The sequence below is a fragment of the Scyliorhinus canicula genome, chromosome 3, assembly GCF_902713615.1.
Source record: "Scyliorhinus canicula chromosome 3, sScyCan1.1, whole genome shotgun sequence".
NCBI classification, from domain to species: domain Eukaryota; kingdom Metazoa; phylum Chordata; class Chondrichthyes; order Carcharhiniformes; family Scyliorhinidae; genus Scyliorhinus; species Scyliorhinus canicula.
In genome coordinates this window covers 59,060,186-59,636,901 of record NC_052148.1, presented here as the reverse complement: position 1 = coordinate 59,636,901, position 576,716 = coordinate 59,060,186, and the positions used below count along the sequence as shown (strand labels likewise).

The 576,716-nt window shown below is 46.5% G+C and overlaps 1 protein-coding gene and 1 long non-coding RNA gene across 3 annotated transcripts; both read left to right on the top strand.

Annotated features, from left to right (window-relative positions):
• Positions 1–54,032: 54,032 nt before the first annotated feature.
• LOC119962684 lies at positions 54,033–63,000 on the top strand. Its single transcript, XR_005459934.1, has 3 exons — positions 54,033–54,335; positions 55,867–55,974; positions 62,286–63,000. It is a non-coding gene; the product is annotated as an uncharacterized LOC119962684 (long non-coding RNA).
• Positions 63,001–135,090: 72,090 nt separating this feature from the next.
• On the top strand, positions 135,091–514,709 carry ccbe1 (collagen and calcium binding EGF domains 1). 2 transcript variants are annotated; one of them, XM_038790609.1, is made up of 11 exons: positions 135,091–135,564; positions 135,812–135,892; positions 465,950–466,002; positions 475,977–476,111; positions 477,923–478,060; positions 490,901–491,007; positions 491,862–491,976; positions 494,325–494,464; positions 497,753–497,788; positions 510,448–510,483; positions 513,727–514,709. In XM_038790609.1, exons 1-11 carry the CDS (start codon positions 135,452–135,454, stop codon positions 513,892–513,894), a joined length of 1,122 nt encoding a protein of 373 aa, XP_038646537.1. In that variant the 5' UTR covers positions 135,091–135,451; the 3' UTR covers positions 513,895–514,709. The 2 variants fall into 2 exon arrangements, with proteins under 2 accessions (XP_038646537.1, XP_038646536.1); XM_038790608.1 differs by having other exon boundaries at positions 135,809–135,892.
• The last annotated feature ends 62,007 nt before the right edge of the window (positions 514,710–576,716 follow it).

The window sequence follows — 576,716 nt, the reverse complement described above, 5'->3', positions numbered from 1 at the left end:
TCCGTGGCCGCGCATGCACACGACAGCAGCCTGCAGCGCCCGCACCATGCAACATGGCGGCAGCCGCTCACGGGCCTGCGAAATAGTCCTCCACTTCGGCCAGCTCGCATGCCCCGGACCCCCCCCCCCCCCCCCACAGTGCCCCCAGCCCCTGATGAAGTCCTCCCTGCCCGCAGATCGGCCCTCCCCCAACTCTGGCGGCGCTGGACTGAGTCCGCAGCCGTCACGCCGAGTTCCCTACGGATGAGACCAGGAACCCGGCCTGTAGGGGGCAGAGCATCGGGGGCGAGGGCCTCAGGCCAAGACCTGAGGCCGTCGATACGTAGCATGGCGTACTGCTACAGTACGCCGCTTTGGAGGGGGCGGAGCATCGTAAAAGCAGCACCGCCCCCAATTTGGTCTGGAACTTTGATCCTCCGTTGGCGACCGGAGAATCCAGCCCCAGATCCATGATCGAGCGGTGCTTCAGTTCCTGTAGATGCAGTTCAGGTGCCCGGACCTTTCTGGATTGGCTCTCCAATATGCTGCTGGGGTTGGTCGCCCACAACGTGATGATCTGCTGCGTCCTCTACAACATAGCGCAACAGAGGGGCAATGTGCTGGAGGAGGATGATGCACACCAGGCCTTGTCCGGTGAGGAGGATGCGATGGAGGACAAAGATGGGCAGGGCATGGAACCCAGGCAGGCACGGGAAGCTGCAGGACATGTGCGCCAGAGTCAACGGGCATGGGACGCACCGATTGCCTCCAGGTTCACTGACTGGGGGGTGGGCAATGGGAGAGAACTGGCCAGTGGCACAGACACCACATCCCAACCCCAACCCCTCCTGACTCCCCGGCCACTCCCTACCTTGAACTCCCTCCATGATACATACCTGCAGCACTATAGGGTATGGGCCCTGGGTTGGCAGTAGCACCACCTCCATGGGATGGAGGATCATGACAACCCACACTGCGATGAGCTCTGGTGCTGTGTATCGTATGCCAATGTCTGACTCCTGTCCATGGTAGCACTTTCCACTGTCTACCTGGGTAACACCTGCATGCAAGCTGGCTATTCCATCACATGGTCCCATCGGGTCCCTGGGATGGCGGTGGTAGGGACGGTCAGGAGTGGGTGGGGGGCCCAGCCCACCTACAACATCTGCCCATTTCCCCCTGCATCATCTCCCTCGCCAACCCAGACCAGCCCACCCCTCACATCTATCAGACAGAGCACTGAGGCAGGTGGTAACGGTGGTAACAGGTGTTTAATGTGAACAAATCTTTACAGGTTTCTGCCCTAGCCGCTATAACTAAACTGTGCCATGCACAGTTGTCTAACCCTTTGGCCTTGCAGGCCCTAAGACTACGTCTAGGTGGTTCCCCTGACTGTGATTCCTGCTCTGTGACCTGGGTCCCCGTTGGAGGGCATCTCCTGGGCTGACTGTGCCTGGATGGGCCCGGCTGCTGCTCGGGGTCCTGGGTGGTGTGCTGCCGCCCCTTTCTGCCCACTGACCACCAATTGCACCAGAGACAGGAGCGGGGAGTCTGAGGTACTGCGGAGTTCCGGTACCTCCCCCTGAAGGAGTCAGCGGCAGGGCCCCATCAGCTCCTCCTCCCTCAGGGTGCCTGATGGCCTTTGGGCTACTCCATAGGATGGGGGTTTGAATGGAGCTATCCCCTGAGGCTCTACTGCCATCTGGCACTGCCAGTCTTGGAGGCCCACTCTGGTATCGTCCAGGGTCTGCATGCTTGCTGCATGGAGCACAGGGAGTGGACCGTCTCTGTCTGGGACTGTGGCACACCACACTGTGACTGTGCCATCACCTTTTGGGTTTGCGTCACATCAGTCAGTGACTTTGCCATACATCTCTGGGACTGGGCCAGCTCCCTTTGTGTCTGCGCCACATCAGCCAGCGCCTGGCCAATGCCATGGACATTCCCTGCCATGCCCTGCTGTTACTGGACCAAGTTCAGGAGCGCCGTTATGATCTCCAGGTGGCTCTGGGACATGGTTGCCTCTGAGACAGCAACACTGTCCTGAGCCTCGGCCAGCATCTGCACAGAATGCCCCACGCCTTGAACATGCTGACCCATAGCCACAAACATCACCCCCAATGCCTCCACCATGGACCCCACTCATGCGGTGTTGGCCTGGGTAGCATGCATTGTCGGTACCACCACCTGCTCCTGCACGCGGTTGGATTCCTCCAGCTGCACCTGGAGGTGCTGGATGCTCACTAACAACTCTGGCTCTGTGACTGCATCTCCACTATAGATGGAACTGTTCATCCCAGGAGCCAAAAACCCATCTGGACAGCAGCTAATCCCTGGGGTCAGCCTGCCCTCCGGCCCTCCGCCGCCTCGGGTGTTCCTACTTCCACCTGCTGTACTGGATAAGCTGTGTGATGAGCACCACAGTGTTCCAGGTGAGTGTCTCTGGGATGGCAGAGGGTGTTGGAGATAGCAGTGACAGGAAATCTGTGTCATCCTCCAAATCGAACTCCGCGATCTTCTGGGTCTCGGGCAGAGGGCAAGTGTCCTCTAACACTCTAACACTAAGAAAGAGCGGGAAACTCCTTATATAGTTCCTGTTAGTGTTGCCATCTAGTGATCATCTGACTGTACTGACTGCACATTAACTAATCATGTATTGGCCAGCACATACAGACACAGTGGGTTAGCCCTGCTGCCTCACGGCGCCGAGGTCCCAGTTTCGATCCCGGCTCTGGGTCACTGTCTGTGTGGAATTTGCACATTCTCCCCATGTTTGCGTGGGTTTCGCCCCACAACACAAAGATGTGCAGGGTAGGTGGATTGGCCCTTAATTGGAAAAAATGAATTGGGTACTCTAAATTAACATACACAGAGATCACTACATCCCCCTTTTTTTGTGTTACATTGCTCTACATACACGATAAAGAAAATTGTACAAAAGGAATGAAGTATTCTGTCATGCATAGTACATCAGTTCTGAATCAATCAGTCAAATATTCATAAGTTCAAATGATTCGGGTTTCTTCCTCGTCTAGTTGATCTTCTTAGTTTGTTTGGAGAAGTCGACACTTTAATGTTCTTCTGTTCACTTTCAACATGTTGTTTGATATTCATATGCTGACTTAAAGATTGATTTAAATTAAAAGTTGGAAAGTCAGGTTGACGAATGTGCACTTTCAAAAGGTCACGCTTATTCCTTCGAATCAATCCACCTTCTGCAGTTTTGATTATGTAGGAGTGTGGTGATATTTGCAAATTAACCATAACAGTATCAGACCATCGTCCATCAGGATGTCTGATTCTAACAATGTCATCTGCTGTTCGAGGTTTCAGTGGTTTTGCGTGTATATTATAATAACAGTTGTTTTTCTCGTTGCTGTCGAATTCTTTTCAGCACACACAGTTGATCTGGATCACCAACATGAATTTTCAGCTTATTTCATGATTGTACAACATTTGAGCTGGAGATAAACCTGAATTTAACAGAGAGGCTTTGTAAGATAGGAAAACCAAGTAAAAATTTGATTGTGAATCTCTTGCTTTGCTTAATAATTGCTTTACAATGTGCACACCTTTCTCCACTTTTCCATTTAATTGAGGAAAATGGGGACTTGAGGTATTGTGATTGAAGTGAAATGTTCTTGAAAATTCCGTCCACTCCCAGCTTGCAAAGCACGGCCCATTATCTGACATAACAGTTTGCGGAATGCCATGTCTCGCAAAAATTTCTTTACACACTTTGATCACAGCTGTAGAGGTGAGATCAGATAGTTTCATCACTTCCGAAAAGTTGGAATAAAAATCAACGATAAGAGCATAGGCTGGGATTCTCCTCCAACCGGCGGGCGGGCCGTACCGGCGCCAAAGAGTGGCGTGAACCACTCCGGCATTGGGCTGCCTGGAAGTTGCAGAATCCACTGCACCTCCGGGGGCTAGGCCGGCGCTGGAGTGTTTGGCTCTGCGCCAAACGCGGGAGCGCCAGCGTGTTCTGGCGCATTCACAGAACCGCTGGCATGGTGCATGTGCAGGGGGTTTCTTCTCCGCGTCGGCCATGGCGGAGCTTTACAGAGGCCGGCGTGGAGGGAAAGAGTGCCCCCACGGCACAGGCCCGCCGACAAATCGGTGGGCCCCGATCGCCGGGCCAGGCCACTGTGCCCCCCCCCCCCCCCCCGGGGACTGGATCCCCCCATGCCCCCCCCCCCCCCCCCCCCCCCCAAGGACTCCGCAGGCCTCCCTCAGAGCCAGGTCCCGCCGGTATGGACCTTATGTTTCACGCCGAAAACAGGTGGCCGCTCGGCCCATCGGGCCCCGGAGAATCGCCGGGGGGGCCACTGCCAACGGAGCTTTTATTAATTGCTGTTTGTGGTCCAGCCATTCTGCATGGTGTTGTGGAGTCCACTCAAACTCAGTATTCTCTCTGATCAAGTTTCATAGAGCTACAGTTTTTGAAGATATGTTGGAGATGAATTTCCCGAGGAAATTTACGAATCCCAGAAATCTAAGTACAGCTTTCTTGTCTTCTGGTTGCTGCATTTAGATTGGTTCAATTTTAAACCATATTGTGTAGGTGAAATACTTTCCTTAACCTTGCAATATGCTCTTCCTCAGTAGTTGACCATATAATGAAGTAATCCACATAGACTCTAACACCATCTATGTTTTCCGTTATCTGCTCCATAATTCGGTGAAAAATCTTTGAGGCGGAGATGATCCCAAAGAGCATTCTATTAAAGCAGTACCTTCCAAAAGGTGTGTTAAATGTACAGAGTAGCTTGCTGGAGTCGTCGAGCTGCATCAACAAAAACCTTGTGATGCGTCTACCTTTGTAAAAATGCGTGCGTTTGACATTTCAGAAGTAATGTCGTCTCGTTTGGGAAAAGGGTAATGTTCCCTACATATGTTTTTATTTAGATCTTTGGGATACATACAATTTCTAAGATCTCCCAAAGGTTTTTTGACACAAACCAATGATCTGACCCAGTCAGTCGGTTGTGTGACAGAGATTGTAATCTCTGCAATTCAGTTTTCAATCTCTCTCGTAGAGGTCTTGGAACTCTTCTTGGCAGATGTATGATGGGTGTTGCATCCTTTTTTGAGCAACATTTTGTACTGGTATGTCAATGTCCCCATACCGCAAAATACTTCAGGGTATTGAATGTATTCTTCCAGTCGTGATGTCTCATTTGTGTGCATGAAGATTCTTTGAATGAACTGCAACTCCTTGCATGCTTGAGAAACTAATAAGGAAGCTTTGTGATCATCCACAATTTCAAAATGAAGTGTTTTCTGCACTTCTTTATTGCCAACTTTTAAATGGCACGATCCATGTGACATAATTTGATTACCATTATGATCTTTTAACTTGCATGCCGCAGGTACAATCTCGTAATCTCCTTGGATTGATGAGAGATCCTTGCAATTCATCAAGTTGGTGGGAGCACCAGTGTCAAGCTTGAATAATATCAAGCTGTTATTCACATATACTGTCATTGTCTATTCATTGTTGTTGTCAATGAAGTTAATTTGATGAGGAGTCTTTGATGTTGATTGAAGATCCTTTGATGTTGGTTAAAGATCCTTTGATGGTGATTGAAGATTCTTTGATGTTGGTTGATGATCCTCTGATGTATCAATGATGCCAACAAAAAACGTATTTTCCAGAGAAAAATTTTCATAATTTTCTGAGAAATTCTTTTGTGAAATTTTGCTTTCTGTTCTATCGATGGACTGAGCCTTGAAATGTTTTTTCTGTGTTGTATTAGGATAAATTGCTCTTGATTTACACTGAGAACTTTGAACACCGTTTTCTTTGAGCAGGACAATTCCCCTTTAAGTAGGCGTTTCCACATCTGTAGCACATCATTACATCGTCTCTCTGACTCATGAGTGACGTTCGCGCATGCACAGATTTCTTCTGTTGAGTCTCTGCACATGTCCTGTGTTGGAATGTGTGCGCAAGATTTGGACAGCACGGTAGCACAAGTAGATAGCACTGCAGCTTCACAGCGCCAGTGTCCCAGGTTCAATTCCCTGCTGGGTCACTGTCTGTGCGGAGGCTGCATGTTCTCCCTGTGTGTGCGTGGGTTTCCTCCCACAGTCCAAAGACGTGCAGGTTAGGTGGATTGGCCATGATGAATTGCCCTTAGTGACCAAAGAAGATTATGAGGGGTTATTGGGTTGTGGGAATAGGTCGAAAGTGAGGGCTTAAGTGGGTCAGTGCAGACGCGATGGGCCAAATGGCCTCCTTCTGCACTGTATGTTCTATGTTCAAGATAGCTACCATTTCAAACGTGCTTCTTTGCTGCCTGCGACACCATTTTAACATTCTCAACCTCATCATGGACTTTCACGTCCTTTTCTCGGTGACAAAATTACAAGTATTAATTTCAACTCTGCTCATGTGAAATGCATTTTTCTATTGCTATTTTGAGAGTTAAATCATTCTGTCTTAGTAATGCTTCTCTTAGGCTTTCATCATTTAGTCCATAAACTATCTGATCTCCTATTAAAGAGTCATGTAAATCAGCAAAATTACATGTCTGCTCTAGTAGTTTTAAGTCGATGACAAAGCTCGTGATTGGTTTGCCATTTTTCGGTAATCTCTTATGAAACCTGAAATGCTCCAGTATTTCACTTGTCTGCATTTTGCAGTAGTCATCAAACTTTGCAACAATCACTCCAAATTTGCTTTTGTCTTTGCCTTCCGTGTATATAAATAAATTAGATATTTCTATAGCTTGCTGACCTGCCATTGACAGTAGCAGTACTATTCTTCTAGCTTCAAAGACTGCATTTAAGTAATGAGCTTCCAAATAGAGTTGGACAACTGTTTAAATAATTTCCAATTTAAATTTAAGTTACTAGTAGTCTTCAGCTGTCTTGGAGCTTGGACTTGGTCCATCAAATCTATTTGTTGTCGAGGATCCGTTTGCTGCGAGAACTTCCACAGTCGAACAGTTGGTATTGGAACTTTTTCTTTTCTTTCCTAATCATACTACTAGTTGTTCTTAAAGATTTTTTTTAACCTTGTACCATGTTATATTACAGAGATGTAATATATATATTACTCATTTGTCTTGCCGAGTTGTATTTAACTTGATGATAAAACAGTCAAAGTCTTCCAGTTGATAACAAATTATTTATTGAGTAACAAAATAATTGGTGGGATTCTCCCGTACCTGGCGGGGCGGGGGGTCCTGGCAGGACAGAGTGGCGTGAACCACTCCGCCGTCGGCCCGCCCCAAAGGTGCAGAATCCTCCGCACCTTCAGGGCCTAGGCCCGCGCCGGAGTAGTTGGCGCCCCGCCAGCCGGCGGGATAGAGGCTTGGCGCCAAGCCAACTGGCGCCAAAGGGCCTCCGCCGGCCGGCGTGAGTCAGCGCATGCGCGGGAGCTCCAGTGCGGGCTGGCATCATCCCCATGCATGCGCGGGAGGGTTCATCTCAGCATCGGCCATCGCGGACGACCACAGCGGCCGATGCGGAGAAATAGTGTGCCCCCATGGCACAGGTCCGCCCGCGGATCGGTGGGCCTCTATCGTGGGCCAGGCCACTGTGGGGGCACCTCCCGGGGCCAGATCCCTACGCGACCCCCCAGGAACCCATGGTGCCAGGTCCCGCTGGTAAGGGACCTACTCTAATTTATGCCGACGGGACCAGCTACAGACAGGCGGGACTTCGGCCCATCGCAGGCCGGAGAATTCGGGCGGCCCCGGCGCCCATTGAGTCGCGCCGGACCCTGCCATTCTCTGAGGCGGGCGGCTCGACTCACGCCGGCCCAGGTTTTGGGGGGGCGGGAGAATTGGGAGGACTGCGAGGGCGAGATTCACGCCGACCCCCGGCGATTCTCCCACCCAGTGGGGGTCGGAGAATCCCGCTCAATATACTTGTGGGTTCTTTTACTTTAATACTTTGACTAGTAATAGAATTAACTAAGGTTAGATTTAGTTAACAATTAATATAATACACTACACTCTGAACTGGTCACGTCTATCCTCTAGCAGCAATACACACACACTAACACTAAGAAAGAGCGGGAAACTCCTTATGCAGTTGCTGGTAGTGTAGTCATCTAGTGATCATCTGATAGTACTGACTGCACATTAACTAATCATGTATTAATATATTCCGAGATCACTACAATGTGTCTTAGGGAACCTCAACTAAGTGGGGTCTCACTTCCTCACCTGTGGCTGAACTCCACCTCGGCGACCTCCCTTTCCTCGGGTCCAAAGACCATGTTCAGGCCCTCTGCTCTGCCAGAGTACATAGAACAGTAGAGAACAGTACAGGCCCTTTAGCCCACGATGTTGTGCCGACCATTTATCCTAACCTAAGGTCAGCCTAACCTACACTCCTTCAATTTACTGCTGTCCATGTGCCTGTCCAAGAGTCGCTTAAATGTCCCTGATGACTCAGACTCTACCACCTCTGCTGGCAGTGCATTCCACGCACCCACCACTCTCTGTATAAACAACCTACCTCTGACATCTCCCCTATACCTTCCTCCAATCACCTTAAACTATGTCCCCTCGTGACAGCCATTTCCTGGGGAAAAGTCTCTGGCTATCCACCCTATCCATGCCTCTCATTATCTTGTACACCTCTATCAAGTCACCTCTCTTCCTTCTTCCTTCTTCACTCCAGTAAGAAAAGCCCTGGCTCCCTCAATCTTTCTTCATAAGACATGCCCTCCATTCCAGGCAGCATCCTGGTAAATCTCCTCTGCACCCTCACCAAAACATCCGCTTCCTTCCGATAATGAGGCGACCAGAACTGGACACAATATTCCAAGTGTGGTCTAACTAGGGTTTTATAAAGCTGCAGTACAACCTCGCGGCTCTTAAACTCAGGGGGACTGTTAATGAAAGCCAACATGCCATACGCCTTCTTAACAACCCTATCAACCTGGATGGCAACTTTGGCAGCTTTGAGGGATCTATGTACGTGGACCCCAAGATCCCTCTGTTCCTCCACACTTCCAAGAATCCTGCCTTTAGCCCCGTATTCAGCATTCAAATATGACCTTGCAAAATGAATCACTTCACATTTATCTAGATTGAACTCCATCTGCCACTTCTCAGCCCAGCTCTGCATCCTGTCAATGTCCTGTTGTAACCTGCAACAGCCCTCAAAACTATCTACAACTTGCCCAACCTTCGTGTCATCAGCAAACTTACTAACCCACCCTTCCACTTCCTCATCCAAGTCATTTATAAAAACCACAAAGAGCAGAGGTCCCAGAACAAATCCCTGCGGGACACCACTTGTCACCAACCGCCAGGCGGAATACATTTCATCCACTACCACTCGCTGTCTTCTTTCGGCCAGCCAATTCTGTATCCAGACAGCTAAATTTCCCTATATCCCATGCCCCTAACTTTCTGAATGAGCCTACCATGGGGAACCTTATCAAATGCCTTACTGAAATCCATATACACCACATCCACTGCCCGACCTTCATCAATGTGTCTCGTCACATCCTCAAAGAATTCAATGAGGCCTGTGAGGCATGACCTGCCCTTCACAAGGCCATGCTGACTATCTTTAATCAAACTATGCTTTTCTAAATAATCATAATCCTATCTCTTAGAATCCTTTCCAATATTTTGCTCACCACAGATATAAGACTGATGGGTCTGTAATTCCCAGGGATTTCCCTATTCCCTTTCTTGAACAGTAAGTAGGTGCAGGTCCCGCTGTCCCCTCCTGTCTTCTCCCACTCCCGGCAGTTGTACGCATTCTTCTCCTGGGGGGGGCAGGGGCGGATGCAGAAAATGACAGTGTTAGACAGTCTGATGCATGCAGCCCAGGGGGTGGGTAGCTGGTGGCCTCGATGGCCAGGGCACTCGGCCCTGTCAGCTGGTATGGGTGCCGGCACGTGGTACAGGGTGGCAGGATCGGCTACCCTCTGGGTGGATGGGGGGGGGGGAGGGGTTCGGGTTAAGGGTGTGTGGGACGGGGCACAGTGCTGCCTACTCACTCTGGCTACTGGGCGACATGCAGTATTTTACAGCACTACTGTCCGGATCCGGACGGTGTTGTCCACGGTGCAGGCAGCCCCTGCCACTTGCACTCAGGCACAGTGAACGGTGATGGCTGGCGGCCTCCTTCCTGGACCATGGTATCGGGTCACCCACCTTTCCTCCATGGCGTTCAAGAGGGTCTCCAGCTCGCCATTGGTGAACCTCAGGGCTGCTCTCCTCTCTGCCATCTTGTTGAGATATTGGGTGTGTGGAGTGAAGTGTGTATATGCGGCTGCAGCTTGGCAGCCCCCTGAGTGTCAATCGGGGAACTGGGGAATCCAGCACCTTTTCTCATTAGAATCGATTGTGTTCCACATGGCGCCAGTGCTAGCCCCTTAACAGTAGCAGAATTGGCCCAGGTGCGGTGCCAGTTTTTCAGGCGTGAATGTTGACAAATTCTGCATTGATGTCAACACTTAATCTCAGAAATTGAGAATCCCGCCCAGAGTTTATCAGTTTTGTGTAGTTTGTGTCATGTGTCAGTTGTAAACCCTAGAGGAGAAGAGGGAGCAACATTTGGCATTCCTGGTGTAGTGATCTCAGTGCATGTTAATACATGATTAGTTAATGTGCAGTCAGTACAGACAGATCATCATTAGATGGCAGCACTAACAGGACCTATATAAGGAGTTTCCCGCTCTTTCTGTAGGTTAGTGTGTGTAGTGCAGCTAGAGCAAAGACATGACGTATCATAGTGTTGTGTATTATTGTAATTGTTAGTTTAATTGAATCTTAGTTAATTATATTACTATTCAAAGTATTATAGTGAAAGAACACATGAGCATATTATTTTATTACTCAATAAATAATTTGTCATCAACTGGAAGACATCGACTGTTTATCATCAAGTTAAATGCGACTCGGCAAGACAAATGAGTAATATTTATATTACATTTCAGTAATATAGCACCTGGGGTGGGCCACTTAAAAATTAAATGATTGCATTGCAACCTATGCAGGTGTCCAACCACCAACACGTCACACGAGAGTTGAGTCAACTAAAGAAGGGGGGAAATGATATTCACACCACATTGTGGAAGGTGGTTAGTGACAAAAACCTCTCGGAAGGCGCCTCTGTGTCAAAGGGGGGGGGGGGGTAAGCAGTTGATATTGGGATAGTCAGGGATTATCTCGAGGAAAAAAGAAAGACTTAAGTCTTTGCCCATGTGTGTTATGAGTTTTACAAGAAATCAGTGAGGGGAGCGGTCCTCCAGGAGTTCCTTAATGACAATAAATCAAATCAATAATGAATAAAAGCATGTGTCAGGCAAAGCGAGAGAGGCGAGAGTCTCCACTCTAAGTCCAAATGATGTGCGTTTTTAGGGACCGAGAGCTGGATAAAGGCGACAGAGATACATATTGGGGAGATATGACTTCTGAGTTTGGAAAAGCTAAATTAACAATTGAGAAAAGAGCTTGAATTGGTGCATTCTGAATGCAAATTTGAAACAATGTTTGAGTTGGGCAAATGATTGCTTTTATTGAATGTTAGGTTAAAAGGTATTTTACAGATTTCTAATCAACTAATTCAGAGCTGCTGGCAGCTGAGTTCAAAAGGCAAACTTGTGTTTGATTAAGTAATGGCTGCATGTTACAGTGTCTGTGTGATTTTCCCCTTGTCTGTGAATCTATGTCAAGTGCCTGCAGAGTTAACCCTCTGTGGTCTAGTCCTGTTCGGCGTTTTAAAGTTGCTTGATCAATGTGTGCATGTAGATGGGCTTCAAATCAGGTTGAGCGAGGAAAAGGATAAGCTGTGATAAAACGTTAGAGGAGTTGTTGAAGCAACTGCTTTGATTTGGCGGGAGAGTGGTGAATCTGGAGCAATGGAATATGATGCTTTGCATTTTGCTTTAAAACCCCCCCCCCCCCCCCCCCCCCCCACCCGCTGTGGTTGTGCAAGAGTGTTAAAGTAACTTTTTTAAATATAATTTTAACCTTTTTCTTTGAGTTCAATCACTTTATTCTATCTCCTTGCTTCCCTTTGAATATGTTATTCTAATTTCTGTTTTGAACCGTTGAGAATGAAAAAAAAAGCAAAATGAAATGAAAAATGTGTGTGTGAATGGGACGCTTCCATGAAAGAATGAGTATATGTGTTTGACAAAAGAATTAGTGTGAATTTTGCAATCTTGCAAATGGTACTGGCCACAACCATGGCTCAAGACGTATATTTAATGATCGATATTCAGGGATGTTAATTGGAACACAACTGTGATCTAAATTGAAATCTGAAGAAAGTGTTTTATACACATAAATAAACTGTAAATAATAACAGTTACTATCTTAATCAACACAGATAAATTGAGCGAAAATAAAAGAAGGTGGACTGGGAGAAATATCCATTGATCCTAAGCATAGTGACCATCCTGACCCCTGACACGACAATGAATCCAACAGACTTGTTCATTTGCAACTCCAGGTGGATCACTCAAAAATTTGCTCTATCTCTTACCCAGTATTCTGTTTTAAACCAGAAAGTCCAGGCAGAATTGGATCGGGAGATTTTACTGATATCTATTCTAGAGAACAAATCACAATGATTGTAACTGAGGAATTAAAAGAAATCCTGGGGAAATGTCAGGAGAAATACTTGGCAGAAATCCTGAAGCTAGATGAAAAGGTAGAAAGAGTTCAAAGGAAAGCTGGGAGAAGTATTTGAAACATATGTAAAGATTACACCGGAGACAAGGACTCCGTTGGGTCTAGGCTGTTGCGATATCAAGTTATCCAGCCTGCATCTGGATCAAGCTAGTCTAATGGAACCAAAGGTAACACTCCTGCAATCTTGCAGTTCCACATAAATACAGCAAAATTCCCTGTGGGCTCTTCTACTGTGAGACTTCAAGTTGTTAACAGGCATTAAGTTTTGAACCCAGTGGGTGGTGTGGGTCTGGAACGCACTCCCATGTACATTTACAAATTTGTAAGGGCTCTTCCTGCTGATTCCCTTAGTTCCCATTTGCCGTTATCATTTTTGATCCATGAATATTTAATGTGCATATGCCTTTCAGTCGAGCAGCGGAAGTGAGGAACTCAAAGGTTATATAATAGTACAATGAGCTAGTTTTAGAATTCAGACCTTTTGGCACCTGAGAGAGATCAGAGGGATTCAGTCCGATTTGTTGGTTGGTGGCCAATAAATTGGCCAGAAGGCCATATTCTGCCCAGCGACAGGTGGTGATTGGGTCCTACCTAAGTGGGATGTTTTTCAGAGAACCAAGGAAAGGATAGTCAGGTCCTGGATGCTCAGAGAAGAAGCTGTATGAGTCTCTCATTCTCTTTCTCCAGAATATCTACATAGCTGCTGTATTTCTGAATCTACAGAGAACCTGGATGAATCTACAGTGAAAATCATTGCAGACTGAAAGCAGAAACGTTGAGATGAAAGCTTAAACTGAAGGAAGGTGTGCTAGAAGACAACTATCTGAAACAAAGATTCATCCTTTTTACTTTCATCATTATTTTTACATCCCTCTTTTCCCCATCTGTGTTACTCTGTCTGTCTTGTGTGTGTAGAGGATGGGGGTGAGTTAAATAGGGGTTTAGGAATTAGATAATAGTTAACCAGTTTCATTTGCTCCATATTTCATCATTATAGTTAATGTTATTAATAAAATTGTGTTTAAATTTACAAACCTGGGGCAGAATTCTCTGACCCCCCGGGGGGTCGAAGAATCGCCCGGGGCCGGCATCAATCCCGCCCCCGCCGTGTCCTGAATTCTCCGCCCCCCGAGATTCAGCGGGGGCAGGAATCACGTCGCGCCGGTCGGCGGGCCCCCTGCAGCGATTCTCCGGCCCGTGATGGGCTGAAGTCCCACGGCTGACAGGCCTCTCCCGTCGGCGTGGTTTAAATCACCTACCTGGCCGGCGGGATTGGCGGTGTGGGCGGGCTCCGGGATCCTGGGGTGGGGCACGGGGCGATCTGACTCCGGGGGGTGCCCCCACAGTGGCCTGGCCCGCGATCGGGGCCCACCGATTGGCAGGTGGGCCTGTGCTGTGGGGGCACTCTTTTTCTTCCGCCCCCGCCATGGCCTTCATCATGGTGGAGGCGGAAGAGACCCCCTCCCCTGCACATGTGCCGGGATGACGTCAGCAGGCGCTGACGCTCCGGCGCATGCGTGGACTTAAGCCAGCCGGTGAAGTTCTATCAGCCCCTGTTGGCGTGGCACCAAAGTCCGCTCATGCCAACCGGTGGAGCAGAAACCACTCCGGCGCGGGCCTAGCCCCTCAATTTGAGGGCTTGGCCCCTAAAGGTGCGGAGAATTTCGCACCTTTGGGTAGGCCCGATGCCGGAGTAGTTGACGCCACTCCAATACATCGGGACCCCCCGCCCCGCCGGGTAGGGGAGAATCCCGCCCCTGGTAACTGGAGTTATTGGGCAGCTGAGGGCCAAAAAGACTCTGGGTGTTTTTCTAAAAATTATTCGTTACTTTCAATTGAGGTGTGACTCCGGGTCAAGTGGGATTGGAATTGACTGCGCACTAGCCCAAGGTGTTGTAACAAAATAGCACTTGAAATGCCACTATCCACCAAGGGCTGGAAACTGCAATTAGGCTGGAAGATTCTTTTATGATTGGCACAGAACTGATGCACTGAATGGCATCATACTGTGTGGTAAATTTGGGTGATTCTAAGATTTATGTACGTTAGAATATTGCTTTTTGACTTGTCCTATAATTAGGAGCAAACCTTTTGGGTGAGAAAAGATATTTACAAAACTTGATTTGTTCAGACTACTTAAATATGGAGCAGCAATCTCTTTTCGGTGAAGTAGTACTGACTGACATTTACAGCTTTAATACACGTATATCCATTCATTCACATAATCCATAAGATTGATTTTCTGACCACTTCCATTAATTAATATCACACAACAGGGATGGAGAACCTGTCAGCTACTCACTGGGCAATTTTATTTTTGTTTGTTCATGGATTGTGAATGTCTCTGGTAAGGCCAACATTTATTCCCTATCTGTAATTGCCCTTGAGAAGCTAGAGGTGACTACTTCTTGAAACACCCCAGTCTGTGTGGTGAAGGTACACTAGCAGTCTTCTTATACTTTTTGGTAGAATTTTCAAATAACTGAGTGGCTTGTTCAGCCATTTCAGAAGGTGGTTAAGAGTCAATGTATATTTACCTCCCCAGTCTTCAGCCCCCCCCCGCCCCCCCCGCAAACAGTCGCCTACTTATCTGTTGTAAATAATTTTGCCAGGTGTACAGAGTTGCTGCCTTTGAGCTGGTGCACAATACCCTACCAGTTGTTCTATTTTTTTTGTTGTATTTTTTTTATTATTCACTATTATCTTTTCTTTGGTATGTTTGGGTGTGCCCTTCTCTTCTATATCATGCGTGTATGTGTCTTTTTCTGTGTACATAACGGTACATATACTTTGTTCAAAAACCCAATAAAAAACATTTATTTTAAAAAAGAGTCAATCACCTTGCTGTGAATCTGGAGTCACATGTAAAGAACACACCAGGCAAGGATGGCAGATTTCCTTCCCTAAAGGACATTAATAAATTAGGTGGGTTTTTACAATTCAGTAGTTTTGTTATCGCCTTACTGAGACGAGATTTTTGTTCTGGACTTAACAAATAGAATTTAAATGCCCTGCCAACTGGGATTGAACACAAGTCTCTGATCATTAGTCCAGGCAACTCAATTACTAGTCTAGTCACAGAATCACTATACTACCGTTCCTGACAACTGATAAGCACTGAGGGAGTCTTCAGGGGATTAGGCCTTTGTCACGGCATTCTAGTATTTTACCTTGGCACTCGTTTATTTAATTGTCCTTACGGAGGTAATTTTCTGAAGCTAATACATTACTTGAATATTTCCCAGTTGGTTCAGAGGAAAAGACAAACAAGCCAAGACATTAAGAAGGAGGCAGATTTAATCTCTATTCTGTGCTTGATTAACTGATGTGAAGTAGATGCAATGCAACCAGCCTCTGTGCTCTTGCGTGGGAAAAGAAAATTCAGCCAAAGTTTTTATTTCCCATTGAGAAACCAAGGGATAGGGGAAAGGGAGAAGAGTGATCTTGGGGGAGGGTAAAGGGGACGTGGAATCTTGGGAGGAATGCCTCCGATGGACATAAAGGACCCGCAAATGTGGTTGCCCTAACCTCATACTTAGGAAGCTGAGGGCATAGTGGTGGTACTTGTTCGAGGTTTTGGGAAGGTTTGGCTTTGGGCCGAGATTTGTGACATGGGTACAGTTGGTGTATTTGGCATGAAGGGCGAGGGTGAGGACGAATGATATGAGCTCTCAAAGCTTTGACTGAGACAGGGATACGAGGAAGGGGTGCCCGCCGTTGCGGCTGCAGTTTTCACTGGCCGTGGAGCCGTTGGCGATGGCTCTCAGGGTGTCGGCAGATTGGTAGGGGTTAATAATAGGACAGAGGGCGCATCAGGTGTCGCTCTATGCTGATGACCTCTTGCTTTATGTTTCGGACCTGTTGGAGAGTATGAGAAGCATTATGGGCCTGCTGGGGAGATTTGGAGGTTCTCGGCATACAAGCTTTTTTCCGAAAGTGGACACGATCATTTCTGACTTTGCATGGGGGGGGAAGATGCCGAGGGTGAGGAGGACCCTGCTACAGAGGCAGAGGCAGAGGCAGCGGGGGGGGGGGGGGGGGGGGTGCTGGGTGTTTGGTGGTGCCGAACTTGCTTCATTATTATTGGGCTGTGAATGTGGACAAGGTGTGATGATGGTGGGAAATAGAAGGGCTAGAGTGGGCTGGGATGGAGGAGGAATCTTGTAAGGCAGGGGTGGGCAAACTTTTCCGTGCAAGGGCCACATTCAGAAATTCACAATTCACAAAGGGCCGCATAGTATATTAAGTAAAATAATTACTTCACCCGGTTATGATTCTGGGCGCCTCATATAGAACATAGAACAGTACAGCACAGAACAGGCCCTTCGGCCCTCGACGTTGTGCTGAGCAATGATCACCCTACTCAAGTCAACGTATCCACCCTATACCAGTAAGTAACCCAACAGCCCCCCCCCATGAACCTTAAAAATAAAAAAAATAAAAAAAAATTTTTTTTAATTTTTTTTTTTTTTTAATGACTTGGTGGGCCGCAGAAATACCTTTGGCGGGCCGCATGCGGCCCGCGGGCCGTAATTTGCCCACCCCTGTTGTAAGGGGTCTAATTTGAGGCCATGGTGACGGCAACGTTGCCAATGGCTCCGAGTGGGTATTCAGGGAGCCGGGTGGTGCAGTCCATGGTGAAGATATGGAATCAGTTGAGGAGGCATTTTAGGGTGGAAGGGATGTTGGTGCAAACTCCGCTGTGCAAGAATCTAGGGTTTGAGCCAGAGGGAATGGATAATGTATACAGGAGGTGGAGGGAAGTGGGGCTGGTCAAGGTGAGGGATTTGTATTGGAGGAAGGGTTTGCCAGTCTGCAGGAGCTAAGGGAGAGGCTAGAGCTGCCAAGGGGTAGTGAGATCAGGTATCTGCAGGTTAGGGACTTTGCACAAAAGCTCTGGAGGGGGTTCCCTAGGTTGCCGGGATACACCCTGCTGGAGTGACTGCTGCTTCTGGGTCTGGAAGGGGAGGGAAGAATTGGGGAGATATACAAGTGGCTGGGGAGCAGGGAGGCGAGCAGCTGGTGAAGATCAAGGAGAAATGGGAAGTGGAGTTGGGAGGGAAGGTCAATTGGGGAGTATGGTGTGAGGCACTGTGTAGGGTAAATGGTACCTCCTCTTGTGGGGCAGCACGGTACCATGGTGGTTAGCACAGTTGCTTCACAGCTCCAGGGTCCCAGGTTCGATTCCCGGCTTGGGTCACTGTCTTTGCCAAGTCTGCACGTTCTCCCTGTGTCTGTGTAGGTTTCCTCCGGGTGCTCCAGTTTTCTCCCACAGTCCAAAGATGTGCGGGTTTGGTGGATTGGCCATGCTAAATTGCCCTTAGTGTTCAAAAAAGGTTAATGGGGTTACTGGGTTATTGGGATAGGGTGGAGATGTGGGCTTGGGTAGGTGCTCTTTCCAAGGGCCGGTGCAGACTCGATGGGCCAAATGGCCTCCTTCTGCACTGTAAATGCTATGATGATTTCTATGATTTGTGCAAGTATGAGCCTGATATAGTTTAAGGTGGTGCACAGCACGGTAGCATAGTGGTTAGCACTATGGCTTCACAGTTCCAGGGACCCATGTTCGATTCCCGGCTTGGGTACCTGTCTGTGTGGAGTCTGAATGTTCTACCTGTGTCTGCATGGGTTTCCTCCGGGTGCTCCGGTTTCCTCCCACAAGTCCCAAAAGATGTGTTATTAGGTAATTTGGCCATTCTGAATTCTCCCACTGTGTACACAAACAGGCGCCGGAATGTGGCGACTAGGGGCTTTTCACAGTAACTTCATTGCAGTGTTAATGTAAGCCTCCTTGTGACAATAAAGGTGATTAAAAAAACAAGGTGCATTTGACTCGGGCGAGAATGAGTGGGTTCTTTCAGGGGGCAGCAGATGAGTGTGAGAGGTGTGAGCGGGGTCCAGCGAATCACGCATATGTTTTGGGGTTGTGAAAAATTGGGAAGATTCTGGGCGGGTGTTTTCACGGTCTTAGGCAGGATAGTGGTGGAGGAGGTGGACCCAGACCCTTTGGTGGCGATATTTGGGGTTTCAGAGAAGCTGGAGTTCATGGAGAGGAGGAAGGCCGACATCGGGGCCTTCGCCTCTCCAATTGCACGGTGGCGAATTTTGCTGGAGTGGTGGTCGGCATCGCCACCGGGGGTAGCGGCTTCGTTGGGTGACCAGTACAACTTCCTGCGATTAGAGAAGATAAAGTATGAGTTCAGGGGCTCTTCGGGAGGGTTGAGGAAAGGTGGAGGATGTTTGTGACCGTATTTGAGGGGCTGTTCACCGCAGGGGGGTGGGGGTAGGGGGTAGGGAGGGAGGGGGGTGGGTGGAAAAGGGGAAACATCTTTTCAGACTGTATAGTTGATTATTGGGACGTATGTTTCTCGGGGTGTTTATTCGCTGTCACCTGTTTTGATACATGTTTGTAATAAAATACATTTGAAAAGAAAAGAAGCTGAGGGCATGGTTGCTAGTAGAATGATAGAAATTGAGAAAGTGCAATAATTAGTGGAGGTCACAGAGATAGGCAGGAGAAACGTTCACACCCCTGACTATGTGAGCACAGCCCAGTCCTTCACGTAAACCCTCCTCCCATCCATTGATTCTGTCTACACCTACCGCTGCCTTGGGAAAGCGGGCAGCATAATCAAAGATCTCTCCCACTCGGGTTATTATCTCTTCCAACGTCTTCCATCAGGCAGGAGATACAAAAGTCTGAGAACACACGCTAATAGATTCAAAAACAGCTTCTTCCCCACTGTTACCAAACTCCTGAATGACCCTCTTATGGATTGAACTGATCTCTCCATGCATCTTCTCTACTGGTAGTACTACACTCTGTACACTTCACCCGATGTCTGTGCCTATGTATTTATACTGTGTATCTATTGTATGTCCTATGTTTTTTCATGTATGGAACTATCTGTCTGGATTGTATGCAGAACAATCGTTTTCACTGTATCTCGGTACACGTGACAATAAATCCAAATCCAAATTCAAACCAGAAAACAAATTGAAAACAACAATGTAAGTGTAAAACTGAGGACTGAACCTAATGTTAGTCAAACAAATCCAGTAAACTAGCAGGGAACATAAAAACTGACTGCAAAAGTTTCCACAGGTATGTAAAGAGAAAAAGATTGATAAAAACGAATATAGGCCCCTTTCAGTCAGAAGCCGGAGAATTCATCATGGGGTAAAGAAAGGGCTGAGGAACTAAATTCGTTCTTTGCTTCTGTCTTCACAAAGGATAACATGAGTAATATGCTGGAAGTTCTGAGAACCACAGGTTTTAGTGAGGAGCTGAATACAATTAGTATTAGTAAAGAAATGTTTTTTGGGAAATTATTGGGATTGAAGGTGGACAAACCTCCAGTGCCTGATAATCTTCATCCCAAAGTACTTAAGGAAGTGGTCCTAGATATAATAGATCCATTGGTGGCCATTTTTCAAATTTCTTAGGACTCTGGAATGGTTCCTATTGATTGGAGGGTAGTGAATGTAACCCCACTATCCAAAAAGGGAGGTAGAGAGAAAACAGGGAACTATCGACCTGTGAGCTTAACGTCGGCAGTGGGAAAGGTGCTGGAGTCTACTATCAAGGATTTCATAGCGCAGAATTTGGAAAGCAGTGGCGTAATCAGACAAAGTCAGCATGGATTTACGAAAGGAAAATCATACTTGACAAATCTATGAGAATTCTTTGAAGATATAACTAGTAGAGTTGACCAGGGAGAGCCGGAAGATGTGTTATATTCAGACTTTCAGAAGGCATTCGACAAGGTCTCACATCGCAGGTTAATGTGTAAAGTTAAAGAGCATGGGATTACGGATAGTGTCTTGAGATCGATAGAATGTTCGTTAGCAGACAGGAAGTAAAAAATTGGAATAAATGGCTCTTTTTTTGATTGGTAGTCAGTGACTAGTGGGGTACTGCAGGATTCTGTGCTCGGACCCCAAATGTTCACATTATATATTAATGATTTGGACGAGGCAACTAAATGTATTATCTCCAAATTTGCAGATGATTCAAAGTTGGGTGGGTAGGTGAGCTGTGAGGAGGATGCAGAGATGCTTTAGTGTGATTTGGACAGGCTGAGTGAGTGGGCACATGCATGGCAGATGCAGTATAATGTGGATCAATGTGAGGTTATCCGCTTTGGTAGCAAATATAGGAAGGCAGATTATTATTTGAATGGATGTAAATTGAAAGAGGTGGATAAGACCTTGGTGTCCTCATGCATTGGCCGCTGAAAGTAGGTGCACAGGTACAACAGGCAGTAAGAAGAATAATAATCTTTACTATTGTCACAAGTAGGCTTACATTAACATCGCAATGAAGTTATTGTGAGAAGGCAGATGGTATGTTGGCTTTCATAGCAAGAGGATTTGAGTGTAGGAATAGGGATGTTTCACGATAATTGTATAGGGCATTGGTGAGCCCACACCTGGAGTATTGTGTTCAGTTTTGGTATCCTTATCTGAGGAAGGATACTTGTGCTATGGAGGGAGTGTCGCAAAGGTTTACCAGGCTGATTTCTGGGATGGTGAGATTGTCATATGAGGAGAGACTAAGTCGGTTAGGATTATATTCATTGGCATTTAGAAGAAACTTACAAAATTCCAACAGGGTTAGACAGGATAGATTCAGAAGGAATCTGGGGCAGTCCAGAACTAGGGGTCATAGTTTGAGGATAAGGGGTAAACATTTTAGGACTGAGGTGAGGAGAAATTTCTTCACCCAGTGAGTGGTGAATTTGTGGAATTCGCTACCACAGAAAGGAGTTGAGGCCAAAACGTTGTGTAACTTGAAGAAGGAATTAGATATAGCACTTGGGGCTAAAGGGAACAAGGGATATGGTGGAAGGCGGGATAATGCTATTGAGTCGCATGATCAGCCATGCTCATAATGAATGGCGGAGCAGGTTCGACGGGGCGTATGGCCTCCTCCTGCTTCTATTTTCTATGTTTCTGTGAAACTGCTTCGGAGTTCAATTATAATTGAATATGTCACTTTTTATTCTATTAAGTATTTTTCAGAAATTATTGGAAATTATAGGTTCTGGATGGGAAAAAGGCAGAGACATTCTGAAAGAGTTTTGGAAAATAACAATAATGGAGTGTACAAGAGGGGAAAACCATTGAGTCAGCAGCGTGCTAAGATGTGAACAATACATATAGGCTCCCATATATATATATATATATGTGTATACACATATTTTATAAAATAATATATATTTAATTATAAACATATAGGGAGAGAGAGAGATTATTCAAAGTATCTGGTAAAACATTTTGAGGACATTACCAGTGTAGTAGATAACGGGGCGCCAATGGATGTGGTATATCTGGATTTCCAGAAAGCCTTTGACGAGGTGCCACACGAAAGGTTGCTGCATAAGATAAAGATGCATGGCATTAAGGGTAAAGTAGTAGCATGGATAGAGGATTGGTTAATTAATAGAAAGCAAAGAGTGGGGGTTAATGGGTGTTTCTCTGGTTGGCAATCAGTAGCTAGTGGTGCCCCTCAGGAATCCATGTTGGGCCCACAATTGTTCACAATTTACATAGATGATTTGGAGTTGGGGACCAAGGGCAATGTGTCCAAGTTTGCAGGTGACACTAAGATGAGTGGTAAAGCGAAAAGTGCAGAGGATACTGGAAGTCTGCAGAGGGATTTGGATAGGTTAAGTGAATGGGCTAGGGTCTGGCAGATGGAATACAATGTTGACAAATGTGAGGTTATCCATTTTGATAGGAATAACAGCAAACGGGATTATTATTTAAACAATAAAATATTAAAGCATGCTGCTGTGCAGAGAGACCTGGGTGTGCTAGTGCATGAGTCACAGAAAGTTGGTTTACAGGTGCAACAGGTGATTAAGAAGGCAAATGGAATTTTGTCCTTCATTGCTAGAGGGATGGAGTTTAAGACTAGGGAGATTATGTTGCAATTGTATAAGGTGTTAGTGAGGCCACACCTGGAGTATTGTGTTCCGTTTTGGTCTCCTTACTTGAGAAAGGACGTACTGGCACTGGAGGGTGCGCAGAGGAGATTCACTAGGTTAATTCCAGAGCTGAAGGGGCTGGATTACGAGGAGAGGTGAGTAGACTGGGACTGTACTCGTTGGAATTTAGAAGGATGAGGGGGGATCTTATAGAAACATTTAAAATTATGAAGGGAATAGATAGGATAGATGCGGGCACGTTGTTTCCACTGGCATGTGAAAGCAGAACTAGGGGACATAGCCTCAAAGTAAGGGGAAGTAGATTTAGGACTGAGTTTAGGAGGAACTTCTTCACCCAAAGGGTTGTGAATCTATGGAATTCCTTGCCCAGTGAAGCAGTTGAGGTTCCTTCATGAAATGTTTTTAAGGTAAAGATAGATAGTTTTTTGAAGAATAAAGGGATTAAGGGTTCTGCTGTTCGGGCCGGAAAGTGGAGCTGAGTCCACAAAGATCAGCCATGATCTCATTGAATGGCGGAGCAGGCTCGATGGGGGCCAGATGGCCTACTCCTGCTCCTAGTTCTTATGTTCTTATGTTCTTATGTAAAATTGATATTATTAGGACAGATAACAATTTCTGCATCAATCCCTTTTTTCCCCTACTTTCTCAGCTGAAAATTTAATCTTTCAGCCCTAAGAAAAACATAAACTTAATTTGCTGCTCTGGGGCTCTGATATAATCTTCTGTTCCTGGTGAGTCCAATTGGATTAGATAAGTTAATTATTTGCAGTCATTGTGGTTTTTGTGTGTTTCGCTTGTCATGTTTTAATGCGGGGACATCAAACACTTTCTATTTGGAGGATTAGCATCATCATCAAATCCTCCCTGTTCAGCTACACCTTGTCATTTGTACAGAACTTTAGGGCTAAACTTTAACTGTTCTTACAGACAGAGGGTGTGCAGGGGACGGATGGGGAGGGGGGATTGATGTTTGATGCTCCCTAAATATTTTAACAATAAAATAATGATATGAGTAGACAGACCACAGGCACCACTTCAACTAATGGGTGACAGTGGGTTTCCTGCGCCACCTCAATTTCACTGCCCCAACTTGAATTTGCTTTCCATTAGCTTCAATGGTGGAAACAGCTAAAATGGACCCACTAATGTGTACTCAAGATATGGCTCAGCCACAAGGATGCAATTCATACAGCACAGTGGCATTTCCCCAATGCCTATCGCTTGACTTCTCTAAGTGAGATTACCAATCATTGATAACTTATAAGTCTTCAAAGCAATTTGCAAGAATCCTAAGGATGGCATGATGGCACAGTGTTTAGCATTGCTGCCTCACAGCACGAGGGACCCAGGTTTGATTCTGGCCTTGGGTTAATGTATAGAGTGTGCATGTTCTCTCCATGTCTGTGTGGGTTTCCTCCGGATTCTACGATTTCCTCCCACGATCCCAAGATGTACAGGTTGGGTGGATATGCAATGATAAATTGTCCCTTAGTGTCCAAAGGTGTGTATGTTTGGTGGGGTTATGGGGACAGGGCAGAGGAATGGTCTAAGTAGGATGCACTTAGGAGGGTCAATGCAGACCTGATGGGCCACATGGCCTCATTGTGCATTGTAGGGATTCTATGGATTCTATGAAACATGAAGTCAAGATATGCAATTGCTACACAATTAGGGGCAGTGTGGTGAATGTAAGAAACTGATACACATATTATATGTTATATCTACGGCAGTACTGTTATTAAAAACCCTGGTTTAAGGTAGCATGTCTGCTAAAGCTATAATCAAGATGCCATAAAAGTGTGAGCTTATCATTCATTCCAGCCCCAACATTTGGTTACAGATAAAGGGCCAATGGAACATTAATTATATTTTGGATGGCTCCCTGGAGTGTAGATCATTTATGATGAATTTTATTTAGTCCTAGCTGAGTTGGTTATGGAACTCACTGGGATACAGATGATGTAATTAATGGGAGGATCCAGGTATGTCTGTAGTTTTCCAGTATGTTATAAGATTTAAAGTTGAAGAGCAGTTTGCCATAGGATTTGAGTCTGACAAGATAGAAATGTACTGTATCTGTTCTTGAAAAGGGTCTCTCTCTAAATGTATCTGCACAGATAAGCAAGCAATCTGTTTTGTTAACTTTATTTAAAAGTAGCATTGGAACTGTATTGGGTTGCTCAATTGGAATTTGTTGGAGGTGTAGACATTAAGTTCAAGTTTTTATTTTTATTTAAGAACTGTTTCACTAATGTTAATGTGATTAAATCTGTGTTTAAATTTAAAAGTTTGTTTTTGACATAAAATGTACCTATTGGTCAGAGTCACTCCTGGGATGAAGAATCATTTCCTCACAGGTTTGTAAATAGAAAACTTGTATGGGGTTCTCAAGTTGGGGTTCGGTCCGACAAACTAACAGGGGTTTTATAGTGTGGACTAGTATAGATTGCCCAGGATGATTTCACACTGAATCTTTAAAACTAAAATTTTATCTCATTAGTCTACCCTGGATTTGATTAACAGTCGCCGAAAGGGAAAGGCTGGAGTCGAAAATTTATTACTGTTTTGGATTAATTAAATAACTGCGATCGTGTCCCTGCCCAAGATTTTGATCAATTTGAAATGTTTGAACTTCTTTGCTCAATTCTCTGTTTGAAGGTATTTCTGGCCAGCTGCATCACCTCTCGCACAGGCAGGGGAAGGAGGCAGGACCCAAACCCACCTCAGCTGGAACAGGATTGAATCCCATGCTGTTGACACCAATCTGATCCGCACCAGGCATATAAGCCAACTGGCTCCCCAAGGAGTCAGTAGCACCATTTTCAAAGGTGACATTATCAGAATAAAGGCTGAATGGGATGGAGTCGTTATAGGAAACAAGGTGTTCTTTCCGTTTTGATGGGGAGATGTAAATAAAGTTTGTTCAGTAATGGCTGCTTACAGTAAATCCACATGATAAATTATTCTCAGTGCAATACTTAACTGGCTCCATACTTTGACCCTTCGCCCTCCTGCAGATCCAAACCTTACAGCTGTGCAGTAGATCACAACCTTTCTCCCGCTCTTCAGTTCTGACAAAGAGCTAAATGGACTCGAAATGTTAACTGTTTTCTCTCCTACAAATATTTTTCCAGCAGTCTCTGTTCTTGTTTCAGATTCCAACATCCGCAGTATTTTGGTTATTTTCCTTCCTATTTTAAAAAAAATTAACTTTCTGGCTTCTTTCTCTTCCTGTCTCAATATCGTCTTCCATTTCCATTAACTTGACTCTGGTCCTTCAACATCTCTGACTGTCCCAAACCTGAACGTTGACAACCAACTCCACCTAATGGATGGGACTATGACATTGATCAATTTGTCTTAATAAAAATTGCTGACTCATTACTCCACCAGTGGATTCTGAAATACCAGTAAACTTTCAGTTTCTTTGCGACTTTCACTTTCTTTCTGACTTTCACTTGGGTCTGTAAGAGGAAATTGGACAATAGAGTTCTCTTTGTCAGATTTCCTTTTCCATGCAAATGGTCACAGTTAATGTAATAGTGAAGAGATTAGTAGTAGATGAGTGTAGATTATATGTTTATTATCAACTGTGTATTATCTAGGAGTAAGTGTCAAATCCAAGTTAGTAGTGTTAATAAATGTATAGCTTTGTTTAAGTTAAAGCTATTTTCTGGTCTTTGTGAACACTACGCCAATCATCCTAAAATTAGCAACACAAAGAACACCACAAACACCAGCTTGTCATCGCTAACACCAGCTTTCCATCGCTAACACCAGCCTGCCATCGCTAACACCAGCTTGCCATCACTAACACCAGTTTGCCATCGCTAACACCAGCTTGTCATCGCTAGTACTGCTGAAAAGTCAAGTTCCAGACTTCCGGGAGATATCCATGATCAAAGCACTGGCACATGATTTCCAGTTTTCCTCCACTCCATTCAAATGAACACTTTGGAGATTATGGTGAAGACATTGTTGGACGTTCACTCGCATGCGTGGCTCTTGAAGCTGCTCAACGTTGATCTTTTTTCTGAGCTATTTCTTCATCTTTCACTGCTTCTGGTGGAGTTTTATGGACATAGAGGAGCGGATGAGTCAGCAGTTGGTTCAGCTGTCAAATTCACTGATTATCGCTTTGGTGACAAGGGCATTCTTTTAATCTAAGGATTGGATGATGACAAAGTCAATCATGTGCCAGTGCTTTGATCATGGATATCTCCAGGAAGTCTGGAACTTGTCTTTTCAGCAGGACAAGCGATGACAAGCTGGTGTTAGCGATGGCAAGCTGCTATTTGTGGTGTTCTTTTGTGTTGCTAATTTTAGGATGGTTGGCATCGTGTTCACAAAGACCACAAAATAGCTTTAAATTGAACAAAGCTCTAAATTTATTAACACTACTAATTTGGATTTGACACGTCCTCCTAGATAATATAGTTGATAATAAACATATAATCTCCACTCATCTGCTACTAATCTCTACACTATTACATTAACTATGATCTGCTCTCACTCACACTATCTTTTCTTCAGTCTGTTCTCTAGCTTTCTCCTCAACATCTCACCCATCTTGTATACTTATATACTATACAGGTGCTGGTTTAGCACACTGGGCTAAATCACTGGCTTTTAAAGCACACCAAGGCAGGCCAGCAGCACGGTTCCCGTACCAGCCTCCCCGCACAGGCGCCAGAATGTGGTGACTAGGAGCTTTTCACAGTAAGTTAATTGAAGCCTACACGTGACAATAAGCGATTTTCACTTTTCATTTCACTTGTGCATCTAGCTGCCTCTAGTGGTTGATTTAGACATTTAATTAACTCTTGCAGTTTTTACATTTATGATAATGTCACAATGCTCACGCATTTGGCAAGCAGGAGAACTTCATTGGAGTTGCAATTGCCAACTCCTTCCTTTCCGATGGTTCGTCTTTCAGTTTTTCAGATTTGGGAGTTCTTTCCAACCCTGGTGTTGAAGTCCCCAAGAAGGATTATCTTCTCTTCCTTAGGAATATTGGAGTGCATAGCATACAGCCTGGAGTAGAAACCTTCTTTGGATTTATCATTGGCATCAAGAGTTTGGACATAGGCACTCATGGCCATTGTCTGCTGGTTCTTGGCAAGTTGTAGATGGAGGGCCATGAGGCGTTCGTTGATGTCGACAGGGAGTTCTGAAAGTCAGTTGACGAGTACATTCGTGATGGCAAATCCAATTTCATGCGTCCTGGGCTGATCGTCAAGTTTTCCTCTCCAGAAGAAGGTGTAACCACCACCGTCTTCCCTCAGCTGTCCTTGGCCTGCTCTTCAGGTCTTTTGCAGTGAAGCGACTTCAACATTGAAGTATTTGAGTTCACGGGCAACAAGGGCCATTTTCCATTCTGGTCGATTGTTTTGCTTATTATCTTTAGGGGTCATACATTCCAGGTTCCAGAATTCAGTTTAACTTGGATTTTCCGCCTGCAGGTAGATGAGCCTCCTGTATCCGGTTTTCCAGTCAGTTTGGGGATGGAACAGACTATTTTTAGGGCACCTTTTCTAGCCCTTTCCCCATGTGAGTGAGCAGAGTGGGTCCTGAAGTGGGGCTGCTCAGTCTTGAATAAAGCTGCCACAACACTCTCCTCCTGTTCCCATTCCAAGGCTGCAATGACTGAATCAAACTCCGCTGCCCGTGTGCTTGTCTGAAGCTAGGGAGTTCGAGATCTCATGATTCAGTCCTTGTCGTTTGTGTGGGGTATGTTTTGATTTCCTCTAGGTGGTCGCCTTGTGTAGGGCATCTTTGAATGTGGGACGTCTTTGCACATAAGCAGACACACAGCCCTTGACAGAAGGTAGGTCCAGTTCCAGCAGCAAGAGAACCTCAATGGCTGGGGTTCTCCCTGATGCTGCAGCCTTCACCCACCATCACCATATGATTCATATGAGTAACGTTCAACTGATCTGCCATTGAGGACTTGTTTTGGACTGCGCTTTGTCTGGTTCCTCCCCTCCGACCTTACCGTCATGGGTGACCCTCCCAGGAGCTTGAGAGTCCCAACGGCATTGCTCTCGGGATCAAAGTAATGCTCATGCATGTCCACCACAGCCAAGTGGCAATCTATGTAAAAGATCTTGTGCTCGGTTCATGTTTTAACAATAACTCAATAAAGTGAGCAATCTGGTATAGATATATTATGTTAGAGAAAGTTGTCAAGCCTATGTTGAAGAAAAACATGGAAATCATTGCCTAGCTTATCACTGATCAAACACTTGTGCAAAGACCTCTTCGCAGTCTTTACGCTTCTCTCTGCTGCACCATTTGATGCTGATGGATGTGGTGGGATTAGAGTGCATTTTACCTCATTATTACTGAGAAACATTTCAAACACTTCAGATGGAAACTGACATTCTTACCTTCGGCAATCCATAAAATGCAAACCAACTTCTCAAAAACTCAATAGTTTGGCGCTTGCGGTTTTGGGCATAGGCTCAGCATTTATCCACTTGCTATAGTTCAGGACCTAAACAGAGGTTAAGGGGATTCCTCACATCCCCTCCAAACCTCTTGCTCCTCACCTTAGATGGTCATTGATCCCTCCACCAAGGGGAAAAGTTTTTTCCTTACTATCTATAATCTCTTAGACTTTTATACATCTCAATCATGTCCCCCCTCAATCTCCTCTGCTCCAAGGAAAACAATCCAGTCTAGCCAATCTTTCTTAATAACTAAACCTCTTCAACCCAGGCAACATCCTGCTAAATCTCCTCTGCACCCTTTCCAGTGCTATCACACCCTCCTATAATGTGGATTCCAGAACTGCACACAATACTCTAGCTGTGTCATAACCAGTGTTTTATACAGTTCCAGCATAACCTCCCTTCTCTTAAACTCTATGCCTCGGCTAATAAAGAAAAGTATATCATATGCCTTCTTGACCACTGGACTCACCTGCCCTGCTGCCTTAAGGAACCAGTGTACATGCACACCAAGGTCCCTCTGATCCTTGGTGCTTCCCAGGGTCCTGCCAAGGGCATTACCTCACACTTATCTGGATTGAATTCCATTTGGCACTGATCAGCCCATTTGACCAGTCTGTCTAAATTCTCTTGTAATCTAAGGCTACCTCATCACTATTTACCACCCCGCCAATTTTTGTTTCATCTGCAAACTTACTGATTAACCCTCTTACATTCATGTGAGTCATTTATATAAATCACAAACAGCAAAGGCCCCAACATTTATACCTTCGGGTCCGCACTAGATTCAGTCAGAAAAACACCCCTCAACCATCACCCTCTGCTTCCTGCCACTCAGCCAATTCTCAATCCAATTTGCCAAATTTCCCTGCGAGCTCCAGAGCTTGCTCCTCAAAAGAAGTTAGGATCTTCAGCCCTGCCCTTAGGTACAGGCTGTTGGGCACTGACCACTGCTGCGACCGTCTCCCAGTCAGGGTTCGTTATCTTGCTGGAGGGTCTCCAGCCAGTCCTAGACTATATTATTGCCTGTCTCTCCTCCACGGCATCCAGCATATGGCTGGGGGCCCCCACCGTGAATCATGGAGCTGGCTTCCTCGCTGCCTTCCTCCTGGCTTGAATGAGAGAAAGTGCTGTGGGCTGTTTAAATGCAGCACCCTTTGATTAATGTGCTCAGACCCCCAGGGTGGACAAATCATATGCTTCGCACCTCAAGTGTGGCGTTTTTAAAGTGAGGACATTTTTTTTTCTTAAAGTCCCTAGAAGTTGGGATCGAATTGCACCGCCTGGACTGGCAGAAATCACACTGGTTTTTATGACAAGATTGACAGTTGACAGCTTGCCATTTTTTGGGAAAGTTCTGCCCATTGACCTGTGCCTTGTGGGTGGTGGACAGACTTTAACCTTTAACCTTTAACCTGCTTTGGTAACCACAGTATTTATATGGCGAGTCCAGTTCAGTATCTAGTCAATGGTAACCGCCAGGATGTTGATGGTGGGGGATTCAGTGATGGTAATGTCATTGAGTGTCAGTAATGGTTAGATCCTCTCTTGTTAAAAATAGTTATTGCCTGGCACAAATATTACTTGTCACTTGTCAGCCCAAGCCTGGTTATTTCCGGGTCCTGCTGCATTTGAATAAGAAGTGCTTCAGTGTCTGAGAAGTCCCAAATGGTGCTGAATATTGTGCAGACATCTGCGAACATCCCAACTTCTGACCTTATGACTGAATGATCATTGATGAAGCAGCTGAAACAGAGTTTGAGATTTGGGTTTGATTGAAGAACAACATGCATTATTCGGCATACTTCAGGTCGCCAGGCAATCTTGTTCATGGAAATACCTTCTCAGATTGTTGAAGCATTTCAAAGTGCTTTCCACAATGAATCCATTCTGGATGTAATGATTTTTTTCATAAATATTGTGTGGATGCAACCTTCCCGTGAGGGCAAGAGATCAGCATTTGGAATGGGACGTTGCATCCATTGTGCCACAATAGTTTGACAGTATGGTGCTGTTGGCTTTGAAATATTGCTTTGTTCTCTTTTTCTTATTCCATCACGATTTTCAACCTCATCAGTCACTTTGCCCCATTGAACATTGAGGAAGATTGCTTGTTTTTGCTGTTTTAAATTGCATTCGTACAGGCCAGTTCTTGTGACAATATGTTTGCGATTTTAAAATTTTCTCTGGGCGTCTTGATATAAGATATATATATTCTTCCTGAATAAAACCTTTAATTATAAGCAAAATAATTGTTTGTTTTGTGTTTGTTCGGTTGTGTGTTTGTTGATTTATTCCTGAATCAAGAGATTTTCACTGCAGTAACATCCTCTCTCTCTTTGTAAATAGCTTGGGGATTAATCATTCCTTCAGAACTTTTCGTGTTACCTTGGGATTTGTAACTTTCTCCAAATCCTTCAGAGTTAATTGCTCTCCTGAGCTCGTCTTAGTGGTTTTTTATTCAAAGCTGTTGATCTTCTGAATTATTTCCACCCAAGTGAGCTTTCTGAGTTGAAGCTGTAAATAAACTGATTCTTGGTTATTACAGAATCACAGAATTGTTACGGCGCAGAACGAGGCCATCCAGACCATCGTGTCTGCACCTGCTCTCCAAATGAGCATTATGACTCAGTGCCATTCCCCTGCCTTTTCCCCATAGCCCAGCACATTTTTTCAATTCAAATTATTATCTAATGCCCTCCTGAATGACTCGATTGAACCTGGCTCCATCACACTTCCAGGAAGTGCTTTCCTGACCCAGAATGCTCATTGTGTGAAAAAGTTTATTCCCATATCACGTTAACTTCTTTTGCAAATCCCATTAAATCTATACCCGCTTGTTCTTGATCCTTTTACGAGCGGGAACAGTTTCTCCTTATCTACTCTGTCCGGATCCCTTGTGATTTTGAGCATGTTTCTGCAAAGAGAAAAGTTGTAGAGGTGCCATACTGTGGGCTCATGTAAAATATGATGAGAGGTTTATTAAATGTGTCGCACATACAATCAAGATGGTGATCACTAAACATCACGTGATGTATAACCAGCAAGAATGTATTTCCAAACACATAAATCCCTCCATCTTTCCTTCATTAGTAGAATGACAACAATTAACATTTATACAACAAATCCCCTGACATGTTATTTCTATTCATACATGCAATTCAATTCTCTGTGATGAACATCTATTCCTTTTTGGTAGAATTCGGTGTTCTTGAACTCGGCTACTTGCGATCTCAGAAGTGTCCTCATTCCTTTCTGTAGATGGTACTTCTTGAGTAACTATGTCAGTCACTGTCACTGTCAGGAATTGGAAAGTCCTCAGAAACAGAATCAGAACTCGTCACTGTCTCGGGTCTGCATTCCAAAATATAGCTCTCCCAATCTTCTAAATGTAGAACCTCTTGAGAACTTTCAGCAAACTCACTTTGTGCAGCAAGTAACTGATCAGCATGACATGTTTAGAACAGTACAGCACAGAACAGGCCCTTCGGCCCTCGATGTTGTGCCGAGCCATGATCACCCTACTCAAACCCACGTATCCACCCTATACCCGTAACCCAACAACCCCCCCCTTAACCTTACTTTTTTTAGGACACTACAGGCAATTTTTCATGGCCAATCCACCTAACCCGCACATCTTTGGACTGTGGGAGGAAACCGGAGCACCCGGAGGAAACCCACGCACACACGGGGAGGACGTGCAGACTCCGCACAGACAGTGACCCAGCTGGGAATCGAACCTGGGACCCTGGAGCTGTGAAGCATTTATGCTAACCACCATGCTACCGTGCTGCCCATCTCCAAACTCTTTTGTCATCCATCTGCATGGTGTGTGATATTGGACCTGCCTTCGATAGGATAATAGCTGGTACCCATTTGTGTTTGTTGTTGTCGTTTGACAATCTCTAAAATATCAGTTGGAGTTAACAAATCAAACTGTTCATAGTTTCCTCTCGAACAATAGCATTGCTGGTAGTGTGTACAGTGTTTTGATAAGATATTAGAAATTTGTACACGCTTCTGGATTATGTTCCCTGGTCCTTCGTCGCTTTGATAGAATTCTTTAATGATTGCACAAAATGTCCGGCAATTCATTCATGTAGTCCTCAAATGCCTTCAAAGTAAACTGTGGAACATTATCACTGTCAATCTGCTCCTGTGTTTCAAATCTTGCAAATGTTTTGTTTAGTTTCTCAATGGTCGACGCAGTCATTGTTGGTTTCATTATCATGATTTCTGGCCATTTCAAGTGCATGTCCACGATCATCAAGAACATGTGACCCTCCAGCATAATCGATGTGTATTAACTGCTAAGGCTGTGTTGACCATTCTCACGGATGTAATGGTTGTAATAGTGGAGTGTTCCTTAGTTTTTCACAAGATTGGAATTGCACAATTTTCTCTTCAATTTGAGCATATAATCCTGGCCACCAAAAATAGCTGCATGCCAATTTCTTCATCCTTACCACCTCGTGTTCCTGCCCCTCATGCAGTTGGTCAAGAACTCTACTATAAAAACAGAGGAATAATCACATGGATTCCATATAATAGAACCACAATCTACTGTCAACTCAAGTCTTCGTGTGACGCAGGACTTAAGATCTGGATTTTTCTTCTGAACACCTGACAGCGTTCCTTTTTGGACAAAGTCCATCACCTTCCCCATCACTGGATCAGTTCTTGTATATCCTTGAACTGCAGATGAAGTCACAAATATGCACGAGCGTGGATACTAAATATTGACAAAATGGTCTTCAGGGTTGCGTTTGATTTGTAATGGCAATTGTGACAAAGCATCAGTATTTGGATGCTGCTCTGATTTGCGATATTGAATATCTAAAGTGTGTGCTGACAATATCAATGACCAAATTTGCGATCTACTAGCTGCCAAGGAAAGCATACCTTTATAGGGCCCAAAGATTGTCGTCAAGGGTTGATAACCTGTCAAAAAGGTAAAATGTTGCCAATAAAGGTAATGGTGGAACCTCCTCACACAGAACATGATGCTCAAAGCTTGTTTTTCAAGCTCAGCATAATTTGTTTCCAAACTAGAAAGAATATGGGAAGCAAATTTTATCAGTTTTTCCTCTCCTTAAGGCGTAATGTGTGAGACGACTGAACCAACCCCATAGGGTGAGGCTAATTGCAACTTCATTTGCTCTGAACCAACAGCTCTGACTTCAGCAAAGCTTCTTTCACTTCATTGTCAGCAGTTTCACATTCTTCTGACCAGTGCTGTGCATGTCTGACACATAGCAAAGTATGTAATGGTTTCAATCATATTGCTCAATTTGACATACTAACTGATCAGTCCTAAAAAGGCACATTTTGAGGATGTGGTGCTTCTAAGATTGCTGACGTTTTCTTTGGTTCTTCGTCCAAATTGTCTCTGTAGATAACATGACCAAAGAATTTATGGATGACTTGTAAATGTCACACTTTCCCTTCTTGACTCTCAGGTTGTGCCTCTGTAACCACTGCAGAGTAGCTTCTAAATTCATCAAGTACTTGTGTTCACTTGAATTGGTGATGAGTATGTCATCTAAATAACATTGCAATCCATTCAACCCACTTAAAACTTGATCCATGAATCTTTGAAAAACAGCAGGCGCAAAAGAAAGTCTTCTGTAATGAAACAGACCTTTGTGCATCCGGATGGTGAGTAATGGCTGTGATTCAGCAGCCACATTCATTTGCAGATATAAGAACATAAGAACATAAGAACTAGGAGCAGGAGTAGGCCATCTGGTCCCTCGAGCCTGTTCCGCCATTCAATGAGATCATGGCTGATCTTTTGTGGACTTAGCTCCACTTTCTGGCCCGAACACCATAACCCTCAATATGCCTGCTGTGAAAGATTAATTCTACTGAATTTCTGTCCTCTAGAAAATCCTGTAATCAAGTCTTCAACCAGCAGCCGTGGCTAATGATCTGCACACAAATCTAGGTTAACAATAGTTTTTAAATCTCCATAAATTCTATTTGATCCATTCCATTTTAATACAGGAATGATTGGTGTCGCCCAATCGCTTGTAGCAACAGGTTTAAAGATTGCTATCCTTACTAATCTGTCCAGTTCTTCTTCAACTTTATACTTGATGGCATATTGTATGGTTCTAGCCTTGAGAAATCTGGATGGGCTGTCTGGTTTGGATTTTTATGTGTACTTCAACTCTAGTCACAGGGCGCGATTCATCCTCCATGTTGGGGGGTGAATTCCAGGAGAGCCCCAAATCAGGATTTGTGCCGAGAGGCAGGACAACTGCGAGTCACCTGGTGCACTCTGGATCATGCCCTCACTGGGCATGATACAGATAATGATATTTAAATGAGCTATTAGCCGGCACCCGGGAGTCAACGGGGGGGGGGGGGGGGGGGGGGGGGGGGTCGTCAACCAGGCGCCAATTGGCACTGGTTTCCACAACCGTGGACTGGGTGTGATGGCATCTCACATCATAAGAGACCCCCAGTGGCTGGAGATAGGGCAGTGTATACCCTGGCATTCCCCTGGCACCGTGGAAGTCCCATCCGGGCACCTTGGCAGTGCGGCCCAGGCACCCTGTCTGTGCCACGTTCTTCTGGCACAGCCAGGGTGCCAGGCTATTCCCTAGTTAATTATTCTTACTCTGGATTGCCCAATGTCTTTTTCTACGACCAATCTGAACCTTATGATACAATGATCACTGTCTCCTAAATGTTGCCCCACTGACACTTGATTTACTCGGCCCATTTCATTTTCTGTACCCTTCTCTATCCCTCAGCAACCACGCCGCCAGTTTCACAATTTTTAAAATCACAAGTGAACTGCGCTGTCAGGAATCCGGCCCATCGGAGGCGGAGCATCGTGGAGGCCCCGGAGAATACTGGCTCAGGCCCACTATTGATACTGGACATGCAATCCAGGCCACATTAACGCCAAGGTCGAGGTGACAAAAATAGTGATTTTACGTCAAATCGGCACCCGCTGCGATTTTAACATCGAAACCTATTCTCCGCCCAATCGTGTTTCGCGATTTCGCCATCAGCCAACGGAGAATCCCGCATCATTACTTTCTCCCTTATGCCAACTTCACTTATAAACTTACTATTCTCCAAACTAGTGCTATCTCTCTCTCCCAGTATTTTGTGCCTCCTGGTATTCCTCTCTAATATTCTCTCTTGGTTCACTCACTCGAGCCGAGTTAGTTTAAAGCCTTCCCGACAGTACTAGCAAGGATCTCAACCCCAGCTCTGTTCAGGTGCAACCTACCGGCATGTACAGGAGTAATGTTCCCCAAGCCAGTACCAGTGTCCCAGGAATCAATAACCTCTTTCCTGCACCAACTTTCCGGCCATCTTATCCTTCTCTTTCTGCATTCACTTGCATGTGACGCTGGGAACAATCTGGAGATTTCTACATTTGAGGTCCTACTTGCTAATCTTCTATCTAACTCCCTAAATTCCGATTGCAGGGCCATATCCCGCTTCCTACCAAGCCACTCGTGGTGCCACAAACCTGGCTCTGACTGCACTCCTCTGAGGAACCAGCACCATTACCAGCTTCGGAAGCAGGAAAAGGATTTGTGAGCGGGACCCCAAGGGACTCCTACAATGCCTGCCTCGTTCTTTTGGACTGCCTGAATAGACGTTGGCCGGAATTCTCCACTCATTGCGATTCACTTTTCCCGGTGGCAGCGCAGCCCCACGTGTTTCATGGCAGCGTGGGGTGGTTTCAAAGAGAAATCGTATTGACCAGCAGCGGCAAGATAGAATGCTGCCACCAGCAAAGGGAGTGCCACCGAGAAACAGGTGGCTGGAGGTCCGGAGAATCCCGCTCCTCATTGAATAGTCTTCCGATCAACAATTTTGTGACCTGTCATCCTGTACAGGGAATATCCATTTGAAGAAAGTATTTTGTTGGAACTGAAGGTTTATGCATCTTTTTGACATATTGGGTGGAATTTTCCTGAATGTTCGCAAAGGTCGATAGCGGGCAGGAAAAGTAGCATTGAATATTGTCCTGGACTCAGTAAAAACAAATCCAGATCCTATGACATCCCACCAGAAAGTTAATTTTCTGAAGATTAGAGTTCCATTTTTAAAGGTGGCCCCAGTGCACAAAGGTTAAGCAGGAAAGCCCCCAACCTACCCCATCCAACACCCCTTCCCCCCACACCCCCACCCAGGCACTACCCCTTAGCACTGCAGTTCCCTGCATAGTTCCATGGAGCAGAGCCTGGATAGTGCCAGTGGGCAGTACCCAGGTAGTTTCTGGGCATGACCCTCTCTCCCCTGAGTGATGCATTCACCTGAGTTCCTCTGGGAGATCTTCCCACCAGGTGCACGCCTTGAAAGACAGTCTTAATTCATGCCGGCCTCCCCTCATACCGACGTGTAATGAACTTTCTTACGGAGGAGATAATTTGGACATAGAGGATTGATAATGATATGTCAATGCATGGAAATTAATCCCATTATGTCACTGGTGGGGGGTGGGGATAATCACGTTCTGCTTTTAGGTCAGTGTGAAACATGATTTGGGCCTCTCGAGGCTTTCCACTCCTGACACCAAACCTGTCAGAAACAAAAGGGAGCTGAAAACCATTATTTTGACACAGGTTCTCGGTGAAACTATTTCCTGAAATAAAGCACTGGAACAGAAAGTCATGTTTGACGTATAGATTCAAGGTCTTTTGCACCTTCCTGAAATGTAGTGCTTGCAGTAAAAAGTATATTATTCTTCCTCATTATGCCAATCTGAATTCGTCATCATGAAACTTTGCAGGAGTTTGGTATTAAAATAAAACAGCAAAACACTGTGGATGATTGAAATCTGAAATAAAAACAGCAAATGTTGGAAATATTCAGCAGGTCAGGCAGACCTGTTCTGTGGAGACAGGGGCACAATTGATGCTTCAGGCCGAGCATCCTTTGTCAGACTGGAAACAATTTAGAGATGCAATAGATTTTAAGAAGAAAATGGGGGAGGAGGGGAAAGAGCAAAAGGGAAGGTCTCAGAAGCAGCGGCTGAGTAAAATCATTTAAGTGCAGTAGATGGTCACATATTGCTATACCGCCATCTAGTGGCTGTAGTATAAACAGCACATTCTTCTGAAAATAATGACAGATTCTGAATCCCCTCCACATTGGTCGCCTGGCTGCGAAGGGCATTTCTCAATTTAAACATTTAAAAAGATGGAGAAAGTGCACCTTGAAATGGAGGGACCTCTTTCTCTTACCAAGGCTGTAGTTCTTCTGTTCTAGACGGCTTCACGTAGACCCTCCAATTTGTAAGTCGCCCCACAATCCTTAATTGAATGGTGAGCCCACCTTCTGGACACTAATTGGTCAATTAGAGGATAATCACTTCTGAGAATCATAGAATTTACAGTGCAGAAGGGGGCCATTCGGCCCCTTCAATCTGCACCAACAAATCGAAAGAGCACCCTACTTAGGCCCATGCCTCCACCATATCCCTGTAACCCAGTAACCCCACCTTAGTGTGGATATTGAGGGGCAATTTAGCATGGCTAATCCACCTAACCTGCACATCTTTGGACTGTGGGAGGAAACCGGAGCACCCGGAGGGAACCCACGTAGACATGGGGAGAAAGTGCAAACCCCACACAGACAATCACCTTAGGCCAGAATTGAACCCGGGTCCCTGGAGCTATGAGGCAGCAGTGCTAACCACTGTGCCATCGATCACGACCTTAGAAACTACAAAACATTTACCATCAAATCAAGTGTTTTGAAGAACAAAGAACAAAGAAAATTACAGCACAGGAATAGGCCCTTTGGCCCTCCCAGCCTGCGCCGATCCAGATCCTTTATCTAAACTTGTCGCCTATTTTCCAAGGGTCTACTTCCCTCTGTTCCCCGCCCGTTCATATATCTGTCGAGATGCATCTTAAATGATGCGATCGTGCCCGCCTCTACCACCTCCGCTGGCAAAGCGTTCGAGGCACCCACCACCCTCTGCGTAAAAACTTTCCACGCACATCTCCCTTAAACTTTCCCCCTCTCACCTTGAAATCATGACCCCCTGTAATTGACACCCCCACTCTTGGAAAAAGCTTGTTGCTATCCACCCTGTCCATACCTCTCATAATTTTGTAGACCACAATCAGGTCCCCCCTCAACCTCCGTCTTTCCAACAAAAACAATCTTAATCTACTCAACCTTTCTTCATAGCGAGCACACTCCATACCAGGCAACATCCTGGTGAACCGCCTCTGCACCCTCTCTAAAGCATCTATATCCTTCTGGTAATGTGGCGACCAGAACTGCACGCAGTATTCCAAATGTGGCCTAACCAAAGTCATATACAACTGTAACATGACCTTCCGACTCTTGTATTCAATACCCCGTCCAATGAAGGCAAGCATGCTGTATGCCTTCTTGACCACTCTATTGACCTGCATTGCCACCTTCAGGGTACAATGGACCTGAACTCCCAGATCTCTCAATTTTCCCCAGGACTCTTCCATTGACCATATAGTCCGCTCTTGAATTGGATCTTCCAAAATGCATCACCTCGCATTTGCCTGGATGGAACTCCATCTGCCATTTCTCTGCCCAACTCTCCAATCCATCTATATTTTTCTGTATTCTCTGACAGTCCCCCTCGCTATCTGCAACTCCACCAATCTTAGTATCATCTGCAAACTTGCTTAGCAGACCACCTATATCTTCGCCAGATCATTTATGTATACCTACTCTGACTGTCTTGTGGCGCTGGTAGCAATCCTGAGATTACTACCTTTGAGATCCTACTTTTTAACTTATCTCCTAATTCCCTAAATTCTGATTACAGGACCTCAACCCATTTTTTACCTATATCGTTGGTGCCAATATGCACCACGACAACTGGCTGTTCACCCTCCCCTTCAGTATGTCCTGCAGCCAATCTGAGACATCTATGACCCGTGCACCCTGGAGGCAACATTCCATTCAGGAGTCTCATTTTCGGCCACAGAAACGCCTGTCTAGTCCCTTTACAATTGAATCCCCTATGACTATAGCCCTGCCAGTCTTTTTCCCGCCCTTCTGCGCAGCAGAGCCAGCCACGGTGCCATGAACCTGGCTACTACTGCCTTCCCCTGGTGAATCATCTCCCCCAACAGTATCCAAAACGGTATACCTGTTTTGGAGGGAGATGACTGCAGGGGACACCTGCACTGCCTTCCTGCTCTTTCTCTGCCTTTTGATCACCCATTCCCTGTCTCCCTCACCAATCCTAATTTGCGGTGTGAGAAACTCAATAAACGAGCTATGCACGACCTCCTCAGCATCGCGGATGCTCCAAAGTGAGTCCATCCGCAGCTCCAGAGCCGTCATACGGTCTAACAGGAGCTGTAGCTCGACGCACTTCCCGCACATGAAGGAGTCAGGGGCATCGGCCGCGTCCCTGAACTCACTGCTCACTGGGCTAAATCACTGGCTTAGAAAGCAGACCAAGCAGGCCAGCAGCAAGGTTCAATTCCCGTACCAGCCTCCCCAGACAGGCGCCGGAATGTGGTGACTAGGGGCTTTTCACAGTAACTTCATTGAAGCCTACTCATGACAATAAGCAATTTTCATTTTTATTTTTCCCACATTGAGCACGAGGAGCATAACACGGGTCTGGGATCTCCTGCCATTTTTACACTTTACCTTACAAATATAATATCAAATAATGAATAAGTGAAAGGAATAAAGGTTTTACTTGCCAATCACAATACTTACCAACACACGAAGAGTTAAATTTCTCCCATCTACTGCTAATTGGAGCACTTTCCTCACCAGCCAATTAGGTCACTCTTCAAATTTATCCCCAAAGATCCTGTGGCCGCTGTTTACGCAGCGAAGCTTAAATACTCACCGCTCGACTCTGTAGCTCCGCCCACTACAACAACTGAATTCCCGCCAAAAAGACTCGAATCCGCGAAGCAGGTAGTTTAAATACTCACCGCTCGACTCTGTAGCTCCGCCCACTCCACCAGCTGAATTCCTCCAAAAAGACTGGGAGCAGTGTGGGAGCTGAAGTTGCATTATTATTATTTGAGATAAATACCTTTAATTGTAAGTTATATTTTCATATGTTTTGGTTCCAATTTGATTAATAGTGAACTACGCTAGATTAAAATGCAGAAGGAGGCCAAACATTGACAAAAGATTGTAATTCCAGAAGAGAGGTGAGCTAGATGGCACATGTCATCTCAGTAGCATTTCGATGAATGGGTCATCAAGGGGCCCGAGCAAAATTGAAGTTAAAGTAAACTGGGAAAAACTGGTAGAATTCATATCTTATGCAAAGGTAAAATGGCTGTCATTGTTGGAGACTAATTGCTGTGTGTCAGCTCTGTTACATCACTGCAGGTGTTTCTCAGGGTAATGTCCTTGGCCTAACCATCTTCAGCTGCTTCACCAATAACCTTCCTTCCATCCTAAGGCAGAAGTGAGGCACTAATGATTGTACGATGTTCAGCACCATTCACAACTCCTCAGATACTGAAGCAGTTTTGCCCGCATGCAGCAAGACCTGGACAACATGAAGACTTGGGTTGATAAGTGGCAAGTGTCATTCATGCCACACCACTTCCAAACAAAGATCATTGCTCTCCACCACCAGAAATGAAGATAGGTTGGGGATGACAAATCTATCCCCTGTTCCTACAGAAAATTGCACCACTAAGAAGGGTCCAAACAACAGTAAAGCAACAGTTATCATCACTGACTTTGAAGAACGCTCCTAACAGCAAACTCCAGGGGCTGGATTCTCCAATTCTGGGTCTATGTCGTAACGCTGGTGTGGGAACGGTGGTGTTTTACAAAATGGCGACAATCGGCCACTAATCGTCTGTTTAGCTGGGAGCTAGCATTTTGGCAGTGGAGAGCATCTGGCTCTAGCTGCCGATATGGCCCGGAGAATTGCTAGGTCTGTGACCGCGCTGCAGCACCGCACCGTGCTACATGGCAGAGGCCGCTCGTGGACCCGGTCCACAAAATAGTGCCCCCCCCCCCTTTTGCCGGTTCGTACGCCCCAGACCACCCCCTAACAATGCCCCCAACCCCTGATAAAGTCCCCCCCCGCCAGTGTATCGGCCCTCCCAAACGCAGCCACCACACCGAGTTCCCAACGGATGTGACTACACCGCGACCGACGTTGTTGGGAACGCGGCCGGTCGGAGGCCCAGTATCATTGGACGGGCCTCTGGCAATGTCCTGAGGCCATCGATACGTCGCATGGTCTGCCTTTGGAGGGGACAGAGCATCGCAAAAGAGACGCCGCCCCCGATTTGGTTGGGAACTTTGATTCTCCGGTCATTTGCCGAACAGAATTTCGGAGTCGGCAACCGGAGAATTCAGCCCCTGATCCCTTTACCGAATGTCAACTTGAAACTGGTGCCAAATCAACAAAATCTGCAGGCATCTGGCAACAGTGATGTTATGAACTAGGATAAGCAATCAATCAGATTGAAGTATTCTCACAGACAGCAAATCCGATAGTAAAGGTCGAAGTTATAATATCATAAAGGAACATTTAAAAAACACTTTTTAAATATGTGTACTTTTTAATCACTGTGGAAAATTTCAAAATTCACAAAATATGAGCATCACGGTAGCACAGTGGTTAGCACTGTTGCTTCACAGCGCCAGGGAACCTGGTTCGATTCCCGGCTTGGATCACCGTCTGTGCGAAGTCTGCATGTTCTCCCCGTGTCTCTGCGGGTTTCCTCCGGGTGCTCCGGTTTCCTCCACAAGTCCCGAAAGACGTGCTTGTTAGGTGAATTGGACATTCTGAATTCTCCCTCAGATGAGTCACAAGGATGAATGTTGACAGTTCTGCCATCACCTTCTTAAGGACAATTAGGAATGTGCAGTAAATGTTGGTATTGCCACCAAGCCTCACATCCGAAGAATTAATAAAATAAATAATTCCCAACACAAAACCTGGGCCCATTGTCTCTGAAAAATATTTTAGAACCAAATAGAGTGAAAAACCTACCAAGAACTGAATCTGGAGAAATAATTCTCCATTTAGGAGACTAAGTGTTGATGCCGGGACTGAATAGGTATTTCTGGAGCAATTCATGACATGCTAATGGGCCAGCACCATGTTCACGTAAATCTAGAGCAATTATCATTCCTGACAACGTCGCATTCGGAGGGGCCGGAATTGGCACTGGAGAGCTTGACAAGCTGGAGCCCTGTCTGGTGATTGGTTGTTCTGTGTCGTGTGTGTTCATTGGTTGTGTCAATTGGTTGTGTGTTCCTGTGTGTCAATCACTGCCTGTCTGCATCTCATTATATACATGAGTGGATATTGTGACAGTCCTCAAGGCAGCTCGGATGGATCACCACCTCTGTGCCCCTGGCATCACTCCCGGCCCTCACTCCTCCCCTCACCCCCATTCCCCTAAAGGCCAATCAAAACCTATCTGCCTGAATCCCACTCACATCCCACCCTGCACCAAACCCCAGCAGCTGTATTGTCCTCTTTGGCCAGTTGCCTCTCTGGCCAGGTGCCTTGCACACACCTGCCACCAGCAACAGGCCACGAATGTAACTCAAGTCCATGAATCTCATCATGTCCTTTATGTGTCCCCGAGGAAAAGACAGTCATAACAGAAGGATGTGGGGGAAGATCAGAGTGAGTGTCCCAGACCTCTGGGCTCTCACCCCCCACTGAGCAGAGAGTGATGGCATTATCCGGGGAGGTGCAGGAGAAGGCTATTTTAATTTTTTATATGTGTCCTGTCTTTCGTCTTGCAGGATCACCATCATTCCATGCCAGCCCATCTGGAGTACCTCACCTCAAGCCACAACCCCAGGATACTTCAGAGGACCAGCTCGGGACAACACTGACTCTTTGGCACTATATTCACCTGCACCCTCTACCAACACAGAGACTATCTCCTAAGTGGGGCATTTTTGTGAAGAGGCTCATGGGTCAACGTCTGGTGTGCACATGCAGCACATCAGGTGGAGATAGGAACTCCCGAGGCAGTGGCCGGTTGGAAGGCTGCCCAATCCCAGGAACCAGCTGTTGTCTGGACAGATATTGGACTGCATTCTCCGACGGCGGGATGCTCCGTTTTGCCAGCAGGCCGGGGGTTTCCCGACGGCGTGGGTCTGCTCCACAGTGGGATTTCACCCAGCGGTAGGCTCTGCTGCTTCTGTCCTGTCTCCTCGGTATGGTCTACTGTGGGTGCCCTCATTGGGTGGGCAGTGTGTTATTTCTCGCTCAGAGTGGCACCAGGTTGTGCTGTGGAGAGGGTCACTGGGTGTCACCAATTGTCTCCATGCTTAGAGGCTTGTGTGTGGGCAGGTCCTACAGATGAGGGAATGCGAGGGAAGTGTGCGCCTGCTGGGAGCTTAACCAGTTGTGACCACCTGACGGAGGGTGGGTGGGTGGAGGGTGCAGGATAGGTGATGAACCATCAATTGAACGCGAGACGAGTTGCTGTACAAAAGTTAGGCTTTAATAAGCTAGATTTTAGCTCTGCGGTCGACTACAGTAAATGGACGACCACCGGGCGTACTGGGTATTTATACCTCGCCCTGGAGGCGGGGTTAACTCAGCCTCTCGACCAATCGGGGAGCCGTCACATGACTGGTCTCAACCAATCGGTCGAGAGGCACATGACCGACCAGGGCCAATGGTAAGCCGGTGTTCTGCACCAATGGCAGGCAGCTATGTTAATCATACCACCACAATAGGTGAGAGCAGGGGCACACCAGGCAGGCAGGGCATGGAGACAGCTGGTAGTATCACTGGTGAGGCCTCTGACCTGAGAGGGGCAGAATGCTAGGGGGTGTGCTAAAGGCCACAGTGCATGTGTCCTTTGGTTATTATTAATAATAATAATAATAATCGCTTATTGTCACAAGTAGGCTTCAATGAAGTTACTTTGAAAAGCCCCTAGTCGCAACATTCCGGCGCCTGTTCGGGGAGGCTGGTACGGGAATTGAACCCGCGCTGCTGGCATTGTTCTGCATTGCAAGCGGTTAGGGCGAGCGCTGCTATTCCCTGCTTCCCCTGCAGTGGGGCTGTGTTTTTGATGAGTGCCAGCACCTGGTGTGTCACTGATTGAGCTTGACCACGCCCATCCTGGTGATGGCTCAGTTAGGTCTGAAGGTTTCCAGAGGGGTGGCCTGGGTGGGCACCCAAATTACCAGAGGCTCTGTGAATATTTACAGGATACTGTGAGCAGTCAACAGTGAGCAGCCAGGGACCTGTAAATTGTACCAAATGGAAACGCTTTAAAAAAAACACTGCAGCCATGGCAGCCTCAGCTAGGCAACCCCGATCCCGAGGGGGACACTCCAAATCCACAGAGCTGTCAGCAGACTGCTCCCTGCTACTCCCTCCAGCTCTGGCAGCCACCCCCAGCAAGCGGTACAATTTTTAGCACGTTTTCAAACTTTGCTTACCTTCTCTCTCCCCGTCAGTAGCCATGACACACAGACCTCATTTGTAAATCGCGACGGCATGACTTCTGCCTGAGGGGCACGGAGTATCGCGGAGGCCCGGAGCATTGTGGGTCAAAAGCGCTAATGACATTCAAATGAATGCAAATGCTGGTTTTGCATGACGCCGCTGGTACGGAGAGTGAACCTCATTGTCGCCACCAGCAAGGAACCACAGTACAATTATCCACCTGATCACGATTCACGATTGTGTCATGAGGCAGAGCATTTCTCCCAAAGTATCTTTATGAAAATGGCTGGAAGAAGATCAGAGAGTCACTCCTAGCTTGTGGATATGTGATTAACTGGCTAATGTATTGAAAATTCAATCATCACTTTGTTCCTCTTTTTATGAAAAAAAAATCCCATAGTGGTGAAATATAACATTAACCAGAATGAATCATTTGCAATGAAACAAGATTACTGGGGAATTAATAACACAAACTACATCATACAGAAAGTACCAAAAATGTCTTATCTATTGTACTCGGATATCCCCTGAGCCTTTTCTGCATATTATTTCACTATGTGAAGTATGTTGTTCATAATACCTGTACACTTGAACATTTCCATCTCATGACTTGGTTGCACAGGTTAGGGTCAAGCCTGAGTATGACATTGTTGTGTTCTCAGCTACCTTTCAGCCATTCATCAGCTTTTGCTCGTTGTTTTTAAGATTAGTAACTTTGCTGATAAAATGAATATCTGCTGCAATTTAAGTTTGAAAGATCGGTATCTGTGAGGAGAGAGCCCAATGGAAAGCAATTTGTGACCTGCAGGTAAAGGTGACAGCGGGAAGTCAGTGGGAGACAGCTAAAGCAAACCTGAAAGAAAATAGCACGGAGGGACAACAGGAACAAGCAGCAGAGCTGAAGGAGTTTTGAGTGGAGCAGCGGACTGCAATAAGAGCAAGCATCAGGGAGAAAAGTAAAAATAAAATGGTGTCAGCAAAAGGGGAGGTGGAGGTCTTGTGGTGCAAAGCGTAGTGTCCGTGTCTCTGAAGAGGAAGCTCTGGGTTTGGGTCTTATCCCAGGACTTGATGGCCAAGGAAGATATGTTCATAACATGATCAAACAGGCTGAGTGTGTCAACCTGCAAATCCTTTGAAACATGCCAATAGCAGGAGAGACCCAGTCAGCCATCCTTGATATGGAGTGAAGCTCGTTATAAGCCCCTGGCGACAAACTAGTGATCCATTCTGGGAATTGTAGCTACCTGAGATGGCCACTAACGAACACAAAATGGAAGACTGCAAAGAGTGCAGGGAAAACGGACATGTTAAAGAGCAAACAGCTTGCAGAGCAATTATGTATTGGGACAACTGCAGAAACCGGTTTCTGACTGCTGCAGAGACCAGGCAGCGCTGTGAAAGAGAAGTCGTTAGCATACTAATGAGGTGATACCGGGCAAGTCCCAGATACAATGGACACAAATTAAGTATCAATCGATACATTCTATAGTAAACCAGACTCAGTGGCGCCAGAGAAGCCCAGGACAATAAGTCCTAAGAACCACCCCAGCAACCAAGGAACTGCCCTAGGATTGGGGGGTTCAAAACATATCGATTGGGGAGAGGCCCAATCGATCCCAAGCAGGTAAGGGAGTCCGCCCAAAGGGGCGCGGACCCCCTGAGACCCATAAAAGAAAGGTCCCACACATGGTTCAGTCTCCTGTCTCCGGCCTCCGACTCCAGCCTCCAGACCCCTGTCTTCTACATCAGCCGTTGAGCAGCAGCCACCAAAACGTAAATGCCTAAACGATGACCGCTACCTGAAACCGGCATTACTGACACCCTTGCCAACTGATAGCGATCCGAAGCCTGCAGACCAGAACAGAACAAAGGCCTTGTTCCCTGATCTCGCAGTTCCTTCTTAGCTAAGTATTAGTTGTTTAGTGGTAGAAGTAAGTTTAATCTTTAGCGTGTGCATGAGTGTTATTATAATTGTGTTATAATAAACTCTAATTGTTTTGGACTTACTAATTGGTGTACAGCTTTATTGCTTTGAACTTCACCTTGAAACCTGTGGCGGTGTCTTTACGGCACCTGGCGACTCCAGAGCTTAGAACGTGAAACAGAGCCAAGTGAGTGTTAAGCACACTCACCCAGAACGACCAACAGAATTAATAGCTATGGAAACAGACAAAATTTTGCCTTAATGCACCACTAGGTGCGGGAAGAAAATTGGAACAAGGGAAGGTGCAGAGAGGTGAGGATCTAATTTTATTACAGAAGTATTTAGTAAATCGTTAGTTTATTTCTATTAATCTTTGTTAGTCTAAAATACAGAGGATGGCCTGCACATCCTGTATCATGTGGGACGTTCAAGGCGGCTTCTCGTGACCTGGACCATTATATGTTTGAAGTCTTCATATTCAGGAGCTCGTACTTCAGGTTTCAGATTGTGAGCTGCAACTTATATTACTGCAGTGTATTTGCAAGGCTGAGAGCTACTTGAATCATACATTTCAGGATGTGGTGACCTCATACTTTAAGCATGTGAAGGCAGAGAGGGAATGCATAATAACAAGACAGTGAAGAAGGACCTGACATGTAGTGCAGGACTCCCCTGAGTGCATTTTACTTTCCGACCTGTATTCAGGTCTGAGGTTATGCAGCCAGACCCAAATTAAATCTAATGCAGAGAAATGTGAAGTGATAAATTTTGGTCAGAAGAACAGAAGAAGCAATCTAAAATAAAGGAAACAATTTTAAAAGTGGTGCAGGAACAGAGAGACTTCACGATATACTTGCAATAATAATGGAGATTGGTGGGCACGTTGAGAAAATGTTAAAAAAGGTAAACAGGATCCTGGGCTTCAGAAAGGTATGGAATGTAAGAATGAGGAAGTTCTGATGAAAATTTATAAAACACTGATCAGATCTTAGGTGAACTATTATGTATACTTCTGGAATGATGTGGTGATGCCAACATTGGACTGGGGTGGGCACAGTAAGAAGTCTTACAACACCAGGTTAAAGTCCAACAGATTTGTTTCGAGTCACTAGCTTTCAGAGTGCAGCCCCTTCCTCAGGTGTCTGGAATGTGATGGTCTTAGAGATGGTGCATAAAAAGTTTACAAGAATAATTTCAGAGTTGAGAGACTCCAGTTACTCGGATAAACTAAAGGTCATGGATTTCTTTTCTTGAGAGAAGAGAACGTTGAGAAGAGTAGACAGAATGGACAGGGAGAAACTGTTCCCAATTGTGTAAAAGTTGTGAGAATCAGGTGACACTAATTATATAGGGTTATGTTGAATGAGGAAAAACTTTTTTACATAGTGAGCGGTCAGGATCTGGAATGCACTTGAAAATGCGGAGGAGGCAGTTTCAGTTGTGGCTTTCAAAGGGGAATTACGTAGGATTAGAAATGGAAATATTTCCACAGTCCCAGAGGACCATAGGCTGTTCTCCCCTTTGAGAGCTGACTTCTAGAGAGTTAAGCTGAGGATCACCTCAGGCAAGGGGCAGGTTGAGATAACCTCAGCTGGAACTGGAATTGAACCCATGCTGTTGACACTGTTCCGTATCACAAATCAGCCATTCAGCCAACTGAGGTAACTAAGCCCTGAAGGATACATGCACAGAAACAGGTCATTCAGCCCAACCATTCAGTCCATTCTCCACTTGAGCGTCCTCCCATCTTTTCTCATTTAACTTTACCATTGTAACAACTATTCCCTTTCCCCTCAACTACTTAGTTTTCCCGTAACAACATCTCTATTCATTTCAGCCACACTCCATATGGTCGCAAGTTCCACAATCTTTGGGTAAAGATGTTTTCCGGAATTCTCCATTGGATTTCTTGGTAACTATCTTCTATTGATGGCCTCCAGTATTCTCTTCACCACAAAAGGAAACAATCTCTCTGTTTTCGCTCTGCCAAAACCTTTCATCATTTTAAAGACCTCTAATAGGTTAACCTTCAGTTTGTCAATATTTTCCTGATATCCATACCCACACATTTCCAGTATCATCTTTGTAGCTTCTTTGCAATTGCCTCGGTATCTCTTTTCTAATGTGGTGACCAGAACCGTAGGCAGTACTCTAGGTAATGTCGAACCAAGGCTCAATGCAGCTTTAGCATAACTTTCCTACTTTTCAATTCTATCCCTCTACAAATAAAGCTTAGAGTTTGATTTGCTTTCTTATGGCCTTACTAACCTGGAGCATAACTTCTCATGATTGAGTCTGCAGGTACAGCAAGTAATTAGAAAATGAATTGAATGTTATTGTTTATTGTGAGAGGAACTGATTATAAATGTTAAGGAGGTTATGCTTCAGTTGTACAGGGCATTGATGAGACCGCATCATATACAGTATTGGTCTCCATATTTAAGGCAGCATTAGATGCAGTTCAGAGGTTTACTAGACTAATACCAGGAATGGGTGTGTTGTCTTATGAGGAAAGGTTTGAGAGATCAGTTTGGAAAGGCAGCAGGGTGGTTGGTGTGTTTTTTTTGTTTATTGTCACGCCATCGCCTCATTGAAGAATTACAACCATGCAGAATGACACAATGGCTCACTGTTTTTAAATAGCTGATTATAACCAGAGAACATAGAACATAGAACAGTACAGCACAGAACAGGCCCTTCGGCCCTCGATGTTGTGCCAAGCAATGATCACCCTACTCAAGCCCACGTATCCACCCTATACCCTATACCCGTAACCCAACACCTTAGTTAGAAGTTTGTGGGACTTCCGCTTTATTAACCACAAGGAATGCCAAAGGGTGAGGTTGACAGATGAAAGACATACCAAGCACTTTCCCTTGGTTTGTGCTTTAAGGAAGTCGCAAACGTTGAAATCTCACAGGGGTAAGGATCACAGAATGATGTAGCACAGAGGGAGGCCATTCAGCCCACCTCACCAACAGTTTAATCATGCCATCCAAATTATTCCCTCCTTGCCCTTTACCGACATCTGGGCTGAACCTAGACTGGAGCAGAGATTTGGAACATCTTTCGTTAAGACATCTCCCAGTGACGAATAGGGATTTCATTCCCAGACTATGCCTGGGTGATGAAATGGGCGAAAGTGGGTCAACCCCCTGTTTTGCAGCAATCCTGGCTTTTGGTACCTTACCTTTATTTTGATGAGGCCCAAGGTTCCCAGATCTCTAGCATAACATGACATCGGAATTATCCCGACTTTAGAACATAATGAAACTAATGCTATTTATATGATAGTTTAAATTCAAAAGAGAATTTTGAGAAATGGAGATTATTTAATGTTGTGCTTTTGAACCTGAAAAGTTATCTTCCCAACCCCCTCAGCCACACACCCACAACTGCAACTCAGACAGTTCCGATGTTTTTTGTTTAGTTGAAATTTCAGGTCTGCAGCTCAGTCTGGACGCCGTTGAGAACACCGAGTCCAGATACCCGCGTCCCAGTGTTTGCATCGTCTGTATTCCACCTCTCCCGGGTCGGGCCTGGGAGTTTGGAAGTGAGTTCTAAGGCAGATGCTCACTCCTTTGTTGTCAGGTGTTAACACTCCCACGTGGATCAATAGCAATTGTGTCCCCCTCCCATCCCAATGGTGATGAGGCTGAAAACGTCGTACTCATCTCCATCAAGGACGGTCACCTCAGCACTTTGCTTTACCGCAAGCCCAAGGATAACCTCACGATGCTCCACTTCTCCAGCTGCCACCCTAAACACATTAAAGAAGCCATCCCCTATGGACAAGCCCTCCGTATGCACAGGATCTGCTCAGACGAGGAGGAGCGTAACAGACATCTACAGACGCTGAAAGATGAGCTCGTACTAACGGGATATGGTGCTTGACTCATCGATCGGCAGTTCCAACGCGCCACAGCAAAAAACCGCACTGACCTCCTCAGAAGACAAACACGGGACACAGCGGACAGAGTACCCTTCGTCGTCCAGTACTTCCCCGGAGCGGAGAAACTACGATATCTTCCTCGCAGTCTTCAACACGTCATCGATGAAGACGAACATCTTGCCAAGGTCATCCCCACACCCCCACTACTTGCCTTCAAACAACAGCACAACCTCAAACAAACCATTGTTTGCAGCAACCTACTCAGCCTTCAGAACAGTGACCATGACACCACACACCCATGCCATGACAATCTCTGCAAGATGGGCCAGATCATCGACATGGGTACCACCATTACACATGGGAACACCACCCATCAGGTATGTGGTACATACTCGTGCAACTCGGCCAACGTTGTCTACCTCATACGCTGCAAGAAAGGATGTCCCGAAGTGTGGTACATTGGCGAGACCATGCAGACTCTGTGATAATGGATGAACAGACATCCCCCGACAATCGCTAGTCAGGAATGTTCCCTTCCAGTCGGGGAACACTTCAGCAGTCAAGGGCATTCAGCCTATGATCTTTGGGTAAGCGTTCTCCAACAACGCAGATTCGCCGAGCAAAAAACTTATGGCCAAGTTCTGCACACATGAGCACGGCCTCAACCGGGAACTTGGGTTCATGTCGCATTACATTCACCCTCCACCATCTGGACTGGGCTTGCTAAATCCTGCCAACTGGCCTGGCTTGAGACAATTCACACCTCTTTCACCTGTGATTATCCGTCTCTCCAGTTGCTCCATCTGGACCTGTAGACTTAATGACCTGCAAAGACCTGCATTCAAAGTATCGCATTGCATCTTTGACTTTGTCTATATATGTGTTTCTGGAACCCACCTCTTCATTCACCTGAGGAAGGAGCTGTGCTCCGAAAGCTAGTGATTTGAAACAAACCTGTTGGACTTTAACCTGGTATTGTAAGACTTCTTACTGTGCTGACTCCAGTCCAACGGCAGCATCTCCACATCATTAAAAATAAGAGGTCACTCATTTAAGATGGAGATGAGGGGAATTATTTTCTCTCAGAGGGTTGTGAGTCACTGGGAGTCTCTTCATCCATCCACCCAAGCTTGAGGAACATGAATTGGTAAGCAGCTGAAAATAAATAATTTATTGGGAGAGGGTGGTATCTTGATATTGTCACAGGGCTAGAAACCAGAGGCCCAGGCTTATGCTCTGGGTATATGGTTTAAATGCCACTGCAGCTGGTGAATTTCAAATCCAGTTACTACAAGGGGAGACAGTGGCATAGTGGTATTATCACTGGACGAGGAATCCAGGGGCCCCAGGGTAATTCTCTGGGAACTAGCTTTGAATCCCACCACGGCGGATGGTGAAGTTTGAATTTGATAAAATTGAATTAAAAGTCTAATGATGATCTTTGTCGTTTGTTGTAAAAACCCATTTGGTTCACTAATGTCCTTTAGGGAAGGAAATGTTCTGTCCTTACCTGTGACTCCAGACAATGTGGTTGACTCTTAAATGTCCTCTGAGATGGCCTAGAAAGCCACTCACTAGTCCAAGGCCCCTTAGAGATGGGCAATAAATGGTGACCCAGGCGGTGACACCCAGAAATGTAAAAAATCTGGAGCTACTCTCACTGAGTGAGGCTAGCATCGATTGTTGTAAAGACCCATCTGATTCACTAATGTGACTCCACTCATTTTGCTACGGTCCATGAAAGAGTTAAACAAAACAATGGGGGGGGGGGGGGGGGGGGGAGGCAGCGGTTAGCAGGTACAGAACGGGTCCAACGACCCCCTTCTATCCAAGCTGTGATGTTCCACTGATATTAGGAATGGCAACAATCCTGAGCCAGCTGCTATTTATTGCCCACACTTGATCGTATGAGATAAATAAACTCGACTTCTGGAAATCCCCTAGCATGGCCAAACGCCCAGGCTTCATTCAATGAATTGAAAAAACCTAACCGGTCTCACAGTCTGAATGGCAACTCGCAGATTAGCTTGCAATCTTTCCTCTCCATCCTGGATTTGAAGTCCCATCCCTGACACGGGCCGATTACTATTTAAATTTCAAAAATACATTAGTTTATTAATTGTGGTCACATATCCACGTTGGAATTCCACCCGTGCCCCTTCAGCCACTGGAGCGGTTGCCTTTTCTTCAGTAAGAATTCTTACAACACCAGGTTAAAGTCCCCAGGATGGGAATAGATAACAGCATGGCAGGCGGGGGGAGTGGGAGGGGGAGGGGGGAGCGCTGATTGTGTCCCTTTAAAATCAGGTATTTGCTTGCAGCTCCTCATAGGCATTGCCATGGATTCTGTATCCCCAAATAATGGACCAAAATCCCCTTTGTTTCCCATCCATTGTAAAATGAAATGGGTGTGTGGGTGTTGTTGTCCAGTGCAATCTGGAGCGCGGTTTCCAATTGGTATTTCAGATTAGATTCCGTGGAAACCCCGAGCTCAGGGGCTTTTGCACCTGCCGTCATGTTCTCCCGCCCCTCCTCTCCCTCAAAGCTTTAAAACGGGAGGTTTGGCGCCAGGAGAGCGACGCCCAGACCGAGAACACCTTTCTGCAGCACCGCTCGAGGGCTGATCTCGCGGAATGGACGTCTCATCTCTGGCCGCAAAGACACTGGAGGACCTGCTGCGGATGTCATCCAACGGGGGCGAGCGGGGTCTGCGGCTGGAGTGCGGCCCCCTGGCCAATGCGCTGATCGAGGCCAGCGGCGGGGGCGGGCCGGTCGGAGGGGGCGAGCCGGAGGGGGCGGCTGTCCGGCCGCGGAGGGTGCTCTCCGATGAACAGCGACTCCAGCTCGCCCACTGCGTGGCTCGGCTCAACCTGACCAGTGTCAGCGAGGCGGCTGGGCTCCTCCACGCCGTCTCCGCCCAGCTCCTGCAGGATAGGCAGATGAACGTTGGGCGCGCCTTTGTATTCCTGGCCCTGACGGTTCTTGTCATCCAGTGGGTTGCTCCTGGGACCAACCAAGGTGAAATGCCTTTGCTGGCCGACTGTGTGTCACATTGCCTGGCCCAACTCAGACAGTCCTGTGCCCACTGCCACTGCAAACCCAAGTGGGTAAGTAGTACATGTGATCTCCAACGCCTGAATGAACCTCGCCGCCTCGAGGTGTTCGTCCTTCCAACGAGGTGGCCCGGAGGGCCCAGTGAAAACCAGTTTGGAAAGGCAGCAGGGTGGTTGGTGTGTTTTTTTTGTTTGTTGTCATGCCATCACCTCATTGAAGAATTACAACCATGCAGAATGACACAATGGCTCACTGTTTTTAAATAACTGATTATTACCAGAGAAGTTTGTGGGACTTCCGCTTTATTAACCACAAGGAATGCCAAAGGGTGAGGTTGACAGATGAAAGACATACCAAGCACTTTCCCTTGGCCTGTGCTTCAAGGAAGTCGCAAACGTTGAAATCTCACAGGGGTAAGGATCACAGAATGATGTAGCACAGAGGGAGGCCATTCAGCCCACAGCGCCAACAGTTTAATAATGCCATCCAAATTATTCCCTCCTTGCCCTTTACCGACATCTGGGCTGATCCTAGACTGGAGCAGAGATTTGGAACATCTTTCGTTAAGACATCTCCCAGTGACGAATAGGGATTTCATTCCCAGACTATGCCTGGGTGATGAAATGGGCGAAAGTGGGTCAACCCCCTGTTTTGCAGCAATCCTGGCTTTAAGTACCTTACCTTTATTTTGGCCCAAGGTTCCCAGATCTCTAGCATAACATGACATCGGAATTATCCCGACTTTAGAACATAATGAAACTAATGCTGTTTATATGATAGTTTAAATTCAAAAGAGAATTTTGAGAAATGTATATTATTTAATGTTGTGCTTTTGAACCTGAAAAGTTATCTTCCCAACCCCCTCAGCCACGCACCCACAACCGCAACTCAGACGGTTCCGATGTTTTTTGTTAAATTGAAATTTCAGGTCTGCAGCTCAGTCTGGACGCCGTTGAGAACACCGGGTCCAGATACCCGCGTTCCAGTGTTTGCATCGTCTGTATTCCATCTCTCCCGGCCAAGGCCTGGGAGTTTGGAAGTGAGTTCTAAGGCAGATGCTCACTCCTTTTGTGTCCCCCTCCCATCCGAATGGTGATGAGGCTGTAAACGTCGTTGTACCTTGAATTTGAAGAGATAGACCAAAACGTATATTGTAACGATCTGACATTCTGGGCAGAGGTGTCTTTGCAGTGTAAAGGAAAAGCACATAAATATGACAAAAAAGCTAGAATACAGAAATCTCAAGCCTTTGAAGTGATTACATTCAAAGCTGTAAAGATATACTGAAGGAAAAGTTCAAGGAGTTCAAATTGTTACAATTCAGCAATTGCCCTTTTATGTGCTTTTTCTTTTCAGCAACTAAGGGATAGAAATTAGTTGAGTCTCATGTGATAAATTCTAATATTAGTTTGCATGGGATAGGGGTGAGTGTTGTGGAATAAGACAAGAAGGATTAAGAAAGCAGTGAAGATTTTGAATCATCATTGAATCAGACACTTTTTTTCTACAAGCAATCTATGCACCCAGAAATAATTTTGTTTCCACATTTAGTTGTCTAACCCTGTTTTTGTTTGTTTGTAATAGGGCTTCACAACTACAATGACAACTGGCATGGTCGTGATGGCTGGAGCACTGATTGGTGCCATTCTGTTGAAAAAATGATTTGCTCGGCAGACGACCTTTGCTTCTCTGGTAACTCCTGCACCATAACATCTAAATTATTGATCAGGTTACATTTGAAATTCAGATGAAGTATCAGACAAAGGCAAAACCAAAATGTGATTGTGGGAGGCAATAAAGCACTTCAGCCCACTGGGCAGGGAAGGCAGGGCAAAAATTATCACTGAACAGTTTCTGGCATGTCCTTACAATGAGTTAAGAAGATCATTCTCAGCAGCTTGAGCTGCAGGTTATGAATCCAGAAATTCAAGTGGGGATCTTATCGCCTAATTTTTTAATGCGGGATGGGACTATCGGCAAATCCTAATCCTGGTCATGTCCAAGTCCCGTCAAATGGAGCGAGCCAATTAGCAGACTGGCTGCTGGACCACAGTCCATTTCAGAATGATGGGTGGGTGGGCTGTACAGGCAGGGTAGTGCCCTCATGGTCCAGTTTTTCCTGCTCATGGAAACATCTTCTCCACATCCACTCTATTTTGATCTCTCAGTAGCCTGTAAGTTTCAATAAGATCCACCCCCCCCCCCCCCCCCATTCTTCTAAACTCCGAGTACAGGCCCAGAGTCCTCAAACACTCCTCGTATGACAAGCTCTTCATTCTATGGATGATTCTTGTGAACCTCCTCTGAATCCTTTGCAAGGCTAGCACATGCTTCCTTAGATACGGGACCCAAAACTGCTCACAAAACTCCAAATGGGGTCTGACCAGAGCCTTATACAGCCTCAGAAGTACATTCCTGCTCTTGTATTATCGCCCTCTCGACATGAAAGCGAACATTGCATTTGCCTTCCTAACTGCCGACTGAATCTGCACGTTAACTGTCAAAGAATCTTGAACAAGGACTCCCAAAGCCCTCTGTGCTTTTGATTTCCTAAGCATTTCCCCATAGAAAATAGTGTATGCCTCCATTCCTCCTTTCAAAGTGCATAACCTCACACTTTTCCACATTTTATTCCATCTGCCACTTCTTTGCCCATTCCCAAGTCCTTCTGCAGCCCCCTGCTTCCTCAATGCTACCTGTCCCTCTACAGATCTTTGTATCATCTGCAACTCAGCAACAGTGTCTTCAGTTCCTTCTTCCAGATCATTAATGTATATTGTGAAAAGTTGTCACAGACCCCTGAGGCACACCATTAAGTCACCCGCTTCCATCCTGAAAAAGACCTATTTATCCCCAATCTCTGACTTCTGCCACTCTGCCAATCCTCTATCCATGCCAATATTCGACCTTTAACACCATGGATTCTTAACATAATTAACAGCCTCCTATACGGCATCTTGTCAAGGGCCTTCTGGAAATCTAAATAGATCACGTTCACTATTTCTTCTTTGATTAATGTCCCTGTTACCCCCTCAAAGAATTCTAACAGATTTAGCAGACATGACCTCCCCTTGACGAAGCAGTGCTGACTCAGTCCTATTTTACGATGCACTTCCAAGTACACCACAACGTCATCTTTAATAATGGACTCTAAAATCTTATCAATGAAATAAGTCAGGCTAGCTAGCATATAATTTCACATCTGCTGCCCTGCTCCTTTAGAACATAGAACAGTACAGCACAGAACAGGCCCTTCGGCCCTCGATGTTGTGCCGAGCAATGATCACCCTACTGAAACCCGTATACCCGTAACCCAACAATCCCCCCATTAACCTTATACTACGGACAATTTTAGCATGGCCAATCCACCTAACCCGCACATCTTTGGACTGTGGGAGGAAACCGGAGCACCCGGAGGAAACCCACGCATACACGGGGAGGACGTGCAGACTCCACACAGACAGTGACCCAGCCGGGAATCGAACCTGGGACCACTAGAGCTGTGAAGCATTGATGCTAACCACCATGCTACCGTGAGGCCCCTTTGTTAAACAGTGGTGTTACATTAGCCATTTTTCAGTCCTCTGGGACCTTCCCTGTCACCAGTGATTACTGAAACATCACCAACAGTGTTTCCACAATTTCCTCAACGTTGTCCTTTAGAATCCTGGGGTGTAGTCCAAATGGTCCAGGTGATTTATCCGCCAGACCTTTCAGTTTCCCCAGAACCTTCTCCTTGGTGATGGTCACTGCACTCACCTCTGTCCCCTGATTCTCCTGGAACTCTGGCATCCCACTGGTGTCTTCCACTGTGAAGATTGATGCAAAGTAGCTATTCAGTTTGTGTGCCATTTCTTTGTTTCCTATTACTACCTCTCCAGCCTCATTTTCTGGTGGTCCAATATCGATTCTTGCCTCTCTCTTGCATTCATATATTGAAAAAACTCTTGCTATCTCCTTTTATATTACAAATAAGTTTAAACTCCTATTTCATCTTCTCTCCCCTTATTGCTTTTTTAGATGTCTCCCGACCTAATGGCCCAGAAGTGCCTGACCCATGACCTCTATGACCCTTGGGCAGCATGGTGGCACAGTGGTTAGCATTGCTGCCTACGGCGCTGAGGACCCGGGTTCGAATCCCGGCCCTGGGTCACTGCCCGTGTGGAGTTTGCACATTCTCCCCGTGTCTGCGTGGGTTTCACCCCCACAACCCAAAGGTATGCAGGATAGGAAGATTGACCATTCTAAATTGCCCCTTAATTGGAAAAAATAATTGGGTACTCTAAATTTTAAAAAGAAATGACCTCTATGACCCCAAGACCCCCAATTCTCTCCCCCCCCTCCCTCTCAATAAAAAAAATTTGCACTCAACAGATTTCCTGTTCACGAACTGTGACAGTAATACTCCCTCTGGAACGACTCCCAAAATAAGCTAAACAACAGAAAATTAATAAATAAAAAATATGGAGAACAGACATTGAGGTGAAGGAACAGGAATCTGTCAGCCATAGAGTTATACAGCATAGAAAAGTCTTCGGCCCATCGAGTCTGTGCCGGTCATAACAACCACCTAACTATTCTAATCCCATTTCCCAGAACGTGGCCCATAGTCTTATATCCAGGCAGCGAGTTCTAAATTCCCATTACCCTTCTGGGTAATAAGGTTTTTCCTCACATCCCCTCTACCCCCCTGCCCCTTATCGTAAATTGATGCTCCCTGGTCATTGATTCCTCCATCAAGGGGAAAAGTTTTTTTCCGTCTACACTATCTGTGCCCTTCATAATTTTATACATTTCAATTAAATCGCCTCTGCTCCAAGGAAAACAATCCAAGACTATCCAATCTCTCCCCATAATTAAAACTCTCCAGCCCAGGCAACATCCTGGTAAATTTCCTCTGCACCCTTTCCAATGCTATCACATTCCTCTTAAAAGTGTGGATTCCAGAACTGCACACAATACTCTACCTGTGGCCAACATTTTATACGATTCCAGCATAATCTCACTGCTCTTAACTCTATGCCTCAGCTAATAATGGCAATTATACCATATGCCTTCTTAACCACTGTATCCCCCTGCTCTGCTACTTTAAGGGACCGGTGTATATGCACACCAAGATCCCTCTGATCCTCGGTGCTTCCCAGGGTCCTGCTGTTTTTATCATGTAACCCATTGCCTAGTTTGTCCTGCTCAAGTGTATTACCTCACACTTATCAGGATTGAATTCCATCTGCCACTGATCTGCCCACCTGACCAGCCCATCTATATCCTCCTGTAATCGAAGGCTATAAGCCTACTCGTGACAATAAGCGATTTTCATTTCATTTCTCCTCACTATTTACCACCCCACCAATTTCCCTATTATCCGCAAACTTACTGGTCAATCCTGCAACATTCATATCTAAATCATTTTATATAAACCACAAACAGCAAGGGCTCCAACACTGATCCCTGTGGGACCCCATGGACATAGGCTTCTAGTCAGAAACACCCTTCGACCATCACACTCTGCTTCCTGCCACTCGGCCAATTTTAGATCCAATTTTCTAAATTTCGTTGGATCCCATGTGCTCGTGCCTTCACTATCAGTCTCTCATGTGGGACCTTATCAAAAGCCTTGCTGAAGTCTAAGTGGAGTACAACACATGCATTTCCCTCACAACGGTTACCTCTTTGAAAAAGGTAACCAACTTGGTCAGACGTAACCTACCCTTAACAAAACCATGCTGACTGTTCTTGATTAATCTCTGCAGATTAATTCTGTCTCTCAGAATTGCTCCCAATAGTTTCCCCACAACTGAGGTTAAACTAACTAGCTTGTAGTTTCCTGCTTCATCCTTTCCTCCCATCTTGAATAATAGCACCAGATTGGCTATCCTCCAGTGCTATAGCACCTCTCCTGTGGCCAGAGAAGAATTGAAAATTGTCAGCGCCCCTGCTTTTTCTTCCTTCATCTCAAAGAACAAAGAACAGTACAGCACAGGAACAGGCCCTTTGGCCCTCCAAACCTGTACCGGTCATGATACCAACCTTTGCCAAAAACCCTCAGCCCTCCCTTGTGCCATATCCCTCTATACCCATCTTATCCATGTGTTTGTTAAGATGCCTTTTGAACGCCGTTAATGTATCTGCTTCCACAAGCTCCCCAGGAAACGCATTCCAGGCACTCACCACCCTCTGCGTAAAAAAGCTGCATCGCACATCTCTTCTAAACTTTGCCCCATGGAACTTAAACCTATGCTCCCTGGTGACTGACCCCTCCACCCTTGGAAAGAGTGTCTGCCCATCCATGCCCCTCATAACCTTGTAGACCTCTATCAGGTCACCCCTCAATCACCATTTTTCTAATGAAAACAGTCCGAGTCTATTCAGCCTCGTCACATAGCTAACAACCTGCAGACCAGGCAATATCCTCGTAAACCTCCTCTGCATCCTCTCCAAAGCCTCCACATCCTTCTGGTAGTGTGGCGACCAGAATTGTGCACAATATTCCTAGTGCGGCCTTACCAAGGTTATATACAACTGTAGCATGACTTGCCAAGTTTTATACTCGATGCCCCGTCCAATGAAGGAAAGCATCCCATCTGCTTTCTTGACTACCTTGTCCGCTTGTGTTGCCACCTTCAAAGATCTGTGGACATGTATGCCCAGATCTCTCTGACTTTCTATATTCCTAAGTGTTTCGCCATTTACAGCATATTTCCCCTGTATGTTAGACCTACCAAAATGCATTACCTCACATCTGTCCGGATTAAACTCCGTTTGCCATTTCTCTGCGCGAGTCTCCAACCTATCTATGTTTTGCTGTATCTTCTGACAATCCTCAACACTATCTTCCTTGGTGTCACCCGCGAACTTACTAATCAGACCGGCTTCATTTTCCTCAAAAGCGTTTATGTGCACGACAAACAGCAGACGCCCAAGCACAGATCCCTGTGGAACACTACTAGTCACAACCTTCCATGCAGAAAATCACCCTTCTACTGCTACCCTTTGCCTGCTGTGACCGAGCCAGTTCTGTATCCATCTTACCACCTCACCTCTGACCCTGTGTGACTTCACCTTTTGTACCAGTCTGCCATGAGGCACCTTGTCAAAGGCTTTACTGAAGTCCATGTAAACAACATCCATCGCCTTCTCCTCATCAATTATCTTTGTCACCTCCTCAAATAACTCGATCACGATAATGAAGCACAACCTCCTTCACAAAACCATGCTGTCTATCGCTTATGAGTTCATTTGTTTCCAAATGGGTATAAATTCTGTCCCTGAAAATTCTCTCCAATAATTTAACTACTACCGACGTGAGGCTCACTGGCATATTGTTTTCTGGATTATCCCTGGTACCTTTCTTAACCAGCTGTACCACGTTAGCTCCTCCCTTGCTTCCCTCAGTATTCTGAGGTAAATCCTACCTGGTCCAGGAGACGTATCTACCCTAATATCTTTTAAAAGACCCAATACCTCCTCATTTTCGATGTTAACATGATCCAGACTGTCCATACTCTCACTCAAGAATCATCTTCCACAAAGTCCCTTTCTTTGGTGAACACTGATGCAAAGTACTCATTTAATACCTCGCCCATTTCCTTTGGCTCAACACTTAGATTGCCCCCACTGTCCTTAAATGGCCTAATCCTTTCCCTGGCCACCCTCTTGCTTTTTACATATGAATAAAAAGTCTCACTCAACAGCCTGGAATATATTTCATTTGGCCCTGGAGATTTATTTACTTTGAAGGTTGCCAGACGTCTCCGAATCACCTCTCTTTAATGTTATTACAGCCCTTCTCCTTGATTTCTATACCCACACTGTTCCTCTCACGAGTCACATGGTAAAATATAATCCGGTAATTTCAGCAGAGAAAAGGACACAAATTCTCTGAAGCAATTTAGCACACTGACAAATTAAAGCTCACAGGCTCTATCTGATGTTTGGAAAATAATGTTTAACACATCTATTGCTCTTTGAATCAGATTATTTATTACACTTACTTTTCACAGGGCTTTTAAATGTTGGGCTACATCACAACTTGATAAAATTCTGCCGAGTGTTAGCAGCAAGACCACTGTCGCCACCTTCCAACTGCTTGAAAGATGAGTGTGACAATCAATTTCACATTCAAGTTGACACTTACATAGGTTAGAAGGAAGCAACTGCCATTCAATGACAAAAGAAAACATATCAAAGGAAAATACTGTTTTATATACTGTGATTATTTAGCATTAATGAAAGCACACACATGTAGCAGAAATCATTTTCTGGGTTCAAAAGATGTAAACTATGGAAATCAAATTTAAGTTGCTTCTGTTCAATTGTTAAACCCCAAGGCTGATCTATTCAATTTGTGAACATAAATTGCAAATACAGGACAAATCAGCCCATTTGATTGGCCCCTCCCATCCACCACAATTAACATTCTGTGGTGCCACGTATGGCTGTTGTATATATTATTGTATTTACTCATGGCTGTTGTATATATTGTATTTACTCACGGCTGTTGTATGTATTATTGTATTTACTCACTGTTACTGTTGTTGTGTTGATGTTGTTGTTGTTGTTGGCTCCGCCTGTGGCTCCGCCCCTCTGAGAAGGAATATAACCCATCGATCCGGGATATAACCCATCGATCCGGGATATAACCCATTGAACCCATCTCAGTGCGGGAGAAGCTACTGGTGGGCACATTCTAGCTGATTAAAATACAGTTCTTGTTAACTACAGTTTCGACTAGATTGATTGGTATCAATTTAATCAGCTAGAATTTTTTAAACATGGAAGCAGTTTTAAAACCAGAACGCCTCAATCTTGACCCACAGGCGCTGGAGGCTACGGCAAAATTTGAGCATTGGCTCAATTGCTTTGAGGCCTATCTCAGCTCCTTCGCCGCCGAGGTCTCCCAGGAAATTAAACAGCGTCTCCTCAACGCCCAGGGTGAGCCATAGGATTTTCCAGCTCATCAGAGACGCGGCCTCATACAAGGCAGTGGAGCTGCTCAAATGACAGTTCGTGAGACCGGTGAATGAGGTACTCGCTCGACACCTTCTGACCACGCAGCGTCAGTGCCAGGGTGAGTCACTGGCTGAATACCTACGTGAACTGAGTGTACTTGTCCGCAGTTGTAACTGCAGGACTGTCACAGCGGTCGAGCACGCGGAGCTGATGGTTCGGGACACCTATGTGGCAGGTGTCCGGTCCAGCTACATCTGGCAGCGGCTTCTAGAAAAGGGGGCCCTCGACCTCGAGGAAACTGTGAAGCTGGCTACCTCGCTGGAAGTGGCCTTCCAGAGCTTGGATGCCTTCCCATCCGACCACACGGTATCCGCGAGGACGTCGGGGCGCAGCTATCACCCGCCCCAGGCGTGCCTCATTCCTGCGCCGGCGACAGTCGTTCAGCTCCGGACGACTATGCTGTTACTTCTGCGGTCGGGGCCAGCACCCCAGGCAGCATTGCCCGGCTCACAACTCCACTTGTAATGAGTGTGGCAAGTAGGGGCACTACGCCTAGCTAAGCCTAAAAATCAAAATCGAAAACCAAAAGCCTGTAAAGGCCAGTCTGAGACTCACAGACCCCGCAGCATGGCACCATGCCTGCCCAGAGCGCCCTCTGCTGGTGCGTCACTTGCCATGTGCAATCCATGGGGGCAGCCATCTTGTCTGATGTCAGTGACGTCGAACGCGTGTGGAATCCATGGGGCATTTTGTCCAACTTCGTCGACGCCGGCATTTTGCGACCAGAACGACACTCATCGCAATCAACTCAGCTCCATTCAACTTGACCAGTCCCGGCCTTGTCATCTTCAAAGCTCGATGATGGCCATCAGCCTCAACGGGCAGGAGACATCCTGCCTCTTCGACTCCAAGAGCACAGATAGCTTCGTCCATCCGGACATGGTAAGGCGCTGTTTCCTCCGGGTTCTCCCTGTCTCACAAGTCATATCCTTAGCTTCCGGATCATACTCCATGCAGATCTGGGGGTACTGCACCGCCAACCTGGCAATACAGGGCGTCGAATACGCCAATTTCAAACTCTACGTCCTCCCCCATCTCTGCACCCCTCTCTTACTGGGTTTAGATTTTCAGTGCAACCTTCGTAGTCTAACGCTGAAGTTCGGGGGACCCCTGCCCCCTCTCACCATCTGTAGCCTCGCGACCCTGAAGGTGCCCCCTCCCTCGCTTTTCGAGAACCTCACCCCAGACTGTAAACCCGTCACCACCCGGAGTATAAGACCATAAGACATAGGAGCGGAAGTAAGGCCATTCGGCCCATCGAGTCCACTCCACCATTCAATCATGGTTGATTTCAACTCCATTTACCCGCTCTCTCCCCATAGCCCTTAATTCCTCGAGAAATCAAGAATTTATCAATTTCTGTCTTAAAGACACTCAATGTCCTGGCCTCCACCGCCCTCTGTGGCAATGAATTCCACAGACCTACCACTCTCTGGCTGAAGAAATTTCTCCTCATCTCTGTTCTAAAGTGACTCCCTTTTATTCTAAGGCTGTGCCCCCGCGTCCTAATCTCCCCTGCTAATGGAAACAACTTCCCTACGTCCATCCTATCCAAGCCATTCATTATCTTGTAAGTTTCTATTAGATCTCCCCTCAACCTTCTAAACTCCAATGAATATAATCCCACGATCCTCAGACGTTCATCGTATGTTAGGCCTACCATTCCTGGGAGTAGACGGTAAAGTACTCATGACAAGGCCTTCATCAGGTCAGAGGTCCAGCGACTCCTGAGGGAAGGGATCATTGAGGCCAGTAATAGCCCCTGGAGAGCACAAGTGGTGATCGTCAGGACCGGGGAGAAGAACCGGATAGTAGTCGACTACAGTCAGACGATCAACCGGTACACGCTGCTTGATGCGTACCCCCTCCCCCGCATATCTGACATGGTCAATCAGATTGCGCAGTATCGAGTCTTTTCTACGGTGGACTTGAAATCCTCGTACCACCAGCTCCCTATCCGGCGGGACGAACGCCAATACACTGCCTTTGAGGCAGATGGCCGTCTCTTCTATTTCCTCAGGGTCCCCTTCGGTGTCACCAATGGGATTTTGGTATTCCAACGAACGATGGTCGACCAGTACGGGCTGCGGCCAACGTTCTCGTACTTGGATAATGTTACCATCTGTGGCCATGTCCTGCAGGACCACGACGCCAACCTTCTGAAATTCCTCCGCACCGCCCGACTCCTTAATTTGACATATAATGAGGAGGAATGCGTTTTCCGCACAACCAGGCTTGCCATCCTCGGCTATGTCTTGGAAAACGGAGTGCTGGGGCCTGACCCCGAACGCATGCGCCCCATCCCGCAACTCTACCTCCCCCACTGCCCCAAGGCCCTGAAAAGGTCCTTGGGGTTCTTCTCCGACTATGCCCAGTGGGTCCCCAAATACGCGGACAAAGCCCGCCCACTCATTAAGTCCACCACTTTACCCCTGACGGCTGAGGCCCGCCTGGCCTTCAACGGCATCAGATCCAAAATTTCCAAGGCCACGATGCATGCCGCGGACAAATCCATCCCATTTCCAGGTGGAAAGCAATGCGTCTGACTGTGGCAGCCACTCTTAACCAGGCAGGGAGGCCTATCGCCTTTTTTTCCCGTAACCTCCATGCCTCCGAAATTTGACATTCCTCTGTTGAAAAGGAGGCGCATGCTATTGTGGAAGGTGTGCGGCACTGGAGGCATTACCTGGCCGGCAGGAGATTCACTCTCCTCACAGACCAAAGGTCAGTTGCCTTCATGTTCAACAACACGCAGCGGGGCAAAATTAAGAACGACAAGGTTTTGCGGTGGAGGATCGAGCTCTTCACCTATAACTACCACATCTTGTATCGGCCTGGGAATCTCAATGAGCCCCCAGATGCCCTGTCCCGTGGCACCTGCGCCAACGTGCAGGCTGACCGGTTACGGGCTATCCACAATGACCTCTGTTACCTGGGGGTCACCCAGCTTCTCCACTTTGTCAAGGCCCGCAACCTGCCCTACTCCACAGAGGAGGTCAAGGCCATGACCAGGGACTGACAAGTCTGTGCGGAGTGCAAGCCGCACTTCTATCGGCCAGACAAGGCCCACCTGGTGAAGGCCCTCCCGCCCTTTTGAATGCCTCAGTATGGGATTCAAAGGGCCAGTCCCCTCCACTGATCGTAACATGTACTTTCTCAACGTTGTTGATGAGTTTTCACGTTTTCCTTTCGCCATCCCATGCCCTGACCTCTGCCGCAGTCATCAAGGCCCTGCGCAGCATCTTCACCCTGTTCGGTTTCCCCACTTATACTCACAGCGATCGGGGATCCTCATTCATGAGCGATGAGCTGCGTCAGTACATGCTCAGTAAGGGCATTGCCTCGACCAGGACTACCAGCTACAACCCCAGGGGAAACGGGCAGGTGGAGAGGGAGAATGCTACGGTCTAGAAGGCCGTCCTTCTGGCCCTACGGTCTAGAAGTCTCCCAGTCGCCCGCTGGCAGGAGGTCCTCCCTGACACGCTCCACTCCATCTGGTCATTGTTGTGTACTGCCACTAACGAGACCCCTCGTGACCGTCTATTTGTCTTTCCCAGAACGTCGATCTCCGAGGTCTCGCTTCCTATCTGGCTCACGACTCCTGGGCCGGTACTCCTCCGGAAGCGCGTGAGGAGCCATAAGGCCGACCCCTTAGTCGAGAGGGTTCACCTCCTCCATGCGAACCCTCAGTACTCATACGTGACATACCGCAACAGGACACAGTCTCCCTCAGGGACCTGGCCCCCACGGGTACCCCTGCGCCCACCATCACCTCACCGCTTCCTTCTACCTCCCCATCTACCCCATCAACTGGTACCCCTGCACCCACCATCACCTCACCGCTTCCTTCTACCTCCCCATCTACCCCATCAACTCATCCAGGGTCCATTAGCACTGCCCCTGCGCCATCACCCTGTCTGGGACCCAGTTGTGAGGACGACGTGCTCCCGGAGTCAAAGGTCTCGCATGCCTACACTGCGACGTTCACAGCGGACAATACACCCTCCTGTGAGACTGAACCTGTGAGCCTACATCACCCCCACCGGACTTTTTTTTAACAGGGGATGAATGTGGTGAGCCACGTACGGCTGTTGTATATATTATTGTATTTACTCATGGATGTTGTATATATTATTGTATTTACTCACTGTTACTGTTGTTGTGTTGATGTTGTTGTTGTTGTTGGCTCTGCCTGTGGCTCCGCCCCTCTGAGAAGGTATATAACCCATCGATCCAGGACAGCCTCTCAGTGTGGGAGAAGCTACTGGTGGGCACATTCTAGCTGATGAAAACGACAGTTTTTGTTAACTACCGTTTCGACTGGATTGATTGATATCACATTCACTCCTTCCACCACCGACGCACAGTGGCAGCAGTGTGTACCATCTACAAAGTGTACTGCAGCAACTCACTAAGGCTCCTTCGACAGCGCCTTCCAAACCGGTGACCTCGTCCATGGCCAAGACTAGTATTAGCACAAAAAAACCATAAATGATCGGGTTTGCTGATGACAGGGGGACTGGAGAAGGGGGTAGTGTCAGCGGTTTACGGAGCTATTTTCGAAGAGGAGAAGGCACCACTCGAAGGGATCAAAGCACGGTGGGAGGAAGAGCTGGGAGAGGATATGGAGGAGGGGTTCTGGTGTGAGGTGCTCCGTAGAGTGAATGCCTCTACCTCCTGCACGATACAGCTGAAGGTGGTATACAGAGCGCACCTCATGAGGGCGAGGATGAGCTGATTCTTTGAAGGAATAGAAGATGTGTGTGAACTTTGCAGGGGGGTGGGAGGGGGGGGGGGGGGGGGAGGTGCTTGGGAACTAATCACGTTCATATGTTTTGGTTCTGTCCAAAGCTAGAGGATTACTGGATGGAGGTTTGTGGGGTAAATTCTAAAGTGGTGCACGTGAAACTGGACCCGGGCCCCATGAAGGCCATATTCGGGGTGTCAGGCCAGCCAGGGTTGGAAACGGGTGCGGAGGTAGATGTTGTAGCCTTCACATCGTTGATCACCCAAGGCGGATCCTGATGGGTTGGAGAACAACCTCTCCACCAGGGTGCCCTGGCATGACGGGGGGACCTGTTGGAATTCTTGACTCTTGAGAAGGTTAAGTTTGAACTGAGGGGAAGGATAGAGGTATTCTACAATTCATGGGCATTATTCATTATGCACTTTCAAGAACTGGATAACATCGAACATTAGTTGGGGGGGGGGGGGGTGGGTGGGAGGGTTGGGGGGAGGGGTGTGTTGATGGTGACTGTGGGTGATTCCTGATACCTTTTTGTCATTTGTTTATGTGAACATGCGGGCAAATGTTTGGGGTTTGGTGGGAGGTTGGGATCATTGTTATTGATATGGGATTGACATATTTGGTACTGATTATTGTTTATTGTTGATGGGTGTAAATTTGGGGAAAAATGTGGAAAAGGAGGAGAATAAAGAAATATTTTTTAAAAAATGATGGGGCAGAGTTGAAAATTAGTTCTCATTTTTCTTCCAAGACAGCAAAATAAATATTCATAGGCAGACTCTTAGATTTCATTGAAATGACATGCATCCTGGGTTGTCTTCTATGATGGACAATGCCATACAGCATTCTATTTGAACATTTAGAGCAATAGGAGGTGCTTAAGGAGGTGGCTCTGGAAATAGTGGATGCATTGGATGGTCACCTTCCGGAATTCTACAGACTCTGGAAGAGTCCCTGCAGATTGGAGGGTAGCTCACGTCACTCCGACATTCAAAAAGGGAGGTAGAGAGAAAGCAGGGAATTATATACCAGTAAGTCTAACATCAGTAGTGGGGGAAATGCTTGAATCCATTATCAAGGACTTTATAGCGGAACATTTAGAAAGCAGTGACAGGATTAGTCCGCGTCAGCATGGATTTATGAAGGGAAAATTATGCTTGACAAATCTGTTGGAATTCTTTGAAGAGGTAACCAGTACAGTCGACAAGGGGGAGCCAGCCGATGTGTTATATTTGGACTTTCAGAATGCGTTTGACAAACGTAAGAGATTATTGTGCAAAATTAAAGCGCACTGGATTGGGGGAAATGTATTGAGGTGGATAGAAACCTGGTTGGCAGAGAGGAAACAAAGAGTGGAGATTAATGGGTCCTTTTCAAATTGGCAGGCAGTAACTAGTGGGGTACCACAGGGATCGGTGCTGGGACCCCAGCTATTCACAATATATATTAATGATTTGGATGAGGGAACAAAATGTAACATCTTAAAGTTTGCAGACAATACCAAATTAGGTGGGAGGGTGAATTGTGACGAGGATGCAGGGATATACAGCAAGACCTGGACAGGTTGGGTGAGTGGGCAAATCAATGGCAGATGCAGTATAATTTGGATAAGTGTGAGATTATTCACTTTGGAAGCAAAAACAGGAAGGCAGATTACTACCTGAATGGTTATAAATTGGGAGAGGCGGAGTGTGCAGTGGGACCTGGGTGTCCTTGTGCACCATTCGCTGAAGGTAAGCATGAGGTGCAGCAGGCGGTAAAGAAGGCTAATGGTATGTTGGCCTTCATTGCAATAGGTTTTGAGTATAGAAGCAGGGATGTGTTGCTGCAATTGTACAGTGCCTTGGTGAGTCCACACTTCGAATATTGTGTGCAACTTTGGTCTCCTTCTCTGAGGAAGGATGTTCTTGCTCTCGAGGGAGTGCAGCAAAGGTTTACCAGACTGATTCCAGGGATGGCGGGACTGTCATATGAGGAGAGATTGACTAGGTTGGGATTGTTCTCGCTGGAGTTCAGAAGAATGAGGGAGTATCTCATAGTCTTAAAATTCTAACAGGACGAGACAGGGTAGATGCAGGGAACATGTTACCAATGATGGGTGTATCCAGAACCAGGGATCACAGTATGAGGATTCTGGGTAAACCATTTCGGACAGAGATAAGGAGACACTTCTTCACACAGAGTGGTGAGCCTGTGGAATTCATTACCACAGGAAGTAGTTGATGCTAAAGCTTTGAGTATACTCAAGAGGTGGCTGGATATAACACGGGGAGAATGGGATCAAAGGCTATGGGGAGAAAGCAGGATTAGGCTATTGAGTTGGATGATCAGCCATGGTCGTGATGAATGGCGGAGCAGGCTCGAAGGGCCAAAAGGCCTCCTCCTATCTTCTATGCATCTATGTATCTATGTAATAGCATGGAGAGTAATGGGGTGGACTATTTAAATTGCAGTGTTGGGAGTTTTGGCAAAAAGCCTGGAAACATAAGTTTCCCTAGCAGCTGTGAAGTTTTACCTCCTCTGCTTGTATCTTTTGTCCTTGACAGTTTTCTTCCTTGGAAGTCATCCTGATTAACAGGCTTTCCGGGGAAAACTCTGATGACCGCAGAGCCAGGAGGATGTGTACAATGACACAGGGTGGCAGGGGGGAGGTTTTCATCCCCGATTCTGGGGCAAAGGACAGGGCAAGAGGAATGCCTAATCCCAAAGTGATACAGTCCCCTATCCAGGATAGATATGGGCCAGGATTCTCCCCTACCCGGCGGGGCGGGGGTCCCGGTGTTGTGGAGTGGCGAGAACCACTCCCGCGTCAGGCCTCCCAAAGGTGCAGAATTCTCCGCACCTTTAGGGGCTGGGCCCGCGCCGCAGTGGTTTCCGCTCCGCCGGCCGGCGGGAATGTCCTTTGGCGCTCCGCCAGCCGGGGCCGAAAGGCCTTCACCGGCCGGCGGAGGTCCGCGCATGTGCTGAAGTGTCAGCGGCTGCTGACGTCATCCTGGCGCATGCGCAGGGGAAGGAGTCTCTTCCGCCCCCACCATGGTGGAGACCATGGCGGAGGCAGAAAAAAAAGAGTGCCCCCACGGCACAGGCTGATCGGTGGGCCCCGATCACTGGCCAGGCCACCATGGGTGCACCCCCCGGGGCCAGATCGCCCCGCGTCCCCCCCAGGACCCCGGCGCCCGCCCACGCCGCCAATCCTGCCGGCACCAGACATGCTTTGATTCCCACCGGCGGGAAAGGCTTGTCAGCGGCGGGACCTCGGCCCATTGCAGGCCGGAGAATCGCCACGGGGGGCCCGCCGACCGGCGCGGCGCGATTCCCGCCCCCTCCAATTCGCGGGTGCTGGAGAATTCGGGCCACGGCGGTGGCGGGATTGACGCCGACCCCGGGCGTTTCTTCGACCCCAATTCCGCCCATGATCTTTGTTGGCTTGGGGGGCGTTGTTGGAATCAATCTCTGCACCTTGGGGAAGAGGTCTAATTTCAGTCCCTGGCTGGTGGGGTGAGGGTCATCGAGTGGTGAGCCTATGGAATTCACCAGCACAGAAAATAGTTTAGGTCAAGTCATTGTATGTTTCAAGAAGCCGATAGATTTAGCTCTCGGGGATAAAGAGATCAAAGGTTATGGGGGAAAGTGTGAACAGGTTACTGAGCTGAACGATCAGTCATGATTATAATGAATGGCAGAGCAGGCTCGAAGGGTCTGTACCGTATGTAACATCAAAAAGATAAGATTCAACTTCTGCTCCGACTCACTGTTTATGTTTCTATGTTCCCTGGGAGAATTGTTTAAAGCCTGATCCCAGGAACTTTTGTACAAGATTGTTTTGATGTGGGAAGAATTTGGAAGCTGGGGGAGAGCACTCCTGCTCCTTCTGGTCCACAAACAGTGCTGTACAGGCACATAACTTCCCCAGAAGCTGTCATCACCACCACAATACCAGGAAAATGCATCAGACCACAATTGCAACCTGTAAAACAGATTAAATCAGAGATTGCAAGCCTGATTAAAATATTTAACTTGCCAACCTTCCTCCTTTAAACCCAGAATTTGAACGTTGAGGTCAGGATTGAGGCTTAAAAATATAATACTCTCTGACCTGACCACAATTCACTGGTTTTTGGGTAATAAAATCCAGCCCAACTGAATAACTTGCTGGAGACCAAGCTTCCCCAATCCTTCAGCAATTTTTCATAAATTTCACACATGCGCAACAAGCTGAATAGACTCCTTCTGCACAATGTTTCTGTAAGATTTAATTGAAAAATTGTCATGAATATCAGGTATGTTATAAGTCACTGAGCTGGACAAAAATCCAGATATTATTAAAATATGTGTATTTGTAAATTATTGGCACTTCCTGTTTGTTATTCCCATTCCTAACCTCACAATTTTATTTCATAGAATTTACAGTGCAGACTTCCGGTGGCGGCAATGAGGAGCTAATCCGCACATTCGGCAGCTCCCGCTGTGAACGGACTTTGGGGCTCTTTTCAGGGCTCCCAACGGAGCTGTAGCGGCAAATCCCGACGGGGGAAGGGGTCAGGAGTCAACCCCAACGGTCCTATGGTCCGGACCAGGAGTGGGGTAAGGAAAAAACCGGAGAAAGCACCCCTGAAAAAACGGGGGAAGGAAGACAAAATGGCGGCCGGCGGAGGCCTTGAGGAGCTGAGGCAGTGGGCCCAGGAACAGCGGGCGATTCTGCTGCGCTGCTTCCAGGAGCTCAAGTTGGAGCTGCTGGAGTCGCTGAAGGCAACCAACAGGGAACTGACGGAGACCCAGACAGCCCAGGGGGCTGCGATCCGGGAGCTGCAGCAGCAGGCCTCCGAAAGGGAGGATGAGGTCGTGGCCTTGGCGGGGAAGGTGGAGATGCACGAGGCGCTCCATAAAAGATGGCAGGAGCGGTTCGAGGAGCTGGATAACCGGTCGAGGAGGAAGAATTTGCGGATCCTGGGCCTCACGGAGGGGCTGGAGGGGTCGGACCTAGCGGCCTATGTGGTGACTATGTTAAACTCGCTGATGGGGGCTGGGTCCTTCCAGGGGCCCCTGGAGTTAGAGGGGACCCACAGAATTCTGGCTAGGAGGCCCAAGCCGAAGGAGCCGCCGCGGGCATTGTTGGTGAGGTTTCATCGGTTCGTGGATCGTGAGTATGTGCTCTGGTGGGCCAAGAAGGAGCGGAGCAGCAAGTGGGAGAATACGGAGGTGCGGATCTTCCAGGACTGGAGTGCGGAGGTGGCGAGGCGGAGGGCCAGGTTTAACCGGACGAAGGCGGTGCTCCACACACGGAGTGTGAAGTTTGGCATGTTGCAGCCAGCGCATCTGTGGGTCACCTATAAGGATCGGCACCATTATTTTGAGTCCCCGGAGGAGGCGTGGGCCTTTGTGCAGGCTGAGAAATTGGACTCAAACTGAGGGTCTAGGATGGGGGATGCTGTATAATACTGTATTTGTATTTGCTTGGTTTAGTGTAAGATGTGGGTTGGCCTTAGGGTGGGTGGGGTGATGTCGTATTGTCTTTTCTATATGGGTTTTTATGCAGGGGTTGGGTGGACGGGTTCGGGCAGAGGGGTAAACGGGGAGTTCGGGGAGCTGGTGGGGGGGACTGACAATGGGAGTAGCCCTGGAGGAGGCGGGGCCGGGCAGGGCGAAAGCGCGGGCTTTCTGCGGGTTTCCCGCGCTGGGACATGGTGGGGGCGGGGCCCGGGGCTGAGAAGCGCGGGTCGTTGCTGGCTGTTTTCTTTTCCCGCGCAAGAGCGGGGGGGGGGGAGGGGAGGACGCGTTGACGGGCACAACGGAGGAGGGGCACTCCCACGTGGGGAGGAGTCGAAGGTAGGGCGGGAGTCGCCGGGGTCAGCAGAAGTTAGCTGGCTCACGGGAGTGCTATGGAGGGAGGGCCGCGGCTAGGAGGGGTGGGCTAGAGCGGGGTACGCTGGCCGGGTGTGGGCAAGGGATGGGGTATGGCTAATCGGCAGGGGAGGGGGGCAGGGAGCCCTCTGATCCGGCTGATAACCTGGAATGTGAGGGGGCTGAATGGGCCGGTCAAACGGGCCCGGGTATTTGCGCACCTGAAGGGGCTGAAGGCGGATGTGGCCATGCTCCAGGAGACACACCTGAGAGTGGTGGACCAGGTTCGGCTGAGGAAGGGATGGGTGGGCCAAGTATTTCATTCAGGGTTGGATAAGAAGAGTAAGGGGGTGGCGATCATGTTGGGGAAGAAGGTGTCGTTTGAGGCGTTAAATGTGGTGGCTGACAGTGGCGGGAGATACGTGAGTGGCAAGCTGCAGGGGGAGCGGGTGGTGTTGGTGAATGTTTATGCCCCAAATTGGGACGATGCGGGGTTTATGCGGCGTATGTTGGGCCGCATTCCGGACCTGGAGGTGGGGGGCCTGATCATGGGGGGGGACTTCAACACAGTACTGGATCCCCCATTGGATCGATCCAAGTCCCGGACGGTAGGAGGCCGGCGGTGGCTAAGGTGCTGAGGGGATTCATGGACCAGATCAGGGGGGGGGGGGGGGGGTGGATCCCTGGAGGTTTGCGAGGCCAAGGGCCAGGGAATACTCGTTTTTCTCCCACGTACATAAGGCCTACTCGAGGATTGATTTTTTTTGTCCTGAGCAGGGGGTTGGTGTCGAGGGTGGAGGATGTGGAATACTCCGCCATTGCCATTTCAGATCATGCCCCGCACTGGATGGATCTCGGGCTGGGGGAAGAGAGGGACCAACGTCTGCTCTGGCGCATGGACGTGGGGCTGCTGGCAGATGAGGTGACCGAGAGGGTTCGGGGGTGTATCGAGAGGTACCTTGAGGCCAATGATAACGGGGAGGTCCGAGTGGGGACGGTCTGGGAGGCATTGAAGGCGGTGATGAGGGGGGAAGTGATCTCCATCCGAACCCATAGGGAGAGGGGGGAGCAGAGGGAGAGGGAGAGACTGATAGGGGAGATGGTGCGGGTGGATAGGAGATATGCGGAGGCCCCAGAGGTGGGATTCCTGGGGGAGAGGCGTAGCCTTCAGGCCAGATTCGACCTATTGACTACCAGAAAGGCGGAAGCTCAGTGGAGGAAAGCACAGGAGGCAGTGTATGAATACGGGGAGAAGGCGAGCAGGATGCTGGCGCACCAGCTCAGGAAGCGAGATGCGGCCAAGGAGATTGGGGGAGTGACGGATGGGTTGGGAAGGTGGTGCGGAGGGGAGTAGATGTTAATGGGGTCTTCACTGACTTCTATAGGGAACTGTACCGGTCGGAGCCCCCGGTGGAGGGGGTTGGAATGGGGCGCTTCTTGGACAAGCTGCGATTCCCGAGGGTGGAGGAGGAGCAGGTGGAGGGATTGGGGGCGCCGATCGAGCTGGAGGAGGTGGTCAAAGGGATAGGGAGCATGCAGTCGGGGAAGGCGCCGGGGCCGGACGGGTTTCCGGCGGAATTTTATAAAAGGTATTTGGACCTGTTGGGCCCCCTGTTGGTCCGGACCTTTAACGAGGCAAGGGAAGGGGGGCTTTGCCCCCCAACTATGTCACGGGCGCCGATTCCCTTGATCCTGAAGCGGGACAAGGACCCTCTGCAGTGCGGATCATATAGGCCAATTTCGCTGCTGAACGCCGATGCTAAGCTGTTGGCAAAGATCCTGGCCACTAGAATAGAGGATTGCGTGCCCGGGGTCATTCATGAGGACCAGACGGGGTTTGTGAAGGGAAGGCAGTTGAATACAAATGTACAAAGGCTCCTCAACGTTATTATGATGCCGGCTGTGGAAGGGGAGGCGGAGATAGTGGTGGCATTAGATGGGGAGAAGGCCTCCGATAGGGTTGAGTGGGAGTATTTGTGGGAGGTGTTGGAGAGGTTTGGGTTTGGGGAGGGGTTTATCCGGTGGGTGAGGCTGCTCTACGAGGCCCCGATGGCTAGTGTAGCCACAAATAGGAGGAGGTCGGAGTCCTTTCGGCTGTACCGGGGGACGAGACAGGGGTGTCCCCGTCCCCCTTGCTCTTCGCATTGGCGATTGAGCCCCTGGCCATGGCATTGAGGGAGTCAGGGAACTGGAGGGGCCTGGTGCGGGGTGGGGAGGAGCATCGAGTGTCGCTGTACGCGAACGACCTGTTGCTGTAAGTGGCAGACCCAGTAGGGGGGGATGCCGGAGGTGATGAGGATTCTTAGTGAATTCGGGGGTTTCTCGGGGTATAAGTTGAACCTGGGCAAGAGTGAGGTGTTTGTGGTGCATCCGGGGGATCAAGAGGAGGGGATTGGTAGGCTCCCACTGAAGCAGGCAGGGAAGAGCTTCAGGTACCTAGGGGTCCAGGTGGTGGGGAGCTGGGGGGCCCTGCACAAGCTCAACCTCACAAGGTTGGTGGAGCAGTTGGAGGAGGAGTTTAAGAGGTGGGATATGTTACCGCTGTCACTGGCGGGGAGGCTGCAGTCCATTAAGATGACAGTGCTCCCGAGGTTTTTGTTCCTGTTCCAGTGCCTTCCCATCCTTATCCCGAAGGTCTTTTTTAGGAGGGTCAACAGGAGTATCACGAGATTTGTGTGGGCGCATGGGACTCCGAGGACGAGAAGGGTGTTTTTGGAGCGGGGCAGGGATGGGGGGGGCTGGCGTTGCCCAACCTCTGTGGGTACTATTGGGCTGCCAATGCAGCGATGGTGCGTAAGTGGGTAATGGACGAGGAAGGGCAGCATGGAAGAGGATGGAGGCGGCATCTTGTGTGGGCATGAGCCTTGAGGCGCTGGTAACGGCGCCGTTGCCGCTCCCTCCAACGAGGTATACCACGAGCCCGGTGGTGGCGGCTACCCTCAAAATTTGGGGGCAATGGAGACGGCACAGGGGAGAAATGGGGGGCTCGATGGAGGCCCCGATAAGGGGGAACCATCGGTTTGTCCCAGGGAGCATTGATGGCGGATTTCTGGGCTGGCACAGGGCAGGGGTTAGGAGGTTGAGGGACCTGTTTGTGGAGGGGAGGTTCGCGAGCTTGGGGGAGTTAGAGGGGAAGTTTGGGCTCCCCCCGGGGAACATGTTTAGGTACATGCAGGTGAGGGCGTTTGCCAGGCAGCAGGTGGAGGGGTTCCCCTTGCTGCTTCCACGGGGGGTGCGGGATAGGGTGCTCTCGGGGGTGTGGGTCGGAGGAGGGAGGATCTCGGACATATACCAGGTAATGCAGGAGGTAGACGAGGCCTCGGTGGAGGAACTGAAGGGTAAATGGGAAGAGGAGCTGGGTGAGGAGATTGAGGAGGGGACGTGGGCGGATGCCCTGGAGAGAGTGAATTCCTCCTCTTCCTGTGCGAGGCTTAGCCTCAGACAGTTCAAGGTGCTGCATAGGGCCCACATGACTGGGACGAGGATGAGTAGATTTTTCGGGGGCGAGGACAGGTGTGCTAGGTGCTCGGGGAACCCAGCGAACCACGTCCATTTGTTTTGGGTGTGCCCAGCGTTGGAGGAGTTTTAGAAGGGGGTAGCAAGGACGGTGTCGAGGGTGGTGGGATCCAGGGTCAAGCCAGGCTAGGGACTCACAATTTTTGGGGTTGCAGTGGAGCCGGGAGTGCAAGAGGCGAAAGAGGCCGGTGTTCTGGCCTTTGCGTCCCTAGTAGCCCGGCGGAGGATCTTGCTCCAATGGAAGGATGCGAGGCCCCCAAGCGTGGAGGCCTGGATCAATGATATGGCGGGGTTCATCAAATTGGAGAAGGTGAAATTTGCCCTGAGGGGATCAGTACAAGGGTTTTTCAGGCGGTGGCAGCCTTTCCTGGACTTCCTGGCGGAACGGTAGGGAAATAGGCCGACAGCAGCAGCAACCCGGGGGGGGGGGGGGGGGGGAGGGAGGGAGGGGGGGGTTTGGATCGGGGGGAGGTAGAACTGTGTACACGGGTCTGTGGGATGTGGCGGGTGCTATGGGGCAGCACGGTAGCATGGTGGTTAGCATAAATGCTTCACAGCTCCAGGGTCCCAGGTTTGATTCCCGGCTGGGTCACTGTCTGTGCGGAGTCTGCACGTCCTCCCCGTGTGTGCGTGGGTTTCCTCCGGGTGCTCCGGTTTCCTCCCACAGTCCAAAGATGTGCGGGTTAGGTGGATTGGCCATGCTAAATTGCCCGTAGTGTCCTAATAGTAAGGTTAAGGGGGGGAGTTGTTGGGTTGCGGGTATAGGGTGGATACGTGGGTTTGAGTAGGGTGATCATTGCTCGGCACAACATCGAGGGCCGAAGGGCCTGTTCTGTGCTGTATGTTCTATGTATCTCTTTCCCTTTTGTTGTTTGGGTGCTCTTTTGTTTTTTTTTCCTTTTGTTTGTAGTTGCTTTTGAAGTTGGGGGGGTATTGTTCTTGGGGTGTTACCGCGGTTGTTTTGTAAATAGAGTTAAGATGTTTATATTTTGTAAAGATTTCAATAAAAATTATTTAAAAAAAAAAGAATTTATAGTGCAGTAGGAGTCTATTCGGCCCATCGAGTAAACACCGGCTTTTTGAAAGAGCACCCGATCCAAGGCCACACCTCCACCCTATCCCCCATAACCCAGTAACCCCACCCAACACTAAGGGCAATTTTGGCCGTGAAGGGCAATTTAGCATGGCCAATCCACTTAACCTGCACATCTTTGGACTGCTAACACGTTTGCAATGTTGTTAATGTCTAGTGGTGATGTCAAAAGTGGAACAGTATCACCCACTTCTATTACTTTTGACCGGGAATGTTAATGAGTTTTCCAGTTCTTCCACCATTGGTGACACAGTGATGTGGGTCATCTATATTCATCTGATCGTTTACCCAGTTACAATAAACAACAAACACAGATTAATACCATACCCATTTCCTCCAACTATGCACATGCAAAGACCACAGATGTCAGGGTGTAATATATCCAGCAGAGGGCAGCAGTGCAGAGCTACTGATTGGCTGTTCTGGGGAAATTTGCATATGTGCAGTGCGGTCAGCCTAATTTGAAGGTGTACCTGCAAAGGAGACCCGAGGAGTTTGAGTGAAGGAAAGCATCCAGCAGAGGGCAGGAGAACAGAGCTACTGATTGGCTGTTCTGGGGAAATTTGCATACGTGCAGTGCGGTCAGCCTAATTTGAAGGTGTACCTACGAAGGAGACCCGAGGAGTTTGAGTGAAGGCAAGCATCCAGCAGAGCAGAGCTACTGATTGGCTGCTCTGGGGACATTTGCATACGTGCAGTGCGGTCAGCCTAATTTGAAGGTGTACCTGTGAAGGAGACCCGAGGAGTTTGAGTGAAGGCAAGCATCCAGAAGAGGGCAGCAGAGCAGAGTTACTGATTGGCTGTTCCAGGGAAATTTGCATACGTGCAGTGCGATCAGCCTAATTTGAAGGTGTACCTGCGAAGGAGACCTGAGGAGTTTGAGTGAAGGCAAGCATCCAGCAGAGGGCAGCAGAGCGGAGCTACTGATTTGCTGTTCCGGGGAAATTTGCATACGTGCAGTGCGGTCAGCCTAATTTGAAGGTGGTTTGTGGAGGGGCTGTTGTCAAGTGACAGTTAAACCCAAAATACTTCGTCAGTGTTCCCCCCCACCTCCTCCGCTAACCAAAAAAAAAACCCACGGTCATTGGGAAGCGGGAGCAGGGCCCTGTCGTGAAGGTGAGTGAGTGCCTTTAAATTTGCTTACCTTTCAGCGGGAGCAGGGTTTGAGGGAATATCAGGTAAGCTCTTCCTTTCTTTTTCTTTTTTTTTAAATCTAGAGCTGATGTCAGGGAAGGCAGTACAATGCTCCTCCTGCAGAATGTTTGAGGTGAGGGACGCCGTCAGTGTCCCTGCTGATTTCATCTGTGGGAAGTGCACCCAACTCCAGCTTCTCAAAAACCATGTTAGGGAACTGGAACTGGAGCTGGATGAACTTCGGATCATTCGGGAGGCAGAGGGGGTCATAGATAGAAGCTTCAGAGAGGTAGTTACGCCAAAGAATAAAGATAGATGGGTGACGGTGAGAGGGGCTGGGGGTAAGTAGTCAGTACAGGGATCCCCTGTGGTCGTTCCCCTTAGTAACAGATATACCGCTTTGGATACTTTGGGGGGGAATGACTTACCAGGGGTCAGCCATGGGGTACAGGTTTCTAGCACAGAGTCTGTCCCTGTTGCTCAGAAGGGAAGGGGGGAAAGGAGTAGAACATTAGTCATTGGAGACTCCATAGTTAGGGGGATAGATAGGAGATTCTGTGGGAACGAGAGAGACTCGCGGTTGGTGTGTTGCCTCCCAGGTGCCAGGGTCCGCGATGTCTCAGATCGTGTTTTCGGGATCCATAACGGGGAGGGGGAGCAGCCCCAAGTCATGGTCCACATAGATACCAACAACATAGGTAGGAAAAGGGATAGGGATGTAAGGCAGGAATTCAGGGAGCTAGGGTGGAAACTTAGAGCTAGAACAGAGTTATTATCTCTGGGTTGTTACCCATGCCACGTGCTAGCGAGTTGAGGAATAGGGAGAGAGAGCAGTTGAACACGTGGCTGCAGGGATGGTGCAGGAGGGAGGGTTTCTGATTCCTGGACAATTGGGGCTCATTCTGGGGTAGGTGGGACCTCTACAAACGGGATGGTCTACACCTGGACCAGAGGGGTACTAATATCCTCGGGGAGAGGTTTGCTAATGCTCTTCGGGAGGGTTTAAACTAGTTCAGCAGGGGATTGGGAACCTGAATTGTAGCTCCAGTACACAAGAAGCTGAGAGTAGTGAGGTCATGAGTAAGGTTTCAAAGTTGCAGGAGTGTACCGGCAGGAAGTAAGGTGGTCTAAAGTGCGTCTATTTCAATGCCAGGAGCATCCGGAATAAGGTGGGTGAGCTTGTGGCATGGGTTAGTACCTGGGATTTCGATGTTGTGGCCATTTCGGAGACATGGATAGAGCAGGGCGAGGAATGGTTGTTACAGGTGCCGGGGTTTAGATATTTCAGTAAATTCAGGGAAGGTGGTAAGAGAGGGGGAGGGGTGGCATTGTTAGTCAAGGACAGTATTACGGTGGCTGAGAGGACACTTGATGAGGACTCGAATACTGAGGTAGTATGGGCTGAGTTAAGAAACAGGAAAGGAGAGGTCACCCTGTTAGGGCTTTTCTATAGGCCTCCGAAAAGTTCCAGAGATGTAGAGGAAAGGATTGCAAAGATGATTCTGGATAGGAGCGAAAATAACAGGGTAGTTGTTATGGGGGACTTTAACTTTCCAAATATTGACTGGAAACACTATAGTTCGAGTACTTTAGATGGATCCGTTTTTGTCCAATGTGTGCAGGAGGGTTTCCTGATGCAGTATGTAGATAGGCCAACAAGAGGCGAGGCCATATTGGATTTGGTACTGAGTAATGAACCAGGACAGGTGTTAGATTTGGAGGTAGGTGAGCATTTTGGTGATAGTGACCACAATTTGATTATGTTTACTTTAGCGATGGAAAGGGATAGGTATAAACCGCAGGGCAAGAGTTATTGCTGGGGGAAAGGCAATTATGATGCGATGAGGCAAGTCTTAGGATGCATCGCCTGGAGAGGAAAACCGCAGGGGATGGACACAATGGAAATGTGGAGCATGTTCAAGGAACAGCTACTGCGTGTCCTTGATAAGTATGTACCTGTTAGGCAGGGAGGAAATGGTCGAGTGAGGGAACCATGGGTTACTAAAGCAGTTGAATCACTTGTCAAGAGGAAGAAGGAGGCTTATGTGAAGATGAGACGTGATGGTTCAGTTGGGTCGCTTGAGAGTTACAAGTTAGCTAGGAAGGCACTAAAGAGAGAGCTGAGAAGAGCCAAGCGAGGACGAGAAGTCTTTGGCAGGTAGGATCAAGGATAACCCTAAAGCTTTCTATAGGTATGTCAGGAATAAAAGAATGACTAGGGTAAGAGTAGGGCCAGTCAAGGACAGTAGTGGGAAGTTGTGCGTCGAGTCCGAGGAGATAGGAGAGGTGCTAAATGAGTATTTTTTGTCAGTATTCACACAGGAAAAAGACAAAGTTGTCGAGGAGAATACTGAGATACAGGCTACTAGACTAGAAGGGCTTGAGGTTCATAAGGAGGAGGTGTTAGCGATTCTGGAAAGTGTGAAAATGGATAAGTCCCCTGGGCCGGATGGGATTTATCCTAGGATTCTCTGGGAAGCTAGGGAGGAGATTGCTGAGCCTTTGGCTTTGATCTTTAAGTCATCTTTGTCTACAGGAATAGTGCCAGAGGACTAGAGGATAGCAAATGTTGTCCCCTTGTACAAGAAGGGGAGTAGAGATAACCCCGGTAACTATAGGCCAGCGAGCCTTACTTCTGTTGTGGGGAAAGTCTTGGAAAGGTTTATAAGAGATAGGATGTATAATCATCTGGAAAGGAATAATTTGATTAGAGATAGTCAACATGGTTTTGTGAAGGGTAGGTCGTGCCTCACAAACCTCATTGAGTTCTTCGAGAAGGTGACCAAACAGGTGGATGAGGGTAAACCACTTGATGTGGTGTATATGGATTTCAGTAAAGCATTTGATAAGGTTCCCCACGGTAGGCTATTGCAGAAAATACAGAGGCATGGGATTCAGGGTGATTTAGCAGTTTGGATCAGAAATTGGCTAGCTGATAGAAGACAAAGAGTGGTGGTTGATGGGAAATTCTCTGACTGGTGTCCAGTTACTAGTGGTGTGCCACAAGGATCTGTTTTGGGGCCGTTGCTGTTTGTCATTTTTATAAATGACCTGGAGGAGGGCGTAGAAGGATGGATGAGTAAATTTGCAGATGACACTAAAGTCGGTGGGGTTGTGGACAGTGCAGAAGGATGTTACAAGTTACAGAGGGACATAGATAAGCTGCAGAGCTGGGCTGCCAGGTATAAATGGAGTTTAATGCAGAAAAGTGTGAGGTGATTCATTTTGGAAGGAATAACAGAAAGGCAGAGTACTGGACTAATGGTAAGATTCTTGGTAGTGTGGACGAGCAGAGAGATCTCGGTGTCCATGTCCATAGATCCCTGAAAGTTGCCACCCAGGTTGAGAGGGTTGTTAAGAAGGTGTACGGTGTGTTAGCTTTTATTGGTAGAGGAATTGAGTTTCGGAGCCATGAGGTCATGTTGCAGTTGTACAAAACTCTGGTGCGGCCGCATTTGGAGTATTGTGTGCAGTTCTGGTCGCCACATTATAGGAAGGGTGTGGAAGCATTGGAAAGGGTACAGAGGAGATTTACAAGAATGTTGCCTGGTATGGTGGGAAGATCATATGAGGAAAGGCTGAAGGACTTGAGGCTGTTTTCGTTAGAGAGAAGAAGGTTAAGAGGTGACTTAATTGAGGCATACAAGATGATCAGAGGATTAGATAGGGTGGACAGTGAGAGCCTTTTTCCTCGGATGGTGATGTCCAGCACAAGGGGACATAGTTTTAAATTGAGGGGAGATAGATATAGGACAGATGTCAGAGGTAGGTTCTTTACTCAGAGAGTAGTAAGGGCGTGGAATGCCCTGCCTGCAACAGTAGTGGACTCGCCAACACTAAACGCATTCAAATGGTCATTGGATAGGCATATGGACGATAAGGGAATAGTGTAGAGGGACTTTAGAGGGGTTTCACAGGACGGCGCAACATCGTGGGCCGAAGGGCCTGTACTGCGCTGTAATGTTCTATGTTCTATGTTCTATATATATGCACCAGTAAGATTTTGAATGTGCATGAACAGCAATTTAAAAAGTGTAGGTGTGTATCATAATGACACAGCAAAAACAGCAGATTGCTGGTTTCATTGTGAAGTTTTACCATTTGTTTCAGATGCAGTGCATGCTCAGGGATGGGAGGATTCACATCCAATGGGCTGGGATACAGTCTGCCTGCAGCTGAGGGATAGACCAGAAGAATTTCCCTCACCTGCAACCGAATAAATAATACCACAAAAGGGAGAGTGGAACTTCACTGAATGCTGCCTTTGGCACCATTCAATGTCTGAGGCCAGCAGCATTCAGCAACAACTGATGGAGGAGCAAAATCTTTTTTTTTGTATTTCAAAAGCCAATGAGCAAACCCTATTTTTGCAAAATCCATTTGTCACTTTATGCCCGAATCCTAAGTGGCATCTGAGGAAGCAGATTAGCTTCAGGTTTGTAAGAAGTTTGTAAACTCACCGGTTTTGACATCAGTTTGCTTGTATGGTTTATCTTATCTGCGTAGAACACAAAAATACCATAAGGCATAGGAGCAGAATTAGGCCACTCGGCCCATCGAGTCTGCTCCGTCATTCAATAATGGCTGATATTTTTCTCATCCCCATTCTCCTGCCTTCTCCCCATAATCCCCGAGTTCCACAGATTCACCACCTTCTGGCTGAAGAAATTCCTCCTCATCTCTGTTTTAAAGAATTGTCCCTTTAGTCTGAGATTGTGTCCACTGCTTCTAGTTTTTCAAACAGGTGGAAACATTCTCTTCACTTCCACTCTATCCGAGCCTCGCAATATCCTGCAAGTTTCAATAAGATACCCCCTCATCCTTCTAAACTCCAATGAGTACAGACCCAGAATACTCAACTGTTCCTCAAACGGCAAGCTTTTTATTCCAGGGATCATTATTGTGAACCTCCTCTGGACCCTTTCCAAGGCCAGCACATCCTTCCTTAGATACGGGGCCAAAAACTGCTCACAATACTCCAAATGGGGTCTGACCAGAGCCTTGTACAGCCTCAGAAGTACATCCCTGGTCTTGTATTCTAGCCCTCTCGACATGAATGCGAACATTGCATTTGCCTTCGTAACTGCCAACTGACCCTGCACATTAACCTAAAAATCATGAACAAGGATTCCCAAGCCCCTTTGTGCTTCTGATTTCCTAAGCATCTTCCCATTTAGAAAATAGTCTATGCCTAAATTCCTCCTTCCAAAGTGCATAACCTCACACTTTTTTACATTTATTCCACCTGCCACTTCTTTGTGCACTCTCCTAGCCTGTCCAAGTCCTTCTGCAGCCACCTTCTTCCTCAATACTACCTGGCCCTCTACAGATCTTTGTATCAGCTGCAAACTTAGCAACAGTGCCTTCAGTTCCTTCCTCCAGATCATTAATGTATATTGTGACAAGTTGTGGTTCCAGCACCGACCCCTGAGGTACACCACTAGTCACCGGCTGCCATCCTGAAAAGACTCCATTATCCCCACTCTCTGCCTTCTGCCAGTCAGCTAATCCTCTATCCATGGTCAGGATCTTACCCTTAACACCATGGGCTCCTATTTAACAGTCTCCTAGGCGGCACCTTGTCAAAGGCCTTCTGGAAATCTAAATATATTGTGTCCACTGGTTCTCCTTTGTCTAAATTCCTTGTTACTTCCTCAAAGAACTCTAACAGATTTGTCAGACATGACCACCCTTAACAAACCCATGCTGACTCAGCCCTATTTTATCATGCACTTCCAAGTACTCCGCGATCTCATCTTTAATAATGGACTCTAAAATCTTACCAATGACCGAAGTTAGGCTAACCGGCCTATAATTTCCCGTCTTCTGCCTCCCTCCCTTCTTAAACAGGAGTTTTAAATTAGTCACTCTCCAGTCCTCTGGGACCCTTCCTGCCTCCAGTGATTCCTGAAACATCATCACCAATGCCTCCACAATCTCCTCAGATATCTCTTTTAGAACCCTGGGGTGTAGTCCATCCGGTCCAGGTGATTTATCCACCTTCGGACCTTTCAGTTTCCCCAGAACCTTCCCCTTAGTAATGGTCACTGTACTCACCTCTGCCCCCTAGTTCTCCTGGAGCTCTGGCATCCCACTGGTGTCCTCCACCTTAAAGACTGATGGAAAGTAACTATTCAATTTGTCTGCCATTTCTTTGTTTTTTATTACTGCTTCTCCAGCCACATTTTCCAGTGGTCCAATGTTTATTTTTGCCTCTCTCTGACCTTTTATGTATTGAAAAAAACTCTTCCTATCTTCCTCTTTATTACTAGCTAGCTTGCACTCGTACTTCATCGTCTCCTCCCTTAATTCTTTTTTAGTTGTCCTTTGATGGCTTTTAAAGGCTTCCCAATGCTCTAGCTTTGCATAATCCCCACCAGTTTGTATGCTTTTTCTTTAGCTTTCATTCTGTCCTTGACATCCCTCGTCAGCTATCAATGCCTTGTCCTCCCCTGAGCATGTTTCCTTGTCCTTGAGAGGAATTTCTGTTGTGCCTCCCGAATAACCACCCGAAAACACCTGCCATTGCTGTTCCACTGTCGTCCCTGCTAGGCTCCTTTTCCAATCAACTCTGGCCAGCTCCTCCCTCATGTCTTTGTAGTTACCCTTATTTGATTGTAATACCATCTGATTGAAGCTTCTCCCTCTCAAACTGCAGTATAAATTATTTCATATTAAGGTCACTGCTCCCTAAGGGTTCCTTCACCATAAGTTCCCTAATCAAGTCTGCCTCATTACACATCACCAAATCCAGAATTGCCTGTTTCCTCGTAGGCTCTGTCACAAGCTTCTCCAAAAAAACATCTTTGACATTCCACAAATTCCTTTTCTTAGGATCCACTACCAATCTGATTTTCCCAACCATCTGCATATTGAAGTCTCCCATGATGATTGTAATGTTGCCTTTTTTACATGCCTTTTCTATCTCCTGATTTATTTTCTGCTCCACATCCTGACTACTGCTAGGGGGCCTCCTGTACAGAATTCCCATCAGGGTCTTTTTACCTTTGTGATTCCTCAACTCTACCCACAGAGATTCTATGCCTTCTGATCCTATATCACTTCTTGCTATTGATTTAACTTCATTCCTTCCAAACAATGCAACCTCGCCCCCTTTGCTCATCTGCCTGTCCTTTCGATAGGACACATATCCTTGGATATTTAGATCCTAGCTCTGATCCCCTTGTAGCCATGTCTCTGTGATTCCCACAATGAAATGAAAAAAATGAAATGAAAATCGTTTATTGTCCCAAGTAGGCTTCAAATTAAGTTACTGTGAAAAGCCCCTAGTCGCCACATTCCGGCGCCTGTTCAGGAAGGCTGTTACGGGAATCGAACCGTGCTGCTGGTCTGCTTGGTCTGCTAGTGTTTTACACAGTCTACATGACAACATTGTACCGGCCAATTTCAATTGTGCAACAAGCTCATTTACCTTGTTCCGTATACTGCACGCATTTAGTACAGCACCCTTAATCCTGCATTGACCACTTCCCTTTTCACACTGCAGGACTACCAGTGTCATCTGCAAGGTTTGCTTGCAGAGATCATTCTCTGTCGGGAAGTATGTTGTTTTTTTTGATTCAGAAGAATGCAGAGAGACATTAAAAGGCAGGAGCAGCTGGATCTGAGTGTATATGTGCATACATTTTTGAAGTGGCATAACAAGTTGATTATCATCACACGAGTGGTTTAAAAAGCATACTGAATCCTGGGGTTAATAAATAGGAGCTTAACTGTATAAAAACATAAAAGTTATGTTAAACCTGTGCAAAACACTGGTTAGGGTTTGGCCCCAATGGGAGTATTGCGTGCAGTTTGAGACATCACACTTTGGGAAGGATATGAAGGCATTAGAGAAAATGCAGAAAATATTCATGAGAATAGTTACAGGGATGAGGAACTTTAGTAACGTGGAATTGGATTGGAGAAGTTGGAATTGTTCTTCTTGAAGAAGAGAAGCTTGGGAAGCGATTTGATAGAGGTATTCAAAACCATGAGAGATGTGGACAGGCATTCCCATTGGTGGAAGAATCAAGAACCAGAGGCACAGATTAGGATGGTTGGCAAATTAAGTGATAGCAACATGAGGAAAAATCTTTTTATGCAACAAGTGGTTCGGATCTGGAATTCACTGCCTGAGAGTGTTGTGGAGGCAGGTTCGATTGAGGCTTTCGAAAGGAGATTGGATCATTTTCTGTATAGGAAAAATGTGCAGATCTGTGGAGGTGGTCTGAGGTCAATTTCGCCTGACAAGGGCCAGCACTGACAAAATGGACCAAATAGCCTTCTTTTGTGCTGTAACCAACCTATGATACCATTTGTAAAGCTACTAGCAACCCGTCAGGTAGATTATAATGTTTACAGTAGAAATTGATAACAAAATGCAACAAGCATTGGCACAAACCAAACTTCTGAGTGACATCAATGGCTATAAGCAGGAAACATCAGCTGTATTCTGCCCTACCTTATAGTTCGCTTAATGGGCCTGTTTAATTGAGTTTCCTCACATGTATCCCTGAACACAAATCAATATCCTTTTAAAGAGCCAAGTTAGTTACGATCAGGAACTTGTCACAGGAAATTGGGATTGTATTAAATTGCAGGTCTGATGCAGTGTTGGAAAGAATGCATTTTTCAAAACTCTGGTTAAATTGATCAAGAAGATGACATTGCTCATTCTTTACAGATTCTGGACCGAGATTTCAATCTGCTTTTAGAGGTCACTCAACATTTGCACAATGTTTGACAACCACTGGAATGGAAGCTACTGTTGTAATCATACTCCGATTTAGACAAACTCTAATACCATCGCTGAAATATTTTAGACAGGTCAATTTGCAAGGGAATTGTTCTGGGAACCTCCAAGAAGAAAATGCAAAATAATGATTTTGAACTTCCTAGAGTTAGATTAATGGAAAGAAATAGCCCATCACATTGAGGAGCAAAAGCCCCTTACACTCCTCAATAGAAGAAATATATTTAGCAAGAAACCAAACACTTGAGACTAGCATTAAAGTCCAGGAGACCATGTGCAGTAAGAAATTAAATCATAAATGTTCTTGTCATAAAAACACTTCATTTCATACCTCTCTGCACCCCTCAGATTGAAGTTTGAATATCTTGAACATAGTAAAAAAACAGGGGGTGCTAATTGATGCAGGAAGTCGGTATCACTAAACATAACTTTTCAATGGGGACTTGACTGAACATTCTTGTCATAACAATGAAAGCCATTTCAAGGTTGGAAAATTAATTATGAAACTTCAAGAGCCACAAGATAAAGTTGAACACAATTTGAGTTACTTATAAAGAACTTGAACCGAGCCTTAAAAAAATATTGATTCATGAAATGTGGGGGTTACTGACTGGGTTGGCATTTTTTGCACCATAATTAGTTAGTTTGAGAAAGTATTGGCTGTAGGCCTTGTTCTAAAACCACTGAGCCTGGTTTGATGTAACTGAATGGTATTCGAGACACCATGAAAGCATGAAGCCCACTATTACATAGAAGCCAGGGTGGGTTTATTAAAGAACTAATGCACACATTGAATGATTGGTCGTTTCAGATCTCAGCCACGATTGGAGGGAAAGGCACTTTCTTTCAGGGAGACAAGTCCTGCAGATCCATTCTAGCTGACGTTCAACAGCACATTATAGACAGTATTCACAGAAGGATGTAGTAATCCATTCTCCCCACTTGTTTGTAGGATGGCCTGTCATGGTTGGGCTGAAAGATGGGAGATATTAAAATTATTTCAAGATGGGGAAAAAAAAAGAACCTGAACCAACTCTTAATATTTCCAAAACACATATGACAATTTGTTGTTTATTTTATAAGAGATTTATATATAAAAGATAATAATTTGTTTCCGTGTACAGATAGACCTGGTCAGAGAAACTCTAATCTTTCATAAATAAATCAAATAAAAAAGTCACCCCCCAATTGGAAAACAAAGACAAAGACACACTCCTCAGCTCCCCTAATTTGAAAAAGTCTCCAATTGTATGGAATCTATTAGCCCATTTTCCATAATAATACTATTTTTAAAAATTTTGATATAAATTTAATTTCCTCAGGAGTTCTCCTGAGACCACCGTAATTTCACAATGGCACAAAATGCCATTTATACAGCTAAATCTGATTTCCACTGATCAGAAGAATCTCCCCGGAAATCTGGTGTATAACATTTTGGATTGTGCAGGCTGTCATTGGATTGTATGCAAAATAATCTATGAAATCAAAAAGAAAATTTTCAAGTATATTTTTGGTCTTGTTGCTTAATTCAGAATGTTTACAGTCAGAATTATGAAAAACATTAACTTACTGGGACAACTCTCAGTGTGGCTTCACCTTGCCATGAGGTTCTGAAAGACAGAGCAAGATCATGTGACATTGCATTACTTCCTGTGGCAATGTCTCATTACCCTATCACTTAGAATTAACTCCTTGCACCACATCTCCGGCCTCTCACTACTCCCCCCCCCCCCCCCCCCCCCCCCCCCCCCCCCGCCACCACAAGCCTTGACTTACATTTATTTTGCATTGGTACAAACACTGTGGTAGTTGAACTTGTCTATTCAAACAGGTCCTCAGCTTCCTTGCAGGAGATTGCCGATTGAGTCGAGCCTTTGATTTCAGGCTCTGATGCGCAGGAGCAGAATTTTTGGATGAATAAGGTCCACCAGTCTTGTAACCATCTGGTTTGGTGGATGAATGGAGCATCCCTGATCTGTTTGGTTGGGCAGATGACTGTTTTGACTGTGTAGAATGTTGCTTCTATGTGGCAACTGGTGCATGTTTCACTTTATGATTATCTGTTTGGATGAGGCAGCACCATGGATGTGGTGTCTCCAATCCAAACTGACTCTCTTGGTTGGAGATCTTGCAGGTTGCTTGTTGCTTTGTGATTTTCTCAAAAATGCAGGTGCTTTCTCCCAGTACAATATATTGTCTTGTAACAGCTGAGTGACTCATTGACAACAGCTAGGCTGGGTAAGAACTTTCCAACATGTTTTATCATACTTATTAATCTGCGGTGAACAGTCACATTGAGGCAAGCTGATTGCTTTGCCTTCTGTGCATCAGTTATGACACTGGATGCATCCGCAATATGCCCAAGTACCTGACAGTCGGCTGTAAGAATTCACATTTGTTGTTAAGTCTAAGTCCTGCCTCTAGTTTGTGTTGCAGCACAGCTTGTATTCTAGCGTTATGTCTTGTCGGAGTGGACCCATGGATCAGGAAATCAGCCATGTAACATACATCTCCATCCAATCCTTCTGGGACACTTGACATTGCCCTCTGGAAGATGCCTGGTTCTATGTGATGCTGAAGTGTGGGGGTGGAGGGACCTTCGGTTGAGGAAAAATGAAGAAACAGTGGAAATACTTCTGTGCTCTGAAGGCCTATGCTCTGTATAGATTAATGTATGCCATTATGCATTAGAACAATCTGGGAGAGCAAGCTACAAGCTAGACACATAATTATTTGATAAATATGATAAGTACACTGAAAATAACGTGGCTTATCACATTCCTGAGCTACCTAACTGATAGACAATTAACATTCTGACATAGCAGGCTACAAACTGCAAATTGCATGGTACCACAGTGGTTAACAATGTTGCTTCACAACGCCAGGGACCTTGGTTCGATTCCCGGCTTGGGTTACTGTCTGTGCGGAATCTGCACGTTCTCCTCTGTGGGTTTCCGCCGGGCACTCCGGTTTCCTCCCACAAGTTGTTTAAATAATAATAATCTTTATTGTCACAAGTAGACTTACATTAACACTGCAATGAAGTTACCATGACGGCACGTCTTTCAGGAATTTTGAGACGAAACCTGAGCACCCAGAGGTGTTAGGTGAATTGGACATTCTAAATTCTCCCTCAGTGTACCCGAACAGGCATGGGAGTGTGGTGACTAAGGAATTTACATAGTAACTTTGCAGTGTTAATGTAAGCCTACTTATGACAATAATAAAGATTATTAAATCAAGCTTACTGAGAAAGAAAAGCAAAATAAAAAATAATAGTAGGTAACTAAATTGGAATGAAATTTATCATGTGGAGGGGTGGGAGGAGGAGAGGAAGAGCCAATTAAATGATACAGCCCATTTTACACTCCACCTGATCTTTTTAAAATCATTTTTGCATTCCATTTTCTGCATGCCAGTGAAATAATGTAGTATTACTGGTTTCCTACAAGTTGTGATTTGGTAATTACCAAGTGATGCAGAGTATCATTAAATAAATTTTAATATAAACCTTCAATTCCACTTTTACATTAAAATTGAATGCACATTCCCACAAGAGTAAATAGAAACTCTTTGACAATGGCTTCCCTGGAGGTGTGAATATCTCTTTCTTATCTCACCAACGGCACTGTTTCTTGGCCTCTGCCCAAGCTGAGCTCAGAAAATACGTAATATGGAAGCATGAATCTATGTTTTGTGATAGGTCTTTTTGAATTTTTAAATCTATAAATGCTGGTTGAGAACAGCCATTTTGGAAAGAGAACCCAGGAAACCTTGGAGAGACAGTCCAGCCCTGCTCTCAGCTGTACCAACTGTGAACTGCATGTAAGAGCTGGGGTTTTGTCTGTGACTCGGAGTCACAGAGAAAGGTAGTCAGAAATCAAGTGTTCTGTCCAAACAGGAGGCAATGGCACAGTGATATTGTCGCTGGACTGTCAATCCAGAGACCCAGGAATAATGCTCTGGGGAGCATGGTTCAAATCAGACCAGAGGAGATGAAATTTGAATTCAATAAAAATGTGGAATTAAAAGTCTATGTTGATTGATGTAAAAACCGAGCTGGTTCACTAATATCCTTTATGGAAGGAAATCTACCAACCTTACTTGGTCTGGCCTAAATGTGGTTCCTGATCCACAACAATACGATGTGATTGATTCTTAAATCATAGAATTTACAGTGCAGAAGGAGCCGTTTCTGCCCATTGTGTCTGCTCTCCTTAACTGCCCTCTGAAATGGATGAGGAAGCTGCACAGTTCAAGGACAATTAGGGATGCACAAAATATGCCTGCATCCCATGAATGGATAAATCTGAAAATACTAACTAGTCAGGAACAAGAAACCTCCTCTCCAAAAAGCCTAGTGATCTGCTATATCTACCTACACGAGCAGCCTCTAACTATGTCACTGCAAAACCCATTGCAGTTGCTGAGAACAGCACTTCAACTTCAACCCTTTAACTGCAGACAACCAACAAGTAAATCTCAAGCTAAAGACCTACAATCCTACAATGATATCTTAAAGGACTGAACTGAAGTTACATACATACACACATAAACAGAACACTTTGAGAGAATGCTTTTTACATGGTTGTGACAAAGGAAATGCTGAGGAGGTTAAAAGAAAAGTTAAAGATTTAAAACATCAAAATTAAAAGTGGACAATACCAAGTAGAAATATTTTTTAAAAACACCTGAGATAATAAAACTAAAAGAGGGCAAACAGAAGAAATAAAACTAAAAGGACATCCTCTGAGAGAGATAAATTAATTTTTAGGTCCAAAAGCTGTCCGCCATAGCTAGATGTTTATAAACAAGCCTGAAGGGAAATTAGATTAAACAATCCAGGCAGATGGCTGTGTGTGGAAGCTGTCAATCAGTGGCGGACTGGGTCTAAAAATATTGGTTGCCAGGAGACAAAGGGGGCCCACCCACAACTACAATGCTATCATTTAATTTTCATAACGAATAAATAAAATTTTCAAAAATACATATGGAAAAAAGGGTACAATTAAAATTTGTGCGGAAAAAAATGTGTATTTCTTAGTAATTACAGTGTACATGTACTGTACATATTACTGGCAGTAGATACCAAATGTAAATACAGAATGTTATAATTGAAATTTTTTTTCATTTTAAGTAATTGGTTGATATTTTTAAATAGTTTACTGCACAATTTACACATTAACAGATAGTTCAAAAGCACAATAGAGCATTGCATGCAGTCCAGTATATTAAGAGCAATCGTTTGTGTTTGCTAGATGATTGTGCGAATCTGCCAATAATTGCTTCTGCATCCAATTCATCTAACAATTCCTTTTCAATGGATAGCAACATGTATGATTCCAAATTCTCCTCAGACAGCGAATTTCTTAACATAGAACATAGAACAGTACAGCACAGAACAGGCCCTTCGGCCCTCGATGTTGTGCCGAGCAATGATCACCCTACTCAAACTCACGTATCCACCCTATACCCGTAACCCAACAACCCTTAACCTTACTTTTTAGGACACTACGGGCAATTTAGCATGGCCAATTCACCTACCCCGCACATCTTTGGACTGTGGGAGGAAACCGGAGCACCCGGAGGAAACCCACGCACCCACGGGGAGGACGTGCAGACTCTGCACAGACAGTGACCCAGCCGGGAACTGAACCTGGGACCCTGGAGCTGTGAAGCGTTTATGCTAACCACCATGCTACCGTGCTGCCCATAAAACCTTGTAATTATGATCTTTAGCTTTGAAAATGTCCTCTTACATTGGACTTGAGTAACTGATAGTGTGCAGATGACTTTATAAAGTTCATAAAGATTATCATATGCCTTGTCATGAAGTCTGTTGGATGCCAGAATTTTTAGTACACACGATGGGCAAGTGCTGCAAATTTTACAATTGCTGCAACTGGAATCCATATTCTCACCATCATTAAGCAATAGCTTTAATACATCAAAGTTTGAAGCAAAAGAAAACAATTCCAATATTACTTGATCTTTGCTGATTTGTGGCAACAGCTTAATAATACCTTCCAATGCTTCATCTTCAAGGCCCTTCTAGAACATAGAACATAGAACAGTGCAGCACAGAACAGGCCCTTCGGCCCTCAATGTTGTGCCGAGCCATGATCACCCTACTCAAACCCACGTATCCACCCTATACCCGTAACCCAACAACCCGCCACTTAACCTTACTTTTATTAGGACACTACGGGCAATTTAGCATGACCAATCCACTTAACCCGCACATCTTTGGACTGTGGGAGGAAACCGGAGCACCCGGAGGAAACCCACGCACACAGGGGGAGGACGTGCAGACTCCACACAGACAGTGACCCAGCCGGGAATCGAACCTGGGACCCTGGAGCTGTGAAGCATTTATGCTAACCACCATGCTACCCTGCTGCCATAGTTTTCTCTGCAATAGTTTTAAACTTTGCTGGGTCCAAACAGGACAAATCTTGAAAGTGAAAATGAAAATCTCTTATTGTCACGAGTAGGCTTCAATGAAGTTACTGTGAAAAGCCCCTTTATATAACTGTTTGTGTTGTACAAAGCGTGATTCTAGTGACTGGACAATGCGATCCATTATTAGGTTAAACACATTTACTCGAAAATCAGCTAGAGAATCTGAGGAATTTCTTTCATCATCAATAAGCTCATCTGGCATTCTTTTCTTCTTCCTCTGCCTCTTAACTGGCAATTCTGTTTCCAACGCATCAATTTCCAATGTTTGATTTTCATCCATATTCATCTGTGAAATCATGTCATTACAATTATTTACAAATTCCAAAGCCTTGCTGTGAACGTTATCAAATGTTCTTGTCTGTTTCTTCAACTTTGTTGTAGCTGAATCTACCAAACACCATGCAGTAAACATATCTAAACCACTTGTCTGTAGATAACTTGATAACGGGGTTGTAGTTTCAAATATATACAAGTAAGTAAATGCTGTCAATATGGTTTCAAACTTTAGAAGACTTTGAAGTAAAACATTTGCTTCATGTTTTGTTTTTGCATCAAACTTTTCTGAATCTTGTATCATTGATAAGCATGTCAATAGATTTGCGAAAGTACTGGCAGCGGCATCATCAAAACGTCCAAATATAGTTGTTGCTGCATTGGATTTTCCTGACCATTTGGTCTCACCAATTAGCTTTGATCGTTTCATTTTTTCTTGTCCTAGATGTTTTCCAACAACTTCTATCCATCCAGCCATTCTCTTGTATGATGCTTTCACAAAAGTTGCTATATTCTGGAGCAAATTGAAAAAAGAAACTGCAGGCACACAACATTTTGTTGTTTCAGTTATCACCAAATTCAAGACATGGGCATAGCACCATGTATGAACATGCTGATCAGCCACATCAGCAATTTTACTTTGTAAACCATCAACTGCACTGTAGCTAAAAAATTACCATGATTCAAACCTCATTATCTAGAGTGTAGGCCAATTCATTTCTGTGACCTCGAAAAGGAAGTGCTTGCTTGCCTAACATCTTTATGATGTCTATAATCCTCATGACAATACTTCTCTGCTTCAATACTTCTTTCCTTTTAATTAGTGATGCTGCAAAAAATTTATCTAAGGTGCCATCATTAACCACACTGATATATTGCTGAGCATTTCTGACATGTGTTGTCGATTCATGTAAAGTCAAGCTCTGGCTAATACGCCTGTAGTCACTAAAGCCACGTACAAAGGGTGATGGATTACAAGTGTTTGGAAACTCAAAGGATAAGCAGTATGAACAATATAAGCATCTATTTTCTTTGTTATATGTTAGCCATTTTCTTGGGACTGAGTCATTCATAATTTTACTCTCATACAAACGAGCATCAAATGGCAGATCATCAAGTGGCTGAAGTGGATGTTCAGCAAAAAACTGTTTTAGCTTTGCTCGTGATGGATATTGGAAGCTTCCAGTAATTGATCTTTCATTTTCTTGCATAGGTTCATTTACAGGATGTGCTTCAGAAACCAAGTCAGTTATGCTTGAAGGAATATTTGATTCCCTGTCACTAGTTGAACCCATGTGTTCAGATGTTGCAACTACAGGAAGTACAGATACCGGAACAAGGAAGCCAGAAGAAATATTGGGCCTGGGTTGATTAGTGGATGCACTTGTATTTGTCTCTACATTCAAAGTAGCTCTTCTCTGTTCTTGTAACTGGCATGTCATTGCATCATCACCATGAGCATTGTTTCTTGCTTCTTGATTATTTGTTGCAGAACTGGATATTGATGTGGATTTTGCTTGTGGTATTATAAACTCTGTAATAGGCCTGCATCGCTTGGCTGATTAATTCCTTTCTGCTTCTTTTTGTTCTTTGCATTTTAGTGACCCAGATTTATGCTTTTTCTTTTCCATGCTGGTAGGGGTAATATTCCTGAAATAAAAACTTAATTAAAAATAGCCCACATTGGAAAAAATGAATATTGATGATTGCAAGAATAACTTGAAGGAACGCCAGATAAACCCCTACTTGATAAAAAATATAAAATAACTTACTTACACTTCAATAGGCTATGTTCATTAGTCAATACTACTGTGGCCTATGCAGCTTCAGAAGAGGAGACAATCCACTGTCCATTGTTCACACCAGCAAGCAACTGAGACAACTGTTGAAACTTAGAAGTTTGGTCCGACTATAGTAGACATTAAGAATGGTCCCAGGACCAAAGTTAACATGTCCAGTTTGATACCAGTGTAGTGTAAGTCACAACCCTTTGAGTTTACCGATCATGGCTTATCACTTCAATATCTTTGACCTCATGATTCACGGTCAAAGGTACCGCTTCTCCTTTTCGGTGACCTCACGACCCCATGTACTGCTTGATATCCTTTCAAGTTGCCGACCATCTCAAATCACGAACTGTAACTTTATCTTTAAATTCACACACTCTTGCTGAAAACGTGGATTTCCAACTATGTCCGACCCGGGTGAACCAGCCCCCCCCCCCCCCCCCCCACTCCTTTTCACATCCGTTTAACACTGCTTTGTTCCTTCATACACAGTGATTATTTGTTTGTTTCTATATTCCATTTTTATTTGGTATTGCTCTTTTTAAAAACAATTATATTTTATTAAGTTAGAATACAAATCTCAGGAAAGAAGTTGGAGATTTATTTATCTAATTAATTATAATTTCTAAGGGCCCTCCAAAGATTCACGGGCCCCTTCTTGGCTCTCCGGGCCCCGGACCGATGTACCGGCTGAACCAAGACTACTGCTTGATATCCTTTGACATTGCTGACCATCTCAAATCACGAATTGTGGGCGCGGTTCTCCGCAAATGCGGAGAGTCGTAAAGGCTGCCGTGAAACTGCCTGTGTTTCACGGCAGCCTCCGCGCCCCCTCCCAGGACCCGATTCTCCCCCCCGGGCGGGGCTAGCAACACAGCCCCGTGAAGCACGGCATCGCGGGCTTAGCGACCGTCGCTAAGCCCACGCGCCAAGCGTCACGGCGGCTGACGCGCATGATGACGTCAGCTGCACATGCGCGGGTTGGACGGCTCCAACCCGCACATGCGCGGATGACGTCATCACGCAGGTGCGTCAAACCCGCTCATGCGCGGGCCGTCATGCCCCTCAGCCGCCCCGTGGACTGATCCTGCGGGGCGGCGGAGGAACAAATAGTGCACGGGTGTCGGTCCCGCTGCCCGCAATCGGTGCACACCGTGGTGCGACCGTGCCAATCGGTGCCATGGTTGTCCGGGACGGCACTTTGCGGCCGTTTTCACGAACGGTGAGAGCAGGTGTGTTTGCGTTCGTGAAAACGGCCGTAAAGGCCTGGGAACTCATCTCATCGGCCTGGGGAGAATCGCTGTTTGCCGTAAAAAACGGCGAGCAGCGATTCGTGTCATGGGGCGGCCGTGGGCTGGGGGGGAGAATAGCGGGAGGGCGGGAAAAATGTTGGGAAGGCCCTCCCGCTATTCTCCGACCCGTCGTGGGCAGCGGAGAATCGCGCCCTGTAACTTTATCTTTAAATTCACACACTCTTGCTGAAAACATGGTATTTCCTTAATTATGCCCGACCCGGGCCCCCCTATTCCACATCCTTCCACTACCTCCCCTGCTTCATTCCTTTTCATGCACTGCTTATTTATGTCCTGTTCTCTTTTTTTTCTTATTCCTTTTTATTACTGAAACAGTTGTCTGTGTTTGTTTCTTTATTGCGTTTTTATTTGATATAGGAGGCCCACTTCATCAGGGGCCCACTTGCCATCGGGCAAGCTGACACCCTGGCCAGTCCGCCACTGCTGTCAATCACAGCCTGGTAAAGTTAATTCCACATTGACATCAATGAAAGCATTGTGGATCAAAGATCTGAGTGGGTTTAAACCCAGTTGATGTGGTTTCTCTTTCGAGGCAATTCCAGGTGTTCCTTTCTCTCCCCGAGCCAACAGGTGTACTGCACAGGTGAGTTTTAAAGCAGTTACATTTTTCAATATCTCTGCCTGGACTGTTCTCTAGCTTCCGGGCAGATGTTTCAGTAATGGGGGGGGCGTCTAGGCAGGGGTCCCTGCAATGAGGGAGATTGCAGACAGAGGTCCCTCTTATTGGTGGGTGGGGGGGGGGGGGGGGGGGGGAGGGGTTCTCTGGTGGCGGTCTCTTATGGCTTCCAGATAGAGGTCTCTCTTCTCAGGGGAGGGTGGGATTTCCCCTATTGGTAGTCTCTTATGGGGGGAGGGTCTCTCGTATGGGGAGGATCTCTGATGGGGGTTTCTGTCATGTTTGTTGTTGGTGGGGAACTCTCTTATAGGGCTTCTCTGGTGGGGATATCTATAATGGGGATCTCTGGTGGAGGGGTCGGGCACCCTCATACTGTGAAGGGGGGATTGACCCAAAAAATCACAAGGTGGGGTGGAATTACGTTGCGGGGGAGCGGCCCAGGCCTCCGGTCCTCGCTAACGGGCCATCCACTTAAAATGGTGGACCAATAGTGAGATTCGGTAAGAACTCCCTCACAATCCCCACCATGCATAAATTTGAATGGTTAGCAATAGTTAAATTTGCACTTCCAGAGCGAGTATAATTTAGTGGTGATTCATCTCCAGCGGGAGAACGCATGGCTGGATTCTCCGATTTTGCGGCTATGTCTGGAGGAAGCGTCTGGTCTTACGACCAAAAGGTCGGTGTCGCCCCCGCACCGAATGCACCACATAAAGCCCCCAGCTTTACCTGCAGATACTGATGGAGAATGGCCAGGTCCGTGGCCGTGCATGTGCACGGTGGCGACCTGTGGTGGCCATGCCGTGCAACATGGACCCAGCCTGCCAGATAGTGCCCCCTACAACCACCCTTGCCACCCCCGGATCACCCCACCACCAGTCCCCCCCCCCCAGCCCCCGCCGATTTCCCCCAGGCCACCATCCTCCCCCCCCCCCCCCCCCCCCATTTGTGGCAGCGTTGGATACAGTTCTCAGCCACCATGCAAGGTCTCCGAAAACTGTGAGGACACATGATCGTCGGGAAGTTGGCCCATCGGGGGCGGAGCATTGGGGGAGAGCCTCAGGTGACGTCCTGAGGCTGTCCCACCGGAGTGTGGCGTACTCACCAATTACGCCGTTTTTGAGGGGGCAGAGTATCTGAAAAATGGCGCCGCCCACAATTTCGGCATAAAACGGATTCTTCATCCAATCGCCAAAAGTGATTTCAGAGTTGGCAATCGGAGAATCTCGCCCGTAGGTTCGCAAATGGAGAATTTGGCCTCATTCTGTGGTAACTTCTTAGAAATGGAATAACGACATTTTGAATTGACATAAGGCAATGAAGGAGAAGCTGGTGATATTAATCAGTTGGAAGAAATTTGTCACCAGCGAATTTCTTAACATAGAACATAGAACAGTACAGCACAGAACAGGCCCTTCGGCCCTCGTTGTTGTGCCGAGCAATGATCACCCTACTCAAGTCAACGTATCCACCCTTTACCAGTAAACCGACACCCCCCCCATTAACCTTATTTTTTAGGACACTAAGGGCAATTTAGCATAGCCAATCCACCTAACCCGCACATCTTTGGACTGTGGGAGGAAACCGGAGCACCCGGAGGAAACCCACGCACACACGGGGAGGACGTGCAGACTCCGCACAGACAGTGGCCCAGCTGGGAATCGAACCTGGGACCCTGGAGCTGTGAAGCATTGATGCTAACCACCACGCTACCATGCTGCAGACTCATTCATGCTGTTTTTAAACAGCAGGTGCACAACTATGGGGCGGGATTCTCCCATTGGGCGGCTAAGTGTCGACTCCGGCGTAAAAATGGGAGTGTTTTACTCCGGCGTCGGCGCCCGTTCCGGGACCCATTCTCCGGCCCACAGGGGGCTAGCACGGTGCTGGAGCGGCCCATGTTGCTCCAGCTGCCGATCCCAGCATGAGCAGTTGGGCCGACGCCAACTAGCACATGCACAGTAGCCTCCTTCCCCGCGCCGGCCCCAATGCCAAATAGCGCAGGGCTACAGGAGTCGCTGCGGAGGAAAGGAAGCCCTCAGCCAGAGAATCCGGCCCGCTGATCGGTGGGCCCTGATTCCAGGCCAGGCCACTACAGAGGCCCTTCCTGGGGTCGGACCCCCCCTCCGGCCCCCACAGGCCGCCACCGGACCCTTCAACACCGAGGTCCCACCGGCTCAGAGGATGTTAGAACGGCGCCGGCCGGACTCGGATTTTTTGTGACGGCCGGTCGGCCCATATGGGCCGGAAAATCAGCGCGTCGGCCTGGGCTGGAGAGTCGGCGCATACCCCAACCGGCGCCGCGCCAACCACGGCAGTGCCGATGGTGCCGATTCGCCGCTCTGCGGAGAATTGCATCCCGGCGTCGGGGCGGCATGGCGCAATTCGCGCGGCACGGCGCCGATTCTCTGACCCGGCGGGGAGTCAGAGAATTCCGCCAATGATGTGTGGAGTGGTTTGGCTAAAGTCTTACCTGGATTGTGTAAATCCTGAAAACCAAATTAAAGTTAAGGATTATGAAATTTCTACTTCAGGTTTGGAGATGATAGCACATTTAATCCACAAAAAAGGATGGGGTAAACCATTTTATTTGCACAGATGTGGTATTAAATGAAATATCTTCTCTGTTGAGTAAGCCATCTGTAAAAAAGTCTCAAATTAAAATAGATGTGGAAAACGATAGGACGATTGTTTTTAGGAAATATGTAGATTTACTGTTCACACAATCAGGACATTATTGTCGCCTTTAGAAAGGCCTACCATTTCTAATTACAATGTTAAAGTTTTGATGATATCTGGGGGTAGAGTTAATGGGAAAAATGACAACCACATCGGCTGTTTGCTCATCTATCTCGGCAAGTGATAAAAATGCAACTAAATGAAGCAGGGGTAATGGATGATGTACATCCTAAACTTATAGAAGTGGTCAGTGAGAAATGTGAATGTGATATATGTAAAAATAAATAGGAGAATGCCATCACAACTTGTCGTGAGAATTTTCCTCCCACAGTCCAAAGATGTGCAGGTTAGGTGGATTGGCCATGCTAAATTGCCCTTCGTGTCCAAAGATGTGTAGGTTAGTTTAAGTGATTATTGGAACAGGGCGGCGGAGTGGGCCTGAGTAGAGTGCTCTTTCAGAAGGCAGGTGCAGACACGATGGGCTGAATGGCCTCCTTCTGCACTGTCAGGATTTTATGACTGTGATAAAGGCTCGGGGCTTCAAAGAGAGAGTTGGCGATCAACATGTCAGAGTATATTCCTAAGAATGTAAATCAACTGGTATAAAAGCTGCATTTTTGCTGGGTGCGAAACTTCAAAGGGAAATGTTTTTGAAACCACCTAAAGAAGCTGGCAATATAGAAGGGAAATTGTGGAAATTAAATCAATGTGTTTATGGGTTGAATGATGCGTCAAGGGTGTGGTATTTCCCAGTTAGGTCCGTCCTGATGAATATAACTCCTATTCAGCTGAAAGCAGGCCCAGCAATCTTCTATTGGTATCACAAGTAGAAACGTATGCTGTCTGTTGATGATTTTCTGTGTGGAAGTTTTTTAGAATTTGAGCAATGGATGATAGATCAAACAAAGAGTTCAAGATTGGAAGTCAGGCTTCAGGGGCCTTTAAATTTAATGGACATGAAGCAGAGTAAGCCAGGACTGACTTTGGATCAACTGCCTCATTTAGAATAAATTGGGTCAAGTCCACAGAAAGAGAGGATTCTGCATGCAATGAAGAAATAGATCAATTAAGAAGTTGGACTGGATAGTTGAATTGGTTGTGCACTCAGACCAGATGCTAGTCTGACATATTGCAACATAGCACAATGATTAAACATGTTACAATAGAGGAGATCCTGCAAGTAAATGAATCATTAAAGAAATTACATTTCAAGAAATGTTGGCGAGCCTTGATTGACCCTAAAGATATGAGGTTAGTCATTTTTAGCAATGCTTTACGTGCCAATCTTCGTGTACAGTAGGGTTTATTGTATTCTTGGTGGGAAAGAATAACATAAGAACATAAGAAATAGGAAGAGTATGCTGTTCAGCCTCCCAAACCTGCCCCACCATTCAACTTAATGATTGGATTGGATTTGTTTATTGTCACGTGTACCGAGGTATAGTGAAAAGTATTTTTCTGCGAGCTCAACAGAGCATTAAGTACATGGGAAGAAAAGGGAATAAAAGAAAATACATAATAGGGCAACACAACATATACAATGTAACTACATAAGCACTGGCATTGGATGAAGCATACAGGGTGTAGTGTTAATGAGGTCAGTCCATAAGAGGGTCATTTAGGAGTCTGGTGACAGTGGGGAAGAAGCTGTTTTTGAATCTGTTTGTGCGTGTTCTCAGACTTCTGTATCTCCTGCCCGATGGAAGAAGTTGGAAGAGTGAGTAAGCCGGGTGGGAGGGATCTTTGATTATGCTGCCCGCTTTCTCCAGGCAGCGGGAGGTGTAGATGGAGTCAATGGATGGGAGGCAGGTTCGTGTGATGGACTGGGCGGTGTTCACAACTCTCTGAAGTTTCTTGCGGTCCTGGGCCAAACAGTTGCCATACCAGGCTGTGATGCAGCCCGATATGATGCTTTCTATAGTGCATCTGTAAAAGTTGGTAAGGGTTAATGTGGACATGCCGAATTTCCTTAGTTTCCTGAGGAAGTATAGGCGCTGTTGTGCTTTCTTGGTGGACCAGGACAGATTTTTGGAGATGTGCACCACTAGGAATTTGAAACTGCTAACCATTTCCACCTCGGCCTTGTTGATGCTGACAAGGGTGTGTACAGTACTTTGCTTCCTGAAGTCAATGACTAGCTCTTTAGTTTTGCTGGCATTGAGGGAGAGATTGTTGTCACTACACCACTCCACCAGGTGATGCACAATCAATTGTACAAAGACTAAGGTTGGATACAACTGTGGCTTTATTGCAGTAAGGTGTGTGGCCTCCCACAGCAGCTGGTGAAATGGCTGCCGAATAGAGGACACGTATATTTATACTCCTCCTACTGGACGGAGCCAGCAGGCAGGGGCTACCGGTGAACCTGTAATACAAGTCCTACCTTACATCACCTAATACAGGTGTAACAGTGGATTACCACATTCACCCCCTGTTAAAAATGAGTCCGGCGGGGGTGGTGGAGAACTATATACAGTAGTGAATTTATGTACAGTGTTTTATCAGGGGAGAAAAAAATTGTCCTTTGAAAGTCCGGTCCAGTTAGAGACTCAACCGGTCTGGTGCCTTGACGTTCTGCTGGGAGCGACATAGCGGTGGCGGCGATGTCGATGCTGGCGATATCGATGCTGACCTGATGTTGGATGATTCCGGGAGTGTGCCAAAATCCTCTTCATCCTCTGGCGTGGGCAGGGGAAGGAGGGATGGTCCAGGTGGGGTTAATGGTGGGAGCGCCGGGGGAGGGGAGGGTGGCGCCGGGCCGGAGAAGTGTGTGTGGGTGGAACCTGCTGGTGCCAGGTCTCTGAGGGAGACAGTATCTTGGCGGCCGTTGGGGTACGCCACATAGGCATACTGGGGGTTGGCATGGAGCAAGTGCACCCTATCCACCAACGGGTCTGCCTTGTGGAGTCGGACGTGCCTACGGAGCAGGACCGATCCTGGAGTTGTGAGCCAAGTTGGGAGCAACACCCCGGATGTGGACTTCCTGGGGAAGGCAAAAAGACGCTGATGGGGTGTGTTATTCGTAGCGGTGCACAGTAGTGACCGGATGGAGTGTAGTGCATCAGGGAGGGCCTTCTGCCAGCGAGAGGCTGGGAGGTTCGTGGACCGTAGGGCCAGTTGGATGGCCCTCCATACCGTCCCGTTCTCCCTCTCTACCTGCCCGTTTCCCTGGGGATTATAGCAGGTTGTCCTGCTGGAGGCGATACCCCTGCTGAGCAGGAACTGACGCAGCTCATCACTCATGAATGAGGATCCCCTGCCACTGTGGATGTATGCGGGGAAACCGAACAGAGCGAAGATTGTGTTTAGGGCTTTGATGACGGTGGCAGACGTCATATCGGGGCATGGGATGGCGAAGGGAAATCTGGAGTACTCATCGACTACACTGAGAATATACGTGTTTCAGTCGGTGGAAGGGAGGGGCCCTATGATATCCACGCTGAGGCGTTCAAAGGGACGGGAGGACATCACCAGGCACGCACGGTCCGGCCGGTTGAAGTGCAGCTTGCACTCTGGCAGTCCCTGGTGACTGTCCGTACTTCCTCGACGGTGTCGGGCAGATTGCGAGCCTTGACAAGATGCTACAATCGTGTGACCCCCGGGTGACAAAGGCTATTGTGTCGGGCCCAGAGTCGGTCTACTTGTGCGCTGGCACATGTACCTCGGGAAAGGCCGTCTGGGGGCTCGTTGAGTTTGCAAGGGCGATACAAAATCTCGTAATTGTAGGTGGAGAGCTCGATTCTCCACCGCAAGATTTTATCGTTTTTTATCTTGCCGCGCTGCGTGTTGTTAAACATGAAGGCTACCGACCGTTGGTCAGTGAGGAGAGTGAATCTCCTGCTGGCCAGGTAATGCCTCCAATGCCGCACAGCTTCAATGATAGCTTGGGCCTCTTTTTCTTTTTTTTTTAAATCATTTTTATTGAGATTTTCAAAAACATATCAAAAACAGAAAATAACAACAAGAAAACAGAATTAACAACAACAAAAAGAAAACACAATAACCCCCAAAAAACCAACCCCCCCCCCCCCCCCCCCCAGTAACTACAGAAAGAAGAAATAGATAAACACCCGGCATATTTAATGAACACATATACTGTGTACACATAAATAGGGTGGTCAGTATGACTTTAAACTTCTGAGTTGGGGGGAAGGGAAAGTGAAAGCGACAGGGAGCATGGAGTTAAATGGCAAGATACGCAGGAGGATAACATGTAGGCAGGTGGATTTAAGCTTGATGCAGACCAGGAATTCAACAAAAAGGAAGGATAACTTTGGACATCTTAGGACTTCCAATATCTGTAATGATAAGAAAGTTAGCATTAAGGTACTTTACCTGAATGCTTGTAGCATTTGTAACAAAGTAGACGAACTAATGGCACAGACCATCGTGAATGATTATGATGTGGTAGGCATCACAGAGACATGGCTGCAGGGGATTCAGGACTGGCAGTTAAACATCCAAGGATATACAACCTATCGAAAAGACAGGGAGGTGGGCCGAGGGGGTGGGGTTGCCTTGTTAGTTAAGAACAAAATTAAATCTATGGCACTAAACGACATAGGGTCGGATGATGTGGAGTCTGTGTGGGTAGAATTGAGGAACCACAAAGGCAAAAAAACCATGATGGGAGTTATGTACAGACCTCCTAACAGTGGTCAGGACCAGGGGCGCAACATGTACCGGGAAATAGAAAAGGCATGTCAGAAAGGCAAGGTCACGGTGATCATGGGGGACTTCAATATGCAGGTGGATTGGGCAAATAACGTAGCCAGTGGATCCAAAGAAAAGGAATTCATGGAATGCTTACAAGATGGCTTTTTGGAACAGCTTGTCATGGAGCCCACAAGGGAGCAGGCTATTCTGGACCTAGTGCTATGTAATGAACCAGACTTTATAAAAGATCTTAAAGTAAGGGAACACTTAGGAAGCAGCGATCATAATATGGTTGAGTTCAGTCTGCAGTTTGAAAGAGAGAAGGCAAAATCGGATGTAATGGTGTTACAGTTAAATAAAGGTAATTACGAGGGCATGAGAGAGGAACTGGCGAAAATCGACTGGAAGCAGACCCTAGTGGGGAAGACAGCAGAGCAAAAATGGCAGGAGTTTGTATGCATAATTGAGGACACTGTACAGAGGTTCATACCCAAGAAAAGAAAGATTATCCGGGGAGGGATTAGACAGCCATGGCTGACAAAGGAGGTCAGGAAATGTATCAAAGAAAAAGAGAGATCCTATAAAGTGGCCAAAAGCACTGGGAAATCAGAAGATTGGGAAGGCTACAAAAACAAACAGAGGTTAACAAAGAGACAAATAAGGAAGGAGAGGATCAAATATGAAGGCAGGCTAGCCAGTAATATAAGAAATGATAGTAAAAGTTTATTTCAATACATAAGAAACAAACGACAGGCCAAAGTAGACATTGGGCCAATTCAAACTGATTCCGGAAGGCTAGTGATGGGAGACGAGGAAATGGCTGGAGAACTTAATAAGTACTTTGCGTCTGTCTTCACAGTGGAAGACATGAGTAATATCCCAAAAATTATAGAGGGTCAGGGGGCTGAGTTGAGTATGGTTGCCATTACAAAAGAGATGGTGCTAAAAAAGCTAAAAGGTTTTAAAATTGACAAATCTCCTGGCCCCGATGGGCTACACCCTAGAGTTCTGAGAGAAGTGGCTGAAGAAATAGCGGAAGCGTTGGTTGAGATCTTTCAAAAATCACTGGAGTCAGGGAAAGTCCCGGACGATTGGAAGATCGCTGTTCAAAAAAGGATCAAGACAAAAGATGGAAAATTATAGGCCAATTAGCCTAACCTCGGTTGTTGGTAAAATTCTAGAATCGATCGTTAAGGATGAGATTTCTAAATTCTTGAAAGAGCAGGGTTGGATTAGAACAAGTCAACATGGATTTAGTAAGGGGAGGTCGTGCCTGACGAACCTGTTAGAATTCTTTGAGGAGGTGACAAGTAGGTTAGACCAGGGAAACCCAGTGGATGTGGTCTATCTGGATTTCCAAAAGGCCTTTGATAAGGTGCCATACAGGAGGCTGCTGAGTAAGGTGAGGGCCCATGGTGTTCGAGGTGAGCTACTGGCATGGGTTGAGGATTGGCTGTCTGACAGAAGGCAGAGAGTTGGGATAAAAGGTTCTTTTTCGGAATGGCAGCCGGTGACCAGCGGTGTCCCACAGGGTTCAGTGTTGGGGCCACAGCTGTTCACCATATATATTAATGATCTGGATGAAGGGACTGGGGGCATTCTAGCGAAGTTTGCCGATGATACGAAGTTAGGTGGTCAGGCAGGTAGTGCTGAGGAAGTGGGGAGGCTGCAGAAGGATCTAGACAGTTTGGGAGAGTGGTGCAGGAAATGGCTGATGCAATTCAACGTGTAAAAATGTGAGGTCTTGCACTTTGGAAAAAAGAATCCAAGCATAGACCACTTTCTAAACGGTGAGAAAATTCATAATGCCAAAGTACAAAGGGATCTGGGAGTGCTAGTCGGGGATTCCCTAAAGGTAAACATGCAGGTTGAATCTGTGATTAAGAAAGCGAATGCAATGTTGTCATTTATTTCAAGAGGGTTGGAATATAAAAGCAGCGATGAGCTATTGAGCCTTTATAAGGCTCTGGTTAGGCCCCATTTGGAGTACTGTGTCCAGTTTTGGGCCCCACATCTCAGGAAGGACATACTGGCACTGGAGCGTGTCCAGCGGAGATTCACACGGATGATCCCTGGAATGGCGGATCTAACATATGATGAACGGCTGAGGATCCTGGGATTGTATTCATTGGAGTTTAGAAGGTTAAGGGGAGATCTAATAGAAACTTACAAGATAATACATGGCTTAGAAAGGGTGGACGCAAAGAAACTGTTTCCGTTAGGCGAGGAGACGAGGACCCGTGGGCACAGCCTTAGAATTAGAGGGGGTAAATTCAGAACAGAAATGCGGAGACATTTCTTCAGCCAGAGAGTGGTGGGCCTGTGGAATTCATTGCGGCGGAGTGCAGTGGAGGCCGGGACGCTAAATAGCTTCAAGGCAGAGATAGATAAATTCTTGATGTCGCGAGGAATTAAGGGCTACGGGGAGAATGCTGGTAGGTGGAGTTGAAATGCCCATCAGCCATGATTGAATGGCGGAGTGGACTCGATGGGCCGAATGGCCTTACTTCCACTCCTATGTCTTATGGTCTTATGGTCTTATACACATTTCTCCCTTCCCCCAAAACAACCCCCCCCCCACTCCCTCCCTCCCCCCCCCCCCCCCCCCCCCCCCCTCCCCACACCCCCCCACCCCCGGGTTGCTGCTGCTGCCGGCCTATTTTCCTACCATACTGCCAGGAAGTCCAGGAAAGGCTGCCACCGATTGGGCCTCTTTTTCGATGGACGAGTGCCGAATTTCTGAGGCATGAAGGGTGCGGGAAAAGAATGTCACGGTCTGCCTGCCTGATTGAGGGTGGCGGCAAGTGCGACGTCTGATGCGTCACTTTCTACTTGGAAGGGCAGTGTCTCGTCTACTGCATGCATCCCGGCCTTGGCTATATCAGCTCTGATACGGGCGAAGGTCTGTTGTTCCTCAGCCGTAAGGGGAAAGTGGGTGGACTGAATGAGTGGGCGGGCCTTGTCCGCATAGTTTGGGACCCACTGGGCATAATAGAAGAACCCCAGGCAGCGTTTGAGGGCCTTGGGACAGTGGGGGAGGGGAAGCTCCGTGAGGGGGCGCATGTGGTCGGGATCGGGCCCCAGAACTCCGTTCTGGACCACATAGCCGAGTATGGCTAAGCGGGATTTACTGAACACGCACTTCTCCTTATTGTAGGTGAGGTTGAGGAGAGTGTTGGTGTGGAGGAATTTGGCTAGGTTGGCGTTGTGGTCCTGCTGATCATGGCCGCAGATGGTGACGTTGTCTAGGTACGGGAAGGTGGCCCGCAAAGTGTACCGGTCGACCATTCGGTCCATCTCCCTTTGGAAGACCGAGACCCCGTTAGTGACGCCGAAGGGAACCCTGAGGAAGTGATAGAGACGACTGTCCGCCTCGAAAGCAGTATATGGACGGTCTATCGTTGAGAAGACCCGGTACTACGCAATCTGATTGACCTTATCAGATATGCATGGGAGGGGGTACGCGTCGAGCTGCGTGTACCGATTGATGGTCTGGCTGTAATCCACGACCATTCTGTGTTTCTCCCCAGTTTTAACGACTACCACTTGGGCTCTCCAGGGACTGTTGCTGGCCTCGATGATGCCTTCCCAAAGCAACTGCTAGACCTCGGATCTGATCAAGGTCTTGTCCTTGGTGCTGTACCGTCTGCTCCTGGTGGCAACGGGTTTGCAATCCGGAGTTAGATTGGCAAAGAGAGAGGGTGGGTTGACCTTTAGGGTCGCAAGGCCGCACACAGTGAGGGGTGGTAGGGGACCGCCGAATTTGAGGGTAAGGCTCTGGAGATTGCACTGGAAGTCCAGGCCTAGTAGTAGTGCAGCGCAGAAATTAGGAAGGACGTAGAGGCAAAAGCCACTGAATTCTACGCCCTGGACCGTGAGAGTGACCGTGCAGAACCCCCGGATCGCGACGGAATAGGATCTGGAGGCCAGGGAGATTCTTTGATTGGCAGGGTGGACCGCGAGGGAGCAGCGCCTTACCATATACGGGTAGATGAAGCTTTCGGTGCTCCTGGAGTCCAGCAGGCAAGAGGTCACGTGACCGTTGATTCTCACACTGGTCGAAGCGGTGGGCAGGTTGTGCGGACGAGACTGGTCGATCGTCACTGAGGCAAGCTGCGATCGGTCGTCACTGGCGTCGGAAGATGGAGAGCGTGGGGAGCCCAGGTCGTGGAATGCTGTCGCCGTCCATGCCCCGTGGGGAAGACAAGATGGCAGCACCTGAAGATCCTGCGTGGGACAAAATAGCGGCACCCATGGGCCGCACGTTGCGGGAGCTGGACAAGATGGCGGTGCCCATGGGCCGCACGTTGCGGGGGCTGCACAAGATGGTGGCGCCCTTGGGCCGCACGTGGTCTGGGGAGGTGAAAATGGCAGCCCCCACTGGCTGCACGTGGTCCGGGACAAAGATGGCGGCACCCATTGTGTGTAGGTCAGAGGGGAGGGGGCGATAGCGGTGACTGCTCGGGCCTGACACAATGCGGCGAAGTGCCCCTTTTTGCCGAAAGCCTTGCAAATGGCGGTGTGGGCCGGGCAGCGTTGGTGGGGATGCTTCTGCTGACTGCAGAAGTAACGTCGGGGACCCCTGGGGTGCGCGGGATGGCGTGTGGCGCAGGCGTACTGGCTGGGTAAAGCCCTGGCTCGAGCGGCCATCTGTGGGGTCCATGAGGGATAGGAGGAGTGGGCCACGCGGCCAGAGGGGTAGGCCTGAGCATTATGTGAGGCGACCATCATGGAGAGTGTTAGCTTTTTGGTCTCAGCTAGGTCGAGCGTGGCCCCTACTAGCAGTCTTTGGCGTATGAGGTCCAACCCAATCCCCGTTACAAACGCATCGCGCATAAGAAGGTTGGAATGTTCGGTGGCCGTACCGGCCTGACAGTCACAGTCCCAGACGAGTGGGATTAGGGCCCGCCTGAAGTCTTCTATGGACTCACCAGGGAGTTGAGAGCGAGGGGCGAGTACGTGCCTGGCGAAGAGTGTGTTCGTTTTCATTGCGTAGTTTTCTTTGCGCCATGGCATCTGCGTAGTTCGGGGCATCCTGGATCAGCGGAAACACGTTGGAGCTCAACCTTGAGTACAGGATCTGTATCTTCTGATCCTCCATCGGTGGGGTGGTCGCTGAGTTGATATAGGCCTCGGAGCAAGCTCGCCAGTGATTAAATTCCTTTTTGGCGTCGCTTGATTGCGGTTCCAGCTGCAGGCGATGTGGCTTGATTCGGAGGTCCATCTTTTAGAAAATCTTACTGCAATAAATTGATGCACGATCAATTGTACAAAGACTAAGGTTGGATACAACTGTGGCTTGATTGCAGTAAGATGTGTGGCCTCCCACAGCAGCTGGCAAAATGGCTGCCGAATAGAGGACACGCATATCCTCCTACTGGGCGGAGCCAGCAGACAGGGACTACCGGCGAACCTGCAGTACAGTACCTACCTTATATCACCTAATACAGGTGTAACAGTGGTTTACCACATTAGGTTCTCTATCTCCCTCCTGTATTCTGACATCGTTATTCGAGATCCAGCCCACTATGGTCGTATCCTTCGCAAACTTGTAGATGGAGTTGGAACCAAGTTTTGCCACGCAGTCGTGTGTATACAGGGAGTAGAGTAGGGGGCTAAGTACGCAGCCTTGCGGGGCCCCGGTGTTGAGGACTATTGTGGAGGAGATGTTGTTGTTCATTCTTACTGATTGTGGTCTGTTGATCAGAAAATCGAGGATCCAGTTGCAGAGTGGGGAGCTAAGTTCTAGGTTTTGGAGCTTTGATATGAGCTTGGCTGGGATTATGGTGTTGAAGGCGGAGCTGTAGCCAATAAATAGTAGTCTGATGCAGGAGTTCTTGTTTTTGAGATGCTCAAGGGATTAGTGTAGGGCCAGGGAAATGGCGTCTGATGTGGACCGGTTGTAACGGTATGCGAATTGCAGTGGATCAAGGCGTTCTAATCATGGCTGATTTTTGCTTGAATGCCATTTTCTTGCACTATCCACATATCCCTTCATGTTTTTAACATGTGAAACCTATCGATCTCAATCTCGAACATACTGAATGATTGAGCCTCCATAGTCCTCTGCTGCAGAGAATTCCAAAGATTCAGCCTCCTCTGAGTGAAGGAAATCCTTCTCCTCCCTGCTCCTTATTCTGAGACTATGTTCCCTGGTTCCAGACACCCCAGCCAGGGAAAAGGCAAGTGCTGCCCATGGGCCTGAGAAACAAAAGAAAATAAAAAGGGTAATTAAAAGCACCCTTAGCTGAAAAACACTGGCTCTCGTAGAAGTGATAGTTTTGAAATTTTACTTTTCAAACAATTTGAGGGAAATCCTAAATGGGGGCATGCTAAGAAAAATCTGTTCATTGAATGTATGTGGATAGCCATTCTCTGTGGGTTAAAAGAGCTGAACTCAAGAGGTGAGTTAAAAGTGACTGGCTTTGACATCAAAGCACCGTTTGACCAAGGGTGTCCTCAAGGGGCCAGAGGAAAATTCTCCACTGGTTTGTATCATACCGAGCCCATCTAACCATCTCCCTATGACATTCAATGGCATGATCATTGCTGATACCCCACTGCAACAATATGGATATGGTATGATAAATGAAGAGCTAACAATTTTGTGTAACTATATCTAGATCAAGAGCTGTCACTTATATCAGGTGTCACCCTTGATTCTGGAAGAAGGTTTAAGTGAGAGAAAGTAGTTGTGTATTCTGAAGTTTTGTAGATAGAGTTATAGAATAGTTTATTTTGCAACCTTTTGTACTTAGGAAGACATTTGAATCTAGTTATAAGTAGTGTTAATAAATTAGCTTTGTTAATCAACATAGCTTGATGTTCTTTGTTGAACACTACACATCAAAGCCATCCCTACCAAGAAAACAAAGAACCCACCATGAGCATCCTGGTGTTGCCGTTGACGAGAAGCTCAACTGGACCAGCCATAAACACGGCGGCTACAAAAACAGCTCAGAGGCTGGGAATTCTGTGCAGAGTACATAACCTCCTGACTCCCCAAAGCCTTTCCTTCATCTACAAAGCATAAGGCAAGAATGTGATGGAATACTCTACCCTTACCTGGATGGTTGAAGCTCCAACAGCATTCAGGAAGCTCAACACCAACCAGGACAAAGCAGCCTGCTTGATTGGCACCCCATCCACCACAATAAACATTTCCCCCACTACTGATGCACAGGGCCAACCAAATGTACCATCTACAAGATCCACTGCAGAAACTCACCATGGCTCCTCCGACAGCACCTTTCAGACCCATGACCTCCCTCACCTAGAAGGACAAGGGCAGCAGATGCATGGGAACACCACCACCTGCAAGTTTCCCTCAAGTCTCATACTATCCTGACTAGGAAATTAGTTCACTGTCGCTTGGCCTGCAATCCCTTTCCTAACAGCACTGTGGATGTTCCTACATCACATGGGCAGCAGTTATTCAAGAAGGTAGCAAACCACTCACTACCTTCAAGGAAAATTGGAGAAAGGCAATAAATGCTGGGCCTAGCCAGCATCTTCCAAATTCAACAAAGAGTGCGACTGAGAAAAGGTTAAGGATTGACCTGGCCAGAATGAATGCTAGAGAGAAAAGAGATCTCTAAGATAAAATAGTTTTGTTTTTTTTTTGTTTTTTTTTAAATTTACAGTGACCAATTCATTTTTTCCAATTAACGGGCAATTTAGTGTGGCCAGTCCACCTAGCCTGCACATCTTTAGGTTGTGGGGGCGAAACCCACGCAAACACGGGGAGAATGTGCAAACTCCACACGGACAATGACGCAGAGCCGGGATCGAACCTGGGACCTCAGCGCCGTGAGTCAACAAGATAAAATAGTTTGACGCAAGGCACCAATTATCAGACTTTTTTACAAAATGGAATGCTTGCTTGAAGAAATTGTTGGAGGTCTCAGAAGAGGGTGTATTGTATCCTGACGGGTTATTCGAAATGTGGGAAATTATTTTTGTCTCTTTGATTTATTTTGAAACTATTTGTGTTATAAGGTTATTGTTTAAAGAAAGAAAGTTGAATCTGTTAATAGAATGTTAATTTATATAGTTAAAGATACACAAGTGAAGGGCACTTTTTAATTAAATACTTTAAGCACATTTAAATAGGGGACACTGGTGAAGAAGAGGGGAAAGCTGAGACTGACCAAAGTCAATAATCACCCTTGATAAAGAAAAGCTCTGTGTTTTCGTTTCAATCTCACCAGCCAGCTTGGATTCTGTTAACATTGGACTTGACAAATAAGCTATTGTACATGAATGAAGTGACCAAGCTAAAATTAAAAATCAAGTAAAATATCAGAGTCATGCTGAAAATCAATACAACATGGGAGTGGGTTGCCATGGTGAGTGTTTAATAGATGGATTAACTTTAAAGAAGCAAAAGCGCTAAGATTGCCTGTGATTATGCCAATGGCTGGGAATTTCTGACCCTACCCACTGCCAAGGTCTTCCAGTCCCGCCGAAAGTCAAGGGACATTTGGCTGGCCTGCTGCACCCCGTGGCTGGTTCTGCCATGGTGGGGTGGGAAAATCCCAGCCAAGGAGTTTACAGAAACCAATTTCAGGTATTGTCCAATGTTACTGGAGGAAATAAAGGCCAGCAATTTCCTTGCACCTGTTTGCGCTCAGTCACGATTACTTCACAGGAAACGCAGTGGAATTACTAATTACATCTGTAAAAGGCATCTCCAATGGAATTCTGATGAAGGTGGAATGGGAGCAGCTCTGGGAAAATCTCTGACCAAAATCCCAGGATAGCCACATTACTTGGAAAGTCAGCTTGGGCTAATGCAATTTGAAGAGCACCATTTGCTCAGGAAAATATATCATTGTAATAAATTCAGGAGTTTAAGATATATATTGAATTATATGTAGCTGGTGCAGTAATGGTTAAAAGTCTGGACTAGTGTGTGTGGTTGTTACAGTAATTTTTTTAAAAATCCTGGCTGAAAAGACAGATGGACACTCTTGCTGCAGAAGGGATAATTAAAGCATTGTAAAAGGTAAGATCATAACTTGTTCCAACCATGGGCAGGATTCTCCATTGGCCGATGCCAAAATCGGGGCGTGTGATTGGGTGGAAAATAGCTTCCAACGACAAAATTGCGGCAGGTGCCCGTGTAGTTGAAACACCGTTTGCATATCATTACTGGGTCCACCCACGATGCTCCTCCTCCGATGGACAGAGTTCCTGATGGCGTGGTCCACGTCTGCTCTCACAATTCGTGAACCTGGTATGGTGGCTGCTGAGGGAGAGAGGGCCTATGGACAGTGCCCAGCACAACCATACTTCGCTGACAGTCATGCAGCTGGCCGGGGTCTTCTGCCAGGGCCGGGAGGAGTAGTGAAAGTGGCCAGGTGGTGGGCTGTGGGGTTAGGGTGGATGGGTATGCAACACCACTACCGCAGCTGGCAGGGCAGCCATGTGGCTGTAAACCTGGTGCCTTGGGTTGTATAGGTGACCTCCCTGGGGCACCCCCCCTGGGTGCCCACTGGCCCAAGCCAAATCAGCTGTATGGACATGCTTCAGCACACCGGTCCCAGCTGTTTGGCCACGATCAGTGTGTGTGTGTGGGGGCTGTATTGTTTCAGCACAGCTGCAACATGTCAGACCTGATCCATCATGGACCCGGCGATTCCCGTACCGTTTTCCATGGGCTTTGAAGATGTTCCACGCAGTGTCGGTGCTAGCCCCTCACCGGTAGCAGAGTGGGTGCAGGTGTGGCGCTGATGTTTTTGACAAGAAAGTCCACAGATTCTCCACTGGTGTCAGCACTTAGTTTCAGAAATGGAAAATCCGGCTCCATGTTTACCAAAATAGGGCTAATGGGATTTTCTTTATAGAAAGAGGGTTCCCTGGGGAGTAGATAATTAGGGGCATTGTGTTTAACCTTAGTCAGATGGTCATAACTAAGTTAGTGAGATAGAAATGGTATAGTTAATGCAGGACTGAAGCAGTCAGGTGTGGAGTTTTCAGTTATAGTTTTTGACATGAGGGTGAGCTGAGAAGCAGTTTCTGAAGAACACAGCCATAGATTCTGCATCATTCATGACAGGGTGGTGGGTCTCTCTCTTCAAGCAGTCTCAAAAGACATTTATCCAATGTTTACCTAATAATTCTGGGTGGGATTTTCTAATCCCGCGTAAGAATCTCCAAGCCGTCGTAAACACCATTGTATTTTACGACAACGTGAAAGAGCCGACCCGACGGCTAATTCTGGCCCGAAAAAGGGGCCAGCCGCTCCAGCTGCTGATCCTGGCGTGAACTGGGTGCCACGGGATCCACGCATGCGCAATAACACCGGCGCCAACCCAGTGGCTTCCTTCAACGCGCCAGCCCCGACGCAACATGGCGCAGATCTACAGGGGACAGTGTGGAAGGAATGAGGCCTCCAGCCAGAGACGCCGGCCCCACAACTGGTGGGCCCCAATCGGGGGGAAAGCTACATAGGAGGCCCCCTGGGGTTGGAAGCCCCTCTCCCACCTCCACAGGCCACCCCCCCGACCCTTCCACGCTGAGTTCACGCCGGCTGAGAGCAGGTGTGGATGGCGCTGGTGGGTCTAACCGTTTTTACGATGGCCGCTCAGCCCATCCCGGGTGCATTCTTGCACCCTTCACTCCGCCATTGTTAGCAGGGCAATCAGATTCCTTGCCCTCGACCCCTGAAATGTTCTCCTCAAATGTCCCTCCCTGTCTGCTTTTTTTTCTCTAAAGCCTTATTTTTAGCTATCATTTTATTCAAAGTTTCAGTTATCGATTGTAACTCACCTTCAGTACTCTCATATCTGTGCCTGATTTTCCCCCTGTGAAATACATTAGGATTTAAAAAACACTGTTGACATAATTTGTTCAATGGACTATTCTAAGTGTGCGGTTATTTTGATAAAAAATGGAAGTAAAAATGGTATTTATCTGTACGTTCGCCTGCGGTGGGATTTGCAGGTTCCACTGGCAGCTCAGCCCCACCCGCGTGTTTCCCAGCGACGTGGGATGGCTTCAATGGGAATTCCCATTGACAACGGTGGAAGGAGAAAATCCCACCAGCAGCGAATGCTGAGCTACCTCCCGCCGCTGAGAAACACACGGCTGGGATGTCGGAGAACCTCATCGCTAGAGCCTGGATTCTCCATTCTTGAGATTAAGGGCGGGATTACTCAGGTCCCACATGGCGAGATCTGGCAGGTAAATCAGCAGGGGTGATCCTCGGGGAGGCGCGCGAGGATCTGACCTGGGGTGGGCCGCCAATGTGACCTGGCCCACGATTGGGGCACACCGATCTGCGGGTGAGCCTGTTCCATGGGGGCACTTCTTCCTTCCCCATTGGCCCCTGTAGGGCTCTGCCATGGCAGGCGTGGAGAAGAGAACCCCCCCCCCGGTGGTTCCGCGCATGCGCGAGATCACGCCGACCCTTTGGCGCATGCGCGATCCCGCACCGTCCCTTCAGTGCCGGCTGGAGCAGTGCCACTCCTCCGGCGTCCACCTAACCCCCAAAAGTGCCGAGAATTCCGCACTTTCGTGGGCTGTTGACACCGGAGTGGTTGGCGTCGGTTCTCCCTCCGGCATGGGGACTAAGTTCCCAGAAGGGAGAATCCTGCCGTAAGTGTTTCAGCCAGTGGAGAATCGGGACTGGTCTCCGCTGGAGCTGGGAACAGGCCCAGCTGTGAGTCTCCCTAACCATACAAATTAGAATTAGAACAGTACAGCACAGAACAGGCCCTTCGGCCCTCGATGTTGTGCCGAGCATTGATCACCCTACTCAAGCCCACGTATCCACCCAATACCAGTAACCCAACAACCCCCATTAACCTTATTTTTTTAGGACACTAAGGGCAATTTAGCCTGGCCAATCCACCTAACCCGCACATCTTTGGACTGTGGGAGGAAACCGGAGCACCCGGAGGAAACCCACGCACACAAGGGGAGGACGTGCAGACTCCGCACAGACAGTGACCCAGCCGGGAATCGAACCTGGGACCCTGGAGCTGTGAAGCATTTATGCTAACCACCATGCTACCGTGCTGCCCGATATATAATGCATGGTGGACAGCCCGCTGCATTCGGTTGGAATCGCGGTAATGGGCCACCAATTTGAGTGGGTGGCCTGACCTCAAGGTCTGATGGCAGGCCCCCTCCCCCCCACATTGCTAATCCTGGCCCCCCATTCACAAGGATGGGCAACCCTCTCCCCCCGCCACACCCACACCCACCCACAGCATGTAAGCATCAGGGTGACCCGACCCCATCAGACCTCCCCATCAGGCCCACAATTAATTACCCCCTGAATCACCTACTTCAGTCTCCCCGCCCCACCCTCCCCCTGAAGCAACGACCCCCCCCCCTCCCCCCAACCCCATCAGACGCCCCAAAGAGACCCCTGTCTGAATGCTGAAGAGCAGTCCAGACAGTAGGATGAATAATCACTGTATTAAATGTTATCCATCTTACTCTACAAAGATGTCCTTTTAGGTTAGCACAACGTGGAAATCTGACTCACAACAAGCTTAGTAAATTTTACATAGGGTACTACAACTACAAGATAGAGAATTTCCACCCCACCAATTTAGCTGGACTTGAACCCAGATCCTAATGTTAATGTCAAATGCACTGTGCCAAACATTTCCCTTTATGAATGAACATGTTAGTTGTGATATCAATGTATTTAACATTAATTCATTCAGAGAGATCTAGTTGTACAGGTCCACAGGTCACTGAAAGGGGCAATACAGGTGGAGAAGGTAGTCAAAAAGCCACACGGCATGCCTGCCTTGATTGGCCAGGGCATTGAGTATAAGAATTGGCAAGTCATTTTGCAGCTGTATAGAACCTTAGTTAGGCAACACTTGGAGTATAGTGTTCAATTCTGGGCGCCCACTACCAGAAGGATGTGGAGGCTTTAGAGAGGGTGCAGAAGAGATTTACCAGGATGTTGCCTGGTATGGAGCGCATTAGATATGAGGAACGGTTGAATAAACTCGGTTTGTTCTCACTGGAACAACGGAGGTTGAGGGGCGACCTGATAGAGGTCTACAAAATTATGAGGGACATAGACAGAGTGGATCGTCAGAGGCTTTTCCCGAGGGTAGAGGGGTCAATTACTAGGGGGCATAGGTTTAAGGTGCGAGGGGCAAGGTTTAGAGTAGATGTACGAGGTAAGTTTTTTACACAGAGAGTAGTGGGTGCCTGGAACTTGCTGCCGGAGGAGGTGGTGGAAGCAGGGACGATAGTGACATTTAAGGAGCATCTTGACAAATACATGAATAGGATGGGAATAGAGGGATACGGACCCAGGAAGTGTAGAAGATTGTAGTTTAGTCGGGCAGCATGGTCGGCACAGGCTTGGAGGGCCAAAGGGCCTGTTCCTGTGCTGTACTTTTCTTTGTTCTTTGTTCTTATAATACAAGATACTGATAAAATACTTCAATTCTAATTACATATTTCTATACTGATGTCTAGTAATTATCTATGTGACATTGTCTAGCACATTCACTTTGTTGGCGTCTTGCTCTAAGGTCTTCACTAGTTTTTTTCCACAGTAGAGCATTATTTCAGTAAAGTTCCAACACAATGTACAATTCTCCCAGTTAAAGGACGGTGTGCAGAACAAAATGATGAAAGGGCGAATTAAAAAAGGCGAACGATATAATTTAATTATTGTTAAGCAAATTTCATATTCCGCTTTCTCTCGGGCAAAGACTGTATTTCACCTCATTTGAGTGCAGCTGTCCTTCTGGTATTCTGTTGTCAATTGTTATGCAGTCATCATTAAACCTGACAACCTTTAAACAAGGTTCCTCTTCATTATGATATTTAAGTGGCAGTAAGCTACATGGCTAAAAATATCAATGAATGAATCACTTTGATTTGTGCTGTACATATATTGTCTCCTGAACTCTTGTTGCTTGTTTAAACCATCCTTAGGAAGATTGTAACCAGCTTTCAATCAGAACTGGAGTGATCTGTGTAAAGGTAGCAGGATCCCACTGTATGTCTGGTGTCAGGATAGGTGAAAATGATGCTTAAAATCAGATTTGGAGACAGGACATAGAACATAGAACATAGAACATAGAACATAGAACGATACAGCGCAGTACAGGCCCTTCGGCCCTCGATGTTGCACCGACATGGGAAGTCAAAAACTAAAGGCCATCTAACCTACACTATGCCATTATCATCCATATGCTTATCCAATAAACTTTTAAATGCCCTCAATGTTGGCGAGTTCACTACTGTTGCAGGTAGGGCATTCCACGGCCTCACCACTCTTTGCATAAAAAACCTACCTCTGACCTCTGTCCTATATCTATTACCCCTCAATTTAAGGCTATGTCCCCTCCTGCTAGCCACCTCCATCCGCGGGAGAAGGCTCTCACTTTCCACCCTATCTAACCCTCTGATCATTTTGTATGCCTCTATTAAGTCACCTCTTAACCTTCTTCTCTCTAACGAAAACAACCTCAAGTCCATCAGCCTTTCCTCATAAGATTTTCCCTAAATACCAGGCAACATCCTGGTAAATCTCCTCTGCACCCGTTCCAAAGCTTCCACGTCCTTCCTATAATGATGCGACCAGAACTGTACGCAATACTCCAAATGCGGCCGTACTAGAGTTTTGTACAGCTGCAACATGACCTCATGGCTCCGGAACTCAATCCCTCTACCAATAAAGGCCAACACACCATAGGCCTTCTTCACAACCCTATCAACCTGGGTGGCAACTTTCAGGGATCTATGTACATGGACACCAAGATCCCTCTGCTCATCCACACTACCAAGAATTTTAGCATTAGCCAAATATTCCGCATTCCTATTATTCTTTGCAAAGTGAATCACCTCATACTTCTCGACATTAAACTCCATTTGCCACCTCTCAGCCCAGCTCTGCAGCTTATCTATGTCCCTCTGTAACCTGCAACATCCTTCCACACTGTCTACAACTCCACTGACTTTAGTGTCGTCTGCACATTTACTCACCCAACCTTCTGCGCCCTCCTCTAGGTCATTTATAAAAATGACAAACAGCAATGGCCCCAGAACAGATCCTTGTGGTACGCCATTCGTAACTGAACTCCATTCTCAACATTTGCCATCAACCACCACCCTCTGTCTTCTTTCAACTAGCCAATTTCTGATCCACATCTCTAAATCACCCTCAATCCCCAGCCTCCGTATTTTCTGCAATAGCCGACCGTGGGGAACCTTATCAAACGCTCTACTGAAATCCATATACACCACATCAACTGCTCTACCCTCGTCTACCTGTTCAGTCACCTTCTTAAAGAACTCGATAAGGTTTGTGAGGCATGACCTACCCTTCACATAACCATGCTGACTATCCCTAATCATATTATTCCTATCTAGATGATTATAAATCGTATCTCTTATAATCCTCTCCAAGACTTTACCCACAACAGACGTGAGGCTCACCGGCCTATAGTTGCCGGGGTTATCTCTACTCCCCTTCTTGAACAAAGGGACCACATTTGCTATCCTCCAGTCCTCTGGCACTATTCCTGTAGCCAATTATGACATAAAAATCAAAGCCAAAGGCTCAGCAATCTCTTCCCTGGCTTCCCAGAGAATCCAAGGATAAATCCCATTGGGCCCCAGGGACTTATCTATTTTCACCTTGTCCAGAATTGCCAACACTTCTTCCCTACGCACCTCAATGTCATCTATTCTAATAGCCTGGGTCTCAGCATTCTCCTCCACAACATTATCTTTTTCCTGAGTGAATACTGACGAAAAGTATTCATTTAGTATCTCGCTTATCTCCTCAGCCTCCACACACAACTTCCCACCACTGTCCTTGACTGGCCCTACTCTTACCCTAGTCATTCTTTTATTCCTGACATACCTATAGAAAGCTTTTGGGTTTTCCTTGATCCTACCTGCCAAAGACTTCCCATGTCCCCTCCTTGCTCGTCTTAGCTCTCTCTTTAGATCCAGCAGAGGGCAGCAGAGCAGAGCTACTGATCAGCTGTTCTGGGGAAATTTGCATACGTGTAGTGCGGTCAGCCTAAGTTGAAGGTGGTTTGTGGAGAGGCTGTTGGCAAGTGACAGTTAAACCCGAAACACTTCGTGAGTGTTTCCCACCCTACCTCCTCCTCTAACCAACCCCCCCACCCCACGGTGGTTGGGAAGCGGGAGCAGGGGCCTGTCGTGAAGGTGAGTGAGTGCCTTTAAATTTGCTTACCTTTGAGCGGGAGCAGGGTTTGAGGTAATATCAGGTAAGCTCTTCCTTTCTTTTTCTTTTTCTTGTTTTTTTTTAAATCTAGAGGTGATGTCAGGGAAGGCAGTACAATGCTCCTCCTGCAGAATGTTTGAGGTGAGGGACGCCGTCAGTGTCCCTGCTGATTTCATCTGTGGGAAGTGCACCCAACTCCAGCTCCTCAAAAACCGTGTTAGGGACCTGGAGCTTGAGCTGGATGAACTTCGGATCATTCGGGAGGCAGAGGGGGTCATAGATAGGAGCTTCAGGGAAATAGTTACACCAAAGACTGGAGATAGATGGGTAACTGTAAGAGGGACTGGGAAGAAGCAGTCAGTGCAGGGACCCCCTGCGGTCGTTCCCCTGAGTAACAAGTATACCGTTTTGGATACTTGTGGGGGGGACGACTTACCAGGGGTAAGCCATGGGGTACGGGCCTCTGGCACGGAGTCTGTCCCTGTTGCTCAGAAGGGAAGGGGGGAAAGGAGTAGAACATTAGTAATTGGGGACTCAATAGTCAGGGGCACAGATAGGAGATTTTGTGGGAGCGAGAGAGACTCACGTTTGGTATGTTGCCTCCCAGGTGCAAGGGTACGTGATGTCTCGGATCGTGTTTTCCGGGTCCTTAAGGGGGAGGGGGAGCAGCCCCAAGTCGTAGTCCACATTGGCACTAACGACATAGGTAGGAAAGGGGACAAGGATGTCAGGCAGGCCTTTAGGGAGCTAGGATGGAAGCTCAGAGCGAGAACAAACAGAGTTGTTATCTCTGGGTTGTTGCCCGTGCCACGTGATAGTGAGATGAGGAATAGGGAGAGAGAGCAATTAAACACGTGGCTACAGGGATGGTGCAGGCGGGAGGGATTCAGATTTCTGGATAACTGGGGCTCTTTCTGGGGAAGGTGGGACCTCTATAGACAGGATGGTCTACATCTGAACCTGAGGGGCACCAATATCCTGGGGGGGAGATTTGTTAGTGCTCTTTGGGGGGGTTTAAACTAATTCAGCAGGGGCATGGGAACCTGGATTGTAGTTTTAGGGTACGGGAGATTGAGAGTATAGAGGTCAGGAGCACAGATTTGACTTCGCAGGAGGGTGCCAGTGTTCAGGTAGGTGGTTTGAAGTGTGTCTACTTCAATGCCAGGAGTATACGAAATAAGGTAGGGGAACTGGCAGCATGGGTCGGTACCTGGGACTTCGATGTTGTGGCCATTTCAGAGACATGGATAGAGCAGGGACAGGAATGGTTGTTGCAGGTTCCGGGGTTTAGGTGTTTTAGTAAGCTCAGAGAAGGGGGCAAAAGAGGGGGAGGTGTGGCACTGCTAGTCAAGGACAGTATTACGGTGGCGGAAAGGATGCTAGATGGGGACTCTTCTTCTGAGGTAGTATGGGCTGAGGTTAGAAACAGGAAAGGAGAGGTCACCCTGTTGGGAGTTTTCTATAGGCCACCTAATAGTTCTAGGGATGTAGAGGAAAGGATGGCGAAGATGATTCTGGAAAAGAGCGAAAGTAACAGGGTAGTTGTTATGGGAGACTTTAACTTTCCAAATATTGACTGGAAAAGATATAGTTCGAGTACATTAGATGGGTCATTCTTTGTACAATGTGTGCAGGAGGGTTTCCTGACATAATATGTTGACAGGCCAACAAGAGGCGAGGCCACATTGGATTTGGTTTTGGGTAATGAACCAGGCCAGGTGTTAGATCTGGAGGTAGGTGAGCACTTTGGAAACAGTGACCACAATTCGGTGACCTTTACGTTAGTGATGGAAAGGGATAAGTATACCCCGCAGGGCAAGAGTTATAGCTGGGGGAAGGGCAATTATGATGCCATTAGACATGACTTAGGATGTGTTGGTTGGAGAAGTAGGCTGCAAGGGTTGGGCACACTGGATATGTGGAGCTTGTTCAAGGAACAGCTATTGCATGTTCTTGATAAGTACGTACCAGTCAGGCAGGGAGGAAGGGGTCGAGCGAGGGAACCGTGGTTTACCAAAGAAGTGGAATCTCTTGTTAAGAGGAAGAAGGAGGCCTATGTGAAGATGAGGCGTGAAGTTTCAGTTGGGGCGCTTGATATTTACAAGGAAGTGAGGAAGGATCTAAAGAGAGAGCTGAGACGAGCAAGGAGGGGACATGAGAAGTCTTTGGCAGGTAGGATCAAGGAAAACCCAAAAGCTTTCTATAGGTATGTCAGGAATAAAAGAATGACTAGGGTAAGAGTAGGGCCAGTCAAGGACAGTGGTGGGAAGTTGTGTGTGGAGGCTGAGGAGATAAGCGAGATACTAAATGAATACTTTTCGTCAGTATTCACTCAAGAAAAAGATAATATTGTGGAGGAGAATGCTGAGACCCAGGCTATTAGAATAGATGGCATTGAGGTGCGTAGGGAAGAAGTGTTGGCAATTCTGGACAAGGTGAAAATAGATAAGTCCCCGGGGCCGGATGGGATTTATCCTAGGATTCTCTGGGAAGCCAGGGAAGAGATTGCTGAGCCTTTGGCTTTGATTTTTAGGTCATCATTGGCTACAGGAATAGTGCCAGAGGACTGGAGGATAGCAAATGTGGTCCCTTTGTTCAAGAAGGGGAGTAGAGATAACCCCGGTAACTATAGGCCGGTGAGCCTAACGTCTGTGGTGGGTAAAGTCTTGGAGAGGATTATAAAAGATACGATTTATAATCATCTAGATGGGAATAATATGATTAGGGACAGTCAGCATGGTTTTGTGAAGGGTAGGTCATGCCTCACAAACCTTATCGAGTTCTTTGAGAAGGTGACTGAACAGGTAGACGAGGGTAGAGCAGTTGATGTGGTGTATATGGATTTCAGTAAAGCGTTTGATAAGGTTCCCCACGGTCGTCTATTGCAGAAAATACGGAGGCTGGGGATTGAGGGTGATTTAGAGATGTGGATCAGAAATTGGCTAGTTGAAAGAAGACAGAGAGTGGTAGTTGATGGGAAATGTTCAGAATGGAGTTCAGTTACGAGTGGCGTACCACAAGGATCTGTTCTGGGGCCGTTGCTGTTTGTCATTTTTATAAATGACCTAGAGGAGGGCGCAGAAGGATGGGTGAGTAAATTTGCAGACGACACTAAAGTCGGTGGAGTTGTAGACAGTGCGGAAGGATGTTGCAGGTTACAGAGGGACATAGATAAGCTGCAGAGCTGGGCTGAGAGGTGGCAAATGGAGTTTAATGTGGAGAAGTGTGAGGTGATTCACTTTGGAAAGAATAACAGAAATGCGGAATATTTGGCTAATGGTAAAATTCTTGGTAGTGTGGATGAGCAGAGGGATCTCGGTGTCCATGTACATAGATCCCTGAAAGTTGCCACCCAGGTTGATAGGGTTGTGAAGAAGGCCTATGGTGTGTTGGCCTTTATTGGTAGAGGGATTGAGTTCCGGAGCCATGAGGTCATGTTGCAGTTGTACAAAACTCTAGTACGGCCGCATTTGGAGTATTGCGTACAGTTCTGGTCGCCTCATTATAGGAAGGACGTGGAAGCTTTGGAACGGGTGCAGAGGAGATTTACCAGGATGTTGCCTGGTATGGAGGGAAAATCTTATGAGGAAAGGCTGATGGACTTGAGGTTGTTTTCGTTAGAGAGAAGAAGGTTAAGAGGTGACTTAATAGAGGCATACAAAATGATCAGAGGGTTAGATAGGGTGGACAGCGAGAGCCTTCTCCCGCGGATGGAGGTGGCTAGCACGAGGGGACATAGCCTTAAATTGAGGGGTAATAGATATAGGACAGAGGTCAGAGGTGGGTTTTTTACGCAAAGAGTGGTGAGGCCGTGGAATGCCCTACCTGCAACAGTAGTGAACACGCCAACATTGAGGGCATTTAAAAATTTATTGGATAAGCATATGGATGATAAGGGCATAGTGTAGGTTAGATGGCCTTTAGATTTTTTCCATGTCGGTGCAACATCGAGGGCCGAAGGGCCTGTACTGCGCTGTATCGTTCTATGTTCTAGATCCTTCCTCGCTTCCTTGTAACTATCAAGCGCCCCAACTGAAACTTCATGCCTCATCTTCACATAGGCCTCCTTCTTCCTCTTAACAAGAGATTCCACTTCTTTGGTAAACCACGGTTCACTCGCTCTACCCCTTCCTCCCTGCCTGACTGGTACGTACTTATCAAGAACACGCAATAGCTGTTCCTTGAACAAGCTCCACATATCCAGTGTGCCCAACTCTTGCAGCCTACTTCTCCAACCTACATATCCTAAGTCATGTCTGATGGCATCATAATTGCCCTTCCCCCAGCTATAACTCTTGCCCTGCGGGGTATACTTATCCCTTTCCATCACTAACGTAAAGGTCACCGAATTGTGGTCACTGTTTCCAAAGTGCTCACCTACCTCCAGATCTAACACCTGGCCTGGTTCATTACCCAAAACCAAATCCAATGTGGCCTCGCCTCTTGTTGGCCTGTCAACATATTGTGTCAGGAAACCCTCCTGCACACATTGTATAAAGAACGACCCATCTAATGTACTCGAACTATATATTTTCCAGTCAATATTTGGAAAGTTAAAGTCTTCCATAACAATTACCCTGTTACTTTCGCTCTTTTCCAGAATCATCTTCGCCATCCTTTCCTCTACATCCCTAGAACTATTAGGTGGCCTATAGAAAACTCCCAACAGGGTGACCTCTCCTTTCCTGTTTCTAACCTCAGCCCATACTACCTCGGAAGAAGAGTCCCCATCTAGCATCCTTTCTGTCACCGTAATAGTGTCCTTGACTAGCAGCGCCACACCGCCCCCTCTTTTGCCCCCTTCTCTGAGCTTACTATGTGAACCTGCAACAACCATTCCTGTCCCTGCTCTATCCATGTCTCTGAAATGGCCACAACGTCGAAGTCCCAGGTACCAATCCATGCTGCCAGTTCCCCTATCTTATTTCGTATACTCCTGGCATTGAAGTAGACACACTTCAAACCACCTACCTGAACACTGGCACCCTCCTGCGAAGTCAAATATGTGCTCCTGACCTCTATACTCTCAATCTCCCGTACCCCAAAACTACAATCCAGGTTCCCATGCCCCTGCTGAATTAGTTTAACCCCCCCCCGAAAGAGCAAACAAATCTCCCCCCCAGGATATTGGTGCCCCTCAGGTTCAGATGTAGACCATCCTGCCTATAGAGGTCCCACCTTCCCCAGAAAGAGCCCCAGTTATCCAGAAATCTGAATCCCTCCCACATGCACCATCCCTGTAGCCACGTGTTTAATTGCTCTCTCTCCCTATTCCTCGTCTCACTATCACGTGGCACGGGCAACAACCCAGAGATAACAACTCTGTTTGTTCTCGCTCTGAGCTTCCATCCTAGCTCCCTAAAGGCCTGTCTGACATCCTTGTCCCCTTTCCTACCTATGTCGTTAGTGCCAATGTGGACTACGACTTGGGGCTGCTCCCCCTCCCCCTTAAGGACCCGGAAAACACGATCCGAGACATCACTTACCCTTGCACCTGGGAGGCAACATACCAAACGTGAGTCTCTCTTGCTCCCACAAAATCTCCTATCTGTGCCCCTGACTATTGAGTCCCCAATTACTAATGTTCTACTCCTTTCCCCCCTTCTCTTCTGAGCAACAGGGACAGACTCCGTGCCAGAGGCCCGTACCCCATGGCTTACCCCTGGTAAGTCCCCCCCCCCCACAAGTATCCAAAACGGTTTACTTGTTACTAAGGGGAACGTCACAGGGGATCCCTGTACTGACTGCTTACCCCCAGCCCCTCTCACCGTCACCCATCTATCTTTATTCTTTGGCGTAACTACCTCCCTGAAGCTTCTATCTATGACCCCACCTCTGCCCCCCGAATGATCCGAAGTTCATCCAGCTCAAGCTCCAGGTCCCTAACACGGTTTTTGAGGAGCTGGAGTTGGGTGCACTTCCCACAGATTAAATCAGCAGGGTCACTGACGGCGTCCCTCACCTCAAACATTCTGCAGGAGGAGCATTGTACTGCCTTCCCTGACATCACTTCTAGATTTAAAAAAAACAAAAAAGAAAAGAAAGGAAGAGCTTACCTGATATTCCCTCAAACCCTGCTCCCGCTGAAAGGTAAACAAATTTAAAGGCACTCACTCACCTTCACAACAAGCCCTTGCTCCCGCTTCCCAATGACCGTGGGTTTTTTTTTGGTTAGAGGAGGAGGTAGGGTGGGAAACACTGACGAAGTGTTTCGGGTTTAACTGTCACTTGACAACAGCCCCTCCACAAACCACCTTCAAATTAGGCTGACCGCACTGCACGTATGCCAATTTCCCCAGAACAGATGATCAGTAGCTCTGCTCTGCTGCCCTCTGCTGGATGGACTGGCTATGATAGAGATAACTGAGACTTTGGAGAGATTTGCTGAATTTTAAGGTGATCGAATGTTTCTGGAACATTTGGATCTTTGACAGTTATAGACCTTTAACTTGCGTACAAGAATGGAATGAATTTAGTGAGTGAAAAAAAAATCAAATTGCGCAGAGAATGAAGAGCTGGTAGAAAATATTTAAGGAAGGCTACACTTGAATTAGAAGCAGTATAGTGAGGGTTGTCCTATGATGAGAGGCTGATTAAATTGGGTTGATATTCTTGAGCGTTTAGTTAATGAGATGTGACCTCATGAAGGGCAGCACGGTAGCATTGTGGATAGCACAATTGCTTCACAGCTCCAGGGTCCCAGGTTCGATTCCGGCTTGGGTCACTGTCTGTGTGGAGTCTGCACATCGTCCCCGTGTGTGCGTGGGTTTCCTCCGGGTGCTCCGGTTTCCTCCCACAGTCCAAAGATGTTCAGGTTAGGTAGATTTGCCATGATAAATTGCCCTTAGTGTCCAAAATTGCCCTTAGTGTTGGGTGGGGTTACTGGGTTATGGGGATAGGGTGGAGGTGTTGACCTTGGGTAGGGTACTCTTTCCAGGAGCTGGTGCAGACTCGATGGGCCGAATGGCCTCCTTCTGCACTGTAAATTCTATGAAGCATATAATATTCTGATGGGACTTCACAGGGTAGAAGCAGGAGTTGGGAACAGGGAACCTGGCAGGGAACAGTCTCAGGATGGGGAGTATGGGAGTGGGATGATCATTTAGGACTGAGGCAAGGAGGAATTTCTTCACTCAGGGTTTTGAATCTTAAGAATTCTCTACCCAGAGGCTTGTGGATACTCCATCTTAAAATATATTTCAGGCTGGACGTTTTTGATTTCTCAGAGAATCAAGGGATATGGAGAATGGGTGGAAAAATGGTGTTGAAGCAAAGAATTAGCTATGATCATATTGAATGGTGAGCACGTTTCATAGATCATAGAATTTACAGGGCAGAAGGAGGCCATTCAGCCCATCGAGTGTGCACCGCCTCTTGGAAAGAGCATCCTCCCCAAGCCCGCACCTCCACACTATCACCATTACCCAGTAACCCTACCCAACACTAAGGGCAATTTTGGACGCTAAGGGCAATTTAGCATGGCCAATCCACCTAAGCTGCACATCTTTGGGAGGAAACAAGAGCACCCGGAGGAAACCCACGCACACACGGGGAGAATGTGCAGACTCCGCACAGACAGTGACCCGAGCAGGGACTCGAACCTGGGACCCTGGAGCTGTGAAGCAATTGTGCTAACTACTATGATACCATGTTGCCCCTGCAGTTTGTCGGACCTTATGGTCCAATCTTGCATCCATTTCTTATGAATATACCATAGAGCAATTGTGCAAAGCTTAATTGGAAATGAACACCTTCTCAATCTTTACAACATGTCTAGATGCCAATATCCAAACACAATAATGTGTAAATCCTTTTTAAATAATGATTTGTATTGAACTGGACTGTATTCTCAAAGTGAAAGGCATCATGCCAATCAATGAAACTTCAGTTTTTACACAGAGCATTTCAATATTATACATAGTAAAAAGCAGATACTGAGTCAAGTTCATTGAACTCCAAGCTTACAGCCCCATCCTCAGAAAGATGATCCCATTTTCCACATCTAAAATTGTCAGTTTGCCATGTCAGCTCTTTTTACATATCTTTGATTGAGGACGGGGGGGTTTGAGACTGCCCAAAGCCTTCACATTACCGCTAACAAAGAGCAAGGACAGGTTCATTCCCATAAGTCTAGAATACAAAACTCAGGTACAAGACTTGAAAGTTAATTCAATTGAGTCTGATGAAGAACCAACTCAGCCAGGAAATGAAGGATTTATTTAATTGAGGTGTTTCTATGAGCAAGATTCAGAATTATGTGCATATAACAGAAATTGGTTCCAGGATAAGCCGAGGGTAGAAATAAATTCCGAGCCGTTTGTTTAGTATTTTATGTTTCCTACAAATTACGATCACAAGGGGGCAGATTTTCCTATCTGAAAAGAGAATGTCAGCACACAAAAAAAAGTTCAAAAAAGGAAAGTTAAATTAAGTACAGACTTCCATTAAACTACAACTCCATTCCCATGATAATTTTGAAATGAATTCAGGTCAACTTGACCTGAATTTATCTCACTTATGTTTCCTTATCAGCGACGTAATGCTTGCAGGATGTGTTCTTATGCTGATAGCTAAGAACTGAAAGGGCAGTGCTCTGTTGCAGACAGGAGTAAGGAACACACAACCAGTGGTATAAAACAGGCAGTCTCCTGGTGCAGGCAATTATGCATGCTTATAAATATTGTTTCACCTTCACTCACAGCATTCAAAAGCACCTGACTAAGCTATTCAAATCCTAAATGTATCATGTTGCAACCTGCAATCATTCAACCTATCTACTCAATGATGTATTATTACCATCAACTGTACTCTTCCAATTCATACATATACATGTCATATTCCTATTTTTAACACGAGATTGCCTAGTGCAGCAATTGCAATTTTTTCCCCGCAGTCGAAGCATAAGCTACAATTTTGATGCAATATTCTCAGCAGCACTGGCCTGGTTTCATTACCATAATTATACCTTATTCAGTTCTAAAAGCTAAGTGACCACAATGTCAATGCCGAAACGCTTTGCGAGTCAGAAGTGTCATTGACACAGTTATGTGAATGGTTTCCCACATTTTCAGGTCTATGATTAAATGTTGAGACTGACGACTAGCACCAGAACAGCTCACTCAAACCTAAGAACCTAACACTATCAACCTCTTCCACTGGTTGGCTTGAACATGTTTACAGAAGACCATACGCCATTATCCTTGCTGACCACGTCATTTGATCCAACCCAATCAAACCATCATGCTCCTGATCGTCATGCTCTGCGCTCACAATGAGACATTACTTTTCCTGACCATGATAGTCTGATCGTTTTGATTGTTGTTTTTAAATTAATTCTTGGTATGTGTCGCCATTGGCAAGGCTGCCATGTCTGATGTAGTACTTTAATATAATTGAATGGCTTGTCAGGCAACTTCAGAAGAGAGTTAAGAGGCAATCACATTGGTGTAGAACGGAAGTTGTAAGCCAGACTGTAAGAATGCCAGGTTTCCTTCCCTCAAGCACATGAGTGAACCAATTGGATCTTTAACAATAATCTAACCATTTTATTGTTACATTCACTGTCAGTTGCTGTTTGTATCCTCAGCCAGTCATCCTCAAATATTTTGTCCACGGACCAGTTGAGCAGGTCAAAGGCCTTACGGATCACCTCCTGGTCCTACCTCACCCTCTTTTCTTCCATAATACCCATCAGAATCCATGGGACAAATGGCACTACTTTTGACGAGGCACAATGAGGATGCCTGGTTCAGAGAGCTTCAGTCTCATATAATTCAGACAGATCCTCCTTAATAATAATAATCTTTATTAGTGCCACAGGTAGGCTTGCATTAACACTGCAATAAAGTTACTGGGAAAAGCCCCTAGTTGCCGCATTCCGGCACCTGTTTGGGTACATATGAGGAAGAATTCAGAATGTCCAATTCACCTAACAAACACGTCTTTTCGGGAGTTGTGGGAGGAAACCGGAGCAGCTGGAGGAAACCCACGTACACACGGGGAGAACGTGCAGACTCCGTACAGACAGTGACCCAAGCAGGAATCAAATTGGGGCCCTTGGTGCTGTGAAGCAACAGTGCTAACCACTGTGCTACCGTGCCATGTTCAACCCTGCAAGATTTGAAAATCTGACCTTACAATTGGATGTTGTAACAGGAACATAAACCCTTCCTTATAAAACTACATTTGTTGATGCTTGTGATGATTCACGCCATGCACGAGAGGACCAGCCTGATTGTTTGGCATCAGGTGAGTGGTGGGAATAAGGGTTCTGGCCTGTTCTCTTGGCCATTGGCTTTGACTATGGCATTGCACATCAATGGCCCGTATTTTGTACCACTCGATTAACTACCCTTACAAAATACTCCTGGTCAGTGGACCATACTTTGAGAGCCTTTGTCCTAAGCTGAATTTAACTTCACAGACGGTTCTGGACCTTTGACCTGGGGATGGGTTCATATTTAACTTTGGGAGAAGACTGGATATATCAATGACCATAAGCGGAAGGTATTTCTAAACTGTGGCACTTGCCACAGGCAGTAATCACTTGTGTTGCAAAGCTGTAGCTCAACTTAAAAAAAAGGGATGATATATTGCCACTTCCTTAAAATGGGACAAGTCACACATGCTTCTCGCCTGCATTCAATTGCAATGTTTAACAAAGTAATACAAGTCAGGCCAGTTTAGTTCACTTTTGGATTGATTCTCAGGTCAGCATTCAATCATGCTACATTCTATATTATAAAAGACTCGAGTTATGTAACCCATGTCGCACAGTTCATTTTACCCCAGCAGGTTGATTTAATCTATTGCCTCATTTGCTGTGGATTACAGAAATACTCTACCCATTAAATCTCTGATGTGGAGATGCCGGCATTGGACTGGGGTGGACACAGTAAGAAGTTTTACAACACCAGGTTAAGGTCCAACAGGTTTGTTTCGAATCACTAGCTTCCGGAGCACTGCTCCTTCCTTAGGTGAATGAAGAGGTGGGTTCCACAACCACATATGTAAACAAAGTCAATGATGCAAGATGATACTTTGAATGTGAGTCTTTCCAGGAATTAAGTCTTTTCTGGTCCAGATGATGTGGCTGGAGAAAGGGATAATCATAGGTTAAAGAGGTGTGAATTGTCTCAAGGCAGGACAGTTGGTAGGATTTTGCAAGCCCAGGCCAGATGGTGGAGGGATTGAATGTAGTTAAATGTAGCGAGGCATGAATCGAATGTCCCGGTTGAGGCTGTACTCATGTGTGCGGAACTTGGCTATCAGCTTCTGCTTGGCGGTTCTGCATTGTCGTGTGCCCTGAAGGCTGCCTTGGAGAATGCTTACCCGAAGATCAGAGGCTGAATGCCCTTGGCTGCTGAAATGTTCCCTGACTGGAAGGGAACATTCCGGCCTGGTGATTGTTGCATGATGCCCGTTCATCCATTGTCGCAGATTCTGCATGGTCTTGACAATGTACCATGTCTTGGAACATCTTTTCCTGCAGCTTATGAGGTAGACAACATTGGCTGAGTCGCACGAGTATGTACCGCGCACCTGGTGGATGATGTTCTCACATGTAATGGTGGTACCATGTCGATGATCTGGCATGTCTTGCAGGTTGCCATGGCAGGGTTGTGTGGTGTTGTGGTCCCTGTTCTCCTGAAAGCTGGGTAGTTTGCTGCAAACAATGGTCTGTTTGAGGTTGCGGGGTTGTTTGAAGGGAAGTAGTGGGGGTGTGGGGATGGCCTTGGCAAGATGTTCGTCTTCATCGATGATCAAATCTCTGCTGTCAACATTCAAAAGCGGGGAAGCATTTGGCTGCACTGAAAACGTCGCATATGTTGATGTGTAGCGAGGGGAAGGAGGGGTGGGGTGGGAGGGGGGGGGGTCTTATGAGGTGACATATCTATTTTTAAAAACGCCAGCCAGCATTAAAATTATATCACCTCAAGCAATCTCTTTTGAAACAAGCTTTCCTATTGTGGGGGTTCTGTAGAAGGGTCATTTGAACCCGAAAACGTTAACGCTGTTTCTCCCCCACAGAGTGTTGCCAAACCTGTGGAGTTTATCCAGCATTTTGGCTTTTTAACCCATTTCGGTTGTGAGGTTAGAATGAGTTGAAGCGTTCAGTGTTTGTAAACAAGAGGGATCAGCTTAGGAATGTCGCTTGAACCGAAAGGGCATCTGTCTAGATGGAGGCAGGTGGGGGTTGGGGGTGCTTCTGCTGGGTTTCACAAACCAATGTCATTTGACTGAGTTTGTGAATTAGATTAAAAGAATGATTCTGCCAATAAATTGAAAAAGGGAGAGTCGATATTGTTCAACTACACTGGTATATTTTGGTATTATTCATTTTGTTCCGGGTTTCACTGCAGATGGGGAGAGGTGGAGGAAGTCACAAGTAACGTTAAAAAGCCTGTAACGACAATGCTCGTTCCCATTTACAAAGGGCAGATTTGTCAAGTGAAGCTAACGAAGTACAGGCAGATCGTATTCTGAAACGGAAGTTTCTATTGTCGAGAATTAAAGGGACACATTGGAAACTTGACAGTAATTGGGGGAGGTGCAATCTGCTGATACGCACAGTGCATGTGGACAATTGGGCTTTCATATGCGCACACACAAACAACACACGTGCACGCATTAACACACGTGCAGATATTGACAAACTTCTATCCACCTACAATACTGACACACACACACGCACTGTAACAGTCACATACATCATCTGGTACACACGCTCTCGCATCCAAGTTCCTCCCCTTACCGCTCACTTGCGCCCGACCCTGTGCAATATTTTTTTTAAAAAGTTTATCCAAACTAAACAACAGCCCCATCGGCAGAGCCAGAAACCTTTCACTGCTGACAAATACCATTGCAGCACGAGTGTCCTTAACCCTGCAAGTGAAGTCAATTCAACAAAAAAAGAAGTCGAAATGAGAAGAGCCAGCTGCACCTCTCGGCCGATCACTCACAGATGAAACATCTTCCAGCAGTTGGCGAAAATTAAGTGACTGAGCCGGAAAGTTGGTCCAGAGATTCTCTCCCAGTAAGGCTGCCGGCAGTGCTGGGGACCGTGCCTGATCAGTCATTAAGCACAAGGAGCAAAATGCTTGCCGAAAGCTTTGTGCATGTATTGAGGGCTGCCTTCCTATTGTCGCTGATGTCTAGGGGATTCGCGTATTCCTATTTTGACATTTCAGAGCAAGGTGACATGTACAGGTTTGTCATTTGTCTATTCATTTTCATTCTTGTGCAGTTGTTAAAGTTTCCCTCTCTATTCTTGCTCGTGAGAAGCTCGATCAATTCTAAATTCAAGAAAGTTATACTTGCGTGCTCCTGACAAAAACGCCACTAATTGCATTCAGTTTATAACATGTCGCGTTCAGTTCAATGGGGACAAAACAAAATTTAGTTTTCGGGCTTATTTCATTGACAACTGAAAGAAATCCGTTTGATCTTCAAGCAGAGAGACTTGTCCGGAAAACAGAGTGATAACAAGCGAGTACCCATGTTTGAAATCCACTGGAGAAGTCGCGACCTGCATCAGGTAAGCAGTGTTCAAACTCTCTCACCTTTTAAAACACTGATTTAATTTGGCAATTAAACTGATCGCTTTGATTCTCGCCTATTTATTGGGTTGAATGTGATTGTTCTGGGTGATGGTCTCTGCATATTTGGCGAATATTCAACGTTACATTTTTTATACAGGTGAAGGATGCTTCCATAATTAAGTCAAGAAATCTCATTAGGAATGTGATTACATTGTGTACCTTGTCTTGATCTATTACGTATTTTCTTTTCATGTACTGAATGATCTGTTTGAGCTGCACTCAGAAACATACTTTTCACTGTACCTCGGTACATGTGACAATGAACAAATCTAATCCAATCCAATTTTACATTTTCACTGGGAGCTTGTTGATGAACTTCACCTTCAGTCGGTAATTTTGTTTCTAAACTCCAGTTGTTACAATAACTTTCCGCTCTAGATACCAGCACGCTCAATGCGATGAGGTCTAGGGCATGTTGTTATTACAGCACTATTCTGGATTCCACTCCAGTGGATTGAGTCTTTGCTCATGCAATGGAACTGCAATTGATGCGAAGATGTCCTGCAACTTCTTTTGGCTTGCTAAAATTGTAGTGTTACACTATATGTTTTGGATTTGTGTGAAGCCAAAAGCACTTTGTGTCAATGCAAAATATGTAACACACTTGGTTGACTGTATATTAAAGAACGTGCGCTGGAGTGGGTGCATTGAGCGCCACCACACATGTGAATCCAATTGGAACCTAACTTTAATTTGGGTGAAAAAAAGAGAGATCCTTACTTTGCCAACGTAGCTGATTTTGGAGCAAGGTGATAATAGGAAGCATCTGCTCAGAAATGGTCCTCCCCTTATGTTGAATGAAAGTCAATATACAGTTGCCAGTGTTCACATCTTCTGTACATTAAGTAACACAGCTGGAATGTCTATGCTTTTGCACAAAAACACACTGGATTTTAATGTCATTTTAATGTTCTGCCTCAGTACAATATGATTCAACCAAATTTAATGTTATTTGCAAAGAATTGCTTTAAAACATTAATAAAGGGAATGTTCACGAATTTCTGCAGTCTCTTGAAGAAGTTTGAAATTCATCAAAAGTTCTGTGCGCCGATTTAACAGGTACTTAGTACAATTGGTAAAGATTCTGGAGCCAATGTGTCACAAGCATATCTTGTGCCCACAGTTATGCTAAATATTTTTTTGCTGCACCGAAATCCAATATGCAGTATAATTTCGCTGATTTGGTAGAAACTGACAATTATATAATGGCTGCAAGACGTTTGTCACTCACAACACACATCAGTTCAAGCTAGCTCAGGCATGCTGCAAACCAGCCTGTCAAAGTCATCAAGTTTCTATACCTCACTGGCACTTGGAATAGTACTTGTGGAGCTCTTCTTCCACCCCCCCCCCCCCTTCCTTCCCCCCCCCCCCTCAAATTATAAGTTTAAAATATACAACTATGGCTGTTTGCTCACAATGCTTTTAAAAATGTAATCAACGAAGAATTACCTGCAGGCCCCAGAGAAAGAGAATAACCATGTATCGGTCACTTTAAAATAGATATGAATTGCTTTTTGGCTTATCAGCACTTCTATGTTACCACTTGGACATTTTACAGGGATTTGTAAGGAATAAGTTACTTGTGGTTTCCAAAACCTGGCTGATGTTTTAGAGAGAGATTGTAGTAACATCACATTCAAGCAGCACATCCCAGTGATAAACTTTTGACTTCACAGTAAGTTGCTTGGTGACATATTCATCTGTAATTTCACTCTTTCCCGTCATAATGATTCTTATCAATCAAAGCAGAATAATGACGAAAATAATATGAATAAGAGGTGGCACAGTGGCTAGCACTGCTGCCTCACAGCGCCAGGGACCCGGGTTAAATTCCGACCTTGGTGACTGTCTGTGTTAAGTTTGCACATTCTCCCTGTGTCTGCTCCGGTTTCCTACCACAGCCCAAAGATGTGCAGGTTAGGTGGATTGGCTATGCTAAATTTCCCCTCGTTGAGGTAACGGGGATAGGGTGGAGGATTGGGCCAAAGTAGGGTGCTCTTTCATAGGGTCAGTGCAAACTTGATGGGCTGAATGGCCTCATTCTGCACTATAGGCATTCTATGATTCAGTGCAGGGGTAGTCCACCCAGCTCCTTGAGCCTGCTCTGGCATTCAATAAGATTCAACGTTATATGATGATTGCTGTTTTTGCATTGAATTCCAGTGTTGATATTGCTTTCAAGACCTCAGACACAGAAAACTACCTGCAGTGTTATAGAATCCTAGAATCATAGAATTTACAGTGTAGAAGGAGGCCATTCGGCTCATCAAGTCTGCACCAGCCCTTGGAAAGAGCACCCCACCCAAGCCCACACCTCCACCCCATCCCTATAACCCAGTAACCCCACTGAACCTTTTGGACACAAGGGCAATTTAGCGAGGACCCCGAAGAAACACAACGTGGTCACAGGGAGAACATGCAGACTCCATGCAGACAATGACTCAAGCCGGGAATCGAACCCGGGACCCTGGAGCTCTGAAGTGATTGTGCTAACCACTGTGCTACAGTGCTGCCCTGCGGGGTTCAATAAAAATGGGGCGGTCTCGCTGTTGAAGATATTGGATACGTTGAAGCCAGTGGTAAGGGGCAAGATCATCACGTTTAAGGTGCAGGTGGATAGGGAGGCAAGAGGAGCAGCAGCGGTAGACAAAAGTTAGGAAGTGGATGGGAGGTATGGGGAGGATCCCACTCCAGAACCTTTGGCCAGTAGAAAGCAACTGCAAACGCAGTTTGACCGTTTGTCGATAGGAAAAGCAGTATGCCTGGTGTGGAAGGCACAAGGTGTGGTATATGAGTATGGGGAGATGGCTAGTGGCTTGCTGGCAGGACAGCTCCACCGGTAGGCATCCTCCCGGGAGACTGCTCAGATCCGGGATAGGGTGACGGTTGTTGTATTCACACCTGAGCACAAAATACTTCAAACCATCTAACTTAGACCGAATAACACCTGGGATGCTATATTTGGCCTGAATGTTCTCAGAATAGGGAAGGGATAATGTGCAGTCAGAATTCCTGCTTCTAGTTGTGATTCGGTAATTTCTCCTGGCAAGTGCTTTGACGTTAAAATTGTGTAACAATACGACTGCGGTCATCTGTGATGCTGTCCAGGGTCAAACATGACATGTCTATGCTCACACATGATCAAGTTACCAAAGTGCTGCTGGTATTGGTGAAACTATGGTAACTCCAAAGTATAGTCACAGGGGATGGAGGAAGGTGAGATTAGCCCTGGTTGTTATATCAAAAACTAATCATAATTTTGTTTATTTAGAATTATAAATGAGTCAGCTTTTGTCATAAAGTGGAATGTGTTATGCCCAAGTCTGGGGTTTTGGGGGGCCCTGAGATTATGAAGGGAATTATATAAGTGCCCTTCAAGACCTGGGCACTTTCGTTTTGTCCTTTTCTAAAGTCAAAACAAAGCCAAATGAAATTGGATAGTTTCAGCAATGATTATAAACCATTTTATCTGCATTCCATGCCCTTTCATGTTCTTTAACATCCTTAGGAACACAAAAACAAGAGTAAACCATTCAGCTCCTTAAAACTGCTGTACCATTCAATTAGATCCTGGCTGATCTGTATTTCAACTCTCTTTACCCTCCTTTGCTTCATACTCTTTGGCAAATAAAATCCCCCAAACAAAACTCTACATTGACTTCAGTCTTGGAAATTTCAAGCGATGTTGTTTCAATAGAGTTTTGGGGAAATAAGTTCCTGTTTTCCACTGGGGAAGGAAGATGTTTACGAGATACAAAGAAAAGACAGGGGATCTTCAGGTGCAGAGTCACCTCCCTACCTCTGAGCTGGATGTTCAGGGCACACTTCCCACTTTAAGATTTGATAGCTGTGGAAGGTGCGTGTATAAACTGACCAAAATGGTTAATTATTAGCATGTAAACCTTTCCAATATACCTGACAGTAAAGAGTGGGAGGGTTTCCTGGTTAGCCATTCTGCAGACAGCAGAAAACCACAGCAGTTTGACAAGCCTGATCATGGAAATCTGTGGTCGTCAATGCTCTCTTAGGACATGGTACCAGGAGATAGGAGGAGAAAAGGCAGGTAATTGAGATGATAACAATAATGTGTTACTTGCAGAGTCTCTCATAATGATCCTCTGTATAGGAATAGCTGCTCACTCGAATTCTCCTTGATGAAGCAAGTCTGTAAGTTAATATTCAAACTTCATTCTTTAGATTAATATCCTATATTACAAGAATGCATACACTTCAAGGTATATTTAATTGGCAATAATGGTCTTTGAGACTTCCGTTGTCATGAAAAGTGCGATATAAATGCAAGTATTTTTAATTTCAAATCATATTTTAATAAAATTTTGCACAATTTCTTAATTGCCTCATGAGAAATGTGCAGTGCTCTAAAAAAACCCAAAATGGACATCTGCCAGACATCTTCTGAGATTGTTGTTAATGTTTAAAGTAAAGCATTTCTGAAATATAGCTCTTTTTAAGTGTAATTTATCTTTGGATTTTCTATTGGTGAATGTTTGAACACGAGGCTATTTATTTCTTGTCACAGTTTTGGTAGTTGTATTTGCTGTTTGCACAAATTTTGATTGCACAAATTAGAATGTTTATAATGGATCCTCTCTATTTTCCTTTTTGGAGGAGGAAACAGATAAAAGGAGGATGTGGGTTACATTAAGTTGCACTGAGACAAATTGACTGGTATAAAATTCAGACTTTGGTATAAAATTCAGACTTTGATAATTGACAATGTGAAAGGATCATTCCCACTAACGTTTCGTTTTCACCCAGAGGTATTATTATTATTGTTACGCAAGTGCCTGAAGGTCAGAATTCCCGATTAGGAAGGTTGCCGATGCCTGTGAATTACAAAGGAAACCAGTCACAGGTGGGCTCACTTTATAGACAGTTATCCAAGAAGATAGCATAGGAGGTTTTCAGTTTCCCACTATGTTCAAAGAAGAAATGTAAAGCAGCTCCATTCAGTGAGGAGAAACACTTAGCATGTTGTAAATAATAACAATAATCTTTATTAATGTCATAGAATTTACAGTACAGAAGAAGGCCATTCGGTCCATGGAGTCTGCATCTGTCCTTGGAAAGAGCACTCTACTTAGGCCCCATGCCTCCACCCTATCTCCGTAACCCAGTAACCCCACCTATCCTTTTTGGACACTAAGGGACAATTTAGCGTGGCCAATCCACCTAACCTCCACATCTTTGGACTGTGGGAGGAAACCCACACAGACACGGGGAGAACGTGCAAACTCCACAGACAGTCACCCAAGGCTGGAATTGAACCCGGAACTCTGGAGCTAACCACTGTGCCACAGTGCCTCCCAAGATGTCGGGCTGGATTTAACTCCTGGATGGCAAAATGAAACTATGTGTCAGTCAATGAGGGACAGCAGCCAGGTTCATATGAAGTTAAAGGCTGGGCTTCATGATATGTCACTTGTTAACTTCCTGGCCAAAAGGGACCAGGATTTATGAGGTGAGTGGCTGCCCGGCCATTGAAATGAGGAAGCAGAAGGATGCTGCTGGGCAACTGTGGAAATAGAACATAGAACATAGAACATTACAGCGCAGTACAGGCCCTTCAGCTCACGATGTTGCGCCGACCTGTGAAACCACTCTAAAGCCCATCTACACTATTCCCTTATCATCCATATGTCTATCCAATGACCATTTGAATGCCCTTAGTGTTGGCGAGTCCACGATTACTGCAGGCAGGGCATTCCACGCCCTTACTACTCTCTGAGTAAAGAACCTACCTCTGACATCTGTCCTGTATCTATCTCCCCTCAATTTAAAGCTATGTCCCCTTGTGCTAGACATCACCATCCGAGGAAAAAGGCTCTCACTGTCCACCCTATCTAATCCTCTGTTCATCTTGTATGCCTCAATTAAGTCACCTCTTAACCTTCTTCTCTCTAACGAAAACAGCCTCAAGTCCCTCAGCCTTCCCTCATAAGATCTTCCCTCCATACCAGGCAACATTCTGGTAAATCTCCTCTGCACCCTTTCCAATGCTCCCACATCCTTCCTATAATGCGGCAACCAGAATTGCACGCAATACTCCAAATGCGGCCACACCAGAGTTTTGTACAGCTGCAACATGACCTCGTGGCTCCGAAATTCAATTCCTCTATCAATAAAAGCTAACACACCGTACGCCTACTTGACAACCCTCTCAACCTGGGTGGCAACTTTCAGGGATCTATGTACATGGACACCGAGATCTCTCTGCTCATCCACACTACCAAGAATCTTACCATTAGCCCAGTACTCTGTCTTCCTGTTATTTATTCCAAAATGAATCACCTTTTCTGAATTAAACTCCATTTGCCACCTCCCAGCCCAGCTCTGCAGCTTATCTATGTCCCTCTGTAACTTGTAACATCTTTCCACCGTGTCCCCAACTTCACCGACTTTCGTGTCATCTGCAAATTTACTCACCCATCCTTCTACGCCCTCCTCCAGGTCATTTATAAAAATGACAAACAGCAGTGGCCCCAAAACAGATCCTTGTGGTACACCACTAGTAACTGGACTCCAATCTGAACATTTCCCATCAACCACCACCCTTTGTCTTCTTCCAGCTAGCCAATTTCTGATCCAAACTGCTAAATTACCCTGAATCCCATGCCTCCGTATTTTCTGCAATAGCCTACCGTGGGGAACCTTATCAAACGCTTTACTGAAATCCATATACACCACATCAACTGCTTTACCCTCATCCACCTGTTTGGTCACTTTCTCAAAGAACTCGATAAGGTTTGTGAGGCACGACCTACCCTTCACAAAACCGTGTTGACTATCTCTAATCAAATTATTCCATTCCAGATGATTATACATCCTATCTTATAAACCTTTCCAAGACTTTGCCCACAACAGAAGTAAGGCTCACTGGTCTATAGTTACCGGATTGTCTCTACTCCCCTTCTTAAACAACGGGACAACATTTGTTATCCTCCAGTCTTCTGGCATTATTCCTGTAGACAAAGATGACTTAAAGACCAAAGCCAAAGGCTCAGCAATCTCCTCCCTAGCTTCCCAGAGAATCCTAGGATAAATCCCATCCAGCCCAGGGGACTTACCTATTTTCACTCTTTCCAGAATTGCTAACACCTCCTCCTTATGAACCTCAAGCCCTTCTAGTCTAGTAGACTGTATCTCAGTATTCTCCTCGACAATATTGTCTTTTTCCTGCGTGAATACCCCCAAAAAATACTCATTTAGCACCTCTCCTATCTCCTCGGACTCCACGCACAACTTCCCACTACTGTCCTTGACTGGCCCTACTCTTACCCTAGTCATTCTTTATTCCTGACATATCTATAGAAAGCTTTAGGGTTATCCTTGATCCTATCTGCCAAAGACTTCTCATGTCCCCTCCTGGCTCTTCTTAGCTCAAAGGCCGAGTTATAAGCTAAGTCTTTCAGGGTGACGATCTTAGGTGAGGGAGGGACAGGGACTTGTGTCGGGGAGGCCCAAGGTTGCTTTTTTCCAGACCAGAAGAACATTTCCTTATTCCTAGCAATGTGTGTAGCTAAAACTGCAGTCAGACAGACAAGGGCTGAAAGGGCGAGTATGTACCCTGCTCCATTTAACTGCCCCAGGTCTGGCACCACTGGAAGAAGCCATCTGTATGATTGAATAAGCAGGGAAGTAGAATTTTGTCACATACAGCAACTTGAAAATTTAATTGGGCAACATTTTCCACATGTTGACTATAGACTGCATCCAGCCATTATAAGGAAGAAGCAGATGATTTAAATTTAAGGGAAAATTGCAAAAAAATGAGGAAGTTGTTTGGAGGCCCTTTAGTGAAATTATTAAACCACAGCTACATTACACGGTGAGACAAACAGTTAATGGGCCCTCCAGTATTTATTGCGTTGTTGGTGTGCTCTGTGCAGAGTAAAGGAGCAGTTGCAGTAAGCCCTCCCCACTGCAACAACAAAACAATTGAGAATTACTTAGGTTTCCTTCCCACACATGCCAGAGGGGCAGAACATTCAATTCATTTTATGCACATTTTTCAATAACCTGATTTCCATCATCAAAAATAAATTTTTAGACGTTTATCAAGAAAATCTAAACCGTGCTTAGGAATAATTAACTCTCAACATAATTGGTAGCGACTATAAATTCCCCTTAGTAACCAACTGCATATGATTTCTCCTGCAGTTGGGATCATTAATCTTCCGTGAGGTTTGTAACGCACCAGTGACATGGAATGCACTGGCACTTGATTTGTGCATGGACAGCTCTTGTTGATGTAGAATGCAGGCCCTAAGTAAAATCTAAATAAATCCTTCGCATATAATTAAGTATGTATGTGTCATGACCTCAGGATGTCCCAAAGTGCTTCATAGCCAATGTATTACTTTTGAAATGTATTCAATATTATTCTGCGCATATATATGGTAGCTGTATTTCTTACAGCAGAGCCCCACAAATGGCATTTAAATAAATGATCAAATAATGTCTTGGAATCATAGAATTTACAGTGCAGAAGGAGGCCATTCAGCTCATCGAGTCTGCACTAGCTCCTGGAAAGACCATCCCACTTAAGCCCACACCTCCACCTTTTCCCTGTAAACTAGTAACCCCACCTAACCTAAGGGCAATTTAGCATGGCCAATCCACCTAACCTGCACATCTTTGGACTGCGGGAGGAAACCGGAGCTTAACATTGTGCAGTCATCTGCAAACATCCCCGCTTATTAAAAAAAAAATTTAGAGTACCCAATTCATTTTTTTCAATTAAGGTGAAATTTAGCATGGTCAATCCTCCTACCCTGCACATCTTTGGGTTGTGGGGGCAAAACCCACATAAATACAGGGAGAATGTGGAAACTCCACTCTGCCTCACGGTGCCGAGGTCCCATGTTCGATCCTGGCTCTGGGTCACCCTCCGTGTGGAGTTTCCACATTCTCCCCGTGTTTGTGTGGGTTTTGCCCCACAACCCAAAGATGTGCAGGGTAGGTGGATTGGCCATGCTAAATTGCCCCATAATTGGAAAAAATGAATTGGGTACTCTAAATTTTTTTTTTAGTCAGTGAGGATGTTTGCAGATAACTGCACAATGTTACCCTTTGTGCCACTGTGCTGCCCAAGTTTTCTGATATTATTAATATCCTAAGGTACTACGCCCTTCCCTTTCACACCTATCATCATCAACCCTTCTCCTCAAATGAACACTAGACTGCTCTGTTTTTGCAACCTACTGCACTATCTGTGACCATCCTATCATCTCCGAAGTCTTTAAATACGCTGTCACCTTCCAAATGTGCAAGACTCCATATGTGCAATGATGACTCCCAACTCGATATCACCTTCACTTCTCTCAATCTCTCTGGACTGGATAAGCAGAACTTTCTGCCAAATAAATGTTAAAATGATTGAAGCCATTGAGTTTGGTATCCACCACAATTCCCTATCCACCAGCTCCTTCACAAACCTGGTGCCCTAATCATGCCATTGTTACCTCTAGATTTGATTACTCAAAATAGTCCTGTCAGGCCTTTGATCACCCTGCATAACCAAAAGCTTATCCAAATCTCTGCCGTCCATATGGGACCTTGCACGAAGGCATCATCCCTTATCTCACCTACCTAATTTGGCTCACAATTAAGCAATAACTCAAATTTAAAATTCCCACCCTTGTTTTCAAATTCCCCATGGTCTCATCAGACCCTATCACTAATCTGCTCAGGTAGAGCCCTCCAATATATCTGCACTCCTCCAATCTTGGCATCTTGCACATCCACAATTGTAATTCCCCCACCATTTGCAATGATGCCTTCAGTTGCCTTAGGTGGGGTACTGGGTTATGGGGATAGGGTGGACGCGTGAGCTTAAGTGGGGTGCTCTCTCCAAGGTGCAGACTCTATGGACTGAATGGCCTCCTTCTGCACTATTGGGATTCTATGATAAGAGAGATCCCTGCGTAGAAGCCCCCCACCCCCCATATGAGAGACACTTGCTTGTAAGCCCCTAAGAAGCTAAAGAGTAGTCCAGGCAGAGGCAGCGGAAAAAAATCACTGCTCAAAAACTCAGCTGAGTAATACACCTGCTGGTTCAGACAGGCGAAGCAGCACCTGTCAATTCCTGGAAAGAGAAAAACAGCCAGCAGATTTAAATCCCCTCAGATCTTTGATTTGCAAGCCATTCATTCATATCTCTGTGAAATTACTTTCAATAGGCTGTGATGATAGCTTGCACACACACCCAGCTGTCTGCATTGTTTCATTTATCTCCCTCCACGCCCGAGTGGCTTTAAAGTACCGAGCTGGGAATCAAACCAGTTAAGTGTTTTGTCAAAGAGTCATCCAGGCTCCAAACATTAGCTGCCTTCTGTCTCCACAGATGCTGTCAGACTGCTGAGTTTGTCCAGCATTTTCTGTTTTTGTTTCAGATTCCAGCATCTGTAGTAATTTGCTTTTATCTTCAGTGTCTCTTTTTCTCAAAATAAAGCACTTTACTCTCTTTCATATTGAGGTCTCTCTGTGGGGTCTCGGTAATGGGAGCATCTCTGGTGGAGTGCGGTGGGGGAGTCTGGTGGGATGGAGTGGGCAGGTCTTCCATTGTGGGGGGGAGGGCCGGTGACCCTTCGATGGACTTTCGGGGCAAATCCCTTAAAGAGGTATTCCCTTGGCCCACCGCGAGTTCCACTGCATCAGGGTCAGGCTTGTCAGGACCTATGTGATTCCCAGCCTCGAGGACCGGAGAATCACCAGGGCCAAGGTAATATGGTGCCCAGCCCAATTAATAGGATGCAAAAGGGTCTTAATGCCACTTTTGTATCCTTTCACTGGCATGGGATGCGAACATCGATCCCACTGGCAGTTGGGGACCGGAGAATCGGAAGGTGCCTATCCCATTTTTTGACCAATGCTGGGTTCTCCACCTAACATTGGATTCTCCTCCTGATCATGAATCGCCCTGCTGGTGTCGCAAAATGGAGAATCTAGCCCAATATTCTCACTGCGGGATTCTCTGTCGGTGGAATCCTCCGCTTCGCCGGCAGCGCACCCATGCAAGCAGATTTCCCGACAGCATGGGGTGACCACAGTGGGAAACCTCATTGGCCAGCTGCGGGAACAGAGAATTCCGCTGCCGGGAGTGGGGGTGGGGGGGGGCATGTCGGAAAACACACCCTCTTTATTTCTCCCAAAGTCAATCAGACATACTGAGAGACTTCATATTAGGGTTCAAATGGATACAGCCTGTACACAGAGGAGAATATGACTCGTTATCTTGGGATTAATTAGTTTTAAAGTGAATTGCTGCCTTGAACTGTACCAGAATCGTAATGATTCAGAGCAATATGTAAAAGTATTTTTCACTTATTGAGCCCAGCTTGGGACCAGTTTATTGGTTTACAATTGTCCTTCATACTGCTGCAACAATAACTTGAATTTATGATCATACCTTCAAGAAAGTAAGAACTTGTATTTATATAATTCCTTGGGGCAGTTTCACAGCTCGGAATTCCGTGACCAATTTTCTTCAGGCTTAAAACCCAGGTGAACTGTTCTAATATGTGTTTTTGGCAGTAGTTTATCTGAGAGGGAATAGTTTCCCTAGACAGCCCCATGCTGAGGTGACTGCCCATCTGTATGGCAGACAAAAGATCATTTGAACGTAGGATGAATGGTTGTTTTGCACAACCAATAGTCCATTTGTTTGCAATTTCTGGTCAGCCTGGCAACACTTAACACCTTTAAAGTTGTCTAATTTGTTTGATCTTTGCCAATCTTTGAATGCAAGTTTTTAAAGAATCAACTCAAATGGGTGCAGGGTAATGTGTTAAACCTGCTCAGTAATAGTTTGTGTTTCTATATTAGTTAAATGTCCAAAGTGTTCATTATTTTAGAATGATTGTGGAATGATTAAACTAATTTGGCAGGGGGGTTGGGGTGGGAATCAGAACAGTAAGCCAGCAACTATAGAGACTGGGGATTAGCATGGTACCAGGTCAGGCTCGATAAGAGGAAGGGTAGGCTGGGGGAGGTCAAATTTAGTGGGGACTGGAGATCTGTAGTGTATCTGCTTCAATGCATGGAGTATAACAGGTAAGACAGATGAACTGAAAGCTTTGATTCACACGTGGAACTTGGATGTGGTTGCTGTAACGGAGACTGTTTAGAACAGGTCGTTATTACGAGGGAGGAAGTGTTAGGGGTGTTAAAAACATTAAAGTAGACAAATTCCCAGGACCAGGTGGCATCTATCCCAGATTACTGAGGAAGGCAAGAGATGAAATCGCTGGGCCTCTGACAGAAATCCTTGGGTCCTCATTGGACACACGTGAGATCCCAGAGGATTGGAGGATAGCCAAAGTTGTATCATTATTTCAGAAGGGTTGCAAGGATAATCCGGGTAATTATAGGCTAGTGAGCTTGACGCCAGTGATAGGCAAATTGTTGAAAAAGATTCTCAGAGATAGGATCTATACACATTTGGATGTCAATGGTCTTATTAGCAACAGACAACATGGTTTTGTATGAGGGAAGTCATGTCTCACTAATTTGATTGAATCTTTTGAGGAGGTGACAAAAATGATTGATGAGGGAAAGGCTGTGGATGTTGTCTGTATGGACTTTAGTGAAGCATTTGATAAGGTCCCTCATGGCAGGCTGATGCAAAAGATTAGATCACATGGGGTATGGTGTGAACTAGCTGGATAGATCCAGAACTGGCTTGGCCATAGAAGACAGAGGATAGCATAGAACATAGAACATAGAACAGTACAGCACAGAACAGGCCCTTCGGCCCTCAATGTTGTGCCGAACCATGATCACCCTACTCAAACCCACGTATCCACCCTATACCCGTAACCCAACAACCCCCCCCCTTAACCTTACTTTTTTTATTAGGACACTACGGGCAATTTAGCATGGCCAATCCACCTAACCCGCACATCTTTGGACTGTGGGAGGAAACCGGAGCACCCGGAGGAAACCCACGCACACAGAGGGAGGATGTGCAGACTCCACACAGACAGTGACCCAGCCGGGAATCGAACCTGGGACCCTGGAGCTGTGAAGCATTTATGCTAACCACCATGCTACCCTGCTGCCCACAAAGTGGAGGGATGTTTTTCCGAATGGAGGTCCGTAACTAGTGTTGTTCCGCAGGGATCAGTTCTGGGACCTCTGCTCTTTGTAATATATATAAATGACTTGGAAGAAAACGTAGTGGATCTGATTAGCAAGTTTGCGGATGATACTAAGATTGCAGGATTTGCGGATAGTGATGAAGTTTGTCAAAGGCAACACCAGGATATAGATAGGCTGCAAAATTGGGCAGAGAAATGGCAGATGGAATTTAACCCGGACAAATGTGAAGTGATGCATTTTGGTAGATCCAATTCAGATGGGAGCTATAAAATAAATAGCAGAATATCAGGAGCATAGAGACACCGAGATATCTGGATGTGCAGGTCCACAGATCCTTAATAGTGGCAGCACTGGTGGAAATGGTGGGAAAGAAAGAAAAGAAAGCATGCTTGCCTTCATAGGATGAGGTATCGAGTATAAAAGCTCGGAAATTATGTTACAATTATATAGAACGTTGGTTAGGCCACATTTGGAATACGGTGCCCAATTCTGGTCACCGCACTATCAGAAGGACGTGGAGGCTTTGGAGAGAGTACAGAAAAGGATTACCAGAATGTTGCCTGGTATGGAGGGTATTAGCTATGAGGAGAGATTGAATAAACAGGAATTGTTCTCCCTAGAGAGACGGAGACTGAGGGGCGACCTGATAGAAGTTTATAAAATTATTAGGGGTGTAGATATGGTGAACAGTTGGAGGCTTTTTCCCAGGGTGGAAATGACAATTACAAGGGGGCACAAGTTCAAGGTGAGGGGGAAAGGTTCAGTGGAGATGTGCGGGGGAAGTGTTTTACACAGAGGGTGGTGGTGGCGTGGAATACACTGCCAAGTTGAGATTGTTTAGGCAGATACGTTAGCGACCTTATCTGGATAGACACATGAACAGACAGGGTATAGAAGGATACAGGCAGTTGGTCTAGATAAGACACGTGATCGGTACAGGCTTGGAGGGCTGAAGGGCTTGTTTCTGTGCTGTATGATTCTTCATTCTTTGATTTGCAAACAGGAGAACTGATTGCACCAAGTGACTTCCATCATGCTCAATGGTTCATCTGCTGTGGTAATTACTGGTAAGCAGCTTCTGGTTCAAATCAAAAGACGCCTTAGCAAGTGTTAACTCCATCTGCCTTCAATGAGGTTAAAGGAATATATATATGCTTCACAAGGGAATTCATTAGATGCACAATTCTTGCTTCAGTGTGAGCAGATATAGGGCAATGGGGTCAATTTCCATAAAAGTAGACAGACAACCAGACCACTCAATGGCATGACTGGAATCTTCAAAACTGAGTCAACACTGCTGCATCACAGCGCCAGGGACCCAGATTTAATTGCAACATTGGGTGACTGTCTGTGTGGAGTTTTCATATTCGCCCCCTGTCTGCGTGGGTTCCCTCCGGGTGCTCCAGTTTCCTCCCACAGTCCATAGATCTGCAGGTTAAAGGGGGGATTGGCTATGATAAAATTAGCCCATAGTGTCCAAATGTTAGGTCGGATTATGTGGTTACAGGAATAGGCCGGGAGAGTGGACCTAGGTGGAATGCTCTTTCAGAGGATTAGTGTAAACATAGTGGGCTGAATGGCCTCCTTCTGTATTGCAGGGAGTCTATGATTTCATGACACCTGCTTCAAACTACAATTCATATAAGGCAAGAAAGATACCCTCTAGAGCGCATTGTGACCCCTAGTGGAGTCGCTGATGCGACCATCAATTCACTCGAGACAAGAGTAGAAGTAAACCGTGGCTTTAATCAACTTAGAACAGTGCCTGCCTGCGACTAATCCAATACTGAAAACCGCCTACAGGTTGACTGCTCTTTATACCTCCCTTCAAGGGGAGGAGCCATGGGTGGAGCCCATGCATGCCCCAACATGTTCCCCTATGGATAATGCCATACAATGGCCCACAGGAGAAGCCCACAAGGGCAACAGCATGGCACAGATACAAATACAAGGGCAACAGCACAGATACAAATACAATGGTGGATTATTGGCATAATAAATTCACCACAGTCGCGAGATGAGATTTTAGGGTCACAAGCTCCGAGGTAGTAATAACTGCTGCACAGCTTGGACTGAATCCGAACAGCTGCAAGGCCCATTTAAATCCTCACACTGTTTTCTGAAGGTGGGTGTGTCCTAATCTTTGAGCCTGATTGTGCTGCAAAATAAAACAAAATAGATTTTTAAAAAACACTTCCCACCACACCCAACTTCACACCTCCCGACTGCTCAGCTGAAGGCCACACACTCCCCATTTTCACTCTGGGGTCGCCTAGGCCATTAAAATGGGGTTACAGTAGGAAAATATTTGGGAAGCTGTAATAACCAGCACAGGACATATGGTATGGGGATGACTGTCTTCCCATGTTCCTCGACGAGTACAAGCTCCCCCACCTGGGGCAGGGTAGCTTATCTGGACTTGTATAAAAGATCAGCCGGTGTGGAACCAACCGAGACAGAGAGAGAGAGAGAGAGTATCCGATGAGGTTCAACCAGGGCTCATCTAAATACTTGTTAATTACATAAATTTACTTGCTGTGGATTCCCCGTGAGTTACTAAAGAAGCACTGCTCTAAACCTTGAGAGTTGCAACATACACTCAGAGTGACTAGCACTTAATTTGATAAACTTGTTTTATTTTGGCAATTGCGAGGGGTAGGATTAATGAACATTGATTGTGGTTGAGAGCTGACCTCTTTTTAATGTGCTAGCTTTGATACGATGTGAACTTGGGAATAGATATTTTTGATTATGCTTCTGTGATTTACCTGGGGAGGTTTGACTCCAAGTAGTTGTTGAATTCAGGTGTGGAAGTGTCAATGGAACCAATTCTCATATCTTCCACTGGACAGAAACGAGGCAGTGGTGTGAATAAAATAGGTGCTTGGCATGTATCACCTTGTTGCTACTGACGTGAATTCACTAAAATTTTACTTGGGATCTTGAAGTGGGCATTGGCCCGTATGATATCAATAATGTTAATAAATATAAGTGTATATAATGATAACTCAGATTTGCTTGTAATTTTGTAGTGAATTTTAAAGTATGAATTTTGTAATGAATATTAAAGTATGCAAAGATGGGTGACAGTTCTGTCTATCACTAACTGGCTTTCTGGAATAGAAGTTGGTAGCAGAGAATGATTGACTAAAAGGTAACGGTTGGAGTTCAGAAAAGAACATTCAGACTGAAAACTATGATTCCACGAGGCATTGTGGAAAATGACTGAAGGCAAGTGTGAATTGTCAGGTTAGAATTATGCTCCGGAATCATAGGACCAGTGGAAGAATGCAGTGGATATGCAAACATGGATTACATTCCTACCAAAGAGGTAACAAGGACCTGACCTTGGTGCTGTACTTTTCCACAAGAAGTAAAATCAAATTTTCAAGCTGGTTGCCCATCAGTTGGATGACGATGAGGTTCTGAAAATCGCTTATTGTCACGCTAGGCTTCAATGAAGTTACTGTGAAAAACTCCTAGTTGCCACATGCTGGTATGGGAATCGAACTGTGCTGCTGGCCTGCTTGGCCTGCTTTAAAAGCCAGTGATTTAGCTCAGTGAGCTAAACCAGCCCCTAATCTTCTATTAGAGTTCTTGCATGAGATTTGCAAAGAAGCCGATCTGTTCAATGCAGCTGAGGCATGGTCAGACTTTGATAGATTTTAGAAACAGATTGTTATTCCATAGAGAACTATACCATGGATTTTAACACATTGTATGAAAGATTGATTAAATTGAATTTGGGGATACATGGATCAGTACTGGTTTTTACTTTGATGGATTGTGCTAAGGTATCTCACATGAACGTATGAATAGGTTATTGGTTTTAAGCGGTGTCCTGTTGAATCAGCTATCTGCTGCCTTGAACGAATCCTGGAAAAAATCATTTTCTTCAACCTTTGTGCAACAAATGAGACATTTTGCTGTGACACAAAAAATAAAGGACTAAATGATTGCCAGATTTTTAAATAGCGCAGGTACTGAATGCAGGTATCAAATGACAGCACATTTATCAGATTATTATAGCAGAACACAGAATTAGAATCAGCTGGAATTAAAAGTCGAATGATTGTGCTAAAAACCCGTGTGGTTCACAAATGTCCTTTAGGGAAGGAAATCTGCTGTCCTTATCTGGTCTGATCTACACGTGACTCCAGACCCACAGCAATGTGGTTGACTCTCACATGCCTGAAGGGATAAATGCTGGCCTAGCCAGAGAGACCCACCAGAAGTAATAATATGCCATAGAAGTCCCAAGGAGAAGGTTAATAGATAGTTCCGATGTTACTGAAGGAATCATTATATAGTGAACTGCACAGAACAGAAAGGCAGAGTCCTTGAAATGACACCAGACAAAAATAATTCTGGGGAAGAGGAAGCAAATGAAGTTAATGATTAATCTGAAGCACTTCTGGATTGTGCTGGCACTATCTGCCATTGTTTTGATGGATGAGTGTTCAGCAAGGAGGCCAGTTACTCATCATCTAGGTTGGTGTGGGCACATATGTGATGTTAAAAGTCTTGATTTGTAGATCTGGTTTCATATATTAATACAAAGTCATTGGTGATTAAATATAGTTTGTCCCGAAGGGACCCAAATCTATTCTCTTCAAATGTTGAAATAGCTTATTGACAGAGATTTCTCTATTTAGTGTTTTTTCCCCCCCATATTCTGGGTTTTACTTGCAGGCTGCGAGATAGAAACCTGAGTATGGGATGTCCTACAATACTCAGCTAGCTGGCGGACACCAGCTTTAGTATGTGTGAATCCTTCATTTTGTATTTTAGGGCACCACATGACTAACCCAGCGAAACTGCTGCACCTTACAAGTGTTAATTATAATCAGATACACAGGTGAAGGGCATTGTTTAATTAAATATTTTGAGCATATATAAATAGGGGACAGCTGGGGCATTTGGTGTTGGGAAAAGTGTTTTTAGAGGAAACAAATAGCTTGGGTATTAGTTTTGAATTCAACCAGCAAGAACATAGCTGTTAGGGATATTGTCCTGCCACTTGACGTTGCAGAAAGATCTTGGGCAGCAAAGATAAAATGTTCCTAGTTGCTTTATGTGATGTGATGTGAGTTGTCCATGCCTTACTGACAAAGCAACAATTTATAGTATGTCGAACAGATTGATTAATATGATACCTTGATTCAGTAAGTACGATTGAAGCAAAATTAAGGAATATAAAAGCACTACTTGCTTTAAGTTTGTTGATGACAACACATTGATATCAGAGAAGAGAGTCATAATCCATGTAGAAGAAGATGGAGTGAATCATTTATAAATACTGATTCAGGCTCTAGTGAGATAAGCTGCAAGGAAACCTTCTATGAAAAAGGAACAAATGAAAATTAACATAGAGCATGATATGCCAATTATTTTTGGAAAGCCAGTAGATTTGTAGTTTCCCCATTATATCCCCTTAGAATCTGATGTTACTCATCAAACTGTGAAACATGTATCCATGCCATCTGGTGATAAGAATTTCTGAGGGGTTGAAAAAGGGCAAATTGTCTTAGTTGTACCGACTCACCAACTTGTCAATTGTTTAAAATCCCTGCTAAAAAAGCTGGTGTTGTTGAAAAACAGTGTACAAATCTAATAATAGAGATGAGCAAGAAGGGTGAACTATAAACCTTCCATTTGCATGTGACTTTGAGGTTGCCATGGATCCAAAAATATGGAAGCTTTTTAAGAGCTGTTGCATTGCTGATTCTTCATCACGTGACTTTAGATAGGAAACTATGAAGATTATGCAATTTATTCAACTCTATATGGAAGCAGGTAATCTTCCTACATCTAGCATAGGTGTCCAGATATATTCTGACCCAATGTTAGAGCTGCTCCTCAGATTTCTGTCCAAAACCATTTCCGTTCTAAGTTGCTACTTGCATTTGAGCCATTTTGTCACATGATCACAATAGTTAACATTCAGTGGTTTGCCATTTCTCAGATAGAACCACACTGGATATGCTGATATGAATACTATGGAAAGGGCAACACAAAAGAGTTACAGATAGAGATAGAACACTTTGTGATACTTGGGGTAAGTACTTGGCATAGAATATTATTCTGCTGAACAACATTCATTCGGTCAAGGTCTGGATCAAAAACAATTGGATTGTGCAGTCAACACTGACTGTCAGCTTTTGCAGTCATGTTGAGAGCATTGAGATTTTGGGGAAAGTTGTTCACAAAATATCTATGGGCAGCACGGTAGCACAGTGGTTAGCGCTGTTGCTTCACAGCTCCAGGGACGCAGATTTGATTCCCGGCTTGGGTCACTGTCTGTGTGGAGTCTGCATGTTCTCCACGTGTCTGCAAGGGTTTTCTCCGGGTGCTCCAATTTCCTCCCGCAGTCCAAAGATGTCCAGGTTAGGTGGATTGGCCATGCTAAATTGCCCTTAGTGTCGAAAAGTTTTGATAAGGTTGCTTCGTAACAGGGATAGGCTGGAGGTGTGGGCTTAAGTAGGGGGTTCTTTCCGAGGGCTGGAGCAGACTCGATGGGCCGAATGGCCCCCTTCTGCACTGTAAATTCTTTGAAGACAACCCACTCCCCCTATATTATATGTACTAACACCAACACATATAGGGATTTTATTGAAGAAGCAGTCACTTACCAGCAACAGATTTATCTCTGACCTTACATGTGCTCTCCTTTGCAAATGGCTCCATTGACCTGTATACCATGGCACAGGGGTTCAATGATTCACACGTGCTTCTCAAAACATAACTAACAGTAGCTAACAGGCAGGTGGACATTTTCCCAAATTCGTTCAACTGCCTAGCGGTAAACCCTGAATATTTTGCACCAACTGCAGTTTCCAGAGTATAGAATTATATTAAATTGATTGCAACAATTTCTGAAGGTGTGACCGAGTCTGGTTGAAGTGCGAGAGTGAGTAATCATTAAACCAGCAGTTCAGTGAGTGATCTGCAATAACTCTTTCACCTGCCTGGTCACATACTCACCTGTTTAGTCATGCTGAGACAGACACTCACTTTCCTATCCAGTCATGCAGGGACACCCATTCTAGAGTTTTCCTCCCTTCACCCAACATTTACAAACCTCAGACAATATTTCTTTATGAAGTATTTTGGACAGGCAAATTTTAATAACAGCACCATAGTACTTAGCTGTGATGCATATACATTTCTTCTGAACGATGTTATTATCTGCAATCAGACTTCCTTCATCGCTATTCCATTCTGCACTTCAAATAGTTTGTAACTGTCACCACTGACCTTTTAATTAAAAACTGAAGCACAAGTAACACAATTCAAGTACTCAATATAACAGAACAAAAAAACACTTCAACAGCTTGGTTGAGGATGAATAAATTGTGAAATATGCCCTTAATATAGCTAACTGAAAGGTAAAGAAGATTTTAGAATAATATGGCTTTGTTTGAATGGGCATAGCTTTTCTTTTAAATGCATTTTATTCAAACTTATATCAAAGCAGGTTACAGCAAATAAACACCCCAGGAAACATTCTTCCCAACAATCAACTGTACAGTCTGTACAGATTTTTCTCCTTCCCCCCCCCCCCCCCCCCCCCCCCCCCCAATCACCTACCCCCACACCCCCCTGCGACGAACAGCTCCTCAAACTCGGTCACAAACATCCCCCACCTTTTCTCAAACTCCCCCGCTGAGCCCCTTAACTCATACTTTATCTTCTCTAACCGCAGGAGGTCATACAGGTCACCCAACCATGCTGCTATCCCCGGTGGCAATGCCGACTGTCACTCCAGCAAAATTTGTTGCCGTGCAATCAGAGAAGCGAAGGCCAAGACATCGGCCTTCCTCCTCTCCATGAGCTCCGGCTTCTCTGAAACCCCAAATATTGCCACCAAAAGGTCCAGGTGCACTGCCTCCTCCACTATCCTGGCTACACCGCGAACACACTCGCCCAGAATTTTCCCAATTTTTCACAACCCTGAAACATGTGCGCATGATTCATTGGCCCCCGCCCACAACTCTCACACTCATCTACTACCCCCTGAAAGAACCCACTCATTCTCACCTGAGTCATGTGCACCCTGTGCCCCACCTTAAACTGTATCAGGCTCATCCTTGCACAAGAGGAGTTTACCCTTCGCAGTGCCTCACTCCATACTCCCCAATTGATCTCCATTCCCAACTCCACTTCCCATTCCTCCTTGATCTTCACCACCCGCTCGCCTCCCTGCTCCCCCAGCCACTTATATATATCCCCAATTCTTCCATCAGCTTCCACATCCGGAAGCAACAGTTGCTCCAGCAGGGTGTATCCTGGCAATCTAGGGAACCCCTTCCAGACCTTTCGTGCAAAGTCCCTAACCTGTAGATACCTGAACTCACTACCCCTCGGCAGCTCTACCCTCTCCCTTAGCTCCTACAGACTGGCGAACCCTTCCTCCAAATACAAATCCCTCACCTTGACCAGCCCCACTTCCCTCCACCTCCTGTATACACTATCCATCCCCCCCCCCCCGGCTCAAACCCATGATTCTTGCACAGTGGCGTTAGCACCGACATCCCTGCCACCCTAAAATGCCTCCTCAGCTGATTCCATAGCTTCACCGTGGACTGCACCACTGGGCTCCCTGAATACCTACTCGGAGCCATTGGCAATGCTGCCGTCACCATATCCCTCAAACTAGACCCCTTACAAGATTCCTCCTCCAGCCTAACCCATTCTCCCCCTTCTCCTTCCCACCACTGCCGCACCTTGTCCATATTCGCTGCCCAATAATAATGAAGCACGTTTGGCAATGCCAAGCCCCCTGCTGACTCTGCCTCTGTAGCAGGGACCTCCCCACCCTCGGTACCTTCCCCACCCATACAAAGTCAGAGATGATTGTCCACTTTCCGAAAAAAGGCCTTTGGTATAAAGATCGGGAGAGCCTGGAAGATAAACAAGAACCTTTTCAGAATATTCATTTTCACCACTTGGATGCTTCCCGCCAACGTTAAGTGCAGTGTATGCCACCTATGAAGATCCTCCCTGGACTCCTCCACCAGCTTCGTTAAGTTCCACTTATGGAGTCCGGTCCATTCCCTCGCTACCTGAATCCCCAACTACCTAAACCTATCCCTCGCTACCATAAATGGCATTCCCCCCTAAATTAGCCCGCTGTGCCTGCTCATTCACCGGGAATCCCTCGCTTTTCCCTACATTCAGCTTGTATCCCAAGAACCCTCCAAACCTCCCCAACAGGCCCATAATCCTTCCCATACTCTCCAATGGATCCAAAACATATAGCAGGAGGTCACCGGCATACAGCGACACCCGATGCTCCCTCTGTCCCCTCATTATCCCCTGCCATTCTGCTGATTCTGCAGCGGCGACAGCGGGCACCCCTGCCTCGAACCCTTGTGTAAGTCAAAGCTTTGTGAGCTCATAGCATTCGTCCTCACCCTCACTCTTGGTGCCACATACAGCAACCGCACCCATGCCAAAAATCTCGGCCCAAACACAAACCTTTCCAAAACTTCGAACAAGTACCGCTACTCCACCCGATCAAATGCTTTCTCCACGTCCATGGACACCACCACCTCCGGTATCAGAGCTCTCGACGGATTCATCACATTCAACAGCCGTCTTACATTACTTGTGAGCTGTCTGCCCTTCACGAAGGCTGTTTGATCTTCTGCAACCACCCCCGGGACACAATCCTCCATCCTCCCCACAAAACAACTTAGCCAATACTTTCACATCCATGTTCAATAGTTATGTGGGTCTATACAACCCACATTCCACCAAACCCTTCTCTTTTTTTGGGATTAGTATGATTACTGCCTGCTTCATTGTCTCCGGCAACTCCCCCTTCTCCAGTGATTCATTAAACACCCCCAACAGATGTGGTGCCAGGTCCGTCACAGATTCCTTATAAAATTCTGCCGGGTACCCATCCTGCCCAGGGGCCTTCCCCGACTTCATACCCTAATACTATCCAGCAGCTCCCTCAGCCTCAGGGGCTCCTCCAATGCCTGCCTCTTGCTTCCTGCACCTGGGGAAATTCCAGCTTGTCCAGAAACCCACCCCATGTCCCCTCCTCTCCTCCTGGGTCTGACTCACAAAGTCCCTGATAATATTCTCTAAATGCCTTATTTATCTTCCCTGGCTCTGACACCACATCCCCCGCCTCAGTCCGGATCTTCAATATTTCCCTGGACATAGCCTGCCTCCGCAGCTGCCCTACTGCCCCCCCCCCCCCCCCCCCCCCCCCCCCCCGCCATCGACAGCCTGTCAAAATCCCCCTGGAACTTTTTCCTCCTCGCCAATCTCTCCACGGTGGGGACCCTCGAATATTCCCTGTCCACCTCCACTATCTCGCCCATTAGATGGTCATGTTCTGCCCATCTTTCCTTATCCGCATGAACAGTAAATGAGATAATTTCTCCCCACACCACTGCCTTCAGTGCTTCCCAAAAAATGCCCGCCAACACCCCCCCATTCTGATTGAAATCCACATAATCCCTAATCGACAACCCCACCTTATCATAAAAACCTCCATCCGCCAGCAACCCCGAGTCAAACCTCCACCCCGGCCTCTGCTCTCATCCCATACTGAACCGAATATCCAGCCAGTGGGGTGCATGGCCCGTGATAACTATCCCAACATACTCTGCCCCCTCCACCCCAACCAAATTCTCCCGACTCACTACAAAGTAATCAATCCTCGAATACACCTTATAGACGTGTGAAAAGAAGGAATACTCCCTTCCCCCTGGGTTCTGAAAGCGCCATGGATCCACCATACCCATCCTCTCCATAAACCCCCCAGCTCCCTTGCCATTTGTACCCTACCCATCAACCTGGGGCTCGATCTATCCACCCTTGGCACCAGGACACAGTTAAAATCTCCTCCCATGATCAACTAGTACGTGGCCAAATCCGGGATTGCTGCCAGCAACCCCCTCATAAAACCCACATCATCCCAATTTGGGGCATACACATTTATCAACACTACCGGTGCCCCTTCCAATACCCCACTCACAATCACGTATCTCTCACCTGGATCCCTCACCTCCTTCACACTCACAAATCCCATTTTTTTGCTAATTAAAATCACCATACCCCTCGATTTCAAATCAAACCCCGAATGAAAAACCTGCCCAACCCACCCCTTCCTTAACCTAACCTGGTCCTTCACACAGAGGTATGTCTCCGGCAAAAAGACAACCCCGGCTTTCAAGCTCCTGAGGTGCGCGAACACCTGCGACCTTTTAACCGGCCCATTCAGTCCCCAGACGTTCCACATTACCAACCTTAACAGAGGCTTGCGCCTCCAATCCCCTCTACCGTCCTTCACCTTTCCCACTTAACTCCTGCCCCTTTAATTCCACTCTGTACCTAGCCCATCCCAGATGGCCCCTTTCTTCGCCCCACTCACCCCCTGCCGCATCGCAGAAGCCCCCCACCCGCTTTTCCCCTTCCCCTTCTTCCTCTCCTTCCCCTTCTTCCTCCCCCACTTCCCCGGCCACCCCTCTTGGCCTTCTCCCCCACCACCTCACTTCCGTTCACCAGCATAACCTGCTAGTGCGGCTGCCCCTGCCCAAAGGCACATCCTAATAACCTCCCCCCTCCGCCCACTCCTCAGCTCAAAGAAGGAAGCCTCCTGCTGGCCTTACCCTCCCTCACCCAAACAAGGACTTCTCCTGAACTCCAGGTAGCCTTCTCCAAGAGCAAACAAACAGATGTCAAACACAAACAGTCCCATAAAACAGGAGGGGGGATGGTAACATGCATCCCCACATAATCATTTCACCCCTACAGCTCCTTACAATCTCAACATTAAACAGAAATCCCCCCCCTCACAAAAAAGGCGAAAATCCCCCAATACCTATACCCACTTCAAACATGCTGTCAACCATTACATCTTTATGGTTGTTTATAAGTTTATGCTCCTTAATGAAGTCTTCAGCTGCTTCTGGGGTCTCGAAATAACACTCCAGGCCTCACCCATAATGTTGCCAGGTTGAGCACCCCAAACCTGATCTGCTGCTGGTACAGTGCCGCCTTGGCCTTTTTGAAACCTGCCCGCCGTTTTGCCAACTCAGCTCGGATGTCCTGATAAATCCGGACATTATTTCCCTTCCAGTGGCAGCTACGCTTCTCCCTGGCCCACCGTAGAATTTTCTAATTTCTCCACAAATTTATGGAGTCTCACCATCACCGCCCGCGGCAGCTCCCCAGCTCTGGGCTTTTGCCTCAGAGACCTAAGCGCTCGATCTACTTCAGGTGCCTAATCTAGCACCCCTTCTGCCACCAGTCCCGCCAGCATCCTCGAGACGTACCTCGTGGCGCTCACACCTTCCACCCCTTCAGGCAGGCCCACTATTCACAGGTTCTGCCTTCTCGAGGCATTCTCCTGCTCCTCCACCTTTGCCCTCAGCGTTTTACAAAGGTGTCCTAGGAGCCCCACCTCCGCCTCCAGAGCCACCACATGATTGCTCTGGTCCGAGATCACTCCATCAATCTCCTGAATCTGTGACTCCTGCACCTCCAAACACCTCTCCATCCGCTCCAAAGTATTCTTCAGGAGTGCCACAGCTTCTGCAATGGCCTTTGCATGATCCTCATGCATTTCTTTCCTCTGTTTATGGCATTCCTCCTTGATAAAAGTAATCAGTTCCTGTATCTGGGGCCTTACAGCTTGCCCCTCATCTGCCTGCATGCTGGAAGAGACTGTCTGTGAAGCACAAGACTGTTTCAACTTTCCAAACAAATCTCTGATTGTTTCCTGCCGGGTCCGGTGATCAGAAGACATACCATTCCAGGGGTAAACTACTCCTCCAACATTCACTTATGCCATTTCATCAAAATTCCACCCGGACCTGGGTAAAAAGAGCTCTTTTCTGTGACTTTGAACAGGAACAGCCCTTTATGTGACCAATCCATGGTCACAATCGGAAGTCTAGAATGGGCATAACTAATGTGGTAACATTTTGAAACAAGAAAAAATAATTGCCTCTCTGGTATAAGAATGAAAAAAGACTTATCACATTGACCCATTGCTTTCACAATACCTTCTCATGTCCTCTACACCTCCCATTTAATTACCTCACCCAACCACAGCCAAGCTAAACTCCAGATCAGCTGTCCACCGCTTACACCTAATCTATTCAGTTTTGGCCTGTTGCCATCCATAGTAAGCTGCTCTTTCCTCCTGCCCAACTGGAGAGGGCTGTTTTAGGAACAAAGTGTGCATAGGTTATACAAGCACACCAAGAACACGAGTTTCCTTCTCGGGTCAGGACCCTGACGTCAGGACAAAATATGGATCCTGACCCCAAATTGTGTTGTCAATAATCAGTCCACATGATTTAATGGCCAGAGGGTGGGCAGTTTGTCAAAGAAGTCAGACAAAATGGAGGCCCTCCAGCACTGAAGGTGCTGCAGCCTGCAATTGCAGGTGAGGGAAAGTGTGGGTACCTCCACACTGATTCACTTTCTCAGAACATCTTACAAAATTGAACAAAAGAAATGGTCAAAGATGCTTGACCACCAGGATGACCTGTGGCTGTAGCTGTGACCAGGTAGTTATGCTTGAAATAGTACTAAGGGTGGGTAACCCCATAACGAGTATGGAGACCTTTGTGTGTGGAGTAGTTGGGCTCAAGTTCCCTGTGCTTTGGTACTGTATTTAAATAATTAAAAAATAATAAAACAAAGTCTATTCCCCCTACCCTCAACCCACCTTAACCCCATGCACTTTCCATGCTCCATCCATGCCAACCAGTGCCAACCCATTCCACCCCCCCATGTCCCCCACTCTCCTATCCCCCCATGCTAACTTAGTGCCAACTCACGCCATTCCCCTCCACACACACCACCCTTTGCTGTTATCGCTTCTATACAAACTCAGCTAGCATCATTGGACAGTGCCTGAACAGCTCTGACAGCTGGACAGCTCTTTAACAGTTCTTTGAAAGCTGGACAGTCCTTTGACAGCTTTACAGTTCCAAAGTGTTTATGTGTAAAAAGTGCATAATCATGTTCACGTTAAAAAATCCTTACCTGAATGCCTTCCTTCTTCCAAAGGTATTCCGGAACCCTATCCAAAGGGGTATCATAGATTCATTACAGTGCAGAAGGAGGACATTCGACCCATCTATTCTGCACTGACCCTCTGAAAGAGCACTTTACCAAGGTCCACACCCCTGTCCATCCTGCCCTAACCCCGTAACCCCATAACCTAACCTTCACAATGCTCGACACTAAGGGGAGATTTAGCATGTCCAATCCACCTAACCTGCACATCTTTGTGGGAGGAAAGTCGAGCATCCGGAGGAAACTCTTGCTGACACAGCGAGAACATGCAAACCCCACACAGTCACCCAATGCTGGGATTGAACCAGGGTTCCTGGCGCTGCGAGGCAGAATGCTAGTCATTGCTATTCAAATTAATCCACTAATTTCAGACCTCCTCCTACTTGTTCTAATCTGCACAATCCGGGGGTACGATTTTAAGGATGGTGAATAATCGGTGTTCGCCATCCTGATAGTCGGCGTCTAATGCGCAGCTGCCGGCTCTCGAACTCCCACTGTCATTTGCTGCTCACTTGAGCATTGCTTGGCACTGACAGGGGCTTCCGTTTGCCTTTGGAAGGAAGCCCCATTCGTGTAAACTGGCTGCCAATCAGATTGGCCAACAGCTCTTCAACCCGGCCAGGCACAGTGTTGCAGTGTCCAGAAGTGGTACTGCAGTGTACTGCCTGGGACGAAGTACTGGACCAATGGGACAGGAGAATAGGGGACAACTGGGGCTGCAGTGGTGCTGGGTTGGGAGAGGTGCAATCACAACCTTGGAGAAGGCCCTGGGGGGGGGGGTGGGGGGGGCATGAGTGTGAGTTTCTGGGTCGGGAAGGTGGGCGATGGCGACATTGGAGAAGGCAAGATGGGGGGGGGGGATCCTGGTGGGGAAGGGCACCCCAACCTTGAGGGGGTCAACAGAGTGCGGGATCTCCCTTCATGCCTGAGATGGGGAAAAGTTTAAATGTCTCTTTCCTCCCCTACCTCGTCAGCCTAAAAATTGAGGTTAGGTAAGATAACTTCCTTGGCCACTTAAGTGTTCATTGAAGGGCCTTAATAGGTGAATGGGCGGGTTTCCCACATAAGATCATGACCGCTCAAGTATGAAATTGCTTCTGGGTTTGGGCGGGGGTGTTCCGGGTGGAATCCCCAACTTTACACTGCTCCCAAGGCAGCTTCTCAGGCAGGGTGTGGAAGGGGGAAGTGTAAAATCCTGCTCCATGTTCCACAATCCCTTCCAAAATCCCACCTCAGTGGAGCCAGCTGGTGGTTTAACTGGTCAGCTACCTCCGTGAATTTTGTATGCGTGAACCCTAGCCGGATTCTGGTCCTGCCTTCGTGAAGATGGGAAATTCCAGGTTTGGGGGTAGGAATTGGAGATTTCTGCCACATCAGACAGCCTCTCCATCATGGCAAAAATCTGGGGCAAAGCTTTTTAAGATGTTTAATTCTGTCTTCGGCATCCAGTGACTTTGTCCATTACATTATTATAAGATCAGATTTGATGCTTTCACTCTCAGAATCATCCCTCCACAACAAATCATCTTCCCCTTCATTCACTGAACTGGATATTCTGCATTCTGAATGATCTGATGACAGTAAAAGCTGTTTCTACTTGCTGATAGGCACAAGGTCTAAGGAAACAGGTTTTAGGTTTTGGGTAAGAGATGCACGAGGCTTGTGAGGAAAAACGTCTTTGGACAGTGAGAGTTAATAATTGGAAACTTGCTGCCCGTGAGGGTGGTGGAAACAGACGATCAATAATTTCAAAAGGACGTTGGATGGGCACCTGAAGGAAATAAACTTTCAGGACTACAGGAAAATGTTGGAGGAATGGGGAAGACTTAATTACTCCATGGAGGCGTGGTATAGACTTGACGGGTTGAATGGCCTCCCTCTGTGCGGTTTGTGATGCTGTGACTCCTTTTGGTCACTGAAAGCATTGCATGATTCAAAAGCACAAAATACCAAACGGGGCAGCATGCCTATTTCCGCTCAGTGAGAAGGTGTCTTTCTCTCTCAACAATGCACGCAAAACGTCCATTCAGCGCAAACATGATCCTTGAATGGCTTGTTGAGATACTCACAAATCCAGGCCTAACATGTCTCTGTGCGGCAAGTCTTCTTACCACACGTGTTTAACTATCACTCCACTTCGACTCTTACAACTTATTCCATCTTTGATTTATAAAATCCCCACTCTAGTGGATGATTTAGTTTGCGGAAACAAATTAACTCAAAACCAACTTCTGGCATTTTCTTTCTGCCTCCTGTAATGATATGCATAAGCAACTCTATATGTTAACATGTGAGACCTCCAAGCAGCAGGTGACAGTAGGGATGTACCACGTGATACTGCAGCCTTGAGGAGTCTGGGGTTAGGAGTCGTCGTAGATAGTTGTGTTTTGTATCAGCTCTCATATTATAGTTATCAACAGTTTATAGTTTAGTAGTATTAGTATTGTTTCCTTCCCACATTATTTTAATTTAACAAATTTTTAACTAGTCACGAACGAGACGTTCTCTAGTGCACTGACTCAATCATTGCAACGCGGTAGAACATAACACCTCCCAGCTAAGGTTTGTTCTTGCAACTTTCCGACTTAAATTCTGACTGCCTTTGCAACCTTTGCTGGATTTGCATACCTGTGTATGTCTGTGTCTAAGTGTGATTTTTGTTTTAAATCTTTGCCTGTTCACTATCAAAACACAACTCAGTGAATGTGAAATGTTTATCAATTGCTCAGACAAGCTAATACATTGTTAAATATTTAGAGTCCATGGGATTCAATACCCAAGCCTTTTCCTTGTTCGGTATTTGGCCATTTATCATTCATTTCAACTTGCGTTTAACCTTTTTTTTTGTTGCAAACTTTTTCTTTGGAATAATGGTTACAGTTTTTGAAAAGTGGCAACTTGATTTTCTTTATACTCTATTGTTCAGCCTCCAACGTTCATTCTTAAAAATGACATAAAAAATGCCAGTACCATCTTCATTGACCTCATCAAATGTATCACTTTGAAAAATATTTGACAATGATGATTAACACAATACATAGAACAGTACAGCACAGAACAGGCCCTTCGGCCCTCGATGTTGTGCCGAGCAATGATCACCCCACTTAAACCCACGTACCCATAACCCAACAATCCCCCCATTAACCTTACACTACGGGCAATTTAGCATGGCCAATCCACCTAACCCGCACATCTTTGGACTGTGGGAGGAAACCGGAGCACCCGGAGGAAACCCACGCACACACGGGGAGGACGTGCAGACTCCACACAGACAGTGACCCAGCCGGGAATCGAACCTGGGACCCTGGAGCTGTGAAGCATTGATGCTAACCACCATGCTACCGTGAGGCCCATTAGACACATTACTGCTTATTGAACAAGATCCCCGTGTGGTGCATTTTACTAAAAGCAAAATGTGTTTTATACTGTGATAGAATATGTCCATTTTACCTGCGGTCTGATGAAATCTAGTTCAGGTTGATTGGAGAATGGTCTTTGCTGGCTCCTAGGCTATAAAGTCACTAAGCAAACTCAAATAATCTCAGACTTGCACAGGGAAGGTAAAGTCACCATGGTCCCAGATGATCATAGGCTGCTTTCCCCTTTAATTTCATCTGAGGATCACCACAGGTAGAGGGTAAGGTTAGGAAGGCAAGGGATTCATGAATAACCTCAGCCAGTACAGGCTCGAACCCACGCTGCAGGCGTTGCTCTGCATCACGAAACAGCTGTTTAGCCAACCCCCACATATCCACAGTGCAAAAAAAGAAACCATTTACTCTGGTAGATATAAGAGTGGCTGTTGGGAAAATGATAAACTTCCCGCTGGTGTTGTACGGTTAGTCGTTATAGCACAACACTTGGGTACAATAAAGGAAACTCTGCTCTGCAACTCATGCTGTAGCTGGCTTGAGACTGGGTGATAAAAGTGTAAATTCCCCAGCATTAATAGATTTCAACAAAAGAACAAAGAACAATACAGCATAGGAACAGGCCCTTCGGCCCTCCAGGCCTGTACCAGCCATGATACAACCCTTTGCCAAAACCCTCAGCACTTCCTTGTGCAGTATCCCTCTACACCCATCATATCCATGTGTTTGTCAAGATCCTTTTGAATGCCGTTAATGTATCTGTTTCCACTACCTCTCCTGGCAACACGTTCCAGGCACTCGCCACCCTCTGCATAGAAAAACTACCTTGCACATCTCCTCTAAACTTTGCCCCACGGACCATAAACCTGTGCCCCCTGGTGACTGACCCCTCCACCCTGGAAATGAGTGCCTGTTCATCCACTCTATCCATGCCCCTCATAATCTTGTAGATCTCTATCAGGTCATCCCTCAACCTCCATCTTTCTAATGAAAACAGTCCAAGTCTATTTAGCCTTTTCACATAGCTAACACCCTCCAGACCAGACAACATCCTAGTAAACCTCCTTTTTACCCTCTCTAAAGCCTCCACTTCCTTCTGGTAGTGTGGTGACCATAATTGTGCACAACATTCCAAGTGCAGCCTTACCATGGTTCTATGACTTGCCAGTTTTTGTATTCGATGCCCTATCCAATCAAGGCAAGCATTCCGTATACTTTCTTAACTACCTTGTCTACTTGTGTTGCCACCTTCAAAGATCTGTGGACCTGCACTCTCAGATCTCTCTGACTTTCTATATTCCTAAGAGTTTTGCCATTTATGGTATATTTCCCCTCGATGTTAGACCTACGAAAATGCATTACCTCACTTGATGGCTGCAGAATTCACACAAACATTACAGAGATTTGCCTAAATGACTGTTTAAAAATGTGTATTTATTATGTACTAGATCATAATGACTTCCCAGGCTAAGGTGGCTGAGAACCACTACGCTGTGTGCATCCTAATTGGAAAATAAGGAATATATTAAAGTCGCGGATCACTTCATTTTGTTGAAAAGGTTTGTTGTTGAGGCATGAACTGGCTCATTGTTACTTGTGTGTGACTTGTACACACAATGCAGCTCCAGTGAAAAAGCTGACGGGTAGCGCTCACTCGACAAGTGTTTTATTGTGACAGAAATCTTTCATCCGGCTATTTCGAAGAAATGACCAGGAAATGTGTCTCTGACTTTGACATAAGAGATAGCAGTCAGAATTGACCATGTATGAAGTTCAGAACCCATTCAGTATTGCAAAGTAAAGAACTGTTATCAGATTAACTGTGATTCTTTTCAGATTAATTGGGCACTGTGTTAGCAAATCAAAGCATCATTATATATAACAGCAGTATATGGAAGATTCTTTTCAGAAGCTCGTAACAATTACTTTACAAGTTACGGGGCGGGGGTTGGGGGTGGTGAAAAGAACAGGAGTTCAGTCTTGCCAGGCTGGAACGGAGTTCCTTCAAAAACTCAGATTTGATTCTTTACCCTAAAGGACAACCTGAGGGGAGGAAATACTTCCATTGTCACACATGCCTCCATTGAACTCAAATTAATTTATAGTAGATAATCTTTGTCAATTTTATTGCTAATTTTACCTCGGGAAATCCTTTAGTGCAGATTTACTCTCACACCAATAATGTTGGTTATGGCGTGTGTAGGAGCACATTCACATAGTGACTTAGAAATTGGCATTAAGACCTGCAGCTGGATAGTTTTCCACCTCAAGCTCAACCCCATGGCATCTTGAATTGCCACTTCTCAGATTCCTCTACGGAGTAGTTGTAACATGCAATATTGAAGCAGCAACCTGGTTTGAGAGGAGACATATGCTCCGAGCAAAAGAGCTGCTTTCCCTGCAGACAGCGAACAATTTCCTGTATTTTTTCCTTTGTTGATTCCGTACATTTTATTTGTGCATTAGTCAATCCAGTAAAATAAAACTAGAGTGTTCTAAATAATTTTGGTAAGACAGTGCTTTGATTGCCAATGGCACCGATAACATAAAGCAGGGATAAGTGCTGGGTCCTCTGCTATTTGTGATTTATATCAATGACTTGGATGATGGAGTTGAAGGTTACTGATGACACCAAGATTGGTGGAGTAGTGAATAATGTGGAGGGCTGTTGTAGGCTGCAAAGAGACATTGATAGGATGCAGAGCTGGGCTGAAAAGTGGCACATGGAGTTTAACCCTGATAAGTGTGAGGTGATTCCTTTTGGTAGGACAAATTTGAATGCGGATTACAGGGTCAACGGCAGGGTTCTGAAGAGTGTGGAGGAGCAGGGAGATCTCGGAGTTCATGTCCATAGATCTCTGAAAGTTGCCACCCAAGTGGATAGAGCCGTGAAGTAAACCTATAGTGTGTTAGCATTTATTAAAAGGGGGATTGAGTTGAAGAACCATGAGGTTACGCTGCAACTGTACAAGACCTTGGTTAGACCACATTTGGAATATTGTGTGCAGTTCTGCTCAACTCATTATAGGAAGGATGTGGAAGCATTGGAAAGGTTGCAAAGGAGATTTACCTGGATGCTGCCTGGATTGGAGGGTAAGTCTTATGAGGAAAGGTTGAGGGAGCTTGGGCTTTTCTCATTGGAGCGAAGGAGGATGAGAGGTGACTTAGTTGAGGTGTATAAGATGATGAGAGGGATAGATAGAGTGACATTCAGCGACTTTTTCCTCGGGTGGATGTAGCTGTTACAAGGGGGCATAACTATAAAGTTCATGATGGAAGATATAGGAGGGATGTCAGAGGTAGGTTCTTTACTCAGAAAGTGGTTGGGGCGTGGAATGCACTCCCAGCTATGGTAGTGGGGTCGGACACTTTAGGAACTTTCGAGCTGTTATTGGATAGACAAATGGAGTGCACTAGAATGATTGGGAGTAGGTTGATTTGATCTTAGTTTCAGACTAGTTCGGCTCAACATCGAGGGCCGAAGGGCCTGTATTGTGCTGTACAGTTCTATGTTCTATGTAATGTTAAAAATGTATTCATGTTGATGCACAATCGATGGACACAAAACGTAGGTGAAGTCCGAAATGAAAGGCTTTAATCAGCAGGAAGTGAGCCCAGCAGCAGACGTGCAGAAATGGCCTGGCTGCTGGGGAACACGGGTTCTTATACCCCGCCTCGTAGGTGGAGCTACCTTCCTCTTGGCCAATAAGAATATAGAGAAAACGATACTTGGGCCAATGGGCAGCGAGCCCTCTGCACTCTGGCAGCTCACATTCCAAGGACCGTAATACCCCTAGTCATACTACCACACATGTATTTTAGGGTGAATAAAAGTATAAACAAATCCTTTGAAAAAGAGGAATCTTTTAGGGTTTCAAACATTTATTGTACTCCAGTGAAACAATAAATAAATGCAGAAAGAGAATTCATCCCATTTGAAGAAGCCCAGCCAAAGCTTTCAAGGTTTATGGAGGACATTAGAATTGCTATTAAGTTCATGGAAGATGTGGGGAGTTGGATGTATGTTACTGTTGATGCGAATAGAATATCCTTATTTGAGATAGCTCTCTTAAGTAAAAAGAGAGAATGAGGAACTTGAATGTTGGCTGAGTTTAAATGCAACAACTGAAGACATCAGTAAAGGAAATGCAAGAGAAAGTTCCCACTACATGTAAAAAAGTTAGGAATACAGAAGGTGATTAAGCCCAACAAGCTCATTTTCTTTTGATAGATTAACCATCCATTTCTGCCTTTTAATGCGGCTCCTTAAACCGTCTATTTCCAGAAACACATCCAGTTTACTTAAACCTACGCCTACTGTTTATTTCAATGGACTTCCCCAATGCTTTACTGTAAAGCAAAATGTTCCCTTTGGAAAAAATAATCTGTCCATCTTTCCATCTCGTTACTAATTTGTAGTTTTGAGTTGGTGTCCTTTTCGAGTTTGATTTCCACAAAGCTCCTCCATAATCTTGAAAGATTCAATGGATGGAAAGTGGCTTTATCTATTTAGAGAAGTAGACAATGATAAAGTTGATGGCTAGAAAATAAACCTATGTTACACAGAGGCACACAGAATCGGCAGCGCAGAAACAGACCATTCGTCCCATCTGACTAGCTGATGGCGATACCTTCCAGAGTCAAATTGAGCTACTCTGATCATTTTTTGTCTTAAAATAGCATATAAAACGTGCAAATAGTGCCAGCAGTGGAGTTTATGTTATTTTTACTGTCTGTGGATGTAAGAACAGCTTGTGTAGCTCATTCGGGATTTAAGGCAGCAGACTGAAAATGTTTGGTATTTTTAAGCAGTAAGACTGTATGATTGATGTCACTGATATAAGAATTATTTCAATAAAATAAATAGGGGTCACTTACCAAGTTAAGATTCAAAGGAAGATTTATCCACTGAGGCACACTTCCATTAACTTACAAGGTTACAAATATTTGTAATAAAAATAGTGCCGATATAAAGCAGTGGAAGTCTCCACTAAAATAGTCTGTTTTCATCGAGCATTAAAAGGCCAGTGGGGAAAACGAAACATGGCACTTGGGGGGGGGGGGGGGGGGGGGGGTGGACGGACGGATGGACGTTTACTTTGCCATAAATGTTTCAATTGAAGTTCGAAGTTCAATTCTCTCTAATTGAAAAGCTTGGCAAATTGTTTCTCACTCATTTGTGTAAATAACTTTTTCTTTGTATAGATAAACAAGTACACCTTGCATTTTAATGCCAATAACGTTTTAATAGTTTCTGTGATACTTTACATTTTTTCCCTTCTGTCTAAAAATGGCAAAATGCTCACAAATATCCATTGATTTAACTGATGAACTTACATTTTCACCCAGTGTTAATCATAATCATTAATTCGTTGGGATTTTACTAAAGGCAAGCTTTGTCTTAACTCTACTGTCATTATGGAGTTATTTTTAATGTTATTTGTATTGCGTACGGTATACCACTAATCGCTTATCTGCAGTAAAAGCAAATCATATATACAACGGTAAAAAGTTCACAGACACACTCATTTTTGTCAGACCTATATCTTCAATTTCTTTAAGATTCTTATTGTTAGAAAATTTGTTCCTCTTTTCTTCCATTTATTTCACTCTATTGTGTCACATTTTCAGGCCATGTGCACACACACCCAGCTCTGATTGGAAATCTGAGTCGAAATATTTTAATTTTTGGACATTGCGAACATCACAGAATCACTGAATTGTTGTGGCACAGGAGGAGACTATTCGGCCCATCATATCTACATTGACTCTCCAAATGAGCACCATGACTTAGTGCCATTCCCCTGCCTTTTCCCCATATCCCTGAGTTTTGTTTCTTTCCAAATAATCATCGAATGTCTGGCACTTGTGTGATGTGAACGATGACTGTTAATTTTCAGCTAAGTCTCGATGTTATCCAGTTTCTGCTGCATAGTGACATGGGTGGTGATTATTAAGCAGAGTTAAAAACTATGAAAACATGGCACAGTGGTTAGCACTTCTGCCTCATAGTGCCAGGGACCCGGGTTCAATTCCGGACTTGGGTGACTATGTGGAGTTTGCACATTTCCCTCGTGTCTGCGTGGGCTTCCTCCGGGTGCTCCGGTTTCCAATGCCACCCATTATAACTATACTGTAAAGTTTGCATCTCTCTGTCATTTCCCTGCAGATTTGTCACTCTACATCCTTCTCATTCTTTGGCAATCAATAGATTACACCATGTGGGGCAGCATGGTGGTGCAGTGGGGTTAGCCCTGCTGCCTCACGGCACTGAGGTCCCAGGTTCCATCCCGGCTCTGGGTCACTGTCCGTGTGGAGTTTGCACATTCTCCCCGTGTTTGCGTGGGTTTCACTCCTACAACCCAAAGATGTGCAGGGTAGGTGGATTGGTCATGCTAAATTGCCCCTTAGTGTCCAAAGATGTGCGGGTTACGTTGGGTTTCAAGATGGGGCAGGGGAATGGGCCTGGGTGGGATGCTCTTTCACAGGGTCAGTGCAAACCCGATGGGCCGAATGTCCTCCTGCACTTAAGGAATTCTAAGGTTCTAATGTAAATGGAATTACCCACTGATTTTTCTGACCCATTAGGAAGCATGCCACCTATAGTTAGCCCCCCTTTAAAAGATTTGAATGGCATTGTGAGCTCACCATGTGAGGAACTTTGGATTCTTTTGCAGATATTACAATCCCAAGCTCGATAATGTACCATCCCACCTGCTGCTGTGCTGTGAAAACGTTCCAGTTGATTTTTCTTTGTCCTGTAAAACATATTTAAACTACTTGACATTCAATTAGAAACTTGTTGGTGCCACACCTGTTTTCCAGGTGTAGAATGGGCACCAAATCAACTCATTTGGCAGGGCAACAAGAGCTCATATATTTGGAGAGATCCCAATTGGTAAAGGCCGGTGAATTAGGGTCCCAAAGCTTTCACACAAAATAGCTATTACACCTTTGCATATGAAAACAGTGGTCTATTGCTTCTTTGGTATTCTCTACAACAATCTGTTGCTGTCTGACCATAGTGTGTCCTCTGTGTGCTCCAGTCAATGTTTTCAATGTTGACATATTTATATTAATAAACATATTACGGAATATAAACTGTGAAGTGACCCATCCTGATGTACCCTGAGCTATAGGTGCTGGTTTTCAATACAGAAAAACTTGAAAAGGCATCTGCTTAGGGACAGAAATACTGGAAGCAGTGGCCAAAAGCGGAGGTAGATTTTAAACAGAATCTCAGGAAGGGACAAAGCATCAAAGCAAAATGGTTTGGGGAGGGAATTTTAGAGCGCAGGACAAAAGAAAGGCTGTCAAACATGGGCTGAAAAAGAGTGGGAAGAAGGAGATTCAAATAAATAGGTCGTTTGAGGGTAGAGGTCATTGTCAGTTTTGAACTCAGTTCCACAGTTTCAACTGGCAGTCCAGCCAAAGTAGGACCAGATAAAATTTTAATTTAGTTTTGAAAGCCCAGGAGGAGCAGTTTTCCCTCAGTGCTTCAGAAAGGTAATTTTGCCATTAGCTGCAAGATTGTTCCACCGCTACTAGGAATGTAAACCATACTATCCCCTCCATGGACATCCAGGCTGAACCGTCTGATGTTGCTGCACAGTGGCAGCCCAGAATTGATTGTCTTGTTTCAGGCTGCTTAGTTTCCAGTCACAGTTTGCCAGGCATTCATGAGGCCAGGCCCTCAAAATGGGTTGGGCCTCTGACATTAGCCGTCGCAGAAGGCAAAGCTTTGTGTCAGTGCTTAATGTCAAACTTGTGTATGTACGGAGTTACTCACTTTCTTTAACATGAGTAAAATCGCCAAGCCATCTCTTTAATGCTTTGTGTACATTTTCATAAAATATAATTTGTAGAATGTCAGTCTTTGACATTGAATTATTTTCTGGTTTCTGTCATATCTCCAAATTCACAGCAATATAAAGTCACATTCACAGCAATATAAAGACAATGAGACATTTAGCTGGCAAGTGAAGAAATCATTTTTAGACTGACATTATTGTGTCGACCATTTCAGTTAACACTATTGACGTGGAATTGATGGCAAAAGCACAGTTCCAATTGGAAAAGTAGAAGTCTAGAATTTACTGCTTCCAATGATGCCAGAACGAGGTTCCCGCTGCACGTCAGCAGGAGCATGTAAATAAATGATTCTATTTTGCGTGTCCAGCGTCCTATGCTTTAGCCCTCCATGATTCACCAGTCCCCGTGGTCAGGAATCACATCGGGGCAGATCACTTGTAGCCTCTACCAGCATGACCCTGGCCACCACAAGGTTCACCACTTCAGGGCCATCGAGTAAAGACCATCTGAGCCTGTTCGAGGGCCACCCTCCCCCTCCCCCCTCAACAATGTACAGCCTGCGCAAGCCTCCTCTATCAAAACCCCCTCCAGTGAACCCTGAAATGGGGGGAACCCCTCCGGGACCCCTGCACCACATGGATGCCTGTGATAGGGATTACCCCCTGACAGGGACCCATGTGACAGAGATACCCTCTGACAGGGGCCCCCGTTATAGGGGGAACCCCCGACAGAGACCCCTGTGAAAGGGGACCCCCCTCAGGAACCCATGTCATAGGGAGACCCCTGCCCCACAGGGACACCTATGATAGGGATTACCTCCCGACAGTGACCTATGTGATAGTGATACCGCGTCGACAGGGACCCTTGTGAAAGCAAGAAACCCCCCTCACAGGGATGCCTGTGATAGTGGGACCACCACACAGAGACCCCTGCAATTGGGACACCCCAACAGGAAGCGTGTGATAAGGAGACCCCCACAGGGATCCCTGGAACATAGGGAGATCCCCACAGAAACCTGCTGCCTAAAGGGACCCTCTCACACACAGACCCTCCCCCCTCCCGAAATGATGCCCTTGTCTGGAAGCCAGATTGCAATTCAGATAGGGAAAGTGGGAAGAATTACAGCTATAACACTTACCTTGCAGCATTATCTGGAAGGAGAGTAGCTGTGACCTGCGCTGCTTCCTACAGATCCATTAGCTGCAAGCCATTCATAGCTTTCTAGTAGTGGTCTGTGATTGGCAGCTTCTACAAATCATCTGCAGCTTCGATTCATTCATATCCATTCACAGTTCAGTGGCCTCAGTGACCACATCAAAGAGAGGTAAGTGCAGTGAAATCACACCCTTGAGTGATTGGAATGCACTGAGTGATGCAGTGATGATTTTTTTTTTTTTTTTTTATAAATGTTTTTATTCAGTTTTCAGATGCAGTGATGATTGACCTCCAACCACCACACCCATCTTCCTTTATGCCTGGTATGACTCCAACCAGCAGCGAGTTTGCCGCTGATTCATATTGACTCCTGTTTAACTAGGGCTCCTTGATACCATACTCAGTCAAATGCTGCATTGGTGTCATGGGTCTCACCTCACCTCTGGCATTCAGCCCATTTGTCCACGATGGAAGCAAGGCTGTCAGGAGGTGAGTAACCCTGGTGGAACCCAACTGAGCACCTGTGAGCAGGTTATTGCTGAGTAATTGCTGCTTGATAGCATGGTTGATGACTCCTTCCATCACTTTGCTGATGATGCAGAGTAGAATGATAGGGCGGTAATTGGCGAGATTGGATTTTTCCTGTTTCTTGTGTGCAGGACACCTGGGCAATTTTCCACATTTCCAGGTGGATGCCAGTGTTCTAGCTGTACTGGAACAGCTTGGCTAGGGATGTGGCATGTTCTGGAGCACAAGTCTTCAGTACTGTTGCCAGAGTATTATCAGGCCCATAGCCTCTAAGTATCCAGTGCTGTCAGCTGTTTCATGATATCATGTGGAGTGAATCGTATTGGCTGAAGACTGTCATCTGTCATGCTGGGGTCCGCCAGAGGAGACCAAGCTGGATCATCAACTCGGCACTTCTGGCTGAAGATTGTTGTGAATGCCTCAGCCTTGTCTTTTGCAGACATGTGCTGGGCTCCTCCACCATTAAAGATGGGGGGTTTAAACTAATTCAGCAGGGGCATGGGAACCTGGATTGTAGTTTTGGGGTATGGGAGATTGAGAGTATAGAGGTCAGGAGCACAGATTTGACTTCGCAAGAGGATTCCAGTGTTCAGGTAGGTGGTTTGAAGTGTGTCTACTTCAATGCCAGGAGTATACGAAATAAGGTAGGGGAACTGGCAGCATGGGTTGGTACCTGGGACTTCGATGTTGTGGCCATTTCAGAAACATGGATAGAGCAGGGACAGGAATGGTTGTTGCAGGTTCCGGGGTTTAGGTGTTTTAGTAAGCTCAGAGAAGGGGGCAAAAGAGGGGGAGGTGTGGCGCTGCTAGTCAAGGACAGTATTACGGTGGCGGAAAGGATGCTAGATGGGGACTCTTCTTCTGAGGTAGTATGGGCTGAGGTTAGAAACAGGAAAGGAGAGGTCACCCTGTTGGGAGTTTTCTATAGGCCACCTAATAGTTCTAGGGATGTAGAGGAAAGGATGGCGAAGATGATTCTGGAAAAGAGCGAAAGTAACAGGGTAGTTGTTATGGGAGACTTTAACTTTCCAAATATTGACTGGAAAAGATATAGTTCGAGTACATTAGATAGGTCATTCTTTGTACAATGTGTGCAGGAGGGTTTCCTGACACAATATGTTGACAGGCCAACAAGAGGCGAGGCCACATTGGATTTGGTTTTGGGTAATGAACCAGGCCAGGTGTTAGATCTGGAGGTAGGTGAGCACTTTGGAAACAGTGACCACAATTCGGTGACCTTTACGTTAGTGATGGAAAGGGATAAGTATACCCCGCAGGGCAAGAGTTATATCTGGGGGAAGGGCAATTATGATGCCATTAGACATGACTTAGGATGTGTTGGTTGGAGAAGTAGGCTGCAAGGGTTGGGCACACTGGATATGTGGAGCTTGTTCAAGGAACAGCTATTGCATGTTCTTGATAAGTACGTACCAGTCAGGCAGGGAGGAAGGGGTCGAGCGAGGGAACCGTGGTTTACCAAAGAAGTGGAATCTCTTGTTAAGAGGAAGAAGGAGGCCTATGTGAAGATGAGGCATGAAGTTTCAGTTGGGGCGTCTGATAGTTACAAGGAAGCGAGGAAGGATCTAAAGAGAGAGCTGAGACGAGCAAGGAGGGGACATGAGAAGTCTTTGGCAGGTAGGATCAAGGAAAACCCAAAAGCTTTCTATAGGTATGTCAGGAATAAAAGAATGACTAGGGTAAGAGTAGGGCCAGTTAAGGACAGTGGTGGGAAGTTGTGTGTGGAGGCTGAGGAGATAAGCGAGATACTAAATGAATACTTTTTGTCAGTATTCACTCAAGAAAAAGATAATATTGTGGAGGAGAATGCTGAGACCCAGGCTATTAGAATAGATGGCATTGAGGTGCGTAGGGAAGAAGTGTTGGCAATTCTGGACAAGGTGAAAATAGATAAGTCCCCGGGGCCGGATGGGATTTATCCTAGGATTCTCTGGGAAGCCAGGGAAGAGATTGCTGAGCCTTTGGCTTTGATTTTTAGGTCATCATTGGCTACAGGAATAGTGCCAGAGGACTGGAGGATAGCAAATGTGGTCCCTTTGTTCAAGAAGGGGAGTAGAGATAACCCCGGTAACTATAGGCCGGTGAGCCTAACGTCTGTGGTGGGTAAGGTCTTGGAGAGGATTATAAAAGATACGATTTATAATCATCTAGATAGGAATAATATGATTAGGGATAGTCAGCATGGTTTTGTGAAGGGTAGGTCATGCCTCACAAACCTTATCGAGTTCTTTGAGAAGGTGACTGAACAGGTAGACGAGGGTAGAGCAGTTGATGTGGTGTATATGGATTTCAGTAAAGCGTTTGATAAGGTTCCCCATGGTCGGCTATTGCAGAAAATACGGAGGCTGGGGATTGAGGGTGATTTAGAGATGTGGATCAGAAATTGGCTAGTTGAAAGAAGACAGAGAGTGGTAGTTGATGGGAAATGTTCAGAATGGAGTTCAGTTACGAGTGGCGTACCACAAGGATCTGTTCTGGGGCCGTTGCTGTTTGTCATTTTTATAAATGACCTAGAGGAGGGCGCAGAAGGATGGGTGAGTAAATTTGCAGACGACACTAAAGTCAGTGGAGTTGTAGACAGTGCGGAAGGATGTTGCAGGTTACAGAGTGACATAGATAAGCTGCAGAGCTGGGCTGAGAGGTGGCAAATGGAGTTTAATGTGGAGAAGTGTGAGGTGATTCACTTTGGAAAGAATAACAGGAATGCGGAATATTTGGCTAATGGTAAAATTCTTGGTAGTGTGGATGAGCAGAGGGATCTCGGTGTCCATGTACATAGATCCCTGAAAGTTGCCACCCAGGTTGATAGGGTTGTGAAGAAGGCCTATGGTGTGTTGGCCTTTATTGGTAGAGGGATTGAGTTCCGGAGCCATGAGGTCATGTTGCAGTTGTACAAAACTCTAGTACGGCCGCATTTGGAGTATTGCGTACAGTTCTGGTCGCCTCATTATAGGAAGGACGTGGAAGCCTTGGAACGGGTGCAGAGGAGATTTACCAGGATGTTGCCTGGTATGGAGGGAAAATCTTATGAGGAAAGGCTGATGGACTTGAGGTTGTTTTCGTTAGAGAGAAGAAGGTTAAGAGGTGACTTAATAGAGGCATACAAAATGATCAGAGGGTTAGATAGGGTGGACAGCGAGAGCCTTCTCCCGCGGATGGAGGTGGCTAGCACGAGGGGACATAGCCTTAAATTGAGGGGTAATAGATATAGGACAGAGGTCAGAGGTGGGTTTTTTACGCAAAGAGTGGTGAGGCCGTGGAATGCCCTACCTGCAACAGTAGTGAACTCGCCAACATTGAAGGCATTTAAAAGTTTATTGGATAAGCATATGGATGATAAGGGCATAGTGTAGGTTAGATGGCCTTTAGTTTTTTTCCATGTCGGTGCAACATCGTGGGCCGAAGGGCCTGTACTGCGCTGTATCGTTCTATGTTCTATGTTCTATTTGTGGAGCCTCCTCCTCCAGTCAGTTGTTTAATTATCCACCTCCATTCACAGATGTGGCAGGACTGCAGAGCTTAGATCTGATGCGTTCGGTGTGGAATCACTTAGCTCTGTCTATTACTGGTGCTTATGCTCTTTGGCACAAGTAGCTCCATGTTGTAGCTTCATCAGGTTGACACTTCATTATTGGTAAGCCTGGTGTTGCTCCTGACAGGCTCTCCTGCACTCTTCATTGAACCAGGGTTGATCCTCTAGCTTGGTGGTAATGGTAGAGTGGGGGATATGCCGGGACATGAGCTTGCGGATTGTGGTTGGATACAATTCTGCTGCTGCTGATGGCCCACAATGCCTCATGGATTTCCCAGTCTTGAGTTGCTAGATCTGTTCAAAGTCTATCACATTTAGCACGGTGGTTGTGCCACACAACACGACAGAGGGTATCCTCAATGTGAAAACGGGACTTGTTTCCACAGGGACTGTGTGGTGGTCACTTTTTTATAGAATTTACAGTGTAGAAGGAGGCCATTCGGCCCATCGAGTCTACACCGGCTCTTGGAAAGAGCACCCTACCCAAGGTCAACACGTCCACCCTATCCCCATAACCCAGTAACCCCACCCTAACACTAAGGGCAATTTTGGCCACTATGGGCAATTTATCATGGACAATCTACCTACCCTGCACATCTTTGGACTGTGGGAGGAAACCGGAGCACCCGGAGGAAACACACACACACACACGAGGAGGATGTGCAGACTCCGCACAGACAGTGACCCAAGCCGGAATCGAACCTGGGAACCTCGAACCCCGGAGCTGTGAAGCATTTGTGCTATCCACAATGCTACCGTGCTGTCTACTTCTAACAATACTGTCATGGACAGGTGCATCTGCAGCAGGCAGATTGGTGAGGATGAGGTCAAGTATGTTCTTGTCTCTTGTTGGTTCCCTCATCATCATAGAATTCTTTTAATCATAGAATTAACATAGAATTTACAGTGCAGAAGGAGGCCATTCGGCCCATCGAGTCTGCATCGGCTCCTGGAAAGAGCACCGTACCCAAGGTCAACACCTCCACTCTATCCCCATAACCCAGTAACCCCACCCAACACAAAGAGCAATTTTGTACACTAATGGCAATTTATCATGGCCAATCCACCTAACCTGCACATCTTTGGACTGCGGGAGGAAACCGGAGCACCCGGAGAAAACCCATGCACACACGGGGCGGATGTGCAAACTCCGCACAGACAGTGACCCAAGCCAGAATTGAACCTGGGACCCTGGAGCTGTGAAGCAATTGTGCTATCTGCAATGCTACCATGCTGTCCCAAATCATCTGCTACAGTCCAGTCTAGCAGACATGTCCTTTAGGACCCGGCAAGCTCGGTCTGTGATGGAACTAGCGAGCCACTCTTGGTGATGGACATTGAAGTCCCCCTCCCAGAGCATATTCTGTGCCCTTGCCATCCTCAGTATTTCCTCAAAATGGTGTTCAACATGGAGGAGGACTGATTCATCAGCTGATGGTGGCTGGTACATGGTAATCAGCAGGAACTTGCCTTGCCCATGTTTAACCTGAATCCATGAGGCTTCATGGGGTCCAGAGTCGATGTTGAGGATTCCCAGGAAAACCCCCTCCCGAGTGTATACCACTGCGCCACTACCTCTGCTGGGTTAGTCCTGCCAGCTGCCTGGGCAATTGTCTGGAAGGTATGATTCTGTTAATATGACTGTGTCAGGCTGTTGCTTGACTAGTCTGTGAGACAGCTCTACCACCTTTGGCACAAGCCCCCAGATGTTAGTAAGGACTTTGCAGAGTCGACAGGGCTGGGTTTGCCGTTGTCATTTCCGGTGCCTGGGTCCATGCTGAGTGGTCCATCCCATTTCATTCCATTTTTGTGTTTTCATAGCAGTTGAATACAACTGAGTAGCTTGCTCGGCCATTTGAGAGGGACATTTAAGAGTCAACCACACTGCTGTGGGTCTGGAGTCACATGTAGGCCAGACCAGGTAAGGATGGCAGATTTCCGTCCCTAAACGTCTTGGAGGGTCAGCCACAGGACAGCCAATGCGGCCTGGGAGGAAATGGCAGTGGCCGCCAGCTCGGAGTGTAACCAAGAGGACCGGCAACCAGTGCCCTCCCACCATTGGTATGCGCCTGGCACTGCCGCTGCCCAGCATTGTTTCTTGCCCCAGCCCATCCAGTCCAGCAGTGACATGCCCCCCATACTCCCCATTTCCCCCCCATACAGGCCGTCGCCCCAACCTCAAATCCCTCACCCCACCCCTCTGATGCACGGTGCGTGCGGCTAACAATGCCCCCTCTGTGTCCCCGGAGAAGAATTTGGCCCAGAACAGGTGGGAGAGGGCCCAGATGGGCGGCTGGTTGCCAGACATCAGAATCTTCACCCCGTATGAGGACCAGGCCCTGGATGTCACGGGGATAGCCAAGGATAGATCACTAACCAAGGTAGAGGTTGGTGTACGGTGCAGAGGTGAGGATCCACTGGCCACTACCCAGATGATCTGTCACATGTGAGTTGTTTATGTCATCCAGACTGACCCATCCCTCCCGCTGACCACATGTCCATTTCTCCCGCAGGACCTCCGTCCGATGGTGACGGCCCATCTGGTGTGCCCCCCCCCCCCCCCCCCCCCTCCTCCCACCGCCTCCCCTAAGAACACCTCGGAGGAAAGCTCTGAGGAGATCACTATCAAGGCATCACAGCTGTGATCCTCCACCAGTCCTGAGACTCACACCTTGGTGAGCAACTTTACTGGTCAGGCTTCTGGGCACATTCTGATGAGCACCACCCAATTGCTGATGCACATCAGGTAGAGGTAGGAACGCCCAGGCAAGACAGCAGTCGGAGGTCTGCTGTCCCAGTCAGACCCTGAGCCTCTGGACCAGGTTTAGCTGGAGCTGATACTGGAGCTGGAGCTCCACCAGCTCTCATTCCGTCCCGAGGTGAACCCCAATACGCCACTGACCAGGGAGAGGGGCATTGGGTGCCAACTCATAGCCAACATATGTGGTGGCAACCGCGGGCACCCACTGCCCCGAGAGCCACTCCACTGGCAGCCGCATGTCTCGGAGTCAGCATTCGAAACAAGGTAGCATGGCGAGGCATGTGACACCGACAAGTGCGTCAGGGTCTTCTGGCCCCAGAAGATGCCCTCCAGGGGAATCAAAGGCCACCAGATGTGGTAAGCAATAGGCTACCTCCACCTCTGATGTGCATCCTCGGGCCACACTTAGTCACAGCGATACAGCACGCAAGGTTAAGCAGTTTGAGGATCACTGAGGGGGATCTGGGGAGAGGGAATGCGGAAGGGGTAAGAGGAGTTGAGTGCATTGTGTGGTGTGGGGGAGGATTTTGGAGTGGTGGGTAAGGGGTAGCTGCACTATCGGGGGACTGGGGTCGTTGGGAACAAATGCGTTAAATAATAAAAATCGTTGATCTTGACCAATATGATGCCTCTGGCATTTCTTTCCACAATCACAGAATCATAGAATTTACAGTGCAGAAGGAGGCCAGTCAGCCCATCGAGTCTGCACCGGCCCTTGGAAAGAGCAGTGTCCAGGCATCATAGTCTGATTGGGTGCTAAGCAATAACTCCCACATGCTACATGGCCCGCCCACCCACAGGAATCCACTTGGAAAGTATGTTATGGGCCAGGGTTTAGAGAACCCCAAAGTGTATCATGGAGTTCACCTGACCCACAACTTTTAATAGATTGTGGTATGGGGAGCACACGGCCCACTCTACAGGTGTGGTACAGCAGAAATGGGAAAGTATTTTTTGAAGCAAAACAATGTTTATTCTATTAACTCACATTAACCTTTTTAAAACATACAGTGAACATCTTAGCAACCATCAATTCAAATACAACCCCCAAAGAATACAACACTAAGTAATTCTTACTTTCCTTTTAACATCCATAAGACTTAAAAACACCTTTTAACAGAAATGAAATGAAAATGAAATGAAAATCGCTTATTGTCACGAGTAGGCTTCAATGAAGTTACTGTGAAAAGCCCCTAGTCGCCACATTCCGGCGCCTGTCCGGGGAGGCTGGTATGGGAATCGAACCGTGCTGCTGGCCTGCTTGGTCTGCTTTAAAAGCCAGCGATTTAGCCTGGTGAGCTAAACCAGCCCCTGGAAGGTTCAATCTGATCACAGAGTTCCTTGTAATTCTCCAATAAAGAAGCATTGGTTATCACAGCTTTCAGACAGTCAAATGCCTGTTGAAAATCCGCTGTCCACTGAAATTTTCAACGTTTCTTCAGCAAGTCTATCAGTGGAGCAACCACGCTTCAAAAATGTTTCACCAATGTTCGAACAGATCCACTCATGCCAAAAAATCTCATTATTTCCCTTCGTCTTGAGGGTATCGGAAACTCCTGAATAACTGTTGCTTTCACATCCCGTTTGACCATTCGACCCTGTCCGATTGTATGGCCAAAGAAAGTGACTTGGGCTTTTCCAAATTCACTTTTGGCCAGGTTTATCACCAAACCTGCCTCCTGAAGTCGATCGAATAACTCCATCAAATGTTTTCAATGTTCTTTCCATGTCTGGCTGAAAATTACCAGATTGTCGATGTATACTGCACAATTGGTTAATCCTGAAATGATTTTGTTAGTTAATCGCTGAAATGTGACTGGGGCGTTTTTCATGCCAAATGACATAACTTTGAATTGGTATATACCAACTGGAGTCACAAAAGCTGAAATCCCCTTCGCCCTTTCGGATAAAGGTACCTGTCAGTAACCTTTAAGTAAATCCAGGTTGGAAATAAAAGCTGGTTGTCCCACTTTCTCAATGCAATCCTCCAAATGTGGGATAGGATAAGAGTCCATTCTTGTAACTGCATTAACCTTTCTATAGTCCACACACAACCATTGGGTACCATCTGGTTTAGGTACCTTCACTATGGGTGAGCTCCATTGGCTGCAACCCACCAATTATGCCATTTTTAAGCATACTCTCAATCTCTTTGTTAACCTGTGCCAATTTTAAAGGGTTAAGTCTGTATGGATGTTGTTTGATTGCAACAGCATTTCCCACATCTACATCATGTATAGCCATTTTAGTACTTCCCAATTTATCTCCACAAACTTGCCCATGTGATATCAATAACTCTTTCAGGTCAGTTCGTTTTTTTTTCTGGAAGGTAACTCAACAATTTCTCCCAAATTTTAAGAACATCCTCATTTTCCAATTTAATTTGCGGTATGTCAAATTCACAGTCATCTGGAATTGCTTCGGCACTTTGAGTTAGAATCATTAAAACCTCCTCCTTTTTCTCTCCTTCCCTTTCAAAGTACCTTTTAAGCATATTCACATGACATACTTGGTGAGTATTCCTTCTGTCTGGAGTTTTTAAACCACATAATTCACCTCACTTAATTTCCTTTCAATCTAATAAGGTCCACAAAATCTTGCTTTTAAAGGTTCACCTACCACTGGTAACAATACTAAAACTTTATCTCCACTGGCAAAACTACGAACTTTGGATTTCTTGTCCGCTTCCCGTTTCATCACATTTTGTGCAACTTTTAAATGTTGTCTAGCCAATTCACCTGCTCTATTTAATGGTCCCCTAAAATATGACACATAATCCAATAATGTAATTTCCGATTTCTCACTCACCAATTTTTCTTTAATCAATTTAAGTAGTCCTCTTACCTCATGACCAAAAATTAGTTCTAAAGGACTGAATTTGGTTGACTCATTAGGTGCATCCCTAATTGCAAATAGTACAAATGGAATTCCTTTATCCCAATCCTCTGGATAATCGTGACAATAAGCCCTCAGTTTTTTAAAAATGTTTGATGCCACCTTTCTAATGCTCCCTGCAATTCTGGATGGTACGCAGTTGATTTAAATTGTTTCATTCCTAAGCTATCCATAATTCTTTGAATAACCTTGAGGTAAAATTTGATCCATAACAAAAGGCACCAACGATATAGGTAAAAAACGGGATGAGGTCCTACAAGCGGAATTCAGGGAGTTAGGAGTTAAACTAAAAAGTAGGACCTCAAAGGTAGTAATCTCAGGATTGCTACCAGTGCCACGAGCTAGTCAGAGTAGGAATGTCAGGATAGATAGGATGAATGCGTGGCTCGAGAGATGGTGCAAGAGGGAGGGATTCAAATTCCTGGGGCATTGGGACCGGTTCTGGGGGAGGTGGGACCAGTACAAACCGGACGGTCTGCACTTGGGCAGGACTGGAACCGATGTCCTAGGGGGGGTGTTTTCTAGAGCTGTTGGGGAGGGTTTAAACTAATGTGGCAGGGGGATGGGAACCAATGCTGGAAGTTGGAAGGTAGTAAAACAGGGACAGAAACAAAAGGAAGTAAGGGGAAAAGTGCAAGGCAGAGAAGACATAGTCAGAAATCCATAAGGGCGACAGTACAAGGTACAGTGACTGAGGGGAGCACAGTGAATAGGCCCAGTAATAACAAAAGGAATAAAACTGGAGATGTTAAGATTCAAAACAGAGGTAAAAAAACCAACATAAGTGTACTTTACCTGAATGCTCGTAGTATTCGGAATAAAGTAAATGAGTTGGTGGCACAAATCATCGTGAAGGACTATGATTTAGTGGCCATTACTGAAACATGGTTAAAGGATGGTCACGACTGGGAGTTAAATATCCGAGGGTATCAAACTATTCGGAAGGACAGAGTGGATGGTAAGGGAGGTGGTGTTGCTCTGTTATTTAAGGATGACATCCGGGCAATAGTAAGGGATGACATCGGTGCTATGGAGGATAAGGTTGAATCCATTTGGGTGGAAATCAGGAATAGTAAGGCGAAAAAGTCACTGATAGGAGTAGTCTATCGGCCACCAAATAGTAACGAGATGGTGGGGCAGGCAATAAACAAAGAAATAACTGATGCATGTAGAAATGGTACAGCAGTTATCATGGGGGATTTTAATCTACATGTCGATTGGTTTAATCAGGTCGGTCAAGGCAACCGTGAGGAGGAGTTTATAGAATGTATCCGCGATAGTTTCCTAGAACAGTATGTAATGGAACCTACGAGGGAACAAGCGGTCCTAGATCTTGTCCTGTGTAATGAGACAGGATTGATTCATGATCTCACAGTTAGGGATCCTCTCGGAAGGAGCGATCACAATATGGTGGAATTTAAAATACAGATGGAGGGTGAGAAAGTAAAATCAAATACTAGTGTTTTGTGTTTAAACAAAGGAGATTACAAGGGGATGAGAGAAGAACTAGCTAAGGTAGACTGGGAGCTAAGACTTTATGGTGGAACAGTTGAGGAACAGTGGAGAACCTTCCAAGCGATTTTTCACAGTGCTCAGCAAAGGTTTATACCAACAAAAAGGAAGGACGGAAGAAAGAGGGAAAATCGACCGTGGATATCTAAGGAAATAAGGGAGAGTATCAAATTGAAGGAAAAAGCATATAAAGTGGCAAAGATTGCTGGGAGATTAGAGGACTGGGAAATATTTAGGGGGCAACAGAAAGCTACTAAAAAAGCTATAAAGAAGAGTAAGATAGAGTATGAGAGTAAACTTGCTCAGAATATAAAAACAGACAGTAAAAGTTTTTACAAATATATAAGACAAAAAGAGTGGCTAAGGTAAATATTGGTCCTTTAGAGGATGAGAAGGGAGTTTTAATAATGGGAAATGAGGAAATGGCTGAGGAACTGAACAGGTTTTTTGGGTCGGTCTTCACAGTGGAAGACACAAATAACATGCCAGTGACTGATAGAAATGAGGCTATGACAGGTGAGGACCTTGAGACGATTGTTATCACTAAGGAGGGAGTGATGGGCAAGCTAATGGGGCTAAAGGTAGACAAGTCTCCTGGCCCTGATGGAATGTATCCCAGAGTGCTAAAAGAGATGGCTAGGGAAATTGCAGATGCACTAGTGATAATTTACCGAAATTCACTAGACTCTGGGGTGGTCCCGGTGGATTGGAAATTAGCAAACGTGACGCCACTGTTTAAAAAAGGAGGTAGGCAGAAAGCAGGAAATTATAGGCCAGTGAGTTTAACTTTGGTAATAGGGAAGATGCTGGAATCTATCATCAAGGAAGAAATTGCGAGGCATCTGGATAGAAATTGTCCCATTGGGCAGACGCAGCATGGGTTCGTAAAAGGCAGGTCGTGCCTAACTAATTTAGTGGAATTTTTTGAGGACATTACCAGTGCAGTAGATAACGGGGAGCCGATGGATGTGGTATATCTGGATTTCCAGAAAGCCTTTGACAAGGTGCCACACAAAAGGTTGCTGCATAAGATAAAGATGCATGGCATTAAGGGTAAAGTAATAGCATGGATAGAGGATTGGTTAATTAATAGAAAGCAAAGAGTTGGGATAAATGGGTGTTTCTCTGGTTGGCAATCAGTGGTGTCCCTCAGGGATCCGTGTTGGGCCCACAATTGTTCACAATTTACATTGATGATTTGGAGTTGGGGACCAAGGGCAATGTGTCCAAGTTTGCAGATGACACTAAGATGAGTGGTAAAGCGAAAAGTGCAGAGGATACTGGAAGTCTGCAGAGGGATTTGGATAGGTTAAGTGAATGGGCTCGGGTCTGGCAGATGGAATACAATGTTGACAAATGTGAGGTTATCCATTTTGGTAGGAATAACAGCAAACGGGATTATTATTTAAACGATAAAATATTAAAGCATGCCGCTGTTCAGAGAGACTTGGGTGTGCTAGTGCATGAGTCACAGAAGGTTGGTTTACAAGTGCAACAGGTGATTAAGAAGGCAAATGGAATTTTGTCCTTCATTGCTAGAGGGATGGAGTTTAAGACTAGGGAGGTTATGTTGCATTTGTATAAGGTGTTAGTGCGGCCACACCTGGAGTATTGTGTTCAGTTTTGGTCTCCTTTCTTGAGAAAGGACGTACTGGCGCTGGAGGGTGTGCAGAGGAGATTCACTAGGTTAATCCCAGAGTTGAAGGGGTTGGATTATGAGGAGAGGTTGAGTAGACTGGGACTGTACTCGTTGGAATTTAGAAGGATGAGGGGGGATCGTATAGAAACATTTAAAATTATGAAGGGAATAGATAGGATAGATGCGGGCAGGTTGTTTCCACTGGCGGGTGACAGCAGAACTAGGGGGCATAGCCTCAAAATAAGGGGAAGTAGATTTAGAACTGAGTTTAGGAGGAACTTCTTCACCCAAAGGGTTGTGAATCTATGGAATTCCTTGCCCAGTGAAGCAGTTGAGGCTCCTTCAGTACATGTTTTTAAGGTAAAGATAGATAGTTTTTTGAAGAATAAAGGGATTAAGGGTTATGGTGTTCGGGCCGGAAAGTGGAGCTGAGTCCACAAAAGATCAGCCATGATCTCATTGAATGGCGAAGCAGGCTCGAGGGGCCAGATGGCCTACTCCTGCTCCTAGTTCTTATGTTCTTATGTTCTCCCCCACCCCCCTGAAGTCCCTTATAACTACCCCGAAGAAATCTACATGCAGAGTTTACAAACGTTAGCAGAGACCACAGGGAAAGAACGTCCATTAAAAATCAATCAGTCTGGTGGTGACTTCCTGGTCTTCCCCGACCTTCGCAGCCCACCCACTCAGATCCGTCTGGGTAATCGAATTGTTAACAGGCTGTTTTATCTCAGGACACGCTGTCCCAATGACAGACAAATTGGCTTCACCAGTCTCGAAAGGTGCAGCTGGTGACTAGTCTCAGGAGCACCTGGTCCTCCTTCTTGGCCAGATGTAGTTACAGGAATGTTCATGATACTGGTGAGACTTGATGACTCCAAGCTGGGGATCACCACCTGCTGACTCCTCAAGTGGTCGACCTGCTTTCTGATGGTCTTCCCGTTGACGTTGACCACATATGACACCGGGAATGAGGGGCCACAACCCATCCCGCAAACCGATGCGGACCTGGAGCAAAATTACAGATGCAAAACCGGGTATCCAACCCGGAACGGCCTGTCACCTCCCTGCTCTGACCGTTGACTACTCTGAGAGGCCTGGCATGCCTCCATCCTCCCTGCCAAATTTGGAAACACAAGATGCATTTGGGTTCTCAGACAACAGCCCATGAACAGCTCAGTGGGTGTGACCCCCATGGTGGACTGGGGAATCGAGTTGTTCAACAACAAAAAACTAGCCAACCGCTGTGGTTTATCAGATTGTTTTTTCATCACATTTTGTAAGGTTTAACACTGGTTTGTATGGGGCCATCCTCATGTATCCTAAGCTCGTACAAAAACCTGGAAATCATTGTTAATAAAGAGGGCGCCATTGTCCAAGACAATTGGTTCAGCAAGTCCATGATCGGCAAACACTCGGTGTAACAGGGCATCCTCTGAGCCCAACAAAATTGTGGTCCCCAACTTTTGAACTGATAGCCACTTAGAATGGGCACCCACCAGGACTTAAGGGGAAATTGTATGGAAGGGTTAAGAGATACATGTAAGCTGTTCTTGTTAGGTTTGAAGTTTAAAAGTTGAAATATTGGTTTTCCTTTGTTTTAATAAAGTTTTGTTTGTAAAAATAACCAAGCCCTGTTTCTTATGCAATCACTCCTGAAGCGAATCAATCTTTCCGCACAGTTAAAAAAAAATCAAAAAAATCATTGCAGTTCTGGTTCAGTATCTCAGCCCTGTTGGGATTTGACCAGGCGTCTCGAACAACATGTTGGTGGAATTACTTCATCTCATATATATAACTGCTCTCCCTCTCGATCTGTGAACAGTTCCTCTCTGAAAGGGTCCTTCAGGCAAAGGTTATAGAGTGCTCGGAACCATTTCCCATTTTGTGGGATAAAACTGCCCCATGTCGTAAGGGGATGCATCACATGTCAGCACGATTGGATTTCCCGGGTCAAAATGCACTAAAGGTTCAAGGACTGTTATACTCGCTTCACATCACAAAAGGCTTTCTTTGGGGCTCCCACCATTGCTACCACTGATGCTTCGTTAGTAGCTGGTGTAATGATGCCAATGTTGTGGCTAAATTCAAAGTGAATCTTCCAGAGTAATTTGCCATACCAATTTGAGTTCACTGATATTTTTGGGTGCAGAGCTTCACAAAGAGCCTTTACCTTTCCTTCCAGGGGATGCAACCTTGTTGCATCAATGCAAAATTCTCAATACGTCACTTTTGAGGCTTGCTATGTACACATTTTGCATTTAGGTGGACTGCCACACCCCGAAACCTATTTAAAACTTCCTCCAGACTGGATATGAGTTCTTCAGGTGTAGTGCTAGTGACCAGCACATCATCGAGGTAGACCATTACCGTGGGAATTCCCTGGAAGAGATTATTCATTGTATGGTGGAAAATAGTATGATGCTAAATGGTAGGCTGGTATACTGAAAGAGGTCCTTATGGATGTTTATTGTGGCAAACGTCTGAGACTCTTCATCCAATTCTAGTTACAGGTAGGAGTCACTAATGTCTACTTTTGAATTGGTTAGCGTTGAATAGATTAGTGTCGAGGTCAACCTGGGCCGCCTGATTTATGGTTACTTCGTAGTCACCACAGATTCTTATCAAACAATCTGGTTTGTGGACCGTGACTATTGGCAAACTGGACCGTTGTGATTATGCCCAGCTCTTCCAATCTCTTTACCTCTGCTTCAATCATCTAATGCAGTGCATATGGTGTTGGTCAAGTTCTGAAGAACCTGGGTGTTGACTCTGGATTGACATTAAATTTGGTTTTAATGCCTTTAATCCGGCCTAGTTCCTTGTGAAATACGTCTTCATACCTCCTTCAGAAATCTTGGAGGACGCCATTGGATATTTTGAAAATTTCCAGCCAATGATGCCTGATCTGTAATCAGTCTCCTCCCATGAGGCTGGGATTATATCCTTCAACAACAACCAAGGGCAGATTGGCCTCCTAGCCTATGTACGCCGCTGGTGTTTCTGTGGTTCCAAGGATCTTCAAAATTTCCCCAATGTATGTGCATAGCTTGGCTGTAGTACTGTTTAAACATAAAGGCTGAGTTCCATCACAAGGAAAGTCTGCTCTCCCAGAGTCAAAGGTGACCGAAGCCCTAGTGTCGATTTCCATTTTTAGGGGGTTGCCATTTCCCCTTAAGACAATTTCAATCAGAGCCATCTTATCGAACTGGACTGCATTCAACTGATACATCGCATGCTCATCTTCAGAGCTCTTCTCCACTATATTCAGTTGAACTGTGCATTGCTGCTGCTATGTTGCATTGGCACGCTTTACCAAGTGAAGCAACATGCGGCTGCGGAAACACACAAGTCCAGTCCTGAGGACCGTGTCTGGCTCACTGCTATGCCTCTTGATCCTGCCACACACCTCGTGGTCATAGCGCCCCATACTTGGTTGGCCTCCCCTTCAGCCATGCTTTGGAGTTCACTGACCACCTTTTCAGCACACTCCGTGGTCTCAGCTACATTGCTCGCTTTTTCCAATGTTATTGTGGTTTCAGCCAGGAGCATCTTCTGGATATTAAGGTTATGGATCCCACAAACCAGCCGATCATGTAACATGTCACAAAGCATGGTCCCAAACTCACAGTGCTCAGTTTGCTGGTGAAGCCTGGCTATGAAAGCTGAGATAGACTCATTGTGGTCCATCGAGTCTACCCCCTGAAAGGGGGCCATACTATCACAGGGAGCAGCTGGTGTTTCTTCATCATCAGTTCCTTCTCCCTCTTCTATTTCTCACTTCTGCAGCATTTTTGGGTGTGAATGGAGAAAGGCAGAAGGGTAAGCTTCTGGTGAAGGGAGATGGGGAAGCAGAAAGTGCACGCTTACACCGTCTGCTGCTTGCAAGTCAGAAGAGATTCTGGGATGAGGAGGAAGTGGTATGTAAGAAAGAGGATTAGCTCTGTGCCGATCATCATTTTTAATTGTTTTAACCCCTTTGGCTTTAGCCTGAGCCATGGTCGCGCTGATGATGGCAAGCACCATTTTTTCCATTGGGGGTGAAAGCATGCAGCTGTGCCAATCCCAATGGGTAGCTTCTCCTGTCTGTGATTGTGCATCACCTTGACCTGCAGGAGTGAGGGAAGTGTGTCAATCAGTGTGGCACAGTTTCTTTGTGTAACGTGTCAGCCATGTGTGCAAGCTGTGAGTTGTTGTTGTAAGGTGTATGAGATGTGGTTATGAGGCTTTGTGTGTTTAGGTGAGGTGAAGCTATGAGGTATAAATTGTGGTTGACAAAGACTGTTGGGAGGTGTGTAAAGGTGTTGTAGTGAAATGAGCTTTGTCTAAGGCTGGTGGTGCATTGGCCTCCATTTCAGGTACCCTCAAAGACAAAGTAAGTTTTGATTTCAAGCAGGTCCGGGTCAGGCAGGTAGGCCTGGTGAATGAGGTTGCGGGTGGAGTGCATGGGCAAGGGTTGGGGCGGGGGAGGGGGGACTGGGATGGCGATGGTGATGTGGATCAGACCAGTCAGATCTTCCATCAGCGATGCTGTAACGGGAGTCCCTCAATGTCTCCACAGGCTATGAATGAAGCAGCCAGAAAGAAGGATCCCTCTGAAGCCTGCTGGAAGGCCAACAGGGTTTACCTGGCAGTCTCCTGATTTGGCAGTTGTGTCCCCTGACACTAAATTGCTGGTGAAATGGGAGGTGGTCCTTAATTGGACACTTAATTCCACAATTGGCTGGCAGGTGGGCTGCTGGCCACTGTTGCTAATATGCCATGATGGCGGGAGGACATTGGGCTCCCTTTTCTCTCCCCCAATCTGACCCCGGGCCCTTTTGCTGCCAAACTTCCCCCTTCCAGCCCATCCCCACAGGGTGGTCAAATCTAGTCCTATGTTTGGGTGCCAATCACTAAAGAGTATTTCTTACTGCACTACTATACTATTTGTTTCATTTCCAGCACCAGCCTTTCTGCGGGCTGGTTAATATTGGTGCCAGTTTAACTCTGCTTCACAATCAGCAGACAGAGGGTCAGTCTGGGCCCAGATCTCATAGGTGAAAGGCCAATGTTTAACTTGCTTCTACTGTCATCTTTTGATTCGAATATTTGAGAGAATCCTTTCTACGGAATGTGTTTGCCAATCATCGGCGTTCCTTCTTAATCTTCTCTGCCATCCAAATTAAAGTATAAAAGCCTTTTTCTTAAATTAAGAATGAAAAGTCAATGTTAGTTTTATAGTTCTTAGCCATCTTTTAAATAACAAATGAATATTTGTGCTCCAGTAGAAATATGCTCAAATTGTTCCCATCATGAGAAAGTGCATTATATTCCATCAGGCTTCAGTTTTACCGGTTAGTCCATAGCCACACAACGTTTGAGAGGTCTTATTTATTTTATGTCCCCACTGGCAGTGATTTTATAGGAAACTAAAATGGTGTAATTAGTAAAAAAGTTCAGCTCAATGAAAAACTTGCTCCTGTTGTTATTGGCATCCAGTTAGTTTACTGTAGCCTCCTCATGGACTATCCCACGTATTAAAGACTCACTGTTTTCTGAGGGCGATATGCAATGAAATTACCAAGAGAAAGGGGAGTGACATATTGTTTTTTCTTCTTTCTTTGATCCCACATGCAAGTCAACATGTGATACAATGGGTAATTTATTACGAATTACTTTTTCTGCCGTTGAAATAAATGATTTGTCGTTAAGTGAGGTGCTTTGCTGCAAGTTTTTCCAGAATGACTGCATTTCGGCTTCTGAAATTATTTAAATAGGTTATTTTTTGCACAAGAGTTTGCAATTTTGATGTTTAAATCATTCCACTATTTTAACTTATAATTATGGTTCTCGAGGGATTTTCAAAAAAATTACAACTTTTCTGGCCTATGTGTGGAGTCCGCATAAAAATTATTCTACTTCAAAGTTGTAGATCATACTGACATGTTTGTTGGCCTATGGAATGGAGGCTTCTGTCTATAATTCATGTCACTTATCCTGTTACCCATCATAGTAGTTGTCCTAACGCCACAAGGACCTTGGGGAAACCATTGTTGATCTCCTCCTGATGGGACTCGTGGAGTAAGAGCTTCCCAGATCGGGGGCGGAGGCCACTCAGATGGAGCTCGCTAGACCTACATATAAAGCTGGCCCCAAAAGGGCCCAGAGCTGTTGGTTGTCCCAACAGGGACTGGATTGGGAGAGTTACTGCCGTGGGCAGAGTATTGTATATCATTCAATAAATGCTTGCTCCATTACCACGAGCTTCCTCAGTTACTAAAGTAGTCACAGGATAGAGACCAGACTCAACCACATATTAAAAATTTATTCACGGGATGTGGGCTTCACTGGACAGGCCTGCATTTACTGCCTGTCCCTAGCTGCTCTTGAGAAGGCTGTGATGATCTGTCTTCTTAAGCTGCTGCAGTCCCTGCGGTGTAGGGACACCACAGTGCTGTTAGAGAGGGAGTTCCAGGATTTTGACTCAGTTGCAGTCAAGGAAAGGTGATATATATCCAAGTCAGGATCGTGAGTGACTACGATGGAAGCTTCCAGGTTTTGGCGTTCCCAGGTATCTGCTGACCTTGTCCTTCACGATGGGAGTTGTTGTAGGTTTGGAAGGTGCTGCCTTTGGAGCCTTGGTGATTAGTGCATCTTGTAGATCAGGGGTGGGCAAACTTTTCCGTGCAAGGGCCGCATTCAGAAATTCACAATTCACAAAGGGCCGCATAGTATATTAAGTAAAATAATTACTTCACCCGGTTATGATTGTGGGCTCCTCATATAGAACATAGAACAGTACAGCACAGAACAGGCCCTTCGGCCCTCGACGTTGTGCCAAGCAATGATCACCCTACTCAAGTCAACGTATCCACCCTATACCAGTAAGTAACCCAACAGCCCCCCCACCCATTAACCTTTAAAAAAAAATTTTAAAAAAACAAAACAGAAATACCTTTGGCGGGCCGCATGCGGCCCGCGGGCCGTAGTTTGCCCACCCCTGTTGTAGATGGTATACACTGCTTCCACTGTTCATTGCTGGTGAAGGTAGTATGATCATGTAAGGGGTACCAATCATGTGGGCAGCTTTGTCTTGGTGCCGAGCTTGGAGCTGCACTCATCCAGGCAAGTGGAGATTATTCCATTACACTCCTGACATGAGCCTTGTAGATGGTGGGCAGACTTTGGGGAGTCAGGAGGTGAGTTACTTGCTGCAGGATTCTTAGCCTCTGACCTGCTCTGGTGGCCACAATATTTATGTGGCTAGTCCAATTCAGTTTCTAGTCAATGGTAACCCCCAGGATCTTGATAGTGGAGGATCCAGCGATGGTAATCCATTGAATGACAGGGGAAATGATTAGGTCCTCTCTTGTTGGGGATGGTGATCGCCTGATTCTTGTGGTGCGAATATTACTTGCCACTTGTCAGCCAAGCTTAGATATTGTCTAGGTCCTGCTGCATTTCAACATGGACTGATTCAGTATCTGAGACATCATGAATGGTACTGAACATTGTGCAGCAAGGGATGATGTTTGGATGGTTATGTGGTTACATGGATAACAAGCAGCGATCAGAAAGCAAGTTAACACATATTGTTATTGGCACCTCCAGATAGTTGCGATGTCAAGAGCAGATTGCAGGTCTGCCATGTCTGTTGGGAATTAATATACAACCAAAGAAGACAAAGCGATTGGAGGAATGGATAAAAATTAAATCAGCAATGCATGCAGATATTCAATAGCAAAAACAGGAAAAGTTTTTTTGGAACTTATAAGATATATGTTCCCCCCCCCCCCCCCATCTAAAGCTTCCTTGTGGAACTTATAAGATATATGCCCCCCCCCCCCCCCAACCCCCATCCCATCTAAAGTTTCCTTGTGGTGTGTACATCCTCAGCCTGTGAGATGTGCTCAAAACCTCCAGCCGTGCCACTATAAACTTTGCTGATAACCTTGGCAGAATTACTCTGGGGCTCAGTTATGCTCAATCTAACCGAGAGACAAATATTTTAAGGTAGCCAGGTTGAGGGCAGATACTCTGCTCACCCTTTACATTGGTGTAAGGAGCAAGGCTGAGGTTATGCTTCCAAGGGCAGAATATTCTGCCAGAATGGGGAGACCATGCGGGTTGGGAACCAAATCTATTATTGGGCGGAGTTAGCCATGGCTCTTGAACTCAGCCACCATATTAGTATCTCCTCTCCGATCTAGACCAATTAGGGAGGGGGTGGGAATAACACATCCGTTCTGTAAAAGGAAGGATTTCTACAGAGAAGTGCACACACCATGGGCTACAAGGACTCACCAGCACTTAAATGTTTGAGGCTGCAGCAACCACAGGAATGGAAAGGAGACCTTGGGAGGCTGCTCCCCATTAACTACTAGACAGGTGGAGTGACTTCTGACCGGTTGGTGATTACCTGTCAAGCAGGAAAAGCACTCAGAGAATTCATGCTTTGAGCAGCAGCCTCTCAATAGCCATGGAGTTCTTCAGTGTAACTGATCAAAGCCTTCTCAACATGTCAGTTTCAATGAAAAAGCTCTTCCTGCTTCCACTCGCGTGACCCTGGTTAGTTGCTGACAGGACAGGAAACTGGCCCACTGCCTGAGAAATCCAGAAATAAGGGTAAAAACAATTCTTAATTGGCATTTTAATTGTGTTGATAATTTACTTGTCAGAAACCTGGGAGAGTGTGGGATGATGTCAGAATCCCAACCCAACAGCAATTTAAGTGAGGTTAATTTTTACGGTCATGAAAACCTGCATCCCCTTGTCTTAGAAATATTCTTCCAAATGGCAGAGTTCCCATATTTTAGTGGGATCAAAGCCAGGACTTCCACAGAATGGATAATGCCTGATTTTGTATAGGTGGCACAAGGAACAGTTACCTGGGAAGAAGTCTGATAAGAGGAGGTGATGGTGGCCCACAGTAAACTGGGAAGATTTGTTAATGGATCAAATGACTGAAGTTCAGTGGAGAATATCTAAAGAATCATTTAACAAGATACAGAGCAAGTATATACCCCTGAGAGGAAAAGGCTGAGCTTCACAAAAAAAAAACAGCCATGGACAACTAAAGAGGTTAGGGACTGAAAACCAAAATAAAGGGCTTACAAAAATGCAAAGCATAGCACAGAACCAGACAAACGGGATAGGTACAAGGATTAGCAAAGGACCACAAAGCAGCTCATAAGAACTACTAAAAGGGATTATGAAAGGAAATTTGCAAGGGCATCAAAATCAATAAGATGAAATGTTATAGTTATACAAAGGGAAAGCAGGTGGTAAAGAGAATGGTAGTATATTAAAAGAAAATTGGGATATTGTCAGTGATAACGGGGAAATGGCAGACATGTTGAACAATTACTTTGCCTCTGTATTTACAGTCAAAAAGGAGGATAACCTCCGGGAAGTCCTGAAAAAATTAATAGTCGATATAGGTCAGGGACTTAATAAAATTAACTTAAGTACAGCATCACTAATTAGTAAATTAATGGAACTAAAGAGTGACAGATCCCCAGGACCTGATGATTTCCATCCAAGGGTATTAAGAGAGCATATTCTAGATGTCCTAACTATAGACTTCTAGAGTTCCCTAGGTTTAGGAGTAGTCCATGTGGATTGGAAAATTGCACATCTCACTCCACTTTTGAAAGGGGGAAACAAGGGAATTACAGACCAGTTAGCCTAACGGTGGGCACATTACTGGAGTCTATAGTCAGGGATGGGTTAAATACCTTGTAAACTTTTGGTCAATCAGGGAGACTCAGCATGGATTTGTGAAGAGAACATCATACCTGACGAATCTTATTGAATTTTTTGAAGAGGTGACTAAGGTAGTGGGCAGGAGAATGTCTATGGATGCCATTTATATCAATTTCCAGTAGGCATTTGATAATGTCCCGCACAAGACTGTTAACTAAGGTGGAAACCCAAGGAGTTGAGGGCAAGCTATTAACATGGTTAGGAAATTGGTTGAGTGGCAGGCTACAGAGAGTGGGGATAATAGGTAATTGACAGGAGGTGACTAGTTGTATACCACAGGGATCTGTGTTGAGGCTTATTCACTTTATTCATTAATGGCTTGATGATGTCATTAAAAATCATATATCCAAATTTGCAGAGACTTGGGTGTTTAGGTGCTTTGGTCCTTTAAATGCCAAAACAAGTACAGAAAATAATCAAAAAGGCTAATGGAATGTTAACCTTTATATCTAGAGGATTGGAGTATAAAGACACAAGGGTTATGCTGCAGCTGTACAAAAGCATGATTAGAACCCACTTGGAACCTACTGTGAGCAATTCTGGGCACCTCACCTGACAGGATGTTGTGGCCTTGGAGGGAGTGCAATGTAGATTTACCAAAACGAAACCTGGATTGCAGGGGTTGAGTTATGAGGAGAGATTACTCAAATTAGACCTATTTTCGCTAGAATTTAGAAGATTAAGGGATGATCTGATCAAAGTATTCAATATATTAACAGGGAAAGACAGGGTGGATAAAGATGAACTATTTCCAGTGGTTGGAGATTTTAAAACTAGGGGGCATAGTCTAAAAATTAGGGCTAGGCTGTTCAGCAGAGATGTTGGGAAGAATTTCACTCAAAGGGTGGTGGAGATTTGGAACTCTCTCCACAAACAGCAGTTGAAGCCAAATCAGTTGTTAATTTTAAATCTGAGGTAGATAGATTTTGTTAAGCAAAAGTATTAAAGGATATGGGCCAAAGGGAGGTATATGGAGTTAGGAAACAGCTAAGCCATGATCTCATTGAATGGCGAGACAGGCTTGAGGGGCTGAATGGCCTATTCCTGTTCCTATGTTCACACTGGTATTGTCACTGGATTCGTAATCCAGAGACTCAGGGTACTGCTTTGGGGACCCGTGTTCGAATCCTACCAGGTATATCTTCCACCATTGAAATTTGAATTCAGTAAAAAGCTGGAATTAGAAGACAAAATGATGACCATCAAAGTATTGTGGTGAAGACACATTTGGTTCACTCATGACCTGCTCTGGCCTACATGTGACTCCAGATCCACAGCAATGATGTTGACTCTTAAATGCCCTCTGGGCGATTAGGGTTCAAGGGCAATTAGGGATGGGCAACAAATACTGGCCCAGCCAGTAATGCCCACATCCCATGAATACATTTTTAAAAATCACCCCTTCATAGCATAAGCACCAATGGTGGATGATATACCTCCTTATATATGATGAGTACTCTGAAATTACAAGTAATGCGGGAATGTTAGGAGGTGTCTCCCTAATTCAAAAAAGTTCATTGAGATCAGCAGCAGAGCTCTACAAGATCTAAGCAGAAGGGCCACGATTAATGACCTGCAGATAGCTTTCCTTCCCTGTTGTTTCCATGGTGATGTGGTGATGACCCCTACATTTACCAGTAAACATTACTCTAACAATGACTTCTTGCTGCATTTTCCCAGTGTTAACAATGACTTCTTGCTGCATTTTCCCAGTGTATCTCCTCTCTGTGTAAACAAAAAATATTGGCAGCACCATGAATCCTGCTTGGAATACATGACCTTTTCAGGTTAGATTTATATTATCTTTCTGCTTTCCCGTTAGTGTTACTACCACTTTCTGATTTTAACAGCAGTAGTGCCAAAATGGAATGTAATTTTTTATGTATTCTCAGCACAATGTAGTTCACCTCCAAGAGATAGTCATGCATCACTTTAGTTACATATTGTCAACAGCAAAAATAATTTAAAGATATGAAGTCGAGACAACCCAGCAAACCACCATCCTGCTTCGGACAATTCTGTTTCAGAGACTGACTGCCTTATCCGTTCTTCTGGATGAATAAAAAGTATTACTCGCATTTAGGTATACATGGGTAGAATTCCTCAGTCACAACATAGCACGATAAACAGGACTTTGCTGCTTATTTTCACTTGAAGCAGATTGGCAACGTGACCAGTTTCTTCAAGCATCAAGCCTCCAATTTCCCTTTTTCCTAATCTCCAATCTTTTTACAACTAATAATTGAAAGCGCTCAAAAGGCAATGGGGAAGAAAACATTATTGTCACTATTATTCTTTTCCCTGGGATGCTTACAGCAACTTCTGGAAGTGTAGGGAGTAAGGTAGTACGGTAGCACAAATGAATAGCACTGTGGCTTCACAGCGCCAGGGTCCCACGTTCAATTCCCAGCTGGGTCACTATTTTGCGGAGTCTGCATGTTCTTCCCGTGTCTGCCTGGGTTTCCTCCGGGTGCTCCGGTTTCCTCTCACAGTCCGAAGACGTGCAGGTTAGGTGGGTTGGCCATGATAAATTGCCCTCAGTGACCAAAAAGGTTAGGAGGGGCTATTGGGTTACGGGGATAGGGGGGGGAGTGAGGGCTTAAGTGGGTCGGTGCAGACTCGATGGGCCAAATGGCCTCCTTCTGCACTGTATGTTCTATGTTCTATGTTATTCCTGTAGACTGCAATACAATCCTGGGGGGTTGGCAACCCTACTGTGTGGTGACGTGATTTAAATGATAAGACCTCAGCGCACATGGATTGTGGGCTGGCAAGTAATTTATAGTTTTGGAATGATTTTTATTTCAAAAACAACTTGATTTCGTCACCTTTTAGGACACTGAACCAACTTTAAAGAATTGCGAATCGCGATCATGCGGTGAATTGGGCATCAACTGAAAATCGAGGTCAAAACCTGGTGCCCAACGGAGCGCCAGGCTCTGGTGCCTTGATGGCAGTGTGAATGTGTTCCATGCCCCACATCGGCGTGGGCATGCAAAATGTATGGCAGCACTCGTTAACATATCATTAACGGGTCTGACACGGTAGTCTTTGGCCTCCCACGATGCTCCGCCTCCATCAGTCGGAAGTTCGTTTGTGATATGAAGTTGGGGACCGGGTGTTGTGGATGCTGGGGGAGACAGAGGTGGTAAGAAAAGTGTCCAAAACCGCAAGAGTAGCCTGTGTCTCTGGATGGGGGGGGGGGGGGGGGGGGGGGGATCAGCTAATCAGAAAAAGACCCATTTTGTCCAACATCTTGCTTCCTGTCTGCTAACCAGCTTTCTCACCATCTCAAGACACTACCCACAATCCCATACACTTGAACTTTACATAGTAAGCTTACTCTGGGGGGGGGGGGAGGAGGGGGGGAGAGGAGGGACCTTTGAGGAACTACATGGAGAAGCACGAAGGGAGGGGGAGAGGACGGAAACCCCCCCCCCCCCCAAACCCGCAAGGCAGACTAGAGAAAACATAAAGGGAAGGGACGGGAAAGGGGAGAACAGGAGCCAAGGGACAGTACACCCTGAACAGAAAAGGGGGAACACCAAGGAGGGGCGGGGAGCGCGGGGGGGGGGGGGGGGGGGGAGGGAATGGGGGGGTGAGGAAGACACACCAAACCAAGACAGACAATATCAAATATGTATATAGGAACCACAAGTGCTGTAAATATTAAATGTAAAGTGGTCCTGTGTATAAATTGAAAATACCAACAAAAATATATTTTTTAAAAGCCTTATGAATGTCCAGATAAGCCACATCCACCGGTTTTCCCTAGTCAACTCTGCTAGTTACATCTTCAAAGATTTCTAGTAGACTTGTCAATCATGATTTCCCTTTCATAAATCTATGCTGACTTTGTCTGATTATACCACTGCTTTCCAAATGCTGTGCTGTGAAATCCTTGATAATGGACTTTAGCAACATGCCGATTATTGATATTAGGCTTACTGGTCTATTGTTCCCTGTTTTCTCCATTTTGAATAGCGGGGTTACATTCGCTACCCTCCAATCTGTAAGAAACATTCCAGAATCCAAAGAATTTTGGAAAAAGACCATCAATGGATCTATTATTTCTAGGGCCACTTCCTTATGTATTCTGGAATGAGAATTATCAGGTGCAGAGATTTGTCTGCCTTCAAACCCATTAATTTTCCCAAAACCATTTATTTACTAATACTAATTTCCTTCAGCTCCTCACTGAAACTTGTGTTTCTCAGAACTTCTGGTACATTATTCATGTCTTCCTTTTTGTGAAGACAGAAGCAAAGTACTAATTTAGTTCCTCAGTCATTTCTATGTTCCCCATGATGGATTCTCCCATTTCTGATTATAAGGGGCCTACATTTGTTTTTATCCTTCTTTTTCTCTTTACATATCTATAGAAATGTTTACAGTCAGTTTTTATATTCCCTGCTGGTTTGCTTTCATATCATATTTTCCCCTTCTTAATCAATCCCTTTGACTGCCTTTGCTGAATTTTAAGCTGTTCCCAATCCTACTGCTTTTTCTTGCTCATTTGTATGCCTCGTCTTTGAATTTAATACTGTCTCTAATTTCCCTTGTAAGCCATGGTTTGACTATAGTTTCCTTTCTACTCTTGCACCAAATAAGAGCAAACAACATTTGGAGTTCACCTATTTGTTACTTGAATGCCTGTCGACTGTCCTTCCTTTCAGTAATGTTTCCCAGTCCATCATAGCAAGCTCATGCCTCAAACCATCATAGTTACCTTTATTGAGTTTCAGGACTCTGGTCTCAGAATCAACTATCCACCTTGATGAAAACTTTCTCTCATATTATGGTCACTCATCCCCAATCTCATAACTAGATTGTCAACTAATCTTATCTCATTGCACAACACCCAGTCCAAGATGGCCTGTTCCAGAAAACAAACCTGTATACACTCCAGAAATTCCTTCTCTAGTGTATTTTGACTAATTTGACTCACCCAACCTATATGCAAAATAAAGTCACCTGTAATTGAAATGAAAATGAAAAAAAATGAAAATCACTTATTATCACGAGTAGGCTTCAATGAAGTTACTGTGAAAAGCCCCTAGTCGCCACATTCCGGCGCCTGGCTGGGGAGGCTGGTACGGGAATCGAACCGTGATGCTGGCCTGCTTAGTCTGCTTTAAAAGCCAGCAATTTAGCCCAGTGAGCTAAACCAGCCCCTAAAACCCTTGCAAACACGGGGAGAATGTGCAAACTCCACACAGACAGTGACCCAGAGCAAGGATCGAACCTGGGACCTTGGTGCCATGAGGCAGCAGGGCGAACCCACTGCGCCACCGTGCTGCCACACAGATTTGTTTACAGATAAATTACAGATGTTTTTCACATGCATCTCTGATTCCCTGTCTTCTGCTATTCCCAACATTATCACTGCAGTTTGGTGGTCTGTATACCACCGCTATGAATGTTTTTTGCCCCTTGATGGTTCTTAACTTGGCCCAGACAGATTCCTCATCATCTATAATAATGTATTTCCTTAATATTGTATCAATATCTTCTTTAATCAACAATGCAACTCCACAACCTTTTCCTTTCTGTTTGTCCTTCCTAAAAACTGAATAACCTGCAGTGCTTAGTTTGCATCTTTGGTCACCTTGGAGCCATGCCTCCATACTTCCAACTATATCATATCCCATTACATCTATCTGCACAGCTAATTCATCCATTTTATTTTGAATGCTCTACATATTCAGATACAAAACCTTAAGGCTAGCCCTTTAAATGTTCCTTGTCCTGTTCCTACTATTTTTTACAATGTCATTATCTGATACAAGCCCTTGATTTCTCTGCCTATCACTTTTCGTATTTTTCTTGCTGTCTTTTTCTCTTGTTCTTGATTCCCTCTGCTCTGAATCCTTACCAGGTTCCCATCCTCTTGCCATATTAGTTTAAACCCTATCCAATGCTCTAGCAAGTATCCCCCCCAAGGACATTATTCCCAGCCCAGTACAGGTGTTGAAGTAGATAGGTCGGAGCTAAGATCGGTAAGGGAAATGAAATTGAATCTTAAAAAATACAAAAACAGACAGCAGAACGGGAACAAAGAGTCATTTTCTGAGTTCACTATACCAGTGAGAAGCTATGTTCTCTGGCACCAGATGTTACATATAATCTAGGCAATGTGCCCATGATTTAACTTATGGAAGATCTTGGGTGGTATGGCCACAAATTTCCAATATAAACTATTGTTGCATGATCTTCATCATTGGGAACAGGAATTCAGAATATTACCCCAAAACAAAAGACCAGAGTACATTGGAGTACACCAGAGTACAGAGTACATTTGGGCAGCACGGTAGCATGATGGTTAGCATAAATGCTTCACAGCTCCAGGGTCCCAGGTTTGGTTCCCAGCTGGGTCACTATCTATGCGGAGTCTGCACGTCCTCCCCGTGTGTGCGTGGGTTTCCTCCGGGTGCACCGGTTTCCTCCCACAGTCCAAAGATGTGCGGGTTAGGTGGATTGGCCATGCTAAATTGCCCGTAGTGTCCTAAAAAGTAGGGGGGGGGGGGGTTGTTGGGTTACGGGCATAGGGTGGATACGTGGGTTTGAGTAGGGTGATCATTGCTCGGCACAACATCGAGGGCTGAAGGGCCTGTTCTGTGCTGTACTATTCTATGTTCTATGTACATCCTTTAAAATATTGATTTAAATGTCTAATGTAGTAATTTACAATTTATTCTACTGTAATAATATTACTACTGATGGTTGTGTAACCTTATTATTGTAAAATAAATTTTTGGTTCAGTGCCATAGTGCACAAACTCAGCAAAGAAAACTCCTTGACGCAGGGGGACAGGAATCTGCCTGAATTTTAGATTAAATAGGCAGCTCAATAACTGCATTGAAGAGTTGTTAGCATTAACTTATGTGAAGTCAATCTTTCTCCCTTTTCTAATGAACAATGTTACAGGATTGGCGCTGTTAGGGCTACTCACCCTCATGGGGTAGGTAGCCAAGTAAGCTTGTTAAAGGCCTAATTATGGTCAATTAAAGGAAGCCAGTTCGTATTTTCCAGTTGGTCTTCAGTTTCCCGCACTGGTGTGAGGTGGTTTAGATGCCCAGAAGTGGGTGTCCGGCAGCAGGATAGGGGCCAGCTACAGTCCTCCCTGTAAAGGATCAACCCTCACAGCAGTGGCCTGGCTGCTTCATCTAATGGTATTTAAAAATCTAAAGAAGGTGCTGAGAGTGCATTTTCCGACTGAATTGCTCTCTCTGGTATCTACCTTCCATTACAGTCTGCTGTTCCGCTCAAGCGGGAAGATTTCTGATCCATCTTTCAGCTTCAAGAGCCCATCCATACCCTTAATTAGAGAACTTGGCCAGAATTCTCCGATTATTGCGATTCTCTTTTCCCGCCTGTAATGAAAATTAAATGAAAATCGCTTATTGTCACAAGTAGGCTTCAAATGAAGTTACTGTGAAAAGCCCCTAGTCGCCACATTCCGGCGCCTGTTCGGGGAGACTGTTACGGGAATTGAACCGTGCTGCTTTGGTCTGCTTTCAAAGCCAGCAATTTAGCCCTGTGCTAAACAGCCCTACGTATGAGTTTCCCAGTGGTGTGGGGTGGCTTCAATGATAGTCCAAAGGTGTGCAGGTTAGATGGATTGGCCATGATAAATTGCCCTTAGTGACCAAAAAAGTTAGAAGGGGTTATTGGGTTGTGGGGATGGCATGGAAGTGAGGGCTCAAGTGGGTCGGTGCAGACTCGATGGGCTGAATGGCTTCCTTCTGCACTGTATGTTCTATGTTCATAAGTTCCATTGACAAGTGCAGATGTATAGAGTCCCGCCGCCAGCAAACAGCATCCTGTGGAGAAACACGCAGCTGGGGACCGGAGAATCCAACGGTCTCCATGCCAATTATAGGGTGGCGCTTGTGAAGTCATAATCTGTGACTGTTTCTTCCTGAGATGGTTTTGGGTTTGGCCACTGTTTCTCACTGCTAGCACCTACTTGCCCCTTCTGCAATTTTACCAGTGGTAGGGAAGCCATTTTTGACTGGCTTACCTGATCGAGGGACAGTTGAGGTCCTTATGTGGCCACTTAAAGACCTTCCCCTTCCACTGCTGTGATTTTACCCAGTGCTAGTGTCAGATCTGCTAGGTTTCACCTAATAGACTGGTGACTGGGCAGTGATGGAGTGTGGAGTGGGGAGGCTTCCTTTGGACTCCCTGTGCCCATTGGAACCCCCTCTCCCTCATTAAGGTATTTACCTTTGCATATTTCCCCTTTCCTCCTGCCCTATCGATACCGGCCCGTTCATCCTGATTGGTGGGGCCTGCCAGCCTGGCGCAATCAAAACTCTGGATTTACCTCAGTCTGGGCTCCATTGCAGCACACATTCATGAGGGGTCACAGTTCTCCAAGGATGGACTTTCTCCGATCTGTGGGTTGGAAGACCCACACCACCAGCAGCATAAATCCCCCTCCCCCAACCCCAGGATGACAATGTAGGCTAACGCTTAACTGTAGGACTGAAGGTGAATGAACTGGGGTCCATTTACCAAGTGGAGATGATGCTTTTTAAAGAACTTCAGCAAATTTTCATGGTGCCTGAATCAACATTTATCCCGCAATCACTATCACTAAACTAGATTATCTCCTCTCTGTCTCATTATTGTTCATGGATCCTTGCTTAAATTGATTGTCATAGTTCCCGACATTACAACGATAACCGACATGACAACAGTAACTACACTGTCAAGATCTTTAATTGGCTGTAAAGCACTTGGAATGAGCTAATTATGAAAAATGTTGTGTAAGTATAAATTCTTTAATATATGTGAAGGCCACAACTCTTTTAATTCAGCACATTACAAATATATCACAATAGCATTTACTCCTGCAAGGAAGTTTAAAGTGACCATTTAATTCCATTTATCAAAAGGCGCATGCGGTTATTCCCTCATATATTCTTATGCAAATAAAGGCCCATTGCCATGAAAGTCAACATCAGAAAACTAGAGCTGCTGCAACCAGGGGTTATCAGGCACTGTTGAAATATTATAAAACTGCCACAAAATATTAGTTCCACTTCTTCACATTGTCAGTTTGACTAACTCCTCCAAGCCAGCATTCCTTGGTACTGCCTCAGCACTCACTGTGTAAGCAAACATACCAAAAGAAATAATAGAAATAGTACACATAACTAATGGACATCAGATTTAATCATAATTCTGCTTTTGCTTCACATTAATTCCTTAAAAGAGTTACTGATAAGTACTGGATAGTAGTCAGTTATACCTTTCCTGGTCAGCTGTTTCAGACTGATTGGTAACGATAGATTTTCTTGATTGTTTATAGAAATCAGATTGTGCAATTTCAAAATGTTTATTTTTCCCCTATTCCAAGGTATAATAGTTAGCAGAATTGTTATCTTACTTAGAAGGATGAAAGGATATTGTGTGTATGAAGTGAATAGACATGAGGAACAGTAAGCAGATGCTTTTTGATTTGTTGCTGCATTCTTTGGTCGGAATAGAAGAAGCTTTACTCTGTATGAAATCCAATGCTTCAAATACCCAATGTTAACATTATCATCCCGCCTTTCAGAACACAAACATTCATTAAAAAATCTAAATCAAGAAGAGGCACAAACAGAGGGATTTCCTTTTAATAGAATTGTGTGATGTGCAAATTTAAATTAGGTTCATTTTAAAAATATTGTCTTCATGCTTATTTTGACATAACACTGGGTATTAAAAGGTGAGAACCTGCAGAGGCAACCTTCCAAACCTGTCATGATTTAAGAATAGTGGCATTGGATTGGAAAATCATGCCTCAAATTCAGTGTATATATATATAAATGAAACAGCTAACATGATGAATAAAGGGGTTTCTATGGACAATATGTACTTCCAGAAGGCATTTGATTAAGTTTTATACCAGGCATTATCAACAAAAATTAAAGCGCATTGATTTGGAGGCAATTTTACAGAATAAATTGGGAATTAGTTGTGAAGTGGGAGACAAAGAGCAGGGTTAAGGGGTACATGTTCCAATTAAGGGAATAAGGAAAGTGCTGTTTCCCAGAGTTCCAAATTACGGCTTTAACTGTTCAAATTATTTCTTCTTCTTTGGCGATCATTCGCTCACAAGTATGATTGTCACTGGTCATGTAGGTCATTCCGTGGTAGACGAGCCCGATTCTAGAGCTGCATCTCCGACCACACACTTGGCAGATGTTTCTGGGAGTTGCTAGGATGCTTGGCTCTTGAAGCCGCTCTATGTTGATCTTTTATCTGAGCTGTTTCTTCATCTTTCGCTGCTTCTAGTGGGGTTTGGTGGACATAGAGGAGCGGATAAGCCAGTGGTCCGTCCAGCTGTCGATTTCACTAGTCATTGCTTTGGTGATGAGCGTATCCTTTTGTCTCAGGATAAGACAATGACAAAGTTGTTCATTTGCCAGTACTTTGATTGTGGATGTCTTCAGGAAGTCTTGAACTTGTCTTCCTGGGAGGGCAATGTGCACGTGATGACAGGCTGATGTTCACGCATTTGGTGAGCAGGAGAACCCGGTTGGAGTTTCAATTCCCAACTGCTTCCTTTCAGATAGTTCCTTTCCAGAGTTGGTAGTCCTTGCCAACCTTGGCGGTTCCCAGAGCTCCAAACTGAGTCCACAATTGTTCAACATATTTATCAATAAGTTTAATGAAGGGAAGACAAGTATGTCAAAGCTTTCAGATCACACTCAGTTAGAAGGCACAGTGAGTAGTTCAGACCAGAACAGGAGGTTTCAAAGGAACATTGATCGTCAGTGAGCAAAACTGTGGCAAGTGGAGTTCATCGTAAGTTAGTGTGTGAGGACATCTACTTTGGATCCAAGAAAGTCAAATCAGAGTATTTCCAAAGTGTGATAAATTGTGATTTGTACAGGAGGAAGGCGATTTTGGTGTCTATGTACAATCAAACACTAATGCTAGTGAAGAAATAGAAAAAGTAATTGAAAAGGCTAATTAAAACTTGCCCTTTATCTCAAGGAAGCTGGAATTCAATAGAGTGGAAGTTATGTCACAGTTATAAACAGCCTTGTCCATATATCTAAGAATAATAGTAACCTTTACAAATGTCACAAGTAGGCTTAAATTATTACACTGCAATGACGTTACTATGAAAATCCCCTAGTCGCCACACTCCGGTGCCTGTTCGGGTATACTAAGGGAGAATTCAGAATGTCTAATTCACCTAACAAGCACGTCTTTTGGGTCTTGAGGGAGGAAACTGGAGCATCCAGAGGAAACCCACGCAGGCAGGGGGAGAACGTGCAGACTCTGCACAGACAGCGACCCAAGCCACAAATCGAACCTGGGCCCAAGGATATATTGACCTTGGAGGGGGTGGATCGGAATGATACTAATACAAAAGCGAAGGACTATGGATGCTGGAAACTGAAATATGAACAAAAATGCTGTAAAATTCAGCAGGTTAGGCAGCATCTGTGGGGATAAACAGAATCAATGGACACAATTCTCCTTTTTTTCCCAAGTGTGTTGGTGGGCTCCTGCGGCAACACTGCTCCCACTGGCTGGAATGACATGAACTCATTCCACCCTTGGTGCCTCATTAATAATTCATGTACGAGCATTTCTCCGAATCACCTGGTGGGTTGGGAGCTGGTTCAAGGGTCTGGGCTCCATATGTAAACTCCAATCTATCACACTTATGTCACTATTTCCACCCCACCTGTCACCAGGAGACCGTGCCGGTTGTCCAGAATCCAAAGGGAAAAGGTGAATAGTTTCAAGCAGAGCTCTGCACCCAGATTCAACCACCATGCCTTGAGCCCTTTTTTCGAGCAGTCTAGGCACAGAAGCATTTCCTCTTCCCCCAGGGATGGCTCCAGGAAGCATACCAATCTCACCTCTACAGCCTGAGAGGTCAGCACAGCTGGCAACTGTGTTAGAAGCAACCCACAGTGAAGGAAGTGGATGAATGATCTCATCTGCCTCTGCAGGTTAAGTCAGATTGTGAAGGGCAGAGCAAACTGCAATCATGCAGTAAATGCTCTCTGGTGTGTGTTGCAGAGAGCCACCTGAGCAATCCAGGCATCTGAATCACATCTTCAGAAGTCCTACGCTCTGTTTATGTTATGAAGTTGGGTTGTAATGAAAAGTAAAGAATTGGACAAAAATTAAACTGATAGGGATTGGGCTGCACTAAGGACTTGTGGAATGCGGATTAGCCTAGTAGCAGGCTGAAACAGATAATTTGTTAAGCAAAGTGGAGACAAGCAGTCTAGAGACATACATCATAGCCATACCCAGTGGCAAAGCGGAATTCTCTCAGAAAAAAAAACAAGCTGTTGTGAAGAAGAGAAAGCAGAATTATGTCTGTGTCAGACCACATAAATTCTGCCCTAAACTGGAAGAATAGAACATAGAACATAGAACAGTACAGCACAGAACAGGCCCTTCGGCCCTCAATGTTGTGCCGAGCCATGATCACCCTACCCAAACCCACGTATCCACCCTATACCCGTAACCCAACAACCCCCCCCCCCCCATTAACCTTACTTTTTTTTAGGACACTACGGGCAATTTAGCATGGCCAATCCACCTAACCCGCACATCTTTGGACTGTGAGAGGAAACCGGAGCACCCGGAGGAAACCCACGCACACACGGGGAGGACGTGCAGACTCCACACAGACAGTGACCCAGCCGGGAATCGAACCTGGGACCCTGGAGCTGTGAAGCATTTATGCTAACCACCATGCTACCCTGCTGCCTCCTAAAAGAAAGCTACAGGTCATGTGTTATAATTAGTTGCTGGATTTGACTTGTAGTATTAAAACATATGGGATGTTGTTTTGGAGCAGGTGCATTCTCGAAGTTTAGGAAAGTAGATAGATTTTGATTGGGGGGTAATTTAAGTATACTGTCGGGAAACCATTATTGCAGTTAATTACAACTGTTATTCTTTTCTGCTGCCTTTCTTCTGTTTTTTAAATTTCAATAAAAATTTTGTCATTTGAATAACTTACAACAAGACTGACCCCTTTCCTCACAAGGGGTCTGCAATTCCAGTTGAGTCTTCATCTGCATCCCATTAGCAGAATGCAAATCGGTTTCGCCATGGCCTCTGGCAGGAGTTGGACCCACGAAGGCAGGTAGGAGCGGCAGATCCTGCCAACTTTTCTGTTCTCATTGTATTGTCCAACTCCGCCCACCATTAAACCCACTGCTGGAAAATTCTGCCCAATGTTTCAGGTTGATGACCTTTCATCAGATAAGGATTAGGAAACATAGCGACAGAAAATAGGAGCACAAGGGGGGCATTTTGTCCTTTGAAACTGCTCTGCCATTCAACATGGTCATGGCTGATCCTTCATCTCAATGCCATACACCAGTGCTCTCTCCAATTCTCATTGGCACCATTAGTGTTTAGAAATCTATCTATTTCCCTACTTTAATATATTCAGTGATTTGACCTCCGCAGCCTTCTGTGGTAGAGAATTCCATAGATTCACCAAACTCTACGTGAAGAAATTTCTCCTCATCTCAGTTCTAAATGGCACATACTTGAGACCCTGATCCTTGTTCTAGACCCTCCAGACAGAGAAAAAAAACATCCCTGCAACCAGTCTGTCTAAACCTGTTAGAGTTTTATAAGTTTCAATGCAATCGCCTCTCATTCCTCCAAATTTCATTGAATACAGGCCCAGTTGACCCAGTCTCGCCTCACACGATAGTCTTGCCATTCCAGGAATCAGCCTGGTGAATCTTTCCTCTCTGACAAGTATATCCTTTCTTAGAGAACAAGACTAAAACTGGACACATTATTTCAGGTGTGGTTTCACCAAGGACTTGTACAGCTGCAGTGAGACACACTTGTCCCTGTACTCAAATCCTCTTGCAATGAACACCAACACACTGTTTGTCTTCATAACTGCTTGCTGTATCTGCATGCTTGCTTTCAGTAACTGGGGTACCAGAATAGCCTGTTCCCTTTGTTCCCAATCTCCAATCTATTACCATTTCAATAATACTCTGCCATTCTGTTTTTCTAAGTGGATAGCTTCACACTTACCCACATTATTTTGCAACTGCCATGTCTTTGCCCACTCACTCAACTTGTCTAAATCACCTTGAAGCCTCTTAACATCCTCCTTACTACTCACCTTGCTACCATGTTTTTAGTCATCAACAAACTTGGAAATATTACATTTGGTTTCCAAATCCAAATCATTGATGTGCATTGTGAATAGCTGGGGCCCAGGTTTTGAGGCCTGCGGGACTCTATGGGTCACTGCCTGCCTCTTCAAAAAGACCCATTTATTCCTACTCTGTTTCATGTCTTCTAACCAATTCTCAACCCATGTCGATATATTACACCCAGCCCCCATGTGCTTTAATTTTGTGCACTAACCTCTAATATGGGACTTTATCAAAAACTTTCTGAAAATCCAAATAAACCGCATCCACAAGTTCACCATTCTACTAATTATATCCTCAAAAAATTCCAGTAAGTTTTTCAAACATGATTTCTCTTTCATAAATCCATGTTGACTTTGTCAAATCCCATTAATATTTTTTCAAGTGTTCTGTTATCACATCCTTTATAATAGACTCTAGCATTTTCCTTACTACCGATGTTAGGCTAACCAGTCTGAAATTCCCTGTTTTCTTCCTCCCTCCTTTCTTCAACAGTGGGGTTACATTTACCACCCTCCAATCTGCTGGAAATGTTCTAAAATCTACAGAAGTATGCACGATGATAACCAACGTATTGATGCTTTCCATGGCCAGTCCTTTCGTATGCTGGGATGTAGATTATCAGGCCCTGGAGATTTATTGGCCTTCAGTCTCATTAATTTCTCCAACACTATTTTTCCAGTAATACTAATTTCCTTCAATTCCTCCTTCTCATAAGACCCTTGGTTCCTTTGCATTTCTGTGAAGTTATTTATATCTATCACCATGAAGACAGAACTAAAGTAGTTGCTACATTACCCTGCCATTTCCTTTTTCCCTGTTATAAATTCTCCTGTTTTGGAATATAATGGACTACATTTGTCTTCACTAATCTTTTTTCATTTATATATGTTTATATAAGCTTTTGCAGTCCACTTTTATGGACTCTCATACTCTATTATTCCCCTTACTACTTTTTCTTACAACTTTAGAGGTCTCTTCTTTGGATCTAATACTACCCTTCATTTCTTTTGGAGGAGATTTACTATGTCTGTGCCCAGGTACACAGTTTTGCAGAGAGAGACTGTGAGGTTATTGAGCAAGTTGACATAGGGAAGGACAAGGTATTGGGGGCATTGGCAGGCTTAAAAGTGTATAACTCACGGTAGCATGGTGGTTAGCATCAATGCTTCACAGCTCCAGGGTCCCAGGTTCGATTCCTGGCTGGGTCACTGTCTGTGTGGAGTCTGCACGTCCTCCCCGTGTGTGCGTGGGTTTCCTCCGGGTGCTCCGGTTTCCTCCCACAGTCCAAAGATGTGCGGGTCAGGTGGATTGGCCATGCTAAATTGCCCGTAGTGTAAGGTTAATGGGGGGATTGTTGGGTTAGGGGTATACGGGTTACGTGGGTTTAAGTAGGGTGATCATTGCTCAGCACAACATCGAGGGCTGAAGGGCCTGTTCTGTGCTGTACTGTTCTATCTCCAGGTCCGGACAAGTTGTATCCAAGGTTGCTGTGGGAGGTGAGGGAGGAGATTGCAGGGGCTCTGATCCAAAATTTTTATTCTTCTCTGGCCACGGGAGAGGTGCCAGAGGACTGGAGAATTGAAAATGTGGTCCCACTATTTAAGAAAAACTGCAGGGATATGCTAAGGAACCACATACCAGTGAGTCTTAAGTCAGTGGTGGGGAAACTAATGGAGAAAAGTCTGACGGAGAGAATCTATCTCCACTTGGAGAGGCAAGGTTTGATCAGGAATAGTCAGCATGGCTTTGTCAAAGCTAGGTCATGCCTAACAAATTTAATTTAATTTTTTGAGTATGTGACTAAGTGTGTAGATAAGGGTAGTGTAGTTGATGTAGTTTACATGGATTTCAGCAAAGCATTTGACAAGGTCCCACATAGGAGACTTATAAAGAAGACAAATGCATATGGGCTACAGGGGAACCTGATAAGGTGGATTTAAAGCTGGCTGGCTGAGCTGTAGGAAACAGTGGGTGATGACAGGTCGCTGCTTTAGTGACTGGAAGCAAAGGTCCAGTGGCATACCACATGCTGTGTCCCCTATTATTCGTCATTTATACAAATGACTTTGATGACTATGTGTGGGGTAGGATCAGTACGTTTATGGATGACACAAAATTAACAGTGAGGCTGAGAGTCTTGGGTTACAGGAAGATACAGATGGATGGTCAAATAAGGACAGATAAGTGGCAAATGGAATTTAATCCTGAAAAGTGTGAGGTGTTACAATTCGAATATTTCCTTGTCAACTGGTTCCTTCCAATGAATGGCACCACACTGGGAAGTCCTGAGGAACAAAGAGTCCTTGGCGTGTTTGTAAAAAGATCTCTGAAGGCAGAAGGGCAGGTTAATAGGGTGGTGAAAAAGGCATACGGTACTCCTGCTTTTATCAATTGTGACATAGACTCCAAAAGCAATGAAGTCATGTTGGAGTTGTATAGAACATTGGTGAGGCCACAGCTGAAGTACTATGTGCAGTTCTGGTCGCCACATTATAGGAAGGATGTGATTGCACTGGAGCAGGTCCAGAGGCGTTACACCAGGATGTTGCCTTGGGTGGGACATTTAAGTTATGAAGAGAGGTTGGATAGTTTGGGTTGTTTTCACTGGAGTAGAGAAGACTGAGTGGAGACCTGATAGAGGTGTACAGGATTATGAGGGTCATGGACAGGGTGGATAGGGAACAGCTGTTCCCCTTAGTTGAAGGCTCAGTTACGAGGGAAGCAAGTTCAAGGTGAAGGGTGGGAGGTTCAGGGGGTATTTGAGGAAAACCTTTTGACCCAGAGGGTGGTTATGGTCTTAAATGCACAGCCTGGGAGGGTGGTATAGGCCGGATGCTTCACATCATTTATATAGTAGCTGGATAAGCACTTGGCACGTCTTAATATTCGAGGCTATGGGCCAAGTGCTGGCAAATGAGATTAAGATTGGCAGATCAGGTGCCATTCATGAACCAGTGCAGACTCAATGGGCCGAAGGGCCTTTTCTGCATTGTATTTTTTTGTGATTCTGATTGACATCAGGGGCTGGTTTATCACAGTGGGCTAAACAGCTGGCTTGTAATGCAGAACAAGGCCAGCAGCGGGGGTTCAATTCCCGTATCGGCCTCCCTGTACAGGTGCCAGAATATGGATACTAGGGGCTTTTCATAGTAACTTCATTGAAGCCTACTTGCGACAATAAGCGAGTATTATTATTATTACATACTGATCGATTCACATTCACAGTCAGATTGATTCAGAATCATTTAGGCTCATTGGATTGGACAGTTTGGATTGTGCACCTGCAGACAAATCTCTCTGATTTACCTCTATGCAATTCAGGCAAATCCCTATTTAAATAGTTACATTGTCATTAAAACAGCACTTCTAGGCTTCTCGGCAGATATTAAGAAAACATATGTTTCCCCTTTCAGCATGTAAATATGGCCTCAAGGGGTAGATTATAGCTAGTGTTAGTGTCACTGCAGCTATGAACCTGATGTACTTTCTATTTTTGCCAAGGGAGTAGCATTGCCAACGCTAATATCAGCCATGCAACCAAATGTATGTTGCAGCACTAATAATTGATCTCGGCTTTGATGTTAATGTTTGTAAGATGGAGGAATTCAATAAAATCTGGAAAACAAGTTTTCAGAAAAGCATCACTGGAGTTAATTGCTTGCAAATGTCAGGAGGATTATATTTGGGAAAGGAACCAATTTACAGAATCCAAGATGCAGAAGAATTCTGTAAATGCAGTCAATCTTTCACAGTACTAATAACTAGCATGACTACAGATGTTAAAAAGATCATCTGTAACTCCGAGTTGAGGACAACAACTGAAGGAGAGGGGCCCTTTTTCCAAGTACTTTTAAGCCACGAGTGTTAACTATTAAGGGTTTACGTGTGGCTAAAGGAATATATTAGAAATGGAGTACCTCTAATTCTGCAACTTGCTGGTTTAATTCAGTGGGCTAGATAGCTGGTTTGTGATGCAGAACAAGGCCAGAAGCGCAGGTTCAATTCCCGTACCAGCTGAGAATTCTGAATTCTCCTCGGTGTACCCGAACAGGTGCCGGAATGCGGCGACTAGGGGCTTTTCACAGTAACTTCATTGCGGTGTTAATGTAACCGTACTTGTGACAATAAAAAGATTATTATTATAATACTTATCAAGACGTGTTAACCACTATTCTGTCCATTGTAAATGAGATGCTTACACAACAATCCATCAAATTTACATTAAAACAGTGTGTGGACTTGAGTATTAATTAAATGCCATACCATCCCAGATAAGATATTGCAAGGTACGCTCTGTATTACATAGGGGTCAACTGACCTGGGTGTTGAAAGTCAGATAACACATGTCAGGGAGTTGGCCTGCATGGCAGATTAAATTATGTTGTTCTTGCAGTTAAATCTGTGACTTATATTGTTGTTTTTTCAGACTGAAATGTCACATTGGCAACAAGGATAAATACGGGGACATTTAGGATTGTGTCATTGCATTTTCTGGGACTGATATGTCTACAGTTTAGGGAATTGTATTGCTTGATCCAGCAAATGATGCCAATACTATCAGCTTAAATGGAACGTGTGGCTTAAGGAGTCCAGAGCTGACAGTGGTGACTTGACTTTGGATGGGGCAACAGAGATACAGAAAGCAATTGATGGGGCTTATTATTGTTCAATGTCATAGAGTTTTACAGCATGGAAAGAGGCCCTTCGGCCCATCATGTGCATGCTGACCATCAAGCAGCTAACTATTCTAATCTAATTTTCCGGTAGCCTGTAGCCTTGTATGCTATGACATTTCAAGTGCACATCTAAATACTTCTTAAACGTTGTGAGGGTTCCCACCTCTACACCCTTTCAGGCAGTGAGTTCCAAATTCTAACCACCCTCTGGGTGAAAAACCTTTTCCTCAAATCCCCCGAAACCTCCTGCCCATTACCTCAAACTTATGCCCCCTAATTATTGACCCCGTCACTAAGGGGATAAGTACCTTCCTATCTACCCTATATATGGACCTCATAATTTTATACATCGGGTGCTTCGGTGGAGTAGACTTTCAAGATGTGGAGATGCCGGCGTTGGACTGGGGTGAGCACAGTAAGAAGTCTTACAACACCAGGTTAAAGTCCAACAAGTTTGTTTCAAACACTAGCTTTTGGAGCACTGCTCCTTCCTCACCTCAGGTGAGGTGAGGTCACTCAGGTGAAGAAGGAGCAGTGCTCCAAAAGCTAGTGTTTGAAACAAACTTGTTGGACTTTAACCTGGTGATGTAAGACTTCTTACTGTAGACTTTCAAGACATTGCTTGAACATGGAGTTTATGAACATGGAGTGAAAGCTTTAAAGGAGCATTATTTGACAACGCCAAATGCCATATTCCAGAGGTGAGACAGAAAGAGGGGAAACAGTAGTCCAATTTGTGTCCCATTTGAGGCAGGCGTGATTGGATGAATGTATTTATGTTAACTTGTCCCACTTCTTCCATTGACACAATAAAAGTTGAGTTTAACTGATTGGCACAACAGAATCCAGGTACATGTGAATGGACACAACAAATGTCTGAGAGAGAGTGTTTCAGATGTGGCGACTTTGAGCAGTATGCAATAAATGCCTACTGCTCTGCCAAGAGAAAGGTATGTCGAAAGTGCGGCACAAAGACAATTTTACCAAGAACCGGAGAAGTAATGTTGAACAGAGCCCGACTAACCACATAAAGGAAAGAGAGATGAAAGTAGCACAACTGAGACAGGTTGAAGAAGAGAGAGGGCACAGATAATAATCATGGATACATGCTTTCTGTCAACAGGAGCAGCCATGAGAAGGTTCTAATAATTTTCTGGTGGTGTTGAAGTGAGCATTCTTGTCGATTCAGGCAGTGACAGTGATGTCATCAACACATCCTTCCAGTGGTGAGGGCAACTGAAGACAAGAGAATCAGATGTACATCTCAGAAATGTGTCAAGAAGCTCTATTCTCACTCCACTAAAACCCCACTTCAAACAGTTGCTTCTTCGTTGTGGATGTGAGAGCTAGGGAATTGAATGTAGAGGCAGACTCTGTAGTGATTGAAAAGGACGGTGAGCTTCTTCTGAGCAGAGAAACTACCCTCGCCGTTCGCTGGAAAATGAATTCTGTGAAATCCCATGTGAAGCTTGGAGAGAAGCTTATTTGTATCAGTGTTTCAAGGCATTGGGAAGTTTCTCAACTACCAAGTGAGATTAACCATTGATGAGAAATAGTGTTGACTAGAGTGCAGTCAGCAGAATTTATGATAAATGCAGGTAAGTGATTGTTGGGTGAATCAGAGCTAACATTTATGGGCCAAAAACTCTCAAGGGGCAGAATTAATCCAGCCAAAGACAAGATAGAAACAAAAGCAGAGGCACAAGAACCACAAATTTCCAGTGAAGTGAGAGGCTTCTGGGACTTGTGAACTAATGTGTGAGGTATAACCCAAAATTTCCCTATCCTGGCTGATCCATTAAGGAAATTAACCAGAAAAAATGATTGGTTCAGATTTGATGAAGAACAGAAAGCTATCTTCAGAGCTTTGAAGAACAGTTTGACAAATTCCTGAATGCTGGGATATTGTGATCTAAATGCATCAATAAAAGTCATAGCAGATTTTAGTCCAATGCGATTAGGAGCAGTGCTGGGGTAAATACATGCTGAAGAATGATAAGTAGAAAGAGGCCCTAGGGTTGCTGTGGCCATGTGAAAGATTCCATGCATACTTATTTGGCATTGTGTTTGAACTAGTGTCAGATCACAAGCCATGAGAGATGATGGGCTGGATTTTCTGCTGTTGGGATTCTCTGTTGCACTGACATCACACCCACACTGAGGGATTTCCCGACGGCATGGGGCTGTTCACAATGGGAAACCCCATTGGCTGGCTTGTGCAACGGAGAAACCCGCTGCCAGCAGGGACGTGCCGCACCAGAAAACTGGTGCAACGAGATGGAGAATCCCGCCAAATTTAATTTCCCAGATCCAAATCATGTGCTAGAATCGAAAAATGGATTTGGAGACTCCAACAGTACAAATATAAAAGCCAGAATTTTGCACTCCCCACACAGGAATAAAAGAATGACTAGGGGAAGAGTAGGGCCAGTCAAGGACAGTAGTGGGAAGTTGTGCGTGGAGTCCGAGGAGATAGGAGAGGTGCTAAATGAGTATTTTTCGTCAATATTCACACAAGAAAAAGACAATGTTGTCGAGGAGAATACTGAGATACAGGCTACTAGACTAGAAGGGCTTGAGATTCATAAGGAGGAGGTGTTAGCGATTCTGGAAAGTGTTAAAATAGATAAGTCCCCTGGGCCAGATGGGATTTATCCTAGGATTCTCTGGGAAACTAGGGAGGGGATTGCTGAGCCTTTGGCTTTGATCTTTAAGTCATCTTTGTCCACAGGAATAGTGCCAGAAGACTGGAGGATAGCAAATGTTGTCCCCTTGTTCAAGAAGGGAAGTAGAGACAACCCCAGTAACTATAGACCAGTGAGCCTTACTTCTGTTGTGGGCAAAGTCTTGGAAAGGTTTATAAGAGATAGGATATAATCATCTGGAAAGGAATAATTTGATCAGAGATAGTCAACATGGTTTTGTGAAGGGTAGGTCGTACCTCACAAACCTTATTGAGTTCTTTGAGAAGGTGACCAAACAGGTGGATGAGGGTAAAGTAGTTGATGTGGTGTATATAGATTTCAGTAAAGCATTTGATAAGGTTACCCACGGTAGGCTATTGCAGAAAATACGGAAGCATGGGATTCAGGGTGATTTAGCAGTTTGGATCAGATATTGGCTAGCTGGAAGAAGACAAAGGGTGGTGGTTGATGGGAAATGTTCAGACTGGAGTCCAGTTAATAGTGGTGCACCACAAGGATCTGTTTTGGGGCCACTGCTGTTTGTCATTTTTATAAATGACCTGGAGGAGGGCGTAGAAGGATTGGTGAGTAAATTTGAAGACGACACTAATGTCGGTGGAGTTGTGGACAGTGCAGAAGGATGTTACAAGTTAAAGAGGGACATAGATAAGCTGCAGAGCTGGGCTGACAGGTGGCAAATAGAGTTTAATGCAGAAAAGTGTGATGTGATTCATTTTGAAGGATAACATGAAGACAGAGTTCTGGGCTAATAGTAAGATTCTTGGTAGTGTGGATGAGCAGCGAGATTTCGGTATCCACGTACATAGACCCCTGAAAGTTGGCACCCAGGTTGAGAGGGTTGTTAAGAAGGCATAAGGTGTGTTAGCTTTTATTGGTAGAGGAATTGAGGTTCAGAGCCATGAGGTCATGTTGCAGTTGTACAAAACTCTGGTGTGGTCGCATTTGGAGTATTGCGTGCAGTTCTGGTCGCCGCATTGTAGGAAGGATGTAGAAACATTGGAAAGGGTGCAGAGGAGATTTACCAGAATTTTGCCTGGTATGGAGGGAAGAACTTATGAGGAAAGGCTGAGGGACTTGAGGCTGTTTTCGATAGAGAGAAGAAGGTTAAGAGGTGACTTAATTGAGGCATACAAGATGATCAGAGGATTAGATAGGGTGGACAGTGAGAGCCTCTTTCCTCAGATGGTGAAGTCTCGCACGAGGGGACATAGCTTTAAATTGAGGGGAGATAGATATAGGACAGATGTCAGAGGTAGGTTCTTTACTCAGAGAGTAGTAAGGGTGTGGAATGCCCTGCGTCCTACAGTAGTGGACTCGCCAACACTGAACGCATTCAAATGGTCATTGGATAGCTATATGGACGATAAGGGAATAGTGTAGTTGGGCTTTAGAGGGGTTTCACGGTCGGCGCAACATAGAGAGCCGAAGGGCCTGTACTGCGCTGTAATGTTCTATGTTCTATGTTCACTTGTCAAAAAGTATCATGGTAACAAAGATACAGCAGCAAATGGATCAGATGTGGGGGCTGAGATAAACTGACGTCCAGCAACCTAGAAATCCAGGCCAACAATGCTGATGGCCAGCACACAGCTTGCTGTCTAGAGGGAAAATTCGCCAGTTCCAGAAGCAATGATCATATTGCCGGACCCTGAACCGTTAACCATAGTTTCTGAGACAACGGGTAAAATGGTGTGAGAGGAGACCACCAAAGAGACGGGGAGATTTGTGAGATTTAATGACAAAACATGAAGTGGAAATCAGTTTGTAGCAATAATTGTGACTGAAAGCAATGTGATTATAAGGTAAAAAACTGTAAAAGCACGTGCCTGGATGTGAAGCTTTATATGTTGTGCTCATGGTCAACGCAATAAGGACATACCCCAATGCCGCTCTCACGATTTTGAAGCTCCTGCTTATGATGCTCATTGAATTAAAGAATTTACAGTGCAGAAGGAAGCCATTCGGCCATCGAGCTTGCATCAGCCCTTGAAAAGAGCACTAACCCCACACCTCCACCCTATCGCCGTAGCTCAGTAACCCCCCCCAACCTTTTTTTGAACACGAAGGGCAATTTAGCATGGCCAATCCACCTGACCTGCACATCTTTGGACTGTTGGAGGAAACCCACGCAGACATGGGGAAAACGTGCAAACTCCGCACAGTGACCTAAGCCAGAAATCGAACCTGGGTTCTTGGAACTGTGATGTGACAGTGCTAACCACTGTGCTACCATGCCGCCCGTTTGCAAGTACACGAGAAAGTATTGGATCATTGAGGAGCATCGAATTATTACTGAAGTTTATCATAAGGAATTCCACAGTTAAGTAGTGAAAGATAACAGTTCCAGAATATTAAATACTGAATCAAAGACTGAAACCATATTGAACTGTGATGCTCACCTGGCATATGTAATTGAAAAAATGCATTTGTTAAGCTGGATTGGGGAAACGATTATTCTTTCAATTTGTTTGCAACATATTGCAGTATATTTAGTAAGGCATTGAGTGGCTGATTTAGCTCACTGGGCTAAATCGCTGGCTTTTAAAGCAGACCAAGCAGGCCAGCAGCACGGTTCAATTCCCGTATCAGCCTCCCCGGACAGGCGCCGGAATGTGGCGACTAGGGGCTTTTCACATTAACTTCATTAAAGTCTACTCATGACAATAAGCGATTTTCATTTTTTTTTCTTAAGCTATATACATACACCAAGCAGAAAAATCATGGAAATGTTTGTGTGTGTGTGTATCAGATACTTTACGGTACTCATATGGGGATCACCCGACTTTTTGGGGGGGGGGGGGGGGGGGTTGTTGAAGGTCGGATAGCACATGTTAGGTAGTTGGCCAGCATTTCAAATTAAATGATGTTATTTTAGTAGTTAAGTCTGTGACTTTGGAGTGTTTGTCTTTCAGCCTGAAGTGTGACAAATCCCTCTAGCCTGTTCCACTGTTCACATGTAATATGGTTTACATCTTTGTTCCATATTCGCTTGTGTTTAAAATTTGCAATTAGTCTAACTGCCATTCAGGGGAGAGAGTTCCACCCTTTCTCCCTCTTTTGTAAAATAGCTCTCCCTGATTTCCCTTCTACGTGGCTTAGCTCAAATCTTAAGATTATGCTCGATTCTTCTGGATCCTTTAAGCAGAGGAAATCATTGCACTTTTTCTGTCCTCAGAGACTTTTTATAATTTTAGCCATCATAATTAGATCATCTTCAACCTTCTAAACTCATGGGAATAATGTCCAAGTTGGAGGAACTTGTCCTTGTTTAACTCTTAAGTATTCTGGTGAATTTTTTAAGGGATAAGGCCATTTATAAGGCCAGGGTTGCCCAACCCTGACTGCCCTTGAAAAGATGTGGTGAGTCACCAACTTGAACTACTGGTATAACTTATCTGTCGAGGGCAATTAAAAGTCAGCCACATTGCCGAGCATCGAGAGTCACATGCAGGCCAGACCAGATAAGGATGGCAGATTTCCTTCCCTGAAGGACAAAAGTGAACCAAATATTTTAATGAAAATTGACGATAGTCTCCAGAACATTAGTCTGGGCCTCTGTATTACTAGCCCAGTGATATTACCACTATCGACCCTGAAACCCTGCCAAGGCCAAAATATATTTCCTGAAATAAAAACTGAAAATGTTGTAAGTACTCTTGGATTGGCCATGCTCAGGTGCCTCTTGATGTGCAGGTGGGGTTATGTTGGTGGGGGAAATGGGCCTGGTCGGGTGTTCTTTTGGAGGGTGGGTGCAGACTTGATGGGCCGAATGGCCTCCTTCTGCACTCTGGGGCTTCTAGGGATCCTGCGAAAACAAATGATTGTTTCAGGTCAATGATGCTTCTTTAGCATTGAGAGAAGATGTAGATTTAATTTGCAAGCACAGAGGCAAGGAAAAGCAGGAGGTGGACAAAAGAGCAAAAGTAAAGATTTATGATGGAATTGTATAGACAGGAGTAATTAAGTGACTAATAAAAGATCAAAGAACAGTACAGCACAGGAACAGGCCCTTCGGCCCTCCAAGCCTGCGCCGACCATGGTACCTGCCTAAACTAAAACCGTCTGCACTTATGGAGTCCATGTCCTTCCATTCCCACCCTATTCATATATTTGTCTAGATGTCCATTAAATGCCGCTATTGTAGCTGCTCCCACCACCTCCCCAGGCAGCGCGTTCCATATATTTACCACCCTCTGTGTAAAAAAACTTGCCTCGCGCACCTGTTCTAAACTTTTTCCCGTGCACTTTAAATCCATGTCTCCTAGCACTTGACTCTCCTACCCTAGGAAAGAGCATCTAAAACTATCCAAAAAGAGTATCTGACCATCCAGTTAATATAATGGTTGTAAGACAAAAGGGAGTAAAAATGGGGCAAGTATAATGAAACAAAAGGTTAATTGAGAGGAGCTGTAACTAATAACAGAACCACCTCCAGCACCTACTCTCTTAAAAAATAGTAACTACAATTATGATCTAAAGTTACTGAATTTGATCTTCAGTCCAGTGTTGCTAAATATTTTTGCTGGAAAGCCTGCACAGACACAATGGGCCAAATGGCTTACTTCATGCAATTCTCTGATTAATCCAAAGTTCAGGGGTAGAAATATTTGGCCATGGCCGCGGTGGGGTGGGGGCTGGAAAATGCAGTCAACTGTTCAAAAGTCCATTGACTTCAGCAGGTCTGGAAAATCTCACTGACGGGAGGGGCCATAAAATTCCACCCAAGATGCTGTTCCTCAAGCTTCCGTTGAGTTTCATTGGAATAACCGAGGACAGAGAGGTCAGAGTGGGACAAAGTCAGAGAATTTCAATGACAAGTGACCAGAACCTTAGAGTTGCACCTGTGAGGGCGGCATGATGGTGCAGTGGCTAGCACTGCTGCCTCACGGCACCGAGGTCCCAGGTTCGATTCCGGCTCTGGGACACTGTCCGTGTGGAGTTTGCACAATCTCCCCGTGTTTGCATGGGTTCCGCCCCCACAACGCAAAGATGTGCAGGGTAGGTCGATTGGCCATGCTAAATTGCCCCTTAATTGGAAAAAACTGAATTGGGTACTCTAAATTTTAAAAAATAAATTTAAAAAAAAGAGTTGCACCTGTCAACTGAATGGAGGTGTTTCGCAAAGTGACAACCCAATCTGCATTTGCTTTCCTCAGTGTGGAGGAGACGACATCGAGACAGCAAATACACTAAAGTAATTTGAAAGAAATGCAAGTACATTGATATTTCACAGGGAAGAAGTGTTCAGAGCTGTCGGTTGTTGGGAAGGGAGAGAGGAGGTGAAAAGGAAGGTGATACATCTCCTGCTCTTGCAACTGTGGGAATGGAATTGGGTTTTAGAAGAGTGAACCAGAAAAATGGGAGATGAGGTGGTCATGACCAAGGAGACTGTCAAATGTTGCAAAAGAAAGAAGACATATCAGAGATACTGGAATGGAAGGTGGCATTGTTAGAACAGATGTGACAGGGATGGAGAAACTGGGAGAATAGATTAGAGGAAATTAGATTTGTGATGAATAGGTTAATTCTGGCCATATTGATGGATATTGATCAGCTGATTCTTCTCCAAGTGACCTTTCAATCTTCTCAGATAACCATAGAATACCTACAGTGCAGATGGAGGCCATTCGGCCCATTGGGTCTGCACCGACCCTTTGAAAGAGCACCCTTCCTAGGCCCCCACCCTATCCTCATAACCCAGTACTCGACCTAACCTTTTGGACACTAAGGGGCAATTTGGCATGGCCAATTCACCTCACCTATACATCTTTGGATTGTGGGAGGAAACCGGAGCACCCAGAGGAAATCAACGCAGTTCTGGGGGAGAAAGTTCAAACTCCACACAGACAATCACCAAGGCCGGAATTGAACCTGGGTCCCTGGCACTGTGAGGCAGCAGTGCTAACCACTATACCACCGTGCAGCCCTAATAGATTCCAATAACGTCCTCAGTATTGAGGTTAAACTGGGAGGTCTGTAATTTGCTGTTTTCCAATACAAGGCACAAGTCTTGAATCAGGTCAGATAAATTTGCCAATTTCATTAGTTTCTCCATTACCATGTTTAAACTTATCTTAAATTCCTCCTCAGAAATTATTTCAAGTTTCCTTTTCATTTGCAATCTTTGTAACACAATCCCACATTTAAGGTCTCAATCATGCAATAATGTGACATTTTCAAATCGTACTTCAAAGTTTAGAAGAAATATGAATTAATTTAAAGATTGATTGATTTAGATTTATTGTCACACGTACCGAGGTACAGTGAAGAAGCTGTTTTTGAATCTGTTGATGCAGCCATACAGATTCAGCAAAGCCACATGACCTGATTTGTTTTTGTCATTTATTCATTTGTGGGATGTGAGTCTTGCTGGCAAGACCAGCATTTATTGGCCATTCTTTATTGCCCTCAAAAGGATGGTGGTTAGTCACCTTCTGCTCTGCTCCAGTCTGTCTGATAAAGATATCCCCACAAAGCTGATAGAGACGGAGGTCAAGAATTTGGACCCCGTGATGGTGAAGGAAAGGAGGTGTATTTCCAAATCTGGATGTTGTATGACTCAGAGGAGAATTTGCGCCTGTTGCCTTTATCTTTCTGTGGGATTGCGAGTTTGGGTAGGTGCTGTCGCAAGAGATTTTAGAAGTAGCTGCAGTGCATTGTGTATATTGTTTGTACTGCAGTCTCTTTTCTTAAGCATTCAAAGAATGTAGGTGCCTCTGGCTAGGGCAGCACTTATTGTCCATCCCTAACTGCCCTTGAGAAGGGGGTAGTGAGCTTCCTTCTTGACCATTGCAGTCCCATGTGGTATAGGTACACCAAAGTGCTGTCAGGGAAGGAGTCCCAGGATTTTGACCGAGCGACAAGGGGGCAGTGAATTTTAAAGGTGATGGATGTGGTGTCAGTCAAGTGATTTGCTTCATCCTGGATGCTGTCATGTTTGTTGAGTGATTCTGCAGCTGCACTTGTTTAGTCAAGTGGAGATTAATCCATAGGACTCCTGATTCGGCCTTGATTTTGGATAGGCTTTGGAGTCAGAAGATAAGTCACTCACTGTAGAATATCCAATTGTGACCTGCTCTTGTCGCCACAGTATTCAGTAAAGTTTCTGGTTAATAGTGCTACATATGAATCCGTAGAATTCCTACAGTGCAGAGACGATTCAGCCCATCAAGTCTGCACTGGCCCACTGAAGAAGCACCTTACCTAGACCCACTCCGCCGTACCCCTCTCTTCCCCAATCCCACGCATTGATCATGGCCAATTCACCTAACATGCACATCTTTGGAACATGGGAGGAAACTGGAGCACCTGGAAATAATCCATGCAAACATGGAGGAGAACATGCAAACTCCACAAAGATGGTCGCCCAAGGTCGGAATTGAACCCGGGTCCCTGGTACTGTGAAGCAGCAGTGCTAATCATTGTGCCACCCTGCTGCCATGATATTGGTTAGCAGACAGGAAGCAGAGAGTAGGAATAAATGAGTCATTTTCAAAGTCGCAGGCAGTGATTAGTGGTATCCCACAGGGATCAGTGCTTGGGTCCCAGCCATTCATCATAGATATCAATGGGATCAAAGGGAAGCAAAAGTAACATTTCCAAGTTTGCTGACACAATACTTGGTGGGAATGTGAGTGGTGAGGACAATGCTAAGAAGCATCAAGGTGATTGTTGAGCATCAAGTTGAGCTTGCAGGCAAATATGTGGTGAATGCAGTGCAAGGTGGATAAATTTGGATGGAGAAACATAATGGCGGAGAATTATTTAAACGGTGATAGATTGGAAAATGTTGATGTACAAAGGGATAGGTTAGGATTGTTCTCGCTGGAGTTCAGAAAAATGAGGGTGGATCTCAGAGAGTCTTATAAAATTCTAACAGGACTAGACAGGGTAGATGCAGTGAACTGCTACAAATGATGGGTGTGTCCAGAACCAGGGGTCACAGTCTGAGGATTCTGGGTAAACCATTTCGGACAGAGATAAGGGGACATTTCTTCACACAAAAAGTGGGATCCTGTGGAATTCATTACCCAGGAAGTAGTTGATGCTAAAACATTGAATATATTCAAGAGGCGGCTGGATACAGCACTTGGGGTGAATGGGATCAAAGGCTATGGGGAGAAAGCAGGATCAGGTTGTTGAGTTGGATGATAAACAAGGTTCAGACAGGGCGCTGGAGGGATACAAGATAGCCAGGAGGGAACTGAAGAAAGGGATTAGGAGAGGTAAGAGAGGGCATGAAAAATCTTTGGTGGGTAGGATCAAGGAAAACCCCAAGGCCTTTTACACATATGTGAGAAATATGAGAATGACTAGAGCGAGGGAGGTCTGATCAAGGACAGTAGCGGGAGATTGTGTATTGAGTCTGAAGAGATAGGAGAGGTCTTGAACAAGTACTTTTCTTCAGTATTTACAAATGAGAGGGGCCATTTTGTTGGAGAGGACAGTGTAAAACAGACTGGTAAGCTCGAGGAAATACTTGTTAGGAAGGAAGATATGTTGGGCATTTTGAAAAACTTGAGGGCAGACAAGTCCCCCGGGCCTGACGGGATATATCCAAGGTTTCTATGGGAAACAAGAGATGAAATTGCAGAGCCGTTGGTAATGATCTTTTCGTCTTCACTTTCAACAGGGGTGGTATCAGGGGATTGGAGAGTGGCGAATGTCGTGCCCCTATTCAAAAAAGGGAATAGGGATAACCCTGGGAATTACAGGCCAGTTAGTCTTACTTCGGTGATAGGCAAAGTAATGGAAAGGGTACTGAGGGATAGGATTTCTGAACATCTGGAAAGACACTGCTTGATTAGGGACAGTCAGCACGGAATTGTGAGGGGTAGGTCTTGCCTTACAAGTCTTATTGAATTCTTTGAGGAGGTGACCAAGCATGTGGATGAAGGTAAAGCAGTAGATGTAGTGTACATGGATTTTAGTAAGGCATTTGATAAGGTTCCCCATGGAGGCTTATGCAGAAAGTAAGGAGGCATGGGATAGTGGGAAATTTGGCCAGTTGGATAACGAACTGGCTAACCGATAGAAGTCAGAGAGTGGTGGTGCATGGCAAATATTCAGCCTGGAGCCCAGTTACCAGTGGCGTACCGCAGGGATCAGTTCTGGGTCTTCTGCTGTTTGTGATTTTCATTAATGACTTGGATGAGGGTGTTGAAGGGTGGGTCAGTAAATTTGCAGACGATACAAAGATTGGTGGAGTTGTGGATAGTGAGGAGGGCTGTTGTTGGCTGCAAAGAGACATAGTTAGGATGCAGAGTTGGGCTGAGAAGTGGCAGATGGAGTTTAACCCTGACAAGGTGAGGTTGTCCATTTTGGAAGGACAAATATGAATGCGGAATACAGGGTTAACGGTAGGGTTCTTGGCAATGTGGAAGAGCAGAGAGATCTTGGGGTCTATGTTCATAGATCTTTGAAAGTTGCCACTCAAGTGGTTGGAGCTGTGAAGAAGGCCTATGGTGTGCTAGCAGAGGGATTGAATTTAAGAGCCGTGAGGTGATGATGCAGCTGTACAAAACCTTGGTAAGGCCACATTTGGAGTACTGTGTGCAGTTCTGGTCACCTAATTTTAGGAAGGATGTGGAAGCTTTGGAACAGGTGCAAAGGGGATTTACCAGGATGTTGCCTGGAATGGAGAGTAGGTCTTACGAAGAAAGGTTGAGGGTGCTAGGCCTTTTCTCATCAGAACGGAGAAGGATGAGGGGCGACTTGATCAAGGTTTATAAGCTGATCAGGGGAATAGATAGAGTAGACAGTCAGAGACTTTTTCCCAGGGTGAACAAACCATTAAAAGGGGACATAATTTTAAGGTGAATGGTGGAAGATATAGGGGGGATATCAGAGGTAGGTTCTTTACCCAAAGAGTAGTGGGGGCGTGGAATGCACTGCCTGTGGAAGTAGTTGAGTCGGAAACATTAGGGACCTTCAAACGGCTATTGGATAGGTACATGGATTACGGTAGAATAATGTAGATCAATTTGTTCTTAAGGGCAGCACGGTAGCATTGTGGATAGCACAATTGCTTCACAGCTCCAGGGTCCCAGGTTCAATTCTGGCTTGGGTCACTGTCTGTGCGGAGTCTGCAGATCCTCCCCGTGTGTGCGTGGGTTTCCTCCGGGTGCTCCGGTTTCCTCCCATAGTCCAAAGATGTGCAGGTTAGGTGGATTGGCCATGATAAATTGCCCTTAGTGTCCAAAATTGCCCTTAGCGTTGGGTGGGATTACTGGGTTATGAGGATAGGTTGGAGGTGTTGACCTTGAGTAGGGTGCTCTTTCCAGGGGCCGGTGCGGGCTCGATGGGCCGGGTGGCCTCCTTCTGCACTGTAGATTCTATGATAATCTATGATTAATCTCGGACAAAGGTTCGGCACAACATTGTGGGGGGCCTGTTCTGTGCTGTATTTTCCTATGTTCTGTGTTCTAAGCCATGATCATGATACATGGCGGAGCAGGCTCAAAGGGCAAAAAGGCCTCCTCCTGCTCCTGTATATATGTATGCCTGGGTGTCCTTGTACACCAGACTGAAAGCAAGCATGCAGATACAGCAAGCAGTTAGGACGGAAAATATGCTTGAATACAGGAATAAGGGTGTCTTACTGCAGCTGTAAAGGGCCTTGGTGAGACCACACCTGCAGAATTGTGTGCAGTTTTGGTCTCCTTACCCAAGAAAGGCTTGCCATCGAGGGAGTGCAGCGAAGGTTCACCAGACTGATTCCTGGGAATGTCGGATTGCCGCACGAGGAGAGATTCGATCAACTAGACCTGTATTCACTGGAATTTAGAAGAATGAGAGGAGATCTGATTGAAATGTATAAAATTCTGACATGGCTGGATAGATTGGATGTAGGGATGTTATTGCTTTGGCGTGGGGGGGGGGGGGGGGGGTCTATAACAAGGGTTACCCTCAGGATATGTGGCAGGCCATTTAGGACTGAGCTGAGAAGAAACTTCTTCACTCAGAGGGTGGTGAATCTATAGAATTCTCTACCACAGGAGGCTGTGGAGACTAAGTCAGTGAATATAATTATGAAGGGAATAGATTGATTTCTAGACGCTTAAGGGTGTCAACGGGCTATGAGAAAGTGCTAGAGTATAGTGGAGGTATAGAGGATCAGACATGATCATGTGGAATTGCGGAAAAGGCTTGATGTGCCAAATGACTTACCTGTGCTACTATTTTCTATGTTTTGGTGATCCTACAAAGGTCATTTGTTGAAGCAGCAGGTGGGCCTTGGCCCTGAAGGATTCCTGCAGTGATATTGTAAGGCTGAGATGATTGACCTTTGTGCTAGATTTAACTCCAGCCAGTGGAGTGTATACCCCAAATTGCCATTGACTTCAATTTAACCAGTGTTTTTTGATGACATTCGGTCAAATGCTGCCTTGGTGCCAAGTGCAGTCATTCCCACATGCTCTCCGAAATGCAGGCCTTTGGTAAATGTTTGGACCAGAACTATAATAGAGCCTGAAACCAAGTGGTCCCAACAGAACTTAAACTGAGAATCGGTGATCAGGTTATTGCTGAGTATGTGTTACTTGATAGCACTGTTGTGTGATATTTTCTATCGCTTTTGCTGATGATTGAGAATAGATGTGGGCAGCTCATGTGGCGGCACAGTAGCACAGTGGGTAGCACTGTTGCTTCACAGCTCCAGGGTCCCAGGTTTGATTCCCGGCTTGGGTCACTGCTTGTGTGGAGTCTGCACATTCTCCTCCTGTCTGCGTGGGTTTCTTCCAGGTGCTCCGGATTCCTCCCACAAGTCCCAAAAGACGTGCTGTTTGGTGAATTGAACATTCTGAATTCAGAATGTCTCAACATACTTCTCATTTACTGAGTCACTGTTGATACTCAGGAAGAATTAACTCCTAAATCTATAAGAAGTGCAGAATGAAGTAGGGTGTTCTTTCCAAGGATCGGTGCAGACTCGATGAGCCGAATGGCCTCCTGCACCGTAAATCTATGATTCTATGAGGAAAGACCATTCAGCCCACCAAAATCAATGTTTAGAACAGACGCGTACGATTTATAATGCTATGGATGCTTCCCAAGTTACTTAATCTCTCACGGGAAGTGACTAACTGCAAATAAAAATTTCTAAGATGAGAAATTTCTCCTTGATTCCAAAATTAAGCAAAAGCTCTGGAATATAAATCGAAGCTGCAATCTATGTTAGTCAACCCTAACCATTTACATTCCACAGTTGATATTCCCATAGCCTGATAAAAATGGGAACCATAGTATTCTTGAGAGTATTTGGCCAGCTATTTCTATTTCTGGATTGCGCAGTCTTATCCTAATAATATATTTGTCAGCTCCTTTTTAACATTGTGTTAACAAGTTCATAAACAGCTCCAAAAGGACTTCCATGTTGACACAACTGGCACATGTCAAGGGCATCAAATTGGAAAAAAATGTCCTTATTTTCTCCACAACTAATGTTACCTTATGTTGGTAAAAAAAATCTCTTGTTGTGCTTGTTACTTGCCAGCATTATACTCTAGCCCTCTATTTCTGAATCATGGGAACCACTGACAAACTAATATTGCCGCATTCAGAAGGCTGAAGTGGATAGTGTTGCTTAAAACCGTGCACTCTTTGCTGTGACCACAAAACTGTCAGAAGTCGAGAATATAGAGACTTGACAACCAACAAGGACAGCAGAGCAACATCAACTTGCTTTAGTACAGTAATATTAACATAGCAAATAGCCCCACAGTTATATCTCACAGTGCTGCATGTCTCAAGCTTCTAAAAGAATGTCCTCTTCCATCATCAGAACAATCACTTGGTGTGTGACCCTGAAAATGAAAGACACATATCTTTAAAAAACTTCTTGAGCTGTTGGAGCATGACAAGAGAATTAAGCAATTATACTTAAGCATTGCATCAGTCAGCGATGATTTATTGATAACAACAGCAAATAGCAAATACCCTGCAGTCATTCATACAAGAGGAAAGGGCACAATGTTTGAGTACAGACACATACCGTAATCCATTTTCTTTCATAACAATCATCTGTGTTTTGAGCTGCTTTTTCCAAGTCTTAATCAGTAGCTGGCACTTGAAATGAAAATGAAATGAAAATGGCTTATTGTCACGAGTAGGCTTCAATGAAGTTACTGTGAAAAGCCCCTAGTCGCCACATTCCGGCGCCTGTCCGGGGAGGCTGGTACGGCTGGTACTTCTCTAACACGTCAAAATGTAGGGAATCAGTCAAACTGTAAAAGCAATCTCTATAACCGCAATAGCAGGATGGCTACTGACTGAAATGGAGACCCACAATAATGGACTGATTTGGAGCGGGGAAACTAATTAAAAAGCAAATATCTCCCCAGCTTTATCCTCAGATCGGAATAATGATCACAGATTGTTCGCAGAGCAAGCTCAGGGCTTGTTACTGTGGTAATTGGCATGATTGTTGGTGACTGAAGTGATCAATTGATCTCCAAGCTCTTGTGCAGTTGGGTGGTGAAAACTCCTGGTTTGGAAGGGCTCTGCTATAAGCAGACTCCTTCCATTTTCGGCACCATCAGTGGCCTGTTTCAAACTTGTAGGTTATTTTCCTGTGTGTCAGCTGTTCCTGTCAGCAGCCTCCTGCTCCCACACTTATTGACAATGTCAGCCACTGAGGTCTTTTCAGTTTGTCTTTGAAGCTTTTGCAAGCTTCGGTCACGTTTACAGGAACATTGGTCACAAGAAAGCATGGCTTTAGGCATTCAGGATTCCTCTGCGCATGAAGTCTGTCCTACCCAGTGTAATTGGCATGATAAGAAAATGTATTCAACATTGGGCAGATTGGCACTGGCTCTAGTCAGAGTCCTTCCTGTTTATTTATTTTTTTCTAATTTTATTTTCTTTTATAATTTTTGATCCGTGGACCCATATTCGAAATGTGCCTTTAAGCAGAGGACTCAAGCTGAAACAGCCTGCTTGTCAGGAGATTGTGTTCCAGGTTTTACATTTTGGAGAGGGTAAATAGACTCATTGGTGACGTGTGAATCTTAGGGACCAACTTTAGAAGAATTTGGTTCAATTGGTTGATTGGCAACGTGTGGGTGTCCAGGGTTAGTGTTCTGCCTGACAACAGTCAGTGTTTAGACCTTAGAAGTGAAAGGGACCGTCTCTCTCGCTGCCGAAGTAATGAACTGCTTTATTGTTCTAAAACCAGCTTGTGCCTGGCAGCACGGTTGCACAGTGGTTAGCACAGTTGCTTCACAGCTCCAGGGTCCCAGGTTTGATTCCCGACTTGGGTCACTGTGCGGAGCCTGCACGTTCTCCCTGTGTGTGCGTGGGTTTCCTCCAGGTGCTTCGGTTTCCTCCCACAGTCCAAAGATGTGCAGGTTAGGTGGATTGGCCATGCTAAATTGTCCTTAGTGTCCAAAAAGGTCGAATCTTTAGAAAGAAATTAACTAGAAGTATTCCCTGTGCATCAAAGATCCTGTATCCTTTTATTTTTATTCCTATTTTCTTGTCTCTCCACCATCTTTTCCCCTCTGTGTTGTTTGTCTGTGTGTGTGTGTATGTGTGTGTGTGTGATTAGAGAGTGAGGGGTAGTTAAAACAGGGGTTGGAGGTGGAGGTGGGCTTTAGTAAGGAGTATTAGAGGGGTCACTGGGTTATGCGGATAGGGTGATCTTTCCAAGGGCCGGTGCAGACTCAATGGGCTGATTGCCTCCTTCTGCACTGTAAATTCTATGACATGCTTCTGTAAATTTGAACTGTTCCTGAAACTACAGAAAAAGTAGACAACTTTGCCAGAAGCCTCTGAACCCTTGAAGAAAGAGGAGCTGTATTTTCTCCCTCTCTCTGCTGAGGGGTTGTCTACTATCTTTGTGAGTCTGCAGTGAAGATCATTACAGCTGAAGGAAAAGAAAGGGCCCAACTGAAGGCCTAATCTTTAGAAAGAAATTAACTAGAAGTATTCCCAGCGCATCAAAGATCCTGTATCCTTTTATTTTTATTCCTATTTTCTTGTCTCTCCACCATCTTTTACCCTCTGTGTTGTTTGTCTCTGTGTGTGTGTATGTGTGTGTGTGTGTGTGTGTATGTATAGAGAGTGAGGGGTAGTTAAAATGGGGGTTGGGGTGGGGGTGGGCTTTAGTAAGGAGTATTAGATCAGTGTTTTTCAAACTTTATTCCTGGGACCCACTATTGCCAACTGGCTGACCTTCGGGATGTAAAACAGCCGGCCTTTGCGACACATTCCTTTACCTTTCCTGCGAAAGGTCCTCATGATCTCACTCCAATCTGATTTGCAGGAGGAGAAGACATCCTCATGTCAGGTGCAGAGTTCAGCCAGTTCCTTTGCAGCGCCTTCGTCTTTGTGAGAATGGAAAATCCAACCTCATATATAGGTCATCGTGAAGGGCAATAGTAACAAAATTCTTGTTTTACTCAGCATTGGATACTCCTGGGAGATACTACTTAAGAATGCCGACAGCCTCCTGGACTTTTGGCATGTTTTTAATGTGTTGTCACAGGCCAGCTTAGTCTTTTCATTTGGGGTCAGCTGTAAATTAATAGCTGACTCAAAAGCAATTTTTCACCGACCACTTCTTTTCAAAATCTGAGACTTCTCCTCTCATTTGCCTGTACTTCCCTGCAGGTAACACACATGGGCTTTGCATCCTTATTTGCACTGGCACAATTGACAAAACCAAACCTAAAGAAATCATCTTTACGCTATTTGTTCCCGAGTTAAGTTTCTTCTTTGCAGGCTGCCCACCAGAGGCCCTGGAACCAACACTAGCACTGCTCTCTCCGACGCTGGATTCTCCTGAGCAGCTCTCTCCAGATTCAGAGATCCAGACAAGTAGTACCTATTTGTGTTTCTGGCCATCACTTCCTTACAACAAAACAATCCATCTTCACAATCCTCTTGCCTTGCTTGCTAGCAGATAGAAATGGAAGAAGCTCTCCTCCTTGATTTGGCGGCCAAAGCATGTACGTAAAGGACGCTTGGCGTCAAATGCACATGCAGGACGCGTCACCTACTCACTGCTGCCCCTTAGGTCGAAAGACTGCATGCAGCCTCATTAATACTGTACCCAATAAACGTCACTTGTGTTACAATTACAAACCTGATGACTGCAGTTTATTGGGCTCAGCCAAGGACTTTGGGTATTTTAAAATAACGTCGAATTTTACTTGTCATGACTCTGGACCAAGTGCCAGCGCACTAGCTCAGGGGGCCATGACACTCTGTTGAGGAATTCATCGTTTGTGATTTGATGTTCATAACGGCTCGAAGACAACATTGGTGGATGAGCTCCAGCAGTCACATTTATTTTCTGGCAGAATGTTTTGGCATTCACCTAGAATTGGTAAATACCTTCAATGGATTCTCGGTTCAGCAAATATCTTTTGATGGGAGCGGACGTTTAAAGTTTGATCCTGACCGAAACAACAACTTGAAATTTTATTATCCTTTATACAAAGCAACAGCTCCTCAGGCAGTTCATATGAGGTGGAGAGAGAGCAAAGGGATATTTAAGTAAGGACTTAGAGGAGGTGACCGAAGTTGTGACAAAGAGGAGGTTCTAAGAAGAAATTTGATGGTGGAAAACAGTGGAAAAAAAGGCTGAGGATTTTAATCAGCTTCAGCTGGTCCCTCAATCCAATATTCAACCAAGAGAAATTTCAATTCGTTGTGTCAGTGTGGTTAAGTCTGGGCACTGGTTAAATTAGAGAAAAAAGTATATAATTCACTCAATTTTATAAGATCTGATATGGTGGTCTGGTATGTACAAGGTCAGAGAGAGGGAATGTATAATTCCCTTGAGCTGGTGTAGCTTGAAAAGCCAAAATTTAGTTTACATTTCAAATTCTTCTGGTCAGTTTTTGGAGGGGTGAGAACACTCCCTTCGGTGCAGTTAATCTAGGCTTGTTCATGTACTCAGCAAAGCCTGAAGAAGCAATGATACTTGTTTTAAAAATTATAGAATGGGGAATTATAATTTCCAGCATTCTTGGAATGAACTGCTGAATTTGCTTGAACTTTAGTCTCAGATTTGCACTCTTCATCGTCAAACAACAAGGACTTGACACAGATTGTCCCTGGGTAACATTCTGGAAATCTTGGGCGGCATTCTCCCCTACCCGGCGTGACGGAGGGTCCCGGAGTAGGGGAGTGGCGCCAACCACTCAGGGGTCGGGCCTCCCCAAAGGTGGGGAATTCTCCCGAATTCTCCCCACCTTTGGGGGCTAGCCCCGCGCCGGAGCGGTTGGCACCAGAAGACTGGCGCAAACAACCGGCGCCCCCGGCAGCGGGGCTGGCCGAAAGGCTTTCGCCGGTCGGCGCATGCGCCGGCAGTGACGTCACTGCTGGCGCATGCGCGATGTGGGGTTCTCTTCCACTTCCGCCATGGCGAAGGCCGTGGCGGCCGCGGAGGAGAAATAGTGCACCCAGGGCACTGGCCCGGAGTCTGAGCGGGGGGCCCCGATCGCGTGCCAGGCCACCGTGGGGGCACCCCCCGGGGTTCGATCGCCCCCCGCCCCCCCCCCCCCCCCAGGACCCCGGGGCCCGCTCGCGCCGCTGATCCCGCCGTTCCAGAGGTGGTTCAAACCTCGGCGGCAGGAGAGGCCTCCCAGCGGCGGGACTTCGGCCCATCCGGGCCGGAGAATCACCGCAGGGACCTCTCCGATCGGAGTGGCAAGATTCCCGCCACCGCCACTTCCCGGGTGGCGGAGAATCTCTGCCACGGCGGGGGCGGGATTTTCGGCGGCCCCAGGCGATTCTCCGACCCTGCTGGGGGTCGGAGAATTTCGCCTCTTATGCCTTCCGATGTAACTTCTCAGTAACTTCATTGCAATGTCAGTGTAAGCCTACTTATGACAATAAAGATTATTATTATGTGAATCTCTGTAGTATGACAAAAAGAAGGGACAATTCCATGATCCAATGCTCCCATTGGTGAACCACGCTTGGGGGGAGATACAACTTGAAGAATCAAAAGTGCAATGTTGTGGCAATAAACAGAAAATGCTGGAAATGCTTCGTTCAAACAGAGTCCGTGGAGCGGGAAAAATAGAGTTAACGAGCAGGATTTTTCTGCGGGCTTGGGATCCTGTGCAGGAAGAAAGAGGGGTCCTGAGTCAGACATGCCAGGAATCAGACGAGAGACAGTAGCTTTTCCTGCAGATGGCTTCGTAATTGGGTGCCATCCTATTCTGCATCCTATTGAAGATGTTGGGTAGGCTCTGGATGCTGCAAGCCTAATCACAGGGCTGAAAGCTCTATAGCTTCAGCAGTCCCACTGCACTGAGAGAGGTGGGTTTTGCTGGTAGGGGACTGTGAGCCTCAGTATGGAGTATCCTCGAAGCTGTAAAAATAAACAATTATTTCAGGTAGAGGTGTGGGGGGAGGCGGCAGATGGTGATAGGACCCTTGGATCAGAGAAGGGAAAGGGATATCTTTGAGTCAGCCAGCCCATATTTTGATGATGCAGCAGCGGCTCTGACAGTTGCCAAGCTGCCTTAGGAAGGCCACCTTCATTAAAATTGTGGCATCAGTGCACTACAGGAGTCCCTTCCGCTTCAGGCAAAGTTCTGGTGAGGTTGTGAATCATCTCAGACTATTTATTTTAATTATTTAAATTGGATTTCAACCTCCATGGTGCATGTAGCTGATCCACATACCTGCCCCCCCCCCCCCCCCCTCCCCCAACCCTAGGAATGCATTAGGGATTCACTCATTTGTACACACTGGGGTTCCAGTTAGGTCATAAAACTTTGATTTGCATTTAATAAATAGTCTCCCTCCAAAAACCAGCCACCCTCTATTGCAGGTAGCTTGGAATAGCAGTATCAGGTGGATGATGTGACAAGTAACCCAAAGCATTTTGCGGTCTGCTACTAAGCTGTTTTTGATGGACAAAATGTGTTTCTTCCAGTTTCTCCCACTCCACATCCCCTAGAAGTGCTCCATCTCGTGAAGAGCAACTCATACATGGAAACATCTGACTAGTACAGGTCTACGACCTTTAGCTGCAGTGACAGTTCCAAACAATCAATCCCATATTTACACTGCTCAAATATTTCTTCCCCTCAGAGCTCTGCACACGCCTGGTCACAGGAATAGGCAGAGCCCCTGTCCCAACAATCCGAAGTTGAAATGTTTTGAGGGTACAAGTGATGGTGTCCACACTGTCTAAACTTTAAATTTAATTGCATATAGGTTTAAAAGATAGTGAGCTGATTCAGGAAGCCTGTGAACACTTTTTAAACTCTGTTTGTCACCATACTCGAATTACACTCTGTACAATGTCAAAAGCAACACGGTGAGCCTCCTGCTTCACTGATCTCACAGTGTTTCTCTTTGGAGTCAGGTCATGTCCCGACTAAGGATTTACGCCGCACACTGAACAATTCTTGCAAAATGAAAACCTAATTGCAATGTCCTGGAATTTCAATAGCGGTTATCTTGATCACCCCCCCCCCCCCCCCCCCCCCTGTAACTTTGGCGGAATCCACACGCAAACAGCCTTAACAGCTAAAAGCAGTCATTTAGTTTGTTGCTCCATATTATGTGACCTGGGAATCAGGAGGGTCAAGTGAATGTTCTTGTTTTAAAATCTTTAGCAACATCATGAATGAATGGTCAAACCCTCTGGAGAATCAGTCGCAGTTAATCAATTAGAACCGTTACCACTGTCACTGGTGACTACTCCCTGGTCCCTGCTGTTTCATCAGCTATTTCTTCTGATGTGAACACTGTCACTCCTAGACTGTTTAAACATTTAAAATGTTGTTGCTGGGAGAGAAGTGCTGAAGTGAACATCTGCATTCAAATTCAGAAACCTCGTCTGAAAAAGCTTATGAACTGATTTTTGAAAGTTGAGATATATATCAAGGATATTATGACTTTAGGCTGCTAACTCTATGACATTCATGAAACATAGTAATAAATCTATTTAATAAGGCTGTTCACTCAGATTTATTATCTTCACTTGTGTTCCATTGCCCTTGAATTGTTTCTCTTATGGTGGTGTCAGAACTTTTCCTCAGTGTCGATTTCAAGTTAACAGGCCGATAATTTCTAGATAATGGTCCTGTCATCCAGAAAGATTAGAATATCATTAGCTGCTTTACAGTGCCTGTGTGGACAATGGACTGACACGGTACCAAACTTTTAAAGGACATTTTTCATTGATTCCCATTATTTTTTGTGTGAATTTGTTTCTCAGAAATTGGATGCATCTCCCATTTCACGTTATTATATTGAGAATATCACTAGTGATTACTGTGAGGAAATGGTGAGAAAAGTAAAATTGTGGCAGAAGTAGACTTTGTTATCTCAGCCTCTGTAAACATTAATGGGCCTTACGTGAGCTTTTGGCCCCAGCCTGTAAAAAACATATTGGAAAAAGATATTCCTCTGAAAATGAAAATCGCTTATTGTCACAAGTAGGCTTCAAATGAAGTTACTGTGAAAAACCCCTAGTCGCCACATTCCGGCGCCTGTTAATGTCCAATCAATGCAATCTGTCATCCCCACCCCCCCTCCACCCAACCCGAGATTATTCTTTTCGAAGAATTTTTCATTAGCTTTGATTCAGGAATTTGAAATATTTTTACGTATCACAGTTCCATACTATGTTCGTTTAGTTTACAAATCTTGTTCAATTGCTCAAATAATATGGAAATGCTCATTACCCCTCAGGAAATCTAAATAATTGAATTTAAATGATCATAGATGTCTGAATTTACCAGAGAGGCAAAATCTGATTGAAATCACTAAAGATCCAAAGGATCGGATCTGCACCAATTCAGAATCAGTGGCCTAATTTGCAAATATACAAACTTGACCCAGGCCAAAATTCTCCAGTGATCAGGATTCACTTTTCCTGCCAGCAGCGCACCCCCGGCAACGCGTTCCATGGTGGTGAGGGGCAGTTACAATGGGAAATCCCATTGGCAATCGGTGGGAAGATAGAACCCCACCACCAGCGAACGTCGCACAGCCCAGCAACACGCAGTTGGCATACCGAAGAATCCCGCCCCCAGTCTGCACTATTTCAGAGGTCCTTTCTATTCCTATCAGTGTCGAGCGTCACATATGCAGAGGTGCATTTCTGTCAAAGAAATGGCTTTCAGAACAGATTCCATGCTGCACCTGCTCACAATGGCCTCTTGCTTTGCATCGCAGACTAGTCGTCTGGCATGGAAGCAGTGGGATGTTACTCAAAGGTCATGCAAGCTCTGGAAAATTCTAGAGGTTTGCACATGTAATCTATCATATGCTAATTATTTCTTTTGCTCAATGTAACACATGAAGCAAAGTTTCTCCCATTAATTTTAGACAAGTTAAACTTACCGCACTCATTCATCTTATTGGATCTGAATGAGCCAGTATCCTGGTGTATACCCACAACATTCTGACTCAGAACGAGAGTGCTACCAAATGAGCCATAACTACCAGTAAACTCTTACAATCTTATGGTTTTACAGAAGCTAAACTTTGAATTCTATCAGCAAAGAAGGTTTTGGCTGAAGTAGCATGGTTTTATAAACTCAGGATGTAATAAGTAAAATTAATTGTTTTGAAGTGTAGTACTGTTGTAAAGTAGAAAAAAAATCAATAGATGAATCCATGTTCCACCATTTCTCTCATAGCTCGCTAAGTGGAACATGTTGGTGTAAGGAATGACTTACTCAATCTAATATCATCACATAAGCACATACCTCCTGCCAGCTGATATCTGCCCATTCTCTCAAAAGCATTATAAATCATCATCCCACTCCAATCCAATTACAATTGATGTTTAACAGTACAGAATGACACTATCAAACTACAGATAGCGTGAGGACCTGGTGTTTATCAACTGGAACAGGTCCAGAAACAATGAAAAACATATTTAAAAAGCTGGCCATCATTTCTGATAGTGTAATCCAAATGTGAATGTTTAATATTTTGCTTATGAACAGTTTTTATTGAATGTGATTAGGGATCCTGAGATTTAACTTTTTTGATAGATAGTTGATATGGATGGATGTTTAATTTGATTTTAGTCTCCTACAGTGGCATGGTTCTATAAGTGCCAGTCACACACCAGTCTTTAGGGCAGCACGGAACCACAGTGGTTAGCACTGTTGCTTCACAGCGCCAGGGTCCCAGGTTCGCTTGCTGGCTCAGATCACTGTCTGTGTGGTGCCTGCACGATCCCCCCGTGTCTGCCCGGGTTTCCCCCGGGTGGTCCGGTTTCCTCCCACAAGTACCGAAAGACGTGCTGTTAGGTAACTTGGACATTCTGAATTCTCCCTCAGTGTACCCGAACAGACGCCGAATGGCTGGTTTAGCTCACTCAGCTAAATCGCTGGCTTTTAAAGCAGACCAAGCAGGCCAGCAGCACGGTTCGATTCCCGTACCAGCCTCCCCGGACAGGCGCCGGAATGTGGCAACTAGGGGCTTTTCACAGTAACTTCATTGAAGCCTACTCGTGACAATAAGCGATTTTCATTTTTCATTTCATGCGGCGGCTAGAGGATTTTCACACTAATTTCATTACAGTGTTAATGTAAGCCTACTTGTGATAATGATAAAGATAAAGATTTTGCCAACTAACCTTTGTTCATGGAAATGAATCTAAATAGTAAGAGTCTATGCACTATTGATGGTGAACATCAGACCCCATCAGACCATGTCCTAGTTATTTTCTCACCCTTCGCTGTAGATTTGCAGAACATTTCACTTTAATGTTCTGAATCCACAATCACCACCAGAACAGTTGTTAAGTTCATTGCCCAGTGTAGCACTAAGATATTCAGATCCTGGTTCATGTTGTGGTGGCTGATCAAATAAGACTGTTGCAAGTGACCACACTGTGCTGCTTATTAGTGTAAAAAAAACTTTGAAGGACACTTTTCTTGCCAAATAATTCTGCTCCTCCTGACATATGACAAACTTTTTGAATTTTTTACTAATTGTTACAATTCCATTTGGTATTATAGCTTGACGGAAGATACTGAAATGGAACCCTGGCTCAAAAGACATGAATTTTACTTTTGTAAATAAAACGTGAAGGAATAGAGTCACACAGATTTAAAGATTAACATGGATTACCAAGTACATTTTAAGCTACAATGGTCTAATTAACACAAAAAGTGCTTGAGACATACACTGGAGGCTTCCATTAGTTGACAAAGGGCTATATTGATGAAAGGCAAAGTCAGTTAAGTAACAGACATGGAATACAATATAACAGGTCTTAACACTGTGGTTCTGGGATCCACACATGTGCAAACTCCCTACCGACCGGGGTTCGCACACTTCAGTGCAATTGGCGCCGAACTGGTCACGTGGTACATGGAGCCCACCTCCTTAAAGGGTCTACCCTAACACATACCTTCCCCCCCCCCCCCCCCCCCCCCCCCCCTCAAGTCCCTGATTAGAACTGCCCCTACAAAAACTGTATACAGAAGTTACAAATGTTAACAGAGAGAACAAGAGTAAGAGTCCATCAAAAAGACAATCGGCCCGGAAATCTCCGGTTTTAACAGGTAAGGCCACCCACCAGCATAATGTAGATGTCTTGAATCCTGGGAATAGGATATGTATCAACCTGGGCAGCCTGATTTATGGTTAGTTTGCAGTCACCACAAATCCTTATCAAACAATCTGGTTTGAGGACAAGGACTATTGGCAATGCCCACTCGAAAAATTGAACTGGCTTGATTATGCCCAGCTCTTCCAATCTGCTTCAATCTTCTGATGCAGTGCATACGACACTGGCTACCTCTGAAGAAATTGGGCATTGAATCCGGATTGACATTGATTTTGGCTTTGACGCCTTAATCCGGCCAGGTTCCTTGTGAAAGACATCTTCATGCCTCCTCAGGACATCTTTTTTAAGGTGTTAGGGTGGCGAGTTGCCTTCTTGAACCGCTGCAGTCTTTGAGTTGTAGGAACACCCACAGTGCTGTTATGGAGGGAGATCCAGGATGTTGCCCCAGTGACGGTGAAGGAACGCTGATATATTTCCAAGTCAAGGTGGTGAGTGACTTGGAGGGGAACTGCTGCTCTTGTCTGTAGTGATCTGTACATCTGTACATACATCTGCACATACACCAAGGACTACAGACAGATGTAACAGCCACAGCATCACTAGAGGGCAGCATCAGAGATGGGTCCAGCCCAAGGGAGGAGTCGCTTCTTTCAGAAGCACAGGGCGAGTGAGCAGCAGCAGACAGAGACAGCTCAGCATAGGCAGCTTACCTTAGCTTCACTGGTCATACCTTTTGACTCTATTACATCTAGTTAAGCTCTGGAAACAGAACAAACCCATTGAATAAAGTATTTGTGTTAACTGGAAGTCTAGAATCTTCATTCAGACTTAGAGAGTAACATATTGTCCTTCTAGATGGTAGTGATCGTGGGGTTGGAAGATGTTGTCTAACACACCTTGGTGAGTTCCTGCAGTGCATTTTGGAGATGGTACACACAACTGCCCCTGTTCGTCGGTTGTGGAGGGTATGAATGTTTGTGGAAGAGGCTGAATCAAGTGGGCTGCTTTGTCCTGGATGGTGTTGAGCTTCTTGAGTGCTGTTGGAGCTGCACTCATCCAGGCAAATGGAGAGTATTATATTGCATACCTGATTTGTGCCTTGTAGATTATGGACAGGCTTTGGGGGTCAGGAAGTGAGTTAGTTGCCGTAGGATTCCTAGCCTTTGACCTGCCCTGATAGTCACAGTATTAATATGATTAGTCCAGTTCAGTTTCTGATCAATGGTAACCCCCCAGGATGTTGATTGTGGGGGATTCAGCGATAGTAATGGCATTGAATATCAAGGGGTGGATGTTTAGATCCTCTCTTGTAGGATATGGCCATTGCCTGGCACTTGTCGTGAGAATGTAACTTGCCACTTGTCACCTCAAGCATGGATATTGTCCAGGTCTTGCTGCATTTGGATATAATAATAATTGCTTATTGTCACAACTAGGCTTCAATAAAGTTACTGTGAAAAGCCCCTAGTCGCCATATTCCAATACCTGTTCGGGGAAGCCGGTAAGGGAATTGAACCCGCGCTGCTGGCAGTGTTCTGCATTACAAGCCAGCTGTTTAGCCCACTGAGCTAAACCAGCCCCAGGGACTGCTTAATTACCTGAAGTGACGCAAATAGTGTTGAACATTGTGCAGTCATCCACAAACATCCCCACTTCTGACCTTATGATGGAAGGGAGGTCATTGATGAAGCTACTGAAGATAGTGGAGCCTAGGACACAACCCTGAGGAACTCCTGCAGTGATGCCCTGGAGCGAAGACGATTGGCTGCCAACCATCCCAACAATCTTCCTTTGTGCCAGGTATGACTCCAACCAGTGAAGAGTTTTCCTCCTGATTCTCATTGACTCCAGTTTAGCTTGGGCTCCTTGATGCCATACTCGGTCAAATGCTGCCTTGATGCAGACACTCTCACATCACCTCTGGCATTCAGCTCTTTTGTCCATGTTTGAACCAAGGCTGTAATGAGGTCAGGAGCTGAGTGACCCTGGCAGAACCCAAACTGAGCATTCATGAGCAGGTTATTGCTGAGTAAGTGCTGCTTGATTGCACTGTTGATAACCCCTTCCATCACTTTACTGATGATGGTGAGTAGACTGATAGGGTGGTAATTGGTTGTGTTTTTGGCCATTTGTCCTGTTTCTTGTGTACAGGATACACCGGTACAATTTTCCACATTTTCGGCTAGATGCCAGTGTTGTAGCTGTATTGGAACAGCTTGGCTAGGGGTGCGGCAGGTTCTGGAGCACAAGTCTTCAGTACTATTGCCAGGATATTGACAGGGCTCATAGCCTTTGTGGTATCCAGTGCCTTCAGCCATTTCTTGATATCACGTGGAGTGAATCGTATTGTCTGAAGACTGACATCTGTGATGCTCGGGACCTCCAGAAAACACTCTCGATGGATGATCCACTCAGCTGAAGATTGTTGCGAATGCCACAGCCTTGTCTTTTGCACATATGTGCTGGGCTCCTCCATCATTGAGGATGGGGATATTTGTCGAGCTTCTTCCTCCAGTGAGATGTTTAATTGCCTACCACCAATCCTGGCTGGATGTGGCAGGACTCCAGAGCTTATATCTGATGTGTTGCTGGTGGAATCACTTAGCTCTGTGTATCACTTGCTGCTTATGCTGTTTGGCACACAAGTAGTCCTGTGTTGAAGTTTCACCAGGTTGACGCCTCATTTTTCGGTATGCCTGATAATACTTTTGGCATGCCCTCCTTGCACTCTTCATTGAACCACGGTTGATCCCCTGGCTTGGTGATAATGGTAGAGTGGGGGATATGCCAGGCCATGAGGTTACAGATTGTGGTTGGATACAATTCTGCTGCTGCTGCTGGCCTAAAGCACCACATGCATATCCAGTCTTGAGTCGCTAGATCTGTTCGAAGTCTATCCCATTTAGCACGTTGGTAGTGCCACACAACACGACGGAAGATATCCTCAATGTGAAGATGGGACTTTGTGACACAAGGGTGCAGTGGTCACTTGTATCAATACTGTCATGGTCAGATGCATCTGCAGCAGGCAGTTTGGTGAGGGGAGGTCAAGTATGTTTTCCCTCTTGTTGGTTCCTTCACCACCTGCTGCAGACCCAGTCTAGCAGCTATGTCCTTTAGGACCCCACCAGCTCAGTCTGTGGCGGTACTACTGAGCCACTCTTGGTCCATGGACATTGAAGTCCCCCACCTAGATCATATTCCACCCTCAATGCTTCTTCCAAGTGGTGTTCAACTTGGAGGAGCACTGATTCATCAGTTGATGGTGGCCGGCGCTGGTAATCAGCAGGAGGTTTCCGTACCCATGTTTAACCTGAGACTGCATGGGCACCAAAATTGATGTTAAGGACTCCCAGGGCAACTCCCTCCCGACTGTATACCACTGTGTCACCACCTCTGCTGGGTCTGTCCTGACAGTGAGTCAGGACATTCCCAGGAATGGTGATAGTGGTGTCTGGGACATTGTCTATAAATTATGATTCTGTGAGTGTGACTATGTCATGCTGTTGCCTAACTGGTCTGTGAGACAGCTCTCCCAACTTTGGCACAGGCCTCCAGATGTTAGTAAGGGTCGGCAGGGCTGAGTTTGCCATTGTCATTTCTGGTGCCTGTTTCGATACCGTGTGATCCATCTGGTTTCATTCCTTTTTGTGTTTCTGTAGCAGTTAAATACAACTGAGTACATTTGAGGTGGGCATTTAAGAGTCAACTATATTGCTGTGGGTCTGGAGTCACACATAGGCCAGACTGGGTACGTATGGCAGATCGTTAAGGACATTAGTCAACAGGATGTGTTTTTACAACAATCAACAATGCTTTTAATTCCAGATGTTTTATTGAGTTTAAAACCCATCACCTACCGTGGTAGGATTCAAACCCGGGTTCCCAGATCATTATCCTGGGTCTCTGGATTACTAGTCCAGCGACAATACCACTAAGCCACACCTCCCCTTGGAGGACACAATTGGATATCTTGAAGATTTCTCGCCAATTGTGCATAATCTTCTCTGATCAGTTTCTTCTCATCAGACTGGGTCGATGCCCTTCCATGACAACCAAGGGCAGAGTGGCCAGCTGCCCTTTGTATGCTACTGGTAGCATGGTGGTTCCAAGGATCTTCACATTTTCCCCAAGTGAGTGTGAAAGCTTGGCTGTAGTACTCCTTAAACTTAAAAGCTCAGTGCCCGCAGAACAATATTGTAACGTCTACTGTCTCACAATGGTCACTTATGCCCAAGTGTTGACTTCCATTTTAAGGGTTTTGCCATTTACCCTTAAGACAATTTCAATCAATCAGGGCCATCTCGTTCAATTGGATTGCATTCAACTGAAACATTGCATGTTCATCTTGCAAACTTTTCTTCACTATGTTCAGTTGCACTGTGGACTGCTGCGGCTTTTTTTTTTGCACTATCACGCTTTGTTTAGCGTGGCAACATGATTGACTGTGCCACCATTGGTTGCATTGGAAACACATGAACTCCCGAACATGACAAGTATCCTGGGGATGGTCTCCCCAGCAATGATAGCAGTCCTCCTCTGACTTGGGTTGATGCCCCATCTTTTTCCCAGTCTTTAGTCCAGTCCTGAAGACCATGTCTGGTTCACCACTGTGCCTGTTGATCCTGCTATGCACCTCGCAGACATGGCACCCTATACTTGGTTAACCTCCCTTTCAGCCACACTGGAGCTCAGTGACGCCTTTTTTGGTGCACTCCATCTCCTGAGCTATCTTGGATCACTTTCTCCAACATTATGGTGGTTTCAGCCAGGAACCTCTTCTGGATATGAAAGGTTATGGACCCCACAAACCAATCGGTCAAGCAGCATGTCACGAAGCACGGTCCCGAACTCACAGAGCTAAGCAAGCTGGCAAAGCCTGGTTATGAAAGCTGAGACAGACTCTTCGTGCTTCCTCACTGCAATGTTAAACTTATAATGTTGTAGGATAATTAAGGGCCTTAGGCTGAAGTGTTCTTTGACAAATTCCACTATCTGATCAAAAGTCTTTGAGGCAGGTGCCTCGGGGAAACGTGAGATTCCTAATCAAATTATATGTTTGTGGCCCACAAACTGTCAGAATTATCACCTTCTGCATGTCCTCACGCAGTAAACAAAAATAGCAGAGTCATTTGATGTACTGACTCCAATCCTTTGCCCCTTGGTCAAACTGGTCTAGTTTACTAATTATAGGCATTATCACTCCTGGTTTGATGATTTCTGACTCTTGCTGGAGCTTCTCTGCTTTCTCAACTGCTTCTTCCTTCCCTACTCAATTCACAATATCTGTCAGCTACAGTTAAAACTTTTATCTCATCACCAATTTGGTTGCTTGAGATATACACGGGAATCTTCCCACAGTTAGCAAAGGGGTTTATTGATGAAAGGCAAAGTCAGTTAAGTAACAGGCATTGAACACACTATAACAAGTCTTAACACAGAGACTGTAGGGTCCACACTGCCTGGTTGACCTTCGAGATACACATCAGCCAACCTTCACGCCCCACACCAGCCTATCTTTGTGGCACATGCCACATTCACAAATCTTTATTGTAAAAGGGGAGCCTGCTTGGTCCTCACGATCTCACTCCAATAAGGTTGACAGGAGGAGAGGGAAATGTGCATATTAGGTGCAATGTTGAGCTAGTTCCTTCGTGCCATCTGCATCTTTGTGGGAACGGAAAATCCAACCCCATACATGTCTGTCGCCGTAAAGGGCAATAGCAACAAAATGCTTGTTTTACTCAGCACTGGATATTCATTGGATACTAGTCCAGAATGCTGACAGCCTCAGGGACATTTGCCATGTTTTTAATGTGCTGTCATAGGTCAGGTACAGCAGCTTAGTCTTATCATTTGGAGTCAGCTGTAAGTTTTTTAAAAAAATTTTATTGAAATTTTTACAAAATAAAATACAAAATATAAACATCTTAGCTCTATTAACATACAACCGCGGTAACACCCCATGAACAATACCCCCCAGCTTCAATAGCAATTTCAAACAAAAAGAAAAAACAGCAACAAAGAAAAAAAAAGAAGAAAAACAAAAACAAACTAGAGGGAGATAGCACCCTCCACAAACCCATGTGCACAGTTCTCCCTCCCCCAATCCTTAACCCACCCCCCCCCCCCCCCCCCCCCCCCCCCCCGGGCTGCTGCTGCTGTCGGCCTATTTCCCTACCATTCCGCCAGGAAGTCCAGAAACGGCTGCCACCCCACCGCCTGAAAAACCCTTGTGCTGATCCCCTCAGGGCAAATTTCACGCTCTCCAATTTAATGAACCCCGCCATATCCGAGATCCAGGCCTCCATGCTTGGGGGCCTCGCATCCTTCCATTGGAGGAAGATCCTCCGCCGGACTACTAGGGACGCAAAGACCAGGACCCCGGCCTCTATCGCCTCCTGCATTCCCGGCTCCACTGCCACCCCAAAAATTGCGAGTCCCCAGCCTGGCTCGACCCTGGATCCCACCACCCTCGACACCGTCTTTGCTAGCCCTTCCAAAACTCCCCCAACGCTGGGCACGCCCAAAACATACGGGCGTGGTTCGCTGGGCTCCCCGAGCACCTAGCACACCTGTCCTCGCCCCCGAAGAACCTACTCATCCTTGTCCCCGTCATGTGGGCCCTATGCAGCACCTTGAACTGTATGAGGCTAAGCCTCGCACAGGAAGAGGAGGAATTCACTCTCTCCAGGGCATCCGCCTATGTCCCCTCCTCAATCTCCTCACCCAGCTCCTCTTCCCATTTACCCTTCAGTTCCTCCACCGAGGCCTCGTCTACCTCCTGCATCACCCGGTATATGTCCAAGATCCTCCGTCCTCCGACCCACACCCCCGAGAGCACCCTATCCCGCACCCCCCGTGGGGGCAGCAAGGGGAACCCCTCCACCTGCTGCCTGGCAAACGCCCTCACCTGGATGTACCTAAACATGCTCCCCGGGGGAGCCCAAACTTCCCCTCTAACTCCCCCAAGCTCGCGAACCTCCCTTCCACAAACAGGTCCCTCAACCTCCTAACCCCTGCCCTGTGCCAGCCCCGGAATCCACCATCAATGCTCCCTGGGATGAACCGATGGTTCCCCCGTATCAGGGCCTCCATCGAGCCCCCCATTTCTCCTCTGTGCCGTCTCCATTGCCCCCAAATTTTGAGGGTAGCCGCCACCACCGGGCTTGTGGTATACCTCGTTGGAGGGAGCGGCAACAGCGCCGTTACCAGCGCCTCCAGGCTTGTGCCCACACATGACGCCGCCTCTATCCTCTTCCATGCTGCCCCTTCCTCGTCCATTACCCACTTACGCACCATCGCTGCGTTGGCTGCCCAGTAGTACCCACAGAGGTTGGGCAAAGCCAGCCCCCCCCTATCCCTGCCTCGTTCCAGGAACACTCTTCGAACCCTCGGAGTCCCATGCGCCCACACAAATCCCGTAATACTGCTGTTGACCCTCCTGAAAAAGGCCTTTGGGATAAAGATGGGGAGGCACTGGAACAAAAACAAAAACCTCGGGAGCACCGTCATCTTGACGGACTGCACCCTCCCCGCCAGTGACACCGGTAACATATCCCACCTCTTAAACTCCTCCTCCATCTGCTCCACCAACCTTGTGAGGTTGAGCTTGTGCAGGGCCCCCCAACTCCCAGCCACCTGGACCCCTAGGTACCTGAAGCTCTTCCCTGCCTGCTTCAGTGGGAGCCTACCAATCCCCTCCTCCTGATCTCCCGGGTGCACCACAAACACCTCACTCTTGCCCAGGTTCAACTTATACCCCGAGAAACCCCCGAATTCCCCAAGGATCCTCATCACCTCCGGCATCCCCCCCACCGGGTCCGCCACATACAGCAGCAGGTCATCCGCGTACAGTGACACTCGATGCTCCTCCCCCCCCCCCCCCCCCCCCCCCCCGCACCATGTCCCTCCAGTTCCCTGACTCCCACAATGCCATGGCCAGGGGCTCAATTTCCAACGCGAAGAGCAAGGGGGACAGGGGGCACCCCTGTCTCGTCCCCCGATGCAGCCGAAAGTACTCCGACCTCCTCCTATTCGTGGCTACACTTGCCATCGGGGCCTCGTAGAGCAGCCTCACCCACCGAATAAACCCCACCCCAAACCCGAACCTCTCCAACACCTCCCAGAGGTACTCCCACTCCACCCTATCGAAGGCCTTCTCCGCGACCAACGCCACCACTATCTCCGCCTCCCCTTCCACCGCTGGCATCATAATGACATTGAGGAGTCTTCGCACATTTATGTTCAGCTGCCTTCCCTTCACAAACCCCGTCTGGTCCTCATGTATGACCCCCGGCGCACAATCCTCTATTCTAGTGGCCAGAATCTTTGCCAGCAGCTTAGCGTCGGCGTTCAGCAACAAAATCGGCCTATTTGATCCACACTGCAGATGATCCTTGTCCCGCTTCAGGATCAAGGAAATCAGCACCCGCGACATAGTTGGTGGCAAAGCCCCCCCCCCCCCCCCCCCCCCCCCCCCGCCTCGTTAAAGGTCCGGACCAACAGGGGGCCCAACAGGTCCAAATACATTTAATAGAATTCCGCCGGAAACCCGTCCGGCCCCGGCGCCTTCCCCGACTGCATGCTCCCTATCCCTTTGACAACCTCCTCCAACTCGATCGGCGCCCCTAGTCCCTCCACCCGCTCCTCTTCCACCCTCGGGAAACGCAACCTGTCCAGGAAGCGCCCCATTCGGAGTCAGCTGTAAGTTAATAACAGACTGTGGGGCCTCAACCTCAAAAATAATTTTTCACCCACTGCTTCTCTTTCGAAATCTGAAAGTTCTCCTCTCATTTGCCAGTACTCCCTTGCATGTATCACACATGGGCTTTGCATCCTTATTTGCATTGTCACAATTAACAAAACTATACTTCAAGAAATCATCTTTATACTGCTTTGTTCCAGATCTAAATTTTTTCTTTGTAGATTGTTGCCCAGAGGAGGCCCTGGAGCTCTGTACAGAGCTAACACTAGCACTGCTCTGTCCTGCTGTGGATTCCTCTGGCCAGCTCACTCCAGCACATTCAAATGTGAGATCCTGGCCAATAGATACTCTGTTTATTTGTGTCCCTTTGCAACTCTTCCGTGTAACCGTCCACTTGCCTTGCTTGCTAGCAACTACTAAATGGAAGAAGCTCTCCACCGTGATTTGGCTCCAAAAGCACATCAAATGTATACGCAGGGTGCGTGACCTGCTCACTGCTGCCGTTTATGATGGGTAGACTGCACACAGTCTCATTTCATTCTCATTTAAAAGCCAGTTGCGGCCATTGGTCAGTTCTCCCGCCATCAGGAGCATCGCGGGAACACCACGACTGATTGCTCCATACCCTCCCAACACCCGCCCGCGTCCTGCCTGCGGGTTGTGACCCGCACTTTGAGAAACCCTGCTCTAACTCACAGAAATAAAGTACTTCAGCTACCACTTTGGTAAAGCGCCATTCACACCATAATATTGTCTTCCATTTTCCAACAATCTTTGTGGCCTTCTGAGATTGACAACCGAATACTACATTAAGAGGAGGGAACCGTATTGTCTTTGCTCGAGCTATCCTTATCAAATTGAAATATGAATGTGTTCAGTCAGTTGGCTTTAGGTATTGCTGTTGCTGCTTTCCCTGACCAGTACTGATGAATTGAAGAGGGCAGAAAGTTTGCTTGAGTGATAAATATGGCTCCCTTGCCCAGTTTAAATGCGTTACCTACTTCTCCCCAGCCTCAGCTGCAACTCCTTGCCAGCAGTAGGAAAGAAAACTGAAACCTTTCCAGTAGTCCAGCTGTCAGAGCTATTACCACCTCAAAACTCACAGAAACACCACCAGCATTGCTGCTCCCTGATCTGCCCAGCAGGACAATTCACTCAACATTTCCAAAACACATTTCAGCAGGAGTAAGAGCCTCTTTATAATGCCGAGATTTGTTTGTTGTCTCTTATGGCAGAATTGCTCAGCTGCTGTTCTGTCGTTTGAGGCCAGGGTATTTAAAGTAAAGCAAGAACCTCTACAGTAAGAAATTTAAAGAAAAATGTCATGGATTTGAGTCACTTTGAAATACAGTGAGAGGCTAAACAGACAAAAAAAAAATAAACAAACATTGCAGAAAAATCAAACCAGTGTGTGTTTCCATTACCACATTACCCTATTTACCACAGCAAAAGGAAAATAATATGTTGGCAGCAGGTGTAAAATGCCTGTTGTAATAATAAAATAGCTTCGAGAACTTCATAAGTAGCGGTCAACCATCATGAACTACTCCTCCCTAGCAGACACTACTTAGTGCTCGCCTTGAATGCATTATCTTCTCCAAGCGTTACTTATTTCGTTTGATGAAAAAAGAAAATCATAATACAATATATAATGGATAAGTGTGAATGAATCATTTCTAAGATTATACTTAGGCTGAAGTGTGTTGCATATTTATGCCACTTAAGGGATTCTGATTAAATTATAAACACCAGTGTCAAAACCCTTGGTATGTTATCCCTTGACACACTTGCCGAGCAATGCTGTTTTCCTTTAACTTTATTCCCATTTCTTTCCCCCTCTCCATCTGAAGACTGACTCATGCACGACTTCTAGTTCCACATGTGTTGGCAGCTGCCCTAAGCCTCAAGACAATTGGCTATTCGTCAGCAGAGAAGTAAAGTAAAACAAGACTGCATCCTCTCGTAATCTGGAATAAAAGCAAAATTCACACAAAGCATGCCCATGCACATCTGAAAAGACAGTGTATTGTTCTTAGTGAAAAGCCTTCGCTACTCTTCGTTAATTTTTCATGTGAAAGGGAGTGTTGAAGCACTATTCCACAAAGTTATCATCTTTATTTTAAATCTTAAATAATCTTTATTGTCACAAGTAGGCTTACATTAACACTGCAATGAAGTTACTGTGAAAAGCCCCTAGTCGCCACATTCCGGCGCCTGTTCGGGTACACAGATGGAGAATTCAGAAAGCTCAGCTGATATGGGAATTGAACCCTCGCTGCTGGCCTTGTTCTGCATCACAAACCAGCTGTCTAGCCCACTGAGCACAATCCTGCCCTTACCTAGTATAGATTTTCCAGTAGAGTCACTGGGTGCTGTATTTCACTGATTTGGGGATGTGAGCGTCGCTGGCTAGATCAGCATCATTGCCAATCCCTAATTGCCCTTGAGAATATGGCACTGAGATATGTTCTTGACTACTGCATCCTTGTGCTGTAGGTAGAATTATAGAATCCCTACAGTGCAGAAGGAGGCCATTGGGTGGCCATCGAATCTGCACCGACCCTCTGAAAGAGCACCATATCTAGGCCCACTCCCCCGCCTTATTCTCATAATCCCATCCCATCTAACCGACACATCCTTGGACACTAAAGGGCAATTTAGCTTTTCTAATCTGCCTAACCTGCACATCATTGTACTGTGGGAGGAAACCGGAGCACCCGGAGGAAACCATGCAGACACCAAGAGAATGTATAAACTCCACACAGACAGTGGGCCAAGGCTCGAGTTGAACCTGAGCTCCTGACACTGTGAAGCAATAGTTCTGTCACTGTACCACCGTGCCACCCCACGATGCTGCTATGGAGGGAGTTCCAGGAATTTTATTTATCTACTTTTTCCAATTTAGGGACAATTTTTAGTGTGGCCAAAACACCTGCCCTGCACATCTTTGGATTGTGAGGGTGAGGCCCACGCAGACATGTGGAGAATGTACAAACTCCACAAACTCCAGTGACCCGGAGCCAGAAGCGAATCCGGGTCCTCGGCGCGTAAGGCAGCAGTGTTAACCACTGCGCCACTAGGCTGCCCTTTTTTAAAACATATTTTTATTAGAGTTTTTCCATTTTTACAAATAATGCAAATTCAAAAAAATCACTGGTACAGTACAGCATAAATGCTTCTCCCTACAGGAATATAGAGAAAAACAGAAGACACCAACATAGTTGGTTCAGCTTAATCATGAAACTCGGTGCCTCTGCTTACACAGGGGAAAACGGTGGATGGATAAGTGAGAGGATGGGGAAGAAGAGGATAAAGCCATGAAAACAATGTAAAATGGTGCAAACCTTCACGTGTAGAGACTGTTCATACAGCCAAAGAAAATATAGGATAAGACTTTCACGCCCCATTCAGGCATGCACCAAAACATACCTCCCCCAAATCCAATTACACCAGAGACACCAAGGACACATTATAACGTCTTTTCCCGGATATGAGACCCAGTCAATGAGTCAAAACAAAGAAAAGGAAATACAGGAAAAAGTCAGCAAAGACATTAATTCTAAGTAGCTATTTTACATATAACCACAAGGCGCGACACGTACAGTGATCCACATACATACACATAGAAGACCAACAAATATTTATACAATTGGTTTACATTGTCAAACATTGTAAGTTGGCGTCTGCCTTCATATGAAAGGATGAAAGGATACAAAAAAGGAGTTACTAGCACAACAGGATGCCAGGATAAAGCCATGAACACAAGGCCCCATGGTGTCTGCCCTCTGCCATAAAGATAAAAGAAAAAGTTTCCCAATATATAAGATCCCTTATGGGATAAAATAACTCAGCCACCCAAGATATCCAAGAAGTGAAAGGATACGCCAGAAGAAGGGAGACAACAGGATGCAGCCATTGGTACAAGATGTGATTTGGCAATGTACATTCTCATGTACAGGAGCCAGTAAGCCAAAATTTCTTACACCATACCAAGACTTAGAACACAGCAGACCTCACTCCTCTCTGGCCAAATCAGAGGTGCTGTTCAGGCCCCAGCTTAACAAGTAAATTTAAACCATTTTCAACTCAGGAAATCCTACCTACAAGCCAGAATCTTCCAGGGACATAGCACTGATCATACACAGCAGGATCAACTAATTATGGGCTGTGCATCTGCAAAAAAAGATTAAAAAGATGGGTAGTGCCAGAGCTCACAAAAATGCAGACATTTCTGTGCTCACATCACATGATCCCAAGCTCCAGGATTTTGACTCAGAAGCAAAGAAGGAACAACAATATAGTTCCAAGTCAGGATGGTTTGTGACTTGGAGAGGAATTTGGAGGTGGTGGTGTTTGCATGTCTCTGGTGCCCTTGTCCTTCTGGGAGGTACAGGTTGTGACTTTGGTAGGTGCTGTTGAGTTGCTACAGTGCAGCTTGTGTATGGTATACATTGTGTCAATATGCATTGATGGTGGAGTGAGTGAATGAATGTTTAACATGGTGAATTAGGTGGATGCGATGAATTAGGTGGCTTTGTCCTGGATGGTGTAAAGCTTCTTGAGTGTTGTTGGAGCTGCATTCACCCAGGTAAGTATTCCATCACACTCTTGCCTTGGGTCTAGATGCTTTGGGGAGACAAGAGGTGAGTTACTCACTGCAGAATTCTCAGCATATCATAATCACTCATAAACTCATACAATCCAAGTTGAGATCTTAAGCATTGGTCAAGAATAAGTATTTCACAAAATATTCAGTGAAAATATTTTTTTTGAACTGTTGACAAGGTTATTTCATTTGTGATGCTTTCCTGAATGAATCACCGCTAGTTGAGGTATTAATGCATTCCTAGCATCCCAGGCAAATGTTCAGATGCCTGGTGATCGCTGTTCCACCTTCATATTCTTTCTCCTCCTCTTTAATGTTATCTTAAGGTGAGTTAAACATTTTTTTTCTCTTCCACCGCAATATTTTCTGCTTTGCATTGCTGTTTCATTTATTCTTTCATGGGATGTAGGCATTGCTGGGCCAGCTTTTGTTGCCCATCCCTAATTGAACTGAGTAGCTTACTCAGCCACTTCAGGGGAATTGCTGTGCATCTGGAGTTACAGGTACGTCAGGCCAGGTGAGGACAGTGGATGACTTACCTTAAAAGACATTAGTGAACCAGATGGGTTTTAATGACAAGTGATGAGAGTTGTCATGGTCACCATTACTGAGTCTGGCTTTTGTGTTCCAGATTTATTGATTGAATTTAAATTCAAGTGAATCCATGTCCCCAGAGCATTAACCTAGGCCTCTGGATTTCTAGCCCAGTAACATTACCACTACAACACCATCTCCCTGAGTCCTGAGTCCTGTAAGACGAGTGATGTCTTCTGCAACCTGAGCCCTTTTCCTGGGTTGCTCTCTCCTGTGATGATCCTCCCACAGCACATCATCACTTCCATTGATATTGATAGCTTTGCTCATCTTATGTACTGCCAAATGCATCCAATATACCTCCCATCCTGATCCTGTCATTTTAAAAAGCTCCAAAGATCTGTAAAAATGATATCAACACAAAAACACTCTGCCATATGTTTACCTGAGGGAGCTGAGACACCAGCTGTAACAACTGAGCTTTCAGTCAGATGGGGCAACCACAACTTTAAATACCCACATGAACTATAGCTCCATCTCTGTTTCCCAGGCTAGATTTACAAGCTTGGAAAACTCATGCTGGAGACATTAGATTTAAATGTCAAAGAAACATAATTCAAGCAGGGCGGCACCGTGGCACAGTGATGGCAATGCCATCGAACGTCAAGAGGCGATTGTTTGCTTCTCTTTTATTCGAGATGGTCATTGCCTAGCACTTCTGTGCCGTGAGTGTTACTTACCTCTTGTCAGCCCAAGCCTGGATATTGTCCAGGTCTTGCTGCATTTGCACGTGGATTGCTTTAGTGTCTGATAAGTTGCAAATGGTGCTGAACATTATGTAATCATCAGCGAACATCCCGTATCTGACCTTATGTTGGAGGGAAGGTCATTGATAAGGATAGGGCAGCATGGTGGCACAGTGGTTAGCACTGCTGCCTGACAGCGCTAGGAACCATGGTTCAATTCTGGCCTTGGGTGACTGTCTGTGTGGAGCTTGCACTTTCTCCCCATGTCTGGATTTGTTTCCTCCAGGTGCTCCAATTTCCACTCAGACCAAAGATGTGCTTGTGGGAGGGAATCATCGCACCCAGAGGAAACAAACCCAAAGATGTGCTTGTGGGAGGGAATCATCGCACCCAGAGGAAACAAACCCAAAGATGTGCTTGTGGGAGGGAATCATCGCACCCAGAGGAAACAAACCCAAAGGTGTGCTTGTGGGAGGGAATCATCGCACCCAGAGGAAACAAACCCAAAGATGTGCTTGTGGGAGGGAATCATCGCACCCAGAGGAAACAAACCCAAAGATGTGCTTGTGGGAGGGAATCATCGCACCATGCTTAGTTGCCCTTAGTGCCCAAAGATGTGCAGGTTTGATGGAGTTTAGGGACAGCATAGGGGAGTAGAGTGCTCTTCCAGAGGGTGGTGCAGACTCGATGGGCCGAAAAGCCTCTTTCTGCATTGTAGGGATTCTATTGATTCTACGAAGAAGTTGAAGATGGACCTAGAATCTAATTAACTGTCCCTTGAACACATTTACACTGTCCTTTTACCTGATATTTTATTCCTATACTCTTATCCTTTAGGTGGAAACAATTAATCTGACTTCCCTACTACCAGGAATTTCCTCGTTTTTAAAATTGTAACATTTGACTCTTCGCCAAAATGAACAATTTACCCAGACAACTTTGCAATTTTTAATTTACAAATTCTTTCCACCATCGATAATTAAGCCCGTTGATAATTATTTTTTCAATAATGATTCTGCCTTTTGGGAATGTCAATTTTTTCAACATTGAGATTTAATAATGTTGTTTAAATTTGGAAGTTAGCTTATATATTGCAAATCAAATATTGCCTTACATCTTTTATAAAATTAGGTATGTAGATTATTGATTCATGCATGCACTGCTAGTTGATGTGGTTTATTTGGACTTTCAGAATCATAGAATCCCTACAGTGCAGAAGGAGGTCATTCAGCCCATCGAGTCTGCACTGATCCTCTGAAAGAGCACCCTACCTAGTGTCAAACCCACACCCTATCGCCGTAACCCAGTAACCCCACCTAACCATTTGGACGGTAAGGGGAAATCGGGGACAGCGCCGGTTTTCCCTTCCGAAATCGTGTCATCGTGATGCGCGCCAAGCGCAGTCGCAATGCCATTGGTGCCTCATCGACCTGCCACCTGCGATGCTCCGCCCCCATGGGCCGAATTCCCGACGGTGTGGGACACATGTGGTCACACAACCCGTGAACCTGGTGTGGCAGCTGCAGACTGTGTCCAGCGCCACCACACTCAGCCTGGATCCGTGCCGCTGGCCGGGGGCGGGGGGGGGCCTTCTGCGATGGCTGGGAGGACTGGTGGGGAGTGGCCAGTACTGGGCTGTGGAGTCGCGGATGGCGGGTTGGGTTCATGCATAGCCGGTGCCATGATGTACGGAGCGACCGCTGAAGGTTGTCAGCCGTGCGCATGCGCGTCCCGGGACCTGGCCATTCTCTGTCCCTTTTTGGTGCTGGAGGTGGGAGTTCCAGTCAGCGCTGGTTCTAGCCCCTCATTGATACCGGAATCGGTGAGGGGTTTGTGCCGAGTGTTTTGACGTAAAATTCTCGTGGATTCTCCATTCAAGCCAGCACTTAGCTACAGGAATGGAGAATCCAACCCAGCATCTCCCAATTTACACAAAACGTTGGGTGGGAGGGTGAGCTGTGAGGAGGATGCAAAGGTCCTTCAGTGTGATTTGGACAAGTTGAATGAGTGGGGAAATGAATGGCAGTTTCAGTATAATGTGGATAAATACGAGATTATCCACTTTGGTGGCAAAGAGGGAAGGCAGACCATAATTTAGGAGGGAGGAACGAGACCTGGGTGTCCTTGTACATCAGTCACCTGAAGGTAAGCATTCAGGAACAGCAAGCTGTAAAGAATGCAAATGGTATGCTGGTCTTCATTGCGAGAAGATTCGAGTACAGGAGCAGGGATGTTTTGTTGCAATTATACAGGACCTTAGGGAGGCTACACCTGGAACATTATGTGCAATTTTGGCCTCCTTATCTGAGGAACGATACTCTTGCTGTAGAGGGAGTGCAGCAAAGGTTTACCAGACTGATTCCTCGGATGGCGGGACTGACATATGTGAGATTAAGTCAATTAGGATTGTAATCGCTGGAGCTTAGAAGAATGAGAGGGGATCTCACAGAAACCTATAAAATTCTAGCAGGTTTAGACAGGGTAGATGCAAGAAGGATGTTCCTGATGGTGGTGGTGTCCAAAACCAGGGGGCATAGGCTGAGGATACTGGGGATACCATATAGGACAGGGATGAGGAGAGATTTATTCACCCAGAGAGTTGTTGGCCTATGGAATTTGTCACCACATGAAGTAGTTGATGCCAAAACATTGTATGTTTTCAAGAAGCCATTAGATATAGCACTTAGAGCAAAGGGGATCAAAGGATATGGGGGAGAAGGTGGGATTAGGCTATTGAGTTGGATGATCAGCCATGATCATAATGAATGGCAGAGCAGGATCGAAGGCTGAATAGCCTCCTCCTGCTCCTATATTCTATGTTTCTATTGCTTTTACTGTTAATTACAGTTAGGGGCTGGTTTAGCACACTGGGCTAAATAGCTGGTTTGTAATGCAGAACAAGGCAGCAGCGCAAGTTTCAATTCCCGTACCAGCCTCCCCGAACAGGTGCCGGAATGTGGCGACTAGGGGCTTTTCACAGTAACTTCATTGAAGTCTACTTGTGACAATAAGTGATTATTATATTATTATTAAAGTTCAATGGAATATATATTGCTTTTAAATAGCTTTGCTTTTAAGTAGCATTGCATTGTTCCTTAGATTCACTTAATTAGTTCATAGTGGAGAGTGGTGTGATATCAAAGAGTATTTTATCTGCCAGCCTGCTAAATACACTCAATGGGGCCAGTTGCAGTTAGAAAATGAATTTTGAAAAGCTACAACAAGAGTTGCAATTTGCCCAAAAGGAATATAAGGCAAAGAATATTACATCAAGTGGCTCTGTAATCCAGAATCAACAGCTTCTAAACAATCTGTTCCAACATTCACACATTAGTACAAGGCATATTACGGACTACTACTGAGAGTCCAGCTGTTCTATATTTTTGTAAACATATTATGTATAGTTGAAATTAAAAACAGAAAATGCTGAAATATTCAGCAGGTCCAGGGGCATCTGTGGAGAGAGAGTTAGGGCAGAATCCTGCCATTTTTTTGGCGAAGTGTCACCCCGGAAAGGAAAAGTTCAAGGTAGTCCGCCAATGACATTGCTGGATTTTCCCGCTGGATTTTTAAACTCTGTTAAAAAAAAGGTGAATAGACTGGTCCCACAACATCACGCTGGGGAGCCTTCCTTGCCAGCAACTCCAATTTTTCAATTTAATAAATATAATAATGGAGACCCCCCTCCCACCACAGAAGTACCACCACCCCTCCCGCACCACTGAAACCAACCCCCCCCCCCCCACACGAAAATCCCCATAGAACAACCCCCCCAGCACTGCCCTTGCAGAGCTAGACAGTGCCAGGTGTTTCCCAGGCATCACCATCTGACCCCTGGCGGCTGTACTCACCTATGTACTTCCAATGGGTTCTGCTCTCTCTAGTTGTTCATCATGGGGGACCTATCATACATCATATCTGCGTGAATGGGCAGTCTAACGGGGATGACAATCAGGGGTAAAGGCCTGACAATGGTTTTTAAATTGATGCAAATGAGGATCCTGACTTTTAAAATTGGGATTCCAGTTTAGTGATTGGCAGGGTTGGGGACAACTGATTGGGAAAATCCTGCCGGTGTAAAAGCAGTTTCACGTAAAAGCAGTTTTGGAAGTCCCGTGCTCGTTTCCACCCCTTTTGATGTTGCCACCAACCCCCCGTCCACCCCTTCCCAAAAAAAATGGGAGCAGAAAATCTCCCTCTTCCACTTTTCATCAGAACTAAAACATTGAGGGTAAGTTTTATAAAGGTGTCTCAGTCAACAGCTGGAGAGATAGTTGAGAAGTTACCAGTGAAGCTTCCATGGGATCAGAACCCCAGGGTTGGATGTCCAGCAGTTTAGTGGCTGCTGCCGGAATGACACCCACAGGAGGACGCGGATCACTGAGTGACCCAGCCCAGAGATAAGTGATGGTGGGAGAAGTTAACAGGATAGGGTGTCACAGGGCAGATAGTGTAAGGGAGTTAATAGGAGACGGGTGGCAACAAAGGCTTTTGAACAAGAATTGCCCGAGGGAACTTCAAGCAACCCACACAACCTGCATGTGGTGTTCCTCGCGTGGTGACACGACCAGCGACAACCCTGGGCCTCAATTAGTGGTGGGGCAAGAAGACAGACTTTCCTACCATGGACTTCATCGAGGCAGAGGCAGGAAGATGGGGGGGGGGGGGGGGGGGGGGTCTCTACCTACCACAATACCATCCAATTAAATGTTCCACTCACCACCAAACACACCATAGGAGGAAGCATAAAATAAAACTGTTTTTTCTCTCAACATATGTTGCCAGGCCAGCTGAATTTTCCCAGCAATTTCTCTTATTTCAGGTTTCCAGTATCCACAGTATTCAGTTTTTTCAATATTGGACTAGGTTTTGAAAATGAACTAGCCACCAGAGGGCAAGAATGAGCCCCATTCCACAGTGAAGAAAGGAGTTGCATTGTGATGCATTAGTCACATTGCTGCCAATTACTGATTTGCCAAGTTATAAAATACTCTTTTTGTTTTCCAGCTCATGGGAAGTCTACATGAAGGCACAGAGACACTAGTGCCTTTAAGTGGGCCTGCAATGCAGGGACCATAGTGTAGTGGTATTGTTACTGAATGGTAGTCCAGAGGCCCAGGAGAGGGATTCAAACCCCATTCAGTAAAAAATCTGGAATGAAAAGACATCGCTATAATGGTGACCATGAAACTATCTATCCGATGGTCATAAAAACTCATCTTGTGTGTAATTTAAGGAAGGAAATCTGCCATCCTTACCTGATATGGTCCATATGCGACTCTAGGTTTTCACAGCATGGTTGGCTTACTTAGCAAGCCACTCAGTTGGACCAAATCATTCCTTAAAATTAAAAAAAAAGAATAAAATTGCACCTGCCATCCACCTAGGCACTGGGACAGACAGCAGCACATTAAGCTCAATTGACAAAGTTCCCCCATACTAACATCTCGAGGCCTCTGCCAAAATTGGGACTGCGGTGCCACAGACTGGTCAAGCAGCAGCCCGACATAGTCATACTCACTAAATCATACCTTATGGATGAACTGCCAGACACCTCCATATCATCCCTGGTTATGTCCTGCCTCACCGGCAGAGGCGGTGGTGGCACAGTGATACACGATTAGGAGCACATTTCCCTGGAAGCCCCCAACATCAATCTTGTCTCCACAAAGTCTCCTGGCATCAGTTTAAATATTGGCAATGAACCGCCACCCCCCACAACCCCAGTGATTATCACCTACTACCCTCCTCCAGCTGACGTATCAGTACTTCTCCATTCTCCTTGTTGAACATGAAGACTGAGGGTAGCATGTGCACAGAATGTACTCTGTGGGGGTGGAGGGTGCGGTGGGGTTGAGGGAGGATTTGGTGAGGAAGGCAACTTTCATGTCTGTTGTCTTGGAAGACAAGCGATGAGACCGTGTTAAGAACTAGATACACAGAACAGAACACCAACACTCAGGTCTTGTTCCCACAACTCCGAGCTAACTCTGACCAAACCCCAACAGCCGGATCCGCACCTTAGCATCTCATAGGTTAATGGTTACATGTTCTGTCCCCATAGGTTCTGGGCAAGGTTGAGACTGAGCCGGTATGGAACCGGCCGGTATACCTCAGCCGGTATGGAAATTGAACCCCCACTGCTGGCCTTGCTCTGCGTCAAAACCAGGTGTCTAGTCAACTGAGCAACCTGCCACCTAATTCCATATGCGTGCTTTTGCTTGCATCCCTTAATGGAATGTTTGCAGTGCAGAAAGCTATTCAGTCCATCATGTCTGTGCTAGCTTTGGGCAAGTTGGGTAAGGCTGCAAGGTTAGTTTAGAGGGGTATTTTGGGCAGAAGATGATCCCACAGGGTGGTCCAGGGAATTATACTGGGTGGGGATAGAGTGTCGATTGGAGGGAGAAGTTGATTCAATCCAGAGAAAGTGGTCATCTTACTTATGCCTAACTGTACGTATGTTCCAAATGTTGAGGAACTTATAAGTGGCATTTAGTCATAGCAATAGAAAACATAATGAATGTTCAGATGTTTATGTTTAAACTAATCTTTCTGATATTCTCTTGTGAGGTGAAATTGCATGTTATGACTAGTTTTAGCCATTATTTCAACTACAGCTTTTTGAAGTGTTTCTTTTGTTAGAAAAAAACAAGCTTCAAAAATGACAAACTGTTTATGAATCAGTTTCAGATGTGCTTTTCCAGTTTCTCACAAATGCTATTAATTTAGTTTATTCTGTGCTCATACAAATAATGTTGGCAATGGGTTTAAAATGTTTGCGTAGGAGTATTGGGTAATGGTGTAGCTCATGGAATTGACAGTTAGTAGCCCACTAAACCGCTGGCATAGTGTCAGGCATTGGTCTAATTCCACATGTCTGATTTGTGAAACTAGCTGCTATGCAAATTGGAGTCAAATCCTACACAAGTGGTGAATCCACTAAATAATTCCAGTTTCCATTAACCTCTGGGTCTGGAGTCTAGACTGGTTAATATCATCCGGTGGGGGGGGGGGGGGGGAGGGGGGGGGGGTCCTAATGATTTTCCAACAGTGCATTTTAATAAAATTAGGGAATGCAAAATGCAATGGTCCAGTTAGACCGCTTCAGTTGCCAACCCCCAAAAATCTGGAATTCCCTCCTTAAACCTTTCCATCTCTCTTTCTCCTTTTAAAGCTCTTCTTAAACCCTACCTTTTGTTGTCACAAATTATGTCAGTATAGTTAGTTACTCGACTGGCAATCCAGAGGGCTGGGTTAATAATACAGAGCCATGAGTTTAAATTGTACTATGGCTGTTGTGAATATCAATTCAGTCAATTAATTAGATCTGGCATGGTGAGCATCAATGTTTCCTCTCATATCCATTTGCTCTGCACGGCACATTTACTACAATATGCAATCCCTTTAGAACTGCCATTTGGCTTGGTATACACGCATCTTAAAGTGCTTCTTGAGTGTAACCTGTTTATCCCCTGTACGGTATTCAAGCAGAGTAAGAAGTCCTACAACACCAGGTTAAAGTCCAACAGGTTTGTTTCGAATCGCTAGCTTTCGGAGCACGGCTCCTTCTTCAGGTGATTCACCCGAGGAAGGAGCAGAGTTTGCAAGTTATAACAAACTTCTGTTATAACAAACAAGGTAGCATGGTGGTTAGCATAAATGCTTCACAGCTCCAGGGTCCCAGGTTCGATTCCCGGCTGGGTCACTGTCTGTGTGGAGTCTGCACGTCCTCCCCGTGTGTGCGTGGGTTTCCTCCGGGTGCTCCGGTTTCTTCCCACAGTCCAAAGATGTGCGGGTTAGGTGGATTGGCCATGCTAAAATTGCCCGTAGTGTCCTAATAAAAAGTAAGGTTAAGGGGGGGGGGTTGTTGGGTTACGGGTATAGGGTGGATACGTATGTTTGAGTAGGGTGATCATGGCTCGGCACAACATTGAGGGCCGAAGGGCCTGTTCTGTGCTGTACTGTTCTATGTTCTATGTTCTGTAAAAATGTACCAGAATTAATAAAGTCAGATGGACTACCCGGTATCAACCAAAAAAATTCATCCGTGACAAAGGCCCAGGTGACCCTCACTAAGATTTTCACAGGATGTGTACCTGGACTGTACGGGTGCGTGAGGACTGTATCACACATTAGCCAAACCCTGACATAATGATAGTCATTGAACGTCTATGTTCTATGTTCTATGTCCCAGAATACTCCAGCACCATCCCTGAATCTATCCTGTCCCACCAGCAGGATAGACTCACCACAGGTGCTGTCACAGTGGTGTACAGTCCGGAGCGAGTGAGTCCTCAACATTGACTGCAGATCCCATGAAATCCTGTTACATCAGGTCGAACATAAGATGGAAATCTCTTGCTGATTAATCTTCCAACCTTAGTTGATGAATCTGTGTTCCCCAACCAGGCTGAAGTGTGTCAAACTATCCTCACCCAGATGTGCCGAGTGCACTATCGATTTCAACTTCTTCCTGAGGTGCACAGCATCACAAAATTCAATCTTCAATTTGATTCATTCCACATGATATCAAGAAACTGCTGAAGGCACTGGATACTGCAAAGGCTATGGACTACAAAACCATCCTGGCTGTGTGCTGAAGAATTATACCCCAAAGCTAACTGCATTTCTACCGAAGCTATTCCAATACATGTACAACACAGGCATCTACCAGGCCAAGCAGAAAATGGCCCAGGTCTGTCCTGTCCAGAAAATGCCAGCCAATTACTTTTAATCATTATCAAAGTGATGGAAGATGTCGTCAGCAATCTGATAAAGTGGCACTTACTCAGCAATAATCTGCTCATCGATCCTGAGTTTAGCTTCTGCCAGGGTCATCATCTCCTGACTTAATTGCAGCCTTGATCCAAACATAGACAAAAGAACTGAGTTCCAGAAATGTGAATGAGTGCCCTAGGCTTCAAGGAAGCATTTGACCAAGTGTGGTATCCAGGGGTCCTAGTAAAATTGAAATCAATGGGAGGCAGGGAAAAAATTTCAATGGGTTGAAACCATATCTGGCACACAAGCAACAACGTATAATAATAAGTATTATAAAATCCCAAAGAGCTTCACAACAGCAATTTAAAACAAAATATGACACCAAGTCACATAAGGGATATTATCAAAGGCTTGGTCAAGGAGGATAAGGAGGATAAGGAGACACCAATCAACTGAGCCTCAGGACGTTTTGGGCATGATTCTACTGCCACGTTGAGCCTGGCGCTTATCTGGGCAAGCCGATGTATTGAGGGAGAGGCCCAAATCACTGGGCATGATTCAGATAATCATATTTAAATGAGCCATTAGTATTCAAGACCAAACCATCTTTGGTTGTTTCATCGATGACGTTTCATCTAATGTCAGGTCAAAAGTGGGAATGCTTGCTGATAGTTGTACAATGCTCAATCATGTTTGCAACTCCTCACAAGTGACATTGAGAAGTATCTGAATGCAGCAAGCCCTGGACAACATTCAGCTTTGGTTGAAAAGTGAGAAGTTGCATTCACTTACCAGGCAATGACCATATCCAACAAAAGAAACTCTAACCACCTGCTCTTGACATTCAATACAATGACCATTTCAGACCCTACCCCAACTGTTTCAGCATCCAAGAATCTTGACACCATCCAGGCCAAAGACAGAGCAGCCTCTCAGGGCATATCCACACCTTCATTCACTCCCTCCACTATCAGTGTACAGTGCCTGCAGTTGCCAAGGTTCTTTGACAGCACCTTCTAAACATGTGACCTCTGCCACCTAGAAGAACACGTCCAGCAGTCTTGTGGGAAAAACAGCACTTGCAAGTTCACCTTCAAGCCACACACCATTCTGACTTGGAGCCATATCACTGTTCTACTGTTATCTTTTGGTTAAAATCTGGGTACTCCCTCCTGAGTAGCACTGTGGTTGTACCTTCACTACAAAGAATTCATTGTTCAAGACAATGATTCACTAATACCTTCTCAAGGACAATTAAGGGTGGACAATAAATGTAAGCCTTTCTTGTAACACCCAACTCACATAAATGAGTGAGTAAATTTGGCAAAGTTACCATAAAAATTTCATTGTGAAGTACCATGTGACTTTTCCTACTTTAAAGTTGCCATATCGATGCAACTTGTTGTTTATGTGCATTTCCCATGTGCTACTGAACAGTAGTGGTAGGGAAGGCTTCAGACTTGATTTTCATGTGAACTCAGTTATCTGACTTCAGTTGCAGTTCCACTTGAGCAATGGTGTAGTGCTGCTGGAGCTCAACGGAATGCTGAGATTTGAAACAGACTTGTGAACTCAATGTGCCTGGCCAAACCTAGACATTCAAATGCTGTAAAGATGATCAGATTCAATCACAGGCTGATTCTTCCCTGAATTTTCTGCCGATGGGCCCACTCATAAGCCTATCAGCAACAAATCAGAGAGAAAACAACATGTGATTGGACGTGCAGCAAAGAGCGGGAAGCTAAGTACTGAAGGTAAGATTCAGGGCCCGGAGTGTGAGGCAGCCAGAGCACTGGAGCCCATTGGTATTGGAGTGAGTGAATGACTGGAAACTGTGTGGGAGAGAGTGTGAGGGGGTGTGGGAGAGGGAGTGTGAGGGGGTAGGGGGAGAGAAAGCATGACGGGGGAGAGAGAGCGTGTGGGGTGGGGAAGGAGAGTGAGTGTAGGGGTAGGGGAGAGAGAGCATGAGGAGGTGGGGAGGGGGTGTATGTGGGGGGTGGTGTTGCACATTTTCGATCCCAACAGCGTCACCAATACTGTTGCTAATATTAACGATGTTGGTGAACCACAAGCCTTCCCTTATATCGATCAAATGACCACACAACCAGTTAGTTAGTTCAAAAGATGGTTTATTTACATATACAAGAGTTACCTCAACATGCAAACACGATATCTACTACGAGTTAAACTACACTGATCAGCTACAATAACCTATACTTAACTCTGGGCGACTGGCACTGTGCAAATGGATAAGGCCTTTATCTGGATTTCACTTGGCTGGTTCGAAGAAAGTGGCTCTGTCTCTGCTGGGCTCATCCGTCAGGTAGCAATTGTTGGTCTTGAACTTGGCTGGCTGTTCCTGCTACAATTGGGCTGGCACAGGCCAGATCCAAAAGAGACAGAACACATGGCTGTGGCTCTCTTTTATCCCTCTAGGATTTCGCGCTTTTTGGGGCGGTCCTTAACCTTGGACCCAATAGTTCGACAGGGCTCTGATCACTGTCTTCGATTTCGGTCAATAAAGGGGTGGGTGCCTTGATGGTGGGCGGGTCCTTAGCGGTCATTGACCTTGGCAGTTGGGCTCTCTGAGTAAAGGGAGTGGCACTGATCAGTCTGTGGCTGTACCAGTTGCTTGATTGGAGTTCTATTGTGCTGGGAAAATGGGCCATTAAAATGCAAACAAGTGGGGGCTTTCGATCAGGTCTGGTTACCTGTGTTTCAGAAACACATAGGCTCTGTATCTGTTTGAGTCCTGGGTTGGCCATAATTCCCATGGTCCTTTGCAGGAGGCCATCTTAGATGGCAACAGTGGGGAGAGGGTGTATGTGGGGGGTGGGGAGGGAGAGAGCGTGGGGGGGGGTGGGATGGGAGAGTGTGTAGGGGGTAGGAGAGAGAGAGCATGAGGTGGTGTGGAGGGAGAGTGCATGGGGGTGGGGAGGGAGAGTGCATGGGGGTGGGGAGGGAGAGAGCGTGGGGGGTGGGGAGGGAGAGTTTGTGAGGGGGTGGGGAGCGAGTGTGTGTGAGGGTGGGGGGCTAGAGTGTGTGATGGGGTGGGGGCGAGAGGCGAGAGTGTGTGAGGGGGTGGGGGGGCGAGAGTGTGGGGATGGGGGAGAGACTGAGGGGGAGGGGGAGCGAGAATGTGTGAGGGGAGGGGGATAGGGAGTGGCAGAGTGAGTGTGAAGCAGTAGGGGGAGAGAAAGTGGGTGGCGAGGGGGAGCATGTGAGGGATGAGGGAGAGAGTATGGGGGGTGGGGGAGTGCGAGGGATGAGGGAGAGAGTGTGAGGGGATGAGGGAGAGAGTATGAGGGGTGGGGTGTGCGAGGGGATGAGGGAGAGAGTGCGAGGGGATGAAAATGAAAAATGAAATGAAAATTGCTTATTGTCACGAGTAGGCTTCAATGAAGTTACTGTGAAAAGCCCCTAGTCACCACATTCCGGCGCCTGTCTGGGGAGGCTGGTACAGGAATCGAACCATGCTGCTGGCCTGCCTGGTCTGCTTTAAAACCCAGCGATTTAGCCGAGTGAGCTAAACCAGCCCCTGATGAGGGAGCGAGTGTGAGAGGATGAGGGAGAGAGTGCAAGGGGATGAGGGAGAGAGTGCAAGGGGATGAGGGAGAGAGTGCAAGGGGATGAGGGAGAGAGTGCAAGGGGATGAGGGAGAGAGTGTGAGAGGATGAGGGAGAGAGTGCAAGGGGATGAGGGAGAGAGTGCAAGGGGATGAGGGAGAGAGTGCAAGGGGATGAGGGAGAGAGTGTGAGAGGATGAGGGAGAGAGTGCAAGGGGATGAGGGAGAGAGTGCAAGGGGATGAGGGAGCGAGTATGAGGGAGAGAGTGCGAGGGGATGAGGGAGAGAATGTAAGGGGGTGGGGAGTGAGTGTGGTAAGGTGGTGGGGGAAGAGAGTGTGATGAGGTGAGGGAGCGAATGTTTGGGGGTGGGGTGAGATAGTGTGAGGATGTGGGGAAGGGATAGTTGGGGTGGGGCATGGGGGAAGATTGCAATGGGGCGGGAGGGTGGGTTGAGAGAATGATTCACATTAATTCCTTTGCTCTGATGCCCGAGGATGTGAGACACTGTATACTGTTTGCATTCCCCTCCGGCAACTTTACCTGGTGTTTACAACAGTCTCAGGCCATTAAATTAAATAATTAAACAGTTGCATAATTAAATTCTCGCTATGCTAAAGGCTAATGATTCAAAATGCCATATGGTTTGGAATAAAATTCTTACTGGCACTAATATTTTTCACTTTATACAGCATAGTTTTACTGATGTTTGGTGATTAAAATGATTAATACATCGGGAAACAATGAGATCGGGTGGAATTTTCTCATTTTTGTGTCTGGTGGGAAAAGTAGCGTGTCGCCTGCTGGCTGCATTGCCCGGTTTTCCAGCCATATTCTTAAACACGTCAACAAAAAAAGTGAAGGGGCGGGTCCCACGAGATCATCCTGGTGGGGCAGGCTCAATGTCGGCTCCTGATAGATAGGGAAAACAGTGCCCAATGTAAAAATAGAAAAGACCGATCACCGACATTCCTCCCCCACCACCATGGAATCCCCGCCCTCCCTCATGGACATGGACCCACGCTCTCTTTGAGCCTCCTTGCATTTTTTGTCATAACTGTCCATTCTTTTTCTCCACATATGTTTAATAAACAGAGAAAGTGCTAGAAATTTCCAGCGAGCCATGATGGTATGCAGGCAGAGTGGAGGTGCAGAGGTGCAGTTTGTAATGTCTGTTGGTTTGTGGAGTCAGCAGCCCTGCTCCCTATATCATATAAAAGCCTCTTGAACATCACCTCCCACCCTTCAGACAACCCCACCCTTATGGCATCAAATATCCCCAGCGACAGGGACCCGCGTTCAATTCTGGCCTTGGGTGACTGTGTGGAGTTTGTACGTTCTCCCTGTCTACGCGTGGGTTTCCTCCGGGTACTCTGGTCTAAAGCTGTGCAGGTTAGGTGGGTTACCAGGTTATGGCGATACGGCAAGGGAGTGGGCCTAGGTTGCGTGCTGTTTCAGAGGATCGGTGCAGGTTCGATGGGACGAATAGCCTTCTCCTGCGCTATAGGAATTCTATGTTTAGCCATCTCTGTAGACAAATAAATGGTTAAAATTAATGATTCCCTCACCTTCACGACTTCTTAATCACAGCTTTAGCAGACACACTGCCTGTACGTGATTGAACCCAAGGTTTTTAATAACATTACAACAAAATATAAAAGACAATATATAACAATTTCTTATATTCAGCACATCATTTAGACAAAATGCCGGTATCAGAGTAAATTTTCCGTCTCGCCTGCAACGATTTCCGCAGAGGGGTGGACTGGCAAATTTACGATCCTGGGTATCTTGTGGGACTGCTACTGATTTAGCCAGAACAAAATAATGGGCTGAAATTTACATTTTCATGGTTCAGGGGTTTCTGTGATTGTTCCCCTGACCTCCCACTATCAATTTCAGCTGGAGATGTCAAAGCTCTTAAATGATCGTTTATACCATTTGTCTGGGGTTCCACCAATTGTCTGCAACATAATGGCGGGAAATTGGAACATCCCCGTGGAAATGCTGTCAATGTCAGCAGTTGACTGTGCTAAATATTCAAGTAATTCCTATATGTGAAAACATATGTAAGTGTTTAAACTGCCAGTTAACAAAAACTAATACCAAAGTTAAATGTAAAAAAGAATTACTTCAGATGAAGTGCAACCGTACTAAATCTTTAAAAAGAACATAAGAGGAAATAATATATACAGTTTAAGTTTGTGAGGTGACAGGTCATTTCATTGTCAAAATAACAACTAATGGTCTATAATTTACAATTTCAGTGTTATTTAAATTTGATCATTTCCACATGTTTCTGGTTAAGGAGGGTCCTCAGTTTTTTTTTGCAAATATTTTATGGCTGTTCGATGCAATAATTGTGCATTATGCCATACTTGACTGATCTCAGACTTTGGCCTCTTCAGGCAATTTTGTTTATACACAGACTAATAATTCTTTTGAGGCAGAACCCAAGAGACAAAAAGCTTGTTCATGGATGAATACTTCAGCTTAAGTGTCATTGGAAAGGGAGCTTAGGATGCACAGTAAGAGAAAATTAACATCATAACTCAGGAATAACGTGTCTCTCAAACATATTGAAGCCAAAGGTAGTGAGGCCTTCATTTCATCTGGTGCGAAGGCAGTTTTCAAAGTTTGCTTATGGTAGTCAACCAACTGGACCTCCTATGAACTAAAGACGAGTACTCCGTTGTCACTGGATTTTCAGCTGACAGTGCATGCTACATCTACCAATGAAGTAGAAGAAAGAAAGACTTTACATTTATATAGCACCATTCCTGATCTTAGGACATACCAAAGTTGCTTATAGCAACAAAGTACTTTTGAAGTCATCGCTGTAATCTGATTTGTGCACAGCAAGCTCCCACAGACAGCAATGCAATAATGAGCAGATCATCTGTTTTTCATTTTTTTGGTTTGGGGAGAAACATTTATGGACATGATCCTTGATAACTGGTGTGTTTTATTTATTTCATATTGCAATAAGGGTATCTTATTTCACTGACACCCACTTGTTTTGAGTGACCAGCAAGATATGTGGCCATATGGAAGGAAAGCCGGTCCAATGCCACAGAGAACCCTCTTCCCCATAGAGCTCAGGAGATGAAGGCATTCTTACCCCCACCAGTTCTGCTTTGTTTGCAGTGATTCTGGACCATCTTATCTTGCATAAGAAAGAACAGTGGCTTTGTGCACTGTGTCTGGGTGATGTTATTGACACAGCTGGATAGCTGGAGTTATGGGGATGCTGGGGGAGATGGGCGTGATCCTGTTTGTGATTGGAATGAGTGCCGTGGTGGGTGGATATGTGGATGTTCGATGTTACTGAATGCCTGGGCCTGTTGATGGTTTAAAGATATAAGTATGTCCATTGAGCAGCATGGTCATGTGAAGATACATCCTCTGACCTCGACCACCTGTGTCATGTCACAGCACAGCTCCTCAGGGCATTTGCTCCTGTTCATTCCGGAGGGTGCTCCTTGAAGGCCTCCTGGCCCTGTGGACACATAATGGGCGGCATTCTTCCATTCGGCGGCAGAGTGTCCACGCCGTCGGATGGCGTGAACGGGCCGCTGGGAGTATCGATTCTCCAGCGCGGCGCTGGAGCGGTTCACGCCGTTTCAGCCTCCCATCCCGTCGTGAACTATGCGCCACGGGATCCAGGCATGCGCAGTGGCGCCGGCGCCATCCCGCGCATGCGTGGTGGCCTCCCTCAACACGCCGGCTCCGATGCAACATGGCGCAGGGGTTCAGGGGCCGGCGCGGAAGGAAATAGGCCGGGGAGCGAGAGGCTGGCCTGCCGATTGGTGGGCCCCGATCACGGGCAAGGCCCCTTTGGATGCTCCCCCCCCCGGGGGTTGGAGCCTGCCCCCTCCCCCCCCAGGCCGCCCCCCACCCTGCGCACAGAGTTTCCGCCGGCTGCGACCAGGTACGGACAGGACCGGCGAGACTCTGCGTTTCTAAAGCGGCCGCTCAGCCCATCCCGGGCCGAGAATTGGCGGCCCGGCTGCGTATAACGGCCTGCGACTGGCTCCGCACCAAACGCGTCGGTGCCAATGGCACCGATTCTCCGCTTTTCGGAGAATCGTGTGCCGGCGTTGGGGCGTCGTAGCCCGGTTGCGGAGATTCTCCGGCCCGGCCCCAGGCTGGGAGAATCCCGCCCAACGTCTCTCCTCTAGTTGATCTCCATCACCAAGACCTCCAGTGCTGCATCAGTGAACCTTGGAGTCCTCTCTTCTCCCAGGAGCTTCATTTGTTCAGCTTCTACTTGAAGTCTGTGTCAGTACAGGCAGTCAGCAACAGCTTCAAGCCAAGGAATGCAGCTCTCCTTTAAGAGGAACAAAGTGCCATTAAGAAGAGCAGACCTGCTTCACCATATGCTAATGATGTGCACTGGCTCCCCTTCTAAGCACTCAGTCAGCCAACAATGCACTCAGCCAAGCACAAAAAGATTCAAATGATGGGTCAAAGCAAAATTTGCATTCTACCTGCCTCAACAGGTCTGGGCACAGTCCGATTATGAATTGCAAACCTCACACCCAAAAACAGGCCTTAACAAGTTTTTGATCTACTGTTCCCTGCTTTTAATAAGTAGCTGTGTACAAATGTGGAGAATTGTGCTGACTATTTATATATCTAGAATCCAATGTGGTTTTCCATTAAGACAAATATCTGGAAGATACACAATCTGTGGTGTAAACCAAGCCAGTGTTATGTGAGGGAAAGTGTATTGCTGATTCTTGGTGGCATAATCTGGAGAGGTTACTCCTTTAGTCTGCTTTCTGGTGGTTATGCATCTGCATTTCGTGGTGGTCTCGTGTGGGTATTGTGCAATCCTTGGTGGTTCAGTGGCACATATGTGTTAGATTGCTAGTGGGAGGAGTGTTCCCTGGCAGTATAGTGAGCTCTGCTTCTGGAGATTGGCCTTTAGTCTCAGCATCTCAAAATTACAAACATTGAGGCCTCCAAAGACCAGCTCCTTCCTTCTCAAAAACAAAGCTCTATTCAATAACATGGATGTTGTGTAAAGCTTCTAAAACTAAGACCTAAATCACCTAAATCGCTTTTAAACCCATGGGATTGAAGATACAGTTTTTCTCAAGTAACATTTATCTTTGTTACCAATTGTTAAGCTATGTTTTCTGTGGTTCATTTTAGCTGATGTTATCTTTAAACATTTAGGCCGTGATTTACCAGGCCCATTCATCGTGGGTGCAAATCCCATAATGGCTGCTAACTCATGCGAGAGGCCAAGAATGGTATTTGCGACAGTGAGAACTCAGAACGCAATGTTCCTGGGGTTTTCCCTGCGAGGGCTTGAACCTCATTATCACTAATTTAATTCATTTAAATATGCTGAAAAGGCTGAACGCAATTGCTTCCAGGGTCATCAGATGATCCCCATCACATTGGATGGAATCACTACTGGTTTCCAAAAACACAAACCAGTTGTGATAACCATGCCATGGGCTTGGAGGTGAGGAACAAGGCTAGTGCCCTGGCAGTGTCCCATGGTACCACCAACCTGGTATTTGGCACAGTCAGATTGGTACAGTCAGGTTGGCACTGCTGGTGGTGGGGCCAGAAGGAGAGCCTCCAGGGAAGCCCATTGGGGGGGGGGGGGGGGGGTGGGGAGGTCCCCTTGTAGCTTGTAGGGATACCGGTGATGTTATGTGGGGGGGGCACTGAAGCCCCAATACCGGTGATGTTGTGGGTGGGACACTGAAGCCCCGATGCCGGTGATGTTGTGGGGGGGACACTGAAGCCCCAATGCCGGTGATGTTGTGGGAGAGACACTGAAGCCCCAATGCCGGTGATGTTGTGGAGGGGAGACACTGAAGCCCCAATGCCGGTGATGTTGTGGGGGGGAGACACTGAAGCCCCAATGCCGGTGATGTTGTGGGAGAGACACTGAATCCCCAATGCCGGTGATGTTGTGGGGGGGAGACACTGAAGCCCCAATGCCGGTGATGTTGTGGGAGAGACACTGAATCCCCCGATGCCGGTGATGTTGTGGGAGAGACACTGAAGCCCCAATGCCGGTGATGTTGTGGGAGAGACACTGAAGCCCCAATGCCGGTGATGTTGTGGGAGAGACACTGAAGCCCCAATGCCGGTGATGTTGTGGGGGGGAGACACTGAAGCCCCAATGCCGGTGATGTTGTGGGAGAGACACTGAATCCCCAATGCCGGTGATGTTGTGGGAGAGACACTGAATCCCCCGATGCCGGTGATGTTGTGGGAGAGACACTGAAGCCCCAATGCCGGTGATGTTGTGGGAGAGACACTGAAGCCCAAATGCCGGTGATGTTGTGGGGGGGAGACACTGAAGCCCCAATGCCGGTGATGTTGTGGGAGAGACACTGAATCCCCGATGCCGGTGTTGTGGGAGAGACACTGAAGCCCCAATGCCGGTGATGTTGTGGTTGGGACTGAAGCCCCAATGCCGGTGATGTTGTGGATGGGACTGAAGCCCCAATGCCGGTGATGTTGTGGTTGGGACTGAAGCCCCAATGCCGGTGACGTTGTGGGTGGGACTGAAGCCCCAATGCCGGTGATGTTGTGGGTGGGACTGAAGCCCCAATGCTGGTGATGTTGTGGGTGGGACTGAAGCCCCGATGCCGGTGATGTTGTGGGAGAGACACTGAATCCCCAATGCCGGTGATGTTGTGGGTGGGACTGAAGCCCCGATGCCAGTGATGTTGTGGGAGAGACACTGAAGCCCCAATGCCGGTGATGTTGTGGGTGGGACTGAAGCCCCAATGCCAGTGATGTTGTGGGAGAGACACTGAAGCCCCGATGCCGAAGATGTTGTGGATGGGACTGAAGCCCCAATGCCGGTGATGTTGTGGTTGGGACTGAAGCCTCGATGCCGGTGACGTTGTGGGAGAGACACTGAAGCCCCGATGCCGGTGATGTTGTGGGTGGGACTGAAGCCCCAATGCTGGTGATGTTGTGGGTGGGGCTGAAGCCCCAATGCCGGTGATGTTATGGGTGGGACTGAAGCCCCAATGCCGGTGATGTTGTGGGTGGGACTGAAGCCCCGATGCCGGTGATGTTGTGGGGGAGACACTGAAGCCCCAATGCCGGTGATGTTGTGGGAGAGACACTGAAGCCCCGATGCCGGTGATGTTGTGGGTGGGACTGAAGCCCCAATGCCGGTGATGTTGTGGATGGGACTGAAGCCCCAATGCCGGTGATGTTGTGGGTGGGGCACTGACGCCCCGATGCCGGTGATGTTGTGGGTGGGACTGAAGCCCCGATGCCGGTGATGTTGTGGGTGGGACTGAAGCCCCAATGCCGGTGATGTTGTGGGGGAGACACTGAATCCCCAATGCCGGTGATGTTGTGGGTGGGGCTGAAGCCCTGATGCCGGTGATGTTGTGGGGGGCAGACACTGAATCCCCAATGCCGGTGATGTTGTGGTGGCCACTGAAGCCCCGATGCCGGTGATGTTGTGGGGGAGACACTGAATCCCCAATGCCGGTGATGTTGTGGGCGGGACACTGAAGCCCCGATGCCGGTGATGTTGTGGGGGAGACACTGAATCCCCAATGCCGGTGATGTTGTGGGCGGGACACTGAAGCCCCGATGCCGGTGATGTTGTGGGGTAGACACTGAAGCCCCGATGTCGGTGATGTTGTGGGGGGGACACTGAAGCCCCAATGCCGGTGATGTTGTGGGGGAGACACTGAATCCCCAATACCGGTGATGTTGTGGGAGAGACATTGAAGCCCCGATGCCGGTGATGTTGTGGGTGGGGCTGAAGCCCCAATGCCGGTGATGTTGTGGGAGAGACACTGAAGCCCCGATGCCGGTGATGTTGTGGGGGGGACACTGAAGCCCCAATGCCGGTGATGTTGTGGGAGGGACTGAAGCCCCGATGCCGGTGATGTTGTGGGGGGGACTGAAGCCCCGATGCCGGTGATGTTGTGGGTGGGACTGAAGCCCCAATGCCGGTGATGTTGTGGGTGGGGCACTGACGCCCCGATGCCGGTGATGTTATGGGTGGGACTGAAGCCCCGATGTCGGTGATGTTGTGGGGGAGACACTGAAGCCCCAATGCCGGTGATGTTGTGGGGGAGACACTGAATCCCCAATGCCGGTGATGTTGTGGGAGAGACACTGAATCCCCGATGCCAGTGATGTTGTGGGAGAGACACTGAATCCCCGATGCCAGTGATGTTGTGGGAGAGACACTGAAGCCCCGATGCCGGTGATGTTGTGGGTGGGACTGAAGCCCCAATGCCGGTTATGTTGTGGGTGGGACTGAAGCCCCAATGCCGGTGATGTTGTAGGTGGGACACTGAATCCCCGATGCCGGTGATGTTGTGGGTGGGACTGAAGCCCCGATGCCGGTGATGTTGTGGGTGGGACTGAAGCCCCAATGCCGGTGATGTTGTGGGGGAGACACTGAATCCCCAATGCGGGTGATGTTGTGGGTGGGGCTGAAGCCCCAATGCCGGTGATGTTGTGGGGGGCAGACACTGAATCCCCAATGCCGGTGATGTTGTGGTGGACACTGAAGCCCCGATGCCGGTGATGTTGTGGGGGAGACACTGAATCCCCAATGCCGGTGATGTTGTGGGCGGGACACTGAAGCCCCGATGCCGGTGATGTTGTGGGAGAGACACTGAAGCCCCGATGCCGGTGATGTTGTGGGTGGGACTGAATCCCCAATGCCGGTGATGTTGTGGGCGGGACACTGAAGCCCCGATGCCGGTGATGTTGTGGGGTAGACACTGAAGCCCCGATGTCGGTGATGTTGTGGGGGGGACACTGAAGCCCCAATGCCGGTGATGTTGTGGGGGAGACACTGAATCCCCGATGCCGGTGATGTTGTGGGAGAGACACTGAAGCCCCGATGCCGGTGATGTTGTAGGTGGGACACTGAATCCCCGATGCCGGTGATGTTGTGGGAGAGACACTGAAGCCCCGAAGCCGGTGATGTTGTGGGGGAGACACTGAAGCCCCAATGCCGGTGATGTTGTGGGGGGGACACTGAAGCCCCGATGCCGGTGAAGTTGTGGGTGGGACTGAAGCCCCGATGCCGGTGATGTTGTGGGGGGGACTGAAGCCCCGATGCCGGTGATGTTGTGGGTGGGACTGAAGCCCCGATGCCGGTGATGTTGTGGGGGAGACACTGAATCCCCAATGCCGGTGATGTTGTGGGAGAGACACTGAAGCCCCGATGCCGGTGATGTTGTGGGTGGGACTGAAGCCCCAATGCCGGTGATGTTGTGGGTGGGACTGAAGCCCCAATGCCGGTTATGTTGTGGGTGGGACTGAAGCCCCAATGCCGGTGATGTTGTGGGTGGGACTGAAGCCCCAATGCCGGTTATGTTGTGGGTGGGGCTGAAGCCCCGATGCCGGTGATGTTGTGGGTGGGGCTGAAGCCCCGATGCCGGTGATGTTGTGGGTGGGGCTGAAGCCCCAATGTCGGTGATGTTGTGGGTGGGACTGAAGCCCCAATGCCGGTGATGTTGTGGGTGGGACTGAAGCCCCAATGCCGGTGATGTTGTGGGGGGGACTGAAGCCCCGATGCCGGTGATGTTGTGGGTGGGGCTGAAGCCCCGATGCCGGTGATGTTGTGGGGGAGACACTGAAGCCCCGATGCCGGTGATGTTGTGGGTGGGACTGAAGCCCCAATGCCGGTGATGTTGTGGGTGGGACTGAAGCCCCGATGCCGGTGATGTTGTGGGTGGGGCTGAAGCCCCAATGCCGGTGATGTTGTGGGTGGGGCTGAAGCCCCAATGCCGGTGATGTTATGGGTGGGACTGAAGCCCCAATGCCGGTGATGTTGTGGGTGGGACTGAAGCCCCGATGCCGGTGATGTTGTGGGGGAGACACTGAAGCCCCAATGCCGGTGATGTTGTGGGTGGGACTGAAGCCCCGATGCCGGTGATGTTGTGGGAGAGACACTGAAGCCCCGATGCCGGTGACGTTGTGGGAGAGACACTGAAGCCCCGATGCCGGTGATGTTGTGGGTGGGACTGAAGCCCCAATGCCGGTGATGTTGTGGATGGGACTGAAGCCCCAATGCCGGTGATGTTGTGGGTGGGGCACTGACGCCCCGATGCCGGTGATGTTGTGGGTGGGACTGAAGCCCCAATGCCGGTGATGTTGTGGGGGAGACACTGAATCCCCAATGCCGGTGATGTTGTGGGTGGGGCTGAAGCCCCAATGCCGGTGATGTTGTGGGGGGCAGACACTGAATCCCCAATGCCGGTGATGTTGTGGTGGACACTGAAGCCCCGATGCCGGTGATGTTGTGGGGGAGACACTGAATCCCCAATGCCGGTGATGTTGTGGGCGGGACACTGAAGCCCCGATGCCGGTGATGTTGTGGGGGAGACACTGAATCCCCAATGCCGGTGATGTTGTGGGGGGGACACTGAAGCCCCGATGCCGGTGATGTTGTGGGCGGGACACTGAAGCCCCGATGCCGGTGATGTTGTGGGTGGGACTGAATCCCCAATGCCGGTGATGTTGTGGGCGGGACACTGAAGCCCCGATGCCGGTGATGTTGTGGGGGAGACACTGAAGCCCCAATGCCGGTGATGTTGTGGGAGAGACACTGAATCCCCGATGCCGGTGATGTTGTGGGAGAGACACTGAAGCCCCGATGCCGGTGATGTTGTGGGGGGGACACTGAAGCCCGAATGCCGGTGATGTTGTGGGGGGGACACTGAATCCCCAATGCCGGTGATGTTGTGGGAGAGACACTGAATCCCCGATGCCGGTGATGTTGTGGGAGAGACACTGAAGCCCCGATGCCGGTGATGTTGTGGGGGGGACACTGAAGCCCCAATGCCGGTGACGTTGTGGGTGGGACTGAAGCCCCGATGCCGGTGATGTTGTGGGGGGGACTGAAGCCCCGATGCCGGTGATGTTGTGGGTGGGACTGAAGCCCCGATGCCGGTGATGTTGTGGGGGAGACACTGAATCCCCAATGCCGGTGATGTTGTGGGAGAGACACTGAATCCCCGATGCCAGTGATGTTGTGGGAGAGACACTGAAGCCCCGATGCCGGTGATGTTGTGGGGGGGACACTGAAGCCCCGATGCCGGTGACGTTGTGGGTGGGACTGAATCCCCAATGCCGGTTATGTTGTGGGTGGGACTGAAGCCCCAATGCCGGTGATGTTGTGGGTGGGACACTGAATCCCCGATGCCGGTGATGTTGTGGGTGGGACTGAAGCCCCAATGCTGGTGATGTTGTGGGTGGGACTGAAGCCCCAATGCCGGTGATGTTGTGGGTGGGACTGAAGCCCCAATGCCGGTGATGTTGTGGGTGGGACACTGAATCCCCGATGCCGGTGATGTTGTGGGTGGGGCTGAAGCCCCGATGCCGGTGATGTTGTGGGTGGGGCTGAAGCCCCGATGCCGGTGATGTTGTGGGTGGGGCTGAAGCCCCAATGTCGGTGATGTTGTGGATGGGACTGAAGCCCCAATGTCGGTGATGTTGTGGGTGGGGCTGAAGCCCCGATGCCGGTGATGTTGTGGGTGGGGCTGAAGCCCCAATGTCGGTGATGTTGTGGATGGGGCTGAAGCCCCGATGCCGGTGATGTTGTGGGTGGGGCTGAAGCCCCAATGTCGGTGATGTTGTGGATGGGACTGAAGCCCCAATGTCGGTGATGTTGTGGGTGGGACTGAAGCCCCAATGCCGGTGATGTTGTGGGGGGGACTGAAGCCCCAATGCCGGTGATGTTGTGGGTGGGGCTGAAGCCCCGATGCCGGTGATGTTGTGGGGGGAGACACTGAAGCCCCGATGCCGGTGACGTTGTGGGGGAGACACTGAAGCCCCGATGCCGGTGATGTTGTGGGGAGACACTGAAGCCCCGATGCCGGTGATGTTGTGGGGCGGACACTGAAGCCCCAATGCCGGTGATGTTGTGGGAGAGACACTGAAGCCCCAATGCCGGTGACGTTGTGGATGGGACTGAAGCCCCGATGCCGGTGATGTTGTGGGGGGGACACTGAATCCCCGATGCCGGTGATGTTGTGGGTGGGACTGAAGCCCCAATGCCGGTGATGTTGTGGGTGGGACTGAAGCCCCAATGCCGGTGATGTTGTGGGGGGGACACTGAATCCCCGATGCCGGTGATGTTGTGGGGGGACACTGAAGCCCCGATGCCGGTGATGTTGTGGGGGGGACACTGAATCCCCAATGCCGGTGATGTTGTGGGGGGGACACTGAAGCCTCGATGCCGGTGATGTTCTGGGTGGGACACTGAAGCCACGATGCCGGTGACGTTGTGGGTGGGATTGAAGCCCCAATGCCGGTGATGTTGTGGTTGGGACTGAAGCCCCAATGCCGGTGATGTTGTGGGGGGGACACTGAAGCCCCGATGCCGGTTATGTTGTGGGTGGGACACTGAATCCCCGATGCCGGTGATGTTGTGGGAGAGACACTGAATCCCCAATGCCGGTGATGTTGTTGGTGGGACTGAAGCCCCAATGCCGGTGATGTTGTGGGTGGGACTGAATCCCCAATGCCGGTGATGTTGTGGGTGGGACTGAAGCCCCGAAGCCGGTGATGTTGTGGGTGGGACTGAAGCCCCAATGCCGGTGATGTTGTGGGGGGGACACTAAAGCCCCAATGCCGGTGATGTTGTGGGTGGGACTGAAGCCCCGATGCCGGTGATGTTGTGGGTGGGACACTGAATCCCCAATGCCGGTGATGTTGTGGGTGGGACTGAATCCCCGATGCCGGTGATGTTGTGGGGGGGACACTGAATCCCCGATGGCGGTGATGTTGTGGGTGGGACTGAAGCCCCAATGCCGGTGATGTTGTGGGGGGGACACTAAAGCCCCAATGCCGGTTATGTTGTGGTTGGGACACTGAAGCCCGATGCCGACGATGTTGTGGGAGAGACACAGAAGCCCCGATGCCGGTGATGTTGTGGCGGGACACTGAAGCCCCAATGCCGGTGATGTTTTGGGTGGGGCTGAAGCCCCAATGCCGGTGATGTTGTTGGGGAGTCACTGAAGCCGCGATGCCGGTGATGTTGTGGGTGGGGCTGAATCCCCGATGCCGAAGATGTTGTGGGGGAGACACTGAAGCCCCGATGCCGGTGATGTTGTGGGCGGGACACTGAATCCCCAATGCCGGTGATGTTGTGGGAGAGACACTGAAGCCCCGATGCCGGTGATGTTGTGGGTGGGACACTGAATCCCCAATGCCGGTGATGTTGTGGGAGAGACACTGAAGCCCCGATGCCGGTGATGTTGTGGTGGACACTGAAGCCCCGATGCCGGTGATGTTGTGGGGGGGACACTGAATCCCCAATGCCGGTGATGTTGTGGGTGGGACTGAATCCCCGATGCCGGTGATGTTGTGGGGGGGACACTGAATCCCCAATGCCGGTGATGTTGTGGGGGCCGGTACTTTCACTTTGTGTTTGGAGTGCCCTTAGCTGGGCCTGCCATTTCTATGAAGCCCCGCCCCACCAGAATGATAGCGCAAACCGCACCTCTCCTGCTGTTTTATGGCAAAGTGTCAGAAGATCTGGAGAGAAAACCTGGCTGTAAGAAACACGTTGCTGTTCAATCAGCACCTGACCCTTTGCCATTTCTTGGGAAAATCCAGCCCTTCAATTCAGACTTGCTATTAATTAATCTTTAAATTAGTTTCCCACCAACCTAACAGCTGATAGATCGATCATCTTCAGCTGAAATTACTATCACAGAGTCAGTGATGAAAAAGTAATGTGGACCGAGTGGTCACATGAGGACGTGATGATGCAGCTGTAAGAGAGGTCACGTGTCAGGAGAGCACATGTATGAAGTAGTTGCTAAGCCAGTGAATAAACTATGCTTCATTATAAATCCTTGCCCTCTGTGATTTGGGTATCCAACACATTAATATGGTGTCAGGAGTGGATGTGTGGCAGAAGGACTTCACAGCAGCATCCCACTTGCCTTTAATGCAAACATTGCAGTTTTGGGGAAAAGTTTGAGAAGGTGTGGCACATTTACTGCAGTGTTGCATTGTCTGACAAGTTGAAAAAGTCCAGGCTTATACCTTATTAAACTTAGTGGGCCCTGAGGCCATCGGAAAATTTGAATTGCTTCTTTTCCAGATGAAAGAGGAAAAAGAAGACCCTGGAATAATATTTAAAAGTTTGTGAATATCTGTCTTCTGGTAAAAAATATAACCCTTGACAGCCGTGTGTTCAATTCAACAAACCAAAGAGCAGATGAACCAATACAATCTCACATGCCCAATCTGAGAATAGTGTTAAAGAAAGGAGTGTTTGGAACTCTTACTGATGAACTAATCAGGGATTGAATAGTTTGTGGAAGTCAGTGCAATTTAGTCTGCAAGCAGCTGCTAAGAAAGAAAGATCTAATGTTAAAAGCAGCTATTAAATGAACACGCAGAAAAAAGCAGAGATTTTAGGTGGGAAACAGAAGTTTTCACAGTACAGGGGATGCCCTGCTCCAACTGCAATGACTACCATAGAATCATTACAGTGCAGAAGGAGGCCATTCAGCCTATTAGGTCTGCATTGACCCTCTGAAAAGTACCCCGCCCAGGCTCACTCCCCTGCCCCATCCCCACCTAACCTGCACACCCCTGAACACCAAGGGGCAATTTTAGCATGGCCAATCCCACTGACCTGCACATTTTTGGACTACGGGAGGAAACAGGAACACCTGGAGGAAATCCACGCAGACACGGGGAGAAGATGTAAACTCTACACAGACATCGCTAGTACACTCAAAACAGAACAGTTTGTTTTGCATGTGGTAAAAGGTGCATAAAACGTGGAAAATTGAATCACTTTGGTGAATGCTGCAGATTGGAACCACTCAACTTTCCTCTGCCATCAGCACGATCGCAGTTGGCCGGCCCTCCAGGGGTAGGAGCATTAGTAAGGTGAATGAACTGAGCTCAACCATAGCAACAAAACTACCGAACCTCCAACAACACTTGCGAGAGTGTTGACTCCAATCACAGAAGAGGGTGAAATCTTCCCCACCCTCAACTTCATTTGCAGTAACGCAAGACTGAATGCAAAGATTGACACTGGAGCAAAGTTTTATTGTATATTGCTTTATAAATTTAGGGCGGTATTCTCCGCTCCCGATAAAAATCGGGATGACCGTCGTGAAATCGGCCGAGGTTCATGACGGCCTTGGGGCCCGCTCCCCGCAGCTAATTCACCTCCACACGGGGGGCTAGGAGCGGGCCTCCGTCTTTCCCGGCCGCGACCTCGTCGCACCGGAAATGACGCGCCAAACAGCGCATTTGTGAGGTCATTCGCGCATGCGCGGGTTGCCGGTTCCAAACCACGCATGCGCTGATGACTTCATCGTGCAGACGGCGTAAACCGCGCATGCGCGGTGGCCGTCTTTCTCCTCAGCCGCCCGGCAAGGCGTGGCGGCTTGATCTTGCCGGGCGGCGGAGGGGAAAGAGTACGTCTGTTTGGGGCGCTGGCCCGACGATCGGTGGGCACCGATCGCGGGCCTGTTCCCTCCCGAGCACAGTCATGGTGCTGCCATCCCAATTGGGCCCCTAGATGCCCCAAACGGGCATCAGGCGCCCATTTCACAAATGCAGCGACCAAGTGTGGTTGCTGCTGTGGTGAAATGGGCGTGAAGGGCCGGCCGCTCGGCCCATCGGGCTCGGAGAATCGCCATTCGCCGTGAAAAACGGTGAGCGGCGTTTTTCCGACCGGGGGGGGGGGGGGGGGGGGGGTTGGGAGAATCACTGTGGGTGCCAGTGGGGCGTAAAAAATGTTGGGAGGCCCTCCCACGATTCTCCCATGCCATGTGGGGAGCGGAGAATTCCGCCCTTAGAGTATCCAATTTCTTTTTTCCCAATTGAGGAGCAATTTAGCATGGCCAATCCATCTAGCCTGCACATCTTTGGACTGTGGGAGTGAAACCCATGCAGACACGGAGAGAATGTGTAAACTCTACACAGACCCGGGGCCAGGATCGAACTCGGGTCCTCAGCACCATAGGCAGCAGTGCTAACCACTGCGTCACCGTGCCGCCCGAACATTGGAGCAAAGTGTAATGTATTGTCCAGCCAAATGTTACGGGAACAATACCCATATGGAGCACCGTATGGTCTTATGGTCTAATTAGGTCACACCTCAGCCTTCTGTTTACTCAAGAAGTCTTATTTAGTTCAGTCTTTCATGAATCGCAGAAGCACAGAAGTGTTGCAGTGCAGAAGGAGGCCATTTGGTCCATCATGTTTGTACTTGCTCTCCAGTTGAACATTTTGACTTAGTGCCGTCTTCTGCCTTTTGCCTGTAACCCTGCCCATTGTTTCTATTCAAGGGGCGGGATTTTCCACACAACTCACTGCGTGTTTCGCCCTGGTGGACCATGGCGAGATCTTCTGGTTCCACCATTGTCAATGGAGTTTCCCTTGAGTGCACCTCTTGCTGCCGGAAAACCCGTGGCAGGGGTTTGCCATTGGCAGGTCAAGGAGATGCCACGGTGTGATGATCCAATGGCTAGTGCATTCCAGACCCAAACCACTGATTTTGTTAAACAGTTTTTCTCACATCATCTTTTATCCATAAGTAGATCCTCCCTTTTTTGGGATTACACTTATGAGTCTTTTGTTTTCACCTTCTCCAATGCCGTGCTATTATTTTAATAATATGAAGACCAAAACTGAGCGTGGTACTCCATGTGTGATCTGACGATGATTCAAAATAGGTTTAATAGAAATCCTCTGCTTTTCAATTCTATCCCTCTAAAAATGAACCCCAGATCTTGGGTTTGTTTTGCTTCAGGTGTCATTCATCTGTGTTAATACTTTTAGTGATCTGTGGCCCCACATTACTTTGCTCATCGACCTCATTTAGACTTAAGCAGGGTCATAAGGGATGTGTATCTGCTGTTAACCACATTTTGGTTTGATGTTTGAAGTCTCAATTGTGATTCTCTTTTTGTTTAAGGCAGTTTCCCTTTAAGGGACTGTCCCGTTAATTTGTCACTCAGTTTATTTGATTTAGTTTATTTGGTTATTTATGTTGATCAACATAGTTGGAAGTTGCACAATGCTGTGAACACAAATCAAAAGTGTTCCAAGAGAAGCGGAATTGTGACAGATTGGAAACTAGTGCCAGAATTCTATGGCCGTGATCAAATATATGACCGACCTGAACTAGCAGGAAATTGAGCAAGAAAATGTGGACAAGTGCCCAATGTCATGGTGGCATTGTGCCATATTACAGTTGGAGGTCGCGTGTGGGAGTCAGAATGCACTCGCTGACAATTAATGTTTAAAATTAAGCCAATTAAAGTCCCAATCGATTGGGAATTTTAATGGCCCCTGCACTTTTATGGTAGGTGCATGAGCCAATCGTCTGAGCCATCTTCACGTTATTGCACCATTCTCTGCCCTGAAGATGTTTGAAGGTTGAGGAGTTAGTGTATTGCTGTCAGTTGCTTGTGGTTATATTAAAGATGGATTTTGTTTGCATTTTCTGGGTGTAAACATCCTTCAAACAATGCTGCAGCTCGCTGATGCATCTCCACAGCAGTTGTTAGTCTTCAGAGAACCCGCAACACTTTCACTTGTCGAGAATCATAAAATCCCGACGGTGCAGAAGGAGGCCATTAAGCCCAACAAAACTGCACCAACCATTCGAAAAACCACCCTCCACAGACCCAATCCCCACCCTATCCCTGTAACCCCACCTAAACTTTGGACACTAAGGGGCAATTTATCATGGCCAATCCACCTAACCTGCACATCTTTGGAATGTGGGAAGAAACCGGAGCAAATCCACGCATACACGGAGAGAACCCCATACAGGCAGTCACCCGAGGTCGGAAATGAACCCGGGACCCTGGCGCTGTGAGGCAGCAGTGCTCGCCACTGTGCCGCCATGTCATCTCGGCACCCACCCTCTTCATGTTCTCTCCCCTGGTTGCACTGAGCCTCTCTCATCGCACTTTACTTACTGGCTGCCAGTTAATTGGCCAGCAAGCATGAAATTGTTGTCGGGAACCAATGAAGGGCGGGAATGGATTTCACATCCGCTTCCACTCCTGCCAATTGCTCGCGCCCAAGAGGTAAAATTGAACACCAAAGTTTCTTCATTGCTAAATCCTATCCAACCTCAAAAGCATTTAATCACTACATGCAAGGGGGTTGGTTAACGTGGTGACACATGTTGGCTGATATTAAAACAGAAAGGTGAGAATTGCACAACAACCATGAAGTGGAGTAAGGAGGTTTTGACCTAACATCAGTAATGAATGTTGAGTGTCCTGTTTTTATTCACATCTGGTACCCTATGCAGTTTGAAAGCATTCACTAATGTGTTTCAGCATTTTAACCTCCTCATGTTTTCATTGGCCCACCCTCAAGAGTAACAGATATTTCCCAACATCTCTTAGTTCCCAAATTAATATTGATTTACACAACAGAATTTTCCAGTAATTTAGCAGGAAAAATAAAATTACACTGGGTAGAATTAACAGTTTTTGTCATAAAGATATTCAAAAAAATCACCGGCAACTGTTGGGATCTCGGGCAAGACCCAACTATTTTCAATTTGTAAAACTGAGGAAACGTTACTGCATCGCAGCAGTGATAATACTGACCAATAGTGGATCTCTATTGTTAAAACAAACATTAATTTAAACACAGAATTAATTACATTAGCAGCAAAGAAATAGTGTTACAATTAACAGTTACAACAGTTCTTAAGTACAAGAGAAAACCTTGGCTTACTTCTTAAACCTGCTACTATATTCCAATTAAGCAAACCAATATTTTTCAAACACCACTCATGAATAAACTTACAACCAGGTTTCTATTTGCTTTTCTCTGTGCAGAATCATTAGAGAGAGAATCGTTCAGGACCAAACTGAAACATTTCGGTTCAGATGAGAGTTCTAGGACTAACTGTCTTTTCAGACAGATCTGGCCCCTCTTATTAACTACACCATCTGTACCCAAAGCATAATGCATTCTTTTGTCACTTCTTCAATATATACCTTGACTTGTTTAGCCAGGACCAAACACAATGCCCGTCATAAATTATCTACACCCCAGGGGTTCTTCAAATTTAAACAATGTCCCATTATCTAGCTATCTGTAAACAAGTAAATGGTTCTCAAGATCTATTGGCAGAACACTTCACCTGAAATCAATGATTATCTCACTTTTACAACACCTCAATCACAGTTCTAGAAGACATAGTCTATATGTCATAAACCAGGCTTTAACAACATTACTGCAAAAAATATAAAATATGACAATTTTGTACATTCATCACACAACTTAATCAAAAGAATTGAATAAATCCTGGTTTACCAGTATTCAGGGTAACTGTACTTGCCATTGTATAGTTTTAGCATTTACTCTCACATCAATTCTAACCTTAATTCTGAGAAACGAAAGATACCAAAAATACAGACAAATATCTGGCAGAATAGAAAAACAAAATATTGCATTTGCTGGCAATCTGAAATTCAAACAAAAAGGCAGCCCCTGTGGTGAGAAACAAGAGAGCAGGGTTTTATGTCCCCACCCCTCCCCCCCATGGCAGGTTTTGAGTGGTGGAGGTGGCTGCCATAGCTCAGCAGCAGGATCTTGTGTCCACAAGATCCTGCTGCTGAGCTATGGCAGCCATCTCCACCACTCAAAACCTGTCATGGAAATGGGTTTTTGAATCGCCCACAGCCTCCCCACGGCGGGGCTTGCAGACGGCGGCACTGGCCGGGAAATTTCAGCCAGAGTTGCGTTTTCTAGCATCAGAGGTAGCTCGCCACTGGCTATGGGTGGGATCTTCTGGTCCCACAGATGTCTATGGCATGTTGAGTGGCTCGCCAATCCTGCTGCTGGGGAATCCCTCACTGGGCATTGCCTTCGGTGGGACTGGAAGATCCCACCGGCGGGAACGGGTAGAAAATTCCACCATGTTCCTGGTTTGACCAAAGAACTGCCTTTAATAATCCCTTGATGCCACAAAACTGAAAATCCCTTCTATGTCCTAATTCTCTTTTCATGGTATTTTATTTTGAATACTTTTTCTACAACTAGTGTCCCCTTCAAATACATGCAGAATTGTGTAGCTCAACAGTGCAGTGTGTTTCAGGCTGGTTCTCAACTGCGCGGTGACCCAGTGGTTAGCACTGCTGCCTCACAGTTCCAGGGACCCGAGTTTGATTCTGGCCTTGGGTGATTGTCTGTGTGGAGTTTGTATGTTCTCTCCATGTCTGCATGGGTTTCTCTGGGTGCTCCGGTTTTCACCCACAGTCCAAAGATGTGCAGGTTCGGTGGATTGACCATGCTAACAATTGCCCCTTAGTGTCCTAGATGTAAAGTTTAGGTAGGGTTATGGGGATAGGGCAGGGGAGTGGGCCCAGGCAGGCTGCTTTTTCAGAGGGACGGTGCAAACTCAATGGGCTGAATGGCTACCTTCTGCACTGTAGGGATTCTGTGGCTTCTACAGAATTCAAACACTACTCACCAGTAGGCTCAGGTAAAAGCATCAACTGGTGGACAGATTTACAGGTTTAGAAATTGGGGCCTGCACGATGTCAACACAGCCCACGATGCATGAACATAATTAGGCGAGCAGCAAACTACAACAACTTGTTTTGCTGGTTTTGTTCGGATGACACAGGTGAGCTGGTCAACATTAGACATTAAAGCCAGCTCACCAGTCATGGTGAGGCACCAATATCAGCTGGTTTCAATCTCTGTCAAAGTCTTTCAGAGTTGAAGCCTCAGTACATTCTGCAATCATTGGCACTCCAAATTGAATTTATTGAATTTAATTAGACCAACATCTCACTTAATTAAAAAAAGGTGAAAGAAAGGACTTGCTGTTTAAAAGGTGATCATCATGACCTCAGGATTCCACAGTGTGCTTTATAGCTGGTATTTCTTTTATTAGCTCATGGGAGGAGAGCAGGGATCAAACACAGAGACAAGTTCAGATTGTGGCCTGGATTCTCCGATTTGAAGACTAAGTGCTGATGTCGGCGTGGGAACAGTGGCGTTTTACACCAGAAAAAATGGCGCAAAAGCTGCACCGATCCTCCGTCTGGTGGGGGGCTAGCACCCGCAGCGTAAAGCCCCCCAGCTTTACCTGTGGATTCGGACGGAGAATTGCCGGATCCCTGACTGTGCATGCGGCCTGCGCCGTGCAACATGGCACCGGCCACACGTGGACCCAGCCTGCCAAAAACTGCCCTGCCCTATAACCAGCCTCACCACACCCAGAACAACCCCAACCAGTCGTCCAAGGCCCCGACGAAGGCCCCCCTGCCAGTGGACACACCCCCAATTTCGAGCGTCCCACCCATGCCCAATTGCCGACCCTATTCCTATAGCCCCACCTAACATTTGGACACTAAGGTACAATTTAGCATGGCCGTCTACCTAACGTGCACGTCTTTGGACTGTGGGAGGAAACTGCCACACCTGAAGGAAACCCACGCAGACAAGGGAAGAATGTCCAAATTCCACACAGACAGTCACCCGTGTCAGTAACGAACCCAGGCCCCTGGCACTGTGAAGCATCAGTATTGACCACTGTGCTACCGTCCCGCGAATAAAGTTGCCTGGAGATGATGTAGGCCAGCCTGGTTATTTAGAGGGAGATATCAGCCTCACTCCAGCAGATCCATAGCTGCTTGGAGGACTGCCAGAGGCTAGGGGTGCAGGAGATGTCACTGGCAATGCGTGGCACCGAGGCCAACACTGCTAGGGTGGTGACCGAAGTGGAGACACTGGGGCATGACGTCGGCATCATGAGTGATGGCGTCCAAGGCATCACGCAGTCAGTGATGGCCATAGCTGAGGGTCTCAGCAGAATTTCTGACTCGCTGGGGGGTGTCACCCAGTACCAGGCTGACGTTGATGCATTTCTGCAGGATATGTTCTGCTGTCAGATGGGCATGGCCGAGACGCTGCGGAGCTTGTCCCAGTTGCAGGTGGGCATGGCTGAGGTGCTGCAGAACATGTCACTGAGGAACATTGCTGAAGGCGTCGGCACAATGGTGTGGACAATGGGGAATCGCCATGGCTGGCAGATCCAGATGATGCAGGTGCAGCTGGGGCTCAAACCAGCTTCCCCTCCATCCCACGGTGTACCACAGGGTCCTATGGGCACCAAGCAGGAGGCGGGGTGCTGGATGCCAAGCCAGACCCGTCCCATTCAATGGCGACGGTGGCCACCAGCTCCCCCAAGTTCCACCCCTCTGATGAGGTTGTGTCTCACAGCCAGCACACGGGACAGGGCAGCACGGCTGTGCATGTGCCGCCGACAAGTGAGCCCGGGTTCACAGGCCCCAGAGGATGCCCGCCAGGGGCATCGAAGGCCAAGGGACAAGGTAAGCAGCTGGCTGCCTCCACCTCTGATATGCATCCTGGGGGAACACCAAGACCTAGTGGTAGAGCTAGGAGGGTCATGCATGTCGAGCACCACTGACAGCACTGGGAGAGGCGGCAATGGGTGTGTGTGTGTGTGGGGGGGGGGGGGGGGGGGTGCACCATCGGGAGAGGGGTTTGTACAGCACATTAAACAACTTTTTGCAAAACCATTATGATGTCTCTGTCACTTCCTTCTGCAATGTGGGATGACCCCGGGACATTTTGCCATCTCCCCAGCGCACCGCCCACCCCTGAATGGCGGCCCACCCCTGCAGAGTCCCCCACTGTGCACTGGGATGGCAAGCCCTGTGCCCCCGGGCTCTTTGCCTGTGAGCAAAGATGGCTACTCACCTCCTTGGCTCCCCACAGAAGCCCTTCCGCTAGGTTCAGGTTTTTCAAAAGGAGTAATTGGCGGCAGCACTTTCTGGGGATGCCACTTAATGACGGGAGGCTGTTGGATACGGGGTCACTCTCGTTAATTGTATGGAAATTAGGCTTAATTGGTGATAATTAGTTTCTTGCCACACTACGGCGCGATCCAGATTTCTTCCACAGGAGCGGGCCGGTTGCATCGCAAACTGCCGCCTGGTGCCGATCTCGTTTTTGGCCTCTCCCGTTAATCACCGGCCGCGATATGCTTGAGTGTGAGCGTAATGAGGCTGGAGAATCGCACCCCATGACTCATATTGACTTCAAATAAACCAATGTTCCTTGATGCCACACTTTCTCAAATGTTGGTTTGATGTTAAGGGCAGTCACTCTCACCTCATCTCTGGAGTTCAGCTCTTGTGCCCCCGTTTGCAATGAGCTCTGGAGCTGAGTGGTCCTGGCAGAATTCAAACTGCGTGTTGGTTATTGCCATGCCAGGAGAACCCCTTCTATCAAGTTGCCGCTGATTGAGGGTCGGCTGATCGCAGAATCATTGACCAGATTGCATTTGTCCTATGCTTTGTGAACAAGGCATACTTGGTAATTTTCCACATTGTTTGGTCAATGCAAACATTTAAGCTCAGTAGGGATGTGGTTGGCACTTTTGAATTCACAGTTCTAATGTAACAAATGACCACAAAATAAACAAGTTCCTCATTGAATCTTTTGGCAACACATGAACTTTCTTCTCTTCGCTTCTCCATCTGAGGAGACTGGACATTTACTTTGCTCTCAAACATGGAACACAGGTCAATTAACAAAGCATTTGTTTTTACTTATCTATTGTCCTTTCATTTAACTTCACTTTGAAAGTGCACTCCACTCCTGGTGCAGAAGTATGTAAACAGCTGAAACTACATCTCCAGATAGATTGACAATGGCTTCTTTCCCTCCTATCTCCCTGATGAACCTCCTTCAATGCGAGCATTCTGAACGCCTGCCTGTTAGTCTGAACCATATTACAACGCTGTGGGTGGCTTGTAAACTGCAGCTGTGCCACATAACTTTCAATAGAATGTTCCTTCTTAATTAAACAAATATTGACTGTGTTCTTTAAGACAAAATGCTGTGGAACGTTATATACTCTTTTTGCAGGTCCAGTCTCTGTTAGCTTGTCGAATGTTTGTCAGATCTGCTCACAAATGTGTCTGAAGTCTCATAATGCTAAAGCATCATAAAGGGGCACTAAGTGTTTGAGCTCACCCAGAGGTGGGAGAAAAGCTTCAAAGCATGACTAACTTCAAGATATTCTACATCAGTTCTAAAGATTTAAAGTTTGTTTAATTACCTCGCATTGAAGTTGTACTCATTTAATCCGAATAGAACTGCATGGGTATTGTTGTACTCGGTCCAAGAATAATTAGATTCCAATTTCTAATTTCTGAGGACAGACTAGCTGTGTTTTTCAGTACAGTAGAAAGCTTTGACTGGAAACAAACTGCTGGTGAGCAAAATGTTCCCTTTATTTGTCTGTTCCATTTGAGCAAACACTATTATGTGTGATTATCCCAGCTGACAATAATATCCTGTGTGCACAATAACTAAAGCCATTACCACCATCTCCAACAGCAGATTTGCCTTTAATGACAAAGCTATGAAACTGGACCCAACAGTTCTTTTTCTATAGATGTGCCCATTGTCTGCCAATAACAGGAGAGGATATAAAGTTTACTCATATATGGCAGCTGTACCTAATCATTTCATGAAAACCCTTAACAGTGAACATATATGCTTGTAACTATATGCAACTAAATGATGCCCATTGCTGTGTTCATCTGAGAAGCAAATCTGACCCCAGCTGCAATTGATGGTAATTTTTCTAATGATCGGCAGCCCCCTAAATTTGATCAACTCTTCCAGCAGATAAGGAACACTAGCTTTATTTGTTCAATATAAATTGACCTCTACTTCAATAAAGTTTAGTCTTCCTCTCCTGTACATGTGTTAATGCATTCTGCATCTGAAAATAATAACTTGTAATGTGGTTAAATTTGAGCTTACAAAGAAAATTCCTACAAGTAATTGCTCCTATAAACCCACGTTATTGTGTGACAGGAGAAATATGGGATGAATCAGTGTCTGATCAAATGTTCCTTTAAAAAGTTCCAATTTCAGAAAATGCACATGGGGAACTTTGTAAACTGGCAGCATGTATCAGGAATTTAGGAGTGCTGCTCGTATGTGCTGAAGGATGTTGTATATGTAAGGTTCAGTGAGGCTCATCAGTTTTGGTACTGGAATTCCAGATATGCTTTGCTGGTACACAATTCTGTGCTGGGAGTAGGAATTCCCAAAAACAAAATAATGTTCTTATATTGAGAATAAAAAGTAGAAAACATGGGTGGATTTTGAACTGATGGACCCAGCCAAAATTGTTCTACAGTGGACTTTGTCCTCTGTTCTTAACTGAGCTACACTAGCATCGTGACTCTGGGTTCCCAAGCTAATCAGGCAGGTTGGCAAGATGACATGCTAAATCTGGCAAAGTAAAGATTTCTAATTGCACAGTTTCACCGGATATGGATTTCTGAGACTGGGGGAGTCACAAGAATGAAGAGGAGACCTAGAAAGGCAATGTCATTCCACCCCCCCCCCCCCAACCCCAACACCCCCACTCCAACCAGTGTCTCTCATTCCACTTGGAGGTATATAAGGGAATGCCGTGAGGTGATCTTACCTGATGGCAGGAGGAAGAGGCCAAGGAACTCAGGAGCAGGAGTGTCATCCCTCCAACCTGGAGATCGTGCACCGGGAGGATCCAGGGCTTCAGGAGGACTGGAAGGGTGAGTGACACGATACAAGCCGTACATTCTGACTTGCCCAGCAGTTTCCTGGACAGCACTCTTCAGAACAACACACCTTGCAGCTCCGCTCATTCCTCCGTCTACAGGTAACTCTTCACATGCCCGTCTGCATAGATAACACTCACCCTCACCTCTGCGTCATCTCAAACCTATGGATTGCAGTCACCTTCCACAAAGGCTGTCTTTGTAGAAGAGGAGATGGCAGAGATCTGAAGAGTGGCAGGATGGCTGGAAGGCCCACCAGTCTTAGGTACCTTGTTGACCACTGGAAAAGCATGCTGAACTAGTCCACTGGGAAGGAGATCTTGTTCCAGAAAGCTGCAGATGCCAACACTGACCTGTGGTGGAAGCCAGAGCTCCAGACACACTGGTGCTTACACATGTCAGAGAGCTGATATTTTGGATGTAGACCATGACTTGCATCCTGGAGTTGAATCTTTGTGCACTGTGGAGAGGACACCTAGTACTGCTGCTGGTGTTGCTATTCCTTTTGTTCCTCATTATCAATGTAAGCCAGAGCTATATAAGCTACTTCCCTGTTATGGTGAAGGCTGCAGCAGGGAAGTGTAGCTCAAAGTGGGTGAGGTATAAGACGGGTGAACTGATTTCCTGGCATTTGGAACAATGATGTGCTGTGAGCACCGGCCTGTCAGCTGAGCATGGTTGGGTTCATCGATTTCATTAAGGAGCAGGCCCCATTGCGTACTTCCCTGGTTGACCTTGAAGAGATGGCGATAGCTTGGAAAGTAGCTGTGCTGGCTGTTGAAGCCAGAATGATTGGTTAAAACAGAAATGAATGAACTATTTGTTACTAATCTGACAACTTCAAGGGTGTTCCCTTCCTTGCCTGCAATCCTGGAAGAGGGCAGGACTGTGTCAGAATCCTGACCAAATATCATTTTGGGGGATTCAACCAAACCCACACGACCCCCTTATCCATGGCCCTGAATCGATCTTTCCTTGGTTAAGATTGTGCTATATATTTATTTTTCAAAAATTATGTTAGCCTGGTGAGCGACAAGAAACTGTAGTCCCATGCATTTGAGTTTCTGACCAACATACAGGAATTCAAATGTATCTCTTCCCTAACATTGTGACCTTGTATACCCTCTTTTTAAATATCAAATAGAACATGAGCAGCAGCATTAAGGAACAATACTTTTCATAGAATCATAGAATTTACAGTGCAGAAGGAGGCCATTTGTCCCATCGAGTCTGCACTGGCCCTTGGAAAGAGCACCATACTTAAGCCCACTTCTCCACCCTATCCCAGTAACCCCACCTCATCTTTTCTTTTTTTGGACACTAAGGGCAATGTATCATGGTCAATCCCCAAAAATGCACATCTTTGGACTGTGGGAGGAAACCGGAGCACCCGGAAGACACCGACGCAGACACGGGGAGAACGTGCAGACTCCGCACAGAGAGTGACCCAAGCCGGGAATCGAACCTGGGACCCTGGATAGAACTGTGAAGCAACAGTGCTAACCACTGTGCTACTGTGCCGCCCGTTTCCATCTTCAGAATAACTTGCATCATCCGCCTCCTTGCCTTAAAAAAATACCCCTCATCTGTGGAACACTGCACACAGTACTACATTGTATTTGGTGGCAGCTGAAGGGGATACGACTCTACCTTGTTCTTCTCTTTGACCTCACTGACAACTCTATAATTGCTCCCGCCCATCCCACCCCTCTTAATTCTCTTTATGCTTGAGGCCCGTCTTGTGTCCACATCCGCCCCCCACCCCCCCCAACTTTGTGAAATTATCTTTGTTGTGAGGAGCATGAATACAGGATTTTGTAACAGCTGTTTAAAACAAAGTAAGATTTCGACCTTTGCAAGGTCGAAGTGTAACCAGCAGGAGCTGTGGAGTCTGTTTTGATAGCATGGAAGTTCTAAGGTCAACAGGTGGAATGAAACCACAGTGCCCAGCCTCAGGCATGTCGACTTGTTATGTATCTGGAAAACCTTCTGTGGATAGCCCTGAGGTATAAACTGCGTGACAACCTGATGCTCATTAACTCAATAAACAATACAAACTAAAGGGTATAAAAGTGGCCGCAGGAGCAGAGAGACCTGGGGGGGGGGGGGGGGGGGGGGGGGCGTGCAAACAAATTTTGGAAAGTGGCAGGACAAAATGAGTAAGCTGTTAAGTAAAAACATGTGGGATTGTTAGCTTTATAAACACTGGCATAGGGACCAATATTTATGACAAAGAACAATTGAATGTATTTGTCAGGGGTGTGATGGGCGGGGGGGGGTTGGGATGTGGGAAGGGAAACCAGATATCCAGATGTTATAATCTGGAATATATTGCCTGAAAGTGGGGTGGAAGGAGATTTAAACATAACGTTCAAAGGGGAATTGGATGAATTTGTAGGGCAATCAGAAAGTGAAGGGGAGTGAGACTATTTAGATAACCATTTTAAACAGCCAGCAACAGGCATACTGGATTGAATCGGCTCTTTCTGTACTGCATAATTCTGTGGTTTTAAATCCAGTTGTAACCATGAGCTGGGGTATTAAACTATATAGATATGTACCTGCAGTAGAAGTGCCACATGGACCCTGTTGCTGAATTTTATAGCTATAATGAACAAGGGGGAAAGAAATTGGCACCGCACCCCAGAAGACCTTCACATTTCAAAGTACTTTGAAAGAACTCGATGTTTTTAAGGTCATCAAGTTCCAATCATTTCTTCAGATTTTATGGGATCTTTTTACAATCTATGGATGTTATAGGGAAAACAAAGATCGTATAATTTCTGCATAGTTGGTGTGGTATTTTTCTCAAAAATAAACAATGGGCTGGATTCTCCACTCTGGAGACTAGGGGCGCGATTCTCCGCTGCCCACGACAGGTCGGAGAATAGCGGGAGGACAGCCCCGACATTTTTCCCGCCCTCCCGCTATTCTCCCCCCCCCCCCCCCCCCCCCCCAGGCCGCCCCACGACACGAATCGCTGCTCGCCGTTTTTTACGGCGAATAGCGATTCTCCCCAGGCCGATGGGCCGAGTTCCCAGGCCTTTACGGCCGTTTTTACGGCAGCAAACACACCTGCTTGCTGCCGTCGTAAAAACGTAAAAAAACGTAAAAACGGCCGCAACATGCCCGTTCTGGGCATCCAGGGCCCCGATTGGCACGGCCGGTGGGCACCGATCGCGGGCAGTGCGTCCGTAACGGACGCACTCTTTCTCCCTCCGCCGCCCCGCAGGAAGATGACGACCCCGCGCATGCGTGGGTTGGAGCTGTCCAATCCGCGCATGCGCGGCTGACGTCATCGTGCGCGGCAGCCGGCGTGACGCTTGGCGCGCGGACTTAGCGACGGTCGCTAAGGCCGCGATGCCGTGCTTCGCGGGGCCGCGATGCTAGCCCCGACCGGGGAGTAGAATCGGGTCCCGGGAGGGGGCACGGAGGCTGCCGTGAAACACGGCCAGTTTCACGGCAGCCTTTACGACTCACCGCATTTGCGGAGAATCGCGCCCTAAGTACTCCCACAGGAGTGGAATTGCTCCCGGTCTCTGCTGGTACTAGGAGCGGCACCCAGAGTGACACCCTCTCCTTTTCCATGCCTGTTTATGCATGGAAGGGAATTTGCAGGATTCTGTAGCAATCTTGAGATCGGGCAGCCGGATGCCGAAGTCCAACAGCTGGCCCTCCTACCCCTCGCAGCACATATCCTGCCTTACCCTCCCCCCTCCCCCACTTATCAGTGGGGGCATCCTCCCTCCGACCACCACAGGAATAATGGATCACCCCCTTCCCAATGGCAAGCACGCATAAGGGTGACCTGACCTCACCCCACTGACCCTCCATTTTATCCCCCATTACACCCTTTATCAGACCACCACAACAGAGACCCCCCATTAGGCCCCCATCAGAGAACCCCCCAACATAAATCCCCATAAGACTCCCCCCACAAAGATCTCCTCATCAAACCCCATCAGAAACCTTCCTCAGACCACCCTAACAGAGATGCCCCATTAGGCCCCCATCAAAGACACCCCCCATCCAAACCCAACAGAGATTCCCCATAAGATTACCCCCACAGAGATCTCTACATCAGACCCCATCAGAAACCTTCCTCAGACCCCCAACAGAGACCCCCAACAGAGACTTCCCCATCAGACCCCCAACAGAGACCACCAATGTAGACCCCCATCAGACACCCCAAAAGATATCTCCATCATATCCTCAACAGAGATCCCATCAGAGACCTCCATCAACCCCCCCCCCCCCCCCCACCATCAGAGACCCCGTCTTCCGGCTGTGGAGAGATGGAAGTAAAAGTACTTAGCTGCTTTTGATGTGGTGAGGGGCTGTCAATTGTAGCAAGAGTGTATATAAACATGGTTAGCATCAAAGCTGGGTGAGATGCATTTAAGCATGAAGAAAAAGATCACTGAACAATCCACAAAGCAGCTGCCTTTGGAGTAATAAAACTGCTAATCACTGGATAAAGCAATGGATTGCTGTGTGAAATTGAATGGGAGATTTGCATTTCAAAGGCTGTCAAGGGATTTCAAGCCCTTTGAAGTGTACAGTGCTTTCAAGGAGACCTCTTGCGCTTGCTTGTAACAGCTGCAATTTTAAACACGCAACCAAGGTAAGTGAAAATGGAGTGATTTTTCAAACTACTACCTGGACTTCTCCAACTCTTAGGCGGGGTGTCTGATAGGGGTGTCTGATGGGGTGGCCTCTGCTGAGGGTCGGATGGGGGCTCTCTGTTGCGGGTCCAGAGTGGTGTCTCTGTCGGCCATCTGATGGGGGGCTGGGGGCTTTGATGAGGGGCTGGGGAGGATCTGATGGGCAGGCTAGGGGAGGTGCGGTCAGGCAGGGCAGCAGGATTTGCTTTGTGGGGGAGATGACCTTCCGATGGACTTTGGGGGGGAACCGCCATTACGCACTGGCCCCCATGACCCACCACGGGGTCTACTACATCAGGACAATGCTTGAAAATACCTGTAACAATCCACATCCATGTGAATCCCGGCTGAGAGGCCTAGAGCATCGTGGTGGTGTGGGGAATTGAGCTTCCAGCCCGTTAATTGGATGCAAATGACCCATTTGCTTCTTCTCACCGGCTTGGGCATGTAGCTTGCTGCTGCCACCAGCAGGGAACCGGAGCATCGGAGCGGGATTGGCACTCTTTTTAGGCCAGCAGTCGATTCTCTGCCGGATTGGAAAACCTGCTACTGGCGGCGGGCTGGGGAGAATCCATTCCAAGATTATTACACAGGAATTTACAAGAAGATGAGGGTGATCAACAGCCAGCATTGCCTGGTTTGCCAATCCCCCAAACAGCCACCAAGTATTGTCACATCTACCTGGAAATGGGGAATTTTCACAACACCGGGATCAGCAGAGATCCAAGTATAAGGTCATGCTATCTGTTGCAAGGTAACCTTCTATTACAATACACGTACTAAAGCTGACACAGTCATTGGCCAGATGTAGCTTCAACCTGCTCCACTGCTCTCTTTCAAAATTTATCAATGGGATGTGATGCCATTTAAGTTTCATCAAAGGCTGAAAAATTTGGTCTGAATCTGCCGTCAACATTTAACTCTCCACATTCCTTTAAACTTCACCGATCTGCAATATTTCCCCCTTCCACTTGTCCACTTCCCTGCGTCATCAAAATTGGAGCTGTGATTGATTATATAAAAAGCTCGCTATGAAAAACTGGGAAAATAAATTACAGGCCTCCACTTTCACGTGGCCTTCTTGACGCCTCTGTCCTATCCTCAGCCTCTCTACAATGATATAGGCATGGGTAGGGGTCCAGGGTAGCCCATCCACTCTCACCCCAATTGAGGCACGCAAGTGACATGGCAGGATGAGTTCAGGGGCAGGAGGGATGCTTGGGCCTTCGATGGGAAAGGCTGTGCACTTCTGGCACTATTTCCTGATCAGGTGCTCCCTGCAAGATCTGTCCACCCCTCCCCTAACTGGGAGCTCCCTCCTTCCCTTGCCACCATGACCTTCACCCCCTATTCCACGGAGCCTCTCCTCTTTTTCTTATCGAGGGACCCCAGACTTACCTGATGCTGTGGGCTTCAGTACTTAGACTGGTGGAACTGCTGGTCTTCTTCTTGGTCACAGAAAGTTGGTTTACAGGTGCAACAGGTGATTAAGAAGGCAAATGGAATTTTGTCCTTCATTGCTAGAGGGATGGAGTTTAAGACTAGGGAGGTTATGCTGCAATTGTATAAGGTGTTAGTGAGGCCACACCTGGAGTATTGTGTTCAGTTTTGGTCTCCTTACTTGAGAAAGGACGTACTGGCACTGGAGGGTGTGCAGAGGAGATTCACTAGGTTAATCCCAGAGCTGAAGGGTTTGGATTACGGGAAGAGTTTGAGTAGACTGGGACTGTACTCGTTGGAATTTAGAAGGATGAGGGGGGATCTTATAGAAACATATAAAATTATGAAGGGAATAGATAGGATAGATGCGGGCAGGTTGTTTCCACTGGCGGGTGAAAGCAGAACTAGGGGGCATAGCCTCAAAATAAGGGGAAGTAGATTTAGGGCTGAGTTTAGGAGGAACTTCTTCACCCAAAGGGTTGTGAATCTATGGAATTCCTTGCCCAGTGAAGCAGTTGAGGCTCCTTCATTAAATGTTTTTAAGGTAAAGATAGATAGTTTTTTGAAGAATAAAGGGATTAAGGGTTATGGTGTTCGGGCCGGAAAGTGGAGCTGAGTCCACAAAAGATCAGCCATGATCTCATTGAATGGTGGAGCAGGCTCGAGGGGCCAGATGGCTTACTCCTGCTCCTAGTTCTTATGTTCTTATGTTCATAAACAGTCTTTTGGAATCAAAGATGCCTCGCTTCCACTCCAGTTTGATGGAGTCTGAGATGGCTGATGAGTCCAATATGTGATTTGGAGACTATCCCACATTCAATGATCAGACAGATATAATGTTTGGAGATTTGTGCCACGTTAATTAACACTCAGTGGGAGAAACAAAGGACGCTCTGGCATGGGAGTCCATCAGAGCTAGGTGAGGGATGCTGCCTGGGCTGTGAGATAGCAAAAATGGGAGTGGAACATATACAGTGCAACTGGAAGATTTGAAACTCCAAACTAAGTGAAAAATAGCGTCCCGGATGCATACAATGCAGGACATGGGACAGTGGGCTCAATTACAGGGCAATATTGTGAAGTAAGGGATGGTTGGTCACGCTGATTTATGCACTCCTTCCAGTGCCTCAAATTCACATCTGCATACTCTTGATGATATCTCTCAATGTGTTCAGTGCCTTCCCAAAAGAAAACGTTCATCACAAGTAAGGAACTCCCCCATGAGTCACAAACAGAAAATACTGGACAGCAGGTCTGACAGCATCTTTGGAGAGAGAAGGGAGACAACGTTTTGAGTCTGATGACTATTTGTCAAAGCGAGAGAGAACTGGAAATAGATTTGATTTGTACTGTTCTGGGGCCTGGAGGGGCCATGGAGCAATCGGGCTGGATAGAGGGCCAGCAATAGGTGGAGATTGACAAAGCTGTCTTGGACTAAAAGCAGATAAAGGGAATATTAATGGTGGTGATAATAACTAAGAAGGGCAGTGATAGTGGTCCATGAGTCAGTGGGTATGTTTGAACTTGTCAGGTACACTTTAAGGAGATCTCAAAAGCATTTCTGCTGCTCTCCTGGGAGCCTGCTGCTGTGTCCAAGTTCTGAATTGAACAGTTGCTTTGGGAATCTGGATTACTTGTAGTCCCAGCAGTGGCCACTACTCCTGATGGTGGTGTTGGGACTGTAGAGCTGGCAACCAATCCACAGAACGTTAAATGGGTGTGGGGCTTCTGTGATTGGCGGGGATGCTTTCCTCATCAGCTTTATCGGTGGCCAGAAACTCCATCAGGGGAGGCAGTGGCTTTGTGGTATTGTCACTGGACTAGTAATCCAGAGACCAGGACAAGATCTGGGCTACAAATCACAACACACTAATATGGCTAACTGTGACTTCAACCCACATTTCTTTCCCCTCAGAACTATGTTTCACACACACCAGCCAACAGGGCTACTCTAGTGATCACTGTGTTCAGGTTATTGACCCAGTTACCAAGCAAAGCCTTTGGTCACGCACCACCGGTTATAATTATAACCATTGATAAATTATCATCTGTTACTTATTATTCAACCAATTCATTATATAATTTATAACTTCCTCTGGAATCCCTGATGTAGGAACAATTTGTTACGACCCCTGCATGCAAATTGCCTTTTTCAGTGGGGATAATCACATATCCATGCTATAAATATGTGTGGAACTGAATTTGGATGGTTATGCCAAACCAACAATGATGAAAAATTGCTCAAACAAGTTCAGAAAGAATGCAAACATTTATTATTGTCAAATAGAACTGACAAGAGATTCTTGGTGATTTAATTTGAAAATGTTACCAATTAGGCTTTGATTTGTAAATTTGTAAGACATGAGAACGTTATTAGCATCTCCTCATTAGATTTAGATCCCAATCTCTTTTTAAAATGAATCAGGAGTAAGGAAGAGAAAAACACAGCACTGGATAGCTTATATTATTTCAACAATTCAAAATTATATTTTAATGAGTAATTCATTATAAAGTAATAATAATAATTTTTATTAGTGTTACAAGTAGGCTTACATTAACACTGCAATGAAGTTGCTGTGAAAATTCCCTGGTAGCCACATTTCGGCACCTGTTCGGTACACTGATGGAGAATTTAGCATGTCCACTTCACCTAACAACAGGTCTTTCGGGACTTGTGGAAGGAAACCGGAGCACCCGGAGTAAACCCATGTAGATACGGGGAGAACGTGCAGACTCCGCACAGACAGTGACCCAAGCCAGGAATCGAACCCGGCTCCCTAGTGCTATGATGCAACAGTGCTAGCCACTTGTGCTACAGTGCCGCAAATTCTGCTCACATCTAGGTGAAAACTGGATATTTTTCGCTTCGGTATTTACTTAACTTTACCTTTGTAGCTTGATTGGCTTGAACTTTACTTTCAGAGTGCACCCGAAATTGGCACAGGCAGGTGCGGATGTGAAACCTGCTCCTGCCCGAGATTGCGTTCTTAATTCAATATTACACTGTATGGCCAATTAACAGTCACCTAGTGTGAAACTCATCCTATGAATGGATGAGCACTGCCATCGAGGGCGGCAGGAAGGATGCGGGCCCTGAGAAAGGGAATATGCGGGCTGGCGCTTCCAATGTGCTCCCTTATCGGGTTAGCTGCTGTGGAGGTGTCTGAGGGAGTGGTGGACCTGTAACAAATAAATGAGTGTCCACGTGGCACAATCATACGCAGACTTCAATCTCCTTACACATTTGTTCATTTTATTTGAGCACTGTATTTTAGCCCTCCGTGAAACAAGTTTGCTGCTGAAATGTAAAGGCCGCCTGGCCAATCAACTCGCTCACCAACCGTAAATACAGGCAGGCAACATAAAATCCCAGTCAACTGCTGTTAAATTAATAAATTAAAATTGGCTTCTTGATTGTTAGTGGACATGCTTATGACTTATACAAGCGCCCACACTATTTTACACGCCTCCAGGTCAGCTCGCCCAAACTTTGTACGGAAAATTCTGGCCATTGCTTTGAAACTCCAAATGTCTGATTATGCGATCTACACTCACAATCGGGGCAATATTTATAGGGAGTGAATCAAGGAAAATTATGGCCATGTCAAACACCATTTCCGGTTTATTGAATGAATCGGAAAACAAATTACAGGAGTTTCACCCACAGTTTCCTGATGCTCACCTTGTGAGTGACTCTTTTCACTTAGAATGCGGCATTGCCCTTCACGACTCATCACTATACTCTTAAATCATTATTTCCTCGAGCCTCAAAAGCATGAAACTGCCTTTGATCCTTTTATCTTTAGAACATAAAAACACTTCCTTCCGACAATCTTAAACATTGTAAAGTACATGCTTGCTGTACAAAGGTGACTGCTGTGTTGCCTGCATCAATGGTTGGAATTGAGGCGTTCATTGCATATGAAGCACTAACAACTAACATGAGAATGTGAGCAGTGTTTTATAGATTCTTCTTTTTGTCTTAACTTTTGGCCTGTATATGCTAATGGTGAAATTCATTGCGTTCAACTAATAATGACTTCTGGTGTTTTACATTTGCTTTCATGTAGATGCCTCAAATAACTAAATCACATTTTACTTTTCAACTTATTGGAAAAGCAATATCTGTACCTTTAATAGATACTTCTATATTTAGGCCATGTGGCCAATCTAGTCTCCACCAACCCTCCGAAAGTGCATTCAACCTAGGCCCACTCCCCCTGCCCTATGCTTGTAACCCTGTGCTTTGATCATGGCCAATCCACTTAACTTGCACATTCCTGTGCACTAAGAGGCAATTTAGCATGCCCAATCCACCTAACCTGCACATCTTTGGCTTATGGGAGGAAACCGGAGCACCCAGAGGAAACCCACGCAGACAGGACGAGGATGTGCGACCTCCACACTAAGGCCGAAATTGAAGTCAGGTCCCTGGCACTGTGAGGCCGCAGTGCTAATCGTTGTACAACAGTGCCACCCTTTCTGACCTATCTATGCCTTAAAGTTTTTTTAAAATTTAGACCACCCAATTCTTTTTTTTCCAAGTAAGGGGCAATTTAGTGTGGCCAATCCACCTACCCTGCACATCTTTGGCCTGTGGGAGGAAATTGGAGCACCTGGAGGAAACCCACACAAACACAGAGGAAACCCGCGCAGACACGGAGGGAATGTCCTAACTCCACACTAAGTCAGAATCGTAGCCAGATCCCTGGCACTGTGAGACAGCAGGGCTAATCATTGTACCATCGTGCCACCCTTTCTGACCAATCTATGCCTTAAAGTTGTTTTTAAAATTTAGACTATCTCATTCTGTTTTTTCCAACTAAGGGGCAATTTATTGTGGCCAATCCACCTACCCTGGCCATCTTTGGGTTGTGGGGGTGACATGGGGAGAATGTGCAAACTCTACACGAACAGTGGCCCGGGGCTAGGATTGAACCCGAGACCTTGGCGCCATGAGGCATCACTGCGCCACCATGTCGCCTGATCGTAAAGTTAAACACTTCAGAAATATTTGGATTTGTTGATATTTGTTATCTTGTGTCCTTTAAAACAAGAGAAATATAATGGAAAAATTCATTTGTGATCAGCCAAATTGAATCCTAGTTTTTAAAAAAATAAATTTAGAATATCCAATTCATTTTTTCCAATTAAGGGGCAATTTAATGTGGCCAATCCACCTAACCTGTACATCTTTGGGTTGTGGGGGTGAAACCCACTCAGACATGGGGAGAATGTGCAAACTCCTCACAGACAGTGACCCAGGGCCGGGATTTGAACCCAGGTCCTCAGCGCCGTAGGCAGCAATGCTAACCACTATGCCACCGTGCCACCCAACTGAATCCTAGTTAACTGGATACCATATTTTATTAGAACTCAACTGAACCTGCTTTCTTATAATGGCTTTTACATGTACCCAAGAAGAAGAATTCTGCTATATTTTAAAACAGTGCATTAGATTAATTTAATCAGATTTAATTCATCTGCTGAAAATTCGCCACTTATTTATGTTCAAAAATCAACCCATGCAAGATAAATAATGTTGATATGTGGGCCTGGAAATTTGATCACACTGTTTCTGGTTTATAGACATAAAACAAGCCATAAAGGGGAAAATTTGGCAGGTGGAGAGTACTCGATCTGCAACAGAAGAGCACATGCTCCATTTTATTTTGGACTCCTCAGTAGGTATCTAGGGCACGTGTCTGAGACTGACATTAGACATAATACCTAATAAAAATTGGGGATGTAATGCCTGCTTCAGGTTCCTTCAAGGAATTGGTTTGCAAATGACCATCGCCTACTTGTGTGCTGTGTTCAGTTTTGCCAGTCATTCAGCAGCCTAACCAGGCATCCTCAAAGTAACACCGGAGACTGCCAACCAAGAGTAACCTTTTTACTTCACTTCTTGTAGTGCCAGGAGGAGCAAGGCCAATATGCTGCAGCCCTGCTGCTGGACATATTAGGCACGTTATATTTACCATTTATAGTGGAATCTACCACTGTCAGATTTCAATCATACTTCATGTGAAGAAGTGATTTCTGAATTCACTTTTGAAGGTCTAGTTATAAAATTAAGGTTATAAGGATTCTGAACTAGAGAAAGCACTTTCCCTTTTTCCAACCCATTGAATCCTTTAATGAACTACTGCACTGGTAAAAAGTAAGCAAAAAGCTAAAACCATAAGAACAGAAGGAGGCCATCCAGCCTCAAGCCTGTCCCGCCATTCAGTTAGGTAATGGTTGATCTGTATCTTAACTCCATCTGTCTGCCTTGGCTCATAGCCCTAACCACTTTTATAACTGTTGTTCTTAGCTTATACTAATGATTTTGACTACGGAATCTGAAACAGAATTTCTAAACTTATGGAAGACATCAAAGTGGGAGGAATAGTCAACACTGAGGAAGACTATGACAAATTGCAAGAGGACTACCATCAAAACTATCATCAGAGTCCCATTGCACATGCAGGAGAAACTGATAGATCCCTCAAAGAGATGGCACAAAAGGTTTTTTCAGCTTCTTCCACCATTTCTCTCCAGCTTTCACTTGTAATAGAACATAAGTAGCAGCCTATGGAATTTCAGGGCCCCGTCATTAGTGAAGAATTTTGGATGTCTCACTGCAATTTCCATTCCGGTTCCTTGGAACATATTGCAAGTGTAGAATGTCTATGGTGCATACCCAAATGCTTTGTGGATGCTTCTTTGGCCATAGTTTGCCATGCAGAAAATAATAGTTTGTGCAGTTTCAAAAACTGAATCAATTTCAATCTGAAACAATTTGTGATTATTTTCATAAGTGAAGTGTGTTCAATTTTTCACTCAGCCAAGTTAATCGTCTGCTGCACTTTTTGCTGAGTTCCTAGGTGATTTAGGGTATTGTTTTTATTGCACTGAGTTGTCAAATAACTTCAGTATTCTATTGTCACTTTTGACCCACATGTGAAACTACTTTGCATCAACACAAATGTAAAAAAGCACAATTAAATTACTTCTTGATTTCTTTTCGTAATTTCATGGGATGTGAGTGGTTGCTGACAAGGCCAGCATTTGTTGCCCTTGTGAAGGTGCTGGTGAGTGACATCTTTCCCTAATCACCTTTGGTGTTCAACAATAAGTGGTCCATCACCTTACCTCCTGTCACATGTGCATCAACTTTTGGAAAAAAGAGAAAATAAACAACAATTATATTAATATAGCATCATTTACAATGTCCCAAAGTGCTTGACAGCCAATTAATTACTTTTGAAGAACAGTCATTGGTGTAGTTTTGTTTTTATTCATTGGATGCGGGCATCGCTGGCTGGGTCAGCATTTTATTGTCCTTCCCTAATTGTCCCTTGAACTGAGTGGCTTTCTTGGCCATTTCGGAGGGCATTTAAGAGTCAACCACATTGCCGTGGGCTTGGAGACACATGGAGTCCAGACCAAGTAAGGGTGGCAGGCTCCCCGAAAGGACATTAGTGAACCTAATGGGTTTTTACGACAATTAACAATGGTTTCATGGCCATCATTAGATGTTTCTGGATTACTAGCCCAGTGGCAATATCACAATGTCACCATCCTGTGTGGGAAACACAACAACCGATTTGTGCTCAGCATGGTTCCATGAAGAGCAATATGATGTTGACCAGGTAAGCAGTTTTAGTGATGTTGGTTGAGGGATAAATATTGGCCAGGTGACCTCTCTGCTTTTATTGAAAATACTGGCATGGAATCTTTTATATCATGGGAACAAATATACTCTTGGTTCAATTTCTCATCTGTATAACGACACTCCTGACAGAAAGAAAGAAATGGGTTGGGACTCGGTTTGATTGGCTGGAGGCCAATGAATTGGCCCAAAAGGCCATGCTCTGCCTGGTAACATGTGGTGATTGGATTCTATCCCAATGGAATGTTTTTCAGAGTCCCCAAAATGTTCAGTTTTGATCCTGGCAGCACAGGATTCTTTTCCTCTGTATCTTTATCCATAAAAGCTGTAAGGCTATGTTCTTCAAACTACAGAGGTCTGAATGAACGTATCTACTGGAAAAACCATTACAGGCTACAAATCAAAGACCAGGACGTGCTATTTCTCTCCAGAAAAGCTGTGAATACTGCATTTCTGAACTACAGAGAAACTGAATGAATGAATCCACAGAGAAGACAATTACAGGTTGCAAACAGAGACTTTAACCTGCAAGTTTGCTGTGAAGGAAGATGTACTAAAAACCATCATCTGAAACAAAGGGTGTGATTTAACGGAAATGAAACAGAGTCCCGCAGTCGTGTGTGTACAGGGAGTAGAGTAGGGGGCTAATTATACAGCCATGCAGGTCCCTGGTATTGTGGAGGAGGAGTTGTTCATTCTTTCTGATTATGGTCTGTTGGTCAGAAAATCGAGGATCCAGTTGCAGAGTGAGGAGCCAAGTACTAAGTTTTGGAGCTTTGATATGAGCTTGTCTGGGATTCTGGTGTTGAAGACGGATCTCTAGTCAATAAATAGGAGTCTGATGTAGGAGCTCTTGTTATCGAGATGCTCTCGGGATGAGTTTCCGGCCGGGAAATATCGTCTGCTGTGGACCGGTTGCGATGGTATACGAATTGCAGTGGATCAAGGCATTCTGGGAGTATGGAGGTGATGCGCTTCATGATCAACCTCTTGAAGCACTTAATTACAACTGAAGTCAGGGCCACCGGATGGTAGTCATTGAGGCATGTTGCCTGGTTCTTCTTTGGCACCGGTATGATGGTGGTCTTCTTGAAGCAGGTAGGGACCCCGGAATGGAGTAGGGGCAGGTTAAAGGTGTCCGCGAACACCTGTGCCAGCTGGTCCGCGCAGGCCCTGAGTGCGCGACCAGAGATCCCATCCGGGCCCGTCTCCTTCTGAGGATTCACTTTCAGGAAGGTCAATCTGATTTTGAAAGCTGTGATGGTGGATATGGGTACATTATGGGCTGCTGGAGCACTCGACAGTGGATTGTTGGTTACCTGCTTGAACCGAGCATAGAATGCATTGGAGTTCATTGGGAAGGGTGCTCTGCTGCAGGAGATACTGCTCGGCTTCGCTTTGTAGCCCGTTATGTTGTTTAGTCCTTGCCACAACCGCCGAGAGTCTGTCTGTGACTCTAGCTTGGTTTGATATTCTCTCTTGGACAGTATAGATTCATTAATAATAGTTTCATGGATTTGAAACATGCTGGCACATGTAGATAACAAAAGAGGTGTCTTGCCCTTTTATATTATTATTGCTTTTGTGACAATCGTGATATATTAAAAGACCCATCGAGACAGAGATAGTGATTATTGCCATTTACGATGAAGTAGAGTTAATGATAATGAGAAATTTGAATGCAATTGCCACTAGTAAAGTACTCTGTAAGGAAACAGTATGAAATTGTTCAAAAGAGTCTCAAAATGATGTAGTGTTCTCACATTTAGAAGATATGATACCATCTTTGACTTTGCAGAACTAGCATTATTAATAGTTCACAAGTTTACAAGGTCACACCTGCTTCATTAATTTAAAGAGCATCCTTTAAGATGACAGAAAGTTTTGCACTTATCAGTCTGAAATGGATTCAAGAATGGACCCAGTCTCCTTTTGGGATAAAACAGTAGACTATAATTGGATCACACCTGCAGAACATAGGTGAAAAAGACGTAGGGGTGGATTCTCCATTGATGAACGCTGGCATCGGGATTCCCGATCAGGTGGAGAATGGAGCGTTGAGGGGAGAACGGACTTGGTTGTGATGCTCCAATTCCCCACTGGTGGCCTCAGCATGATATCTGTGCCACGCCGGTCATTTTCATTTTATTAATGGGCTTGAAGTCTGAGAGTCCCTGCTCCCACTGCTGTCAATGCGAATTCCCATTGAAGCCACCCCACCATCGGGAAACCGTGGGTTGATGTGGGCTGCCGGCGGGACCAGAGAATCCCGCCGCCAGCGAATTCTGTTCATAGAGCTGCTTGAGAGCTCATTCAGTAAATTCAGCACTCCGTGTGGCACTGTATCATAGGGCCAGGAAAATGTTCAGATCAGTAGTGATAGCTGATCACAGCTCTGGTAAAGATTAGGGGCCGGGATTCTCCCCTACCTGGCAGGGCAGGGGGTCCCGGCGTAGCGGAGTGGCGCCAACCACTCCGGCGTCGGGCCTCCCCAAACCTTTAGGGGCTAGGCCCGCGCCGGAATGGTTTCCGTCACGCAGACTGGCACCAAAACCGGCGCCAATGGCCTTTGGCGCCAGTCAAATTCCACACAGTCTCCAAAGGCCAAAATTGAACCTGGGACCCGAGAGCTGTGAGGCAACAATGCTAACCACTGTGCTGCCCTGATAAAGCCCTGATAACACCACTGAGAACGTGATATAAAAGAGTTCTTGGAATACCTCAATAAAGAAGAGTTTGTCTTTAATTAGTGACCATTTTGAAGGACAACAACTGGTGTCTGATTACTTATATTGTATGTGGGGATAGATGGAAAATAATGTATCTTCAAATGCCTTTAATTAACATATCACCATGAAATCTATGGCATTTGCAGCCCTGCAAAGCTGACTTTGAAAACAGGAAATGCTGTGCTGAACTCAGCTTTCTTGCATCTGTATACAACACCAGATTTTTAAGGATCCTGGATGCACAACAGCTTTAAAAATATTTACCAGATGGGGAGTCAGTTAACTGATAATTTGCTGTGTGGTGATTCTTAGTAAGAAACAAATGTACACATTTCAGGCGCAGTTGGAAAATACTGTTATTAAGATCCGAGACTAAACCCCAACAGAAAGGATACTTTGCTCCAGAAGTGATTGCATGAAAAAATAGGGATATGATATATTAAAACAAACTAACACAGTATTAGACTCTTTAACATCACACTCTGAAATAGCTTACAATTATCCCTTAAACAATACTATTCAAGATGTGGAGATGCCGGCGTTGGACTGGGGTGAGCACAGTGAGAAGTCTTACAACACCAGGTTAAAGTCCAACAGGTTTGTTTCAAACACTAGCTTTCGGAGCACTGCCCCTTCCACAGATCCGAAAGCTAGTGTTTGAAACAAAACTGTTGGACTTTAACCTGGTGTTGTAAGACTTCTTACAGTACTATTCAACACAGTGAATGCAATACCCTTAATTACTATCTTTATTCCCATTTAGACAACAAAAAAATAGACCATCTCAGTTCTCAATCAATGCTGAACACAAATGACACAAAAGAACATTTGCTTTAGAGTTATTCTTTGAAAAGAGATCTCTTGACACTGCTTTACAGAACTGATCCGGCCCAAGCTCTTATAAAATCTCTGGCCGATGTCTTCAAAAGCTGTTTTCAGCTGGCTTGTTTCAGCTCCCCCTTGTCCTCAGACAAGTCTGCAGTGCTTTAAATGCAGTTAATCTCTTTTAATTAACTTAAAGTGAGAGCAGAGCTGTTCCACAGTGCACACCTTCAGCCAGATCACAACTCAACTAAAAATGCTTTCTCTAAATGCCTCATGACTTAGCTCCACCCAACATCATCTCATTGAGCTGAAAACTAATGAATTCCCCAGGGAATCCCCTTAATCAAAACAAAGTTACATTAGCTGAAGCTTTTACGATGGTTCATTGCACCTCAGAAGCCTAGAAGCTGTTGTCTTTCAAACCAAGATTCTTTTAAAAGCAGAACCGCAGCAGCCAAACACACTAACCAAGACTTTTAACCCTTGCTTCACCAAATACTTAGAATCCAACATATCTAAAATCCTACATTCATCACACTGTGTCTTTAACACATATAATGTAAGTAACAATAATCTGGTGTTATTAGAGATAATTTCAAAGGATTGCACTCTACCTTTTACATATAGACATAGAACACACAATGCAGAAGTAGGCCACTCGGCCCATCAAGTCTGCACCGACCCACTTGAGCCCTCACTTCCACCCTATCCCCGTAACCCAATAACCCTTCCTGACCTTTTTGGTCACTAAGGGCAATTTATCATGGCCAATCCACCTAACCTGCATGTCTTTGGACTGTGGGAGGAAACCGGATCACCTGGGGGAAACCCACGCAGACACGGGGAGAACGTGCAGACTCCGCACAGACAGTGACCCAGCGGGGAATCGAACCTGGGACCCTGGCGCTGTGAAGCCACAGTGCTAATCACTTGTGCTACCGTGCTGCCCCATTTTCCCCTGCATTTTCTCCTCCATTTTTCCATTTACTTTATATTCCTTTCCCAACATTTTTTTAATTAACTCATGGGGTGTGGGCTTCGCTGCCCGGGCCAGCATTTATTGCCTAAATCTAATTGCTCTTGAATTGAGTGTCTTGCTAGGCTATTTACAAGTCAACCATTGCTGGAGATCTGGAGTCACATGTCGGCCAGATCAGGTAAGGATGACAGATTTCCTTCCCTAAAGGTCATAGTGAACCAGATGTATTTTATGACAATCGACAATGTTTAACGGTCATCATTAGGCTTTTAATTCCAGACTTTTTTTGAATTCAAATTGCATCATCTGGCATGGTGGGATTAGACCCCGGGTCCCCAGAGGATTACCCTGAGTCTCTGGATTACTAGACCATTGACAATACCACTGTGTCACTGCTTCTCCCATGCATGGTATGCCCTGAGTGAAAGGACCACATTTCCTTCTGCTTCCATCTATGACCCACTGTTCTCCAGCTATCTCCCAAGAGCTGTGCAAGATGATCCAGGCTTCACTTGGCCTCTGATTTTATTTACTTGCTTCTTTCTAACTGACGCTATGGTCTGATATCCTGGCTATGATTGGAAATGCATCCTTCACTCAAACAAAGGACATGGCTCTAGCCCTAGTTCTCCATGTTGCACTGCTTGATACCATTCATTTTAATTGTAACATAGGCTTTGTTTCTTTCTTATGTTCAATCATTCTGGGTGTGATTTCCAGGCCCTTTCCACTAGTGGGATCTTCCACCTCTCCATGGTGTGTTCCCCGGCGAATCACGCAAATGGCCGTAGCGTTCAGGGGAACCGGAAGATCTCGCCAGCAGCCCATGGCGAGCGCCTCCGCTGCCGGAATACACACCGGGAGGGGGGGGGAGGGTGTGGTGGTAACCGCAACACCCCTCCCTATGTCCTTCATGGTCTGTTGTGTGAGATTTATTTTTTGTACTTAACAGAATACAAGAGATACATTGCTTTAGATGCTGAAGAAAGATTAACTATTTTTAAGTAAGTTTCACTCTCAGAATTCTGACCAGTGGTGGACCATAAACTGATGTAAACTATTTCTACAAGACATTTTTCATTGTTCTGTGCTCTTTGGATTCTGCCACTTTGGATTAATTCTTCTATGAGAAGGATTGCAATCAATTGATACGGATTTGTGCAACAACCCATTCTATTTCAAATAACAGCTGAGATAACCTTCCGTGAATTAGTTTAGGACAGCTGGACAGCAGGGGACCCACTGCAATCTGCCAGCCTTGACAAGCACAGCAGTAGCTTAGTGGTAGCCCTCTCACATCTGAATGCACCCTTGCTCTGGTGGAATTTTACATTATCCCTCAGCCCTGAACTCTACCTTGAGAGTTTGTGCCCTACAGCCCAAGCCACCTTGCAGAAATGCCCTCTGTATCCTTTTGCACTGCAGGGTGGGGTTTCCTGTCTGGGCTGCTGCAGCACACCCTTCACTTTTTTGCCCTCACCTGCCGCCCGGACACCTTGGCACATCTTGCTGGCGGAGGAACCCACTGGAGGTCCCTCTACAGAGGAGACTTCCCCCTTAATATCGAGTAGCTGGAGTGGAGGCAATTGCATGCGGCAGCCCATACAACCGTGGATTCCATCAGTTCACGGACTCCCAAGACGCCTGTCCTTTTTTTTGTGGCCTTCAGAGTCTGTGGACCATTCGTATATGGATTGTTTAGAATGCATTCCCTTTTCAGTTATTTAAAACATTTTTGTTGTGGTTTTATTTGCACCTCAGCCACATGCTCCTTATCTACAGGCACCCAGTGCAGAGAGGGACAGGGAAGGATGAGCACTTCCTCAAGAACCTGCTCCTGGGCCTGGCCAAAATCACCATCAACAGGTCCAGGCAGCGGGTGACCAAGGGGTCTCCCGACCCGACTGTCTGCCACTCTACCGCGGGTACATGCATAGCCTGGTGTCCCTGGAAAACGTGTGTACTCCACCAGGCACCTTCGAGGCCTTCCATGCCCGGTGGACTCCACTCCTTGCAAGGTGCCACACGGACTGGGGTGCAAAACTTGCCCTCTTAAGAATGTTTTGTTTTGCTCTTTTAAGTTTCCTTTGTGATTTGTCTTTGTTTGAAGCTTTGTTTAAGGAGCTGCCTCTTTAATTTGTCCCTCACTTTATTTGACTTTGTTTACTTGGTGACTTGATCTACCTCAAAACAAGGCAGCACTCTCACCTCCAGATCAGAAGGTGATTCAAGTGTCACACCAGGGATTTGAGCACAAGACTAAGATGATACTCCACTGCAAAACAGGGAAGTGCTGCACTGCCAGAGTTCCCATTTGTTGGGTAAGACATTAAAACCAAGGCCCCGTCTGACTTCTCAATTTTAAAGAAGCGCGTGCTTGGGGGGTTGGGAGGTGGAAGGATTGCCATTGTTCAGGCCAATATTTATCCTTCTACCAAGATAACTGTAAACCAAATAACTGGAGTGTATGTGGGACCCAGCTCTTTGCATCGGCCTCCACACGCAACATGGTGGACCCACACTGCGGACCGGCACCAAAAAGATAAGCCTCCCCCCACCCCCCGAGATCGCACAAGCCTGCGGATCGTTGGTCCCCGATCGATAGCCTGGCCATGTGAGGCCCCCACCCAGTGAAGGATCCCCCCCCCCGCTCGGAGAATCCCGCCCCAGGAGTCACATGTAGGTCAGGCCTGGTAAAGATGGTAGTTTTCCTTCCCCAAAGGACATTAGTGAACAAAACGGATTTATTAATAACAATCAATGATAGTTGTCATGGTTACCATTACTGCGATTAGCATTTTATTTCCAATTTATTAATTAATTTTCTTAAAATTCATTTGCGGGATGTGGGCGTCGCTGGCTTGGCCAGCATTTATTGCCCATTCCAAGTTGCCCTTCAGAAGCTGATGGTGAGTTGCTTTTTTGAACCGCTGTACTCCTTGAGGTGTAGGTACACCCATTGTGCTGTTAGGACGGAGTTTCAGGATTTTGCCCCAGCAACAGTGAAGATATGACAATATATTTCCAAGTCAGGGTGGTGAGTGACTTGGAGGGGAACCTCCAGTTGGCGGGGTTCCCGGGTGTCTGCTGCTCCTGTCCTTCTAGATGGTAGTGGTCGTGGGTTTGGAAGGTTTTGTCTAAGGAACCTTGGTGAGTTACTGCAGTGCAAACTGTTGATGGTACACACAGCTGTCACTGTTCACCGTTGGTGGAGGGTTTGAATGTTTGTGGAAGGTGAAGTGATCAAGTGGGCTACTTTGTCCTGGATGGTGTCAAGCATTTGATCGTTGTTGGAGCTGCACTCATCCAGGCAAGCAGAGAATATTCCATTATATTCATGATTTATACCTTGTAGATGGTGGACATTGATCCCAGCCCCAGATCACTGTCTGTTCGAGTTTGCAAATTCTCCCGTGTCTGCGTGTGTCTCACCCCCACAACCCAAGATCAGCAGGGCAGGTAGATTGGACACACAAAATTGACCCTTAATTGGAATAAAAATGAAGAGGGTACTTTAAATTAACATAAAAAGTAGATGGTAGACAGGCTTTGAGGGTCAGGAGGTGAGTTACTTACCGTAGGATTCCTAGCCTTTGACTTACCCAGGTAGCCGCAGTATTAATATGGTTAGTCCAGTTCAGTTTCTGATCAATGGTAACCCCCAGGACTGAAATGAAATGAAAATCGCTTATTGTCACGAGTAGGCTTCAATGAAGTTACTGTGAAAAGCCACTAGTCGCCACATTCCGGCGCCTGTTCGGGGAGGCTGTTACGGGAATCGAACCGTGCTGCTGGCTTGCCTTGGTCTGCTTTCGAAGCCAGCGATTTAGCCCAGTGTGCTAAACAGCCCCTGTGGAGGATTCAGTGATGGTGATGCCATTGAATGTCAAGGGCCGGTGTTTAGATCCTCTCTTGTAGGAGATGGTCATTGCCTGGCACTTGTGAGCGTGAATGTAACATGCCACTCTACGCCCAAGCCTGGATATTGTCCAGATGGTGCTGCATTTGGACATGGACTGCTTCATTATCTGAGGAGTCGCTAATGGTGCTGAACATTGCCCATTCATCTGCAAACATCCCCACTTATGATGGAAGGGAGGTCATTGATGAAGCAGCTGAAGATGTTTGGGCCTAGGACACTACCCTGTGGAACTCCTGCAGTGATGTCCTGGAGCTGAGATAATTGACTTCCAACCACCACAACCATCTTCCTTTGTGCCAGGTCTGACTCCAACCAGCGGAGAGTTTTTCCCCTGATTCCCATTGACTCCAGTCTAGCTAGGGCTCCTTGATGCCATTCTTGGTCAATTGCTGCCTTGATGTCAAGGGCAGTCACTCCTTCCTCATGTCTAGCATTCAACTCTTTTGTCCATATTTGAACCTAGGCTGTAATGAGGTAATAAGCTGAGTGACCCTGGCGGAACCCAAACTGACCATCTGTGAGCAGGTTATTGCCGAGTAAGCGCCACTTGATAGCACTGTTGATGACTCCTTCCATCCCTTTGCTGATAGTGGAGAGCAGATTGATAGGGCAATAATTGGCTATTTTTGATTTGTCCTGTTTCGTTTTTATAGGACACACCTGAGCAATTTTCCACATTGCCGGTAGGTGTCAGTGTTGTAGCTGTACTGGAACAGCTTAGCTAGGAGTGCGGCAGGTTCTGGAGCACAAGTCTCCAGTACTATTGCCAGAACCCATAGCCTTTGCAGTATGCAAAGTGCCTTCAGCTGTTTCTTGATATCACATGGAGCGAAACGTATTGGCTGAAGACTGACATCTGTGAAGCTCGGGACTTCCAGAGGAGACCGAGATGGATCATCCACTCGATTCTTCTTGCTGAAGATTGTTGTGAATGCCTCAGCCTTGTCTTTTGCAGACATGTGCTGGGCTCCTCCATCAATGACGATGGGGATATTTGTGGAGCCTCCTCCTCCAGGGGGTTGTTTAATTGTCCACCACCATTCATGGCTCTAAGTGGCAAGACTGCATAGCTTAGATCTGATGGATTTGCTGTGGAATAGCTTAGATCTGTCTATTACTTGCTGCTTATGTTGTTTGGCGCACATGTAGTCCTGAGTTGGAGCTTCACCAGGTTGACACTTCATTTTTTGGTGTGCCTGATGCTGCTCCAAGCATGCTGTCCTGCACTTTTCATTGAACCAGGGTTGTTCCCCTGGCTTGGTGGTAATGTAGATTTAGGCATATGCCAGGCCATGAGCTTGTAGATTGTGATTGTTGGTGAATACAATTCTGCTGCTGCTGATGGCCCTCAGCGCCTCATGGATGCCCAGTCTTTAGTTGCTAGACCTGTTCGAAGTCTATCCCATTTAGCACAGTAGTAGTGCCACACAACACAATGTGAAGACAGGACTTTGTCTCCACAGGGACTGTGCGGTGGTCACTTCTAACGATACAGTCATGGACAGATGCATCTGCAGCAGGCAGATTGGTGAGGATGAGGTCAAGTATGTTTTTCCCTCTAGTTTGAGGGGCCATATTGTTGGAGAGGACAGTGTGAAACAGACTGGTAAGCTCGAGGAGATACTTGTTAGGAAGGAAGATGTGTTGGGCATTTTGAAAAACTTGAGGATAGACAAGTCCCCTGGGCCTGACGGGTTATATCCAAGGATTCTATGGGAAGCAAGAGATGAAATTGTAGAGCCGTTGGCAATTATCTTTTCGTCCTCACTGTCAACAGGGGTGGTACCAGGGGATTGGAGAGTGGCGAATGTCATGCCCCTGTTCAAAAAAGGGAATAGGTAAAACCCTGGGAATTATAGGCCAGTTAGTCTTACTTCGGTGGTAGGCAAAGTAATGGAAAGGGTACTGAGGGATAGGATTTCTGAGCATCTGGAAAGACACTGCTTGATTAGGGATAGTCAGCACGTATTTGTGAGGGGTAGGTCTTGCCTCACAAGTCTTATTGAATTCTTCGAGGAGGTGACAAAGCACATGGATGAAGGTAAAGCTGTAGATGTAGTGTAGATGGATTTTAGTAAGGCATTTGATAAGGTTCCCCATGGTAGGCTTATGCAGAAAGTAAGGAGGCATAGGATAGTGGGAAATTTGGCCAGTTGGATAATGAACTGGCTAACCGATAGAAGTCAGAGAGTGGTGGTGGAAGGCAAATATTCAGCCTGGAGCCCAGTTACCAGTGGCGTACCGCAGGGATCAGTTCTGGGTCTTCTGCTGTTTGTGATTTTCATTAATGGCTTAGGTGAGGGAGTTGAAGGGTGGATCAGTAAATTTGCAGGTGATACGAAGATTGGTGGAGTTGTGGATAATGAGGAGGGCTGTTGTCAGCTGCAAAGAGATATAGAAATGCAGAGCTGGGCTGAGAAGTGGCAGATGGAGTTTAACCCTGAAAAGTGTGAGGTTGTCCATTTTGGAAGGACAAATATGAATGCAGAATACAGGGTTAACGGTAGGGTTCTTGGCAATGTGGAGGAGCAGAGAGATCTTGGGGTCTATGTTCATAGATCTTTGAAAGTTGCCACTTAAGTGGATAGAGCTGTGCAGAAGGCCTATGGTGTGCTAGCGTTCATTAGCAGAGGGATTGAATTTAAGAGCCGTGAAGTGATGATGCAGCTGTACAAAACCTTGGTAAGGCCACATTTGGAGTACTGTGTGCAGTTCTGGTCGCCTCATTTTAGGAAGGATGTGGATGCTTTGGACAAGGTGCGAAGGAGATTTACCAGGATGTTGCCTGGAATGGAGAGTAGGACTTACGAGGAAAGGTTGAGGATGCTAGGCCTTTTCTCATTAGAATGGAGAAGGATGAGGGGCGACTTGATCAAGGTTTATAAGATGATCAGGGGAATAGATAGAGTAGACAGTCTGAGACTTTTTCCTCGGATGGAACAAACCATTACAAGGGGGCATAAATTTAAGGTGAATGGTGGAAGATATAGCAAGAATGTCAGAGGTAGGTTCTTTACCCAGAGAAATGTGGGGGCATGGAATGCACTGCTTGTGGAAGTAGTTGAGTTGGAAATATTAGGGACCTTCAAGTGGCAATTGGATAGATATATGGATTACGGTAGAATGCTGGGGTGTAGATTGATTTGTTCTTAATCTAGGACAAAAGTTCGGCACAACATTGTGGGCTGAAGGGCCTGTTCTGTGCTGTATGTTCTATGCTCTATGTTTGTTCCTTCACCACCTGCTGCCATCTCAGCCTAGCCGCCATGTCCTTTAGGATCCATCCAGCTCGGCCTGTGGTGGTACTACCGAGCCACTCTCGGTGATGGACATTGAAGTGCCCCACCCAGAGCATATTCTGCACCCTGTCATGACTGGGATGTAAAGAGTTAACGAGTTAATGATAATGCTTCTTACTACTAGAGGGAACCACAGAACAGTCATATAAATAGCATGTGACTTCTGGGATTCTGGGTAGAAGGTATTTAGATCAGTTGAGAGTTCTGTAGTTATAGATAGCCATAGTTTAATATAGTAACCATATACTTTAGGAATATGTACAAATCTTATAATAGCGGTGTTAAAAAAAATAGTTTTGTTCGTTAACAAAGCTTGTTGTTCTTTGTTCAACACTACAAATCCAAGTCATCCAGGTAAAGCAAAACAGAGAACAACACACACCTTGCCACCCTCAAGTGGTGTTGAACATGGAGGAGTACTGATTCCACAACTGATTCTACAGCTCATTGTGGACAGTACGTGGTAATCAGTTGGAGGTTTCTTTGCTCATATTTAACCTGAAGCCATGAGACTTCATGGGGACCAGAGTTGATGTTGAGTACTCCCAGAGCAACTTCGTCCCGACTGTAGACCACTGTGCCACCACCTCTGCTGGGTCTGTCCTGATGGTGAGATAGGACATACCCAGGAATGGTGATAGTAGTGTCTGGGACATTGTCTGTCAGATATAATTCTGTGAGCATGACTATGGCAGGCTGTTGTTTAACTAGTCTGTCAGTCAGTTCTCCCAATTTTGGCACAAGCCCCCAGATGTCAGGAGGACTTTGCAGGGTTGACAGGGCTGGGTTTTCCATTGTTGTTTCCAGTGCCTGGTTCGATACCAGGTGGTCTGGCCGGTTGTATTCCTTTTTTGTGTTCTCTGAGAGGTTGCATACAACTGAATGGCTTGGTAGGCCATTTCAGATAGCTTTTGAGAGTCAACCGTATTGTTGTGGGTCTGGAGTCACATGTAGGCCAGACCAGGTATGGAGAGCAGATTTTCTTCCCTAAAGGACATTTAGATTCTATGAGCTGCTGTGGTAGATCTTGAACCGACATTGCTAGAACATAAGCCTGAGCCTCTCGATTGCAGGTCCAGTGCTACTACCGGTATGCCACCGGGTCCCCTGCAGATGGCAATGGTGGCGGGGAAGAATGGGCCTGATTATTATTCAGTGACTATCACTGGAAAGTGTACATGTGAACATTGGTGAAGATAAGACCAAGAACAACAATGCTACTGCCGTTGTGGCGGTTCACTGTGATAAATGGTCACTTTGGCAAAGTATTTGCGTGAAGCAGTACTGATAAATCTGTATTATCAGATCAGTACGGCCGATGATGTGAGGCACCAGACCACCATTGCCAGATAGACGGACCTCCTGGGAAAAAACCCTTTGGTTCAAAATCTCAGTCAGACCATCAAATGCAGAAAAAACAAACTTCAGCGTGTTGAAAAACAGACCTGTTCATCAGAAGCTGTCTTACTCTGAGTTTTAATTAATTCTCTGTCTGGAGAAACAGTTACTACTGTTGTTGCAGGTGTGAAATCGGCTCTGTGATGGCCTTTGTCACATCAGTTCTGACCTTTTCAAAGTGCAGCTTAGATCAGTCACATGGCCCACAGTAAATAGCGTACTATTTGATGTATGACTTCAAACTACTGCAGCAAGAAGTTGTATATGGATGTATGGATGCACCTGTGCATTCCATTCCTTTATAGTAATGCTGTCCATTACAATAAAATATCCATCATTATTCTTTACTATCTTTTTCAATCTTGTTCACAAGAAGACGTACAAAATAAAATACTCTGTTTTCAAACAGACATAATGACAAAACAGCAATACAGGTTCTGCGTTTGATTCAGAGTCTGAATTGAGTGATTTAGAATAACAGGAACATATCAGTTGGCTCCAGGTCCCGCTCAGCTGAGAAGGGCGAGGAACCAGCTTGTGTCTTGATTCCAAGTCACTGCTCAGGGACTCCTATCCCTAATTTGTGAGTCAGACCATCAGATCGGCCATCAGATTAACAGAACTATACTTAGCCACAATTTCCCCAGTTAATGACTGATCACACTTGAATAAAATATTGAGATCCTTCGCGGTTGAATGAATTGACTCATTCAGCAGCGAAGAAAAAAATTGAAGTAACAAAAGAATGGGTGAAATTCTCCATTTGGGAGACTAAAGGCGTGATTCAGTTCTCAAGCGAGAGCGCGACGAGACTGTTGAATAGTGGGAGATGCCGAATACTAGAACCGTGCCGGGCGCCATACTATTTGCGATGCAACCGGCCCGCTCCTGTAGGTGAAATCGGGATCCCATTGTAGCGTGGCGAGAAACCAATTATCAGCAATTAAGACCAATTTCCATATAATTAATGGGAGCCAACCCGAATCCAATGGCCTCTCCAGTAAGTGGCCATGCTGGCACCGATTAGTACTCCTTGTGAAAAACGTGAACCTGGCGGAAGGGCTGCTGCGGGGAACCAGGGAGGTGAGTAGCCATCTTTGCTCGCAGATAATGAGCAAGGGGGCATGGGGCGTGCCTCTCCAGTACTCAAAGAGCATGGGGACACAACTGGGGGGGAGGTGCATTCCCAGTTGGGGTGGGCTGCCATGGGTGGGTGGGGTATCAGAGCTTGGGGGGGGGGGGGGGGGGGGGGGGATCGGAGCTCGGGGATGTGGGGCTGTTGCTGGGGGGGGGCAACCATGCGTGGGTCCTCCATGCCAAACACTGGATCAAGTGTACCCGTTCCAGGGGTAACCCTAGTCCCTGCCTGTCTATCCCACCGACCACCCACAACTCCCACTGACTCTGACTCTGTGGCTGAAGGCTATAGCTAACAGGGAATTAGCAACGTAGTTCAGTGAGCACTTTACACATCTCAAGTGGATCCCTGTGGGGAGGCATGCCATGAAGCATGTGGAGCTTATTGCCCAGAATACTAATCAGACCGCCTGGACACTCTGCCTGGACACTGCGGGAGGCAACAGCACAAACTCAGCAGCCCATCTCCAAACACCCAGGAGGTGGGCCCCGGGCACATGTCCGCGGACAGGGCATGGCGTCATTCTGTTTGGGTGTCTGGGGTGCAGGGTGTTGGGTCTGGTTAGCAGGGCCACCCCCTCTGTACCGGGTACGCATGGGCAGAGCCTGCCAGGTTTGGAGGGGGGAGGGGCATGTCGGTGGTGCAGGGCCAGGACCCAATGTCTGGGGAGATAGGGCATGGGCTTGGTGGTTGGCCCGCAGACGAAACAAAGATCCAGAGGCGACAAACAGGTTGTGGTGATGGTTTTTAATTTGTCACTGACAATTGTACGTGACTGCCCCAATCTCTCGATGGTGCTGCCCCACTCTGCACCATGCGCCGACCTCCACATTGGTGATCGCTCTGTCCTCGGCCACTCCGTAACCTCCAGGGCCCATTCCTCGAAGGTGGTGAGGATTCCGATGTCCCGGCACCCTGCCGCCAGTCTGGGCCCTTTCTCAACGGTTGTGGGACTAATTATTTTGCAGGGACAGAGAAAGAGCATCGTCAGCTACATGTGTGGTTGAAGTGGGAAGGTTTGGGGTGGGGGTCTGGTGCCAACACACCCGTGTGGCCTGGTCTCGGTCATCGACCTTATTAAGGCAATGGAGGCCTGTCCTCTTCTTGTCTCTCTGCCCTCCTCATCACCCTGCCCGAGCTGACGGCTGCTGCAACTTCCTCCCAGGGGGCACTGCTGTCCTATGGCTTACCCTTCAGGACCCTTGGGGAACAGGACGCCCCTTCTGGCTTTGACCGCTTTTCAGAGCCTCCCAAGGTCTGTGTCTCCAAATCTTGGTGTCGGTCGTCTCGGCGCCATGGCTGTGAATTGAGTGGGGTTGGCTGTGCAAGAGCTGTTTAAGTGTTGCTCTCCCTTGTTGGGGGGGGGGGGGGTGAGCTTGGTCCTGGCAATTCAGCTGGAGAGCCATGATTTGCAGCGTGAAGCCCGTGGGGCCTCCCGAAGAGGACAAATTAATGTATTTCGGTGCTGACCTCGCCGGGCTGAGTGCTGGGAAACTCGCTGCAGTCCCTGCTCACTAGCATACTTTGAAACTTTAGCACTGAATCGAGCTCTAAGTGTTGACACCGGGACTGAACCGTGCGCAGTTTGAGTGCCCATTGGGGGCACTATTTCTGCAGCAATTCTGGACATACTAATGGGGCAGCACTCTGCCCATTTGAATGTACAGTAATTCTCATTCTAGCTGGCATCGGATTCACTGGGGTCAGAATTGGAGCTGGAGAGCTTGATAAGCTGGAGCTGCTTATAAGTACTCCACTCCCCACATACTCCCATTCAAGTCAGAGAAAAGCAGCACAATGCTTCATGGACACGGAGCTGGAAAGAATGTTAAATGTGGTGGAGGAGAGGAGGGACACCCCTTCCCCAGGAGGCTACCCCCCGTGATCATTAAACGGGCCTGGGCAGAGATGGCTGAGGCAGTCAGTGCTGTGAGCCTCATCAGCCAGACTGGCACGCAATGTTGGAAGAGAATAAATGACCTCCTTAGGACTGTTTGTGTGAGCCACCACTTCTGTTCTCCTGGCATCATTCCTGTCACTCACTCCTCACATCACACCTCCACTCCCATAGAGGCCAATCAATAAAACCTGCCCGCATCGCCTTCACATTCCACGCTGCACCAAACCCCAACACCTGTATTGTCCTCTTTGGCCAGGTGCATTGCACACACATGCCACCAGCTACAGACCCCCTGTTTAATCCGCCTTCATGTGCCTCACCGTGTCCTTTCTGTGAACACTAGGAAAAGACGGCCATAACAGAAGACAGTGGGACAAGATCGGAGGTGCATCTTGGACCACTGTGCTCTCCCTCCTGCCAAGCAGAGCACAATGGAACTTTCTGACCTGGGCCTAATTGAAGTCTTTAACTGGTCAATTAAGGGGCAGTTAATAGCCTAATTCCGGCATAATATGATGGGTGGTGCAAGGTCAGCCCACTGAGCTGTAAAAGTGGGAAGGAAGTGGGGTATCTCCCTAGGATGGGGGCCTTTGCTAATTGGGATTAATCCCCCAAGATCTTGGGTGGCATGGTAGCACAGTGGTTAGCTCAGTTGTTTCGCAACTCCAGGGTCCCAGGTTCAATCCCGGCTTGGGTCACTGTGTGTGCGGAGTCTGCCGTTCTCTCCGTGTCTGCGTGGGTTTCCTCCGGGTGCTCCCACAGTCCAAAGATGTGCAGGTTTGGTGGCTTGACCATACTAAATTGCTCTTAGTGTTGAAAAGGTGAGGTTATTGGGTTACGGGAATAGGATGGAGGTATGGCCTTAGGTGGGATTATCTTTCCAAGGGCTGGGGCAGACTCAATGGGCTGAATGGCCTCCTTCTGCACTGTAAATTCTATGATTCTATGTTACCAGTCCCCTTTGTGCCTTTCTCCTGGCATTCAAAACCTGACCTCTGCCTCCCTCGGGTTCCTGATTCCTGATCCCTCCTGCTCAAAAAGCCTTAATCTGGCAGCTATAATACTTCACCTGGGAGTCCTTTGTAATCTCAGCAGTGACCATACCTGCGTCTGGTGCTTCTGGCACTCGTGAACTGCTGGAGGTCTCGAGGGAGGGTCTGACTGTGTGTGTGGGATCCTTCCTGAAAACCAATTGCATTATCTATAGCAGCCACTACATTGTGGGGTCATTAGAAATAAATTTCATATTGATATGTATTCAACTTTGAGGTTGGAAAGAGTACGAAAAATGTCACGAGAATGTCAGAGTAGAAATTGAGTAATGGTAAGATTCTGATTTAAGTTGTGTACCACCCAGTCACAATTGTTTGCTGTACTTCATCTCCTTTCCAGTAGTTTTCAACTTTGATGCATTTGTTTAGCTCATCATCTATGTTTCTCTTAATTATTTGTGACATTAGGATGCATATACTGTCACCACCCCCTGAGCTAGTGCGCAGTCAATTCTAGCCCCACTTGATCACAACTCAAGTGAAGTTAGATGTTCCATTTTAAAATACCTGAGGACTTGGCTGAGCCCAATAAGCTAGTCACCAGTTTTGTAAAATTTAAACTCAAATGACATTTTGTTAGTAGGGAATCAGGGAGAAAGCTTTCTGCTGGTTGGAGCCATAGCCGACACAAAGGAAGGTGGTTTGGAGGTCAATCTTCTCATCTCCAGGACATCACTGTAGGAGTTTCTCAGGGTAGTGTCCGAGGCCCAACCAGCTGCCTCATCAATGACCTCCCTTCCATCATAAGGTCAGAAGTGGAATATTCACAGATGACTGCACAATGTTCAGCATCATTCGTGACTCCTCAGATAACGAAGCAGTCCATGTTCAAATGCAGCAAGACCTGGGCAATATTCAGGCTTGGGCTGACAAGTGGCAAGTTACATTCATCTATCACTGTTCCTTCACTGTTACTGGGGCAACATCCTGGAACTCACTCTCTATTAGCACAGTGGGTGTACCTACACTTCAAGGACTGCAACAGTTCAAAAAGGCAACACACCACCATCTTCTGCTGGGCAACCAGGGATGGGCAATAAATACTGGCCTAACCAACGACGCCCAGATCCGGTTAATGAATTAAAGAAACAATTTTTAAAAATTTTAAAGTAATATGCTTAAGCTGACAAAAAATGTAACTGGTTTCCGAATACCCTTTTCCAACCCCACCCTTTCTAACTACACCCACTCTTTACACATACAGACTCAGACAAACAACACAGGGGGGAATGGGTGGTTGAGAGGTAAAGAAAATATCAATAAAAATAAAAGCTTAAAGGATCTTTGATGCACTAGGTTGGGTCCCAGTTAATGTTGTTCTGAAGACCAAGCTTTTGTTTTGATACTTCTACCTTCTAGGCTCAAGATGGTTTTCTCTGGCAAGGTTGTTGTAGATTCAAGATCATTTCAAATTTATAGCAAAGATTTACAACAAAGCAATTCTTTTCTTCAGCACCGTGAGATAGGGAATCTGTTCCTTCTCCTTTCAAGGTCCAATCATTTTTGCTCAGCTCTCTCAGAAGCAGCACGTAGGAACAAATCACTGACTGTTGTCAGGCAGAACTCTGTCCCTAGCCAATGCACAGGTTGCCAGCCAGCTAATCGAGCCAACTTCCTCCATAGCTGAGTCTTAAGATACACTTTGTGTCGATGAGCCTGTTTTCTCTTCTCCAAATTACAAAACCCGGAACGCTTGTAGTATGCCCTGGCTAGCAGGCTGCTTCAGCTTGGGTCCTCTGCTTAAAGGCACTTGCTTATTCTGGGCCCACAGACCAAAAATAATAAAATAAAAGAAATGGGAACAAAGGAAATAATAAGAAGGACTCTTACAATAGATTAAGCATTTTGATCAAGAGGCTTTACAAATCTCAGTAACAACCAAAGCTGACAATAATCCATGATCCACCAAAAAGCTTTCATTGCTTATAGCATGTTAGTAAACATTATAAACTGTCTTGTCAGCCAACATAAAATGGAATTAATCCCATTGCACCTCAGATCAGCTCTATTGCACAGTATATTCCAGTACATAATGAGAGGAAAATTATCCAAATAGTTTTCATTTTTAAGATGGTTAAGTGCAGCTATGTAAACATTTGGTATTCCATCAAGAGAACTAAATCACCTTCTAAGACGAAAATAGAAAATTCAAGGCATGGTTTTAGTTAGAAGCTGTTACTTTCTGATATAGCTTAAGGGAAACGGGAAAGAGCTGATCAGGTTGCCAGTTCCAGTTAAGAGAATTAGATTTCAAATACTTCCATTGTATTACTTGAAGCTCCCATATTGTTTGGCTCTTTGTAAATTATTTTCTGCAGTGTTTATTAAAACTAAATGCATGTTCCATTGAGTGCAATTATTTAGAAAGTCTCGGAATGATTCAGCTCAAGCCCCTTTATCTGGGCCTCCACATAATGTGTAATAAAGCAATTTTAAGACACACACACAGTTTGCTGTTGACTTCTGTTTCAACTGCCATTGAACAACTAAAACAGTTTGTTATATGGGTGGGCTTTAGATGCTGTGTAGTTTTCAAAACATAAGGAATATATTCCAAAGAAATGAAACGTTCGCTATGTAAAGCCCAGTTGGTTAGACCAGGAGAAAGGGGAAAACTAAGGGTGGGTTTCTCTCAGCCCGGGGCCGGGCCGGAGAATCCCCGCGACCAGTGCGAATCGTGCCACGCCGCCCCGATGCCGGGATGCGATTCTCCGCAGTGCGGACAATCGGCGCCATTGGCACTGGCGTGGTTGTGCGGCGCCGATCGGGGGCTGCTCTAAGCGGCCGGCCCGCCGATTCTCAGCCCGGGATGGGCCTAGCGGCTGTAGCAAAAAACCCGAGTCCCGCCGGCGCCGTTCTAATCTGCTCTCAGCCAGTGGGACCTCAGCATGGAAGGGTCCGGGGGCGGCCTATGGGGGGGGGGGGGGGGGGGGGGGGGTATCGACCCGATGTGGGGGGGCCTCCGTTGTGACCTGGCCCACGATTGGGGCCCACCAATCGGTGGGCTGGCCTCTCGGGCTTTCTTCCGCGCTGGCCCCTTTAGCTCCACGCCATGTTGCGTCAGGGCCAGCGCGGAGAAGGGAGCCACTGCGCATGCGCAGGTTGGACCCGGTGCCAGTGCGCATGCGTGGACCCCGCAACGCCCAGTTGATGCCGTGATCAGCAGCTCGAGCAGCGTGGGCCGCTCCAGTACCGTGCTGATCCTGAGGCAGTATTGACACCGTCGAGAAACGCGATAGCGTTTCCGACTGTGTCAACACCTAGCCTCAGGATTAGAGAATCCCGTCCTAAATATTTACATACCAATTGGAGAATGATCACCCATTACAATCCAGCGTAAATTATGTTTAGAATGATAGATAGATAGTTGTGGTAGCCGACCTATGAGCTGACTGGGTATGTGCCCTGCTAGGTGTGGTAGGTAGTATGCGAACTGACCTGTGTTGAGTCACATAATCCCAGCTAATCACCAAGATTGAATTTAGCTCCTGCTCATTTATTAAAAATGAAGTCTTCCAGTTAATTGTTTAAAAGTTTACAGTCAGATTTAAAAATATTCAACCCTGATTCTATTCAGTGAATGGCACCTCGCTGACCAGCTGTCCTAATGGTACCTTGGCAGTAACATTTTGCTCTATTGACCAACTATTTTGATTAACCTAAGTGACCAAGTAAACAATATCAAATGAACTGAGGGACAAATTTAAGGGACAGTCCCTTAAAGGGAAGCTGCTTTAAACAAAAAATGAATCACAAATAAGACTTAAAACATTAAACCAAAATGTGAATAAGGGGTATTGAGATCGAGGTTACCTATTAAAACTAATTGGGTGAAAATTGGCAACTGAAAGATATTAGGTGGAATTCTGGATTCCCTGACACCGATTTTGTAATTGGCGATCGGGCGGAGAATCCCTTTTGATGCCTAAATTGGGGGCGGTGCCTGTTTGACGCCGGTTTTTTATGCTGCGCTCCCTCCCAAAAGGCATCATCGCACCGCACGCCATTGGGATGGCCTCAGCACGTCACTTGAAGACCCTCCCCCGATACTCTGCCCCCGAGCGGCCGAGTTCCTGACCGCGCGGTTGATGTGTGGTCTCAGCGGTCGGGAACACGGCGTGGTGGCTGCGGACTGTGTCCAGCATCGCCACAGTCGGGCGGGAACCGTGCTGTCACCTAGGCAGGCTTCCACGAGGGCTGATGGGGACTGGTGGGTGGCTGGGGGACACTATCTGGCAGGTCGGGTCCGCGCACACGCGGCATAATGTTTTACGGCGCGACCGCTGCAGGTCATCACTGTGCACATGCGCAGCCATGGACCTGGCCATTCTCCGGTCGTTTATATCGTGGAAGCCAGGGTTTAACACGGTATGGCTGCTAACCCCTCGCAGGATCGGTGAGGGAGCCCTGCCGATTTTTTTTCACGTCAAATGCCACAGATCCTCCGCACTTACCCTCAGAAATGGAGAATCCGGCTCGTTAAATCTTTTGCACAGTGTCATCACTGGAGTTCATTAAAATTGATGGTTAGTATTGAGATTTTGGCCGGGATTCTCCCCTACCCGGCGGGGCGGGTGGTCCTGGTGTAGCGGAGTGCGCCAACCACTCCGGCATCAGGCCTCCCCAAAGGTGCGGAATTCTCCGCACCTTTAGGGGCTAGACCCGCGCCGGAGTGGTTTCCGCTCCGCTGGCCGGTGCCAAAACTGGCGCCAACGGCCTTTGGCGCTATGCCGCCCGGCGCAGGGCTGGTCGAAAGGCCTTTGCCGGTCTGCGCATGCGCCAGTGTGTCAACGGCCACTGATGTCACCACTGGCACATGCGCGGTAGGGGGGTCTCTTCCGCCTCTGCCATGGTAGAGGCCGTGGCAGCGGCAGAAGAAAAAGAGTGCCCCCACGGCACAGGCCCGATTGGTGGGCCCCAATCGCAGGCCAGGCCACCGTGGGGGCACCCCCCGGGGTCCGATCGCCCCGCGCTCACCCCAGGACATGGGGGCCCACTCGCGCCGCCGTTCCCGCCGGCACCAGAGGTGGTTTAAACCACGTCGGTGGGATTGGCCTGTCAGCGGCGGGACTTCGGCCCATCGCGGGCCGGAGAATCACCGCGGGGGGCCCACCGGCCGGCGCTCCGCGATTCCCACCCCCCGCCGATTCCCGGGTGGCGGAGAATTCCGGCCATGGTGGGGGCGGGATTGACTAAGTCCCATTGCGGAGGTGGGGATGAGGAGTATTCCCACTGAGGAGGCGGATGGGAAATCATGCCATATCTTCCAGCCCGATCTTTTGAATTATGCATCCGGGGGTAGAGTGCCATATTCCGTTGTCTGGAGGGCTTGGTAAAACACGTCCCACTGTCATATCTGGGTGCCATATTTAAAAGGTGCTCAATTGACCCATCATTGAAGAAAGAAGATGGACCTTCCAGAAAACGGTGCGTCTCCAGGAGCACTCTGAGGCTGGAAGATGAACCTCCGTGAAGATACTGAGCTGGAAGGTGCTCCACCCCACCCAGTGCTGTGGTGTTCTAGAGTCCAGGATCACTAGCAGCCTCCATCCCAACTTTCAGAGGGAGCCCCAGGCATTTTTCAGGTAAGCCCCGGCTTCTTTAAGCCACATTATTTTAGACGTGTTCTGGACTGGCGTGTTTTTCCGCTGGTGTCAAATAGAGTTGAGCTTGGGGGAAAGCATTTTTTAATTCATGTTTGTGGGATATGGGCGTGGCTGGCTAAGTCTGCTGATCCCTAGCTGGCTATCAAAAGTACTGGTGAGCTACCTTCTTGAACCACTGCATTCCCTGTGGAATAGGTACACCCGCTGTGCTGTTAGGGAGGGAATTCCAGGATTTTAACCCAGCGACAATGAAGGAATGGTGACATATTTCCAAGCCGGAATGGTGAGTGACTTGTAGGGAGACCCCAAGTGGTGGCGTTCCCAGGTATCTGCTGCTCTTGTCCTTCCAGCTGGTAGTGGTCATGGGTTTGGAAGGTGTTGCCCAAGGAACCTTGGTGAGTTCCTGCAGTGCATCTTGTAGATGTTAAACACTGCTGACACTGTCCGTCGGTGGCGGAGGGATTGAATATTTGTGGATGGGGTAGCAATCAAGCGGGCTGCTTTGTCTGGGATGGTGGAAAGCTTCTTGAGAGTTGTTGGAGCTGCACTCATCCAGGAAATTGGAGAGTATTCAATTACACTCCTGACTTGTGCCTTGTAGATGGTGGACACGCTTTGGGGATCAAGAGGTGAGTTACTTACTGCAGGATTTCTAGCCTTTGACCCGCTCTGGTAGCCACAGCATGTATATGGCTAGTCCAGTTCAGTTTCTGATCAATGGTAACCCCCAGGATGTTGATTGTGGTGGATTCAGCGATGGTAATACCATTGAATGTCATGGGGCAAGGGTTAGATCCTCTCTTGTTGGAGATGATCATTGCCTGGCACTTATGTGGCGTGAATGTTCAAGTCAGACCTTCAGCTATATCCCATTAGTGGGATGTAAATACGTTTCACATCGGCCACCAATAGGTTTCCCAATCCTCCACAGTGGACACCTGGAGAAGATCTTGCTGGAAATTCATGACGGCGTAAAACTGATTTGTGAGCCTCCTGCTACATTCCCCTTCCCTCCCCCCACAATTGAGCCAGCAGGGGCATGGGAGGATTCCGCCAAATGTTCTTGCCCAAGCTTTAGAATCCAAAGAATGCCTACAGTTCAGAATCTAGGCCATTCGGCCCACTGAGTCTGCACTGACCCTCCAAAAGAACACGCTACCTCGGCGCACTCCCCTGCCTTATCCCCCATAACACCGTGCATTGATCATGGTCAGTTCACCTAACTTGCACACCTTTGGACCGTGGTAGGAAACCCGTGCAGGCACGGGGAGAACATGCAAATTCCACACAGTCACCCAAGCAGGAATTGAACCCAGGCCCCTGATGCCGAAGTTTGCCTTTATGTGGGAGCGAAAGCTGTCAGTTAGTCACTCCTCCATCATCCCATCTCTCTACATTTTCTGATGGTTTACTAGACCAACTGTTAAATATTTCAGGAGGGGAAACCAATATCTTGTATCCCTCAGTTTAAAACCACAGAGATTTACATGACTGAGCAAGTCTTTTTGCTGCAATAATTCAAGCGAATCCTCCTTTCCCTAAGTGTTCAATTCTCCAGAGTTCCAATTGAACTTCCCTACAGCATCTTCCAGCTTTAATTTTGTTTTAAAGGCATTCATATATTGATGATACTTATTAATAAAGTTTATTTGGGAAGTAAACAGATGCCAATGAATGTTACAAACATTCATTTTCTAGTAGTAAACATTTTGTAACAGGGAAATAACATGACAAATAGCATCAGGCACCATAAATTCATAATATGACAAAAAAGTTATTTCAGACAGAACCAATGCAACTTAAGTGGAAAAGTTCATCTTGTTGTCATCACATTAAGCAAGACTGCTCTGTTAACATGTCAATGTTAGCAAATCTGTTGGCAAATGAATCCAAACACAATGTTGTACCAATGACTAAGTAAATTAATATCTGGCATAGGCTGTAAATGTAACCGGAACAGATGCATTTGAAGATTTGGCAGAATTGAGACAAAGTAATTTGGTTGAACTCACGCTAAAAGGCTATATAGTTGCACAGGAAATTATGAGACAAAAATAACAATGACATATACAAAGGACCAGTTCTTAAATGCACGATACCATGATTGAAAATACTGATCAAAGGAGGAACATCAAATAATGGGAAGGTTTTATCGTAGCAGATGAATAGTAACTTATCAGCAGAGTGGCATTATGAGTGAACTCTTGAGGATAGGAAAGCAGGCAGATAACTTGCTCAGCTTCGTCTCCAGCATTGTCAAACTTAGAACATCTGTTGTTATCCACCCAAATGATTTGTTAGAATTCACTTCCTTTCTTTTTTTTAATAAACATTTATTTGTGGTATTTTTGGTTTTACTACAACAACAAAATAAACAATGTACGTGAATCTATAAACATAGTACAAAAGCCGTCTCCCTCCCTTACAGGTCCCACCTTTATTAACCCCCTACACTAAGTGAAACTAACCACCCCCCCCCCCCCCCCCCCCCCCCCCTTCTGCTGACGATTAATTTTCTGCAAAGAAGTCGACAAATGGTTGCCACCTCCGGGCGAACCCTACATTAACCCTCTCATAGCGAACTTAATTTTCTCCAGACAGGGAACGCTGGCCATATCAGACAGTCCGGTCTCCGACTTCAGTGGCCCCGAGTCCCTCCAGGCCAACTGTATCTGTCTCCGGGCTACCAGGGAAGCAAAGGCTTCTTTCTCCTCTGCCTCTTTCTCATCCTGGATTCCCGGATCTTCTGACACATCAAATATCGCCACCTCTGGACTCGGTGCCACCCTTGTTTTTAACACCATCGACATGACATCCGCAAACCCCTGCCAGAATCCTCTAAGCTTTGGACATGTCCAGAACATGTGGACATGGTTCACTGGTCCTCCCGCATATTTTGCACACCTGTCTTCCACCCCAAAAGTCTACTCATCTAGGCCACTGTCATGTGAGCCCGATGAACGACCTTAAATTGTATCAGGCTGAGCCTGGCACATGTTGCGGATGCATTGACTCCACTCAACCCGTCCGCCCATAGACCATCCTCCATCTCACCTCCCAGCTCCTCCTCCCACTTGCGCTTCAGCTCCTCTGTCTGCGTCTCCTCTGATCCCATAAGTTCCTTGTAAATGTCAGACACGCTCTCTTCTCCTACCCACCCTCTGGAAACTACCCTGTCCTGAATCCCCCTAGCGGTAGGAGTGGGAAGGTTGACACCTGTTTACGTAGGAAGTCATGCACCTGCCAGTTCCTGAATTTGTTTCCGCTCGCCAACCCAAACTTCTCCTCCAGCGCCCTCAAACTCGGAAAGATCCCCTCTATAAACATATCCCCCATCCTCTTAATCCCTGCTCTCCGCCATCTCCAGAACCCCCCCATCCATACTTACTGGAGCAAACCGGTAATTATTACAGATTGGAGACCAAACCAATGCTCCATCTGCTCCCACATGACTCCTCCATTGCCCCCAGACTCTCAGGGCGGCCACCACCACGGGGCTGGTGGAGTACCAGCAGGAACGGCAGAGGCGCCGTTACCAACGCCCCAAAACTGGTGCCCTTGCATGAAGCCGCCTCTACACGCTCCCACCACTCCCTCCCCCGCCACCCACTTCCTGATCATGGCGATATTCGCCGCCCTGTAATAGTTACTAAAATCTGGCTGCGCCAGCCCACTCTCTCCCCAACTCCACTCAAGCATTACCTTCCTTACTCGCAGCGTCTTTCCCACCCAAACAAAGCCAGTGATCACTTTGTTGACCCGTTTAAAAAAGGACCGTGGAATAAATATAGGGAGACACTGAAACACAAACAGGAATCTCGGGAGGACCGTCATCTTCACCGTCTGCACCCTCCCAGCCAGTGACAAGGGAAGCGCGTCCTGTGGTGAATCACAGTAGCGTAATTCACACTGTGTTACACATGTTGTACTATGTCTCTGTAAGCTCGGCACACGAGCAGTTGCGCTGCTCTGCCACTAGGGAGAGATGCACTGGGAGTGTACGGGAGTTTGTACTTGGCTCCACCCTTGGCTCCGCCCATGGCTCCTCCCCCTAACCAGAAGTATAAAGGTTGATGCTGAGAGCCTGCCTGCCAGTTCATCTGGAGTTCATCTTGTCACAGGCAGGCTCTGTTGTAAGACGATTAAAACCACTGTTCACTTCTAACCACGTGTCGCGTGAATTGATGGTCTCATCATGTCCCATCCCCGAAAATCATCTTTCTTTTGGTCTACTAGCCGGGCCTGATTTAATTTATGCAGCCGGTCCCATTCCCGTGCCACTTGGACTCCTAGATACCTAAAGCTTCCCCCTACTAATCTAAACGGCAGCTCCCCCAATCGCCTCTCCTGTCCCCTCGCCTGGACCGCAAACATCTCACTTTTCCCCATATTTAGCTTATACCCCGAAAACTGGCCAAATTCTCCTCGAATCCTCATGATTTCTTCCATCCCCCTCTATTGGGTCCGATACATACAGAAGCAGATTGTCTGCATAAAGCAAGGTTCTGCTCCACCCCCTCTCCCCCCATCAGCTCGGACCAGCCCCTTCTAGCCCCTTGAAGCTCTCAGACCAACTGCTTTATAGCTAGCGCGAACAACAGTGGGGAGAGGGGGCATCCCTGTCTCGCCCCCCGGTGCAGTCTAAAATAGTCCGATGTTGTCCTATTCGTCCGTTCCTTCGACACAGGAGCCTGATACACAACCTGACCCAATCAATAAAACCCCACCCAAATTCCAACCGTCCCAATACCTCCCACAGATAATCCCATTCTACCTGATCAAAGGCTTTCTCTGCGTTCATTGAGACCACTACCTCCACCTCCCTATCTTCCGGGGGCATCATGATCTCTTTTAATAACCTTCTTACATTAGCCACCAACTGCCTTCCTTTAACCAACCCCATCTGGTCCTCCCCAATAATGACCGGAACACAATCCTCAATCCTGGAGGACAAAATTTTGGCCAGCAGTTTGGCGTCTACATTCAACAGGGATATTGGCCTGTAGGACCCACACAGCTCCGCGTTCTTGTCCCCACTTCAGAATCAGCGAAATCGTGGCCTGTGACATTGTCGGGGGCAGCACCCTTCTTTCCCTTGCCTCATTGAACATCTTCATCAACAACGGTCCCAATATCCCAGAGAACGTTTTATAGAACTGCACTGGGTACCCGTCTGCCCCGGGGCTTTACCTGACTGCATGGCTTTTAGACCCTCCACTATCACTTCCAAACCAATCGGGGCACCCAGCCCTTCCACATTTGGGACATTCAGCCCCCCGAAGAAGTGCCTCATCCCCTCCGGCCCCTTTGGGGGTTCTGACCCATACAGCCTCCTGTAAAAGTCCTTAAACACCTTATTCTCCCCTGCTGAATCTCCAACCAGGTTCCCATCTCCATCATTTACTTTCCCTATCTCCCTGGCTGCCTCCCTCTTTCTAAGCTGCTGTGCAAGCATTCTGATGGCTTTCTCTCCATGCTCATAGATCACCCCACTCACCATTCTCAGCTGTTCCACCGCCCTCTCTGTGATTAGCAAGCCAAACTCTGCCTGTAGCCTCCACCGTTCCCTTAAATGCCCTGCCTCTGGGGTCTCTGCATACCTCCTATCAACCTGTAGTATCTCCTTTACCATTCGGTCCATCTCTGCCTGTCTACCTTCTCCCTGTGGGCCCGGATCACGATCAGCTCCCCTCTAACCACCGCCTTCAGTGCTTCCCAGACCACCACTGCTGAAATTTCCCCCATGTCGTTGACCAGCAGTTAGTTCTGAATACATTTCCTCAGCCCTTCGTCAGCTAAAAGTCCCACATCTAATCTCCAGTGTGGGTGCTGGTTACTGTCTTTACTAACCTGCAGGTCAACCCAGTGTGGGGCATGGTTTGAGATTGTGATCGCCGAGTACCCCGTGTCCACCAACCCCATCAGTAAAGCCCTGCTCAGTGTAAAGAAATCGATCCGGGAATACACTTTATGCACGTGTGAGTAGAAGGAGAACTCCTTCACCCTCGGCTGTCCAAATCTCCATGGATTCACCCCCCAACCCCCCTATCTGCTCCATTAACCCTTTTAGTTCCTTTGCCATTGCTGGCACCCTGCCCATTTTTGAGCTTGCCCTGTCTATGCCAGGGTCAATAACTGTATTGAAGTCCCCTCCCATGACCAACCTGTGCAAGTCCAGGTCCGGTATCTTCCCCAGCATCCTCTTTATGAACTCCACATCGTCCCAATTTGGTGCATACACATTTACTAACACCACCTGCACCCCCTCCAGTTTCCCACTGACCATAATGTATCGACTTCCCACATCCAAAACTATTCTACCCGCCTCAAACACCACCCGCATATTGATCAGGATCGCGACCCCTCTAGTCTTTGAATCCAGTCCCGAGTGAAAGACCTGACTGACCCAGCCTTTCCTCAGTCTAACCTGGTCTGTTACTCTAAGGTGCGTCTCCTGCAACATTACCACGTCTGCCTTCAGTCCCCTAAGATGCGCAAACACGCGTGCCCTCTTGACCAGCCCATTTAGCCTTCGTACATTCCAGGTGATCAGCCTATTGGTGGGGGGGGCTCATTGCCCCCCCACCCCCCACGCTGATCAGCCATCACCTTTTTTGGGCCAGCCTCCAGCCCATGCTCCGCGCCTCTACCGGCCTGCCCCCAGGCAGACCCCGCCCCCGAGCTCCTCTCTGTCCCTTAGCACAAGTCCCTCCATCGTCAGCGGAACATTTTCCCCCCTCACTCCCCCTAGTAACAACACAATATAACTCAACCCCTTTAAAAACCTAACATATGCACACACCCCACTACGCTTCTCTGAGCTAGTCCGCCCAGCTAGCTTGGTGGCCCCCACTCCAGGTGCTGAAAAGTCTCCCACCTATTGTTACCTCCCCACCCTTCCCCCCACTCATACATACATATTCAAATGACCAACAATCCCAACACAATTCCTTGACAGAAAAAACAGGAAGAAAAAAAAAACGCTAACAAAGATCAAGTAAGAGATCCAAAATCTAAACAAGCACACCTCCATCCCCCAACAGTGCAAATGTAAATCTTAACTCACTCTGCTCTGCAACTGGCCCCAAATCAGTACAGAAGGCATTACAAACAGCTTCCACAAAACAAAAAACAAGAAACTTTTTTTAAAAAACATGAACGTTGCAGCAAAGTTCAAAAGTTCTCAGTCCACCACCAGTCCTTTCCTTTTGGCGAAGTCCAGCTCGTCCTTAGGCGACTCAAAGTAAAAGTGTTGTTCCTCATACGTGTCCCAGAGATGGCTGGATACAACAGTCCGAACTTCACCTTTTTCATAAAAAAGGTCGACCTTATCTGGTTAAAACCCTCTTTTCTCCTGGCCACCTCCTCACTCAGATCTTGGTAGATCCGCAGGGTACTGTTGTCCCATTTACAACTCCGTGTCTGCTTGGCCCACTGTAGAATGCACTCCTTATCCAAGTACCTGTGGAATCTCACCACCATTGCCCTTGGGGGTCTCCCATTCACGGCTTCCTCGCGAGTGCTCTGTGAGCTCTGTCCACCTCCAAGGGTCGGGAGAATGCCCCATCCCCCAGCACCTTCTCAAACATATCTGTGATGTATGCCCCAGTGTCCGCTCCTTCGGACCCCTCCGGGAGCCCAACGTTCTCAAGTTCTGTTGGCGGGACCTATTCTCTCGGTCCTCCACCTTCTCCAGGAGCTTTTTCTGCTGGTCTCTCAGCATCCCCACCTCCAACTCCACCGCGGTTTGATGTTCCCCCTGGTCAGCCAGCGACCAATCTTGGACATCCAATCTACGCTCCATCCACTCAATTGACTATTTTACCGGGTCCAACCAGTCCCATTTCTTCTTAGTGAAGCCTTCCTGAATAACGCATCAGCTGCTCCGTTGACCACTGGGTCAACAAGCCAGAGGTCCAGTCCTCCGCCATGCTGTCTCCCACTGCAGCTTCAGCCCAAGCCTTCTCTATCTTTCTGTTTCTGCCTTTACGAGCACTTCTAGTCCTTCTCTCCATGCACCGATGTGGGAATTCAGTACACAATTGCCTCTGTCATCAATTTTTCAATTCAAGTCTGGTAGAAAATCGTGGGAAAAGGTCCAAAAGTCTGACCCGAGCGGGAGCCACCAAATGTGTGACTTACTTCTTCACAGCCGCCACCGGAAGTCTTCACTTCCTTTCTGAGCGAAGGTTTCTAAAGAGGCAGATATTCCCCGGCTCTGGCCTTCTCCCATGTGTTATGAGCAACTTTATTCTGCAGGATGCACCTGAGTGAGATAGAGGGATAATTTGTATCTTTGTTGTATGGTTGTTCGTCTGATGGACAAGCTCACCCACCCATTGCAGAAGCTGCTGGATTTGCTTGCCAGTGATTTCAATGGAATGAATATTTTTGGCCTTCCGTAATCGACATGCAACCTTTGCCTTCGCAGCAAGGAGATGAAAGCAAATTACTGCAGATGCTGGAATCTGAAACCAAAGAGAAAATGCCTGAAAATCACAGCAGATCTGGCAGCATCTTAGGGAGAGAAAAGAGCTAACTTTCGAGTCCGGGTCCGAGTTTCGAGTCCAGTCCAAGTTTCGAGTCCAGATGACACTTTGTCGAGCATGTTCCCAGGTGCTGGCAGTGCCAAGAAAAGTTATTAAATGGGACCCTGCTTATGTACAGAAAAAAGAAGAACAGTACAGCATAGGAACAGGCCCTTCGACCCTCCAAGCCTTTACTGGTCATGGCACCCTTGGCCAAAACCCTCAGCACTTCCTCATGCCGTATCCCTCTATACCCAACCTATCCTTGTACTTGAGGAGATGCCTTTTGAACACCATTAATGTAAAAGAACAAAGAACAATATTTCAGGGCCTCATCCAGGAATTCTCTGTCGAGGCCACACAGTCTCATTTCCTGAACTGAGGAACTCTGCTCACCAGTGCAGTCAGTTAATGGGGTGCCATTTCGAAATGGCACCCCAATCTCTCTATCCCTCAATTTGACTCCCAGACACCCATAACGTACCTGTTGGATGGTTGCCCGAGCCCCCCGCACCCCACCTCATAAGGGCAGGGCACCCCTGGGCCAGATCTCCGGTGTGGGCAAAATGCCACCACGGCACCATGAAATGCCAACATGGCAGTGCTCCTGCCAGCCTTGCAGTGCCTGGTAGTGCCAGGCTGACACTTGAGATCCGAGGAGCCCCTGAGAGGCAACTTGGGGCTTTGAGAGGGATCCATTGGTTAAATTGCAGGACTTTGAGAGATTGGGGCATCTAAAAATGGCATCCTAATCTCCTCCTGCACTGAGGAGTTCTGGCAAGTTATTTCCTCAGTGCAGGAAACAGGACTAAGAGCGGCCTTGATGGGACATTTCCAGCTGAGGCCACGGATTATAACAGAGTCCCGTTTGACTGTGATCTTTCTCATCGCTTCAAGCACCGAGAAACACGCTCGACCCGGGACTCTGTTGCAATTCAGTTAGATTGCATCCATGAACCTTTCCATGCACATTATACTCTGGCACAATGGATATTGATGATAGAGATTCCAACTTTTATTCCATCACATAGCTGACCAGAAATCTCTCCCTCTCTTACTGTCTGAGGTTAGCATGTGTTGGAAGGATTTTCAGGTTGATCAACGGGCGCGATTCTCTGCCCCCCACGCCAGGTGGGAGAATAGCGGGAGGGCCTCCCGACATTTTTCACGCCCTCCCGCTATTCTCCCCCCCCCCCCCCCACGCCCGACGCACGTCACGAATCGCCGCTCGCCGTTTTTTACGGCGAGCGGCGATTCTCCGAGGCCGATGGGACGAGCGGCCAGGCCTTCATGCCCGTTTCAACACGGCAGCAAACACACCTGCTCGCTGCTGTCGTGAAACGGGTGCCAGGTGCCCATTCGGGGCATCTGAGGGCCCGATTGGCACGGCAGTACCACGGCCGTGCCAAGGGGGGCATAGTCCCGCGATCGGTGCCCACCGATCGCGGGCCGGCATCCGTAATGCACGCACTCTTTTCCCTCCGCCGCCCCGCAAGATCAAGCCGCCACGTCTTGCGGGGCGGCTGAGGGAAAAGACGCCAACTGTCCCATGGTAGCCTTTACGATTCTCCGCATTTGCGGAGAATCTCGTCCAACATGTTTCACAATATCATGAATGCACTTTCCTCGGCCACCAAGCCCTGGAGTTACTTGAACCCAGAGCTAACATAATGCCATTCATTTCTTTGTCTTAAACACCTGAATTTATCACACACCTCTGCCACACAAAATCTGCTTGATGATAGAGTTCACTCAGTAATTGGAAAGGAAGTTGTAGCTCTTCCTGACTCCCTTCTAACCCTTAACTTCATTATTTTAGATTTATGTTTCTCCTGGTTTTGCACCCTTCATCACAATGAACAATTTATAGACAGATTTTGCAGTGGGTTTATCATGGGAAATGTTCTGTTAATCATCCATCTCTGAAATATTTCATTTAACTTTCACAAGAGCTGGATGCTATCAGGAATTAATGCCAAGATTATCCTGACAATCAGATCATTCCTTTCTTTATTGCTATTTAGATTGAAATATCCTCTTGGTATTTCCACCTAGTTACCGCAAATTCTTTCATAGTTCACCCTGAAATTCTTCAGAGGTTCTGCCAGTGGCAGCAAGCAGGTACAGACAGGGGTTGTGGACTCAGAACTACTTGGGCTGGAGTGATATTGCTCAGCCCCGCCCACCCCCCCCACCAAGCTAGTTAACCTGCAGCAGCAATACACTGGAGGAGGTGAGGTTAGCCGGCAACTCTTGCAGTCCCTGAAGCACCAGAAGAGAAATGTGGATGCTGCAGAAACTGCAAGGAATGCCGCCAAGATGGAAGATGAACACTGGACAAGGTGCGCCTGGGATTTATTTGGCGGGGAGGGCTCAGGCACCTTTGGCAGGGGTGAGGTCACAGGTTTTGCTAGCCAGACGTGGAGACATAAAGGGGGGTGGGGGGAGGTATAATCTTGGTTAAGAGGTTGATGGTTCATGCCCCTGATGAGAACAGGGCAATCCCCAAATAATGTAACGTGTAACCCCCCCACCCTCCCATTACTTTCTGCCCTTTCACAACTTTGGTGTAAAAGCTGCCTTCCCACTCTTGCTGGCCTACCAGTGCCCAGGGTATTATGCCTGCACAGGTGAATTGAGGCAAATAGGTGCTTCTTAATTGGCCGCTTAAGGGCCTCAAGAGGCCTAAGGGCTAGTTGACACCTTATCCATCAACTGTTTTATAGGGACCGTATCGGTGATGGGCGAGAAGGTCATGCGCCCCCACATCGAAAACCCCTTCAGCGAACTAGTGAGGGGGGTGGGGGGGGGGGGGGGGGGGGGATGTCACGGAGACCGACGTAAAATCTCACCCTCAGAGTTCCAGCTGCTTAGGCTCAGGCAAAATCTGGTAAATCAACAGCAGACTTTCCACTCAGGCATGTGCATCTTGAACCCTTGAAGAAAATAAGTTGAAACAAAGTACAATGCACCACTTTGAAATAGGTGAATTATTCATCTGAGAGAAATACAAGAACAGATACTTCACTCCACGAACCAAGGAATCGGAGACCCCCAGGTGCTTGCCCTGTGGGAAGGATGGCACCCTTGTGCTGCTGATGCCACCCAGGCTAGTCTAGTACCCTGGCAGCACCACCTGGGTTTCAGTCTGGCACTGTTCAGGTGCCCCAGATGGCACTGCCAGCTGGCAGTAGCTGCTGGCGTATCAAGTTGTCACTGCCAAGGTGCCAAGTTGGAATTTTTCACACGGTGGCGATCGGGCAAGGGGTGCCTTACGCAAGTGTCGGGGTGTGCCGGGGACCTCCCTCATTGTGAGTTGGGCTTGTTGGGGGGGGAATGGAGGGGCCTGGGTTTGTAACCCAATCTCCCTGAGGAGCTCCTCAGTGCAGAAAACAGGGGCATGTGTAGCCTCAGCCTCGCATTTCCCGCTGAGGCTCCTATCTAACCAGGACGCGTTAAATAGCGGGTTGTTTCTCGGCGCTGCGAGCGTCAGGGAACATGCAGCTAAGCGTGCTCGCTGTGGGATTTTGTTCCCATTAAGTTAAATCACCCAATTTGTTGACAGTGTGGATATAGAAATCAAGGAGAAGGCAGTAATGAAATGAAAGAGATTAACATAGACAGAGAGGAGGTTCTGAGTGGTCTGGCAGGCTATCTCCAGAGCCTGATGAAATGTATCCCAGGCTGTTGAGTGAGGCAAGAGAGGAAATAACAGGAGCACTGGCAATAATTTTCAATTTCTCTCTGGCCACAGGAAAGGTGCTGGAGGACTGGACTAGCCAATGTCGCACCGTTACTCAAGAAGGGAGAAAGAGATAAACCAGGAAACTACAAGCCAGTTAGTCTAACCTCAATGATGGGGAAACTATTGGAAGTAATTCTCAGAGACAGAATTAATCTGCATTTCAAGAGGCAGGGATTAATCAAGAACAGTCAGCATGGTTTTGTTAAGGGGTGGTCATGTCTGACCAACTTGATTACATTTTTGAAGACGTGACCAGGTGTGTAGATGAAGGAAATGCATTTGACGTCGTCTACTTCGACTTTAGAAAGGCTTTTGATGAGGTCCCATATGGGAGACTGTTAGCGAAGCCTTTGGGATCCAAGGAATTTTGGCAAATTGGATCCAAAATTGGCTGAGTGGCAGGAAGCAGAGGGTGATGGTCGAGGGGTGTTTTTCTGACTGGAAGCCTGTGTCCAGAGGAGACCCTCAGGGATCAGTGTTGAGGATCTTGCTGTTTGTGGTTTAAGTAAATGACTTCAATACGAATGTAGAAGGGTAGATCAGTAAGTTTGAGGACGATACGAAAATTGGTGGGGTGGTAAATAGTGAGGTAGATAACCTTCGATTACAGGAGGATATAGACGGGCTGGTCAGATGGGTTGATCAGTGTCAAATGGAATTCAATCCGGATACGTGTGAGGTGTTGCACTTTGGCAGGACAAACAAGGCAAGGGAATGCATGATAAACGACAGGATCCTGGGAAGCACCGAGGGTCAGACCGACCTTCGTGTGCATGTACGCCTGTCCCTTAAGGTAGCAGAGCAGGTGGATACAGTGGTTCTGAAGGCATATGGTATATTTGCCTTTATTAGCCGAGGCATGGAGTTTAAGAACAGGGAGGTTATGCTGGAACTTTATAAAACATTAGTTAGGCCATAACTAGAGTATTGTGTGCAGTTCAGGAATCCACATTACAGAGGCACCTGATAGTACAGGAAAGGGTGCAGAAGAAATTTACCAGGATGCTGGCGGGGCTGGAGAGTTTTAATCATGAAGAGAGATTGGATAGACTTGGATTGTTTTCCTTGCAGCAGAGGAGACTAAGCGGGGACATGATTGAGATGTGTAAAAGTATGAGGGGCATAGAAAGAGTTGACAGGAATAAACTTTTCCCCTCGGTGGAGGGATCCATGACCAGGGGCCTAGATTTAAGGTGAGGGGCAGGAGGTTTAGTGGGGATGTGAGGAAAACCATTTTCACCGAGAGGGCGGTGGGATTTTGGAACTCGTTGCCTGAAAGGATAGTGGAGGCAGAGACCCTCATAACATTTTAACAAGTATTTAGATGTGCACTGGCAATTCCAAGGCATACACGGTATGCACGGGGCAGCACGGTAGCATGGTGGTTAGCATTAATGCTTCACAGCTCCAGGGTCCCAGGTTCGATTCCCGGCTTGGGTCACTGTGCGGAGTCTGCACGTCCTCCCCGTGTGTGCGTGGGTTTCCTCCGGGTGCTCCGGTTTACTCCCACAGTCCAAAGATGTGCGGGTTAGGTGGATTGGCCATGAAAAATTGCCTGTAGTCCTAAAAAGTAAGGGTTAAGGGGGGATGTTGGGTTACGGGTATAGGGTGGATACGTGGGTTTGAGTAGGGTGATCATGGCTCGGCACAACATCGAGGGCCGAAGGGCCTGTTCTGTGCTGTACTGTTCTATGTTCTATGTTCTATGTACATGGCTATGGGCGGAATGCTGGAAAACGGTAGTTTTTTTTGACCGGCGCAGACACAATGGGCCGATGGGCTATTCTGTGCTGTATGACTCAATGGCTCTATGACTCCGTGATCCATTTAATCCGTCTGTCCCTTCAACACTACTTCACCCTAAAGCTACATTAATTAGCAATACCACTAGAGGAGAAGAAGCCACTTCATCCCTTTGTGCCAGTTCTGCCTTTCACTTTGATTGTGATTATGGTTGCCCTGTAGCTTGGTTCCATTTACTTGCCTTCATACCATAGAATTCTTACAGCACGTAGGAGGCCATTCGGCCCATGAAGTCTGCACTGACCCTCTGAAAGGGCACCCTACCAAGCCCACTCCCCCACCCAATCCCTGTAAGCCCACCTGACCTGCACATGCAGTGGCAATTTAGCATGGCCAGTTCGCCTAATCTGCACATCTTTGGACTGTGGGAGGAAACCGGTGCACCTGGAGGAAACCCACGCAGACGCGGGGAGAAAGTGCAAACGCCGCACAAACAGTGACCCAAGCCAGGAATTGAATCTGGCACCCTGGAGCGGTGAAGCAACTGTGTTAACCACTGTGCTACCGTGCTCCTCCCCCCCCCCCCCCCCCAAAGGGCCACGGTTTTGGAAGGAGATTAGTGGAGGGGACCTTAAAGGCTTAGACAAGAACCAAAGTGGATTCATTTAGCCATGGTTAGCACTGCTGCCTACGGCGCTGAGGACTAGGGTTCGATCCCAGCCCTGGGTCACTGTCCATGTGGAGTTTGCACACTCACAGTTTCACCCCCACAACCCAAAGTTGTGTAGGGTAGGCGGATTGGCCACACTAAATTACTCCTTAATTGGAAAAAAATATTTGGGTACTCTAAATTGACATTAAGAAAAACACGATTAATTTAAGTCAAACCAGGATGCTGAAAAGGAGATGCAAGTTCCAGGATTGATATCTGGAAATGAGTGCTGCACCCTCGCAAATCGAGGCCTTTGGAGATAAGGAGCAACAGCTGGCACAGGAGAGGCATGGCGTCGGTCATCAGGAGACCAGAGGAGAGGAGTGAACAGCACGAAACAGAAGGAGACGCTATCCTGAGCACAGAATCGGCTAGCAGGGGTGAAGATAACTGGACACGATTGAGAACCAATGCCGAAGGAGATGGCAACTCTTCAAGCAGATGGTCACAGCCACCTGTGCCTTCATCGGTTCAGATCTCTGTGGCACTTCACAGGCACCAGTACGTCACTCAGGTGGTGTATGCCTTCTTTACCGTATGAGGGACGTTTGAGGACTCTGGGTCTGCACACGTTGGAGTTTAGAAGGATGAGAGGGGATCTTATTGAAACGTACAAGATACTGCGAGGCCTGGATAGAGTGGACGTGGAGAGGATGTTTCCACTTGTAGGAAAAACTAGAACCAGAAGACACCATCTCAGATTAAAGGGACGATCCTTTAAAACAGAGATGAGGAGGAATTTTTTCAGCCAGATGTTGGTGAATCTGTGGAACTCTTTGCCACAGAAGGCTGTGGAGGCCAAATCACTGAGTGTCTTTAAGGCAGGGATAGATAGGTTCTTGATTAGGGGATCATGGGTTATGGGTGTAGAATGGGGATGAGAAAATATCAGCCATGATTGAATGGCGGAGCAGACTCGATGGGCCAGGTGGCCTAATTCTGCTCTGATGTCTTATGGTCTTATGGTCTTTACCAAGGCTGGGCAACACATCAGGTTCACAATTCATGGAGAACCAGAGGGAACTGAGTCTGGTGCTTGGATTGGTCCCCTGCAGTACCATCCTGCAAGGTTATTGGTCATTGTGGTGCACTCTAAATGACCTGGCCCACCAGAGAGGTGGGGACGTTGGGTCCGGTGAGGCACTGGAAGAGGATATCTCATCGGGGGAGGATGTATGGGCTTTGGAAGCTCTAAAAAATATTACACCTCCATGGAGAGTTTGTGATGACAGGGAAAACACCTGAGGGTTCAGCAGCATTCGGAAAGATAAATGTAAAATGTTTTGGCACCTTAAAATGCCACTATTAGATACTGTATTGTCAGGTAGATGTATTTTTAATACGCTCATTCATCACTGGGATCTGCCCTGAAAGGTAAGTTTACTCTTACATTGCCCAGCATTGTGAAATTGTGATCATGTATTGCAATACTTCTCCAATTATCAAAAGTGCAATTTTGCATTAAAAACATGTCAAACAAAGTTGTACCAGACTGTTGTCATATTTTGTGACTTGATTTGAATCAAATGACAACTATGGCTGTTTTAAAATAACTTAGTTGTGAAAGTTGAAAAGTAATCTCTGCACCTGTTGCCGTCCATTGATTGACAGTAACTCTGCTTTGAAATGGAAATGTGATACCTTCTTTTAATAAGGACACAGGGAGTCCACACTGAGTAGGATAGCAACACAAACAATATGTACCCTACCCAGAAGCTCCCTACTCACTTCCTCACAGGTCGGTGCCTTACGGCCGAACTTTTACATATGGGCTAATTGAGATACCCCGCCCCTTGCGGGGGAGTTCATGCTCAGCATGGACCATGGGGAAGACAAGCATCCCCACCCTTTAGGTCCTGTGCGGCACATTGCAATTCTGTTTCATCAATTTTTGTCAGTTTCAGGAAATGTAGCTGGAAGCTTTTGTTACGACAGCTGTAGCCATTATGAATGCTTGGCTGGATTTTAAAACATCTAGATGGCTTACGGCCACAGGCCACTGACGCACCGGTGAGGAGGACGTAGTTAACTGCCCGTTGGATGCAGAAAGTGACCAGGGGTTAGGCTGCCTGCGTGTCAGCAGCGCGAACAGGCCACCGGGACACACAGGTATCCCGTGGCAGGCGGCTGCCGAGGTGTCGACTAACCTCCGTCTAACATGTCCTGTTTCTCTGCCCCCCACCACCCTTCTGTAGGTTAGCACAATGTCTGTGAACAGAACGGCTATGTTCAGCACAGTGGTAGGGGCTGCTGCACTGCATTTGGAAATGGAGCAGCATCCACAGCCACAACCCGCAGTGGATTCAGGGCCAGCTGCAGCAGCAGAGGGAAGGGCTGAGGAGTTGCCAGTCGCGAGCAGCATGGGGGGGGGGGGGGGGGAGGAGGAGGAGGAGGAGAGAGTGAGGGTGCAGCCAGGGCGCCAGAGGCGATGACCAAGGCCGAGGGTGTACCGTGCCCGGATCTCTTTCCTAACAATGACGGACATCACCTGCAGGAGGAGACTCCGGCTGAGTAGGGGGACAGTGACACATATCTGTCACCTCGTGGCGCACCTTGTCCCACGTGGAACGGGGGGAGGACACGCGATCCCGGTTGCCATCAAGGTGACGGTCGCTCTTAACTTCTATGCGACCGGCTCCTTCCAGTCTCCGAGTGGGGACCTCTCCGGGATCTCCCGGCATCGGTGCACAGGTGCATCCGGGATGTGACCGACGCCCTCTATGCCATCGCCGATCGCTACGTCATCTTTCCCGAGGACCGAGCAAGTCAAGACTCACGAGCTCGTGGATTTGCCAGCGTGGCCGGGATACCGATGGTGCAGGGGGCAATCGATTGTGTTCACGTCCCCATGCGCCCGCCTGCAGGGGACAGGGATGTGTTCACAAACAGGAGGGGGTCATACTCCATGAATATCCAGGTGGTATGCGACCCCCACATGAGGTTCATGAACGTCTCTGCAAGGTTCCCAGGGAGTGTGCATGACTCCTACATACTGGCGCAGTCGATCATCCCTGCGATGTTTGAGGGACGTCCCCCCCGGCTGAGGGGCTGGTTGCTGGGCGACAGGGGTTATCCGCTGAGGTCTTGGCTGATGACGCCTATACGGAGGCCTCAGACCAATGCGGAAACCCGATACAACGAGGCCCATGCAGCAACCAGGGGTGTGGTGGAGCGCTGCCTTGGGCTCCTGAAGATGAGATTCAGGTGCCTGGACCGCTCGGGAGGGGCCCTTCAGTACCAGCCCGACAAGGTCGCTCGCATTGTTGTGGTCTGCTGTGCGCTGCAAAACATCGCGATGCAGAGGGAAGATGCCCTGCTGCAGGAGGCGGAGGGAGAAGCCAGTGGCAGTGGTGCCAGCACAGAGGAGGAGGAGGAGGAGAGGGGGGAGGGGGAGGAGGAGGCTGGCGGAGTGGCGGGCGCAGCACGCAGACACGACCCAGGTGCTGGTGAAGCCCAGCAGACGGCACGACGGACCCGGTGAGGATGGCGGGAACGCGACGCCTTGGTGGCAGCACGGTTCACGTATCGCATGCGACGTTCCTGCTGAACACCAAACCACCACCTGCATCGCCAGTCGCGCAGAGGGTCAACACACAACCTGTGAGTGCACGACGCCATCCAGCACATGTGTCAGGCGGTTGATGCTCTCCGCGACTGACTGCTGGGACTGTGCCATCAACAGCTGCGTCTGGGCCATGACCTGCTGAGACTCGACCAAGGCCCGCAGGGCGCCGGCAATGTCGTGTTGGCTCTGGCGTATTGCTGCCTGTGAGAGGGCAACCCTGTCCAGGGCCGAGGATGACGCGTGCACATTAAGCCCAATGCCTTCCATAACCTGACCCATTGCCTCCACCGCGGATGCCACCCGTGCGGTGTCGGGCTGGGTTGCTGCCATGAGCGGCACCACTCAGTGCTCCTGAACGCAGTTCGACTCCTCTAACTGCGTCTACAGATGCTGGAAGACGGCCCTCATCCCCTTAATTGTGTCCCTGGGTTTCTTGATGCATCGGCTGTGCGGGTGGGTTGAGAAACTCCAGGAACTCGGAAAACGTCTGGGCGCCAGCTGGATGCTGCATCTGGCTTGCCCTCCGCCAGTCCAGGCCCTCGGCTGCTCCGACCTCCACCTGCTGAACCTGCTCAGCTGTGATGTGCGACCCAGACTGTGACCCAGAAGCCTCATCACTAAATAGGCCAACCGGGGTGAGTGTCTCTGGGATGGTGGATGGTGTGGGAGAAAGCTGTGCCGCAAGCTCGAGGTTGTCTTGGCTGCATGCCTCCTCTATTTCATCGGCCCGCTGAGAGGCCGCAGGGCGTTCGCGGGCCATTTCTCTCTCTCCCTCTCTCGCTGCCCTCTGGGCGTCCTGCTCCACAGATTCGGTGGGGGAGGATGGGACTCCCTGCTGATCGGGCACCCTTTGTCGTGCGGCCCTGGGTGAGGTGGGGGCAGATGCCTGTCTCCGCCTGGAGGCAGACGGCCCTGGTCGTTCGGCATCACGTCCTAGGGAAGAGAATGAAACGGGTTATTTAGAGACGCTCGGCCAGGCGCTGGACGGTCCCAGTGGGCAGAGTGTGAAGGGACAGAGGATGGGGGAGGTGTCCCAGTGGGCAGGGTGTGAAGGGACAGAGGATGGGGGAGGTGTCCCAGTGGGCAGGGTGTGAAGGGACAGAGGATGGGGGAGGTATCCCAGTGGGCAGAGTGTGAAGGGACAGAGGATGGGGAGGTGTCCCAGTGGGCAGGGTGTGAAGGGACAGAGGATGGGGGAGGTGTCCCAGCGGGCAGGGTGTGTGAAGGAGGATGGGGGAGGTGTCCAAGTGGGCAGGGTGTGTGAAGGGACAGAGGATGGGGGAGGGGGGGGTTGTTTGTCATGCAGGGTTGTCTCACTTGGTGCAGCTCCGCCAACCTCGCATTGCATGATCTCCCAGGTGCCAGATCCCCCAACAAGGTCCAGTGCCCTCTGCTCAAACGTGGTGAGGGGGTGTAGAATAGGCGAACCCCCTCCAGTCTTGTTCCGCTCACGAGTGTTGTGTGCGGTCTTGTCCTGTTGGGGGAGGGGGCATAGGTAGATCATTACAATACGGCAGGTATCAGCAGGCCATTCAGATACTGGCACAGGTTGGGGGTCAAGTTGTAACAAGACCATTGCATCTCTCCTGGGGGGCCAGAGCGCTGGGTCTGTGACTACTTAGTGAACCACCCTCCACTCACTCTGCCCCAATCCCCCTCCACCCACCGTGCCAGGGGGGGAGGTGGGTGATTAAGTAAAGGGGGGGGGAGGGATGGTTGTGACCCGGGGGCACCCTCTTGACACTTACCCTTGCAGCCCTGGTGAGGTCGTGCAGCTTTTTTGCGGCACTGCTCCCCAGAGCGAGGGGTCTGCCCCACAGCACTCACGGCAGCAGCCACCTTTCGCCAGGCCTGGCGCACCGCGCTTGCAGGGTGGCGATGCCCTCTTCTCGGGCTGATGATACCCCTCCTCTGCTCCACCTCATCGAGGAGCGTTTCTATGTCGGCCTCAGCAAACCTCGGCGCTGCCCGCCGTGGCTCCGACATGTTTACCGTTCCGTTCCTGTGCTCGCCCGCGCCTTTTTAAGACGTTGTGCGGCGTCACGTGTGCGTGTTCGTGGCGTTGCAGCGTTCCGACGTCATCTGGAACGTAATTGAACCGGCCCCGTTCCTAGCCCATTTCCCGGGCGTGAATACCTCGGGAACGGGGCCGTGTCGGGCAGTCGGCAAATTCGGCCGTTTTCACAGCCGACTTCGCGATTTTCCGCGGGTGTGGAGAATCGCGCCCGTTATCTTTACTAGAGCTGAGATGGAAAGTTTACCATGTTCACTCTCTCAGCAGGTTTTTTGCAGCTTTTCATTGCCTTTCTTTTGATCTTTCTCAAAAGTTTTCTGCAGATTTGAACTTTTCCTTTTGCTTGTGTTCTCAGAGTCTTCTCTGCTGCATTTGCAAGATTCAAAAATCTGTTTTTATCTCCATATCATGATACCAAGTTTCAAATTTAAGGATAGCAATGCTTCATCAGTCTCTTCTCAATGAGAGGCTTTATTGAACTGCCTTAAGATGTCTTCTTCCAGAGAGACAGCCTTATGGCCTACTCACATGATTACAGAAAGCTAGATGTGACATTGGACTGATTCTATTTCAAAACCTAAACAATGTGTGTGTTTATTAACAGGGCAGGATAATGTTTCCACAGTCAAAAATCCTGACACTCAGTCTAGACTTGCAAAATAAGCACCTGAAGGGGAAAACGAGCAAACTACAAATTGATAGATCAGAAAACAGTTAAACATTTGAAAGAAAACTTACTTATACAGCGCATCCACATAAGTGGTCCACATCTGAATCTCTGTCCTGAGAGTGATAGCAGCTGTTTAATCGCACCCCCAAGAACGTCTGGCAAAGAGCCAGATAACCACAGAAGTCAATTTGGAATTGATTATAAAAATGTTTAAAAAAATGTTTTAGGTCACAGTCATAAACTACATCAATCTCGGCAACTTCAGCCAAGCTCAGGCAAGTGTGTTCAGTCTTTGTCCATAACGCATGATGCTATGGCAGTCATATACAAGCTGAGCAATGTCTGGCTTGACTCCAGCTTGCACATCGTTCTGGCAGCAGTTTGGAAAAATCTGGATATCATACGGATACACTAACTCCTATTTATGATGCAAAGGTTTCATTCAAATCATATTACCAAGATACCATATAAATTAATGCAGGTCCAAACGTGGCCTTAGTATTTTAGTTTTCGAATCCTGGTCCAGTTGTTGAATTTCTTTTCTTCCTACCAGGAGAATTTGTGCTCTTATATCAAAGGCTATTTAGCTGAAGCATTTGAGATAATCCTTCAAAAATTAAGCAAATCATTGAAGGGTAGGAGTGAATCATACAAGATTCTGAGGGGGAGAAAGAATTGTTTTGGATGAGGGCGGCACAGTGGTTAGCACTGTTGCGTCACGGTATCGAAGACCCGGGTTCGATCCGAGCACCTGGTCACATTCCGTGTTGAGTTTGCACATTCTCCATGTGTTTGCATGGGTCACACCCCCATAAACAGGCTAGGTGGATTGGCCACACTAAATTGCGCCCTAATTGGGAAAAAATAATTGGGTACTCTTAATTGAAAAAAAGCATTGTTTTGGTTGCTTAATATGAAGAAAGAACTTGAATTTGTACAGCATCTTTCATTCCCTCAGACATGCCAAAGCACTTTATAACCAATGGATTACCTTTGGAGTGTTGCCCCTGTTGTAATGGAGGAAATGCATTAGCAAATTTACACACAGCAAGCTCCCACACGCAACAATGTGGTAATGATCAGATAATCTGTTTGAATAATTCTGTCTGGGATTTTCTGGCCCAGATGCGGCAGGTCCCACTGTAGTGGATGCAGAGAGCCAACCAAAAGTCCACTAACTTTGGCAGAACCGGAAAATCCTGCCGTGGGTGGGGCGGGAAAATCACAGTTATTGAGCTGAGGCATCAATATTAGTCAGGACACCAGGGGGAAAACCCTGCGAATGTTCATATCGTACCATGAGATCTCTTCTATCGACAAGTGATGGTATAGTTTTCTGTCTCATCTGAGAAGCAGCACCTCAGACAGTGCATTACCCTCTCAGTACTGAAGTGTCAGTAAAGATCATGTGCTCATTTCTCGAAGGAACTTTTATCCACTTTTATCCACAAAGGACCCATTTACAATGTGATTTTGCGTGGCTACACTCTAAATTAATGCATTTATAGTTCCACTGTATTGTTTCTAGTTGTGGCATGTACCTATTTTTGTGCCAGAAGGTCTGGGTTAAAGTCACACTTGATGGCCGATGAAAGTGGTTCACAACATGGCCAAACAGATTGGTTATCAGCCTGTAAATCCCTCCAGCGTAGGAGAGTTTCCTGGCCATCCCTACTGCAGAAGGCAATAGCAAATCTCTGCAGTACTTTGCCAAGCATGATCATGGGCTGATCTATTGGAACTCTTATTGAATCCTTACTGTGCAGAAGGTGGCCATTTGACCCATTGGATCTGCACCGTACCTTCGGACGAGCACTCTACCCAGTCCACTCCCCCATCCACCCTGCCCTATCTGCATCAACTGGACACTATCTGCATCAATTGGGCACTAAGGATCAATTGAGCATCACTAATCCACTGAACCCGCACATCTTTGGACTGTGGGAAGAAACCGGAACACCCAGAGGAAAGCTACACAGACACGGGGAGTATGTGCAAATTCCATGCAATTCCCTTTAGGATTGGTACATGAAGGAGGAGAAGGATTATTTCCAACAAAATCATAAACAGTTTCAAAATTATGCGAATTATTTATTATTATGAATTGCTGCGTGTGTTTGAAAGTTGAGTGCAAAGAAATTTATTTATCTATGGGTACATGTTTTATCATCTTTCAGACATTTTTCACATGAAATAGAGATAGTGAGATGGACTTTCCCGTGGGCTTTGGGATCCAATGTGGAGACCATGTTAGTGTCCCAAGCCCACACTTGCTGATACCGAGACCAGCTGCACAACCTTGCAGGAGGCAGGATGGTGGGTAGGCTCTTAATACACTGTCTTAAGCAACATTGAGGCATTCTCAGAAGCAGTAGGTGCCTCCAATGGAGTAGAAACACGTACAGAGGAATAGTTTGAGCCATGGACGTGACCTTTCCTGCCCATGGCCACATCATTGGGCCAGGGAGCCTCACCCTAAAGACCTCACCCCATATCCCACCACCTATCCCTATGCATGCAGCATCCCTATGCTTTGATGTAAAATGTGGTTGAGGCCACAAAATTACCTCAAATTGGAACTGTAATCACTTTAGCTGGCTGCTCACCTTCATGGTACGGTTAGTTGATTTCCCTACCGCCCCTGGGAAATGTCCCTGGTATCTGGAATGTATTGTCCCAACGTAGCTTCCCCTATTTACCAAGCATCCCCACTTCCAACCCCATCTCCAAGGGGCCACAAAAACCTAACACACAGGGACTAATTCCAATCTCGAAGCATTCCTGATTTTTGGTACAGCATGGTGCAAAAGCTCACAAAAGTGATGCCGGTCCTAGGTGCCTGCAAGATTATTTTGAGTCACTTATTTCTCCGTGAGGTCTTTGCCCGGCTCTGGAGCTCTCAGCTGAAACAGGCAGAAGTTTTTTAAATGTAAGTGAATCACTCCAAAGCAAGTTGTTACGTTGTCACTGCAATTTCACAACCTGGAGGCTCATGACAATCCAAACCATACCTATTGCAAACTGGGTATGGATTTGGAGTGGCAATTACTTAAAGGGCCCAGGAGCTTACACGGGACACTGCTTGCAAATGCCTTTCATGAGAAAAATTGAGGGAGATGTCCCACAGTCTGGTCAAGCAATAGCCTGACATATCCATACTCACACAAGCATATGAGGGACTAGCGATTAGACTACTTGGGTGATAGCGATTTAGATTGAGGCAACATGGGTGGAGGCTTCAGTGCATCATAAACACCAGCATGGATTTGTTGGGTCGGTTTCTGTGCCGTATGTCACTGAATCACTGAATTGTTATGGCGCCGAAGGAGGCTGTTTGGCCCATTGTGTCTGCACTGGCTCTCCAAATGAGCATTATGACTTAGTGCCATTCCTCTGCCCTTTGTTTCTATTCAGATAATCATCTAATTCTCTTTTGAATGACTTGATTGAACCTGCCTTCACCACACTTCCAGACTGTGTATTCCAGACCCAAACAAATCATGGAGTGAGAAAGAATCTCCCGCTAGATCCCGGGAGATGCCTCTCCCAGGATTCCTGATGGCCATTATGCCTCACGAGATCTGGTTAGATCTCAGTGGGCGGGACCCAGTCTCCATGGTTAAGTGAGTTTAAAAACCACCTTAGCTGTGCTGATGCTGGATGAAACGGCCACCCAGTAGCTATCGGCTTCGCCGAGGAGACCACAACCAAGCTCCGATTAGTACTGGTCCCCACAAAAGGGGACCAGGCGTACCGGCAATTGGGAGGGGTTGGGGGGGTCTCCCAGATGATTGGAGTGCCTGGGTGGTCGTCCTTTGGCCAGGCTGTTCCCTGGCACTGCTGATTCCACCTGAGCACCTTGGCACTTGCCAGTCTGAGTGACACCCAGGTGCCAGCCTGGCACTGAGAGTGCCCAGGCGCACTGCAATGCTGACAGTGCCATGGTGCCAAACTGGCATTTTGCCCTTGCCATGGATCGGGCATGGAGGTGCGCTGTCGGTATATGGTGGGGTTCGGCGAGGCTCGAGGACCCCTTGACAGATTGGTCTGTTGGTGAGGTCTGAGGGCTGCGATCGGGGGGGTCGTGGTGCCCCGATCGCCTCCTGCACTAAGCAGCTCCGCTTGTCACAGCTCCTTAGTGCAAGAAATGATGCTCATTGCAGCCTCAGAGAGAGGGGCGTTCCCCGCGGGGCCTGAAATAGCAGCAAAGTGCCGTGAGATAGCAGGGTCGCTCCCGGGGCTCCATGTGCCAGGAACAACTCTGCTAATGCCACCCAGAACGGACTCTGATATATTTTGGTTAGATTGGGCCCCATATTTGCTTCTTTTGCTAATCACTCGAAATCTATGGCCTCCTTTTTGAGACTATAAGACATAGGAGGAGAATTAGGTCATTCGGCCCATCAAATCCATTCCTCCATTCAATCATAGCTGATATATTTCTTTTTTTAATTCATGTATGGGATGTGGGCGTCGCTGGTTAGGCCAGCATTTATTGCTCATCCCTAATTGCCTTTCAGAAGGTGGTGGTGAGTTACCTTCTTGAAGGCAGAGAGTAGCAATGGAAGGGTGCTTTTCTAATTGGAGGGCTGTGACTAGTGCTGTTCCGCATGGATCAGTGCTGGGACCTTTGCTGTTCGTAGTGTATATAAATGATTTGGAGGAAAATGTATCTGGTCTGATTAGTAAGTTTGAGACGACACAAAGGTTGGTGGAATTGCGGATAGTGATGAGGACTGTCAGGGGATACAGCAAGATTTAGGTCGTTTGGAGACTTGGGCGGAGAGATGGCAGATGGAGTTTAATCCGGACAAATGTGAGGTAATGCATTTTGGAAGGTCAAATGCAGGTAGGGAATATACAGTGAATGGTAGAACCCTCAAGAGTGTTGAAAGTCAGAGAGATCTAGGTGTACAGGTCCACAGGTCACTAAAAGGGGCAACACAGGTGGAGAAGGTAGTCAAGAAGGCATACAGCATGCTTGCCTTCATTGGCTGGGGCATTGAGTATAAGAATTGGCAAATCATGTTGCAGCTGTATAGAACCTTAGTTAGGCCACACTTGGAGTATAGTCTTCAATTCTGGTCGCCACACTACCAGAAGGATGTGGAGGTTTTAGAGAGGGTGCAGAAGAGATTTACCAGGATGTTGCCTGGTATGGAGGGCATTAACTATGAGGAGCGGTTGAATAAACTCGGTTTGTTCTCACTGGAACGACAGAGATTGATGGGCGACCTGATAGACGTCTACAAAATTATGAGGGGCATAGACAAAGTGGATAGTCAGAGGCTTTTCCCCAGGGTAGAGGGGTCAATTACTAGGGGGTATAGGTTTAAGGTGCGAGGGACAAGGTTTAGAGGAGATGTACGAGGCAAGGTTTTTACACAGAGGGTAGTGGGTGTCTGGAACTCACTGCCGGAGGAGGTGGTTGAAGCAGGGACAATAGTGACATTTAAGGGGCATCTTGACAAATACATGAATAGGATGGGAATAGAGGGATACGGATCCAGGAAGAGTAGAAGATTGTATTTTAGTCAGGCAGCATGGTCGGCACGGGCTTGGAGGGCCGAAGGGCTTGTTCCTGTGCTGTACTTTTCTTTGTTCTTTGTTTGTTTGTTCACTGCAGGTACACCCACGGTGCTATTAGGCAGAGACTTCCAGGGTTTTGCCCCAGCGACAGTGAAGGAACGGTGATATATTTCCAACTCAGGGTGGTGAGTGACTTGGAGGGGAACCTCGAGGAGGTGGGGTTCCTAGGTATCTGCTGCTCTTGTCCTTCTAGATAGTAGTGGTCCCGGTTCTCCTGCCCTCTCCCCAAAGCCCTTGATCCCATTTTTGATTGTTTAATAGGTGGAAACAGCTTCTCTCTGTCTACTCTGTCCAGCCCCTGTTTAGTCCTTTACTGCAATTGGATCCCGATGGAAACCTCAATGCATTGACTTACTTAGAGAAGAGGAAATACAAGAAAACTGCTTGAGGACCGAGCTGAGGAAGAGGACCATCAAAAAAAAAGCTTATTGTCACAAGTAGGCTTCGATGAAGTTACTGTGAAAAGCCCCTAGTCGCCATATTCCAGCGAGGGCTGTACGGGAATTGAACCTGCACTGCTGCCTTGTTCTGCATTACAAGCCAGCTGTTTAGCCCACTGTGCTCAACCAGCCCCAGTGGCAAGCTTATCCACCCAATCGACTATACAGATAAAGAAGATTTCTGAAGAACAATGTCCAACTGCCAACAAAACATCTTTACTTCTATCAGCACGGGCAGCACGGTAGCATTGTGGATAGCACAATTGCTTCACAGCTCCAGGGTCCCAGGTTCAATTCCGGCTTGGGTCACTGTCTGTGCGGAGTCTGCACATCCTCCCCATGTGTGCGTGGGTTTCCTCCGGGTGCTCCAGTTTCCTCCCACAGTCCAAAGACGTGCAGGTTAGGTGAATTGGCGATGATAAATTGCCCTTAATGTCAAAATTGCCCTTAGTGTTGGGTGGGGTTGCTGGGTTATGGGGATAGGGTGGAGGTATTGACCTTGGGTAGGGTGCTCTTTCCAAGAGCCGGTGCAGACTCGATGGGCCAAATGGCCTCCTTCTGCACTGTAAATTTTATGATAATCACAGTTCAAATTAATAAGATGTAAAAATCTAGCTGCCCCTTGGGCACGTTGAGCTGTACGTCGGCAGTAGAATTGAGAGGAAGAAGGTGCACGAGAAGACAAGTTGTCCAGGAACTAGAATTCTTATTCATCTAGTCCCACAGGAATTTCCATGTTTCATATCTCAACCCCCATGAGACTTTGGGCTCGATTGAACTAAATGGGAACAAGGTCTCAAAGTGAACGCGTTTAGCTGCGTGTTTCCTAGTGCTCGCAGCACCAAGGCACACATGGCTATTCAATGTGACTAGTGTTGTATAAGGGGCTTCAGCAGGGAATGTGTGGCTGAGGCCACACAGAGCACCTTTTTTGTACACTGGAGAGCTCTGCTTGTCGGAACATCCCCAGTGTAGCGAGAGATCGGAACGCCATTTTTAAATGATGTCCCAATCTCCGAGGACCCCAAAGTAATCCCCGACCCCCCACCCAGCCAGATTACTCTATGGGAGGGTCCCTGGTCCCCCCCTGCCCCTTTGCCAACACCCATGCAGCCCAATCGCACGTGTAAAAAATATGCCATCTTGATACCTTAGCAGTGCCCATGCCAGTTATCAATGCCACCTGGACACCTTGGTAGTGCCAGGCTGCCACCTAGGTGGCAATGCCAGGGTGCCAGGCTGGCACTGCTATGGTCTCCACGTGGCATTGATAGCTGGCATGGGCACTGCTGGGGTCTCCCAGGGGATTGGAGACCCCAACTGCATACTGTTTGGGCAGGGAGGTGCCCTGGCACTGCCGGTGCCACCTGGACACCTTGGTAGTGCCAGGCTGCCACCTAGGTGGCAATGCCAGGGTGCCAGGCTGGCACTGCTATGGTCTCCACGTGGCACCAGCAGTGCCAGGGCACCTCCCTGCCCAAACAGTATGCAGTTGGGGTCTCCAATCCCCTGGGAGACCCCATGAGTACCGTACCATCTGGTGCTTCTTTGTGGGGACCAGTGCTGAGCTGCACTCACCTGAGATCTCCGAGGCACAGGGAATCAATTCCAAAGACTCAGGTACTTCGAGATACTGCACTTTAGAGCGAGGCTAGTTGTCTCACTCTAATCTGCAGATTTGCCTAACAGTGATCCCGCCCACAATGGGCAGAGATTTACATCGCAATGTCTCACGAGGTCACTTCTTCTTCCTGCACCTTTGGCGCACTGAGGTAAACTTCTGTCTACTTCTATAGCTAATAATTCCTGGCATAGGTCGCGAGTCTGTCTCCAGGGTCTTTTAGCTTGAGGAGCGCCACTCCACATCAAGTGTGGCTGACCAGAAGTCTCTTCCACTCTTCGCACCAGCCATTGGCATGTTTGGAAAGGTGTGCGGTTTAACACACTCAACCGGTTTTACCGCGCACAAATGCACTTTCCTTGGCTATCAGGCCCTAGGGTGGGACTCAAACCTGTGTTACCTGACTCAGAGGCAGAGACACTACCCACTGTGCCATAAGACCCCCACTCTTTTTAAAGACCTGCCTGAGAATCACTTCAGGCAGGCCTGTGGCTGCCAAACGAGGGCTGCTTCTCTCTTCAACCAGTTGCCACTGAGGTGAACGGAAGTTTAAAATCAACTCCAATATTGTTGATTGTACACATCATAAGTACAAATAAAAAAGATCAATATTGCATGTAGCATTGTGTCTCCATCTCCGTCCTAATGGTAGGAATGCCACCTGCGGAATGCAACAGGTTAGCAGTGATAGATTGATTTCTTCATCACTGTCTCTTCTGAGTTTACTTATGGGCTATTTGCCTCTCCCAGGAGGTGATATAGAGTGAGTCCATGAAAGCACAAATTAATGTGTGAGGTCCAGTGAAAGAAACAAGAGTCTAATGGATTTTCTTTTTACCTTTTATTATACTGAATGATTTATAGTCTACTTCTCAACAAATGTAAAAGTAAGTTGATTACAGAAGCTTTAATATGTCACGGGTGACTTAGGTATGCAAAGAAAATGGCTTCAGTGTGTGTGAAGCAAGCAAAATATTAATATTTCCAAGAGGCATACATCTACCAAAATTTGATTTGGTGTGCTGCTGTGTAGAATAAGAAGTACAAATAGCTTTTGGAAAAGCTTAGTCAAAAAATTGCCAGAGTAAACAAATCTGGTTTTGTGGTACTATTGTCTAGTATGTTTTCAATTTTTGTCTTGTTAAACACTTCAACAACATCGGAAAGCATACAAAGAGAAAGACCATTTGGCTACGATCATATACAATCTCCCTTGCCATTGTCTCCTCCCTAGTCTCTAGAATGAATATTCAGCAAAAATGCACCATTTGCCTGATCCCAAAGGTAATAAAACACAAAATTCCAGAGCATCTGTAGGACCTCACATTTCCACTCTGCAACCAAAGCCCCAGACAGCACCCCACTCTCATTTATCTTTCCGCATCCGAGAACAGGCTCTGTTTTGCTATCTCTGTTTCGCACTGCAATCAAAGGCCAATTTGACTCCCTTTATATCTTAATGTGACATTCCTCTGACCGCACTCAATTTAGTTTGAATAGGTTAACACCTCAGTTGAAGCAACAGATTCAAGAATACCATACGAGTGTGCTAAGTGTTTGCTGAAACCACCCATCGTAACTTCAAGGCAAATAAATCAATTTGGCCAGGGAGATAATGGAGGAGACATGCATTAGCAAATCAAGAGCTGAAAGTTGCTTTTGTTGGCTAACGGGCATTTCATGATAGTTCTTGAAATGTTGCAGCCAGCCAGATGCAACACAATGGTCCTTTCCACTCTTGTAAATCCATACATTCCTAAATCCAAAATTCTTTGTTTTTACATCATCCTGTAAATCACCACTAAAAATAGATTTTGCGGTAAAAGATTTATAGCCTAACAATTGGATCACAACCAAATTGGCACATTGCACCAACCAAATGAGACCAACTGGAGGACCATACGAAATGTGTCCACCAACTTCTTTTGTTGAATACTGATGAGCAGTGAGCACCAATCATGGTTTAAAAGGCAGCTCTCCAGCCTTACGACGAACAAAGATTGTCTGACTCAGATCTATAGATATGGTGGAGGCGAGTGAAGGGGACATGTGTTAGCCATCAGCATGCTGTGTGAATATAATGTGGATCAGAAAAAGTATTCGTCCTCCTTCAGTAAATAAATGAAAATATAGCTTTTGGGATGTAGCTGGTGCTGGTCTCTTTAAAGTCAGCTAGGTTGACTGCCTAGCATATGTAAATACTGATCACAGCATGTACGACACATGCTACAGTCAGTCACAGAGGAATTTTGGAAAGCAGCCCCGAAATAGGCATTAGGTCCCTTATTTGGATAGGACCTGTTTTGGGTCATGAATATCTACACAAGAGCCTTTACCAATACAAAGTTATAAGATTGTTATGTATCTTACTAATTTAGGGTAAAACGGAGGGTATCATGTGACCTATTATAAATTCTGTCTGACAACAAGCTTGGGTGGATTGCTTGTTGAAAGTGAAAAGGTGGGGGTGGTGCGAGCAGGTTGTCCTTCTTGGAAGAAGGTGTACGATGAGGGCATCTGTGAGGTCTGTGGGAAGACTGTTAGTCTCCAAGCCTCACAGGGAGGTTTTATGAATCTTCCTTTTATAAATGGTCATACTTTAAACTGTCTACTTAATTCCAAGATAGAATGGAATTGTGGGCCTAAAAGATAGTTAATAAGCATTTCTAACCAGATAAAAGTGTCATGTGATTCATATTGCCATGGGTTTGGCCTTTGAGAGGGGTATAGGCCATAGCAAACCATTGTAGTATTGGCTTATTTTCTTAAGATACCTCTGAACTTCACATATATATCAGTGTACCAGGGCTGGTTATCAGGGCTGGTTTAGCAAAGTGGGCTAAACAGCTGGCTTGCACAGCAGAACGAATCCTGCAGCGAGGGTTCAATTCCCGTACCGGCCTCCCCGAACAGGTGCCGGAATGTGGTGACTAGGGGCTTTTCACAGTAACTTCATTTGAAGCCTGCTTGTGACAAGAAGCGATTTTCATTTCAGTATTCATGAATCAGAGAGAGAATGAGACGTATAGAGAGAGCCAATCTCTATTGTTCACTATACTGAATGTGGTTAGGGGCTCATCCTCAGATAGAAGAAACCAAGTTCATGAAGGTTTAAACAAGGCAAGAAGATTTGCCCTGCTTTGGCAAGAGGGAGAGATCTCCAGATAGACTCCAATCGCGTAAGTCAGTTCGGGGATATGAGTTAACTGGCTGAAAAAGGGACAAAGTAAGCAAGCCATTGGAAGATAAGAATATTTGGACTGACTGCTAGAGAACAAAGTATTTATTTAAGGGGCAGAGTAAAGTATAACTGTGGAGGGAGATTTGTGGTTATTTTAAAAGCTAAATGGGGAAATGCTCCAGTAGTTTTAAGTTTAAATTGCCTACTGAAATAATGTTTAGTCGATGTTACTGTTACAACCCACATGCAGATCATGGGATGTGGACAATCCGGTTTCCAGTGACCTCTACTGAATATGAACTTCCCTGGCAACAGGACGGGGAATAGTATAAAAACCCCGACCTGAGTGTAGGTCAGGGCGGGAGACCTTTCGGGAAGTGGAGTTAGTCTGGTCAGCATCGAAAATAAACCTTTATTTTGCATCCTACCATTTGTTCTGCATGATCCCTGTGCTCAGATTCTGCAGTTACTTTTAGTTTGGGTGTTACAGTCAAAGTGTTAAAAATTGAAATCTTGTCATGTGATCCTTCCAATCAGTCACTGCTTTTCAAAAGTTATTGGCCTGTACTGGGACACAGGTGACACTTCCAGAATGGGATGAGTACACACCTGTTGTCTGGCATGTTGGATACTGAGGTGCCACGGGCTGAATTCTCCGCAAGGCCCGACGCCATCGTGAAACCCGGAGACGTTCACGACTGCGTCGGTAGCCTATCCCGGCCCCCTATTCTCCCCTCCCCGGGGGGATAGGAGGGCCGTACCGTGAAACTCGGCCGCCGGGCCTTGTCCCTGGCTTCAAGGCCCGCCGTGCCAAGAATGATGCCGCGGCGCCGCCTAATGACGTCAGTCGCGCATGCGCGGGTTGGACAGCTCAAACCCACGCATGCGTGGTTGCCGTCTTTCCCCTCAGCCGCCCCGCAAGACGTGGCGGCTTGATCATGCGGGGCAGCGGAGGGGAAAGAGTTTGTCCCCTTGAGACGCCGGCCCGACGATCGGTGGGCACCGATCGCGGGCCCGTCCCCTCCCGAGCACGGTCGTGGTACTCGATCCCCGATCCGCCCCCCACAGGCCCCACACTTGCTTGGCGCGCCATGTTCACGACAGTAGCGACCGGCGGCCCACGTTTCTCCGAGCGGCGTGTCGCAAAACCGGACACGCCATTTTGGGGAGGGTGGGAGAATAGCGGGATGGTGCGGGAGCGGACCTCCCACTATTCTCCCACCCATCGTGGTTGCGGAGAATCGCGCCCCACATTTTCCTCCTGAAAAATGGGCACAGAGCCAAAGACTTTCTGGGTCTGCATTCTGCTGTTGCACAACTCTGACTGAGAAGCAGATTGTTTTTCAAACAATACAATTCAAATAATACTTCATTTCAGTTTTCCCTGGTGAATACTGCATGGAAATCAAAACACAGACTCACTTATTTCTAGAAATTACTGCTGGAGAAACAGAAGGTCTGAAGACAGGGAAATGAAACAACCTGACATAGACCAGAACAAAAATATATTAAGCGACAGGAGCTTTGGAAAATTCCAAATTCATTAACAAATGATCGTGCAATGTTTTGGCAGATGTCGTAAAGGTGGGACGCTTTTAAGAGAAGTAATGGGAGTGGGGCTGGCATTGTACTTGAATAAAAGAGCACAAGAAATAGGAATGGGGGGGTCGACCATATGACCAGTCAAGCTTGCTCCGCCATTCAATAAGATTGTGGCTAATCTTGGGCTTCAACTCAATTTTCCCATCTACTCCTTATATCTTCCTTGAGGGACCAAATCTTGTCTTTCCCAGCCTTAGATGTTGGGCGTGATCTAACGGAAATGAAATAGAGTCGTGTCGAGAGCATTTAGCAAGGTGTTTCCCGGCGCCAGCAGCGGCAAGAATGATCCCGCGTTCAAACCAGACTCTGCTTCCTTTCAGGGCCCCATCAAGGCTGCACTCCATCCCATTTCTTGCACTAATGGGCTTTGCTATCATTAGGACATCATGGTGTCCCTATCTTGAGACCCCTCCCACCGCAATCTTTGAACCCTCCCCCCAACACACCTATAAGGGGTCATTGTGCCCCCCCTCACAAGGGCATGGCAGCCTAGGGCCAATCCCTGGCATGGGATAAATGTCACCTTGACAGGCTGGAAGTGCCACTGCACCCAGGTGGCATCAGGGGTGCCAGGGTACCACCCTGCACAGAGCCTGACCACCCAGGGCCCCCTGATCACCCAAGTGCTGGTACAAACGGTATTCAGCATTGTTTTGTTGAACCCATCCTGATGCTTGAACCAGGGGCTGGTTGAGCACAGTGGGCTAAACAGCTGGCTTGTAATGCAGAACAATGCCAGCCACGTGGGTTCAATTCCCATAGCAGTCTCCCCGAACAGGCGCCGGAATGTGACGACTGGGGGCTTTTCACAGTAGCTTCATTGAAGCCTACTTGTGACAATAAGTGATTATTATTATTATTGTTCTGGAAATGGGTGTCAAGTATAGGTCATTTCCTTTTTCCCATTCTTCTGAAAATGAGTTGGATGTGGAAGATTTTCCAGATTTGTTGTCGCTGCCATTGGAATTTCTCCTCAGTTCAGCAGATTTAGAGTGGAGTCATAGATTTTCTTTCTTTTGGACCTTTGTGTCTTGCAATGTCTTGGTACTAGGTAAATATTAATTACTAATTAATTAATAACCTTTTAATAACCTTTATTGTCACAAGTCGGCTTACATTAACATTGCAATGAAGTTACTGTGAAAAGCCTCTCGTCGCCAAATTCCGCCGCCTATTCGGGAGAATTCAGAATGTCCAACTCACCTAACAGCGCGTCTTTTGGGACTTGTGGGAGGAAACCGTAGAATTATGGGGTGTAGATTAATTTGTTCTTAATCTAGGACAAAAGTTCGGCACAACATCGTGGGCCGAAGGGCCTGTTCTGTGCTGTATTTTTCTATGTTCTATGTTCTATGTAAACCGGAGCAACTGGAGGAAACCCACGCAGACACGGGGAGAATGTACAGTTCACATTGACAATAACCAAGACGGGAATCGAATCTGGGATCCTGGAGCTGTGAAGCAACAGTGTGACCAATCAATGATCTGTGCAGCAGGCATAAGTCCTCTGCATGGATCGAGATGTCTCTTGGATCTTTCACTCAATCAATGACATAACCTAGGCGGTGCCAGTGCTTTGACCTAAATTGTCTCCACGTGGTTTTGTTTTTGTTCTTCTGGTGGAAGAACTGAGCACACTCAGATCAGTTACATTTTTGAAATGTTTCCTATTGCTAAGTGTCCACTTTGCAGTGCTTTTGGAGGTGTTTTGGTGAGTTCCTGGCTTTGCTAGTGTTGCCCATCACCTCTAGAGAGAGCAGAGCAGGTGATTACTTGCCCATACAAGAGGATTGGGAACAGCAGTAGAAGTGCCTTTGGATATGCCATACTGGGAGGAGGTGGAGCAGGGGCTGTGGAGAGGGCATTGCCTTCTGCCAAATTTGTGATGGACTCCTCTGAGCATCTTTACGGTGACAGGAAGCTTGAACGCCAGTCAGTATACCCAATATCTAGTTGTGCATTGAGCTCTGTACCATCAAAATCCTTATCTAAGTCCTCTACTGTGGTGCTTGTCCACCACCTTGCTGGTGTGTAGATGTAGGTGTTCCTGTCGCTCGCAGGTTATATTTTGCTGTTTATTATATGTGACTTTGTCCTCAAGAGAGACATCTAAATGTTAATGATTGTGTTATGCTGTGTTTGGCTTTTAAAATAATATATTCATTAATAGAGGTGCGTGTCACTGGCTAGGCCAACATTTATTGACCATCCTTGATTGTCCTTGAGAAGGTGGTGGTGAGCTGCCTTCTTGAACCACTGCAGTCCATGTTGTGTAGATACAGTTGCTGTTTGGGAAAGAGTTCCAGGATTCTAACCCACTGACAGTGAAGGCACTGTGATATATTTTCAAGAAGAGGCGTTAAGTTGCTTGGAGAGGAACCTTCAGGGGTGTTGTTCCCAGTTTCTGCTGTTCATGTCTTTCTGGATGGCAGTGGTCATGAACTTGAAAGGTGCTATCTGAGGTGTTCCTTCAGTGCAACTTGTAGATGGCACACACTGCTGCCACTGTGCATTGGTGGTGGAGGGATTGAATGGTTGTGGGTGGAGTGTTAGGCTGTTTTGTCCTGGATGATGTCGAGCTTCTTGGTGGTGTTGTTGCAGCCTCACTCATCCAGGCAAGTAGAAAGTTTCCATCACAGTCCTGACTTGTGGACAGGCTTTGGAGAGTTAGGAAGTGAGTTACTTGCTGCAGAATTCCCAGCCTCTGGCCTGCTCTTGTAGCCAAAGTGTTTATGCAGCTAATCCAGTTCAGTTTCAGGTCACTGGTAATCCCCAGCATGATGATTGTGGGGGATTCAACAATGGCAATGTCATTGAATATCAAGGGGTGACAGTTGCATTCTCTCTTGTTGGAGGTGGTCATTGCCTGACACTTCTGTGACATAAATGTTACTCGCCTACTATTGCTGAATACCTAAAGTTATGTTGAAGCAGTGAGAGTTTGTTATGAGGCTGGCAGCATTGGTATGTGTGGGAGTCCTAAGTGCCAGGAATTGTTAGTGGGGTGGGGTGCATTGAGCATACATGAATTTGAAAGAGTGGTGAGTAGATGGTGTCATGGGTAGATGCGTTCACTGATGCTAACCACTTACATAATATGATTAGATATCTTGTGGCACTGCTGCCCAGATCACATATCCAAACCCTGGGAGTTGACCTTTCTAGCCACCAAATCTGCTCCTTTGGGCTCTTAGATCTTCAGGTATCCCTGTGGGGCCAAGGTGCCTCTCCTCCTGCCTACCTGCGCTACTCATGCCTCCAACACTGGCTCCATCAATGTGGATCTCTGCCTGATCCTGATGTATAGTTTGCAATAACTTTCATTGCAGCATTCTAGTTGTGCAACATTCCTTTTACCTGAAGAAGGAGCCGTGCTCCGAAAGCTCGTGTTTGAAACAAACCTGTTGGACTTTAACCTGGTGTTGTAAGACTTCTTACTGTGCTCACCCCAATCCAACGCCGGCATCTCCACATCATTCCTTTTAGAGGCAGCCCATTTTGAAGAAAGAACAAGCTCCATGTACCATGTAGTCTGCAAAACCACCAGGAGGGCCTCCTGCTGAATGCAGAGTCCTTTGGCAGAACTCAGAAAGAGAAAGCAACATTAGCCATCAATTAGCACCAAAACCATTCAGATTATGTGGGGAGACTGTATCTTACCCTCTTCAAATTGAATGGCAAGAACATTATAAATTGTGGCACTTAAAAAGCAGAGCAGACATGTATAGATAGAAGGGAGATGAGTACAACAAGAAAGATGATAGTATGGTGGCCTGGAGGGCTGGGTTGATTAAATGGTGTAAGGAATGATGGTGCAATTTAAAAGAACAAACAGCGCGTCTAAAGGTGCCGTAAAGGCAACAGCAGATCCATCTGCTGTCGATAAAAATGAAAGTCGATTAATGCTGGTCTAGATGCTTCACGTGAGCCCTAATTCACCTTAACTCACCTATCAACCTATCCCTCTATTCCTTTCCCCCTCATGTGCTTATCTAACATCAGGACTAAAATTGATAGACTCTTTGACAAAAAGAGGATCAAAGGATATGGAGATCGGCTAGAAAAACATGTTTGACAAGGAAGTTCAGCCATAATCTTACTGAGTGGCAGAGCAGGCTTAAGGGACCAAATGGCCTATTCCTGCACCTCTTGAGTGAAAATTGCCTCTATCGCAGATGCTTCAGCAGCGGAGCCTAGAGGCCACTTTTAATGGTTCTATCCATATGGCGAGCGGCACGCTCAGTTCAGAATTTGTGTATGCCGCACTGGACATTTTTCTGCCCATTTTCTCCTGATAGAGATGACCATTAACAGGGGAAAAGCATAATGAGAACAACCCGAACTAAGAATAAAAACTGGCAGCTGGCATATTATAACAGCAGAAACTGTAATTAACATTCCCAAAGTGTTTCTGACTTGCTGCGAGGTTAATCTCTAATTGCCCAGAATCCCTCAATTAATTACACTGTTTGGAAAGAATGTTTAGGAGAGCTCATGGTACCACTGCCCCCTCTGACACAGAATCACCCACATCCTGTTAAAGAAACAGCTCCCACCTCATTGGTTTCTGAACTGTGATATGATGCAGCTGCAGTGAATAAATTCATGCACTGAAAGCCCAGGTCTTAATTTTCAACCTTTTGAGAACTATGTGATCATACTTTAAATATTCAGAAGTAAATTGTGATCACGACTTTCTTTCTCCTAATTTTATCCTTTACTTTCTCAGCAGACTGCCTTGTCTGGAGGTATGCCTCTTCACCCATAGGTCACTCTCCAGTGCCACAACCAAACCCGAATCTCTTTGTCTAATACTAGATATTGGGCGGGATTCTCCCTCACCGGATTCCCTCGCACCCCCGGAGGACTCAGCTAGCCGGCCTACAAGCCAGGTCCCGCCATGTGGAACCATGTCCATTTCATGCCGGCGGGACTGGCTAGGAATTGACCGCCGCTCGGCCATCGGGGCCCGGAGAATTGCCGGGGTGGGGCGGACCTGCCAACGGCCCCTGACTGGCGTGGCGTAAACCCCGCCCCCGCCAGAAAACCAGCGCCGGAGAATACAGCAGCCGATGGCGGGGCGGGATTCACACCGCCCCACGGGGATTCTCCGACCCGGCGGGGGGTTCGGAGAATCCCGCCCATTGAGTTTTGACAAGTTATTGAATAATGGAGGCATCGCAGATAAGCCTGCCTCTATCTCTCACCTGACATAGCTTTTGGAAAATGTGCATAAATAGTTGTTCAGTAAACATAGAAGAGTAAAAATACAGGAGTGGGAGAAGGCCATTCGGCCTTTTGAGTCTGCTCAACCAATCAATGTGATCATGGCTGATCCTCTATCTCAACGCCATACTCTTGAGCTCCCCCCCCCCCCCCCCCCCCCCATACACCTTGACATTCAGTGAATTGGCCTCCACACCACACTCTGGGTTCCCCCCATCCCAGTCTTAAATGGCCAATTCCGTAACTTGAGACGATGACAGCTTGTTCTAGACCCCCAGACAGAGGAACCTGTATCCCTGCAACCAGTCTGTCCAGCCCTGTAAGGATTTTGTACGTTTCAATTAGATCCCCTCCTAGTCTTCTAAATTCCTTTGAATACACGCTTAGCGAACCCAATCTCTCCTCATACGACAATCTTGCTGCCATCCCAGAAATCAGCCGTGTGAACTTTCGCTGCACTCCCTCTCTGGCTCGAATATCCTTTCTCAGTTAAGGAGACTAAGAGTAACAAAGGAGACCAAAGATAACTTGAATATTGCTGAATAAATAGACGATTTTTGTCAAAGTTTTTTCATCTTTTATTTATCCGGACAATTTACAAGAATATCAAAGTCAGGGGAAACAGCACATTTATATTGTATGAGAAGTGAATGCTGATTGGTTGGCAAGTGGAGTCTCATTTGCAGAGGCATTGCCATGGATACAAGTGCAACACTTCTGCCAATCAGAGTCCACTTCCAACCAATCTGGCATTGGTATTCTTGCGAATTGTCCTGAAGGGTGCTAAGAAATCTTTTACAAAAATGTATCTTTTCTTCAGCAGTATTCAGCTTGTGTGTAGTTGTATTACGAGTTGGTCAGTTAGGAACCAGAACCCTGGTCAATCCTGTTTTTCCTTTCCAGGCTGTCTTGTTTCAGGACTTCTTAAAAACTTAGAACAAATATAGAACATAGAATTTAGAGTGCAGAAGGAGGCCATTTGGCCCATCAAGTCTGCACCAACCCTTGGAAAGACCACCCCACTTAAGCCCACACTTCCACCCTATCCCCGTAACCCAGTAACCCTTCCTAACCTTTATGGACACTAAGGGCAATCCACCTAACCTGCACATCTTTGAACTGTGGGAGGAAACCGGAGCACCCGGAGGAAACTCACGTAGACACGGGGAGAATGTGCAGACTCCACACAAACAGTGACCCAAACCTGGAATCTAACCTGGGACCCTGGAGCTGTGGAGCCACTGTGCTAACCACCGTGCTACCGTGCCGCCCTTGCGAATTTCCCACCCTTCCCACTGGCGGGGTCTTATGGCCCCACCGATGGTGATCCTCCGTGGTGAGCTCCCCCATTCTGGGATAGGTAAGCCACGCAAAACATTGTAGGCATTGGTGGGACCGAAAGATCCCATCAACGGACAACGGCGAGCCACCTCCATTGCCGGAAAACATGCTGCGGGGAGACTGGAAAGTTCCGCCCTTTCTTTTTCATGCAAATACTCTGTTTTAAAAGAATGGTTCCAAGTAACAAAGGGATCTGAGACAGTAAGCACGAGAAAAAAAACAATGAACTGGTCTCAATGTTGCTCCCCCATAGACATCTTCAGCCCATCTTTTCTGCAATTAATACACAACTTGGGGGAGGGTAGGGGGGGATGTAGAGTTGAGGTTGCAGTCAGGTCAGCCATGATCTTCTTGAATGGTAGATTAGGCTTGAGAGACCAAGTGGCCTGCTCCTGTTCCTAACTCGTATCTTCGTAGGTGCATGTGTAACTCACATTTGTTGCTGTGGACTGATTTTCATATCTTTCTGTGGTGAATAAACAGAAGTAAAGCATCATGTCAGCACCTGCAATGCAACAACCAAGGTTATCTCTAAAAGACAAAATGTAGATTTATTTTGTTATATTTTGCTGCAGTAAAGGAATTGGACCAATACAGGTTATCCATGTTCTTACTTAATTAAGAATCAGATCATAAATATTCATTCATACAGAATCATAGAATCATAGAAATTACAATGCAGAGGGAGGCCATTCGGCCCATCAAGTCTGCACCGTCCCTTGGAAAGAGCATCCTACCCAAGCCCACACTATCCCCACCTAACCGTTTTGGCATTAAGGGCAATTTAGCATGGCCAATCCACCTAACCTTCAATCTTTGGACTGTGGGAGGAAACCGGAACACCCGTAGAAAACCCACGCAGACATGGGGAGGAGGTGCAGATTCCGCACAGACAGTGACTCAAGCCGGGAATCGAAACTGGGACCCTGGAGCTGTGAAGCAACTGTGCTAACCACTGTGCTACTGCCAGAGAATTTTTTTAAAATGTTTTTATTCTCCAATTTCACATTTTCCTTCAACATTTACACCCCACCAACAAGTAGTAAACTGTAACAGATACAAAGTTAATACCCTTAACATCTGCAATGACCCCATTGTCCCACCACCCCAACCAACGGCCCACCTGTCAATATATGCATCAAATAAAACAAACCCTCCCACGGTGGAAAACAAAAGCAAAGGCGAAAAAGAGAAAGGAGTCTAAAATCGCCCATGGTCACCATTAACCTATAGAGTCCCCCCCCCCCGACGACACTCAATGCCATCCAACCTCTGAAAGAGTACCGTAAATGACACCCAAGAGTTGTAAACCCCCTCCCCAACTCCTCTCCTCCACTTCCTCTTGTACAAATCCTCCCCCCCAACCTCGGTTCCTTCCCCCCAACTTTCCACCCAGGCTAGACCCCTCGGACCCTGTTCTGCCAGGCTCCGATGGCCGCAGCCTCTCCCCCCACCTCACCCCTGTTCACTGGCTGGCTTAAACCGGCCAGCGTGGAGGCCCCCGCCCAGGTCTCTTTCCCCCTTGCCCAGCCCCAGGAAAAACCCAGAAGTCCCCTTTAGCACACAAACCCCGCATACACACCCACACCCCAAAGAACCCTCATGACGACTGAAAGTCCCATTTCTTCCCTTGTCCAAATATATACACGTTGGCTCCTATAGCCCATACACCAGCACGCAGTGAAACAAAAAAAAAGAAAAAATACAGTCATGAGGCTACATCGATACAAGACCATTTCTCAATTCTGCCACAGTCCTTCTGCCTTCGCAAACTCCTCCGCTGCTTCCGCCGTCCCAAAATAAAAGTCCTTGAACTTGTAGGTCACCCTCAGCTTCGCTGGATATACAATGTCGCACTGCACCTTGCTAATGAACAGTGCCCTCTTCACCCGGTTGAAGGCAGCCCGCCTCCTCGCCAGCTCCACCGTAAAATCCTGGTATATGCATATACCAGCTCCAGCCCACTGTACCACCCGCTTCTGCTTAACCCAGCACAGGACCTCCTTTACACTGTACCTATGGAAGCACAGAGTCACTCTTGGCGGCTCACTCGTCTTTGGTACAGGCCTCCACCACTGATGAGCCCCATCCAGCTCATATCGGAAGGGATCCTACCCCTCCCCCAATAGTTTCGCCAACATCGTGGCAAAATACTCAGTCGGCCTCGGTCCTTCCCCTCCTTCGGGCAGCTGCACAATCCTCAAATTCTGTAACCTGGATCTGTTTTCTACGTCTTCCATTTTGCCTCACAGATCATTGTTGATCTCCAACACCTTCCGCATCTCCTTCCCCATCGACGTAAGTTGATCACTGTGCTGCAGTAATGTCTCTTCCACTTCCTTCAGCGCCTCGCCTTGCTCCTGCACCTCCGCCACTGCACTCGCCACCGGGGTAATCGTCTCCTCCACCAGCGCTTTCAGAACTGCCCCCATCTCCTTCCTCATTGCCTCCATGTATTTTGTAAACTGCCTTTCGACTTCCACGCCATCACCTTAGTTATTTCTTCAGCCGTAAGCAATGCGGCCTCCCCTGGTGCTCCAGCCTCCATTTTCTTTACTGACCCCGTGGTGACCTTTCCACTCCCGACGGACTTTCAGCCGCTTTTTTCAGGGCCGTTTCTTTTCTGGTCTTCGACATTTCCTCTCCGTGTGCTGTCTCCCGACTTTAGCTGCCTCTGCTGCCCTTAGGACCGGGCATTACCCCCCAACAATGCCGTTCCCGAGGGGGAGCCCTCCAACGCGCAGCTGCCTCCCACTCGCCGTCACCGGAAGTCTACCGCCAGAGAATTAATCTTACTTCAGAATAAAGCAATTTAACTATTTGAATCAAGTCTTACCTTATGAATGTTAAGGAATGTATGCAAAAGCACACATCGATCTCTTTCAGGTCACATTGTTAATATTCCCAGGTTATGTTATTGCAGAGGTAGTTGCAGAGAATGAATTCCCACAAAGGTAGGATTCTTAGTCTGTTCACAGGACCAAGATCGTTGATACCAAGAAGAAAGACCTGGAAAGCCCCTGACACAAACTGTGCTTTAGTTAACTCTGTGCAGCCCATGAGTTGAAATCAATTTCCTCATAGTCTGCATGACTGGTTCTTCACTGGAAAAAGCTCTAATCAAGTGCGTCATGTGTGGATCAGTACATTAGAGCCTGGTACTGCTCTAATTTACGGAGGACAAAAAAAAACAATGACACTGATCTTTCTCTCTGTAGTCACTGAGTTATCCTCAATTACCAGGCATTAATGAAAGGTGCCTCTGCTCCTTTGTTTTTTCTGAGATTTGCAGGCTATCCTAAGTGGGCAAACCTCGGCTTGACTCTGAAATATGTACAGGCCCACCCAGCACTGTGATGTAAATGAGACAGGAGGAAGTATTCCAGTCTCCTTCTCCCCAACTTTCTCCTCTATAGGAGTTATCTACAATAATCACATTTTCCTGTCCTTTCTGCATCCTCTTCCTTTTCAAATACTTATCTGAATCCCATTTATATACTATAGTCTCTGCCTCAATAGCCAGTTGTGGTAAACTATTTCATGTTTTAATAATCATCTGTGAAACAAATAAGTTCTATTTTTCCTCTTCATTTTCCCAGTGACAGTCCTGAACTTCTGCTCCAGGATTTGATTCAAGCTGAATAGACTGCATTTTGAAAGGACTCTGAACATCACCGAGCCAACACAGCAATAGAATTAGATAGACCAGAAGGTTTAGAAATGGCAGGAGGCAAATGTAAAAAGCAGTTTGAAAGACATTTTGGGTGTTTATCAAATGCGAAGTCATAACTATTACATGCATTGTAAAAATCAATAGTTCCATTATTTAATGAGGCAACAACAGATAGTTAAAGAATTTAAAAGAATTGAACCCAACGTAAACTCCCAGAGAAGTTGTACTCTAGTCATTGTGTACTTTCTTACTGCAGCTGATGGTACATTGTTCTGTTCTGATGCAAAACAACCGCAACAGATGACAAGGGAATTACTGAGCAGCTGCTAAACCAATTAATTCCACCTGTTTCAGAAGAACCTGATGCCTCTACATTAAAGGCCTTATTCTGCCATTCTGAGAAAAGTGAGTTTAGGCTGGCCCAGAGTGTGTGTGTACCCGTACCCATGGCATGAAAGGTAACCTCAACTTATTTACCAGTATGACCCTTGCATACACCTGGCACCGATGACATCCTATTCTCTCTGGTCTAACTCCAGCACTGGTTGCCAGAGATAGACCATGTGAAGACTCCTCGAGCTGAACCTCGAACATAAAGGTGCTGTCAGTCTGTGGGTTGGTGCTTGCTAGGATCAGATCACGTCAAGCTGCAGCATCAGGAAGGTGAAATGTCTTATTTCACAGTAGATGGTGAGTGCTGAGCTTCCCAAAAATGGGACTTAAAACAGCTGCCAGAACAGTTTTGCAATTTGTGTGTTATGAGGAGGCTTTCAGAAACTAGAAAATAACTTCTCAGCTCAGTTACGATGACTTTATATTAAAGTGAAACATTTATGAATCTAAAAAATAAATTTTAAAAATACACTTAAAACACAAGAACAATTTGATGCAATTTACAATACTTTTTAAACCATTCTGAACAAATCATGGTTTAAAGAATCAAGCCTAATTCCCTCTTCTGATGGCAACAGTCCTTATAGATTTTCTAATTTTTAAAATTCCAGAAACATTTCCACACAATGCTCTGCTGCTTTTAGGGTAGTCTTTGAGGTTAACAGTAAACTGATTCTCCAGGTATAGCCTTGTCCACACTCTGTCTTCTTTGAGACCTCACCAGCTACCCCCACACACAGAATCTTCAGTTTTGTGAAATTTGCTCTTCCCCTTTGATCTTATCCTCAATTGTTTCCTCCAATCCTTTCGAAGTTCCCTCTTTCTAGAATGTTTACTTTATGGCTACTATATTTTAAAAGTAAACATCGTCTACCTTTCCTCATCTATTTAAAATCTTCCGATTTGTTTGCCTCCCTCTGAAAGCAGCAGCCAACTTCCATCCACTTTTGCTGCCTTATGGAAATATTATTCAAGTTCTCCTGGTTTGCTCTGTTCATGGTGATATCAAACCAACTACCTTCACACATTATCACTGATGTTTAACCTTTGTAGCTTTTCTGCCTCTAATCCAATTAAACCTGTCACACCCCCCACAAGCTTATTTTCCAGTATATGAGACAATGACAATGATATTACAAAAGAAAAAAACATTAAAACACACATTTTCCTGACAAATAGTCAATATTTTTCCATATCTTCAGTGCCTGGAATGAATTTCAGGGATAAGGATCAGCTCTTGTTTTCAAATGAGAATGGCGAGACAAGTAGCTGGTGAAAGCATCTTCAGTTAGTCATACAGCGTGTGTCCATGAGATAAAGGGGAAAAAAGAGGATAAGAATGTGAAGGAACACTAAGCAACATTTCCTCCAGTGTTGCTGTTCACCATGGCTCCAGGCCGACGTCCCCAATGGTGACGTCCAGAATCAAAGAGCACAGGAAATGATGGGTTCAGTGGTCCCTTTTTGTATTGTATTGTTAAATTATTCTACAGTTCAATGACAGGATGTTTAGGAGGGCACAGCTTCCTCTGTTTGTGATCTCCAAGCCTATATAAAAGGAGGGAGCGAACATAAGAACCGAAGAACCTAAGAAATAGGAGCAGCAATAGACAATACAGCCCCTCGTGGCTGCTCGACCTCAACTCTACTCTCCTGCTCATTCCAAAATATCCCTTGGTTCCCTGGGAGAACAATTATCTATCTGCCTCACCTTCTCAAGCCAAATTAGGGGTGTGCAGTGAATGTTGGCCTTGTTAGCGATGATCACATCCCAGGAAAAATCAAAATGCCCAACGATGGAAGTTAGCGCCTGAGCCAGGCGACTTCTTGCAAGCTGTGCCCAGCATACCCTCTAATTCTATCTGTTACTCTCGTTCTATGCTTCTAAAACTTCATTCTAACTCTTTTAAACTCTCTATCCTTTCTCTACACCCTAATTATGACTGTAACATTACATTCTGTAGTGCCTCCTGCCTTTCCTATATACGGTATGCGTTGTCTGTATGGCATGCAAGAAACAATACTTTTCACTATATACGAATACATGTGACAATAATAAATCAAATCAAGTCAAATCAAACCATCAGCCCTCTGGTGTGGAAAATTTGAAAGATTCACTTTTCGAGGAAGAAATGTCTCCTCATTGCAGTCCCAGATAATCATTCTGTTCCCTTGAGACTGTGCCCCAATGTTCTAGGTTTCCAACCAGGGGAAATAAACTGTCAGTGTTTATCCCCTTTACAGTCTTGTCTGTTTCAAAAACATCACTTGCAGGGAGTATATGATAAGTTTACTCAGTATCTCATCATAGGACAACCGTCTCATCCCAAAAAACAATCTAATGAGTCTCATGTGTGCTGCTTACAATAGGAGTATATCCTTCCGTATATATGGAAATGAAACCTCTGCAAGATAATCACGGGTGATCTTACCAAAACCCTGTACAATTGTAGCAAGACTTCCTTGTTGTTGCATTGCATTGTATTAGGGAAGTGGCGTAGTGGTATTGTCTCTGGCTTAGTAATACAAAGACCTAGGCTAATGTGCTGGGGACCCGGGTTCAAATCCTGCCATGGAATTTTAATTCAATAAAAATCTGGAATTAAAAGTCTAAAGGTGACCATAGAACCATTGTCGGCTGTCTTTAAAATCCAACTGGTTTGCTAATGCCCTTTAGAGAAGGAAATATGTCATCCTTACCTGGTCTGAGCGACATGTGACTCCAGATCAACAGAAGAGTGTTTGACTTTTAATTGCCCTCAGGGATGGGCAATAAATGCTGGCCCAGCCCAGCAGTGCCCGCATCCCATGGATGAATTTAAAAAAGTCCCCTTGCAATAAAAAGCCAAAACATAGGGGCAGCACGGTGGCGCAGTGGGTTAGCCCTGCTGCCTCACGGCGCTGAGGTCCCAGGTTCGATCCTGGCTCTAGGTCACTGTCCGTGTGGAGTTTGCACATTCTCCCCGTGTTTGCGTGGGTTTCGCCCCCACAACCCAAAGATGTGCAGGGTAGGTAGATTGGCCACGCTAAATTGCCCCTTAATTGGAGATATGAGTTGGGTACTCTAAATTTATTTTTAAAAAGCGAAAACATAATTTGCCTTTCTAATTACCTTTTGGACCTGCATGCTAAATTTCTCCGATTATCAACATTTAAAAGTTTCATTTAAAAAATATATATACTTTTCTTACCAACCGAGCGAATAACTTCACACTTCCCCACATTTTACGCATCTCATGAGATTCGGGTACGCTCAAAACGTCTCGCGAGATATAACGGAGTTTTGCAAGATGTCGCAATCTGGATCTTGCTCTCGCTGGGCAAGATCCAGATATGCACATCAAAATGACCCATTAGGCTCATTAAAATATGCATCGGCTGGATTCTTCCAGTGCCCGGGATTCACCGGCCGCACCTGGGAGAACCTGCCATAGTGCCGCTGTTTAGTACTGGTCCTCGCAAACGTGGACAAGGTGTAAAGGCATTTGGGGGATTCCCATGGCATTGGAGACCCCAGGGTGGTCAGGCATCAGGCAGAGTGATATCCTGGCATTCACCTGGAACCTGGGCACTGACACCTGGGCACACTGTCTGGGTGGTGCTGCCAGGCTGGCAGGGACACTGCCAAGGTGCCATGCAAGCAGTGTCAAGGTGCCTGGTGGCCATGTTGCCCATTCCAGGGGTCAGGCCCAGAGGGGCCTTGCCCATAAGAAGTGGAGTGAGGAGGGGACTCAAGGACCCTGAAAGGTAAGTTGGGTGAAGTGGGGTGAGGGGGGGGGGGGGGTCCAGGAGCTACAGTGGAGTCGCTAAGGGGTCGAAAGGTCCACCCCGATCTATGAGTAGTCTCACATAAGAGTGGCCTTGAATGGGGCATACCTCACCGAGGCCAAAAATATTGCCAAATGCCATTGGATAGCGGGGACTTTCACAGCAATGCAGGAGCCATAAAACACACCACTAAACACGCCCGAAACCAGACATAGAAATGTTTTGGCTGAATCCCAGAATGTGTCTGGGATAGTTTGCTGCAGCAAGATGTTCTAGATGCAACAAAATGACAGGCAATAATAGATTTAATTATGAATAATGATCCCAATTTAATTTGTAGTCTAACTGTGCACTAACATTTATCAAATAGTGATCAGCACATGATTGAATTTAGTGAAGCGTTTGGAAGTGAAAAGCATGATTCAGATACTAGAATTTTAGACTTGGGTAAGGCTGACTTTAACGGGATGAGACAGAGACTCTCCACCGTAAACTGGGAAGATCTGTTGAGGGATCAAACGACTGAAGATCAGTGGAGAATATGTGAAGAAACATTTAACAATATACAGAGCAAGTATATACCCCTGAGAGGAAAAAGTTCCACTTCACAAAAAAAACAACCAGAGGCAACTAAAGAGGTGAGGGTCAGCATAAAGCAAAAAGAAAGGGTTTAAAAAATACAAAATATAGCACAGATCCGGACAAATAACTTGGCAGAAAAAAAATAGTCGATGGAGGACAGGTGCTTTATACAATTAACTTAAGTACAGCATCACTAACTGGGAAATTAATGGAACTAAAGAGTGACAAATCCCCAGGACCTAACGGTTTCCAACTGAGGGTATTAAAGGAAGTAGGGAAGCACATTGTAGATGCCCTGACACTAATCTTCCAGAGTTCCCTAGATTCAGAAGTAGTCCCTCCAGATTGGAAAATTGCACATCTCACTCTACTTTTTAAGAGGGACGAAAAGGGAAAACCAGGAAATTACCGACCGATTAGCCTAACATCTGTGGTGGGGAAATTGCTGGAGTCTATAATCAGGGATGGAGTAACTGAACAACTTGAAAATATTCGATCAATCAGGCGATCCGGCATGGATTCGTGACTAAACTTATTGAATTGTTGAAGAGATGACTAAGGTAGTGGACAGAAGAATGTCTATGGATGTTATTTATATGGACTTCCAGGAAGCATTTGATAAAGTCGCACAGAAGAGATTGTTAACTAAGCCCATTGTGCTGAGGGCAAGTTATTGACATGGTTAGGAAATGGGTTGATCGGCAAGCGACAGAGAGTGGGGATAATGAGTATTTACTCTAATTGGCAGAGGGTGACTAGTTGTATACCACAGGAATCTGTGTTGGGGCGTCAATTATTCATACTATTCTTTAATGACTTGGATAATGGCATAGAAAGCCATATATCCAAATTTGCCGATGATACAATTAGGTGACATTGTAGACAGCCTAGATGATAGCATAAAATTGTAAGGAGATATTGACAGACTAAGTGAACGGGCAAAATTTTGGCAGATGGAATTTAATGTCAGCAAGTGTGAGATTATCCATTTTGGCCCAAATAGGATAGAGCAGAGTACTCTCTATTTGGAAATAAATTAGGTACAGTGGATGTCCAAAGAGATTCAGGGGTTCAGGTGCATAGGTCCTTAACATGCCGGGAAGAGTGCAGAAAATAATCAAAAAGGCTAATGGAATGCTAGCCTTTAAATCTAGATGATTGGAATATGCAGACCCAGGGGTTATGTTGCAGCTATACAAAACCCTGGTTAGACCCCACTTGGAATACTGTGAGCAGTTATGGGCACCACACCTCAGGAAGGATATTTTGGCCTTGGAGGGAGTGCAATGTAGGTTTACAAAAATGAACCTGGATTAAAGTAATTGAGTTTCGAGAAGAGATTACTCAAATTTTATAAGTCTCTATGATATCTCCCCTCATTCTTCTGAACTCCAGCGAGAACAATCCTAACCTAGTCAATCTCTCCTCATATGACAGTCCCGCCATCCTCGGAATCTGTCTGGTTTATAAAATAAGTATATTTTACAAGTATAGAGATACTGGGAGACATTATCCTAATGTAGGCTGGGATCATATTAGTATGAAGACCAGAGAGGGAGAAGAGTTTCTGGACTGTTTCCAGGAGAATTTTCTTGGCTGACATGTTTCCAACCCAACAAGGGAAGAGGCATTGCCAGATCTCATTTGGGGAATGAGGTAGGTCAATTGGATCAAGTACTCATAGAACCATAGAATTCCTACAGTGCAAAGGAAGTGATTCGACCCAACGTGTCTGCACCGATCCTCTGGAAGAGTACCCTAACTAGGCCCATTCTCCTGCCCTATCCTCATCACCTCCTAACCCCCACTAACTTGCACATCTTTGGATGCTAAAGAGCTATTTACCATGGCCAATCCACCTAACCTGCACATTATTGGACTGTGGGAGGAAGCCGGAGCACCCAGAGGAAACCCACACAGAGACTAAGAGAATGTGCAAACTCTACACAGACTGTGCGGTTGCAGTGCTAACTGTGCCACCGTGCTGCCTCATCAGTGGGGTAACATTTATGGAACAATGATCATCCTAACGGAAAGATTAAATCAGCCATGGAAAAAAAGGAAGGAGCAATCAGGAATTAATATTACTCAATTTGTGGGGGTGGGGGGCTGAATTCAGTATTTTGAGGAGAACACGCACAAACAGATTCAAAAACAGCTTCTTCCCGCTGTTAGCAGATTCCTAAATAACCCTCTTATGGATTGACTTGATTAATACTACGGGGGCGATTCTCAGATTTGGAGCCCAAGTGTTTGCGCCATTGTGAATGCCGTCGCGCTTCACGACGGCGCGAACCAGGCCCGGGTATGACGGATTCTGGCCCCCACAGGGGGCTAGCACAGCGCTGGAATGGTTCACGCCGCTCCAGCCTCCTTTCCCAGCGCCAAATGGACGTTGTGCCAACCCGCGCATGCACAGTTGGGCCATGCCAACATGCGCATGCGCGGGGGACTTCTTTAGTGCACCGGCCCCGACTCAAGATGTCGTCGGTGTGCAGGGGCCAGGCGCGCCAGAAGGTAGGCCCGGGGGGGGGGGGGGGAGAGGCCGGCCCCCCGACCGGTGAGCCCCGATCGCGGGCCAGACCCCATCAGCGGCCCCCACCAGGAGAAGGAGCCCCCCCCCCCACCAACCGTTCCCACAGAGATCCGCCGGCAGCGACCAGGGGTCAACAGCACCAGCGGGACTCTGTTGTATCGGCGCGGCCGCTCGGCCCATTCGGGTCGGAGAATCGGTGGCGCTGCCGATTCCAGTGGCCCGCGGACGGCACCGCGCCAAACCCGCCGGCGCAAATGGCACCAATTCTCCGCACCTCGGAGAATCGTGCGCCGGCGTCGGGCGTCATGGCGCAGTTACGACAATTCTCCGGCCCTGCGCGGGCCTCGGAGAATCGCCCCCTACATGTATGCATCATCCGATTTCGGTGTCTATCTATTTACATTGTGTACCTTGTTGCCCTATTACGTATTTTCTTTTCGTGTACTAAATGTGGGTTGAATTCCCGTACCAGCCTCCCCGAACAGGCGCCAGAATGTGGCGACAAGGGGCTTTTCACAGTAATTTCATTGAAGCCAATTGTGCCAATAAGCAATTATTATTATTATCTGTTTGAGCTGCACGCAGCAAAATACTTTTCACTGTACCTCGGTACACGTGACAATAAACAAACAAATCCAATAAGAGTTTATAAATCCAATGATCTGGTCCAGGTTAATTGGAAGGAAAGATTCACTGGCCAAACTATATCAAAACAATGTGCAGCGTTTAAAGAACAGAATGTACAGGTACATTTCCACAAGGAGGTAAAGTAGGGTAACAAAAGCCAAGGTTTCCTGGATGATAAAAGTGATAGGGAGTAAGATAAGGCAGAAAAAGAGTGCAAGTAAGCACGTCATACAAGTGAGAACCTGGCTGAATATTGAAAGTTTAGGGAGAAAGTGAAATATGAAAAGAGAAACAAAAGGAAAGCCTGAGAAGAGACTGGCAACTAACATAAAGGGGATTCCAAAAATCTCCTCTCGGCATATAAAAGGGGAGTAAAAGGAGGAGTGGGGCTGATTAAGAAACAAAATGTGGATTTATGCATGGATGCAGAAGGCATGGATGAGATAATAAATGACTAATTTGCATCTGTCTTACCAAGGAAGGAAATGCTGCTAAAGACATAGTGAGGAGGTCGTAGCTGAGACACTGATGGGCTAGAAATGGTGTAAAGGGATGTATTTGAGATGCTGGGTGTCCTTCAATTTGATGAATCACCAAATGAGCACAGTTAGCAGAAACTTTCAATGGTGCTGAATCCATCCTGGGAATGGAGCCAGCTTTGTGAGCCGGGTTGGCCCTGAGCGCAAATGATTGTGGAAGCTGGTGTCACGCTGAATGTAATTTGCGTTTAAAATTCCACAATCTTTGTGTGGAATTGAAGAAAACCAATGCAAACATGCAGAAACTCTAATCCGAGGTTTTAATTTTACAAAGGATTCTTGTAGCAGAGTCACTTTTCAAATGGAAGAATTTACATTCAATTGGTTGTCATTTACAAGAATGAACTTCACCCTTCCAGGATGTTGGAATGTCGCCTGTGAAATTTGGCTCGAGATCATCTCAGCATAATCAGCAAATTTGAAAAGCTATTCTCTTGCTTCAAGACAGATTAAAAGAAAACACGTGTGGTGTTTTAGGAAAACATTTCAGAGAGGAGCACCTTGTCACATTTAGAAAATGTACATCGTGCCAAAGTGTAACTAATAACAGATAATAAGTTTGGCTTTGTTAGTGCAAACTTGTGCATTTTTTAAAATCAAGTAGTTTATACTGAGATCTAAGGTTACAAGGAATATGAAATTCTTTCGATGCTTTGCTATACATTTGTAAACAACAGTGCAACAATCTTGATGTGTTGAGGATTGTTTTTTACTGTAAATTTAGAACATGAAAGATGGTGATATGAAAAGTTAAGTGACTGCTTGGATCTATATCAGCTGTGGCTCAGCCGGTAGCACATTTATCACTGAAGTGCGTACGGTTATAGGTTACGTTCCACCCTTGAGCTTGGGCGCAATAATTAAGGCTGACATTCCAGTGCAGTACTGAAGGAGTGTTGCACAGTTGAAGGTGCTGTCTTTCCGATAAGATGTCAAACCAAGGTCCTATCTCCCTGCTTGATTGAACATAAAAGATCCTCTCGCACTATTTTGAAGAAAAGCAATATCCTGGCAATAGTTATCATTCAATCGACATCACAAATACAAGTCTTTCTTTCTAACAGATCAGCCAATGTGGTGCTGAGACATTTGGTCAGGATGGGATCATGCAGTTGTTCACAGAGCATCAAGTCTAAAGAAGTTAAAAGTGATTGCTATCCATTTGATTCTGGTGGTGAATGTAATTGCATAAACTCAGGTGGTGGGACAAGATCAATTTTGGATATAATGGTACGCACAGTGGAACAGCCTGACGCTCATTATTAGGGTTCATCCATGGAGAAGGTCCACGTGGCTGAAGTACTAGAGAACATAGAACATAAAGTGCAGAAAGAGGCCATTCGGCCCATCGAGTCTGCACCGACCTTAAGCCCTCACTTCAACTCTATCCCCTTAACCCAATAGCCCATCCTAACCTTTTTTGGACCACTAAGGGCAATTTAGCATGGCCAATCCAACTAACCTGCACGTCTTTGGGAGGAAATCTGATCACCTGGAGGAAACCCACGCAGACATGGGGGAACGTGCAGACTACGCACAGCAGGGAATTGAACCTGGGACCCTGGTGCTGTGAAGCCACAATGCTAACCACTATGCTACCGTGCTGCCAGGGAAGAAAAGTGAAACAAGTCAAATTGCAGGTGTAAAGAAGAAAGATTGAAGAAATTCTCTTGTTACATTCTGCATTGGAACTAATCACCCAGGGAATAAGTGACCTTTGTTCTTCCAGACATCTATGAATGACCAAGCCTTGGTGTACAGGGAGCAATTTCAAAATTGGTGGATGAACCAACATTTGGAAGCTTTATGAACTGTGAGGAGGGTAGTGTAGAACTTCAAAATGACACAGACAGATTGATGGGATGGGTAGACAAGTGGCAGATGAAATTTTCAGAGAAGTGTGAAGTTATTCATTTTGGCAGAAGAAACGTAGAGAAACAATATAAAATAAAGAGTACAATTGTGAAGTGAGTGCAGCAACAGAGGGATCTGGGTGTAACTGGGCATAAGTCATGGAAAGTGGCAAGAAGATAGAGAGAGCAGTTAATAAAGCATACAGTGTCCTAAGCTTTATTAATAGAGGCATAGCATACAAGACCAAGGAGGTTCTACGTCAAGTGGAGTATCTGACCCAGCTCTGGGCACTACTCTCTGGAAACGATGTGAAGGTATTAGAGAGAGTGAATCAAAGATTCATGAGAATTCTTCCAGGGATGAGGAACTTCAGTTACATCGATTGGTTAAGCGGGCCCACTTTCCTTGAAGAAGAGGAGGTACAGAAAAAATTTGGCAGAGGTATTCAGAATCATGAGGAATCTGGATAGAGTAGATATGGAAAAACTGCTCCCACTGGATCGAGAACAAGAGGCACAGATTTTAGATAACTGGCAAAAGAAGTAATAGAGATATGAGGAGAAAATGTTTCACGGAGTGAGTGGTTAAAATCTGGGACACACTGCCTGAGCGTGTGATGGCGGAAGGTTCAAACGAGGCATTCAAGAGGGAATTGGATTAATATCGAGAAAGGAAGAATGGGCAAGGTTATGGTGAGAAGGTAGGGAAATGGCCAGGAGTGAATTACATTTGGAAAGCTAGCGCAGACACAATGGGCCAAATTGACCCTTTAAAATTCTGTTATGTGAGTGGGCAAGATGGAATATAATGTGGTGAAAGATTAAGTTATTCACTTCAGTAGGGAAAGCAGAAAAGCAGATTTTCTTTTTTAAAAGGTGACAGCCTGGGAGAGTCTAGGGAATGTTGGTATTCAAACCTGTGTATCCCCATATATAAATCACAGAAAGGTAAGATGCAGTATAGAGAGTAATTAGGAAAGCACGTGGGGCGCGATTCTCCGCTGCCCATGATGGGTCGGACAATAGCAGGAGGGCCTTCCCGACATTTTTCCCGACCTCCCTCTCCCTCTATTCTCCCCCCCCCCCCCCCCCCCCCACGGCCGCCCCACAACACGAATCGCTGCTCGCCATTTTTTTACAGCGAACAGCGATTCTCCCCAGGCCGATGGGCCGAGTTCCCAGGCCTTTACGGCCGTTTTCACGAACGCAAACACACCTGCTCTCACCGTTCGTGAAAACGGCCGCAAAGTGCCGTCCCGGACAACCATGGCACCGATTGGCACGGCCGTGCCACGGGTGGCATGGGCCTGCGATCAGTGGGCACCGATCGCGGGCAGCGGGTCCGATACCCGCGCACTATTTGTTCCTCCGCCGCCCCGCAGGATCAGTCCGTGGGGCAGCTGAGGGGCATGACGGCCCGCGCATGCGCGGGTTTGACGCATCTGCGTGATGATGTCATCCGCGCATGCGCGGGTTGGAGCCGTCCAACCCGCGCATGCGCGGCTGACGTCATCGTGCGTGTCAGTCGCCGTGACGCTTGGCGCGCGGGCTTAGCGACGGTCTCTAAGCCCGCGATGCCGTGCTTCACGGGGCCGCGCTGCTAGCCCTGCCCGGGGGTGAGAATCGGGTCCTGGGAGGGGGCGCGGAGGCTGCGGTGAAACACGGCCAGTTTCACGGCAGCCTTTACGACTCTCCACATTTGCGGAGAATCGTGCCCGTGGTATATTAGCCTTTATTATAAATAGATTGGAATTGAAGAATAGGGAAGTCTTATTGCAACTACATAGGGCCTTGGTGCAACCACACCTAAAGAGCACAGCAGCTGAGAATTCTGAATTCTCCCTCTGTGTACCCGAACAGGCGCTGGAGTGTGGCGACTAGGGACTTTTCACAGTAACTTCATTGCAGTGTTAATGTAAGCCAACTGGTAACAATAAAGATTTTTATTTTTTTTATCTTATCTTATCTTAAATAGGTTGCTTGCATGAGGGGATTGTCCTTTGAGGAGAGATTGAGCAGACATAGCCTATATTACCTCGAGGCCTGATGTAATCTTCTACCCCGACATGTTTCTCTACTGTTCGGTCATGAGTATTGCCAGAAATGATGAGACAACCCTCGATGCAAACATGTGTTTAATAAGTAACAAACATTGCATTGGTGGTAATCTTCCAGGATTCTATAGACTCTAGAACAGTTCCTGTAGATTGGAGGGTAGCTAATGTAAGTCCAATTTTTAAAAAGGAAGGTAGACAGAAAACGGGAATGTAAGCCTGAATCAGTAGTAGAGAAAATTCAAGAATCTATTGTCAAAGATTTATAGGAGAGCACTTAGAAAATAGTGTCAGGATCAGACAGAGTCAGCATGGATTTATGAAGGGGAAATCATGCTTGAGATATCTACTGGAATTCCTCAAGGATGTAACTAGCAGAGTTGACGAGGAGGAACCAGTGGATGTGGTATATTTAGACTTTCAGAAGGCTTTTGACAAAGTTCTGCATAAGAGGTTGGTGTGTAAAATTAAAGCGCATGGGATTTGGGCTGGTGTATTGAGATAGATAAAAAACTGGTTGGCTGACAGGAAACAAAGAGTAGGACTTAGAACATAGAACGATACAGCGCAGTACAGGCCCTTCGGCCCTCAATGTTGCACCGACATGGAAAAAACTAAAGGCCATCTAACCTACACTATGCCCTTATCATCCATATGCTTATCCAATAAACTTTTAAATGCCCTCAATGTTGGCGAGTTCACTACTGTTGCAGGTAGGGCATTCCACGGCCTCACCACTCTTTGCATAAAAAACCCACCTCTGACCTCTGTCCTATATCTATTACCCCTCAATTTAAGGCTATGTCCCCTCGTGCTAACCACCTCCATCCGCGGGAGAAGGCTCTCGCTGTCCACCCTATCTAACCCTCTGATCATTTTGTATGCCTCTATTAGGTCACCTCTTAACCTTCTTCTCTCCAACGAAAACACCCTCAAGTCCATCAGCCTTTCCTCATAAGATTTTCCCTCCATACCAGGCAATATCCTGGTAAATCTCCTCTGCACCCGTTCCAAAGCCTCCACGTCCTTCCTATAATGAGGCGACCAGAACTGTACGCAATACTCCAAATGCGGCCGTACTAGATTTTTGTACAACTGCAACATGACCACATGGCTCCGGAACTCAATCCCTCTACCAATAAAGGCCATCACACCATAGGCCTTCTTCACAACCCTATCAACCTGGGTGGCAACTTTCAGGGATCTATGTACATGGACACCGAGATCCCTCTGCTCATCCACACTACCAAGAATTTTACCATTAGCCAAATATTCCTTATTCCTGTTATTCTTTCCAAAGTGAATCACCTCACACTTCTCCACATTAAACTCCATTTGCCACCTCTCAGCCCAGCTCTGCAGCTTATCTATGTCCCTCTGTAACCTGCAACATCCTTCCGCACTGTCTACAACTCCACCGACTTTAGTGTCGTCTGCAAATATACTTACCCATCCTTCTGTGCCATCCTCTAGGTAATTTATAAAAATGACAAACAGCAACAGCCCCAGAACAGATCCTTGTGGTACGCCACTCGTAACTGAACTCCATTCTGAACATTTCCCATCAACTACCACTCTCTGTCTTCTTTCAACTAGCCAATTTCTGATCCACATCTCTAAATCACCCTCAATCCCCAGCCTCCGTATTTTCTGCAATAGCTGACCGTGGGGAACCTTATCAAACGCTTTACTGAAATCCATATACACCACATCAGCTGCTTTACCCTCGTCCACCTGTTCAGTCACCTTCTCAAAGAACTCGATAAGGTTTGTGAGGCATGACTTACCCTTCACAAAACCATGCTGACTATCCCTAATCATATTATTCCTATCTAGATGATTATAAATCGTATCTTTTATAATCCTCTCCAAGACTTTACCCACCACAGATGTTAGGCTCACCGGCCTATAGTTACCGGGGTTATCTCTACTCCCCTTCTTGAACAAAGGGACCACATTTGCTATCCTCCAGTCCTCTGGCACTATTCCTGTAGCCAATGATGACCTAAAAATCAAAGCCAAAGGCTCAGCAATCTCTTCCCTGGCTTCCCAGAGAATCCTAGGATAAATCCCATCAGGCCCCGGGGACTTATCTATTTTCACCTTATCCAGAATTGCCAACACTTCTTCCCTACGCACCTCAATGCCATCTATTCTAATAGCCTGGGTCTCAGCATTCTCTTCCACAATATTATCTTTTTCCTGAGTGAATACTGACGAAAAGTATTCATTTAGTATCTCGCTTATCTCCTCAGCCTCCACACACAACTTCCCACCACTGTCCTTGACTGGCCCTCCTCTTACCCTAGTCATTCTTTTATTCCTGACATACCTATAGAAAGCTTTTGGGTTTTCCTTGATCCTACCTGCCAAAGACTTCTCATGTCCCCTCCTTGCTCGTCTTAGCTCTCTCTTTAGATCCTTCCTCGCTTCCCTGTAACTATCAACCTCCCCAACTGAGACTTCACGCCTCATCTTCACATAGGCCTCCTTTTTCCTCTTAACAAGAGATTCCACTTCTTTGGTAAACCACGGTTCCCTCGCTCTACCCTTTCCTCCCTGTCTGACTGGTTTGTACTGATCAAGAACACGCAATAGCTGTTCCTTGAACAAGCTCCACATATCCAGTGTGCCCAACCCTTGCAGCCTACTTCCCCAACCTACACATCCTAAGTCATGTCTAATGGCATCATAATTGCCCTTCCCCCAGCTATAACTCTTGCCCTGCGGAGTATACTTATCCCTTTCCATCACTAATGTAAAGGTCACCGAATTGTGGTCACTGTCTCCAAAGTGTTCACCTACCTCCAGATCTAACACCTGGCCTGGTTCATTTCCCAAAACCAAATCCAAAGTGGCCTCACCTCTTGTTGGCCTGTCAACATATTGTGTCAGAAAACCCTCCTGCACACATTGTACAAAGAACGACCCATCCAATGTACTCGAACTATATCTTTTCCAGTCAATATTAGGAAAGTTAAAGTCTCCCATAACAACTACCCTGTTACTTTCGCTCTTTTCCAGAATCATCTTCGCCATCCTTTCCTCTACATCTCTAGAACTATTAGGTGGCCTATAGAAAACTCCCAGCAGTGTGACCTCTCCTTTCCTGTTTCTAACCTCAGCCCATACTACCTCGGAAGAAGAGTCCCCATCTTGCATCCTTTCTGCGACCGTAATACTGTCCTTGACTAGCAGCGCCACACCTCCCCCTCTTTTGCCCCCTTCTCTGACCTTACTAAAGCACCTAAACCCCGGAACCTGCAACAACCATTCCTGTCCCTGCTCTATCCATGTCTCTGAAATGGCCACAACATCGAAGTCCCAGGTACCAACCCATGCTGCCAGTTCCCCTACCTTATTTCGTATACTCCTGGCATTGAAATAGACACACTTCAAACCACCGACCTGAACAATGCCGCCCTCCTGCGAAGTCAAATCTGTGCTCCTGACCTCTCTACTCTCAATCTCTCGCACCCCAAAACTGCAATCCAGGTTCCCATGCCCCTGCTGAATTAGTTTAAACCCCCCCCAAAGAGTACTAACAAATTTCCCCCCCTACTTAAGTCTACTTAACGGGTCTTTTTCAAATTGGCAGCCCATGACTAGTGAGGGAATGATGCTAGGACCCCAGCTATTCACAACATATATTAATGATTTAGATGAGGGAACAAAATTTAATATCTCCAAATTTGCAGATGGCACCAAGTTGGGTGGGAGGGTGAGCTGTAGGAGGATGCAGAAATCCCTCAGTGTGATTGCACAAGTTGAGTGAGTGGGCAAATTAATAGTGGGCAAAGGTGAAAATAGATAAGTCCCCGGGGCCGGATGGGATTTATCCTAGGATTCTCTGGGAAGCCAGGGAAGAGATTGCTGAGCCTTTGGCTTTGATTTTTAGGTCATCATTGGCTACAGGAATAGTGCCAGAGGACTGGAGGATAGCAAATGTGGTCCCTTTGTTCAAGAAGGGGAGTAGAGATAACCCCGGTAACTATAGGCCGGTGAGCCTAACGTCTGTGGTGGGTAAGGTCTTGGAGAGGATTATAAAAGATACGATTTATAATCATCTAGATAGGAATAATATGATTAGGGATAGTCAGCATGGTTTTGTGAAGGGTAGGTCATGCCTCACAAACCTTATCGAGTTCTTTGAGAAGGTGACTGAACAGGTAGACGAGGGTAGAGCAGTTGATGTGGTGTATATGGATTTCAGTAAAGCGTTTGATAAGGTTCCCCACGGTCGGCTATTGCAGAAAATACGGAGGCTGGGGATTGAGGGTGATTTAGAGATGTGGATCAGAAATTGGCTAGTTGAAAGAAGACAGAGAGTGGTAGTTGATGGGAAATGTTCAGAATGGAGTTCAGTTACGAGTGGCGTACCACAAGGATCTGTCCTGGGGCCGTTGCTGTTTGTCATTTTTATAAATGACCTAGAGGAGGGCGCAGAAGGATGGGTGAGTAAATTTGCAGACGACACTAAAGTCGGTGGAGTTGTAGACAGTGCGGAAGGATGTTGCAGGTTACAGAGGGACATAGATAAGCTGCAGAGTTGGGCTGAGAGGTGGCAAATGGAGTTTAATGTGGAGAAGTGTGAGGTGATTCACTTTGGAAAGAATAACAGGAATGCGGAATATTTGGCTAATGGTAAAATTCTTGGTAGTGTGGATGAGCAGAGGGATCTCGGTGTCCATGTACATAGATCCCTGAAAGTTGCCACCCAGGTTGATAGGGTTGTGAAGAAGGCCTATGGTGTGTTGGCCTTTATTGGTAGAGGGATTGCGTTCCGGAGCCATGAGGTCATGTTGCAGTTGTACAAAACTCTAGTACGGGCGCATTTGGAGTATTGCGTACAGTTCTGGTCGCCTCATTATAGGAAGGACGTGGAAGCTTTGGAACGGGTGCAGAGGAGATTTACCAGGATGTTGCCTGGTATGGAGGGAAAATCTTATGAGGAAAGGCTGATGGACTTGAGGTTGTTTTCGTTAGAGAGAAGAAGGTTAAGAGGTGACTTAATAGAGGCATACAAAATGATCAGAGGGTTAGATAGGGTGGACAGCGAGAGCCTTCTCCCGCGGATGGAGGTGGCTAGCACGAGGGGACATAGCCTTAAATTGAGGGGTAATAGATATAGGACAGAGGTCAGAGGTGGGTTTTTTACACAAAGAGTGGTGAGGCCGTGGAATGCCCTACCTGCAACAGTAGTGAACTCGCCAACATTGAGGGCATTTAAAAATTTATTGGCTAAGCATATGGATGATAAGGGCATAGTGTAGGTTAGATGGCCTTTAGTTTTTTTTTTCCATGTCGGTGCAACATCGAGGGCCGAAGGGCCTGTACTGCGCTGTATCGTTCTATGTTCTAATAGCAGTTGCAGTATAATTTGGAGAAATGCGAGGTTATCGAGTTTGGTAGCAAAAACAAGAAGGCAGACTATTATCTGATGACCATAAATTAGGAGAGGGAAATGTCACAGAAGTTAAGTAGACAGGTGAGCTGGTGGTGAAGAAGTCAAATGGTATGTTGGTCTTCATAGCGAGAGCATTCGAGTACAGGAGCAGGGATGTCTTGCTGCAATTATACAGGACCTTGGTGAGGCCATACCTGAAATATTGTGTGCAGTTTTGGTCTTATCTAAGGAAGGATGTTCTAGCTACAGAGGGAGTGTAACAAAGGGTTTACTAGGTTGATGGCGGGACTGATGATGAGGAGGGATTGAATTTGTTAGGATTGTATTTGCTGGAGTTCAGAAAAATGAGGGAGGATCTCATAGAAACCTATAAAGTTCTAACAGGACTAGACAGGGTTGATGCAAGAAGGATATTCCCAATGGTGGGGGTCCAGAACCAGGGGTCACAATCTGAGGATACTGGGTAGACCATTTAAGACAGAGATGAGGAGAAATTTCTTCATCCAGAGAGTGGAATTCGTTAACACAGGAAGTAGTTGAGGCCAAACTTGCATGTTTTCAAGAAGCAGTTAGACATGGCACTTAGAATGAAGGGGATAAAAGGCTATGGGGAAAAGCGGGATTATGCAATAGAGTTGAATGATCAGCAATGATCATAACGAATGGTGGAGCAGGCTCCAAGGGCCTCCTCCTGCTCCTATCTCCTATGGTTCTAATACCCCATTGGGCACAAATACATGACAAGAAATCATACATACTTATTTCTCTTTCAGGTGATGTAGGTGCCATTGGCAAGGGCATCGTTTGTTACCTTTCCTTAATTTCTCTTGAGCTGAGTGGCTTGCTTGGCCATTTTAGAGGTTAGTTAGGAATCAATCCATTTACTGTGGTTCTAAAGTCACATGTAGGCCAGACCAGGTAAGGATGGCAGATTTCCTTCCCTGAAGGGACATTAATGAAGTGGATTATTCTTTACAACAGTGGACATCATTATTAATTAAACTAGCTTTTAATTCCACCAGAAGGCATGGTGGGATTTTAACCCAGGTGGCCTCAGCATTAGTCTCAGGATTACTAGTGAAGTGACAGTACCACTACGCCACTTCCCCCAGGATCACATGTGATCAGCCAGTTAGAGATCAACCTCCTTTTGTACCCCACACAGCTGACCAAATTATTCTGGCTTAAGCATTGAATCGCCTTTTGCAATTATCTTCATCCCCTTCTTTCTAAGATGGGAAGGATAATATTGTTTAATAAAATGACCTCCACCACCTCTAGGGAAGTTACTTCACTCAGTGCCCCAGAAAATGATGGTTGCAGGGACCATAGGATTCATCCCTACAGCAACCTGCAGTATTCACATTGACGCTCCAACATGATGTAACACCCCAGGGTGCATTTTATTCCTACAATATGCACTGCCTACATTCTGTAGTAGTTTATCAATTTAAAAATCAGAATAAATGGTCAGCTGTGGCCTTAATCTGCTACTGGTTTTCCCATACGGCTTTTCAATCCAGCCATCTGGAAAATATCTTTCCTCACCACCCCACATAAATATGCTCTTGTCCCCCACCAGGGCAACTGTAAATATATATACGCATAACTTAAAGGGGCTGACTTGCGCATGACCTGCTTGGGAACTTTCAGTTTGCTCCAGAGGCACACAGTGAGAGATGACATTGCTTATTGCTGCGTCTTCTGGGTTCAAGGCTTAATTCACTAAATGTTGCGCTTTGTTTTAGATGTCATTTGTTGTTTAATTGGACTTACTTTTGGAGTGTGGGAGTGAAACCTTCTGTTGAGTAATTTATTTCTTACAAAAGTAGACATTTAAAATCTAACACATTTCCAAAGATTAACTATTATCTTCTCTACCATTATAATTTTAAAATGTTTTTTTTCTTGAAATAGATGTGAATGAAGACAAATGAGGTGAAATCACTTTACCAGTTTGTTTGAGTTGCAGTCTCTCTTTTATTGAGCTTATAGGCCAGGATATGCAGGATTGTTGGAGCTGAATGGAAGTACATTTGCTTCGCATGCTATTGACATCATTTCTGAGCAAAGGTGACAGGGCGAGACTTTCAAAAGATGATAGTAAAAATAATATTAGAGTCAACAAATCAAAATAATTCAGCAAGAAACAAATGAAGATATTCATTTATTTGAATCATTGTCTGGAGTGCGGTTTGTGATATCTTTGCTGTTGACCTGCCTAGGCCCACATGCCAATCAGAGTGAATTTAAATAGGAAGGTTGCACTTCTCAAGCCAAAAATAGGGCAGTTGAATAGCCCACTGAGTGCTCCACAGCTCACGTTTTCTGAAGCAGACATTCCAATGGGTCGTCAGGCAACAGGTGGCAATAAATAAACATGTTTAGGGACTCCAGATGGCCATCTGCTGAAAGGGCAGGAAACAACAGGTGAGGATAGAAAGGGAATCATCTGTGAAGCTGGGTTTGTCTAATATTTGTTTAGGTTCCCTTGATCTGTACAAAAAGAATGATGCAAAGGAATGTAACTGAGGGTGACAAAGCACTGAAGAGGGTTACATATAGGGGTGGTTGGTTATTTTGGGGATTTGTATAATCAGGGAGCTGGAGGTGTCTTTTGTAGACCCGATCCAGAGTTACAAATGGTATGTTGCTTCCAGTGTTCACAACATTATGGAGCAAATATAGAAGATTCAAAAAAGAGGCTGTGAGAGAGGTCAGAGTTTATGCAGAAAATTTCATTTTCCAAAACACCCTGGATTCGGGAAGATCCCATTAGATTGGGAGATAAATATAATTCCACTGTTCAAAAAAGGAGGGAGACTGTAAACAGGGAATTACAGGCCAGTCATCTGTCATGGAGAAAATGTTAAAAGCTATTATTAAAGAAGCAATTGAAGGGCATTTGGATGAGCTCAAGGTAATTGAGCAGAGTCAAATGGATTTGTGGAAAGGAAATCATGTTTAAACAACTGATTGCAGTACTTTGGGAAAGTACCATGTTCCATGGATAAAGGGGAACCAGTGGACCCACTGTACTGAGATTGTCAGAAGGCTATTTGATAAAATGCCATATCAAAGGTTATTGCAGAAAATAAAAACTCATGGATTAGGGGTAAAGTATTGGCATGGATAGAAGATTGGCTGGTTAACAGGAAGCAGAGTGTAGACATAGATGAGTCATTTTCATTTGGCAAGATGTGACAAGTGTTTATTCACACACAAGGATTACTTCGACATGCAACATAATACACTACAAGTTAAACTACACCTAACAACTACAATAACCTATACTTAACCTCAGGGCAACAGGCTCTATGCTGATGAACAAGGCCTTTGTTCGGATCTTGCATGGCTGGGTAGAAGAAGTGGCTTTGTTTCTGCTGGGCTCATCCGTCTGGTAGTGATCGTTGGTCTTGAACTTGTCTTCTGGTCGTAATGCTACACTTGGTTTTAGGCTTAGGCCAGGGCCAAGAGTGACCGATCACATGGCTGTGTCTCTTTTTATCCCTCTGGGATTTCACGCTCTTTGGGGCGGTCCTTAGCTTTGGACCCAATAATTTGACAGGCTTCGATCACTGCCTTTGATTATGGCCAATAAAGGGGCGGGTGCCTTGATGGCTGGCGTGTACTGAGCGGTCATTGACCTTGGCTGTTTGGCTGTTTGGGCTTTCTTAGCAAAGAGAGTGGTGCCGGTTAGTCTGCATCTGTATCGGTTACCTGAGTATAGTCCTGTTGTTCTGGAGAAATGGGTCATTAGAATGCAAACAAGCGGGATTTCGATCGTGCCTAGCTATCTGGGTTGCAAATACACACACAAGCTCTGAGTGTGTCTGAGTCCTGGTTTGGCCATAATTCCCATGGTCCTTTGTAGGTGGCCATCTGAGATGGCTACATCCCGTCCTCTTGATCCAGAACGCGAAGTGTGGTGGATCACACTGTTGATCCCTCTTCCGTCCTTGGTGTGCCAGTTACCATTGGATAAGGACAGTTTCTACACTACTCTGTTCTATGTTTTGGAGCATTTACCTAAGTTTTATTAACACATCATACATCCATAATCTCTGAGGGGTTACTATAAAACATTCAACTATTACACATTTTACTAATTCGCACAAGGGAATATCTAATTATCACTATCTAAGCCACCCTCATGCTGCCGGCTAATATAAAAAGGAACTTATGTACAATACACAAGATTTAAACCAAGGGCAGCATCACATTTCTACTTAACCTATTAACGTTACAGAGGTGTACAATCTTTATTTTTATCTGTGGTTACATTGTTTGTTGGGTTGGGTGAATTCCGAAGAAGGGGGCTCGGAATGTATATACTGGGGAGCAGGAGGCTCTTTATCGCCATTTGCGGAGTCTAAGTGTCTGGATGATACTGCGGATTATCGCTATCACCAGAAGGGCCTCTACTGTATATGAAAGGGAATGTCATTTAACAATGTTTTCACACCAAGTGGGGGTATCAGTGTTGATCTCTATGTATGGTGTGGTGTCCAGGCTAGGGGTATCCTGTTGTGTGGTCAAGTTCGGCGCTGGTGTGGTGTGGGGTACTGAAGCTTGTAACGCGCGCAGTTGTATGTGTCCAGTGATGATCGCAATGGAGGTCATCAGTCCTGTCTTCATCTTGTCTTCTGTTCTTCGTTCTTGGTATATTCCTGGGGGTGCAAGCATAATATCTGTTATTATCATTGGTTTACATCTTGTTTTGTTTGTCTTTCTCTCCTTAACTTCAATTACCCATTGGAATCGTCACCATGTGTGACTCCCTCATTTTCGTTTTTTGAAATAACCTTTTTTAGAGACAAGACATGCGAGAAAAAAAAAAATTATTTTAAATGCAGAGAATCTCGCAGCTTGTGGTTGATGCTTGGAGTGGGCGGACAATTTCTCCGACCAGTCTTTCTTAAATCACACCCATGGGAGGTTGAGGCTTATCTTAACCAGCCGAATTTTAGGGCAGCCGCTTTTATAACTTTTCTTCGCCCCAAGGTCCAGAGGTAGTTCGCGTATAGCAGCATATATGTGGCAACCAAGTGTGTCAAACATGTAAATAGCAGGTGGGGAAGTGACCAAAGAGTCGCGGAAGGTGAAGAGTTAGTGTACAGACTGTGGCAAAGGGCATTCTTTAAACCACAATAAGAACAGAGAAGGGAAAACTAAGAGCTGACAAAGACAGTGAAAAGTGTAAAGAACCATTCCAGAGTACTTGAAGTGATGGGAACATGAGGTGCGTGTGGGCAGCGGCAGGGCAAGAATGGCTGTGATTCCCGGATAGGGCGGTGATCAGTGCTGTTGCTAAACTACCCGAGCTTAACTGACCGGATGCACTTGGGGTCCTCAGGCAGGGTGGGGATTAGTGCCGTTATTCCCTACTTGGGTGACATAAACGAGCAGAAAGAATTTGTAACACATGTGAGATCCAACAATTGTTCCTTTAATGGCCATTGGTCATTAACTGGAGTTGGAAGAGTAACTATGACAGTATCAAGAAATTGGGTGTCAGGCCGACATTAATTAAAACCATGTACCAATAGAAAAAGTAAAGAAGGCGGGCAGGCTCCATCAGTAAGTAGGACACCGTAATTCTTATGCGGCCCCTTTTTCTCATCATCTTGACACCTCAGGGTTCTGTATCGAAAAGCGTTGTAAAAGGGCTACCGTAACGGGAGTCAGACTCGGAATCGTCACCATCTCCCGGTTGCCAGATTGGTGTTTGCCGTTTTTGTGCCGTAACCGCATGGGCCGTCATGAAATCCGAATCATTATGTCTTACCAATCTACAAAAGTTGTCGCTGTGCCAAAATGGGTTCATTTGTCATGAGGTGTAGGGGCGATGGCAGTGAAGGGTAAATTACTGTTGTCGGGCGGTGACGGTGGCTCTGGCTGTAGAAGGAGATATAGGGGGCCAAACATGTCATGGCCGTGGTTCCAGGGGCTGGAGTGACTGGCGCCGGGGAGGTTGTACCAGTGGTCAGTGATCGTGGTCAATTCAGGGAGGCTGGTGCTATCGTCTGAATCAAGCTCAAGGTGGAAAGTTGTACTAGTGGACGGATACACGGTCGGGTCTGTGGGCGTGGACGTGCTGTCATGGCTGGAGGAGGGTTGGACGAGGTTGTCGGTGGGTGGGGCAAAATCATTTGCTCTTTCTAGGGAGATGTGGTGGGAGTGGCTACCTTGGGTTCCATAGACCTTGAGCTGGTTGTTGTGGAACCAATCAGTTTTACCATTGGGGTGCGTTATCTTGTACACAGAGGGGCTTACTTTGTCCGAAATGGAGTAGGGTCCTGCAAATTGAGGGGAGAGGAATGAACTGGGATTATACAGGGAAACCATCACTTGCTGACCGACTGTATACTCTATGGGGTGGACTGTTTTATCAAAGAAGGCCTGACTCTGCTTTTTCCTAGTGCCTAGTCGGACAGCTGCAGCGAGATGGGATGCTTTAATATTTTCCGTGACTTGTTGGACTACTTTTCCATTGGTGAGGGCGGTGACTGTGGGGCTTGCCAAATCGAGACCTAATAAATATTCAGTTCCTTTCATGGGCCGTCGGTCATGAGAGTGTGGGGAGTGAAACCTGTGGAACTGAATACTGTGTTCCTAATAACCATAATGGCGAATGGGAGGACTGGGTCCCATGTGATGTTATGCTGTTGCACCATTTTTCTAATAGTCGCTTTCAAGGTGTGATTCATTCGTTCAACAATGCCGCTGGGGGTGATATGCTATGTGAAATTTTTGCTTGATTCCAAAAATCGTTAGGCCATTCTGCATGACTCTGCAGGTGAAATGGGAACCTTTGTCTGACTCACTGCTGTGGGGAAGACCCCAGCTTGTAAATATCTGTTGGGTCAAAATCTTAGTTGTGGCTTTCGCTGTGTTCATCCGGAGGGAAATGCTTTGCTTCCACCCATTTTGTAAAGGTGACGATTACTACTAATACATATTTAAAGCCATTCCTGTAAGGGGGGGGGGCAATATAGTCGAGCTGTAAATTTGTCCATGGGCCATCAACAGGTTGGATGTGTCTCAATTGTCCTTTCTTGGAGTACCTCTCAGGATTGTTCTGAGCACAGATTAAACAATTCTCGACATAATGCGTGACGTCTGCTTTTAAATCGGGCCACCAGCACAAAGGTATTAAATGGGCAATGGTATTTTCTATCTCCTGATGTCCGTGTCCATCATGAAACTGGTAAATTATCTGGTTTCTGTCCTGGGTGGGGACCACATAAATTCAATTTTTCAAAACTATACCATCCTGTACTGTCAGTGAGTCCTTGAATTTGTCGTGTGGGGCTGGGAAATTACTGTCTAAAACTTTCTTAAGAGTGTCGTCTGCCTTTTGGGCCTGGGCTAAATCTTCAATTTTGGTCTGTGAAACCTGGACTGCATGTATCGGTTCACTTTCGGGGAGTTGCCAAAAGTGCCCGTGTCATGATCCTAACTTAGCTAAGGCGTCTGCCTTTACGTTACCAGGTGGGGAGGAACGATGATGGCTTCTCACTTTGACTATGCCATATGAGCGGTCTTTTGCTGTCTCAAGAATATGCTTCAATAATGGGGCTGAAGGTAGGCGTTTACCAAGATATTTCCTCTAATGCGTGTCCCTGTGCGTCTTCCACATAAATTCCACAACCAGTTATTCTCTTTCCATTTTCTATGGTGGAGGAACCGTCTACATAAATTTTTTAAGCATTGTCCGTGGTCTGGGGATTCTGTGTTCTGATGCCTGCTCATGTGTGTAGTGACTTCAGAATAAAGGGTCTGTGTAGTGTTTGGCTGCAATGATCTGGCACTCACGTGGGGTTCCTGCATACTGAAGGTCATCTGCTAAAAATGTGTGGTTCTTTCTACGTTTAACTGTAATTTCCCTTCCTTGTCACAACAGTGTCCAGCGAGCTGCTCTAATCTGGCTGACTGAACCATCCTCTAACTTGCCATCTAACAACAGCTGCGTTGGGGTATGCTCAGTTAAAATTGTTACTGGGTTAAGGTCTGTGACATATGCAAATTACTGCACTGCCCAAATGACTGCGAGCAAGTGCCGTTCGTGGGCTGAAAATCCTTGCTCTACGGGATCCAAAATTCGTGAGGCATAGGCTACGGGTCCTAATCGGTCATGTCTCTCCTGTAGGAATACTGCTGATAGGGTTTGGTTGGTGGTCGCTACTTCTATGGCATAGGGCGAGTGTGGGTCTGGAACTTGCAAAGCAGAGGCTGTGCCAAGGGTGCGTTTTAATTCATCGATGATGTTCGTGTGCTGAGGAAGCCATTCCCATGCGGCATTCTTTTTGAGGAGCTCTGAGAGTGGGGCTGTTTTTGTGGCAAAACCATCTATATGGTTCCAACAATATCCAACTAATCCTAAGAATGACCGCAGTGCAGTGACATTGTGGGGCAGGGGCAATTTAACTATTGACTCAATTTGTTTGTGTTCAATTTCTCTCTTTCCGTGGGTGATAATGGTAGCTAAGTAAAGGACCTTTTCTTTTAGGATCTGGGCTTTTTTCGGGTTAACCTTGCATCCAATTGATTGTAAGAGACCTAGCAATTCTGAAATAAGCTTAACACGCTCTTCCTTTGTGTCCGTCTGTAGGAGTAAATTGTCTTCAAACTGAATAAGGCATTCGGGGTGGGAAAATTTGAAAAGTCCGTTGGCCAATTGTCGGTGAAAAATGGAGGGGGGACTTACGGGAGGCATGTCCACGTATACTGCTGCCCTTGAAATGTGAACGCGAACTTGTATTGACAGGCCTTATCTAAGAGAATGGACCAGAAGCCATTGCTAATGTCCAGCACAGTAAATTACTTTACTTGTACTCCCTGTTTGAGCATTGTTTCGGGACTCTTCGGGAAGTGGCAACGGTGGGGGCTACTAATGGGGTGACCTTGTTGAGCTCTCGGTAGTCAATGGTTAATCTCCATGAACCGTCGGGTATCTTTACGGGCCAAATTGGGGCATTGTTTTTGAGGCTATGGGCCAAATTAATCCTTGATCTAGTAAGCTATTGATGACCTTTGAGATCTCACCCTCGGCTTGCTGTGGGAAACCGTATTGTTTCCGGGGCTTGGGATCGGGACCTGAAATTGTGACCATGCCTGGGATCTTCCCACAATCATGCTTGTGTTGGGCGAAGGCTGCTTTATGTTTTCATGAGGACCTCTCTAATTTTCTGGTCTCTATTAATTGTTTGCGGAACAAACCAATAGTTTCCTATTGAGCAGATCCTATGTTCGTAGTCCCCTACTGTGAGCGTAGCGGGGCTCTCGCTATTTTGGCCATTTTCCATAAACACCTATTCACGGGGTCAAAGGAAAGGTTGTGGGAGCTCATAAAGTTGATTCCTAGAATATGCTCGGCTGTTTGGGGCAAGTCAACTAAACCAATGGGATGCCTGGTGTTTATGGTTCCTATCTGAATATCTACGGGGCTGTAATGTATCCTTGCTGTACATGTCCCTATAAATCCACTCAGGGTGATGGTGTCTGTGATGGACCATTTGTCGCGCTGAAACATTGTGGAGGAGTTTAAAGGGGTGCAGGACCCTCCTGTACCCCAAAGGAACTCTACTGAATGTCCCCGGACTGTGCCTGTGACTACTGGTCTGCCTGATTTGTCCCAGAGTGTGTCGCAGACCCAAGTTGGGGAGTCCGAACACCGTCAATCTGTGGTTTTGATTACTGCATTATTTGTTCGGGCGCTAATGCTATGTATGGGCCTAACATCGTTCCTAGGTGGGGTGTTCGATTGCTGGTGCCGTTGCTGGTTTGGGGGGTTTTGTTTGCATTCGTGGCCGTAATGTCCCGTGTGTCCACAATTATAGCAACCTCGTGGTGCCTGTATTCTGGGGTGCTGACCTTCATGTCTGCTCTCACTTACCCATGCTGGGTCCTGATTAGTCCTGACTGGGTTCATATTCACCTCTGCCTTTTCCTGATCTGTCTTCCTATCTAGGGATTGTTCTCAAGCTCTGGAGAGTCGCTTTAAAACCCAACTTCATTATGTGTGGCGTCTGCGGGGTCATAATTTACACAAGCCTTTTGACCTGTTTCTGTGGGGTGGCAGACTAAAGTGCGGGTCCATTTAGTGGTGTTGTCCTCATTTAAATGTGCGTGTTTCAAATCCCCAAATATTGCTTTAAAATGGATCCAAAGGTGACCTGCGTATGCAGTCGGATGCTCTCCCTTCTTTTACCTACAACGGTTCAAACCTTCTACTGGGTCTCCCTTGTTGTACCCGATCGCATCTAAAATTGCCATTTTCATCTCCTGTAGGGTTTCTCCTCCTACATTCTGGGGTCTGGTAAAGCTGAGCTAACGGACTGGTCAAGGCTCATTACTATAAGTTTAACTTCTTCCCTTTCATCTAGACCGTACATAACTGTTGCTGTAGTACTCTCTCAAAGAAATTATGTGGGTCTGCAGTGGGTTCGAATGGTTCGATTTTGGCGCAGGCATCTCTCAATTGGGTGATGGTTAGTGGGGTGGCGTAAATGAAATCAGACTCATCCCCATCCGATGACTTGCGCTGTGTGGTGACTGGATTCATGGGGGTGTGTGCTGCCTGTGCAGTGGGTGGTGCGGGTGCTTTTCTTTTCGGGGCCTGGGGGGCTCTATTGTGATTTTCGGTATTCTCCACATATCTATGGGCGGTTTCATTTAGTTCTTGACAATTGGGGCCATTCTCCTCATCTAAATCTTGTCCAAAGGTATCTCTGAATCCGTTTTGCACTGACAGCAGTGACTGCAACTTCTCTATTTGTCGTCTACATTTCATGTGATCTACCGTGCTGTCTTTGTTCTGTAGTGGAGCTGTAGAGCACACGTAAAACTGCCTTTAAATCCGCACAGTGTCTCGTTAACTGTGCTACCTGCTGTTCTGTCTCTTGTACCAAAATTGCGCGCTGTGGATCTTGGTAGGCTTTATCATACTGGGTCTGAAAGCTGCCAAGGTGAACTAAACAAGATTGGTGTGCCCGTTTGACATCAGCCATCTCTTTATCTTTAGCTGCCAACTGTTCCCGGAGTTGCTCATTAATCTTTTCACATTCACTATACTTTCCCTTATTCTTCTCCTCTTTCTCAACTAGCCTTCTGCGGAGCGTCCTCATTACCTCCTCTGTGCCTCGCAACTGTGCCAAACAGGACATTATTGCCATTGGCTTACGAACTTTTGCTGCATTCGTCTTATGTACCTCGGTTAGGTTGTCCCACCAGGTTTGTCCTATGCTTCCTGGACCTGACTCATCATTTGAACAAAACTCGGACCAAAGGGGTCATCCTTTCCCCTTCAAATACTTCCTCAGCGCTTCTTCCCATATGGGGCACTGCTCTGCTCTGTTGATCGCTGCAACCTCGGGTTCCTGCGGTTTCATTAGGCATTCCATCGCTTTTGTGGCCTTTGCTACTATTATCTCTATTTCCCTACCGTTAAGTTTTCTTTTTTCCTACCCCTACGTTCTCTTTTGCTCTGCTTCTAACTTCTCTTTTCCTCCCGTCAATTTGGGACAGGGGGAATAAGGCGGTGACTCGAACAGCAGGTATGGCCTAGGGTATTTTTTGGTTCACAATACTCCCGATAGTTTTACGCAAAATCTAACGAGTTTACCTTATATCCTGTTAGTATGCATGCAAGTTAATACACACTTCCGAATCTTGGTGATTTGATCGATACGGGCCTTACACTTGTGGTTTCTTTCACTTTTCCTCAATTGGATTTCTAATGCAAAGTTTGGTGGGTTCTCTCGGAGTGACAAAATCACTTTTAGGTCGAGTCTCGTCAGATATCGCCAATAATAGATAGATAGAACAGTACAGCACAGAACAGGCCCTTCGGCCCTCAATGTTGTGCCGAGCCATGATCACCCTACTCAAACCCACATATCCACCCTATACCCGTAACCCAACAACCCCCCTTAACCTTACTTTTTTATTAGGACACTACGGGCAATTTAGCATGGCCAATCCACCTAACCCGCACATCTTTGGACTGTGGGAGGAAACCGGAGCACCCGGAGGAAACCTACGCACACAGGGGGAGGACGTGCAGACTCCACACAGACAGTGACCCAGCCGGGAATCGAACCTGGGACCCTGGAGCTGTGAAGCATTTATGCTAACCACCATGCTACCCTGCTGTCCTTATTTTTTTTTAAAAGAAGATTTCTTTTAATTAATTTTTTTTTTTTTTAGAATGCAATGTTGCCAATATGCACCGGAGTCACCAATAATGTTGCCAAATTATCTAGATATGGCAGTTATTAATGATAATATTGCTTTTCAGAGTCACCAGGTATCAAATGAATCCACCACAAGGCTTTACCGGATATTGATCAAAGGACCAAACAACCAGTTAGTCAGTTCAAGTTCAAAGATAGTTTATTTACACACAAGGATTACTTCAACATGCAACATAAAACACTACAAGTTAAACTACACCTAACAACTACAATAACCTATACTTAACCTCAGGGCAACCGGCTCTTTGCAGATGAACAAGGCCTTTGTTCGGATCTTGCGTGCCTGGGTAGAAGAAGCGGCTTTGTTTCTGCTGGGCTCATCCGTCTGGTAGCGATCGTTGGTTTTGAACTTGTCTTCTGGTCGTAATGCTAGACTTGGTTTTAGGCGTAGGCCAGGGCCAAGAGAGACCAAACACATGGCTGTGTCTCTTTTTATCCATCTGGGATTTCACGCTCTTTGGGGCGGTCCTTAGCTTTGGACCCAATAATTTGACAGGCTTTGATCACTGCCTTTGATTTTGACCAATAAAGGGGTGAGTGCCTTGATGGCTGGCGTGTCCTGAGCAGTCATTGACCTTGGCTTTTTGGGCTTTCTTAGCAAAGGGAGTGGCGCCGGTTAGTCTGCATCTGTATCGGTTACCTGAGTAGAGTCCTTTTGTTCTGGGGAAATGGGCCATTAGAATGCAAACGAGCGGGGGTTTCGATCGCGTCTAGCTACCTGGATTGCAAATACACACACAAGCTCTGAGTGTGTCTGAGTCCTGGGTTGGCCATAATTCCCATGGTCTTTTGCAGGTGGCCATCTGAGATGGTTACAATGTCGCACGTTCAATTAGTGAAATTGGATCTGGTGTCGCTGGGGTCAGTCAGGAAGGTCCCAGGGATGGGGAATTAACCACACCATGGTATTTTACTAACGGCAGAGAAGATGGAGGATGACCTTCCTATCCAGAGGCCACTTGAGTCATTTACTTCCATCGCCACTAGCAATGTACCAACTTCCAGTTGGCCCTCCGCTGTGTAGGGAGGTCAATTGGTGGACCTTGACGGCCTCCATGTGAGCTTCGGGAATCCCTCCTAATCGGTCAAAGATGTGACTGTGGGGAGTCTGCACATTCTTCCAGTGTCTGCATGGGTTTCCTCCGAGTGTTCCAATTTCCTCCCACAGTCAAAAGATGTGCAGGTTAGGTGGATTGGCCATGCTAAATTGCCCTTAGTGTCCAGGGATGTGCGGGTTAGGTGGGGTTACTAGGATGGGGCAGGGGAGTGGGCCCTTTTGGAGGGTCAGTGTAAACTCGATGGGTCAAACAACCTCCTTCTGCACTGTAAGGATTCTATGATTCACTGAACCCACCTTATTGATCAGAAAAGGCTCTGTAGTTGGGAACAACCTGTAATATACTAAGGATACAGTAAGAAGTCTTACAACACCAGGTTGAAGTCCAACAGGTTTGTTTCAAACACAAGCTTTCGGAGCGCAGCTCCTTCCTCAGGTGAATGGAGAATGGAGAGGATAAATAGCACAGCAGGGAAAGATGTAATCCAGTCTTGGGCAGGTGGGGTAGACAAAATCCACATATTCAAAAAGTGTGGGGAAAGAGTCAGTAGAGTATATAAGCAGGGTAGAGGCAGTTGGGAAATATTTCTTCAGGCAAAGAATGGTACAAGTGTGGAAATATCCACTGTAGCAGATGGAGTTCAAATACAGATTTGCCATGATCTCACTGAATGGTGGAACAATGGAACAATTCCAAGGGATGGAATGGCCTCTTTCTGTTCATGTCTTCCAATGTGAGTTCAAACTTCCAAGTTTTATTGTGGCCTGATTTTCCTGCCTCAGTCGTGGTGAATGCTGAGAGGTTTTCCTCTCTTCAGTGATGCAATTATGCTGCAACTTCCAAATGAGCTCACTTATACTGAAGCTATGGTGTGCCCTATTGCAGTGTTCTTCAAACTTTTTTTTCAGAGACCCATTTTTACCAACCGGCCAACCTTCGGGACCCAACCCGGCCGACCTTCGCAACCCATGCCGGTCGACCTGCGCGACCCACCATTTTCTCTTACCTTGTTCGATGCTGACAAAAATGGAGGAAATGGTTTTGGGTCCCTTTGGCCCTTGTACACGCTCCTCCAATGGAACCTGTGGGATGAAGGTGAAGCCTTCCTGTGTCGGAAAGCATGGAGTCTCCATCTGTCCATCTGTCCAAAGTTCTGAATTTTTTTCCTGTAAAATTTTATCAAATAAACCCCTCCCCCGAACTTGTAAAACAAATAAAAAAATAAAATGAGTAAAATAAATGAAAAAAATGAATAAAACCATTCAGAACTTGTAAAAAAAAAATTAAGTGAATAAAATAATTTTAAAAAATAAAAATTAAATGAAGAAACATAAATGAATAAATGAATAAAAACCACTACAGAACTTGTAAAACAAAAAGCTCTAACTGTTTTAAAAAATAGCGGCTGCACTGCGCATGCGTGCCTGATCATCATGCGCGCATGCTCAATGCAGCCAAATTTGTTTTTCTTAACATGTTCGTGGCCGCTTGCAGCTGCCGTTATGAAAAGCCGGCTGCTGCGCGGGGGTTTGCGCGATCGGGTGCGCCGCGGACAACGGCTCCGCGACCCTCCCAACACCCGCCCACGACCCACCCGCGGGTCGCGCCCCCCGACTTTGAAAGAACACTGCCCTAATGTGCTCCAGCGGAACCGGTGCTGCTTGTACCACCATTTGTATTTTCAAAGTGTAGGGACCATTGTGAAATATTCACTAATTTTCCCACAACTGGCACGAATTTTTGGGTGCAAAAGATTGGGCATATAGCACACCTGTAAGTCAGCAAAAAGGCAAGCTAGACAAAGGCTTTGTTTCTGTAAACTGATACAACTAGCAAACAAAACTTTCATGATTCCCTGGCTCCTTGTCCCTAGTTTCTCCTGGCTCCTCAATGGTTTGAAATCAGAAACATCATTGCTGTTTCTGTGGTTGGCGGGTCTGAGGAGGAGGAGCAGGGAGAGGAGCAGGAAGAGGAGCTGGGAGAGGAGCAGGGAGAGGAGCTGGGAGAGCATCAATGAGAGGAGCTGGGAGAGGAGTGGGGGAGGGCTGGGAGAGGAGCTGGGGGAGGAGTGGGGAATGTTAGGAGAGGAGCTGGGAGAGTTGGAGTGAGCTAGAGGAACTGTACAATAATAATGTTAAGTTTACTGTCCAATTATAATCTTAATGGTACACAGTTTAGTGTTTAATAGTAACCCTAATGATTTACAGATATACAGTGCCAGCTTAAGTATATAACTGATCTCGATCTTAGTGTGCCTGTGCAGGGGACTACTTGGATTTGGATTTGGATTTTGTTTATTGTCATGTGTACAAAGGTATGTAAAAGTATTTTTCTGCGAGCAGCTCAACAGATCATTAAGAAAAGGGGAAAAAAAGAAAATACATAATAAGGCAACACAAGATACACAATGTAACTACATAGCACCGACATCGGGTGAAGCATACAGGGGTGTAGTGTTAATGAGGTCAGTCCATAAGAGGGTCGGTTAGGAGTCTGGTAACAGCGGGGAAGAAGCTGTTTTTGAGTCTGTTCGTGCGTGTTCTCAGACTTCTGTATCTCCTGCCCGATGGAAGAAGTTGGAAGAGTGAGTAAGTCAGGTGGGAGGGGTCTTTGATTATGCTGCCCGCTTCCCACAGGCAGCGGGAGGTGTAGATGGAGTCAATGGATGGGAGGAGGGTTCGCGTGATGGACTGGGCTGTGTTCACATTTCACAGTTTGCGGATGACACAAAACTTGGAAGTGTTGTAAATTGTGGAACTTAAAAAGGACATAGACAAGTTTATGGAGTGGGTAGATAGGTGACAGATGAAGTTCAATGTGAAGAAGTGTGGGATGATGTAGTTTGTTAAGAAGAACATGCAGAGACAATATAAAATAAGGGGGGGAAATTATTAAAAGGGGTGAAGAGCAAATGGACTTGGTTTTAAATGTGCATAGATCATTCAAGGTGGCAGGACAGGTGGAGAGAGCAGTTAATAAAGCATATATGTATTTTGGGATTCATTAATAGGGGCACAGAGTACAAGAACAAGGAGGTTATGCTGAACTTATACAAGACGATAGTTAGACCTCAACTGTACGATTGTGCACAGTTCTGGGTGCGACACTATAAGAAGGATGTGAACACATTGGAGAGAGTGCAGAAGAGGTTTACAAGACTGCTTCCAGGGATGAGAACCTTCAGCTATGATGATAGATTGGATAGGTTAGGGTTGTTTTTCTTGGAAAGATGATGGCTAAGAGGAGGTTTGATAGAGATGTTCAGAATCATGAATGGTCTGGACAGAGTAGATAGGGACAAACTGTTCACTGTTGTAGAGGGATCAAGAATGAGAGCACTGATTCAAATTGATTTGCAAAAGAAGCAAACATGATGTGAGAAAAAAGCTTTCACAGAACAAATGGTGCGGGGCCAGAATGGTCTACCTGGAAGTGTGGTGGAGGCAGGTTCAATCAAAGCATTCCAGAGGACATTAGATAATTGCTGGAATAGAAACAATGCACTTGGGTGCAGGGAAAATGCAGGAGAATGTCTCTAAGCCCTGATGCTCATTTGGAGAGCCAGTGAATACATGATGGGCCAAATGGTCTTCTTCTGCGCCTTAACAATTCTATGATCCTGGGAAATAACTTTCTCCGACTGAACCACATTCACTGTTGAAAAAGTATTTTAAAATGTTTTTAATTTTTAAAAGTATATAAAAGTGTATTAAAAAATTAAAAGTAAATAGAAGCATTTAAAAGTTTTTTAAAAGTTCACAACTGCTTAAAATCTGTATAAACGTTCCAGCTGAACAGTGACTGACTGCTTGACTTCAAGGGAAAAACATCAGCTATTGAGTTTGAGACAGAGAAGAGATTCACAAACCAGTTTTTTAAGTAAAACAATTTCAAAGTGATGGGAAATGAATTGACGGCAATGAATTGGGTTAAATTGTTATTGGTAAACCTACACACAAACAGTAGACAGAAGTATTTGGTATGATACAAACTAGTGCATAACCTTCAAGGCAAAGCATCACTTGTGTAGTTGAACAAATATTGCCAATAATAAGAATCTTTATTAGTGTCACAAGCAGACTTACATTAACACTGTAATGAAGTTACTGTGAAAGTCGCCACACTCCGGCGCCTGTTCGGGTATACTGCGGGAGAATTCAGAATGTCCAATTCACCTAACAAGCACGTTTTTCTGGACTTGTGGGAGGAAAACGGAGCACCCGGAGGAAACCCATGTAGGCACGGGGAGAATGTGTAGACTCCGCACAGACAGCGACGCAAGCCGGGAATCAAACCCAGATCCTGGGGCTGTGAAGCAACAGTGCTAACCACTGTGCTGTGGGGTAATACAAGGAGGGTGTGTGTTAGCAGACTATCTGACTGTCGGGGCATCATGACAAAGCCCCAACACTGGTACTCAAATTGGTTACTTATTTCAATCCTTCTTCCAGAAATCTTGATAGCACTCTGATAACCATCACGCCTGAGATCAGCTAGCTGATGTGAATGAATTGTGATATTTATATATTGTGCTATATTGTGCCATACTATACAACATTTTTATTCGCTGGGCCATGGATGATGAGGGAAACAACTCCAAACCAATAATCTTCAATGATGGACAGTCATTTTCTCTGTCAAGGTTAAAATTTAACCAAACAATTAGATTTGAACTTTCTAGCACAAGAGCTGCAATGTGAGCAAAGAGTTAAATCCTTATATTCTTTCCAGTGCTTGTGTGTACTAAACATTCCGTAAAGTCAGTTTTCCATGAGCACATGTTTTTCATTTAATTTAGAAATGCACCTTGGAAATTGGATAAGTTCTTCTCCTGACCCTTTTGACCTAACTTCAAGGCCACTTCCTTATTATGGTCAGTTGTAAGATTTTTAGCAATCTAACTTAATCCTCACCAGATACAGTAGATGACTGAACAATTCTCAAAGGAGGGTTTGGAATATTGTATAATGGGAAGATCAGTAATGGTCATGTAATGGGATGTTCTCATGTTCCTAAGCCTTGGAAAAGGTAGAATAAGAAGATAATTGGAATTTGATTTCAATATCATTCATAATGGGTTGAATTTAATGCTCCACCAATGGCAGTTTGGTAGTGGGGGAAGGTCATTGCGGGTGGGCGGCGAGCAGTGGATCAAAGGATCAGGCTTCGGGAAGGGATACCCACTGGGAGTCAACCCCCACCCTTGCTGCCAACCCACTCCCCTCCCAACATCACTCACATGTGCCTGGTTCCATGGGCGATCCTAGACCTTGGCTGAGTGTAGTACAGTCAGCAGCCACAGCCTTCTTTGTGGCACTGCGGAGCAGTGAAGAGATGCTGGCCATTCTCAACAGATGGGATTTCAGCCCCGGGGTCTTTGATTCTGGGGGAGGCCAACCACTGCCCAGTTAAGTGTCTGATTCGTACTTAATGCGGCAGACTTTCACGAAAAGAGGCGATGTGGGCCTGTCAAAGCTCTCCAGCAGTAGGTGAAGCCCCTGTCACCACTATGACATACTATCCACAATGAAACTGCAATGTCACGACCCATATGTCAATTTTCAGCTCCTGGAGCACTTCCACAATAAATAATGCAATTTCAGCGGCATTGAGGCATTTTTGATGCATGCCAGAGTGCTGTTCAATGCTGAAAGTGTTGCATTATCAAGCACACCACCTTTCATATAAAAAGTTAAACTGAGGTCCTCTCTGTCAGTTGTATGGGCAAACAAAAGTGATGTTATCACACTTTTTTGGATAAGAGGATTGATTAAGAAGGGGGAAATGGAGTACAAAAGTAAGCTTGCAGGAAATACAAAAACTGACTGTAAAGATTTCTATACGTGAAGAGAAAGATTGGTTAACACAAATGTAGGTCCCTTTCAGTCAGAAACAGGAGAATGTATTATAGGGGACAAAGAAATGGCTGAGCAACTAAGTACATACTTTGGTTCTGTCTTCACAAATGAGGACACAAATACGATACCAGAAATGTTGGGGAATGCAGGGTTTAGTGAGGGGGAGGAACTGAAGGTGATCAATATCAGTAGAGAAATGGTGTTGGGGAAGTTGATGGGATTGAAGGCTTATACATCCCAGGGTACTGAAGGAAATGAAATGAAAATCGCAGGAGAGGGCATATAGACTGCGGAACACAGTTCCTGCAGATTGAAGGGTGGCTAATGTAATGCTACTGTTTAATAGGGAGGTTAAGAGAAAGCAGGGAATTATAGACTAGTAAGCCTGACGTCAGTAGTGGGGAAAATACTAAAATCCATTATCAAAGATTTTACAGCAGAGCACTTAGAAAACAGTGTCAGGATCGGACAGAGTCAGGACGAATTCATGAAGGGAAAATCATGCTTGACAAATCTACTGGAATTATTCAAGGATGTAACTAGTAGAATTGATGAAGAGGAGCCAGTGGATGTGGTGTATTTAGACTTTCAGAAGGCTTTTGACAAAGTCTTGCATAAAAGATTAGCATGTAAAATTAAAGCGCTTGGGATTGGGGTAGTGTATTGAGATGGATAGAAAACTGGTTGGAATGGCAGGACTGACGTACGAGGAGAGATTGAGTCAGTTAGGATTGTATTCGCTGGAGTTCAGAAGAATGAGAGGGGATTTCATAGAAATGTATAAAATTCTAACAGGAGTGAACAGGGTAGATGCAGGGAGGATGTTCCCGATGGTGGGTGTGCCTAGAACCAGGGGGCACAGGCTGAGGATACGGGGTAGACCATTTAGGACAGAGATGAGGAGAAACGTCTTGACCCAGAGAGTGGTGAGTCTGTGGAATTCATTACCACAGGAAGTAGTTGAGTCAAAAAACATTGTATGTTTTCAAGAAGTAGTTAGATATAGCAGGGCTTCAAAGGATATGGAGGAAAGCGGAATTAGGCTATTGAGTTGGATGATCAGCCATGATCAGAATAAATGGTGGTGCGGGCTTGAAGGGCTGAATGACCTCCTCCTGCTCCTATTTGTTCTATATTTCTCTGCTTCTAAGAGCACAAGTTCTTTATGTATCCTTCCATCAAACAATGCCAACAAACAGGTTAGCTGGTTATCAATCTCACTTTTTGTGTGCGGGACATTGCGATTTGCAAAAAGGTGGTTTTGTATCTTCATAAGTGCACTTCAAAAGTAATGATTGTTTGTGAAGTATATTGAGATATCCTGAGGACACAAATACATGCTTGCTCTTTTTCCTCGCAGTTCTTTCATGTTTGGTCTCAGCTATCAATTACGAGTTATCTGATTTTCTTTCCAAGAGTGAGTACAAAGAGCCGACGAGGATACTTTGTTTGGAATGAACGAGAATCAGTGAATCAGAGATAGAGTGCTGTAGCCACTTCTCTGAGCAGTTTTCTCATGAATCTGATCACCGACTGGAAGTCCTTAAGCAATAGAACATATTCTCATCTCCCAAGTCCATACACGACTTACCTGTAACTCCAAGTTTGAATCCATCTCTAATCAGGTTTAGAATCCTGTCACTGCAATAACATCCCTCAACATGCTTCTCAACCTCTCTGCAGCTCTTAACAGTTACACTCACCATTTCCTTCCAATGCTGGAGGAGTAGAGCTTAGTTTGCAAGGATAGAGGATCAGGGCGAGTGTTTTGAGAGGGCAGTTGACATCAACAGTTTTGAAAGAATAATGAATAGTACTTGAGAAGAGAAATGTATTTTCTGATAACATAGGGGCTAGAAATGGTGGTGAGCAGGTTAGTAGGAGATAGGCTTGAAGGACAACAATACCTCATCATGCAGCATGGAGGAAGATAGGAAAGAAGGAAGATGTGAGCCCAGAGCTTTTGGGAAACATTGGCTGGGATTTTACAGCCCCATCATGGTAGGACCCGCCATGGGAGATTCGGCAGCCCAGCCAAAGATCCATTGAAAATCCCACTCATTGTCTTGTTGAGAAAGGAGAAAGGAATTTGCGGCAGAACAGCTGAATGGATGGTTTCAAGTTTAGTCAGAATTAACTCATTAACTTTTTTTTATCTGATGTTGGAGATGAGGATAGATGGACCAGGGAGAAGAGTTGAAGAAAATGGTTGATAATAAAGAGAGGAAGCCAGTGATTATCTTTGCATTCCAGGAATGATGTTGGAAGAGTGAGAATCTTTGGTAGAGGAGAGCAGAATGCTTGATGTGGGCCAGCCAGACCTTTGATCGCTGCTAAAGCAGTTAAACTCCACACATGTTCAGGTTTGTTTTCCTTGGACATGAGGGTCAAGCCTGAAGGTTGTCCCCAGGGAAAGCTTCTTGTTCTCTTTTTAATCTTGATAGTGGGAACAGACTTTGAGGGGGTTTAACAGATTGAATACTGAGATGATATTGTAGTAAACCACGTTATTGCATTATATATATTGTATTGTATTGTGCATGTCTGGGCTTGTCCAGGCTGGCTCCGCCTGTGGCTCCTCCCCTCGGGCTTCTGTATAAAAGGTAGAACGTCTCCGCCTCCGGACCCAGTTCGTGTCCAGAGTCAGGAGGTTTGCTGTTTAGTGTATTAAAGCCTCAGTCACGTTCATCACCCGTCGTGTGTCATTGATGGTGTATCAGATATTTTCCTTTGGGTGAGACTAGAACTCTGGGGGGGGGGGGGGGGGGGGGGGGGGCATAATTTAAAAAATAAGGGGTTTCCCACTCGAGTCTGAGATTAGGAGAATTTTTTTTTCTCAGACGGTTGTTCATTTGTGGAATTCTCTTTCCCAGGGTGCAATGGAAGCAGATCCAATGCATATTTTAAGGCTATACAGGGCAGCACGGTGGCACAGTGGTTAGTATTGCTGCCTACGTCGCTGAGGACCCGGGTTCGAATCCCGACCCTGGGTCACTGTCCGTGTGGAGTTTGCACATTCTCCCCATGTCTGCATGGGTTTCGCCCCCACAACCCAAAGATGTGCAGGTTAGGTGAATTGGCCACGCTAAATTGCCCCTTAATTGGAAAAAATAATTGGGTACTCTAAATTTTTTTTTTCTTTAAATATATATATTTTAAGGCTATAGATTCTTGTTTGACAAGAGAGACAAAGAGTATGAGGAAAGTAGGGTTGAGGCCACATCAGTTCAGCACAGTGGTTAGCACTGCTGCCTCACAGCGCCAGGGACCCGAGTTCATTCCGGCCTTGGGTCACTGTCTGTGTGGAGTTTGCACTTTCTCCCCCCATGTCTATGTGGATTTCCTCCGGGTGCTCCAGTTTCCTTTGTTGAATTTTTTTTATTGTCGTGTACCGAGGTACAGTGAAAAGTATTGTTCTACGTACAGTCCAGACAGATCATGCTGTACATTTCTTTTCCCAAAGGTAGAGTATTCTAGAACTAGAGGGCATAGGTTTAAGGTGAGAGGAGAGAGATACAAAAGAGTCCAGAGGCGAAATTTCTTCACACAGAGGGTGGTGAGCATCTGGAATGGGCTGCCAGAGGCAGTGGTAGAGGCGGATACAATTTTGTCATTTAAAAAGCAGTTAGATAGTTACATGGGCAGTGTGGGTATAGAAGGATATGGGCCAAATGCAGGCAAGTGGGACTAGCTTGGTGATAGAAACTGGGCGGCATGGACCAGCTGGGCCGATGGGCCTGTTTCCATGCTGTAAACATATATGATTCTGACAGGAAAAAAAACAGAGGGCATACATAAATACAGGCATCGGGTGAGCATAGTACTACTCAGTAGAGAAGATGTGTGAAGAGATCAGATCAGCCCATAAGAGGGTCATTCAGGAGTCTGGTAACAGCCGGGAAGAAGCTGTTTTTGATTCTGTTAGTGCATGTTGTCAGACTTTTGTATCTTTTGCCCAATGGAAGAAGTGGGAAGAGTGAATAAGCCGGGTGGGAGGGGTCTTTGATTATGCAGCCCACTTTCCCAAGGCAGTGGAAGATGTAGACAGAGTAAAATGGATGGGAGGCAGGTTTGCCTGATGGACTGGGCTGTATACACAGCTTTCTGTAGTTTCTTACCATCTGGAGCCGAGCACATGCCATTTCAGGCTGTAATGCAGCCAGATGGGACGCTTTCTATAGTACATCTGTAAAAATTGGTAAGAGTCAATGTGGACATGCCGAATTTAGTTAGTTTCCTGAGAAAATATAGGGGCTGTTGTGCTTTCTTGGTAGTAATGTCGACGTGGGTGGACCAGGACAGATTGTTGGGGTTGTGCACACCTTCCTGAAGTCAATGGCAAGCTCTTTAGTTTTGCTGACATTGAGGGAGAGATTGTTGTCGCTACACCACACTACTAGGTTCTGTATCTCCCTCCTATACTCTGACTCATCATTGTTCAAGATCCAACCCACTACAGTTATGTCATCAGCAAGTTTGTAGATGGAATTGGAGCCAAATTTTGCCACACAGTCTTGTGCATAGGGAGTATAGTAGGGGGCTATGTACGTCGCCTTGCAGGGCCCTGGTATTCAGGACGAGAGTGGAGGAGATAGAACATAGAACAGTACAGCACAGAACAGGCCCTTCGGCCCTCAATGTTGTGCCGAGCCATGATCACCCTCCTCAAACCCACATATCCACCCTATACCCGTAACCCAACAACCCCCCCCTTAACCTTACATTTATTAGGACACTATGGGCAATTTAGCATGGCCAATCCACCTAACCCGCACATCTTTGGACTGTGGGAGGAAACCGGAGCACCCGGAGGAAACCCACGCACACACGGGGAGGACGTGCAGACTCCACACAGACAGTGACCCAGCTGGGAATCGAACCTGGGACCCTGGAGCTGTGAAGCATTTATGCTAACCACCATGCTACCCTGCTGCTGCAACAAGATGTTGTTGTTTATACTTATTGATTGTGGTCTATGGGTCAGGAAGTTGAGGATCCAGTTGCAGAGGGAGGAGCCAAGTTCTAGGTTTTGGAGCTTTGATATGAGCTTGGCTGAGATTATGGTGTTGAAGATGGAGCTGTAGTCAATGATCAGGAGTCTGATGTGGGAGTACTTGTTGTCGAGATGCTCCAAGGATGAGTGTAGGGCCAGGGAGATGGTGTCTGCTGTAAATCAAGGCATTCTGGGAGTATGGAGTTGATGTGTCCTATGGCCAACTTCTCGAAGCACTTCATAATGATCGATGTCAAGGCCACCGGATGGTAGTCGTTGAGGCCCGTCGCCGGGTTCTTCTTTGGCACCAGTATCATGGTGGTCTTCGTGAAGCAGGTGGGAACCTCGAAATGGAGTACGGAGAGGTTAAAGATGTCCGCGAACACACCCGCGAGCTGGTCCATGCAGGATCTTAGTTCTCGGTCCATCTAGACCCGTCGCCTTCTGAGGGTTCACTTTCAGGAAGGCTGATCTGACTTTGGAAGTTGTGACAATAGGTATGGGTGTGTCCAAGGCTGCTGAGGCAGCTGACAACGGTTTGATGGTTTCCCGCTCAACCCGCACATAGAATGCATTGAGTTCATCAGGCAGTGGTACTGTCGGAGATTGCACTAGGCTTCGATTTGTAGCTCGTTATGTTGTTTAGGCCTTGCCACAGTGTCCATAATGCTACTCTGTGCACATCATGGTACCAGGAAAAAAAAATAATGTGTTATCTGTGTTGGTCTAACATCGACTGCAACTGGATGCAGTAAACCGAGAAACAGGCTTCGACACAGGAGATGGTCCAACACTGTTTTATTGAACCTGTTGATTGCTGTACATAATCTGCTGTGGGTTGACACTATTATCCTAACTGATAATCCCCTACTGGCTTGACCTGACCAGCTCTCTATCACATGGTGATGATGTTCATTGGCCTGTGCACTGTGACAATCTCCCTAGCCGTGTCGGTGAGAGAGGGAGAGCCTTAATGCCCTGTGGGCTTTATAGTGGTGGTGTCCTGTCTGGTGATTGGTTGTTCTATGTCGTGTGTGTTCATTTGTTATCCTATGTGTCAATCACTGCCTGTCTGCATCTCATGATACATGAGTGGATATTATGACAGTGTCCTGCACAATGGGCAGTGTCCCGTAAACTAGAAGTGTTAATTTCCTCAGGGCATCCATCAACAGTGATTCAATCAAACCCCTGGTAAAGTCATTCTGGCACATTGGGAGATGCCTCAAGGAAATTCACCCACTATACTTCTCAATAAAAGAATATACACGAGCTACTTAGGGTGTATACAGTATTAAAAAATATAGTTCATAAATGAATAGATTATATCCACAATTGTAATTTAGCTTGCATGAAGCCAACTTTTCTCCTTGAGGTAGTCTTGTACCGCTTGCCTGATTTGCGCAACTTTACACAGTTGGATGTGATATGTGACCCATATTTCAGACAGAGGAAGATTCAGGGCTCCGAGGTGTGTTTTCTTTGAATTTTAATTGGCATTGACACAATAAACTTAATGGTCTCCTATCCTATACCTTCCTACGTTTATGGTCCGAGATGTAAGTCACCTATTTCTTAACCTCAAAATCAATAAATTGACCACTAAAAAAAATCCTTACAGAAGCTGAAAAATGCAAGAGCCTTATTTTTGGAAGGAATATGAATATTGGAATTTAAGTTAAGATGTGCAGATTCTCCAGCATCTGAATTTACACTGTGATCACTTTACATTTTCAGAAATGGGAAATTTGGAGCATAAAAGGAATTTCTTTAACATGTTTGGATGTTTAATGGTATTGTGGCACCTCTATAATTAAAACAAAGCTTGATATTTCTTTGTATAGCTGCTGATGTCTCTCATTAACACATTCTCAAAACTGAACAGCGAGCAGTTACTGATGTGTGGCTTCAGTGGTTCTTTTATATAAGTGGAATAATTACAAAGTGAAAGACATGTATAACGTTGGTGTTGTGCCACATTAAATGATAAATCAAATTAAATAGAGATCAGGCTTTGGAAGATAGCCAAACATATGTTTCAGATTCTAAGCTATGGAATGCGAAGGGTGCACTTTTGAATTATTGATCTGGTCACCGAGATTCATAACATGTTAAATTAATTAAGTTAACTGATTTCCGGAATTCAGGGGAACGCCAATGAATTGAGCCGCTTTGGCCTGCAGAAAATAAATATTGTGAAATCACAAAGGAACTTTGACATTGTAAAATTAAGCTACTCGCATTGTACATGAGGAAAACAACTCGACGCCACAGAAGTAAATTCTAAAATATTCACTGTCTTGTCTTGCCTCTGTAAAAGCAGGAATTAAACAGGTTAACTTTTCAAAGCCCTGCTTAGAGCATTTAGGCCGGACTTCTCTGGCCGTTTGCTGGCGGTAGAATTCTCTGGTCCCTGCCTGTGGATGGTTTCAATGGGAATTCCCATTGACGGCGGAGAGATCAGAGAATCCCGCTGCCAGCGAATGGCGTGCCACCTCCCGCTGCCGAGAAAGACACGGCTGGAGAATCCTGCCCTTATTCTTTAAATTTAGCCTTCTTAAAGCCTCCTTTTAGCCTTTCCTCACATTTTCTTCCCTGGTTCTGTAACTCACCTCAGTGACATGTGATAAGTGCCGAATGTTTTGGTAAGAAAAGGTTCATTTGGACCTGTGATTCCCAACTCCTCAGCTGAGGTTTTCATTGTTTTATTTCTGGATCTTCTGTAGACTAGGAAACGATGGTAGCCATTGCTATCTGTCACACTGGAACTGTGTGGCAACGTGTTGGATGTAATATTGACTCCGTTGACTGTCAGTCACCCAGAGCAGCAGGTTGCAACAGGTGGCAGGCCCCTAAATGTCCAAATTAGTTCTCAATTGTATTTGTAGAAAGTCAAATGCGGAATTCAGGTGCAAAAGGGCAGAACTTGCACCATGCACATTCTACCTTTGTCCTCGACGTTGACTTACATAGCCGATATTTGTGAGAGGAACCGCTGACATTGACTTAAACATTAACTGAATAAATTTATTTTTGCATGTCCAAGACTGCTCTCGTATTCAAAAAAAAAGTTTCAATCGTTGATGGTTTGTTCGAGGTCTCTACCAGGATTATCTCAACCCTTTCCCAGACCTGAGCAGCTGTTTGACATAGTATAGGTTGCCAATCTATTTCCCATCTGGGAATCATTTAATGAGCTGCAGTTGGACAACCATTTATTGTTTGCAGCTTGCCAACAGCACTTGAGTAAAACCGGAAGTTAAATTTGTCTCCAACTTTAGGTTGGCATGGACCAGCATGTAAAGTTATCACTCTATCAACTTGGATGTGATGCCTGAATATTAGGTTTCTCAAGCTCTGATGATGAAATTGCCTCAATTTGAACCTGTCAACCTCAACAGGTATGAAAGGGTCAGGTGATGTCTTAAAATATTGTGAAATATTTACCTGCCTCCAATCTACTGCATTCCCAGCTACCACAGTGCCGAAGTTTGGACTGACAGCAGGCAAGGGCATATTAAAACAGCAAAAGTTAGACCCAATCACATCAATAGTGTCAAAAAGCAATATTACTATCATGATAGAGGGAGTCCCATACCATCTACTGCCTGGCATCAGAACCACAGTGACAGCTGTTTATTGGCCAGAGGGGGCAGCAGGGTAGCATGGTGGTTAGCATAAATGCTTCACAGCTCCAGGTTCGATTCCCGGCTGGGTCACTGTCTGTGTGGAGTCTGCACGTCCTCCCCCTGTGAGCGTGGGTTTCCTCCGGGTGCTCCGGTTTCCTCCCACAGTCCAAAGATGTGCGGGTTAGGTGGATTGGCCATGCTAAATTGCCCGTAGTGTCCTAATAAAAGTAAGGTTAAGGGGGGGGGGTTGTTGGGTTATGGGTATAGGGTGGATACGTGGGTTTGAGTGGGGTGATCATGGCTCGGCACAACATTGAGGGCCGAAGGGCCTGTTCTGTGCTGTACTGTTCTAGGTTCTAGGAGACCAAGGGAAGTTTTAGAAATTTGCATTTTTTAAAACTCCTTGGAGGTCAGGCAGGAAAACCCTTCTTGCCTCCCAAGGAACAGTTGGACCTCCCTAGCCCAGCTTTCTCCCCAATCATGTTGGAACCTTCCATCCCCCTCCATCGGTTCCCCAATTCCCTTCTAAACTGACTGCCATGGTGCGTTGACACGACTTCCCCGGCTGTGGCCACCTGCTGACAAAGCCCTGCTTCCACCTTCTGGTCAGGTAGTGAATCTGACCGGGTTCGGCCTGAACAATGGGAGCTTCTACTTCAGAAAGTAGGACTGAGGTGAGGTGATTTCTTTACCCAGAGTGGTGAATCTGTGGAATTCACTCCCACAAAAAGTAGTTGAGGCAAAAACATTGCGTAATTTCAAGAAGCAATTAGATATAGCTCTTGGGGCTAAAGGGATCAAGGGATATGGGGGGGGGATTAGGATATTGAACTCAATGATCAGCCATCATTGAATGGCAGACCAGGCTCGAAGGGCCGAATCGTCTCCTCCTGCTTCTATTTTCTATGTATGTTTCTATGTGAGTCTTGCCATTAAGGTTGCCAATGCTGGAAATCTCATATCAAAACAGAAAAGCTGGAAATACTCAGTAGGTCAGGAAGTATCTGTGTAGAGAAAAACAGTATTAATGTTTCTGGCCAATGACCTTTCATCAGAACTGGAAAAAATATCAGTGGCATAGAATATCCTCCATATCTAGCTGCAAGTTACCAAGTTTGGGCACATCCCTCAACCCTCCACCACAATAAAAATTGAGGCCATTAAGTTACACTCTTTAAAAAAAATAACTTTCCATTGTTATTGTTTAAAAACTTTTCTGCTCTTCTTATTTCTTTCTTCAAAGAATATAATAACTGGGCTTGTATAGCCCATATTAAAGTTGAATTTTTCAGAAATTATGTATTGTGGTTCCCTATACGTGGGTGGGAAGAGAGAGTTAATTTAGTACATTCTTTGACTGCTCTCAAACTGAGTTCTTATTTGATAATTGGACATAGTTTTGCTGCCATCTGGTATATTTGGTAATTATGCCCAATGTAGGAATGTTTTTATTGCTCTGTTACTGTAATGAGTTAGACGGCCAACCATTAAAACATTGGCCTTTACTGTCATGAACTGGATAATGTAAAGCAATGAAAATATATCCCAGATAAGGGCAAAAGAGTTTAGATTTTTCCCGCTGGCATTAGGTTAAATGCCTCATATTGGAGAATTTTAACTACTTATAAAAATGAATACCTTTAGTGATTTGCCAATAAAATGGGTTAAAATATAGTTATCTGTATTGGTAGTTACTGGTTTACTTCCAATTTTCAATTAGAAGAATCAGCAGGGACAAGGTCAACTAAAAGTCTTTCGAAAGTTATTCGATCTAATCATGCAATTAAAATGTAATGTAAGAAGAATGTCTAATGTTTACAAGAAAATTGTAAAAGTGGGTTTACGAAAGGGATTGAAAGAAAGGAAGGCGAGAAAAAATAGAAGATAGCAGAACAATTCAGAAAACCAACTTGACATTTGCTGTTCCACAGACAGTATCTTCAGAAATGACAAACTACTGAGGCTGATAAAACAAACAATTTTAATAAGCTGCAGTTGATCAAAAGTCCTTCATACATTGCATATATAAAACCTAATTAATTGATATGCCTGCATTTGAGAGATTGAGAGTTTCTGTTCTTTTTAAAATTTCCATTTTTAAAAGTCTTTTGAGATCTTTTCTGCCTTTTTCTTTTCTTTTTTTCTTCCTGAATTCAGAAACTTGGCTGCATGTAAACTACCTTAAAGTCTGTTAAGTAATACTTCAAATGACGAATGTTCAAACTAAATCTCCAATAAATAGGCAGAATCATAGAATCGTCACAGGACAGAAGATGGCTACTTGGCCCATTTTATCTGTGCTGGCTCTCCTCAGGAGCAATCTACATACTGCCAGTTCCATCACCACCCATCACCATCACTGCCCCTGTTCTCGTCCTCTCCCCACATCCCTCACATTGCTCCTTTTTAGTCAGTTAATAAAATGGAGAAAGATTTATGGCACAGGAGGAGCCCATTTTCCACAGCACGTCTGCACCTGCTGAAAAATGAGCCCGCAGCCAAAACCCATTTTCCAGCCTTAGAGGTCATTGGACTTCAGGTACATATTCAGACACATTGTTGAGGGTTTCTTCCTTTATTATCCTTTCAGGCAGTAAGTTCCAGAACTACAGCAACCTTCCTCTCTCTCCGTTTATCATTTCCAATACCTCACATGTCTCTTTAACTGCAATATCTGCATCATCCACCTCTTTTGTGATGATGGATGCAAAGTTTTGTTAAGAACCATACCTACATCTACTTCCTCTACACATATGTTGCCTTTTTGGTCTTTTATGGGCCCTATCTTTCTTTAAATTTCCTCCTATTCTGAATGCCTTGATAAAACATCTTTGACTTTTCTTTGATTTTACTTGGCAACATTCTTTTATGCCCTCTATTTGGCTTTCCTAATTGCCTCAGTAATTTGTCATTTCTGAAGATACTGTCTGTGGAACAGCAAATGTCAAGTTGGCTTTCTGAATTGTTCTGCTACCTTCTATTTTTTCTCGCCTTCCTTTCTTTCAATCCCTTTCGTAAACCCACTTTCACAATTTTCTTGTAAACGTTAGACATTCTTTTTATATTACATTTTAATTGCATGATTAGATCGAATAACTTTCCCTCACATCCCCTCTAATGCTTCTACCAAGCACTTGAAATCATAGAATTATAGAATCATGGAATTTACAGTACAGAAGGAGGTTAGTCGGCCCATCGAGTCTGCACCAGCCCTTGGAAAGAGCACCCTACCTAGGCCCACGCCTTTACCCTATCCCCATAACCCAGTAACCCCACCTAACCTTTCGGACACTAAGGGGCAATTTATCATGGCCAATCCAGCTAACCTGCACATCTTTGGGCAGTGGGAAGAAACCAGAGCACCTGGAGGAAACGCATGCAGACACGGGAAGAATGTGCAAACTCTACCCAGACTGTGCGGTGGCAGTGCTAATTGTGCCACCGTACTGCCTCATCAATGAGGTAACTTTGCCTTTCTAAATGACAGTTTATCCTGTCTCTCGGAATTGTATCCAATAATTTAACCACTAAAAAGGTGCGACTAACTGGTCTATAATTATTCAGTTTATCCCTTGCTCCATTTTTAAACAAGAGTACAATGTTACCAGTCTTCCAATCCTCTGCCACCACACCTGCATCCAGTGAGCGTTGGAAAATGATGAGCATCCTCAATTTCCTTTCAGGCTTCTGTTGCTCGATATGCTTTGCGTTTCTCCATTTTGTATTCAGGGAATGGCCAACTTCGGTGGCTACACTTCTTTTAATAGTCTGGGATACATTTCATCCAGCCCTAACTTGTCCACTTGCCAAGATGCTAATCTCCTTAATAATTCCCCCCTCTCTCTCCGTTTATCATTTCCAATACCTCACATGTCTCTTTAACTGCAATATCTGCATCATCCACCTCTTTTGTGATGATGGATGCAAAGTTCTGTTAAGAACCATACCTACATCTTCTGCCTCTACACATATGTTGCCTTTTTGGTCTTTTATGGGCCTTATCTTTCTTTAAATTCCCTCCTATTCTGAATGCCTTGATAAAACATCTTTCACTTTTCTTTAATTTTACTTGGCAACATTCTTTTATGCCCTCTATTTGGCTTTCCTAATTGCCAATTAGAGGACCTCCCTATTGCCTGCCACTCAACCAGTTTCCTAACCATGTCGATAACTTGTACCACAGGGATCTGGGTTGGGGCCTCAATTATTTACATTACTCATTAACAACTTGGATGATAGCATAGAGAGACTTGGTTTGCTGATGATACAAAGTTAGGCGGTATTGGAGACAGTCCAGATGAAGCATGAAATTGCAAGGAGATATTGACAGATGAGGTGAATGGCAAAATAGTGGCAGATGGAATTCAATTCAAGCAAGTTTGAGATTATCCATTTTGGGCCAAAAATGGATAGGGCAGGGTACTTTCTAAATGGGAGGAGGTTATGTCCAGTGGATGTCCAAAGACATTTCGGGGTTCAGGTGCATAGATCTTTAAAAAGCCAAGAACAAGTGCAGAAAATAATCAAAAAGGCAATGGAATGCTAACTTTTATATCCAGAGGATTGGAACATATAGACATAGGGCTTATGCTGCATCTATACTAAACCCTGGTTAGACCCCACTTGGTGTGCTGTGAGCAGTTATGGGCACCACACCTTACGAAGGATATTTTGGCCTTGGAGGGATTGCAATGTAGGTTTACAAAAATGAAATCTGGACTACAGGGGTTAAGTTACAAGGAGAAATTACACCAATTAGGCCGGTTTTTGCTGGAATTTAGAAGTTTAAGGACTGATCTTATTGAAGTCTTCAATATATTAATAAGAAAAGACAGGGTAGATAAAAATGAACTATTCCACTGATTGCAGATTCTAAAACTAGGGGACATAATCTAAAAAATAGTGCAAGACCATTCAGGAGAGACGCTAGGAAGCATTCATTCAAACAAATGATGGTAGAAACATAGTAATTAGAATTAGGAGCAGAAGTAGGCAATTCAGCCCTTTGAGCCTGCTCCGCTATTCAATCAGATCATCTCTTCCTGGTTTCAAATCCACCTCTCTACCTGTTCCCCATATCCCTTTAAATCATTTTTTAAAAATGATGTACCTATTCCTTCTTGAAACCATTTAATTACTCAGATTCCACCACACTATGGAGCAGCAAGTTCCACAAATTCACACCCTTTGCGAGAAGTAGCTCCTCCTCATTTCAGTTCTAAATCTACCACTCATCAACCTATATCTGTGAGGTTTGGAACTCTCTCCCACAAACAGCAGATGGAGCTAGAACAGTTGTTACTTTTAAATCTGAGATAGATTTTTTTGTTGAGCAAAGATTAAGGGATATGAGCCAAAGGCAGGTATATGGAGATAGGCCACAGATCAGACATGATCTAATTGAATGGCGGGACAGGCTTGAGGAGCTGAATGTTCCTGGTCCTATGTTCCTGTAACCTGACCATATAAGGGCTATAAAATAATGAAGAGCATAGATAAGGTAGATAGTGGACATCTTTTTCCAAAGGTAGAGGAGTCTAGAACTGGAGGGCATAGGTTTAAGGTGAGAGGGGAGAGATACAAAAGAGACCAGAGGGGAAATCTCTTCACACAGAGGCAGTGGCAGAGGCAGGTATGATTTTGTCTTTTAAAAAGCAGTTAGACAGTTACATGGACAGGGTGGGTGTAAAGGGGTATGGGCCAAATGCGGGCAAGTGGAGATAGCTTAGTGATAGAAACTGGGCGGCATCGACAAGATGGGCTGAAGGGCCTGTTCTCATGCTGTAAACATCTATGACTCTATGACCCAACCTGACTCGACCCGACAACCACCCCCCCTCGGCACCTGCCCCATACCCTATACCACCACCCCCACTGACCCAGTTCCATTCCCCTGCCTGCAACCCCTGGATGCCCAACTCCCTTACCCGTCTGATATCCAAAACCCAACCCTCTCCCTCTCCATCCATGACCAGACACCCCCCACCACCGATGTCCGAATCCCTACATTCCATTCATTTACCGTCTCCATTTCAATGGGACCTTTAAACCCATCTGCTATAGGACAACCAATGGTAAAAAGGGTGTGGTGTGGGGGCGGAGGGCGGGGGCGCGGGGGGGGGGGGGGGGTGTCCTCCTTCACTCTGCTTCATTTGCACATCACAGCTGGAGCCGGGCACATACTTTGCTTCTTCAGTCTCACCCGGCCTCAGTCAGGAAGGTCTGGTGAGACAGATGCTTCACAATTCAAATGCAGGCGTCATTTCAGAGTGGCAATCTGCCACTGATTGACACTTCGCAGAAGTTATGGGTCATAGTTTCAGTCATTATAAAAGGTTACTGTCTAGTTTTCAAATTTTACCACGTAGCTGTGAGGATATATGCACATATTTTACACAAATATATGGTGTGAGGTCTTGTCCCTGTTGCGCTAAGTACAGCACATCTCCAATATATACTTTATGCACATTGCTGGTTACTGTTTCAAAGAGCTTCAATAAGTTGGTCAAACATAATTTCCTTTTCACAAAATCAAGTTGACTTCTGCTTAGTTTCATCGAGGTTTCTAAGTTTCCCACTATAAGTTCCTTAATAATAGCTTCTAGAAATTCTCCTGTGACAGATGTTAAGCCTACTGGCCAGAAGTTTCCAGCTTTCTGAACAGAGGAGTGATACTCATTACTTTCCAATCTGATGGGATCTTTCCAGAATCTAGGGAATTTTGGAAAATTAAAACTAAGGCCTCTGCTATCTCAGCAGTCATTTACATTAAGACCCAATGATGAAGTCCATCAGAACCTGGGGACTTATCGGCTTTTAGTTGTAATAATTTTCTCAGTACCATCACCCTGGTGGTTGCAATTGTTTTAGGTTCCTCCCTTGCTTTCTCCTCCCGATTTAAATTATTTCTGGGATGTTATTTGTATCCTCTATAGTGAAGACAGATGTAAAACATCTGTTCAATTCATCTGTCATTTCCTAGAGGAACAATATTCACTTTACTGACTATTTTCCTTTTAAATACCTGTGGAAACTCGTGCTATCTCCTGATATATTTCTAACTAGCTTTCACTCCTACTCTAATTTCTCCCTCGATATTAATCTTTTGGCCATTCTTTGCTGTTCTCTATATCCAATCTTCTGACCTGTAACTCATATTTACTGAATTATATGTTTTTTCTTTCATAGAATCACACAGTGCAGAAGAGGCCCTTCGGCCTATTAAGTCTGCATCGACATGTGAAAAACACTTGACCTACCTACTTAATACCATTTACCAGCACTTGGCCCAGAGCCGTAAATATTATGATGTGCTATGTGCTCATCCGGGTATGTTTTAAAGGATGTGAGCCAACCCTCCTCTACCACCCTCTTAGACAGTCAGACCGTCACCACAATATGGTGGAATTTAAAATACAGATGGAGGGTGAGAAGGTAAAATCAAACACTAGTGTTTTGTGCTTAAACAAAGGAGATTACAATGGGATGAGAGAAGAGCTAGCTAAGGTAGACTGGGAGCAAATACTTTATGGTGAAACAGTTGAGGAACAGTGGAGAACCTTCCAAGCAATTTTTCATAGTGCTCAGCAAAGGTTTATACCAACAAAAAGGAAGGATGGTAGAAAGAGGGAAAATCGACCGTGGATATCTCAGGAAATGAGGGAGAGTATCAAATTGAAGGAAAAAGTATACAAAGTGGCAAAGATAAGTGGGAGACTAGAGGACTGGGAAATCTTTAGGGGGTAACAGAAAGCTGCTAAAAAACGCTATAAAGAAGAGTAAGATAGAGTATGAGAGTAAACTTGCTCAGAATATAAAAACAGATAATAAAAGTTTCTACAAATATATAAAACAAAAAAAAAGTGGCTAAGGTAAATATTGGTCCTTTAGAGGATGAGAAGGGAGATTTAATAATGGGAGATGAGGAATTGGCTGAGGAACTGAACAGGCTTTTTGGGTCGGTCTTCACAGTGGAAGACACAAATAACATGCCAGTGACTGATGGAAATGAGGCGATGACAGGTGAGGACCTTGTGATGATTGCTATCACTAAGGAGGTAGTGATGGGCAAGCTAATGGGGCTAAAGGTAGACAAGTCTCCTGGCCCTGATGGAATGCATCCCAGAGTGTTAAAAGAGATGGCTAGGGAAGTTGCAAGTGCACTAATGATAATTTACCAAAATTCACTAGACTCTAGGGTGATCCCATCAGATTGGAAATTGGCAAACGTGACACCACTATTTTAAAAATGAGGTAGGCAGAAAGCGGGTAATTATAGGCCAGTGAGCTTAACTTCGGTAGTAGGGAAGATGCTGGAATCTATCATCAAGGAAGAAATAGCGAGGCATCTGGATGGAAATTGTCCCATTGGGCAGACGCAGCATGGGTTCATAAAGGGCAGGCCGTGCCTAACTAATTTAGTGGAATTTTTTGAGGACATTACCAGTGCGGTAGATAATGGGGAGCCAATGGATGTGGTATATCTGGATTTCCAGAAAGCCTTTGACAAGGTGCCACACAAAAGGTTGCTGCATGAGATAAAAATTCATGGCATTAAGGGTAAAGTAGTAACATGGATAGAGGATTGGTTAATTAATAGAAAGCAGGGTGGGGATTAATGGGTATTTCTCTAGTTGGCAATCAGTAGCTAGTGGTGTCCCTCAGGGATCAGTGTTGGGCCCACAATTGTTCACAATTTATATAGATGATTTGGAGTTGGGGACCAAGTGCAATGTGTCCAAGTTTGCAGACGACACTAAGATGAGCGGTAAAGCAAAAAGTACAGAGGATACCAGAAGTCTGCAGAGGGATTTGTATAGGTTAAGTAAATGGGCTAGAGTCTGGCAGATGGAATACAATGTTGACAAATGTGAGGTTATCCATTTTGGTAGGAATAACAGCAAAAGGAATTATTATTTAAATGATAAAATATTAAAACATGCTGCTGTGCAGGGAGACCTGGGTGTGCCAGTGCACAAGTCGCAAAAAGTTGGTTTACCGGTGCAACAGGTGATTGATAAGGCAAATGGAATTTTGTCCTTCATTGCTAGAGGGATGGAGTTTAAGACTAGGAAGGAATTTTGTCCTTCATTGCTAGAGGGATGGGGTTTAAGACTAGGAAGGTTATGCTGCAATTGTATAAGTGTTAGTGAGGCCACACTTGGAGTATTGTGTTCAGTTTTGGTCTCCTTACCTGAGAAAGGACGTACTGGTGCTGGAGGGTGTGCAGAGGAGATTCACTAGGTTAATCCCACAGTTGAAGGGGCTGGATTACGAGGAGAGGTTGAGTAGACTGGGGTTGTACTCATTGGAATTTAGAAGGATGAGGAGGGATCTTAGAGAAACATATAAAATTAGGAAGGGAATAGATAGGATAGATGCGGGCAGGTTGTTTCCACTGGCAGGTGAAAGCAGAACTAGGGGGCATAGCCTCAAAATAAGAGGAAGTAGATTTAGGACTGTGTTTAGGAGGAACTTCTTCACCCAAAGGGTTGTGAATCTATGGAATTCCTTGCCCAATGAAGCAGTTGAGGCTCCTTCATTAAATGTTTTTAAGATAGAGATAGATAGCTTTTTGAAGAATAAAGGGATTAAGGGTTATGGTGTTCGGGCCAGAAAGTGGAGATGAGTCCACAAAAGATCAGCCATGATCTCATTGAATGGCAGAGCAGGTTCGAGGGGCCAGATGGCCTACTCCTGCTCCTAGTTCTTATATAAAGAGTTCCACCTCACATCCCCCCCTCCCCCCCCTCCCCAACCTCCTGGCCCTTATCTTGGGATTATGTCTCTGTCCATGCCCCTCATAATCTTGTACACATCGACCAGGTCACCCCTCAGTTTTCTCTGCTCCAACGAAAACAACCCAAGCCTATCCAACCTCTCTTCATAACTTGAATGTTCCACCCCAGGCAACATCCTGGTGAATCTCCTCTGCACTCCCTCCAGTACAATCACATCCTTCCTATATTTTATCGATCAGAAATGCATACCGTATTCAAGCTGTGTCCTCACCAAAGTTCTATACAACTCCAACATGACCTCCCTGCTTTTTAATCAATGCCTCGATTGATAAAGGCAAATGTCCCATATTAATCTGCTTGTTAACCACTATAATAATAATAATAATAATAATAATAATAATAATCTTTATTATTGTCACAAGTAGGCTTATATTAACACTGCAATGTATTTACTGAAAATCCTCTGTTCGCCATATTCTGGCGCCTATTTGGGTACATAGAGGGAAAATTCAGAATGTCCAATTCCTCTAACAAGCACATCTTTCGGGACTTGTGGGAGGAAACCAGAGGACCTGGAGGAAACCCATGCAGACATGGGGAGAACGCGCAGACTCCGCACAGACAGTGACACAAGCGGGAATCGAACTTGGTACCCTGGAACTGTGAAGCAATAGTGCTAACCACAGTGCTACCATCGACAAAAATGGCAAGGTCCCTTTGTTCCTCAGAACATCCTAGTGTCATACCATTCATTGAATACTTCCTTGTTAATTTAGTCCTTCCAAAGTGTATCACCTCACACTTTTCAATGTTAAATTCCATCAGCTACTTTTTTGACCATTTCACCATCCTACTCAACCTCATTGTTAACCACCCAGTGAATCTTTGTGTCATTCCCAAACTTACTGATCCTACACCCTCATAGTCATCTCTGCCATTTATATAAATGACAACTAATAGGGACCCAGCATAGATCCCCGTAGGAGTCCCTTCCCCCTGCTAAATTAGTTTAAACCTCTTCCAACAGTGCCACAAAACCCACCCGCATGAATGTTCATCCCACTCTGATTTAGATGTAGACCGTTCCATTTATTCAGGTTCCATCTTCCCCAGAAACGATCCCAGTGATCCAGGAATCTAAATCCCCCCCCCCCCCCCCCCCCCCCCCCCCACCCCCCCACCTGCACCTATCTGAGGCCAATGCTCTCATCTGCACTATGTTCCTATTTCTGTGCTTGCTAGCACATGGCACTGGGGGTAATCCAGAGATTACAATCCAAGAGGTCCTGCTTTTTAGTCTACTGTCTAGCTCCCGAAAATCTTGATGCAAGACCTCATCCCTCTTTCTACATATGTCATTAGTACCCACATGTACCATGATCTTTGCCTTATCATCCTCTCCCTGTAGGATGCCCTGCAGCCATTCAGTGATGTCCCAGATACTGGCATTCAAGGGAGGAAACACACCATCTTGGAGTCACATTGACAGCCACAGTAGCGGAGGACTGGAGAATAGCTAATGTTCCTTGTTTAAGAAGGGTAGCAAGGATAATCCAGGGAACTACGGGCCGGTGATCCTTACATCAGTGATAGGGAAATTACTGGAAAGAATTCTTTGAGACAGGATCTACTCCCATTTGGAAGCAAGTGGACATATTAGTGAGAGGCAGCACGATTTTGTGAAGGGGAGGTTGTGTCTCATAACTTGATAGAGATTTGAGGAGGTCGCACAAATGATTGATGCATGTAGGGCAGTAGATGTTGTCTATATGGACTTCAGTAAAGCCTTTGACAAGGCCCTCATGGCAGACTGGTACAAAAGGTGAAGTCACACGGGATCAGAGGTGAGCTGGCAAGATGGATACAGAACTGACTAGGTCATAGACGGCAGAGAGTAGCAATGGAAGGGTGCCTTTCTGATTGGAGGACTGTGACTAGTGGTGTTCCACAGGGATCAGTGCTGGGACCTTTGCTGTTTGTAGTATATATAAATGATTTGGAGGAAAATGTAACTGGTCTGATTAGTAAGTTTGCAGACGACACAAAGGTTGGTGGAATTGCGGATAGCGATGAGGACTGTCAGAGGATACAGCAGGATTTAGATTGTTTAGAGACTTGGTCGGAGAGATGGCAGATGGAGTTTAATCCGGATAAATGAGGTAATGCATTTTGGAAGGTCTAATACAAGTAGAGAATATACAGTAAATGGCAGAACCCTCAAGAGTATTGGCAGTCAGAGAGATCTAGGTGTACAGGTCCACAGGTCACTGAAAGGGGCAACACAGGTGGAGAAGGTAGTCAAGAAGGCATATGGCATGCTTGCCTTCATTGGCCGGGGCATTAAGTATAACAATTAGCAAGTTATGTTGCAGCTGTATAGAACCTTAGTTAGGCCACACTTGAAGTACAGTGTTCAATTCTGGTTGCCACACTACCAGAAGGATGTGGAGGCTTTAGAGCGGGTGCAGAAGAGATTTACCAGGATGTTGCTTGGTATGGAGGGCACTAGCTATGAGGAGAGGTTGAATAAACTTGGTTTGTTCTCACTGCAATGAAGGAGGTTGAGGGGCGACCTGATAGAGGTCTACAAAAGTATGAGGGGCATAGACAGAGTAGGTAGTCAGAGACTTTTCCCCAAGGTAGACGGGTAAATTATTAGGGTTTAAGGTGTGAGGGGCAAGGTTTAGAGGAGATGTACGAGGCAAGTTTTTTTACACAGTGTAGTGGGTGCCTGGAACTTGCTGCCGGAGGAGCTGGTGGAAGCAGGGATGATAGTGACATTTAAGGGGCATCTTGATAAATACGTGAATAGGATGGAAATAGAGGGCTATGTACCCCAGAAGTGTAGAAGATTTTAGTTTAGACAGGCAGCATGGTCGGCGCAGGCTTCAAGGGCCGAAGGGCCTGTTCCTGTGCTGTAGTGTTCTTTGTTCTTATCTGTTCCCCTGACTATAGAATTCCCTACTCCTATTGGTCTTCCAATCCTCATGCACATACAGACTGCTTCTGGTACCTGAAGCTTGGCTCTGTCTGCCCTCCCTGGAGGAGCCAGCCCTCATCAGCCTGTGCTGTTGCTGCAGTTTGGCTTTTGCATTTTAAGGTCCAATCATGGGGTCAAAAGACATCCATGGCTTTGAAATTATATTCCATAAATCTCCTAGATGGAGGAGATTCTGACCCTACAAGCCTTATCTGCTGATGCCCTCCTAGGTTTGTACATTCTATCTCTTCCTGCCACATTCTGATCATCATTTCCCTTATTCCTGCCTTGGTCTTTTGTCTTGTCTTTTTGTTTAAAATGCCACATCTTCCAAACTTTATCCTTTGCCCCCACTAACTGCTTTCGAGCCTTCCCTACCACTCAGGTTATCAGACCAGAATGTCACAACACAGTTCAGATAAAGATTATCCCAACAGTGCAGCTCTTACTTTTCCAGGACTGGTGCTAGTGCCCCATGAAATGAAAGCCATTTCCCCCATACCAACCTTCGCACCTTATATTGAGTGGGTAGCATGTTAGCATAGTGGATAGCACTGTTGCTTTACAGCGCCAGTGTCCCAGGTTCGATTCCTGGCTTGGGTCACTTACTGTCCGATGTCTGCACGTTCTCCCCGTGACTGCGTGGGTTTCCTCCGGGTGCTCCAGTTTCCTTCCAAAAGTCCTGAAAGACGCGCTGTTAGGTAAATTATGTAATTTTGACATTCAGAATTTGCTCTGTGTACCCAAACAGGCACCAGAATATGGTGACTAGGGGCTTTTCACAGTAACTTCATTGCAGTGTTAATGTAAGCCTACTTGTGACAATAAAGATTATTATTGTTATATATCTTACTCTGCAATATGATTTACTCTGTGCCAATTGGCACATGGCTCAGGTAGTAATCCAGAGATTATAATCTTTGTGGTTCTTCTTTTTAATTTAGCCTCTAGCTGCTCACACTCCCTTTCAGAATCTCTTTCCTAGTTCTGTTTATTTCTTTGGTACCTATATGGACCACAAGCACTGGATTCTTCCCCTCCCACTTCAAGTTCCTGTCCAGCCCCAAGCAGATGTCCTGAACACTGGCACCGTGAAGGAAATCCAGCCATCTAGAGAACCACTCTCAGCTGCAGAGAACTGTGTTTGTCCCCCAGACTGTCCTCATTACCACATTCCTAATAACTACCTCACTTGAATGGCTTCCTGTGCTCTGGTCATTTTGCTATCCACCCTGCAGCCACCATTTTTATCCACACAGGCTGCAAGATGAACCTGTTGGATAATTGCAATGGCATAGTCTCCTCCATTTCTATCTTCTGGATCCCCATACATATCTCACTCGTAGTCACACATTCCTGTCCCTGATCACTAATCAAATCAGAAGACCCTATCTTAAGATGTGTCTCTGCTTCCTCGTACAAAGTGTTCAGCTGACCTCCCCTTGGCTGATACATCACAATAACTGCAGCTTGGCCTCCAGCTCAATAACTCTGAGCCAACGCTCCTCAAGCTGTAGACACTTAACTGTGAACTTATTTGCCCTGGTTCACTCTCAGTGTCCAGCCCCTGTTCACAACACAATGCCTAGACTGACACCTTTATTTTGTGTTTATTGATTTATTCCTAATTAATTTATTATTAATAACACTGCTACTCCTAATAACTTTTACTACTGTATGGAAACCATAGTAGAACAAATAAAACCTTATAATTACTAAAGAAAAAGTTTTGACGGTAAAGGAGCAAAATATTTGCCAATGAATCACTTCCCTCTTTACCTCTTTCGGACTTTGCAGTCTCTCAGAACATGGTGGCTGTGCTCTGGAGCCACAGACTAGAGTGAACTGGATTGAACTAGACTGGACTGAACCAGCCTGGATTGGACTAGACTGGACTGGACTGAACTAGACTGGACTGGATTGAACTAGATTGGACTGAACCTGGACTGGATTAAACTAGACTGGATTGAACTAGACTGGACCAGTTGGACTGGATTGGACTGGATTAGATAGCTCTTTTAGGTGATTCTTATTGCCTCTGGGCACTCCGAGTTTGAAGCAATCAAATCAATTCAACCTGGAGCCACTATGTAAACTTCTATTGCCAGTAACAGATTTATGAAAATCTAGTTCTGCTCTTGTAACGATATGGATCTGTGTTCAAATATTTGCGCCATATGCAATTACGCCACATTTAAGAAATCAAAACCTGAAATGCACAATGATTAGTACTGGCTTACTTAAACAAAAAATATTCAAATTAGTTTTGATTCCTGGTATAAAACAAGAGTTTGTTTGCTTTCGTAATTCCCTGAAAGCAAACCCACTCATCCATAACCTTACAGTTTATAATTAACTTGCACATGTTACTGTCAGATTTGGCATTTCGAATATCTCCTTGGCTATCATGTTGTTTTGAAGCATCGTGCTACTTTTAATGCGAAAATTTACCCAACAGATTTAATAAAACAACAGAAAAAAGGGGAAAATGGTTTTGACTGCCAAAAACAACACATCATCTCACAAAGCACAAATGTAACATCAGCTGTTTGGAAACTCTTCTGTCCATTCTGGTGTCAGGCATTTCAAACTAAGACGTGAAGCAAATTTACCACCTCATAAATCAAGCAGTGAATGTACTTATCAATTAATCGCTGAAAAGTGAAACATATTGTGAAAACTTTTCATCTTGCACCCATCAGGACACACATAACTCTAAATTTCAAATACTCACAGTCATTTATACTACAGGAAGGAAAGATGCTGATTGGTTGGCAAGTCGATTTTGATTGGCTGAGGCATCGCCATGGAGAAAGCAACAAGGAATTACAGGTTCCCTAAGCTCTTGGGTAATTAAAAAAAGGGACAAGGCTTGAACATATTCCTTTTATGTTATTGTGGTAGTCCCCACTAGTGGTATATTACATGTATTACGGCACTGCCCGTATAGTGGATGTACATGGGTAAATCCCTGCCTGCTGGCTCCGCCCAGTAGGCGCCATATAAATGTGCGTGCTCTCCGATGCTGCAGCCATTCTGGTTCCAGCTACAGGAGGCACCACGTCGTGCTCAATACAGCCTCAATGATTCCACTATTCTCGTCTTTGTGGTAATTTATGTTGTATCAATTTATTGAGCTAGATTCTTTAAAACAATGGATCTCCACATCAAGCCTGGTCGCCTGCAGCTGAGCCCTTAAGCAGCCAACGCTACGTCCGCCTTTGACCACTGGCTGGCCTGATTCGAAAGCTACCTCCGAACAGCCGCTGAGGAACCCTCGGATTCAGAGAAGCTCCAAGTCCTCTATTCATAGGTGAGCCCACACATTTTTCCTCTCATCCGGGATGCACCCACCTACTCCGAAGCAATGAAGCTCCTGAAAGGACATTACGTTCGACCAGTCAATCAAGTTTACGCCAGGCACCTCCTGGCCACGAGACAGCAACTCCCCGGGGAGTCTCTGGACGATTTCTGGCGAGCCCTGCAATTCCTAGGTAGGAACTGTGACTGCCAGGCAGTTTCAGCAGTCCAGCACACAGAACTTTTAATTAGAGACGCTTACGTTACGGGCACGAAGTCTGCGTACATCCGCCAGCGGCAACTCGAAGGGGGTACGCTTGATCTTGCGGGAACTAGGCAGGTCGCTAATTCGTTAGAAGTGGCCTCCTGTAACGTCCAGTCCTACGCCCCTGATTGCGTGGCACCCTCGTGGGCATCATGCGCCCCAACAGCTGCCAACTCCAGCTCACCGCAAGCCTGCGCCGTGCGACAGCCAGCCAGCCAACTCTGGGGGGCCCAAGTGCTATTTTTGTGGGTTAGTCAAACACCCCAGGCAGCGCTGCCCGGCACGGAGCACGACTTGCAACAGCTGTGGGAAGAAGGGACACTTTGATTCTGTTTGCCAGGTCCGGTCGGTCGCCGCTGTTTCCAGGCCCGGCGTTCCTACGTGCGACCCAGGGGCACCGCCATCTTCTTCACCGCAAGCCACGTGCGGCCATCTTTGATGCCACCCGCCATGTGGGCGCCGCCATCTTCGCCATCATTTTGGATGCCGCCTCAGGACCCCTACTTGTCTGGCCGTTCATCGCCTGCTGCTACCCCCACCACCGCTGACCAACTTGGGACCTCACAGCATCTGCTGCAGCTCGCCTCTATCAGCCTGGATCAGTCCCGGCCCCACAACCTCGCGACCGCGACGATGATGGTGAAGATCGATGGGCACGAGACGACCTGCCTTTTTGACTCTGGGGGCACAGAGAGCTTCATCCACCCCACTACGGTAAGGCGCTGCTCCCTCACGGTACACCCCGTCACCCAGAAAATCTCCCTGGCCTCCGGATCCCATTCTGTGGAAATCCGGGGGTACTGCATCGCGACCTTCACCATCCAAGGCATAGAGCTCAGCAACTTCCGGCTCTACGTCCTCCCCCACCTCTGCACTGCCCTGTTTCTCGGCCTGGACTTTGCCTAATCTTAAAAGTTGGCGGACCCCTACCCCCCCTCACCGTCTGCGGCCTCACGGCCCTCAAGGTCGATCCACCTTCCCTGTTTGCGAACCTCACCCCGGATTGCAAACCGTCGCCACCAGGAGCAGACGGTACAGTGCCCAGGACAGGACCTTCATCAGGTTGGAGGTCCAACGGCTTCTGCGGGAAAGGGTAATTGAGGCCAGCAACAGCCCCTGGAGAGCTCAAGTGGTAGTAGTAAAGACTGGGGAGAAGCACAGGATGGTCATTGACTACAGTCAGACCATCAATCGGTACACGCAGCTCGACGCGTACCCCCTCCCACACATATCTGACATGGTCAATCAGATTGCGCAGTTTTGAGTCTTTACCACAATGGACCTGAAATCCGCCTACCACCAGCTCCCCGTCAGCCCAGAGGACTGCCAATACATTGCGTTCAAAGCAGATGGCCGCCTCTATCACTTCCTTTCGGTTCACTTCGGCGTCACTAATGGGGTCTCGGTCGTCCAGCGAGAGATGGACCGAATGGTTCACCGGTACGGACTACAGGCCACCTTCCCGTACCTAGATAATGTCACCATCTGCAGCCATGATCAGCAGGACCACGACGCAAACCTCCAAAAATTCCTTTAGACCGCCAAACTCCTTAACCTCACATACAATAAGGAGAAATGTGTGTTCCGCACCAACCGCTTAGAGATATGTCATGAAAAATGGAGTTCTAGGGCCCGACCCTGACCACATGTGCCCCCTCATGGAACTCCCACTGCCCCAAGGGTTGACGAGTCCCTCCCCTTCCAGGTGGCGAGCGATGTATCGGACGTAGCTCTGAAGGCCACCCTCAACCAGGCGGGCAGGCCCATGGCCTTCTTTTCCTGCACCCTCCATGTCTCCTAAATTCGGCTCTCCTCTGTCGAAAAGGAGGCCCTTGTGGAAGCTGTGTGGCATTGGAGGCATTACCTAGCAGGCAGGAGATTCAATCTCCTCACTGACCAATGGTTGGTTGCCTTTATGTTTAATAATACACAGCGGGGCAAGATCAAAAATGACAAGATCTTGAGGTGGAGGATCGAGCTCTCCACCTATAACTATGAGATCTTGTATCGCCCAGGGAAGCCCCCTGATGCCCTATCCTGCGGTACATGTGCCAGCGTACAAGTGGACCGACTCCAGGCTCTCCACTATGACCTCTGCCACCCGGGGCCACCCGGTTCTTCCATTTCACCAAGGCCCGCAAACTGCTCTACTCCATTGAAGAGGTCAGGACCGTCACCAGAGACTGCCAGGTTTGCGCAGAGTGCAAGCCGCACTTCTACCGGCCAGATCGAGCGTAACTAGTGAAGGCCTCCCGCCCCTTTAAGCGCCTCAGCATGGACTTCAAAGGGCCCCTCCCCTCCACCGACTGCAACACGTACTTTCTGAATGTGATTGATGAGTACTCCCGGTTCCCTTTTGCCATCCCACGCCCCAATATGACTTCTGCCTCGGTAATTAAAGCCCTCCACAGCATCTTCACTCTGTTCGGTTTCCACCTACATCCACAGCGATCGGGGATCCTCTTTTATGAGCGAAGAGCTGCATCAGTTCCTACTCAGCAAGGGCATTGCCTTGAGCAGGACGACCAGCTACAAACCCTGGGGAGACGGGCAGGTGGAGAGGGAGAACGGGGTGTTCTGGAAGGCCATCCAGCTGGACCTGTGGTCTAAAAATCTCCCGGTCTCCCACTGGCAGGAGGTCCTCCCTGACACGCTCCACTCCATCCTGTCGCTCCTCTGCACCGCGTCTAACAAGACCCCTCACGAACGTGTGTTTGCCTTCCCCAGGAAGTCCACCTCTGGGGTCTTGCTCCCAACATGACTGACAGTTCCTGGACCCGTCCTCCTTCGGAAGCATGTGTGGATCCATAAGTCGGACCCCGTGGTCGAAAAAGTTCACCTCCTACATGCAAACCCGCAGTACGTCTACGTGGCACACCTCGACGGGCGATAGGACAGTCTCCCTCCGAGACCTAGCGCACCCGCTGGATCCCCAGCCATGACCCCCAACCTGACACCACCCCCCCACCGGTTGCCTCATTCACCCCTGCGCCACTCACCCTCCCTCCAGCAAACCTAATCGCAGCCCCCGCCCCAGTAGGATCCATCCTCCCACTGGTTCCACTCAGGGTAGATGAAGACGAGGTCAACACGCTCCTGAAGTCGCAGGTGACCAAGTTGGCACTCACATCACCACCAGGACTGAGGCGATCGCAGAGGAGGGGCAAGGCCCCCGACAGACTTAACTTGTAATGTTTCCCACCACCCCGGCCAGACTCTTTTGTAACAGGGGGTGAATGTGGTAGTCACCACTAGTGGTATAATTACATGTATTACGGCACTGCCCATATAGTGGATGTACATGGGTAAATCCCTGCCTGCTGGCTCCACCCAGTAAGCGGCATATAAAAGTGTGTGTTCTCCGATGCTGCAGCCATTCTGGTTCCAGCTACAGGAGGCACTAGATCTTGCTCAATAAAGCCTCAATTATTCCACTACTCTCGTCTTTGTGGTAATTGATAGTGCATCAGTTATGTATTATGCTGCACTTTTGAATAATGTTTACTAAGTTGGTCCCTGGGATGAGGGGGTTGTCTCATAATGAGAGGCTGAGTAAATTGGACTTCTATTCTCTGGGGATAGAATAATGCGAGGCTATCTCATTGAAACCTGCAAAATTGTAAAGGGGTTTGATAGGGTGGACATTAGAGACGTTTTCTATTGGTCAGGAAATCTAAATCCAGGGTCACAGTCGACTGAGACGAGGATAATTTCATCACTCAAAGACTTGTGAACCTTTGGAATTTTCTACCCCAGAGGGTCGTGGATGGTTCATTGTTGAATACATTCAGGCCTCGGATATACGGATTTTTGGTCTCAGGGAATTAATGGATTAGGGAATGGATGAGAAAATGGAGTTGAAGCCCAAGAACAGTCAGGAACAAATCAAATGGTGGAGCATCTTCAATGGGTCCTCCTCCTTTTTCTTACATTCTTGTGAATAAGATGTTGAACTGAGGCTCTACCTGAACATAAAAAATTCTCCCTGCAATGTAGTTCTTATGATATTCTAGCCTGGTCACTCTCTGACTTCTATTTGTGAGACCTTTCTGTATAGAAACTGGAAGCAGCATTTACAGAAACTATACTTTGCTGTAAAGTGGTTAATTGTATCCCAAGTTACATATGTGGGAAATAAATGCTTCTTCCTTTTCTTCCAAATGTTTTTCAAAAAAGTGACTCTTAAATTGTCCAAAGTATGTTATTAAGTTCCATAAGAGAGATGTACTGTAAGCTGCTAAAAGGTACTTGAAAGGGGCTTTTCAGTTTTATAGTTGCCCACTAAATTGGGGTTCAGCTGTTGAACTGAGTGTAAAGAAAGTAGACGTTCACCGCACATTCAAACTGTGAGCGTTCCCAGGTCATCGGGCGATAAAACTGATAAGTTCATTATAAGCAGAATATTTATGTACCACATGTGGGAAAACTCAAACCACTAAAATAACACCGAATAGAAAGAAACCTGTTACATCTTCCCAATGGTGTGAAATAATCTCTCAGGAAATGCAAAATGGATCATTGGTGGAGATCAGCACGGTAGCATTGTGGTTAGCACAAATGCTTCACAGCTCCAGGGTCCCAGGTTCGAATCCCGGCTTGGGTCACTGTCTGTGTGGAGTTCTCCCCGTGTGTGCGTGGGTTTCCTCCGGGTGCTCCGGTTTCCTCCCACAGTCCAAAGATGTGCAGGTTAGGTAAATTGGCCAGGCTAAATTGCCCTCAGGGTCCAAATTGCCCTTAGTGTTAGGTGGAATTACTGGGTTATTGGGATAAGGTGGAGGTATGGGCTTGGGTAGGGTGCTCTTTCCAAGAGCCGGTGCAGACTCGATGGGCCGAATGGCCTCCTTCTGCACTGTAAATTCTATGAAATCTATGAAATGCATTCTGTGCCATTCCCAGGAAAGCCATACTCCAATTGATCACTTGATAGTCATATTCTCCATATTAAACAGACCAGATGGACAAAATAGTAAAGGAGACCTCCAAAGTACAAAGTATGTAATGCCATGGTGAGATTCACGGAAACATTTTGGGCATGTGTGGCGGAGTGTTAAGTGTCGGCTGTAACGGTGAGATCGCGGCCTGTATTCAACTGCATTTGGTCCCAAAAATTAGCCCCCACGTGAATCTCGACAAGCCTGGCTCCCTCGCCGCCTGATTCGCCCAACTCGCGCCTCAGCTGCTTGTGGCTAAGAAGGGGGAGCTGCTTTTAAACACTCCCTCAACACTCGCCCCAGTCAAGACATGAGGATGGCAGCACGGATGTGCTCCTTGCTTTGGGGATGCCAACCTAGCGGTCGGAGGACCAATAGCAGGGTCAGCAATGCCACCTGGGAGGCAATGGCAGCAGCTGTCAGCGTAGGCAACATGACCAGGAGGAACGCCGTCCAATGTTGGAGGAAGACGAATGACCTCCAACGTTCTGCAAGAGTAAGTTACCACCTCTCTCCTGGGACCATGCCCACCTGCCACCCCTTAAATTCACCCCACCGCACTCCCCCCCCCCCTTCCCCATCCCCAATCTACTGACTGACACTTCACATCCTCCCAACATTCAATGTCCAAGCTTGTTCCTTAGAACCCACTGGCACCCAGCAGCACAACCCCTTCATGTACAGGTGCGGTTCCCACACATGCCACTTGCGATAAACCCCCCCAGAACCATTAAGCATGGGGTTCAGTGTCCTCTCCTTATCCCTGCAGGAGAAGATAGCCCATAATAGGAGGGAAAGGACAAAGAAAATAGGGATGGGATGCCCAAGATCTGAGTTCTCACCTCCTGTGAGGAACTTGCCCTGGTGATCGCAAGGTTGCCCATGGAGAGAGCAGTGATTGACAGCGAGGTGGTCCTGCAGTGAGGATCCACTTCGTCATCATCAAAATGGCCTGTCTCAAATGAGTTGTTGGCGTCCCATAAAATTATCCTGCCCTCTCACTGACCACATGTCCATTGTCTCACAGGGTCACATCTGATGAGGCCGGGCCATCCAGAGTCGTACCCTCCACACCATCTAAGAGGACACCACTTGGAGGAGCGTTTGAGGAGAAAACCGATGATGCATCACAGTTATCATCCGAACCTTCTACCAGCACTGAGACATACACCTCAGTTGGCGGCATTAGTAGACAGACTTAGGGGACACAATCTGGTGAAGGGAGACAGCAGTCATAGGTCTGCTAAATCCTAGGACACAACTGGGACCCAGCCAGATGTCGAGCCTCTGCACAAGGTTCTTCCAGAGCTGATGATAGGCCAGAGCCATGAGATTCAGGAGGGGGTGTCAGTAATATTCCAGCGCCTGAATGGCTGATAGGAGGTGTCCCAAAGTCTTCAGGCGCTGGCAATGCATGGCACCTAGGCCAACAACCATGGCAACCGCAGTTAAAAACCACATCTACTCCTTGAGTGGATGTGTCCAAGTCTTGGCTCAATCTGTGACAACAATGGCTCAGTCTGTGACGACCATGTGTCGAGGGCCTCGACACATGTCCCAGTCGATGAAGGACGTTTCCCTGACGCAGATGGGCATTGCCGAGGCACACCAGAGCATGACCCAGTCACTGAGGACCATCACTGAGAGTGTCGGCACCCTGGTGCAAACAGTAGGGACCACCAGGATTGGCAGAGCCAGGTGATTCCAAGGCTTCTGGAGCTCATTCCAGCTGCCCATCTGTTCCATAGAGCCACTCAGGGCGCTATGGGCAGCCTCAGGGAGGAGGAAGCACTGGAGCCCAACTGCCTGCCTCCAAAGTGACTATGACTGTCTCCAGTTCTTCCGAATCCACCGCACCACACCCCACACCCCTCCCCCCCCCCCCCCCCAACCCCCCACCGCCTCCTGACGATTGTGCAGTGGACAGAACAGGTTGGCACGATGGCTTCTGTGACATCAGCAACTCGGCCGAGGCCTTCCAGAGAACATCCATAATAATAATCGCTTATTGTCACAAGTAGGCTTCAATTAAGTTACTGTGAAAATCCACAAGTGTATCTAAGGCCACAGGGCAGCAGAAGGCAGTAAGTTGCCTTCACCTCAGATGTGCATCTCAGGGACACACCTAGACATATCAGTCGAACATGGAAGATCAAAGAAGAGCGAGGAGCACTAAGTGGGCACTTGTGAGGTCACTGTCCATAGCCAGGTGGAATGGAAATCTGTCACAGTAAAATGTTCACTGTTAAAACATTTTACACCTGACCATGTGTCACTTTAATCTTCACAATGGGCCTGCCCATATCCCTGCTCCCCCTCCACTACCTCCAATCCTGCCCTCCAGCACATTGGTTCAAGATCAAAAGCTCCTGATGCAGAATCCACCATGGGGATGGGTGTGAGCGTGCTGTCAGCAGAAAGGCAGGAGTCAGACGATATCAGATTCTGAGGAGCACCAGAGCTTTCCTCACAGTGAATGATTATCACTCTCCTACCTTGTATAGTCACCCTGCTGACAATGCCAACACTGGCCCATCACCCTGGACTGATAAGCCACAGGCCCTTGGAGGGGCGAACTGGGGGGAACTAGGTTGGGGGGGAAGGGGGGATGTTGAGCTGACAGACAGAGTCTTGTTCTTGGAGAATCTGGATGAGAAGATGGTGCTCTGGAGACGATGAGGACCTCCCCAGTCCTTTTGGCATGTCGGACCCTTACTGCAGCCTATCCTCCATCCTCTGGCTCCTCCTCAGGCTCATCCTCTGCCCCTCCTGGACCGGAGGTCATTGATGGCATGCATGTCACCTTGCACTCACTGGGGCAACAGGGAGTGCGCTTCATTAACAGGAAGAGGATCCACTCACCGAATGTTCAACTTGTAAGCGACCACCACGTCCAGGTCATGCATGTGTGTGTTCTGGAAAATACAGAATGTGTCATTTGAAACATAGAGGTCTGCCAATATCTGGTCTGGGAGAGTGCAGGGAAAGATCCCACAAGAGGTTGGTGGCAGCTGAAAAGAGCAGAAACTGTGGCCAGCTCTTCTGTCAAAAATGCAGTCAATTTCAGTCTGTCAGAATTGTTATTACAACCTGCAGCAGGAGAAAGGGAAAAAGAAAAAAGAGAGTTTGCATAGATTTCTTTGTGCTGTTGAAATATTGTAATGGACTGCCCCTTTAAGCCCCGTAGTCCATCCCCTATCAGAGGTCCCGATCTCTCCCGCCAAAAATCACTAAGCGCGGGCTTCTTTCGCTCCTCCCCCTCTCCCCACGCGCGAGGCAGAGACAGGGAGCAGCAGAACGCGAGGCAAGAACGTTGGGCGCCATGTTTTTGTAAATCCACCACTCTGTCTTAGAATTCCCCCTATACCAAAAAGGGCCGATATTCCAAATGGTGAACAGGGTTTCTCACTCCCTGACTCCGATGCAGGCTTCAGTGGGTGCCATTCAGGTCAAACTATATTTCCAAGTTATTCCCCGGTATAACCCATACCTTCACCGAAGAATTTTACCTACTTACCCCTTAATAGCATCGATGTTCTGGGTCCTGCGTTATTAAGGAAGTGAAGTAAGCTAATAACCACTTTTTCAGGTTAAGTTATTTTATTATTATACTTTTCTTTTCTTTAAATTGCAAACACTTCTTTACAGAAAGGAAAAACGATTTGTGATTCTGGATGCTGCTGGTTTGTTGTAGGGACCTTCAGACTCTCTCTCTCTTGTAGTTCTCCTCCCCTTCTCTCTTGTTGCTGTTTCTCTCTCTCTCTCTGTTTTCTCTGTTCTCTGTGTTCTGTCCTCTGTCCTCCCCATTGCTGCTGGTTGCTGCTGCTGGGACACTTCCTTAGATTGGGCCAATTTTATTTCAACCTTGCCCTTCATAGCCTGAGCTTTCTTGGGATCAATAACTCTCCCATCAAGTTTGTGCTCCCCATTCAATACCCTGTCTACTCTTTCAGGATCCGTTTTAATTAAGCAGTCTACAATCTCTCCACCTCCAGAAAAGCAGTCCCTTAAATCTTTCTTACTTGTTTCCCAGCTGAGTCCACCAACAGGCATCTTCCTTCTCATCCTCCTCATTCTTGCTGCCGTTTCTTTGAGCCTTCCACCTCCTTGAGGGGAGCGGAGCTCCCTCGGGCCGTGCCCCAACCGTCAGCTGTTCTTGCCTCGCGTTCTGCTGCTCCCTGTCTCTGCCTCGCGTGTGGGGAGAGGGGGAGGAGCGAAAGAAGCCCGCGCTTAGTGATTTTTGGCGGGAGAGATCGGGACCTCTGATAGGGGATGGACTACGGGGCTTAAAGGGGCAGTCCATTACAATATTTCAACAGCACAAAGAAATCTATGCAAACTCTCTTTTTTCTTTTTCCCTTTCTCCTGCTGCAGGTTGTAATAACAATTCTGACAGACTGAAATTGACTGCATTTTTGACAGAAGAGCTGGCCACAGTTTCTGCTCTTTTCAGCTGCCACCAACCTCTTGTGGGATCTTTCCCTGCACTCTCCCAGACCAGATATTGGCAGACCTCTATGTTTCAAATGACACATTCTGTATTTTCCAGAACAGTGTGTATGCTTCCTGGGGAGTGTACATGACAGCTGCATCCTGGGACACTCGGTGATCCCCGGTGTCTTCAAGGATGACCCCAGGATGACAGGTTAGCTCTTGGGGGATAATGGATACCCACTAATAATGCAAATCACTTGTTGTGCAGCTAGAGACTGCTCACAGCCAAATGGAGTTAAAGTGACCTTCACCATATAACCAAGACTCTGCCTCAAAATGTTTGGTGGGACAGACAGGCAGCAGCTGCAGTTCCCCCGGGTTACATACTGGGAAATGGAAATAGCTACTCACCTCCTCATATCTCCTCAGCAACCATTGCGCCAGCTTCACGTTTTTGAAAAGGAGTACTAAACAACGCCCGCAAGACCTCCACTGGGGAGTCTGCCAGTATCCGGGATGTCATTAGATTGGACTTCGCCTATGAGATGGAGATTGCTCTTAATTGGTCTCAATGATCTTCTCGCCACATTCGGGTCAGTTAGACAGCAAACCGATTTGTGCCCAGATCCTGATTTTGGCTTCTCCCCCTATTTAACTGGTGTGACCAGATCAGCACCGGTGCAATGACACCCCAGGTATAACAAAATGCTACAATTTAAAAAAAATAAATTTAGTGTACCGAATTCATTTTTCACAATTAAGGGGCATTTTAGCATGGCCAATCCACCTAACCTACACATCTTTGGGTTGTGAGGGCGAAACCCATGCAAACACGGGGAGAATGTGCAAACTCCACATGGACAGTGTACCAGAGCCGGGATCGAACCTGGGATCTAGGCGCCGTGAGGCAGTAATGCTAACCACCGTGCCACCTTGCTGCCCACAAAATGTTACAATTTAACAACACTCCCTTACTGTCACGCCAGAAAATGTAAACATCCGTACATGGCTGTCGATCCTACTGAGTCTCCTAATTCCCTGGTCTTAATCAATCTTAATTGAATGGTGAACATAGAGGTATTTGAACTTGCCCTGAAGGAATATACACAAATATAGAATTGGATTGTATTATTAGGGAAATAGAACATACATGTACTACCAGTTCATCACTTTCAGTTTTTGAAAATAATTGAAATGATTAATTGACCGTGAACAAAATCTACATTATTGGCAAATGAATTTTGTAATGATACAAAGAATCTCACATATTTTAGCAATTCCTATTTTTTTTATTGTGCCAGGAAAAAGGGGAAAGTCAAACTTCATGGGTCTGGAGTTAACACCAAATACCTCTTGACTGTGCATCACTATGCTCCCAACTCTGGTGGGTCTGTCGTTCCACTGGGACATACCTAGGAATGATGACAGAGGAGTCATGATCGTTACATCTTTCTCAATTTTTGTCCAAGTGCCCAGATATTAACATGGAGAATGTTTCCAGGTCGACTGGGCAGGGTGTGCTGAGGTTGATGTTGGGTGATACATCTGGGGCACGATTCAGCAACCGAATTGCGCCCGGCGTGGATCCGGGCGCACTGGGTAAACAACCGGAGAGGGTACAATCAACATTTCCTAATGGACATGGAACCCCATGGAGGAGAAGGACATCTGCTCCCAGTGGCCGTGAAGGTCATTGCAGCACTAAACTTCTATGACACCGGGTCATTCCACGGTTCAGGCGGGGGCTGTGCGGAATTTCCCATTAGAGATCTGCCACCCAAATGTCATTTGCCAGACCTTATCAGGTTATTGAATATTTTACTCTTCTGTTTCTAAACTTTTTCCAGGTACATTTGGTGACTCTTGGAAGATTTCTTTTGCTGGAAGCCTTGAGCAATATCTCTTGTCTGTCAGCCACTGCCTCAGTTAAAGCCTCGCGAAGCATCAGAGAACCTCGGGGCTACCTGTGGGAACCTACCCATACCAGTTCCAGTAATCTGAGTCCCCCTGCTGTGCCTTATCCTCAGTGAAGAGCAAGCCCAATCATGAGCTTTTTAAAGAGCCCTCGATGACTGGGTCCTGCCTCCATGACACCCCTGGCACCACTGATTGGTGCTAAACTCAGCCCCTGCCAATTAAGTCCTTTGCATATGAAAATCATGCCATGTCACTGATGCTGATTTGGCGCGGGGTCAGGACACAGTAATGATCTGGTCATTAGGTTCCCGGCCCTAGATTGTAAAACCAGCCCTAGATTGCTTAGGTCCGCACCACATCATTGTATTTGACCATTGAGTCATTGAAAGAACCTCGTATTATCATTTATAATTCCGCCCTAGGAAATAAAAACCACGATCAACAGATGCATTATGTTGACAGCGGTAACAGGAAGTTATATAATTATTGTTTGGAGGTGACTATTGATAAATCATCTGGGTTATCACTCAAAATAGCTCATTCTATACAGAAAAGTTCCCAACATGTAGCTTGTACACAAATATTCCTGGTGTATGCAATGTAATCTAACTGGCATAACCTGGAGGTGTCTACAAATGAAAGCAAAGCCTTTTCCAAATTTATTGCTCGGCAATCATCGCATGATAAAATTTGTTATGGGTACAGTACATATCCAACTTTCACGTTTCCTACATAAATTGCGTGCTATCACATCCTGCCTCCTGCTGATACCACATGTTGGACAAACTAATTAAGTGGTGGAAGGCCGTACATGATACATAAAATGAACAACTACATGAGCAATCCCTACAGAGTGCTAAAAACATTTAAAGTATAAGAAAGCCTTTTAAAGTTGTTTGTAAACCTTAGACAAGGGAGCCATTCAAACACAGGAGGAGCTTTTCCCACCAATATATAATAAGTCATTTCAAAATTTACCTGTAATCACTCATTCAACATCTCTTTGGCTCATAAATAGGACAAACCTGATTTTTACTTTCTAATACTTTCCATTTGCACATGTTAATGATCTGTCTTGCTGTTAAAATTTCCATATGAAATCAAAGTTAATTGAATGGAAGAACACCTGCTGTCCTTTAAAGGAACATTGCCATTTAGTTTCAAGGGATGGATTTTAGTTCCATAAACAGATAAAATCAGTCAACACTAAATGCATTTAGAAATCGTTGGAGCCATATCAGCAGCTAGTCATTGTTCTGTTGGGTCCTTTGTACTTCACGAAGGAACTCACCAAACACTTTGACTTGTCCAAACCAGAATCTTTTATTGATTCTCATGTGGAAAGATAGCAATCTGATACAGAGCATGTTATCATGGAGTCTGCTAACTACTCCTCTGGAAATTGCATTTAGCACTTATTACCTTCTCAATCTTCTTCTCAAGGTGGCCCGATGTGTCTTCCTTTATATCCGAGTCACAGGTTGCAAGACCTTTCCCCAGAAACCCCATGGTGTGTCTGTACCGCCACCTGCTAGTTGGAGGTTGCACACCATCCAACTATGGTATAGCCCACAGGCATATCATCACAGTTATTTTATTAAATTTTGTTTTGAACCCAATTCTATCTTTGGCAGCGTTCCCTCTCCTGAGGTAATAATTTGCTCACGTTGGTCAACACTACATTAAATATCACCCGCTGTGGCCCAGGACCCCCACTCGAGCACGGCAGATGCTGCCACGTTTGCTGCAGGTAAAGACAGCGGGCTGTAAAGGTACAGGATTTACTATCCTCTGTTTTCCTTCGGCCCTCTTCTTGGCCAACTGAGCTTTCAGTATTGCCTCGCCTCTCCCAATGCCCCGCCAACTAGTCAGCTTCCGGAAGTCAAGATCATCGGCAAATGCCTGTGTCGGTGTCCGCTGTCTTCATATCTCACTTACTGATATCTCCACAGCAGAGGTATGGGCATCCAGTTCATCATACAGAAGGTCTTTGGACATACATATTTCATTAATCCGATGAACATGGCTGAGCCAGTACAGACATCAAATGAAATTGGCACATTTCTGTATCTCCAAGTTGGTGACTTTTTCCTGCCAAGAAATGCCTATAATACATCTGAGACAGAGAAGATAGAAACTGTTCATCCCCTTTTCCCACCTAGTATATAATGTCTACATTGCACTACTGCAGAGGAGACTGCCGAGGATGGAGGTTTGTTAGATTCAGAGTTTAATATTGTCAGCTAGATTGCAGTTCTTCTATTACTCAGCTTGAACATAGAATCATAGCATCATAGAATTCCTACAGTGCAGAAGGAGGCCCATCGAGTTTACACCGACCACTACCCCCCCCCCCCCCCCCCCCCCCCCCCCCCCACCCCTGTAACCTCATAAACCCACATGACATTTGGAAACGGGGACACTTTAGAATGGCTAATCCACCTAACCTGCACATCTTTGGATATATAGCTGCAACCTTCAGCATCGCATTGTCAAGGCTGATAGATGACGAATATGGCAAATCCTGGACCTTTATCTTTCTGATGTGGATGGTCAAACAAAATCCTGTACAAGCGTGAGATAGTCTGGCAATTTGCCATTGAAGAGGCTAAATATATGAAGCACTGAATTCCCTGCCACCCTGCCTAAAGAGTCAGTGGGTAGTTCATTCAGGGGACGGCCAACTGACAACAGCCAATTGATGGTCACTCGGCAGACAGACACCACTTCCGATGCTGGTATAATTGCGGTGGGGGGCAGGTACAGAGGGGCAGGTAACTGGCATGCTGCCTACTGGACTTAACAAGGGCCCATCTTCAAACTCGCCAGCGGGACAGTGTAAACTCCAGCCCAAGGTGCTCCCAAGTGTGCAGGCTTTGGGGAGGCAGGACGTCAGTTACTTGCTGCAGAATTCGCAGCCTCTAACCTGCTCTTATAGCCACAGTATTCGTACGTCTAGTCCGGTTCGGTTTCTGGCCAATTCTATCCCCAGGGTATTGATAGTGTGGGTCTCAGCAATGATCATGCCATTGAATATCAAGTAGAGGTGGTTAGATTCTCTAATAAAAGAGGATGCTGGAAATCTGAAATAAAAACAGAAAATGCTGGATACGCTCAGCAGGTCTGGCAGCATTGTGGAGAGAGAAACACAGTTAACATTTTGAGTCCACATGACCCTGACCCAACCTCCCCCCCCCCCCCCCCCACCACCCCTCTTCGCGCCTCAATTTCCGACCTGACCCTCCTCTCCCTCTCCCTCCTCCCCCCCGCCCATACTCCCCTGGATCCGACACTCTCCATGGTGGATCTGATCCAACAGCCCCTCCCCATCGATTCCGACATCCACCCCTGACCCGTCACCCACCCTCCTGACCCAACACCCGCAACCCAGCACGATACTGCCCCATGTATTACCCTGAGGAGATAAGAATTAGCAAGTCGTAACGGGAATCGCATGCCGACCAGACTAGACAGAAATATTGCTTCTTTAATGGGTGCTTGACAATTTGCAACGATCCAGCAGCTTTCCTGATCATTTTATCTGCTTTATAGTTCTGAGCACTAATTTAAGAGATGTGCCAGTTACTTTTTTGCCCTCAATTATGCAGAGGGTTACAGCCACCTTTAGCATTTTATGCAATTGACCATTCTTCAAGTGAATGTTGGCTGGTGATTTGTCCATAAAGAACACCATGGACCAACGTTTTCTGACCATTAGTGCTGGGGGCGGAGGGCGTGTGGATCTACTGATCCAATGACAGCCCACCAGAATAGTTGAATTCTAGTTTATTTCCTGCCATTATAGGATTAGAGCTCACAACCTGTTCATTACTGGCTCTTCGGGCTTACAAGCCTTGGGAAATAGACGTGCCTGTGTCGGAATTGGCTGAGGGCTCCACAGCGAGGTACAGCAGATTGAGGTAAAGAGTATGAAAAAGTGTAGGAATACGTTGATAGGTTAACGTGATGGCTAAATAGGTAGCAGGTGGAATCCAATGTTAACAATGTGGAGTCATACATTATGAAAGTAACAAGGGAAAGCAAACACACTTTAATTATTAAGATTGTAATAGATGAGAGGGATCTTGGTGTGCAGACACAGGTGATTAAAGCTGACAGCACTGTAAATTAAATCCATGTTTTGTACTTGAAGACACAGAACAAAACAAGGAGGTAATGTTGTGTTATGTAAGACCTTAGATAGTTCTGAGCACTAATTTAAGAGATGTGCCAGTTACTTTTTTGCCCTCAATTATGCAGAGGGTTACAGCCACCTTTAGCATTTTATGCAATTGACCATTCTTCAAGTGAATGTTGGCTGGTGATTTGTCCATAAAGAACACCATGGACCAACGTTTTCTGACCATTAGTGCTGGGGGCGGAGGGCGTGTGGATCTACTGATCCAATGACAGTAGGCTACCCGGAGGTGGAAGGTGCAAACAATGGGAAGAACTGTTGACAGCGGGGGGGAGGGGGGGGGGGGGGTGCACAAAACATCCTACTGCCAATCAATGGTAGGCTGCCTGCTCCATCGCAACAAATGGTGTGGGGGCACAGAAAATCTTGCCCAATAGTTGTGTTGTGCTTCTCCCATTTTACAGTTTCTAGAACAGTGGCCTTTTTATATTACACAGTCCAGGGATTGAAGGAGCAGATTAGCCATGATTGAATTTCCACCCCTCCTCCATCAGCAATTGAATTTTAGGCCTTCCTGATAAGATTGTTCAGTTTTAAGCAGGGCGATGCACTTATTATGGAGCCAACCAAGTGCATGAGAAAAAAAGATTTTTGTGGCATTTGTCTATCAGAAAACCTTCCATCGGTAAAATTCCTTGGAAGTTGCACTGGTCTTTCACTGTACTTTGCTTGTGCTTGGTCTACATTGCCTAGAGGCGGTTCTGCCCTGCCTTGTAAGGGGTAGGACCTCTGGCTGCATCCTGAAAAGTAAATGTTCACATGGGTCAAGGAGCCAGTGAGGGAGTGCCAATGTTATGAGTCCCTGCATGTCTAGTCCAGTCATGATCCAGTGTATTTATGGAGCTTGGTGCACTGAATGGGCTGGTGAAAAGTGGGGCTCCGTCAGTGGACTCCAGATCAGTGAAATGGAAATCCCCCAAAAAGTCACTCTTTATTGAAGATTTATTATTCGGCCCCTGAGGACCAAGGAGGACATGGCAGCTGATCCTGATTGCCAGTGGGCACTTGATGTGCCAGTCACATGAGGCTAATGGCAGCTAGAGATGTCCCATAGTGGCACTTACACCTGTCCTCTCTTTGCAAATAAAGTGATGTCCCACTGACCTCGCAAGTCTGACAGAGACAGTATTGCAAGAGACTGGTGGGAGTCCTTCCTGGGATCCTGACCGATGGAATTTTGGCACTGGATTTGTTGTTTTATGGATAGAGATGTTGGCTCGGGAGTGCACCTTATCATAATCTGAAATATAGTTGCTTCGATAATTTGATGAATGTGGTCTGACTTTAATTATTTTTCCCCATCTGTGATTAACTATGGATAAGTTCTCTGGAACATCATCTAAACATTTGGTTTGAAGTCAGTGCCAACAGATAGCACATTCTAAAGAATTAGCTTACTTTGCATTGTTATTAATTCCATTCCTCCCAAGCAAATTTATTTATGTTCTTATTTATTCTTATAGCAAGACAATCTGCAGAGGGCAATAAATAGTGTAGTTAATTAAACACAGGGATTCCATTATAGTCAATATGGGATGCACATATTTGCTTTATACACATTTTGAACTGGATTTTAATACAACCATGAAGCTGGTCCTCTGCCAGGCAGAATGGGCCACAGTTTGAACCTTTAAAAAAGACTAATGTAGTGAACCAAACATCAGTAACCATGGCAATGTGGGATTTAAGTCAAAGCGGGCAGAGCAGATGCGGTGTTGGGCTCTAGAAGAATTTGAGCAGTTCTCAAAAATCTGCAAATCCAACAGTGATCTAGACGGTCAGTTTACTGAAGACAGCTACTGGTGGAATTTCATGTCAAGGAAGTATTTCGGTCAGATAAATAATAGCTATCAACAGTGGTTATAAACTCTAACCTCCTTTGGGACTCTACCATGCAATGGAGCACAGTAGAAAATAATAAATTGTACATTCCACACAGTTTTATCAAAATACTCATTCTTATTTCCTGAATTCAAAAGTAATGACTGACCCATTCAGTGGCATCACGTGGAATATCTATTTTGTGAATGAAGGGGTGGGATTTTTGTGCTGGGAACTGACCACTTTTCATTTCCATAGATGTGAACTGTCTGTATTTGACACTGATGAACACTTCACCCAATCACAGAATTGTTACAGTGCAGAAGGAGGCCATTCGACCCACCATGGGCAAAATTCTCCGACCCCCAGCAGGGTCGGAGAATCGCCTGGGGGCGCCTAAAATCCCGCCCCCGCCGTGGCAGAGATTCTCCGCCACCCGGGAAGTGGCGGGGGCAGGAATCTCGCCACTCCGATCGGAGAGGCCCCTGCGGTGATTCTCCGGCCCGGATGGGCCGAAGTCCCGCCACTGGGAGGCCTCTCCCGCCACCGAGGTTTAAACTACCTCTGGAATGGCGGGCTCAGCGGCGCGAGCAGGCCCCCGGGGTCCTGGGGGGCGGGGGGGCGATCAAACCCCGGGGGGTGCCCCCACGGTGGCCTGGCCCGCGATCGGGACCCCCCCGCTCAGACTGCAGGCCAGTGCCCTGGCTGCACTATGTTCTTCCGCGTCCGCCACGGCCCCCACCATGGCGGAGGTGGAAGAGAACCCCATATCGCACATGCGCCGGCAGTGACGTCAGCGGCCAGTTGCCGCTGACGTCACTGCCGGCGGATGCGCGGACTGGCGAAGGCCTTTCGGCCAGCCCGCTGCCGGGGGCGCCGGTTTTTTGCGCCGGTCTTCTGGTCGCAACCGCTCCGGCGCGGGGCTGGCCCCCAAAGGTGGGGAGAATTCCCCACCTTTCGGGAGGCGTGGCCCTTGAGTGCTTGGCGCCGCTCCCCTACTCCGGGACCCTCCGTCACGCCTGGTAGGGGTGAATGCCGCCCCATGTCTCTGTGAATGTGCTATTCTCCACCTTCTCTCCGTAACCCTGCACATTCTTCCTTTTCAGATAACAGTCTAATTCCTTTTTGGATGCCTCAGTTGAACTTACCTCCACCATACTCTCAGGCAATGCATTGCAGACCTCACAGCATTGAAATGATTTTTCCCCCCACATGTTGCTTTTGCTTCTTTTGCCCCCTTTAAATCTATCCCCTTTCCCATGTGGAGTTTGCATATTCTCTCTGTGTCTGCATGGGTCTCTCCCCACAACCCAAAGATGTGCAGGCTAGGTGGATCGGCCATGCTAAATTGCCCCTTAATTGGGGGAAAAAAAGAATTGGGTACTGTAAATTAATTTTTATAAATCTGTGCCCTTTCATTCTCAATTCTTGGACAAGTGGGGACAGTTTCTCCCTCTGCTCTGTCCGGACTCCTGATGATTTTGACTACCTCTATCAAATCTCCTCTCAGGCTTCTTTTCTCCAAGAAAAAACGTTCTAATTTCCCCAATCTATCCTGATAACTGATGTTCCTTATCCATGCACCCATTCTCATGAATCGTTCCTGCATGGTTTCCAATGCCCTCACAGCCTTCCTAAAGTGCGGCACCCAACACTGGATACGATATTCCAGCCGAAGTCTAACTAGTGCCTTATACAAGTTCAATATAACCTCCTCGCTTTTATACTCTATGCCCCTATTAATCATGCCGAGGATATTGTATGCTTAATTTTGAGGTTCTTGTCCACGTCTCTGTGTCTAGATCAGAAAATCAATGTCAACTTTTGTAACCCATGGTAATTTCCAGCTCTTCTGCGAACTAACCTGACATTTCTATTTCTCTTGGAATAGAGCACCATTTTGGGCAGGGATTCACCAGATATTTTTAAAGGAATCGGGAATTCCCACTTTCAATGCAGCAGCATTGCATAAAAACCATGAATGACTGATAGCCCAGAGATTGAGTAGTTGGTCACACGCAAACGCACAAATTAAGAGCAAGAGTAGGCCATTCAGCCCTTCTCGAGACTGCTCCGCTATTTAATAAGATCATGACTGATCTAATTGTGGCCTTAACTCCATAATCTGCCTCCGATAGTTTCATGGCCACCATGACTGAGACTAGCTTAATTAACATTGCAGTGCCAGAATTTAACATTGTTCAGGCGAAGGCACACCCCACCCGGAAGCAGTGAAATCGCACAAAAAGACGTTGGGCGCGTGTCCCGCCATCATTGCCCACCTCGTGCAGCATTTAGGTCAGCAGGTGTGCAAGAGAGTCAAGCGGGTTGCGGATGGGCTGATTAGCCTTTACGTTTTAGTTTTAACCTTGATCCAGGACGGGTGAAGTGTCCAGGCTGAAATTAAATTTTAAAAGGTGTCTAGGGTCTGAGATTTGTGTTTGAATGTGCTCCTGGACGTTTTACATGGTATTTCTGGCATGGTTTAATATTCACAGACAGCTTTGCAGTGACTGTCCCCAAGAGAACACAATAAAAGCGCGAGCCCACACCGTCCCTTTTCTCAGCGCTCCGGCAGTGCTCAGGCTGACTGCCTGTTAATTAGCCAGCTGGCATGAGATTGTGCTGTGGGGCATGATTTAATGGAAATAAAACAGAGTCCCCTGTCGGGCGCATTTAGCTGGCAGTGCCGAGAATGACCCCATTGTTAAATAGGATTCCGCCAAGGCCGCTCTTAGTCCAATTGCCTGCACGAACAAGCACAGCTCGCTGGTGCGGGATGGCACCACGATCTTTGAACACCCCCATCGCGGCCACCAGACACCCGAATGCCCAAATGTATCAATGAGGGGGGTCCTCGAGCCCCCGCACAGCACTTCATAAGGACAGGCCCTGATCCTGCAATGGTCAAGATGCCACCTGGGAACCTTGGCACTGCCAGCCTAGCAATGTCAGAATGGCACCTGGGTGTTACTGCCAGGGTGTCCAGGTGGACCTACCAGGGTGCCAGGCTGGCACTGCCACAGTGTCCAGGGGGCAGCAGGGGGCCAGGGTACTACCCTGCCCACAGCCCAATCGCCCAGGGTCTCCTGAACATCTGGGAATCCCCCCCCCCCCAGTGGTCTGGGTCACCTGGTCCACATTGGTGAAGACCAGTGCTAAACGGCACTTGCTTGGGGTCTCCAAGGCATAGGCATTAGATCTCACTCCTCGGGTAACTCCAACGCAAACATATTCAAGTGAGCCTGACTGGACACTGGAATATGCAAATCTGGATCCCACCAGATCTAGGCTGGATCTAGACCACGAAGCTTCGCGAGATCTTGTTAAATCTAGCAAGGCTTAACAAGGTTGTTAAATCTCACAAAAGGCTTCTGATGAGATTTAACAGCCTCATCGCATCCCAATTCGGGCATGAAGAGACCAGTAGATCATGGCCCTATGGTTTGCTGTGGCCAGGAATGTGTTTCACACTTGTTTCTTGGACCTTCGAGTGTTCGTGCCCGTTTCCTGGACCACCGAGTAGAATTCAGACCAAGATTTTTTTTTATTCAATTAAAATTCTGCCACTGCCATGGTAGGATTTGAACCCATTTATCCCAGGTATTATGGGATGGATTCTCCATTTCTGAGGCTAAGTGCTGGCACCAACGGAGGATCTGTGGAGTTCCGCGTCAGAAAACTTGGCATCACACCGATTCCGCTATTGGTGAGGAGCTAGCACCGTCCTCACGTGGAACACCTGCAGAACATACGAAAATGGTTTGGGAATCGCCGGGTCTGTCATGGATAAATGCAGGGCTGACAAGCTGCAGCTACGCGTACACTATACACCCTCCGCACACACACATCGATCGCGACCGAAAAGATGGCGCCTGTTTTTCTGGACCTCATACCCGTCCACCCCGACCAAACATCCCACCTCCTGGCCACACCTAACTACTTCCTCCAGCCCTGGCAGAAGCCCCTCGACCATCAGCATGACTGTCGGCGAAGTATGACGGTACTGGACACTGTTCATACGCTCTCTCTCGCTCTCCGCAGCCCCCACGCCAGGTTCATGACTGTTGAGAACACATGTGGACTGCGGCATCGGGAACTCGGCCCAGCGGAGGCGGAGAGGGGGTGGGGGGGCGATAATGAGATGCGAATGCGGTTGCAGCTACCTGCGGCACGCAGTGCAATGACACCGTTTTGGTGGGGGCGGAGCAGCGCGAATCAGCGTCGAACCGGCGTCGGGAGCTATTCTCCGCCCAATCGCCATTCCCGATTTTGGTGTTGGTTATGCCACAAACTTCACCTTATAGTCTGCAGGAATCCCAAGAATAGGCAAGATATTTCCCCAAGAAGATTAACAAATGAATGGAGAGAAAAAGAATCAGCAAACGTGTCCACCCAGATCAATCCTATACACATAGAGGAGATTCAAAGATAAACAAGCTTGGTTCATGATAGTATTCTTGGATTCTTCTCACATTTATCCAATCCCATTTTGAAAGTAACCATCTGTTACCATCACCCTTTCAGATCGTATTAATCTTTGCATTAAATAATTCACTTCACCACCCCTCGAGTTATTTTGTTAAATAACTTAAATCTGTACTCAGATAACTCCTGTCAATGGAAACAATTTCTCCCTCTTTACTCGATCAAAACCTTTTGTTCTTTTGACCATTCTATAACAGCTCCTCTTAATCTCCTCTGTTCTAAAGAAAGCAATCCAGATTGCTCTAAATTCTTCAAATGACCCCCTCATCCCTGGCCCTTCTCTACAAATTTTCACTGCATACTCTCTAGTGCCTTGAAATGCTTCCACAAGTGTGCTGGCCAGAATTGGATGCAATATTCCAGCTGAGGCCTCACCAGTGATCTTTCATGGATTTGCTCATGTTTACGTCTTTTACACCATCCAACCCGCAATTGGCTAAATGAGCACAGATGTGAGAACGAATCTGGTTCCTTCTTGCATTTGGATCAATTATCTATGAGGTAGTGCTCTTAGCAACAGACTGTCAGTGCTGCAATTCCACTGTATATTTCCAGTTTAAAATTCTGCAGTAATTAACTCAATAAAGTGAGAAGGATCGACCACAAGCCACTTCTCATTGTTCATAAATTAGCGGAAACCTGACCCATGCAGATCAGGTGGTACTGGCTGAAAAGGTTTCAACAATCTTGTAATTTCGAAATACAGTGGTACTTTATTTTTAAATCCTGCCTTAGTCAAGCTGAGGAATGTAATTTTATTTGATTTACCTTTGATTCTCAGTTCTTCACTTTCATGGAATCCTATTCAGTTTTAGAGGAAAGCTGATGCCAGAAACCCTTTATACGGATCTTCAATACAAAGCCCTAGGATTATATTCCTTTACATTCAAGTTGAATATAATTTTCCCAGGCTTCAGGTTTATTTTTGTACAATCAAAATAAATAAATGAACACAATAGCGTTTCTATAATTGCTTTGTGAAAAGTACTGGACAGTGTATATATAAAAAATTACAAGGATGCTTTCAAATATTAGGAAAAAATAATTGACTTTGTACTGTATGTTTACACTGCAATGTTATACCCATTGAATCCCTGCAATGCAGAAGGAGGTCATTAGACTCGTCAGGTCTGCACCAACCCTTCCTCACTCAACCGAGGCCCACTTCCCCACACTATCCCTGCAACCCACGCATTGATATTGGCTAAACAAACTAAATCACACATCTTGGGATACTAAGGGGCAGTTTAGTCAGCCACCTAACTTAGACCATAAGACATAGAAGCAGAATTAGGCCACTCGGCCCATCGAGTCTGTTCCACCATTCAATCATGGCTGATATTTTTCTCATCCCCATTCTCCTGCTTTGTCCCCCTCACCCCTGACCCCCTTATTAATCAAGAACCTATCTATCTCCATCTTAAACTTGTACATGTTTGGACTTTGGGAGGAAACTGGAGCACCCGGAGGAAACCCACGCAGACAGGGAGAGAATGCACAAATGTCACACAGACAATCCCCAGGACCAGAATCGGATTGGGGTTCCTGTCGCTGTGAGGCAGTAATGCTAACCACTGTGCCACCGTGCCGCCCTGGAGCTTGTCTGAATCTTTTTCTGAGGATAATCCTCTGTTGATTGCCATTTTCAGCAGTTGGTTAAAGATTATCAGTAGACAGCAACTTATTAGAATAAACATGAGGATTTCATAAATACAAATCAAAAGAGCTAATGGACTTACAAAGAACAGAAGAATTTGCGGAGGCAGATCCCAAGCCTACGTAAGCTGGAATGTGAATCAAACTCAAGGCTTCTGGTATTATTCTGCACTACATACTGGCCATCTAGCCAACTGAGCTAACTTCCCCCTTCCCAGCTCGCTATACAGAATGCTAAATGTGCTGGATGACTAACTAATTTAGATTTCCTGCTGACGGTGTTGGTAGAGGGATGAATATTGGGATGGACATTAGGAATACCTGCTGCACTGATTTAAATAATCATTTTGATTCATATGAAACACTGGAACAGGCAGTGGCCCTCAGTTTGTTAAAGAAAAGACTTGCACCTAGATAATGGCTTCCATGACCATTGAATGTCTCAAAGTAGTTTGCAGTCAATGAAGTATTATTTGAAGGAGTAAGTCATTTCAGGGATACACAGAAAAAGCAGGGGAATGAGATTAATTGGATTGACCTTCGAAAGAGCTGCTGCAAGCTGGTTGGACAGAATGACATCTTTCTGTGTTGTACTTTTCATTTCATTTCATTTTTAATTTGCATGTGTGGAGTTAAAACCCAAGGTCATGTCCAGCATTTCAGAAAGAAAATGGTGATGCTGAGCTCAGGTGGACTAGGGGGCGCTTCGTGAGGTGTCAAAGATAAAGCAGAAATGAGACTCAGGTGCTTATTGTTCAACTGAGCACATCCATTACATTTGCTCACGGCTTTCCTTCCAATTGGCAAAGGTTGACCATATATTGATGAGAGAAAAACAACCATTCATTTACAGAAAGGTCACTTTAACACTGCAAACACTCTAATCCCACGTGTCACCTATTACCATGCACACTTGGGCACCATTTGCATTTAAAGGCTTCTGACTTTGATAAATTATTTATTGTATCTATCTTCCTGACCACAATGAGGTTGCATTTTCAGGCCTCGGATCTGAAAGACCAAGCAGAAGAGGTTTGAAAGTGAAGGGTAATATGTCTTCTATCCTAAACGTTGCTGAGTTTCATTATGAAAAAGCATCACCCTCCCCATGGCAACCACATGGATGTTAAGAGTTAGGGCAGAATTACTTCACCAACACAATAAGAATGTCACTTTGGATTATATGAATGCGCGAGGAAGAGAAATAAGAGGAAGCTGAAAAGGAATCCAGATTAACCAGGCAGCATTAATAGAATCCAGATCACCCCAGCATTACTCATTCAGGATGATGTATAGGCCCAGGTGCCCTTTGCAAGACATGCCTAAACTGGAGCTCTCAGGATGCTGCACTTCAGACATGATGATTTAATGGGTCTGTCTTGCTCACTGCTGCGGCCAGATCTGCAACCAAGATTAACAACACTTGTGATGATGCGGGAGAAAGTGAGTCCAGCTCTCAACATTTACGTCCCACAGTCGCTCCAGAGTACACCAAGGGGCTTTTGCCAGATCAGACAATTGGCTGAGCACTCCTTTAAAGCAAATCACTTGCATCCGATTTACCAGGGTAACTCAACTTATGCAATTTAAATGCTCCCAGACAGGTGATGGAAAGGGATATTAAAGATTTTAAGAATTAATTGTCATAAAATATTCAATGGTACTATTTCTATCATTTCATTTCATAAGCAGGGAACACTTGGTGTTTTGAATCAATATTTAGCCCTCATCCAACATCACTAAAACACTTTATCTGCTCAATATCTCATTGCTGTTTATGGGATCTTGCTCTGTACAAATTGGCAGTCACATCACCAACATTACAAAAATGACTATACTTGTACTTCATTGGCTGTAAAATTACTTTTGGATGACCCAGGGTGGTGAAAGGTGCTACATGACACACCTTTGGAGCAGACTAGGGGCCGAATTCTCTGGCCTCCCCGCGACGTGTTTCTCAGCATTGGGAGCCAGCCCACCATTGGCCGGTGGTAGGATCTTCTGGTCCTGCTGCTTTCAATGGGATTTCCCATTGTATCCACCTCATGCCACCGGGAAACACACAGCAGAGATGCACCATTGGCGGTACTGGAAGATCTCACTGGTATGAAGATACAGAAGACATTGGGTGGCACGGTGGCACAGTGGATAGCACTGCTGCCTCACAGCGCCAGGATGACTCTCTGTGTGGAGTTAGCACTTTCTCCTCGTGTCTGCGTGGGTTTCCTCCGGGTGCTTCGGCTTCCTCCCACAGTCCAAAGATGCGCAGGTTAGGTGGATTAGCTATGCTAAATTGGCCATAGTATCCAGGGATGTGTAGGTCAGGTGAAAGGGTTATAGTAATAGGGCGGCGAAATGGACTTGGATGGAGTGCCATTTCAGACGATCGATGCGGACCCAATGGGCTGAATGGCCTCCTTCTGCACTGTAGGGATTCTATGGTGATATGATGACAGGTGAATGAGGCAAATTAGAGGGTTGATTACACTGATATGGCATTGTTTGACCAAATATAAATCCTCACATTGACAGAAATCAAATTCTTAACTGTACAGATGAAGGGTGGCATAGTGGCACTGTGGTTTGCACGGCTGCCTCATTCGCTGTGGACCCAGGTTTGATCCCGGCCTCAGGTCACTGTTGCCTCACAGCGCCAGGATGACTCTCTGTGTGGAGTTTGCACATTCTCCCCGTGTCTGCATGGGTCTCACCCCCACAGCCCAAAAAGATGTGCAGGGTAGGTGGATTGGCCACGCTAAATAGCCCCTTAATTAGAAAAAAAATAATTGGGTACTCAAAATTTAAAAAAAAACATACAGATGAAGAGGGGCTTAACCCCTTACACATGAATTTACAATATTTAGGAGTTCCATTATGCTTTTATGCTTCACCAGTTAGTTTCCCAGCTTTGTTCCACATGGTCCATACTGCTGCAGGTGACAGTTTCTTCCCCGTAATTCAGCAAAGGCCCTCTCTATTCTCTAATTTGGGAGACCAGCACATCCACAGCAACTCCTGAGAAGTTAGACATTCGGTTTCACCCGTAGCCTGTTAGCCAGAACAAGCTTATATATTAAAATATATTTGAAAAGGAGAAATTGGATTTTGAAAACTACCAGCCTTATTTTTAAAAGGTGAACTGGCAGTCATGAGCAAACTGAATTACTGATAGAATCTGTCAATATGTGAAAACCATGGGCACGATTCTCCGACCCCCCATGCCGGGTGGGAGAATTGCGGGAGTGCCGGGCGATTCCCGCCACGCCGCCCTGGCACCCACACACGATTCTCCCACCCCCTCCGAAACAGCGTGCCGCGTTTCACGACTGGCCACTCGGAGAATCACCGCTCGCCGTTTATAACAGGTGAGCGCCGATTCTCCGGCCCAGATGGGCCGAGTGGCCTGCCCAATCCGACGGGTTCACGCCGGCGCCAACCACACCTGATCGCTGCCGTCGTGAACAGCGCGCGAATGCTGCATGGGCTGCCTATGGGGGGGGGGGGGGGGAGGCTCGAGCACCAGGGCGGTGCTCAGTAGGGGTCTGGCCCGCGATCGGTGCCCACCGATCGGCGGGCCGGGCGTCTCTAAAGGACGCGCTCGTTTCCTCCGCCGCCCCGCAAGATCAATCCTCCATGTAATGCGGGGTGCCCGCGAGGAGGACGGCAACCGCTTTGGGGTATCTGGGGGCCTGATTGGCACGGCAGTACCACGGCCGTGCCAAGGGGGGCATAGGCCCGCGATCGGTGCCCACCGTACTCTTTTCCCTCCACGATCAAGTCGCCACGTCTTGCGGGGCGGCTGAGGGAAAAGACGTCAACTGCGCATGCGCGGGTTGGCGTTGTCCAACCTGTGCATGCGTGGTTGACGTCATCGGCCGTGTCAGCCGGCGTGACGCTTGGCATGCAGCCTTGACGACCGTCGTCAAGGCCGCGCCACCGTGACGCACGGGGCCGCGCTCCTAGCCCTGCCCGGGGGGGGGGAGAATCGGCCCCGGAAGTGGCCGTGAAGGCTGCCGTGGGTCACGGCCTGTCCCACGGCTGCCTTTACGATTCTCCGCATTTGCGGAGAATCGCGCCCTTAGTCTCCCGTTGGGAGAATTTCGTCCCATGTATAAACTTCCTCTAAAACAAGTAAACCGGTTACCACATTAATACAGCAACAAGCTTCACCACGTTGCATCCGGGCAGATTTGGTAGATGACTTTGGTTTTAGCTGTTAAATTCCTTAAACACAATGACTGAGTGTTAAAGGTGTCACTCACCTGATGAAGGAGCTGCGCTCCGAAAGCTAGTGACTCCAAACAAACCTGTTGACTTTAACCTGGTGTTGTAAGACTTCTTACTGTGCCCATCCCAATCTAACGCCTGCATCTCCACATCATGAGTGTTAAAGAGTCAGTCACATTACCAAACTTAAACTGCAATGCATAAATTATGTCACAATCAAACTTGCCAACATTTTGGGCCTTAGCACAGGCACAACTAATATTAGACTGTCCAATTTTGTGTTTCTGGAGCTTAACTTGACCAGCCAGGAGTATCAGGAATTGCACAAGAGCATGATTTTCCATGAATTTTAAAGTGCAGAAAATTATACTAAGTGCATATATAGCTTCCACAGCAGGAGCATCCAATCAAAATGATGAGGGGAGCAAAATAACGTATCTTGATTTTCAATTAACAAAAAAATGTGATATATTCCATGATTTTGCTTTACAATAAACTAACTTGTGTGGTCCTGTCCTGTACAATAACTATCTATTTTCTTTTTCAGGAAAAAGTGCTGTCAAGGCTATAAATTTGTTCTTGGTCAATGCATCCCAGAAGGTAAGTGACACCTGCAGTTTTGTGAAGAAAACAATGAATTCATTTGTAAAAATGTCAGTGTATTCTGTGACGAATGTAAAAAATTGTTATTTTTTACATTCTATATTTTTGCAGTAATGTTCTTAAACCTGGGTTAAGACACATACAGACAGTATGACTGCTAGAGCTGAGATTAAGGTTTTGTAAAAAATTAGGTAATCATTGATTTGCAGGTGAAATGTTCTGCTTATAGATTTTGAGAGCCATTTACTTGTTTACAGATAGTTATATAATGGAATATTGTTTACATTTGAAAGACCCCTGGGGCATCAATAGTTTATATGGGGTATTGTGTTTGATCCTGGCTAAACAAGTCAAGGGACATCTTGGAAGAAGAGACAAAAGAATTCCTTCTGCATTGGGTACAAGTGATGTAGTTAACGGGAGGGACCATTTCTGTCTGAAAAGGCAGTTGCTCCTAGAACTCTTATCTGCATAAAAATGATCCAATTTTGTCTTGAAAGGTTCTCACTCCGAAGATTCTACACAGGTAAAAGCAAGTAGAAACCTGGTTCTTAACTTTCTTCATGAGTGGTATTTGATATGTGTTGATTTGTTTAATTTGAATATAGCGGCAGGTTTATTTAATTAGCAGAATTTAAATTCCAAGCTGACATGGTTGGAATTAAGCTCATGTCTCTGGATGATTAGTCCAGGATGTTGTGATGAAAGTAGACAGTAACAGATGCATGGGTTGAGATTGTGAGTGCTGTGGCAGACGAACATGGGGAAGGATTTTACTGCAGCTATTCATCAGTGGTAGAACTTCTTCTGCTTTGCCATTATCCTCCTTACCCTTGCCATCCACATAATCAAGGAAGATATTCTGCCCCACCTCAGTATCACCATTACCTTCCTCCCGTTCATCATTATCGATCACTGTTGATGGGAGGATTTGTAGGTTCAGACAGTACAAGCGAAGAATGAGTGAACATTATTACTTTTGAATTAAGGAGATTGAGAAAGGGTTGGAACTTTGTGGCTTTGTGGTACTTGACAAGGACGTGTAGTCTTGGAATCACTAACCTGGTGACAGAAGTAAGTCCCTTCTCTCATGGCAAAACGAGAGTGCGCCTCCATCGGCTTTATGACCTATCTCTCATAGTGGGTGAGCCCCTTAATATCAATGGAATGATTAAGTGTGTGGTGATTGTGCCTCACGGTAGCATGGTGGTTAGCATCAATGCTTCACAGCTCCAGGGTCCCAGGTTCGATTCCCGGCTGGGTCACTGTCTGTGTGGAGTCTGCACGTCCTCCCCGTGTGTGCGTGGGTTTCCTCCGGGTGCTCCGGTTTCCTCCCACAGTCCAAAGATGTGCGGGTTAGGTGGATTGGCCATGCTAAATTGCCCGTAGTGTAAGGTTAATGGGGGGATTGTTGGGTTACGGGTATACGGGTTACGTGGGTTTAAGTAGGGTGATCATTGCTCGGCACAACATCGAGGGCCGAAGGGCCTGTTCTGTGCTGTACTGTTCTATGTCTATGTCTGTGTCTATGATTGTGTATCAGTGTAGATGCAATACAACTGAGCAAGCACTAGAGGAAGCACAGGAGAGTTATAAATACAGAGAAACAGGAAGTGAGGACACACTTCACAGAAGGGGGACTTGGCAGCAGGACAGGCAGGCAGCATTGAGGTAGCTATATGTTAAGATCTGAAGACAGAACAAATTCACAATAAAGCATCTTCTCCAACTTTGAGACTACGAGCTTTATTAAGACACAAGGAACAACACATGGTACCAAGGAGTGGCTTCAGATGCTTACTACAAGACAACTCAGCTGCAGACACAGAAAGACCAAAATGGCAAGAAGAACTCCTACCGGGCATTGGACTTGGGAAGACCTCGCTTATTCGATGATGTGGGTTGGAACCCCACCTCAGCTGGACCTAACCGGTAATGAAAGTAATGTCTGGAAAAGATTTAAACAAGTGTTTGATATATATATCGTAGCTAATGATTTAGCAGCAGCCTCAGATGAATGAAAATAGCACTGCTCATATCAGGACATGCAGCTCGAAAAGTTTATAATGGCTTTAAATACTCAAAAGCTGAAGACAGCTTACAAATAATACTAAAAAAGTTTGAAGAGTACTGTATGAAATTTGAACAGCACTGTATGCTCAGAGGCCAAACTGAACAGAGACTGAGTGATTCAAAACTCAAACAATCACTATCAGAACAGAAAGGGATCAGTCTAGAAATTGCGAGTGAAAAGTACAGATCAAAAGGAAACAGTAACTTGAACTTCTCACATAGACAAAACGCTGAAATCCAGATGAGATCAAAAGGAAGAAGTAACTTGAATTCTTCACAAAAACAAAACAGTAACTTGAACTTCTCACATAGACAAAACGCTGAAATCCAGTTGAGATCAAAAGGAAGAAGTAACTTGAATTTTTCACAAAGACAAAACGCTGAAATCCAGTCCAGATAGAAAGGAAACGGTAACTTACACTTTTCAGGGAAGAAAAATGCTGAAATCCGCTGTAAAATGGCATCACAGCACATTTTACAGTCTCTGGGGGACAAAGGATGAAAATCTGCATCTGCGCATGCGCAGGAAACAGAAGCCGCGCATGCACAGATACAATCACCCGTTTTGCAATCAAGCCGCGCATGCACAGTGGACACAAAACCGCACAGTAAAGGAAGGCCGATTTGCGCATGCGCAATCGATTCCTACGCATGACGTCACGAGCGTCATGACGTCTGAGGATCCTGACCGCGCCCACTTAAAAGGGAAATGCCCAAAAATTGAAAACAAGATACTGTAAAACCAAATTTCTTCCCTCAGAAGACAGAAAAACGCCTGAACTTAAACCAGCAGTTGAAAATAACTCTCACAACACCCTGGAAAAAGCAGTCTGTACCACCCAAAGTGAAGAGAACAAAAAAATATCCGCAACTAAAAAAGATGATTTGTTTTTCGAACAATACTACTCAGACATGGCTGAGTTATTCGGATATGCAAAAAATGATGAAGATTTTGACTCCAGAAGAGGAGAACCAAGAGTCCAGAGAGACCACATCAATAAAAACCATGAAGATTTTGACTCCAGAAGAGGAGGGCCAAGAGTCCAGAGAGACCGCGTCAATAGAAATCGTGAAGATTTTGACTCCAGAAGAGGAGCACCAAGACCAACAAGAAAATGAAATCGTGAAGAACTTGACTCCAGAAGATGAGCACCAGGAAAAGCAAAGGAGATGAATTAAATCCACCACAAATTACTCCAGAAGAGGAGCACCAAGGAAGCCAGGAAGAGTAAGCAAATCCACCACAAATGACTGATGTCACCAGAATCAATGCAACATCAGATCATTCTCACCATTCTCTAGACAAAACGTTCAATGTAACAGACACCACAAAGGACACTCGCACCAATAACTGTGACAATGACTCAAATTATCCACACGGGACACTCATTGAGCACAACAAGAAAAACAAAAGCCACAAGAAGCGCAGCAGAAACGAGAACAACAACTGAAAGTACAAAAGCAACATGAAGCGAGATAAGAACAGAAATCGCAAGAAGCACTGCAGAAACAAGAACAACAACAGCAACAACAAAAACTACAAGCACAACGACAAAAACTACACGAAGAACAACAAAACCAACAAGAAGCATAACAAAGATAGTGACTACAACAAAGACAGGAATGACAGAAACAATAGCAATGAAACAACGATTTGTACAAAATGGTACAACTCTGCACATGAAGGACAATGCCACAGCACACTGCAAAACAATGACAAGACTATAAACATGCCATGGGATGACAAACTCACATCTGCTCCAGAACAAGCAAGCACACCAGCTTTCAAGGCAGATGAAATACTAAATCGATACCACAAGCACAGAAAAAAGTCCATGTCAGTCAACATCAGTGGTTCGACTATGCAAACACCTTGGGATGACATATTGGTTACTTAAAATAACAAGAACACCGACAACATTCACAACAGAGTTGCAATATCAATATCACCACGTCAACAACGAAAAAGAAAAAACTCAATGAACAAATTCATCAAGTTTGGACTCATAAATGTTTTTATTACGATTGGACTCATAAATATAAATTGGCTTTGTAAAATATGCAATAGCACCATCACTTGTATAGATACACATATCATAAGTAATCTAACTGTTTTGTACAATTTTCTTTAACGATGCTCAGAAAATATGTAAAGAAAAAAGGAGGGATGTGGTGATTGTGTATCAGTGTAGATGCAATACAACTGAGCAAGCACTAGAGGGAGCATGGGAGAGCTATAAATACAGAGGGACAGGAAGTGAGGACACACTTCACAGAAGGGGGACTTGGCAGCAGAACAGGCAGGCAGCATTTGAGGTAGATGTAAGTTAAGCTCTGAAGACAGAACACATTCACAATAAAGCATCTTCTCCAACTTTGAGACTACGAGCTTTATTAAGACACCAGGAACAACACAAAGTTTTTCCCTACTTTCCTGTTGCTCTCGTTTTAAATCAGAATTGGCTGTTCTCTCAGCAAGTTACTTCCAGTTTCCCACCGGATTTGCACCAATGATCTTCCAATTGATTTGTTAATGAACTGACCACTGAAATTCTGTAGATTCAGCTGTGCAGATCATTGATATGGGGGTGCTCAAAACTCATTTATGCACATAGTTAATCCACCACTGTAATTTCACAGTCTATATTTACAGGAGTTACAAGCTGTGCATTAGCTCTGAACATAAAATTGTTCAACAAAACATGTTTGTTTACTGCTTACAGGCTAAAATGCTACCACAGAGCTACGAATTTAGCTAAGCATGTCTGTTGGCTTAAGGCACACTGTCAACTAACATAAAATCAACCACAGATACATCAGAATCCCTGAAGGTCTATTGAAATAAAGGACATTAGAAACAAAGTACACCATCTGTTGAAGTGCAAGTAGTCATGAACCAAGCAAGAACTCCCTATAGAACCAAAGGCAAAGTATGTGCAGAAAGAGGCTATTCAACTCATTATGTGTGCTGGCCAAAAAAGAGAAAATAGAAACTAGCCGCTATGATGAATGCAGGATTTTAGGATTTCGATAATAAGTTGCCTTTCCACTTTTTCGACCAAACTGCATGACTTCACAATTATCCACATTAAACTTCACCTGCCGCATTTTGGCCCACACTCCTAACCTATTTATATCCATTTGGAAGGTTCTTATTTCCTCATTGCAACTTACTGTCTCACCTATTTTTGTGTTGTCTGCAGATGTCGCTATAGAACCTTCTATCCCTGTATCCAAGTCGTTCATATACATTGTAAATAGCTGTGGTTTAAGGAGCAACTCTTGTGGCACCCTGTTAGTGACATCTTGCCATCCAATGAAAGACCCATTTATCCTGACTCTTTGTCTTCCGTCCGTCAGTCAGTCTTCTATCCAGGCTAATAAATTACCCCTAAACCCATGTGATCTAACCTTGGGAATTAGGCCTTCTGTGCAGCATCTTATCAAATGCCTTCCAGAAGTCCAGATACATTACATTTACAGGAATCCCATTATCCACTTTGCTTGTTTTATCTTCGAAAAACTCTAGAAAATTAGGCAAACATGATTTACTCTTCATAAAACCATGCCGATTCTGACGGATTGCGTTTTGACTTTCCAAATGTCCGAATATTACTTCCTTAATAATGGATTCTAACAGTTTCCCAACAACAGATGTTAACCTAACTGGTCTGTAATTTCCCACACTCTGCCTCCCTCCCTTCTAATGCATTACATTAGTATTTTTCCAATCCACTGAAACCTTTCCCGTGTCACTGGAATTTTGGAATATCATAACCAATCGATCCAATATCCCCGCTGCCACTTCCTTAACTCTCTCGGATGTAGGCCTTCAGGCACAGGGGACTTGTCTGCCCTCAATCCCAAGAGTTTGTTGAGTACCATTTCGCTGTTGATGTCGATTGTTCTAAGTTCCTCCTTTTTTATTTCCTCTGAATTACCCATTCCTAGAGGGATGATACTGGTGTCCTCCACTGTGAAAACTAAGACTAAGTATTGATTTTGCATCATTGCCATTTCTGTGTTCCCGACTATTAACTCTCCGGCTCCCAAGGGACCAACATTCACTTTAGCGACTCTCTTCCTTCTTATGTACTTATATTTTGTACTTACATTTATGTCTTGCTATCCTTTTGATATTTTGCACTAGTTTCCTTTCATGATTTGCCTCAGCTATTTTTAATACGTTTGTAACTCTTTGTTAGTTTCCCAATCTTCCAGCCTGTCACTGGCCTTTGAAATATTATATACCTTAATTTTTGTCTTTATATTGTCCTTAATCTCCTTGTTTAGCCATGTAGGTTTTTTACCCCTCTTACCATCTTTCTTCCACCCTGGGATATACTTTAGTTGTTTATTGTGAGGAATTGAGTATCTCCTTAGATAGCTGTCCTTCCTGCCTTCCTGCCCACTCTACTCAGGACAAATCTGTCCTCCTGCTTATGTCATTTATTTTGTTTACTTCCAGAATACACAGCCGGGATTCTCCCCTACCCGGCGGGGAGGGGGGGTCCCGGCGTACCGGAGTGGCGAGAACCACTCCGGCGTCCGGCCTCCCCAAAGGTGCGGAATTCTCCTCACCTTAGGGGCTAGGCCTGCGCTGGAGTCGCTCCCGCTCCACCGACTGGCGTGAACGGCCTTTGGCGATCTGGCGCCAAAGGCCTTCGCCGGTGGCGTGAGTCTGCGCATGCGCCGGAGCGTCAGCGGCCGCTGACGTCACCCTGGTGCATGCGCGGTGGAGGGGGTCTCTTCCGCCTCCGCCATGGTGGAGACCGTGGCTGCGGCGGAAGAAAAAGAGTGCCCCCACGGCACAGGCCCGCGCGCCGATCGGTGGGCCCCGATCGTGGACCAGGCCACCGTGGAGGCACCCCCCGGGGTCAGATCGCACCGCGCCTCCCCCCCAGGACCCCGGGGCCTGCTCCCGCCGCCTGCTCCCGCCAGCACCAGAGGTGGATTAAACCACGCCGGGGGGGACTGGCCTGTCAGCGGCGAGACTTCGGCCCATCGCGGGCCAGAGAATCGCCGCGGGGAGCCCACCGACCGGCGGTGCGCGATTCCCGCCCCCGCTGATTCCCGGGTGGCAGAGAATTCCGGCCACGGCGGGGGCAGGATTTACGCTGGCCCTGGGCGATTCTCCGACCCTGCGGGGGGGGTCGGAGAATTCCGCCCCACGTGTGGGACTCCAAATTCTCCCCCCCCCCCCCAACACCGTCCCTAGCCAAACTGAATTTTAAATTTTACCATACCATGGTCACTACTCATACTATGCCCACTATGTGGGCAGCACAGTCGCATAGTGGTTAGCACAGTTTCTTCACAATTCCGTGGTCCCAGGTTCGATTTCCGGCTTGGGTCACTGTCTGCGCTGAGTCTGCACTTTCTCCCCGTGTGTGCGTGGGTTTCCTCCGGATGCTCCAGTTTCCTCCAACGGTCCAAAGACGTGCAGGTTAGGTGGATTGGCCATTCTAAATTGCCCTTAGTGTCCAAATAGGTTAGGTTGGCTTACAGGGATAAAGGTGGATAGGATGGAGGTATGGGGCTTAAGTAGGGTGCTTTTTCCAAGGGCTGGTGTAGACTCGATGGGCTGAATGGCCTCCTTCTGCACTGCAAATTCTATAATTCTATGATACTCCCTGAGGATCCTGAACTATGAGGTCATTAATTAATCCCTCCTCATTACACAATGCCAAATCTAGGGTAGCCTGCCCCCTGGTTCATTCCCCAACATACTGTTCCAAAGAACACCCTCTAATACATTCAATGAACTCAGCCTCCAGGCTACTCTTGCCAATTTGATTCTTCCAGTCTATGTGCATATTAAATTCATCTGCAATTGTCATCTGCAAATTTTCCAATCATGCCTCCCACATTTAGGTCTAATCATTAATATATACAATAAAAAAGCAAGGGCCCCGAGATGGGCCCTGTGGCATACACTAGAAACTTCTTTCCATTCACAAAAGCGTCCATTGACTATTACACTTTGTTTCTTGTCACTGAGCCAATAAGGTGGCCAATACTGTACACAGTAGTCCAGATGTAGTCTCATTAGTGCTCTGCATAACTATTCCTATAAAAAGTAATGTAATAGGCCTCATATGCCATTGCATTGTTGATTTGTCTTTGAAGTTTCAAAGGAATTTTTAGCAAAGGGCAAACTTTGGGTGGGTAGAGGATCAAGAGTAGAGGTACACACTCTTAAGTTCTTGATGACAGATTATAAAGTTGTTATGAGGGACAGTTTCTTTGGTTAATAGTGGAGAGGTGTGACCACTGTTCTAGGCAGGAAAGCAGGACTACCAGTGTCTCCATCACAGAGCCAAACTGGACGTAGCATGCAAGAGCAATGAAAAGTCAATCATGGAGTGTAAAGAACAGCAAACACACAGGCAACAGGATCTGAGACACAAAGATGACACAAAGGGAACCTCAGAAGAAGGATTTGGAGGGAGCAGCAGTAGATGAGAAGACTTCCACAGAAGCAAACAAAATTCCTGGCCTCATAAAACCAATGCCATTGCATTTTTTTTTGGAACAAGCTTCAGTGGTCTCTTTTTAAAAATCTTTGGTGAAACAACATGCCGATGGAACAACTGTGCATAACTGTACTGAGAATAAGGCGGGATGTAAGGTGGGCAGCTGGTCCATTCGTGCCCAGTTGTGGCCGAGGGTTAATTGTGAAAATTCACCCCAGAACCTAAACAAGTTCTGCAGTTATTAGACGTTATGCCTTCTGCTGCTTACATTGGTTTATTGTTTGAGACAAACAGTTTGCATTTGTCCATATTGAACTGTGTTTGGTTTCAATTAGTTTAATTTCAAAATTCTTCTAAGGTTGGTCGCATTCCTCCTCATTATTTTCTTCTCCTCTAATTATACTTTTTATAAGGCCATGAAAAGTCCACATCAAGTTTGTAGAAATTATTAACTTACTTTATTTAAAAATTACTGGAGGGTATATAAAGCTCCAGTAGCTCCCTACTGGGTCTTCGCTAGTCAGTGCCTTACTGACTAACTCTATTTATACAGAGCCAGACATTGTCAGAGGTTCCCCAACCCCTTATCAAGGGAGCTCGTATTCTGCAAGGTCCACAAGGTAGTTAATCATTCCCACCCCATAAGACTCATGCAGGGTTATAACAACGCTATTTACAAACTTGGATTTGTTGTTTTTAGTGGCTGTGATATTCCGCCCGTTTTTGACGGACAGGAATGGTGTCGGGCCAGAGAATCCAATAGGATTCCTCAAACTGCTTTTACGGTGCCGGGATTTCCTATTCTGATTGACTACACACCCCACAGTGACGTAATAGGAATCCCACCATGAAAGGTTGGGAACTCCATTACCATACATTTTAATATCATTAGTGGACTGCCCCATTTATGGATTCCTCCCCCTATCATGAACAGCACCTAGGGGGGAACGGGTCATGCCCGGGCGGTATGGGACTGTACCAGGGTACCGGAGAGGGATGCTTCCGATGGGGATATCCGTGAGGGCAGGTGGATTCTTTGGGGTGGGGGGTAAATGCGTGGAGGTTTAAACCAATCTCTTGAAGGCTGAATTTGCTGGAGGGTCAGCCTCATTCAGATCCAGCCCTACCAGCGTGATGTCTTGTGACCCGCCTCCAGGATGGCCAAGTGTCAAAAGTATGGGTGGAAAAGCTGGCAATGGAGCTGGCGGGCTACACACCACTTTGCCACCTGAGTTGACACAGTCAATGATTCCACCCAGTATCCACAGAAAAATCATTTATTACATATGACAAATGTCTCAAATCTGAGCCTGGGATATCCACCTATGATCCTTTTCCAGTTTGAATTTTTAAGCTTGGAGTCTTCCCTGAGCCTTTGTCATTCATTCAGCGATAACTCTCCTCCTTTTGTTCCCATTCCAGACTATGATGTATGCTCAGGAGCTCCGTGTGAACAACAATGCACTGACAACTTTGGCAGAGTGCTATGCACATGCTACCTGGGATACTACTTTGACCGTGTGAAACACAGAAACAGAGAGAAACCATATTGTATTGGTCAGTATGAACACTTGAACCATTTAATTCACGCCAATTATTACCCATCACTCCTTACAAACATCACAGCATTTGCCTTCAACAATACCTTCCAAACCCAAAGCTGCATGGGAATGCCAGCAACTAAACGTTTTCCCCCAAGTCCCATCCTATCCAGGCTCCAAACTATATTGCGTTCCTTCACAGCTGCTGGGTCAAAATTGTGGAACTCGCTCCCTAACAGTTCTGTGGGTATACCTACACTGCAGGGACTGGAGCAATTCAAGAAGGCAGTTCATTACAACCTTCTCAAGGGTCAATTAGTGGTGAGCAAAAAAAATGCTGGCTGAGCCAATCTACAATCTACCCATGAACACACTGATACCCAATGCTAGACCCACACTTACATACACCTAAAAAGAAGTTTGCAAACTACATCAGCCTCACTGTTACTGTCTGAATTGTCTTTTTGTAATTTAAGATCAGTTGGTGGTGAATGCATGAGAGTCATTTATGAGATATGTAGCAGCCCATCTAGCACGCCATCATAAATCTCCTATAAATACTTGATGAGTGAAGATTTCCGCAAACAGAATCTATCTTCTATTTTTATGGGAAAAACCAGAATCAGATTGGCCTAAACATGTTTTAACGTAGAAGCACAATCTTGTATTCTTGGGTCATAAATCTGGTCAAATCCTGGGAAACTATATTTGCAGAAATTGTATGGAGGACATGTTCATAGAATATATTCAAGATAATTTTCTAGATCAGTATGCTTAGTATCCAAAGAAGGATCAGGCTCTTTTAAATCTGACGTTGTGCAATCAGGCAGCTTTAATTAATAACGTTGTAGTAAAGGAGCCACTGGGGAAGAGTGATCATAATTTGAGGTATTTTATATTGGGTTGACTTTTCCATTCTGAGATTAAGTGGGGTGGGGGCAAGGAGCATTTTCCACCACGGAGGCAGGTGGGAATTTACACCATATCACATGATATGGCCTCATTAATTATGCATTTGAAGATTTCCTGACATTTTGTGCGGTGAGGCAGCTTAGATAGCTTGCACACTGTCGCGCATCTGAACCCTATATTTAAAAGGTGACTGGACACCAACTGATCCACCACTGATGGAACGTTTGCACATTCTGAAAGATCCTAAAGATAGAACATCCACCTCCGGGAAGCTGCTGCATCCAGACGATTCCCCTGGTAATGCTTCACACACCCACTGCAGCATGCTGTCTTCCAGGGTGCGGTCACTGGAGGCCTCCATCTTCCATGGCAATCTCCAAAGGCTGCTCCAGGCCTTCTTCAGCTAAGTCCTGACATCTCCATGCCGTGTTGGTCCAGGGCTAATGTGATATCCAGCTGGTGGCACGGACAATTAGGTGGGGGCGACCATTCCAGTTGGGCCTTCATTCACAAATAAGATGCAAAAGAAAGGGCAGCTTCAGTGGTGACTTTGTCTTTCCACCTGATGCCAAGGATGTGTCAAAGGCACCGGAGATGTAAATTATTGAGCCTATAATGCTCTTGGTAGTTACTGGTTGTCCAGGCATTTCTGCCATACAGCAATATGCTGAGGATGCAGGCCTTGTAGGTAAACGTCTTGGCCCTGCAGTTCAGGGGGTTACTTTTGCACTACGATTTTGTTCGTCAGCCAAAGTTAATTTGGGAAATTTTCCAGTTTGTATAGTTCACCTTCCGCTATCTTAAACAGTTAATCCATAAAGGAAGTTGGAAAAACTCATTTAAAAGCAATTTCATTTTTCAACAATTTCCTTCAGCTCATTAACTCACGTTATATATTAAATGTCATTTTGACAGATATTGATGAATGTGCCAAAAGCAATGGAACTGCGTGTTCTCACATCTGTCTCAACACACCAGGGAGTTACCAATGTGCGTGCAAGGAAGGCTTCTATCTCAAAGAGGATGGGAAGACATGCAGCAAAAGTGAAAGTGGTGAGTTCTGACCAAATGAGTATAAAGAACTAAAATGGTTTATTATTAGATTATTTTACTTTCATAGTAAAAGTATCAAGTTGACGGTCAACTCCACCTTATTTATTTAATCAGGATAAGCTGAAAGGTTACTTCCTATTCTAGATTTTTTCTTTGACTTATGTCCTGGCAAAGAATCCTGTTTTGTATCAGAAACCATGCCAAATAATTAACATACCTATTCTTAAGTGGAGGTAAACAATTTTAGAAGATTCATGTATGGTTACATGACCATTTTCAAATCACAGGTTATTTGCAAATTGGTGTTTTATGACTTGTTTGCAACTCAAACAACTATTCATGAGATGGGAAAATGCAAGATTGCGGCTCTTTTTCAGAAGCAGGGGATTGAAATGCAAATAATATTGCTTTAAAATTGCTGTAATAGTGTAGCCCCTTGTGGATGTTGTTAAATGTCAGTTGCTTGTTGCTGTAAAGGAGCTCATGAAACTTTGCCAAAAGCAATACTGAAGTCCTCTTAGGGAGGTAAATTTTCAATTCATGTTGATCCCTTAATGTTCCAGTAGCTTGCATTGATTCACTTCACATTTAACAGAAGATTACATACCTAAATTAACTCATAGCCACTTTGTGAGCTCTTATTTGGTGAAAACATTTGTGTAAATAATTTGACAAAATGATAGAATCCATGCTTTCCTCGAAAGTCATTAGGTCACAGTTAAATGACAACAATTCTGTAATACAGAGTGCTAAACAACATGATACACATTCTCCTTTTAACTCAGAGCCCAGATTTGAATCCAATCTCAATTTAAGGTCCAAGTTTCATCAGCCTGCTGGTTTGATTTCCTTCTAATCTCTAGTTGTGCCACATCATGGAATTGAGTATCTCATCAACTGCTGTCAAAGGACTTCTGAAATAATTATGTTTTAATAAGGTCAAGGTACATTTTAGAGCAGAATATGGAGTTTTAGCTCGTATACAACCCATGTAACACCTTAAAAGAAGCTGTGGATGCCATACCTGAACTTCCAGCGTTGATATCCCTTTCCTCGACAGACACTAAATTTATGATCAAAAATATTACAATGAAATTAAGGAGCATTTGAAAACTGTCCCCCTGAGTTTTTATAAACAAGGGTGACACAATTATACATTTCTCTTTCAGAACCAACCAAGGAACTCACAGGAAGTTAGAATGGTAAGTGACCATTCAGCTTATCTGCATAATAATTAGGCTGGAGTTGTCTTTTGGCCCAATATTAACAACTGAAGGAGAATTTGAGTCATGCATTCAATACTTCATCAGAATAGAATGTACCTTTTTGTTTTTCCTCACTCCAATTTTCTCTTTTTCTGCTGAAGACTTTGACTTATACTGGAACGCACTTACATAGTTGTCAATTGCCCTCCAACACCTGTGCATTTGTTTCTCCTTCATAGTGGAGCTATGACGTGTGAATCCTGGTAATTTGTCTGTGGGAGGCATTGTCACTCAGCCTGAAACTATTCTCCACACATGTTCTTTCCAGCAACAGACATTCATATCAAACAAGAGCAGGAATGGGAACAAATAACATCCTCTCTATTTTAGGAGCACCAAGACCAAATTTATTGCTTCCATTTTCTCTTTGGCTGAGATAAGCTTAATCAACATGGGCTCCGGAGTCAATCTGGAACATCCCTATGGCTCAGTAGCGCATGGTAAAAGGCATTTATCCACTAAAGTAAGGCCATAAGTTCAAGATTTTTAACGCCAAATCATGCCAAAAAATATCCAGTAGCCTTTTGTGCCTTCTAATTAAGGGACAGAGCTCTTCCATCATTTTCTTCTTTGTTCTTTCATGGGAAGTGGGCACCGCAGGCAAGACCATTCTAAATTGCCCTCAGCCAAGTGGCATTTTAAGAGTAAACCACATTGCTGTGGGTCTGGAGTCACACGTAGGCCATCCGAGGTAAGGACGGCAGATTTCCTTCCCTAAAGGACATTAATGAACCAGATGGATTTTTAGGGCAATCAACAATGGTTTCATGGTCATCATTAGACTTTTAATTCCAGATACTTTATTGAGTTTAAATTCCACCACCTGCAGAGCATTACCTTGGGTAATTGGGTTACTTGTCCAGTGAAAATACCATTATGCCATCGCCTCCGCTAAAGAAGACTAAGGATACAGTGACGGTGTTAACTATGGAAGAAAAATCACTCCTTCGTGGTGTTTTTCAAATTGCTGGATGCATACCATAATAGAGAGGCAAATGTACCGCAAAAAGAAAATATTAAGCTAAATCACTCTATCCCATGCTCTTTGTTTAAAAGGAAACACATTTATAACTGAAAGAAGGAGCACAAGATATGGGACAGATTATGGGAAAAGCTCATTCTGTGTAAGAAAGTGGTCACTGATAGAATCTGGTAGACTCTGGGACTGTGGAGATTGCAGAACTGTGGGGCGGGATTCTCCAACCCCGGGCCGGGTCGGTGAATCGCTGGGGGGGTTTCACGCGACGTCGCTCCGACACCGCTCCGTTGATTCTCCGGCGATTCCCACGCACGTTGGACCCAAATGGCCGCTGAGATAGGCCGAGTAGCGCGCATGCGCAGACCCGCGGCGCCCGTTTGACGCGACGGCGTTAATGACAGCGTCAACACTTAGCCTCAGGATCAGAGAATCCCGCCCGTGCTGAGAGACTGGTATGTACCAGTTTAAATATTCATTTCATTATTTACTACAATGCAATTTTACATACTGGTTCCTCACAGGTGCCTAACCTGACTTTTGTTGACAATACAGAACTCACGTGGACTTACTCAAAAAAATGCATACATTCTTTTCACAGGCAAATGGGAATCCAGAAATCAACTGAAATTTCCACAAAGAGCACCACCCAACTGAACACTTGAACGAGGAACAAGCACCAGCAAGCATGCATACACTAAAAGCGGTGATAATGGGTGGGATTCTCCCTTCTGGGGAATAGGTCCCCACGCCCGCCGGAAAATGGGCAGGAATCACTCCGGATTTTTTCCTAGAAGGTCCGGGGTGATTTTCCATCTTCAAGGGGGCCAGCAGGGTCAGCGTGCGTCTTGCAGCTCCGGCTGCCGGCGGGGCCCTGCAGTTACGTCCGCGCGGCCGCAGCAGGGCGGGTCCATGACCTGTCGGATGCACCTGTGGGCTGTGACCTGCGGGATACCACACAGGTCCCCACCCTAGTCCTGGGATGATCCTGAGGCCTAAATGTTCAGGGATACGGTGACCTTGATGGCCACCGGGAGCAGGTATCCTCCTCCTCCATGTGGTGCCAAGTCAGCGAGGACATGGCACAGATGCCGCACCATCTCCTTGCTGTAGCGGAATCTCCTGCGGCACACGCGGTCCGTCTTCTGTTCGAATGACCAGCGATGCCTGTGCACCCTAGAGCATCGTGGGACTCCCTGTCAGGGTCCATCCCTGGCCTGATGGGTGGCTGGGTCCACAGGGTGTGGGGCGGGTCTGGCACATGGTCTGCCACCTCGAGCATCTGCAGACGCTGCAGCTGCCGCCGTCTCCGGAGTCTGGCACGGTAGCACAGTGGTTATCACAGTTGCCTCACAGTTCCAGGGTGTTAGGTTCGATTTCCGGCTTGGGTCACTGTCTGTGCGGAGTCTGCACATTCTCTCCGTGTCTGTGTCGGTTTCCTCCAGGTGCTCCGGTTTCTGCCCACAGTCCAAAGATGTGCAGGTTAGGTGGATTGGCCAGGCTAAATTGCCCTTAGTGTCCAAAAAAAGGTTGGATGGGGTTACTGAGTTAAGCGGATAGGGTGAAGGTGTGGTCTTAGGTAGGGTGCTCCTTCCAGGCCAGGTGCAGACTCGATGGGCCAGGTGGCCTCCTTCTGCACAGTAAATTCTATGATTCTATGATTCTATAAGTCTGAAGACCCGTATATCCAGACTTAGGAACAGCTTCTTCCCCACAGTTACCAGACTCCTCAACGACGCTCCCTTGGACTGATCTGTTCCCTATAAGACACTATTCACGTTGCTCTATGCTGCTCCTACTTATGTCATATTTTCTTTGTTATTTTGCCCTTGTTCCATTCAGTAACTAATTATTTGTTAATGTACTGTGTACTTTTTCGCATTCACTGTAACTATCTACTTTTTTTTGTTGTCTACTGTATACGTACTGTGTACGTTTCCTTGGCAGCAGAAAATACTTTGGTGCATGTGACAATAAATCAATCAATCCCCCCCCCCCCCCCCCCCCCCCCCCGCACCTGGAACGATCTGCCCATGCACTGCTGGCCGCAGCGGGCTCCCCTCACCAGATCCCAGACCCTGTACCCCGGACACCCGCTCATAATGTCACCTGGACTGGGCACTGGTTCCATCCCTGTAGCACTCACCCACCCTCCAGCCGTGGACATGTCCCCGGAGCTGTGTCCCATCCCCTGGGTGCTTGGATGTTGGCTGGTGCATGTGTGGCGTTGTCTCCACAGTGTTCGGACACAGTGTACAGGCATCGCGGTCTGATTAGGATGCTAGGCAATGACTCCCACATGCTACATTGCCCACTAACCCACGGGCAATTACTTGGGTTGTGTGAAGTGCTCACTTAACCACAATGGCCAATTCCTTGTGAGCAATAGCCTTCAGCCACACTGCCAGAGGTATAGGCAGTCAGTGGGGGTTATGGCTGGTCAGTGGGGCAGTGGGGAAAGGGACAAGGGTTGCCCCCGGAATTGATACACACGATCCAGGGGTTGGCACGGTGATGCCATGCACGAATGCCCCACCCAGCTTCTTCCCCTCACCCTCTCATGGCGGCCCACCCCTGCGGAAGGTTCCCCCCCTCCCATCAGCCGAGGATCCCCCACCCCCACTGTCAACCACTGGGGTCTTTGCCTGTGAACAAAGATGGCTACTCACTTCCTCAGCACCCCGCAGAAGCCCTTCTGCCAGATTCACATGTTTCAAAAGTAGTACTAATCGGCAACAGCGTGAGCACTTGCTGGGGAGGCCGATGAATGACAGGAGGCCGGTGGATATGGGGTGGCTCCCATTAATTGTATGAAAACAGGGCTTTAAGTGGTAATAATTGGTTTCTCACCACGCTATGGCAAGATTCCGATTTCGCCTACGGGAGCGGGCTGGTTGCATCACAAACTGCCTGGTGTGGTTCTCGTTTTCCGCCTCTCCAGCTATTTACCGGCCTCGTTTCACTCGAGTGAGAGTGCAACGAGGGCGGAGAATCACGCCCAGGGTTTCACGTGAGTCCAAAATTCAGATTCTCAAATCCAATGGCATATTCGTCCAGAGTGTGGCAGGCTGACTATTGCAGGGTGATCCATCTTTCACGAAACGAGGACTTCCATGATGGGAGAAGGAAAGAAGAGTCAAATTACTTTTGATGGCAGAGCTACAAAAGTTCCAATGTTCCAGTCGTTCATAGTGGAGATGAGGGCCAGGAAATTTTAAAGCTGGACAGAGCTCTCTCTACCTGTTAGATGGTAAATGGTAGACAATGGCACACTGCTCGCCTGGGGTTTCACTTCACTTCTGACAATAAATGAAGATAAAATCTAAAAACTGTATAATTAAAATAATTCAGAAAGTTCAAGACTCAGCCATGTGACACAGTGTTTTCTGGTTAGAATGTCTACAGTGCAGAAAGAGGCCATTTGGCCCATCGAGTATGCATCAGCCCTCTCAAAGAGTACCCTACTCCCATAACCCCACCTAGCCTGTACATCACTGGATACTAAGGGGACATTTTATCATGGCCAAGCCACCTAACCTGTACATGTTTGGACTGTGGAGAATATCGGAGCACATGGAGGAAACCCATGCAGACACGGGGAAAAAAGGGCAAACATCACACAGTCACCCGAGGCCAGAATTGAACCTGGGTCTCTGGCACTGTGATTCAGCAGTGCTAACCACTGTGCCACCATGTCACTCCATAATGATGATTATGAATCACTCAACTGTCTATTTTGATTTTACAGCTCACAAGCACACCTCTAGGCTGGCAAATTACTTTGAAATTATATTTGGTGGTTGTTGCAACAATTCTAAATGCCTTACACAGAAGACATAAATGGAAGGGAGGAGGTTACATCTGGAGCAGATTTCACTCGAGCAGAGAAGACTGAGGGGGTGACCTGATCGAGGTGTACACGATTATGAGGGGCATGGTCAGGGTGGATAGGGAGCAGCTGTTCCCCTTAGTTGAAGGGTCAATTAAGAGAGGACACAAGTTCAAGGTGAGGGGCAGAAGGTTTAGGGGGGATTTGAGGAAAAGCTTTTTTTACCCAGAGGGCGGTGATGGTCTGGAATGCACTGGCTGGGAGGGTGGGAGAGGCGGGTTGCCTCACATCCTTTAAAATGTACCTGGATGAGCACTTGGCACATCATAACATTCAAGGCTATGGGCCAAGTGCTGGCAAATGGGAGTAGTTAGGCTTTGTTAGGTGTTTTTCATGCAGACTTGCTGGGCCGAAGGGCCTCTTCTGTGCTGTATTATTCTGTGATTTTGTGATACGTGTATGAAGGGATATCGGAGGTTAATTTCAGCTGTTGATCTGCTCATTGGTTAATTATTTACATGTGGGTAATAGTGCCCATTTCCCAATACAGTGAGTAAGTGACGCAGCTCTTACTATATGTAAGTGTAAAAACTGTGCGTAGTAACTGCAGCACAGGTATAGGTATTCCCAGGGTCTTATAACTGATACCAAGTGAAGAAGCATCTCGCCAGGGCCACTATGTGCTGGGTTATTTTCAAATATTTGAATTCAACCATCCTTCCAGCGTGCATGTGAAATGGTTAACCTCCCCCCCCCCTTATAGAAATCAACCACACTGCCAGGATTCTACAATCAGAACGGGCAACAGGATCTGTACTTCGCACCTCGAGCACCGCCTTAGCCATGTTCCCGCCTGCCCATCTCCACACCACCGTCATTGATGGGCAGTTGGTTGAGCTGTTCAGCTAACAAGGCCCCAGGTTGAAACCTATTGCGTTTTGGAGCAGGTAACGGTGGGCCCATTAGCATCACATTAGAGATTAGAGGTCACAAACAGCTGTCTTTATCCATAACTGGCTGGAGCAGACATGTGATCAGCTAGAACCATTCTGTAAAACAAAAACGTACTTAAATGAAGTAGCTAGGCTGACGGAGATGCACGTATGCCTTTCTTCCTGTCCTGTGTCTGGGACAAACTTGAAGACAGCATTGCCCCATTGGACATCACAGCTGCCCATGATACAATGTGGTACATTGGCCTGTTGCCAAAGCTGTCCAGAGTGCTTCCAACCTCGGTCAGGACAGCTACTGAAATACCCCTTCATAACAGATGATTCAGAGTCCACCTTTGACAAGGACGAAATGCATGGAGAAGACAGGCCAATGGAATATCGCAGGGTTCAGTGCTAGCCCCAACCCTGATTAATATATATGCAAAGGGAAATAAAGAGGTAAAAGTCAGCACCACGATAAAAAAGGAGCTCTGGTTTTGCCTGAGTCCAGAGTTCAGAATCTTAAATCCAATGGCATATTCCTCCATAGTGTAGCAGGCTGATTGTTGTAGGAGGAGGTGGTGGCATAGTGGTATTATCACTGGAACAGTAATCCAGAGACCTAGGGTAATGCTCTAGGGACCCAGATTTGAATCCCACCATGGCAGATGGTCAAGTTTGAATTCAGTAAAAGTCTGGGATTAAAAGTCTAATGATGACCATGGAAATATTTGTTGATTGTTGTAAAAACCTATCTGGTTCACTAATCTGGTTCAGAGAAGGAAATCCGCCATCCTTGTTTTGTAAATAAATCTAGAGTTCGCAAAAGATTTTTTCCAATTAAGGTGAAATTTAGCATGCTCAATCCACCTACCCTGCGCATCTTTTGGGTTGTGGGGGTGACACCCAGGCAGACAAGGGGAGAATGTGCAAACTCCACACGGACAGTGACCCAGGGCCGGGATCGAACCCGGGTCCTCGGTGATGTGAGGCAACGGTGCTAACCACTGCACCACCGTGCCGCCCTGGAAATCGACCACCCTTACCCAGTCTGGCTTACATGTGACTGCAGACCCACACAGCAATGTGGTTGACTCTTAAGTTCCCCCCACTGAACCGGCTGAGCAAGCCGCTCAGTTCAAGGACAATTAGGGATGGGCAACAAATGTTGGACCAGTCAACGATGCCCAAGTCCCAAGAACAAATTTTTAAAAGTGGCTTGCCAACAACCACAACCAGCAACTCTATCTATGCCGATGACATCTGTTGCCACCCAAGCTCTGGTAGGATCTGGATGCAGTGCCAGAGAGTGTGATGGAGACAGCTAAAGGGTTGAAAAATATATTAGATAAGCATCTGAAGAGAAAAAATATTGTGAGCCGACAAGGAAAAGGTGGGGGATTGAGACAAGCTAATTTGCTTTGTCGAGAATGAGACAGTTGTGTAGTGGTAATGTCACTGAGCTAGCATTCCAGGGGCTTAATCTAGTGCCCGGGGCATGGGTTCAAACCCACCATTACAGCTCGTGGAATTTAAATCCAATTATTTTTTTAAATATCTGGATTTGAAAGCTGTTTTTAGTAATTGTTGCCATCATTAACTGCCCTCTGAAATGGCCCAGCAAACTATTCAGTTCAAGGATGGGCAACAAATAATGGGCTTGCCAGAGATACCAAAATTCTTGAAAAAACATTTTTTTAAACAAAGGACTGAACCCTTTTGTGCTGTTACCATTCTGTGAATTCAAGATGATTGAAGGAAAACCCATCGGGCGGAGTCTCCCGTTCTCGCCAGTGGTGGGACCTGTTGCAAGCGAGGACGGAAAATTTGGCGTTCCTGCCAAACCTCCATTCACTCTCAGCGACGCTGGAAAATCCCAGCTTCAAAGGAGGACAGAAGATTTGTGTCACACCGGGGAGTGTGACCCTCCCTGCCAGAATTTACTTTCTGTGCTATGCCTAAGGAATGCTGAAGACTATAAAGACTGAAATATACGTTCTCACCAGATATTACAGAGCAAAACAAAGAGGTTGTCTCGGTGATGCTCTCTGTTTCTCCCTGGAATGTTCCTGTCGTATTAAAGTTGGGAATGTTTTTTTTTGTGCAACTGCATGTCATGTGGAATTCCGAGCTTGGCATTTTCCGAAAAGACACCTAAGTATGCTCTATATATACACATGTGTTTATTGTTTTCACATGATTTTATCCAAGAGCACCAACTTTTATACATTATAATTAGCCAAGCGCACAAAGCGCCGTCCTGTTTACAATTCATCATGGAATATGGCAACATTACTCACAGCTTCTATTGTTCTTGGATGCGGTGCAGAAATATGACTTCTGTGTTCTTGGCTGCATTAGCAATTGAAATTGACACACATTTTAATTTTAAAGATTGTAATACGGAGCAGACGTAGGCCATTGGCCTCTCAAGCCTGTTCCACCATTTGATCTGATCATGACTGATCTGATTGTGGCCCCAACTCCACTTGCTTGGGCGGGTGGGGGTGGGGGGGAGGGCAATAACCATTGACTCCCTTGTCAACCAAGAATCTGCTTAACTGAGTCTTAAAGATATCCAATGACCCAGCCTGGGGGAAGAGAATTTCACAGATCAACGACAAGAAAAACAATTCTCCTCATCTCCATCTTAAATGGAAGACCCATATTTTTTAACTGTGTCCATTTTAGATCTAGGGTGCAATTCAGCAGCCTCGTCCGAGCTGACTTGGTGTCGGGATGAGGCCATTAAATCTTGCGAGAGGCCTGCATCGAGAGTGATGACGCTCAAAAGGTCATAGGCAGCACGGTAGCACAATGGTTAGCATTGTTGCTTCACAGCGCCAGGGTTCCAGGTTCGATTCCCGGCTTGGATCACTGAATGTGCGGAGTCTGCACGTTCTCCCTGTGGGTTTACTCTGGGTGCTCCGGTTTCCTCCCACAAGTCCCGAAAGACAGGCTTGTTAGGTGAATTGGACATTCTGAATTCTCCCTCTGTGTACCCGAACAGGCACCGGAATGTGGCGACTATGGGCTTTTCACAGTAACTTCATTGCAGTGTTAATGTAAGCCTACTTGTGACAGTAAAGATTATTATTAGTATATTAGATTCAACTGAATCTCATGGCGTGATCTAGACCTCGCACTTGTAGGGCGAGGTCCAGGTGTGCATATTTAAATGAGATATTAGGCTCATTTAAATATTCACTCGCCCGAACACCTGGAGCCCAGGCTTCACCGGTCGCACCAACGAGGCCTCAAATAAGCGTCGTTTGGTACTGGTTCACAAAGTCATGAACCAGTTGAGGTGGCACCTCGGGATGTATCGCTGGGGAGTTGCGGCCCCGAGTGGTCTGGTACAGGGCAGGGTGGTACCCTGGCACCTGGGCACCTTGGCACTGCCATCCTGGAACCTTCGCACTGCCACCAAGGAACCCTGGAATTGCCACCCTGGCACAGGTAACGCTGCTAGTGCAAAGGTGCCCAGGTGCTAGGTTGCCTAAGCCAGGGTTCGGCCCAAGGGGTCTTACCAATAAAAGGTGGGGAAGAAGGGGCTTGAGGACACTGGAAAAGGTAGGTTGGGTGAAGTGGTGGTGGGGGTCCGAAAGCCATGGTGGGGCTGCAGAGGGAGGGGTTGAAAGATTGGGGCTGCCTTTAAAAATGGCACCTCAATCCACGAGTAATCTTCCTGCACTGATGAGCTGAGCACACAGTGCAGGAAATGACTTAAAGAGCGGCCTCAATGGGGAGATCCTCACCGAGGCCAAAAAAATGGTGCTGTTTAAAGCGGGGTCTTCCTTGGTGCTGCAGGCACAGACAAAAATCCCACTAAACCTGCCGTTTAGCAGACTTTAAACAGTTAACATATATGTCTGAGTTTTGCATTCTTAATGGTGATAGTAACTCATTAAAATGGTGGATCACAATTGGCATACTAATTGGAAAAGCTAAACTTTGCTCTCGGGGCAGCGCGGTGGCACAGTGGGTTATCCACGATGCCGAGGTCCCAGGTTCGATCCCAGCTCTGGGTCACTGTCCGTGTGGAGTTTGTACATTCTCCCCCTGTTTGCGTGGGTTTCGCTCCCACAACCAAAGATGTGCAGGGTAGGTGGATTGGCCACGCTAAATTGCCCCTTAATTGGAAAAAATGAATTGGGTATTCTAAATTTATTTTTAAAAATTTTGCTCCTAACTCCCCACATTTGTGCATCATCAAAACTGATACCATGAAACATCTTTTCCATATTTATGGTAGATATTTCTTGTATTTGCTACAACCTTTGGCTCTCCATAATACCTGGTACCGTATCTGAACACCTCATCCCCAAGCCGATGTTTGTAATTTGATAAATAGTCACCAACTTCTCTCCATCTTTCTTTTCAGCTTTCTCCATATCGTGAACTTGACAGTAGTTATTGTCTTAGAATAGAATCCTAGAATCCCTACAGTGCAGAAGGAGGATATTAGGTTCATCGAGTCTTCACCGACCCTCTAAGAGTATTTCACTCAAGCTCACTCATCTGCCCCGAGACCATTCACTCCTTAATCTAACCTACAGATGTTTTTGGACACTAAGGGGCAATTTAGCTTGGCCAATCAACCTAACCTGCATCTGCACATCTTACAAATGTGGGAGGAAACCAGATCACCCGGAGGAACCCCACGCAGACACAGAGAAAGTTCAAACTCCACAAAGTCAGTGATCCAAGGCCAGAATTGAACCAGGTTTCTGATGCTGTGAGGCAGCAGTCCTAACCATTTTTCAGCCATGTCGGCCATTTATTATTTTCTATGTTATTAAAACAGGACAATTAGCACAGATGCATTTAGGGGAAAGCTCGCTAAGTACATGAGGGAGAAAGGAATCCTCAACTGAGGATTCCCCTCCTCCATGGTCGACAGGGCCTTGACCTCATCTGTCACATCTTCAACACTTCTACTCTTACCCTTTCCCCTCCCTCACAGATCCATTAAAGGGTCTTCCTGCTCCTCAACCTCCATCACACCAGCCTAAACTTTAAATGGACTCTGCCATTTCTGCCACTTTCAGCACAATCGCCCCACCAGACACATTTTCCTTTCCCTTCAGCTTCCAGCATTTAGACTGGTCTGTTTCCTACATGACACCCTGGTGCACACATCAATCACCCTCAACATCCACTCACTATCATGTAGCACCTGCTGGCGTCAACACTGGTGATGCAACACCTGCCCTCTTCCCTTCCACCATCCAAGGCGCAAACACTCCTTCCAGGTGAAACAGTGATTTACTTGTTCTATTTTAAATTTAGGATACTAGATTTGCTGATTGTGATGTTGGCCTCCCCTACATTGAAGAGGCTAAATACAAATTGGGTGATTGCTTTGGGATGAACACTTCCTTTCTGTCCATAAGCATGACCCTGAGCTGCGCTCGCTTGTCACTTCAATCCTCCGCCCCATCGCACGGCTGTGTCTTAGGCTTCCTACACTGCAATGGACTAATGAAGCTGTACAGAAGCTTGAGGAGCAATACCCCATCTTTTGATTAGGCAATTTGCATGCCCGAGTTGAACAATTTCAGATTGTAACCACTGATCCCGTTTTCTCACACGGTAGGTGCTGGTAATGTTTTTGCTTTTGCCATTTTCTGATCTCCTCGACTAATCTTTTGTTTCTATTATTGTTCCCTTATCGGCATTACATATAAGAGCTGAAAACACATAAAACTGGTCAGTTGGGAGACAGGAGCTTAGCTGCATCAATTATCAGTCTCAAGATTATATATGATTAAAGCCGATAAGGGAAAATAAGTTGCTTTCTTCATTTACCAAGATGTTTTGGCTTTTTGATTGTAGCAGGCCAGTATATAAAACCTGACACTGTGATAAAGGCTGGCACCTGTTCCACAACCTGTGAGGATTTCCAACAGATTAAACAGGCAGTACTACAGCTAAAACAGAAGGTAAAGAGATTACAATGAAATGAAAGTGTTTTTTCTTCAACGTGCTTAGTGCCATGGTAAATATTACAGGATGTAAGATATATTGTTACATGGATAACATTATTCAGTCACAATAAAAATGTCACCACCAGCATAATTGTAATACTGTTTTGGCTCTCAGTACCAGAGTCAACTAGATGTTTTCATGTTAAAAATGTTGAGAACTTGTCAAATAGCTTTTTTTATTGAAAAGGCGAATGAAAAACAATTTTAACTCTGGCCGTGATTTTCCAGTTGCAATTCGCTTCTCCTGCCGGCAGCGCACCCCCACCAGCGGGTTTCCCGGCAGTGTGGGGTGGGTGCTATGGGAAAGCGCACTGACAAGCGGTGGGAGTATAGGATCACACTGCCAGCAAATGGCACGCCGCCGAGAAACGTGGGGCTGGGGGACCGGAGAATCCACCCCTGTGTTTTCCAGCAGCATTAGGCAGAATTACATCAAATTCCCTGGAGCAGGTAGCACCAGGGACTGCCGGAAGCTGGCTGCTTAATGTAATTGAGGAACGCTGAGCAGGTATACTAGCGATCTCTACCCCTGGGAAAACAACAGAAGGTTTCAAAGCATCACTACACAACTGAGTTTCCCCTGTGTGCATAACACCCTTTACGTTGATGAGTCATAGCATTCCTGAGGAGGCCCGAATCGATTTGCAGCCTGCTGTTGAGTTAACCGATCTGAGTTTAACCAGGCAGTAGGAATTACATAATTACCCTCAGTGATAATGCGCTATGATATCACAGCAGCTTCATGGATTCAGTTTTAATAACAGGTTCATGTATTAATTAACGTAACCTTGAAATTTAATTTTCTTCAGCTCACTTTACTGCCTGACAATATTGCTGACATTAGTAAGCAGAGATCAAACAGCAACAAGTTATTTGCATCTAACAGTTGCAATTATAGACTACTTGGACCGCCAGGGCCTTCAGGTAAGAAACATCCTTCATAATTTGTTCTCTGTCCTATGTGGTATAGGCATGATTTTTGTTCACCTGCAAGTGAGTTGCATTGTCCATTAGGAGTGGATGTGGGAGGTCGGCACGGTGACACAGTGGTTAGCACTGCTGCCTCACAGTGCCGAGGACCCGGATTCGATCCCGGCCCCGGGTCACTATCTTTGTGGGGTTTGCAGATTCTCCTCATCTCAGTTTTAAATCATCAGTCTGAGGCTCTCTGATTCTAGTTTTTCCTAGTTTTCCTAGCTTTTCCTACTCATGGAAACATTCTCTCCACGCCCATTCTATCTAAGCCTCTCAGTATCCTGTAAGTTTCAATAAGATCCCTCCCTTATCCTTCTAGACTCCAACGAGTACAGACCTAGATTCCTCAACTGCTCCTCATATGACAAGCTCTTCATTCCAGGGATCATTCTTGAGAACTTCCTCTCAATCCTTTCCAAGGCCAGCACATCCTTCCTTAGATACGGGACACAAAACTGCTCACAATACTCCAAATGAGGTTTGACCAGAGCCTTTTACAGCCTCAGAATTTCATCCCTGCTCTTGTACTCTAGCCCTCTCAACACGAATGCTAACATTGCAATTGCCTTTCCAACTGCCGACTGAACCTGCATGTTAACCTTAAGAGAACGGGCAGGATTCTCCGACCCCCCACTGGTCGGAGAATCGCCATGGGGGGGGCAGTGTGAAATCCCACCCCGCCGTTCTGACGCCGGCTGCCGAATTCTCCGGCGCCGGTTATTTGGCGGGGGCGGCGATCATGTCGCGCCTGTTGGGGGCCTTTGGCGGTGGCCACCCCCGGCGATTCTCCGGGCCCCGATGGGCCGAGTGGCCGCCCGCTTTTGGCCGGTCCCGCTGGCGTGAAATACACAAGGTCCATACCGGTGGGACCTGGCTCTGAGGGTAGCCTGCGGAGTACTTGGGAGGGCATGGGGGGATCCGGCCCTAGGGGGGCCACGATGGCCTGGCCCGCGATCAGGGCCCACCAATCTGCGGACGGCCCTGTACTGTGGGGGCACTCTTTCCCTCCGCGCCGGCCTGTGTAAAGCTCCGCCATGATCGGCACGGAGAAGAAACCCCCTGCACATGCACAGGGATCACGGCAACAGTCCTGCGCATGTGCCAGAACACGCTGGCGCTCCCGCGCATGCGCCAACTCGCGCCGGCCGGCAGAGGCCCTTCGGCGCCGGTTGGCACGGCGCCAACCACTCCAGCGCCGGCCTAGCCCCCGGAAATGCGGCCCATCGCCGGAGTGGTTTACACCACTCTTTGGAGCCGGTACGGCCCGCCCGCCAGTTGGGGGAGAATCCCGGCCAAGGACCCACAAGTCTATTTGGAAATGTTGTTCTTCAGACCGGCATATATCTTAGACAGCACTGATCACAATTACTTCTTTGACAAGGTACATAGCATTTCTGAATGTTGTTTGATATGTGTCACTGACATTAGGTATTGCACTATTATTCTCATTTTGTCATGTATCATTACATTCAGGACATTATCTTCAGGCACCATCTCTTTAGAATCCTGAGAATTTTCATTCTTTTTGATGTACAATAGATTTTAGTGTACTGACCAACTATGATTTCTGTGGGATTTTCATATGCCCCATCTCCATCTCAAAAATACACAATTTTTGAATTGAATTCAGGCCATTTAATCATAGAATTGACAGTGCTGAAGGAGGTCATTCAGCCTATCGGGTCTGCACCGGCTCTTGGAAAGAGCACCCGGCCCAAGCCCACACCTCCACCCTCCCTGTAACCCAGTAACCCCACCCAACCCAACCCTTTTGAACACTAAGGGCAATTTAACATGGCCAATCCACCTAACCTGCACATCTTTGGACTGTGGGAGGAAACCAGAGCACCCGGAGGAAACCCACGCAGACACGGGGCGTAGTTGCAGATTCCGCACAGACAGTGACCCAAGCTGAGAATTGTACCTGGGACCCTGGAGCTGTGAAACAACTGTGTTAACCACTATGCTACCGTGCTGCCCTGTTTGCCACTACTTTTCAGGCTCCACCCAACCAGTGACAACTGCCAATGACAAATTCCTTCTAATCATCAACACCTTGGTTTCTGTCTTTATCATCTTGGGATCAATATTATCCTTTCCACAATTAGGAGCAAAAACTGCACATTGTTCTGCATTTGGCATCTCATGGGAAAAAAAGCATGTCATATTACTCCTCTCTTTATCATCCATTATTTAACACAACACCTTGAATTATGTCACAAGACCTTTAACAAACATCTTGAAATGTTTTTCCAATGTTATCCAACCTGTTAATTGTTTTAATTGATATTGTACAGGCTTGCTGGGTCCGAAGGGAAGCCCTGGTCCAAAGGGCCAGCCAGGACATCCAGGACCATCAGGACCCAGAGGAATGATGGGACCAATTGGCCCTTCGCCTGACATATCTCACATTAAACAGGGAAGAAGAGGGGCAGTGGTCAGTATTTTTTCTTCTGAAACACAAAGTTTTCCTCAAATGCTGCATATAATTAGTTGACAAACAACACGGCGTGTCAAATAATATTGAGATAACTTTCAATCTTACTGGGAGCGATGGAATCAATTAGAAATCAGTGGTTGTACTGTGATGTGGAGTTATGCCACATCATTAACAGGCCAGAGGTTCTGAGTGCAAGTCCTATCATGGTAAAGTGTGAAGTAAAATTCATTCAATTCGGTAAATTATGGGCTGCCCAGAGCCCCTGACCAAATATCGAGATTCCAGTAAAACGCAGTAAAATTGCATACAGCCATTTAACTTGTTTCGCTGAGAGATAACTTGATTGAATGTCAATTCAGCATTTAAACATTCCACAGGCTTGTTCTCTTGTGTATCTCACAAACAGGTTGTGTTTCAATGGATTAGATGGATCATGGTGGTGAGTGAAGGTGGTTTCCAAACGTTCTTGGTGCCCAAGGCCTCCAGGAGTTCTTAATCCAGCGTAGCACAGAAAAATGAAATAAAATCAGACAAGGCAGAGCCCATTGACTCTTGCTGAAAAACATACACGCATAAATGTTGAATGATGACAAGATCATCCTTCATAGTGAAATAGGCTACCCACTACCATAGGCTTAGCTCACAAAAGAAGAGTGGCCACTTGGAGGAGGTTCTTGATTTGTCAATTCGTAATTTGATTATTGTTGAAAAAAGAGACCTCTCGAATCTTTTTATCTTGCACTCATCAGGACACTTTGCATGATGATCAAGACTTGCCACCATTGCATGAACAGTATTCATTGAACTTATGAACTTGGAAACTCAAGCAGTTTAGTTCAGTTTTACTGACACCATAGGTGGGATTCTACGATCCTGAGGCTAAGTGTTGACGCCGTTGTAAACGCCATTGCGTTTCTCGACACCGTCAACATGGCCTCAGGAGCAATGATTCTGACCCCTACAGGGGACCAGCATGGCACTGAAGTGACCCACGCCACTCCAGCTACCGATCCCAGTGTCAGATGGGCGCCGCGGGTCTGCACATGCGCAGTGGGAGCGGCGCAAACGAGCGCATGTGCAGTGGGACCAGCGCGATTGCCGCGCATGCGCGGTAGCTCCCTTCTCCACCCTGGCCCCAGTGCAACATGGCGTAGGGCTACAGGGACTGGCGCGGAACAAAAGAGGCCCCAGCCCGAGAGGCCAGCCCGCTGATTGGTGTGCCCCGATCGCGGGCCAGGCCACAGCGGAGGCCCTCCCCAGGGTCGGACACCCCTCCCCCCACCAGACCGCCCCCGGGTGCATTCACACCGCGGTGCCGCCGGGTAAGACCAGGTGTGAATGGCGCTGGTGGGACTCGGGTATTCTGCGTGGCCGCTCGGCCCATCCTGGGCCGAGAATTGGTGGGAGAGCCGTGTAAAGGGACTCCGACCGGCGCCACGCCAACTTCGCTGGCACCAGTGGCGCCGATTCTCCGCTCCCTGGAGAATCGGCGGACTGGCGTCGTGCAGTTCGCGCCCGTCCCAGCGATTCTCCAGCCCGGCCTCGGCTGAGGGAACCCTGCCCCATGTAAGCTCAAATTGATAGTGTTGCCATGGGATCCCCTCAACGGTTTGCTCTCTCAAACATCTTTATTGAGTTCCATGAGAAGCATGTCTTCATCTATGAGAAGCGTGACTTTGATGGAACAAGACCTAACCTCCTACTTCTTCCATGTTTCCAACATGTGAATGATATGTTTAAATCTGCAACTGCATGAAGCAATGTATTTTCATGTCTTAATTGGTTCCATCGTGCACTCAAATTCACATTTGAAATGGAGCAATCAAATGAATTCCCCTTTCTTTGACATACTAATTGAGAATCTTTCCTGGGGTTGTCTACCACAGTTTAGTGCAAGCCTACCTTCGCTAATCAATACACGCATTGGAATTCTTACAGTTACACAAGCTAGAAAATAGATTTGATCAGCAACTTGTAAATAGGGCCCGAGCCATTTGTTCACCATGGAAGCTTAATGCTGAAATAGGCTGCTTCAAATACATCCTGCGGTAAAATTACTACCCCAATCAGATTACTTCATTTGTATATCATGCAAACTCACAAACGGACCAAAGGCCTTTATGTCAGCCCTGAAAAGTGCCCAGTCTACTTTAGATTACCCTGAAGGGAAAGTTATCTCAAATAATTGAGCAACGGGTGATGCTAGTTGTTTCCCATTGCTACTATGCAGTAGCAACACCAGTGGTATTCACCACTAATAAGGTACTGCCATTAAGCCAAAAAGATGTCTGCCTTTAACACAGGTGTGTAATGTGATATATGAATTTTAGTGCCAGAGTGATGCTAGGTATTTAAGCCGTACATCCCAAAGACTGGTGGATGATATCAAACGGCATGTCCTATGTCCAAACGGCTGTTCGCAATGGGCAAGGGACAGACCGTACCCAACCAGACCGTGCCTGCAAAACTCAAAATACAGTGTTCAACTTCAGGTGTGATCTCACAATTGGATAACATTTTCTTAATAATCCTCGGAGTGTCATGAATTATGCTGACAACCAATTTAAGATTGTCAGCTGGGCTCACATTATGGCACATTTGTGTGTACTGGAGCTACATGTATTAATATACAGGGGCCAGTTCTTTGCAGACAGAAAGGACATGTACATGCATTGCGCTTGTTTCAGCCAAGCAAAATAAATGACAGCCATTCGTTGATTCAGTCGACAGGGCAATGCGATTACTACCCCAATCAGATCATTTCATTTGTATATCATGCAAACTCACAAACGGACCAAACAGGGTCAAATTTGGTTTAAATTTCAAACGATATTTGGCAGTTATCTGTCTGTCAGATCCATTCTCTATGCAACACTTCTACCAAAGTCCACTTGACAACAAATCAGCATTCTCTTCTCAGACATATTAATTGTTGTTTTCTCCTCATTCTGGTATTCTTACGAAGTGCAAAACGAGAAGCTTTGACTCTCTCTTTCCTCAGCAATAATTAAGTTCTGTACTACCAAATGAACCTTGTAACTTTTGAAATTCCACACAGGGATAAATTAGCCCTGACAAGGAAAATAGGGGAAAGTTAATGAAAAAGTGGATGTGCAAGGAATTGTTATAATTGGGTATTTTACGAACTATGGAGGCAAAGGAGATCTCAAATTGTATCAAATAGATTCCACTTTCTCTCTCATTCTACTGGTATTGTTTAATTCTCTGGTGTTCATAACTTCAATGATGATAATGAAATTCTAACGATTATCGCATTTATTTTAGGGAATGCCAGGTGCTTCTGGAAGAGATGGTGCCAAGGTAGGCATGGCAACCCACAGATATTATCAGACAACACAATATCAATGCCTAAATGACTTAAAAGAACAACACGTGGGCAGGACGGTGGCACAGTGGGTAGCACTGCTGCCTCACAGCTCCAGGTTCCCAGGTTCAATTCCAGCCTCGGGAGACTATCTGTGTGGAGTTTGTACTTGCTTCCCGTGTCACATTTGGCTTCCTCCGGGTGCTCCGGTTTCTTCCCGCTGTCCAAGTATGTGCAGGTTAGGTGGATTGGCCATGCTAAACTGCCCGTTAGTGTCCAAAAGGTTAGGTGGGGTTACTGGGTTACAGGGATAAGGTGGAGGCACGGGTTTAAGTAGATGCTCTTTCTAAGGGTAGGTGCAGACTCTATGGGCCAAAGGGCCTCATTCTGCACTGTAAATTCTATGATTTCATCACTGGCAAATGCCAGTGAAATAGTCCATGTCTATATGCAGCAAGACCAGGATGATACCAGGCTTGGACTGCCAAGTGGCAAGTAACATTCGGGCTGCAAAAGTGCCAGGCAATAATCATCTCCGACCAGAGAGAATGAAACCATTTTGCCTTGACATTCAATGGCATTGCCATCGCCGAATCCCCCACCATCAACATCCTCGGGTTACCATTCCAGAAACTGAACTGGAGAGCCGTATAAATACTGAAGCAGATCAGAGGCTGGAAATTTGCAGAAAATAACTCACCTCTACACTCCACAAAGCATGTCCACCATTTGCAAGGCACAATTTAGGAGTGTGATGGAATACTCCCCGCTTGCCTGATGAGTGCAGCTCCAACAACACTTACAAAGTTCAACACGTACAGGACAAAGTAGCCCACTTGATTGGCAACCCATCCACCACCTTTAATATTCACTCCCTCTACCTCTACTGGGTTTCCTCCAGGTGCTCCAGTTTCCTCCCACAGTCCAAAGATGTGCGGGTTAGGTGGATTGGCCATGCTAAATTGCCCTTAGTGTCCAAAATTGCTCTTAGTGTTGGGTGGGGTTACTGAGTTATGGGGATAGAGTGGAGGTATGGGGTTGGGTAGGGTGCCCTTTCCAAGAGCCGGTGCAGACTTGATGGGCTGAATGGCCTCCTTCTGCACTGTAAATTCTATTAAATCTACCACTGGCGCACAGTGACAGCAATGTGTACCATCTTCAAGATGCGTTGCAGAAACACACCAAGGCTCCTGTAACAGCACCTTCCAAACCTTCAACCTCTCCCACCTAAACGGACAAGCGCAGCAGATACTTGGAAACATCACAGCCTGCATGTTCCCTTCCAAGGCACTCACCACCCTGACTTGGAACTATACCGCCACTCCTTCACTGTCACTGGGTTCTTGGGCGGGATTCTTCAACCCCCTGCCGGGTCGGAGAATCGGTCAGGGCCGGCGTCAATCCCGCCCCCGCCATGTCCCAAATTCTCCGCCACCCGAGATTCAGCGGGGGCGGGAATCGCGCTGCGCCAGTCGGCGGGTCCCCCGCGGCGATTCTCCAGCCCACGATGGGCCGAAGTCCCGCCGCTGACAAGCCTCTCCCGCCGGTGTGGATTAAACCACCTACCTTACCGGCGGCGCGGACGGGCGCCAGGGTCCTGGGGAGGGCGCGGGGCGAACTGACCCCAGGGGGTGCCCCCACGGTGGCCTGGCCTGCGATCGGGGCCCATCTATCGGCGGGTGGGCCTGTGGCGTGGGGGCACTCTTTTTCTTCCGCCTTCGCCATGGTCTTCACCATGGCGGAGGCAGAAGAGACCCCCTCCCCTGCGCATGCGCCGGGATGACGACAGCAGCCGCTGATGCTCCGGCACATGCGTGGACTTACGCCGGCTGGCGAAGTCCTTTCGGCCCCAGCTGGTGTGGCGCTAAAGGCCGTTCACGCCAGCCACCGGAGCGGGAACCACTCCGGCACGGGCCTAGCCCCTCAATGTGAGGGCTTGGCCCCTACAGATGCGGAGACGTCCGCACCTTTGGTGCGGCCCGACGCCGGAGTGGTTCACGCCACGCCAACTCGCCGGGACACCCCGCCCTGTCGGGTAGGGGAGAAACCCGGCCCAGATCCTGGAACTCCCTTCCTTACAGCATCATAGATGTAAATACACTGCTTGGATTACAGTAGATCAGCATGGTGGTTCACTGCCACTTTCTCAGGGGCAATAAATGCTGGCATTGCCAGCGATACCTACATCCCATGAAGAAATAGAAAAAGCTAAATGCTGGTTGAAGTTTAATGGCTATCCCCATTTCTTAAGTTAAAAAACATCAGTTATCAAAAGGAGCTTACGAACATCTTGAGGCAGTGACAGGCACTGTAAATGCAAGTCATTTCTTTCATTAATAATCACAACATATGGCCAGAGAATCATAGGAAGTGTGTGCCTAACTGCATTCCCATCAGGCAAGATGCTGCACTGGAGCATGATTTTATAAAATTACCTCTCAAATGTCATAGACACTGAAAAGAGTCCATCTCTGTGGTAACAATAAATCCTCCCTGATGATGCTCATCACTTAAGGTTCCATATGTATGGAGGCCTTTTGAGCACATGCCACCTCTTCTTTTTAATAAATTTAGAGTACCCAATTATTTTTCCCTATTAAGGGACAATTTAGCGTGGCCAATCCACCTATCCTGCACATATCTGGGTTGTGGGGGTGAGACCCACGCAGACACGGGGAGAATGTGCAAACTCCACAGGGACAGTGACCTGGGGTCGGTTTCAAACCTGGTTCCTCGGCTCCGTGAAGCAGCTGTGCTAACCACTGCGCCACCGTGCCACCCTAATGTTTATCACCTCTTTGATAACAAAATATTAAAAGTGTGTTATCTGATGGGTGCTCTGACTTTTAACAATCATTCTCCAATCTGATTTGAGCCTTTCCCATGGGAATCCTGCCAGAGATGAGGCAGAAGAGTAAAAAGTGGGCCACAGATTCATGGCCTGTAGTGTATCCTCACATCTCCCAGAGAAATCTCAAAAGTATTTCGCATTCATAGAATGTAGAGCAGTACAGCACAGAACAGGGCCTTCAGCCCTTGATGTTGTGCCGAGCCTTGTCCGAAAGCAAGATCAAGCTATCCCACTTCCTGTCATTCTGGCGTGCTCCATGTGCCGATCCAATAACAGCTTGAAAGTTCCTAAAATGTCCGACTCCACTATCACAGCAAGCAATCCATTCCACACCCTAACCACTCTCTGAGTAAAGAACCTACCTCGGACATCCCTCCTATATCTCCCACTCTGAACCTTATAGTTATGCCCCCTTGTAACAGCTTCATCCACCCGAGGAAACTGCACACAATACTCCAAATGTGGTCTCACCAGGGTCACGTACAGTTGCAGCATAACCCTGCGGCTCTTAAACTCAAGCCCCCTGTGACGGCTCTATCCTCTTGAGTGGCAACCTTCATAGATCTGTGGACATGGACCCCAAGATCTCTCTGTTCCTCCAAATTCCTCAGAACCCTGCCGTTGACCCTGTAATCTGCATTCAAATTTTTCCTACCAAAATGAATCACCGCACACTTATCAGGGTTAAAATCCATCTGTCATTTTTCAGCCCAGCTCTGTATCCTAGCAATGTCTCTTTGCAGCCTACAACAGCCCTTCACCTCATCCACTACTCCACCAATCTTGGTGTCATCAGCAAATTTACTGACCCATCCTTCAGCCCCGTCCTCCAAGTCATTGATAAAAATCACAAATAGCAGAGGACCCAGCACTGATCCCCATGGTACATCGCTGGTAATTGGTCTCCAGACTGAAATTTTCCATCCACCACCACTCTCTCTCTTCTCTGTGATAGCCAGTTATTTATCCAATTGGCCAAATTTCCCTCTATCCCACACCTCCTTACTTTCTTCATGAGCCGACCATGGGGAACCTTATTAAATACCTTAGTGAAATCCATGTATACAACATCAACTGCTCTACCTTCATCGACACACTTAGTTACCTCCTCAAAGAATTCAATCAAATTTGTGAGGCAAGACTTAACCTTCACGAATCCGTGTTTATCCTGGATTAAGCTGCATCTTTCCAAATGGTCATAAATCCTATCCTGGGCAGCACGGTGGCCTAGTGGTTAGCACAACCGCCTCACGGCGCTGAGGTCCCAGGTTCGATCCCGGCTCTGGGTCACTGTCCGTGTGGAGTTTGCACATTCTCCCCGTGTCTGCGTGGGTTTCGCCCCTACAACCCAAAAATGTGCAGAGTAGATAGATTGGCCACGCTAAATTGCCCCTTAATTGGAAAAAATAATTGGGTAATCTAAATTTATAAAAAATAAATAAATAAATAAATAAATCCTATCCTTCAGGACCTTTTCCATTAATTTGCCGACCACCAAAGTAAGACTAACAGGTCTATAATTACCAGGGTCATTCCTATTCCCTTTCTTGAACAGAAGAACAACATTCGCCACTCTCCAGTCCTCTGGCACTATCCACATGGACAGTGAGGACCCAAAGATCAAACCAAAAGCTCTGCAATCTCATCCCTTGCCTCCCAAAGAATCCTAGGGTATATCCCATCTGGCCCAAAGTACATTACAGCACAGTACAGGCCCTTCGGCCCTCGATGTAGCGTCATCCTGTGAAACCCCTCTAAAATCCCTCTACACTATTCCCTTATCGTCCATATGCCTATCCAATGACCATTTGAATGCCCTTAGTGTTGGCGAGTCCACTACTGTTGCAGGCAGGGCATTCCACGCCCTTACTACTCTCTGAGTAAAGAACCTACCTCTGACATCTGTCCTATATCTATCTCCCCTCAATTTAAAGCTATGTCCCCTCGCACTGGACATCACCATCCGAGGAAAAAGGCTCTCAATGTCCACCCTAACTAATCCTCTGATCATCTTGTATGCCTCAATTAAGTCACCTCTTAACCTTCTTCTCTCTAACGAAAACAGCCTCAAGTCCTTCAGCCTTTCCTCATAAGATCTTCCCTCCATACCAGGCAACATCCTTGTAAATCTCCTCTGTACCCTTTCCAATGCTTCCACATCCTTCCTATAATGTGGCGACCAGAACTGCACGCAATACTCCAAATGTGGCCACACCAGAGTTTTGTACAACTGCAACATGACCTCATGGCTCCGAAACTCAATTCCTCTACCAATAAAAGCTAACACACCGTATGCCTTCTTAACAACCCTCTCAACCTGGGTGGCAACTTTCAGGGATCTATGGACATGGACACCGAGATCTCTCTGCACGTCCACATTACCAAGAATCTTACCATTAGCCCAGTACTTGTCTTCCTGTTATTCCTTCCAAAATCAATCGCCTCACACTTTTCTGCATTAAACTCCATTTGCCACCGGTCAGCCCAGCTCTGCAGCTTATCTATGTCCCTCTGTAACTTGTAACATCCTTCTGCACTGTCCACAACTCCACCGACTTTAGTGTCATCTGCAAATTTACTCACCCATCCTTCTACGCCCGCCTCCAGGTCATTTATAAAAATGACAAACAGCAGCGGCCCCAAAACAGATCCTTGTGGTACACCACTAGTAACTAGACACCAGTCAGAACACTTCCCATCAACCACCACCATTTGTCTTCTATCAGCAAGCCAATTTCTGATCCAAACTGCTAAATCACCCTGAATCCCATGCCTCTATATTTTCTGCAGTAGCCTACCATGGGGAACCTTATCAAATGCTTTACTGAAATCCGTATACACCACATCAACTGCTTTACCCTCATCCACCTGTTTGGTCACCTTCTCGAAGAACTCAATGAGGTTTGTGAGGCACGACATACCCTTCACAAAAACCATGTTGACTATCTCTAATCAAATTATTCCTTTCCAGATGATTATACATCCTACCTCTTATAAACCTTTCCAAGACTTTTCCCACAACAGAAGTAAGGCTCACTGGTCTATAGTTACCGGGGTTATCTCTACTCCCCTACTTGAACAAGTGGACAACATTTGCTATCCTCCAGTCTTCTGGCACTATTCCTGTAGACAAAGATGACTTAAAGATCAAAGCCAAAGGCTCAGCAATCTCCTCCCTAGTTTCCCAGAGAATTCTAGGATAAATCCCATCTGGCCCAGGGGACTTATCTATTTTCACACTTTCCAGAATCGCTAACACCTACTCCTTATGAACCTCAAGCCCTTCAAGTCTAATTTCCTGTGTCTCAGTATTCTCCTCAACAACTTTGTCTTTGTCCTGTGTGAATACAGACGAAAAATATTCATTTAGCACCTCTCCTATCTCCTCGGACTCCACGCACAACTTCCCACTACTGTCCTTGACTGGCCCTACTCTTACCTTAGTCATTCTTTTATTCCTGACATACCTATAGAAAGATATTTAGGGTTTATCCTTGATCCTACCTGCCAAAGACTTCTCATGTCCTCTCCTGGCTCTTCTTAGCTCTCTCTTTAGAGCCTTCCTAGCTAACTTGTAACTCTGTAACTCTCAAGTGCCCTAACTGAACCATCACATCTCATCTTTACATAAGTCTCCTTCTTCCTCTTGACAAGTGTTTCAACTGCTTTAGTAACCCATGGTTTCCTTGCTCGACCACTTCCTCCCTGCCTAACAGGTACATACTTATCAAGTACACGCAGTAGCTGTTCCTTGAACATGCTCCACATTTCCATTGTGCCCATCCCCTGCAGTTTTCCTCTCCAGCCGATGCATCCTAAGTCTTGCCTCATCGCATCATAATTGCCTTTCCCCCAGCTATAACTCTTGCCCTGCGGTGTATACCTATCCCTTTCCATCGCTAAAGTAAACGTAATCGAATTGTGGTCACTATCACCAAAGTGCTCACCTACCTCCAAATCTAACATCTGTCCTGGTTCATTACCCAGTACCAAATCCAATACGGCCACGCCTCTCATTGGCCTATCTACATACTGCAGCAGGAAACCCTCCTGCACACATTGGACAAAAACTGACCCATACAAAGTACTCGAACTATAGTGTTTCCAGTCAATATTTGGAAAGTTAAAGTTCCCCATAACAACTACGCTGTTACTTTTGCTCCTATCCAGAATCATCTTTGCAATCCTTTCCTCTACATCTCTGGAACTTTTCGGAGGCCTACAGAAAACCCCTAACAGGGTGACCTTTCCTTTCCTGTTTCTTAACTCAGCCCATACTACCTCAGTGCTCGAGTCCTCATCAAATGTCCTCTCAGCCACCGTAATACTGTCCTTGACTAATAATGCCACCCCTCCCCCTCTCTTACCACCTTCCCTGAGCTTACTGAAATATCTAAACCCCGGCACCTGCAACAACGTTCCTCGCCCTGCTCTATCCACGTCTCCAAAATGGCCACAACATCGAAGTCCCGGGTACTAACCCAATCCGCAAGCTCACCCACCTTATTCCGGATGCTCCTGGCATTGAAATAGACGCACTTTAAACCACCTTCCTTCCTGCCGGTACACTCCTGCAACTTTGAAATCTTACTCATGACCTCACTACTCTCAGCTTCTTGTGTACTGGAGCCAGAATTCAGGTTCCCAATCCCCTGCTGAACTAGTTTGAACCCTCCCGAAGAGGATTAGCAAACCTCCCCCCCAAGATATTGGTACCCCTCTGGTCCAGGTGTAGACCATGCCATTTGTAGAGGTCCCACCTACCCCAGAATGACCCCCAATTGTCCAGGAATCTGGAACCCTCCCTCCTGCACCATCCCTGCAGCCACGTGTTCAACTGCTCTCTCCCTATTCCTCGACTCGCTAGCATGTGGCATGGGTAACAACCCAGAGATAATAACTCTGTTTGTCCTGGATCTAAGTTTCCATCCTGAATTCCTGCCTTACAACCCTATCCCTTTTCCTACCTATGTTGTTGGTACCTATGTGGACCACGACTTGGGGCTACTCCCCCTCCCCCTTAAGGATCCCGAAAACACGATCTGGGACATCGTGGACCCTGGCACCTGGGAGGCAACACACCAACCGTGAGTCTCTCTCGTTCCCACAGAATCTCCTATCTATCCCCCTAACTATGGAGTCTCCAATGACTAATGTTCTTCTCCTCCCCCCTTCCCTTCTGACCTTAAGGCTTTTCAAAATTGCTAATACATCCTTCCTCAGAACATCTACATCCTCCAGCCTACCCGCCTGTATCTCACACTCATCCTCAAAAACATGCCCCCTCTCCTTGGTGAACACTGAAGAAAAGTATTCATTCAACGCTTCTCCTATCTCTTCTGACTCCATGCACAAGTTCCACTACTGTCCTTGATTGGCCCTAACTTCACCCTGGTCATTCTTTTATTTCTCACATAAGAGTAAAAAGCCTTGGTGTTTTCCTTGATCCAACCCGCCAAGGACTTCTCATGCCCCCTCCTAGCTCTTCTAAGCCCTTTTTTCAGCTCATTCCTTGCTCCCTTGTAACCCTCAAGTGACCCAACTGAACCCTGTTTTCTCATCCTTACATGCGCTTCCTTTTTCCTCTTGACAAGACATTCAACCTCTTTTGTGAACCATGGTTCTCTCACACGGCCATTTCCTCCCTGCCTGACAGGGACATACCTATCAAGGACACGCAGTATTTGTTCCTTGAACAAGCTCCACTTTTCATTTGTGCCTTTCCCTGACAGTTTCTGTTCCCATCTTATGCTCCCTAATTCTTGCCAAATCGCATCATAATTACCTCTCCCGCAATTATAAACCTTGCCCTGCCGTATGGCCCTATCCCTCTCCATTGCAATAGTGAAAGACACCGAATTGTGGTCACTATCTCCAAAGTGCTCTCCCACAAACAAATCTAACACTTGGCCCGGTTCATTAGCCAGTACCAAATCCAATCTGGCCCCACCTCTTGTCGACCTATCCACATATTGTGTCAGGAAACCCTCCTGCACACACTGTACAAAAATGGCCCCATCCGAACTGTTCGGCCTATAGAAGTTCCAATCAATATTTGGAAAGTTAAAGTCACCCATGACAACTACCCTGAGACCTCCACACCTATCCATAATCTGTTTTGCAATTTCTTCCTCCACATCTCTATTACTATTTGGGGGTCTATAGAAAACTCTTAACAACGTGGCAGCTCCTTTCCTGTTTCTAACTTCGGCCCATATTACCTCAGTAGGTAGATCCCCTTCGAACTGCCTTTCTGCAGCTGTTAAACTATCCTTGATTAACAATGCTACTCCTCCACCTCTTTTACCACCTTCCCTACTCTTACTGAAACATCTATACCCCGGAACTTCCAACAACCATTCCTGTCCCTGTTCTAACCATGTCTCCGTAATGCCCACAACATCATAGTCCCAAGTACCAATCCATGCTCCAAATTCACCTACCTTATTCCGGATGCTTGTTGCATTGAAGTAGACACACTTCAACCCACCTTTCTGTCTGCCGGTACTCTCCTGCAACATTGATACCCTCCTCAGTACCTCACTACTCTCAACACTGGCTTCTGGACTACAGCTCGTTTTCCCAGCCCCCTGACAAACTAGTTTAAACTCCCCCGAAGGGCCGTAGCAAATTTCCCTCCAAGGATATTAGTGCCCTCTGGTTCAGGTGCAAACCGTCCTGTCTGTACAGGTCCCACCTTCCCCAAAATGTGCTCCAATTATCCACGTAACTGAAACCCTCCCTCCTACACCATCCCTGCAGCCACGTGTTTATCTGCACTCTCTCCCTGTTCCTCAACTCGCTAGCACGTGGCACTGGCAACAAACCAGAGATGACAACATGGTTTGTCCTGGCTCTCAGCTTCCACCCTAGCTCCCTAAATTCCTGTTTTAAATCCCCGTCCCTTCTCTTACCTATGTAATTGGTACCGATGTGTACCACGACTTGTGACTGTTCCCCTTCCCCTTTAAGGATTCTGTAAACACGGTCCGAGACGTCCCTGACCCTGGCACCCGGGAGGCAACATACCATCCATAAGTCTCTTTCGTTGCCACAGAACCGTCTATCTGTCCCTCTATCGAGTCCCCAATAACTATTGCTCTCCTGCTCTCACTCCTTCCCTTATGAGCCACTGGGACGGAGTCAGTGCTAGAGATCCGTTCACCGTGGCTTACCCCTGGTAGGTCGTCCCCCTCAACAGTATCAAAAGCGGTACACTTGTTACTGAGGGGAACGACCACAGAGGATCCCTGCACAGACTGCTTCCTCCCAGCCCCTCTCAACGTCATCCATTTATCTTGATTCTTCGGAGTAACTACATCCCTGAAGCTACTATCTATGACCACCTCTGCCTCCCGAATGATCCAATGGTCATCCAGCTCCAGCTCCAGCTCCCAAATGTGGTTTCTGAGGATCTGGAAATGGGTGCACAGGTGAAATCAGCAGGGACACTGACGGCGTCCCTTACCTCAAACATTCTGCAGGAGGAACATTGCACTGCCTTTCCTGCCATCCCCTCGAGATAGCTTGCGGATGAAACAAGAAAAAGAAAGAAAGAAAGAGCTTACCTGATATTCACTCAACTCCTTAGGTTAGAGGAGGTGGAAGGGTGGGGGATACTACAATTGTAGTGTCTCTGATGTGCGATCAATAACCACAGAAACGAAGGAGTAGTCTGTATTGAAGGCTTTAATCTACAAGATGTTTCCCCAGCAGCTTGAGTACAGAAAGAACGATGGCTGCTGGGAAACACGGGTTCTTCTACTCCTCATTGGGCGGAGCTACCTTTGTCTTGACCAATGAGAAAGCAACACTTAGGCCAATGAGCAGCGAGCCTTCTCCACCAATAGCAGCTCACACTCCCAGGTACCATAGTACCTCTAGTCATACTATCACAGTCTCGGATTTAGGAACCGCCCAACTTAAATATAGGTAAAAAATAAAACACTTAACCAGCAACCACTGCGCTCTACACTATAACAGCAATCAGCTGTTATGGGCCGGCGCAAACAATTTAAATCTTTACTACTTACCCAGCAGTCACTCTGTCCTCACTCCGACCGGATTCAGCTGGAAACCCCCAACAGTAAGTTTTTTTCAATTAAAGTTTGAAAGTGGTGCTGAATAGTTGTGAGGTTTTCCCCTTAGGGATGAAGAAACAGAATAGTATGTATATGAATTGAAAGGGTTTTGCTATTTGAAGACCAGAAAATGGTTCAAACTCATCAAGGTGGATTTTATCAGGCACTGCGGTTCACCCTACGCCAGCCAAAAAATTGGAGGTGGAGGGGAACCCACTAATGATCTTGACACCAGCCCCACAAACAATTTAATACTTGGATCAATGTTAATTGCTTCAAAGAGAGATTTCCCCCCCCCCCCCCCCCCCCCCCCCCCCCCCCCCCATTCTCGGGAGGAAGCCTTGTCTTTATGAACTGCTGGCTAATTGGATGACCAGAGGGGTTTTCACAGTAACCTCATTGCAGTGTTAATGTCAGCCGACTTGTGACAATATAAAGATTATTAGGTTCTGTCATCCCAAGGGCATGGTAGCCAGTGCTGGGACTAAAGGCAGTCCCAACATGATGAGGAACCAGCTAAGTCTAAGGTAGATTATTTACATGCAGAGTCCAATACTTTCCTGGGAAGAGGTGAGGAAACAGGGACATGTGTTTGTGAACCTGGAACTTGGAAGTGTTGAAAACACAGAGATCCCACCGAATTGAACAGAAGGAACTCACAACAGTTTTTTTTGCTCCCATGTTCTGCCCATCAGCCAAGCACAATGAGAGATCCCTGGCTACTGCAATTCGGAATGTAGCAGGTGAAGGAGGCAGCTGAGGGTGGGAAGGAAGCGTGGGGTTTGGGTAGAGTGGCAGTGTAGTTACAAATCAGGAAAGGTGATGAGTGACTTGGAGGGGAACTTGTGGGAAGGGAGTGATCACAGAAGACGATTTGCTTGAAGGACCAGTTCATAGAATCAGAGCATCCCGACAGTGTAGAGGGAGGCCATTCGGCCCAATAAGCCCGCAGCGACCCTCCGAAGCAGCATCCTACCTAGGCCCATACCCCTGCTCCATCCCTGTAACATCACCTAACCTTTTGGACACTAAGGGCAAATTTACCATGGCCAATCCACATAGCCTGCATGTCTTTGAACTGTGGGAGGAAACCAGAGCTTCCGGGGAAAACCCACACAGGCACAGGGAGATTGTACAAACTTCACACAGACAGTCCCCCAAGGCCGGAATTGAACGAAGGCCCTGGCACTGTGAGGTAGTAGTGCCAGAAACTGTGCACCGTGCCGATGACCTGTTCCTCCTGGCCCACAAGCAGTGCTGAAAATGCAATTACTCGCTGGATTTTGCAATTCTTAGGAAACACAGCCTACAGCTGTTAAAATTAAATGTTTCTCAAAGTCTGAGGAATGGCACCTCATTTCAATATCAAAACTCCAGAACTTGTTACACACCTGACGCTAAATCCGTCAATTTTAAACCAGAGGGGGAAGCATTCACGGTGAGTTGGGGTTCAGTTTCACAAACAACCCACTATCAGACAAATCCTTCCCCCACCTCAACAAGCAATAGACACTCGGGGAGATGATGGAGAGCTCCTGTCACTTCTGGCACTGTACTCCAAACTGATCCACTGCTTGTGAGAAAGGAGCGGGGAAAGGGGGCAGAATTGAACAGATCTGAATTCAGCTGTTCTGTGATCTGTCCTTTCCATTTAATAATGTCAGAATTATTTTGGTAATAGAAAACCAGAGACACTAATAATCATTGTTCTGTCCCATAACAGGGTGAAAGAGGTGCTCCAGGACCAAGGGGATCCCCTGTAAGTACAACATATTTAAGTTGCATGGCTCTGTACAACTTTAAAAAGGACATACAAAACAGGAATAATTTTTAAAGTTTCTCATAAAATTGTGCACAATTTCAGAAATGTATATAATTAGAAAAAGTACATTGTTTAATGTTCCAACATACCCAGATGAAGACATGTAATCAGAGGAGATGGGACTACAACCTTGCAGCCTGACAGGAACCCATTACAAGCTTGATTTGATTTGTTGCCGAAAGAACTAAAGAACTGAACTTACACATCATGTACTTTGAAAACGTCTTTTTTTTCCAAAGATGCAATGTTATTAACAATGTTATTGCACTGTATTACCATCAAAATATTTGTTCATTTCCACATGTAGTTATGAGAGCCAACTCAGGATCTCTTAATAGGGAGCACACTCTTTTTATATTAGAGTGGATTAGCGGGATTCCCCGACCCCCTGCCGGGTCGGAGAATCCCCGGGAGGGCGGCGCAAATCCCGCACCGAAGCCGGCTGCCATATTCTCTGGTGCCGGTTTTCGGGTGGGGTTCACGCCATGTCAGTCGGGGGCCATTGGCAATTGCCCCCGGCAATTCTCCTGGCCCCGATGGGCCGAGCAGCCGTCCGTTTTTGGCCAGTCCCGCCGGCGTGGATTAGACATGGTCCCACACGGCAGGACCTGGCAGGTAAGTCAGCTGGTGCGGTCCTCGGAGGGACGCAGGGGGATTCGACCCGGGGGGAGGGGGGGCCTGTGCCATGGGGGCACTCCTTCCTTCCACGCCGGTCCCAGTAGGGCTTCTCCATGGCTGATATGGAGAAGACAACCCACTGCAGAATACGCCAGCGGTTCTGCATACGCGCGGGATCACGCCGGCCCTTTGGCGCATGCGTGGATTCGCACAGTCCCTTCAGCGCCGGCTGGCACGGTGCCAATCCCTCCGGCATCTACCTAGCCCTGAAAGTGGAGAAAATTCCGCACTTTCGGGGGCTGTTGATGCCGGGGTGGTTCGCGGCGGTTTTCCCGTTGGCGTTTGGACTGAGTCCCGCAAAAGGAGAATCCCGCCCGCTTGGCCCGTACATGGACGTCATTCAATACAATATTAACAGACAAGAAAATAAGTAAATCCACTAGCTTAGTTTTTCCTTGACATTTAAATTACCATCAGCATTGTGGGAAGGTGAGGTTCCTGCTTCTAAAGCCAAAAGTACCAACTCTGCCAAATTACTGGAATCTGCACCATTTGGATAATCAGTGTGAGACCTCATGCCCATTGGATTTATCTTTCACGAAGGGTCTCCACTAGGATACAGCAGAGAGACGAAAGGAAATGACCATAGCCTGAAGTACTGTTGTTCAGTTTGTGGTCACTTAATGTGCAAAATGTTTAATGGGCATACCCCTACCCACCCAACATTTGGACAAGGAAAGAGGAACTGTATGAAATATGTCCACCAGAGTGCAGTGAGCGCCAGAGCTTATGGAGGAGATAGATAGGTTTTTCATTAGTAGCGGGATGAAGGTTTATGGGGAGGGGACAGGAAGGTGGAGATGAGGCTGAGATGTGATCAGCCATTTGTCCCTTGTTGTGATAAATTGCCTTAAAATCTTACCAGCAATATTCACAAGGCACCACAGTTGCATTTATTTCACCACCCTTCACTAGCAATTTTTCCTTTTTTAATTCATTCTTGAAACGTGGGTGTTACTAACAATGCTACAATTTCTTGAAAATCCCTTGATCTTCCTTCGCTCCAAGACAGTAAGCTGAAACATGAAGGATAAGTAAATTAAACCAAGTATTAAGTAACAAAAAGTAAAAGAAATTCAAAATTGTTACAGGTTGATGGTCCTTTTCTCATTTCTCATGTTTTGTTGTGTTGTTGTAAATTGTGGGTGGGATCTACCGGCCGCGTTTGCACCCGAAAAGCAGCGCAGCGTAACGCAACAGTAGATGCCGGAAGATCCCACTTCTTAGATCTACCCGCTCTCCTTAATGAAACATAACAGATGAAACACAACGCGATCTTGCGAGACGTCGCAATATGAATCCCGTCCATTGAAAATGAGATCACTATCTGGCAAATCTTCCTATTAGAGTCGGACAGCTAGTCTCACTCTAATTTATGTTCCTGAGATCTAACCAATCGTGGGATCTAACTCCCTCGCTTTGTAGACCTCAGGCAGGTGCCGTTCAGTGGTAGTCTCCACAAATGGGGACCAGACGGTAGCATGGTGGTTAGCATAAATGCTTCACAGCTCCAGGGTCCCAAGTTCGATTCCCGGCTGGGTCACTGTCTGTGCGGAGTCTGCACGTCCTCCCCGTGTGTGCGTGGGTTTCCTCCGGGTGCTCCGGTTTCCTCCCACAGTCCAAAGATGTGCCGGTTAGGTGGATTGGCCATGCTAAATTGCCCGTAGTGTACTAAAAAAGTAAGGTTAAGGGGGGTGTTGTTGGCTTACGGGTACAGGGTGGATACGTGGGTTTGAGTAGGGTGATCATTGCTCGGCACAACATCGAGGGCCGAAGGGCCTGTTCTGTGCTGTACTGTTCTATGTTCTATGTTCAGACGGTACGGCACTCTTGGGGTTCTCCCAGGTGATTGGAGGCCCCCAGGTGCATGTCCTCTGGGTGGTGTGGTACCCTGGCAATCCTGGTGCCACTTAGGCACCTAGGCACCTTGCACCCAACAGTGCCATCTGCGTTCCAGCCTGACACTGCAAAGTTGCCTGGGTGGAACTGCCAGTTGGCAGGGGCACTGCCAGGGTGCCATGCAGGCATTGCAAAGGTGCCAAGCTGGCATTTTCTGCACAGCAGTGATCGGGCAGGGGTGTGCCCTGCTTGGGTGTGGGGGGGCGTGGGGATCCGGGGTCCTCCTTGTAGTGAGTTGGGGCTATGGGGTTCGGAGGTTGTATTGGGGGCTCGAGAGATCAGGATGCCATTTAAAAATGCCATCCTGATCTCTCACTGCACTGAGGAGTTCTGGCGAGCGCAGCTCCTCATTGCAGAAAACGAGGCTAAGATCTACCCAGGTGGGCATTAGACAGTGGGGTGTTCTTTCACAATGCTCCGAGCACCGGGAAACACCCGCTAATCTCACGCTATGGGACTCTGTCCCCATTTGGGTAGATCATACCCAGAGAAGCAAAACAATTGAACCAACTATTCTACAAGTGTTTGTAAACTGCAGACTGATAGAAATTCAAACAGCAATTAGATTAAACTCAGGACTAATTTTTAAATTGTTCATTGCAGGGTCCACCGGGCTCCTTTGACTTTTTGCTTCTGATGTTGGCAGACATTAGAAATGACATTGCAGAGCTCCAACTGAAGGTTTTTAGCCGTGGAAATCAGGTTACTGAGCAAGAGCCCCAGAGCCATGAAATTCCTGACTGGGGATCTGGAGAAGACTACAGACATTAAGATCGATCGCCGGAACTCCCAAAGCAAATATCAGCAGGGAAGTGCTTTAAAGACTTTCAAGGCTGCACTGCAAATCTTTTCTTTTGGGACGAGGTTGAAGAGATTGAACCAGTGAAGATGTAATAAATTTTGCACTGCTGTTGTAGAATTTTATGCCCATTATCAGTATCGAATAAATACTTTTATCAAATGTAATAATTGAAATAAGTTCTCGATAATACCATAATGTACCTGTTCCTAATGGTAAATTTTGAGCGAATAATTTTTCACACGGGTGTTGCTTTTAACAGATTGTATCTGTGGGAGATGAACTGTGTTAATTTGTCCTTAACATGAGCAATTATAGCATCTTGTTTCGGTAACAAACAATACTAAAAGAGTAAGATAGCAAAAAAAATCACAGGATGAAAAAAGCATTTTCTATTTTATTCAGGGCTTCCACATTTAGGAATTGTTTTATTTTTAATTTTTACAATTTAGTAATAATACTAAATTTTTCACAAGACCAGAAATTACAAGATATGTTCTATTTCATTTTATCCTCCTACAAAATTAATTACTCTGTCTTCCAATCCAATACCCAGTGGTTTCTTAAGTGAGTCCCTTAACTGGCATTTATGCTCCAACATCTGCTGTTGATTACTACTTGGTAAAGAAGTATTCTTGATGTCCATTTTAAACTTGCTGTACGCAACCTTGAACCTATGCCTTCTTGTCCTAACATCCTAATGTATCCTGCTGCCTTAGTATTATTCTGCTTTTATTCTCTATCATATTAAGGATATTTCTATAAAATCCTCTATGAGGCAAACTTACCTAGTTGTAGAAGAGACAATTTACAAGTTATTTCTCAAAACACATCCATTTATCACTGGAAAATAGCTTTATTCTTTTCCTTTGTATCACTTATAAAGGCCTGACCAGAGCAATGAAGAATTTCAACATCTGAACTTACGTCCCCACGCGTTGGGGATGCGGTGGCGCAGTGATATTGTCGCTGGCCTAGTAATCCAGAGACGCCTACCTAGGTAGTTGGTGGAATTTAAACTCAATATGACATCCAGAATCAAAAGTCCATGAAACCATTGTCAGGTGTCGTAAAAATCCAACTGGTTCACTAATGTCCTTTAGGGAAGTAAATCTGCCACCCTTACCTGTCCTGGCCTACATGTGACTCCAGACCCATTGCAATGTGGTTGACTCTTAAATGCGCCCGGAAATGGCCGAGCAAGCCACTCAGTTGTATTCAACCGCTACAAAGAAAATGCAAAGGAATGAAACCAGAGGGACCACCTGGCATCAACCTAGGCACCGGAAATGGCAATGGTAAACCCAGCCCTTTAGACCCTGCAAAGTCCTCCTTACTAACATCTGGGAAGTTGTGCCAATATCACAGTCACAGACTAGTCGCGAAACAGCCTGACACAGTCATACTCACAGAATCATACCTTACAGATAATATTCCAAACAATATCAACAGTATTCCTGCGTATGTTTTGTCTTTATGGTAGGACAGACCCAGCAGAGGTGGCGGCTCAATGGTATACAGTTTGGAGTGAGTTGCCCTGGGAGTCCTCAACATCGACTCTGGATCTCATGATGTCTCATGGCACGAGATAAAACATGGGCAAGGAAACTTCCTGCTGATTATCATGTACCATCTTCTCTCAGCTGATGAATCAGTACTCCTCCATTTTGCACACCACGTGGAGGAAGCACTGGTTGGCAACGGTGCAGAAAGCATTCTGGGTGGGGTCTTCAATGTCCATCAACAAGAGTGGCCTTGTAGCACCATTACTGACCATGCCAATGATGTGGCTGCCAAACTAGGACTGTAGTAGATGATGAGGGAACCAACAAGACGGAAAAACATACTTGACCTCATTCTCACCAACCTGCCTGCTGCAAATGTATCTGTCCCTGACAGTACCGGTAGGAATGACCACCCACTGCACAGTCCTTGTGGAGACAAAGTCCCACCTTCACATTGAGGATACCCTCCATCGTGTTGTGTGGCACTACCACCATTCTAAATAGAATAGACTTTCAGCAGATCTAGCAACTCAAAATTGGCCAACCATGAGGCGTTGTGAGCCATCTGCAGCAGCAGAATTGTATTCAACTACAATCTTTAACCTCATGGAACTCTACCATTAACACCAAGCCAGGAGATTAACCCTGGTTCAATGAAGAGTGCAGGAAGAGATTCCAGGCATCATGCATACTAAAAAATGAGGCAAAACTACAACGGGATTACTTGCATACCAAAAAACATTAGTAGCAAGTAATACACAGAGCTAAGCAATTCCACAACCAACAGATCAGATCTAAGCTTTGCATCTGATCCATCTAATGCAGCTGTGAATGGTGGTGGCCAATTAAACAACTCACTGGAGGATGCGGCGCCACAAAAATCCCCATCTGCAATGATGGACGAGTCCAGCACATCTCTGAAAAAGACAAGGGTGAGGCATTTGCAATAATCTTCAGCCAGAGTGCTGAGTGGATGATCAATCTCAGTCTCCTCCATAGGTCCCCATCATCATAGATGTCAGTCTTCCATCAATTTGATTCACTCCACGTGATGGCAAGAAATGACTGAAGACACTGGATACTGCAAAGGCTATGGGCCCTCACAATATTCCGGCAATAGCCCTGAAGACTTGTGCTCCAGAACTTTCCGGTGCCCTGGCCAGCTACACCACTGGCATATATCCAGCAATGTGAATAATTGCCCAGTTATGGCCTGTATACAAAAAACAGGGCAACTCCAACACGGCAAATTACTGTCCCATCCTTCTACTCACGACCATCCCCAAAATTATGGATGGGGTCATCAACAATGAGATCAAGCTGCACTTACTCAGCAATAACCTGCCCACAGACCCTTAGTTTGGGTTCTCCCAGGGTCACTCAGCTCCTGACCTCATTACAGCCTTGGATCAAACATGGACAAAAGGACTGAACAGTAGAGATGGGGTCAGAGTGACTGCCCTTGAAATCTAGGCAGCATTTGACCGAGTATGGCATCAAGAAGCCCTAGCTAAACTGGAATCAAAAGAAATCAGGGGAAAATCTCTCCACTGGTTAGAATCATAACTGGCAGAAAGGAAGATCGTTGTGAGGATTCGAGGTCAATCACCTCAGCTTCAGGATTTCACTGCAGGAGTTCTTCAGGGTAGTGTCCTAGGCCCAACCATCTTCAGTTGCTTCATCAATGGCCTGCCTTCCATCATAAGGTCAGAAGTGGGGATATTCACAGATTACTGCACAATGTTCAGCATCACTCGCAACTCCTCAGATACTGAAAAGTTCATGCCCAAATGCAGCAAGACCTGGATAATATCCAGCCTTGGGCTGCAAGTGGTAAGTTACATTCTCACTACGCAAGTGCCAGTCAATGGCCATCTCCAGCAAGAGGAGATCAAACCCTTTGACGTTCAATGGCATTACTAACATACTATCCATATCCTTGGAGTTACCATTGATCAGAAATTGAACTGGACTAGCCATACAAGTACTGTGGTTACAAGAGCAGTCAAAGCCTAGAAATTCTGCTGTGAGTAACTCACCTACTGACCCCCTCAAAGCCTGTTCACTATCTACAAGGCACAAGTCAGGAGTGTAATGGAATACACTCCACTTGCCTGTATGAGTGCAACTCCAACAACACTTAAGAAGCTCGACACGATCCAGGACTAAGCAGCCTACTTGATTATTCCCCCTTCCACAGACATTCACTCCCTCCACCACCAATGGACAGTGGCAGTCGTGTGTATCATCTACAAGATGCACTCACCAAGATTCCTTAGACAGCACCTTGCAAACCCATGACTACTACCATCTAGAAGGACAAGAGCAGTAGATATTGGGAGCATCACCACTTGGAGGCTCCCTCCAAGTCAGTCACCACCTTGACTTAGAAATATATCACCATTCCTTCACTGACAATGGGCAAAAAACCTGTAATTCCCTTCCTGGCAGTGTTGTGGATGCACCTACATCTCAGGGACTTCAGCGGTTCAATAAGGCAGCTCACCACGACCTTCTGAAGTGTAACTAGGGATGGCCAATAAATACTGGCCTAACCAGCGACGCCCACATCCTGTGAATGATTTTTTTTTTTAAACTGATGTGAAAGTATCCTGTGTCTTTGTTATGTTATTCTTTTAGGTACTGCTGAAGTGGTGATCATATCAATCAACTATCAGACATATACTTTTACTTTAATATGTAAATCTTTGTACGTATATCAATTGAACTTCATTTATTATTGATCAGCCCAAAGCTGCTGAGTTTGTTTTGTAAAATCTGAGCTGCCTTGTCTGAATTATATGTAATTTGCAAAGTTAAATAGGCCATGTATGCAAATCAGGAACAAGAGAGGTACTCATATATGAGTTGGGGCACCACATTAAATGTCATCTTGATAAAATCTTCCTTACAAGTACTCCCTGCTTCCTCCCTGTTCATCATTTATAGACCTACATCTACAATTTATCGTGTTAACCAATAACTTTAGTTTGTAATGAGGCCTTTCATGGGCACCTAACACATGGCTTTCTGGAAGTCTACATACAACATGTTGTAAGATCTTCCTTTGCTAATATGGAACAGCTACTTCTCACAAGCAAAAAAATTATTTTGCAGGATTGACCTCTTTGGTATCTTTAGTGGCTAAAACCTATTAGGCTTTTGTTTCAAACAGATATTTAGCCATTCCACTTATGATCATTCATTTTTTTGGTTGTGGTCAGTTTACGTGTGTGTGGTTGCCAAGTACAATTGTTACATATGGGAATTATTTTTGTCTGACTCCTGTGTCTATCTGAATCACCTGTATTTATTGACTTCCTCAACATGACCAACAGAACTCCCCATAGCTCCTCAATGTCTATCTTAATCCACTGATGACTAGTCCAGGAAATGTGAGTTCAATTCTCACCCTAGCAGTTTGGGAATTTGAATTAAAAATAGAAAGTGCTGGAAAAACTCAGCACATCTGGTAGCAGCTATAGAGAGAGAAACAGAGTTAGTGGGTGGGATTTTCCAGCCCCACCCATCGCCGGGATCGTCCGGTCTTGGCCGCATCGTCCCATTCCCCATGGTGTGAACCCGCCACAGCGAGACCAAAAAATCCAAGCCAACATTTCAGTTCTTCAGAAACATAAACCCAGTCCAGGGCTATACCAGGTCTAACCGGCAGAAAATGAATCAGCATCAGAAGCTGTCCAGGAGAAGGCAGGCAGGAAGAATGGGAGCTGACCCCATGGAGTTACCTTCCCTTGGTGATTTAGGATGCTTCCTGGGTGATTTCCAGCCATATACAGGTGGAAGGTTAACTGATAGCATTTAAGAGACTTGGGAGTTAAAATACCCGGGCCTGATTTGGGTTTTGAAATGATATCAAAATTCATTCCTTGAAGGTGAACTCCTTATAATGAGGAATAATATATTTTGCATTGGTTACAGCAATAAATATTGAATCTTTATACATCAAGCAAACTCTTTGAAAGATTCAGTCCATCATTTTGTACCAATTTTGTACCAAGGGGCAGCAGGGTAGCATGGTGGTTAGCATAAATTCTTCACAGCTCCAGGGTCCCAGGTTCGATTCCCGGCTGGGTCACTGTCTGTGTGGAGTCTGCACGTCCTCCCCCTGTGTGCGTGGGTTTCCTCCGGGTGCTCCGGTTTCCTCCCACAGTCCAAAGATGTGCGGGTTAGGTGGATTGGCCATGCTAAATTGCCCGTAGTGTCCTAATAAAAGTAAGGTTAAGGGGGGGTTGTTGGGTTACGGGTATAGGGTAGATACGTGGGTTTGAGTAGGGTGATCATGGCTCGGCACAACATTGAGGGCCGAAGGGCCTGTTCTGTGCTGTACTGTTCTATGTTCTATGTTTTATGTATCAGTTCAATTCCACTTTGCAGATGCCTGCCAAGCTGAACGAGTCAACAGGTGTGTTTACAACAATGGGATTTGGGATTTGTAGGAATTGGATTTCAGACTGTGCAAAAGGTCACAATTGACTTGGCAGTCACAAGTTCGGAGTATCAAGCAGGAGAAGGGCCTGCAGAAACTGTCGTAATAAACCTTTTCGGATAGTTCGAACAGTCAAGCAATCATGGGCTGGATTCATCGGTCCCCCAGCTGCATGTTTCTCTACAGTGTGTCATTGACTGGTAGTGGGATTCTCTCTTCTCGCCATTTATCAATGGGATTTCCCATTGAAGCCACTCCATGTCGCCAGGAAACCCACAGGTGGCGGTGCACTGCCAACGGGAAAAGATAATCCCAACGGCCCGTATATTTATTTCTCATCCTGACAGATTTGCTGAGTGGGCAGGAAAAGTAAATGGATATTTGAATTAGGAAAGATTAAGATGGGAGACAAGAGCAGAACTAACTGAATGGGCATGTAATGTGAAATAACAATTTGTATCTCTTTCTTTGCAAATATTGGGGAGAAATTGGCCAACACCAGTACAGAGAGAAAGGCTGGTAGTGAATAAGCAGCTTACTATATTTCAGAAAACTAGGTGGTGAACGATGGAACTGAAGCCCACCTTTACACACTTTTATAAGCATTTATTTACACAGCTAGACTTAGAAATATGCAGCTCCTCAACGAAACAACCACAGTTTCAGTCTGTTCCTTTGGACAGGGGCATACTTGATTCTCTAGTTAATGCCAACCTCCTGCATATAATTAAGCACAATTAAAATATAATTGATGATGTCTAACGACCTCAGTGTAAAAGAACCACAGTCATGGTTGTTAAAGACGAACTGACTCTCTATTGTTTTTGCAATGCTGGCATTGACCAATTTCAATCCCGATACATCTGGATATTCTGACTATATTTTCATCAGCATGGACAGTTTGATAATAGTTCAAGGTGAGAAGGAATTACACTACCAACAGAAATATAATGAAGAAATTGCAAATTTCCTTTGTTGAATAATTTATGAAAATATTATATACCATTGCATTGATATGACAGTTTTAAGCATTATTTCCAACCTATTTTTTAAATTATGTGTAGTCTTCAATCTTCTGGGTGTCTTATACTTAATCATGCACTTACCTTATCAACAAAAAGGATGATTTGAACAACAAATCAGGAATAACAAGAGGCCGTGCTTCATCCAAAGCTATAGGGCGCAATTGAATATTGAGCCTGAAAAGCAATGAGCTGCGGCGCAATGTGCCCGATAGAAGCCGGGAGACACCACTCCCGGGATCTACTCGGCTCACAATGCCTTACGAAATCTAATGCGGTCTCGCAAGACTTTGCGATATGAAGCCCGCCTATTGTGGGCAGGGTCACCTTTTGACCAAGCTGCATATTAGAGCAAGGCAACTCATCTCATTTTAATGTCAAGTTCCTGAGGTACTTGAAGCATTGGTATCTAACCCCTTCGCCTCGGAGATCTCGGGCAAACACCATTCAGTGCTCAGCTCCACAAGCGGAGACAAGACAGAACAGCACATGTGGAGGTCTCCCAGGGGACCAGAGGCCCCAAGGTTCTTCCCCTCTTAGCAGGGTGGAAGCGGACACAGCTGGTGCCACCCAGGTATCTTGGCACTATGGCAGTGCCACCTATGTGCCAGCCTGGCACTGCCAAGGTGCCCAGGTGGCACTTCCAGCTGACAGTGGCACTGCTGGGATGCCAAGCTGGCGTTTTTTGCACGGCAGTGATCAGGCAGGCTTTGTGGGTGTTGGGGGTGTGTGGGGGACCCCTCAAATTGAGAGGGTCTTCGGGCGGGATCACGGGTTGCCTCGGGGGCTCCAGAGATGTATGCTGGGTAAATGCAAGGCTACACATTGCCTGGCAATATTTTTTTTTTATAAATTTAGATTACCCAATTATTTTTTCCAATTAAGGGGCAATTTAACGTGGCCAATCCACCTACTCTGCACATTTTTGGGTTGTGGGGGCGAAACCCATGCAGACACGGGGAGAATGTGCAAACTCCACACGGACAGTGACCCAGAGCCGGGATCGAACCTGGGACCTCAGCGCCGTGAGGCGGTTGTGCTAACCACTAGGCCACCGTGCTGCCCTAGCCTGGCAATATTTAACCTTTAGTCAGCATGTGCTGAACTTGACAATGGGCATGAACAGGGGAGAAAAATCCAGCACTTCGTATTAGCATTCCTCTCAAAGCAGCTATTATTGTCAAATCGAGAATTGCAGTATTACTATAGAAACATTGCTGATAATTCTGAAAGAGGGGTTAGCTTCCTTGATGTTCCACATTTACTGAAACAGAAGGGAGGCATCAGCTGGGTTTGAATGTAGATGGTTCTGTTTATACTAAAGTGATTCATCAGTGTTAGCAGTGACATTGTCAGAGACACTGCCAGAGCTAAAAATGCTTAATGGATTTATTAGTTATTTCTTACACAAACGCGTTAGGCGAGGAAACTTAACTCCTGACATTTGAAATATTATTGGTGTGTCGATCAAAAACTGGCAAGACCTTGACACTAGCCAGAAGGATATTCCATTAACATTGCATCGTTAAACTGAGAATGTTATAGCCAAGTAAGGAGGAGTACAAATTACTCCTATATCATATCACTCCAAAACGGAACACAACGGGGTTTTTTGTGAGTTTATCAGGATGAAAGCATTTACTCACTCTGCTTAACCATTTGCAGTTTGACTGGCTTTTCTTGAGTTTAAAACAAGAAGGGACTTCATTTTAATTGAGATAAACACTCACTCAGGCAAACCTGTGTCTTGACCTTTGTAACCCACATTCACACACACACAAGCATGTCAAATTTACACGTTATTCTGGTGGGTAGTTTCGTTGTTAACTAAGTTAAAGTACGATGCTGAAAGGTAAGAAATTGAGCGTTCACTGATTTGTTTCCATGCTGGTCTTAAGATTCCAGGAGTCGAGGCTCATATAAAACTGCAGATGAAGGAGACCATTTATTTTTAAATCCCAATCCATCATTTGCAGAGGCTGATGATATTTGCACCTGAGGTTACTTTCGATGAAAGATTCTTGGGGCGGAATCTTCCCAAAATATTGGCTAAGTGTCATTTTTGGCACAAAAACCTCAGTCCATCAGTGCGATCTAGACCAGGATTGTCAGACGCTTTGGGGAAAAATATTTTTCATTGAAAGAACTTAGTATCCATGCTGCATGGCTACTGATTAGTTCACCCCAGGGTCATCTGAGGAGTTCAATTGAGGGGGTGCGGCATTTAAACATCCCACAGCACTTGCACACAGTCGGGCCAACAGCATGACAGCAAGGAAGCCAGCTCCAAGGTTCACGGAGGGCGCCCTGACACCCATATTGGATGCTGTGGAAAGAGGAGGGCAACCAATTACTGATAAGTGGGCAGGAGACTCTGGGATTGCCAAGCCAATGTGGCTCACCCTTTCCTTGGGCTTGGCATCCAGCAGGCTGCCTCAAGCTTAGATATAGATCCTAGGTGAGGGTGGGTGAGGTTGAGAGTGGGTGAGGGTGAGTGAGAGAGGGTGAGGGTGAGAGTGGGTGAGCATGAGGGCAGATGAGGCTGTGGGTGAGGATTACAATGGGTGAGGTTGATGGTGGGTGAGGTTGAGGGTGGGTGAGGTTGAGAGTGCATAAGGGTGAGAGTGGGTGAAGCTGAGGGTGACAGCGGGTGAGAGTGGATAGATCAGGGCGAGAGTGGGTGGGTCATGGTGAGAGAGGCTGAGGGGGAGAGTGAGAGTGGATGATACTGTATGAGGGTGTGAGTGGGTGAAAGTGGATGATGGTGAGTGTGGGGGAGGGTTAGAGTGGGTGAAGGAGGGTGATATTGGGTGAGGGCGAGAGAGGGAGAGTGGGTGTATGAGGGTGAGGTTGACTGAGGGTGAGAATAGGTGAAGGAGAGACTCCGTGAGGGTGAGAGTGCTTGAGAGTGGGTGAGGTCGAGTGAGGTTGATGGCAAGAGTTGGTGAGTGCGCGAGTGGGTGAGGGTGAGAGTGGGTGAGATTGAGTGAGATGGAGAATGGGTGAGGGTGAGAGTGCGTGAGGGTGAGAGTGTATAAGGTTGGGTGTGGGTAGATATTCCCATTAAAAATGAGAAAAAGAAAGTAAGACTTAGAAGTATTTGTGGAAAAACAGAATTTTTTTTAAAATTTAGATTACTCAATTTTTTTTCCAATTTAGCGTGGCCAATCCACCTACTCTGCACATTTTTGGGTTGTGGGGCCGAAACCCATGCAGAAACAGGGAGAATGTGCGAACTCCACACAGACAGTGACCCAGAGCCGGGATCGAACCTGGGACCTCAGCGCCGTGTGGCAGCTGTGCTAACCACTAGGCCACCATGCTGCCCTAACAGAACATTTTTAAAATTATACTTAATGTATACCTGTAAGACAACAACATCTTTAAATGTGTTTTTGGTATGTTTGTACCTATTGCACAATAATAATCATTTGTTTGTGGTTTAATTGTTCAATATAATAAATAAGTTCCTCAGGAGTTCCTTCAGTCCTTGAGGGAGGTCAAAGGGGTTGCATGGCTGGAAATGTATGGGAATCCATGATTTAAGTGGTGACTGAATTGATTGTGGCTATTGTCCCATAGCCAATACTATCCCAATCATGAGCTTTTGAATGATTCAATATTGATCTTGATGAGATACGAAAAACTCCTTTCCATGTGACCATTGTACTTGTAAAATTTCTGTCTCCGTTTGTGAGGATTGCCTTACAGAAATGCAAATATGAGGTCGACTACAGTTGCCAGAAAATCCTTTTGAAGTAGTTCTCAACATCAGAAGGTGTGGGATTCCCTCGAAAGATGTTGTGGCATGTTTGAATTGTAATTCACATTAGAATGCTCCAGAAAATGGTCAACGTGATGTCAAATGACTTGTGCCAGCCATCTTAAGTTAGTGTCTTTTCTTGCTTTTAAAACATCCTTTTTAAATAGTTCAATATATATTTGATCAGCCATTGAAATTACAAATTGATGTAACTTGTGCACAAATCACATTATTGTGAAAACAATATTGCAAACATTTCCATGGTCGTGTAAGACTGATCACCAGAATTGGGGTGTTAATGACTTTTAAATACCAGGGTTGCTCACCACTCCTACTGGCTATACACCTTTCACTTTTTTGTAATAGATGCATTCTATGTTTTGTGGTGAATGCAAATGGCTGGCAAGGCTTTAATATGTGCATGGTAGAGGACTAACAATGTAATGGATTGACAGCTTGTGCAATTCTTGGGGAAAAAAGGTAATTTGAAGTGATTTAATTTTGTATTGGTAAACATTAGTAATTAGGTATAGTTTTAAGTGGATTTGATTTAATATTTCTGTGCCTGGAAGGGTAAAACCTGTAATTAGATTCATGCTGGACCAAGGTATTTGTATGTATGCGGGTTGGTTAAATTGCCACTGTACTTCTATTGTACATAGAGAGGGCTACAGCACAATGAATAACAGGAATAAGCATGTGGCTGTTTCTTAACAACTGGGGCCTTGTAAGGTACAGAAGCTTTGAAGTTTTAGTTTTAGTTGAATATGTGGGCAGTTGGAGAAAGGATCTTGGGGAATGAGCATCTCTAAACTAAGTCAGAAGAAAGATTGGACAGTCCAGGATCTACAAAGAAGCAAGATTCCTAAAGTGTGATTTACAGTCCAGAAAACCACTGAATTGGGACAGATTAAAAGATTAAGACATCTGAATTTAAGAGAACAGAGCCTTAGGTATTGTTCAGAGAAATTCAAAGAAGAATAAACAAATTCTGAGTTTAAAACACAATTTCAATAACTAGATTTAAAGTGTGACATCAGACTTTAGAGGTCAACTACAGAAGGAAGCCGAAAGAGCATCCCACCTAGGGCCAGTCCCCTGCACTATTCCCAAAAATCCACCCAACCTGCCCATCTTTGGACACTAAGGGGCAATTTATCATGGCCAATCCACCTAACCTGCATATCTTTGGTCTGGAAGAGAAAACCCAGAGCACCCAGAGGAACCCCACACAGATGCAGCGAGAATGTCCGAACTCCACAGTCAGTCGATGCCAGAATTGAACCCTTGTCCCTGCTGCTGTGAGACAGCTGTGCTAACCACTGTACCACAAAACATATCATTTTAATACAGTCTGGCGTCGAGGGTTAAAACAGTCAAGTCCAAGAAATTCTAAAGGGGTTGATGTGAAATACTGGACTGGATTCCCTGTTAAAGGTGGAGCAGAAGATCTGTTTAAAAGTTCATTTGGGAAATTGGTCTGGATTTTGAAATGCAAACTGCTGAGAGAAAGTATACTTTTGAGAGAAAATGTCAAGTGTGTTTTTTGGTGGGGAGTTTGGAAATTCTCATATGACAATCTTCTCGGGGGTGAGGTGTATTCTAAGGAGATACCCATGAACATTAACTTGCCATTCAGAGTGGAGAGTGTATTTGCCCACAGTTATCTAGTATGCTTAAAAGAGACGTTGGATATTTAATAAGATAATTGTAATTTAAGATATACTTTGTAATCTGTGTTAATCATATAATTTGTGTGTATTTGTTAAGATAAGGGATAATTAAGGGGTATTGTTTAATAATCCAACTTTTCATGTTAATAAATGCTTTTGTCTTTGCTGTTAAAGCTAATTAGTGGTGTTATGACTCTGTTCCTCCACATTTTATCAGATAAAAATAAATGTTTTGGTCTTTTGAGCCAGGATTCCATCCTGGGATCTTACTGTCCAGTTAAAACATCAACTTGGATCGCAACAAATATGTGGGGGCTCTTGAGGGATGTCAAAACATGGAGAAAGGGTTCTTAGATTTAGATTGGATTTGGATTGGATTTTGTTTATTGTCACATGTACCGAGGAACAGTGAAAAGTATTTTTCTGCGAGCAGCTCAACAGATTATTAAGTACATGGAAAGAAAAGAAAAGAAAAGAAAATACATAATAGGGCAACACAAGGTACAGAATAAGAACTAGGAGCAGAAGTAGACCATCCGGCCCTTCGAGCCTGCTTCGCCATTCTATAAGATCATGGCTGATCTTTTTGTGGTCTCAGAACCACTTACCCGCATTCTCGCCATATCCCGTAATTCCTTTATTTTTCAAAAAAAAATCTACCCTATCTTTAAATATATTCAATGAAGTAGCGTCTACTACTCCTTTCGGTAGGGAATTCCATACTTTAATCACCCTCTGAGTGAAGAAGTTCCTCCTTGATTCAGTCCTAAATCTGCTCCCCCTAATCTTGAGGCTATGCCCTCTTGTCCTACTTTCACCTACCAGTGGAAACATCCTTTCTACTTCTATCTTATCCATTCCCTTCAATATTTTATATGTTTCTATTAGATCCCCCCCTCAACCTTCTGAATTCCAGTGAATATAATCCCAATCTACTCAGCCTCTCCTCATACGATAACCCCCTCAACTCCGGAATCAGCCTAGTGAACCTCCTCTGCACCCCCTCTAGTGCCAGCACATCCTTTCTCAAGTGTGGAGACCAAAACTGCACACAGTACTCCAGGTGTGGCCTCACCAGCACCTTGTACAACTGCAACATTACCTCTCTACTTTTAAACTCAATCCCCTTCGCAATGAAGGACAAAATTCCATTTGCCTTCCTAATTACTTGTTGCACCTGCAGACCAACCTTCTGTGACTCATGCACAAGTACACCCAGGTCCCTCTGCGTAGCAGCATGCTGCAGCTTTTTACCATTTAAGTAATAATCCGTTCTATTGTTACTCCCACCAAAATACATGACTTCACACTTATTGACATTATACTCCATCTGCCAGACCTTTGCCCACTCACTCAATGTGTCAATGTTCCTCTGTAAGGTTTTACAGTCCTCAGTACACTTTGCTCTGCCACACACCTTCGTGTCATCTGCAAACTTGGATACCTTACACTAAGTTCCCAACTCCAAATCGTCTATATAAATTGTAAATAATTGTGGTCCCAACACCGATCTCTGAGGCACCAAACTCGTCACTGATTGCCAGCCAGAATAGCACTCATTTATTCCCACTCTTTGTTTCCTGTTAGACAACCAATCCTCTATCCATGCTAGTACTCTACCCTTAACACCATGCATCCTTATCTTATGCAGCAGCCTCTTGTGCGGTACCTTGTCAAAGGCCTTTTGGAAATCTAGGTACACCACATCCACTGGGTCCCCTTTGTCTACCTTGCTCGAAATGTCTTCATAGAATTCCAAGAGATTCGTCAAGCATGACCTGCCCAAGGGCAGCACGGTGGCCTAGTGGTTAGCACAACCGCCTCCCGGCGCTGAGGTCCCAGGTTCGATCCCGGCTCTGGGTCACTGTCCGTGTGGAGTTTGCACGTTCTCCCCGTGTCTGCGTGGGTTTCGCCCCCACAACCCAAAAATGTGCAGAGTAGGTGGATTGGCCTCGCTAAATTGCCCCTTAATTGGAAAAAATAATTGGCAAATCTAAATTTATAAAAAAAAAAAAAGCATGACCTGCCCTTCATGAATCCATGCTGCGTCCGTTCAATGGGACAATTTCTATCAAGGTGCCCTCCTATCTCTTTCTTGATAATAGACTCAAGCATCTTCCCCACGACAGAGGTTAAGCTAACCGGTCTATAATTCCCCATATTTTGTCTACTTCCCTTTTTAAACAGTGGCGTCACATTTGCTGTTTTCCAATCCTCTGGGACTGCCCCAGTGTTCAGCGAATTTTGGATAATTACCGCCAGTGCATCTGCTATTACTCCAGCCATCTCTTTCAGTACCCTGGGATGCATTCCATCAGGGCCAGGAGACTTATCTATCCTGAGCTCCATTAGCTTGCCCAACACTTTTGTGATAGTAATGGTTTCCAGGTCCTCACCTACCTTCTTCTCTCGGTCAATTGCTGGCATGTTATTAGTGTCCTCCACTGTGAAGACCGATACAAAATATTTGTTCAATGCCTCCGCCATTTCATCATATCCCATAACTAAATGACCACTCTTATCCTCTAATGGACTTTACTTTAGCCACTCTTTTTAGTTTTATATAATTATAAAAACTTTTGCTATCTGTCCTTATATTCTGTGCCAGTTTTTTTTCGTGTTCTATCTTACTTTTCTTTATGGCTCTTTTCGTGGCTTTCTGCTGACCTTTAAAGTTTTCCCAATCTTCTAGTTTCCCGCTGATCTTGGCCACTTTGTAAGCCTTCTCTTTCAATTTGACAACCTCATGTATTTCTTTAGACACCCATGGTAGATTACCTCTTTTCTTACAATTCTTCCTTCTCACTGGAATATACTTTTGTTGAGCACTATGAAAGATTTCTTTGAAAGTACTCCACTGCTCCTCAACTGTCCTACCATAAAATATTTGTTTCCAGTCTACTTTAGCGAGGTCCTTCCTCATTCTATCGTAGTCCCCTTTGTTCAAGCATAGGACCCTGGTATTGGATTCTATCATCACACTCTCCATCTGTATACTAAATTCAACCATGCTGTGATCACTCCTCCCAAGAGGATCCTTAACGATGAGGTCATTAATTATTCCTGCCTCATTACACAGGACCAGATCGAGGATAGCTTGCTCTCTCGTCGGTTCCATTACATATTGTTCCAGAAAACTATCCAGGATACATTCAACGAACTTCTCTTCAAGGCTACCCTGACCCAGCTGATTTGACCAATCTATATGCAGATTAAAATCTCCCATGATAACTGCTGTACCCTTTTCACAGGCATTAGTTATCTCTTCATTTACTGCCCGTCCCAGTGTGATGCTATTATTTGGTGGCCTATAGACTACGCCTATCAGTGTCTTTTTCTTCTTAGAATTTCTAATTTCTACCCAAATGGATTCAACCTCATTCTCCATAGAACCTATATCATTCCTCAATGCCACCCTGATGTCGTCCTTGATTATTAGTGCTACTCCACCTCCCTTACATAACTGTCTATCCCTACGAAATGTCTGGTATCCCTGGATATGTAACTCCCAGTCGTGACCATCCTGCAACCATGTCTCCATAATGGCTATCAAGTCATATTTGCAATGATTTGTGCCATTAATTCATCAACTTTGTTACGAATGCTACGAGCATTCAGGTAAAGTGCCTTAATGCTGACTTTCTTATCATTATTAGAGAAATTGGACATCATAAGATGTCCTAAGTTATCATTCCTTTTTCTTCATTCCTAGTCTACCTTGAACTTAAACCCACCTGCACACATGCTAACCTGCTGCTTATCCTTCCATTTAACTCCCTACTCCCTGTCGCTTTCCCTTCCCCCCGACTCAGAAGTTTAAAGTCCTACTGACCACCCTATTTATCCTTATCGCTAGAATACTGGTTCCAGATCGGTTCAGGTGGAGGCCATCCCAACGGTACAGATCCCCCCCCCCCCCCCCCCGGTTCCAAAACTGGTGCCAATGCCCCATGAAATGGAATCCCTCTTTCCCACACCAATCGCTTAGCCACATGCTTACTTCCCTAACTTTCTTATTCCCTATGCCAATTAGCATGTGGCTCGGGCAGTAATCAGGAGATTATGACTCTTGAGGACCTGTTCTTCAATTTCCTTCCTAGTGCTTGATAATCCCCAAACAGGTCCTCCACCCTAGCCTTGCCTATGTTGTTAGTCCCAACGTGGACCACAACAACTGGATCCTCCCCCTCCCGCTCCAGTATCCTTTCAAGCCGGTCGGAGATGTCCCACACCCTGGCACCGGGCAGGCAACACACCATGCGGGACTCCCTATCCGGCTTGCAAAGGATACTATCTGTCCCTCTAATTATAGAATCCCCTATAACAACTACTTGTCTTTTTGCTCCCCCCCCCCCTCTTGAATGGCCTTTTGCACCATGGTGCCATGGTCAGCTGGCTCATCCTGTCCACAGCCCTTTTCCTCATCCGCACAGGGAACAAGAATCTCATACCTGTTGGACAAGGTCAAGGGCTGAGGCTCCTGCACTCCTGAACTCCGAATCCCCCTACCTGCCTCACTTACAATCACACCCTGTTTTTCCTGAACACTTACTGAATTTGAATTACTTAATCTACCGGGTGTGACTGCCTCCTGAAGCAAAACATCCAGGTAACTCTCCCCCTCCTGATGTGCCGCAGAGTTTGAAGCTCAGACTCCAGATCATCAATTCTGATCCGGAGTTCTTCCAGCAACCAACACTTGCTGCAGATGTGGTCACTGCCGTTCACAATGGGATCAGCCAGCTCCCACATCATACAGCTACAACACATCACCTGTCCAGCCATCTCTACTTATTTAATTAACGTTTACAAATTTATGTTAAATAATTTCTAGTACTTCTCTGCTAAATAAAAAGCATAATTCAACAATTATAATACTCAATAATAAACTTATACCAAATAAGAGTAAAAAGAAAACAACTTTACCTTATTAAATTGGTTAGAGGAGGAGGGCGGGTGGGAGACACTACGCGTGTAGTGTCTCGGGTTTAGCCGCCTCCCAAATATATAGGATCACTTACCTACCCGGCAGCCCTCCTGGTCCACGTCACCTCCGCTCCTGCTCCTCCCTGCGAAGAAAAGGCCGCTGGCGTCGACAGGTAAGTAATTTAAACAAAACTACATAATGTAACTACATAACACCGGCATTAGATAAAGCATACGGAGTGTAGTGTTAATCAGGTCAGTCCATTAGAGGGTTGTTTCAGAGTCTAGTGACAATGGGGAAGAAGCTGTTTTTGAGTCTGTTCGTGCGTGTTCTCAGACTTTTGTATCTCCTGCCCGACGGAAGAAGTTGGAAGAATGAGTAAGCCAGGGGGTGGAGCGATCTTTAATTATGCTGCCCGCTTTTCCCCGGCAGCAGGAGGTGTAGATGGTGTAACTGGATAGGACGCAGGTACGTGTGATGGACTGGGCTATGTTTACGACTCTCTGAAGTTTCTTGCGGTCTTGGGCCGAGCAGTTGCCATACCAGGCTGTGATGCAGCCAGATAGGATACTTTCTATGGTGCATCTTGAAAAGTTGGTAAGAGTTAATGTGGACATGCTGAATTTCCTCAGTTTCCTGAGGAAGTATAGGCGCTGTTGTGCTTTCTTGGTGGTAGCATCGACGTGGGTGGACCAGGACAGATTTTTTTAGATATATGCCCCAAGGAATTTGAAACTGCGAACCATCTCCACCTTGGCCCCGTTGATGCTGACAGGGGTGTGTACAGTACTTTGCTTCCTGAAGTCAATGACCAGCTCTTTCATTTTGCTGGCATTGAAGGATAGATTGTTGTCGCTGAACCACTCCACTACGTTCTCTATCACCCTCCTGTATTCTGACTCGTTTTTGGAGATCCGGCCCACTATGGTTGTAAGTCAGCCAACCGATGGAGTTGGAACCAAATTTTGCCACACAGTCGTGCGGGTATAGGGAGTATAGTAGGAGGTGAATTATGCAGCCTTGCGGGGCTCTGGTATTGAGGACTATTGTGGAGGAGGTGTTGTTGTTTATTCTTACTGATTGTCGTCTGTAAGTCAGAAAGACGAGCATCCAGTTGCAGAGTGAGGAGTCAAGTCCTAGGATTTGGAGCGTTGATATGAGCTTGGCTGGGATTATAGTGTTGAAGGCGGAGCTTTAGTCAATAAATAGCAATCTGATGTAGGAGTCCTTGTTGTCGAGATGTTCTTGGGATGTGTGCAGAGCCAAGGAGATGGTGTCTGCTGTGCACCGGTTGCTGCGGTATGTGAATTGCAGTTCATCAAGGCGTTCTGGGAGTATGGAGGTGATGCGCTTCATGACCAACCTCTCAAAGCACTTCATTACGACTGAAGTCAGGGCCACTAGATGGTAGTCATTGTTGGAGGTTGCCTGGTTCTTCTTTGGCACCGGTATGATCTTCTTGAAGCAGGTGGGAACCTTGGAGCAGAGTAGGGACAGGTTAAAGATGTACACGAACACATCTGCCAGCTAGTCCACATCTGCCTGGCTCTGAGTACATGACCAGGGATCAGGTCCGGACACGTCACCGTCCGAGGGTTCACATTCAGGAAGGCCGATCTGACTTTGGAAGCTGTGATGCTGTCTGGTAGTAATTCATTGGGATACTTTGAAACTGGAAAAGCGAGGTTTCAGATGCTGAATAGTAAAAGTTTGTCTGGGGTTTATTGTTAAATGGTAAGATCTGCGACTCCTTTACGAAAGACTAAGTGGAGTACTGAGGTACAGGACAAAGAAATTGGAGGTGCTGTGGGGTATAATGTGCAGGTCAGAATCCAAAATGGCATTGGAAATTCTTAAGACTTCGCTAAAGATCGAAGATGTAACACTGACTGGTTTACAGATAGTGTCAATTAACTGAATTGGCAGATAGATTGCAGTTGGGATTACCTGTAGGGGTCAGAAAAGATCAGATTATTGAAAGCACAGTGAAACATTTAAAATTGTAAGGGTTGCCAAATAAATATTTTGAAGACTGAGGAAATTGAATGGGTTAAAATTCAGTTATAACTGAAACAATTGGCACAGTGGTTAACGCTGCTGCCTCACAGCGCCAAGGTGGCAGGTTCAATTCTGACCTTGCGTGACTGTGTGGTGTTTGCACATTCTCCCCATGTCTGCGTGGGTTTCCTTTGTGCGCTCAGGTTTCCTCCCACAGTTCAAAGATGTGTACGTTAGGTCGATTGGCAATGCTATATTGCCCCTTAGTGTCCAATGGTTAGGTGTGGTTACCAGTTTTCAGGGATAGGGCAGGGGATTGGGTCTTGGAAGAATGCTCTTTTGAAGGGTTGGTGCAGACTTGATGGACCAATTGGCCTCCTCCTGCAACGTAGGGATTCGATGATTCTATGAATTAGAAATGAAGGAAAAAGATGAAGAGAAAGAAATAGAACGGAAGGAATTTGAAATGCAGGAATAAGAGAGCTTTTCAAAGGAAATTGGAAATGGAAAAGTTAGCAACGGCAGAAAGACAGCAGGAGAGAGAGAGAGAATGTCAACTTAAAATGCTGGTAGTGAAAAAAAGGCACCAGATCAGGTTGAGGAAGCAAGTAGTTCTAGACATGAACATAGTGGGAAAATATTTAAACGTCTACAAGCTCTTCTAAAACTTGAGGTAAAGGTTGTGGATGCATTCTTTATTTCTTTTTTAAAAGGTGGCTAAACATATGAAATGGCCAAACGAAATGTGGACATTGCTTTGACAAAGTAGACTGGTAGGTAGAACTAGTGAGGCGTCTGCATCATTGTCAGAAGAGGTGTTGTAGATTCTGATGTAGTAAAGAAAGCTCTCCTTAATGTGTATGAATTGGTTCCTGGCATAAATTTTGAAATGCAAGAAAACAGACTGTTCAAACTCATATTAAATTTGAGAGGGTGATGCAAAATAATTTTTGTTGTTGGATATGCGTGTTAAAGATGAGGAGAACATATGAAGGCTTTAGAGAGGTGATTATTTGAGAATAATTTAAAGATTCACTTCCTTTGGATGCATGTTGAGGAACAAAATGTTAAAGCTACTGAAGAGGCAGTAGAATTGGCTCATGATTATGAAGTGGTCCATAGAACCAAACCTTTTTTCGGTATTCTTGTGAACATGATAAGGGTAGGAAGTGGGAAGAAGAAAAATAAAAAAGTAGTCAATGTCTTGTTATGCTCTTGACTTAGCAGAAGCTGCTTCTTTGATGTGCACTCTGACAAAGGAAGGTTCAGACGTGGAGATAGCTTCAACACATTTATTAAACTATTAACAATTCTCCTACTTGGATTCGACTCTACTGTTAATCCTTCTATAGCTACTCAGACTGACCAACCAGTCTGCTACAATCCACGTGGTGGGTGTGATGTTCAATCAACCCTGTGTCTGTACACACTGAGTGTCTCCACTGGAAAGGGGAAGATCATGTGTGCTGTGTCCTTTATATATGGGTTGGTGTAATGCCCTCCTGTGGTAGTGTCACCTCTGTGTGTTTCGTGAATGCCCATTGGTTGTGTCCTATCTTACTGACCTATTGGTTGAATATCTGTGCGTCATGTCTCTGGTGCTCCCTCTAGTGTCTAGCTAGTCTACGTGTATTTACATTAACCCCTTGTGTATTTACAGTGATGCACATCACCACAGTCAAGAAAGAGATGGAGCAGGTGGGTATGATCAGGAAAATTCACCTCAGTTCAAAAAGGAAGGTGCTGAGGGTGGAAGTGGCATTCCGATCCATGAGTGCTTCCATTGCAACAAAGTAGAATACATTAGGGCATATTGTTGGAAATTAAATGGAAGAATAGTTGCAGTAGTAGGAAAGGAAGCATCTGAAAAGTAAATGGTTGTTAAAACTGCAGCAGTGGTACAGGTGAAACGTGCTCTATCAGAATCAATAAGAAACGGGATAAATCTCAAGGCAGTTCATAGAATTATTTGAGTACTGGTAAGGAAGTGAGGCTTTTGGAAGTTTTGGATGCTTTGTTTCAAAGGGAGAAGTTTTCCCTTACTCATCTCATAGAATAAGTAAAAAAAATTAAAATGTTACGTGATACAGGAGCAGATCAATCATTGATAGTAGCTGATGGGACAATTTATATTCCAGGAAGTTTTCTGAAGGAAGAAGTATTAGTAAGGGATATTAATGGAGGGGATTAACCTGTTTCTTTGTGTAAAGTTAAGTTAAGAAGTAATTTTATAAGTGGTACTGCTATGGTGCCAATTATTCCTAAATTGCCTATTGGAGTTATAGGTTTCACCCTCAGTAATGATTTGACTTGTGGAGGCAATAATGTGATGACAACTGTATTGCAACAGGCAGTTGATCATGGTGATCTTAATTTTTGAAAACTACCGTGGAGAAAAATGAGATACTTATTACGGATAACAGGCGACCTAAGGAAAACCCGATTAACACAGAAAATCAACTTTCACCTATGAAAGAGAAGTTGGTTAATGAAAAATAAGAACTGATAAGAACAAGGGAAAATTAATCAGGAAAAGTGAAACAATTGATTGAGGATTTGAACTGTCTAAAGTATAAACGTGACAAGGCAAACTTAACAAAGGTTGATCTTCAGTTAAAACTTGGTAAACTTCTAGCATCAGAAGTATTTGTGAAGGATCGTGGAAAATGCTTTGATTAGGAATAGTAAGTTCTGGTAAATCAGAATAATTGGTTTAATGCAGAATTGAAAAGAAAAACGAAAGAACTGTTAGAACATCATTGTAAAAGAACAATGAGATTTGTGAACTTCAAAGCAAACTGGAGGAAATGAAGAAGAAGGTGGATGGTATTGAGTGTCTCAATTTGAAAGTTGTTGCTGTGAATAAAAATGTATTGTTCAATAGAGATCGAATTGAGCAAACAACTGATCCAAAATATTACGGGTGTATCAAAGTTGGTAACAGACAATAAGAAAACAACTGAATCATAGAATCATAGAATTTACAGTGCAGAAGGAGGCCATTTGGCCCATCGAGTCTGCACCCGCCCTTGGAAAGAGCCCCAACTCAAGCCCACACCTCCACCCTGTCCCTGTAACCCAGTAACCCCACATAACCTTTTTGGACACTAAGGGAAACTTAGCATGGTCAATCCACCTATCCCGCACATCTTTGGACTGTGGGAGGAAACCAGAGCACCCAGAGGGAACCCACACAGACATGCAGAGTTCATAGAATTATTTGAGTACATTCTCCACACAGACAGTGACTCAAGCCAGGAATTGAATCTGGGGCCCTGGAGCTGTGAAGCAATTGTGCTAACCACTATGCTCCCGTGCTGCTTGAAGTACTTGAAAAATTGGAAATTATGAACTGTCACACAGAAGTATTGAAATTGTAAAGTAATCTTTCTTAGTCAATGACTAGAGACTCTGATTTTAAACAGTTTGTCGATGATACTATACACGATGAAATAGCTTGAAGAACAATTTGCCAAAGGTCATTCAAACTCTATTGAGAATTGGACTCAGTTCAGAAATTTTGCAAAAATTTTGAAAGATTAAAACGAACCATGAAACTTCAGAGAGAGTAAGTAATTGTTATGGTTCAACTGAATTGAAAGGAACTCATTTGAAATGGGGACTGGGAGAAACAACAAGATTACAAAAGTCTCAACGAACATACAAAGCATGAGTACAATACTATATTGAGTGACCATAAGTAGCATCTTAACATCCTTGAAAGAGCTAAAAGAGATTTTGGCAAGAGAAGAAAAGTGATGTTAATGCACAAAAATGACATTTTGACTGTGTTAAATCAAAATGCAAATTTACCACATGTGAATTTGGAAAGTGGGTTTGAGAATGGAACTATGCCTATAAGTGATAAAAAGGACACTTTTCAGTGGACATTTCAGAGTTCAAAACTGAAAATCAGAAGGAAAAGAAACACAGGTCTTGAGTTATGATAATATTACCATGAATAGATTCAGATGATGCTCTTAACGTTATTGTCTTTGTTTTGGGTAAATCAAATCGCTGGCTTTTAAAGCAGACCAAGGCAGGCCAGCAGCACGGTTCAATTCCTGTACCAGCCTCCCCGAACAGGCGCTGGAATGTGGCGACTAGGGGCTTTTCACAGTAACTTCATTGAAGCCTACTGTGACAATAAGCGATTTTCATTTCATTTTCATTTCATCTCATATGACGTGTAATTGTGAACTGAGAGAAATTGTGTACTTATATAATGTAATAAATTATGTGGTTAGATATTTGTAATGTTATATTTGTATAAAGTGGATGTAAAACCAATGTAAAGGAATCTTCATGATTATGAAGATTTTGTTCTTTAAAGGGGAAGGTGTTAGGAAAACAATTACAGTAACTAGACTTAAAGTGGGACGGCAGACTTCAAAGGTAAACCTGGTCCAGATTTCAAAATGCAAAACGTTAAAGGAAAGCATACTTATGAGGGAAAGTCTTAAAGTGATTTTTTTAGAAGTGGAATTTTGAAACTCATGTGACAATCATCAGGTGGGGGGGGGGGGGGGGGGGAGTAAAGGAGTATTGTTTAATAATCCAACTTTTTATGTTTAATAAATGTTTTTTTCCCTTGCTGTTAAAACTAATTAGTGGTCCTGTGACTCTTTTTCTTCATCTTTTGTAAGAAAAAGATAAAACTTAATAATCTTAAACGGGGCAGAGGACATTTATGGTATATTATGGGTTGGCACCAGGTAAGTCAGAATGGTTGTATTAGCTACAGAGCGATTTCTTTGCAGCCATTTTCTGAAAATCAGTTGAATGCTATATTATTAATTAGTATTAGAGAATCACCATAGGGCCTCCAATTTCACAATTACTGCAGTCAATTTGCCCACTGCACGGGTATTGAAAGACAAAACCTAAATTAATACAAAACTTTTCATGAAGCCCCAAATATTTACAGACAATGGATTCTTTTGCAATGTATTCACTGGTATAATGTAGGCAAAGTTATCAAATGGCAGAATGGGGTGAAGAAGCTGAATGACCTAATACATTTGTTTTATGTTATTCTGGATCGATCAAATGAGCTGGGCTAAATGGCCTTTGTCATCTATAATTATATTGCGAACAAAGAGTTGAACCACGGCTGGAGTTCTGTTGCTAATGGAAGTTTACAGTGAGCAGGTTTTGTGAGGTGAATTTGTTCGGACAGGAGCCTTTCATGGGTTCACCTGTTTTATCCTGAAAATAATTCTCAAGTATCTTTCCCATTGAATTCAACCATGTCCTTTTGTCTACATACCGATTACCCCACTCTATCTTGGTGCTTTAATGATTTTTATTCTCTCCTCCAAGATATACAAATATATTTGATATCTCTGGTATTCATATATTATCAACTGAATACTAGATGATGCCCGAAGAAGTAAGCACATTGAAATAATTACTCTCCCTTTAAGGCAGTGGTGTAGTGGTATTGTCCTGGACTAGTAAGCCAGAGATCCAGGTAATGCTCTGGGAACCTGGGTTCGAATCCGACCAGAGCTGTTGGTGGAGGGGCCCTTTGAAATCCACACTGAGGTGTTCAAAGGGGCGGGGTGCTTTCACCAGGCGCGCGCGGTCTGGCCGATAGAAGTGCGGCTTGCACTCCGCACAGACCTGGCAGTCTCTGGTGACTGTCCGTACTTCCTCGACGGAGCAGGGCAGATTGCGGGCTTTGACCAGATGGTACAACCGAGTGACCCCCGGATGGCAAAGGATCTCGTGCAAGGCACGGAGCTGGTTCACTTGTGCGCTGGCACATGTACCTCGGGAGAGGGCGTCTGGGGGCTTGTTGAGCTTGCCGGGGCGATACAAGATCTCGTAATTATAGGTGGAGAGCTCGATTCTCCACCTCACGATTTTGTCGTTTTTGATCTTGCCCCGCTGCGTGTTGTTAAACATTGTTAAATGCCTCCAGTGCCGCACCGCTTCAACGATTGCCTGGGCCTCCTTTTCAACAGGGGTATGTCGGATTTCGGAGGCATGGAGGGTGCGGGAAAAGAATGCCACAGGTCTGCCTGCCTGGTTTAGAGTGGCGGCAAGGGCGACATCTGAAGTGTCGCTCTCTACTTGGAAGGGCAGTGTCTCGTCTACTGCATGCATCCCGGCATTGGCTATATCTGAGCGAATACGGGCGAAGGCCTGTTGTGCCTCGGCCGTGAGGGGAAATTGCGTGGACTGGATCAGTGGGCGGGCCTTGTCCGCGTATTGTGGGACCCACTGGGCGTAGTAAGAAAAGAACCCCAGGCATCGTTTGAGAGCCTTGGGGCAGTGGGGGAGGGGAAGCTCCATGAGGGGGTGCATGCGGTCGGGATCAGGCCCCAGTAGTCCGTTTTGGACTACGTAGCCGAGGATGACTAAGCGGTCTGTGCTGAATACGCACTTCGCCTTGTTATAAGTGAGGTTGAGGAGAGATGCGGTGTGGAGAAACTTTGCAAGGTTGGCGTCATGGTCCTGCTGGTCATGGCCGCAGGTGGTGACATTGTCTAAGTACGGAAATGTGGCCCGCAGTCCATACTGGTCAACCATTCGGTTCATTTCTCGCTGAAATATCAAGACCCCGTTAGTGATGCCGTAGGGAACCCTAAGAAATTGATACAGTCGACCGTCCGCCTCGAAGGCAGTGTAGGGACGGTCCGATTTGCGGATCTGGAGCTGGTGGTAGGCGGATTTCAGGTCAATTGTTGAGAAGACCCAGTACTGTACAATCTGATTGACCATATCAGATATGCGTGGGAGTGGGTACGCGTCGAGCTGCATGTACTGGTTGATGGTCTGGCTGTAGTCCACGACCATCCTGCGTTTCTCCCCAGTTTTAACCACCACCACTTGGGCTCTCCAGGGGCTGTTGCTGGCCTCGATAATACCCTCCCGAAGCAGCCGCTGGACTTCGGTCCTGATAAAGGTCTTGTCCTGGGTGCTGTACCGTCTGCTCCTGGCGGCGACGGACTTGCAATCTGCAGTAAGATTGGCAAAGAGGGAGGGAGGGTCAAGCTTGAGGGTTGTGAGGCCGCAAACGGTGAGTGGAGGTAGGGGTCCACCGAATTTGAGGGTGAGGCTCTGGAGGTTACATTGGAAGTCCAGGCCCAGTAAAAGTGTCGCACAGAGGTTGGGGAGAATGTACAGGCAGAAACCACTGAATTCAACGCCCTGTACAGTGAGTTTGACCAGACAGAAGCCCCGGATCGGGACAGAGTGGGATCCGGAGGCCAGGGAGATCCGCTGGTTGGCAGGATGGACCGCGAGGGAGCAGCGCCTTACCGTGTCCGGATGGATGAAACTGTCCATGCTCCCGGAGTCGATGAGGCAGGAGGTCGCGTGGCCGTTGACAAGCACCGTCGTAGAAGCGGTGGCCAGGTTGCGAGGACGGGATTGGTCGAGCGTCATGGAGGCGGGTAGCGGGCGATCGACCGAAGAGTCCGACGAATCCGATGAGAAGCGGCAGCGACCCGGGTCCCGTGGTCCAGTTCCAAGGGGAGGACAAAATGGCGGCGTCTGGAGTACCTGCGGGGAAGAAGATGGTGGCGCACATGCAGCGAACATTGCGGGGGCGGGGCAAGATGGCGGCAACCATGGAATGCACGTGGAGTTGGAGGATGAAGATGGCGGCGCCCATGGTGCACACATGGTGGGGGCGGCGAAAGATGGCGGCGCCCACTGATCGCACGTGGAGTCGGGGGCAGCGGACCGGCAGGGCCCATTGCGCAATCGTCTGAGGCGAGGGGGAGAGTTCGGGCATGATAGCGGCAACTGTGCGGGCCTGACACACCGCTGCAAAGTGGCCTTTCTTGCCACAGGATTTGCAGGTCGTGGTGCGGGCCGGGCAGTGCTGGCGGGGGTGCTTCTGCTGACCGCAGAAGTAGCAGCGGGGACCTCCAGGGTGCGCGGTGCGGCGAATAGCGCAGGCATACTGCGCGGGAGTGGCCCGGGTCGGTTGCGGGGTCCACGAGGGGTAGGATGGGTGGGCAGTGCGGCGGGCAGGGTAGGATGGCACATTACGGGAAGCGGCCATCATGGAGAGCGCTAAAGTCTTTGTTGCCGCAAGGTCAAGAGCGGCCCCTTCCAGCAGTCGTTGCCGGATGGGGTCCGATGCAATACCCATCACAAAGGCATCCACGCGAGGAGATTCAAATGTTCCGTGGCCGAGATGGCCTAGCAGTCGCAGTCCCGTACTGGAGGGATAAGGGCCCGCCAGAACTCCTCAATCGACTCACCCAGTTGCTGAACGCGAGTGGCGAGTACATGTCTCGCAAACAGAGTGTTCGTCGACTGAGCGTAATTCTCTTTGAGAAGTTGATGCACCATCAATTGGACTCGCGTTGTAGTGAAGTTTCAAACAACAGGCTTTAATACACTAGATGTGAGCCAGGCAGTGGTCGTACAGAGAAAGGCCGACTGCCAGCCAACACGAGCTCTTATACCCCGCCTTGTAAGCGGAGCTACCAACCTCTCAGCCAAACGGCGGGGAGTCACATGACCAGCTACAACCAATTAGCAGAGAGGCACATGACTTCCTGGGCCAATGGGCAGCGAGGCTGCTGTACCAATGGCAGCCTGGTTCTCCGGTAATATGATCTCTCTAGCCATACTACCACAGATGTCCCATGGCCCGGGCGTAGTTAGGCGTGTCCTGAATCAGCGGGAATACGCTGGAGCTCAACCTTGAGTATAGGAGTTGTACCTTCTGAGCCTCCGATCGTGTAGGCCTCGAAAACAGCCAGCCAGTGGTTAAAGTCTTTCCTGGCATGCGGCGACTGCGGATCCAGCTGCAGGCGATCGGGCTTAATTCTGATGTCCATGGTGTTGGAAAATCTCACTGTAATAAATTGTGGCGCTAACAATTGCACACAAAGACTCGAATCGGTACAAGGGAGGCTTTATTACAGTGAGATGCTATTCCTTCGGCTGAAGCTGTAGAATGGCATCTCAGGGAAACTTATGAATATTTATACTGCTCCCTGTGGGCAGAGCTAGCCGAAAAACTTCCCCTAATGCAAGCACACACACATATATACAGTGGTAGATCACCACACACTCCTCCTATGAACCTGAAAATAGGCTCTTTTACCCAAAACAGCGCGTTAAAACAGGGGGAAATGTATCCCCTCACCCTACCTCACAATAGCACAAGAGAAGATGCCGAACAACGTTAACTCCTGAGGGCATAAGGAGATAAGAAAAGGAAGAAATCAGGAGAAACAAGTGGCCGTGACGGCAGACACACGAGGTGACAAAGCACCGGCCACACCAGAGTGAGAAGGACCTGCAAAGCGCACACAGGGTTCTCCCTCACCAGAGGGCAGATGGAGGAAGTTTATTTCCAAGGATTTAAGAGAACATAGGGAAGAGATAAAGACTGATATCCAAGCTGCGGTCAAGGTAGCGGTCACGGAGGCCATGGCAACCATGGAGGTGGCCCTGGATAAGGCACAGAGGCGACTGGAAGCCCAGGGGAAAACCATCAAAAAGTTACCAAAAGCGTCAACAGACAAGAGCGACCGGATCACTACCCACAAAGTGAGGTTTGCCGTGACGCAGGGAAGTCTGAAGGGGAAACTAGAGGACCAGGAGAACCAGTAATGGCGGCAAAATAGTGGGCCTGCCAGAAGGCATCGAAGGCAGAGCTCCCCACAGACTATGTGACCAAGATGCTGGGAAACCTGGTCGGAAGGGAGACCTTTTCCAATCCAACAAAAATAGACCAATCGCTCCGGCCAAAACCTAAGGCTGGAGAGCATCCGAGGGTCATGTTCGCCAAAATGCACCGGTAGACTTTATAATTGATAAAGTTCACATGAAAAAGCTCAATGCATTCATATTACACTTTTTGAATTGTGTTGCCGACCTCGCTGGGCGACCACAGGGAGACTCACGACAGTTCCCGCTCGCTAGCACACTTGGTACTTTTTCCGGAAGATCGCGCCCTCTATATCATAGGTTGGATTCTCCGATTCTGTGGCTATGTCCGCAGGATCTGTCTGGTCTTGCAACCTGAAAGTCGGCGTCGCCCCCGCACAGATCCTCTGCCCGGTGGGGGGGGGGCTAGCAGCCGCGCAACATAAAGCCCCCTGCTTTACCTGCGGATACGGCTGCAGAATTGACAGGCCCGTGGCCGCGTGTGCGTAGGGCAGCTGACGATGGTGGCCACGCTGTACAACATAGTGCCGCCACGTGCGGACCCGGCATGCCAAAAACTGACCCCCTGTAACCAGCCTCGCCACCCCTGGACCACCCTCTAGCAGTCCCCCCAGCCCCTGCCCCAGCTGCCACGTGAGGTCCCCGAAGGTTGTAAGGACACGTGTCACCCGCTGTTGGGGACTTGGAGCATCAGGGACAGAGCGTCGTGGGAGGGCCTCAGGTGACGTCCTGAGGCTGTCCCGAATACGTGCGGTGTATTCCCCAAGTACGCCGTTTTTGAGGGGGTGGAGCATTGCAAAAACAGCACCGCCCCCGATTCCAGTGAAATCGAACGCGCTTTTGACATCAGCAATTGGAGAATACCACGCCACATCTTTCAAGACTAAGGTTCATTGGTTCACCTTCCCTTGTGTAAGCCTTTCTTTCTGAGCACAGATAAAATTATTGGGTCAAAGTTTAAGTAGTAACAAAGGTGAATTTCTGTTCTATGATTAGATTGTTCAGGTTTAAATTTGAGATTGGGTTTGTGAGGGCATGAAGTATCTGGACAAAATGATAGACAGACACAAGGAAAGGCACAGAAAATCCAATTTAGCCCAAGTATGAAATAATTACCACAACTTTCATTTCCATGGAGTTTCTCACATACCGAAGACTTTCCACTGGGGAGAAAAAGCACAAGGGATTGAGCTTAGGGAAAGGAGGGAGAAGTAGCGAAACTAGGAAGAAGATCCCAACATATGATTAAACATGAAGATTTTGAGCAGCTTTTGGGAGGTGAGAATGTGGAAGATTCTGATCAGATCATTTTGTAGGCCAAGAAACCAATGATGAAGAGGAATAAGTGAAGGATAAGGAGATGGTGCATATAAAGGAATCAGCTCGGCAGCAGGAGATTACTGACGTCAGGATGAGGGAGTGATTTGAAAACCTGGACAAAATGTTTGAAATCAACAGAGTAGGGCAGGGAGAGACAATGAAACTTAGAGAGACGGGGTGACTGGATTGTGCAGATGAATTCCTGGTGTGGTACTGTGCCCCCTTAAGCAGAAAGTTCTCAGAGGATCATGTGACCCGTTCAGCCAAACGGGCTGGCACACGCCAATCCTGGGGCTGAGTGGGTTTTTTCCTTGTCAGTTTGGAGTCTGGAGTTATCAGGTACCGTAGCCTTTATCTCACTCTCTGTAAATAGTTACTCACCTTAATAAACCGTTTATTCATTGATGTACTTGGTGGTCGCCAGTCTTACAGGATACTACATTTGGCAAAGAGGATCAATTGGAATGCCTTCCTACTGCTACAGAAATTTGAGATTGGGTTTGTGAGGGCATGAAGTATCTGGACAAAATGATAGACAGACACAAGGAAAGGCACAGAAAATCCAATTTAGCCCAAGTATGAAATAATTACCACAACTTTCATTTCCATGGAGTTTCTCACATACCGAAGACTTTCCACTGGGGAGAAAAAGCACAAGGGAGTGAGCTTAGGGAAAGGAGGGAGAAGTAGCGAAACTAGGAAGAAGATCCCAACACATGATTAAACATGAAGATTTTGAGCAGCTTTTGGGAGGTGAGAATGTGGAAGATTCTGATCAGATCATTTTGTAGGCCAAGAAACCAATGATGAAGAGGAGTAAGTGAAGGATAAGGAGATGGTGCATATAAAGGAATCAGCTCGGCAGCAGGAGATTACTGACGTCAGGATGAGGGAGTGATTTGAAAACCTGGACAAAATGTTTGAAATCAACAGAGTAGGGCAGGGAGAGACAATGAAACTTAGAGAGACGGGGTGACTGGATTGTGCAGATGAATTCCTGGTGTGGTACTGTGCCCCCTTAAGCAGAAAGTTCTCAGAGGATCATGTGACCCGTTCAGCCAAACGGGCTGGCACACGCCAATCCTGGGGCTGAGTGGGTTTTTTCCTTGTCAGTTTGGAGTCTGGAGTTATCAGGTACCGTAGCCTTTATCTCACTCTCTGTAAATAGTTACTCACCTTAATAAACCGTTTATTCATTGATGTACTTGGTGGTCGCCAGTCTTACAGGATACTACATTTGGCAAAGAGGATCAATTGGAATGCCTTCCTACTGCTACAGAAATCGGGAGACTGGATCTTGTGTGGAAGCTTTTTTTTTAAGTAAACTTGTTCAGAAGTCTGTGAGTGTCAAATGCCTCTTTTTGGGAAACTTGAGCCATTTGGTGCTATATAGTCAGTGCTATATTTCGAATACCTGTACTATTTTTTTAAGGCCGATGAAATTGGGGTTAAGGGAAGCTCTGGTTAATCCTTTATTAAAAAAATTTTTTATTGCCATTTTCCAAATTTCTGACCAGTTATATACATTGTTTGCAGTGTTAATTTATTGTATTGTACAGAAAGATTTATTCTGCCCTTCTCTTAATCTACCCTACATTTTCCCGCCCTCTGCCTTGGCTTGTGGTCACCCCACCCCCACCCCACCACTCCCTGCCCCTCCCCCCTTTCCCACCCTTGTGCCCTCCCACTTTCCCTATGGCCCGCAATGTTTTTTGGCAGAAGGTCTTGTTCACCAGGAGGTCCGTGTCCAACCTCGCGTGGTCGGAGAGAATGATCACGGAATATTCCGCTCAGGTGATCCCTGGAAACACCAATTTCCTGGACACAGTTAAAGCAGCCTCCCCATAATCAGTCGGTGTGTGCCAATGTCGGGGATTTCTGCCAGGTCTTCTTTATGAATTGTGGTGAAATAACCACTGTAGATATGTGTACTTGCAGTAGGGGGATGTATGGCTGTACCTGTAATACAGGTTCCTCCGGTAAGCCCCTGCCGGCTAGCTCCGCCCACAGGGAGCTTGTGTATAAATATGCGTGTGAGTCACTGAGATCCTATTCTACAGCTGCCGCCGGAGGAATAGCATCACACAGCAATAAAGCCTCGATTGTACATGTCTCGAGTCTTTGTGTGCAATTGTTAGCGCCACATGAATATAGTGGGGGGTGTCTGATCCCCGGTCCTGCGGGATCACCCATACTTACCTGTTGGACGAGCCCCTGCACTCCGGGGCATCCCTTCGTTAGGGGGCCATCCAAAATGGCCGCTCTCACCATGAGGTTGGGCCCTGCGCACTGGGATTTTCTTTTGTCCAGGGGGCACCCAACATGGCCACCAACTATGTCTACATCACATGGATACTCCCCTGCACTCCGGGGTCTCCTTCTGCTCAGCGGCTCTCCTGACTGGCTGTTTACCTGCAATCTTGGTTCCTCACCCTGCTCCATGCCTGAAGAGGCCTACGTCTGTTTTGTTGCTTGTCCTTATCAATCCCTTTGTTCCCTTTCTATCCTGCATTTCCCCTCCGGCCCCACTTCCCCCATCCCCTATCCCCCCCATCCCCAGTCCCTCTGCCCCCCCCTGTGTTCTCCCCCACCCCCCATTTCTGCCCTGTCTCCCCCCTTTTGGCCAGGCACTCCCTCTCCCCTGAGAGGTGCGCCGAGGCCTCCCTTACTCTCTGTCTTAGCTGTGGGTAATTCTATTAATAACTGGCGGAGTTCCAACCTAAAACCTGATAACGAGTCTGACTTCCCCCGATGCCCCCGACTCCAAAATGTTTAAGGAGCTTGTCAAATTGCCCTCGGTGACAATGCAATGATACATATTTAATTAGTTGACAAAAACCCCAGGGGAGACTATAACAGTGTTTGTGGCATGCCTAAGACAAACAGCTGAACAGTGCAAGTTTGGGTCTGCACTGAACAACATGTTGAGAGACAGGCTAATCTGTGGTGTTAACAACATGGCCATACAAAATAAATTATTAGCAGAAGCAGGGTTTACCTTAAAGAGGGCATTAGAGATTGCCCAGTCAATCTGAAAGTGTGTGTGGGGGGGAGGGGGGGGGGGGGGGGGGATAGGATTGAAAAGCATGCAGGCAGGCGAGGTCCATCAAGTCTGGAGGGAAGCCACTGGTAGTGGTGTGCCAGGGGTGAGGGGACAGAAAGTAATGAGCAAAGCGGCTCAGAACAAAAGAGAGTGCAGAGGTAGAGGGAATTTGGTCCACAGACCAGGAGCAATTAAGAATGCTACCTGTGTGGGGGAGGTCACTCCCAGGAGAGATGTAAATTCAGGGAAGCTGAATGTTATGCCTGCAATATTAGGAGAAAGTGCAAGACTAGCAGAACATACTACTTAGCCAACAACAAAAAACATCCGAATCCAGTGCACAGAGTTGAGAATAACCCTGAAAATGGATCTGAAGTATACAAGTTAAATAACATTAAGGTGGGCAAGACGGCATCAATCACGATTGTGTTGATGGGAAACGGCCAGCCACTCAGAATGTAGGTGAATACGGGTACCTCCTCTACAGTTGTAGGCGAACAAATGTATCATTATTTCCAAGGAGAGTCCAGGCCCTGAAGTTAAGAAATACAATGGCCAGACGAGCCATGTATACTGGGAAAGCTTTAAGGATCCTATGAACTGCATCAACACTGACATCAGTCGGCTCAACAGCCTCTAAAAGTAGTGAGGGGGAGGGAGGGGGAAAGGCCTAAGTTTGATCGGCTGAGATTAGCTTCACCAAATTAGGATATATTGGTTAGAAATTTTCAAAAATAACAAATTAGATTTTCATGAATTCTTTAAAAAGTTCCAGGAGGTGTACCAAGACGGGTTAGGCAGATACAGGACCTGAAAGGAGAAACTTGGGTGGGATACTCCGAGCCTCTGCGCTGAAATTGCGATCGGCACGGGGACAGTGAATTGGCGGTGATGCTGAAAACCAGTGCGACGCTGCCCCCGCCATTTTTCAGTCCCCGGAGAATCACCACGAATCACGCGCATTTGGTCTCCGTGGCATGAATAGCAGGGTCATTGACAGAGGCCTCCCCGCTATTCACAGACGAAAACTGTCCGAGTTCCCGATGGCTTGGTTCTAACCACGTATTGCCTGTCGGGAACGGTCAGCGGTGGCTGCGGACTCAGCCTGCAGCCACCCTTGTGGAGGGTGGGGGGATCCTTCACCGGGGGGAGGGGGGCCTCAGGGACAGCTAGGTTAGTATTCAGGGGCCACCGATCCGCGGGTGCGCGCGATCTCGGGGACTGCCTATATTTTCGTGGCTGCTCCGCGTTGTGAGTCCGCCATGTCACGCGGGGTGGCCACCAAAGGCCACCGCTGTGCGCATGCGCGGACTCCCGGCCTGAAGTTCAGGGCCCCGTATCGCAGGCAGAGCTGCGTGGAGTACTCAGGGGCCTGCTAGCCGCCTTGAGATAGGAGAATCACTCTGGACTTTCTTCAAGAAAGTTCAGAGTGAAACCCCCGCGCTTTGACTCTGGAGTGGGGACATAGCCCCATAATTGGAGAATCCCGCCCTGAAGATCCTGAAGACACGCCCAGGTTTTTCAGAGCCCAACTCATGCCCTATGCTTTACATGAGAAAGATGAGCCTGGACTCTAGCGGTTGGAAGAATTCGGCATCATCTAGCCTGTACAGTTTGTGGACTGGGTGGCTCCCATTGTGCCAGTGGTCAAGCCAGATAGAACCATTGTTTGTTACATGCTTATTAGGTGAGGAGGCATAGAGTAAGTTAATCCTTAAGTTTTTGAAGATGGACAATGATTTTAGCAGCAGAAGGGAGGATTTGGGGCAGAATTGGCTAATATTGAAGTGATAAAAGTAAAAGCTTTAGTAATAGAGAGGATGTGCTGCAGGAAATTCTTAGGAACAAACAAAACATTAGAAATTGGACATACAAGACAGGACAGGAAGGACAAGGGCAGCAGATGCATGTGAACGCCAACGCTTGCAAGTTTCTCTCCAAGCCATTCGCCATCCTGACTTAGAAATATATTGTTGTTCCTTCACTATTGTTGGGTCAAAATCCAGAAACTCCCACTCTAATAGCACTGTGGGTGTGCCGACACCACAGGGGCTGCAGCGGTTCCATAAGGCAGCTCACCACCACCTTCTTGAGGGCAATTAGGAATGGGCAATAAAAAACACTGGCCTTGTCAGCAACACTCACATCTCATGAACTAATAAAAATATATGCAATGGAGATTAACAAAAATATTGTAATAGGGGAAGTCATGTCAAGGAAGTGAGATCTCAAGACATTACGGGCGAGATTTAACTGAAAACAAAACGGTACTGAGCGGCACTCTGTAATTTTTTCAGCCCCTAGCAGGGAATGCCCCACTGAGTCCGCACTTAGCCACATATCCTGCATTGAGGAGCTTCAGTGCAGGAAGAGATTGGGATTCCATATTTAAATGGCATCCCGATCTCTTGAACCCCTCCCCAATGTGACCCTGGCTTGATCCCTGGTGTGGGCCACCGCAAGCCTGTCATCGCCACATGGGCACTCTGGCGGTGCAAGAGTGACACCCTGGTGGCACTGCAAGGGTGACTAGGTGGCACTGCCAGGGTACCAGGCTGGCAGTGCCAAGGTGCCCGGATGGCACCAACAGTGTCAGGATGCCAGCCTAGCCAGAGGCCGACCACCTGGGGGCCTCTGATCACCTCGGAGAACCCCCAAGTGCCATTTTGCCTGGTCCCCGTTTGTGGGGACCAGTGCTAAATGGCGCCTGGCTGGGGTGTCCTCGGCGAGGCCGATAGATGCTGGGTGGCCTTTCAATCCAGCAGCAGCCTAGCTAAGAGAGATTTTAATCTCTTTTAGCTGTGAAAGTCTGAGTCCAGCCCATTGTGGACGGGATCCAGATCGCGACCTCACGGGAGATCTCATTAGATCTCGTGAGGCATGCCGTCAATCAGGAATCCTGGGAGAGGCTTCTCCCAGGACCTATCGGCTGCGTCCCATCGCAGTTCGGGATGTGGCTGGTAAATCCATAATATTATTGGAAAGGAATTTCATAAAAGGCAACACTGCAATATTGATAAACAGAAATATCTATATTAACAAACCTTGATGTACGACTGGATCTAAGGCTGGATCACTGAACATTTTGTCTTGTATGCATTGAATGGTTCTTCATTTTTACATTTTGATGTCTCTGCATCTCTGTGCAATTGCTTCAGCAAGGCCAGTCCCTCCGCTATCTCCCTGTTCAAAAAATCAATTTAACAAAGGCACCCCAGACGGGGAAGAAAACTAAATTACCAGAAACAAGGAACATTACTATAGGTAAATATGTTTGGTGAATTTCAGATGCTCCCATTAATAAAATACTATCGAACAAAATTGTCCAAAACAAAATCACAGTTCTCCATTTTTACTGAGGAATAATATAACTGATAAAAATAGAGGGCGCAATTCCACCCCCCCCCCCCCCCCAACGCCGGGTGGGAGAATCGCGGGGGCACTGGCCGAGTCCCGCCACACTGCCACAACACCCGCACGTGATTCTCCCACCCGCCCCCTACCAAACCGGTGCGCCGAGAGTTACGGCTGGCCGCTGGGAGAATCGCCTCTCGCCGTTTGTTACTGGCGAGCGGCGATTCTCTGGCCCGGGTGGGCCGGGCAGCCTGCCCAATACAACGTGTTCCCGCCGGCGCCGACCACACCTGGTCGCTGCCGGCATGAACAGCGCGGGAACACTGCGGAGGCGGCCTGTGGGGGGTGGGAGAAGGGGGATCGAGCATCGGGGGACGCTCAAAAGGGGTCTGGCCTGCGATCGGTGCCCACCGATCGGTGGGCCGGCCTCTCTGAAGGACGTACTCCTTTCCTCCGCCGCCCCTCAAGATCACTCCGACATTTCTTGCGGGGCGCCCGCGGGGAGGACGGCAACCGCGCATATGCGGGTTGACGCCGGCCAACCTATGCATGCGCGGGTGATGTCATTTACGTGGCGCCGGCCGCGTAATTAATGCGCCGCCGCTTTTACGTGGCACCAAGGCCAGGCGCGCTTAAATGATGCGGCGCCGTTCCTTGCCCCCAGGGGGTGGGAGAATAGGGGGCGAGGAGCAGCCTCCGACGCCGGAGTGAAACACTTTGGTTTTCACTCCGGCGTCGGCACTTAGTCTCCCGTTGGGAGAATCCCGCCCAGAGTCTTATATTTCTAAAATCCTTCCTTCTGCTTCTGCCAGTTTTGAGCCTATTCTTTTCTGGCTGACCACAATGAATACAAAGAGCTATGAACCAAATTGCATTTCGTCCCATGGGTTAAATGAGACTGTGTTTCTCTGTACTGGGTAACATATATCACATGACGTGAACGACTCGTGATTTCTGATATATGTCCTACCAGCAGTGACATCTGATTGTAATTTATAAATAACAAAAACCGAGGAAGAAGACGTTTGTGGAAAATATTTTTTTCATAATGGGCGCATAACATAAGATGTAAGAACATCTGGAATTTGTTTCATGAAATATATTTTTAAAATCGCTTTCCAGAAATATGCAGCATCACTCAAAGGTATTTTAAGAACATAACCATATTCTGTCTTTTGTTTAGTAACAGCCAATATTAAGTTACTAAATATTTTCCACTTTCAAGATTCAAGTCTATTGCTTGGTTTGTCAGGTTAATTTAATTTTGTTGTGAACAGTCCAGTAAGATCACATTGAGAAATATAGATGATTGAGTTCAGGCAGTCAGTCACCTATTTTATCCTTGCAGTCAACTTTACCTTTAATTTCCCATTGCCTTGCACAGCCCAGTTGCAGCACTGCCTTGTCCCTTTAAGACAATTCATGCTCACAATTTAAAGGAACCGTGACCTGTGCACAATCCAGCAGAAAATCTGGATTACTGCATGGCTCACAGCCACACAGTTTAGAGGGATAATTTCTTCCGCTGAAGCCTACGGTTCGCTATCATTCACAGCATCCATTTTGATTCAGCCTCAGGATGAAGTTATGATTGCCTAATATCAAAACTCAATGGCTGAAACTTTTGGCTCCAAAGCACCAAAGCAGCTAACATTGCAGAAAGTAGAGTGGTCAATAATGGGAGGTGCGCCACTTCTGAACACTTGCAGCATGCCCGTGCAGCACACCAAACTGTTAAGGGCACCGGCATGGGTGTGGCATGTATGTGCTGGAATTTTTGACAGTGGCAAATTGTCTCTCAATGATTTTATGCAAGATCTGCTAGTTGGGACCATGCAGTTACAGTGAACACCACGTTCTAAATACTAACATGTGTTCAAATGGGACCCATGCTGTAAGCACAGTTTAAAAGGTCAACCATTCAATTGTAGCTGAGGTGTTTTTGAAACATCCTTTTGAAAAGGTTTGTGGAAATACTGTGGTCTGTTCTTGGGAAGAGTTTTGTGACTTGTTAGAATTTAGAGGCAATGTTGATGCAATCTTTGTCCTGCGTACTGAAAGCTTGCTAGAGTTTTGGGGCCTGTAGTCGCCGCCCATCTTGGGACCTGAGACTGCAGAGAAGAGAGGCTATGTGCAGAGGGAGGAGGAATTGGGCTTTTGCTGTTCTCAGGGAGAACTTCTTACTTCCAATTCAACCAGAGCAATGCCTTAGCCACCTGTGGTTCACTAAGGAGATAGTCACAAACTCTGCCTCCTCTTTCAACAGGAGTTCAAGACTCATACCAGGGTGAGGATAGTGCTGCCCATAGCTTCCAAGGTCAACTTCAGTCTCAACTTCTAAGTAACCAAATCCCTCCTGGCAGCAGCAGGGAATAATTAGATTGAGAGAGAGGAATCTGCAACAAGATCTGGGTGTTCTTGTACACCAGCAGCTGAAAATAAGCATGCAGGTGCAGCAGGCAGTAAAGAAGGCAAGTAATATGTTAGTCTTCATAGCAAGGGGATTCAAGTACAGGAGCAAGGATGTCTTGCTACAGCTATACAGGGTGACCACACCTGGAATATTGTAACTATTGGTATCCTTATCTGAAGAAGGATGTTCTTACTATGGAGGGAGTTCAGCGAAGGTTTACCCAACTGATTCCTGGGAAGGCGGGACTGAAGCATGAGGAGATTGAGTCGGTTAGGATTATATTTCCTGAAGTTTAGAAGGGGGATCTCTTAGAAACCTATAAAATTTTAACAGGACCAGACAGGGTAGATGCAGGGAGGATGTTCCCATTGACAGGCGAGTCCAGAACCAGAGATCACAATCTGAAGATGTGGGGAAACCATTTAGGATCACGGTGAGGAGAAATTTCTTCACCCAGAGAGTGTTTCTGGGGTTAAAGGAATCAAAGGATATGGGGGAAAGTGAGACCAGGTGACAAAGATGTTTCGTTTTTCTCACATGTTCATCAGGTATATTCGCAGATCGATTTTTTTTTGTGGTAGATAGGTCTCTCCTCCCTTCAGTGGTGACGGCTGAGTACTCAGAGATTGCGATTTCAGACCATATGCCGCATTTGATTTGGCACCAGAGTCCAGTCCCTCCCAGCGTCCACCATGGAGGTTGGATACGACATTATTAATGGACAAGACATTTTGTGAATACATGTCCACTGCCATTGGGGACTATATAAAATTCAATAAAAGTGAGTCAATCTGACCTTCCGCTCTGTGGGAAGCCCTTAATGTGGTCCTCAAGTGGGAAGACACTTGGTGAAGAGAGCGAAGGTGGAGCAGCAGAGGCTGGCGGACTCCAATCTTGAGGTGGACCACCACTACTCACTTGTCCCTAACCCGGAATTGTTGGCAAGTAGGAAAAGTCGCAGACACAATTTGAGCTATTATCGACAGAGAGAGCATTGGGCCAACTGCGACACTGGAGGGGTATGTTTCATGAATATAGGGAGAAGGCCAGCCACCTTTTGGCTTATCAGTTTAAGTGGCAGGCGGCTTCCTGGGAAATCATACAGTTACCCAACGTGAGCGGTAGCCTGGTTTCCGCCCCTCCTCAGGTGATTGCGGCTTTTGAATTGTCCTATCAGGATATTTATAGATCGGAGCCTCTGGGGAGGGATCAGTCATAACCAACTTTTTGAAAAGCTGATCCATCCCAGCGGTGGAGTTGGAGAGGATTGATGAGTTAGGATTCCCGTTGAACCCCGATGAAATTATAAAATGCATTTTGTTCAAATTAAAGCTATTTTGTGGACTTTGTGAACACTACCCCAACCATCCTGAAATAAGCAACACAAAGAACACCACAGCCGCCATCTGCAATAACCACCTTTTCTGCCAGCAGGCTTGGGCTTGACATTTAAGACAAGGAAGGGGAAGGGTCTGGAGAGGTTTGGAGACCTGTTCCTGGAGGGGAGGATTGCTAGTTCTAAGGACTGGCGGAGAAATTCCAACTTCCTAATTCCAGTCTTTTCAGGTGTTTTCAGATTTGCAATTTTTTGGCAAGGCTTTCTCTTCCTTTCCTTCGGCACCACCCTCCTCCCTGTTGAAGAGGATTTTGTCTTTGGCCGGGTCTGATTGGGGGACTATTTTGGGCACATACAGCCATATGTTGTCAGCGGAGTCAGCTTCATTGAGTGAGGTGAGGATGAAATAGGTGGGTGAATTGTGTCCCATTCTGAATGGTGAGGTGTGGAGGGAGACCCTTCACAGGGTTAACTCCATGGGCATGATCCAACGGCAACGCTGCGCTGGAAAAGCAGCTCACTGCAGAGCAGGGGCCATTTAAAGTGGGAAAACTCTGCTCCCAAGATCTACGTGGGTCGCAACGCCTAGCGAGTTTCAATGCAATCTCAAGAGATGTTGCGATGTGAATCCCCCCCACAATGGGCAGGATCATGTTTTAGCAAATCTGCATATTAGAGCAAGACAGATAGCCTCACTCTAATGTGCAGATTCCCAAGGTACCTGAGGCTTTGAGATTCAATCCCTTCTGCCTCAGAGACCGTTTTGGGACTGGTCCGCACAAACGAAGGTCAGACGGAACTGTACTCGGGCTTATGGAGGAGAACAGGTCCTGGAGCTGCCAGCCATGTTGGGAGCGAAACCCTGGAGGTGGACTTCCAGGGGAAGGCAAGGAGACGTTCATGGGGGGGTTTCGTTAGTCACAGTGCACATGAGTGACCGAATGGAGTGAAGGGTGTCGGGGAGGACATCCTGCCAGCGTGCGGCCGGGAGATTTCTGGACCAGCTGGACAGCCTTACAGACCGACCCATTCTCCCTCTCCACCTGCCCGTTTCCCCGGGGGTTGTAGCGGGTCGTCCTGCTCGAGGCAATACCCCTGTTGAGCAGGTACTGGCGCAGCTCATCGCTCATAAATAGGACCCCGGTCGCTGTGGACATGGGTGGGGAAATCTAATAGGGTGAAGGTGGTGTTAAGGGCTTTGATGATGGTGGCAGACGTCATGTCGGGGCATGGGATGGCGAAGGGGAATCTCAAATACTTGTCGACCACATTGAGAAAATACGTGTTGCGGTCGGTGGAGGGGAGGGGCCCTCTGAAGTCCACGCTGAGGTGTTCAAAGGGGCGGGAGGCCTTCACCAGGCACGCACGGTCTGGCTGGTAGAAGTGCGGTTTACACCACCGCGCAGACCTGGCAGTCTCTGGTGATAGCCCTGACTTCCTCGATGGAGTGAGGCAGATTGCGGGCCTTTATGAAGTGGTAAAAGCGGGTGACCCCTGAGTGACAGAGATCGCTGTGCAGGGTGCGGAGTCGGTCCACTTGTGCGCTGGCGCATGTGCCTCAGGATAGGGCATTGGGGGGCTCGTTGAGCTTACCAGGGCAATACAAAATCTCGGAATTGTAGGTGGAGAGCTCGATCCTCCACCTCAATATTTTATCATTTTTGATCCTCCCCCGCTGTGTGTTGTTAAACATGAAGGCAACCGACCTTTGGTCAGTGAGGGGAGTGATCTCCTGCCGGTCAGGTAATGCCTCCAATGTCGCACAGCTTCTACGATGGCTTGGGCCTCCTTTTCGACAGATGAGTGCAGAAGACATGGAGGCTGCGGGAAAAGAATGCCACGGGCCTTGCTGCATGGTTGAGGGTGGCGGCCAGAGTGACGTCTGATGCATCGCTCTCGACTTGGAATGGTAATGTCTCGACGACCGCGTGCATCGCGGCCGTGGCGATGTCGGCCCTGATACAGTTGAAGGCCTTGGCCGTCAGTGGGAAAGCGGTGGAGTGGATGAGTGGGCGGGCCTTGTCCGCATAGTTTGGGACCCACTGGGCGTAGTACGAGAAGAACCCTAGGCATCGTTTGAGGGCCTTGGGGTAGTGGAGGAGGGGGAGTTCCATGAGGTGGCGCATGCGATCGGAGTCGGGCCCTAGAACTCCATTCTGGACCACATAGCCGAGGATGGCTAATCGGTCCGTGCTAAACACACATCTCCTTGTTGTAGGTTAGGTTAAGGAGTTTGGCGGTGTGGAGGAATTTGGAAAGGTTAGCGTCGTGGTCCTGCTGGTCGTGACCACAGATGGTGACGTTGCCCAGGTTCGGGAAAGTGGCCCGCAGTCCGTACCGGTCAACCATTCGATCCATCTCCTGTTGGAAGACCGAGACTCCGTTAGTGACACCAAAAGGAACGCTAAGGAAATGGTAACGGCGGCCGTCCGCTTCAAAAACGGTGTACTGGCGGTTTGCCTTGCGAATGGTGAGCTGGTGGTAGGCAAATTTCAGGTCTACTGTCGAGAAGACCCGGTACTGTGCAATCTGATTGACCGTATCAGATATGCGAGGGAGGGGGAACGCGTTGAGCTGCGTGTATCGATTGATGGTCTGACTGCAGTCAACTACCATCCTGTTTTTACCACGAGCACTTGGGCTCTCCAGAGGCTGTTGCTGGCCTCGATAATACCTTCCCGCAGCAGCCGCTGGACCTGATGAAGGTCCTGTCCTGGGCACTGTACCGTCTGCTTCTGGTGGCGATGGGATGAGGTTCGCAAACAGGGAAGGTGGGTCGACCTTAAGGGTCGTGTGATCGCATACCGTAAGGGGTGGTAGGGGCCCGCCAAATTTCAAGGTTAGGCTCTGGAAGTTGCACTGTAAGTCCAGGCCGGGTAGCAAGGCAGCGCAGAGGTTTTTTTTTAAAGGGCAATTTAGTGTGACCAATCTACCTACCCTGCACATCTTTGGGTTGTGGGGGTGGAACCCACGCAAACACGGGGAGAATGTGCAAACTCCACATGGACAGTGACCCATAGCCGGGATCGAACCTGGGACCTCAGCGCCATGAGGCAGCAATGCTAACCACTGTGCCACCGTGCTGCCAGGCAGCGCAGAGGTTGGCGTGGACATAGAGGCGGAAGCCACTGAACTCTATTCCCTGAATGGTGAGGGTGGCGGTGTAGTACCCCCGGATCGCCACAGAGTGGGATCCGGAGGCCAGGGAAATTCTCTGGTTGGTAGGGTGGACCTTGAGGGAGCAACGCCTTACCGTATTGGGGTGGATGAAGCTCTCAGTGCTCCCAGAGTCCAGAAGGCAGGAAACCTTGTTCCCGTCGATCTTCACCGTTGTTGACGCGGTCGCGAGGTTGTGCGGTCGAGTCTGGTCAATCGTGACGGAGGCCAGGTGTGGCCGGTTGGCAGCGGTTGCAGGTGATAACAGCCCAATGAAGTGTCCGACGAGCAGGGATCCTGATGCGGGGAAGATGGCGGTGCCCACGGGCCGCACGTGTCCTGAGGCGGGCAAGATGGCGGCGCCTACGGGCCGTACATGTGAGGCGAGCAAGATGGTGAGTAAGGTGGCGGTGCCCACGGGCCGCACGTATTGTGAGGGGAGCAAGATGGCTGTGCCCACAGGCCACACGGGTACTGGGGCAAGGAAGATGGTGGCGCCCACGGGCCGCATGAGTCTGCGGCGAGGAAGGTGGTGGCACCCACGAGTCACTCATGGGGGGGGCGTTGGGGCAACAGCGGCAACCTAGCGGCCCCGGCACACAGCCCGTTCCGTGCTGGGCAGCGTTTTCGGGGGTGTTTTGACTGTCCGCAGGAGTAGCACTTGGGTTCCCCGGGGTTGTGTGTTTGCCGCGCGGTGCAGGCCTGGGGTTGGCTGGGGGCAGTTGCTGACAAGGTGCACGGTACGGCGTTTGCTGGCGGGGTCCACAATGTCCAGGAGGGGTCGGCCGCGCAGTCTTGGGCATACGCTTGAATATTGCGTGAGGCGACAGTGAGCAAGAGTGCTAGTTTCTTGGACGCCACGAGGTCGACCGGAGCCCCTTCTAAGAGTCGCTGGCAGATGTAGGCCGACCCTGTGCCTGTAACAAACGCGTCTCTAAGTAGCAGGTCAAATGTTCAGCAACCGAAACGGCCTGGCAATCGCAGTTTATCACTAGGAGTTGCAGGGTACGCCAGAAATCTTCCACAGACTCACCGGGGAGTTGATGCCGCGTGGACAGGAGATGCCTGGCGTAGATCTTGTTGGTCTGCAGCGTGTAGTTCTTCTTCAGTAGCGGCGCGGCCTCAACGTATGTCGGTGCGTCCCGGATGAGGGGGAATATGTTCAAGCTCAGCCTTGTGTAGAGGATCTGGAGCTTCTGTGCCTCTGAGGGTGTGTCAGTCGCAGATCCTATGTATGCTTCAAAGCAAGCTAGCCAATGTGTGAAGGCCGACTTGGCATTGTCTGCTTGAGGGTGCAGCTGCAGGCGATCAGGCTTGATGCGGAGATCCATCGTTTTAAAATCTCTGCGTAATAAATTGATGCACTATCAATTACGACGAGACGAGAGTAGAGAGTAGTCGAGGCTTTATTACACAAATATGTGGAGCCTCCCGCAGCTGCTGCCGAAATGGCTGCAGCTCGGAGAGCCCACACATTTATACTCTGCCTACTGGACGGAGCCAGCAGGCAGGGATCTACCCCCATACCTGTAGTACAGGGGCCTTACTGTAATACACTCGTGTGCAGTATATAATACAACAGTGGTGACTACCACACCCTCCCATATTGCTTTTGGGCTGGGAGGTCAGGGATTTTTTGGGGGGCCCCTGAGATCGGGACACCATTTAAAAATGGCATCCCGATCTGTCGCTGCAATAGGGAGTGTAGCTCCCTACTGTACAAAACTGGACTAGGTGTGGCCTTGGCCGTGCGTTCCCCATTCAGGCCCCTTAGTCAACACAAGTCGCATATATGTTCTGGCCCCAAGTTGATAAGCTTCTGGGTCTCTTTCTTCAACACTATGTCAGAGATATTCAATGTAGATTTGGATCCATTTCTGCTGGTGGCCATATTTGGCGTATCAGACTCGCCAGTGCTTCAGTCAGGAGTGAAGGCAGATGTCCTCGCCTCCTCCTCACTGATAGCCCGGAGACGAGTTCTGCTTGGGTTGAGCTCTCCTCCTCCGCCTAGTGCTGCGGCTTGGCTGGGTGACCTGATGTCTTTTCTACATTTGGAGAAGGTTAAGTACACCATTAGAGGGTCAGTGGAAGGGTTCTACCTAAGACGGCAGCCATTCAATTCATTTTTTAAGGAGCCAACCACTGTCAGCTGTTAAGGGGTTTAGTTTTTGGGGTTAAAGTTAATATGTGTTTTTGTTTATCCCTTTATTCTGGTGTGTATTTTTGGTTAATTGTTTTGGATGTTTTTGTTTAATATGAAAACGTTTTAATAAACATATTTTTTTAATGCAAGCAAGCGGTCCCTTAGCACCCACTCCAATTCCCATTGGACATTATCCCATCTCCAGTGTTCGTTCACAAATCCACGTTTTTCCTTCATTTATTTATTTATTTATTTATTTTAACTTCAGAGTACCCAATTTATTTTTTCAAACTAAGGGGCAATTTAGAATAGCCAATCCACCTACCCTGCACATCTTTGGGTTGTGGGGGCTAAACCCACGTAAACACGAGGAGAATGTGCAAACTCCACACGGACAGTAACCGAGAGCTGGGATCGAACCTGGAACCTTGGCACCGTGAGGCAGCATCACTATCCAATGCGCCACCGCAATGAGATACACAGTAAACTAGTCTATACTTTCAATCCATCTGTATCTGATAGAATGCACCTCCCAATCCTGTAAACGAGGCCCCTGCAGCAATAATAGTGGGTCATTCTCGGTCAGAGCGATCTAAAATGTCAGGTGAAGTCAACATCTGATTTTCTCAAAAGATCTGGGCGGAATTCTCCTACTCCCCGCCAGAATCCCCGGGGGGGGGCGAATCCCGCCCCAATGCCCCGACACCGGCTGCCATATTTTCTGGCGCCGGTTTTCGGGTGGGGGCAGGTCGGGGGGGGCTTGGGTGGGGCACCCCCGGCAATTCTCCGGGCTCCGATGGGCCGAGCAGCAGAATCATGTATTGTTCCATCGGAACAGTTGATATTGTGGCTCATTGATGACAGCTAGGTTGGGTGAGAACTTCCAGCTTGGCTGATCATACCCATGGATTTCTGCAGCTTAGTCAAGTTGCAAGGGCCTGGAAACTCTTTGATTGCACTTGTCCTCTGTGGATCAGTTCTGACACTGGATGCATCCACGCTATTCCAAAGGAACTTGACAGACAACTGAGACAGTTTGCCTTTGCTGTTGAGTGTACATCCTGCCTCTTGTTGGTGTTGCAGCACAGCTCACACTCTAGTGCAGGTTTTGTCTTCGAGGATCCATAAATCAGGGTATCATCCATGTTACATACAACTCCATTCAGTCCTTCTAGGCTAATGAAAGATTTCTGCTGCTGATATGGTGCTGATGGATAATCAGTTGAAGCAAAACCTCCCAAACAGAGTAATAAAGTTTGTAACATCATGGGATACTTGCCAAGAAACACTTTTTGCATCTGTTTTGTGATGGTGGAACTCTTTCTCAATTTTGCTGCCATCTGCAGATGACATGGGATGAACTTTGCATTCAACTCATTTGTTCAGCTGTGCAAGATCTACACAAATTCTGGTTCGTCCATTAGGTTTAGATACTGGGGCCATCTCCATGCATCATTGTTCTGTCTCAGGTGAAATGACAGCACAGTGGTTAGCACTGTCGCTTCACAGCGCCAGGGACTCGGGTTCAATTCCCAGCTTGGATCACTTTTTGTGCGGAGTCTGCACGTTCTCCCCGTGTCTGCGAGGGTTTCCCCCGGGTGCTCCAGTTTCCTCCCACAAGAACCGAAAGACGTGCTGTTAGGTGAATTGGACATTCTGAATTCTTCCTCTGTGTACCCGAACAGGCGCTGGAGTGTGGCGAGGGGTTTTCACAGTAACGCCATTACCGCATTAACGTAAGCCTACTTGTGAAACTAATAAGGATGATTATATCTTAGAAAGATTGGTTGAGGAATGTTTGTGTGTAGATACACTGTCTTTGTATCAGGATGTAAAGGGATGTGGTACGCAGTCTGTAGCTTTCCTCGGTCCGTGAACAGCTGTGGAAATGTAGCTGGGGAGGTTTTAGGCTGATCATCTTGGTTTTCCAGTCATTCTGCTCTGCAAATCAGATGTAAGTGGGTCCAGGCTTTCCTGCTTAAGAGTGAACAATTCAGGATCACAACTGAGGTTTCAGTGATTCTTCTTTCTTTTTATTGACAGATTGCAAGATTAAAAGTCTAATGATGAACATTGTTATAAAAATCCATTTGGTTCACTAATGTCCTTTAGGGAAGGAAATCTGAGTCGTTACCTGATCTGACCTACATGTGACTCCAGACCCACAGCAATGTGGTTGACTCTTAACTGCGCCCTCAAGGGCAATTAGGGATGGGCAATAAATGCTGGCACAGCCTGTGACACCCACATCCCATGAACGAATTTTTAAAAAGTGTGCCATCTTTCCCCCAACTAGGGTATGAGCACTCCAGTAGGTTTTGCTTGGTCCCTGGATCCCTCTAAGGAAAGGTATCCCGATATCACTGATATTTTCCACTTCACGGATCCTAATACCTTCTGAAGGCTTTTCTTTTCGCTTATTCTGTACAGGCTTATTACTGTGACACGCAGCCCGAAAATGACCATGTCTTCTGCAAAAGTGGTATTTGACCTTTTTGGCGGGATGATCTACATGCTTGCAGTTTTAGCTGTTACCCTAATTACAGTTACTTGGCCAGTTGATGAAAGCTCGTCCTCCCTCCCCTGCTTCTGACCAGCCTCCTTTCTGCTCTTTGATTGAACATTCTCCACTGGGTCATTCGTTTTTGGGATATGGTTCTCACTTGTCACCCCAAGTCATCAATTGATTTTGCTTCCTGACCTCAGTTTGTTTTGCCTCCTCAAGGGCTTTTAGGGCTATTAGCCGAGTCAGTGATGCCCACATCCTGTGAAGAATTTTTTTTTAAAAGTTGAATTGCTTTTGTTAAAGTTAAATCTTCAACTGACTGCAGTGGTCACATAATGCTTCATCCAAGACTCCGATAACAATTCTGTCCCTGAGAAGTTCATTTTTTTAAGTGCCATATTCAAAGTCCTCTGCAAGTCTATGCAGAGCATTGATAAATATATCAATACTTTTCCCTTGCTTTGAGTACACTTCTTAAATGTAGCCCACTTGACAATGTTATTCTTTGGCAGATTGAAGTATGCATTGAGGGCTTTTATCACTTCAGCGCACTATTTCTTCGCCGACCCCTTGCCTGACTAGAATACTGTTTGCACAGCTTTCCATCACATATACCAGCATACAGAGCTGCTCATCACTGGGCTTCACTGCCACGCCCAAACCAGTGCGATCGTCAGTGCAAATTCAGTCATGTTTCTGCCAGGTTGAGACCAGAGACTTTCTCAAAGCTTTCTGGTAACGGCAGAGACTGTTCCATATTTGTTCTTCCATTGGCTGCCATTCTATAATATTCTTTTTCTCATTATGCTGAAGCAGAATATTGATAGAGTCTGCTGAGGTAAGGAAAATTTTAACTTTAATGGGACACATCCTACAGTGGCTCCATCTTTCCAAGTAGTCTACAAGAGGGAGCAAGATCAGAAGACATTGCATCACTTCCTGTGATGGTGCATACTGTGTCTCATTAGTTAGAATATCAATTAGAATTAGTCCCTCAAACTGCAATCTCCTAATTCCCCAAAGCCTGTTCACCAGCAGCATGATGGAATACACCCCATTTTCCTCGATAAGTAAAGCTCCAACAACATGCAGGAACTTCAACACCACTCAGGGCAAAGCAGACCAATTGATGGACACCCCATCCATTGGCAGAGGTGTGTACCATCTACAAGATGCACTACAGCAACTTGCCAAGGATCCTTTGGCAGCATTTTCCAAATCCGTGACCTCTACCACCTTGAAGGACAAGGGCAGCAGATGCATGGGAACACCACCAAGTCCCCCTCTAAGCTGCATACCGTCTTAACTTGGAAATATATAACTATTCTTTCACTGTCACTGGGTCAAAATCATGCAACGCCTCCCCAACAGCATCTCATAGGCTGCAGTGGTTCAAGAAGGCAGCTCACCAACATCTTCTCAAGGGCAATTGGAATGGACAATAAATGCTGCCCGAGCCAACGATCCCCACATGCCGTCAATTAATACTTTTTAAAAAGTTCCCCTCCAAACCGCAAACCATCCTGACTTGGAACTAAATTGCCATTTTCCACTGTCATTGAATCAAAATCCTGGAATTCCCTCCCTAACAGTGCAGTCGGTGTACCTACACCCCATGGGCTGTAGTGGTTCAAGAAAACAGCTCAGCACCACCGTCTCAAACATAAGTAGGGATGGGCAATAAGTGCTGGACGTATTGGTTGCTATTAAAGCTGGCCCCATGATTCTGAGCCCTGTTTCCCGCAGCAGTTATGGGTCACTTTGTCAGTGGATGTGTTGCAATGTGTTTGGGTGACATGCTTGCCACAGTTAAATCATTGGAGGTGGATGTATGGCTGGTATTATAGGTGGATGTGTGAGGGTAAGGCTGAACATGTTAGCCATGAGTGCTGAATGCAAGGGACTACTGATGTGTGAGGGATGGGATGTGGTACATTGAGCAGTTTGTGATGGATGGTTAGGAAATGCCATTTCAAAATACGTTCACTGATCTTGACTAACGGCATAAGATCTTCTTGCACAATGCTGCCAGGTCCTATGGGCCAGATCACAGGAATTGGCCTCCCTGGCCACCTGTTTCATTGCCATCTCATGGTGTTCCTTGAGGAGCCTCCAGGCACACTGGGAGATATCGTCTCTCTCCTTCTGTTAACTTCCAGGACTAAGGCCTCAACCACCACTGCATCTGTGATCCTGGGAGCCCCCTCTCTTGTCTTGAACTATGAGCAGTCAGCAGCAGCATCCTGATTCTCGACACTATGAAGTCTCTTGTCTTCAGGACAAGCAAGTGTAAGGAAATCTCCTGTTAGTTTTGCTAACTATCACCCTCTCTAGCTGATGAACCCAGTTCAGAAGGTTGGCCCATCCCTCATTGCCTTTGAAAAGATTGCAATGAGCCACCTTCCCCCATTAATGCTGCCAGCAATGTGGGTGCACCAAGATGTAGCACTCACAGGCGGATATTTAAGGCACCTTTACTTTTATCAAAGTGTTGTTTGTGTCCATGTGACTGCACCAAACATGCTATGTTCTGTTTGCCATCTTGGAGTTCACAGAACAGCTAAAAAAGTTGTATGTTAATGTGACATGAGTGGCCCTCATGTTTGCCGTAGGCGCTGCCCTTGTCAGGCTCCTACATCAGACAGCAGGGGCAACAAGGTTTATTAGAGAGGCAACATTGTGTTCTGAGCATTAACTTCACCAACATCTGTATGAACAAGGTGGTGCTCCTGCACTGAGATGAAGGCGGTGCCTTCGCAACCTCGCCAAATGTTCATTGAATTTGTGTCCTCCTGGTGTCTCAACCCCCTGAGGGTTAATCAATGCTGCCTCCTGGTTCTTATCCTCATTCTGCCCAGGATCCCACTGAGAGTTATCAGTGTAATCTTCCTCTGAGGCATGAAGACCTGCAACAGTGTCCTCATCGTCCAGTGATTCTCCCCTTGCAAGAACCAGATTATGCAGAGTGAAACACACAACAACGATGGCTGACATGCCCTCTGGTGTATATTGCTGGAATCCCCTCTAGAACATGGAATGGTCCAGGCATCAGAACCTAATTTTAAGTAGCCCCATTGTCCTCTCCACCACTGCCCTTGTGGAAGCATGACTGTGATTAGATCTTTCCTTGCCTCTGTCCTCAGGTGCCTGAGTGGAGTCATGAGCCACCTTCCAAAAGGAATCCCCTTGTCACCCAACAACCATACATTGAGGCGAGCTGGAGCCATGAACAGCATTGGCACCTGTGGCTGTATCAGTATGTAGGCATCATGGGAGCTGCCAGGGATCCTGTGGTCGCAGACAATCTGAAAGTTGGAAGAGGTGCATGGTCCCGTTTACCCTGAATGTTAGTCCTTGACTTTAGGATTCTTATAGAAGGACCAATTTACATGTACACAGGGTTTAGGCTCAACCATAAACTTGTTTATTTACAAATAAAACACTCTGAATGCACTAATACAAGATCTCTAAACTAGTGTAATGATACCACACAACAATTGACTGAATACCTGTGTTGCCTTGGATTCCTACAAACATGTATAAATCATGACTCATTAATAGAAGGTTCCACTGAAAAGCCACAGGCAAAATCCCATGTTTCTGCCCAAAGCCTTACTCAATTCAACTCAAACCCCTCTCAGGATTTAGTTGTTATCCTTAAATTATCCTTAAACCTCAGCCTCGAAATCTGTCGGATCTGGATGATGCCTACAACCCCGCACACAGTTGGTCCTACCCAGTGTGAGTTGTAGGCCCATGAGGCCATAAGGGCAGCACGGTAGCACAGTGGTTAGCACAGTTGCTTCACAGCTCCAGGGTCCCAGGTTTGATTCCCGGCTTGGGTCACTGTCTGTGCGGAGTCTGCACGTTCTCCCCGTGTCTGCATCGGTTTCCTCCGGGTGTTCCAGTTTCCTCACACATTCCAAAGATATGCAGGTGAGGTGGATTGGCCATGATAAATTGCCATTAGTGTGCAAAAAGCTTGGGTGGTGTTACTGGGTTACAGGGATAGGGTGGAGGAGTGGACTTAAGTGGGGTGTTCTTTCCAAGGGACAGTGCAGACTCGATGGGCCAAATGGCCTCTTTCTGCACTTTAAATTCTATGAATCAGGTTAAACATTCCTAACCCTCCTTAGCGACTGCAGCGCCAAACCTCCAGGCCAATATCACCATGATATGACTGAAAACACTTATAATCCCCAATGCATCTGGTCTTGATCGGTTTTAAAGTAGGTCTCAGTCAAGGTGACTGGCCCTAACTTCCATCTGCAGTGCGAGACAACTGGTGGCTCAACATCTTTAACCTCTCCCTACTCCATTCCGGTGTATCCATCTGCTTCAAGAGGATCACGATCATACTTGTGCCAAAGAAAAACCAGGCAATGTGGCTCAATGACTACCGACCAGTGGCCCTGACATCTATTATTATGAAGTGCTTTGAGAGGTTAGCCATGAGACACATCAACTCCAACCTTCCAGATTGCCTTGATCCACTGCAATTTGCATACCGCCACAAACGGTCCACAGCAGATGCTATCTCCCTGGCCCTACACTCGTCCCTGGAGCATCTCAACAAATGGACACCATTGTCAGACTCCTGTTCATTGACTACAGCTCCGCCTCCAACACCATAATCTCAGCGAAGCTCATATCCAAACTCCAAAACCTAGGACTTGGCTCCTCACTCTGCAACTGGACCCTCGACTTCCTGACCCACGGACCGCAATCAGTAAGAATAACAACAACACCTCCTCCACAATAGTCCTCAATACCGGGGCCTTGCTAGCTGTATGCTTAGCCCTCTACTATACTCCCTGTACACACACGACTGTATGGCAAAATTCGGCTCCATCTACAAGTTTGCTGAAGAAAAAAGGAATGTAAATGGGGGTGATTAAGGCTAAGAAGGGTGCTGATTGTGGCGCATTAAGAGAAACGAATATGTGAATGACAGAACAAAGTTGAGCAGTGTTTCAAAGGGCAACTAGGAACAGGGAACATATGGCCCAAATGGATAGTCATTAGATGACCCAATTTGTTTTAATTTGTTCATAGGATGTGGGCATCGTTGGCTGTGCCAGCATATATTGCCCATCCTTAATTGCATTGATGAGGCATTTAAGAGTCAATCACACATCGGCCAGACTAGGTAAGAATGGCAGATTTCCTTCCCTAAAGGACATTAGGGAACCAGATAGGTTGTTACGACAATCGACAATGGCCATCATTAGGTTTTTAATTACAGATTTTTATTTCATTCAAATTTCACCATCTGCAGTGGCAGCATTTCAACCTTGGTCCCCAGTGTATTATTCTGGGGCTCTGGTTTACTAGTCCCGTCACAATACCACTAGGGCACCGCCTGCAGATGCTGGAATCTGAAGTAAATCTATGGCATCCTAGATATGGGGGAGTTCTGAATACCTGCAAAGCCTCTCGCTCGCTCAGCCTGCCTGGCTTGGTCCGCCGTGAAATGGATGAACCTGTTTACTCACCTGAACAGAGCATCAGTCACCAGCTTGATGCAGCAATGCACAGCTGATTGGGATATTCAGCTGTGCATTGCTGCAAAGTTCACGCACAGAATTCTTGTTGCCCTTTAATTGTGTTGCCTTCTGACTCAATGTGGTTTCACTTACTCGGAGTAACATGAGTTCTTAAGTTTTCAATGCCTGATATATTTTGGCTGGAGAAAGATCTGTAATTTCTAGTTATCACCAGTAAACAAAATAATTGCACATTTAGAGAAATGTCAACAGTTCCAATGTTACCCACTAAAGGGTCTGGCTGGCAGTAATCGCTGTCATGTAGGGATATACAATTAAGTGGACAATAATTATTGATGGAGGGATTAAACTGAAACAGTAAGGAAGTCTCATTTCCCAAAGCTGCCAAGATAGGTGTAGAGAAGTTTTGTTACGTGGCCAATTGATTGTCCACTTGCTCTGCCTCAGGCAATGTAGGTGAATATATTCCAATGTGTCTGACTCAGTTCACAAGACCGCAACAAGTTCACTTCCTTTTGTTTTACTCACTGCAGTATCATCGAAGGAATTGGACCTGCAGACTGGAAAAGTTTACCAAATTATGCAGTATGGCTGCCGGCCATGGAATCAGAATCCATTGAGGACCAATTGTCTTGTCTTCCAGGGTGATTATACAGAATGTTGGCTCTGAATATGAGAGCATACCATGTATAGAGCATTTCCCCATGGCCGGTGTGGAATAGGCATGAAATTTATGAACAAAGTGGAACTATTTGCGAACAGTTATAATTTATCAGTTTCCCTGTAAACATTTATGATCATTTTAATTTTGCCTCGGGTGAGAAAATGAGTTAGCGTAGGCTGCATTCTCTCAGTTGATCTGAATTTCTTGTCAACAGAAGATTAGATAGATGAGAAAACGTTATTGTTTTTAAGCACACAGTAATCTGCAAGACTTCACATATATATATATATATATAATATATGAACAAGTACGTGTTGTTGAAGGATTTGTCTGATAATTAAAACATACAAATAAGGTGGCTACATTCCAGCTGTGTGTCTGTCTCTCTCGTTATTTGGGTAAATCAAAGATTCTGTCGACAAACATCTCTGGAGATCTGCCTGAGTTAGGAGACCTTTGGCTAACTTACCCATTGGATATATTCTAGGCAGATTATTATTTGGAATCACTGTTTGTGTATTGTGTATTTATTTTTAAGGTCAACATTTTCCTGGCCCACATTGCTGAAAAACTGTACGGAGCCCATTTACTAATGTCCATCGCTTTATCCAAAATTGATGAGTCAGATGTGAAGGGGCACTTCTTTAAAAGATATCAGTAAAAGAAATATCAAGCCACTATTTGAGAAGGTATTGGAAGTTGGAAGTTGTTTTGATCTACCTCAAATAAACATTAGGATTGAGCATTCAGCCTGACACACAAAACCAAATTAGTTTAAACCTGCAGACTGTGACCAGCGCCGCCACACTAGGGGAGAGGGGAGCCTTGCTGCTGCCCGGGGGAGCATCGGTGAAGACAGGGGGGGACTGGTGGGGGAATGGCGAGGGGGTGTCCAGGTGGCACTATCTAGCAGGTCGGGTCCGCGCACGGCCAGCACCTTGTTGTACGGCGCGTCCGCTGCAGGTCATCGCTATGCGCGTGTGCGGCCACGGACCAGGCAATTCTGTGGCTTTTTATTTCGTGAAGGCCGTGTGTTAATAATAATAACAAAAATCATTGTTGTCACAAGTAGGCTTACATTAACACTGCAATGAAGTTACTGTGAAAAGCCCCTAGTCAACATATTCCGGCGCCTGCACATCTTCGGTTTGTGGGGGTGAAACCCATGCAGACATGAGGAGAGTATGCAGACTCCACACAGACAGTGAGCCGGGGCCAGGGTCAACCCTGGCTCCCCGGTATAGAATTTTTTTAACGATGAAAATTACACTCTGGAATGGTAACCTGAGTGTGAAATGTGAACGTAAGCTGGCCAGAATTGTCAACACTGCGGGTAAAATCCTTGGTAGGCAGCGGATACAGCTCGATAATTTATTTAACATCGTAGTTACCGTAGTTAAGAGGATCACTCCAAATCTTTATATCATAAATTTGAAAGGCTCCCTTTGGGAGGGTGCTTTAAGATGCCTATTGCTCGTAAACATTTGTTCAAGAGGTCTTTTGTCCCCAGTGCTATAAGCTTACTAAATAACATAGGGCCTGATCGAACCAAATTGCAACAGAATCCTATATCGAGTGCATTTAGATGGGTGTTTTCTGCACTTCATCCCATTTCCTGTACTGCTCACCAGGACTCCTCAGTGCAGGAAGAGATCGGGATGCCATTTTCAAAACACCAGCCTGGCACCCTGATGCCAAGGTGCCCAGGTGCACTGCCAAGGCGCCCAGGTGGCACCAGCAGTGCCAGGGTGCCATCCTGTCCAGAGAGCAACCACCTGTAGGCCTCCAAACCCCTGGGAAACTACCCCTCCAAGACCTCTCCCCCCACCATATGCCATTCCACCTGGCCCCACTTGTGGGGACCAGCACTGAATGATGCTTGCCCGAGGTCTCCAAGGCAAAGGCATTAGATCCCAGGACCTCGGTAGATCAGGCAAGTGTGTATTAGAGTGAGACTAGCTTTCTCACTATAATATGCAGATTTGCCAAACACTGATCCCACCCACAATTGCGTTAGATCTCGCGAGGTGTGGTGAGCTGGGTATATCCAGAAGAGGGATCTTTAAAACATAGACATAAAACATACAGTGCAGAAGGAGGCCATTTGGTCCATCGAGTCTGCACCGACCCACTAAAGCTCTCAATTCAGCCCTATCCCCGTAACCCAATAACCCCTCCAACCTTTTTTTGTTTGGACACTACGGACAATTTATCATGGCCAATCCACCTAACCTGCACGTCTTTGGACTGTGGGAAGAAACCGGAGCACCCGGAGGAAACCCACGCAGACATGGGGAGAACGTGCAGACTCCACACAGACAGTGACCCAGCGGAGAATCGAACCTGGGACCCTGGCGCTGTGAAGCCACAGTGCTATCCACTTGTGCTACCGTGCTGCCCAGATCTCTCGGAATCTACCCGCCACACCACACCCCAATCGTCCGAATGGGGACGTGGATGGTAGATCGCACCTAGAATGTAAATTAAATTTGATGTTTTTATTTATTTTAATTGCAGCAAGTGCTTTAATGGCAGAGTGCCGTGTGTCATGTTTGCATGGTATGGATGTTTGTTATATATGAACAAATATATGAATGTAGGTATGCATGAAATATTTACTGTTTTAACTAATGACTGTATGATTATGTGTTACGCTGGAAGTAAAACCAAAGACAAATTTCCACTTTTGCGCGGACTATAAAGCTCTATTCTATTCTATTCTATGACCAACATGTATGGCATATCACCAGGTGTCTCTTCCATTATTCCAGCGGTGTGATAAATTCACGTGTCTTTGCTGCCATCTTCCTACTCCTGTTGACCTTTGTCAGTCAAATTAAGTGATAAGGAATACTGAACAGAATTTCTATTTTGATAAAATTAGTAACCTTAGTTTCTGTCGGGTTTTCCCGATCTCTTACCATAGCTTTGGCAGGACACGGAAAATCGCTGATGAAACATCGTGGGTGGTCATTTTGTAGCCAGCGGTGATGCTTCCCAAGTGCTCCACCAGTCTCCTGCAGGTGAATCCAACAAAAATTCCAAAGGCAAGTCTGCAGAAATTTCTATCTACATATCCCATATGTTCAGCACAGCTGAATTATTGGCTCAGCTGAAATACTTGAGGTAATATAGGCAATAGAGTGCCGCACAAGAGCAATGTGTGGCCTACATAGAAACATACATAGAAAATAGAAGCAGGAGGTAGCCGTTCGACCCTTCGAGCCTGCTCCTCCATTCATTATGATCATGGCTGATCATCAAGTTCAATACCCTGTGTAACCTGTGTGATTTGGATCATTCCCTGTAAACCATCAACTATACCAGCACTAATGAACTGGAATGAAAGGTGGAACGTGCATATAACGGTGGGGCAGGCAATAAACAAAGAAATAACTGATGCATGTAGAAATGGTACAGCAGTTATAATGGGGGATTTTAATCTACATGTCGATTGGTTTAGTAAGGTAGTCTTGAGGAGGAGTTTACAGAAGGTATCCGCGATAGTTTCCTAGAACAGTATGTAATGGAACCTGATTCAGAGCCCTGAAGGGGGCTAGCAGGGAGCCGTCGTGAAGCTCACAGCTCCAGCTGCAGATACGGCTCCCCGCACATCCGGGTCAGAGGCCACACATGCGCACGGCGGCGGACTCCAGCGGCCGCGGTGTGCTCCATAGCGGACTCAGACTGCAGACCTAGACCACGGAAATAGTGCCCCCATTCAGTCCCATGTCCGATCCGGACCGCCCACACAAAAAAGGCACAATCCCGTATCAAGCCCCCCCTGCCCTTCGATCAGGGCGGCCGCAGACTGAGTCCGTAGCTGCCTCTCGAGTTTCCCGAACGGCTGAGACCATATTAGAAATAGGGGGGGAAATTCTCTGCAGACCGTCGTAACGCCGATTTCCGGCGAGCAAAATTGGTGTAGATGACTCCGGCGTGGGGGCCTTCTTTTAGGCGGCTTTTCTCCGTTCCCGGAGGGGCCAGCAGCGGACTGACGCGATACGCGTCAGTTTCACCAGCTGCGGAAGTGGTGAGACCCGGCGTTTGTTTTGGGGGGGGGGGGGGGAGGAGGAGGAGGAGAGAGACTAACCCGGCGTTTGGGGGGGGGGGGGGAGAGAGAGACAGACTGGCATTTGGGGGGGGGGGGGGGAGGAGAGAGACTGACCCGGCGTTTGGGGGGGGGGGGAGGAGGAGAGAGACAGACCAGCATTTTGGGGGGCGGGGGGGGAGAGAGAGAGACAGACCGGCATTGGGGGGGGAGGAGGAGGAGAGAGACAGACCGGCATTTGGGGGGGGGGGGGAGAGAGAGAGACAGACCGGCATTTGGGGGGGGTGGGGGGAGGAGGAGGAGAGAGACTGACCCGGTGTTGGGGGGTTTGCGGCGTTGAGTTGAGAGGAGGGGGGGGGGGGTTGCGGCGTTGAGTTGAGGGGGGGGTTGCGGCGTTGAGTTGAGAGGGGGGGGGTTGCGGTGTTGAGTTGAGAGAGCGGGGTCGGCGTTGGAGGGGGGGCGGCGTTGGAGGGGGGTAGGGGTGGTGAAGGGGGTAGGGGTGGTGAGGGGGGGTTGGGGTAGGGGCAGCGGCGTGCAGAGGAGGGGGGCGACGGATGCCCGGGGCCAACGCACTGTCGCCCCCCCCTCTGCACGCCGCTGCCCCTACCGATGGGGGGGAGGAAGGAAGGGGGGAGGAGGAGAGGGGGGGGGTGTGGGTACCGGCCTTCAGAGGGAGGGGGGGGTGTGGGTACCAGCCTTCAGAGGGAGGGGGACGGGGTGTGGGTACCGGCGTTGAGGGGGGGGGGGGGGACCCGGCGTTGAGGGGGGGGGGGGGGACCCGGCGTTGAGAGGGGGGGGGGTTGCGGCGATGAGGGGGGTTGCGGCGTTGAGGGTGGGGGGTTGCGGCGTTGCGAGAGATGGGGGGCGGCGTTGGAGGGGGGTAGGGGTGGTGGGGAGGGGGGTAGGGGTGATGGAGAGGGGGGTAGGGGTGGTGGGGAGGGGGGGTAGGGGTGGTGGGGAGGGGGTAGTGGGTGGTGGGGAGGGGGGTAGGGGCGTTGGAGGGAGGTGGGGTGGTGAGGGGGGGTGGTTGGGGTAGGGGGCAGCGGCGTACAGACGGGGGGGGCGACGGTGCGTTGGCCCCGGTGATCCGTCGCCCCCCTCTCTGCACGCCGCTGCCCCCAAACCCCCCCCGATGCCGCAACCACCCCCCCCCCGATGCCGCAACCCCCCCCCCCCCCCGATGCCGCAACCCCCCCCGATGCCGCAATCCCCCCCGATGCTGCAACCCCCCCCGATGCCGCAACCCCCCCCCGTGCCGCAACCCCCCCGATGCCGCAACCCCCCCCCGATGCCGCAATCCCCCCGATGCTGCACCCCCCCGATGCCGCAATCCCCCCGATGGCCGCAACCCCCCCGATGCCGCAACCCCCCGATGCCGCAACCCCCCCGATGCCGCAACCCCCCCCCGATGCCGCAACCCCCCCCGATGCCGCAACCCCCCCGATGCCGCAACCCCCCCGATGCCGCAACCCCCCCCCGATGCCGCAACCCACCCCCGATGCCGGCAACCCCCCCCCGATGCCGCAATCCCCCCCGATGCCGCAACCCCCCCATGCCGCAACCCCCCCGATGCCGCAACCCCCCCGATGCTGCAACCCCCCCCCGATGCCGCAACCCCCCCCCGATGCCACAACCCCCCCCGATGCTGCAACCCCCCCGATGCCGCAACCCCCCCTATGCCGCAACCCCCCCGATGCCGCAACCCCCCCCCGATGCGCAACCCCACCCGATGCCGCAACCCCCCCCGATTGCCGCAACCCCCCCCGATGCCGCAACCCCCCCGATGCCGCAACCCCCCCCGATGCCGCAACCCCCCCCCGGATGCGCAACCCCCCCCGATGCCGCAACCCCCCCCCGATGCCGCAACCCCCCCCGATGCCGCAACCCCCCCCGATGCCGCAACCCCCCCCGATGCCGCAACCCCCCCGATGCCGCAACCCCCCCGATGCCGCAACCCCCCCCGATGCCGCAACCCCCCCCCGGATGCCGCAACCCCCCCGATGCCGCAACCCCCCCCCGATGCCGCAAACCCCCCCCGATGCCCGCAACCCCCCCCGATTGCCGCAACCCCCCCCCGATGCCGCAACCCCCCCGATGCCGCAACCCCCCCCATGCCGCAACCCCCCCCATGCCGCAACCCCACACCCCCAATGCCGCAACCCCCCCCCGATGCCGCAACCCCCCCCGATGCCGCAACCCACCCCCCAATGCCACAACCCCCCCCATGCCGCAACACCCCCCCCCCCCATGCCGCAACCCACCCCCCCCCCCCCCCCCCCGACACTGGTTGACGCCGTTTTAAAGCTACTGTGATTTTCGCTGACGTGACCCGTGGCCACGTCGGCGGGACTTCGGCCCATCCGGGCGGGAGATTTGTGGAAACAAAAATATAATGAAATCCCGCCGGCGCCAGCTGTTTTCAGAGGCTGCCGGCGGGATTTGCACAACGCCGGTTTTTGACCGGTCAGAGAATTAAAAACCCTGCGGGAGCGGGATTAACGCCGCTGCCGGCCGATTCTCCGACCCTGCGTGGGGTCGGAGAATTTCGCCCAGGCTGTTAGGACTTCGGCCGGTTGGGGGCAGAGAATAGTGGGGTTGGCCTCAATCAATGGCCCCAGATGGTTGATACACGGCGCACCCCCGAGTACATCGCTTTTCGGGGGACGGAGAATCGAGGAAACGGCGCTGGTCCCGATTCTATGCGTGAAACTGGATTCTCCACCCCGGCGCCAGACGGGATTTTGGCATTTATATTGCAGCCTATCATTAGGATAAGGTCCCCGCTCTGGGTCACTGTCGGTGTGGTGTTTGCACAGTCTCCCCGTGACTGAGTAGGTTTCACCCCCAAAACCCAAAGATGTGCTGGTTTGGTGAATTGGTCACGCTAAATTGCCCCTTAATTGGAAAAAGAAATAATTGTGCACTCTAAATTTATATTTTTTTAAAAATTAAAAAAAATTAGCCTGTCAAAGAATAATTAGTTAACTTCACTGTCTGCTTATTTACAATTTGATTTCTAACACATGGGAACATCTTCCCATACAGTAACAGAATGTTTCACTGGCTGATTTTTGTACACTATTTGAATAATGCCTTATTATTTACCCATCTTAATGTGACTCCCCAAGGTCACGAAGGTTTCGGCTCAGCGCACCTTCTAGTCTGACTTGAGAAACATCTTTTTACCATGTCCTGTCTCAATATACAATGAGTGCATTTAAAATTACAGGTTATTATAAAATATCGCAGACTTTCTGTTACAGGTTCTATGTCCAGCCTTCACCAATACATCTATTGATTTATTACTTATCCGTCAACTATCTCACAACTGAAATTTACTACAATCACCCCTGACTGGTTTCCGATTAGTTTAGAAGTGTCTGCTGGATTGGTTCAAAATGGCTTCTTGACCATGTTAGGAATGGTGGCACAGTGGTTAGCACTGGTTCCCCACAGTTCCGGGGACCCAGGTTCAACGTTCTCCCTGTGTCTGCATTGGTTTCCTCCGGGTGCTCCGATTTCCTCCCACAGTCCAAAGATGTGCTGGTTGTAGATTGGCCATGCTAAATTGCAATTCAGTGTCCAAAAGGTTAGGTGGGGTTACGGGGATAGGGTGGAGGCATGGGCTTAAGTAGAGTGCTCTTTCCAAGGGCCAGCGCAGACTCGATGACCTCCATCTGCACTATAAATTCTATGATTCTATATTAAATAATGTATTGAATCAGTCCACGAAATGGTCAAGTCACACTAAAATGACTGATTTTCAACCTAGCAACATTTCTGTATTTATACTGCAGCCTATCATTAGGACAAGAAAACAAATGGATGAGCAGGAAAACTCTCGCAAACATTTACTCTTTTAATGTAAGAAAACAGAATCCGCTTCGGAATCTGTTATAACCCGCAAATATCTTACGGGGTGGGAACAATTAACATCCCCGTGAATCTTGCAGAATATGGCCTCTCCCATTAAGAATGCAGGGGACCCTCTAAACAATGTCTAGTTGTAGGGTATATAAAACTGGCCAGTTAGGCATCAGCAAGGCAGAGCCAGCTGGGATCTACCATGAGATTTATGTAATAGTTATGGTAAATAAACTAACTGCCTTTGAACTATTGGGTGTGGATTCCTTCGTGGCCTTAGAAAAGAATCGTTGGCATCTTGAAGAATGATCAATTTCCACAGATCCACCTTCCTGAACTCTTATCATTAAGGTTTCATGTTGTGCAGTCTTCAATTCCCCAGGTCATCTCAATTGAGTTTCACGGTGACTGCCACTTGGTACAGCTCTCCTATTGCCTCGGGAATAACTTCATCCCA

What these genes read in the sequence shown, in the direction of transcription:
- ccbe1 (XM_038790608.1), top strand. Translation starts at nt 135,452, where the DNA reads ATGCTTGCCGAAAGCTTTGTGCATGTATTGAGGGCTGCCTTCCTATTG. An exon ending in TGGACCGCCAGGGCCTTCAG is followed by an intron (nt 491,977 to 494,324) that starts GTAAGAAACATC and finishes GATATTGTACAG; the next exon opens with GCTTGCTGGGTCCGAAGGGA. An exon ending in AGGGAAGAAGAGGGGCAGTG is followed by an intron (nt 494,465 to 497,752) that starts GTCAGTATTTTT and finishes CATTTATTTTAG; the next exon opens with GGAATGCCAGGTGCTTCTGG.